Raw genomic sequence first — 443,406 nt, forward strand, 5'->3', positions numbered from 1 at the left:
TAACACCACGACACCCATTGTCCAGCAAAGCAGTGTTAAATTTACCCAATTGGTCAACGGCTTCATTACCAACCAAGGCTTCACCAACGAAAAGGGTTAGATCGGGTTCGTTGATTTTAATCAATTTGGCCAATTGTTTCATCAAAGGTTCATTGTCTTGCATTCGGCCCGCTGTATCAACAAGGCACACTGTATAACCAGCGGTTCGAGCATAATTGATTGCCTCCATTGCGATGGCGGCAGAATCTTTTCCATAACCTTTCTCATAAAGATCGACCTTCTTTTTACCATCTCTCTCATGGATTGTCTTCAAAGCGGTAACATGGGTACGAAGTTGTTCAATTGCACCAGCACGGAAAGTGTCACAAGCGACAATTAAAACTTTATTGTCATTAACCACAAGCCAGTTTGCAATTTTCGCCAAATTGGTTGATTTACCGACACCATTGACCCCACAGAAAACAATTACATAGGGTAGAATCGATTTGGCCTGAATATCTCGAAGAATGTTTAGATTACGATTTGGACTGAGGATTCGAAGCATAGATTCCTCAAGTGCATTGCGAACAAATGATTTCAAACCAATCCAAGTGTTGACATTTTGTCCCTCCAATTTGGTTGCGACGCTGTCACATAATTTACTTGCAATTTCCGAGGCAACATTTTTGGATATTAGGTGATCACGAAGTTGATTCAAGATCGGATCCAAATCGGCTCGTGTTAATGCCTTGTTGATGGACATGCTTTTGATGAGAGAACCAAAGAAAGACTTTTTATTGGTGGAAGTGGAAATTTCAATGTCTTCCTCTTCTTCCTCTTCATCGTCACTACACTCGAACTCGAGGTCTGGTTCAACATCGCATTCTTCAATAGTGGCACCCATATCACCTGAAGCGATATTCTTTGCAATGGAAGAAACATTCTCCATATCTCCATTCTCTTTTTTACTAAAGTCCAAATCTTCGGCGTTCTTACCACCAAGTTCCCATTGTCGAGCCTCCTTAGTTTTCTTCCCTTTAGCAATAGGCTGAAAGAAATGAAAGAGAACGAGAGAGAGAGAGAAAAAAAAGAGAAATTAAGTTATGAGAAAGGATAATATTAGAGAGAGAGCAAGTTAATAGATATTTACCTTGGCCTTTTCTTTCTTGGGTTTCTCAGGTCGAACACCTCGAGGAGAAAGTTTAGACAAAATTGGAATAGCTTCGGGTTTTGGGTCAACCTTGGGCACGACAACGGGTGTTGGCGGAGGTGCAACCGAAAATTTGCTCGAAGAGATGATCATCGATTTAACCGTCTTCTGAGATTTAGCGGACTGTTGAAAAGATCGCATCTCAGGTTGAGGTATATTTTGCTGTTGTTTACAGCATCGTGTATAAATAGTTTTATATTCATGATAAAAATCAACAAGATTTAACGATAACAACGATGGTGATGATTGGGATGAAGTTACAGATGAAGATGAATTTGATACAAGGCTTTCTAAAGTTGAGGCCTGTTGTTGTATCCCTTTAGATTTTAGTATCTTCCTCAAATCATAATCCGTAAATTTATCACGAAAAGCAAGTTGAATATCGTCAAGAAATTTATCCACATAAGATAATGATAACATCTTCTGATAGCCGACCACAAATACCAGGTCAAATTCATTGTCAAGATGATATTTTAAAGCCAAATTGTCACAAGTAAATTCATCCCGTCTCTCCTCAAGGATAACATGTTTAATCAATTTATTGACAACATGAGAGATTGCCTGATTTACTGTAGCAAAGAGGACAATTCCTCCTTTAGAAAAGATTACAAAAAAGTCCAACATCTTCCCAAAGATGATTACCAATCAATAACCAGAAGAATACAATTACCTAGATTACAATTAGAGAAAGAGAGAGAAAAACAGTTAAAATTAAATTTCCATCAACAAAAATTCAGGTCAGACTTTCAATACTTACACATAAATATTACAACAAGAGAGAGAGAAAAATCCAATCAATAGTAGATGACCACAGATCTAATCATACAAACCGTTTGGAGTGTAAATATCACAGTTGATCACAGAGTTAATTGTAAGAACAATTAAAAAATATAAATGAGAATAACAATTTGGAGAAAAACAAAATTAGGCAAAGAGGGAAAATTAATTAAATCTATTGACTCTCCAGTCATCAAAACCCAAACAGTTGCCACGTTATCGTTTCCTTGGTAACTGGTTAACATATGGAGGCGGTTTTGACAACAACAATCAGTTTTACTTTAGTTGATTGTTTACTATTTTAAGATGATCGTAATTACTTATCAATCATACTAATCAATTGTTCAAATTACAATCTAAATGTCATCTATTCCCTTGGTCATCTGATTCTCTTTGTTGTCTATTGATCATTTTTCATTCTGTTTTCCATTTTCCATTTTTACCTGTGATAAACTGGTCATTTGATTTTCCATTGATTTCAGTGTTTCTTTTTTTTCTCTCTCTCTCTCTCTTTTTCTTAAATTATTTGTTTAGTTTTCAATTTGATTTTTGAAATTTTGATTGTTCAATTATTGATTTGTGATCTGAAAGTGTTGCTTTTGAGGTTTTATTGAGAGAAATTGGAAAAGTCATCATCTCTCTATCATCGGTTTACCTTTTGTTTACATTCAAAGTGAAATTGTGACTTGTGTTTTTTTGTTAAGCTTTTCGCTTTTGTTTTGATCGTTTAATTGGCCTCCATTGAAAATGAGTGAAATCAATACAGATTCTGGTGGAAGGTTACTTAAATTTGATGTTAGAGAAGATGAAGAACAATATCAAAAATTTCAAGAGATTATTCAAATTCTCATTGCTGCCGGTTACTTTCGTGCTCGGATAAAAGGATTGACAGATTTTGATAAGGTAACATGATAATCGTTTTCTTAGATTTAAATAATAATATTTTTATCAATTTCTTTTCCTTACAGGTTATCGGTGGAATGACCTGGTGTATAATAATGTGTAGTGTCGATATTGATATTGATCTGATGTACAGTGAAAATCTCACGATTGGACAGAAAATGTAAACAAACTTTATTCATAGCAAAAGCAAAATAGTATTAGGCTCATCTCTTTTTACTTTGTCGCTGATTTTTTGTCCTTATAAATTGTATCATTTAATTTATATTTTAATTTTTCTTTTCTAGATCGTTAACTGAGAAAATTGTTACATCATTGAAACGGATGAAATGCCCTTTCGCCCTGGAGCCTCATCAGATCCAAGGAATGGACAGTAAACACATTTTCCCAGTCGTTCAATGGTTGGTTAAAATGTCTATTCAATATCGCCAGGAAAATGAAGTTTATATGAAAAACTTTGCTGTCCGAATGTTCAACAAAGATCACAATTTACCCATTGTAAGAAGACACAATTTGCTGTACAATACTGTTTATATGTCTATTGGTTATCATCTAATTTTCTTAATCTCGATTAATTTTTAAGGATCAACAACGATTTTCTGAAAGCAACAAGTTAAAACAAGAGTTTATCCATTCTGATCCTGATACATCACCAGTGAGAAAATATCGTCATCCTAATAAGTCAAAAATCAACGATCTCAAGACCAATGTTAAAATAACCATATTAGAGTACAAAGGGTCAGTTGGTCATCATTGAGTCAACCTTTTGATCATTTTGACACTTTTATTATTTGATTGTCTATCTTGAACTAATAGATTAGCTGATACTGTCAATGAATCAACTAATACTGAGAAATCATCTTCCCCTGAATCAGTTGAACATGCGGAAACTATTTCACTGATTGACGATATGAAACAAGATATTAATGTAAGTTTATTCAGTTCTATGAGTTACTCAAGATATTAATTGTTTCTATTTTTTTTTCTAGTTTAAACTAAGTTCTTCGATCGTTGGTTCGATAATGAGTGAAAAATATGAGGAATTGAAACAAATCGCTGAAGATTTCACAAGGAATCAATTGAAATTGGCTGAAAATTCACTTGAATACCGAGAGAAAGTATTACGAGAAACTCTTAGTGATTATAACAATCGAATCTCTGAGGTAAATAATTGCCGATAAATTGACATTTCGTTTACAAATAATCATTTTTTTCTTCCGCTTTTTTAGGCTAAAAGTACGCAAGAGAATAACAATAATCGACTTGAAGCGTTAAGAATGGAAATCGACAGTATTAAAAATGACCAGAAACAGTTTAGTTTACAAATTCGGGCCATGGAAGAAAATGAACGTGAAGAAAGAAAAAATCTTTCCCTTGAATTGGATAAATTGAAAAGAGAAAAAGACAATTTCCATCAGAATTGTAAACAAGAAAAGAAACGACTTGAGAAAGAATATGAAACTTTATCTAATCAACTATCGGAAAGTGGAGATGAGGATGAAATTGAGAAACAATTAGAAGCTGAACGAAGTAAATTCCGTAAAATTGCTCTAAAATTAGCTGAAAAGATTAAAGAAGTGTCCTTATTACATCGTAAACTTGACGATATCCCTTCAAGAGCTGAGCTCAACCAATATCAAAAGCGTCTTGTTGAGCTATACAATCAAGGTGAGTTTCCATAATCTAAAGATTGATCACTTTGATTAACTTTTTCCAATCGCTAATTCAGTTGCTGCCAAACACAATGAAACGAAAAAGTTTTACATTCTCTATAATCAACTGGAAGACACTCGAGTTCATCTTGACAAGGAGTTGGCGTTATTAGATTCAATTCTCACGAATTTCAATCTGTAAGTTATCAATTGCATCGAATACAATTTAAATTGTCCAATATTTGATTGTAATACAAGTCTAATTAACTATTTTCTTCATCCAATCCACAGAGCGAATACAAATCTAGCAGCAAGAGAGCAATTTTTGTCCCAATTCGAGCAAATTGTCGAGAATATCAACCTGGCCAAAGTTAAAGTGGAAAAGAAAAGATTAATCGAGAAGAGGAAAAAAGATCAATTAAATGAAGTTTATGTTGATTTAATTGAAAAACAACGACAATATTATCGAGCTGTTAGTCAATTAAAAGAGGAGATGAAGAAAAATGAATCGCTAATCAATTCAAACAACAATTAACTCAATCATTTTGGTAGGAAAATTTTTATTCTAATACAATATTGATTGACCAAGCTCATTTATTAAAGGTAAATTGATTCTCTAATAAAAATAATTAATAAGCTCTCAATGTGATGAGAAAATTATCAATATCAAATCTATTTCAAGTTAATTTGTTTCCTATTGATTTTGATATAACTCTGATTGCTAAATAGTAATTTATTAAATTTCCAACTGTAGATTTAATTACATCAGTTACGTTAGTTAATCAATACAATAAGATCAATTTATTACTACAATTAAAACATACTCTGTAAGGCTAAGCCAAGAGTTAACGAGATGGTTGCAAGAGACGAGACAAAATTAGGAGTAATTAACAACAATTTACCGAAAGTTAATCCAGCATCATGACGAGATAATCTTATCAAGAATAGATTAATCTGTAATGAGATTAAGTTATTATGGATTAAAAGGTTTTCAGATTAATCAGGTTGTTATTACCTGATTAGTGAATTCCACTGATTCAATGTTGAATGTTAGTGAATAAACTTTATCGAAAAGCTCATTGGACAATTGATTTACTCGAACTAAATAATAGGTGATCACAATTAAGTAAATGGTTTCACCAATAGATCGGAATATAGTGAGAATTAGTGACAATATGGACTGTTCGATGAAAAGTGCTCGAACAATGAATAAACAAAGACCAATGAGAAGAAGATAGAAAACAATTAACGATGAGAGTAAAAATCTATCAATGATTTTTGTTGTTTCGATTATCTTAGTGTACATTAATCGGCAGGAATTAATTTTCTCTTCGGGTTTTATCATCTGCGAATCTGTTGATTGTGTTGTAAGTTCTATGTGATTTAGGTGGTAATTGTGGACGATGAATGCTGATTCTAAATGGACACAAATCTCTAAAATGAATTGGAACTGGCTGAGTAGTGTAATCTTCGAGGGCATTAGAACCATGACATTTATTAAATATCGAATGATGAAATTCTTAGCATTTCCTGATGAATCGACATAACGAACATAAACTTTACCTGTTTCGCATAATATCTCATAGGAAATCGCTGCTATACCGAAAAGCTTGAGTGTTTTCTTTTGTTCCAAAATAAATTCAGCGGCTATTTCTCTGTTTTTATCGATAATCTCATGATAATTTCGTAGAAATTTTAAAAACAAAGCTCCATCAACTAAATAATAGCAACAACTTAATCCAACCAAAATGTAATTTGATTTGATCCAAACAGATTCGTAAACAATATACTTATTGATACGATCATTTTTCGAACGAATCGTTCCATAGAAAACTTCGTAAAGTCCAAATGTACCTCCGGCCACAGATAAAATAGAGACCAGAATATGGACTATTTTATTCAATCTATTTCGTTTCAAAATGGACTGAGAAAATAGGCTTGATGGAGCCATTTCAGTTTCAGTATATTTTTGAATACGCGAACTTATCATGATTAATGTATTAATCAAACTCTAGCAAACAAAAGGGTCCACAAGCAATCAACGATTTGCCTTTTCAGATCACTTTTCAATCAAAAATACATGAAGATCCATTTAGCTTGAATACTATTTATCATTCTGAAACTAATTTACTACATCGATAAAATTCAATTGTGATTTCGCAAACCGACTGATTGATTTCCATCTATTCGAGAGTATCTGAGAATGCGTTACCCACAATTCAATTTCACCTTTGATTTTTTGCAGAAAAATAAGAATTTAATTCAGTTGATCACATGAGTGATACAATTTCAATACTCATTTATCATACTAATAGATTCACTATAATGATTAATGGTCTTGATGACTGTTGGTTGTTTCCAACTGATTTCTAAGAAAACTGTGAACGATTAAGCTTATCAATCGCCCGTAAGGTGTACTGAGCATTGGTGTATTTATCGACCACAATAATTATTATTAAACTTATCCAATTAAGAGTAAAAGAACTCGTTGATTCCAAATGATCTAGGATAAGTTTGCGATCGCTAGTCCAAGGGTAAGAGATATGGTTGCAAGAGACGAGACAAAACTTGGAGTAATTCGTATTAATCGGGCAAAGGTAAATCCAGCATCATGTCTAGAGATTCGAGCTAGATAAAAGTTTATCTAAAAGGAGATATAAATGATTAGCAGTGTGAATCTAAAGTATTGTATTGAAAGATTAAGGCTTAAGACAGTCAATTGTATTATTACCTCATTTATAAATCCGTGTGATTTGATATCAAAGGAAAGGGAATAAACTTTGTTGAATAAATCGTTAGAATGTTGATTAACTTTAATCAAATGGTAAGTGATCACTATGAGGTAAACTGTTTCTCCGACCGATCGGGCAAGAGTGAGAATCAGCATAACGAAAGTTTTGGTGACGAAAATGACTCGAATGATAAATAGACACAGGCCAACGAAAAAAAGGTAAAAAGTAACGATTGTCATGGATAGAAATTTATCAATGGACTCAGTTGACTCAATGATCTCCGAGTACATGATTCGACATGATCTGATCGCTTTCTCCGATCGTTTCTCATTCAACGCACTTTCAATGGGCAGTTTGATGGCACTCAGGCAACGGTTGTGGACAGTAAAGGTCGATTCAAGTTGGGCACAATTTTCAAGAATTAGTTGTACCTGAAAAACTATCGCAAACTTTGAGGGTACAAGTACAAAAGCATACAGGGTATACTTGCATATATCATTCAGTGAGCCAACCAGTATATCGGGAATATAACGGGACTCAGCTTTTGCAATTTCGCAGAAAGCCTCATAGAAACTAGCATATATAACGAAAAAAGTGATCTTTCTATACTTTTGTCTAATATATTGATCGGCTAGTACTTTATCCTTCTCGATAATCTGATAATATCTTTGCAGAAATGATTTAAACAAAGTTCGGGTAAACAAATAAGATCCACAAGATAATCCAGTTAATATGTAATTCATTTTGATCCAAAGAGCTTCGTACTTTTTAATCTCATTCCCGAAATAATTTGTCTCATAAAGTATAATATAAATTCCGAATAATCCATTAACGATGGACATAATTGCTGTTGAAATATGGATTATTTGAGTTCTCTTGTTTCTTTGTAAAATAGATTGGGAAAATATCCCCGATGGAACAGTTTCTCCGACTTGATCCGAATGTTCAAACCCGAAAACTGATGCTACGTTTGGGAAATACATTTAGTCCCAACAATTACCGATAACTGTTATTAATTTAAACGAAATATTTTGAAAATCAACAAGAAAAAACTTTCATCTATTGCATAGAATTAAAAATCACTGAAAGTATTCAATCAACTGCGCAAACATCAGAATAGGAATAGATCATCCCAATCACTCATCAACAATTAATAAATGACAAAAGTTATTGGTGAATTATTTATTGTTGTCAAGTGGAAATTGAGAAATCAATCGAATCAACTATTGATATTAATCTTTAGAAGATAAACTTTGCAAGGATAATCCAAGGGTTAAGGCGATTGTTGCAAGAGATGAAACGAAATTCGGAGTGATTAATACAAGATTACCAAAGGTAAATCCAACATCTTGTCTTGATAATCTCAATAAGAATGTATTAATCTGAATTAGAAAGAGAAAAAAAAATCAGTATTAACCTATGAAGATTTTAAATTGGTAACCTTGGAAATCTTGTATATTGACCTCGTTGGAAAATTCAAACGATTTTGAACTAAACGAAAGTGTATAAACTTTGTCGTACAAATCGTTGGATAATCGATTGATTTTAACCAAATGATAAGTAATTAAAACGAGATAAACTGTTTCCCCAATGAATCGTAGGATCGCCAGAGTTACTTGCGAAAGAGATTGATCTTGAATGGACAAAGCTCGAACAATAAATAGACTTACACCAACGAATAGTAGATAACAGCTGACCAGTGTGAGTGCGAAAAAACGGTCGATATGATTAATCATCTCGATAATTTTACTATACATTAAACGATATGATTTAATTCTAGTAAGATAATATGATTGAACTGTGAATATACTTTCTCCACTTTGAACAGGCTCTAAGTCTTTCACGCAATGATCATGAACGACAAACACTGCTTCCAAATGGAAACAAACTTCAAGAATAAGTTGGAACGAAAAGACAATTCCAGCCTTATAAAACACCAGAATAATTACACGAACAGTATTATATATTATATAATGTTCAGGGTTGATTAGAGCAAAGGGAATACTATGATCAGTGCCTTCAGACAATTCATGAATTATTTCATGAAAGATGGAAAATAATAAGAAATATTTCATCATTTTCTGCTTACTATCAATATAATCAATTGCAATTCGTTTGCTTTTATCAACAATCCGCTGATAACTTGTGAGAAATAATGTAAATAATTTTCGTTTGAACAAATAATATCCACTAGTCAATCCGACCAGGGTAAGATTCAGCTGAATCCAAATGGCTTCGTACTTGCCTATTTGGTTAGTGAAACTCAACGGCTCACTGAAGATGATACAAAGTCCGAAAATACCTTTGATTATGAGCATTAGAGATGAAAATACATGAACTGTTTGGATTAATTTACTTTTCTTCAAAATTGATTGAGCAAAAACTCCCGATAATCGGTAAGATGAGGATTGAATCATCTCTGTAGAAATCATATTCAGAAATTAACTGATTACAACTAATTATTTAATCTCTATGTTTCTAGAATGACCATAAACTACCAATATGTGGAGATTTTATTTATAAATAAGTTAAAATGATACATGTACCAACTATATAACCGTTATTCTGAAAATTTAACTCTGTAACTTGATTGAAAAAATCGATTCATAATTTAAATCTATCGAGTGTAGACTAGAAAAGTTTTTTTTTCTACCAAACTAGAAATTAGTTTTCCATATTATTTTTTATTGATCGACTTTAAATATTATATGAATAACTTATCTATTGGTATTCAGATCGAGTTATCCTGAGAACTGTTCAAAAGAGACTCGCCAATGCTAATCCGAGAGTCAACGAGATGGTTGCAAGAGATGAGACAAAATTTGGAGTAATGAAGACCATCCGAGCGAAAGTAAATCCAAAATCAAGCCTTGAGATTCTTAATAGAAATAAATTAACCTGTGGATAGATTAATCTAGTGATTAGAATATTGAATTGAAGATTTCATTAGGTTTATAAACAAAGAGAATTTCTTACCTCATTAACGAATCCAAATGATTTGTTATCGAATGAAAGTTCGTAAACTTTGTTGAAAAGTTTATTCGATAGTTGATTAACTTTAATTAGATGGTATGTTATCAATATTAGATAGTTTGTCTCTCCAAAGAATTTGAATATCGTGAAAACTAAACTGGGCCTTGGTTTGACGAAATAACCGCGAATTGCAAACAGATCAAGTCCAACGAAGAAAATATAAAAAGTAAGCAACGAAAGAAACAGAAACTTATCGATTATTTTACAAGTCTTGATGATCTTTGAGTAGATAAATCGACTTAATCGAATCTTTTGTTCTGGAATATCTTTTCTCAAATCTAGATAATCGAATGATAAAGTGTTGAGACAACGTTTATGGACAGCGAAAACCGCTTCCAAATGGAAACAAATCTCGAGAATGAAATGAAATTGACTCAGAATGCCGAATTTATAGAAAAAAAGTATAATAGTAATCAAAGAGTATTTTACAAGATAATTGTCTGGACTCACTAAAGCTTCGGGAATATATCGAAGGTCACATTTTACTATCTCATAAGACGTTTCATAACAGAAACAATACAATACGAACAATTTAATCTTTGTGAACTGTTTCGTGGTAAATTCAGAAGCAAAAGTTTTATCATGATCAATTATCTCGGTATAACTTTTTAAGAACTCAATGAATAACGAACGATCAACCAAATAATAAGCACTCGTTATTCCGTACATTATATAAATAAATGCACTCCAAATTGTTTCAATCTTGGCAATTATGTTATTCGAATAGTCTGATTCGTAGAAAATAATAAACAGTCCAAATAAACCTTTGACGATTAACACTAGAGTCACTAATATATGGATTATCTGACTTAATCGATTTTGTCTCAAAATTGATTGAGCATATAAACTTGAAGGGTGAATCCATTGGTAAATAAATATTTGCATACCACCAAGTGGGCTAATCATGATTATCACTTTAATCTGATAACTTCCTGGATTCTTACTGGACTGTAAGTTACCTCAATTGATTGAAATGACCTTTAAAATAGAATTGTACTTTATGTCTTATTATAATGTGTGTTTGACATTTCTAAACACTATTAATCAATTACTCTATTGTTATCGAACTAATAAAATAACTTTGTTTCTCATTTTCTAAAGTTTTTTGAATTGATGTATAAGAAAACAAGTCAATACGACAAATTGAATTGTAACCTTTGCAAAGTATTAATCATGAATTCGACCTATTCAATCAAAATAACAGAATCAATATTCATTTATCATAAGGTAGAAAAAAAGAATCGGAGTAAATCAATTTCCAATCAGTTCCATATTTAGTCACGATTCGAATCAATTCAAGGGGGATGTTCGAGATCTCTGAGAACTTTTTTCCCCATTCAAAGAGACTCGCCAATGCTAATCCGAGAGTCAACGAGATGGTTGCAAGAGATGAGACGAAATTTGGAGTGATAAATATCATCCGAGCGAAAGTAAATCCAACATCATTTCTTGAGATTCTTAACAAGAATAGATTGACCTGAAAAATGGAGAAACAAAATTTGGATCAAAATTTCTTGCAATTATTAAGGCGTTTAGCTATTAGATTGGAGAAATCAACCTCATTCGAATACCAGAATGACTTTAATTCAAATGATAGAAAGTATATCTCGTTGAATAGTTTGTTCGATAACTGAATCACTCGAATCAAATGGTACGTGATTACGCTAATATACGTTGTCTCACCAATGAATCGTAACGAATTTAGAATCACAAAAGTGAGAGTTTTTTCACGTTCAAAAAGATCTCGAACAATAAAAAGAGATAGACCAACATACATGAAATAGAAACTGACCAATGTAAGGGTGAAAAATTTATCGATATATCGAGTAGCCTCGACTATCTTTGTGTACATTAATCGGCACAATTTCAATTTCTCGAGTGAACTTTTTTCTTTTGAATCTTTTCCGCACCAGGACAATTTAACTAAACATCGTTTATGGACATGAAATGCTGACTCTAGATGAGAGCAAATTTCCAATAGGAATTGTGATTGAATAATCAGGCCAGTTTTATATCCTATCAGGACGATGATGAATAAGATGTAGTGAGTAATATAATTTTCTGAGCCAAGTAAAGCCTCGGGAACATATTGAGTATCAGATTTTGCGATTTCATTGATGATCTCGTACCCGATTGACCATAATATGAAATATTTGATCTTTCTACGTTTCTTCATGATGAATTCATAGACATTTGACTCGTGGCCATGGATTATTTCATTATAACTTTTAACAAACTTTAAAAACAAAACCCTACTGAATAAATAATAGAAGATCGCTAATCCTGTGAAGATGTAATTGAGCTTATGCCAAACAGTTTCCAATTTTCTTAAAGGATTATTTGAATAATCTTTTTCCCAGAAAACTATGTACAGTCCAAGTGTACCTTTGGTGATTAGCATTAAAGATGCGAACACATGAACAAACTGACTCAACTTGTTCCGTCGTAAAATAGACTGGGCAAATGGACTTGACGGATAAATCCATTGATAGATATTTTCACCAAGTTCATCCATGACAACTTGTTCATGTAATGATTGAATATAAAACTGTTTCCTATCGTAGTACATCAAACATGGTCAAGAAACTGTACTTCGTATTTGAACAATTTTCAAAAATTTCTGTCTAACCTCAAAAGCAATTAATCATTCAGTTCGAGTTCAGTTCAGTTCAGTTTAGTTTCACAATAAATCTAATTTGTTACAAAATCCATAGTAACAAAAAATTTACGACTCACATTTGATTTTGTATCAAAACAATCGCGAAAACAAATACGAAAACCAATTCATATTTTTATCTTTCTCAGAATAACAGAATCAATAAAACACAATGTTATCTAATCGACACAGAAAAATCAGAATAAAATCCTTGACTCAGTCAATGGAAAAGCTTATTATCAATGTTATCAATGGAAGTTGTAAACGTTAGTATCTTGGTATTGTTTTAACAATCAGTTTAATTGTCTTTAAAAGGGTCTTTTTATTAATGATACAACCACTCATGATCGTATTACAATCATATTGAATTAAGACAATAACGATGAAGTTGTTTGTATTTTTGTGTATTCTTTTTATTCAAGTATATTTTTCATTATCGTTGGTGAGCATTGATGATCCCCAAGTATCGATATCAACTGGTCTGGTAAAAGGTAAAACTATTTCATTTCGTGGTATTGAAGTTAACCAATTCCTTGGAATACCTTTTGCTGAATCACCAACGGGCCCGTTAAGATTTAAAAAGCCAATAAGCAAAAAGCCTTGGAAAGGTGTTTTGAATGCCGATCAATGGGGACCAGTATGCTCACAACCCGCTTTAATAAACTCTAAGCAAAACAATACCGAAGACTGTCTTTATCTAAACGTCTTTGAAACTTCATCGACTCTTCGTGACCTGAAAAATGGTCTCAACAATTTACGACCAGTGATGGTTTGGATCCATGGAGGAGGTTGGGTTACAGGTTCTGCTAATATACCCGAATGGTATGACGGTACAGTGTTGGCCTCGATGAATGATGTAGTTGTAGTCTCGATAAATTACCGTTTAGGTGTATTTGGTTACTTGTATTTACCCGAATATGATGTGCCAGGAAATATGGGACTTTGGGATCAACAATTGGCACTAAAATGGGTACAAGAAAATATCAGATTCTTTGGCGGTGATCCTAGTAAAGTGACCATTTTTGGTGAATCTGCAGGATCATTTGCTGTCTCCGTTCTTCTCGTTTCCCCACAATCAAGAGGACTTTTCAATCGAGCGATCATGCAAAGTGGTACTATCCATGACTCTGCCTTGACACAGAGGCCAAATTCATCGATACATTTCCTTGAAGCCTTGAACTGTTCATCAACGATAAGCTCTTGTTTAGCCTCATATGAATATGGTGTTGATCCAAAGGTTGATGGTATCTATTTATTACCAGTTATCGGAGATGAATTTATTCCTGATACTCCTGTTAACATGATCAACAATCATGGTGTCGATCCTAATATCAGCATCTTATTGGGAACCGTTGGTTATGAGGGGGCTGGATTTATGGCCGCTAATATTGATCCAATATTATTTGATCCTTTTCATCCTGGAAATTTAACCTTGGATCAAGTTCGTAAATCACTCGATGAAGTTTTAATTTTACGTGATTATTACTCGGTTGATTATGTTATGGAAAAATATTTTTCCAATGTTAACACTAATGATTCAGATGAATTGAGGTTAATCCTCGCAAAGGCAGGAGGTGACATGTTAATCTCTTGTCCGACTTATGTGTTCGGTCGTGATCTTGTTAAAAATGGACAGTCCAATGTTTTCGCTTATTATCAAACACAAAAGCCTCGAAAGTCAATGTTTGGATTTGCTGATGGGAAAACTTGGGTACCGGTAACACACGCGGACGATATTCCGTTTGTTTTTGGCCATTCAATGCAAGAGAATTCGAACTGTGACCCTGAAGAACTGATTATCTCCAATATCATGATGAAAGCTTGGACTCATTTTGCAAGATATGGGTAATAATCATTTTGAATATTTTGTTTTCCATCTAAATTTTGGGTATTAGTTATAAAACTTTTGTCTTATAATATTTCACTTTAATTCCCACAGAAAACCAGGTTTAATCGGTGCTGATGAATGGCCGTCATGGTCAATGAATGATGGCGAAAACATCTTACATCCAACTATCGATTTCAACTCCAAAAAGATTGGTCACTATGATCAAACACCAGTCGATTTTTGCTTCGAAAATTGGCCTTTCCCGGTTGCTAAAAAATAACAAAATTCACTGCGAATTTAATATTCATTTCTTATATTTGATTTCACTTATCAAAAAATATGATTGACATTTTATTTGTATTGAGTGTTTTTCCTGTTTTCTTAATGAGAATATTTTTGGGTCTTTTGCAAATTACTACAATGAAATATTACAGATGAAAGTTAATTATGGTGATAAGATCGATGATTAGACATAGAGAGAGAGAGAGAGAGATACAATTTTGATATTATTTTGAGGATCACAATTTAGATAAGAAACTAATTCTATCTTTAATGTTTATAAATTATTCAGGCGATTGCTCTGAATATCGTCATTAGAAGTAGCCTGAATGATGGGCTGATTTCGATTATTCTGTCCATCAAGTTCATTGCTTTTAGCATCCCGGTCACTTTGGCTTAAATATCCACGACTATTTCTTATGCTAAACAAGAAATATGTGCTCAATCCTAGAGATTAAAATGAGAAATTTTTCAATTATATTGAGCCAAAAACTGCTTATTCAAAAAGAATGAGAAACTTACCGAATGCCATCCAAACAAGGAATCGATACCAAGTACGAGCACTTAAATTGTACATTAGATAGAAGTTGAACAAAGCAGATACAATGGGAAGTGCAGGCAAAAAAGGGACCTAAAATAAAATAAAAAGTAATCGAATATGGTTAATAACTTTCTCTATGAGAACAAGTAGCATTTTGAACTGGGACATTTACGAACCTTAAACGCAAGTTTAGTTTGTGATTGCGGTTGTCGGTTGAGTATAAACAGTAAACAAATGATCAGAGAAAAAGTAACTCCAACAACGATGATTGAAGATAGATCACCAGCCCGTAAGCCCTCAAAGAAGAAAGTTAAACAACCATCAAGAAATAGACAAAGAAGACCTGAAGAAATGAAGAAATGAAAAGTTTAATCGATGAACTAATCAATCAATCGTGATTCGGTAATCAACTTACTCAATGCAAATATTATCATAGTGCTGATCTCTGTTGTTTGTTTATTTGGAACTTTATAACCATCAAGATTGAACAAAATTGAAATAAAACTTGGCTTTGAGTCGATTAATTCATCCTCATCAGTACTATTTTGATACTCGTCAGTCAATTCTTCCTTTGTAACAGAGTAATTTGGATCTTCACGGTATCTAAAATACAGTGGATAAAGGGAACAATTAAACTGATAATAAAGATAAATACGAAAATCGTAAGAAAAAGTAAATTTACCGCAATATAAGTACAGATAAAGCGACCAATGTATAAGCCAAAAGTGTTCCAATTGACATCATGTCAGTTAATTCATCGGTTGTGAAAAGAGCCGCCATTGTACCTGCAAACGTCCCTGCGAACATCGTTGAGAAAATTGGTGACTTTTTAGCTCCTACCGTTGATTTAAAGATCGATGGTATCAGTCCATCCGAAGACATGGCAAAAAGGACTCGAGGAAGAGGGAAAAGTGAACCAAGAAGAGCAGTGGAAAGACTTGTTATCGCTCCAAAAGTAATGATATAAGTAGAACCAGACCAACCTCCACCTAATTGAAAGATATCGGTAAGTGGAGCATTCGAACCTTGAAGCCAATAAGGAGCCATTAAAGTAGATACACTTGCGACACCAAGATATGTCAATAGAATTAAAAACAAAGAAATCGATATGCTGAGTGGAATTGATCTTTGAGGATTTTTGGCCTCTTCTCCGGTCGATGCAATAGCGTCAAAACCAACAAACCCATAGAAACATGTAGCAGCTCCTTTCATCACACCTAAGTAAATTATGGGCGGAAAATTAATCATCACAATTAGTTAACCACAATCATCATGTGCTTTGTAATATTAGTATCAGTCAATTTATTAGATTTAGATTGTCACTTAACACTTTTTAAAAGTATTAATAATAATCAATCTCAACCTGATAGTTCTGACGCAAGTAAATGGAATCACCTTGAAACCCCCATGGGGCGAAACCTCCTTTACCAAAACCAGGAGGAACTTTATGCTTTGGGATGAACCAATTGTTGATATTGGCACGGAAAGCACCAGCAATGATTACAAAGAAAACGGCATAAAGATTGACAACGGTAAATATCGCAGTGAATCCAGTTGATTCTTTCACACCGAAAGAGAGGAGTACTAATTGAGAGAAAAGCGATTATTCAAAACTGTTGTCGATTCTTAGCTTATATTATATGTATAAATTACCTGCAAGAAACATCGTCAATCCGAATGCAAAACCATCAAAGTAACCAGAAGTTCCCGGAATTGGAAGAGGTAAAGTTTCATTGAAAAAATCGGCTATTCTATTGTCGATCAAAGCATCGACATAACCAGAATAACCTCTAGCAACCGATGCAGTTCCTAAAATTATGTAAGATAAAAATTGTCAAATTAGTTGATAATCTATTTCTGTTAATCTGTTGACAGTTGATAATTTTAATCGTTGATGGATTTGGGATGAAAGTCGATGATCGATATGAGTAAATTCTGTAACCAGAAAACTGGATCAAAGCTGCTGGTAATTGCTCTTTGTCTAATTATCCTTGATAATCTTTTATGGTTTAAAGATCAAAATCAACACTCACGCTAGAGGAACAAAAGTGTGAAAGCTCAAGTGACTTTTTCTATGGATAATCTTTTCAATTTAATCCACGTGAACATCAATGTTTTTATTTTTCTAATCAGAACAATTTTAGATTAATTTCATCGGCATTTGTGCTAAAGACGAAGATTAGACTTGATAACAAATCTACGACCAATAAGAAATCATTTAATGAGATAAACCTAAAGCTAACGAAATAAATATCGGTGTCCAAATATAAGAGATACACTTTATTACTAACTGATAAAATCGATACAACTATCGAACCGACATTATATTTACTATTAATATATCAATTATCCATCATTTGAATCATTAGTTTTTGAGAAGAAAAAAAAAGTAAACATTAGATTTGAGAGACAAGGGATCACTTAAATTCGGGTTGACAATCTTTTCCCTATTGCCTGATGATTTAAAGGGAACGATGAAAGAAAACAGGACACGGAAATGACGGAAACAGGGGAAAAGGTTTCAGAACCCAGAGGAGATGCTATTGAGTCTAATTTCCTTGGGTTGCAATAAAAAATCATCGTCATTGATTTTAATCTAAGTTAGAACGATGATCCTCCGAATTGAGGAAAAAAAAGTTTATCAACAATCATGAGACCAAAGGGAAATTAAAATTGATTTGATTAGTTGTGTTTAGTTTACATGATATGGAAAATTGATTGTGGTGATTAAATTAATCAAACTGATCACAACAGAGGTGGGGGAATATACGACATTTATGTAACCATAATTTAAGGATTCGGATTAGTTGTAAATCCTTTTCTCTTTCATTTTCCATCGATAAAATTTAACGATTACTTAATAATGGTTCTTCCAATGGTAATTATGAATAATATCAAATCGATTGATTTACCATCTTGTTTACAAATGAATAACATGTAAAATCATGTCAACCTGAGGTTTCACTTTTAATTAACCAGTAGCTAAGTAATCAAATCAATGGAGAATTGAAAACCTTGTGGTAGAACTAAATTTCCCTAATCACAATCAGTCAATTGTAATAATAATTTCACCATCTATGGAAACCATTTTATCCGATAAAATATAATATTAAGTGACTCAGATACAGACAGATAATAACGTTCTCATTAACTGTACCTTAGATATTGGATTTTGAAACAGAGACACACACACATTAATATTAATAGTTATCAATCAAATTGAACTTTGTATGATTTTGATAAAACTACAATTAGATAATCAGGTAATTGAAAAGTAAAAAGAAAAGTGAAATTAAAAGATCAAAGTTTAATACATACCGATTGCATATTCTAAAATTAGATTCCATCCAATGACGAAAGCCATAAATTCACCGACTGTAGTATAACTATAAATGTAGGCTGAACCCGCTTTCGGGACTCTTGCTCCAAATTCAGCATAACAAAGACCCGCAAATACTGATGCAATCGCGGCGATAATGAATGATATGATTACCGCTGGTCCAGCTTGTTTGAAGGCAACATGACCTGCGAGTACGTAAACACCAAGTCCAAGAGTAGCACCAACACCTTTTAAGAGTAAAATGAAAGGTAAAAAAGAAAACCAATTGAAATAATTGCATATGATTAGTATTCACAATTTAGATTGTGATTGAATTATTGTCAACTTAATAGTACCTAAAGCTGTTAGGTCAAAAGTGTTAAGGCATCGAACGAGTCTCGATTTTGTTTCAGCGTTTTCTTCAATCGGTTTCCGTCTCACTAGTGCCTTGAAAAATTTCTTAACCAGAATCATTGATAATAAATCGAGCTGATTAACTGTTGATTTGTCGCTTTTTAAATTGTGATTATTATCAAAATGATCGTTAACACGACAAGTTAATTGTTGAAATTTCCAATTCGGTCGATGATAAAAACTATTGGTGTAAACACGGCTGATTTAATCAATCGTAATAAGTAATAATTAAAACTAATTAACAAACTTTAAAAGATTATCAATGATTATCCATAACAATTAGACCAAATTTAAACGATGATCGATGTCATAAAGTGTTTCTAACACTGAAACAATTTAGTTCACAATTAAAGTAAGGCAAGAGGCGAACTGATTATAATTGATATCACAATTGATTGGAAAGAAAGAAGAAGAAGAAGAAGTAAACAATTAATTATAAAGAGATTGAATGTTAATTAGAAACAATTAAGTAGAATCAATGAGAGATGATTTCAAAATCAATTTCAACAATTTACTTGATTCACTGTTACAATGAAAGTGATAATCCAACAGTTTAAATTGTGATCATTTGACTGAGGATGTTACTGATTGTTGGTAATTGATTGTTGTACCTCTAGGAAAAAAAAAATTAGGCACGATAATGTTAATTGTAATGATTTAAATCTTCATATCATATCAGCCTCGAAAAGATGATGTGATTTGATTATCTCAATTACAATATAATATCAATTGTAACTTTTGCAATCAAAATATTGAAAGAGAGCAACAAAAACAAGCCGATACTTTGGTAAATAATCAACAATCAATTGATTATCAGTAAATCACTATCAATGTAACTATCAATTAAAATTGATATTAACCAATTAAATGTAAATAAAAGCAAATTAATGTTTATAAAACAAAAATATATACAAATTTGACATTTACAATCAAAAATGTTTCATTACAATTAACGAGGGTGTTTGCTTTTTACCTACTCGTTAATCAGTTGATTGTAACAATTAAATTGTTAACAAGCTTTCCCAAGTCAATGATTTATTAATAATAATATTAAAAAAAGAGACTAATTTTTGATTAAGGGCAAATACAAAACAACTTATCATTGTGACGATAAACAGTTACAATCAATCAATTATCTAATCAATCATTTTTTTTTTCATTAACAATTTGCATAACACTAAATGACATTGATCAATGTTATAATGTATGTAACTAATTCAATCATCGTTTAATTATGGAAACGGGGAAAACACAATTAACTGATCAGTGCGATTTAAATCGGACCAATACAATGTAATTGATTGAAACAATAAAACGATCATGACGTTAGAATTGTTGAGAATAATTTTTTCGACAATTTGATAGTTTATTGTCCATCTTTCTTTAGAATAAACTTGCTAATGCTAATCCAATGGTCAGTGAAATAGTGGCCAGCGATGAAACGAAATTGGGAGTAATGAAAAGTAATCGACCGAATCTAAATCCAACATCATGTCTTGAGATTCGAAGCAAGAAAAGATTTACCTGTGGATATAAAAAAAGTGTACGAAAAACAATCAATGGTCAAGCGTAATTATTGGAAGGGTCACTTTAGTTGGTTACCTCATTTGTGAATTCAAAAGATTTCAAATCAAATGAAAGCGCGTAAACTTTTTTGAACAATTTGTTGGACAATTGATTAACTCGGATTAGGTGATAGGTGATTAATAGTAAATAAGTTGATTCACCGATGAATCTTGCAATGGTTAGAATTAGATTGATGAAAGATTGAGTGGTCACAAAAATTGCTCGAACTATGAAAAGCCAAAGGCCAACGAAAAACAGGTAAAAGGTTAACAAGGTGAGAGTGAAAAACTTATCTGCATAACGAGCAGTCTTAATTATCTTAATGTACATGAGTCGACATGATCTCATTTTCTCTTCAGAACTTTTCCCCCCGGTTTCATCTCCTTTCACCAAGTACCATGGTCTCAGATTATCAAGACATTGATTAAGAACCATGAATGCTGATTCAAGGTGGAAACAAATCTCAAGAATAAATTGAAATTGGCAAATGAGACCAATTTTCGAAGCGATTAATATTATCGCAAATAAAATATGTTTATAAATATAATTTTCTGGGCTAATTAGTGCATCAGGAATGTAGCGAGTGTCATTTTTTGCCACTTCACAGATGATCTCATAGAAAATGGCGTAAACGAATAGAAACTTGATTATCTTTTGCTGTCTAATCAGATAATCAGCAGCAATTTCCTTGTTCCGGTAAATTATCTCATGATAAGAAGATAATAGTTTATGAAATAATCGCCGACTGAACAGATAATATCCACACGTTAATCCAAATAAGATACTATTGAATTTGGACCAAACTGTTTCGTATTTATGAACTAAATTGTTGAAATTATTAGGTGACTCAAAATAGATGATATAAAGTCCGAATAAACCTTTGATTATGAACATAAGAGATACAAATACATGGAGAAATTGACTAAATTTATTTTTCCTCAAAATTGACAAGGAAAATAAACTTGATGGGACAATTGATTTGATTATCATCTCTTGAAAATCAACTGTTGATGTTAACATGTTGATTGAACTTTCAGCAATTAGAATCAACTGATTGTGATTCGTTTTAATTTTAGCCTTTAAATATCTTTAATTAATGAATTTTAACAAACTTTCAGTATCTATTGATTGCTGATCGATAATTCAATAAAATGATGCAACTACATATCAATGCTACAAATGAATTTGATTCAACTGATACATAACAATTAAAAATTTATCAATTTGATTAAAGTAATTGTTTTTTTTTTCGTAAAAAGACTAAATCAGCAAATCAATCGTTTATGAACTACATCAATGTTAGATAAATTTCATTTTGGTTCATCCATGAATTCATGTTGAAGTTTCATGAGAATCGAACACTTTTGTTCAGATGATTTTGATGAAACATTTTGATTATAATAATTGGTGGATAGAGTCAAGAGTTAATTATTTATTCATTCAGAAATTAGAATCAATATTGTGCAATAGTTCAATAGCTTAGAATATGCTATGTGATTAATAATACAAATAAGAGTATGATTGTTATAACCTGATAACAAAATGGAAGAAAAGAATTGAAGGAAAAGAGCGAATATTAGAATCGGCTGCTAATTTACCATCCATGGCCCCATCCGTGTCCCCAATGTTCGATATGTGGAATATAATGATGATGTTCGTTATCGTGGTGACCCCAATTATCGTGAAGAACAATATTGTCACCTTTCTTCTTGTCGGAAGTTAAAACGGTGTGGCTATGTTGATCCTTTAGAACAATATTTTCACCTTTGTTCTTGTGGTCATTTAGAATTGTATGACTGTGTTTATCCTTGATCACAATGTTGGTTCCTTTTTGACCACAATCAATGGTGGAAAAGATGATTGATGAAACAATTAAGAAAACGAAAACTAATTTAGACATCATGTTTACTTTTGTTCGAGAAGTAAGTTCACTTGTGTTGAAAAAGCTCGAATGGTTGTTGTTGTTGATTGTTCGAGATGTTATGAGTGAATGTACTTTTCGTTTCGAAAGTTTTTTATTTTATATTCCTCCGACCCTTTAGAAAGTTACCATACTATTTGACGTTTGTTTGTATCATTAGTTAAAGTTTAAAGATTAATTAAATTAGAAGACAATAACTAACGTTTATAACCATCGCCGAAAATTATATTATCTCTATTGCCTAATTATTATTGAAAGAAGTGGTTGATTTATCTTAAAACAATCAATGTTTGAATAGATAGGATTTCAGTGTTTATCGTTCGAAGTGAATTAAATTTAATCAATCTATCATTATTTCGATTAGAATCAATTAGGTCAACAATTTTAATTATCTCAGTTTATGTAGAACTTGGTGAAAATAGAACGTGTTTCGAGTCGATATTGTAAGCAAAAAAGCCTAAAATCAAATTCAGTTATTGATTGAACATAGAAATCGAAATGAAATATAAAAGGAAGAGATTTTAAAACAAAAAGCACATTCGCTCATCGCATCTTGAACAAGTAACAAGTCGAACAGTCAACGATTCAAGTGAACTTTTTCTCGAACAAAAGTAAACATGGTGTCTAAATTGTTTATTATTTTCTTAATTGTTTCATCAATCATCTTTTCCACCATTGATTGTGGTCAAAAAGGAACCAATATTGTTCTTAAGGACAAACACAGTCAGACAATTTTCAACATTGACAAAAAGGGTAACAAAAATATTATTCTCAAGGATCAACATGGTCACACAATTGTGACTTCCGACAAGAAGAAAGGTGACAATATTGTTATCCATGATAATTGGCACGGTAAGAATAATCATCATTATCATTATATTCCACACATCGAACATTGGGGACACGGGTGGGGACATGGATGGTATTGATTTGCGAATATCAAATTGATTATACTTCATCATGGTATCTAAATTGTTATCCGGTTATAACAGATAAAAATGAATCCACTAAATATTACTTACCTTATTCATCAATACAATGTACCTTAAAATTAATATTATTTCGTATGAATCTCATCGCTAAACCGATGGGATAATCCACTTGTAAACCTTTTCATGAACTATTCAAACAAAATAACAATAAATGATTAAATGTTTTACTAAAATACAGTATCAGTTTTATTATTAATGTTATAAAAAATACTGAATTTAATAATAATGGTAACAAAGATGATTTTACATTTCATTTTCTATTAGTAAATGAATATCGGGTGATCGAAAATAAGTGAGTATCTCACGAACCTTAAGTTTTAGACCCACGTTTCTATACATTTTAAGAAAATAAATACGACGCTGAGTCCAAAAATGTTCGGCTTTTTTTTTCTAGGACGCACGGTTCTCAAGATATCGAGTGGCCTGAAAAGCGAACGGTTGACTTTGGACTCAAAGTTTTCGGTCAAAAGTTATTCTTTTTAACCTATTATCTTATATACCTAAGCTCATCATTATCTGAAGTAGGGTTATTGAGATCCAACATCGAAAATTTCTCATAGAGAAAATCGCGATTTTGGCCTTTAAATAAGAACCGCAGTTGCATTTGAGCTTCGAAAATTTTGAAAAAATTCATCATTTATATTTGATTGATGGCGCTTTCAATGGCATTTGAAACTTTATTCTAGGACCTACCATTCTTGAGATGCTCACTCATTTTCGGTCACCCGATATTACGGAAAAAACAATGAATTTGCATTCATTGAATCATTCTGTGAATCGGAAGCTAATCAATAGATTGAGGATTTATCGGTTACAAATCTTGGCCACATGAATTAAAAAAGTTAAAGTTAAGCTAAGTGAACACCAACAGAACTCTAACATTGAAAACATTTCACCAAAAAGAAGATTCTAGGAATCTTGTCACTTTTTTCGAACCCAAAATATCAAAGTTTAGATGCTTGAGCTGTTACATTTTGTATAGGGGCGTTTGGAAATGGGCTGGTCTGAATAGATTGCGGCCACTTAAGAAACTTACAATGTTAATTTTGATTTCAAGCGAATCAGCTAAATTACTGATCTGCTAATAAACTTGCAATAAAATTTCTTAGAATTAGGGTTCATGGATTTAACTCAGAATCGGTCATTTATGATTATACTAATACTTAGGTCTCGAATTGATACCAAAAGTATCGTTCTCTTTACTGGAAACAATGGACTTATATGTTTATGTGTAATGAAATGCGATAATCTCACGAGAAAATCATATTGATAATAATTGGATTAATTGTGACAAATTCACTTTAATTAGTTGAAAAAAATTTATTAATAATGAAACTCGTAATTGACAAGTCGTTGATAAATTGTAGCATTAAATTAAATTTAATAAAATAGTGATCAATCAAGATTGAGAGTATTATTAATAACTTATTGTGATTGTAGCAATAATGTGTGAATAGGAAGGGTTATTGTGGGTCTCTTGTAATCATTAGAGTAATAATTAGAAGAAAATATTAAATAGATAAGATATCGAAAATCACCATCCATGGCCCCATCCGTGTCCCCAATGTTCGACATGTGGAATATGATGGTAATGGTGGTTATTATTTTCATGCTCATTATCATGAAGAACAATATTATCACCTTTCTTCTTGTCGGAAGTTAGAACGGTGTGGCTATGTTGATCCTTGAGAACAATATTTTCACCTTTGTTCTTGTGGTCATTAAGAATTGTATGACTGTGTTTATCCTTGATCACAATATTGGTTCCTTTTCGGCCACAATCGATGGTGGAAAAGATGATTGATGAAACAATTAAGAAAATGATAACTAATTTAGACATCATATTGATTATTGTTCGAGAAGTAAGTTCACTTGTATTGAAAGAGTTCGAATGGTTGTTGTTGTTAACTGTTTGAGATGTTATGAGTGAATGTACTTTTCGTTTCGAAATCTTCTTAATTTATATCTTTTGATACTTTCATGTGATCTTTGAGCTATGTCAATCTTTTCCAAATCAATATAACATTTCCGGTGAATAAGATAAGGTGGTAGTTCAATTCAATATTGAGTAATCAGAAGTTAATCAAATTAAAGTGGAACTCGTTGATCGCAATCAGAATAATGATTATTGCTATATTCCTACTTATCTTAACATATCTGCCATTCTTTCACAATTAATTCTTTCATAATTATTTCAACTAATGTGTGGAGTAATTTTGTTCGTTATATTATTCTTTCACTTTGACTTGTGAGATGCAGAAACTAAAATGACATATAAAAGGAAGCGATTTCGAAATGAAAAGTACATTCACCCATCGAATCTCAAACAAACAACTCTTGTGAACAAGTGAACTTGCTAATTCAACACAATATGATGTCTAAATTGTTTATCATTTTCTTAATTGTTTCATCAATCATCTTTTCCACCATCGATTGTGGCCAAAAAGGAACCAATATTGTTCTTAAGGATAAACACAGTCAGACAATTTTCAACATTGACAAAAAGGGTAACAAAATATTATCCTCAAGGATCAACATGGTCACACAATTGTGACTTCCGACAAGAAGAAAGGTGACAATATTGTTATCCATGATAATTGGCATGGTAAGAATAATCATCATTACCATTATATTCCACACATCGAACATTGGGGACACGGATGGGGTCATGGATGGTAATTCACCGGCACCTCTTCCTATTCTATTCTACTATACATCAGCTGTATCTTCAGTAATGTAAAATCTAATGTCGAATGTGCCTCGAGTTTTATTCATTATTAATAATAATAAACATTTATGACTTGAAATGTATTCACCTCAACCTCTTGATGTTGATATTTGAAAATTGACTCTTGGGCTCCAATTACTAACCAATATTAGTTTAGTTTCATTTGTAAATACTCGTTTTTTTCATTTTTTATTTTATTCATTTGTAAATTCTCAATAAAATACAATTTAACGCAAAATGTCTGTTCGAAAAATAATTGCGAACTTTTAATGAAAAAGTTTTCATATTTTTTTACATGAAATGATAAGAAAATCGCGGTGAGTGGAGATTTCTTCTCGAATATTTCTTCAGATAATTTCTTGTTTCTTCCCAATTTCCTGGTTGATCATGTATTTGGTGTTTTTTGATTGAATAGTTTTGTTAATTTTGATGATTTGATTGCGGTTGAACGTGATGGACCAATGATTTTCTCCAGTTTTTTCTACCCTGAATTAATTCATTCATTTTCAATGATCTTCTCTTTGATTTCTGTGATCCTGATTCATGTGAATGTCATCCTTATTAAGATAAATCATCTGGATGTGACCTGTTCTTTATCATCCATCGCGAATTATCACTATTGATAAAACTGATATTCACCATGAAGTTTAAGTTTTAAGTCATTTATACAGCCAAAGACTTTGAGTTTGCAACTAGTTTAAAATCAGTTCACGCAGTTGAATATAATCAATGAGAGATAAAGTTAACCCAGAGGTATGATGATAGGTTTGTCCACTAATTTAAGTGACGTAGTCTTAATTAAATTAGATTAACTTAAAGCCTTTCCCATCATATTCCTTGTTTATTGTGATAGACTTTGATTTCTATCGCTTTTGTTTCATGACTTTTACGCTTCATCGATCTTCTGAATTTTATTCATCATCATCATTCAATGTAAAAACTCATGTAGAATAAATTTCAATGTAAAATGATAATTAGAATCGTCAACTGATTAGATGTCAAAAGTTATCTTTATTTGCTTATCATTGACTGCGTGAATGATTTAAAAAGTATATATCGTTAATCGATAGTTCGTTATTTATAATTTAAAGACAGCATACTATGTAAGTACCACAGCTAATGTTTAAATGGTGAAAAGGTCACCTCAATGGATCACTCACTTTGAGGCACTGGCGATAAATGAGGCAAAATACATCAATTTAAAGGAATTAAGAAACTTTATTTGTGATCTATTCAGTGAATGAATTGAGAAAATTTATAACATAAAAATTTGAAACTTATGTGAAACGATAAAATTAAAAAAAATAAGCGTCCATTTAAAACCAGCAGAGAAATCTGTTAAAATTAGTGATTTTGTCATCAAAGAGGATTAGGACTTTCACTGCTTTAGATATGACAATTTGGCATTTTAGCTGAATATGATATAAGATGAAACCATGGTGAATTACCGCCCATGTCCCCATCCGTGTCCCCAATGTTGTATATGTGGAATATGATGGTAATGGTGGTTATTATTTTCATGCTCATTATCATGAAGAACAATATTGTCACCTTTCTTCTTGTCGGAAGTTAGAACGGTGTGGCTATGTTGATCCTTGAGAACAATATTTTCACCTTTGTTCTTGTGGTCATTAAGAATTGTATGACTGTGTTTATCCTTGATCACAATATTGGTTCCTTTTCGGCCACAATCTATGGTGGAAAAGATGATTGATGAAACAATTAAGAAAAAGACAAACAATTTAGACATCATATTGATTATTGTTCGAGAAGTAAGTTCACTTGTATTGAAAGAGTTCGAATGGTTGTTGTTGTTGATTGTTCAAGATGTTATGAGTGAATATATTTTCGTTTCAAATGCATTCCTTTTATATATTCATACATGTAATAACTTCTCTAGTTATCTTGTAACAAAAATGAGTTAAAAGATTACCGGTATACCGGTAGAGGAAGTAGCAGATATTCTTGAGATTACATACACAATCAATTTAGTCACTACATTGTGTGGATTGGTTTATCAGTTAAGATAAGCAACAAAATAATTGTTATTCTTATTTTAATCAACGTGTACATCTTTAATTTCATTACCATCCAATTACTCGATACTGAGCCGGAAGATTAGCTAATCATATGTAATGAAAGTGTTAAATTGATTTCGAAAAGATTGATTTGCAGATCACAAGGAAACCACAAAAACATATAAATAAAGCAACTTCGAAACAAAAAATATATTCATCGCATCTCGAACCATAAACAACAATCAATTGAAGTTCATCAATTGTGTCCCTAAACTTTCTCCTCGAAAAATAGTAGCCATTATGTCTAAATTGTTTATCATTTTCTTATTTGTTTCATCAATCATCTTCTCCACCATTGATTGTGGTCAAAAAAGAACCAATATTGTGATCAAAGACAAACATCATCTCACAATTCTTAATACCGATAAGAAGAAAGGTGATAATATTATTCTCAAGGACAATTGGCATCATCATAATGACGAACATCATTATAATCCTCACATCGAACATTGGGGACATGGATTGTAATTCTTAATCAATATCCTCAACCTTTCTTTCTCATTCATTATCTGGTTATAACGATAATTAATCTCCTTCAACACCTTCACACATGTAAAAAGTGAAAAGTTAACTTAATAAACTGATTTCTTAATTTCTCATTTTATCTCAAATTATTCCATGTGTGTACATTGTTCAAATTCGTCATTAATCAATGAACTAAACTCTTTTGGAAATGTTAATAATATCTACGGTGAACACATTTCGGGTTTATGATAAGTTATAACACACAATACAGATTGGCTGATTTTGTAAGTATTAACTAAAAGCTCTATGAACGCACTGAGTTGTTAATGTAAAAAGAGAAATTCATTTTGCTGATTAATCCCCTGTTGATCCCCTCTAAATAGAGTATCTCAGATAATCAATCGGATAAAGTTTTACCAATCAATTGCTCGTTTCACTCAGAAATTGTTATGACAATTAAATCTATTGTTTAAATGGATTAATCATCGATTGTATTCAATCACCAAAGGAGTTAAAAAGAAGAGAATTTATTTATGAATGATGGATGAATAATTTAACTTTATCTATTGCAAATCATCATTATCAAAGGAGCAACTCTTCAACAATACAACATTGATGAAATATGATTATAATCATATTCAGTTAGAGTGCAGTCATCAGGTGGAACATAATGAAATCTTTAAAAGGAAAAAAAAATTCTCCATTTGAAAAATTAAGGAAAGTTTACCGATTGATTATTGGTTTACCTCGGGATGACATCGATATCAGGGGACAGACCATCAAGTCCCTTCTATGGTTCAATATATTCTACGAGATTTTCCTTGTACCTCATCTTGGTTATTATTTAGAAGGAACAACCAAATTATTTATTGCGAATTATTACAAACTTAGGATCAACATACTTCGAGTTTTCTTTCTTGTTTATATTTTACGTTCAATTTTTTTGCTTTCAACTGAAAAAGAGTCTATCCAAATCGCTCTAGGAGATGTAGCTTTCCGCTCACAAGATCACATGGCAGTTAATTTAGCTTTATTCGTTGGATTAACCAGTTTCATTTTATTTCGCGAATGGGTTGTTTATATTGAAATGAAAGGTAAAATCATTTGGTACGAGTTTGTTAATAAAATTCCTACGGTTTCAGATCCAAAATTTTATCGATTCACTGATCGACGAATGAGAGAATATCTCAAATATGTTTTCATAAGCTCTACTTTCTTTACTCGATTGATAATCTTCACAATTCCTTTCAGCATTGCATTCGTAGCTAGTCCTTTCATGATTAACCCTTGGTTCTATAAGCTTGCTAAATTGCGAATCGCTATACTACTATGGGGCTTCATAACATTTTATTCAGTATTGCACATAATTATTACATGTTACGGCCTTGGAAATTTTCTTTCATACTTAGTAGCTTATTATACTTCTCGATTACATTCTTGCATTGATGCTGCTATCGCATTACGATACAATAACAATGACGTTAATATTACAAGACTTTTGAAGGAAATTGATGGATATTTTTACAATTACGATAAAACAGCTGATTCGATTCGGTACATGTTGTTGGTAAGTTTTACAGTTGCAGTTGCGACTTCAGATACATTCCTCTTTTTTGGCCTAATTTTTCAAACGACTTCGAAAGTTTTTTCTCATGGTGCAACATTTTTGGCATTGTGTCTTATATTCTTCATTGCATGCTTTTCATATATGAATGGTCTTTGTATTGTCAAAGTAAGTAGAGTAAATGAATGGCCGAGTTAAGGTCCTTGTTATTAACAATTTCTTCTTGTTTATCAGCATGAAAGATTAAGTGTTCATCTTTATGCGATAAGCAAATTCAGCAGGACAAAAGTTTCAACGAAAATAAAGGTTCGATCATAATACACTTATTAAAATCTTGAGTCAGATAATTTTTGTATCATTAGATTCTCAATACTGTGGATCGATTGTTATTTCCTGGAAACGGTTTCAAACTTGGTCATTTAATCAACATGGATAATGAATTTTGGCTAAAGGTAAACATAATCACGTTAACTATTCATATTAAAATTTTAAGTTCAAAATATTTTGTATAAATTTTTTTCACAGTTCATCCTGGAGGTTGCTTCATCTCTCATGCTAATGATAATAAACCTAAGATCAATAATTGAATATTAAGTAGTTGAACGTTACTAAGTCATTGGCATTTCAGTTGTTGGAATTTTCTGCCACTATATTCACCATTCGAAACCAAACTGCACACGATAGAATGAGCTGATGAAGCACGAAGAAACACGCGTTACACGGTTAGTTTTTCCATATTTTGTGTTCAAGTTTCATGTTGAATATCGTGGAAATATCAATCAGTGATCAAAGGCTAAATTGAGAACCAGGAACTAAGAACCGAGTACCAAGATTCAAGAAAGAAAAATAAAGAAAAAATCGAATCTGTTAATTGTACCATCTTAAGAAATCATCTTGTCTTTTCATTTTTTGTCGTTTATGTTTGAATAAAAAAATTTCTACAATCTATTCATGTATTACTAGTACGCGCAACAACTAATAATCATTTCTTATTTTTATGAGAACCAAAAACGCCACAATAGCGTTCAATTTTTCAAACGACTCAATTTGGCTCATAAACTCTATACTCAGTTTTTTAGCTTACTGAGACACCTTACTACCCCGTACATTTCAAGGTGTTGAAGTGATGGTTTGCTGGGTTCACATGAAATAATTTATACATGTTGATTAAAAAAAGATGAACAATTAAGAAGAAATTAGATTGAGTCAACTTTTCAGCCACAATTAGGCTTAGACTTACGGCCGTTTAGTCAACGAAAACATTGGAAGCTGATGGAAGATGTGTGAAAGTCTTGATAGAGAATAACTATCTTAAGATGAAGATAAAGATACAATAAATACATAACGAAAAAGACAGAACGATTTTGTATTTTTCTTCAATCGTTACACTAAACTTGATCTTTTGGAGTAACTCTCATGAGCACTTTCTGATTAATCTCCAGTACAAAAAGCATTAAAGAAATATTATAAATCCTTTGATAAATTATTTATTAGAATAGTTAGAGTGTACAAAAGTTGATTTTATTCATCTGGTCTATTATAACCAGATAAAAATGTATTAGGAACGATGTGTAGAAAAAGGTTAACGAGTTACCATCCATGTCCCCATCCGTGTCCCCAATGTTGAATATGTGGAATATGATGGTAATGGTGGTTATTATTTTCATGCTCATTATCATGAAGAACAATATTGTCACCTTTCTTCTTGTCGGAAGTTAGAACGGTGTGGCTATGTTGATCCTTGAGAACAATATTTTCACCTTTGTTCTTGTGGTCATTTAGAATTGTGTGACTGTGTTTATCCTTGATCACAATATTGGTTCCTTTTCGGCCACAATCGATGGTGGAGAAGATGATTGATGAAACAATTAAGAAAATGATAACTATTTTAGACATCATATTGATTATTATTCGAGAAGTAAGTTCACTTGTATTGAAAGAGTTCGAATGGTTGTTGTTGTTGATTGTTCGAGATGTTACGAGTGAATATATTTTCGTTTCAAATGCATTCCTTTTATATATTCATACATGTAATAACTTCTCTAGTTATCTTGTAACAAAAATGAGTTAAAAGATTACCGGTATACCGGTAGAGGAAGTAGCAGATATTCTTGAGATATTTAGTCACTACATTTGTTATCTTGTGCGTAGATTGGTTTATCAGTTAAGATAAGCGACAAAATAATTATTATTCTTATTTTAATCAACGTTTTCATCTTTAATTTGATTAACACCCAATTACTCAATACTGAGCCGGAAGATTAGTTAATCATATCTACTGAAAGTGTTACATTGATTTCGAAAAGATTGATTTTATTTCCAAATCACAAGGAAACCTGAAAAACATATAAATAAAGCAACTTCGAAACAAAAAATATATTCATCGCATCTCGAACCATAAACAACAATCAATTGAAGTTCATCAATTGTATCCCTAAACTTTCTCCTCAAAAAATAGTAAATATGATGGCTAGATTATTTGTCTTTTTCTTAATTGTTTCATCCATCTTCTCCACCATCGATTGTGGTCAAAAAGGAAACAATATTGTCATCAAGGATAAACACAGTCATACAATTCTTAATGATCACAAAAACAAAGGTGATAATATTGTTCTTCATAATAATAGGGAACATCAAAATAACGAACATCATCACTATATTCCTCACATCGACCATTGGGGACACGGATGGGGTCATGGATGGTAATCTTTTGAAATCTTATCCATCAGCTGGATTATCCTCCTGGTTAGGTTTTAGTCCCAGACTTTGGTAATGATACTATTACATTTTAATGTTCTCAAATTTTCACTTTAAAAATAGTTTAAATTGTATTAGTTTATTTTATTCCAATTAATTCTAACTATTTCTTTTTGCATTTATTATCTAACAAAAACCGCGAATAAAAAAGATCTTTTAATAAACCGATAACTTTTCATGGATTGAGTTTCTATGTATTCCCCCATTTCAATCGTCCGGCTCATTTACCAAAGGTATTATTCAATTCCGCGTTACTTCGTGTTTATTTACTACAACACTACTACTTAGCCAAGAAGATGAAACCATACCCATAGGAATTACTCTGAACTTGCTGCAAAAAGCTCTCAATATTGATTCTTCTAGTCTGATCTAACAAAGATCAGGCCTATTCATCATCCGACGCTGTTCACCAAATTAAATCGAAAAATACACAAGAGATTATCTGTATAAACTGAGAACAGACTTACAGTGTTTCCCGTTTGAAGAAACCAAAATTTCAAATGACAAAACCTTTTTTTCATTTGAAAAAATCACCAAATGAAGAAACCAAGATTTCATTTGAAGAAATCAAAATGATTTTTATTGATTTTTAATTGTGATTAATTTCGATTCAAAATTGAATTTGAATCAAATCTACAAGCACAATTAATGTGAAACTTCATTTTTAGACCGATTTTCGACAAAAATTAATTAATGAAAAATTAAGGTCCGAAATCTCAACCAATTGGTGACAATTGTTATACGAGTAAAAGCATTGGGGTTCTCATTTGAAAGTTTGGTTTCTTCAATCGGGAAACACTGTATGACATAGTCGATGCTGTCAAATTTCAAAAAGATCAAAAAATGACAAATGAATGACCGACGTCAGAACTAAAAAAACAATCCATCTCAGATAAATGAAATAAATTATTCCAAATAATCTTCAATTGTTGAAAAGATGCGAGAAGCAAATTAAAGGTAAATGGCGAAACGATTTTGAAAAAGATTCTGTTAACCGGCTGATCGGTTACCATGACAACACACGTTGGATTCACAATTTTCTCTTGTTTTTGTTGACTTAATTTCTTATTTTGATTTGCTTGATTCTTCAAATAGAGTGAAATTAATTAATTAATTATGGCTGATTTTCTAAATCAAGTATTCCACTCTTCTGTCCCATTCAATCAAACAATCCAGTTAATAAATCAAAATAGGAACTTTAAATCTATTTATAATCGGGTGAGTGAATTTCTTATTCTCATTTTCAGCTTTTCGGTTTATTTATTATTTGGTTTCTTTTTTTCTTCTTTCGATCGAATTGATTTTTCAGGATAATAAATATCATGATACTTTCCAGTCTCATATTAATTCTCTTCTTTCTTCACCAACTAGAAGGTAAGTCTTAATTGTTTTTGTTCCAATCAGCATGTTGAGATTGAAGATTAACAATTTTCACTTGTTTTCTATTTTTTTAGGGTACATGGATTTCTGCTTATTCAAGAATATCTCATGGAAATGCCAAATGAACTTTTAGGAGAGAATTTCAAAAATTGGGCTTCATTCTGTGTCTCATACATTGAGGTTTGAAAGTTTATTCCCGGTCCATTCTCTTTTCGATAGATTCATCCTTCCAATCCTGATGAATATTTGTAATTTCATTTTCTTTTTCAATCTTTTCTAGGGATCAAACTGGACTGGTAAAAATATCGCTCTAAAACTCTTGGATAAACTACTGTTAGTAGGTCATAACGATGACAATACTCGACGTAAATTAAGTCTTCACATTGTCAGTCAAATAGTTGAATATATTTGCCGTAACAATTATATCATTGAGAAATGTGATTCAGCTTTAGTTTATAAAGTACTTCTTACTTGTGTCACCAAATATCCCGGATCTTGTGGCTCTAAAAAAAATATTATCAACACTTTCATCAGTAAAAATATTCAAAGTTGCAATAGTGGTTTTCAGGTGAATATAAACTGCCAACAATTGCAATTAACGAATCAAATCTAAATTTTCATTTCCTTCTTTTTTTTCTTTAGATTTTGGTCTCAATATTGGCTAATATTCATTATTGTCCAACTCCCGGTCAGTCAAATGCAACAGCTAAAAATAGTTGGTTTGACCATTTTTGTTCCGTTATCGACAATATGAACTCTATTTTGGATAGATTTTCATCATGGGGAGTTCGTAAGTAAAGTCAACAATCAATCAGTTCAATTGATTATTATTCAATCCACGTTTGGTTTACTTATTTTTCTACTTTTTTCCGTTTTCTCTTACAGCATTTGAAAGTCTCAAACTTACAAATAAAAAACTACCAACCTTATTGAATTCACATGAGAAGGAAAATTTCATCGGCCGAATGAAATTGGAACAAAGTTACAAAGCTTTGGCTCTTGCCGCCTGTAAAATGCTTCAAGATCCTTGTACCACCGGTTATTTAGTTCCTGTAACTTGTATATTACAATTAATCTCTCGAGCTTCATTGGTTAAACTTGATGTTCTTTATGTTAAAGATCCTTGTCTTGCATTAACAATCTTGTCCATTCAAATGCATTCTCTCAGTGTCTTAGAGCAATTAATTTCCGTCCTACGAAAAGTTTTAATTATTCATTCAAAGTTAATCTATGCAAGTTTAATTGGAATCATGGAAATTGCTACGAACACGAGTGACTCGTTACAAAAGTCTATTACTTTAACAACGTCATCATCACCAGCAGTCATGTCCAAATTGTGTATCTTTGATTTGAAAAATCATTGCTATCGAATATTAAATCAATGGTTTACCGTAACTGGACCTAACATAATGATTGATAAAGATTCAGCTGATTCTCTATTCAAACACTTTATGATGGATATGAAGCTTGGACAGAAACAAATTGAGGTAAAAAGGAAAAGACTGGATGTTTCATAGCAAAGAATTTAATTCAATTTTCTTTTCATTTTCAGCTGAGAAACATCAAAAAGGATAAATCAGGGAAAAATTCTGATGCCGCCTTATCAACGCCCTTCATTAAGGATAAGTTAAATTCGCTACATTTCAATTGTTTGAAAGGTATTTATCTCTTTTTGTATTATTCATCAAATTATAACGATTCTAATTGTTTCCATTTTCTTAATTTTCAGCGAGTAATTCGTTTGTTAAGAATTGTTTCATGTTCTTACCTTTGGATCAGGTGACTTTCTTTGCGACATTTGTCCTCGAAGAAGTACTTTCACTTTACAGATATTCTATATCTTCGTCGCTTTTTTATGGGAAACCTGAGACTCGTAAGGAACTAATTTCATTGATAGTTCTACTTAGCCAAGAAGATGAAACCATACCCATAGGAATTACTCTGAACTTGCTGCAAAAAGCTCTCAATATTGATTCTTCTAGTCTGATAAGAGAATTTTGTCTTGAATCATTAAGATCTCTCAACGGAATAGTTAACCCTATGAAAATATTAAGAATCAATGAAACTTCTGCCACCAACCCATTCACATACGAAGATACTGAGAATGATGAAAATGTTCTAAATGAGCATGAAATCGTAACCACTGAGAATTCATGTCCAGAGGAGGAAAAGAATCAAGAAAAGGAGAAAACTGAAGAGCTCACCGAGAAACCACCCGAAGAACCGATTGATGGAAATTCCGACAAAGCTCTAATCACACCAACTTCTCAAACAAATGGTGATACTCATAAAGAGGAGACTGATGCTGATGACGAACTTGAAGGTTTTGACAATCTAGATGAAGACACTAAAACTACCGATGTAATAATGATTCAAGAAGATTCTAAAGAGATTGATGATTCTCCTGGAAATGGGGATTGTATTGTTTACGATGTTGAAAGTGGTGACACAGTCAAAACAAGTAAAAGTGACACCGGAGATAAAGATGATGACCTGGAAATTGTTAGCGTTAAATCAGGTATCAATGCAGTTAAACGAGATTCTGACATTGTCATTACGAGTCCAAGTAAAAGGAGTAGAATTGTCCAAGAAGATTCTCAATCATCAAGTCGCTCATTAACCATAATAGAAGTACCAACAACAATTATCCATGAAATCGGCGAATCGAGTGGAGAAATGATTTCTGATTCCGACATAATCAAAGATTTTATTGCCGATTAAATCTCTAATCAGAAAAAGTAAATCTCTCTAGTGTTTAAATTGAAAAAAAACTATTTTCTATCACCAGTTTTTCCATTACTGTTTCATTTTGAATTGATTAAATCAATTTTCCAACACCAGTGAATCGATTTAAATGATTACAATACATTTGATTAGACTCAAAATGATTATTTATTTATTCGATTTGACTAGTGTTCGACATCTTTTCGTGTTTCTGTTCGTTCTTTATACAAACATATGAGATTATGAGAATTAAAGTGGAAGGTGAAACTATTAATGATAACAATAAAAGTTTACGTGAATTGTGGTAGGCCTAAAGTTAATCGTAATTGATGTAATTATAAAAATGATTTAAGTGATTATTGTTTGACTTGGAGAGGGGCACAAATACGTACAAGTAAATTAGTTGATTATAATCGATAACAAATTAGTTAATTCGGGAAGCGTAGTAATAAGGAAGATAAAATCGCAACGATTCGTTGGTGAAACGAAATGGAAAAAGAAGAAGCAAAAATCGAAACACTAACAAAACATTTCGATTCGAAATCTGACCAATCGATAGTATTGAAAATCGAATCGATTGATACTATCGATTTGGAACATGTGTTCATTAAATCAGTTGACTTTAAATTCGTTTGTTGTGATTTTGTTGTGATGGTTTATTAGATCTAATTGTTGATTAGTTTTGGTTTTAATTCAGTTATATATTGATAATCAGCTATGGATCCAGATATTTTTCAAGCTCTTGACGATGATTTTGACCTCGATAATCCAGCCAATCAATTAACCGATGATTATTTAGCTGAAATTTTGGATGGTGGTGTTGATCAAGACTTTGAGTGTGTTGGTGAAGAGGATAAAGGTAACCCTGGTTATTCAATTGCTCGATTTGAAAAGGAAAGGTTGGTATACGATGATGGAGAGACTGGGGAAGATTTTGAACTGCCACACGGAAAAGAATTTGATCCATGGGGTGACCATGAAGGTGAAGATGATGAAGAGGACAATGATTTTCCAGGTGAATTGGGAAAAAAATTTTCCAAAGAAGAAACCAAATCGGTTTTTACTGATTATTCGTACACCTCATCAGTTGTACCTCGAAATGCTGGATTAACCTTGATTGGTGAGTTGTGGAGATTTTTGATTTTATAAGAGAAAAACATTTATCAGAGTTGAGACTAAGATTTTCATGTTTTTTCACTTTCACTTATTTTAGATGAAAAATTTGAAGAAATGTTTGAAAAGGAGTATGCTGATGATATGGACATGGGAGCTCTCGATCTTGATGATATTGAAGGACCTTTGGACGCAAATTCAGCTTTAAAACAATTGATTGAAGAGCAGAATGAAATGCTTGAAACAGGGAAAATTTCTGATGAAGATAAATTAAAAACTTTACTATTAAATGGTTTAGATGGTGAAGAGAAAGATTCAGACGATGAAAGTAATTTAGTTCAATTGGAGATTGAATTAGATGCTGGTAAACACCGGGAAAGACTTTACGATTGTGAATCAATTTTATCAACTTATTCAACTCTCTACAATCATCCAAAGATGATTCGTACAGCAACCAGGTCATCTAAAAAGATAAACATTGATCCAGTTAATGGAATTGTTGTCCCACCAAATACTGGATTAACCAAGAAAAATTTAAGAGAATTAGATGGCAGCGATAATATGGAAAAGTGTTCTGATGTAAGGTCCAACTATTCAAGAGCATCGAGGATTAAAGATCTTTCCGAAAGAGATCCAACCGAAACTCCAGAGGAAAGGAAAGCAAGAAAAATGGCCTTCAAGGAATTGAAACGAGAAAGAAGACTGGAAAAGAAGGCCAATAAAACGGCATTTAAATTGGAAAGTGATGTTCAGAAACGGGATCTGGTTCGTTTAAAGAATGGAGTTAATACCATGAAATTGGTTTAAATTAAAGTGAAAGTTTATTCGTATTTTTGTTTTGACTATTTATACAATGTTGGAAAAAATGATTCAATGAGAAGATGAATTTTCAAAGTCTTCTGATTCTACAAAAAAAATAAAAGTTTCTCTCTTACATCAGCTGTATAAGTTGATTGAACATTATTAATCCTCTCAGTTTAGAAACAGTTTCACCAAAGAGATTAACTGGATAAATGGATTACCAACTTTAGCTTTCGTCCAGAAAGTATGAATATTATTTTCACCTGACAGGTAAACAGTCATTTGAAAATAAATCGAAAAAAAAGTTATCAAAGATGTTAATGTATGTAAGCAAAAACATAAGAAAATAACAAATAAACAATCGAGAAAAAAGTTGGTATAAGAATGAAATGGAAAAACGGATTAACCGGGTTATTGGAATAACAAATCGAAGCAAATGAATAAGATGATGAAGATGGCGAGGTAAAGATGTTGCTTCTTAATCCTTATATTGTCCATTAATCTTTCTATTGGTCCATAATCGCAGCATTGTAACGATTGGCACGAATAATTGGTAATAAGATGTCTCGTTTTCGTCGACCCTTCATCACAATAGTGTCACCACCTTTCTTACCATTTTTACCTTCCTCTTTCCAGACAATGTCACCCCATTCGTTCATGATGATGGTATCATGGTCTTTGTCTTTTCCAGCGCTCACCATAACTATTACCTGGATACACAAGAAAATGGCCAAAAGAAGAAACTTTGTATTAACAAACATGATGATTGAAGTTTAAGGTGATGATTTAAGAAGAAGAAGAAAACAAAAGAAATCAACTGATGATAGTTAAACAATTGACAACTGACAACTGATACATTTAACCAGAAAACGAATCGTTTTTATATACGAAACGAAAATCATCTCATTCTACCATCAACTCATTTTAATTTGTTTTGCTGATTATTATCGTTGATCGTTACATGTTGATACTTGAGAAAAAGAAGAAACCTTTTCACGGTCATTAAATTTAAATACATTCTGATGATTAAAGATAATTACTGATGATGGACTAATGATAAAAACCTCAAGTTAACAAGTTAAATGTTGTTACCACGTAAATGATAACAATTAATAAGTTCCAATTCACTTTCTGTTCAACCAAAATGTTGAACATTTTTTTTGTTCTACGATTGTTGCTGCTCAAATCACCGGACTGGAAACAATCTATTAATTATAATCATCGTAATTTACTTATATTTATAAAGATAATCACACTCTCAAAGTATATTAAGAAGATCATTGATCTTAATGTTTAGTTAGTGTTTCGTTTTTTTGCTTCTTCTTTTTCCTTTTCGTTTCACCAACGAATCGTTGCGATTTTATCTTCCTTATTACTACGCTTCCCGAATTAACTAATTTGTTATCGATTATAATCAACTAATTTACTTGTACGTATTTGTGCCCCTCTCCAAGTCAAACAATAATCACTCAAATCGCTTTTATAATTACATCAATTACAATTAACTTTAGGCCTACCACAATTCACGTAAACTTTTATTGTTATTATTAATAGTTTCATGATAATCTAAAATATTCATCAAACAATTATCACTCTTTCTTTCATTTGATTTAAATTATTGTTTCAATTTTTATGCGAAATTATCGTTCTATTAATAATTGTTATAACAACTCTTTGCCGTTAATTAGCTATAATTATTAATAAATGACTTTTTTGGGCTACAAAGTTGGTTTCATAATAAAAATGTACTTAATTATAAATGTTGAAATAAAAAAGTGAATAAATTGATTGTTATTTAACGTTCGATCCATCCAACGTTGTTAAAAGTGAAGTATTTCTGATCAGAATTTACTTACCTCATCTTACTCAGCAATGATAGCTTGCAATTATGGTTATTGGTTTTAATTGTTAGTGATTTGGCTGTATTATTTCAACCAATTTATCAAGACATTGAAATATTAACATGTATTAATAGGATTGTGATACAACTTTGAGCGCTTATAACTGATTACCCAAAACGTTCATCTCTGCAAATTAGCGTTAAATAATTGTGAAGGAGTCAGTTTGGTTGATCAATTTTTTGATGAAAAGATAACTTGTTACTTGCTAATTTCAATAATTATCCTCGAGATTTTTAATCATTTGTTGCATTTTTACAATGTTTTATAAAAAAATTTACAGGTACTATAAGTAAATGAATAGAGTATTTTAGTAACTTATACTGTTTAAGTTGAAACTTTCAACAATTGATTATCATCAAATGATCATAGTTTTAATTGCTAAAAAGAGTTCCCCTTTGATTTGATCAACCAGATAGATGAAAAAAGTTTTTCAATTAGTTTTCAATAGATTCAGCTCATTAGTAATGGTCGAAATTATCATAATCACTATCAGGTCATGACTAATTAATCTCTAATATCCTTCTAATGTCATAACTAAAATAAAAACTTCTGTTTAGCTTACCAAGATAGATGAGACCTCTACAAAAAATGTTATTTATAGCGATAAGTTGAGAAAGTCAGTATGAAATCTTAATTCGATAGAATCTGAAATCCCGAGAGGTCAGTGTCAAGAGTCTATTTAATTTAACTTTTTACAAGTAAACGTCCTCTCAATAACAAGTATTTGCGTGAATATTTGTAGCTTTTATGATTTGGACCAAGGTGGAGGGAATTAATGATACTGTTTTCAAAATTTAGCATACAAGAATCAGAATATTCAATAATCATGAAAAATTGTGAATAGAGAGCTGAAAGTCTCAATTTTCGAAATAAGCTGAAAAAATCAATGGAAAATCAGTAGTTTTACATTTAATTAGTTGTTTTAAAAATGTTCATTTTAAAAAATTTAATTTGAAAAGCTCCATAGTTTTAGCATGGAGGAAAAGTTCAATTTAACATGTAAAAAATTTTCCTCTTCAACTTTTTGTCTTTCTTGTATCATTTCCTATGTTAAAACTCTAAAAAATTTAAAAAGAGGCAGTTACACTAAATGGATAATTTCGAGGGTATTTAATTTATGAAAAAATTAGTTTCAGATTTATTAATTTGACATAAGAGACCAGAAGAATAATCAAAAAACCATTTCTATCACCAACAGTTTTCGAAACAATTAATTTGCAAAATCGGTATAATTAATTTCCTCCACCTTGGTATATTCTAGTACCCACTTAAGTTAATACTTTCTGTATCTGTGATGCAACTTTTTTCATCAATTAACAAAACCAATTGACCATAACAACAATCATCATATACAGGTCAATAAATAACTATATGAAACAAATTTGAAAGTTCATAGCGAATAGATGATAGAGAACTGATTAATTAAAAATATTTCATATTAAAATTCAGGTCTTCATTTATTATGAGCCACATTTTCACAGAATTTTGTCAAATGGTTTACGAACAGTTCAATTTCGAAAAAAAATCGAAAAAATCAATCTGTTAATTGGGAATCGCCTTTGAAGCTCTATAACTAAAAAACCGATGATCAAAAAGAAACAAAAAAACTAAATTATATACAACTTGGTGATCTAAATAACATATGTGAATTCGAAGTGTGAGCAACAAAGCGTTCTGAAGATATTCGAATTTGAAATTTCGGCAAAATTAAAAAGCGCGAAAATTCAAATTCTCTATGGAAATTAACATGGGATTAACAAAATGATTTTTGGGTTTTTTCGATCTTAATTAATTTCTACGAAAACCACTGATCAGAATTAAATAAAAATTGGTCTCAATATAAATTACGGAATGTGCTTTCTATTAATGTTTAATTCTATTAATTAATCATGCTTTAAGAACCTGTAATTTTTTGTCAAATTTGTTCCATAAAGTTATTTATTGCCCTGTATATCTTTATCTATCTCTTTCTCTTTATCTTAATTGCTTTTTTAATTATTATTTTCTTCATTTACCCTTTCCCATGATTTGTAATTTTTTCTCTTTCTCTTCTCTCTTTCTACAAATTTTTTTACTCTCTGACTTTAATTTTTCTTCTCTTTCTTTCTTCATTCTTTCCCTTCACCCACAATCAACAACAAAATTGTATTTCTCTTTCTCTTTCTCTCTTTGCTATTTGTGATCTTATTGTGATCTTAATTGTGTCTCTTCCTTTCCCTGACTATTTCCTTACCATACCGGGTGATTGATATGGCGGAACTCCTTACCTTCCCTTTTGTGTTTTTAAGTTGATCCGGTAGCCCGAATCAACTTATTTAAATAACACCAAAATCTTTAATCAGAATCTCATTATTAGAATCAAAATAACCAGACTTTTACCTCAACTAATTAGAATCTTATAGTGATAATTTAAACCTCAATCTCGATAATTGTCTGAGCGTAATTGTCTGAGCGTAAGCGAAGACTTTACTTCGAAAATTCAAAGTTTGCTGGAACGATAGCGATCGTAATTTTGGTCCAATCTTTACCAAATTTCCAGAATAGGTTCAGATGATGGTTCTCATCACCTGTATAGTTTTTGATAAAGATTGGCCCACTCCCAAAAATTTGTAATTTTTCTTTACGCTAGATAGTGACAATGGCAATTCTTCATGGCAACGAGCAAAATGCCGCTTCTTTTAAATTTTTCTTTTTCGTTCTCTTTCTTTTCTTGCTTTCAGACTCTTTCTTTCAATCTCTTTCTTTCTTTATCTTTCTCTCAGTCTTTTTCTCTCAGTCTCGTCCTATCAATCTCTTTCTTTCAGCCTTTCTCTCTTTTCTTTTTTCTCTTTGCTCTTTATCCTTCTTTAACTATCTTTCTCGCACGCACTTCTCAGTCTCACTTTTCTGAGTCACACACGCGCCCAGACGTCACTGCCGCTTACAGTATGCCTAGTTAGTTGTCATCTTTACTGTCAAAGTCAACTAACCTGATTTATAGATAATTTTATTCCCTTTCTTATTTCCATTCATTTTCTCACAAATTATAAAAGTCAATTAATTAATTTAGGAAGTTTAACTAATAACAATAACAATTAATTCAGTAACCATTATTAGTTTTGTTCTCAGGGTAATAAAAAGATCAGCACTTCCACCGGAAAATAGATTTCTTAAATAATAGATAGACAATTAACCCACCTAATCAAACTAGTATAAAAAAGTAACAGTCGAAATAATTATCATCAGAATGTCTTCATCTCTCTGAGTATCTACATCTCTTGATCAGTCCAGTCCGTTTAGTTCATCAACTTTAAATTTACTTTTGTGTCAAATCTAGTTTCTTTTTTATCCTCCTCTTTCAATTTGTGTTCAATCTCATTTCATAAATTCTTCTAATTTGTGTTTAATCTAATTTCTATCAACCCCCTTCCTTTCTAATTATTGATCAACTATCTGAATGTAATCTAATAAAATGTATTCAACCAACAACCTCAACTTTACTTTGTCACGATTCCAATGTTACCACTCGACATCAACCCGCTCAATCAACCCGCTACCGTTAATCTAAAATTCACAAAGTGAACCAATTTCTCATCTCCTTTTTATCAATTATTTTCCCTTTCTATTATTGTTTATCGTAATTCTTTAATTTTTACTCTTAATGTCCAATCAATTCCCTTCTTTTCTTCAACCTTACAAATAAAAACACTTAAAAATTTCTAACGTGACATATCCATTTATGTTAAAATTCACTATCGTCATGTACATTTTTCTAATTGAAAATGTTAATTACAAGGAATCAATAGATGGCGATAGTGAAAACCGAGTTTTCTTAAGTGGGTACTGGAGTGTTTGTGTTGTGCAATTCAAAAGTTATGGCTTATCGAAGTTTATGAGGCCACCAGTGATTCCTCTTAAATCCCTTTTGCAAATCGATCTGAAACACGTAGACTTATAGAAGCTACATAAACAATCATTTATGGTTAAAAGGTAGGTTCTTAAAAATGACCTCGAGGAATGTTTTCATTTCTAGGCTGGATGATCTCTAGATCATATTTGAGAAGCCAACACGTCAAATAACTTTTTCTGTTGTTAATCACTATAACAATACAGTTGGTGAAAATTAGTTCGACGGTGGTTTAAGATCATTCACGCAGGTATCTCAAGGGAACAGTGATAGGTATAGTTAATCAATTTAACTTTATCAATATTTAGATAACAAAGAGCATTGAAATAAAGTGTGTTGCAGTTAAAAATGGTAAATTATCTTACTTTAGATTATGATGATGACGAGAATGATAAGAGTGATAAGAATGATGAAGAAACAATGATAAAGATGAAAAAGTAAACAAACAAGAAAATTAACATTAACAATATTTATTAGAGTAAATGAACAAAATGTCTGCCTCGGACTTCATGACATTTGTTGATTCTTTTCGTGAAATTTTCTACTGTATTCGATAACATTTGATTGGTCACACATTTAAATTTTTCGACTATCATTGATTTTAGTTGAGTTAATGTTTTAGGTTGACATTGTCGAACCTGTTCTTCAACGTAACCCGAAAGAAAATAATCGAGAGGGTTAAGGTCACACGAGCTTGTGGGCCATTCGAACTCACTTCTTCTACTTATTAATCTAAACCTGGAATAACGTTTGAGTAATGCGACCGTTTCATTGGTGCAATGAGGTGTTGCTCTATCTTGTTTAAACCAAGATCTATTAATTATGTCACCATAATCAGTTCTAGAATAAAATATTGATTTATGGATTCCGGGTAAATGATTTGATTAACATTACTGGTGAAAAAATATGTACCGATAATACAATTAGTAACCACATTGACTATTATTTTGATTGTTAGTTTTGTTGTTTAAATTAATTTTGCCTAAAGCTATAGCCTTTCGCCAAGAAATCAACCGATTTACTTATTTCATCATTATCATTGTAACATTGCGATTTCCTGTGATTTAAAAGTTGAAATCAGAACAATTGATAAATGGAGGATTCGCTAGAATCAGAAGCGGTGATTTGAACAATGATTACGTGAATTGTAAATCATCAAGTTTTACCATCAGATGATTAACTCAATATCGTATTGAGACACCATGAAGACCTTTCGAATTTTTGTAAATCGCTATTCGAGTCAATGGCTGACAGTAATGAAGGTTAAAATTAGCAATGATGACCACCCATTAAAATACTAAATTTGATTGATAAAGTTGAATTGATTAATTGTGATTATCACTGTTCACTTGTGATACCTGCGCAAACAATATGCAATGACCCTCAAACTAACTTTCGCCGGATGTATATGATCATATCTGCAAAAAATTTCATGGCAGTATGTATTACCATTCTCGAAATATTATCTAAGTAAAATTCCGGTTTGGACGAAATTGTGACCTAGCACGACATTTGAGATATGTTTAGATTAGACAGAACCTTGTTTTTATATGTTCTATCAGAATTATAACCTTATTTTAAGTTCCACAAAAGTCTTTCAGAACTTTCAGATCAATCATTTCGATCAACCTAGTATTGATGTCTCAGACGTTGCGCTAATTGCACTTTGATTTTTAAATTCTCATAAAAATTTTCAAACCTCCCTACCCAATTTAAACTAAAATATGAATAGAAAAAACAAATGTATGATTTGTATTATCACTTATTTGTCAAGCTTTATTTTGCAATATAGTTTCGAAAGTAGCTACAAGTGAGCATTCATTTTGTCTGATTAAGCATAACAATAACAGTTTTGTCCAGATGCATTAACAAAAGACGATACATAAGATTTCATTGGCAGGCCGGCACTAGTGAAATTGTTATATAATCGTGATTCTAGCTCTTTGCCTGATGATCCATTATCTGAACCATTTCCTGAACCTGATGAACTTGAGCCAGCAGCAGCACCGGACGAAGCAGCAGTACCAGATGAACCAGTTGATGATCCTGATCCTGATGATGATGATGAACCGTTGTTAGATCCTGTTGATCCATTGTTTTGTCCTTTACCAGTAGATGATCCTGAAGAACCAGCAGCAGCGGCAGCGGCAGAAGCAGCGGCAGCTGAAGCAGCAGCAGCATTAGCAGCAGTAGCAGCAGCAGAGTCATTTGCGTTGCCTGATGATGTTGATGATGATGATGATGAAGCATTGTTTCCTTTGCCTGATGAACCGTTATCTGAACCATTTCCTGAACCTGATGAACCTGAGCCAGCAGCAGCAGCAGATGAAGCAGCAGCAGATGATGATGAACCAGCTGATGATCCTGTTCCTGATGATCCTGATGATGATTGACCGTTGTTAGATGCTCCTGATCCATTGTTTTGTCCTTTACCAGTAGATGATCCTGAAGAGCAGCAGCGGCGGCGGCAGAAGCAGCAGCTGAAGCAGCAGCAGCATGCAGCAGCAGCAGAGTCATTTGCGTTGCCTGATGATGTTGATGATGATGATGAAGCATTGTTTCCTTTGCCTGATGAACCGTTATCTGAACCATTTCCTGAACCTGATGAACCTGAGCCAGCAGCAGCAGCAGATGAAGCAGCAGCAGATGATGATGAACCAGCTGATGATCCTGTTCCTGATGATCCTGATGATGATTGACCGTTGTTAGATGCTCCTGATCCATTGTTTTGTCCTTTACCAGTAGATGATCCTGAAGAACCAGCAGCGGCGGCAGAAGCAGCGGCAGCTGAAGCAGCAGCAGCATTAGCAGCAGTAGCAGCAGCAGAGTCATTTGCGTTGCCTGATGATGTTGATGATAATGATGATGAAGCATTGTTTCCTGCCTGATGAATCGTTATCTGAACCATTTCCTGAGCCTGATGAGCCAGGAGCAGCACCAGATGAAGCTGCACCAGCTGATGAACCAGCTGATGATCCTGTTCCTGATGATCCTGATGATGATGAACCGTTGTTAGATCCTGTTGATCCATTGTTTTGTCCTTTACCAGTAGATGATCCTGAAGAACCAGCAGCAGCGGCAGCGGCAGAAGCAGCGGCAGCTGAAGCAGCAGCAGCATTAGCAGCAGTAGCAGCAGCAGAGTCATTTGCGTTGACTGATGATGTTGATGATGATGATGAAGCATTGTTTCCTTTGCCTGATGAACCGTTATCTGAACCATTTCCTGAACCTGATGAACCTGAGCCAGCAGCAGCAGCAGATGAAGCAGCAGCAGATGATGATGAACCAGCTGATGATCCTGTTCCTGATGTTCCTGATGATCCTGATGATGATTGACCGTTGTTAGATGCTCCTGATCCATTGTTTTGTCCTTTACCAGTAGATGATCCTGAAGAACCAGCAGCAGCGGCAGCGGCAGAAGCAGCGGCAGCTGAAGCAGCAGCAGCATTAGCAGCAGTAGCAGCAGCAGAGTCATTTGCGTTGCCTGATGATGTTGATGATGATGATGATGAAGCATTGTTTCCTTTGCCTGATGAACCGTTATCTGAACCATTTCCTGAACCTGATGAACCTGAGGAGCCAGCAGCAGCAGCAGATGAAGCAGCAGCACCAGATGAACCAGTAGATGATCCTGATCCTGATCCTGATGATGATGATGAACCGTTGTTAGATCCTGTTGATCCATTGTTTTGTCCTTTACCAGCAGATGATCCTGAAGCAGCAGCAGCAGCGGCAGCGGCAGAAGCAGCGGCAGCTGAAGCAGCAGCAGCATTAGCAGGCAGCAGAGTCATTTGCGTTGCCTGATGATGTTGATGATGATGATGAAAGCATTGTTTCCTTTGCCTGATGAACCGTTATCTGAACCATTTCCTGAACCTGATGAACCTGAGCCAGCAGCAGCATGGCAGGCAGCAGATGATGATGATCCAGCTGATGATCCTGTTCCTGATGTTCCTGATGATCCTGATGATGATTGACCGTTGTTAGATGCTCCTGATCCATTGTTTTGTCCTTTACCAGTGGATGATCCTGAAGAACCAGCAGCAGCGGCAGCGGCAGAAGCAGCGGCAGCTGAAGCAGCAGCAGCATTAGCAGCAGTAGCAGCAGCAGAGTCATTTGCGTTGCCTGATGATGTTGATGATGATGATGATGAAGCATTGTTTCCTTTGCCTGATGAACCGTTATCTGAACCATTTCCTGAACCTGATGAACCTGAGCCAGCAGCAGCAGCAGATGAAGCAGCAGCAGATGATGATGAACCAGCTGATGATCCTGTTCCTGATGATCCTGATGATGATGAACCGTTGTTAGATCCTGTTGATCCATTGTTTTGTCCTTTACCAGTAGATGATCCTGAAGAACCAGCAGCAGCGGCAGCGGCAGAAGCAGCGGCAGCTGAAGCAGCAGCAGCATTAGCAGCAGTAGCAGCAGCAGAGTCATTTGCGTTGCCTGATGATGTTGATGATGATGATGATGAAGCATTGTTTCCTTTGCCTGATGAACCGTTATCTGAACCATTTCCTGAACCTGATGAACCTGAGCCAGCAGCAGCAGATGAAGCAGCAGATGATGATGAACCAGCTGATGATCCTGTTCCTGATGTTCCTGATGATCCTGATGATTGACCGTTAGATGCTCCTGATCCATTGTTTTGTCCTTTACCAGTGGATGATCCTGAAGAACCAGCAGCAGCGGCAGCGGCAGAAGCAGCGGCAGCTGAAGCAGCAGCAGCATTAGCAGCAGTAGCAGCAGCAGAGTCATTTGCGTTGCCTGATGATGTTGATGATGATGATGATGAAGCATTGTTTCCTTTGCCTGATGAACCGTTATCTGAACCATTTCCTGAACCTGATGAACCTGAGCCAGCAGCAGCAGATGAAGCAGCAGCAGATGATGATGAACCAGCTGATGATCCTGTTCCTGATGATCCTGATGATGATTGACCGTTGTTAGATGCTCCTGATCCATTGTTTTGTCCTTTACCAGTAGATGATCCTGAAGAACCAGCAGCAGCGGCAGCGGCAGAAGCAGCGGCAGCTGAAGCAGCAGCAGCATTAGCAGCAGTAGCAGCAGCAGAGTCATTTGCGTTGCCTGATGATGTTGATGATGATGATGATGAAGCATTGTTTCCTTTGCCTGATGAACCGTTATCTGAACCATTTCCTGAACCTGATGAACCTGAGCCAGCAGCAGCAGATGAAGCAGCAGCAGATGAAGCAGCAGGATGATGAACCAGCTGATGATCCTGTTCCTGATGATCCTGATGATGATTGACCGTTGTTAGATGCTCCTGATCCATTGTTTTGTCCTTTACCAGTAGATGATCCTGAAGAACCAGCAGCAGCGGCAGCGGCAGAAGCAGCGGCAGCTGAAGCAGCAGCAGCATTAGCAGCAGTAGCAGCAGCAGAGTCATTTGCGTTGCCTGATGATGTTGATGATGATGATGATGATTGTTCCTTTGCCTGATGAACCGTTATCTGAACCATTTCCTGAACCTGATGAACCTGAGCCAGCAGCAGCAGCAGATGAAGCAGCAGCAGATGATGATGAACCAGCTGATGATCCTGTTCCTGATGTTCCTGATGATCCTGATGATGATTGACCGTTGTTAGATGCTCCTGATCCATTGTTTTGTCCTTTACCAGTAGATGATCCTGAAGAACCAGCAGCGGCAGCGGCAGAAGCAGCGGCAGAAGCAAGCAGCAGCAGCGCAGCAGTAGCAGCAGAGTCATTTGCGTTGCCTGATGATGTTGATGATGATGAACATTGTTTCCTTTGCCTGATGAACCGTTATCTGAACCATTTCCTGAACCTGATGAACCTGAGCCAGCAGCAGCAGATGAAGCAGCAGCAGATGATGATGAACCAGCTGATGATCCTGTTCCTGATGATCCTGATGATGATTGACCGTTGTTAGATGCTCCTGATCCATTGTTTTGTCCTTTACCAGTAGATGATCCTGAAGAACCAGCAGCAGCGGCAGCGGCAGCTGAAGCAGCAGAGTCATTTGCGTTGCCTGATGATGTTGATGATGATGATGATGAAGCATTGTTTCCTTTGCCTGATGAACCGTTATCTGAACCATTTCCTGAACCTGATGAACCTGAGCCAGCAGCAGCAGCAGATGAAGCAGCAGCAGATGATGATGAACCAGCTGATGATCCTGTTCGTGTTCTGATGATCCTGATGATGATTGACCGTTGTTAGATGCTCCTGATCCATTGTTTTGTCCTTTACAGTGGATGATCCTGAAGAACCAGCAGCAGCGGCAGCGGCAGAAGCAGCGGCAGCTGAAGCAGCAGCAGCATTAGCAGCAGTAGCAGCAGCAGAGTCATTTGCGTTGCCTGATGATGTTGTTGATGATGATGATGAAGCATTGTTTCCTTTGCCTGATGAACCGTTATCTGAACCATTTCCTGAACCTGATGAACCTGAGCCAGCAGCAGCAGATGAAGCAGCAGCAGCAGATGATGATGAACCAGCTGATGATCCTGTTCCTGATGATCCTGATGATGATTGACCGTTGTTAGATGCTCCTGATCCATTGTTTTGTCCTTTACCAGTAGATGATCCTGAAGAACCAGCAGCAGCGGCAGCGGCAGAAGCAGCGGCAGCTGAAGCAGCAGCAGCATTAGCAGCAGTAGCAGCAGCAGAGTCATTTGCGTTGACTGATGATGTTGATGATGATGATGATGAAGCATTGTTTCCTTTGCCTGATGAACCGTTATCTGAACCATTTCCTGAACCTGATGAACCTGAGCCAGCAGCAGCAGCAGATGAAGCAGCAGCAGATGATGATGAACCAGCTGATGATCCTGTTCCTGTTCCTGATGATCCTGATGATGATTGACCGTTGTTAGATGCTCCTGATCCATTGTTTTGTCCTTTACCAGTAGGATGATCCTGAAGAACCAGCAGCAGCGGCGGCAGAAGCGCAGCGGCAGCTGAAGCAGCAGCATTAGCAGCAGTAGCAGCAGCAGAGTCATTTGCGTTGCCTGATGATGTTGATGATGATGATGATGAAGCATTGTTTCCTTTGCCTGATGAACCGTTATCTGAACCATTTCCTGAACCTGATGAACCTGAGCCAGCAGCAGCAGCAGATGAAGCAGCAGCAGATGATGATGAACCAGCTGATGATCCTGTTCCTGATGATCCTGATGATGATGAACCGTTGTTAGATCCTGTTGATCCATTGTTTTGTCCTTTACCAGTAGATGATCCTGAAGAACCAGCAGCAGCGGCAGCAGGCAGCGGCAGCTGAAGCAGCAGCAGCATTAGCAGCAGCAGCAGGTCATTTGCGTTGCCTGATGATGTTGATGATGATGATGATGAAGCATTGTTTCCTTTGCCTGATGAACCGTTATCTGAACCATTTCCTGAACCTGATGAACCTGAGCCAGCAGCAGCAGCAGATGAAGCAGCAGCAGCTGATGATCCTGTTCCTGATGTTCCTGATGATCCTGATGATGATTGACCGTTGTTAGATGCTCCTGATCCATTGTTTTGTCCTTTACCAGTGGATGATCCTGAAGAACCAGCAGCAGCGGCGGCGGCAGAAGCAGCGGCAGCTGAAGCAGCAGCATTAGCAGCAGTAGCAGCAGCAGAGTCATTTGCGTTGCCTGATGATGTTGATGATGATGATGATGAAGCATTGTTTCCTTTGATGAACCGTTATCTGAACCATTTCCTGAACCTGATGAACCTGAGCCAGCAGCAGCAGATGAAGCAGCAGCAGATGATGATGAACCAGCTGATGATCCTGTTCCTGATGATCCTGATGATGATTGACCGTTGTTAGATGCTCCTGATCCATTGTTTTGTCCTTTACCAGTAGATGATCCTGAAGAACCAGCAGCAGCATTAGCAGCAGTAGCAGCAGCAGAGTCATTTGCGTTGCCTGATGATGTTGATGATGATGATGATGAAGCATTGTTTCCTTTGCCTGATGAACCGTTATCTGAACCATTTCCTGAACCTGATGAACCTGAGCCAGCAGCAGCAGCAGATGAAGCAGCAGCAGATGATGATGAACCAGCTGATGATCCTGTTCCTGATGATCCTGATGATGATTGACCGTTGTTAGATGCTCCTGATCCATTGTTTTGTCCTTTACCAGTAGATGATCCTGAAGAACCAGCAGCAGCGGCAGCGGCAGAAGCAGCGGCTGAAGCAGCATTAGCAGCAGTAGCAGCAGCAGAGTCATTTGCGTTGCCTGATGATGTTGATGATGATGATGATGAAGCATTGTTTCCTTTGCCTGATGAACCGTTATCTGAACCATTTCCTGAACCTGATGAACCTGAGCCAGCAGCAGCAGATGAAGCAGCAGCAGATGATGATGAACCAGCTGATGATCCTGTTCCTGATGTTCCTGATCCTGATGATGATTGACCGTTGTTAGATGCTCCTGATCCATTGTTTTGTCCTTTACCAGTGGATGATCCTGAAGAACCAGCAGCAGCGGCAGCGGCAGAAGCAGCGGCAGCTGAAGCAGCAGCAGCATTAGCAGCAGTAGCAGCAGCAGAGTCATTTGCGTTGCCTGATGATGTTGATGATGATGATGATGAAGCATTGTTTCCTTTGCCTGATGAACCGTTATCTGAACCATTTCCTGAACCTGATGAACCTGAGCCAGCAGCAGCAGCAGATGAAGCAGCAGATGATGATGAACCAGCTGATGATCCTGTTCCTGATGATCCTGATGATGATTGACCGTTGTTAGATGCTCCTGATCCATTGTTTTGTCCTTTACCAGTAGATGATCCTGAAGAACCAGCAGCAGCGGCAGCGGCAGAAGCAGCGGCAGCTGAAGCAGCAGCAGCATTAGCAGCAGTAGCAGCAGCAGAGTCATTTGCGTTGCCTGATGATGTTGATGATGATGATGATGAAGCATTGTTTCCTTTGCCTGATGAACCGTTATCTGAACCATTTCCTGAACCTGATGAACCTGAGCCAGCAGCAGCAGCAGATGAAGCAGCAGCAGATGATGATGAACCAGCTGATGATCCTGTTCCTGATGTTCCTGATGATCCTGATGATGATTGACCGTTGTTAGATGCTCCTGATCCATTGTTTTGTCCTTTACCAGTGGATGATCCTGAAGAACCAGCAGCAGCGGCAGCGGCAGAAGCAGCGGCAGCTGAAGCAGCAGCAGCATTAGCAGCAGTAGCAGCAGCAGAGTCATTTGCGTTGCCTGATGATGTTGATGATGATGATGATGAAGCATTGTTTCCTTTGCCTGATGAACCGTTATCTGAACCATTTCCTGAACCTGATGAACCTGAGCCAGCAGCAGCAGCAGATGAAGCAGCAGCAGATGATGATGAACCAGCTGATGATCCTGTTCCTGATGATCCTGATGATGATTGACCGTTGTTAGATGCTCCTGATCCATTGTTTTGTCCTTTACCAGTAGATGATCCTGAAGAACCAGCAGCAGCGGCAGCGGCAGAAGCAGCGGCAGCTGAAGCAGCAGCAGCATTAGCAGCAGTAGCAGCAGCAGAGTCATTTGCGTTGCCTGATGATGTTGATGATGATGATGATGAAGCATTGTTTCCTTTGCCTGATGAACCGTTATCTGAACCATTTCCTGAACCTGATGAACCTGAGCCAGCAGCAGCAGCAGATGAAGCAGCAGCAGATGATGATGAACCAGCTGATGATCCTGTTCCTGATGATCCTGATGATGATTGACCGTTGTTAGATGCTCCTGATCCATTGTTTTGTCCTTTACCAGTAGATGATCCTGAAGAACCAGCAGCAGCGGCAGCGGCAGAAGCAGCGGCAGCTGAAGCAGCAGCAGCATTAGCAGCAGTAGCAGCAGCAGAGTCATTTGCGTTGCCTGATGATGTTGTTGATGATGATGATGAAGCATTGTTTCCTTTGCCTGATGAACCGTTATCTGAACCATTTCCTGAACCTGATGAACCTGAGCCAGCAGCAGCAGCAGATGAAGCAGCAGCAGCAGATGATGATGAACCAGCTGATGATCCTGTTCCTGATGATCCTGATGATGATTGACCGTTGTTAGATGCTCCTGATCCATTGTTTTGTCTCTTACCAGTAGATGGTCTTGTTTCTGAAGATTCTGAGCCAGCATTGGATGAAGCAGCAGAGGAAACAGCAGCTGTTGATTCTGGTCCTGATGGTCTTGATGATCTTGATGATGATTGACTGTTGTTCACTTCGCCTGATGAACCGTTATCTGAACTTGATGAACCTGATGAGCCAGTAGCAGCAGTAGATGAAGCAGTCGCCGATGATCCTGATCCTGCTGATTCTGATGATGATTGTCCGTTGTTAGATGGTCTTGATCCATTGTTTTGTCCTTTACCAGCAGATGATGCTGAAGAAGAAGCGGCACCGGCAGCATTATTTGTTGATGATGATGAAGCATCCTCTCCGTTTCCCGATGAGCCATCCTGTGAACCTGATGAATCTGATGAACTTGAGTCAGCAGCAGTAGATGAACTAGTTGATGTTGATTTTGCGGTTTGTCCTGCTCTGTTTCCATTTTCTTCTGATTCTACGGTTTGTTCTTCATTAGATGGATCCGAATCGGGCTCATCAAAGTCTTCGGTATCGTCATCCTCAGGTTTGTTGTCTTGGTTGGGTCCATCGAATTCCATCTCAGTTACGCTTCGCATTAGTTTACCAGCATCCATTGTCATTGTCATGCCCAATCGTCCAGGATCCATTGGGGCAGGTAAAGCGTTTACTTCGGCATACTGAGTTGTTGTTATTGCAACACAAATTAATGTAAAAAAACCAAAAATACGATTCATTTTGTTTTTTTTCTGATGAACTTGTTGATTAGAGATGAGAAGATGATTATGATTTATTTTCTTGCTTTCTCGAGTTTTTATACTTTTTTATGTCAAATCTGAACAAATAAAAGTCTTCATCGAACTGCTATTTAATATTCTTATAATTGCCTGCTGCTCTGTCAGTCAATTCTTTATCAGGAAAGAGGGTTGTTCGGAATAATAGTAAGTTTAATGTATTATTTAATCAACGGTTCGGTACCTAATTTCTAACGAATCGCATCAAACATAAAGGGAAAAGCTTCCATGATCTTTCGACAAATATTTCCTCAGTTGGAATAAGTCATAAGATCATCTGGTGATGTTTGTTATTTATTAAGGTACGAGTTGAAGCGCAGTTAAATCTTACTAATTTTCAATCCAAGTGCTAAGTTTATAATAGAAATAAATGGAAAGATTGAAATAAAATGCTACAAATTATTAAGAATCTATTGCGACTCTAGTTCAATTTGCAAACAAACCGAATGAGCAAAATAAAATCAAACGGTGGATTTTTCCAAACTAATAGTGTGAATCTACATGAACTTATTAACTATTATTATTAATAATAATTTATTATTAATCAACAAACTTTACCTCATCAGCATGTTCTACATTTAAAGGAAAAATTTTAACATTTTCGATTTAAAAGCAAAGAGAAAAACCATTTTCGCAAAATTGTTAGAGCTACTTGATGATAGATAGTGATTTCGACGAGTTTGACCAGAAACGAATAGAAAAATTTCTATTTCGAAAAAATTTGGATTACCAAATACAAATGTATAAGTTGGATAATAATAATCTATTTCGATACTACACTAATACTCACATTTTCGCGGTCGATTGATATGAAAATAAAAGAATATCATTACATCATATTCGATTATCAGAATCTTATCTCTCAATCAATGATTTAAAGGAAAGGTGAAAAATAATCATCAAAAAAGTGATGAAAAACGAATAAATAATTCATGGGGATGAAATTTGAAGAGCAATAAGCTACTTATCTTTGGACAAAATTAACTTCCTCAGAATTATTAGTTTCCTCAATTAGAATCAGCCATATGCTTGTCTAATATATTTCATCATTGGAAGTTAGTAAATCGTTTTCCATCAAATAAACAGTCAAATTGTATACAAGGAATATGCGAACATATCACAAGCAGTCGACCATTAGCTCAATTCTAACCACTGGACTATCATTGAAACTCTCATGAAGTTGATTTGATTTCCAAAGTTTTCATGTTCAAGTTTTATGAGCGCCATCTAAAATTGCACCTTTGAACCAACAGCTTTAGAATTTAAAAAAGTAATGTTTTTATTTTCTCTCATTTTTTCTCAATTAGTTTATGAAACTAACGATTAATTAACATTCCAATTTTAAATACATAATTGAAATATTGTTACAGTTTAGTTATAAATCATAAGTGTTGAATGGTTATTCCGATTACTGATCGATTGTTATCCTTACACGTGTAACTACATATAATTGACAAGATTTACCCTCTTTGTTTATCTATGCAAATCTATAATCTAAATTGAGTTAAGCTAAATTGTTTATTTTTCTGTTTTTTGTTTATTTAATTTTATATATTTTCTTTTAATTGTTAATTGTTTAAAATGCTTAGCAGAGGTTTTACCTTGTTTTCTGTTGTTCTGTGTAATCAGTCATGTTTGTTTTTCCATGATATGATTGGCATGCGTTGAAACTTCATAAAGGTTGAAAGAGAAACGAAGCCAAGGAATAGATTAATTGTTTACATAACCATTTTGATCATCTTTTTGGTTCACTCTCTCTCTCTTTTTTGTGTTTTTGGTTCTCTTTCATCAGCAAATAATTTTCCTGTTAATCAATTGATTTGAAAAGATTGATCATGAAAGAGTACAGGGTGTAAAATAAATTACGTTAATGGGGAAAGTTTGTTCCCTGCACAATAGACTTAAACTAATTTGGTGCCCAATTTAGAGTTGTTCCGATCTGAAAAATTGATCGATCAGATCGATCTTTGAGAAAGAAAAACTGATCGATCTCAACTTTCAGAAAATCGATCACCTGAAAAACCACGTGATTTTAGATAAAAATTCAAAACTTAAAAAACTGATTAATAAATTTTACTTAATATGTTCGTAAGACCCTTACGGTCGTCAATGTGACTGGGCAACCTCGAGTGTTGCCCTCAGCGGTCACACTTTTATTCGACCGCTTTGGAATACAGTCTTCTATAAATTCAGTCTTCTAGAAATTCAGTCTTTCAAAAATTCAGTCTTCTAAAAATTCAGTTCTTTAACTTTTCATGGATCCGAATGAACAGAAAATACAGAGTAATAGGAAGGTTAGAGGATGAAGAATAAAATAAATAAATTAATCACCATAAACAGAGGAACCTTCTACTTACTTAATTAAGAAATTAGACAGCAAAAATAGACAGTATACAAAAGAAAGAGAAAATTTTCAGCCTTTTCCGACCGCCAAATTTGAATTAGAAAAATCGAAATTGATCGATTTATTAGCGAAAATTGATCGGATCGATCGATCAACTGAAAATCTGAGATCGGAACATCTCTAGCCCAATTGATCAAGAAACAATTAAATCAAGCGCCAACTATTTGAGCTGTGGCTAATGATTTAGAATAATTAGCTGGCCATAGCTGGCTATTAGCCGATTAGTCAATTAGCCACTTATCAAAGTGGCTAAGATGGATTGATACAACAATTAAACCTAAAGTTAACTAATTAAATCAATTTCTTTGATGCTCAAAGGTGCTTTTAGTCTATGGTACATCCAAAAACAAAAAGAAATTTTGAGATCGCAACTTTGATTTGCGCTGGTATTTTTGGTTTGATTGTTGATTTTTTTCTAATCAAAAATTAATTGTGTGTTTTTAGATAATCAAGTTAAAACATTTTCAAAATTTAACAAATAGATTTTCCTTTCATCTAAATTCATTTTTAAATAGATTTTTAACCAATATTGATTGAGTTTAGAGTTTAGGTAGCTAAGTTACTTAAAAACCAAGTGATTGTAAACCGGCTAAGCGAACGCGACTGCTGGCTAAAGCCACTTGGCTCTGAAAGTGGCTATTAGCTAGCTAATGTTCATTCACTACGGTATCTACTGTATTTATTTTACACCCTGTAAGAAGCAAAAGAGAGCAGAGTTCACCTTTTTTCAGCGGAAAAAAGTTTAACTAAATAAATGCAAAAACTCATTTATTATAATTTATATTTATTTATTAATAGATTATATAAAGATTTCTTTCTGGCCTAATGAATAGTTTTTGTTAAATCAATTTCGAAGTTAAAACTTCAGGTCACTTTTTAAACTGTTATATCCAGATAACAAGATAGATAGATAGAAATAAAAAGAGAGATATTGATAATTGATTGTTGTCATTTTGATAGAGATTGAGACGAGCACTTTGACAAATAATGGCTAAATTTCAAATAAGAAGATAGTGAATACACGAGTTACCATCCATGTCCCCATTGGTGACCCCAGTGTTCCATGTGGGGCATATAATGATGCTCCTTTTTGTGGCAATTTTCCTTTATTACGATATTATCACCACCTTGTTTGTTAGTGTTCAAGATCATTTGACTGTGTTTATCTTTGATCACAATATTGGTTCCTTTTTGACCACAATCTACAGTGAAAAAGATGATTGATGAAACAATTAATAAAATGACAAACATTTTTGAAATCATATTGACTATTGATTGATATTGTTGATTAAACACTGAAATTAATGAAAAATTCACTGAAAGTTTATCTAACTCAATATTTTTGTTGATTGTTTTGGATACAACGATTGAATGAACTTTCGATTTCGAGATTCTAACGTTTAAATACCATTTCGATTTGTTTGTCACTTGCAATGAGCTAAGCCTATTCTTTCGGGATTTATGTTAACACCTACAAGCACAATCTTTATTTAAGGTCAATTTTATTTTAGATACAATTTAATGTTCAACAATTAGATTAGTAAACATAATTTTAATGATGATTAGTGTGAGGAAGTTATTTATTTTTCTTAAAATGTTATCGATATGTTTGATCAGTGAGTTAAATTTTGTTGGGCTTAACTTTCACTTGAGTTCAGGTAGATATAAAAACAACAACAATCATTATATTAATTAGCATCATCATAATAGGTTAATGTTATTGTAATTAACTTCCGATGATATTTAATCAATTTAGATAACCTGAAAATTAAACTAATAGTTAAACTTATATATCTTATTAGGTTGGTGGTTAATAATTTGATTGGTGTATTGACAAAAGTGTTAATTGTTTGGGCTCACTTTTTGTTGATCACTTCAACTTTTACTCCCTTTCTTGCAATTATTTGAAATTAAATGATTGTGATTTTCATTATTGAGGCTCATAAGAACTAATAATGATTAGTTGATTGTTCAAATGTTTAGTTAATTACTAACATTAACAATATGTTTATCTTTTATTTTACCACAAGAAGGGAAAACATCAAAAATAAATGTTCACAGTTAATAATTTCTTTAATTATCTTAGTTTTTTTAACTATGATAAAGTTTAATTGTTCAACAACTAATCAATTAAAGTTCAAATTTAATGTTAATTGTTGATTATGCGTAAACTTTTGTAAAAAATTGGATTGATTAGGTTTCATGATTAACATTAATCACTCAAAAACAAACATTCAAATGTTATATTATTTAATTAAGACAAAAAGTCATTAGGATTTAAATTGACATTATCGTTCCTTGATCGTTGATTAAAATTAATTACAGCCAATTAGATTGATTTTTGTTAAATGAGTGTTAAGTACTTAAGTGTTAAATGTTGATCAAGGTAAGTGATCATAATTACTGCTGTTCCGTAATCCATTTAAAGTAAAGGTTAATTGTTAATTAAGTTCGATGAATAACTAATTCGATTTTGTTTTGATTTAGCTGCCCTTTCCTATTAATTCACAGATCTTTATCTCTTTTTGTTTCTGGAAATTGAACTTTCACTTATCACCTATCCTTTTCTTTTAATCTGAATTTCTCATGAACGGGTCATATGAACCTAAGCTCATATTGGTATATACCAATAGCTCATTAGCTCTTGTTGAGATTTTGATCATCTTCAAGTCGAAGCTTAGTTTCATAAGTTTTACTGATTCGAATTAATTTTTCGTTTTGATTCAATTAAATTTTCACCATAATCAAAAATTGAAAACTCCTTTGCAAATTTTTTATTTATCTCTTTCTCTCTCCCTAAATTTACTAATTCGATATCGACTGTTCTGTCTAATTAATTTTCATATTTCATGTATCTTACCAATAGTAATAACATTTAAGCCCTGTTTAAATGTATCTTCAACAATTATTAGGATCTTTGGTTAAACATATCTGTTATTTGTTTCATTGTGTTTATATCAATGAAAACTTGAGCTGATCAAATCGAGTTTGATTTTTTTCTTGCTAACATATAAATGGTTACATATCGTTTGTGTTTTGTTTGATGCGATTTTTGTCATTAGCTGATTAAAAAAAATTTCTTTTAGTTGTATCATCTTTATCCTTTTCACCACCATAACAAAATCATCATGATTCGGGTAACTTTTTGATAATGGTCAAGGTTTCTTACGTTTTTTGCATAATCTCTATTTGTTTCTATGTTTAATTCAAATTGCTTGTGTTTTGTTGTTTAATTATCAATGTACACATTGGCTATTGATCAAAGAGTAAAGAGTCTCTCTACTCTTTGCTAATGATTAAATTTTTTAACTCCCCCACTCTGATGACCTTAATAATCAATATAATTTTAAGATATTCACCTTTGTTTAAATAATTTCCTATGTTGTTTTCACCTTTAGGATACCTTTTATTATCATCTTTTTATTAACCTAAATTACAATTAACAATTCGCCCAATCTGATTGTGCAGAAATTAAGCTTCCAGCTGAAAATGTTGAAGTGAAATTAGAATCTCTCTTGAAAACCGTTGCAACTGAGGAAAAGCTTCGTCAAGAGGCTCGATTAAATTTGCACAATAAACGAAGGGCATCATTGACAAATTTAAATGTCTTCGATCCTGGGGAAGGTGAACCACAAAAAGGCGCCAGTCGGTACCTTTTTTTATTTCATTTTCTTTTAGAGCAGATCAAGATCTATCAAAATATGTGCAGAAAAGTTGGTCCTCAGGGTAGTCCAAAGATGCTATTCAAGTCGGAATGAAAAAAAACATTGTTTTCTGTGTCTAACGAGCCTCACGTTCAAAAAAAATTGCAAATATATATTTTTCTTAAAGAACAGCTCAAGAGCTTTCGTTTGATACCAAGATCAGCTATATAAGTATATTAATTCGATCACAAAACAATTCAGACCATTTTCCTGTTTTTGGCGAATTTTACGGAATCCGCGAGTCAGATCAAAAAATTAAAAAATACGTGTTGATTTGTTTTAACTCATAAGTTCGAAAATTAAATAAAATCACATCAAAAAGTTTAGGCTAAAAACAGTCAAAAATGCCTGATGTCCTTTGATTTAATCAATGCAAACAGAAACAGTGATGGAAAAATCGGTGATAGAAAATAGTTTTTTTTTCAATTTAAACACTGGAAGGATTTACTTTTTCTGATTAGAGATTTAATCGGCAATAAAATCTTTTATTATGTCAGAATCAGAAATCATTTCTCCACTCGATTCACCGATTTCATGGATAATTGTTGTTGGTACTTCTATTATGGTTAATGAGCGACTTGATGATTGAGAATCTTCTTGAACAATTCTGCTCCTTTTACTTGGACTCGTAATGACAATGTCAGAATCTCGTTTAACTGCATTGACACCTGATTTAACGCTAACAATTTCCAGGTCATCATCTTTATCTCCGGTGTCACTTTTACTTGTTTTGACTGTGTCACCACTTTCAACATCGTAAACAATACAATCCCCATTTCCAGGAGAATCATCAATCTCTTTAGAATCTTCTTGAATCATTATAACATCGGTAGTTTTAGTGTCTTCATCTAGATTGTCAAAACCTTCAAGTTCGTCATCAGCATCAGTTTCCACTTCATGAGTATCACCATTTGTTTGACAAGTTGGTGTGATTTGAGCTTTGTCAGAATTTCCTTCTATCGGTTCTTCGGGAGGTTTCTCAGTGAGCTCTTCAGTCTTCTCCTTTTCTTGATTCTTTTCCTCCTCTGGACCTGAACTCTCAGTGGTTACGATTTCGTGCTCATTTAGAACATTTTCATCATTCTCAGTATCTTCGTATGTGAATGGGTTGGTGGCAGAAGTTTCATTGATTCTTAATATTTTCATAGGGTTAACTATTCCGTTGAGAGATCTTAATGATTCAAGACAAAATTCTCTTATCAGACTAGAAGAATCAATATTGAGAGCTTTTTGCAGCAAGTTCAGAGTAATTCCTATGGGTATGGTTTCATCTTCTTGGCTAAGTAGAACTATCAATGAAATTAGTTCCTTACGAGTCTCAGGTTTCCCATAAAAAAGCGACGAAGATATAGAATATCTGTAAAGTGAAAGTACTTCTTCGAGGACAAATGTCGCAAAGAAAGTCACCTGATCCAAAGGTAAGAACATGAAACAATTCTTTACAAACGAATTACTCGCTGAAAATTAAGAAAATGGAAACAATTAGAATCGTTATAATTTGATGAATAATACAAAAAGAAATAAATACCTTTCAAACAATTGAAATGTAGCGAATTCAACTTATCCTTAATGAAGGGCGTTGATAAGGCGGCATCAGAATTTTTCCCTGATTTATCCTTTTTGATGTTTCTCAGCTGAAAAGGAAAAGAAAATTGAATTAAATTCTTTGCTATGAAACATCCAGTCTTTTCATTTTTACCTCAATTTGTTTCTGTCCAAGCTTCATATCCATCATAAAGTGTTTGAATAGAGAATCAGCTGAATCTTTATCAATCATTATGTTAGGTCCAGTTACGGTAAACCATTGATTTAATATTCGATAGCAATGATTTTTCAAATCAAAGATACACAATTTGGACATGACTGCTGGTGATGATGACGTTGTTAAAGTAATAGACTTTTGTAACGAGTCACTCGTGTTCGTAGCAATTTCCATGATTCCAATTAAACTTGCATAGATTAACTTTGAATGAATAATTAAAACTTTTCGTAGGACGGAAATTAATTGCTCTAAGACACTGAGAGAATGCATTTGAATGGACAAGATTGTTAATGCAAGACAAGGATCTTTAACATAAAGAACATCAAGTTTAACCAATGAAGCTCGAGAGATTAATTGTAATATACAAGTTACAGGAACTAAATAACCGGTGGTACAAGGATCTTGTAGCATTTTACAGGCGGCAAGAGCCAAAGCTTTGTAACTTTGTTCCAATTTCATTCGGCCGATAAAATTTTCCTTCTCATGTGAGTTCAATAAGGTTGGTAGTTTTTTATTTGTAAGCTTGAGACTTTCAAATGCTGTAAGAGAAAACGGAAAAAAGTAGAAAAATAAGTAAACCAAACGTGGATTGAATAATAATCAATTGAACTGATTGATTGTTGACTATACTTACGAACTCCCCATGATGAAAATCTATCCAAAATAGAGTTCATATTGTCGATAACGGAACAAAAATGATCAAACCAACTATTTTTAGCTGTTGCATTTGACTGACCGGGAGTCGGACAATAATGAATATTAGCCAATATTGAGACCAAAATCTAAAGAAAAAAAAAGAAGGAAATGAAAATTTAGAGTTGATTTGTTAATTGCAATTGTTGACAGTTTATATTCACCTGAAAACCACTATTGCAACTTTGAATATTTTTACTGATGAAAGTGTTGATAATATTTTTTTTAGAGCCACAAGATCCGGGATATTTGGTGACACAAGTAAGAAGTACTTTATAAACTAAAGCTGAATCACATTTCTCAATGATATAATTGTTACGGCAAATATATTCAACTATTTGACTGACAATGTGAAGACTTAATTTACGTCGAGTATTGTCATCGTTATGACCTACTAACAGTAGTTTATCCAAGAGTTTTAGAGCGATATTTTTACCAGTCCAGTTTGATCCCTAGAAAAGATTGAAAGAGAAAATGAAATTACAAATATTCACCAGGATTGGAAGGGTGAATCTATCGAAAAGGGAATGGATCATGAAGGAAATAAACCTTCCAACCTCAATGTATGAGACACAAAATGAAGCCCAATTTTTGAAATTCTCTCCTAAAAGTTCATTTGGCATTTCCATGAGATATTCTTGAATAAGCAGAAATCCATGTACCCTAAAAAAATAGAAAACAAGTGAAAATTGTTAATCTTCAATCTCAACATGCTGATTGGAACAAAAACAATTAAGACTTACCTTCTAGTTGGTGAAGAAAGAAGAGAATTAATATGAGACTGGAAGGTATCATGATATTTATTATCCTGAAAAATCAATTCGATCGAAAGAAGAAAAAAAGAAACCAAATAATAAATAAACCGAAAAGCTGAAAATGAGAATAAGAAATTCACTCACCCGATTATAAATAGATTTAAAGTTCCTATTTTGATTTATTAACTGGATTGTTTGATTGAATGGGACAGAAGAGTGGAACACTTGACTTAGAAAATCAGCCATAATTAATTAATTAATTTCACTCTGTTTGAACTTCAAACTTTGAAGAATCACGAAAATCAAAATAAGAAATCAAGCCAACAAAAAGTTTTTAAAAAACTTTTCGTCAAAAGCGTGGTTAAGTCTGTTTGTACAACTATGGATTCGATATTCACAACAAAATCACAACAAATGAATTTAAAGTCAACTGATTTGCTGAACACATGTTCCAAATCGATAGTATCGATCGATTAGATTTTCGATACTATCGATTGGTCAGATTTTGAATTGTTTTGTAAATGTAAACATTGATTTCCCTTCATTTGGTGATTGTTACTTTGATAATCAAAGTTTGATTGTCTCTTTCAAATTAATTTAAATGATGGCCAACATGGCAGAATTTACTCCTTTATTTTGTAAAGCTATTTCCCTTCTCCATTCAACATCTAAATCATCAACTGACCAATTGAAAAGTCTTCTCGATGAATGGTTAGCCCTCAAAACGGTAAGAAAATCTTTTTTTTATCTTATTTTGTCAAAATTATCCTACTGATTTCCTAATTTCTTTTTCCTCTTTTTTTTATAACAGGATAAAAATGTAACTATTGATTCTATTAAACCAACTGAGAGTAAACTTAAAGAATCACAGAAAAGACCAGCTAAGGTAATAATAAGAATTATCTATTTTCTTTCGTTTGATGTTCCTTCTTTTTGTACTTCCATTCAAAGATTAATGGCTTTTTCTCTTTTCTTTCCTTCCTTTTCAGCCCATTCCTGCTGTTGTTAAGGCTAAAAAAAGTAAATCTCATTCATCTCCATCGTCACGTAATCAAAGCCCTGAGCCCAAGTCAAAAGCTTCACCCACTCAAATTACTCCATTGGCAGAAGAATCAATTGTCTCAATTAAAAAGGAAGAAGATTCAGATGCTACTGATATTGAGGATGAATCAACGGATGCTGGTGAATTTGCTCTTGAAATGGGACTTGCTTGTGTTGTATGTAAACAATTAGACTTTGCTCCAGGTAATCAGCCTGTTGAATGCTCTGAGTGTCACAATTTGTATCATCAAGAATGCCATAAACCACCGATTACAGACAGAGATGTCAGTGATCCTCGAAATGTCTGGTATTGTGCTAAATGTACTAAAAACATGGAGAAGGCATCGAAGAAGAATGCTCGTTCCAACAACAAAAGTCCAATTTTAACAAGTTCGGCATCATTTCAATCAGCCGTTAATAGTGGACGTGATTCAGCAATCCAATTGATTAAGGCAAAAGCTGCAAATGAAAGTTTATCATCAACCAGTAATAGTAATATAATGCAACCCTTTAAAAGAGTTGAAATGAAAATACCACAATCACCTGGAGCCAGTGGATCAGGTGGTAATTCAAATCCAACTACACCTACCAAACCTGTTGGCTTAGCTGGACTTGCGGCTAACCTTTCGAGGACAACATCGTCTCCATCGATGCCATCAAGTAACAGTTTATCAAATAGTTCATCAAACAAGGAGTCTAGTAGCTCATCTTCATCTAGTTCAATTCCCACTTTCAACTTATCTTCATCATCTTCCACGTCCAACTCATCATCATCTTCATCGCCTGTTACTCCATCAACCCATCCTTCAGCCAATTTATCTAAAGCAGACAAAAGGATAGCTCAGATGAAAAAGAAAGCAGCTAATAAAAAGAATCTACTAGCTTCAATCAAGTGATGAAAGATTAACTAACAGCTCTTCATCTCAACTAATTTCTACTAATTGATTTATTATCAATAGTAAATCCCAGTGGCTGAGATAGAGAAAGAGATAGAGAGAGATATATAGAAACTTATATGTGATTTTGGCTAGAGAACAAGGTTAATGTGTAACAATTAACTGACCTTGTCTAAACGCTGGACAATTTGAGCCAACTACAATTTAACCTTTCTGATTTTAATTTTCCTTACAGTCCGAAAAGTGACCTACTAAGCGGAAAATGGAATTATGTCTCCAATTAAGAACTTGAATGTTTTATCTGTCAACTGATTGTCAATCGCACTGAATTGCTTTTCCAGAAATCAATAATCAAAATAAGGGTTCAACCTTTTTTTCCGAATAGGTTAATTTTCTCATTTTTCTAACTAATTTTTACCAAGCGCGTTGATCAATTTCCATGGGTGATTCCTTTTTCTAATTGCAATTGCTTGAATGGCTCATAAGAGAATAATTGTGACTCTGGGTAATAAGATAATTAATAATTAATTTATTATATTTTTGTCATTTCATAAAATAAATTCAATGATATCCAATGTTTAATTGAACATTAGTTCCGCCAAGAAGAATCAGGTGGACCATTAGTAGTAAAAAAGGTCCCCCCTACCACTCCATTGGTATCTTTAGAAAGGTTTATCGTTAATTAGCTCCCAATTGAGATTGCAATTCTTTACTACCATCATAAAGATTTTGTTTGGGTGTAAATTGATTTGCTGCAGAAGTTGAGGTTAAAGTAACTCCAAGGAGAGTAATTAGAAGCATGAGGACTTTGAAAAGACTGAAATTCATAATAATTAGTCTTAATATTTTCAAAACAAAAGAAATGAAACTTAAACGATTGTTATCGATGGAAATAAAGTTGAATTAGACTGGTGAAAATTCAATTGAAAACTCATCCTTTTTATATCATCCAATCGACATTTGAACAAATATTTTTCACAGCAATTGTATTTGCAATTAGATAAAATTCAAGGTAAGATACAAGTGAACAGAGAGAAGGCAGAGTTTTTTACTTATTAGAATAGAAAAAGGAAAACCATCGATAGTTAATTAATTAGCTTGTGCTTTTAAATTAATAGGTTTCACTTTTAAGGTTCACTAAGTGTGATGAAAGACAATAAAATTCTAATAATTTGATTAACGATTTATTCAGAATTAGTTAGTAATTGTGAATACTCATAACTCACAATTTGAAAAGGTTTTGATATCACTTTCATGGGCAATCAGCTCATCAAACAATTCAGGAAAATAAACTAATTAATTACCATTTTAACCTAAAAAATCAGCTAATTTTGTTACATCATTTATTCAGCTTTAAGATGATGTAGTGTTAAAATGATTAATTACTGTAAATTAAGTTGAACAATTAATTAATTCTCTCTCACTTTTTACTTGTACCAACAATTCCCTTGAAAACTCGTCCTCATGTGAATACGTGGAATCGACAATTGAATATACTTTAATTTAGGAACGAGTATGTCCACTCAAATGTGGCCTCCGTCAAATCCAAGATAGATAATTTTGCATGAAATCGACTCAAAACTCTCCTAGTCTTTCCAACTGTTCTTGAAAAGGTCTAGTTAGGCCAAACTAGACTTGTGAAGTTCAGAATCTGAACCAAATATTATTGACGAGTCAAAATTAGTAGTAGTAGTAAAAGGCAACATTATAAACCACTTTTCTCTTTCTTTTTCTCTTTCTTTTTGGACATTATAAGCCACCTAAGGTTGTCCTTAGACTAATAGTGGTGGCGTCCTTGTAGTATATAAGTATGTGTATGGGATGAATGATTATTAGACTGAAAATGGTATTAATTGAAGACATTGTAGTGAACAATATTGTAATGTCATTCAAATTGAATGATAAATTAGACCGTGTCAAGGTGAAGGAGAGTTTTCCATCTGTTGATTATCCAAAGCGTTTTTCTGGTGGAATATTAAAGTTGGATGGTGGTTGTTTATTGATATTTAATTCTGGAAAGATTAATGTTACTGGTGTTAAAAGCTACGAGGCAGCATTTAATTTAATTGAGAAATTTTGTGACATTTACCCAGATAATTTATATAAAACTGAAGCAAAAGTAGTGAATATTGTGGCCCATTCAAGGTTAATTACGAATTTCATTTATAGTAGACTTGATTCATTCCCATATTGTTCTTACGGACCAGAGTTATTTCCTGGAGTTCATGTTAAAGTGGACAATTCAAACGTAATATTTATAATATTTAAAAGAACTGGACGAGTTACTGTGACGGGAATTCGTGATATAATTGAATTAAATAAATACTTTGATCTATTCAAACGGATATATAAAAGGTAACTATGGATAAAGCAGAGGATTACCGTGTTTGGTGTAAGAGAGTACTTTTCATGGTACAAATCTTGGTTCTGGTGTCAATGTTGATTACATCGATTGTCAATATAATAATGAAGACGGGAAACTTGTCATTATGGACAGCATTATTAGGATCATCTCTTGGATACATTTTACCTACACCGCGTTTTAGGAGTAATAAACATGAAGAACGAAAGTCAACAACTGATGTATCAGCCCCTTCGTCAATTGTAACTTAATATAAAATAATAAAGAGATTGATTGAATTGAAAATGTCTTATTCTGTTCATTTGAAACATCCATTTACAATGTATGTGTCTGGGCCTACGGGTTCCGGTAAGACATACTTTGTGAGAAATATGATAAATTTAGCTGAGAGGATATGTGATCCTCCTCCTGTGAAAATAACATACTTTTATGGTGAATACCAAAAGGAGTTTAATTCAATGAGTAACGTGACTTTTGTAGAAGGGTTACAAGAGGACTTGATCAACCAGGCAGGTGGAGTTGAACCTGAATGGATTATTATTGATGATTTGATGCTTGAAGCAGCAAATCAATCTTTTATTAGTAATCTTTTTACACGTGGTTCTCATCACCGTAATATATCAGTAATTTTGATTACACAAAACTTTTTTGTCAAGGGTAAAGAGAGTAGAAACATTAGTTTGAATAGTCAGTATGTTGTGTGTTTTAAAAACCCTCGAGATAAATCGATAATTTCAAACATTGCTCGTCAAATGTTTCCATCAAAGATAAAAAAGTTACAGAGAGTGTTTGAAGATGCAACATCTAAACCTTATTCTTATCTCTTTTTCGATCTTAAACCTGATACACCTGAAAAGTTGAGATTATTGGCCAACAATTTCAATGAAAACGATGACCCAATGATTGTTTACCCTTTATAATTTATATAAAAGGAAATGATGTTTCAACTATAATCAACATGACGATTGAAGGAGTAATCAAATGTCTTCCGACATTAAAGAGATTAGCTCATGAGAAATCAAAGACTGAAAGAAATAAACTATTGAAAAAAGCAAAGTCTTGTATTTTCTACTCAATTTCTGATATTAGTAAAAACACATTAAACGGAAATATACCAATTAATCCTACACAGAGAAAGAAAATTGAAAAGTATAAAACTCAAATAAGATTGTTATCAAGGAAATCAGGAGTACCATTAAAGAAGCGTAAAGAAGTTGTTTATCAGACAGGTGGAGCTTTTCTTCCAGCACTATTGTTACCAGCTCTTTCATATTTTGGTGAAAAGTTGATAAATAAGTTCATGTAATGAACACAATATCAAAGATGGTGTTAATTCCAGAAAAAGAATATCAATTACTTAAAAACAATATAAAAGAAGTTCAAGAAGTTGTTGAAAAACCGATTGAGGCTCCACCTTTAGAAGAATTTAAAAAGACGTTCAAAGAAGCCATTAAAGAGTTTGAAAAGAGACCATTGAAAAAGAGAAATAAACAAAAAACACTCCCACTTATAAAATGGACAAGCGTCAAGAACTTTTAAAGAGTGTTTATTATGACATCAACAACACTGGAAGTTTTGGTGGTGTTAATCGATTACATGATGCTGTCAAGAACATTGATCCAAGTATTGATGTAAATTTTGTCAAGGAATGGTTACAGGGCCAAGAGACATATACAAATTTCCGATCGAGAAAAAAGAACTTTTTACGTTTACCTGTATTAGTTGATAAGCTTGATGAACAATGGCAAGCCGACTTGATGGATATGTCATATTGGGCTAAAGATAATGACAATAACCGGTATCTATTAGTAGTAATCGATGTATTGAGTAGATTTGCCTGGGTTGAATCTGTTAAAGACAAATCATCATCAACAATTACAGGTGCTTTTAGAAAACTATTTGATAATGGAAGAAAACCAGAAAAGTTACAGACTGATCAAGGTAAAGAGTTTAAAAACAAAAGGTTTCAAGACTTTTGTTCAAGTGTTGGAGTTCATTATTTCACAACAACAGACAATTCGGTAAAATGTGCATTAGCTGAAAGATTTATAAGAACTTTAAGAGCTAGAATATACAGATATATTTATCACAAGAGATCAAATAGGTACATTGATGACCTACAAAAGATTGTTGACAATTACAACAACTCATTTCATAGAACAATTAAAACGAGTCCAAGACTGGTTACCAGAGACAATCAACAGGAAATTGTACAAACAATTCAAAAATCAATTAAATCAAGACCTAAAAAGAAGAGAACAATTAAAGTAGATGATCATGTGAAAATTCCTCTAAACCCTTTGACTGGTGACAAAAGTGCTAGTCAACAATGGACTGATGAGGTGTTTAAAGTCTCAAGAGTTAAAGAGACACCTGGTCATACTGTTTACAAGCTGAAAGACTTGATGGATGAAAACATTACATCAATTTTCTATCCGGAAGAAGTCAAAAGGTTAAATACGACCCTAATTCAGAGTATAGAGTGGCAGTACTTGATCGTGTTTATGATCGAAGGAAAGATTATATAAGCACTTGATACGATGGGAAGGATGGCCAAAAAGTTTGATACCTGGATCTGGGACGTAAGAATGGATGAGACTCATTCACAATCGATCTCGTTTCAAATGGATCAATGAACTTATACCCTGACAATACAATCTCAGCTTTTCAAAATCGAATTGACCTCCTTTAGAGTTGAATGGAGATGGGAAGTTGGATTAACAGAAGTTTATTTTCCACTCAAGTTTGTTGGAAAGCTGAGATAAAATATAAAATAAAGTATGCACGTTTTTTCAAGCTCATTGATAAGAATGAACTATTTCAGGATACCGAATGGAACGATTCTCTTCCTGAACAGACAGTTCGTTTTTTTGTATCGGAACCTCGTGAAAAAGTGATTGAAAAGATAAATCAAAGTTTTCAAGAAGCATTTAAACCTAAAACCTTTACTCCCCGAGTTGATGTCAAAAACCAGAATCTTGAAATAAATCCATATGTATTGAATTTTGGAATTATTTACAACAATAACACAGCGGCAGACATAACATTACCTAAAGATGGTGAGTATGGAAACTCCAAGTTTGACTGGTGGGGTCCTACGACTTCTAGTAGAGGACAGTATTGGATAATGAATCAATTTGCAAATAAGGAGGCTCACTGTGGATTCATTTATGCTCCATTTTTTACTACAGAAGTGAAAAAATATTTAGGAATAAACCATGTACCAGACGCAGACTTCATGTACGATCAACCGAAAATTATTCTTGATAGAAATGAAACATTCAACCTTGAAGCCAAGGAAGATAAGATTTTTCTAATGTATTTATATACTGATATTATCCAAGATCATATAGTAGGTGGGACTCAATCACCAGTGTTACGTGCTCTGCCATTAACAAGTGGCATCTACAAAGATATCGGATATTGTACATTTCTCATCGAATATATTACCCTGTTCGAAAAAGCCATTGGTGAAATATCAGTGCTTGCTACTCACGACTCTGGAGAGAGTAAAATTTGAATCTGGTGGAAGAATGTTTTAAGTTTAGATTTTAGAAAAAGACAAAAGTTGTATAAAGACCAACAGCGTTTCCTCAACCATCATCGATATGCATCGAAAAGCTTACTGCCCTAAAGATAGTGACTTTAGTCATTATTACTCAAGTCAAACTGGTTCTGGATTTGGTGATATTAGAGTTGTTAGAGCACCACGTTACCAACGAGGGTACGGTTTGGTAGTTTTATATCAAGACTTGCTATGCCACTAATTAAATATCTTGGACAGGAAGCTTTAGATAAGGGAGTACAACTCGGTAAAAAGTTGCTCAAGATCAAAAATTCAACAAGCAATCAAAACTGGTGTAACCAATTTAGCGTCAAAGGGTCTAACGAAACTTCAACAGAAGGTTGAGAGTATCCAAAAAGGTAAAGGAAGAAAAAGGTTATATAAAAGGAAAACAATTAAAAAGAAAACAACAGGTAAAAAGAGACCAGTCAACAAGACAAAGAGAAAAGCAAAGAGAAAAACTCGTGACATTTTCAACAAGAAATAATGGAATTTATTCACAATGAATCATCACCAGCTACTATTGCTGAGCTTGATTTATTCAAATTACCACCTACCCAAACTGTTGTTGAATCAATGTATGATGTTGAGTATCGACCTGTAGGATCCCTTGATGATGCGAAAGTTTTTGAATTTGTTGTACCTGCCTCTGAACATTATTCTGATCTATCAGCTTCTTACTTACATGGAAAGGTCAAAATTGAGTACAAAGATCCAATACTACCTACAGATACAATCACACCCGTGAATAATTATGCTGTATCATTATTCGAAGAACTTGATGTTTACCTGGGAAATGTGAATGTAACGACAGGTAATAGTTTGTTTCATTACCAATCATTTATCGAAGATTTGTTTTTCAAATATAAATCCCCTGTTGATGCTTGTCAATTGATTGATGATGATGATAAAAGAGTCAATCGAATTAAAAATTCATTTGATTTCATTCTACCAATTCATGCACCAATGTTTCAACAAGAAAAGTTTTTGATTGATGGAGTACCTATTGTTTTACGATTTAAACTGGCACCTGCAGCTTTCGGCTTAACATGTTCAAAGTCGGGATCAATTTCATTAAAGTTTGAACAAATGTCATTATTCATTAGGCGAGTAAAGTTATTCATGCCTGTTCAGATGACTATCGAACAAAATCTAGCTAAATCCATGGCTAAATATTACTTTCAACGAAATGAAGTTAAATCTTATCATCTCGTGAATGGATTTGCTGCCAGTAGTATCGATAATGTTTACAATGGACAGTTACCACGGAAGGTAATAATTGGATTCGTAACTGACAAGTCATTCAGTGGTGACATTACGGCAAACGCATTTTCGTTCAAACATAAAGACATGAAGGAAATGTCATTGGTTGTTAATGGTGTCAAGATTCCGAGTTCAGCATTCAAACCTGATTTTAAAAACAAGATTTATATGAGAGAGTATTACAACATGTTCAGGGCTATGAATCAAGAGTTTGGAATGTCTAAAATTAATATCAAGTACTCTGATTATGCTGACAAGTACCCATTGTTTGTATTTGATCTTACAGATGATGGTACTTTGGCAACAGACTCTGGTGCTCTCTCAATGATTAAAAGGGGAAGTGCTCGAATTGATATACAATTTACTGAAGCTCTGACTGAGGGATTACACATGATTGTCTTTGGAATATATGATAGTGTAATTCAAATCAATTCTTCAAGAAATATAACAACAGATTATTGATGGCTTTGTCGACAGTTGACATTGAAAATTATCTAAATAAATTTCCTCAATTTAAAGGTGTATTATCAATTGATAAGTTACCCTTTGAACTATTTCAGAAACCCTTTGGTATTGTAATCAATTTAGACCCTAGTTGGAAACCAGGTTCTCATTGGACAGCGATATTTGTCTCAGAGTATGGAAATGGTGAATATTTTGACTCATTTGGTACTCACCCACCTGATGAAATAACTATTTTCTTGGAAAGAAATTGTAAGAATCACTCTTTTAAATATAATAAAAATATATTTCAAGGTGATTTATCAATCAAATGTGGTTACTATTGTATTCTTTTTCTTGAATCACATTTTAATAATTTAAATTTCCCACTTATTAAATGTAAAACAAAAGTTAACGATTACATATTAAACAAAATTTATTAAACAATTTTATAATGTCCAAAAGCATATGTTGATATTCCATCTTCACGAATGAATCTCTTGTCATCTAATGGTGATAGAGATATTTTGTTTGTTTTAATTCCAGAGATTTGATGGTGTCTAGATTGTAATCTATGATTATCATGTCTGAATAAAATGCTGTCGTATAAACAAGTCTTGTAATCATCTATACAAATTTCATCACGAACTGTTGCTTTTTGAGTTCCCTTGGCCGTCTTTTTAGTCTTTGATCCATATTTTATTCCATAAAGTTTTGATTTAATGGCAACAACTTCGTCAATTACCTGACCATTCATTTCATCTTTCAAGACTCCAAGTTTCTTTTTGTTTATTGGATCATACAGAAAATGAGTTTGAGGGTAATCGGAAAAGTCCATGATTGGTCCCATTGACTTTAGATCATTATAAAAATCATCAGTCTGAATATGATAAATGAAACTATCAGTATCAGTGTATACTAACTTCAATTTATCACCATAACGAGGGTAAAAGTAATCATAGTGAAGCTCATACATTCTAAGCTTTGATAATTCCAATACAGTAAAACCAAGGTAAATCGGTTTATCCAATTTAACTTCAAATTTACGCATCTTAATGATTGCTAAATCATTATCAAGAATATAAAAATGTTCAAACATTGGTTTTCTGATTAATTTCAGAGCTTGTTCACCATTTGTAATAACCTTAACTTTAGAGTGTTTTCGTTTATCCTCAATACTTTTACCATACAGTGAATTTACCATCAATTTCCAAAAATCTTTCTCAAATGATGAAGATGCTTGTTTTCGATTGAGTGTACACATTGAAATGTAAGGTTCCAACCATTTTGATTGATTGAATTTCAATATTGAATGAACTTTATCCAAGATTAACCCTTTCTCTAACCAAAATTTCAAGTTTCTTTCATGTACAACGTAGTTTTTCTTATCTCTCAAATTTGGAATCAACTTTTCAGTCTTACATCTTTTTAGTCCTTCACCCTCAAGTTTAATGATGAGTCTTTTCTGGTAATTACTCAACCATTCAGTTTCAACATTGAGTTTCTCAGGGGCCATGGGATAATCATTGTGTTGATCATGAAGATGTTTAGGGTAAATTAAATCAACTTGACAAATGTATCCGATATTTTGATCATGTCCTTTCAAGATTGATTCAATCACTTGAGAGTACAACTCAGGGGCTACCCATTCGAAATTGTTGATTGGTAAATAATCACTTAGAGCATAACCATAAAGGTTATTAACGTCAAGAAAGGCAATGTATGAATTTGGTTTTCCCTCATCATAGTTTTCAGAGAGAGGATTATTGGCAACTACATGTCTCGTCATTGCACAAGAGATTCCACCTCTGATTCCATTCTCAATCATTAGAATCATATCGATATCGGTTAGTAAATCAAGTTTTGTTTTTGTCACTTTAAGAGCTGCATCCCAAGTCAATCCAGGTGTCGAGAAATAGTGACATGGATCAAGTCCAAATTGTTTCAGGCTTGTTGACCTAAAGTTTTCAAAAATTGAAGCTAAAAGTAAAACATCGACTTTCAAGTAAATGTCATGAAAATCACCGAGATTTTGACAATTGAAATGGTCCCAAATTTTCTGAAGATTTGTGTATGTTGATTCATCAATTGTTTTACGAGAGAGATGGGAATAAAATGCATCAATTGAAGGTAAATTGGTCTCATTAAACTTATCCCAAGAGTCCATGTACTCATAAGGTAAACATCCTTTAGATAGCAGTAAAGGAAGATCATTTTCATTAAACATTTGTGATAAATATTTAGATTTATGTTCATCAGGTAAATTTCCAGCCAATGTATCGAGACTGGAAAGAAGAAAAGCTAAACTGTCCAAGAAAATGAAATCATCCATGAAAAAGGCAATATATTTTTCAGTGTTTTGGGGAATAACAGAAATGTTTCTCACAGTATTGGACTTGATTCCTTTCATGATTAAATGAGCATCGTAACCTTTCAAGTTATGAAAAATGACAGGAATTCTATTTGGTAATCTCAATTTCAAATTACAGAGATTATGAGCTGCTCCTCTTAGCTTACCAGTCAAGTGACAATGATCCAAGACTTTATCTTCGAGAAGAGGCTGTAAACAAACATGACAATTTGAAGCTGATTCATAGCCTATTCTTTCTTCTGGTGTTAGTATGGGTGGCTTGATTCTCAATTGTAAATTCACATTTAGTGCACTGTAAACTTTGTAGAGGCTAGAGATGAATTTTTCAGCAGCATTTTCTCCACGATAGAAACATTTGAATAAAATTTTTCCCTCCCAATCAACAACAATCCATCCAAAAGAACAAGCCTCGTGTTTTTGGTATTCAAATGTACTAGCTCCCAATACATTTTCACTCTTCATTACCAAGGCTTCAAAGTCTGCATAAATTACATATGGATAGGATATTGTTTTTTCAAACCGTGTAAATTCACAAGTTGTTGGAACGTTTTCACTACCAGGTAGTATTGTTCTTTGAGCTGAATTGTTATTACAATAAACTTCATGTTTTGTTAAAGTTGATTTTTCCTTAAAGCCTGATAGACAAGAACAACAGAAAAATCTTTCCCAAGATTTATTTTTCCACATGAATCCATTTAAATTGATGATTGTAAAGTAATGATCATTATAAAGAAAGAGATTCACATGATTCTTTTTTCTATCTTTGTTGACGAACAAGGGAACTACTTTTTGATTTTACCTCCTGATAATGTGTAAACATTGATACATTGTTGCGTTTTTCGAAAATTTTATCTTGGAAAATGGTGTTATTGGTCCAATATCACTGAAATTGTAAAGTTTTCAAATTTTTATACTGGGATATTCGTCCAGTATGATTTGTTTGTGATGAAGAGAAATGAGAACAGCCCATTTGAAGCAATGACTTTTACATTGTGGAAATTAAACTTCTCTTTTCAAATAAATTAAAGGTAATTTTACGTTACAGCAACCACCACTGTATTCTTTTAGTTTTCCAATCCGAATTTCCAACATTTTAACTTTCGAAAGGATCCAACCACTTCCACGTTGGGTGAATTGATCAACGACAAGCTCCAAGTTTGTTGCCCATTCATTTATTGACTTTTCAATCTGAGAAGTGAAATCGGTTTACTTTGAGTGATTTTATAAAGTTCAGTTGAGTCAATCTCTCCGTCAGGTTTCTGTTTCACAAATTTCAATAGTAAACAAGCTTGAGCTTTAAATGACCCGATACTCTCAAGTATATACTTGAAAAGAGTAACGATATTTGTACTTTCCATGTTGAATAAATTTTCCAATGACTTCCATTCACCCAACTTGACAAAGATCTTGAGGACACCCTTATAAGCTACTTTGTGTAACCTAAAGGTAGCTACATCACCGAGAGGAGAGACTATTGTCTTACAGGTAATCACATGGTTAATGTATGTATCTCGGTCCTTGAATCTTATTTTACACTTTTCACATTTCAAAGTCTCACATTCTACCTTGTGAATTAACATGGACTTGAATTTCATAAATGAAACTCCACAGTAGCTACACTTGAACATGATTGAAGTTTCAATGAGAATGTGGATTGACTTATATAGTGAATGGACCCTGGATGTCACATGATCAAGCCAACTTTAGATTTTGAATCTTATTCATGTCAATCAGTACTATTCTCAGAATGAGAAGAATTAGTACCAATATTGAAACTACAACGATTGTCAAAAGTACCATTATTAACCGAAATGAAAGACAAAAATCAAAAGTAAAGTAAAAAAAAAGTTTAATATATTATTTCGGTTTTAAAACAATATATATTCTTGGCCCACATTTGACCAATTTCTTTTTTATAAATGAAATAGTCCTCATACGAAATAGTAAAAGACGCTGTCTCCACCTTCTCCTGAGTAATCGAATGACTGATACCAAGATCATTGAATCCAGTCCACAGCTCACTCATGAAAGAGACCAAGTCATACGGCTCAATTATACCCGAACTGTCCAACCATCTTCTCAATTTCAACGAAGTCTTTATGTCAAAAGTATAACAGACCTCTCTGGCAAATGGTATGTCTATTGACCTGAAAAGAAAGCTTGAAAAACCATATCCCTATTGAAAAAAAAAAGAAAGATTAGTAAATTTTCCTTAGTTGTTCAACAAGTCAACTTACATAAGTCATGATGGTACTGTTTCTCTTGATACAACAAACATCATCTTTTATAATCAGTGAGGGAGAAAATTGTCTCCCTTACCTTTAGCCAACCCAAATTAATTCAACCAATCAGGTAATTCAAACAACTTTAAAGACCGGTCAAGGGATGAAACAAGAAAACAAGTTCAATTGAGCTCAAATTTTTTTTAATCAATGATAAATGGATACATAATTGTTTATAAAATAATAGAAAATAATCAAGAATATAAATGAAAAGTAAAAAAAGTAAACCAAAGTACCCAAGAATAAAATGAAAATCAAATGAATGAGAAAATTATTCCCAAATAATTTCTTGCATTGCAGCAAAAATATGGTTAGGAATAGAATGACCAACCATTTTAGTAATCTCGTTTGGTAACAGTTTGATAAGTGTTTCCTTGTGGCCAGCTTTTAGTCGGATTTCAAAAAAGTTACCAAGATCCTTTCCAATAATTTCTCTTCCTTGATTCAAAGACAGTTTGAAAGCATCTTGAGGATTTACCAATTTTTGTTTCAACAGATCATACTCATTGTAACGAAGAAACAATCCTTGTCTTGTTGGTATCTGAGTCTTTGATCCGTTGATGAATCGTTCCATTCGTCGACGGATATCAATAAATGTAGTTCCATTGGTTGATTTAGCTCGCTGAACAGTAAGATAAAGTTTTGGAGAAATTTCAACACAGAGCAATTGTTGAAACCGATCTTCAAAACCTGATGTTGATGGTCTATCTCTTCCAGACGGTGGTTGAGTTGTTGGTTGTTGTACTGGTTCTTGTTGTGTTGGTTCAGGTTGAGTTGGTTCAGGTTGAGTTGGTTCAGGTTGAGTTGGTTCAGGTGAAGCAGGAGAGTCAGGAATATTTGTTGAATCCATTTCAAGTTGATGGTTCAGAGGAGAAGAATCGAATGGATTTCATATTGAAGAGTCTCCATATTTATACTCTCCGATTGATAAATAGCCCAACCCACTACTCCCTCTTTCTGTCAATTTGATTGATGAGAAACTTGTTTTGAGTATACCAAAGTAACTTTACTTAAGACTTTATCATTAATTCAATTCATCTTCCCCATTTATCGAGATCATTATCATCTCAGTCATCAAAACTCATCAAGGTCAATTTCTCAACAGAATCAAGACAGTATTATATACTCAATCACAACGAGTTTCCCCGACTTTCAATCACTAACCAATTCCGAGTAATATAAACAAATTTCAGTGGTTGAATCATTTTATTTGAACAAAGTCTTACAGAGTTAAGGTTTGATAACCTTTATTCTACCATCAATACTTGTTCGACAGACTGGACAATTTTCTTGACCAAGTCTGCTCAGAGTATTGTCACAAGAGACACATACAGCCAAATGATTACATGGTAAATATAACATTTGATGAGTTTGTACTAAACAAACACAACAAAGGTGCCTCTCTACAATAAATCTTTCTTCGTTAGCATAAGGGCAATCTGGAGATAACAGACTGTGGGTTTCACTTGGATGGTTTTTCAGTTGTCCATCAACAGCCAACCGACAAAAAGCACATTGAACAATCCTGTTTGATCCAGTCCAGAAAAAGCCACTTTCAACGAACCAATTTTTAAACTTGATGCTCAAACTACATTTTTTAAAAGAGAAAACTCTATTAACTCGTAACTGATAGAGCTGGAATACTTTCTCAGGATTCAATGTTTTCTTTTCCGAATAGATTTGTAAAACCTGATCCTCTTCAGCTTGAGTGATGGATGAAATTGGTTGTAAAGTTGCTACTTCAGCATCTCTATCAGCAAGAATTTTTGGATCACCATATCGATGAATACCAGGAGTATCAATCCGAAGTATAAGATTTGGTTCTCTTTTGAGAACAAAACTACATTTAGGACTGAAGCTAGCATGATAACTTACAACATCTTTATGTAAGAGACAAATCTGGACTTGTAATCCACAGCAAAAACATTGTAAATAATCTGAATTACCAAAACGGAAAAATCCATCTCTAATAGCATTCAACCAAGTGCCATCAGTCAAGTCGATACAGGTCATCATTCGATGTAACTCAAGCTTCATAGTTTGGTAAAGATTCAAACAGTTGATCATTTGAGATGGCCAGTTCTCCATAACAGGTGAAATGTTTTTACTCATCTTGAAAGAAAAAAGACAAAAAGAATATAATGTTAATTTGAGATTTTATTCAAGAGAATATTTTGCAATGCAACTTTTCTCTTCATCGATTCAACAAACTTTGAATGGTTTTTACAATTTTTCATTATCATTTTGAGATGATTACATTTGATGAACCAAATTTTTACATCAGTAAATTCGTTGCAATCAACAAGGCATTCAATTTTGTTGGATTGAAAATGACCGAGGATACTTTGATCATTGACTGCCTTGTTACATTGCTTACAGTTGATGATTTTATTTTCAAATTTCAAGTGAATTTTTTTCAGGGTTTGTAAATAGGATTTACAATTACAATTTTTAGGTTTCCTTTTGGGTTTGGGTTTTTTGAACTGAATATCCTTCGTTGGAGCTAGAGTTCCCTTACCTCTGGATACAGTTTTGATAGTTTGAGAAACAATTTTCATTTTAGTAAGTAAGTCCTGTTGGTAAAATGTTTGAAAATATCCTCAACAAGATTAACGTTAACTTCTTCCAGAGAATCAAAAAACTTTCGGTTGTTCACTTTAATGGATTTTGTTTGAGAATCAAAAGAAACAGCAGATTTACTCAATTTTCTCTTGATTTCTGGTCAAGTAAGGCATAAATAGCAGAAAAATCACTGACTGAAAAATTAAAATCAGCAAAATTTAAAGGTTGATCTAAACTTGGAGTAGAATTTGAATCGATGGGAATTTTACAAAGATGAATAAAATGATTGGAAGAAATAGACATGAAAATTACCTTGAATCAAATATAAAAGAAGAAACAAAACAGAAATTAAAACTTGAACAAAGTTAAAGTTCACAAACTGAAGATGAAATTAGACTGACCAATCTTTGAAAATTTTCTCGCTATTTATACCCGTCAACTTTGCTCTCTAACCTGAAACTTGGAACTATCAATCATTTGAATGACCTCGAATAGACTAAAAATAATTACCTTTGAATTAATCTTGATTGGAATTTTAAGGTTTGATATAATCAGGAATTCATAGCCTCTGGGTATTGAAGAGGCCTCAAAGTCCTTGAATTTATGACCTTTTATGAAGATATGCAGACATGCACTCATTAATGGTTGGAATTTACAAAGAAGATTTAATTACTTTTCCATATCCTTGAGCGATGATTGATTCAATGAACTTTGGAAATTACATCTTGAACTCAATGATGACCTTGGATAAGAAACATAAGTACAAGTCCACTGAATTAATACATTGAAATAGCCTAAGAGCCTTTAGTCCATTGAATTAACATTACCCCCCACAACAAATTTCGGAGGTACCGAAATTAGTAAGGGGGGTTGAAGATTCAAAAGACTTGTTTGATGTTAAAATACATTGAAATAGCCTAAGAGCTTTTAGTCCATTGAATTATCATTACCCCCCACAACAAATTTCGGAGGTACCGAAATTAGTAAGGGGGGTTGAAGATTCAAAAGACTTGTTTGATAAAATACATTGAAATAGCCTAAGAGCCTTTAGTCCATTGAATTAACATTACAACAAATTTCGGAGGTACCGAAATTAGTAAGGGGGGTTGAAGATTCAAAAGACTTGTTTGATGTTAAAATACATTGAAATAGCCTAAGAGCCTTTAGTCCATTGAATTAACATTACCCCCCACAACAAATTTCGGAGGTACCGAAATTAGTAAGGGGGGTTGAAGATTCAAAAGACTTGTTTGATGTTAAAATACATTGAAATAGCCTAAGAGCCTTTAGTCCATTGAATTAACATTACCCCCCACAACAAATTTCGGAGGTACCGAAATACATTGTAATAGCCTAAGAGCCATATGATCATGCGTCCTAATGTTGAGATTTTGTTATTGGTTCTTTCGTATATTCTAGTTCTAACGTACCTCCTCTAATGTTTACGCCGACTCTGTTTTTGGTTAACCTGTTTATTCTTGACTTTTCTGTCAGTTAACTTTCTGCTCTCTCTGTCTACAGTTTTCTTTCTGTTTTCTTTCTACATTTACCTTTATACTTTTGTCTCTATCTTTACCCTTTCTGCTCTAAAATGAATAAATTACTTTTAGATCAACTTAAACTACAAGTTCTTCTCCAACTCTGCATTGGTTTACTTTCTGAGTTTTCTAATGACCCAGAGAAACTTCAATTTTGGACTAATCGGATCAATAATGATCTGGGTTCAATAATTTATAATTTTGTTCTCCCTCAACCACCTGCCTCTATTGTACCACAAAATCTCTCTAACCCAACCCCAGGTACATCTTCTCTTTCTCACCCATGTGATCATGATATTGCTTGTGCTCAGGATATACCACCTCTGGATACTAGTGACAATTTGTTAAATATTCTCCAGGATAATAATTTGTTCCAGGAAAATGATAACAACCATATTCAGGATACTCTATCTGCCTTACTTGATGAAGTTTGTGTTAATCAACCATCAACTGATCAATTAAATACCCAGGAAGAAACTGTTACCGTGAATAGTCCAGTGAATGACTCAGGCATAACATCAAACATGTCAACTCAACATGAACAATCAACAATTACATCAACTAATCTACCTGTGCCTCAAGATCAAAGTGATTCTCTACCGGATTATTCATCATTACCAACAGCTAAGGTTACTCCATTCAGCTATGTTCCTCGAGAAATTATTCCTGATCCCTCTCAAGATAATAATGAACAAAGTGTAATGAGTGAAGTCCAGAATGTTGATGGATCAAATACAATCAATGACCATGATACAGCTTATGAAAGTGATAGTGAAAATGATGATCCAGAAAATGATCCTGACTTCTCTCCCAAATTAATTTCACCAAGACCATCAACTTCCAGGATGTCAACAAGAACAACAGCACAACTACCTTCTACCTCTAATGAGTCTGATCCTTCTGTAGATGAAACTCCAATGGATACATCTGACCCTCCTGAACCAGAACCTCAACAATCTCAGGTAGAAGAAACTATACAACCTAATCCCTCGGCCCAAGAACCCCAATCTCCACAAGGTAATTCATCAACAAGAATGGATACATCTGATCCTATTGAACCAGAATCGTCTCAGGTAGCTAACTCACCCGAACCCAATGAGTCTAATCTAGTAATTGATGAACAACCCAGCCAACCAGAACCTCAACCTCCTCAGATAGAAGAACAAGTACCTCAAACACCTCAGGTAGAAGAACCCGAACAATCTAATCCACCAGAACCCCAACCTAATCCACCAGAGCCTCGAGCTAATCCACCAGAACCTCAAGCTAATCGACCGAGAAGAGGTTCATACAGATCCCGTGAACCTACACTTGAAGAATTGACTTCATTTCTTAACAGATATAGAGGTAGAATTCAAACACGAGACGATCTTTTGGATATCAACTCTCTTCCTCGACCAACAACAAGTTTAGAAGCTGAAGAAACAATTGATAGATTGAGGATAAATCAAGCAGTTATTGATAAACGAGGAGTACATAACATGTATTTTATCGGTTACTGTTTGACTCTCCATAGAAGGTTGTACGGAGAGACAAGACGAGATGAGTGGATGAGTATCGCCATTCAGAGATTCAATTATGGACAAACATCAATTAGTTTTTTCATAAGAGTTTTCAATGTAATTGATAGATATCCCATGATGATGTTGTTACCATTAACTCGATATCAGTTGGAACGATATCTCTCCTTTTGGGAAAATATCCAATTAATTCCTTCTGAACATGAATTTTGGTCTCGTAATCCTGATCTTTTCAATAATGATGATAACTGAAATCAGTAATCTGTAAACCTTGATCTTAATAAAAAGAATTTCTGAAAATAATCTTCTTTCCAAAAAGTAATTACCTAAAGTAAATCTATACAATGGCCTCAAGCTATAAAGTACCTTTCAAATACATTGAAACTGGTAAAAACCATCAACATATAATTACCTGTCAAAAGATTGATGGTAAGTCTAAGATAATCATTACCTCTTGATGCTAACTGGACCCCCAAGGGATTATATTGATGGTCCAACCTTTCGTTTAGAAACAAGTTTAAACAAGTTTAAGAGGTTTCTACAATCATTGGAAAGCCCTGAGGCTAATTCCCATACCGAAGTTATCTTCAATAATCTTAGTCACGAAATTGTTAGTATCATTAAGAGTGAATCTTTCAAAACAAAGTTTATTACTTCAATCAATCAATGACAATCTCATTACCTTCTTTATATGGGTTTGGCAAATTGGACAATTCATTTTATCAAGAATACAATCAGTACATGACACAGCATGTTCACAAGGATTTAAAATACATTCAATTTCCTTTTCTTTACAAACTTTACATTTATAACGATCATCCTTAGGCACCATTGCCTTTGGTACTTCTGGTTTCCTTTTAGCTATAACTGATTTGAATATGAACTCCATTCCACATTTAACATAAATGAAATGACAACGTGGGCTATATCTAGCATGTTCAACCAATGGATCATCATCAAGTTGCCAATCATGAATGCATACATTACAATGGAAACATATCACTTTATCTCCTCTACCATGGTAGAAAAAAACCAGCTTCAGATAGCTTAACAACATTAATTTCTGGTCTTGGCCAATTGAAAAAAGTTTCCAGACGTTCAATTGCGCTGAGATAAATTAATTGGTTAGGATAAGCATTTCTAATATTATCAATACTGTAATGATAATACATGTATAAAGAAGGACTTCCAATAAATTTATAACCACACTCGTCAAATGACTTGTCCATTATTAAATAAAATGCTATTTAAACTCTCCTTATATACCGCACAAAAGAATAAACTCATATCGAATAATTAAAAGAAATCATTATCAAAAAATGCATAAGGTCTCTCGTACTTAGACTCAAAGTTAGATGCATGAAAATCGAAGTTCCCCCTGTCACGCCACCATACGATACCATACGATACCACAGGAGAAGACAGGAGAAGAGGGGAATAGACGGGAGAAGACCAAGGAACGGACAGGATTTGAACCAGGGGGCCAGCCTTCTCAAATCATGCACGTTACCTCTGAGCTAAGTACGAGGACCAAAGGTTGTTTTTCTGGTTTTAGAGGTCATGTGTGTTATAATGTCCAAAAAGAAAGAGAAAAAGAAAGAGAAAAGTGGTTTATAATGTTGCCTTTTACTACTACTTTAGTTCAAAAAGCTTTCGATTACAAGGTCAATAAAACTGAAAGAGCAAAAGTATATTCTTGCGAATTTCAATATCGGCACATCCGAACTGAGGCAAAATTGACCGTACAAATAATAGAGATGTTAATAACATAAAATCATTCGAAGCTCTTTTTCACGGCTGTAAATTTATATAAATCTTTTATTAATATTTTAATAATACTTTGAGAGGTCGAAACAATTGAAACAATTTGGATCATAAATTAATGTTGATTGGATTGATTTGAATTTTTTACAATCTAATAGATTCATTTATCCATCCAGATTGGATCAATTAAACTTCATAATCTGATATCTTTTTTTTGCTGGTTTCAAGAGAAAACAAGGTTTACATTTGTAAATCATCAACAGAATGCAAATCAATAACCAGTTGATGAATTGTATTCACCAAGCGAGTAATCACTTGAAACTGAATATAATGGTCCCATTGCCACAAACGAATCAAGGTAACTTGTTGATTGTGATTTTTTCATCATACTACGGAAATGTTTTGATCGAGATGATGAACCATAACGAGGATAACCAACCAATGTATCTCTGTGATGATGATAATGATGGCGACTGTGATAATTGAAATAGTTCTTATCAAATCGAGAAGGTTGAGTTATCTTAGCTCTTAATCCACTATAATAAGGATCATCTAAAATATAATCATGTAAGAAATTGAAGAAAAAACAATTAATCATAATTAATTTCTGATTATTTCCGAAGACTGAGAAACTAACCATGTTTTGGTTTACATCGAGATTTAGATTTCACGTTGACCATTCGTTCATCATTTTCATCTTCATCGTCATCATCTTCCACGTCCAACTCATCATCATCTTCATCGCCTGTTACTCCATCAACTCATCCTTCAGCCAATTTATCTAAAGCAGACAAAAGGATAGCTCAGATGAAAAAGAAAGCAGCTAATAAAAAGAATCTACTAGCTTCAATCAAGTGATGAAAGATTAACTAACAGCTCTTCATCTCAACTAATTTCTACTAATTGATTTATTATCAATAGTAAATCCCAGTGGCTGAGATAGAGAAAGAGATAGAGAGAGATATATAGAAACTTATATGTGATTTTGGCTAGAGAACAAGGTTAATGTGTAACAATTAACTGACCTTGTCTAAACGCTGGACAATTTGAGCCAACTACAATTTAACCTTTCTGATTTTAATTTTCCTTACAGTCCGAAAAGTGACCTACTAAGCGGAAAATGGAATTATGTCTCCAATTAAGAACTTGAATGTTTTATCTGTCAACTGATTGTCAATCGCACTGAATTGCTTTTCCAGAAATCAATAATCAAAATAAGGGTTCAACCTTTTTTTCCGAATAGGTTAATTTTCTCATTTTTCTAACTAATTTTTACCAAGCGCGTTGATCAATTTCCATGGGTGATTCCTTTTTCTAATTGCAATTGCTTGAATGGCTCATAAGAGAATAATTGTGACTCTGGGTAATAAGATAATTAATAATTAATTTATTATATTTTTGTCATTTCATAAAATAAATTCAATGATATCCAATGTTTAATTGAACATTAGTTCCGCCAAGAAGAATCAGGTGGACCATTAGTAGTAAAAAAGGTCCCCCCTACCACTCCATTGGTATCTTTAGAAAGGTTTATCGTTAATTAGCTCCCAATTGAGATTGCAATTCTTTACTACCATCATAAAGATTTTGTTTGGGTGTAAATTGATTTGCTGCAGAAGTTGAGGTTAAAGTAACTCCAAGGAGAGTAATTAGAAGCATGAGGACTTTGAAAAGACTGAAATTCATAATAATTAGTCTTAATATTTTCAAAACAAAAGAAATGAAACTTAAACGATTGTTATCGATGGAAATAAAGTTGAATTAGACTGGTGAAAATTCAATTGAAAACTCATCCTTTTTATATCATCCAATCGACATTTGAACAAATATTTTTCACAGCAATTGTATTTGCAATTAGATAAAATTCAAGGTAAGATACAAGTGAACAGAGAGAAGGCAGAGTTTTTTACTTATTAGAATAGAAAAAGGAAAACCATCGATAGTTAATTAATTAGCTTGTGCTTTTTAAATTAATAGGTTTCACTTTTTAAGGTTCACTAAGTGTGATGAAAGACAATAAAATTCTAATAATTTGATTAACGATTTATTCAGAATTAGTTAGTAATTGTGAATACTCATAACTCACAATTTGAAAAGGTTTTGATATCACTTTCATGGGCAATCAGCTCATCAAACAATTCAGGAAAATAAACTAATTAATTACCATTTTAACCTAAAAAATCAGCTAATTTTGTTACATCATTTATTCAGCTTTAAGATGATGTAGTGTTAAAATGATTAATTACTGTAAATTAAGTTGAACAATTAATTAATTCTCTCTCACTTTTTACTTGTACCAACAATTCCCTTGAAAACTCGTCCTCATGTGAATACGTGGAATCGACAATTGAATATACTTTAATTTAGGAACGAGTATGTCCACTCAAATGTGGCCTCCGTCAAATCCAAGATAGATAATTTTGCATGAAATCGACTCTTAAGAAACTCCTCCTAGTCTTTCCAACTGTTCTTGAAAAGGTCTAGTTAGGCCAAACTAGACTTGTGAAGTTCAGAATCTGAACCAAATATTATTGACGAGTCAAAATTAGTTCAAAAAGCTTTCGATTACAAGGTCAATAAAACTGAAAGAGCAAAAGTATATTCTTGCGAATTTCAATATCGGCACATCCGAACTGAGGCAAAATTGACCGTACAAATAATAGAGATGTTAATAACATAAAATCATTCGAAGCTCTTTTTCACGGCTGTAAATTTATATAAATCTTTTATTAATATTTTAATAATACTTTGAGAGGTCGAAACAATTGAAACAATTTGGATCATAAATTAATGTTGATTGGATTGATTTGAATTTTTTACAATCTAATAGATTCATTTATCCATCCAGATTGGATCAATTAAACTTCATAATCTGATATCTTTTTTTTGCTGGTTTCAAGAGAAAACAAGGTTTACATTTGTAAATCATCAACAGAATGCAAATCAATAACCAGTTGATGAATTGTATTCACCAAGCGAGTAATCACTTGAAACTGAATATAATGGTCCCATTACAAACGAATCAAGGTAACTTGTTGATTGTGATTTTTTCATCATACTACGGAAATGTTTTGATCGAGATGATGAACCATAACGAGGATAACCAACCAATGTATCTCTGTGATGATGATAATGATGGCGACTGTGATAATTGAAATAGTTCTTATCAAATCGAGAAGGTTGAGTTATCTTAGCTCTTAATCCACTATAATAAGGATCATCTAAAATATAATCATGTAAGAAATTGAAGAAAAAACAATTAATCATAATTAATTTCTGATTATTTCCGAAGACTGAGAAACTAACCATGTTTTGGTTTACATCGAGATTTAGATTTCATGTTGACCATTCGTTCATCATTTTCATCTTCATCATCATCATTATTAAGATCATCATCGTCATCATAATCAGGTGATGGAAGTTCAATTGATAAAGATTTATCTCTTCTTAAGAATCTTGTATCATCCAAATTTAGCGTCATTAATTGTCGAGATCGTGAAGCTGATGATGATCGTCGGAATAATTTTCTATCTCCAATCGAAGGTGAAATTGTTTCGGGCTTCACATGGATTTGAATCTCTTCACCAATTGATCGATCAGTTCGATCATCATCAAATCGAATCATTCTCTCTTCAGACCCATTTAAATTGAAAGATGAATATGGACCTAAATTTCATTAATAAAGTAAAATCTTCTATTATAATGATACGTGTACAATTTAGACAGTTACTTACGTTTAATTGGTAAAGGTAATCGTGACTGAAGAATGTCCAAAGCAATTATGTTAACAATTAATATGTAACAAGGTAAATCTAGAATATTGGAAGAATCTTTGACGAATGAGAAAACCGAGATACATTGAGTTTCTAATTTACACCGATCAGGATAACCTGTTGAAATTTCTTTCTCCAAATTACTGGTAAATTTTCTCATATCGAACAATTTGTAAGCCTTATTTTGATCCAACTTCCCGTGAATCGAGATAATTTCATTGCTCACCGCTGACCATGAAGATGATGTAACTTCGGAAGATGAGGAAGACGAGGATGACAATGAATAAGATGCTGATTTTGATGAGAGATTTGAAGAAGATGCCGATGGAATACAATTTTTAACGTAAACATCGCTTCGGGAGAGACGTTTAATCAATATGTTTCCAGCTTCATCAACCTTTAATTTGATTCCCTGAATTAGAGAAGAAAAAATAAATTGATTAATTGCTGGTTGAATAAATTTCGATTCGATTAGAGTGTTTTTTTATCTTCTCCTTCTTCCTACCACAATTTGCTTGATTATCGCTTACCTGGCCAATCATTTTCTTAATCTGATCAACTTTCGGATTAGTTGAACCTTCACCAAGACCATTAACTCCGATTCGATAACCATCAAATCCAACATCTGATCCATTAATTGTTATGATTGATGCTCGAGCATAAGCTTTGGCTATACGACGATTACGCTCCATGACTATTATCTTGGCCCATATTTCATCCTCAATTTGATCCCATTTGTTTAGCACCTCAAGTATATGATCCTACGAAAATAAATCAACAATCGACAATTAGTTTTCTCAAAGATTGATTAGCAAAGTTTTTTGTTATTGTATTATCGTTGATCTGCTCAAAAAGTTACACTAAATTACTGTGAATTTGATGAACAATAAGAGTCACCATCATTATTGACATCATTCAATTAGCTAATTGTTAATCATGTTAATTGAGCTGACATTTTTGGGACAAAATTTAGAGTCAAACCTTTTTTTTATGTTGATGATCATTTGTCACTTTCAAAATTTCAAGACATTGATGAAAGTTAATTGTCAGTCTCGTTTTCTAATTGAAAAGTTACAATAATGATTGAGTAACAATTTAAATTGTCTCTTGTGGATAATATGTTTACTTCAATTAAATTAAAGGTGGAAGTGAATACATTAAAAAAAAGGTAAACAATTAAATTAACAATACATCCAATGTCATTCACTTTCACTTTTACGAAAAATAAATGATCTAAAAGGGAGAAGGTAACAATTTACTGATTGTAATAAGTAAATGATGATCTCTATCAAGACGATTAACACTCCTACATCATCATAATTAGTTAATTCAATGGCAGAATCAATGACCTTGTATAACAAGTAATTAAATTAAATTGTAAATTAATCATCGTCATTGATTGAAAGTTTCAATCAACAATTACAGTACTTGTATTAGTTAATTAATCCATTCATTTCCTCAGTTTTCAAATTGATAAAAGTTAATTATGACTATTGAATTGGTGAACAGTTAGATTAAAATAGACTGAATTGTTTAGCTATTAAATTCATCACCAATTAAGATAACAATTACATGTAAATTTATTGATAAAAATCAGTTGAAAAGTTGATTTAGTTTGAATTGTTGGTAAAACTAATTTGATATCAAAATGATTCCGATACAAATCAAATTAGATTAACTTTTAGATTGACTCTAATGTCACAGTTTTATTTAATTAGATTGACCGATCATATTAAATATTGATACACAAGAAATTGCTTTAATTGTTTAGTTATATTTTGATAATTAACTTTATAAAGTAGATTAAACCTTTTTTTCAAACAGTTGGGTGATTTTCTGATTAAAAATGAACAATAATTCAGGTTTAAGGTTAATATATGTTTGTCTAATTTATGAAAACGGTCAGCAACAATTAGATCAGCTTGTTGTCATTAATAAATTATTATTGCTCTAATTGTGATTAGGTCCAACAATCAATGTTGACCATGTTGATTTTGATTAGAACAAAAGAAAATGATCTAAACGATCACCTGAATCAATCAAATTACCAATAGTTGTAAGTCTTTGACTAAATTGTAATTGGATTAAGATTAATTTAACTTGAAAAAAAAGAGTTAATTGTAATATGAAAATAAAGAAACAATTAATTGAAAGAGAAAAACTTCTCCCATCGCAACAATTAAGAGAAATTGAAAGTTTTTCTAATTAAAGTGAGAGTGGAAAAAAATTGATTGGAAAGTTAATTAAATGTCTTACAAGTTAATTGTCAGCTGATTGTCAATAGTTTTTATTTGACACTTTTTTTCTGTTGTGATTGAAATTTAATTAAACTATGAAGGCGGAAGCCAATTCGTTGTCAATGATTAATTTTTATTGTAATTGTGGGTTGACTTTTTTCCTTTAATTTTGATTAGGTGTATTCATCTTGAACCTACAATTGTGATTCATCATAATTGTCAACCGTAAACATTGAAATGATTTTTACCTTTATTAGGATTTATTATCATCATTATCATGAAAATCAACAATGATTCATGATTAAGATGAGATATTTGATTATCATCAAGCTCAGGAAAAGAAGCAATCAAATTAGCTCAAGGGTGAATTCAAGGTGATCGATAAGTTATCATCTTTAGTTTCGATACACTATCAATTTAGGACTAAGATAGTTAATGAGATTGATTGAATTGTATTGATAATTATTTTGAATCAATTTCTTTAACTATATTGTTATAAACAGCTGACAATCAGACTGAATTTTAAAATTGATTAACCTGAAAACTGTAGAAACAAAATGAGACAATGGTCAAGATTAACTAATGAATATGTTTTCGCTAATTGTTGTAAATAAATCAATACTTACTCGATATAATTTATCTTTGTGACACCAAACATCAGAATCGTTATTGGTGAAACAAGCATCATAATTAATTTCATCTCTTGAACGGGAAATGATCTTTCGTCGACTAATCATAATTTAAATTGTCACTAAATAAATAATCGCACAAATCACAAAAATTTCGAGCACAAAGTGAATTAGTTTAAATTATTGTTCCTCGTCGACAAATAATATAATAATAGAATAACTTTGAGAAAAAGGATCACCAAGATAATCAAAAGTAATTGATTTCGAGCACGTTTAACATTGTTAATCAGAACAAAAGATTAGAACTAAATATTTGATAATCTAATCAAAAACGATGAACGATCTGATTTTATGGGTTGTCTGTTGATGTTGATGTTGTCGTTCACTTTTAGTTAATGTTTATCGTTACCAAGATGATAAAGAGAGAGAGAGAGAAAAGTCAAAAGAGATTGTGATAAGTTAATTGTACGCCTTAATAAAGAGATTTAAGGAAAGGAATGAGGTGTTTACAGGTTAATCATGAAATGAACAATATTCACGATTCTGGTGATGATGATGCTTTTTTAGAGGTGATGATAAAGGTTGATATTAAAGGTGGGGGTTCAAAGAAGATAGAGAGAGAAAGTCAAAGTCTTCATGATTTTATCATCTTGTCATTAAATGTCCTGGGTGAGGTTATTTTTTTCTCTTCATTCTGAAATGATCAAATGATTGACTTAAAGTTGAGTTGACTGATTATAACAATTAAAATCGATTCAACTGAACTTTTTGGACTTACGTTTCAATCACTTAAATTGTCTTTTTTATAAATAAAAATAATATCTAAACTTAATTTATAATCAGATATACATGTATAATTATCTAGCAGTGCTTTATCGAAAAGCTTACTCGTTGCTGACTAGAGTTATTGATTAATAAAGCTTTTCTCTATGTAAAGCGATTTAATTGATCTTAAACAATTCACAAAAAATTATTACTTAACGTAACTAAAAAACGACATCACTTATGTGGATACCTAATATTTGCGATAACCGCGAGACAGAATGTTTTAAATCTGATTAATTTTGATTAAATTAATGATTTTGCGAGCACAAAGTCAAGTATACAGGGCGATTACGCTAAATTAAGAGATTTGTTTTCGGAATAACTTGAGAACGGCGAATCGTTGACAAGATCAGATTGCAGATATGGACTTGGGAGACCATGGGAATTTGTTTGACATCAAGTTCGAAACTGACCTTTCGGTAGGCCAAAAGTCCGTCCGAGTTTCGCTTTGAGAACAGAAATCATTTTTTTCTGGCTTTTAAAAGAGCAAAATATTTCGCAAAATTTTACCAGATAATTTTGGCCTAGCGATTCATGGACTTTTGGCCTACCGAAAGGTCAGTTTCGAACTTGATGTCAAACAAATCTCTTAATTTAACGTAATCGCCCTGTATAAAGAATGATGTTCTCAATAAAATCATTCGAATCGACACGTTCTCTGGACTCTTTTGAGTGAAGTTCTGTTAAAATTAAATTTGTGAATTATTTAATTTTATTTATTTGATTTTAAATCCCTAATCGTAATTACCATCATCACCGTAATTTATTCGTAGTTTCATTTACGATTTGTGTTGAGTATCCAACTAAATAAGCAAAATGTAAGTGAATTGATTTCGTTCGTTCTTCCTCTCTCTTTCTCTCTCGATCAATTAGTTTTTTCTCTAGACTTAGAAAATTCTTTTCATTAATTGAAATCTGTAAACATTCAATGAACGAGCCCAAATCAACTTATTTAACTAGCACCAGAAACTGATTATCGGAATTTCAACATAAAAATCTTATGACTAGAATCTTTTTATTAGAAACTCTTCATTCAAATCTAACTATTAAATGCGAAATAACTAGACATTCAACCTCTAATAATAATTAGAATCTCATAAAGATAGTTAGAATTTTAATTTTAATCTTAATCTAAATAATGTTTTGTCATCTTTATTGTCAAAGCCAGGTAGCCTGACTTTACAGACAATTTTACTTCATTCTCTTTTTCCTCTCATGATTTTCTCACAATTTATATTATAAAAGGTTGTTGGTTATAATAGCTTAATTCGCTTGTTTAAGCTTAATTATTAACAATTGAATCGTTCATTATATTTATTCAAACGTTTTTAACTTTTCAATTTTCTCTCATTTACTTAACATGGGAACTCATTAGATTGTGGTCATCTTTTTGCGCCCATCGGCTCTCCACTGGTTGTAATGATATTATCTTGTAGAGCTCATAAATTGCAATCGATTCACGTATTAGAATAATTGATTGATCATTTACTTCTCTAGCAATTAACTAAAAACCTTAAATTTTCACTAATAATTTAGCACCAAGTAAACTTTTCACACACACGATAATTTTAATGAAATCATCATAGTTTAGACATGAATAGGGTACCGTTAGAAAGACAATTGAACGTAGAATCTACCAATATATTAATCGTTAATTTAATTTGATCAGTCTTTGAGATATGAACCTTAACATTTGGTCGATTCCCAACAATTAAGTTAATCATTTTTTCTGAATTAATTTCATCTCTTTCTTTCTATATTAACTATTATTTTATATTATTATTATTATTACCATTATTCTCGATAATTATTGAGATGATCAACCAACTAATGACCATCCCTGTCCATTAGTTGACCGACAAAGGGTAAACCAAGTTTTACCGTTTTCCTTATTCTTTTCTTTTGTAACAAAATTATTGATTAGTAGTTAGTTGTTTCGTATAGGACGTTATTAACACCTATAGACACCTTCGTTATATATTGTATTCATTTCATATACATTGTACTGTTTTCCTCAGTCCCACTTCCCTTTCCCTAGTAATAACATTGAAGTTAAGAGTTTATATTGTTATAAGATTGTGAGAATAATAATAAGTTGATAATAATCAGTATATATTGTTTAACAATTAAGCTGATAAACCCGAAACATTCGTTTCATTTGGCAAACCAGGCAAGATGTTCTTGTGATTTGTGTACCAACAAAACAAAATTTTGAAGATTCGGGGATTCGAATTATATTCTTTGCTTAGAATGAATTACAAAGAGTGCAGAGAGCTGAGGCTACTCTTCGACGAGCTAGTGATAATGTTTATCAAAGCATAAGTAATTAAATCGATGGTCTGGTGCTGGGGATCAATCAAATCGGAGCTACTATCGACAAACTAGCTTCTCAATTTAATTAATTAGTTTCATTGATTACTAGCAACTTGGTTAAAACGTAGGAGATGGTACCTAGTGGACTGGTTGTTGTGTCAACAATCGCCTCCTCCTTATCCAACTCATTGCGCTATTGGTGGCAAGGGAGATGGTTTTTGAAATTACGTGGCCGATGGATCCATGGGAATTTTACATACCTTGTTCCAGTTTTAATAATAATATAATTAATTATGTGATAATCAAGTTAATGGAGATCTTACTGCAATTTACTCATTCTAACGTGGATTAATGTTTATAAAAATTGAAGGCTTATCTTAACACTTCACTAATTAGAATATCATTTTATTAATTATTACATCACTTTTATTTATTTTAATTAGAGGAGATGGGGAAATTCATCCCCATCGTCTCCAAGGAGACGAGATGAGAATCAATGATACGAGATTTATGTCCATCTGATTTTCGCTCTCAATTATCTCAACAACTTCATAACGCTACTCAACAACCAGGTCAATCAACATCGTCATTCAATTACAAGATCCATGAATTATGTCAACGGATAGATGAGAATATACCAGAGATGATTATGTTGAGCATCATTAAGGAAAAGTTGCTTCCACAAATCCAATATGGAATCGCCTTGCAAAATACTAGAGAATAAGGTTGGAACGATTATGAACATTTGATCTGAAGTCCATCCATTGTTCTTCGCAGCAATCTCTAAGTGATCGAACCATTCGATAACATTATCATTATTTTCTCTATTAAAATACGGGATATGAATAGGGTAATTCATACTAGTAAATTGATCGGATTGTTGTGATGATAACATTTAGGGTTATAGTTATATTCCTTTTATAGTCATTGGATGAAAACCAAAAATTGAAACAATCTAATTTTAACTCACCACAGTAACGAACCAATTAGATTAAAATTTCCCATCGGAGGTTACTTGCAGTAGCTTGAATAAAGTGATTCGCATTGCCCAATTGGCCAAGAAAGAAGAACAGGTCATACCGAAACGAATTGTCACATTAAACTACGATCTTCAATAAGGCTTAATACTATTTCATCCAGTTATCCAACAACAGATAATCAACCATACGTATTACCCATTAATTACGGTCAAAAATTTGAAAGAGATTACCACGGAATCCAATCACAACCATTTAATTATTACATGGTCGATCCAGCAATTCAGATTGAACATTCGCTTCCACGGAGTGGAAGAAACAAAACCCCGGAGACAAGAAATGATGATAATAACGAAAGTAAATCGACTCATCCACGAAAACAATCTATCACTCCAAATAGAAAATCAAAGGAGATAAAAATGGTAATCCAAACTTCTGATCCTAGTGATACGGACGATAATGGACATTTCGCTGAAAATAATACTATATTTAGTTTTGCGATCATGAATGATGACTCATCAGATGAAAATTTAATCCACAATGATGATCCATCTGATACTGAAAATATAAAACATGACAATTTTCTCGTCTACTCAATCAACACAAATGCTCAACCTTCAATCGAATCACCACCTGATCGACAAAAAGAATCTGAAAATAAAACACAAAAGCTGGTCAATGAATCCAATTTTCTTAAACATCAAATCAGATCGGACAAGAAGCGAGAAGAACGACCAGAAGTGAGGGAAAAACAGCCTCAAAATCGACTAATGAATCAGCAAACAATTTACATCATCATGATGCTTATGATACAATTATTTCTTCTCACCGTTTATCAAAAACATGGAACAGATCTAATATGGAAAAACGTTGACCACAATTTCTTCATTAAAAACAAGCTACCATTTATGCATTGGAAACCCTCGCGAGTTGGACTTGACCAGTGGAATGATCACCATAAGACCGGGGAGATGTTGGCAAATGAAATGCTTGGCAACAACTCGTCTCTGGTTAAGAGACGAGTTGTAAACAAAGTTAAAAATAAAGATGAAGATGAAGATGAAAATAAATATACAATGTAACAAATAGACTAGTTCAGTTGGGATGAATTTCCCCTTCTCTTCTAATTAAAAAGTAAAAGTTATAAATTAAAGTAATAAAGTGAATTATTATTCAACAAAAATTTTTAGAAAATTTGTTATTTGAATAAATTATTTGTAAATTAACATTCTCAATGTTAATGTTACCGTATTATATGTTATTAATTGTTATTAATCTAATTATATTAGCTGTTTTTTTGCTTTTTCAACAGTAATCAAAAGAATACTTCTGAGGTGTTAAAACATGGAATGATAACTTCGTTAAGGTGGTAGGGATTGCCATTGATCAAATATTGACGTTAAAACAAAGATTGAAACGACCTGCTCCTAAATCGGTCAAGGAAAAGATCGAAGGTAAGATCAAAGGTAATCAGTTACTCATGAAATATGCTTATTTTCGTTGTTCCGGAATCGAGGATGAAATAGATGGTAAATTTGAAGATCGAACGAAAATTTTGGACAAAGCTCGTGTATGCTTATTGGAATTCTCTGTTTTATTTTATGTTATAAAATTCGATGTACCTGAATATGTTCTTCAGTTTATAATTTCTGAACATAATCAAGTTTATTGTAACTTTGAATATGTAGAGGTTAATATAAAGTATGACTAATATTGTATCGGTGTTTGTATAGCATTCGATGTGCTTGTTTTATGCAAATATTGCGCTTATTGATTTATCGATTAATATTACGAAAGAGAAACTTTTCGTCTGGAGGACGGTGGTAATGTAAGCAAATTATTGATTGGTAGTTAGTTGTTTCGTCTAGGACGTTACCATTATGATCACCATGAATATAATGGTCATCATTAATTGTCACGATATTGTATCGATTATTCAATTATCAGAATATTCTAGAAGGTGAACATGATGCACTGATCATGATCACCTTCGTTATACATTGTATTCATTTCATATACATTGTACTGTTTTCCTCAGTCCCACTTTCCTTTCCCTAGTAATAACATTGAAGTTAAGAGTTTATATTAATTGTTATAAGATTGTGATAATAATAAGTTGATAACAATCAGTATATATTGTTTAACAATTAAGGTGATAAACCCGAAAAATTCGTTTCGCATGAAATATAACCATGATATTCATGGTCATCATCATGGTAACGTCCTAGACAAAACAACTAACTACTAATCAATAATTTTGTTACACTTGCGTGCCCCAAACTGTCACTCACGTTACTCTCTCTCATCTTATCTTCTCTCTCTCACATACATACACAAACAACACTTTCAACCGCCAAAAATAACCAAACCCAAATATTGACCAATTGGGTCATTTGATTCAAATTATTGTAACGACCAATCCACAGTAGTGATGTGCGATTATGGGATTTGCCAATAATCGATTGTGACGCAATAATTTTTACCAAAATCGATGATCATCGATATTTTGTCGAAAGAGAAAAAGACAGAGGGAAAAGAAAGAGAAAGAGAAAAGAGGGGAAATTACGATGCGAGGGAAAAGTTCAGTATAAAAAGAAAGAGAAAAAGAAAGAGGCTAAAAAATCGATGTTTAATTTTAAATCATCGACATCGAAATTTGTGACGATCATCGATGATAATCGATGATTTCGATAATCACAAACATCACTAATCCACAGTATTTAAACCGAATCCAAACTAATAAACCTTGTCCTTAGTTGATGACAATTGAAGAGATAACATCTCTTAGTGTATTTCATTTTCTTTCTTTTAAAATCTAAGTGTTTCCTTCTTAATACAAGAAGAAGAGTTAATTTGATTAACAGTTTTAACTAGATTTGATTGTATTTTTTCAACTAAAACCAACACTGTACAAGTAAAGTAATTACGCTGCACAATATTTGTTGAACTCTTACTCTCTCTTTTTCTTTTCATTCATTTTTATTGGGGGTAAAGGCTCTCATTCAGGGGATGAAAGGATTTATTTGGTTAGAAAGTTGATCGATTCAGTTAGGAAGAGCTTGAGCTAACTACGGAATAACACTAGTCAGAGTTATGGGTCACGAAGACCGGAGTTAATTATTTCACGAGGTGATAATAATTTGGGTTGGTTAATCATTGATTAACCTCAGAAGTTGCCGAGTAGCCTATCGCTTATCTACTCGTTCGGGCGCGTTTAAGATTGATATAGATCCTTGAATTTATCTACAGATCATGTACAGGGCGTAACAACCAACCGTTAACTTTCACATGAAATTTTTGACTGTCTTGAAATTAAGTCCTAGTATATTCACGATACTGCAATTAGTATTTAAGCCAATTTAATCTCGTTATTATCCTTAGTTAGTCGTTTAACAAGTTTACCATAAGGCCAATTAATCTACTGAATGAAACGGAAAGGCACGGATTTATATATATTATAGATTTTTATGATTTTTATTGCTATTAATTAGTCCACCTCCATCTTCATAACGTGAACATATCGCTTCAAGTTTTTTTGACATTAAGAGCCACCTCTTGAGCTCGATTCAAATCAAATGTATGTTCAAATTTGCCAGGCTGGACAAAAGTTTGTGCACAATAATATTTATCATGTAAACTGCATACCCTTCAATTAACTTTAAGATGAGAACAAAAAAATTAGAAATGATTATTCTCAAATAGTTTGTGTTGATTTCCTTGAGTAAAAGTAACAGTATAACCCTTTTTTTGGTTCAAATAATCAATATTGTAATCAGAACATTTTTCATGACAATCTAGAGTAATGATTAAGCTTATAATTCAAATTATTTTAACCTTCACAATCACAATTAAAATGTGATTCACAATTAGTCTCATCTTCATTACAATTGACATTCACAATTTGAACATTTGGTTAATCACGTCTCTCGGGTCACAGAAAAGATTAACCAACTAAGTCGCGAGTAACAATTTGATTAAACCCACAACAATAATCAAAACTCGTCACGTAATCAGTCAACACAAAACGAATGGTAATTTGACAATTATTAGGCAAGAAAATTACAATCAAATTAATCATTTCATCATTCAATCATTATCCTGTTGACATAATCATCATTAGATTGAATATAAATTGCTTCTAATTAATTTGTGTCATTAGATTTACAATTTAATTTGATTAAAGATATTGAGCTTAAAAGTTGGCCTTTGATTAGGTTGATATCATGTAATTAGTGAATGATACAGCCCAATCATAGCACATTAATAAAGTATTACTCTCACTTATCGTCGTTGGAAATCATATTATTTGATCAAAATGAATTAATTCAATTGAAGGATTTTGTATTTAGATTTTAATAAAGTGTCTTCGATAAAAAAAACTTAGATGAATGTTAATTGAAAGATTTAATTGTTCAAAGTTTTGTTTACACAAGTATTTAATACAATAAGCCCTTAGGGTTAGGCTAATTTAACCTTGAATTAATAATATAATTAAAGATCACAAGCCAATCTCATATTTTTATCACTGATGAAATTATCGTATATTTTCATGCTGATTAAATATTCAAATTTGATTTGATTTGATTAAAGTAAATGAATAGTTTAGTGAGATTAAGAGATTCCATTTAATTTGATCCATAAGATTACAATTACAGATCACGACTACAATTAAACGTTATCATTGATAAGCTACACCTAGAAATTAAAATAAAGCACAACAACAATCAGCTTAATCAATTCATTGTAAAAATATTGAAGCTAAGGTTATGAGAGAGAGAAGTAAATTTATTCATTTGTTAACCAATTTGATCATAAATGTTCAATGAGAAATCACACTTAAGTGTAATTCAATTGATATGAACAAGACAAATGAGAATTTGATTGTAATTAAATTGTTTGGATAAGATGAATGGGTAAAAAATATTCAATTCATTTCTCACCAAAGTTTTTTTCCCGCCACAAACTATTGCTGTTTCCTTCCTGTATTTGATTGTTCTGATGATTTCATCAAGTAATTATATTTATCAATCATAATCCTAGCGATTAAACAAATTGAACATCAATAATTGTAATTACCACAATCATAATAATAAATATTAAATCACTGTCAACAATTCAAGGTGATCAATCAGTAATTCTGGTGGATTAACTTTTCCAAATAATCAGTGAATACATATTGATGAAATTAAATTACCTGAATTAAATGGTCTGGTTATCATTGAATGTCTCGGACAAGTTTAATTGTTGAAAATGATTATCAAACAGAAAACAATTGATTTTCTCATGATTGATATTTTCTGACCTTTACCTAAAAGTTTAAGCATCGGATTATCTTTACAATTGTTGATTGTTGATTGTTAAAATTAATATTCACAATCTGTGAACTAAATCATAATCGTCAAGATTAAATATTAATATAAATTACTCGCCACTAAATGGTTGGTATTGAGTAAAGTAAATTTGATGATAACTATCAAGATTCTGAATCAAGTTTATTGTTGATGATGAGTCTTGAGATATTAATAATAATAATAACTATCAACTAATTGTGAATGATTAACTCAGCTTGGGTCCATTGCATGACTTATTTAACCTTCAATTGATAAACTTGATTCACTTTCTCTTTGTTTAATTTAGTTTTAATTGTCTTAAAAAACCCAATTTTAACCAACAAAAAGTGTTCACTATTGTATCTTTATGGATCATAATGATTATTAAATTGTTGTTATTTGTACATATTCACACACAATCAAATCAAGGTTCCGTTTTCAATGTCCTTGACAATTTAATGGTAATAATGGTAATAAACACAATCTAATAGCCAACAATTTAAGTGGAATGATTAACAGTTAATTGTTTAATTGATAAATACTATGTAATAACATGTGAGAAAAAGTGAATTTTTCTTTTCGTAACAAGATTAACAATTAACTTTAATCATGATTGACAATTTAAACTTCAGGAAAAATTGAACAGTTTTATTAATTGTTTGTCTTGATTAGCAGTTGATTTTAATCATCGTCATTGTCAGTTTTTAGTTTGTTGATTAATCTTCAAACTGTTTTTATTTATTGAGAAATTTAATTGTCCTGTCAATTTATTAACAGTTAAATGAAACAAAAAATTTTATTCAAATCTTTCAACTCATGATCAAGTTAATTGATATATTGATCAAGTTAATCAAGTCTTGATTAGTGAATCAAATTGATTACAATTTGGTTCATCATTTTCATAGTTAATCGTGGCGAGTAATTGTCTTGATATCCTTGTTGATTGCTTTCATGGTCAATTATTAATTTATATCAATATCACACCAGCAATCAACTTAAATCAGTAGTTAATGTCCTTAAACCTAAAGACAATTAACTTGATATATTGGAATGATTATTTAACAATCAATAAGAAATAAATCTGATCAACTAATTTCACCAGTACTTTACAAGGCTAAATTGTGAAAATTGATTTGATTAGTTGAAAATTTCTCACAATTATTGATCAATTCAATTTTTTTCTTAATCAAGTGGTTCATATGTAGATTTAATTGTTTTGCGAATTCACTGATCGTGATTATTGATCAAGTCTTGGGAAAAGTTTTAATTTAATCAGAAAATATTGTAATTGATTCTAATTAGAAGCTAATGAACGAAGAAAAACTTATTGGTAAAGGTAAATTTTATGCTAATTGTTTCAATTATTTTAATTTTAAGATAATTAGTATTAAATTGTAAACAATTATTTCTACTTATTAGCATAACAGTAACAATTTTTCATTGAATTTCCAGTTGTATCTTTTAGTATACGTTCCCAATCAATCAATCAATCAATCAAAGATTATTGATTAACAGAAAGAAAGAAAAAAAAGTTAATTAAAGTGTCAATTGCTGTATCATTAAGGGATAATCTTGAGGATGAAGATAACAGTTAAAGGAGTAAAGTGACTACAATTAAAATTATATGAACTTTATTTATCTATCATTCTCTCTCTCCATTTATAACGGAATTTGACAAATTGTTGTTAAATTGAACAACCAATTTAAATTTCATCTGAAAGGTTAAACAATTAACTATTAATTTTCTGGTTTGTTGTTGTTTTTCACCTTTGTTTTCATTTTCTAAATTGTTTGTCCATTTACACGTTATCAAGATAATTAATAAAAGCTCAACTCACAAGGTAAACAATAACAACAAGTGAAAACAACAATTAAAGGTCATCATCTTAATTATCAATGATTATGAAGAGAAAGAGTTAAATGATTAGACAATTAACTAACTTAGCTACTTAATCATCTCAAAAGACATTCAGATTACAAAAGACACGGAGACAATGAAGAGAGAGAGAGAGGAACGACATGTAACATTAGCCTACTACAAGCGGTCAGCAAATTCAACTAAAATGGTGGACAAGGAAACGGAAGGTAATCAGATTAAGCACAAGGTCTAAAGGTAGGGTCACTTTATGATGATGACACTTGAAAGAAAACAACAAAATGAAGGTTTGAATTAGAAGAGTAAACAAAATCAATTGACCATTTCTTACAATCAAATTAACTCCTTCACCTTTAATACCTGGAAAGAAAACAATTTACATCAATTTATTGGTAAACTAAATGAGTACAGTTGAAGATTACAATTAATTTAATTGCTCATAGTCAATTATTCTCTTAAAAGGTAAATCAGCTAATTATTTACGCTAAAGAATGAAATCTTTAAACAATTAACTGATTGGTCTCAATTGAATGGAAAAATTGTCGCCATCTCTTATTTAAACTCATCTCTAATTGTGAGAATTGATTTAATTGTTGTTCGGATTCAATATGACAATTGATCAATATTCTTAATTTGGTAAGATCAAAAATCAATTTGAAATATAAAATCAGGTTTAATTTGATTCCGGAAAATTTAGACTTGATTGTAAATTAGTTATTGCGATTCATCGTTTAGACAATCAACGATTTTCTATCATAATAATACAATCAATTGTCTGCCATTTAATTGTAATTTATGAATGAAAATCAAGTCACTAATCATCAAGTTGATGAATTGATGTTAATTGGGTTGATTGTTAACATATCAAGATCAAAATTTAATGTATTTTTAACATACATGGAATTGAAACAACAATAATCGTAATTAAATTAAATAGCAAATAATCAGAATCAAAGCCTACTATAACAATCAATTAACACACCTACAACAATTAACTGCTGATGATAATCTAAAAAAACTCCTAATAAGCTAAATTGAATAACTTTTGTCTAAATTTTGTTAACAATCAAATTAAAATGTCTGAATAGTAATTTGATTAACAGTTTAAGGATTGATGTTTTATTGGTGTAATTATTGATCATTATCGTATTTTTATCATCACTAACTTGATTAATTGATCAACTTAGTAAACGAGTGGTACTAATTAAATAAACGATAAGTATTTGATAAACAATTAAGTTTAGGATTGAGTAAAATTCAGTGAGAAGTTTAAATTAATCAAATTTTATCAAAGGTTAATTGTGGTAATAAAAGACAAAGTTTAAAATTCAATGAAAAACAAGAATAACGATAAACAATTAAATCTAATGAAGAGGAAAATTAAAAAAATCAACGTTGGCAATTGTAAATTGCTGCTTAATTGTTGATGATGATGATTAAAAACAACAACACACAAGGTAAACATTGACCTACTTAAAATTGTTGTACCATTTATGTTTAGTAAATTGTTGATGATTAAAAAAACTGCGATTCTTTAATTGTTAATTGTTGGAGAAAAAGTTAATAAGATAATATTCAAAGTTGATTTGATTTCTGATGATCAACCCTGAATTTTTGATTATCTTGTTATTGATGTATCTTTTGAATTAATACACAAAAGATCATGTAATTTGTTGATTATCCTTATTTCTTACTTAATGATTAACATTATCGTTATTGTTGATTATCATGATTATCATTAAAGTAAACAAGTGATTAAAAGTGAATGTGTAACATTTTAATGTTAACATGATGATCCTTGTTTACTTGTGTTGATGTTTCAATTTTTCATCCTTATTATCATAATCATCTCATTTCAACAGTTGTATCATCATGGTGCTAATAATCACCATGAATTACTCTGATTTATATATATGAATATCATTATCAAACTGAATTTCTCTCACTCTCTCTTTCTCACAGTTCTCACATATCTCTATACATACAATTATCTTCCTTTCATTGATTCTTAAAAATTCTAACTCAATCACATTTTCCTCTTTTACTATTACTAATCGGCTTTTCCATTCAATCATTTCTTCACCTCTTCCACTAATCCTTCTTGAAGATTATTATTCTTGACAATTGAGTCTACATATTGTTAACTTTAAGATTATACCTCATCTTCATTGATAATTGATCAAAGTATTATTAATATAATTGTTGATTCATTGAACAATAAGCGAAATCTTTTTTTCACTTGACCGTTATCATCAGTTGATATTCATTCATATCACTGAATTACATGAAATCAAGAGGGAAAAGTTTTCCTTTCTACTTTTCATTGTATTCTTACCAATGCTGGTCAGTTTGTTGTCATTTTTTTTTCCTTTCTTGTTTATTATCAGTATCGATTTACTTCCGGTTGTCAGCTGATCAATCCAAGACTTATCTTTTCTATTTCCTTCTTTCATGCTTCCATTATGTTTTACATTTTGTAATTAATTGTACACGAAACTTTTTTAACTTGACTTAATGTTCATCAGAATTATAATCTATTCATCAATATAAACAACAATTCAGCAAAAAGAATGATAAATGCACATGATTATGTTTGTATTCAGTTTCTCAAAAGTATTAGTAATTCATTTATAGTGGATATAGCTGGACTCGTCGATATTTCTGGAACAAAGTCCCTCGAAGCAAAATGATGTTCGTGGTACAGAATTTAGCTCAAAACAAAGAACTTTTTTAAAACTTTCTTGGAACAAAATTCGAATGATATTGCTATTGGAACGATGACTTTCGAAATGACCAGTTTGACAAAAGTAAATTACGAGTCAAAAAAGTCATTAATCACCTCTCATTCTTATAATTTATTAGTTTAATTGCTAACTATCAATACTTATGCTTAATTGAAATGATTAATTCAAATCGTCAAACAACAAAAATCGTTGGTGGTTCTGAACATATCGGTTTCGATTGATCATCAGGCCACTTCCACCATAGAATTGTTCAATAAACTTTATATTGATATTATTGATATTTTATATTGAGTTCTAACTATTATTTGAATTAAAAGTAGCTCATAATTAGTTAATTTGCCGATTGTTTCAACAATTTGATTGGCTGAGCTGTTTTTACAGAATTTCATATTTCAATTTTCAAGTAAATAAAATAAAAGCAAAACTAATTGAGGAATTAATTAAAATTATTATTACATTAGAGGCATAATGATGAGTAACAATTAAAAATCAGAATCTTAATCACTTTCACTTTTTTTTAATCTAAATAAACAATCAACATCTCATAAAAATGTTAATTGTTGAGATAGTTTTCCCTGCTTATTTAAATGATTCATTTTTTTTAAGGTGTGATAATTATTAACTTTGATGAAACCATTACAATAAAACACAATTTGATTGTTTTTAATCAGATAATGATGATTACTGTATAATCAGTAACAATTAACTTTCTCCACAATCGCCAGTGATCAAGCTAATCAAGCAATTAAATCTGTAAAGATGAGAATAGATGAAGATGAGGAAAAAAATAACAGAAAACCCGTTAATTAGGTTAACACACAAAAAGGCGTTAAATTGTAACAAACTAATTAGTTAAACTAATATCGCAAAGTTGACCTGAGATTTACAATAGTATACATTTCGTTAAATTAATACAATGATAGGTAACAACATAAGGTAATATAATTATTAATACCTGTACGAATACATTACCTGTAGTAATATGATGAGAAAAATGATGGTCAAATTAATCAGGAGAATAAAAGAAAAGTGAGAAAAAATAATGATGGCAGTGATTAAGGTAAATGTTGAGACAATTTCGAGAGAAAAAAAAAACTTTTCTCAATCTGTATGAGAGAAACAAAAGATTTTCGATAAGATTTACTTGTTCAACAAAGTTCTGAAATTCAGTTACCCTCTAACTTGGTGAATAATTGGAATTTGTGTGTGTCTTTGCTGTCAAACAACAATGGAAAATGATAATTAATGGTGATCATGGTTAAGATAATTAAGAACTCATTAGTTTTCTGAATACCTTAAAGGTGTAAGAAAAAAAGTTCTAGTGACCTTAACATGATATTAGTTTGAATAAAAATAATAATAAGGAACTGGAAAAACTTTCTGAAAAAAAGGTAATGTCTTGTCCATGTTTGCCTATCAGGTCTAATGATCAGTGTTGTTGTTACATTTAGTGTTGGTTATGAATAATTAATCTATTGATTAACCTTGGTGTAAACCGTTAATTGTATTAATAGACAATGAATAATGTCCTTAAATCTCAAGAGATGAGGAGGAGGCTAAAGAGAATGAGAAAGAAGGAAGATGAAATGAGAGAGAGAGAGAGAAGATGATATTCTCAATGGCACTTTCTATTAGCTCAGAATTTCATATTGTTTTTGTGTGTGGTAATTAAAAAAGGTGGAAATAAAGTACAAGAAAAATGATTCGTATGTAGATTTGGATAATAATGAAAATTATGTATATTAACAGGAGTACGAATTTTGTTACCGAGAATTTAATTATTACAAACACACATAGAAAAGGGTCAATGACGATCATTTTAATTACCTGTTTCATGGTCAACACCTACTCGTTGTAAACGGAAAGTACAGTTAGTAAACAAAACAAAAAATAACATAACGTCATTCGAGACGAGATTGTTAGTTGAAGTTATCAACAATCAACATAATCATCTTTATTTGTTATTGGCACAATCAAAATGTAATCCATTTCCAGCTATCATTTTATTATTATGAAGGAAAATCATCATCATCAACCTACTAAAACTGATTAAAGTTGTGAATTTAATGATTATTTTTTTTTACTGTATAATAAGTGATGATGATGATAATGGTAATCGTTGTTGATGGATAAACTGATTGTTCAACGATTAATGATAATGACAATCAATGACAGACAAACACTTGAGATCGAGAAGGAATTAAATGTTAATTATTTACTATCAATATTTAAATGATCAAGAACAATAGTAAAACTCTGATGATCTAAAAGATGTGAGTGTATATTTGAAACGGAAGAGAAATCGTCATCATTATCATCTTCTTGATTACTTCACAATATCATCATCATGATCGCTAATTGTGAGTCAATTTGTTGATTATAATTGAAAAAAAAAGGTTGACCCTCGACTATTAATTACGAAACTACGTTATTATTACATAAGTGAAACAAAACTTTTCTTTTCTCGGCGAAAAAAACTAGTTAATTGTTAGTCTTGATATTAATTATCCAAGATAGATGATCATGATCTCCCCATGTTCTGAATTTATTAAGATTTCTAGTGATTTAATTTTTTAATTTCGTACTTATAATGAATTCAATAGTTATCTAGATGCAGTTGATTGTTGCTTGTTAATTTAATTCGTTCTTTGTTTTGTCTGGATAAAAAAAGATACACAGAATTTATAATTAACTTAATTTTCTGAGATTATACATTTTCTCATTATTGTTGAAAACAATAGATTATTTTGAGTCATTCAACTTTTTTAGTTAATTGTGATTAACGAGAAAGATTGAGAGAGTTACAATGTAATATATTATTCAGGATTGTTTCAATCCAATTGGTTTTTCATTATTCAGCATCATGGTCATTTCAATTATCGTCCAGTAATTCAATTTTTAGGTTGATTTGGTTGAGATTAAATTGTTCTGGCCTCAGAGTATGTAATGATTATCAATTTAATGATATAATAGTAAACAATAATTAGAGGAAAATGTCTTATTAATGACAAATATAATGATGATTACGGTCAGAAAGGGACAATTGTAATCGTGGTGGAAGAGAGAGAGAGAGAGAGAGAGATGAATTGACCAAAAGTGGTCAATTTATCAAAAGTGATTGAGAATGATTGATGGTGGTCAAGAAGAGTCTCTCACTCTCTTCTTCTAATTGATTAGATTTAATTGATTCCAAATTACATGAAATAATTTAGAAGCGACTAAATTACAAGAAAATTGGAAAATATTTCCTAATCTAAATGATAATCACAATCGAAATAAAAAAAGAGGAGGATCAATGGATAATTGCTCGATGGGTTACCAGTGAATACAAGGTATTCTCAAGTACTAATTGGATACCCCAATGATGGTGATTATGATGGCGAAAGCAAGAAGCAGGGAAAATCCCTTTCGAAATGTGATAGAGAGAAACGAAAAAGTAATAACTTCGTCTATGATTAACTTGGGAAAATCCTCTGAAACAAACTGGACATTTACTTACAGAAATGACCCAAGATAGTTGATTATTAATACTATTATCCAATGACTAGAAAGTAACACTAGTGATTTAAGTGAGTAGAAATCACAGTTTTCACTTCGTTGTTACTTTCTGACGACGATAATGATGATGTTGGGTGAAACTGAATTATATGTATTGTTTGCTTGGAAAAAAATAGGAGATCACCTTGAATCAGATTTTCGGCAAAGGCTTGGAAATCTGAGTGAAACAACAAGTGAATAATATTATCATGTAAATCAGTAAGATGATGATGATTACGATCATCATGATAAAGAAAAGGGAAAGGAAGCGTGAGAATTGATGATTAAAAAAATAAGACAAATCGTTGTTATTGTTGTTGTTTCATTTTGTTGATGATGATGTTGTTGTGTTTTCCATATCGTAACTGGCGAGATTTAATTGTTATCTTGGTTTTTTAATTCATCGCCGAGCCGACGATTGATGGTTACGTGTTCATGATAATTACGATCCAATGAAGTTTCCTCAGTCTTAACCAATGGCGATGATGCCACCCAACAATTAACTCCAAATATCATAATCACACATCATAAACCTTGGAGTTGATTAATCTACCTGGTGTATGATAAGAGGGGGTTGTAAGGTAATTAGCTCATGATTATATCGTAATCGAACAGAAAAATTGTTTGATTAACTATTTTACTAATTATTAATTTGAACACCTTGAGATTAACACCCAACAGTATTAGAATTAAACTTTGATGATTAAGATTAAGTCTTAACAAAACTCAAATTATGATTAATCCATTCAGAGTTTTCATCGTTTGTTGTTGTTTAATGAAAAAATAATATTTTGAATGAGATTTTTTTTGTTACTTTTACAATTAGTGTGAGTAAAGATTAAGACAATTAGCTAATTTCTTCAATTAATTAATGAGCAGGAAAAGTTAATAATGAAGAAAAACAATGTTAACATTAGAATGACAAAAGACCTTCAGCATCTTTTGTTATCATTTTCTCTTCTTGTTTCTGGTCATCATTTTTGTTGACCATTTGAAAGAAAAATAAAGAAAGAACGAAAAGAAAAAATGATCGAAAAGATTAAAAGATTATCATTTATATGTATTATTCATACGTAGAGTTGTTGATTAAAGTGAATGAATTGATTAGTTATTCAAGATTTTTATTGATTAATTGTTTTGATGGTCGATTAACTTTACCGATAGTTGAGCTTATAAAACAAAGAAAAAGGTGACCTTTCATTTGTACTCCTATCGATTAGATGATTATAATCACCATGAGTTGTTTAAGTTGATTTGAAATCACGAACTGTCAGGAAAATGACCATTGAAAACTAAGGTCATTCCGAACGACCGTCACTCGAGTTTTATATTTAAACCTCAAACTCATTGATAAAGTTGATGTTTCAGTCGATCAATGATAGATAATCCTATCTTTTTATCCTTGAACATTTATTAATCCATATCTTCGTAATCGCGTTAAACTTTCCACGGTTAAGATAATTTCCAGGTAATAACGCAACCAATTTGTATATCTAAATCTACCTTTCATCATCTACTGTTAATCATCATCATGGATAGAGTACAATGGCTACAAACACCTACATTCAGAGTAAGAGAAAAAGAAAGAAAGAGAAGATGGAAAAACGCAAAAAAAAATTATCGTTGTTATTGTGAGTCTAAGATGAATTTTGTCCTCCATTGATTATAATTGTTCATTGTTGAGAATCAAGTTTTCTCATCATCATCATAATCATTCAATCTTCATGTTACTTTATCTTATTATATTTTTCTCTCATTCTTATCTTCTTCTTTAATTCTCTTTCTATCTTATAGAAGGTAAGATGAATCTCATACCTAAACGTAATTTTCGTGGTTGAATATATTTTTTTCGCAGTTCGGGAGAAAGAGGCTTATTCGTGACTGGAAGATAAGATGAGAGAGAGAGAGAGAGAGAGAGAGAGAAATACGCCTTCTCGACAGGTAAATGAATGAAAGGAAGATGAGAACGAAGATGTAAGAGTGAGTGGCGAAGAGGATTAAGAGAGTGAGAAGAGAAAGTGGATGAAGATGAAAACGAAAGTAGAAAAAAGAGGAAGAGCAACCCCCTCGTTTAGAAAATGAAAGAGAAAGTGAGTGAGTGAGAAAGGAAGAGAGAGAAAGAGAGAGAGAGAGATAAAGTGTAATTAATCAATGGACTCACTCTTTACCTGGAAAAGTTTTAAAGACTTTGAGAATCTCCTTCGAGTTGTGATCAGTTAGTGTCTTGTCTTTGGTTCCATTAGGTCAATGGATTAGACTTTCTTCATTGGAACAATCAGTTTTTGTTGATCAAATTTATTCAGTTCGTTAATTTTTTATTTTGTGTTCTTACCTGAGATTACCTAAACTTCATCGAGTTAATTCACAATGTTCATTAAATCATCTTTCGTTTTATTATTTATTTTCGCTGCTGTTTCAGCCCAATCGGTTAGTTTGAATCCTTTCATCTCTTTTCAGATTCTTTTTCTCTGAAATTCTAATATTGTATTTTCTTTTTTTTCCTTTTTTATTCTGTTACATCCAACATTGTCCATTCTTCAATCATCTTGATCGTCTAAATCGCTTTCATCTTTATTTTTCTGGACCTTTGAATTATCTTTGGAAACTTTTTGTTTGATTAACGATCTCCAATCGAGTAGAATTACAATTCTGGTCGATTCGAGCAACAACAGCAACAAGATCGAGGTTATGATGGATCAACTTCAACTGGATCTCAACAAATCCAAGAAGGTGAACGAGCCCCAGCTCCCAATTCTGTCGAAGGTGAAGCGGGACCTGAACCACCAGCACTAGTACCTCAAACTAGTTTCACTTGTGATGGTAAACCTTATGATCCAGGAATGTACGCTGACATGGAAGTCGCTTGTTCCGTTTATCATATGTGTTTCAACGGTCGAAAAGAATCTTTCCTCTGTGGAACTGGAACTATGTTCAATCAAGAAATTTTATCCTGTGATCATCCTCAGAACGTTGATTGTTCAGCTTCACCAAATTTCTACAATGCCAATGAAGAATTAGGTAACAATTTAAAATCTTATTACTCCTTCAAATCTCCAATTTCATTCTCTTCAAACTTTGCTAACTAATTTGAATTATTCTTTAATCATTTAGGAAAACCTGGTGCTGAACCCGCTCCTGGCTCTCAACCAGCTCCTCGTCCTCGACCACCACCACCAGCCGCTAACAGACCAATTCCTCAACGACCAGTTGTCAGCGGAGGTAAGAGTGTTTTTTTTTCTTCGGTTAAAATATTGCTCAAAACTTTATTCTGATTAATATATTTTTGCTCATTAGCTCCACGACCCCTTCCACGACCAGCCCCAGTCCAACGACCAATCCCAGCTCCACGACCTCAAGTACAAGGTCCAAATTACGGTTCAGGAGCAACTGACCAAACTACTGACTTTGAAGGTCCACAACAACCAGACTACCAAGAACAAGTTCAACCAGCACTCCCTGCCCTTCCTGCCCCAGCCCCAGCTCCTGCTCCACGACCAAGTGGAAAGGTTTCCCCACCACAAGCTCCCCGACCAGCCCCAGCTTACCGACCTCCTGCACCAGCAGCTCCACGTCCCATCCCTCGGCCAGCCCCAGTTTACCGTCCACCCTCACCTGCTCAAGTCCCATCATACAGACCAGTCCAACAACCAGCCCCAGCTCCAGCTTACCGACCAGTTCCAGCTCCAGCTCCAGTTCCCTCATACCAACCCGCTCCAGCTCCAGCTCCAGTTAGACGACCAAGTAAAACTTCACCACGAGTAAGTATATTTACCGAATCAAGAGTCACAATAATCTAAATGAAATCATCTTACCAACAGAGACCCGCTCCCCAGCCAATCCCACCTCCAGTAGTCCAAACTACCGATGAGGAACCAGATTACGAGCCAAGTTCAGTTTACTATTCCCAAGAACTGCCAAAACAACAACAACGATCAAGATACGCCGTCTCTTCAAGAAGATGGAATCAATATCGTTCATAAATCACTGGAAAACCAATCAAATAATTAACAGAATTTGTTAACAAATTGCCAAGTGTTGAAAATTTTTTTTCTTCCAAACGAATTCAGATTAACTTTTTTTCTCTACCTGTGTGAATTTCTCATCATTTATCTTCCTGTTAAATGACCAATACTCTTAGTTTTACTCAGAAATTATTTTAATCACCATCAAATTTTTGTGTACAATTTGTTAATTCAAATCAAACATTCAATCGGTTTAATTTTCAATGTTCCGAAAAATTAAACGATGATTGATTAAAACTCAATCTAAGATGATGTATTAATCACCAACATCTCATAAAAATTAAATTCTTAATAAAGATTTTTACATTTCTTTTTCTACCAAACAATTAACTTTCAATTTTCTTTTAATAGATCGAACAATTTTCATCTTTTTTCTGAAAGTTTAATAATAATAATCACAATTAATGAGATGAGATTCGAATCTGTTCCGACAATTAGTTGGATTTTTCTACAACCATTTTAATTATTCTCTCGATTTTTTCTTCATTCCTGAGAATTGCTGCTTTTCTGATTGAGATGCTTTCGTAAAGTCGACTAATATCACTGTCCAAATGTTCTAACTGTATTCGAAATGGTTCTAAGTGAGTATCGATTGAACTTTTCTCTTCTTGCAATTTAATCATATTCTTTGAATGTTCATCAACCCAACCTCGAAGTTCAGTAACAATTGAATTAATATCTTCCTGAAGATAGTCCAAAATCCGACCTAATGGTGTGGCCAGTTGGGTTAACCGTTGAATGTTTTCCCTTAACTTGTTGATATCACGGGAAGCCAAAACATTGGATAGATGACCATTGGTCACATTCAATTGTCCATCGGTTTGATTATTACCTTCCAAAGCTACTTTGGTTTCGATTAACTGTTTAACCAAACTACCCTTTGACTTGTCCTCTTCGGTGACACCAATCGAATGACCTTGTAACAAAACACTCGACTCAATGGTACTTGCAAGATCGTCTTTAACCTCTTGAACTATAAACATGGCATCTTCATCTTCATCTTCATCTTGATCACTTCTCTCTCCACCACCACCACCACCACCAAGGGCACTTTTATTTCCACCCCTAAGTACACTTTTTCGTCCACCAGCACTTGTACCTGGTCGAACCTTTTCTGTAATCAAATTTTCCACCGGTTCTGATGAAGATAATATTCTCGATTGGTCAATACTCGGCGAGTCCATTAGTTCACGTTTAGTGACCACTTTAGGTGGAGCCGCTCTCGCTGTAGTGGGACGAGCACTGGGCCGTGGTGACCTGGGTGTATGAGATATGGTGGTTCCTGTTGGTGGACGAACCATTAATTGAGGAAGACCTGATCAAATCGAGAGAGAGGAAAAAATAATCAATTAACAAACGAATCAAATTTGAATAAGTTAATCATGTAAACGGTTAAATTGCAATTGAAATAAAAATTGTGTCATTCATCAACAATAAACAATTAAATTGATTGTTGTTGTACCAAGAAAATTACATGTTTATCATTTAATTGATCAATTAACTGGATTGAGAGTGTATACTTTTTTTCACTTACATAAATTAATCATATTCAATAGTAATTTGGTTTTATTTTTTCAATAATCAAGTAATTACCCATTTAAATTAACTGTTTGATTAATCAAAATTTGTTAACATAAACAAAAATTAAATTGTAATTTGAAACAATCAACTTGAACTCGTCCATTTAATTTTATCAAGCAGATGATTCGTGATTCAAGTAAATCAAACAATTTAAAAGTTAATCAAAAATCTGGTTATTAGAAAACAATTGAGGATAAAATGTTTAACAAGTTAATTGTAAGGAGACACTTTGATTACAATTGTAAATCTCTAATTGTTACAATCAATTGAAACATTTGAATTAGATTTACATGTAAATATAAATAAATGATAATATTGAAATTGATTACAACTGATTAGACTAATGATCCGAGTCTAATATTTAAATTGCTACACTTTACAAAGGATAATTGAATTGATTACGATTGAAAAGCTAATAGAAACAATTAACTACTATTACAATTTTAATTATAGAATTAATTTTTCTCCCCGTTGGCAATTTATTTAATTTTGTTCTGCAACTTTTTTTGTCAATGATAATCACAATTCTAACCGGAAGCCAATTTAGTTAGAATCACGTTTATCTACTTGATGATTAACCTTAACAATTTAATTTTTCTGTTCCTAATCATCTTAATCATGATCATTCATCGTTCACATTAATCAGGATTGGTGTATAATTAAGATTGTCTGTGACCAACAATCAACATCAAACGAATGTAAAAAAAAAATATAATGAGAATAATCATTTGTTGTTGTTGTTGTTGATTGTTGATTGTTAATTGTTAATTGGGAGAGAAAGTTAATCAACAATGAATGAATTGTTAACATACCTTTTCGAGGTAAATCAGTTGAAGATTCATCTACGGACGTAATTGTTTCACCTGGAGCATTAACTGACTGATTATCTTCCGGTTTCATCATTTCATCATCATCATTTTCCGTGATTAATGAACTTTGATTAGTAATTAAATTTGAAGAATCAACAACACTTTTTGCAGAATTAATTTTATCTCTTAATTCATTATCAAAATTTTCATTATGATTATCATTTTGATCTTTTTCATCTTGATCATCATTAACATCACCTAATCCTCTGGTTCGATAACTACCTGGTCTACTATTAGCTGGGGTTTTAATTTCTTTAATTGCTGAATTTTCTCGAGAATTTAGTTGATTAGTATTTTTACCAATTGATTGTTCAGTTTTGCCATCATTTGTCGAGGATTTTTTACCTTTCGATCCAATTGATCCTGATTGATTACTATTAACGGCCGATGGTGTTGACTTTTTACCTGGTCGATTAATTGTTTTACTGTTTACACTTTTAACAGTTGATTTGGTTACTGTTGTTGATGGTGAGTCTTTTTTACCACCACGAGTTGAGACAATCGCTGCTTTACCGAGTAATTGAAGGAACTGATTAGTTTTATCAGGTTCAAGACCAGCGACAATTTTAGCTGCCTTCACATCAACGGGCTTACCTAATGTTGAACCTGAACACAGAAATTAAACCAACAGAATTAAATTAAAGATTCTAATCATTACTGATTGATTGATCATCTAAAATCTTAGGATAATGGAGGATGAAACCAAAGATTGTCCTTTCACACTTTGATTTTTAATTGTTATTCGCTAATTGTAAACAATTCTTACCGACAATGTCAATTACTTTCTGAAGAAAATCAATTTTGCCTTCTTTATCTTTCTGAATTGATTGATTAAGATCATCGGAATTAAATGAATCCTTCATGTAACCAGTTGAACTAATAACCTGAATCAAAAGGAGAGAAACAAATTTCATTATCATGAGATCAATTGTTGACTGAATTAAGATTAAAATATCATCATTAAAGGTAAGAAAATTCATATATTTGCAAAAAAAAGGTGAACAATTAAGTGAAAATTATATCTGTAGGTTGATCAGATTACTGATTGTTGGTAATTAACAATTAGATGATTCAACTTACGTTTATGATGATATCATGAAGAAATTTAAATGGAGGTCGTTTTAACAACTTCTCGGTTAGAATTGGTTTCTTAATTATTTTACTTAAAATGTCTTGAGTTGATTTAATCAATTTACTATCAACATTTACTTGATTTGTTGACATGATTGACTGTTGAGTGGTTAAATTAATTGTTTCAAGATTAAATTCAATGGTTAACAATCAATTTGTTTTGTTTTGAGCTTCACATTGGTTACCATGGATTTTTGAATTATTGTGTTTACTTTATTCACAATTAATGAGATTTAAAATGTTATGATTAATTGAATATCAATTGTTTTGGAGATATACCGGAATTATGTTCTGAAATCACAATTCAATTTAATTATTGTGATTATTTCTTCACCATTGTGACAGTTTAATGTAAATACCTTTTTTCTCACACAAATAGCTGATTGTTTGTAAAAGTTATTTCCTTGTGAATGAATTAACAATCGCTATTTAAGTTTATTTAGTTATCTAATTAAGATCTATTTTGAGAAAGTATTAATAATATAAGTTGCGAAAACTTGTTTCTCACTTTTATATATATAATAGATCAATTTTATGTTTTCAATTATCAGTCTCTCTCTCATCGATTGATGATTTTGATTTCTTTTCCATACTGATGATTTTCATTTGTGTTAGTCAATTTGATTGAGAAATAAATTGATGTACTATTGATGTTTGATGACTTGAGTGATGAGTCTGAGTTAATGATATGTTTGTAATTGTAGGTTTTGATTGGCATCTTATTTTTTGGTTTAATTTCATTCACCAAATGGGTATCCAGAAATGAATGGAAGTCGAGTGGGTACTTTTCTTTGGTATTCGATATATTCTAGTCCAAAAAAGTCTACCAGCAACATTTCCTCATCACGAATTCGTTCATAAAAAAATTTCCAAGTAACAACGATGTAAACAACAAGGCAAACTGGATTGGCCAATAAAACCTAAAAACAAAAATACACAAGAAAAAATATACAATTAGAAATTTGTAAGGCTTGTCTTTGATTTAAAATTAGCCCAATTTGATAATTACCTGAGTTCCAATAGCCCACCAAAACCATCCAACATAAGCTGGATGTCGAGACCAAGAGTAAACACCGTGAGTAACCAGAACGTGATCTCTTGATCTTCTTGTTTGAATTGTGTGATCAAAGTTTGTTCTTGCGGTCAGAATGGCCAATTTACGAAGAGCATCGCCAACTAAACACATAACCAATCCGACAATCATAATGTAAATATTAGACTTGATAGAAGTTGAGAAATGAAGTTCAATGAAATATTCGCCGACTGCAGTTATCATGGCTGTATGATAGGCAACACTGTGATTTAACATGAAAGATTCAATCTTAACCGAATTGGGTTTAGTTATTGCTATGGCTAAGTACTCAGAGAAATGGAATAAGCTGACAATGGTCAGAAATAGAAAAAATGGAATCCAATGAATTGGAACAATTGAACAATAAGCCAAACTTAGGCCGAAAATAGATCCAAGTAAAGTTGACCGCCAAATTATCTGGAAATAAAAATCAAATAGAATAAGAAACAAAGTCTATGGTAACAATTGACAGAAAATACTTACTTGGTAATCATAGTTTACTTGGGAATAAATGAAGTAACAAATTAGTTGTACTATTATGATTAATGCCACATAAGGGATGGCCCATAATTGATTAAATAAATCATTAAAGGTTGATATTGAGAAGAGTAATAAGATGACAGGAAAAACACTTAATGAATAGATGAAGCTTTGTAAACTAAGTTTACCATTTGGACAAAGGTTGTAGAACATGTTCCTTGGTGTAAAAAAAGATTCATAAAAGATTAAATCAAGAGCGTAGAATTAAAATTCCATAAGATAAATGACAATATTGATCAGCATAATTAACAACATTAACCAATGAGAAATGGAAACTCAAATCAACCCAAATGTCAGATCCTTGAGATCAGGTGGAAATGTTTTTCGCATCAATAGAAAATGTGAAACATGATAAAAACAAAAGATCACAGGAAAAAAACAAGAAAAATATTAATTAATTGTAATCAAGATATGGGATTGAGGTGTAATTCAACAATAGAGGAAGTAAATTAAATCAACAATAATCAGGTTAGAAAAATGAAAAGAAAAGATTGAGAAACAAATTTACCGGTAGAAACACTTTGAGTTGAAAATGGTGAAGATAAAGTAAAGAATCAATCCAATTGTTGTGAACAATTTAATCAAGAGAATAGTCCAGAGGACAATCAACAAGCCAATCACCTAAATCACTTTAATTGTGTACAATTAATTAACAAAGAAAAATCGAGAGAGACAATTACAATTGCGAATGAAAAAAAAAGGAAATCAAATCAAATGAGAAAAAGAAAACATCTGACATCGAACATCGATTATTGATCTTCGATATATCGAAAAGAATCATATGTTGACCTTCCGTTTGTCTTCATCTTTTTTTCTTGAATCAATTTTTTCTTCATCCAATTGAATTGTTTTCTAATTGGAATTCAATTTTTTGTTGTGGAATTAATTAATTGTTCTTTTTTTGTTCTTTGTTTGCTTGCAGTTTCATCCGGCAACATGAGTGCTCTCAGGGTTTATTCGAATCTTCTTAAACACAATCCTTCTGCTGCTCGAAATATGATTACTCGTTTTGCTCATGGTGGTGATCGTATCTCAAGAAACACTTTCCCTCGGGCTGGGCCTAATCCTTTCGCTGAGCCTGAATGGTTTTTTAATCCAATACACAAAGTAATGAAGAAAGTTATGTTTGCTACCATCGTCTGGGTTTGTGTTGATGTTAGATACTTTGGTGGTTATCGTGAAAATGGAATCCCTTTTACCATTCAATTTATAAATACCCTATTTCCCAGTGTTCCGAAACGTTATGAACATCATCCTGAAATTGGGCATCATTAGAATTTTCTCCTTTACTATTTAGCAAAAATTTGGGACATCAAGTTCATCTCACTATCTTTCAACATTTAACTCATTTAAATGTTTTCAAGTCAATTGGATTTAAATTACATCTACACCATTTACCCTAACCCGTTAAAGAAGCAGAAAAAAAATAATACTATATATTGTTAACCACTTTGGATTGAAAAAAAACGAGCTGGTTAAATTCAATTGTAATTAGATCGATTCAATGTTCAGTTAAATAAATAATTTTTAGGCTTATGGTTTAAACCTGAACTTTTAAATTGTTGATCCTCATCACCTAAAACCAGGGAAAACAAAATCGGAAACCCAACGAATCAAATGTTCACCAATACTTCGGACTTTTAAAAGCCATTCGGACACTCAAACTTCAACCCAATCAAACAGAAATTCTAATCAATTGTAATCAATAGAAATTCAATTTAAAAATGATGTTAATCAGATCATATTATCAATAGATTGAAAAATTAATCTAAATGATTTTCCACCGATACTTAAAATCCATCATAACGGTCTTCAAATAGACTCAAAGAAATCACCCTTTTCCAGGCTAATTAACAATCAATTGTGAAAGAAAAGTTCAACTTGCCCTCCTAACTAAATTAACCTTCCAACAAAATCAATTAAGATTAAAAGACTTAACCAAACGGGAATTGTAAACAACCCTTTTCAAGGTGACCTCTTATTTAGAGGTTAATATTCAAGCGACAAACCTGAAGACGAACAATATTGAATAGAATTACCTTTACCCCGACCAATTGGCCATTTAAATTTCCTCAACAATTAGATGAATAATCTAATTGAATAAAAGAAAACTAGATTTACAAAATGTAAACAAAGAATTAGTTTTCTTTTTCTCCTCCAAAAACAACACAAGTGACATTTTAATATTTTCTCTCTATATTATCAACAGAAAAGTTGTTTTGTTTTCTTTTGTTCCTGTTAAATTATTTTTCTCAATCAAAATGAGAAACAATTGATTTCATAAGCAGATTTACCTTTCCAATCCATTTTGAAACAGGTTAGTTAAGGTGTATTTAACCTCTGTGTGTATCCTTAATTCACCGGAGAATCTTGAATAATGAATCAACTAATCAACTCAATCATCATGTTTCCTAATGTTTTCATTTTTGTTTCTTTCCTTTTTTTTCAGCTTCTTTTTTGCTTTGTCACTGTGATTCAGCGGATTCAATAATCATCTCTCTTGGTTTCTATTTTGTTTTGCTTCAACAATCAAAGTAAAACATTATATTGATTGATCGTCTTCGGTTTCCCTGATCTTTACTTTTTCTGGCCTTTTTATTTTCTGCTTATTCTATTGCTTTGGTTACCTGTTGGTTTCTGTTTTTCTCTCACTGTTGTTGCTTTTATCTCTATCGTTGTCTTGTCTCTTTCTTTCCTTTCTTTTGTTTCCTTTTCTTTCTTTCTTTCTCTACTCTTTGGATTACCCACTAGTCTAACAATAGTTTACCTGTTAATAGATTGATTTATCTTGTGATATACTATTAATACTATTACGGTGAAAAACCATGCGGGCCAAGGAAGGAACACATTTGAAGAAAAAAGGTAACCTCAAACAGGAGAAGAAATTAAGTCTTTCCTCAGATGATGATGATGACTTTGATTTAGTTTCAAATGAGGAATCAATGGAGATGGATGGTGTTAATTGTTCCATTACTAGTATAAGTGATTCATCTTCTTCTGCAAGTGCTATTACCTCATCTTTACATGGAGCTGGACCAATTCCTGGACAGATAATATCTGATGATGATTTGGTTACTCTTTCTGTTCGTGAACTTAATCGACAATTGAAAAACTCTGGTCTATCTAAACAAGAAATTATTCGAATGAAACAACGACGACGTACACTTAAGAATCGTGGTTATGCTGCTTCTTGTCGTAATAAAAGATTAGAGGTTAAAGGTGGACTGGAAGGTGATAAAATGCTGGTCGAAGAGGATGTTCTAAGAGTAAAGGAAAATGTTTACAATTTGAGACAAGAAATTGAAGAGATTCGAGATAAATTTGATGAACTTAAACGACACGCTTCTCAACAGGGTATTTTAATTCCACCAGAATTAGCCCATTTCATTGATTTCTGATTATATTTTCCACTGGAATCATCAAGGAAAATAATTGTCACTTAAATCGAGAACGAAAGACTTTGATCACCGGCGGCAGCGGCGGCGAGATGGTTAATTTCTTATTGTTTTTCCTTGTTGATAACTCATCAAATTACCTCAAATACTTGACGTTCAAATACTTAATTAGTAAATATCCATTCCGATCTGATTGTTTCTTAGACCAATAATAAGAATAATCTGATGATATGTTCAAATATAATCAAAAGGTAAGAACGATTTCTAATTTTTTTTGTATAATCGAAATTCAAATCGTAATTACTCATCTAACAATCAATTTTATTTCTCCCTCTTTTCTTTATATTAATAGAAAACTTAACGACTGATTGATCTCCTCTACAGAATTAATTATCTTGGCTTTTGACTGAATCACTAAATATTGAGTGACCGAAACATGTCTGTCATCATCACCAACAATACCTAATCATCATCTTTTTATATCAATACCATCATCATTTAGGTGAAACCATTAACACTCATAAATCAGAATTATCATCAACTTAATCGTCGTGATGAAGAGATAATCATTTAACCGGAATCACAATCTTCATTCACAATTTAACAAACAAGACAAGGAGAGAGAGAGAAAGTAACTTGACAAAATGTTTATTATGACTGATTATTAAGAAGGAAAAAAGCAGATAATCAAAGTACCGCTGATTGGATTAACCATTTTAATGCAATTACCTCGATAATTAATTGACTTTTCTTTTCATCAAGAAGATGATGTTGGCTCTCGATATTCAAACAATTGACTGAAGATTATATCAATCTACCACCGAATAGATTTGACTGGATGACAAATAGAATCGTTTTCTGTTGATTCGCTTTTAATTGTACAAATCATTTTGGTTCATCAACCGTGTGGATTTAACATAATGTAACTAAAAAGATTTGATTTAACCTTGTTCGGTGTTTTAATCTCTCTGATGGGAGAGACAATAACATTTCAACATTTTCTAGAAATAAAATGGTGTTTACCTTCATGAGGACTAGTTATTGAATCGTTTATTCAACTTACCTCCAACGTAATCGTGTTAATTGTTAGCAGAGGGATCAGTTAAAACGTTTCTTTTGTGAAACAATTAAAACCTGTGAACAAATTGTTTACCTTTTATAATGATAAATTTGTGTTTTCTTTACCTTCATTTATCATTACCTGTATTTGTAGCATTTACTAATAATATTATTTGCTTCATCTGGTTTGGTAGTTATATTGGTTAGGTGGTTGTGAGTTTGCCTTGGGGAATGAAACCACAATCACCGACAGTATAAACAGTTACTCGACCACTGGGACGAATTGCGATCCAGGTTAAACTACAATTGTGAAGAGAAAACCGTAACCATGCTTCTGGAGGTAATTGTAATGCTCTACAGACAAAATAACGAATGACATTTGCATGGCAAACAAATATCTCGTAACTGTCCACCTTTTGATCGGGTGTTGCACGATAAAAGTATCTACGAAAAGCTGCCTCAATCCTTGGACCATCGGTAAAAGCTCTTACATTGTTTATCTCTTTATTATTTGAAGGTTCTGGTAAGATGGGTAATCCTTCACGAAGTAGATCACTACTAGAAACAGGTACATCAGGTAATTCTTTACAAATTATTTGAGCTGTTTGTTTGGCCCGGGTCATTGTTGATTGAACAATTTGTGAATAGGGAAGATTTAATTCCTTTAATCTTTGAGCAGCAAGGTAGGCCTGTTGTCGACCAAGTTCAGTTAATGATCTTTCCTCGTCAGTTTTACCATTTAATGTATACTGACCATGTCGGATAAATAATAAATGTCGACTTGCTGTTACTTTGGCTTTTTGTAGTTTCTCTTGTGATGATTGTTTATCATCTTCGGCACGAAATTTACCTTCCAATGTTTTCATAAGGGTATCAGATTGTCTAAGATCACCATTTTTAAATCACCAAAAATATAAATTGATAGAAATTAATTAATGAAAAGTTCATTTGGGTAGAATAGTTTTTCACAATTAATCAACCTCATCATTGATTATCGTCTAGATTCACCAATTTAACTAATCGTGAACCTTTTTGAACATTTTCACCCGCTTTGAACATGATCCTTTCCACTTTCGATTTGACCTTTGCTTTAATTATATATTCCATTTTCATAGCCATCATAACGACCAACGGTGTTCCCGTTTCGACTGTATCACCTTTGGAGACCAAAATTTTCTCGATAACACCGGGCATTGGAGCGACAACACCAGCAGCTCCATCGGAAGATTCAGTTGATCCGGTTGACCGATAATGAGGTTTGGTTTCCAGCTCGAAATTGTAACCACCTTTATCCGAAGTGAACAAGGCAACCTGACTTGAAGATGATTTAAGAAATTTGTAATTCTGAGTTAATCCATCTTCATTGACCCTTAATGAGTTGGTCAATGAATCGTAATTAGCCTCAAGTGTAACAAAAGGTGATCCATTAAGTGAAACTGAGTATTCATTTGGTCCATGTTGCTTGACCACAGCAGAGTATTTTTCATCATTGTAAAGGAGAGTGAATGTTTTTTGTGAGGTCATCGTTTGGTGTAACCTGAAGGCATCGGTCACCAGTGGACTGAACACATTGGTGGGTAAAGATGAAATCGACGATGATGCAGCTGATGAAGCAAATACACCGATGGCGGTGATGTTAATCAACTTTGAAGGTAATTCGGTTTTAGTAAACAAAGTTGACTCTTGTTCTTTGATGAAATCGGTGTGAACTCGACCAGCAGCAAATTCTGGATGTGATGCTAAACGATGAAGGAAATTGATGTTTGTTTTCAAACCCGATAAATTGAATTTACTTAACGATGAACGAAGTTTCATTAAAGCTGAATTTCGATCTGGAGCCCAAACAACAAGTTTTGCGATCATTGGATCATAATGAACGGAAACTTCATCACCACTTCGAACTCCCATTTCAATTCTTACATTTTCTTCATGTTCAGGTAACTTAATTTGCCCCAGTTTACCTGCTCCGGGCATAAAATTATTCTCAGGATCTTCAGCGTAAATTCTGGCCTCCATTGAATGTCCATGAAGTTTAATCTCTTCTTGATATTTGGGTAAAGTCTCACCACGAGCTACTCGTATTTGCCATTCAACCAGATCCACTCGAGTTATCATCTCAGTAACCGGATGTTCAACTTGAATTCGAGTGTTCATTTCCATGAAATAAAATTTACCATCTTTAGGATCGTAAATAAATTCAACAGTTCCAGCACCAACATAGTTAACCGCTTGAGCAGCTCGAACAGCGGCTTTACCCAATTCTGATCGAGTTTCATCGTCAATTCCTGGTCCTGGTGCCTCTTCAATAATCTTCTGGTGTCTTCGTTGGACTGAACAATCTCTCTCAAACAGGTAAACACAGTCACCATGTTGATCGGCAAATACCTGTACCTCAACATGACGAGGATTAGCAACATACTTTTCAATTAGAACCGATTGATCACCAAAAGATTTAAGTGATTCTCGTCTCGCTGATTCAAGTTGAGTTATAAAATCCTCTTTAGCTAAACAGATTCTCATTCCTTTACCACCACCTCCTTTAATTGCTTTTATCATTATGGGGAAACCAATTTTCTCAGCCTCTGATAGTAATAATTGATCACTTTGATCTTCCCCATGGTAACCAGGAATTACCGGTACTCCAGCATGAGACATAATATGTTTGGCAATTGATTTAATTCCCATATCACGTATGGCTGATGCCGGTGGACCAATGAATATAAGTCCAGATGAATTAACCATATCAGCAAATTCAGGATTCTCAGAGAGAAAACCATAACCAGGATGAATTGCCTGAGCTCCGCATCTTTTAGCTGCTTCAATCAGTTTAACTTTATTAAGATAACTACCAGCTGATGGTGAATCTCCCAAGTTAATTGCTTCATCAGCCAAGTAAACATGCATCGAATCTCTATCCATGTTAGAGTAAACTGCAGTTGTTAATAGTCCCATTCGTTTAGCTGTTCTTGCAATCCTACAGCTGATTTCACCTCGATTAGCGATCAGAATTTTTGATAATTCGGCTTGATGAACTGCTCGTTGAACATTAGTTGGATAATTTCTTGTAAAACTGTTGAGACGATTAGTAGATCGGAGGAAATTGGAACCATTCATGATGATGAAACTTGGAAGAGGCATATTGTTGACTGATTTATATTAATCTTGGAGATGAAAATATATGGGATTGAGGTGTAATTCAACAATAGAGGAAGTAAATTAAATCAACAATAATCAGGTTAGAAAAATGAAAAGAAAAGATTGAGAAACAAATTTACCGGTAGAAACACTTTGAGTTGAAAATGGTGAAGATAAAGTAAAGAATCAATCCAATTGTTGTGAACAATTTAATCAAGAGAATAGTCCAGAGGACAATCAACAAGCCAATCACCTAAATCACTTTAATTGTGTACAATTAATTAACAAAGAAAAATCGAGAGAGACAATTACAATTGCGAATGAAAAAAAAGGAAATCAAATAAAATTAGAAAAAGAAAACATCTGACATCGAACATCGATTATTGATCTTCGATATATCGAAAAGAATCATATGTTGACCTTCCGTTTGTCTTTTCTTTTCATCAAGAAGATGATGTTGGCTCTCGATATTCAAACAATTGACTGAAGATTATATCAATCTACCACCGAATAGATTTGACTGGCTGACAGATAGAATCGTTTTCTGTTGATTCGTTTTAATTGTTCAAATCATTTTGGTTCATCAACCGTGTGGATTTAACATAATGTAACTAAAAAGATTTGATTTAACCTTGTTCGGTGTTTTAATCTCTCTGATGGGAGAGACAATAACATTTCAACATTTTCTAGAAATAAAATGGTGTTTACCTTCATGAGGACTAGTTATTGAATCGTTTATTCAACTTACCTCCAACGTAATCGTGTTAATTGTTAGCAGAGGGATCAGTTAAAACGTTTCTTTTGAAACAATTAAAACCTGTGAACAAATTGTTTACCTTTTATAATGATAAATTTGTGTTTTCTTTACCTTCATAAATTCAAATCTAAATGTTTACATGAAGAGGAGAAAAATTATTTAGTTAACAAGACTAAGGAGAGAGAAATTGGGAAAAATATCAATCAAGCAAAAAGGAAACAATTTGACAAATTTTGACATCATTTTTTTTTGGAGAAGAAAATTTAGAATCAATTTGCTTGAGCTAATCTAGAATATTGTTGATTCTCTAAGAAGAAGAAAAGAAAATTATATCACAAAGAATCATGGAATTATTAGTTGGCTTTGATAATAGAGAAACGAATAAATCAAATGAAGATTAGAGTTGAGATGATTAACCAAAATGATGAAGGCGATGAATTTTTCGTGAGAATTTTTTGATTGGTGTTTATGTTGTATATATGTGTGTGAGAGAGAGAGAGACAGACAGAGAAAGAGTTGAGAACCAACAGAGTCTATAATACAAAAGATAAATTTGTTTCGTGTATTTATATCAGCAATCATCATTTTCTTTAATTGGATGACTTTTGCAGGTATATATTTGTAGCATTTACTAATAATATTATTTGCTTCATCTGGTTTGGTAGTTATATTGGTTAGGTGGTTGTGAGTTTGCCTTGGGGAATGAAACCACAATCACCGACAGTATAAACAGTTACTCGACCACTGGGACGAATTGCGATCCAGGTTAAACTACAATTGTGAAGAGAAAACCGTAACCATGCTTCTGGAGGTAATTGTAATGCTCTACAGACAAAATAACGAATGACATTTGCATGGCAAACAAATATCTCGTAACTGTCCACCTTTTGATCGGGTGTTGCACGATAAAAGTATCTACGAAAAGCTGCCTCAATCCTTGGACCATCGGTAAAAGCTCTTACATTGTTTATCTCTTTATTATTTGAAGGTTCTGGTAAGATGGGTAATCCTTCACGAAGTAGATCACTACTAGAAACAGGTACATCAGGTAATTCTTTACAAATTATTTGAGCTGTTTGTTTGGCCCGGGTCATTGTTGATTGAACAATTTGTGAATAGGGAAGATTTAATTCCTTTAATCTTTGAGCAGCAAGGTAGGCCTGTTGTCGACCAAGTTCAGTTAATGATCTTTCCTCGTCAGTTTTACCATTTAATGTATACTGACCATGTCGGATAAATAATAAATGTCGACTTGCTGTTACTTTGGCTTTTTGTAGTTTCTCTTGTGATGATTGTTTATCATCTTCGGCACGAAATTTACCTTCCAATGTTTTCATAAGGGTATCAGATTGTCTACGATCCCAATTAAAGTCCCATTTATGAGTAACTGGTGGCTCATAGAAATATCTTGGATTGTTAATATAATGATCATAAAATGCTGATGCTTTGATGAAAGCTTTGTCTTCACTGCCTCCCATAATCGCCCAAACAGCGGCTCCAGCACCAGCTAGACCAATTCCAAGAAGTAATTTCCTTGATCCTTTGAGTAATGAGCTCATCTTAATTTATCCTGTAACCGGAGAGAATCAAACAATCTCAAAAAAAGGATCACCAGAGAAAGAAAGAGAGAGAGAGAGAAACAAAAACAGACACACTTTCCAATCAGTAATTAGTACACCAAATTACTGATGAAAATAAATAGTCAATAACTCCAAACTAAAAGTCAATCAGAATAGGGTGATTGATAATGAAGAAGAAGAGAAAAATAGTTAAGAAATTAACAAGGTTGATCAATTCTTTTGCTTGTTAACTTTCAAGGGTATTTTGATGGTCACATGGTAACAACATTCTAAGAAAAAGAGAGTCTCAAATAGATGAACATAAATGGATGAATCTGTGCGAATAAAGAAAAAAAGAGAAATTAGTCAAACTAAAACAATCGAAATCAACTAATAACCTACCTTTAAATCAAATTTATCGTTGAGGATATTTAATTAGATCACTGAGATTAATTAAAAAGTGAGGAAACATTTTAACGAAAAAAAAATCAAAAAAGTCAAGACAAAAAGTAAACAGAAAAAGGGAACGTTGACTAATTTACAAAATTCCAACCAAATGAATTCCAAGATAACTCAGAAGAAGAAGAAGAATATTAATCAGTTAATCACAGTTAAATCGACCAAATTTTGTCAAATTTTCAAGTGGAATTAAATTGTAACATTTAATTGATCAATTAATTGATCGATTTAATTAAATTCTATTCATTTGAAAAGAGAATTTTTCTTCTTGGTTCTCAGCGCCATCTATACTTCATAAAAGAATAGAAAATATTTATCCGGTTTTGTTTCGGTTTCCCTTTGTGAGGACGCATGTTGATTGGATTGTTAAATTGTTTTGTTAATGATTAACAATTTGTTTTCATTTACCTTTTTATTTATTCTATAATTAATTAAAGTAGTAAATCTTCAATTATGGTTTACTCTTGATTAACTCGTAACAATTAGTTTTAAAACATTGTGAGTGATTCATCTTAATATTTATATTTAGAGTTTGTGAGTTTGAAGAAGACATTTGAGTTGAGTGATTTTTTCTGTTTTTTTGTTATTTTATTATTTTTCTCTCTCTATCTAAATATTTTATATATATATTAGATATGACAATGGGCTCGGAAACTTGTGTTATCCAAATTACCAATATTGCTCCAAGTGTTACACTGGAACAAATGACCACACTTTTTGGTTACATTGGTCAAATTAAGGAGGTTCAAGTTTATCCGAAAAAGTAAGTTAACCACAATTTATTTCACTTTTCAATCTTTATCTTTGGTATAACCGGTCAAATTTTGGTTAAACCTTATTCTTTTGGTTGGTGGCGGTTCCAATCACTTTATATCTGTATAAGTAGTTTGTCTACTTGAATATTTACCCTTGACCTGTAAATTGTTAATCAATCTGACTTTTGTTCTTTTCTTTTCTTCCAGTGATCTATCAAGTAACCAAGGATCTAAAGTGTGTTACATTAAGTATTGCGAGCCTTGGTGTACTGGGGTTGCTCAACATTTGACCAATACCGTTTTCATTGATCGTGCGCTTATTGTCTTGCCGGTTACAGATAATAAAATACCAGATGAGACTACAGCTCTTAGTTTAACATCAAATGCCGGTCTTGGAGGTTCAAATTCGGGTATTGTTAGTCAAGTTGTTCTTGGAGTAAAAGGAGAACAAATTATTACCACAATTGATCCTCGATTGACTGCTCTTGGTCTTCCTCAATATCCACCCTTACCAGCCAATATGGATCCATCTAAAATAGAAGAGATCAGGAGAACTGTTTATGTTGGTAATCTTGATTCAACCATAACTGCTGAGCAACTGTTAAACTTTTTCAATCGCCTTGGAGAGGTTAAATATGTTCGTATGGCGGGTGATGAGGCACAACCAACAAGGTTTGCTTTTGTTGAATTTACTGAACAATCTTCAGTGGCCAATGCTTTACAGTATAATGGTGTTATTCTTGGAGGTAGAGCTTTAAAGATAAACCATTCAAACAATGCCATAGTTAAACCTCAAGCTAAAAGTAATGAAGCTGCTCAGAAGGAAATTGAGGAAGCTATGAAAAGGGTAAGGGAAGCTCAATCATTGATCTCAGCCGCGATTGAGCCAACTTACAATGTTAAACTTGAGAAGATGGAAGTAGACGAGAATAAACCTGAAATGAAAGAAAAATCTCGATCACGGTCACGTTCTAAATCTAAAACTCGTGATAGAAGTAGATCTCGATCAAGAGTACGAAGATCTCGTAGTCGAACTCGAAGGTCCAGATCTAGGGAAAGATCTCGACGCTCTTGGCGATCAAGGTCAAGAGAGAAGAAACGTTCTCGATCTAGGGAAAGAAGACATTCAAGAACCAGGGATATGAAATCGAGATCAAGATCAAGGGAAAGGAGACATCGACGTCGAGGAGTCGACCGAGAAAGATCTCGAAGGAAAAGCAGAGAACGTGATTCATTTTATACGAGGTAAGTTCCCGCTTTTCTTTTTACAGAATTAATGAATTAAGATTATGTTTTGATTCTATTTCTATTTTCCATCTTCTAGGGACAGGGATCGTGAAAGAGATCGAGATAGGGATCGGGACAAAGAAAAAGACCGAGACAAGGAAAGGAAAAGATCCAGTCGAGATAGAGATCGACCAGAAAGTAAGTGCAAACCCGATTGTGTTTAAATATTTTCTTTTAAATTGTAAACATTTTCTAACTTATCAACTTTCTTAAATTTTCTCCTCAGAATCTAAAGAAAAAGATCGTGACAGAAATGGTGAGCGGGAACGTGACCGTGACAGAGACAAAGACCGAGATCGCGACAGAGACCGAGACCGAGATCGGGACCGTGACCGTGAGCGAGATAGAGATCGCGACAGAGATCGAGAGCGAGATAGAGATCGTGATCGTGATCGTGATAAAGAGCGAGACAAAGACAAGGATAAATCACGAAAACGTAGTCGTAGCAGATCTCGAAGTAAATCTAGGAAAGTGATGGTAGTCGACGATTTGGACAAAGAGAAGCGAAAAGAGCGACTTTTAAAAGAAGAAAATCCAATCAGTCCAACTAAATTGATATCACCGGTGAAAGAAAGACACAGTCCACCAGAAAATGATCAATCAAATGAAAACTCTAGAAATTCATATGACAAGGAAGAATGTAAGAAATCAACTTAATCTGTTCCAAAAATGAATCTTTAATAACTCTTTAATCAAACCAATTACTTTACACTTTAGGTCCAAGCCAAGGTGATAGTGAAAGTTCATGTAAAAATTGTGAAAGCTCAGCCAGTGAAGAACAGCCTATGGAAGGACCAGCCTTACCTCCTGAATACACCGGAGTTCAATGGTGATTATTATGGATTAATCAGCGCATTTTGTAAATTACTTACACACTCAAATCACATACACTTCCCACAAAACATATATAAATTACACACCGCCACACACATCTAACACTTTTCTTGGTTCGATCAGAAAACAAGAAATGTTAAAATTTACTCTAACGTAACTTTCTCTTTGTGATCATTAATTTTGATTTTCAATTAATCTAACAAAATACATAAGTGGAAAGAATATACATCCCCATGATCTTAATTAATTTTAAGATCTTTTCTCTTCAAAAGTTACCTTGAATAATTGTCTCTTTTTATTTTCTTTTTTTCTCTCTCTCTCTTTGTGTTTTCCTCTCTTTCTCTCCCTCTCTCTCTCGTATAAATTATAAATCTACAGATAAAAGATTCCAAAATGTTATCGGGAACCCAAACCTTACGAGGGACTTTGAAACGAAGCCTGAATCGAAATGTCTTGTTCAATGTCATCATCTAACTAATTTTACCTCTTTATCAATTTCAAACCTCTAATCATCATCATCATCTTCATCATCATCTTGATAAGTAACAAAAAAACAGAAAGTGAAGAGATTTTCTTACCATCTCTTCAATGTCTTTTCTGTGCCATAAGAATCAAACTAATCCTCTGATTCTGGTGATAATAGTCAAACAAATCAAGATTTATTTTTCTAATTGTTGAAATTTATCTTTTCTCTTTCATCTTTCCCATCCTTTCTCTCTCTCTCTCTCTATAAATTATAAATCTACAGATAAAAGATTCCAAAATGTTATCGGAACCCAAACCTTACGAGGGACTTTGAAACGAAGCCTGAATCGAAATGTCTTGTTCAATGTCATCATCTAACTAATTTTACCTCTTTATCAATTTCAAACCTCTAATCATCATCATCATCTTCATCATCATCTTGATAAGTAACAAAAAAACAGAAAGTGAAGAGATTTTCTTACCATCTCTTCAATGTCTTTTCTGTGCCATAAGAATCAAACTAATCCTCTGATTCTGGTGATAATAGTCAAACAAATCAAGATTTATTTTTCTAATTGTTGAAATTTATCTTTTCTCTTTCATCTTTCCCATCCTTTCTCTCTCTCTCTCTCTCTCTCTCTCTCTCTCTCTCTCTCTCTCTTTCTTTCTTCTCTTTCTTTTTCCCACCAATTGATCATCTCAGATTCTCAGGAATCTTTAAAAGCTCTAATATTTTTCTCTTTTTTTTCTCTTTTTTCTTAATTTTTCTCTTTTTTTCTTCTTCCATATCATCTCTTCTGATCAACTGTCTCATTTCAGGGAAGACTCAAAATTAATTGTTATCTGAGAGAGAAGAAAAAAAAGTTGGACAATTTTCGGTTTCTGGGTCAAAGGCTCATCTATTTCTCTCTCTCTCTTTATTGTTTCTCTATGTTGTCACATCTCAATTGAATCTCTCGGCCTCTAAATCTGATTCCCTCTTCTCTTAACACACACTCATGGATTTACCACCAATTTGGTAATGGATTAACCTTTTACTTTCACGATGATTTTGAGGGAAGAGAAAACTTACCTTTACATAATTATCATGGATAAAGAGAGAGAATAATAGAGAAACAGAATGAAAAGTGAAAAGTGAAAGTTAACTTTCATGGCTAACTCATTATTAGTATTTCAATGCTTATATTTTTCTTTTATTGAATACAAATGAAATGTTATCCAAAGAAACCTTATTGAAATTCATGATGAATTTTTTTCATAAAGAAAAGCACCAAAAATTACCTTTGATCAACAAAAAAAAATTCTATCATGTAAGTTGATTATCCTTTCGGTCAACAACAACAATTTTCAATTTATTATTTTAAACTGAATTCTCACCTTGGGTTATCATGGGCACGAACTTAATTTGTATTACAATTTGAAGAGGAAAATTGAACAATATTCATTGAGTTATATGGATATGATGCCACACCAAGAAGATGATGAAAACAATAATGATACGTTATGGAAACGAGAGATGCTAAAAAGATGATGATAACAATGAAAGTTATCATAATGATAACAATATGCTTACTCACCGAGAAAAAGTTACAATAATTTAATAAGGTTCGTCTATGATTATCTTATCATGAGTATTTCAATTTAACTTGAAATTCTCCATAGAATTTATAATTTATTATTCTCTTTCCACCCACTTTCTTATATTTATCTTCCCTTTAACTTTAGTGACTTTCGGTTGAAATTCAATCGTCAAGATGAATTTGTGTCATGTAATATTCAACTTTCGAGTTGACAAATAATGTCGTTGGCCTTTTTAGTTTGGATACTTTTTGTTTTCTCGAAAATCATTGAATGATGAACTTAATTGACGAACATTTTTATTCATCAATAATCGAGAGACTAACACGTAACATGATCTACGAGTTTCGATGTTTCGATTTGAGTATTTCCTGTTATTATTTTCGCATTGCGATTATCCGTTCCCGAGAAGTTCAGTCTTTTTTTTCCCGCATTTTAGTTGAACAATTTAAACGACAAGTTAATTTGTTTTTTCAAAAATTCTTTTTGCAACAATTAGACTTTCATTTTAACAAATTATTTATCATTAGAACAATTAATTGATTCATTTCTTGCTTAGTGATTAGAGAGTTAATTTTGTTTTTGTTTAACAAGACGAATAACAATTTAAGTTTATCAACTGGTTAATTCTAATATACTTGATTTCAATCTAATTTTGTTATCACTTGAAGTGTGATTCGATTGACTCAATTATTTAATTTCTCTTGATTATTGTCATGATTTTATGATTAAGATAATTATATATATGATTCTGATAAAATGTTACAAGGAAAATGAACAAAATCATTTAAATTTAAGTAACAATAATATTAGAATAGAAAAACTCGAACATAGAATTTGAAAACTCGATTAAAGAGGATGAAGATAACGGGATAAGATTAAAAATATAATAGAATTGATGAGGAAAGATGATGAAGGAAGAAGAAGAAGAAGAGAAGATGAGATGAGATGAGAATGAACTTTCAAGGAATAAGAATGAAAGATTACAGGAAATGAAACTTTTCTCTATGAGATTTAGAAGATCAGACTTTTCGAAGAAGAAGAAAAAACTTTTTCTTCGAATTGTTATTGTTTCGTCAGATTAGAACTTTGGATAATCTCTTATAATGAATGTTAATGAGAAAATGTGATCGAAATTGAATCAAAAGTAATAGTTAATTAAAAGTCAAGAGCATGATGATGATGATGATGATGTTGGGTGAATGAATTAGACTGTTAATCAATGACAATTGAAACGCAATTAAATGTTAAGGGTAATAAAAAGTTTCAATGATAATTGTCAATACGATTAGATTATCACAGGGAAAGCGAGTGAGAGAAAGTTACAATTAAGAATTGGGCTTGAAAGGTAATGGCTCATATGAGGAAATAATTAGTAAATAAATAGATTGATTAATAATCAAGGAAATTGAATCAACTGTTTTTTTACGAGTTAAATTAAAACGATTGGATTATCAATGTTAATTGTTGTTAAAAAGGATCAGATCAAATCAAAAGGACGGTGTTTGGTCAGTTTGACATTTGATTGTGTTCATAATTATCATTAAAACATTATCATAATTAAGATTTTTTATAATATTTTGATTGTTCATTTGAAAGGGGGAAAAAAGTTAATTGTTTACTAATAATTAAGGTTGCGGTTAATTTCAATTCATTTAGAGTAAATCTCGTTGATTGCTTTTAGTTTTTATCTCACTCACACACTCATTCACTTGATGATTTAAAGTGGAACCGGATTAAGATTGATTATCTCTCTCTTAATTTTTTTTAATCTCTTTTTTTTGATTGTTGATTTTTTTTTTGATAGTTCACATAAAAGTCATCAGTCAGTTTGTCTTGGTAATTTAAATTAGATCATATTACGATTGAGATTGTTGCTTGATTGTATTGATGTTTAATGATGATGAGGATGATGATGACGATGAATAACAATTTGCTGATTTTGGTGATTATAATTAAATGATTATGATGATTTAACCAAATCGCATAATTACATGATCAGTTTCAGGTCGTCCTTTTTTAGCTTGTTGGTAAGGTAGTGACCGTTGGGCAAGATTTCTTGATGATGATGATAATGATGATGATAAAGATAGAAAAGGGGAAAAAGATGAATATAAACTAAATTAAATTGGCTATCAAATTGTACTCTTGATAAACAATTAACTGTTCAATTAATTGATTTAAACATAATGGTCAATACATACAGTGGATTTAATGGTGAGGGCTGTCCATAGTATCCAATGGGCAGGTAAGATGTATTTATATCAAATCCATTGTTGTTACTATTAAGATTATCGATATTATTATCATTAATATTATTATTATTATTATTATTATCATTAATTAATATATTGAAAGGTATTAAAGATGATGATGAGGATGAGGGTGGGTCAAAAAGTCCATAATGATTATAACCGGACCTTTGGTAATCATTGAGAAATGAAATTGGTTTAGAGTCACTGATCATCTCAAATGAGCTACCTGGTGCTGAATTTGATTCCTCCCGTTTACCAAATCTCATTATATTGTGACCTGGAGTCCGTCCGAACCTCAATATATTATGTCCAGCTTGACGTCCGAATCTCATAATATTGTGACTCGTCCTTTTGTCGGTTTCGTCATCGGCAAGAGGCAACAGTGATGCTAAATTGTTAACAATTAGTATTCACATTGAACGAAAAAAAATAAACAATATTATTATTACAATCAAACAACTTTAATGGCTTCAAATTAATCCTTGACAATTAGTATTAAAATCATAATTATCATTAACTTTTCATGCTTAAAGTTAATCAATGAACACTTTTGGTAATTCAATTTATATTAATGTAAATCGTTGATTGTTCAAATCTTCATTGTTAATTAAGACCAGAGGTCAATATTTTCAATGTTTCATGCATTTTCAATCAATCAATTAGAATTGATTAGACCTGTTGATTGTTGATAATTAATTCAAATGAGGACGAGAAAAACGTTGATTAACAATTTAACTTGTAAATCAAAGGCTAGACAATAAACAGTATATTAAATATTAACAATACGAATCACTAACAGTTTACTATTAATTATTTATTCCATTAGTTAATAATTAATTTAGTTATTCAATTGGATTTAAAAATTGATTATATGGTTACAATTGATTGAGTATTTAAACCCTGAGGCAAAAAGTTTTTACTTGGTAATTAAATTCTGATATTTATATCAAAATTAACTTAACAAAGATCTGAATGAACAATTTAACTTGTAAATGAAAATAAAGGTCTAATTGTTGGATAAACTTTGATTATCATTGAATTAAGTTGGTTGAACTGTAATCAAATTGTTAAAATAATTAGCCAACTCAGGCAATTAACTGATTCTTATCAAAACACCAATGACCTTACAATTCATTGACTGTTAATTGTCAATTTGGCTAATCCACTTTACCAATACATGATATTAATCAGTAGCTTAAATTGTTACAATTAATAATAACATTGACCTCTTCCTGTTTCATCAACTAATAATATTATCATTACAGTTAATGGTTAAGCTAATTGGTAGAATTAATCATTGAGACAACAATTACTATTAAAGACAATTGTTATTAATCATTTAGATGATTAATTCTGAGGATATCAAAAGTAATCATCTTGATATCTTTTACCATGATGTAAATTGTGATATTTAACTAGTTAATGTTGACCAATTGACCAGTGTGATTGTAACCATGATAATTAATTATTAATTGAAACAATCAATCAGATTTAGATGCTCTATCATTGTATTCACATAGACTAAGTTATTTCAGTCAATTTATCATCTAAGTTGATTTCCAATAAATAAGATAATAAAAAATAGATCAACAATTAAGTCCCGAAAATAAATCATGATCAATGTTTAAACTTTTCACGAGATTTCATAAAAATAAAAAGGATAATCATTGATAATCAACAAGATCAATTTATCTGATATATTGACGACAATCAGATTATATTGATATTTGATTTTGATTTTCCTTTTTGATAATGATCACCAAAATCATTGGAGTTAATTAAGTTGATAGCAATTAACCCTGATACCGGTGATTGTTATGTTTTTGTTACACTGATCAACAGGATTAACCAAAGATAAATTAATAGTTAAGGTTAAACTAATCCAGTTCAACCAAAGACAATCAAAGTTAATTTAGTAGCCATTTAACAGCGATAATGTTATAATAATCAATTTGTCGAGATTAAGTCTGAAACAATTAGATGTTGTTATTAGCTGGATTAACAATGATTCTGAATAGTTGGTGGGATGAATTTCATGGGTCAGTTTACCCTGATGAAGAAAAATTCTGATGAAACATCAATGGTCAAAAGTTTCATAAGTTTTCACTTGTTTGGTAAATTGAAACCGATCAATTTGAATCAGAACTTTTCAACTTGTATCTTGTGAAATAATATCATTCAATACATTTAGTTTTCTCATTGATACAATGGCGAAAGATACTTATATTATTATCTAACATTAATCCAAGTTCTAAGATTCGAATATTTCTTTTTCCCCTTTTCTATCAACATCTCTTCTTACATCGATAGCTCATCTTTATCCTCGTCTTCCTCTTCCTCTTCCACATCTTCATCTCATGTTCATCATCTTGTTTGGCCTCAATTTCTGTTATTTTTTTTTGCTTTTTCTCTTCTTTTTCTCCCATTGTTCAACTCACCCTAATCTTAATTGAGTTGTTCCAATAATCATGATGATAATAATTGATTAGTATTTGATATCCTGATCTTCATTTCATTAGTCTTTGAACTTTTTCATTTCCAAAGACTTAAAAGGATAAACAATCAGAGACATTATCTCTCATGAGATGTACACACGAGTAGATTATCATCAAGACAATTCTCGAAACAAAAACTAATTCTCATTCTAATTGTAAAGTTGATCTTAAATTACTCGAGACCAATTAAGCAAATGAAAGAGTTGATTTTAAAAGTTTTTTTTCTCGATTCTCCCAATTTGTGAAATCAATAGTTAGTAAATTAAGAGTAAATATAAGCAATCAGCTTGTTCAGTCTTGATTAATCTAATCAACATTATTCAATTCTCATGTTAGTCTATTTCTACCTCTATCCCAATTCTAAATGATTAAACTAATTCTGGTCAGAATTCATTATAATGATTAACTTTTAGTTGATTAAATGTTGTTGGATAACCAAGTGAATTTGTGCTGATCGAGTCTAAAACCAAATATTCATTTGTAAATCTAATCAAATCATAATCCAGTAAATATCCACTACACTCAGATCCATTGAGACTGAAAGAGCTCAAGAATCAGAATCGGAAACGGAAGCCACTTTTATAATAGCCTGTGCTTGGAAATCATATATATATATATACATATATAGGTACTAATGATATTATTTCAAATAACTGAATCATACTCACCATCACCTCTTCCTCTCCATCATCATCCTCATCATCTTCTTTGATCATATTCGGATCAAATCATCAACATCAATTCAATTGTGACTCTCCTCTGTCTGCTCATTTATTACAATTATCATTAGAATCTAACAAATACCCAGAAAAGGAAGAAAAATACTTAATTCTAATCATTTAACTTAATTTTATCCAATGAATTCTGATAAAGAAAATGTTATTAGAACTGTTAAAAGACAGAGAGAAATAAAAGTTTCTCCTCTATTTTTGTCATATTTATATTTCTCTCCAGTAATTTAACTCATATAATGATAATACTACCAAAGACTTTCAGACCAACAAGACACACAATAGGTTTTTAATATGATGAGATGAATGTTAACCAAAAAAAAAGAACCGTTATCATTTTATTATACTATGAATACCTCATGATAATGATGATGAAGATAATATTTTTGTGAAAGAAGAGAAAAATTTTTGTTTCCAAAGTTGAGAATTTTTTTTCTTCTCATCTCTGAACAAAAGGAGTAAAATAAAAAGTTCTAACCAAATGTAAAGATAGTAATTCGATGAATTCAATATACAAACAATAATCATTATTATCATCAAAAACAATAGAGAGAAAAGTTTTTCGAGACAGAAACGAGAGAGAAAAAAAAATTTAAACAGAACCAAGTTCTAATTGTTCAATTGAGAGTATTTAAAGTTAATGATAATGATAATTATTTTATCAAATTAATTTCTAAATTAACTTACCTTGAACAATGATTGAGATAATTGTTATCCAGAAAAGGATCATGCTGCTGGTTGGTAAGTTTGTCAATCGATTTGGCATCATCATGTTAACCAACAAACTAATTGGTTGTTAATTACAATCAATTTTGATAAGATGTATATTTAACTTAAATTATAAGATAAAACAACAATTAAAACAAAAATCCAAGTCAAAATCTAATAGTAATTGAGGAAAACTAGTATATAACTTTAGATAACTGTTGTTTCTGTTGTTGATTAAATGTTGTTACGATGATGATGATTTAGATTAGTGATTTTTTTCCTTCCTATTAGTTGATTGTCGTTGATTAACTTGTTGGTTTTTAACCTGTTCCGTTAACTTTCACCGATACAATAGTGATGATAAATTTTGAGAGACAATTTTGTTCACAATTGAAACTGCGCAATCTTCAGGCTCATTCATCTTCACTGATTCAGACTTTTACTCTGAACTATATGTTTACCTTTTCCCCTTTCATGACGAAAACATGATGATGATGATGATGGTGAGCATGATGAATATCATATTTCCAATCTTTCATTTTATTCTTTTAATTTCTTTTAAATTCTAAAAAGTTTCCTCTCACTTTTAATACTTATTATTATAATCGTTTCTCAGCCATCAGTGATATGATATTTAATGAAAGCGTTTCTATTTTCATTTTCATGATAATTATCATGATAACTGATTAAATCTGTTCAATATTACTATTATTATTATCACTATCATCATCATCATCGATATATAATCATGATGATTGTTATGAAATAAAATTCAAGCCATTGAATAATTGTTAACATCAATCAGAAAATTATCTGTTTCCATTACATTAATTGTCATCAATTGTAAATCATCAATTTTCTTGATTGTTTCTTTTTCAATATGTATTTCCATCTTGTCCCATTTATCACAATAAATTATAACCATTTAAAGCGTAACAATCAACAGCAATAAACAGTTCAAGATTACAATCTGATTGTCTGGTTGTTTGGTCAACAATTTATTAATTGCTATAAATAAATGAAAGTTAATCAAATGAGAAAAGAAAGAAAAATTCTGAAAACATAAAACTGAATCGACACTCAATACTACAGTTGAATTTATCATTACTGTTCATTTATCCATGATGATGATGACCACCAGGTACCAACTCAACTATAAGACTTTATGAATGGTCATCATGTTGAAGAAACTAATTCTGGTCTGAATATTAAGGATAAAGTTATATAATAGTTGTATCACTTGATCATGATAGCTTGAAAGTTATTCATGGAAAAAGACTCGAAACATTTTCTCAACTCATCTTAACTTTATCACCATCATCATCATAATAATAATGATGTTCATCATCATTTGTAATATTTAGTTCAATCAAATTGTACGTGATCATGAATTTTGGGTGAATTCTGAAAGAAGCTATGAAAAAAAAGTTTCGAAAACTTTTTTTCTTCTCCCAGAAAACTTTTCACTTCGTCAACAAGAAATGAAATTCAAGGTACTCATTCAATCACCATGATAATGACGATGAATTGTAACATTTATAATAACAATCGACTTGAAATAAGTGAACCCAATGTATGGTGTTGATTATAATCAACGACCATCTAAAAAAAGGGCTGATTAAATATGATGGTGAAATTGTTATATCGTTGATGAGATGTTGGAGTCACGTAAATTCAATCGACAATTTAGTTTAATTGTAGATGAGAAGAAAACAATTTTCCATCAATGTGTTATCTATTAGAATGAAAATCAATTTTTATCTTCCATTCATTCATCATCAACATGATAATCAACATCATATTCTTGAGTCAATTTGATGGTGAAAACAAAATTATGGTGAAAAATATTTCAACTGAAACTCATTCCCAATTTTCACCCTGAAAGTATAAACTTTGTTTGGAAACTTATTCAATAATCAAAATTATCATTTTCTTTTCTCCATCTCTTGTGTACTCAGATGAGCATGATGATGATGATGATAAACATTATTCAGTCTCATTATCAATGCATCAATTGATTGATCTGTAAAGAGAACAGGAAGAAAGAAAAGGAATAATTTTTAACAATCAAATTCATTTAAATCTCAATATTGATTTTGTTTTCTAACAAGTAACTTAAGTGAATTTTCAATCTCCATGTTTTCATCAATTTCCTATTCAAATTGATCATATAATCGTTAGACTTCTGGGATGTGACAAAAAAAAGAGAATACATTTTATTCATGAAGATGATATTATCTCCATCATGGAACCATGAGAAAACTTTCTAAATTTCATATTCGGCAGAAAGGAAGAGAAAATTCTTATCATCATAATAGTCATCATTTCTTTACCTTATTCCAAAAGTCAGTTCGAGATTGAAAAAAGAAAAGTTTTTTTATTTATCTCGAATTACTTTCAACTGGTCAACCTGTTCCTCAGAATCATCAGGAAAGTTCACAGAACATGATATAAGGTAACAGAGAAAATATTGTAAACTTGATTTTAATATAAATGAGCTTGTTAAATGAAACATCCGAATCAGATCAAGTTCACCAATCATGATGATTTCATTTTTCATGATGTTCTGATTTTGGAGAGAAAAAAGCAACAAGATTGACCATTGAAAGAAAGGGAAAAAGTTCTTGATAGAAATGGACAATTCCCATGATTCAGAAGCTGATCCAGCGACCTGTGGAAGTATTATCATTATCGTCATTTGTCTTCATGATGATGAAAATATTTCATCATGAAAAAAAAGAGCACAGGGGAGACAAGGTGAATACAAAAGACAAAATAATCTCATCATTCATATTCATGGTGAAATATTGATTGGTCAGTTGTCTGAGTCAAAAAATCAAGTCTCTTTAACGTGTAAATATTTAATATACTTGACCATTGATGAAAATGATGATACAGATGACAATATTTACATTCAACTATTCATTTCAATTCTTATTATCATTACTCATCATCTAGACCAGTTTTCCTTGGATGGTCAAGAAAGATACCTCTCAGTTGACCAATCCATCCTCAGGGAGTGTAATTTATTATATCATCAAAGTATAATATCAATAGTTAACAGGGAATAAAATGATAACGGGATTTTTTTTCACTACGTCAACTTAATCGATGGACAACAAAAGATCAGAACAAAAATCTCATTTTATCAAATGAATTTTTTTCTCATCTTCATCACTTATCATTATTGTTACCAAGTGAAGAGAAACAAATAATAGGATTCATAAGAGAGAGAGAGAAAGTTTTTCTCTTCGGTCTTTGGTTTGTTGAGGTCATTTGGTAACGAAATTAAGTCGATTCTGTTCATCTAACTGATTAACTGGAATATGTTTACCTGAATGTTAATACTGTTTCCCTGGGGGGGCAAAGAGATAAGGTGTGGATAAGAAGGATGAAGTGAGAGAGTGGAAAGATTGAATACTGAAAGTGAAAAGGAGAGGAAGGAAGTTGAGAAGAGAGTATTTTTTTTTCTTTATCCTGAATCTTTTCTTCCTCTTTCATGGTGATTCAGTTAAAGAGATTTTCATGATTGTTCATATTCAATTTATGCTCATACTCATTGTCGCCTATCTTATCATTATCATCATTAGTTAGAATATAAAATGAAACTTGATGAGGTGATGTTGGTCATCATCATCATGAGAATGGAAAAGTAAACATTGTGATGAAACTTGAATATTGTTTTGCTCTTTGATTCAATTGATAGTATTTCCTATTAAACTAATCATAAATCACCAACAATTAGAATATGTCATTTTAAAGGTTAATTGGCAGTTTAATGAGTGATTAAAATTATGTTACATGTTATTGTTTGGTAGATAATGTAAATCATTAATTTAAATCTATTGTGATTAAGTTTTCTTTTGTTAAATTACAATTAAATCCTTTTTTATTTGCATGTAAATCACTCAAGATGAAATATTTGAAACAATTGCTTTCGATTACCATAAATACGATATGATTAAATTGTTAAGTATCATTGAATATAATCAAGTTTCATTATCATCAAATTTATTATTATATTTTTTTCAAGTAATTGCTAAATCAACTTATCCCTTGATGTTAATTTAATCAGAAATCTGGTTGATTTAGTGAATGATAAGATACTACAATTAACAAGGGAACAAGATTAATTTAAGTGAATCTAATTTTTTTTCAATCCATTTTAACAATCAAAAATCAACAGGAAAGTCTGAACATCCATGTTGACCTTTAAATGACCATTACTTTTGATCAACATTAATATATGTACACACATGAATGACCATCACAATGGTTTTCATTTCCAATCTTCTGACCTTAGGCAATAAGATGACCACTAGAACTTTTCGATTTCATGAAAGAGATTATAAAGTTATCATTATTATTATTTTTTTTCGGTACCAATATTATTAGGTCACAATCTAAGTAATTCAATAAGTTTTTGAAACTAAATGATGAAAACGATAATCAGGAAGAAGCAAAGGAAACAACAAAAATCCAATAACATTTAACGAGCACATAAAGATCAATGTAATCATGATACTTGAAACATGATAAGATAATTGTAATCGACGAGAAATCTTAGTTCAATCAACAATTAATCGGAATAGGATATTAATAACTGATCAATATTGTTTCTTTGTCATCAAATTGTTACATCGTAAAGAGTAAGTTGAGAGCAACCTTATACCATCAGAACTTATTTATTTTTCTTTAGCTTTTAATCAATCAAATCAACGAAAATCTCAATCAAATAATATCCTGAATTTACAATAGAAAGGGGGGAAAAATCAATCACATCATCATAGTTGAGTTTTAATTGTTGTTGAATTTTATCAAAAATCAAGACGAAACTTTTCCCGCAGAAATTAACTGTTTCATTGTTGTAATAGTTGTGGTTTCGATTGTCACTTAATTATTACAATCACAAGAGCTAATCGTTTATTAGAATTGAATTTTTCTCTTCGTTATCATCATCATGATCCCTTTTGATATCCTGGCCTCTTATCATCTCTGTCTCTTGATTTTTTCGTTGATAATTTCATTCAAATTGTCATCATCGTATTAGATTTGATTGGTTATGGTTAAAGAAATGAGAATGAGAAAAATAAACTTCCATTCTTAACGAAGCGAATTGTATTCAACATCAACAGCGAAAAACAAGATCGTAATCATTACGTCGTTGATCATTGATGTTGACTGATTGTTAGTTAGGTAGTGGGTTTAGAATTAGTTGATTGTTGCAATCGCGTTAATCAACCAAGGTTAAATCAACTTTTTCCCTTCTCTTATCAAGTTTTCCTTTGCTTGAAACTTTTCATTATTTTCCATGAAGTTTAGAAATTTTCTCATTTCTATTTTCTTTTACACTTGTTAACCACTCGGTTATTTCAATAGTTTTGTCTGGTTTATCATTATAATCACAACCAGAACAACAATTAAACCTTAATTGTTGTTAACCAGTTAACATCATTGATTGTCAACCTTTCGTTACAGTAACAACAACAACAACAACAACAGTCATCATGATAAGCAACAGTTTCATTGTGACTGTGTGATTTTGTCAACATCAAGATAATTTTTTGTTTCACCTAAAACAATTAAAACATTACGATTATGAAACAGTTTTCCAACTAATTGTAATCCATCATGTGAAGCAATTAAATTGTATAAGACCATTTATCATCGAGTGTTAATCAAAAACCCAAGACAAGGTTAAAACTACCTGTTGGACAGCAATTATTATAATTGTTTCTAATCACAATTACAATCAGTTAGATTTTGATTGACTCAATCGTATGTGATAAGCATCTTGGATTAATCACCACCACAGTCTAGATTTACTTGTGTGTGACACTTTCCGATGCTAGATTGTTATTATGAAAATGTCCTAATCCTCATGATAATCATGGTGGAAATTGTGGTTGGATGAAAAATCCTTGAGAGAGACAGCAAAAAAAAAACTAACCACAAATTCACAATGATGATAATAATCATTGAAAAGACTCAACAGATCTCATTGGGAGAGGCAAAGTAACTAGTTTTTTTTTTACTTTCTCAGTCTTACAGTTAAGACGATGAGGATGATAAAGATGATGAATATGAAGATGAAAATGTTGATGGAAAAGGAGGAAAACCATGGTAATCAAGATTAATCAGTTTTGATTGCATTGGATTGTAAAGGGAAACAAAAATAGAGAGTAAGAGACTCAATTAGAGATCAACAAGTTGTCTTGGTGATTATTATTACTATTATGTGATTAAATTGATTCTCATCATTATGATTAACAATTTGAATTGATTTTCCTTTTAATATCATCAACAAGTTGCAACAATTAAAGAGATTTTCTGTCTTCTCTATTAGTTCGGTGACAATCAGCCAACTAATTAAAGGGCAAAGTTGTCCAATTCTGTTGTGATTATCGTTTACACTGAGGATATAAATGTTTTTCGTGTCCTGTTTCTGTTCACAATCAATTAATTGTGTCTTAATCAACAACCTAGTGATTAGTTGACAATCTAATAAAACCAATATGTTATCAGGAAAATATATTGGTCATCAAGCTAATTCAGAACTTTATATATTGGAAACTATTATTTTCTGTTGGTCATTTTCATCATCATCTCATTTGTAAATCACCTTCCATCATCATCATCTCATTAAATTTTGATTATTGTCACAAATTTAATCATACAAGTTGATGATCAATTTTTGATTCAATCTCTCAAGTGAGTTGATCTTATTTCCGTAATTATAATTAACACCAAACAATCAAATGTCATTGCCAATCAATGGTAATACAATTACGATAAATACATTATATTTAATTGAAAGCGAGTTATCATCAGATGATTTTTTATTAGTTCAATTATAACTTTATTTTTTCTCTCTCTCTTCCTAAATTATGATAATTAATTAGATTAGAACACAATCAAATTGATCATCTAGCAACAATCAAATGTCTGAGTTTATTCATTGAACTTTTTTAACCTCAATCATTAATTTTTGGTGAAAACAACAACAAGAGTAACAATCAACTCTTGACAATCAACAGAGAGACAGTCAATGGGATTAATTGTTAATCGACTCAAATCAAATTGAATATATTTCCGGTTAATTCATGATGATAATAATGATGATTTGAAATGATTCTGAGTAAACAGGATAAGAATAAGTTGCAATCAAATGATAATAATAAACAATAATAATAATATGATTTGTCTACTATTCAATTGGATTGATGTTGAATATTACATATAAAAGCACTTGAATAACAGTATAAGGTAATAAAAGAAGAGAGAGAGAGAGAGTATCTAAATGAGAGAATGAGGATGATAAGGATGATAGTTAATGAGGATAAGAAGTAAATAAAACAAAAATCATCTGATTATTATCTTAAATCAGAGGGATAAGAAAAAGAGCAAGAAAAGAGAGAGAGAGAGTCGATCGGCAATTAAAGTAACGGTAAATTTCAAGCTAATATTGACAAAATTTCTTCAATTTCTCTGTTTAAATCTCAATATGGAAAAATATGATTACCATGGATCATGAGAAATCAGTATTCTCATTTAGTTTCCAAGATTCAATCGGTGAAATTGCATTGAACTTTTCTTCTCGAAAGGTTAAAAAACTACCCCAAAGGATAAAATAATAACAGTAAGAAAAAAAAAAGATTGAGATGGAAAATAAATTTGATTTTAATTACTGATCAACTTTAGATATTAATATACCATAACTTACAATTAATTAGTAGGAACAGTTTATTAGTGTAATTTGTCAAAGTATCAATTCCCTAATTGCACTTGATTAATTATTGCAAATAATCAATTATCATCAATTTACAATCAAGGATTAATTTATAAAACCAATTATGGCTTTTTGTTTGTATGCTCTCAATGATTGCTTATGATTAACTTTGATTGTTCAATGTAATTTTTGGATACAATTTAATTTCTCTTCTTGATTTTATTGTTAATTACTTTTCTCAGATTCAAAATTTGTGCCTTCTTTTGATACTATTATTATTATTTGTTCAAGTGCTCAACAATTAACCAACAATTAAGGATTTCAGTTGAATTACCTTTTTGTTTGTGCTCATCTAGCATTTCATCATCATCGTCATAATAATAATAATAATAATAAATTCTGTGTGATGAACTTTTCACCATCATCATCACCATCAGCTGATTTACCGGAAGAAATTCAATCTCATCGTGAACCTTTACCACCAACAAGTGAACTGACCACAGTTAAAATGTCTCGTAAGAAAAAGTCTCCCTCACCATATGATCGGATAAACATTGACGATGATGATGAAATGATCATCGAAGGTTATATGTGGTCATTAACGAGATCATTTTTTTTCTGGTGTACGACTTTACTTTCGTCCGGTTTTTTGGTCATGTTAACAACTTGGGAACCAAGTTATCAAATTAAACTGACCCATACTCGAAGTTCACTTGATCAAGCAGATAAAGTTATTCTAAGGGTAAATTTTATTCACAAAATTCTAAGATAATTGATTAACAATTTTAAATCAATTTCTTTTTTTTGTGTCTCTCTTGTTTTGTTTTCTTCCTGATCACCATCATCATCATCATCGCTTCAATTCATGGGTGATTGGACTTTATCATCATCATCATCATCAGGATTCTTATGGTGAAGAGTATGTTGAAACAGTGGTCAAGCCAGATTATTCTCGTAAGGAGAGAGCCCAGTTTTCATATTTTTACCATAAGAAGATTAAATATCTATGGAGACCTGAATTAAGTCAATTTACTAAATTAACTGGACTTGAGAAGGAAAAATGTGGATCAATCTATTCAATGAGTGAAGGATTGACCAATTCAGATGCAAAAATCAGGCAATCACTTTATGGGATTAATTCAATTATCATTCAAGTTGAGCCAATTACAAAGTTAATCTTAAATCAGGTAAGAGATTCACACAATTAACAGATTGATTAATATATTAATACATGATAATCATCATGATAATCATTCAAATTTCCTGTTAGATTAAAAGATTATCATCTTTGATTATCTTTACCATTTGAATACAATGTTATTAATAATAAAATTGGATTATCTTGATGACCATTATGTTTTTGACCTTTACTAAGGTGAAAGGTTGAAAGACTTACTTAATAATGTATATTCAGTGGATGGACAATGACATTTCAAAGTTATTATTACCTGTGGTCATTTGATAGAAAGAGTCAAGTCTAATTTTCATTGGTCAGTTACTTGATATTTTCAGAAGGGGATCAATTAGATTGTGACTCTTACGCAGTAATTAGTTGATTACATTACTTAATAAAAACTTAATCATGATTAATTGATAATGATAATTATCTTAGGGTTGAGACGATACTTTTTTTTTGTTCATCACAAATCAAATTATTTGTTTATTTTACCTTCTTCTTAATTGTTGATTGATATTATTATAACCAATAAGGATGTTGATTGTTAATTTAATGATAATGGATTTGATGATTAAGTTAATGGTGAAGATTGATTTTGAATCATTGTTGCTAATTGTATTTAATTGATTGCCAGTTAACCTTTATAACCATTGGAATGAACATTAATTACCAAATATAATGTAAATGAATTAATCATTATAAAGTTAATCAGCTTTTCTTTTCAAATTAAAATTGATTGTTCAAGTGAATGAGTTAATTGTTGCTGTGTTATCAAAATGTAATATCCTGAGATTGGCTGCTAATTATATTTACTTTTGATTGTTTTTCTCCAACTTTCTTAATTAATATTGATTTTAGTTCTAAACCATGTTAATTATAACTCAACCACAAATCAATTATCATTCAATCAAAGTGATCAACAGTTAATCATGGAAATTAAAAGATTGGTTATACAACAATTAACATGATAAACACTTACTATACATCAATTAATAGCTAGTAGAGAATACAATTAGTTTAATTGTTGTAAATTTTCATTAATCAACGTGACAAGATGATTAATAATGAGTTAATTTTTTTTCCTTTCAAATCTAAATTATTTATTTACTATTAATATCAAAAGTGATGGTTAAAAATAGCACAATTTGTTTGTTAATCAATTAACTAATCCAGTTGATGAAATGGAGAAAATATCAATATCAGTCTATTAATAATTAAATAATCATAAAAGTGATTAAACAATTTGAGAGTTAATTTCTCATTTAAATTAAAAGCAATTGATACAATCAAACAAGAAACAAAACTCATACTAAACTCACTGACCATTGGTAACGAAGGTTATTTTCTGAATACTGAGAAAATGATTCCCTGGTAATTGTAACTCTAATCTAATCAAATAATCAATTTGTTTATCAGTTAATTTAGTTGTCAATCTATTGATTGTTTGAAAAAAATAACATGTTTGGAAACACTGAGCTTAGAATTGATCATCATCATGTATTGAACGATTTTCTTGATAAAATTCAAACATTTTCCTCGATCTAATGTGATCATTATCACCTATCCAATTATATCCAATGAAATTCTGATAAAATTCATCATGTAACTAATCTTGTTTTTTTTTCATTTTCATCTTCTTTTTCATCATCATGATAATTTGCTCATATTCTGACAGATAAGCAATCCATTTTATGTATACCAGATATTCATTATTCTTGTCTGGATGATTCAACTTTACTATCAATTTGCTGGATGCGTTTTATTGTTTTCAATTATTTCAATCGCTCTTCATGTTCATGAGACAAGAAAGGTAAATATAAATTTCTGAAAAAATTCACTTTCTGTTATCATATTAAACAAAAAGAGAATCCAAGAATCCACCAAGTCACAAAGTTCTTGTATTCATTATAATACGTAACTTTTCAACGAATATTTCTCTCTCTTAACCATAGTAATAGAAGTTAAATTATCACCATTAACATGAAGATAATCATGTTTTCCAGTTCTTGCTAATTTGGGTGTATCAGCACCAGAATATTAAGAAAAAGTATCATTCTTTTTGCCATTTTTTCAAAGTACTGAGAATATGTATATAAATATTAATATATTTGTCACCTCGAAATTGAAGCATTTGTCTTAATAATTTGAGCTCCTTTAGGGGCCAAGTAAATGTTTCCCGTGAGCCAACCAGACAACCATGTCCATTAGGTTCACCTCATTATCACCAGAACTTTTTCATCTTTACTATCACGAATACATTGAATAAGAAAAAGAAAAGGCATGAATTAAAACATTCTATCAAAACTGACCATTATAATTGGGATTATGATGATGATGATGATGATGATGATGATGGTCATTTATGAGATGGAAAGAGAGAGAGAGAGAAATATTCTGGTCAAGTATTACAAGTATGTTGTCTGTTCATCTTTGTTTCATCAGCTGAGACATGGTCATTTCAACAACTCTTTACTTGTATCACATAAATATATAATATCATCTTTAAGATGCTTGACCAACTTGCAGATAGGTTAACTTAATAATATGATATATTTATTTATCCAAGAAGAAATATTTCAACAGGAATACTCAGAATTGGCTTAGTATTTATATTCCAATAATATTTAACTAGATTATGATAATTGAGGGGAAAAAATCAGATTGAATACCATTGGAATAAATTATTCTGATTTGAGTTACATTACTGTTTTTTTTTGTTTCATCGTCAATTTAATCCAATTGTTTGATCATCACCATCACAATCAATTGATTGTATTAGTCAATCTAAATTGCATTGTTGTCATTTCTCACAATATAATCGTTTATTCATTTTCCAACATTGGTGATAACAATTTCTCACTGAATAATCATCTCCATGAAAATCAGATTATCAATATCACTTTTTTTTCTTTATTCAGATTCAAGGTTATCTAAATTTTAGATACTTGACCATTAAGATGAGCTTCATACTCATGGTAATCAGATTCAATCATTGAGAAAATATCTGCGTTCATGTTGGTTTTAATTGTTTACAAGCCAATTTAATAATTTAAAACACAAGCTCGATTGAATCTGTGGGTCAACTTGATTAACTGACTAATCAATACTTCTGATTAACCGATTCTAGATAATCAGGTTAATCAAGGGATATAAACAATTAGGTGAAGAATACATATCATGTAAACAAAGAGATAAAACTTTTTTTATTACTCTGATTGATCCGATAATCGACTGATTGTTGATTATTGTCAACACTATGTAAATCATTAATCTTTTATTGGTGACATTTAATTGCTCAATCAATATTATCATTTAATCAACAACAATGATTTAATAATAATTTATCCTTTTTTTTCGTGAAAGTAAAATTAATTGTTCACTTTTATTGCTCAACATTTACGATTAAATTGTTAACCAGGTTAACCAATTGTTATGGTTCCAGTGATTCTAATTGTTATCATGGGTATTTTTTCTCATTCTACCGACAATCAACTAATTCAATTCAAATTCAACAATTTAAATTGAAATTTTGGTTGATTTATCTCTCTCTCTCTCTCTCTCAATGGTTATTTGAAACAATCAAATTTAATTGAATTACCACAGATCAAAATGATTTAGTTTGAAAAGATTTACTTCTCATCTTTTCTATTTCCGTTTCCTGGGATAAAAGATATTCAATTATTTACACATTCAAAGCCACTATCTTATTGAAAGATTTTGCTGTTGACTGTTTGCTTTAATAGCTTAAATCTAAATCGTAAAATTAACTTAATTGTAAATCAAATTAGCCACGAATTGGTTATCACAAAGATTACAAAAAGTGATCTCTAGGATCGTTATAACTTTAACTGGAGTCAAAATTAAGAGCTTACATTTACAACCAAACAATTGATTAAATTACTAATTAAATCTTATGCTTAAACCCTGATTGGTTTGTTTACGTTGATTTACATGTGATTTAAACTGATTGTCACTAATTAATTGATCAAGAAAATAAGAAGAAGAAAAAATTACATGACATGAAATCATCTTGTTTCAATAAGTGAATGAAAATAGTGATTTATAGTAAATGGAATCAAATTAATTATAAGCTAATCAGGTTAGATAAGTTGTTAATTGTTAAGCTTGAGAAAATGATTTAGTCGTTGATGGTGATTAACTTTTGAAAAGAAATTGAATTCCCTGATCACATTGAAAGTGATGAAAAGACAAATGATAAAGATAGAGAAAAGTTCTGTCATGATAAGTATCATGCACGAGCACTGAAAATTCAACCATTCACGTTACTTGGAAACGAGTTTATTACCAAATGATCAACACGATACTCCTTAATTGTCCATAATTAATTCTATTAATTGTTGACCAAAGAAGATTAATTGATCAACTGAAAATGTGGAAATCGAATCATCAAATCAGAAATAATAATGGAATTTTTTTTTCTCTCTCTCTTATTTTTCTAAGCAAAGTATGGCTCTTCGAGAAAAAGTTCATTCGGAATCGGAGATTGTTGTACTTCGTGAGGGTGTCATGGCTTCCAAATCATCAACCCAATTGGTCCCTGGTGATATAATTATATTGGCACCTAATTGTTCATTCATCATTGAATGTGATGCTGTACTTTTATCGGGCTCATGTACTGTCGATGAGAGTATGTTAACAGGTGAATCAGAGCCGATCAGTAAAGTGGCCTTAACCGATGATCCAAATACAATGTATACACCAAACTCCCACAAGAAAAATACTCTATTCTGTGGAACTGAGATAATTCATGTTCAATCATCTTCAGATAAAATTCATGTTAAAGCTTTGGTGGTTCGAATAGGTAAGTTTATTCAAGGATGAACAAAACATGATGATGATGAATTATAATATGTATAAGTTACTTGATTCCACAAGATTCTCATTCCCTGACTCTAGTATTTTATATAGAATTTTCATCTTCATCACAATTTACATTTACCTCTAACAATCAATCCTCCTGAGAAAATTAATATTGAATTATAATCTAATCTCATCACAATCAAATGAAGTAATTATTGTCAATGGTAAAATATTAGGAAAACAACTTAAATCAATCATTATCTTTAAAATTCAGCTTCATCATATTCATGGTGACATTTTATCATATCGATATTAATAATTTGGGATCATCACTGAATGTTGAGCTTCATTTCAATAATATTGATCAAAATGAATTTTCTCGTCTTTAGCCAAACAATTAACCTAATTGTTAAAAAGAGATAGGAAAAGTATATTAATACAAATATAATTTTCTTTTCAACAATTGAATTTCATGATTAATGTTCATGGTGTCCGTATATAGCCTGAAGGCATTGGGGAAAAAAATAATCAAATGAACATGAAAAAATATGAATCAACTTTTCCGGCTATGATTCTGATTCAATCAAAATCGATTGTAAACTAAAGACGCTGATGATTAAATGACCTGAAGGCAAATTTTTCAACAAAAAAAAATAATAAACAGAAAAAGATTAAGATTCTAGATTAAATTGTAAAAGTCTATTTTAATCCCAATATTTAACCAACAAACAATTGATTCAGTTATCGAGTGATAATAAAAAAAGTGATTATATTGATTTAAGAATTCATTCATTTTCAATCATTTACCGTTAGATATTAGACTTTTACAATATTTACTATTTTCTAACAATAGTTACATGGAAAGTTTATTAATAATAATATAAACTGGATTAATCGACATTAGAATACAGATAGAAGACGTTTAATTGTTGAAATAATTTCTCTTTCTCTCTTAATTGTTACAGGTTATTCAACAACCAAAGGTGAATTGGTACGAAATATATTATTCCCGAAACCAGTTAATTTCCAATTAAAACAAGATCTAATTAAATGTATGATACTTTTTTTCATCTTGGGTATTCCTTCAATGGCTTATACTGCATATATATTTGTCTCATTTGGGGTAAGTTAAATTTTCCTAATTTAATTATGACAATTGCAACGTAAATTAACAATCAACAGGTTGGATGTTAATCAGTTGCAATTGTAGTTGATTGTTTTAAAAACGTGATTAAAACTTTCAGTGGGTTTTTCTAATCAAATGATATTGATTCTCGAGTGTAAAAAATTTTACCAGCAAAACTTTTATTTCAAACAAATTGATTGACCTTTTTTTAGTAAATTGTTATTGATTGATTAAAACTTTGATTACGAAATATATTGACAATCAATAATAATACATCAAGGTGGGTAGACGATGATTATGATGACAATTAAATATTTGATAAAAATATGATTAACTTTTGATCACAATCAAAGAGTAAATGTTAATCCTGATTGTTTAATTTTCCATCTTCATTAGTCTAAATATGAATATGATTATCTAATTGGTGCTAATCATCATGTTGACGATCAAATCAACTGATTCTATTGATCTAATTTTAATTTAATCTGTCATTTGAGATTCTTTGATTTTGTAATAAGTGTTTCCAAACTATTAATATGTAACAATTAATCACCATTAAATCAGATTTAAATGATTAAATTATCGTATAAGCTTATGTTTCATTAAATCTCAATTTTATAATCGTCAAGATTAACTTAATCATTGGGATTAAAGATACAATAAGATTACTAATATTATTATCATATATTACATTATGTAATTAAGATTTGATTTACAATGGAAACAACAACAATAAGATTTAATTAAATCAGTTCAAAGTTAACAAATAATTATTCAAATTGGAAACTTTTAATTTCCTGTTAGTAGTCATGTTAATATCATGGTAATCATAACTGTAAATATTATTTATCATCTACAATTAGACTAAATTAAATTGTTGACAGGGTAACATGAACAATTTAAAGAAATGTATAAATTTAATTTCCAAAAACTGTCTTGTAATAATTTCAATTGTTTTGACTTTTTTTTCACTTTTTCTTTGGGTACAAATTTTCAGGCTTCACTTTATGATACAATTATCATTGTGGTCGATATTGCAACTTTCCTGGTTCCACCGTTGTTACCCGCCGTGATGACCTCGATAAACGCTTATGCTCAAAAACGCCTTCGCAAGGCGGAAATTTTTTGCCTTGACACCAATTTTATCAATGCCGGTGGTTCCATTGATATGGTTTGTTTTGATAAAACGGGTACTCTTACCGAGGATAGTATTGACATTGCCGGTGTTATACCTTCGGTCAATGGTTTATTTGCTCGGCCTGAGCGTAAATTAACTACTCTTGACCGTCATGGTAATTTGGTCGCTATTCTTACTAATTGTCATTCGTTAATCCATCGAAATAAACGGCTCGATGGTGATCGACAAGAGATTCGTATGTTTGAATCGGTTGAAGGTGAATTTCTTGATGATACTTTTGTCAATGAAAACGGTGCTTTTGAACGTTTACCTGATCGAATTATTGGCTTTAAAAATGGTCCAAACGATTTAATCTTTGGTCTTATTCGTTTATTTCCATTTGATTCTACCTTACAAAGAATGGCGGTCGTTGTAAAACGAGCTCATTCCAATTCTTATTTGGTTCTCATGAAAGGAGCACCAGAAGCGATTCGAACCTTTTGTATTGAGTCAAGTATTCCAAATGATTTTGATTCAATGTTGGCCAGTTACACACGCGATGGAATGAGAGTCATGGCCGCTGCTTCACGAATAATTGACGACAATTTAGTCGATCTACAGGGATTGGTTAAAATGCCTCGAGAAGAAATCGAACATTCAATGATATTTGATGGACTAATCGTCTTTCAAAATCAATTGAAGCCCGAAACAGAGCCAACTTTAACCGCTCTTAAAGAGGTTGGCATCAGAACAATAATGGCCACAGGTGATAATATATTAACAGCACTTTCAGTAGCTCGTGATTGTGGTATGATCAATGAAGCTGATTCTGTGGTTCAAGTTGAAGCTCGACTCATTAATAATGGTACACTTGAGACACTTTATCGATATGTTAAACTACCTGGAATTTCAGAGAAATTGAACATTGATGAGTCACAGATGAAATACGGTGATGATATAATAACACCAATGATCAAGAAACGTGAATGGCATGTGTCCATTGAGGGTCGATCATTTGAACTTATTCGCTCTTATGATCGTTCCCTTTTAGCGAAAATTGTTCATAGAGGGACAATTTTCGCTCGAATGTTACCCGATCATAAGTTACACCTTATCGATGAGATTCAGCGACAAGGTCATCAGGTAGCCATGTGTGGAGATGGTGCCAATGATTGTGGTGCCTTACGATTAGCCAATTGTGGTATCTCTCTATCGATGGCTGAAAGTTCAGTTGCATCACCGTTTACTTATACCAAGAAAAACATTGAATGTGTTCCCATACTCATAAGCGAGGGACGTGCCACCCTTGCAGCGACTTTAGGTGCCTTCAAGTATCAAGCATCATATTGTTTTGTCCTTCTCTCAGCAGTGCTCATCCTTTTCTGGGAAGGTGCTAAACTATCCGATGGTGGATTTGTCTTTATTGATATTATACTCAACATGTTTCCACCTCTAGTTTTTGGTACTACCAAAGCTTATCCTCGATTAACCCGACGTCGACCTTTACCTTCCCTATTTGACTTTAGTCCACTTTTTTCAATCTTCTCATTTGTGACCATTCAAATTATTATTTATTTAATTGCTAGGGAATATCTTCTAATACAAGATTGGTAAGTAAATCAAGAAAAGCAAACATTCATTTGAATTAATTTGGTTAATCAGTTTAAAGTATCCAGTTCACTTGTAACACTTATCATAATCAATTAATTTTCATAGAAAATAGTTTTTAATCAACGACAATTTACAAATCATTGAAGAGAAATGTAATTTATTAATAATTTGAGTGACATTATCAGTCAGTAATACTTTGAAACGACAATAATCAAATAATTGTGGAGTTTGCTCTGATTAAAAACAAGTAGTAATCATCAACATCATAAGAGTGATTGTTAATTGTTGTTGATTATAAAAAAAGCGAAATCAAAGTAAACAATTTATCTGTCGATTAAGTGATAATATCAAATCAATTGATAAAATGTTGACAAAAGATAAAATTACAAAATGATCAGTCTCTCATATTCAATTGTAATGTAAACATTGTTGATTATCAAACAACTAACCATAATCATTAGTTGTTTGATAATCAACCAAGATTAACAATTAACTGATTATCATTTCCAGGTACCAGCCATTTGTTTTCAATGCAACCGAAATCCATAGACCAGAATCATCTCATATGACATTGACAATCCTTTCAGTCAACACAATGTCTTATGTAATTGCAGCGATCATCTTTGCCTCTGGTCCACCATTTAGAATGAGCTTTCTAACAAATAGTGAGTGTCAAGTATCAACTTAATCAACGATTAAAAGTTTTTAATCTGTCCCTTTTTTTTTTGTTCACACAATTAAATCCAGAAATTTACACATTCGTTGTATTATTAAACTTTGCCTTGGTTATAATCGTTACCGTTTATCCAGCTCCTGGTTTCCTATTGGATTATGTTGGTGTAAGTATTATTAATACAATTTTACTCGAAGAATTAATAAAAAAATCTCACAATACAATCCAGTTGATTATACCAATATGATTACTGTGATCTACTTTCATCAATTAAATTAACTAATTGTTTGTTTACTTGTTTATTTGTTTGTGTGTACATTTGTTTGTATATCAAAGTAGCTCAATGTTTAATTTTTTTTCCTAATGATTTTGATAATAGTTACACTTGGTTGATTGTTTAATGAGACATTATGAGAGAAAAGTATTATATAAATTAACAATTAAGTAAACAATTAACTCACAATTTACATGATGATAATACTTGAGATACTTGAAAATGAAAGTAATAGTTAATTAACAGCAATTTAATTTACACTGGGTAACTTATTTTTCAATTAAACTGTTTCCATGACAATTGGCTGAGTTAAATTGTTTCATTGTACTATTTAATTTGTAACTCTTTAAATTAACTGGATTTAATTTAATCTCTCTCTCTCTCTTTTAATCAATAGTTTAAAGATGTACCCGATATTGAATATAAATTAACTCTTCTCTCATTGGGATTAGCTAATCTTGGTATATCTTATACTTGGGAAGCCATTTTCTTACAAAGTGATTATTCAACTGGATTAAACTTTTGTTCAAAGTTAATCCAATGGAAACGTAAGAAACCATTGTATCAACAAATTGAGACTGAATTATCATTACAAGATGATTGGCCTCCAGTGATTAAGGCAACTAATCAAACGTACAACAATTTTAATCACAATCAACTTGATGATGATGATGATAATCAACATCGTTACTATGCTGATCAACATAATCAATCAACTAACATTGACAACAATTGGATTCACCATTGTAATACTTTACCTGTTGATCATCGGATTAGCTTAGAGCCCAAAAGGACACTGGTCACTTTTACCAATCAAGAATATAATGTTGATAATAAAACATTTGATTAATTTAGTATCATTCACTAATCGTGCAATTAAATTAAATTGATTAACTCTTGTTAATATTGTTAATTACCGTAATTACCGTATACGAAAAAACAAAACAAAAAGAGATGAAAAAGTTTTACAAACTAATTTGCTAATCCGATTTTTGATCAACCCGATTAACTAATTGTGATATAATCATTATTTTTTATATATAATAATATTAATACCACGAAACAATTACTATGCTATTTGCTCATCATTGTTAATCATCACTTGATTTAAATTATAATTAACAAAATAAACTCTTATATTACCATTGATTATGAGATTTAAACTGTAAACTTGTATAATTAATTGTTTAATCAATTTTTCCTCCCCAGTAATCATTAAAAGTTAATTAACTGATCAATCAAAGTTTAATCTTAATAGATTTTTACTTCTCAATCTCTCATAATGTAACTTTGATTAACTTTTCATTTTCACCTTAAAATGAATTAATGTTGTTTTCATTTCATTTTCTTACCTTTTTCATTAATAATTACTTAATCATCTCTGATTAACTGATTATGTTTTTATAGAGAAAAAAAAGTGCAATCTAATTGTCATTAATCAATTTAAAAATTGGAAAATGATTAAGACTGATAATCATCTCATTTGAGTAACGGTTCCGAATTGGGAGAGATCAGATTTTAACGTTATAATATTGTTGAAAGTTTAAAGTGTAGCATTGAAATTCTGATGATATTTATTGAATTTTATTACAAATAATACGAAAAAGAAATAATTTGATATTGAATTATAAGTTATTCTTGATAACATTGTGAGTATTATTGATAAAAGGTTATAAAAGTTCAGACCAATTCCCAGAACTGATCATTAGATAACTCATATAAGCACCATGTTGATTACATGGTGTTGTTTCATCTCCGTCTTTGGTTAAAGATTTATTATCAGATTGTCACATGGTGAAACTGAAAATTCAATAAATGACAAGATAAAGATAGAGATTAATTCTGATGAGACATCATTTACAAATCAGAATAGTGAATATTATATAAGATGAATACTTTTTTTCTATCTAATGTATTATGACAAGCACAGAAGCGAATCGTTGATCTTTTATTGTTCTAGAAAAGGTCAATGAACTTGAATCAACACCTAATTATCATGGAATTTTAGATTCAGATGAACTTTCAGAGTCCTTTCCTTTTCTTATAAGTGATCAACCTTTTCGGTTGAAAGTTAATGATGATTTTGAATCTCAATTAAATAGTAATTGGGTTTAGTTAATTTTATGTTATTCAACTGGACTGAGTGCAATCCAGTTAATTATATCTCACTTGATTGAGATAATTAAATATTGATAGTCTTGTTTGGTACAATATTAATTAGCAATTATCGTTAACAGGATTAATAGGAAATAAGGAAGAAAACAAAGAAACTTGATGATAATGGTGATGATTCTGAGAATTGACTCTGAAAACTTGAAATCACGGAAACAATAAGATATCAAGATAATCAAGAGATTTCATGATAACTTACTGATCTTGGTGAACAACTTCTGATTAATTAAGATAATAATTCATGAAATTGGCGATTATCGTTAAAATATTAATAAAGTTCGAGATTGAGGATGAGATACGAAAAGCTCTGGCAGAATAATAACATTACTTATCGTAATTTTTTCCATATTCAATCAGGTCTCATAATACCAAAGTTTCCGAAAAACAATGGATTGGGAACTAAGTTTAAGTAATAATAATAATTCTTGTTCAATTGTTAATCCAGAACTTTTCGTAAACAATTAATTATTCATCAAGAATCTATTCAGTTGTTATCCAATTCAATATTATACTATTTTAGTCCAGTAGATAATATTTGTTAGTCTAATGATAATCTCTTCATATCTCCTCAGTTCATGAACTTTTCATATGAGGAAACAATCTATCTCTTTGTCCTGGAATATTTTCCAAGATTTTATCGAATTGATTTGAATAAAGTATTTGATTTTTAGAGAGAGAGAGAGAGAGAGAGAGAGAGAGAGAGAGAGAGAGAGAGAGAGAGAGAGAGAGAGAGAGTATGATTGCTTAAAATAGATACATTTATGCACCTGAAAAAGAATGATTTTTTTCTTTAAAGAAAATTTTTTATATGAATATCTATATTATTCATCGTAACACCCACACAAGGGGTTAGGAAAAATTTTCTAATAAGATTACCAATAAGAGACTTTCAAGTTAATTTAGATTTTTTTCTTCATAATTAGATAATAATCATCAGAAATTATAGAAATATTTTCATAATCATGATACTTATTATTACAATAATTATAAAACTCTGACCATGATCACATCAAGTATGATGATTGAATAGTTGGAAAGAAAAGAGAGAACCTCGAAAATGAACAAAAATTCCCAATAGATTGTTCAAGTAAACCATTAGAACTCAATGACTTTTCCAGTTCGATGTTGACAGTCTTGTTTATTCAATCAGTTGTAACCAAGGATGATGACGATGATGATGATGATGATGGAATAAAAATATGAAATCGTCATCTTCTTTATGATAAAGCAATAGTTACCTGGGAAACTATCAAGATAATTTGGTTACATTATTTTCATTCCTCTTCCTTCATCTTCATGGTTCATCAAGTCTCTCTCTCTCTCTCTCTCTCTCTCTCTCTCTCTCTCTTTCTCTTCACCATGCAGAATCCCAATGGTTTGATTATTTCCATTTGTTGTGGTGAGATAAAGTTTACTTCCTCCCTGATGAGCTCCCATGCGATTATCATGATCAAATGATTCTGCTTGAAAGACTATAACAATTCAAATCTTTTCCTATTTCCACTTTACAAGTTATCTCAGCTTCATGGTGAGACTTTTTATCATCACCCAAATAATGTATAATAAATGAGCATCAACAATGAAAATTAATCTGATTTTTCTTGTTAATCTAATCCTGAAAATCTGATTGCAACAATTTACCAATTTAAATTGTGCAAACTTTAAATCGGTTCAAATCATAGCAGCTTTTCAGTTACGAAATTGGTTCTTAACCATATTTGAACGATTATTTCTCGTAATTTTTCAGGGTAATTATCTTTCATAAGATTCGTAGCATTTCTGATGAGTCCGAGAGAAGAAAAAATTGAGCATGATTAACAAGATAATTAGTTATATCTTGTTTGACGCACTAATTAGTGATTAATCTTTTACTGATAATTAAAGTGATCAACAGCTAATCAAATTAAATCATCACGTGGTGATTTAATATTGGAAATAAGTTTAAAATTCAACTTCTATCATGATGTCATTAATCAAACCTAAGTTGAAATCGCCATTGAAATTGTTATAACTGAATCTCATTCAAATTTATCAATTAAAGTCTCTTGATAGAGTCAGAACTTTTTCCGGTGGAATGATTCATTTGTAAGAACTTATTTCGACAAGGTTTCAGTAATTTTTACCTCTTTCTGAATGAAATGTGAGAATCGGAAGTTAAAATGAATAAATTGATCATCAAATGATATCTGAAACCTCAACAACAAATCTTATACGGAATCGGTTGATTATTATCATTATATTAATACTCTACTAATCCAAGGAAAATAAACTGACTGATTATACATGAAGATAAAATATTCATTAGCTTCCGGTTTATCTGTTCAATGTTATCATTGATAATTGATGATAAATGACGATATTGATTAACCATCATCATCAACTTTGAAATTAATCAGGTTTCAAGTGCCTTGAGTCAATTAAAATTGACAAAATTTAGTGAATAAGGTAAGTTTAATTGCTGGTAATAAATTTATTGGTATTCATTATAAACTCGTCAGTTTCATTTATTTTGTAAACGATTGAAGTCTAGCGATCTCTCTTAAGTTAATTGTTCACTATGAAACATATTCTGCCCTCTATTGATGATATTTTCATAAGAATTAGCTTTTTCTCTCTCTCTCTCTCTCTCAATTAACAATCATCTAACTTTTTCTTTCACAATTTAGATTACCATGTTGTTGGTTAATTGTTCTCGTTAAGTTCATCCCGAATCTGGACAACATGCTGATCACTTTGAAAAGAGACGCTGCTTAAAGTTGTGCTCTTTGAGGTTGCATCGCCACGAGTGGAAGTTGATTGGTTGTTTTTATCATTGTTATCACCATTAATTGCCTTTGCTTTTTCGCCAATTAGAACTAAATCCCACTGATCTTTTGTTATGTAGAGCCAAAATGTCACGAATGTTGGAAAAGAGCAAATAGTTCCAATAACAATGTAAACAGTACCTGGGTAATCATCAATTGTCGCATTGAAAATTTTCGTATAAAGAACAGATGATATCAAGGGTCCAGCAGGTTCGATACTTGAAATGAGTGAGTAAATTTGACCAATTTCATTGGCACGAATAATTCTTGAAACGATTGTCCTATTAACGATGGGTAAGAGGCCAATGAATCCACCAGGAATCACTCCGATTAGAAAAGCTGTTTGATTCAAGAATATTCCTTTAATAAGTAACAATGATACGAGAGATAAACTACCCAAGATTCCGATAACAGTGTCGTGTAGATTATACTTATGGATTAAAATGGCCGGAGTAGCGAAAATTAAAATTGCCGGAAGAATGATCATAACGGAAGTCATATAAGAATAATGTTCAGAACTCCAATGGTACACTCTTTGGGCAAATTGTAGGCCAATTTCAGTTTCACCCAGGTAGCCAATATTACAAATGATCATTGACAATATTATCATAAGTAAAGCGGCTCTTTGGTTATTTTCTCGAGGTCTTAGCGCTGTTTGAACAGTTTTAATCAGATTACCAAATTGGAGAACTTCTGAAATCTTTTCAGTTAAAGTTTTCTCCTTCTTTTTATCAATCGTATCGGGGTTGGTTGAATTTCGAGGTTTATCTTCACTATTTTCATCGTTTGTTGTCTCATTTTCTTGTTTTGCAATATCGTGACTTGTATCTGTGATCATAATTGCACTCCAAATGGCAGCAATCAATGAACAAGCAGTTGATACGATGATGACACCGATGTAATTACGAAGTTGACTAGATAACCAAGGCTTCATTCCCAAAAGAAGACCACCAATAGATGAAGATAACGGCATTGCTTTTATTGAAAAAGAAATTTATAAAAATGTTAACTCAATCTCTTAAAAATCGAGTTGGAATTGAATGTCCAATAAGACAACGAACCTGCAATGACAAATATCTCCAATACGGTGAATCTGATCGCTCGATACTTGGGCGGTGTTTTTCGAGTTGCATATGTAAAGGCTCCAGTTGCTACCAAGCTCGAGGTAAGCGCGGGTACAATGTATGTATATAATAAAGACATCGCTCCTAAGAAAATATGATGAATTCATAACTATTACTATTCACACTGAAAGTTATAACTAAATCACAATACACATTAAGAGAGTTTTTCATCAAAATTAAATTAAGATGGAAAGTTAAAGAGAAACTTAATCACAATTGAAAAGATAATTAAATATTTATCTATTTTTGCGTAATTAATTTATAAATACGTTTTTCTTGGCGTTTTTGTGGCTGATTAATCTTGATGTTCTTGTATTATAATATAAATCTATTTATAAATCCAGGTACAAAAAACCTAGATTTCAATGTAAACCTTATCGGCTTTTAGATGCGATAATCTAATCTGTTAACATACTTTGAACTTTCATGATTATATTTTATGATTAATGTTATGTAATATCTATTATTTACCTGTTTCAAAATGGATGCACTGGTACCAAATCATTAGATTTTGAATGACTATGGTAATTGGACCGAATGTTAGGAGATAACGAATGTGACCTGGATATGTATCAATCCAATATCCAAGAAATAATGATGTGGGTATACCAGGAATCGTCTTTAAGATGGTTGTATACATTTTCAAAGTTGTCGCTTTTTTCAGAACTTCATTTCTTAAGGACTCATATTCTGTACCAGAGTTTTCCAGGTTCAAGCAAACTGATTGGTTTCCCGAGAACGAGTTGAGACACCACTTATCTTGTGCTAATTGGTTAATGGTAATCGATGGAATGGAAGAGCCCAGCATAGCCAACAAAAAGAACACATCAAGCCGTAAAAGACTAATTACTTCTAGTAGATCATTTTTACTTAATTTAGGCATTTTTGTCAAAACTTTGTTGGTTCACGATATTGATATAGCTTATGGAAACAATAATTTCCGCAACAAAAATGGTCACTGTTGAAAATGAAACGCACACACTTTAACTTTCAAATAAAACAATGACTTTTATTGTTAATTAATCTACATTTAAATTGATTAGTACCAAGATACAGTTGAAGATAAAGGCGTTATTGCAAACAATGATTAAATTCAATCGTATCACCACAAATAATTTGATTAGAGCATCAAAATTTGTCTTTACCATACATTTGAGATGGCCAATGATAAATGATGATCATTTTTGTAGCGAAAAAGTGACCTAAAGTTCACGATCGAAGCCTTTACAGTGTTCTCATTACTTATGAGTATGAAGAGTTTTAATTGAAAAAAGCTCAATTCGGGTTGATGATAAAATTAATTATCTAAAATTATTTAGATTATCTATTAAAATTTTCCATCGAAAATTGTGATTATCATGGTATTAATGTTAAGACAATCGAAAAACCTTTCGACTCTCGATTTACAATCAACCCATCGTTACATAGTCTTACGATTTAATTACAGACAAAAATGGCATACAATTAACTTAGAGTGATTTACGTAAATCACTTTAGCTAATGTTATTAGTGGAATCGAGTTGGTTCGTTAATTACTTCTGGACAACATCTAACTTTCCTTGTTATCGGGTAATTATGATCCTTGGATACGATGATTTTGGTTATGATACATTTAAGAGAACCAAATTATTTTTTGATTTGATACAGAAATTAAATTGTCCAAGGATTATACATTCGCAATTAAGAAGTGTCTCTTAATTGTTGATTAAAAGAAACTAAATCTGATTATATGGTGTAAACAGTCTTGTCCATTACAACGTTTACTTATTAGTTAACCTTGAATATTTCAAGGTATTTCTGTCAAGTTAATTACCTTGCCCGAACGTAAACAATTCAAGTATTGATTAACCATCTCAAAGTAATTACAATTAAAAACAACTCTTTAATCAACAACAACGATAGCAATCACAATCAACTTAATCATTTGAAAAAAAAGTCACCAACCACAATCATCCAAGTATAAAAGTGAAAGTAATCATTATGATTTAGTGTTTAACGATTGATGGTTAACAATTTAATTTGATTATCATTATGGCTATTAAAGTTTTCTCATTCTATTTTATAATCTTGTTAATTTCTAATTATTTAAGTTTTAATTGTATCTTTTGTTGGAAAGTTGATCCAGATGAAGATCGTGATATTGGTCAAGTTATTGAATCTCGAGGATTCATCAGTGAAACTCATCATATCCGAACAGAAGATGATTACATATTAGGTGTTTATCGGATAATTAATCCACTTGTTGACATTAAATTGATTGAAAAAAGAAAACCAATTATCCTTCAACATGGACTGTTAAGTTCTGGTGCTGATTTTATAATCTCCTCTCCTGATGGATCAATTAAAGATTGGGTTAACCATGGATTAGCTGACAATGATATTGACAATATTTTAGCCAATGACGTTAATATAAATGAAACAATTAACGATCCAATTGGTAACAATTTAGGTTTTGTGTTGGCCAATTTGGGTTATGATGTTTGGATATCTAATTCTCGAGGTAACATTTACTCAAGAAATCATTCATTTCTTAATCCAGACAAAGGTAAGATTAATCCGGTAAAATCTTCATCAAGGTCGAGTGATTAACACTTTCCAATGTCAACATTGAAACTGTTTAAAATCATCACCTTGATTGTTGTGATTTTCTCAATCAGCTCTTCAAGTGTCTTAATTGTTTACCGGGAATAAGCAATCATAACAATCAGTGAATCATATCGTCGGTGATAATTATTAATATGATTAGAACCTTGAAAAAGTATAATCCTTTTCAATTTGATATTGTAAAGTTATTAATAAGTGAACAAATTAATGATGATTAGGATTTTCCATTCAAAAATCGGCCTTGGAAATAATTTAATCAGCTGATCATAAACATGATGATTAGTTTTACTATCATATGACAATGATCAATAGATGACTTTGTTTACAATTAACTCTAGTTGCTAATAAAAGTATCAATTATCTTTCAACAGATTCAAAGTTCTGGGAATTCACTTTCGATGAGATGATTACTTATGATACTCCTGCAATTATCCATCATGTGCTGAATGAAACTCAATCAGGTAAAAAATTAAATCATTTCCATCTCAAGATATGATCAAGATCAATTCGATCAGGTGATAATTGGAAAATCTCATGTAAACAAAAACCACTTGCAATTAGAATACAATTGTAATTGATTGTCCATCTTTTTAGATTCCATTGGTTGGATTGGACATTCACAAGGAACTCTTTTAATGTTTGGCCTTCTCTCAATCAAACCCGAATACTCGAACCTGATAAAACCTTTTATCGCATTGGCACCGGTCGCACGGGTTGACCATTTACAGTCACCTATTCGTATGTTGGCCAAGATCGAACCCGCTGTTCAATTTTTACGCTCCCATGGTGGTGAATTTCTGTCCAATAATCGTTTCATTCGTTACCTTAAACGTACTCTTTGTACACCACCATTTCACTTTATCTGTTCTAATACATTGTTCCTGCTAATGGGCTACGATTCAACGCAATTAAATGTAACCCGATTACCCGTTTATGCGGCCCACGATCCTGCTGGTACTTCATCTTGGAATATGGTTCATTTCTGTCAAATGATCAATCAAAGGTCATTTTCTCGATTCGATTTAGGTTTAAAAAATAATCTTCGTAAATACGGTTCACCTCATCCACCCGAATATCCTTTAGATAAAATTAATTCGACTCATATCGCTTTTCTTTATTCATCAAATGACCTGCTCGCTGACCCTCAAGATGTCTCACTACTTAAATCACTTCTCAAAGGTAAATTTAAATTCTCTTTCAATTTAACTTTTGGATCGAAAAGACTTGACCGAAACTAATCAATTTTCTCTTCCATTTCTTAGTACCGTTATTCCGAGATTATTTGGTACCATTTGAGAAATGGAATCATATGGATTTTACTTATGCAATGCAAACGGGTTATTATATCAATCGAGTAGTTATCAATATACTTCGTGAATTTGATGCCTGGTAGTTCATCGAATATCGAGAATCCAATTCAATTTTTATCGTTTCTTTGATCATCATTTATCTAATATGCATTCTAATCTTATTTCATCCGCATCGTTATTATTTTTCTTTGTTTTTATTTATTAATACATTGTGATAGTACCAAGAATTGGTCAATAGTTACCAAGTAGCTAAAAAGCTCTGACAATTTGTAAAATTGACGTGAATGCCTATAAAATAAGACGATCTTTGATAGATCCTTTGTTTCCAACGATAATTGTCCTTTTATTAACTAAAAACCTGTGAGGAAAAAGTTTGGGAACTTTCGCTAAAATCGTAATATTTTGATAACGAATTGTATTCAAATTAGAAAATTATTTGGATTATTAATTAACCAGCATATCGATGAAAGAAAAAAATTCCAATTGGTCAATTAGTTCGGACAAGATTGAGTTCCAAAGTTGCAGAAAAAAAATCGATGAGATTGAATACATGTCAAGCCTATGAGAGCTTTTAACATGGCTGTCAATGGGAAAAATTCGATTTTGTCAAAATGCAAAAAAATTCAACTTTCTTTTTTGAATATCTTCGCTCTATCTCTTGACAGAATTAAGTTGAACCTAATTTTTATACAAATTTTGAGCATGTATCGAAAAAATATTCAAAAAACTAATTTTAAAAATATTTCTGTCAATTTTTTTCGACCTGAAATTTATACAATATTATCTCTTGTATATTAACTATGAGAATATAAAATTTCAGTCGAATAGGCTCAATGCTACGGTTTCTACGAATGTTTTATCAAAAAAACCCCAAACTTTCTCCCCACAGGTTAGAACTATTGAGTTTAAAGAGACATTGATTGAAATCTTATTATTACATCAAAAATTATGACATTGAACAATATTTCAGCAGAGGTGATGAGCTTTAGAATTGATTGATAATAGTGTTGATCAGTAATCTGATAAAATTTCATGATTCTCTGCCTCTTATTAAAAAAGGCCCGTCCAAACTTGCGATAATTGAATCGATTAATGCATCTGATTGATTAAGAAACTATCTGGTCTGTGTATGGCATTTTGCTTATGTGTACAAAAAATCCGGACAAAAGTAGCATCGGAATCAAAGTATTTAGTGCAGTTAATATGGAAGATATTATGATCCATCAATAAAATACCAATAGCTAATCCATTAAGTTGGGCGACTAAGAAAGTCGCTAAGAAAACTATGATAGTATCAAAGAGCCGATCAAATGGCTGAGAAGTGGAATAGAATTGACCAGTGATACAAATTAACGATAAGAATAGTGAGAATGGTACTTCGGCCACAAATTGTGAGGCAAAGTATATATCTTTAGATTGTACCAGCCATTAGAATATTCTTTAGTGAAAATTTGCAAGAAAAATGGAATCCGTGCAGATAAAGGTAATAGATTGGCCAAAATAACGAATAACATTGCGAAAAAGAGGCAACAAATATTTTTTCGATCGTTGTTCATTTTACTAAGCTAGTTTGTCTGAAGCCTCGACAACAAATCTTACATGTATACGGAATCGGTTGATTATTATAATTTGTATTACTTCTCTACTAATCCAAGGAAAGTAAACTGACTGATTATACATGAAGATAAAATATTCATTAGCTTCCGGTTTATCTGTTCAATGTTATCATTGATAATTGGTGATAAATGACGATATTGATTAACCATCATCATCAACTTTGAAATTAATCAGGTTTCATCTATTGCACATTCTTGATATTTACGGCATTTACAGCGAGCTGATCAATTTGAATGTACTTTGGATCGCAAACTAAGTTGACATGTTCTTCATGAATTTGATTTTTATTGTCAGAAAATTTTCTGATCGATTCATTTATTTGTCAATTTTCCATTTATTTCCAATAATCTACAAGGATAAGAATTCTTGCTCGCTGATGTTGTTGATCTCAAACCTGACAAAAAACAACTAATGATTGTCGCTCAACTTCAAATTCTTAATTTGGCTAAAAATGAATCAGCCAAACGCTAAAGCAATACGAGAAAATTTTTAACTTTGCCAATGAGATAATAAGTGTTCAAAACATTGCTGATTTCTATGGGTCATTACTTTTTGCCCAAAATTTAGCCAAAATGTCAACGAAGAGCACAACAAAAAATATGAAAATATGTGAAGCACTTCATCGCAAAGGTCTGTCCATCTTAAAACTCAGCAAATCAGATCAAAAATCTGTATCTGAATCTAAATCAACTCCAGTCATTCGCACCAGATAATGATGCGAATCCAAACCAATCGAGCATCAATTAAATCCAAAATACTAGTTATAACAAGTAGACAAGATAATTTTCTATCTAAAAAATTGTATGAAATCAATTACACTAAATGTCATAAACTTGTATATCAACATGCAATCGGTGAAGGCCAATATGGTCGTGCATAAAAACCGTTCAAAAGCAATTCGAATCTAAACACACAAATTAACTTTCTGAACAATTGATTGAGTTTTACTATCGATTGGGCTGGTAATTTGCCACTCAAGTCACAAAGAAATCTCTTAATTTACTCTTCCCTCCAGGATACAGAACTTTTTGATTAATCAAATAAGCTAAATCTTTGATTTAATTCACAACTCTAACATAACTAGTAATACATAAGTAGTAATTCTAAGTGTAGAAAACAATGATGATTTCCATGTCCCCAGGCAACAATATTTGTGTTCAAGAAAATTGTTTATTTAAAAATAAAAAATGAAAATAGAAACTCAAATGAAAGTTAAAAAAAGGGGACAATGGGGAAGTTGATTAGTCGGTGGGTGGAAGTAAATTTATATTTGGGGCATAAAAAATATGATAGGTAGAACTTATTGGTTCGATCACTTTGGTTTGTGGCTTCGCTTCAAATGAAGTTTGGGCTAAGTGCAGCTCAAAATTCGAAATTTGTTCGCGAACTGATCCCATCACTGAACAGTTATTGTAATTGTGAACAATATTTAGGGCGGCCATCAGCTTTATCATTGAATCCTTTCATCAAATATTTGCGCATTTTTGAAATGTATATTATGAGTTTACCGGGAGCGCGTATTAAATTTACCTTTTCGGTTAAGGCCTCAAGATTGACCTCTCCTATGTCGTCGTAGGTCATTATCGCCACATCCATCTTCCCTCGCTGCGCTTCACTAAATTTCCCTGCCCATCTTTACGCAAGTAATACAAACGATTTGATAACAATAACTGATTCGAAGAAATTAACACTTATAAATGCTTTAAAGAATTTTGAAAATTTAATGTCTATCTCAAACTAAATCAAAAGCAAATGAAAAAAAGAACATTTAATGGTAATTAAAGTAATTAGAGTAATTTAATGTTTGGTCAAAAAGTTTACTTCGCGCGTGATTAATTGACCTTTTTCTATTTATTTTGTCTCTTTCTAGTGACTAACAGTTGATCATAATGATTTTCAATTGTCCAAGTTTAAGTGACATGATGATGATGTCGAAAAGATGTGGACAAATTAAGTGGAAGACGAAACTCAATTTTTCCTTAAACCAAGTTCACGTTTCTTCTCCTTTTGGTTGTAATTATCAAAATAACTTTTATTTTTATCCACCTATGGATCCATTTCCAATTTCCAGCTAAGCTCTTCCACTCTCAATACCCTGATCTATTTCAACTGAAGTAAAACTAATCATGCTTTTGCTGAAGGTTTGGCGAATATTAAACCAAGTATAGTTTGAACATCTTTTTCATTGTTATTAGTTGTCGATTAATCTTCTTCTTCAATTGTTTTCCAACTTAAATCACCTTTTCTGTTTTGTTCTTGTATTTAATTAGAAATTAACATGAAGAGAGTGATCTACGACGGAAAAACCTTCACTTGCTACGAGAGAATCGGTTTCAGAAACACAAGTTAGTCAAAGTACTCGCGAAACAACAACGACAACATCCAGTGCACCAACTTTGGCTGAATCGCCTTCTCCAAGTTGGACTCCGTCTACAACATCAGCTCAACATGAAACCGAAGGTTCAAGTTCAGAACCAAGTTCTGAATCTCCTACAACCAAAGCTGAAAGTACCAACATCCACAACGGAGCAAAAGACAGCAAACAACGAGTCACAATAAACACCATCGTCGATGATGACAGAACCCCGATAAGAAGACAAATCAACGACACCAAACAGTCAAGAAAAAGAAGATAAACATAATCGATCCAATTTGAAGTTGATTGTGACAAATTCTATCTTTGCAAAACTTCATCGTCAGGCAATTTAATCGGTACGCTTGTAAAGTGTCCAACTAATCACAGCTCGATTTTATTTCTCAAGCTTGCATTTCACAATCAAGTTCATTCAGTTCGCGTCCACAATTGAATCCATTGCTGTGCAATACTCCAGATGTTCGCAAGTTAATTAAAGCAGCTCTGGTTGATTATGTATCTAATTGGGTCAATTGAAGATGATCAAGATTCTGATGAATAGTGACTAATATTAACTAAATTAATTATCAACCCGAATTAACATTAACAATTCCAGCAAGAAGAAAAGATTCAGTCAATTTGTTTGATCTAATTTCTAATTAAAAACCTCTCTATTAAAAGTGCAATCAGATTTCTTTGCAGGATAAAAATTGTAACTATTAATAGTTCTGTAATCTGTTAATCAATTTTAAAGATTAAATTTCCTTTCACAATTAATCATTTTTCTAATTACTATTGTTGACCAAATATTAACCCACATCATTTTTATTGTTCGTACACAATCACCCGATTATTATAGCAATTAAAATGTGAATTTTAATACAGGGTCGAGCGCTTCTATTCTGTTCAGTCTTCTGGTCAAGTCTGACATTCATATGATCTTAGTTCTGGCAATATGCAGTGTATTAGCCGTAGTGGATAAAAAAACGCCCTGTATAATTTAGAAAATTAAATTGTTTCTTTTTATTGAAAAAAACAAAACACAAAAATTTGATTAATATTTTCACGTTTGACTGAGAAAATCGGAAAACAATCAATACACTAGATATCATGTTGGGTGAGAATAGAAAATATTAAAAAATTTAACATAATAGTAAAAAGAACTTAGTTTTGGGCACATTAAATCATCTGGATCATCTTTTATAACCATTTATTGAACCACAATCTTATTCTATCATCGAGGTGATACAGAATGAAAATGTGACGATGATGGTTAACAAATTGGTTAACATCAAAGTAGGATAGCCAAAATGTGGGATTTTTTGCTGAACTTTTCCGAATTTTTCGAAATAGGTATCAATCGAAAGCTCTTGGTGAGCTATGTCGAACGGACTGATCAGAATAAAAAAAATATTTTTCCCTTGTGAATTAAACGTAACTTTTTTGACACCATGATGCACCAATCAGACCTTATTTTTCTGGACCTACTTTTTATGGCGAACTCAAATATACTCAATAACTTTTTTCTCGACCCCCGCGTTTTATCAATCGAATAATTAACAACAATCTCATGGAATCTCATGGACAGTAATTGCTATTTTTATGCTTCCGAGTATTTTTAATGATTGTGAATACAAAGAGTTTTGAATTTTTTATTCAAATCGGTAAGACTCTAGAACACCACCGTTCGCAAATCGTCTTAATACTTTTTCAGTGTATAGCCCTCAACATATAGGTCATACATATGGATGGAAATGATGCGGAAACTTTTGGTTCAGAAGATACAGATAATCAAAAATCCATTTTTACATAGGAGTCTATGGAGAAAATGAAAGTTTTCTACAGCTATATCGAAAAATTTCTAGAACGATGTTTTTTCTTCCATGGCTGGCCGATGAGGAACAATTAGATTCAAGACTTACTGATTAATACTCATTTGTTACGGACCATTTTCAGCAAGCCTAAGAGGAATATGTCAAATTTTTCTTGACAAAAAACGCAAATTTTGTTACTTAATTATAAATATTAATAATCTATCGTTATTATATTCCTTAGAATTTAAATCTCTCCATCCCCTAAAAGAGTGGTACTCACTCTTGATACTATTTTTACGATAGTGAAGCCTTCGGAGGCTTACCGTAATGGCTATTCATTCCTTTATCAACTTTACTTTAGAAGCTAATAAATAGTACATATTGAAAATTGTTTTAAACACATAATTCCTGCATCTTGTTTTCATACAATGTAGAAATTTAAACTAAATGATTCTCTTAATACATTCTATCCCTGCAAATCAGAATGAAAATCCAACTTTACTAATTAAGCGTGAGAGCTGATTGCAATACCAGTACCAGACGTGGAGATTTATTAATAGTTTCGCGATAATTATCAATATATAATAAATATTCCAATGCTAAGATTTTATTTTCTGTCTTATTTATCTCTGTAATGCTACAAAACTCTAGTAAATTTTTTTGCAACATACAATGGAAGATAATTCAACAGTATAATCTCATGATTTCCGAAAAATCCCTAAATCACCTGATGAACAAAGAACATAAAAGTTCTAATCTTAATAAATATAGAAGCAATTATTTATCATTTAAATGATTTTATTGAAACATTATTTAAGACAGCTAATTTTAGGCGTAACAGTAACAAGTTTGCCCCTGTGAGTTAACAAAGGATGATAAATAAGCACGATCGAACATGCTAGATCCGGCTGCATGTGAAACGGTTTCATAATCTATTGAAGATCTAGAATCTGAAGCGTTTCCTGAACCTGATGAACCAGATGAACTTGAGCCAGCAGCAGCAGATGAAGCAGCAGCACCGGATGAAGCAGCAGCACCAGATGAACCAGTTGATGATCCTGATCCTGATGATGATGAACCGTTGTTAGATCCTGTTGATCCATTGTTTTGTCCTTTACCAGCAGATGATCCTGAAGCAGCAGCAGCAGAGCAGCGGCAGCGGCAGCTGAAGCAGCAGCGGCAGAAACAGCACCATCATTACCATTATTACCACCATTTGATGATGATGATGATGATGAAGCATTGTTCCTTTGCCTGATGATCCATTATCTGAAGCATTTCCTGAACCTGATGAACCAGATGAACTTGAGCCAGCAGCAGCAGCAGATGAAGCAGCAGCACCGGATGAAGCAGCAGCACCAGATGAACCAGTTGATGATCCTGATCCTGATGATGATGAACCGTTGTTAGATCCTGTTGATCCATTGTTTTGTCCTTTACCGCAGATGATCCTGAAACAGCAGCGGCAGAAAGCGGCAGAGCAGCGGCAGAAGCACCATCATTACCATTATTACCACCATTTGATGATGATGATGAAGATGAAGCATTGTTTCCTTTGCCTGATGATCCATTATCTGAAGCATTTCCTGAACCTGATGAACCAGATGAACTTGAGCCAGCAGCAGCAGATGAAGCAGCAGCACCGGATGAAGCAGCAGCACCAGATGAACCAGTTGATGATCCTGATCCTGATGATGATGAACCGTTGTTAGATCCTGTTGATCCATTGTTTTGTCCTTTACCAGCAGATGATCCTGAAGCAGCAGCGGCAGCAGAAGCAGCGGCAGCGGCAGCTGAAGCAGCAGCGGCAGAAGCAGCACCATCATTACCATTATTACCACCATTTGATGATGATGATGATGATGAAGCATTGTTTCCTTTGCCTGATGATCCATTATCTGAAGCATTTCCTGAACCTGATGAACCAGATGAACTTGAGCCAGCAGCAGCAGCAGCAGATGAAGCAGCAGCACCGGATGAAGCAGCAGCACCAGATGAACCAGTTGATGATCCTGATCCTGATGATGATGAACCGTTGTTAGATCCTGTTGATCCATTGTTTTGTCCTTTACCAGCAGATGATCCTGAAGCAGCAGCGGCAGCTGAAGCAGCAGCGGCAGAAGCAGCACCATCATTACCATTATTACCACCATTTGATGATGATGATGAAGATGAAGCATTGTTTCCTTTGCCTGATGATCCATTATCTGAAGCATTTCCTGAACCTGATGAACCAGATGAACTTGAGCCAGCAGCAGATGAAGCAGCACCGGATGAAGCAGCACCAGATGAACCAGTTGATGATCCTGATCCTGATGATGATGAACCGTTGTTAGATCCTGTTGATCCATTGTTTTGTCCTTTACCAGCAGATGATCCTGAAGCAGCAGCAGCAAGCAGCAGCAGCGGCAGCTGAAGCAGCAGCGGCAGAAGCAGCACCATCATTACCATTATTACCATTTGATGATGATGATGAAGATGAAGCATTGTTTCCTTTGCCTGATGATCCATTATCTGAAGCATTTCCTGAACCTGATGAACCAGATGAACTTGAGCCAGCAGCAGCAGCAGCAGATGAAGCAGCACCGGATGAAGCAGCAGCACCAGATGAACCAGTTGATGATCCTGATCCTGATGATGATGAACGTTGTTAGATCCTGTTGATCCATTGTTTTGTCCTTTACCAGCAGATGATCCTGAAGCAGCAGCAGCAGCAGAAGCAGCGGCGAGCTGAAGCAGCAGCGGCAGAAGCAGCACCATTACCATTATTACCACCATTTGATGATGATGATGAAGATGAAGTTTTCCTTTGCCTGATGATCCATTATCTGAAGCATTTCCTGAACCTGATGAACCAGATGAACTTGAGCCAGCAGCAGCAGCAGATGAAGCAGCAGCACCGGATGAAGCAGCAGCACCAGATGAACCAGTTGATGATCCTGATCCTGATGATGATGAACCGTTGTTAGATCCTGTTGATCCATTGTTTTGTCCTTTACCAGCAGATGATCAAAGCAGCAGAGCAGCAGAAAGCGGCGGCTGAAGCAGCGGCAGACCACCATCATTACCATTATTACCACCATTTGATGATGATGATGAAGATGAAGCATTGTTTCCTTTGCCTGATGATCCATTATCTTCCAGAACCTGATGAACCAGATGAACTTGAGCCAGCAGCAGCAGCAGATGAAGCAGCAGCACCGGATGAAGCAGCAGCACCAGAACCAGTTGATGATCCTGATCCTGATGATGATGAACCGTTGTTAGATCCTGTTGATCCATTGTTTTGTCCTTTACCAGCAGATGATCCTGAAGCAGCAGCAGGAAGCAGCGGCAGCGGCAGCTGAAGCAGCAGCAGAAGCAGCACCATCATTACCATTATTACCACCATGATGATGATGATGAAGATGAAGCATTGTTTCCTTTGCCTGATGATCCATTATCTGAAGCATTTCCTGAACCTGATGAACCAGATGAACTTGAGCCAGCAGCAGCAGCAGCAGATGAAGCAGCAGCACCGGATGAAGCAGCAGCAAGATGAACCAGTTGATGATCCTGATCCTGATGATGATGAACCGTTGTTAGATCCTGTTGATCCATTGTTTTGTCCTTTACCAGCAGATGATCCTGAAGCAGCAGCAGCAGCAGAAGCAGCGGCAGCGGCAGCTGAAGCAGCAGCGGCAGAAGCAGCACCATCATTACCATTATTACCACCATTTGATGATGATGATGAAGATGAAGCATTGTTTCCTTTGCCTGATGATCCATTATCTGAAGCATTTCCTGAACCTGATGAACCAGATGAACTTGAGCCAGCAGCAGCAGATGAAGCAGCAGCACCGGATGAAGCAGCAGCACCAGATGAACCAGTTGATGATCCTGATCCTGATGATGATGAACCGTTGTTAGATCCTGTTGATCCATTGTTTCCTTTACCAGCAGATGATCCTGAGCAGCAGCAGCAGAAACAGCAGCAGCGGCAGCTGAAGCAGCAGCGGCAGAAGCAGCACCATCATTACCATTATTACCACCATTTGATGATGATGATGAAGATGAAGCATTGTTTCCTTTGCCTGATGATCCATTATCTGAAGCATTTCCTGAACCTGATGAACCAGATGAACTTGAGCCAGCAGCAGCAGATGAAGCAGCAGCACCGGATGAAGCAGCAGCACCAGATGAACCAGTTGATGATCCTGATCCTGATGATGATGAACCGTTGTTAGATCCTGTTGATCCATTGTTTTGTCCTTTACCAGCAGATGATCCTGAAGCAGCAGCAGGAAGCAGCAGCGGCGGCTGAAGCAGCAGCGGCGAAGCAGCACCATCATTACCATTATTACCACCATTTGATGATGATGATGAAGATGAAGCATTGTTTCCTTTGCCTGATGATCCATTATCTGAAGCATTTCCTGAACCTGATGAACCAGATGAACTTGAGCCAGCAGCAGCAGCAGATGCAAGCAGCAGGATGAAGCAGCAGCACCAGATGAACCAGTTGATGATCCTGATCCTGATGATGATGAACCGTTGTTAGATCCTGTTGATCCATTGTTTTGTCCTTTACCAGCAGATGATCCTGAAGCAGCAGCAGAAGCAGCAGCAGCGGCAGCTGAAGCAGCAGCGGCAGAAACAGCACATCATTACCATTATTACCACCATTTGATGATGATGATGATGATGAAGCATTGTTTCCTTTGCCTGATGATCCATTATCTGAAGCATTTCCTGAACCTGATGAACCAGATGAACTTGAGCCAGCAGCAGCAGCAGCAGATGAAGCAGCAGCACCGGATGAAGCAGCAGCACCAGATGAACCAGTTGATGATCCTGATCCTGATGATGATGAACCGTTGTTAGATCCTGTTGATCCATTGTTTTGTCCTTTACCAGCAGATGATCCTGAAGCAGCAGCAGCAGCAGAAGCAGCGGCAGCGGCAGCTGAAGCAGCAGCGGCAGAAGCAGCACCATCATTACCATTATTACCACCATTTGATGATGATGATGAAGATGAAGCATTGTTTCCTTTGCCTGATGATCCATTATCTGAAGCATTTCCTGAACCTGATGAACCAGATGAACTTGAGCCAGCAGCAGCAGCAGCAGCAGATGAAGCAGCAGCACCGGATGACAGCAGCACCAGATGAACCAGTTGATGATCCTGATCCTGATGATGATGAACCGTTGTTAGATCCTGTTGATCCATTGTTTTGTCCTTTACCAGCAGATGATCCTGAAGCAGCAGCAGCAGCAGAAGCAGCAGCAGCGGCAGCTGAAGCAGCAGCGGCAGAAGCAGCACCATCATTACCATTACCACCATTTGATGATGATGATGAAGATGAAGCATTGTTTCCTTTGCCTGATGATCCATTATCTGAAGCATTTCCTGAACCTGATGAACCAGATGAACTTGAGCCAGCAGCAGCAGCAGCAGATGAAGCAGCAGCACCGGATGAAGCAGCAGCACCAGATGAACCAGTTGATGATCCTGATCCTGATGATGATGAACCGTTGTTAGATCCTGTTGATCCATTGTTTTGTCCTTTACCAGCAGATGATCCTGAAGCAGCAGCAGCAGCAGAAGCAGCGGCAGCGGCAGCTGAAGCAGCAGCAGCGAAGCAGCACATCATTACCATTATTACCACCATTTGATGATGATGATGAAGATGAAGCATTGTTTCCTTTGCCTGATGATCCATTATCTGAAGCATTTCCTGAACCTGATGAACCAGATGAACTTGAGCCAGCAGCAGCAGATGAAGCAGCAGCACCGGATGAAGCAGCAGCACCAGATGAACCAGTTGATGATCCTGATCCTGATGATGATGAACCGTTGTTAGATCCTGTTGATCCATTGTTTTGTCCTTTACCAGCAGATGATCCTGAAGCAGCAGCAGCAGAAGCAGCGGCAGCGGCAGCTGAAGCAGCAGCGGCAGAAGCAGCACCATCATTACCATTATTACCACCATTTGATGATGATGATGAAGATGAAGCATTGTTTCCTTTGCCTGATGATCCATTATCTGAAGCATTTCCTGAACCTGATGAACCAGATGAACTTGAGCCAGCAGCAGCAGCAGCAGATGAAGCAGCAGCACCGGATGAAGCAGCAGCACCAGATGAACCAGTTGATGATCCTGATCCTGATGATGATGAACCGTTGTTAGATCCTGTTGATCCATTGTTTTGTCCTTTACCAGCAGATGATCCTGAAGCAGCAGCAGCAGAAACAGCGGCAGCAGCAGCTGAACAGCAGCGGCAGAAGCAGCACCATCATTACCATTATTACCACCATTTGATGATGATGATGAAGATGAAGCATTGTTTCCTTTGCCTGATGATCCATTATCTGAAGCATTTCCTGAACCTGATGAACCAGATGAACTTGAGCCAGCAGCAGCAGATGAAGCAGCAGCACCGGATGAAGCAGCAGCAGAGAACCAGTTGATGATCCTGATCCTGATGATGATGAACCGTTGTTAGATCCTGTTGATCCATTGTTTTGTCCTTTACCAGCAGATGATCCTGAAGCAGCAGCAGAAGGCGGCAGCATGAAGCAGCAGCGGCAAGCAGCACCATCATTACCATTATTACCACCATTTGATGATGATGATGAAGATGAAGCATTGTTTCCTTTGCCTGATGATCCATTATCTGAAGCATTTCCTGAACCTGATGAACCAGATGAACTTGAGCCAGCAGCAGCAGCAGATGAAGCAGCACCGGATGAAGCAGCAGCACCAGATGAACCAGTTGATGATCCTGATCCTGATGATGATGAACCGTTGTTAGATCCTGTTGATCCATTGTTTTGTCCTTTACCAGCAGATGATCCTGAAGCAGCAGCAGCAGCAGAAGCAGCGGCAGCGGCAGCTGAAGCAGCAGCGGCAGAAGCAGCACCATCATTACCATTATTACCGTCATTTGATGATGATGATGAAGATGAAGCATTGTTTCCTTTGCCTGATGATCCATTATCTGAAGCATTTCCTGAACCTGATGAACCAGATGAACTTGAGCCAGCAGCAGCAGCAGATGAAGCAGCAGCGGATGAAGCAGCAGCACCAGATGAACCAGTTGATGATCCTGATCCTGATGATGATGAACCGTTGTTAGATCCTGTTGATCCATTGTTTTGTCCTTTACCAGCAGATGATCCTGAAGCAGCAGCAGCAGAAGCAGCGGCAGCGGCAGCTGAAGCAGCAGCGGCAGAAGCAGCACCATCATTACCATTATTACCACCATTTGATGATGATGATGAAGATGAAGCATTGTTTCCTTTGCCTGATGATCCATTATCTGAAGCATTTCCTGAACCTGATGAACCAGATGAACTTGAGCCAGCAGCAGCAGCAGATGAACAGCAGCACCGGAAGCAGCAGCACCAGATGAACCAGTTGATGATCCTGATCCTGATGATGAACCGTTGTTAGATCCTGTTGATCCATTGTTTTGTCCTTTACCAGCAGATGATCCTGAAGCAGCAGCGGCAGAAAGCGGCAGCGGCAGCTGAAGCAGCAGCGAAGCAGCACCATCATTACCATTATTACCACCATTTGATGATGATGATGAAGATGAAGCATTGTTTCCTTTGCCTGATGATCCATTATCTGAAGCATTTCCTGAACCTGATGAACCAGATGAACTTGAGCCAGCAGCAGCAGCAGCAGATGAAGCAGCACCGGATGAAGCAGCAGCACCAGATGAACCAGTTGATGATCCTGATCCTGATGATGATGAACCGTTGTTAGATCCTGTTGATCCATTGTTTTGTCCTTTACCAGCAGATGATCCTGAAGCAGCAGCAGCAGCAGAAGCAGCGGCAGCGGCAGCTGAAGCAGCAGCGGCAGAAGCAGCACCATCATTACCATTATTACCACCATTTGATGATGATGATGAAGATGAAGCATTGTTTCCTTTGCCTGATGATCCATTATCTGAAGCATTTCCTGAACCTGATGAACCAGATGAACTTGAGCCAGCAGCAGCAGCAGCAGATGAAGCAGCAGCACCGGATGAAGCAGCAGCACCAGATGAACCAGTTGATGATCCTGATCCTGATGATGATGAACCGTTGTTAGATCCTGTTGATCCATTGTTTTGTCCCAGCAGATGATCCTGAAGGCAGCAGCAGCAGCAGCGGCGGCAGCGGCTGAAGCAACAGCGGCAACAGCACCATCATTACCATTATTACCACCATTTGATGATGATGATGAAGATGAAGCATTGTTTCCTTTGCCTGATGATCCATTATCTGAAGCATTTCCTGAACCTGATGAACCAGATGAACTTGAGCCAGCAGCAGCAGCAGCAGATGAAGCAGCAGCACCGGATGAAGCAGCACCAGATGAACCAGTTGATGATCCTGATCCTGATGATGAACCGTTGTTAGATCCTGTTGATCCATTGTTTTGTCCTTTACCAGCAGATGATCCTGAAGCAGCAGCAGCAGAAGCAGCGGCAGCGGCAGCTGAAGCAGCGGCGGCGAAGCAACATCATTACCATTATTACCACCATTTGATGATGATGATGAAGATGAAGCATTGTTTCCTTTGCCTGATGATCCATTATCTGAACCATTTCCTGAACCTGATGAACTTGAGCCAGCAGCAGCAGATGAAGCAGCAGCACCGGATGAAGCAGCAGCACCAGATGAACCAGTTGATGATCCTGATCCTGATGATGATGATGAACCGTTGTTAGATCCTGTTGTTCCATTGTTTTGTCCTTTACCAGCAGATGATCCTGAAGCAGCAGCAGCAGCAGCAGCAGAAGCAGCGGCAGCGGCAGCTGAAGCAGCAGCACCGGATGAAGCAGCAGCATCATTACCACCATTACCACCATTTGATGATGATGATGAAGATGAAGCATTGTTTCCTTTGCCTGATGATCCATTATCTGAACCATTTCCTGAACCTGATGAACTTGAGCCAGCAGCAGCAGATGAAGCAGCAGCACCGGATGAAGCAGCAGCACCAGATGAACCAGTTGATGATCCTGATCCTGATGATGATGAACCGTTGTTAGATCCTGTTGATCCATTGTTTTGTCCTTTACCAGCAGATGATCCTGAAGCAGCAGCAGCAGCAGAAGCAGCGGCAGCGGCAGCTGAAGCAGCAGCGGCAGAAGCAGCACCATCATTACCATTATTACCACCATTTGATGATGATGATGAAGATGAAGCATTGTTTCCTTTGCCTGATGATCCATTATCTGAACCATTTCCTGAACCTGATGAACTTGAGCCAGCAGCAGCAGATGAAGCAGCAGCACCGGATGAAGCAGCAGCACCAGATGAACCAGTTGATGATCCTGATCCTGATGATGATGAACCGTTGTTAGATCCTGTTGATCCATTGTTTTGTCCTTTACCAGCAGATGATCCTGAAGCAGCAGCAGCAGATGAAGCAGCGATGCAGCGGTGATGATGAACCGCAAGACCTGTTGATCCATTGTTTTGTCCTTTACCAGCAGATGATCCTGAAGCAGCAGCGGCAGTTTATGATGATGCATTGATGATTCCTTTGCCTGATGATCCATTATCTGAAGCATTTCCTGAACCTGATGAACCAGATGAACTTGAGCCAGCAGCAGCAGCAGATGAAGCAGCAGCACCGGATGAAGCAGCAGCACCAGATGAACCAGTTGATGATCCTGATCCTGATGAATGAACCGTTGTTAGATCCTGTTGATCCATTGTTTTGTCCTTTACCAGCAGATGATCCTGAAGCAGCAGCGGCAGCAGAAGCAGCTGAAGCAGCGGCAGCAAGCAGCACCATCATTACCATTATTACCACCATTTGATGATGATGATGAAGATGATTGTTGTTTTGATGATCCATTATCTGAAGCATTTCCTGAACCTGATGAACCAGATGAACTTGAGCCAGCAGCAGCAGATGAAGCAGCAGCACCGGATGAGCAGCAGCACCAGATGAACCAGTTGATGATCCTGATCCTGATGATGATGAACCGTTGTTAGATCCTGTTGATCCATTGTTTTGTCCTTTACCAGCAGATGATCCTGAAGCAGCAGCAGCAGCAGCAGCGGCAGCGGCAGCTGAAGCAGCAGCAGCGAAGCACCATCATTACCATTATTACCACCATTTGATGATGATGATGAAGATGAAGCATTGTTTCCTTTGCCTGATGATCCATTATCTGAAGCATTTCCTGAACCTGATGAACCAGATGAACTTGAGCCAGCAGCAGCAGCAGCAGATGAAGCAGCAGCACCGGATGAAGCAGCAGCACCAGATGAACCAGTTGATGATCCTGATCCTGATGATGATGAACCGTTGTTAGATCCTGTTGATCCATTGTTTTGTCCTTTACCAGCAGATGATCCTGAAGCAGCAGCAGCAGCAGCAGAAGCGGCAGCGGCAGCAGCTGAAGCAGCAGCAACAAACACCATCATTACCATTATTACCACCATTTGATGATGATGATGAAGATGAAGCATTGTTTCCTTTGCCTGATGATCCATTATCTGAAGCATTTCCTGAACCTGATGAACCAGATGAACTTGAGCCAGCAGCAGCAGATGCAGCAACAGCACCGAAACAGCAGCACCAGATGAACCAGTTGATGATCCTGATCCTGATGATGATGAACCGTTGTTAGATCCTGTTGATCCATTGTTTTGTCCTTTACCAGCAGATGATCCTGAAGCAGCAGCGGCAGCAGAGCAGCGGCGGCGGCAGCTGAAGCAGCAGCGGCAGCTGAAGCAGCAAGCCAGCACCATCATTACCATTATACCACCATTTGATGATGATGATGAAGATGAAGCATTGTTTCCTTTGCCTGATGATCCATTATCTGAAGCATTTCCTGAACCTGATGAACCAGATGAACTTGAGCCAGCAGCAGCAGATGAAGCAGCATCAGCAGATGATGAACCAGCCGGTGATCCTGATGATTCTGAGCCAGCACCGGATGAAGCAGCAGATGAAACAGTAGCCGATGATTCTGATCCTGATGGTCCTGATGATCTTGATGATGATTGACTGTTGTTTACTTTGCCTGAGGAACCGTTATCTGAACCTGATGAACCTGATGAGCCAGTAGCAGCAGTAGATGAAGCAGCCGATGATCCTGATCCTGCTGATTCTGATGATGATTGTCCGTTGTTAGATGGCCTTGATCCATTGTTTTGTCCTTTACCAGCAGATGAAGCTGAAGAAGAAGCGGCACTGGAAGCATTATTCGTTGATGATGATGAAGCATCCTCTCCGTTTCCCGATGAGCCATCCTGTGAACCTGATGAACTTGAGTCAGCAGCAGTAGCAGATGAACTAGTTGATGTTGGTCCTGTTGATTTTGCGGTTTGTCCTTTTGATGAACTAGTCGATGATGTTGATGTATTTGTGTTCGTTGATTTTGGTCTATTCTTTTGTTTTTCAGATGATTGCGAGTCACTTTTAGCTTCAGATGAGGCCTTTGCTTGTGAATCGGTGTCTTCACTTGTTCGAGCAGATTCAACTTCGTCATTTGATGTATTGGAATCAGCTTCAGTAGATGAAGATGATGATGTGTTTTCGCTTGTACGATCTGATTCGTCAGCTGAATTATTTTCAATCGGTGTATTTTGATTAGCTTTAGATGATGATGACGATTCGTTGTTTGATTCTCCTGAATCTTCGTTTTGTCCTTGACTAGATGATTCTGAATTAGCGACGGCAGAAGCTTCGACATTTTCATCCTCGTCACTCTCATCCTCAGGTTCGTCGTTCGGGTCTCCTTGAGCTGTTGGCATCTCAGGCAACGTTTTCATTAGTTTATCAGCGTTCATATTAAACGAGACGGCTCCCATGCCAGGAGCTTTTATTCCATTGTAGGCCATGCGTTCACTTCGGCATACTGAGTTGTTGTTATTGCAACACAAATTAATGTAAAAAAACCAAAAATACGATTCATTTTGTTTTTTTTCTGATGAACTTGTTGATTAGAGATGAGAAGTTTATTATGATTAAATCTCTTGCTTTCTCGAGTTTTTATACTCTTTTTATGTCAAATCTGAACAAATAAAAGTCTTTATCGAACTGCTATTTAATATTCTGATAATTACCTGCTGCTCTGTCAGTCAATTCTTTATCAGGAAAGAGGGTAGTTCGGAATAATAGTAAGTTTAATGTATTATTTAATCAACGGTTTGGTACCTAATTTCTAACGAATCGCATCAAACATAAAGGGAAAAGCTTCCATGATCTTTCGACAAATATTTCCTCAGTTGGAATAAGTCATAAGATCATCTGGTTATGTTTGTTATTTATTAAGGTACGAGTTAAAGCGCAGTTAAATCTTACTAATTTTCAATCCAAGTGCTAAGTTTATAATAGAAATAAATTGAAAGATTGAAATAAAATGCCAGAAATTATTAAGAATCTATTGCGGCTCTAGTTCAATTTGCAAACAAACCAAATGAGCAAACTAAAATTATCAAACGGTGGATTTTTCCAAACTAATAGTGTGAATCTACATGAACTTATTAACTATTATTATTATAAATAATAATTTATTATTAATGAACAAACTTTACCTCATCAGCATGTTCTACATTTAAAAGAAAAATTTTAACATTTCCGATTTAAAAGTAAAGAGAAAAACCATTTTCGCAAAATTGTTAGAGCTACTTGGTGATAGATTGTGATTTCGACGAGTTTGACCAGAAACGAATAGAAAAATTCTAATTACGAAAAAATTTGGATTACCAAATACATGTACAAATGTATAAGTTGGATAACAATAATCTATTTTGATACTACACTAATACTCACATTTTCGCGGTCGATTGATATGAAAATAAAAGAATATTATTACATCTGATTCGATTATCAGAATCTTATCACTTAATCAATGATTTAAAGGAAAGGTGAAAAATAATCATCAAAAAAGTGATGAAAAACGAATACCCAATTCATGGGGATGAAATTTTAAGAGCAATAAGCTACTAATCTTTGGACAAAATTAACTTCCTCAGAATTATTAGTTTCCTCAATTAGAATCAGCCATATGCTTGTCTAATATATTTCATCATTGGAAGTTAGTAAATCGTTTTCTATCAAATAAATAGTCAAATTGTATACAAGGAATATGCGAACATATAACAAGCAGTCGACGATTAGCTCAATTCTAACCACTGGACTATCATTGAAACTCTCATGAAGTTGATTTGATTTCGAAAGAATATCAAGTTTCATGAGCGCCATCTAAGATTGCACCTTTGAACCAACAGCTTTAGAATTTAAAAAGTAATGTTTTTATTTTCTCTCGTTTTTTTCTCAATTAGTTTATGAAACTAACGATTAATTAACATTCCAATTTTAAATACATAATTGAAATATTGTTACAGTTTAGTTATAAATCATAAGTGTTGAATGATTATTCCGATTACTGATCGATTGTTATCCTTACACGTGTAACTACATATAATTGACAAGATTTACCCTCTTTGTTTATCTATGCAAATCTATAATCTAAATTGAGTTAAGCTAAATTGTTTATTTTTCTGTTTTTTGTTTATTTAATTTTATATATTTTCTTTTAATTGTTAATTGTTTAAAATGCTTAGCAGAGGTTTTACCTTGTTTTCTGTTGTTCTGTGTAATCAGTCATTTTGTTTTTCCATTATATGATTGGCATGCGTTGAAACTTCATAAAGGTTGAAAGAGAAACGAAGCCAAGGAATAGATTAATTGTTTACATAATCTTAATCATCGGTTAGGATTACGACCAAATAGGGCTACTAGAACCATTGGTAAAGTATGATTAGTAATAGCCTCCAATCGAGTCATTTACTCGGATCGGTCCATCACTAATCATTTCCATCTCAAGATATGATCAAGATCAATTCGATCAGGTGATAATTGGAAAATCTCACGTAAACAAAAACCACTTGCAATTAGAATACAATTGTAATTGATTGTCCATCTTTTTAGATTCCATTGGTTGGATTGGACATTCACAAGGAACCCTTTTAATGTTTGGTCTTCTCTCAATCAAACCCGAATACTCGAACCTGATAAAACCTTTTATCGCATTGGCACTGGTCGCACGGGTTGACCATTTACAGTCACCTATTCGTATGTTGGCCAAGATCGAACCCGCTGTTCAGCTTTTACGTTCAAGATGTGGCACTACTTAAAGCACTTCTTAAAGGTAAATTCAAATTCTCTTTCAATTTAAGTTTTGAATAGAAAAGACTTGACCGAAACTAATCAATTTTCGGTAAGACTCAAGATATGTTTGTAAGCTTGATATTTTCAATTGTCAGCTGATTTTGTGTTACTAATAATGATTGACTTCGTTCAATCTGTTTAATATTATCATTGATAATTGATGATGCTGGCTACACCAGGTAAGAAAATGAAAATTTATCAAACTTGCATGTAAACTTGCACGTTACAATCTTGACAGTATTCTTGTCAATAACTTAATCAAAAAAAGTGCTTAGAACATTGAAGACTTTTAGCATTGCTTCGGACATGGAATTGAAAAGAAACCGGATTTACTCTTAAGTTAAATTTACAAGAACTTGTTAGGCTTAATTTAGAGAGCCATGGAAATTATATGGAGTAAGTCAAGTAACTTTGGTTACGAGTCGAAAGATTATTACAAGATCTTGCCAGTCTCTCAACACTTTTTCATAAATGATCTTTAGTTAATCATACATGTAATGAGAGCTTGTTTTGCATTGCTTATTTATGGCACATTGTAGAAATCAGCAGAACTCTTTCAGGTAGATTCGTAAGAAAATTACGAGTACTCTGATTAATTCAATGTGAATCTTAAAATGACACGCGCGATGGATACAAGTAGAGACCGAGTAACATGATAGATCAATTGCAAGACTCAACGAGATCTTGAATGGAACTTGTGGTTTCGTTGAATGAAGCTGCCGAACAATCATGAGATTCATTCATGTTTTTGCAAGAACTTGCCGTGAGTAATTTCAAGATCTTGGTTATTATTTAATAAATTTCTTGAATGCGTCTTTCATTTGATTAAAGGAAAAAGCATGGAAATTTATTTCTTGTATCAAACTTTAATTATCTTTATATTTTCAATAGAATTTTCGATGCAAGCAATTACAATGATATTAAGTTCTACCATTTTGTTGTGGTTCAAGAGCTTTCAATCTTTTACGTCTGATATCTTCAATGTCTTTAGTTTTTTCTCTTCAACTCTCTAAGTTGATTAATAGGTTCTTGTACCAATATTTTCCATTGATTTTGATTGTGAAAATCCGACCATCAATTAAACCAATAACTTGATTGAAAATAACCTTCCGATTCCGTTTTGTAAGAAGAAGCTTGGGTTATGAAATCATTCAGGGTAAATCTTTTGAACGAAAACTTTCAGAAAATAATTGTGGCCAAGTTCTTGAAGAATATTCTTGGATTCTGAGCCTTTCAATAACAATTTCTTGAGTTGTAAACATTTCACACGAGGTAAATTTCTGGTATCAATGAATTTGATTTCTCTTTGCCACTGTAAAAATCATAAATAATTAGAAAATGAAAAGTTTTCAAGACTTTAAACTCACATTTGAATCTTTTCGAAGATGAGAAATCTTCCGATAAATTGAGAAACAATATCAGATCTTGTATTAGATTCTTGTTCAGTAATATCTTGAACAGACTCGTTGTCATTGGAGACATTAGATGAAATCTCAGTCTTAATAGTTGCAAGTTCATGTTTCAATGAGCAAGTTGATTCTATGAGACTGTTCAGTGATACGCTGAGAACTTTGATTTCGTCAGAAACTGAAGGTGACTCAGTAGATTTTGTGGTTCACTAAAATCTTTTGAGAGTATGGTAAATTTTCCTTCTTTTAGACAAAATCAAGGTATTATCACAGCGCCTGATCCAATATCTACTTTCAGGCCCCACATCCTCCGACTTTTCTTGTATTACAAACTGATGTTGCTTGATAAACGAGAGCATCTTCTTCTCTTCCATAAAACTTGATTAAATAACCTTGGGATGAGAAGCAGTAGGATGAAACTAGGATCTTGTTGATAGATTAGCTCTTTTATCTTATCCTTGGTCATCAGAACATCACTTGCGCTAAATATTGACCATTCATCAGATGAACAAGCTTCACAAACAAGAAAAGCATCTGCAAATTTGAATAAAAAGAACAAATAAAAAAGAAGATTTGATCGATGAAAATAAACAAGAACTTTTACCTTCGGTTTCAATATCAAAATCACTTTGGGGTAAAGAATATAAGGAATAACTAGAAAGATCTTGAGACATTTTGCTGCTTTGAATTATAATTGATTCAACTCTTAACAATGATTTAAAATTAAATGAAGAAAAGGTTAATGTGATAATCAATTTAAGATCCACTTTGATCTCTTTTCCGGAAATTTGATAAAATGAGATTAGATAAATAAATATTTGTACTGATTAACAATAGAAAAATTATACTTTGGTAGTTGATTGTGACTAATTAATTTGACTGATAAGAACTTGTCTTATTGACATGATAACGAAAATTACAAAAAATAATATGGATAATTGTCTGATTAAATGTGACTGATTAAGATGAAGGTCCTTGATACGGATAAGATCTTGTCTTATTTACGTAATTAAGACAATGATAACAAATATGAGAGTTGATTAAATATGTAGAGTTGGTGATTAATTGGATTCATGATTCGAAATGTTCTTGTATCCCACGTGTTCTTGGCGATAATTGCTTTAAATTCTTGATTAATCACTTTCATCGTCACTTTTATCTCATCTTTCTTGTCTCGCTTTAAATCTCGTCCGAATTGATTGATTTTGTCTCACAATTTTTCATAGACAAAATCCAATGAGAAAATTTTGATCAATTTTAAATAGAATAGCTAAATAAATGGAGAGTTAAGGGATTTCAATTAGAATGAGAAGTTAAGATAATTATTAATTTACCTTAGCTGATTCTCATCGTCTTTAGAAAAGATAGATTTTCATCTTTTGTCGAAAGCTTTCTATTTTTGGGCTGAAAAGAGTTACTTTTAATCTTTCTATCCTGAAAAGATGTGTAACGATTCCATTGATGACTCGTCCCACGATGAAGATCCTGAAACTAAATTGCTCGAATTTTTCGCATTTGATCAACGGGAACTCCATCAACTCGAAAGTCTTTGATTTCTTGTTTCACTGATGAAAATTAGATGAAAAAATTGTGAGATCTATAAACAATTAAGCGAAAAAATTGAGAACTTACATTGTCATTGGACTTTTCTTGTAGAATTTTCATTGCTGTTGCTCGGCTTCTTTTCTGTTTCAAAGTCATAATTTGACTCAATCTTTGCAGAACTCTTTCTACCGAATCAAGAGCTTGTTCTGATGAACAGGATGGAGATCGTTCTATGATGACAATCAGGTTCTTGTTTAATTTCCTCAGGATCAACTTGATCATCTTAACTGATTTAGAATCTTTCTCTTTATAAACTGACAAGAACTTGGCTTACGAAATTGTTTCCTCAGAAATTTCCTCATTTCGCTACTTTGTATGCAGTTTCCTCATGAGCTTGTACTGAATTTTCAATCATTTCTTGTTGATGATAAATCTTCAAGTTTTTAACCTGAACGAAAGATTCACTTCCTAGCAGCAAGTTCTAGTCTGATTTTTCTTGTAAATCAGTAAAAGATCATGAGTTTCAATGGGATAGTGATAAAAAGTACTCTGGTTATTTCATTTCTCTGATGATCTGTAGCGATAAACTGAACTTGTATCGAATGCTTGGAATAGTGCACATCGCATATCAGCCACCTCATCTGCCCACTCTGTGAAGCTCACCATCATGAAGATCAAGAAGAATACACTTAGCTTCTGAAAATATAAGAAAAGAACATGGATGAAATTGAATTAAGATCAAATCTTTACTCATCTGAACTTACCTTTTATGGGAACATTTCTATTTATCGTGGGTTTAATTTTGTCGAACAACTCAAGAGCTATTTCCATCTTATCAACCATCATGATATTTGCTTGAAACAATCTGAAAATTTCGACAAAAAAACTATTGAACAAAATCAAATTTCAACACTTAAAGAATAAGGAATATATTCAAATTGAATCGAATTTAAAAAGAAAGCGAATGTAAACAAAAAGAACTTTTGCACATGTTAGGACCCGTATAAATTACGAACTGAAAAAGAACATTTTGTTTAAGCCAATATTTATTAAGTAAATAAATTAAATTTACTCTATTTAACAAATTTAATTTGTTTACAATTGTTATGATTATTAATTGTTAGTTTATTGATCAAATTAATCAAACATCGTAATCAGTGTAAATATCTAAGTCAATGTGAGTATCTTTTTTTCTTAGAGTTTCCTCTACTTCTTCTTCTTCTTTTTCTTCTTCCGATTCTTTTTCATCTCTTGTATGATCTTGTTTATCACCAATATCTTGATTTTCTTGATTAATCGACTCATTAATTGTATCAATACAAGATCTTTTCATGTCTCGACCACATTGATTGATTGTTGGCTTAACAACTTTTCTCCAAATAGTATCATTGACGAAAGTAGGACCAAATAAGCTTAATATTTTCCTCAATTTGTCCTCTTCAGTTTTAGGAAACACATGGTCTTTCGTTACATCTTTTCGTCGTAACCTTTGCCTCTATCACCCAGTAAGTGTGTCAATAGTTTTTGGCCATAAAGAGCTTTTCCAACAGCTACAATCATTCTTGAAGGCATCTTTCATCGGACAATTTATATTTTAACCTTCAGCGTCGTTAGCTGATAATCCGACACCATCCCAATCAAAATCTTCCAATTTTTTTTCCAATCGATTCGTGATCTTGTCTGAGCCATAGAAACAATTAGTCTAGAACCCATTGGACTATCATTAGCCGACAAGGTAGCATCATGTTCTTGAATGTTTTCCCTTGTGTTGATGATCGTCCTTGAGGTTATCATACTCTTCCCGCAAAGATCTTACTTTGACAATCTCGCCTATTTCGTCAATAATCTTAAGCTATTCACATTAGAATTGGATTCAGTTTCGTCTTGAGTAGCTGAAGAGCGCAGAACTTTGATGAGGAAGAATCAGAAGTCGATCCCAATTTGCTTGCCCGATAGACTAATAGTCTTAGGATTATTAATCTCGTATATTGAATTGGCGAGAAAGTTCACCGTAGAAAAGCACCTGATAACAAGAACTTTACTTTGATTTGTTGTCACACGAAAGTTTTATCAATAATTACTTTTCAATTTCTTCAGAACTTCACCATAGAACTTAGCCATTCTGATTAGAAATTGGTGAGAAACAGGATCATGAAGAAGTACTTGCATCTTGCAAGTTCACTGAAAACTGAGATTCTCACTTATTTCAAGAAGATCTTTTTGATAAAGATTTCATTTCACAAAATTTAAATGAATTTCACAAGAAAAACAGTTATAAATGAAAATGATTACGATCATTGAAATGATTTAACTTCATTTTTTCAATTTTTCTAATTTCCTTTTTCTCCAGAAATCTAAAGAAAGAACTTGTGATAAGACATTGATAGACTATCAACAGATATGCCAAAGAGAAGATACATAACAACAAGTCATCAAATGAATAGAGCTTGGATCTACAACCCTTCGAGCTTAGCAACAAGATTAACATACACTAACTCACAAGATCATGTAGATAATCATGAAATGAAACAGATGATCCACTCAACGAAACTGCTTATGAAAATCAAGAAAGTGTCATTCAAGATCATGATTCTATTCAAGATATCTGGAATGAAGTTCTGATGGAGTTGATTCTGAAGACCAACATCCTCGTTTAATGATACAAGACAAGATTTTGCGCCAGTCGACCTGGAAACATAGATGGAATATATCTAATAATTGCCAAGATCTTTCAAGAATGTATGCTCAGCGATGTAGCAATCAAAAGATTTATCTTTAATTGTGCGAATTTGTGAATCAAAAGTATCACTGTTACCTTTCGTTAGATTCAATGATTGTCAGAAACTTATGCACCATAACATCATACAAGTATTGGTATTGTCATCTCATGCGAGAGCAATAAGTGATTCAGATTTAAAATGCTGTCCTGATAATCTTGGGGATCTTGTTGTATTCAGCCTGTCAGATACACTGAAAGATATTTACGAACTTAATTATGAATATCTTACACTGAATCAAGAACGTGTTGGGTTTGTTGGATCACAAATGTATAAGAAACTTTGGAATGGTGTTGAACTTTCGAATGACGATGTGAGATTTACTCTTTTGATAAATATGGATGATGCTCAAATGATGAAATCATCTAAAACATGTGCAACTCCAGTTTCAATGACAATTGCCGAACTGCCTGTTCATCGAAGATTATTGAAACAAAATGTTTATAATCTCGCTCTTTATTGGGGTGTTGGAAAAATTAACTCTCAAGTTCTATGGGACAAATGCTTAATCGAGCCTCTTCAAGTTCTTGGTATTATCTCGCAAGAAAGTAATCGATGTTTTACTGGATTACCTTTCATTATACAAACACGTTATGGTGCCAAAATATTCATGTCAGAATAGGAGCAATCGTTCTTGATTCTGTAGCAAATATAAAACTTTGAACATCAAAGCCTTTAATGGTGAATATGGATGCCGTATTGTTTAGCACCGTGAATCTGTTACTGGTACGAATGGAAGAGAGCTTTTGTTTATCCTTATGATGATTTCGATTCATTTTCAAAGAAAATTATTCTTTACATGCGTCATGGTAATTTAGCTCAAGAAAGAGAGTCAATTTCTTATGGTGTTAAAGGCAAATGTATTCTTACTAAAATCATTGAAGTACCTTTACAAGTTCCCATCGACTACATGCATGCAATTCTTGAAGGAACTTTCCAACTAATGTCATTGATTCCCTTTACTCATGCTAAGGTGATTGAATCAACTGATCAGTTTATTAAAAATTTAAAGCTGCCTCATGATCTGAGTAGGAAGTTCAGAACATTAGCAGATTTTATGATATTGGAAAGCCTCTGAATCGAGAACGTTCCTATACAATTTAATACCAATGATGAAAGATCTCGATAATGATTCATTCTTCCTGTTGCTGCTTCTATCTCTGATAACCAGAATTCTCTGTGATGATATTGACTCGCAAATGAGGAAATTAAATCACTAATTAAAATTTTCATAAAAGGCTTTCAGGAAATATATGGCTCATCGAAAATGCGCTTCAATTTACACCTTCTTCTTCATCTTCCGATCAAGTACTAGAAACGGGATCTCTAATGATTTATCTGCATTCACATTCGAAAATAATATTTTCAACTTAAAAAAATCATTTCATGGAACCAGAGGACAATTGGATCAAATGTGTCACAATTATCTGATTTGCAAAGGCCTAAATTCACATCAAAACTTTATTCGAGAATGGCTTGAAAAGTTCGATGAAATGAATAGTCTAAAGCTACAAATAAAGTTTGGTCCATCCAGTGATAGAGCTGATATTGTTAGAATATTGACATAGAAATGGGTACTATGAATATGTTGAAAAGGAGATATCCTGAGTTAACAATTGATCAGATTCAGTTCAACAAACTTTTCCTAAATCACAATTGTTATCATAGTATCTTGTATAAATACAAGAAAGGTTCTTGTTCTTATAAAGTTTCTTATGAATTAGTCGCAAATCAAAAGTCATTTGAGAAATATTGACTTTTCTTGCTGTTTATCAAGATCTTGAACATTCTAAACTGAAGCAATTTATGCTTTAGTTCAAGAATACAAGCAACTTACTAATCAATCTATCGTATCAATTCGTGATTTAGACTTTTCAGTTTTCGAGATGAATTACTTCATATAGCGAAAAACATTTTCAGGTTGAAACTTGCTCAGAAAAAACACTCATAAACGTTGAAAGTATCAAAGCCAAGATTGTTATGTGTACCTCTTACGATTCTGATAGTGTATTCTGGCTTAGAATGCTCAAAATATTGATCATGATTGATACATTTTCCTCAAAAATTAACGAAAGAACATTCAATTTCCTTGTAAAGTTACATTCAACATCAGCTCATTGATTCACCTAACAAGATCCTGCAAGTTTTTAAATATCTTTCAAAGACCCATGTAAACAATTAAAGATATTTTCATTGCAAGAAACTTGAATCTCTTCGTCAAGTTCTTTTAATTTCTTTTTTCGCTGTAAGATCTTAGCTTCAGCACGTTTAATTTCATGATAATTGTCAAGATCTTGTTATATTTTCAGAAAACTCAAACCTGGGTAACCATCATCAACTTTAAAATTAACCTGTTTTCTGGTGCCATGAGTTGATATGTGAATCAATTAAAATTGACAAAATTTAGTAAATAGGGTGACTTTAATTGTTGGTGATTAATTGTTTGATATTGATTATAAAATGGTTTGCTTCAACTATTCAGTGAACGATTGAAGTCTAACAGTCTCTTTCGAATTTATTGTTCGTTATTGCAAATTGATGATATTTCGGTAGTGGTTAAATTTCTCTCTCTCAATTCCGATTATCATGTTGTTGGTTGATTGTTTTCGTCAAGCTCATTTCGAATCTGGAAAGTATTATAATCACTTTGAAAAGAGGCACTGCTCAATGCTGAGCTTTAGAGGTCACACCGCCACGATTGGAAGTTGATTGATTATCGTTATTGTTGTTATCCCCACTAATTGCCTTTGCTTTTTCTTCAATTAGAACTAAATCCCACTGATCTTTTGTTATGTAGAGCCAAATTGTCACGAATGTTGGAAAAGAGCAAATAGTTCCAATCACAAGGTAAACAGTACCTGGGTAATCATCAATTGTCGCATTGAAAATTTTCGTATAAAGAACAGATGATATCAAGGTCCAGCAGGTTCGATACTTGAAATGAGTGAGTAAATTTGACCAATTTCATTGGCACGAATAATTCTTGAAACGATTGTCCTATTAACGATGGGTAAGAGGCCAATGAATCCACCAGGAATCACTCCAATTAGAAAAGCTGTTTGATTCAAGAATATTCCTTTAATAAGTAACAATGATACGAGAGATAAACTACCCAAGATTCCGACAACGGTGTCGTGTAAATTATACTTATGGATTAAAATGGCCGGAGTAGCGAAAATTAAAATTGCCGGAAGAATGACCATAAAGGAAGTCATGTAAGAATAGTGTTCAGAACTCCAATGGTACACTCTTTGGGCAAATTGTAAGCCGATTTCATTTTCACCCAGGTAACCAATATTACAAATGATCATTGACAATATAATCATAAGTAAAGCGGCTCTTTGGTTATTTTCTCGAGGTCTTAGTGCTGTTTGAACAGTTTTAATCAGATTACCAAATTGGAAAACTTCTGAAATCTTTTCATTCAAAGTTTTCTCCTTCTTTATATCAATCACATCGGGGTTGATTGAATTTCGGGTTTATCTTTACTATTTTCATCGTTTGTTGTCTCATTTTCTTGTTTGGAATATCGTGACTTGTATCTGTGATCATAATTGCACTCCAAATAATTGCAAACAATGAAAACGAAGCTGCTACGACAATGACACCGACGTAATTACGAAGTTGACTAGATAACCAAGGCTTCATTCCCAAAAGAAGACCACCAATAGAGGAAGATAACGGCATTGCTTTTATTGAAAAAGAAATTGATAAAAATATTAACTCAATCTTTTAAAAATCGAGTTGGAATTGAATGTCCAATAAGACAACGAACCTGCAATGACAAATATCTCCAACACGGTGAATCTGATGGCTCGATACTTGGCCGGTGTTTTTCGAGTTGCATATGTAAAGGCTCCAGTTGCTACCAAGCTCGAAGTAATTGCGGGTACAACGTATGTGTATAATAAAGACATCGCTCCTAAGAAAATATGATGAATTCATAACTATTAGTATTTACACTGAAAGTTATAACTAAATCACAATACACATTAAGAGAGTTTTTCATCAAAATTAAATTAAGATGGAAAGTAGAAGAGAAACTTAATCACAATTGAAAAGAAAATTATCTATTTTTGCATAATTAATTTATAAATACGTTTTTCTTGGCGTTTTTGCTGCTGATTAAGCTTGACGATCTTATATATTAATAAATCTATTTATAAATCCAGGTACAAAATAAAACATAGATTACAATGTAAATCTTATCGGCTTTTAGGTGTTATAATCTTATCTGCCCATATACATGTATACTTTGAGCTTTCATGTTATTAGTATAATATTTTCATGTTTACCTGTTTCAAAATGAACGCACTGGTAAATAATCATTAAATCTTGAATGACTATAGCAATTGGACCGAATGTTAGGAGATAACGAATGTGACCTGGATATGTATCAATCCAATATCCAAGAAATAATGATGTGGGTATACCAGGAATCGTAGTTAAAATGGTTGTATACATTTTCAAAGTTGTCGCTTTTTTCAGAACTTCATTTCTTAAGGACTCATATTCTGTTCCAGAGTTTGCCAGGTCCAAGCAAACTGACCGGTTTCCCGAGAACGAGTTGAGACACCACTTGTCTTGAGCTAATTGGTTAATGGTAATCGATGGCATTGAAGAGCCAAGCATAGCTAACAAAAAGAACACATCAAGCCGTAAAAGACTAATGATTTCTAGCAGATCGTTTTTGCTTAGTTTAGGCATTTTAGTCAACACTTTGTCAATTCACGATATTTTCTTTGCCTATGATGATAATTGATCACAACCACAAAAATTGACACAATTGAACATTAAACGCATATTGAAAGTTTCAAAATGAAACACGACACTTATATAATTAACTTATCAACCTGAAAACGGATTAATCAAAAATAGAGTTCAAGATAAGGCGTTATTGCAACCAATGATTTAATTCAATTTAGTCATCATTTACTACAGTCAGAGGAAATGAAGTTTTACGATAATTGTAAATTCTTCACGTAAAAACCGATAACATCAATTCATCAATGATTAGAATGATGAAAGATTCAACTTTATCATTAGCTGGCTAATCGTTCTTATCCTTTTGTCTGCGCAAAAGTATAAATACAAAAATGTAAAAGTAATTTTTCCTTCGACTGTATTTTATGGACAAACTATTAATAGATCATCTATGAGTTCTTCATCGGAAATCGAGTATTATTGTGATGTCTTTAACCTGATAATCTTATAATCCAATCGATTAAGAAGATAGATTAATCCTCATTAATCTTAACGGTTTGTAAAATGTTCCATAGAGAGATAAGATAATAAATAAAAGCCAAAAACAATAATCTGAACTTTTACCTGTTAAACTAAGCAATTTACTTAATGGCCGATCGGGAAAGTGGTTTTACTCAAAGCATATTCCAGCGATATCTACATAACAAAACGGGCTAATCTCTGTTTAAAAAAGTGCACTAATCTCTTTCGTCTCGTTAATCCAAACCTAATTACGCTAGTCAATTAGCGGGAGATACTGAAAACTAATATGGTTTGAGTGAAATCACCTCAGTAAATTGGTTATCCATGAATTGCTACCATTTTAAATTAAGTGAGAAAATTCAAATCATTCCCATAAAATCAAAATTCAGTAACTTAATTACAGTAATCTCTTGACTAATGCATAACTTGGTTAACGCATAAAATTGTGGGTTAAATCGCGGCTAATTCACGCTAGGTGGCGTTTGAATAGGAAAAAATGCACTGCCAAAGGCAGAAAAAATTAACGCCATCTATTGAGAATTAAGTGCGGCTTTACCACATTTTCTATGCATTAGTCAAGAGATTACTGTATCTCTTAAAAAAGTTGACACAAAAGGGAATAAAACATTAAAGGGATTGTTATAATTAGCTTGAATCCTTTTCCATTTTTTATTTTGCTTGAAACTTTTTGCTCTTTCGAAGTACAATCTTATTTCATCTTGATCGTTTATTATTTTCTCCTGTTTTTATTCAATAACAACTTTGATAATACCAAGAACTGGCCAATGGTTACCAATTAGCTTAAAACCTCTGACAATTGGTAAAATTGAAACGTGAATGCCAAAAAAATAACAAGACCATCTAATGGCAGATCCTTTTTTCCCCAATGATTATTGTCCTTTTATTAATTAGAACTAGTTCACAGAGAAATTGATTGAAATCGATTATTATCACATCAATAATGGTGCTGATGATTATGAACTACGTCGAAAAAATAATTTAATTATGATAACGATGAACAATATTTCAGCAACGGCGATGAGAAAAAGCTTTAGAATCGATTGATAATAGTGTTGATCAGTCATCTGATAAAATGTCATGACACCGATTCACTGCCTCTTATTGAAAAAGGCCCATCCAAACTTGCGATAATTGAATCGGTTAATGCATCTGATTGATTTGCTAGAAGTCTCGATTCCTGGGATGATACCAACTTATCGATGTTTGCGCGGGCAATTTTGAACATCGAATGCATGAAACTTCCTAGCTGTTTCTTTGATTCCTCAACCACCTGAATAGCTTGCGATTGACCTGAACACCTATTTGAGATAAAGTAAATTTATCATGTTATTACAAGAATACTACATACAGTGTTTCCTGATTGAAGAAACCAAACTTTCAAATGAGAGAACCTTTTTTTCATAACAATAAACCAAATTTCAAAATAAGAGACCAAATTTTCAAATCAATAACCAAAACGATTTTTAATTGTGATTCATTTATTTAAGTTAAAATTACTCTTAAATCAATTTTATGAGAATGATACACATTAGCCTTCATTTTTAGAACGATTTTTGATCAAAATTGATCAATAAAAAATTAAGATCCAAAATCTCAATTAATTGATCACAATTGGTATACGAGTAAAATCATTAGGGTTTCTTGATAGAAAATTTGGTTTCTGTTTTAAATTTGGTTGATTGTTGTGAAAAAAAGGTTCTCTCATTTGAAATTTTGGTTTCTTCAATCAGGAAACACTGTAAACTCAATTCTCACCTTTTGAAGCCAAAAACGGCGGCCACTATACCTTCAAAACTATACCTTACATATGAGAGATGAGAAACTATCTGGTATATGTATGGCATGTTGCTTATGTGAACAAAAAATCCGGACAAAAGAAGCATCGGAATCAAAGTATTTGGTGCAGTTAATACGGAAGATAATATATGATCCATCAATAAAATACCAACAGCTAATCCATGAAGTTGGGCGACTAAGAAAGTCGCTAAGAAAACTATGATAGTATCAAAGAGCCGATCAAATGGCTGAGAAGTGGAATAGAATTGACCAGTGATACAAATTAACGATAAGAATAGTGAGAATGGTACTTCGGCCGCAAAGTGTGAGGTAAAGTATATCTTTAGATTGTACCAGCCATTAGAATATTCTTTAGTGAAAATTTGCAAGAAAAATGGAATCCGTGCAGATAAAGGCAATAGATTGGCCAATATAACGAATAACATTGCGAAAAAGAGGCAACAAATATTTTCTTGGGTCATGAAAAAGTGGCCCTGAACCGATTTTTGTATACTGTCAATGCGTCCATTTTTAAGGTCATTTCCAACTGTATCAGGTAAGCATCCATCGCTAAGTCCACGCCCAGGGAAAAATGTAGACAACAGGAATATGATGTTGAACCCGAAAAGATACCTAAGGATTATTGTTAATTTATCGCGTTTATTAAAGGTGTAATGACGAGCAGTTAGTGCGAGAAAGATGTTCAATGACGAACCACAAGATGTATCAATACAATCGTGAAAAGGTTTATCATTTATCTTCATCTTCCTTTTACTGGTGACACTCTCTATTATTTCTAGTTGTTGATCTTTACTCGATCGTTTTTCATTTTGTCCAACTAATTTATCGATAGTATCCAGGCCATAAGATCCAAATGCTACTTCGGTTAATACATCGGCAGGATTGGTAAACTTTTCAATTTGAATTCCTACCGATAAAAGTGTTTCCACTGTTTTCTCTGGTTTACCTGAGAAAATTGTTCGTCCATCATGAGATAACATGGTAACATCATGAAGAGCACTGAATGAATGAGATGAAGGCTGATGGATGCTAATCATTACTGCGATTGGAGATTGTTTCATGATTGAATTTAGCAGTTCAATTAACTGGAAGCATGAGGATGAATCTAATCCGGAAGTTGGTTCATCAAGTAACAAAATGTTGGGTGAATTTGTCAATTCTTGAGCTATTGAGGTTCGCTTTTTTTGACCTCCACTGATAGTTTTAATCAATCGATCAGCACAATCATTAAGACCAAGTTGATTTAACAAAGTGGTTACCTTTTTCTCATCGGAAATTGTTAATCTTCTGATGTCGTTTTTCATTCTATATGAATAAGATACTGATTCACGAACGGTCAAGTTTTCAATGAGTTTATCATCCTGAGGTAAATAGATCAATGATATTGGTGAAGTTGAACCAGAAAATTTGATGTTACCTTCTAATCCACTCACTTGTAGTCCAGCTAAACATTTGAGAAGCGTTGATTTACCTGATCCAGAGGGTCCCATTATTGCCGAAAATTGACCTGATCTAATGGTACCAGAACAGTTTTTCAGAATCGTTTTAGTTACCGATATTCGTCGTTGACCTTTCAAAGTATTAACCACTTGGCTAAATTTACTTGGATAAACACGATAGTATAAATTTGACCAGGTAACTTCAAATCCATTGATTGAATTGTCGATTTCATCCTTAAAATCAACCAATACTTCACCACGAAGTTTCTCAAAGGCCATTTCGACTAATTCAACAATCAGATGAAATAATTAACTAAATTTTTTAACTACTGGCAATTTATAATAAATTGATCATTGTAACTGTAGCCACGTTTCTAAATCATCTATTGAGCTTATTGGTTTACTAATAGAAAGGTGAGCAAATTAAACACCATTTAATCAAACAACTTGAACTGATGAATAAATTGTATTCTTGCCCTACTTCCGCCATTAGATTATAATTATGCAAGACAATTGATTTACTTGAATGTATCAAATTGTGCTTATAATAATCGAAAAATGAATCGAAGTTGAAGTTCATGAATATGAAGAAAATGAAGTTGATTAAATACAGCCAAAGACTTTTAGTTTGCAACCACTTTTAAATCATTTGCGTTTTTAATGATAATCAAGTAAAGATAACTTTTGATATCTAATCAGTTGATGTTCAGTAAGAGACTGAATTACTTGAATGAGAGAACAATACTTATGATCATATCTTTGGGTTAACTGTATCTCTCATTGATTATATTCAACTGTGTGAATGATTTAAAAACTGGTTGCAAACTCAAAGGCTTTGGCTGTATTATTATTTTGATAATTTCTCATGTTTCTAATAGCAATAAATTTATTTTCTTCAAAAGATTAAAGAGAATATTTGATTTTATCAATATTAACGGTTGGTCTTAATGCTTTGCAACGCAGTGTATGTTTCTTTTTTGCGTTAGCTTAGGTTGGAGACCTTAGATAAGTCCAAGTTAGTCGCTTTGTACGTGAAGGTAAACGACAAAAGTTTAGGTTTTTTTCTTGTAAAAATCGAATGTCCAGATTAATTATCATTCCAGTTCACCTAATTAATCTAATTATAATCTATTGTGGACACTCTACAAAGCTATTGGTACACAAATTTCCACGACTCTTGCCTCAATCGTCTCTGAGTATCAATCAAAACCCGTAATTTTCCATTAGGTCCCATGTTAAAGTACATTCGGTACAAATTTTTTCGATTGACCGATTTTGATCGCAATTATCTCAAATTAATTGTGAAATGAATTTGATCAAAATTAGAGAATCAAAATGATGATTAATCTGAATTTTTTACGAAAAACCTAAATTTTTGTCGTGCACTTTATTATATTAATAAGATGACAGTTATTAGTTTTTCAATGATTGAGATTCAATCAGTTGGCTCGAACCACAATAATGATAATTTATTAATCGTCAAGTTAAAAGATAATATTTATGATATATTATTTACATTTGTCCATTTATTTTATCTTTTAATTGTTTAGTGTTAACTATTAATAATATAAACTCCGGTTGATGATTTAATTATTACTTAATCAGAGGATTCTATAAACTAATAGACAAATTGAAATGGTCAAATACTAGTAATTGTATCCATCAATATTACATGTAATTAAATAATATTAATAATTATTAATTTATCACAAATTATCTAATTTTGTTGCATATTAATTGTACTTAATCAATAAAATATGTGAATTGATAATTGTATTATCGACAAAATTTATGCACTCGAAAAGGTTGGTGTTATTTACAATTAACAATTAACAACGCCTCTGATATGAATCCTTAAATTAATCAATAGTCATGGAGGGAGACCAACAAGTTGATTTACTAATTGTCTTTGGTTTCATTGATTAAACAATCAATGGCCTGATTAATCGGAAACATCATTTTCTATCGGCTGATTAATTGTTGTGATTACATTGTATTTGGAAAGGTGAACTGAGAATTTTTTAATTCAGTTTCTATTTTGTCTTTTGTGAAATTAGGAAAATTCATTCTGATTACCTTTAATTGTTCACTATGGGAAAACTAAAGTTCCGTGACTATGTAGAGTTGATTAAGTTACTTCGAATCGATGTTTTCTTCCTTTTAGCAGTTTTCGGTGCTTACATGCCCTCGGTTACCGTTAATCAACTTGCTCAAGATAAATTTTGTATCAACACTTATTCGGTTAATCAATCGATTTGTATGAACCTTGAAAATTCAGGAACTGATTATGAATCGCTACGAAATAAAGTCTTAGAAAAAGGAACTACCCTGAAAATGTACACAACAATTATAACTTCACTTCCTGGATTTTTTTTCGCTCTAGTTTTGGGCTATTGGATGGACACTTATCCAGGCCACATTCGCTATCTTCTGGGAATGGTTCCATTTAGCATGGTTATACAAAATCTCATAATAATCTATCAGTGTTTCCATTTCGAAATAGGTAAGAGTTGAACGGTTATTAACCTTTCGACATTATTATTATTATCGTTATCAAACAGAAAACTTATCATTGAACTTGAAAAAGCAAAATAAAACAGTTTCTGCAATCTAATTTCAATCATGTTTTCATTTAATCTCATCAGATTAACTAAACTCATACTTTTCTCATTAGCACCAATTTCTTTGTTATATGCATACATTGCACCCGCTTTGAGTGGTAGTCTGGTGGTTATCATGACGGGCAGTTACACTTACACTACTCGTAAAACTCCGGCCAAATATCGAGCCTTGCGATTTGCAATTTTGGAACTTTTTCTATTCGTAGGTTAGTACACAATCAGATTATTTGCTGGTAGAAAAAAAACCAGAATTTTTATGATGAAAAAGTTGTTATCATGCCAAAAGATTTTTGAGTTTAATTGTTTTTGTTTTCCATTGTCTTATCATGATAATCGTTACAGCGATTCCATTGTCAACAATTGTCGGTGGAGCTGTACTTGCAATGGAACCTTGGTTCCCAAACCAACCTCGTAATTATATCGGCGTCTTCTTGGTCTCAACGATTAGTGCTACATTCGCTGGGATTTGGGTTTGTGTTTTACTTGATGATGCCGAGGGACATGATCCAGGAAATGAAAAAGTAGAAAAGGAAACTAGAGAAGATGGTGAAGAGAGTGAGGGTAAAGATGAACACGACTTGAAACGTAAAGCCAAACAATGTGATCGAGGACAAAAAACCGCACGTGAGATTTTTCTAGATATTTTCAACGTTCGCAATATATTGAGTACCTTTTATACTGCATTCAAAAGAAGAGATCACAATGGACGATTTTGTCTGCACCTTATCATGGTTTCAATGGCGGTTTGTATGATCGGTTACATGGGAGAAAACTCGATTGGTTTTCAATATTCCCAGAGAGTGTACAAGTGGAGTGCCGAATACTATTCCTACATGTCAGCGTCAATCATTTCTATTCCCGCCATTGTGACCGTAGTTACTCCCCCAATTTTGCTACATAAATTTCATCTTCATGATACAGCGATAGGTATACTTGGCAGTGTTTCTCTTGCTGCTTCCATGTTTGCTAGAGGTTTAGTTCTGAGTGCTCCAGGATTTTTCATTGGTGTTGTTTTTGGATCGTTTGTAGGACTTTTACCGATTGCAAATCGATCCATAATTTCAAGAATCATCCGTATAAATGAGATTGGACAAATTTATGCTATTCTTTCGTGTATCGAATCGGCTGGTCCTTTAATTTCTTCCGTTTTTTATTCTAAAATTTTCAATGCAACTATTGAGAACTCTCCAGGTACTGTTTACATTGCTGCTGGTTTTGTTGTCGTCTTTCCTGCCTCTGTAATGATTTGGCTATATTACACTCGAAATACTTGGGATCTTGTACTTCGTGCAGAGGCCGAGGCCAAAGCCACAAAAGAACCACAAGACTCCACTTGTCAGTCAAAATCTGAGTCTTCTGATAGTGACGATTATCACAACAAATCGACTCCAAGAGTGCAAAGCAGAGTAATTTATCAGAGCCAAGAGAATATCGTTACAGTCCATACCGATCATGTTGAAAAGAATTTCCCTGATAAAGACTCGATTAATTCGGACGAAGACGATGTTTCTAAACTCGAATCAACTTCAACTGATATTGTTCTTGGAACGGTTGAAATTGTTATTGAGAAGACTAATCAATGAAGTAATTGATTTCATGACATGAGAAACTGAGCCACTACTTAATTGTTAAACTGTTAGCAAATCTCATATTGTTTTTGGTGCAAAATTGTAAGATTTTTATCACTTTGTAAATCAGACGCTCGTCTTAATCGAGTAGTTGACACGGATTTGAAGTTAAACAATTATATCATGTGTAAAGTATTGGAAATTTAATGATAGAAATTAGTATAGAACATGTAAATTGTCAAATTCCATCGTAAAAATAAAGCTCATTTTTATATTCGATTCCTTTCGGTAAGTCACAAGCCTGTACATTTGCTGTTTTCTCGACAGTTATTAGTTAATATCTTTACCACTCAATCTTGTCTAATCACTTTGTTTATATTTCACAATCAAAGAGTAATCAATTAACTCTTTGATTGAGATTATGATTTTGGTGAATTATATCTTTAAACTCAATAACGAATTTGTTCATTGAAGTTATTCTTCTTATTCTCACCATCGAAGCTTTTACGCTCATGGAATAACATGGTGAAGATTATAATCAACAACTGATGGAATAAAAAGTGAAAAATTCTTTAGAACTTGAGATAAATCCAGAACTTCATGAGGTAACCAAAATATAATGCAATGTACTTACAATTATAATTGTCAACAAAACGATACCGAAACAAGCTTTAGGAAAGTCGAAATGTTCAACAAGATAACCTCCAATTATGGGTCCAAGGGCAGTTCTGATAATCATATACGATGAAACTTTTAGTTAAAATTCACTTTGCAAAAGTAAATTAGTTTCAATTTCTTACCCAAGGGCATAAGCAGAAACAAAAAGACTACTTATCATTGAACCAGCACCAACATCGTCTTTTAAATCAGATAAACTTGAAAGATCAAAAGAACAATTTGTTATTGATAAATTGGAACATTAGATTACCAATTATCATACTCTTTTTCCCTCATTGCTTGTGTAAAGTTGGAAACGAAACAAAAGGCCAAGCCCATTCCATAAACGATCTGAGAGAATACAACCAGTACAATACTCCTGTAGAAAAGTTTCATTCCCATTTAGAATTAGGTTAGACTTGATCTTTAAACTGTCAAACATACGGTTTAATTGGCAAAGGGTAAATAGGACCAACCAGAATGAACCCTAATATGATAAGTGAAGAACCGACGATGTTCATGAAAGTGACATCTTTATATCTCGACATGAACAGACCAACGATCCAGGTAAAAATACCATAAAATAGACCAGATAATAAGAAAATTGATCCAACTGCTGATGATCGCAGATTAGCAAACTGTTAAGATGAGACGCAAATAATAGAATGTCCCAATATATGATAACGAACTCAATGTCGAAAATTCTTACGCTTCTAATATGTGGCTCCAACATGGATTGATTGAACCCAAAGACGATGCAAAGTACAATAGTTATGAGGATCTGTAATGTTATCCTCCAATTGGATAAAACTTTGAATATTCCAGCACTTTTCTCATTTCTGGTCAATTCTGAATGAAAGATGAAAGAAAATCATCAATTAAACAAACTTAATCAAATTCAAAGTTAGAGATTCAAGATCTTGACTCATCGTGAAGGTTCATGAATATAAAGATAATTAGTAGTCTCTTTTTCTCTAATCATTAACAGTTTGAAAAGCAAGCAGGAATAGTTAATATTCAAGTTATCAATCGATGAGAGTCTTATATCAATCAAGGATGTGAAAGAAGAAAACAAAATAAAAATAATCAACAAATCAACAGAAATTTCCTTTGATTTATAATTATGTTTTTCCATCATCGTCACTTGCTATTGTTATTTTTTTCTAATAAATGTCTAATCAGATGATGAGATTTGCTTGATATTAAAATTAATGAAGAGTTTGAATGTGATTCAACAACCGTTATTGATTGAAATTCAATTGGTTAATCAGATAATCCATAATTGAACTCACTTGCTTTTCTCGGGAAGAGGACGAATAGTACTGGAAATGTAAGGGAAAGAAGAGCACCACAGACGAAAAAGGGCAAATCAAAGCCCCCAACCTAACAGAAAGAAAAAATATGTCAGAGACAAAAGATTCATTAGTCAATTATAATTAAATCAAAGATTGCTGATCGATTTGTTTTAGAACCAGACCTCATAAAGGAAACCACCAAGCAGAGGGCCAACGATCATACCAACACCATAACACATCTCAATCAAACCCTATGGAGGAAAAGAGATTGATTTAAAGTGAAAATTATCAGTACCAATGTCCAAAGTCATTTAGAGGATTAGCTTACAAATACTTGAGAGATGTGATTTGGATAATAGACCGGGATTGCGGCATAACACGTTGCTGAGACTGCTGCTAATCCTATTGATCCAAATGATCGGATTAAGGCACAAAAGGTGGTGAATAGTGTCCCATTTGGAGCCCATTTTAATGCTCTGAAAAACAGATGAAACAATTGAAACAAATTAATTGTTAAAAGAAGACTAATATTTATCTTACCCAAACAAGATTATTCCAGTTGATCCAACAAAGATACCAGTTAAAATTGTCAATCTAAATCCAAGTTTAGGTAACTGGATAGAAAAGTGTAAAAACGAATGAGAGTCAAATCATTTGTGAGCCTTGACAAATTAACAAACAACTTTTAACAATAAATGCTACTAATCAATTGATGGTACACAAATTAAGAAATTATTAGCTGATTGTGATTAGTAAAGGGAAAATTGACTAAAAATCAAATGGAAATTAGGAAACATTGTAACCACAGTAACGAATGAGAAAATGAGCATTTTTCTTTAAATTTCAATCTGTAAGTGATTTAGATATAACTACAGTTAGAATTGAATTTTCTTCCTCGTTTCTATCAATCAAATTATGATTGAGTGATATTGGTTTATGCTAATTTTTCAACGATTAATAGACGAGTGGGTTGTTGTGGTTTTCCACTTGTAACTCACTTAAATTTATTGACAATTAAGAAAAGAATGAAGTTATTATTTAAGTTGATTAGGTCATAATCATCCGATTAATATCACTTCGTTGATTATCATCACCAATATCACCATCGTCATCATCTTCCTTTCGAGTCTGGTGTTAATTTGTTTGATAAAAATCAATGACATTTACGGATAACAACATGGAGAGTCAATCAATGTGCTCACTGTGTGTTTATTATGTTATTAATTGAATTGATTCTTGTTCAAGTTGCTCATAACTAATTGATAACTAATTGATTTATTAGTAATTAATATTTAGACAAAGACAAGTACTCAGGAAAGAAAAAAACTTTTAAAGCAAATTATTGACAACAAAATAGAAATCAAGGTAAATTTAATCTGATTTTCTTTGGTAAGATAGTTAAATGTTGATTAATTTCTCGACTGATGAATCAAAATAAACACATTAATTACATTTCATTGGTACACCAAGTAATTGATAATAAGAAAAAATAGCTTGACTTACATTTAAGATTATCAAACTGCCTAATTATAATAGCCTGTCATTTATTTTATTACAATAACTATTAATATTAATATAACTGTTACTTAACTGATTTAACCTAATTGAAGAAGATACATTTGCTCTAATTAGCTAATTAAAGTTTCTTTATTAATTACTTTTCATCATCAAAGTAAAAAAGAAAAAGTTACAGAACATCAAGATACAACTCATTTCTTTTCTCTTGTTGAAATCTAATTCTATCAAAGATATGATTCCAAAAAATGAATCACTTGGAATGAAAATATATCCGATTTATGGTCAACTTACAAATTTTCCATAGACTGGACACAAGATGAAGGCAATCACTTCCTGGATGGAGAAAAGAAAACCATAGGTCGATGGAGATAGTCCTTTAGATTCAGCCTGTTGATTGGAAAGAAATCAATCAATGATGATTTATTTTATTATCACTTATCGGTTCAGTGAAACGTGCACGACAATAATTAGCCATATACTTTTTGATGAACTTTAATTAATTTTTCTACATGATACAAAGACCAAGATCATTTAATTACCTCTTTCGGAAAGAAGGGTGACAAAACACAATAAGCTGCTCCGGTTATGATGTTTATGTAAGCAAATACAGAGATGAGTAGATAATCACGACGTGACAATTTAATTGGTCCGGTTTGACTGATTGTCGACAATTGTGGTTTAACTGATTTACTCCAATTGGATGAAGAGTCATGATTATCCAGAGGAACCGTTGAAGATGATGAAATGTTGATTGTTGATGTAATTACTGTCGCAGTTTCAATTAATTGGGTTAAATTTCGCTTTTGCAACTTTTTCCCGCACATTTTCTAATAGTTTAGATCGGTTAACTTTTCTTATGGGTAAATGATACTGTTAATTATATTATTGATTGATTTTTCACTCGATTGATTAGATTTTTGGTAAAGAAATCGTAATAAGGTGTCATTAATCATGCTGATGAAAACGGACTCAAAGAATTAATCTTCTATCATCTTCTATTTATTGACATGAGAGAAGCCTTTTTTTCTCGGCTCCCATTCTCCCTCCTCATTGAGATCTTCATCTCTAGATGAACTATCTTTCAGCTATCATGATGAGTGAGGGAAAAAGGAGGAGAAAAAAATGCTGATTAATATCGTCAAGATTGTTTTCATTAATCAGTATAGTTGTGAGTATAATGACCACATGATTTAAGTATTACTATCTTGATTGTTTGCGTCACTTAATCGGTTCGCTTATTCTGCATCAATCTAATAGTATTGATCATTGAAACTTGTATTAGAGTATTGTTAAAGATTTTTCTGTTTGGAATTTTTCATCCAAAGGATTCTACCAAAGTAAATAATTGAAAAATTACATGGAAAAATATTTATGTTGAAGCTTACTAATTATAGGGATTGGATTTTATTTCTGTCAGGGCTGAACTTCGAGAACATAGTTTAATAGAGATTAGTCGTGAACTTATCTGGTTATAACGCTTTCGAAATCACTATCTTTCATCAAGTAACTCTATGAATTTCGCAAAAATGGCTTCTCTCGCCGCTTTTAGATCGGAAATGATAAAATTTTCCTTTTTTCCAATTTATGTAGAACATAGTTAGGCAAAAAAACTTCCGAATACACCGATAGACAATTGTGGGTGGGATAAATTCGTCATTTAATAGTGAATAAGTTCATGTAGATTTAGTAACCCTCGTGCAATGTCAACTAATAAAATGAACTTGATTCAATGTTCAATTTAACGCTTACAACTCCGCCCACAGTAGTTCCCGACTAAAATCCTGCATGTTTTATAGAACTACTTGAGAGCTACCCCTGCCAAAAATTCAAGAAGAATGCTTTGCTGCATACTATCTGTAAGCAATACAAGGAATGACAGTACTGTCAAGAAGTGTCAAGTGCGAATAAACAACCTGTACATTGCAAAATGACGCTAATTCCCAAATATGGAGCAGTCGAACTCCTCATACTACAATGATTTGATTTAGAAAAATCATGTATGTAAATGCATGTATATTTATGCTTGGTTAGATTTTTGTTTATTTTTTCTATCAACTCCGTAATAAGGAAAACTCACTCGTAAACTTGCGAAAATCAAACAAGTAGCGATAGTTTATAAAATCATGATTTCATATCGCAAATCAAAAATCTCATTCACAACCGAAACCTTAGATCAAAAAGATGCGTCGAGCAAAATTTGTTTTCATTTTAAATACTTTTAATGTGCCATTCTTTTCAAAGACTCTCCATTCTCAAGTTATTCCGTAAACAAATCTGTTAATTTAACGTAATCGTCTTGTATAAAATTTCCTTTCTGACCTAATGAATAGTTTTCGTGAAAATCGAGTTCGAAGTTGCAACTTCAGGTCACTTTTTGCAAGCAACAATGAGTTTCCAGACCATGAAATTATGTACTCGAACTAAGAACTCAGGTGAATATATCCTGACCCTGGAACAATTTCTTCTTCCCACCTTGGATACTTCATATCCAATAAGTTTATCAACATTATAATGGCACTTTTCACTGTTCGAACGTTAAAAAACTTTCGCGAGAGAAACGCGATTTCGGTGCTAAAGTCGCCTGTGGTGAATCCGATCTAAAATATTACAAATTTGAATCAATAAAACACGAGGTTGATTTAATTTGGAATTATTTAGGTCATTATTATCTTACTTCGCTAACTTATTCAATGCCCGAGCATGTTTGGAGGCCAAAGGTAAACACATCGATTACTAACAATTATTGTATTCTAACAACTATTGTAACAATTAATCAAAAGAAAGGATGATTGCCAAAATGGCCCACCAATCAGAATTTTTTGAAATAGGTATCAATCGAAGGTAAGACTCTAGAATAGCCCCACCCTCTGATCGCCACCAAACTTTTTCTGTATGTATTACTTTATATGAGTGTCATACTTGTGCATGGGTTTTTTGAGGAACTCATAGTTCAGAAGATACAGCTATCCAAAAGTCGATTTTTGCATAGAGGCTTATGGAGTAATAGGAAGTTTCACAGTGCCGTACAGAATGATGATAGAGCAATGTTTTTTCAGCATACATATTTGTCACTAACAGTACTATACACACAAAATAGTAGACCTCTGGGTTCAAAGTTGGATCCTCAATGAAATCGTATATAACCAATGAACCAGAAGTTGGATTCATATAATATTTAGTCACGATGATACTTAAGGTATATATACTATAATATACTAGCCAAGGTCATACGGCGAAATGCCTAATTTTATTTTTCCTGTTTGTCCAAATATTGCGCTTCTAACTCCTAATTGTTAGAAGATGGTGCTACTATGCTCTGTCATGTGACTACATTAGGGAGTTGTTTGAGGGAGCAATGAGCTCTTTTACTTATAGGCTTGCATTATTTATTTATGATCATTTGTATTCCGTCTTTCTTCCCGCCAACATCTTTTCTCTTTATCTATCTCACTCTCTATCTCGCTCTCAATCTATTAGGTCATCCGGAAAGTTTTTTACATAACCATGTTCCATTATAGATAGAGCTATAACTCCAACGGCAAATTGTTTCTCGTAGGCTAATTCCTAAGAAAACCAAATTTCATGTAAAATGACTTGTCCGTTTAATTTTGAGGTCAAAAATTGAAGGGTTTTATATGAACTTCCACATGAAAAACATCACATTTTTGGTGTTCAAAGGGATGAAATTTTTGACTTTTTTGATTTAAATTCGAATATCTCGGGGAAACTAAGGTGTAAAGTTATGTTCGATAGCTTTTCTTTCTAATTCTATGGATGAAAAAAATAAAAATTTCGAAAAGACCCGCCCTTACAAAGCTTATTTAATTTGATAATCGCGATTTTTGACCTGAAGTGGCCGCAAAATTGCACGGACTTGTTGTTCTTCATGAAATTGTGTTTTCTTAGGAATTAGCATGCGAGAAACAATTTTCCGTTGGAATTATAGCTCTATCTACATGGATAATGGAACATGGTTAGGTAACTTTCCGGATGACCTAATATATCTTGCTCTCAATCTCATTCTCAATGAATGGTTCCTGTAGCCATGCTAGGCTGGAGAGGGAGGTGTGCCGTGATGATAAGACTGCAGTGTTGTGGCGCAGCATCTCACTTAAAGCAACAACGAATTCATAGTCTCCCTCTAACGGATTAGTGTCATTAGGCTTGGAGAAGGTTATTTCACCTACTTTTGATAAAAAACCCTTTGTGGTTATGTAGAGACAGCTGAAATTTGCTCTTAGTTATATGACACGTTTTTAGTTGCTCCTGTTAAACTTTAATTTATTCAACTTTACCTGTGAATCTAAAATGAAATTTTGTCTTATTATTGTTCATCAAATCATACAGACCAAGTTGATACCAAAATGAAAGGCAAAAATCTCTCAGCTTTCTTGATTATTATTTTTGGGCCGTAAGCCATACACTATACTGACATAAATTTTCGGTTTACTACATTTCTTATTCATACAATTCACTATGATCACCCTTTAGTGCTTTCTAATTGCTTAACATCGATTATTAATAAAATTAATAAAAATTTTTCCTTTTCTCTAATACTTCATCTGAAACCGGCCGATGAGGAAAAATTGGATTCGCGACCTAATGATTAGTACTCATTTGTTACGGACCGTTTTAGCAAGCCTCCGAGGAATTTGTCCAATTTTTTCTTGACAAAAAAAAACACAAATTTTGTTACTTTATTATAAATATTAATAATCTATTGTTATTACTTTCCTTTGAATTTTATTCTCCTTTAAATTTAAGCCTTCTGAGGCTTGCCGTAATGGCTATTCATTCCTTTATCAACTTACCTGTAAAAAAACAGATAGAACATATTGAAAATTGTTATAAACACATAATGTCTGCACCTTGTTTTCATACAATGTAAAAATTAAAATAAATGATTCTCTTAATACATTCAATCCCTGCAATTTAGAATGAAAATAAAAACTTGGCTAATTGACTTTAGAGCTAATTGCATTATCAGTACCAAACTAGGAGATTTGTGTGCGAGGTAATTATGAATATAAATATTTTTATGCTTAGATTTTATTTATTTTCTGTCTTATTTATAACCATAATGCTATAAAACTCACTAGTAAATTTCTATGCAACATACAATTCAAAGAAATTCAACAGTATAATCTCATAATTTCCGCGAAGTCTCGCAATCAACTGATGAACAAAGAATATGAAAGTTCTGATCTTAAAGAATACAGTAACAATTATTTATTATTGAGATGCTTTGATTGAAACACTAGTACAGACAACATTGCAGCTTATGTTAGGCGTAGCAGTAACAACTTTGACCCTTTGAGTTAACAAAGGATGACAAATAAGAACGGTCGAACATGATAGCTCCAGAGTCATTTGCGTTTCCTGATGATGATGATGATGAAGCATTGTTTCCTTTGCCTGATGAACCGTTATCTGAACCATTTCCTGAACCTGATGAACCTGAGCCAGCAGCAGCAGCAGATGAAGCAGCAGCAGATGATGATGAACCAGCTGATGATCCTGTTCCTGATGATCCTGATGATGATTGACCGTTGTTAGATGCTCCTGATCCATTGTTTTGTCCTTTACCAGTAGATGATCCTGAAGAACCAGCAGCAGCAGCGGCAGCGGCAGAAGCAGCGGCAGCTGAAGCAGCAGCAGCATTAGCAGCGGTAGCAGCAGCAGAGTCATTTGCGTTTCCTGATGATGTTGATGATGATGATGAAGCATTGTTTCCTTTGCCTGATGAACCGTTATCTGAACCATTTCCTGAACCTGATGAACCTGAGCCAGCAGCAGCAGCAGATGAAGCAGCAGCAGCAGATGATGATGAACCAGCTGATGATCCTGTTCCTGATGATCCTGATGATGATTGACCGTTGTTAGATGCTCCTGATCCATTGTTTTGTCCTTTACCAGTAGATGATCCTGAAGAACCAGCAGCAGCGGCAGCGGCAGAAGCAGCGGCAGCTGAAGCAGCAGCAGCATTAGCAGCAGTAGCAGCAGCAGAGTCATTGCGTTTCCTGATGATGTTGATGATGATGATGAAGCATTGTTTCCTTTGCCTGATGACCGTTATCTGAACCATTTCCTGACCCTGATGAACCTGAGCCAGCAGCAGCAGCAGATGAAGCAGCAGCAGCAGATGATGATGATGAACCAGCTGATGATCCTGTTCCTGATGATCCTGATGATGTTGACCGTTGTTAGATGCTCCTGATCCATTGTTTTGTCCTTTACCAGTAGATGATCCTGAAGAACCAGCAGCAGCGGCAGCGGCAGAAGCAGCGGCAGCTGAAGCAGCAGCAGCATGGCAGCGGTAGCAGCAGCAGAGTCACGTTTCCTGATGTTGTTGATGATGATGATGAAGCATTGTTTCCTTTGCCTGATGAACCGTTATCTGAACCATTTCCTGAACCTGATGAACCTGAGCCAGCAGCAGCAGCAGATGAAGCAGCAGCAGCAGATGATGATGAACCAGCTGATGATCCTGTTCCTGATGATCCTGATGATGATTGACCGTTGTTAGATGCTCCTGATCCATTGTTTTGTCCTTTACCAGTAGATGATCCTGAAGAACCAGCAGCAGCGGCAGCGGCAGAAGCAGCGGCAGCTGAAGCAGCAGCAGCATTAGCAGCAGTAGCAGCAGCAGAGTCATTTGCGTTGCCTGATGATGTTGATGATGATGATGAAGCATTGTTTCCTTTGCCTGATGAACCGTTATCTGAACCATTTCCTGAACCTGATGAACCTGAGCCAGCAGCAGCAGCAGATGAAGCAGCAGCAGATGATGATGATGAACCAGCTGATGATCCTGTTCCTGATGATCCTGATGATGATTGAGTTTTGTTAGATGCTCCTGATCCATTGTTTTGTCCTTTACCAGTAGATGATCCTGAAGAACCAGCAGCAGCATTAGCAGCAGCAGCATTAGCAGCGGTAGCAGCAGCAGAGTCATTTGCGTTTCCTGATGATGTTGATGATGATGATGAAGCATTGTTTCCTTTGCCTGATGAACCGTTATCTGAACCATTTCCTGAACCTGATGAACCTGAGCCAGCAGCAGCAGCAGATGAAGCAGCAGCAGCAGATGATGATGATGAACCAGCTGATGATCCTGTTCCTGATGATCCTGATGATGATTGACCGTTGTTAGATGCTCCTGATCCATTGTTTTGTCCTTTACCAGTAGATGATCCTGAAGAACCAGCAGCAGCAGCGGCAGCGGTAGCAGCAGCAGAGTCATTTGCGTTTCCTGATGATGTTGATGATGATGATGAAGCATTGTTTCCTTTGCCTGATGAACCGTTATCTGAACCATTTCCTGAACCTGATGAACCTGAGCCAGCAGCAGCAGCAGATGAAGCAGCAGCAGCAGATGATGATGATGAACCAGCTGATGATCCTGTTCCTGATGATCCTGATGATGATTGACCGTTGTTAGATGCTCCTGATCCATTGTTTTGTCCTTTACCAGTAGATGATCCTGAAGAACCAGCAGCAGCAGCGGCAGCGGCAGAAGCAGCGGCAGCTGAAGCAGCAGCAGCATTAGCAGCGGTAGCAGCAGCAGAGTCATTTGCGTTTCCTGATGATGTTGATGATGATGATGAAGCATTGTTTCCTTTGCCTGATGAACCGTTATCTGAACCATTTCCTGAACCTGATGAACCTGAGCCAGCAGCAGCAGCAGATGAAGCAGCAGCAGCAGATGATGATGATGAACCAGCTGATGATCCTGTTCCTGATGATCCTGATGATGATTGACCGTTGTTAGATGCTCCTGATCCATTGTTTTGTCCTTTACCAGTAGATGATCCTGAAGAACCAGCAGCAGCAGCGGCAGCGGCAGCTGAAGCAGCAGCAGCATTAGCAGCGGTAGCAGCAGCAGAGTCATTTGCGTTTCCTGATGATGTTGATGATGATGATGAAGCATTGTTTCCTTTGCCTGATGAACCGTTATCTGAACCATTTCCTGAACCTGATGAACCTGAGCAGCAGCATGAAGCAGCAGCAGCAGATGATGATGATGAACCAGCTGATGATCCTGTTCCTGATGATCCTGATGATGATTGACCGTTGTTAGATGCTCCTGATTCATTGTTTTGTCCTTTACCAGTAGATGATCCTGAAGAACCAGCAGCAGCAGCAGCGGCAGAAGCAGCGGCTGACAACAGCAGTTAGCAGCGGTAGCAGCAGCAGAGTCATTGCGTTTCCTGATGATGTTGATGATGATGATGAAGCATTGTTTTCTTTGCCTGATGAACCGTTATCTGAACCATTTCCTGAACCTGATGAACCTGAGCCAGCAGCAGCAGCAGATGATGATGATGAACCAGCTGATGATCCTGTTCCTGATGATCCTGATGATGATTGACCGTTGTTAGATGCTCCTGATCTATTGTTTTGTCCTTTACCAGTAGATGATCCTGAAGAACCAGCAGGCAGCAGCGGCAGCAAGCAGCGGCAGCTGAAGCAGCAGCAGCATTAGCAGCGGTAGCAGCAGCAGAGTCATTTGCGTTTCCTGATGATGTTGATGATGATGATGAAGCATTGTTTCCTTTGCCTGATGAACCGTTATCTGAACCATTTCCTGAACCTGATGAACCTGAGCCAGCAGCAGCAGCAGATGATGATGATGAACCAGCTGATGATCCTGTTCCTGATGATCCTGATGATGATTGACCGTTGTTAGATGCTCCTGATCCATTGTTTTGTCCTTTACCAGTAGATGATCCTGAAGAACCAGCAGCAGCAGCGGCAGCGGCAGAAGCAGCGGCAGCTGAAGCAGCAGAGTCATTTGCGTTTCCTGATGATGTTGATGATGATGATGAAGCATTGTTTTCTTTGCCTGATGAACCGTTATCTGAACCATTTCCTGAACCTGATGAACCTGAGCCAGCAGCAGCAGATGATGATGATGAACCAGCTGATGATCCTGTTCCTGATCCTGATGATGATTGACCGTTGTTAGATGCTCCTGATCCATTGTTTCCTTTACCAGTAGATGATCCTGAAGAACCAGCAGCAGCAGAAGCAGCAGCTGAAGCAGCAACAGCATAGCAGCAGCAGTCATTTGCGTTTCCTGATGATGTTGATGATGATGATGCATTGTTTTCTTTGCCTGATGAACCGTTATCTGAACCATTTCCTGAACCTGATGAACCTGAGCCAGCAGCAGCAGATGATGATGATGAACCAGCTGATCCTGTTCCTGATGATCCTGATGATGATTGACCGTTAGATGCTCCTGATCCATTGTTTTGTCCTTTTAGATGATCCTGAAGAACCAGCAGCAGCAGCGGCAGCGGCAGCGGCTGAAGCAGCAGCAGCATTAGCAGTAGCAGCAGCAGAGTCATTTGCGTTTCCTGATGATGTTGATGATGATGATGAAGCATTGTTTTCTTTGCCTGATGAACCGTTATCTGAACCATTTCCTGAACCTGATGAACCTGAGCCAGCAGCAGCAGCAGATGATGATGATGAACCAGCTGATGATCCTGTTCCTGATGATCCTGATGATGATTGACCGTTGTTAGATGCTCCTGATCCATTGTTTTGTCCTTTACCAGTAGATGATCCTGAAGAACCAGCAGCAGCAGCGGCAGGAAGCAGCGGCAGCTGACAGCAGCAGCATTAGCAGTAGCAGCAGCAGAGTCATTTGCGTTTCCTGATGATGTTGATGATGATGATGAAGCATTGTTTCCTTTGCCTGATGAACCGTTATCTGAACCATTTCCTGAACCTGATGAACCTGAGCCAGCAGCAGATGAAGCAGCAGCAGCAGATGATGATGATGAACCAGCTGATGATCCTGTTCCTGATGATCCTGATGATGATTGACCGTTGTTAGATGCTCCTGATCCATTGTTTTGTCCTTTACCAGTAGATGATCCTGAAGAACCAGCAGCAGCAGCGGCAGCGGCAGAAGCAGCGGCAGCTGAAGCAGCAGCAGCATTAGCAGCGGTAGCAGCAGTCATTTGCGTTTCCTGATGATGTTGATGATGATGATGAAGCATTGTTTCCTTTGCCTGATGAACCGTTATCTGAACCCTTTCCTGAACCTGATGAACCTGAGCCAGCAGCAGCAGCAGATGAAGCAGCAGCAGATGATGATGATGAACCAGCTGATGATCCTGTTCCTGATGATCCTGATGATGATTGACCGTTGTTAGATGCTCCTGATCCATTGTTTTGTCCTTTACCAGTAGATGATCCTGAAGAACCAGCAGCAGCAGCGGCAGCGCAGAAGCAGCGGCAGCTGAAGCAGCAGCAGCATTAGGTAGCAGCAGCAGAGTCATTTGCGTTTCCTGATGATGTTGATGATGATGATGAAGCATTGTCTTTGCCTGATGAACCGTTATCTGAACCATTTCCTGAACCTGATGAACCTGAGCCAGCAGCGGCAGATGATGATGAACCAGCTGATGATCCTGTTCCTGATGATCCTGATGATGATTGACCGTTGTTAGATGCTCCTGATCCATTGTTTTGTCCTTTACCAGTAGATGATCCTGAAGAACCAGCAGCAGCGGCGGCAGAAGCAGCGGCAGCTGAAGCAGCAGCAGCATTAGCAGCGGTAGCAGCAGAGTCATTTGCGTTTCCTGATGATGTTGATGATGATGATGAAGCATTGTTTTCTTTGCCTGATGAACCGTTATCTGAACCATTTCCTGAACCTGATGAACCTGAGCCAGCAGCAGCAGATGATGATGATGACCAGCTGATGATCCTGTTCCTGATGATCCTGATGATGATTGACCGTTGTTAGATGCTCCTGATCCATTGTTTTGTCCTTTACCAGTAGATGATCCTGAAGAACCAGCAGCAGCAGCGGCGGCAGAAGCAGCAGCTGGCAGCAGCAGCATTAGCGGTAGCAGCAGCAGAGTCATTTGCGTTTCCTGATGATGTTGATGATGATGATGAAGCATTGTTTTCTTTGCCTGATGAACCGTTATCTGAACCATTTCCTGAACCTGATGAACCTGAGCCAGCAGCAGATGATGATGATGAACCAGCTGATGATCCTGTTCGATGATCCTGATGATGATTGACCGTTGTTAGATGCTCCTGATCCATTGTTTTGTCCTTTACCAGTAGATGATCCTGAAGAACCAGCAGCAGCGGCGGCAGAAGCGGCAGCTGAAGCAGCAGCAGCATTAGCAGCGGTAGCAGCAGCAGAGTCATTTGCGTTTCCTGATGATGTTGATGATGATGATGAAGCATTGTTTCCTTTGCCTGATGAACCGTTATCTGAACCCTTTCCTGAACCTGATGAACCTGAGCCAGCAGCAGCAGCAGATGAAGCAGCAGCAGCAGATGATGATGATGAACCAGCTGATGATCCTGTTCCTGATGATCCTGATGATGATTGACCGTTGTTAGATGCTCCTGATCCATTGTTTTGTCCTTTACCAGTAGATGATCCTGAAGAACCAGCAGCAGCAGCGGCGGCGAGCAGCGGCAGCTGAAGCAGCAGCAGCATTAGCAGCGGCAGCAGCAGAGTCATTGCGTTTCCTGATGATGTTGATGATGATGAAGCATTGTTTCCTTTGCCTGATGAACCGTTATCTGAACCATTTCCTGAACCTGATGAACCTGAGCCAGCAGCAGCAGCAGATGATGATGATGAACCAGCTGATGATCCTGTTCCTGATGATCCTGATGATGATTGACCGTTGTTAGATGCTCCTGATCCATTGTTTTGTCCTTTACCAGTAGATGATCCTGAAGAACCAGCAGCAGCAGCGGCAGCAGGCAGCAGCAGCTGAAGCAACAGCATTAGCAGCGGTAGCAGCAGCAGAGTCATTTGCGTTTCCTGATGATGTTGATGATGATGATGAAGCATTGTTTCCTTTGCCTGATGAACCGTTATCTGAACCATTTCCTGAACCTGATGAACCTGAGCCAGCAGCAGCAGCAGATGATGATGAACCAGCTGATGATCCTGTTCCTGATGATCCTGATGATGATTGACCGTTGTTAGATGCTCCTGATCCATTGTTTTGTCCTTTACCAGTAGATGATCCTGAAGAACCAGCAGCAGCGGCAGCGGCAGAAGCAGCGGCAGCTGGCAGCAGCAGCATTAGCAGCGGTAGCAGCAGAGTCATTTGCGTTTCCTGATGATGATGATGATGAGCATTGTTTTCTTTGCCTGATGAACCGTTATCTGAACCATTTCCTGAACCTGATGAACCTGAGCCAGCAGCAGCAGATGATGATGATGAACCAGCTGATGATCCTGTTCCTGATGATCCTGATGATGATTGACCGTTGTTAGATGCTCCTGATCCATTGTTTTGTCCTTTAGTAGATGATCCTGAAGAACCAGCAGCAGCGGCGGCAGAAGCGGCAGCTGAAGCAGCAGCAGCATTAGCAGCGGTAGCAGCAGCAGAGTCATTGCGTTTCCTGATGATGTTGATGATGATGATGAAGCATTGTTTCCTTTGCCTGATGAACCGTTATCTGAACCATTTCCTGAACCTGATGAACCTGAGCCAGCAGCAGCGGCAGATGATGATGATGAACCAGCTGATGATCCTGATGATCCTGATGATGATTGACCGTTGTTAGATGCTCCTGATCCATTGTTTTGTCTTTACCAGTAGATGATCCTGAAGAACCAGCAGCAGCAGCAGCGGCGGCAGAAGCAGCAGCTGAAGCAGCAGCAGCATGGCAGCGGTAGCAGCAGCAGAGTCATTTGCGTTTCCTGATGATGTTGATGATGATGATGAAGCATTGTTTTCTTTGCCTGATGAACCGTTATCTGAACCATTTCCTGAACCTGATGAACCTGAGCCAGCAGCAGCAGATGATGATGATGAACCAGCTGATGATCCTGTTCCTGATGATCCTGATGATGATTGACCGTTGTTAGATGCTCCTGATCCATTGTTTTGTCCTTTACCAGTAGATGATCCTGAAGAACCAGCAGCAGCAGCGGCAGCGGCAGAAGCAGCGGCAGCTGAAGCAGCAGCAGCATTAGCAGCGGTAGCAGCAGCAGAGTCATTTGCGTTTCCTGATGATGTTGATGATGATGATGAAGCATTGTTTCCTTTGCCTGATGAACCGTTATCTGAACCTTTTCTGAACCTGATGAACCTGAGCCAGCAGCAGCAGCAGATGAAGCAGCAGCAGCAGATGATGATGAACCAGCTGATGATCCTGTTCCTGATGATCCTGATGATGATTGACCGTTGTTAGATGCTCCTGATCCATTGTTTTGTCCTTTACCAGTAGATGATCCTGAAGAACCAGCAGCAGCAGCGGCGGCAGAAGCAGCGGCAGCTGAAGCAGCAGCAGCATGTAGCGGCAGCAGCAGAGTCATTGCGTTTCCTGATGATGTTGATGATGATGATGAAGCATTGTTTTCTTTGCCTGATGAACCGTTATCTGAACCATTTCCTGAACCTGATGAACCTGAGCCAGCAGCAGCAGCAGATGATGATGATGAACCAGCTGATGATCCTGTTCCTGATGATCCTGATGATGATTGACCGTTGTTAGATGCTCCTGATCCATTGTTTTGTCCTTTACCAGTAGATGATCCTGAAGAACCAGCAGCAGCAGCGGCAGCGGCAGAAGCAGCGGCAGCTGAAGCAGCAGCAGCATTAGCAGCGGTAGCAGCAGCAGAGTCATTTGCGTTTCCTGATGATGTTGATGATGATGATGAAGCATTGTTTCCTTTGCCTGATGAACCATTATCTGAACCCTTTCCTGAACCTGATGAACCTGAGCCAGCAGCAGCAGCAGATGAAGCAGCAGCAGCAGATGATGATGATGAACCAGCTGATGATCCTGTTCCTGATGATCCTGATGATGATTGACCGTTGTTAGATGCTCCTGATCCATTGTTTTGTCCTTTACCAGTAGATGATCCTGAAGAACCAGCAGCAGCAGCGGCAGCGGCAGAAGCAGCGGCAGCTGAAGCAGCAGCAGCATTAGCAGCGGTAGCAGCAGCAGAGTCATTTGCGTTTCCTGATGATGTTGATGATGATGATGAAGCATTGTTTTCTTTGCCTGATGAACCGTTATCTGAACCATTTCCTGAACCTGATGAACCTGAGCCAGCAGCAGCAGCAGATGATGATGATGAACCAGCTGATGATCCTGTTCCTGATGATCCTGATGATGATTGACCGTTGTTAGATGCTCCTGATCCATTGTTTTGTCCTTTACCAGTAGATGATCCTGAAGAACCAGCAGCAGCAGCGGCAGCGAGCAGCAGCAGCTGAAGCAGCAGCAGCATTAGCAGCGGTAGCAGCAGCAGAGTCATTGCGTTTCCTGATGATGTTGATGATGATGAAGCATTGTTTCCTTTGCCTGATGAACCGTTATCTGAACCATTTCCTGAACCTGATGAACCTGAGCCAGCAGCAGCAGAGATGATGATGATGAACCAGCTGATGATCCTGTTCCTGATGATCCTGATGATGATTGACCGTTGTTAGATGCTCCAGATTCATTGTTTTGTCCTTTACCAGCAGATGATGCTGAAGAACCAGCAGCAGCAGCGGCAGCGGCAGAAGCAGCGGCAGCTGAAGCAGCAGCAGCATTAGCAGCGGTAGCAGCAGCAGAGTCATTTGCGTTTCCTGATGATGTTGATGATGATGATTGACCCTTGTTTACTTCGCCTGATGAACCGTTATCTGAACCTGATGAGCCAGTAGCAGCATTAGATGAAGCAGCCGCCGTTGATCCTGATTTCGCTGATTCCGATGATGATTGTCCATTGTTAGATGGTCTTGATCCATTGTTTCGTCCTCTACCAGCAGATGATGCTGAAGAAGCAGCGGCAGAAGCAGCGTTATTTGTCCATGATGATGAAGCATCCTCTCCGTCACTCGATGAGCCATTATGTGAACCTGATGAACTTGAGTCAGTAGCAGTAGCAGATGAACTAGTTGATGTTGGTCCTGTTGATTTTGCGGTTTGTCCTTTTGATGAACTAGTCGATGATGTTGATGTATTTGTGTTCGTTGATTTTTGTCTATTCTTTTGTTTTTCAGATGATTGCGAGTCACTTTCAGCATCAGATGAGGCCTTTGCTTGTGAAGTAGTGTCTTCACTTGTTCGAGCGGAGTCGGCAGATTCAACTTCGTCATTTGATGTTTCGGAATCAGCTTCAGTAGATGAAGATGATGATGATTTTTCATCGTCTTCTGATTCTACGGTTTGTCTTTCGTTAGATGGTTCCCAATCGTTCACGTCAGAGTTATCGTCATCCTCAGGTTTGTTGTCTTGGTTGGGTTTAGTGAATCCCATTCCATGTAGGTTTTGCATTAGTTTATCAGCATCCATTGTCATTGCCATGTCCATTCGTCCAGGATCCATTGGTGCAGGTAAAGCGTGCACTTCGGCATACTGAGTTGTTGATATTGCAACACAAATTAATGTAAAAAAACCAAAAATACGATTCATTTTGTTTTTTTTCTGATGAACTTGTTGATTAGAGATGAGAAGATGATTATGATTTATTTTCTTGCTTTCTCGAGTTTTTATACTCTTTTTATGTCAAATCTGAACAAATAAAAGTCTTTATCGAACTGCTATTTAATATTCTGATAATTACCTGCTGCTCTGTCAGTCAATTCTTTATCAGGAAAGAGGGTAGTTCGGAATAATAGTAAGTTTAATGTATTATTTAATCAACGGTTCGGTACCTAATTTCTAACGAATCGCATCAAACATAAAGGGAAAAGCTTCCATGATCTTTCGACAAATATTTCCTCAGATGGAATAAGTCATAAGATCATCTGGTGATGTTTGTTATTTATTAAGGTACGAGTTAAAGCGCAGTTAAATCTTACTAATTTTCAATCCAAGTGCTAAGTTTATAATAGAAATAAATTGAAAGATTGAAATAAAATGCCAGAAATTATTAAGAATCTATTGCGGCTCTAGTTCAATTTGCAAACAAACCAAATGAGCAAACTAAAATTATCAAACGGTGGATTTTTCCAAACTAATAGTGTGAATCTACATGAACTTATTAACTATTATTATTATAAATAATAATTTATTATTAATGAACAAACTTTACCTCATCAGCATGTTCTACATTTAAAAGAAAAATTTTAACATTTCCGATTTAAAAGTAAAGAGAAAAACCATTTTCGCAAAATTGTTAGAGCTACTTGGTGATAGATTGTGATTTCGACGAGTTTGACCAGAAACGAATAGAAAAATTCTAATTACGAAAAAATTTGGATTACCAAATACAAATGTATAAGTTGGATAACAATAATCTATTTTGATACTACACTAATACTCACATTTTCGCGGTCAATTGATATGAAAATAAAAGAATATTATTAAATCTGATTCGATTATCAGAATCTTATTACTTAAGCAATGATTTAAAGGAAATGTGAAAAATAATTATCAAAAAAGTGATGAAAAACGAATACCCAATTCATGGGGATGAAATTTTAAGAGCAATAAGCTACTAATCTTTGGACAAAATTAACTTCCTCAGAATTATTAGTTTCCTCAATTAGAATCAGCCATATGCTTGTCTAATATATTTCATCATTGGAAGTTAGTAAATCGTTTTCTATCAAATAAATAGTCAAATTGTATACAAGGAATATGCGAACATATCACAAGCAGTCGACGATTAGCTCAATTCTAACCACTGGACTATCATTGAAACTCTCATGAAGTTGATTTGATTTCGAAAGAGTATCAAGTTTCATGAGCGCCATCTAAGATTGCACCTTTGAACCAAAAGCTTTAGAATTTAAAAAAGTAATGTTTTTATTTTCTCTCGTTTTTTTCTCAATTAGTTTATGAAACTAACGATTAATTAACATTCCAATTTTAAATACATAATTGAAATATTGTTACAGTTTAGTTTTAAATCATAAGTGTTGAATGATTATTCCGATTACTGATCGATTATTATCCTTACACGTGTAACTACATATAATTGACAAGATTTACCCTCTTTGTTTATCTATGCAAATCTATAATCTAAATTGAGTTAACTTAAATTGTTTATTTTTCTGTTTTTTGTTTATTTAATTTTATATATTTTCTTTTAATTGTTAATTGTTTAAAATGCTTAGCAGAGGTTTTACCTTGTTTTCTGTTGTTCTGTGTAATCAGTCATTTTGTTTTTCCATGATATGATTGGCATGCGTTGAAACTTCATAAAGGTTGAAAGAGAAACGAAGCCAAGGAATAGATTAATTGTTTACATAACCATTTTGATCACCTTTTTGTTTCTCTCTCTCTCTCTCTTTGTTTGTGTTTTTGGTTCTCTATCATCATTAAATAATTGTTCTGTTAATCAATTGATTTAAAAAGATTGATCATCATCATCAATATCATTATCAGCATATCTAAGATATTGAATTACCAATAATAAGAGCGAGAAACAAAACAAAAAAAAAAGAAAGACCAACAATCAAATTAATCTCTTTTTTTTTATTCTCTCTCTTGGTTTTGTTTTGAGACTCTTCACAATATTAAATGATGGTAAGTTTTTGCTTTTCTTACTAAACTTGATTCACTTGATTGTCTCAGTCAATTGTCAACAATTTTACCATATTTAGTCATTGTTTTTCTCATCGTATCAAAAAGTGGATATTGATAAGAGATTAGTACTAAACAATAATGTTAGATTATCCTCACCAATTAATTAGATTCATTTCTCTCAGTCTACCAACAATTTTGTCCATTTTATTTTTAGGTGTAAATCATTTATCATCTGATTTGCAATGATGGTGAGGTCGATCTTGATGGCATCATTTTAGGTTCATTCGGGTGTTAATAAATGATATGCTCTTTTTTTAATAATTAGTTTTGTTTTTAGAGAATATTTTTGCTAATTAGTCAAGAAAAAAAACGTAAAGCAAGACCCAAAAAATCAATGAAATTTATTGTCACATCGAAAAGTGAATTATCATTTCAATAGATGGCGTAGTTTCTATTTACATTTTCGCTTCAATGTTTTCAAGATTTTTTTTCATAAATTGTTCATTTTTTTGGTTATATTTTTGTTCAATTGTCATGAGCTTGTGAATTTAATTCATTTACTGTGATTGTTTATTCCTTTACTGTTTCCTGGTTGTGTTAACCATTATTTAGTCATTGTCATCAACAAATTGTTTAGTCTTCATTTTCTTTTATCAAACAACAATCAGTATATTCCAACAGATAATTAGCTTGTTTTGGGTTATACTCTTTTTTTTTTTTTCTCTCTCTCTCTCTCCATCTTTCTCTCTCTAGAATCTGAATTTTTGATCATCATCATCATCATACTCTATTTGTTTTTGTTCATCTTTTTCTGCTCTTGACAAGAACTCATTTTTTGTCTATTCTTTCAACTTTATCCTCATATCTTTTATAACTTTGTCTCTCTTTTTTTTCTCTCTCTCTCCTGTTATTGTTTCTGTTTTTATTGAAAAAAAAACTCTGGTTATTTTACCTTTGCAATCATGTCCTACAAGGGGAGCTCCAAGCTGAAGAAAAAACATCTTAAGGTGAAACACCAGAAAGCCAAAGTTTTCAGAGCTTCTGAACCTCTTCTCTCGGTTTTCATGTGGGGTATTAACCATACAATTAATGAATTAACTCATGTTAATATTCCTGTTATGCTGATGCCCGATGATTTCAAAGCATACACCAAGATACGAGTTGATAATCATCTTTACAACAAAGAAAACATGCCGTCTCACTTCAAATTCAAAGAATATTGTCCCTTGGTGTTCAGAAACCTACGAGAAAGGTTTGTTCATTTAAAGTCTAAATTATTCTTTTTTCCAAGTAAAACAATTAATCAACGCGAAAGAAGTAAAAAAAATATAAACACAAGGTGAAAGAGAATAACAATCGGTTGCAATTATTTGATTGATAGGTGAGGTAGTAAATTCTGATGTGTTTTGTTTTTCGCTATTTTTGGTTCCATTGCCTGTAAACAACAATCTGATTGATTCTATTCTGTTGATTATTTCTTTACCTTTTTCTACCATGAAAATTGTCTGGAACATGGGAAATGATAGAATGAAGTAAAGTGAGGCAGAGAGATAGAGAGAGAGGAAGAGATATATAGAGTTGCATCCATTTTATCTAATCTACATAATTAATTTATTTCTTTCTCTTTTTGTTCTTTTCTTCTTTTTCTATCTGTTTATCCTTGAAGGTTTTGCTTAAGTGACTCGGAGTATCTCAGAAGTTTGACTAAATGTCAACCTGATCCGTTCGGTGAATCTTCTGGTCGATCTGGTGCAAGATTTTATGGATCTTACGATAATTTTCTTCTCCTCAAAACCCTCTCTTCGGAAGAGGTTGAACAAATGCACTCATTTCTCAAATCGTACCATCCCTATGTGGTTGAAAGACATGGTAAAACTCTGTTACCCCAATATCTTGGAATGTACAGGATAACGGTTGAAGCGACGGAAACTTATATTGTTGTGATGAGAAATATACTTTCAGCACCAATACCAATTCACAAGAAGTATGACTTAAAGGGATCAACAGTTGACAGAGAAGCAAGTGAAAAGGAGAGAGAGAAACCATTACCCACCCTGAAGGATAATGATTTTGTTAAAGATGCGATCAACCTTAATCTACCTTCACAGGCGAAACAAAATTTCCTCACCATGTTAGAGGCTGATACCAAATTTCTTTCCGGTATGAACCTTATGGACTATTCATTGTGTCTAGGAATCCATGATTGTGACAAATATGAACAAGAATTGGTTGAATATGCAGCCTCTGGTAATGCATGTAGTGAGGAAGATGATGGTGAATCTAGTGGAGGTAATCCAGGTTCTCTACCTCCGATTGCTGGTTCACCCTCTGCTTCTGGAACCGGAGATTTACCCATGGTACCAACACCCCCTGACTCACCCAGACTTCAGCACAAAAGCTCCAATGCAAGTGAAAACGAGTTATCCAACAAAGGTCCAATCGATCCTAAACGAGATATCTATGCTATCGAGAGCAGCCCAGGTTAGTTGATTTTCCATGCATTCATAGTATATTCCTGATTTAATGCTGAATAAATAAATTGTTTTTCATCTTCCTTTTCTTTGCATAATATATATGCTTTAGTATATTAGTATGTATAAAAAATAGCAAAGAGTAAATAATGGTTATCAAAATAAATCCATTATTAGCCTGACATTTACCCTTCACACAATTGAATTGCATGAATGCTGAATACACATAATAGTTTATTGATGTTCAATCATTTACTTTTCTCTCTCTCTCTCTCTGTTATTGTTTCTGTTTTATTGAAAAAAACTCTGGTTATTTTACCTTTGCAATCATGTCCTACAAGGGGCTCAAGCTGAAGAAAAACATCTTAAGGTGAAACACCAGAAAGCCAAAGTTTTCAGAGCTTCTGAACCTCTTCTCGGTTTTCATGTGGGTATTAACCATACAATTAATGAATTAACTCATGTTAATATTCCTGTTATGCTGATGCCCGATGATTTCAAAGCATACACCAAGATACGAGTTGATAATCATCTTTACAACAAAGAAAACATGCCGTCTCACTTCAAATTCAAAGAATATTGTCCTTGGTGTTCAGAAACCTACGAGAAAGGTTTGTTCATTTAAAGTCTAAATTATTCTTTTTCCAAGTAAAACAATTAATCAACGCGAAAGAAGTAAAAAAAATATAAACACAAGGTGAAAGAGAATAACAATCGGTTGCAATTATTTGATTGATAGGTGAGGTAGTAAATTCTGATGTGTTTTGTTTTTCGCTATTTTTGGTTCCATTGCCTGTAAACAACAATCTGATTGATTCTATTCTGTTGATTATTTCTTTACCTTTTTCTACCATGAAAATTGTCTGGAACATGGGAAATGATAGAATGAAGTAAAGTGAGGCAGAGAGATAGAGAGAGAGGAAGAGATATATAGAGTTGCATCCATTTTATCTAATCTACATAATTAATTTATTTCTTTCTCTTTTTGTTCTTTTCTTCTTTTTCTATCTGTTTATCCTTGAAGGTTTTGCTTAAGTGACTCGGAGTATCTCAGAAGTTTGACTAAATGTCAACCTGATCCGTTCGGTGAATCTTCTGGTCGATCTGGTGCAAGATTTTATGGATCTTACGATAATTTTCTTCTCCTCAAAACCCTCTCTTCGGAAGAGGTTGAACAAATGCACTCATTTCTCAAATCGTACCATCCCTATGTGGTTGAAAGACATGGTAAAACTCTGTTACCCCAATATCTTGGAATGTACAGGATAACGGTTGAAGCGACGGAAACTTATATTGTTGTGATGAGAAATATACTTTCAGCACCAATACCAATTCACAAGAAGTATGACTTAAAGGGATCAACAGTTGACAGAGAAGCAAGTGAAAGGAGAGAGAAACCATTACCCACCCTGAAGGATAATGATTTTGTTAAAGATGCGATCAACCTTAATCTACCTTCACAGGCGAAACAAAATTTCCTCACCATGTTAGAGGCTGATACCAAATTTCTTTCCGGTATGAACCTTATGGACTATTCATTGTGTCTAGGAATCCATGATTGTGACAAATATGAACAAGAATTGGTTGAATATGCAGCCTCTGGTAATGCATGTAGTGAGGAAGATGATGGTGAATCTAGTGGAGGTAATCCAGGTTCTCTACCTCCGATTGCTGGTTCACCCTCTGCTTCTGGAACCGGAGATTTACCCATGGTACCAACACCCCCTGACTCACCCAGACTTCAGCACAAAAGCTCCAATGCAAGTGAAAACGAGTTATCCAACAAAGGTCCAATCGATCCTAAACGAGATATCTATGCTATCGAGAGCAGCCCAGGTTAGTTGATTTTCCATGCATTCATAGTATATTCCTGATTTAATGCTGAATAAATAAATTGTTTTTCATCTTCCTTTTCTTTGCATAATATATATGCTTTAGTATATTAGTATGTATAAAAAATAGCAAAGAGTAAATAATGGTTATCAAAATAAATCCATTATTAGCCTGACATTTACCCTTCACACAATTGAATTGCATGAATGCTGAATACACATAATAGTTTATTGATGTTCAATCATTTACTTTTCTCTCTCTCTCTCTCTCTTTCTCTTTCTCCTTCTTTGATTTTCATGTATCTAATCATTTGATTCTCTTTGTGTTTATTGATAGAAAATGGAAAAAAGGAAATCTATTTCATGGGTCTTGTCGATATTCTCACCCAATATGGTCTGAGGAAAAGAACTGCACAAGCTGCAAAGAGTGTTAAACATGGAACTTCAGCTGAAATTTCAACAGTTCACCCTGATCAATATGGAAAACGTCTTTGTGATTTTATCTGTAAATCCATCGTTTAAACTAATCATCCCCCATTATTTTCTGTTCTCTTTCTCTTCCTTTGCCTTAGTCTTATCATTTCGCCAAATTTTAAGTCATTTTTTTTCTAATTGTTCGATTTTGCTCTCATCTTCTCTATGATTTCCAAATGCAATGATTTTACTTAAGTCGACATTTAAATAATAAAAAAAAAAATGTAGCCTAGATAATTGATAAAACAATCGTGAATAAAAGTTATGAAAATTTACGTAGGCTAATCAATAATTTATTATTATTTCGAAAACTTTTCTTTCCCATTATTAAAATATCGAATATCAAATGCAGCGCGTTCATCAACCTCATCGTATCTTTTTCCGGAATTCTGGTTCACTTGATTAACTATTTGATTTACATTTGATCACATTTATTATTATCATTAAAAAAATAATCATCACTGAAGTTTCCAAATATTTCCATCGTTAAGTCATCTGATTTTGAAATTCGTTCATTCATTATCGATTTGATTGTTCGGTATCAACTCGATAATGGAATGAGTCCTAAAGCGGAACTTTCCTTTGGTTTTCAATTCAATTTCACGAGTTGAAATTCTGGTCGATATTCACTTTATCTATCGATTTAATCTTTTTACCAATTTCTCTTTAATCAGTCAATCGTTATTACCATTAATCGCTTACTCTTTGAAAATTGTTAATCCGATAAATCATAATTGCGTATCATAAATGGCAACCGACTGATTAAACACTAATTCAATTGTCAATTAAACTCGTGTTACTTTCATTGAATTTATAATTAAACCCATATTGTTACACATGTAACTAGAAACTACTAATGAGATCTTAATTTCATCGGATACGGAAACTGATTAAGCTTTGTAAGAGCTAAATAAATAAGTTAAATGTAAACAATTAAACTAATTAAATAGACGAAATCGATTTAATTAATCATATCAACCTAATTTAGTCAACTTAAAATGGTTTAATGAAGATGTGACAAGTTGAATTAATTTTAATTGTTTACTCAGTGAATTCAAATTGAATGATCTGAGTTCTAGTAATTAATTCATTTCAACTTGAAACAATTGAAAAAAAAAATCATCAATTATCAGTGAAAGGAAAAGTTGACATATTGACAATTGTTAATAAATTGTGATAATTAAATCATTAAATCAAAAGATCAATCCAAGTGTAAAACTGAATTGTAAACAATTAAAATTAACCTGTAAATAGTTAATTGTTACCCGTTAGTCTTTTAATAGATTAACATTATCATCAATACAACAACTCAATATATGCACGTAATCAGTGATCAATATTGATCATCTCCGATTGTTGTAAAGAAATTGTCTCTAATTAAATAAGAATCAATCATAAAGACGAAACGTGTCAATTTGATTAACTTTTTAATTGCCAAAAATTAATTTCGTTCATCGTAATGATGATATCAAATTAACCGCCTTCTTGTTTACTTCATATGTTTATGTTTAGTTTTGTTTGTTTGCTTTTCCAAATGGTTGAAAATTATTTTCCTTATTGATTATTGTTTTTAATTGTTATTCATTTTCTCAGATTAAATCAACACTTTTCCATCACAATTATCATCTTTCTACCTGTGAGAGTGATTCAACTGCATGGTTATGGTTATACTTGATTCAGCTGAGAGGTGATTTCAAGTTGATTAGGGTTACCTCTCAGCAGATCAATGTTATTATTGATTTACACATTTACTATTAACCATTTGGAGTTTAGATTTTATTTATTATAATTAATTGTAATCTTCCCTTTGTAACAATTATCTGGTCATCATTTGTAATCTCTCCAGCTCTTCTCATCTTTACAATATTATCATAATTATATATTTACTCAGGTTTTCCATCAATTGCAGCTTTGTTGTTGTTTTCAATGTTTTTCCATTAATTCATCTCACTGATTATTCCTGGTTTACATTTTGATTACTTGGAATTACTTATCCATTAAAGCCTCATTTCTGGTTAATTGTTTCAATCAAGTAAGCTAATTCCTCTTTTCATGTGAATGTTATTCACTGTTGACGCCTTTCAATTAGATCTACTGATTGAATTGTGATTTCTCAAGTTGATTTTTTTTTTGTTCTTTTCTTTTAATTCCTTTAGATTGGTTTTTTCTTTCTTTCTCTCTCTCTCTCTCTCTCTCTCTCTCTCTCTCTCTCTCTCTCTCTCTCTCTCTGTTGTCGATCACGTTACACCCATCAGATTGTCAAGATAATCTCTGGTTCTCTCACGTCAATCAATTTAATTCCATCGGTTTGCATTGGATGATACAATAGAAAATCAAAGGATGAAGATTAACGAGAAAACTTTAATTCGTTATAGTACAAGTAATATGGTTCCGGCCGATGTTGAGGGCTATCTTTATAAAAGAGGTGAAGTGAATCGTAACTTCCAGAAAAGATGGTGCATATTAAAGGGAAATTGTTTATTCTATTTTGAGAAAAAGAACGATAAAGAACCTCTTGGATGTATTCTACTTGAAGGATCTCGAATAGATATTGATGACAGTGAGGCTGATTTGTTTGCCTTTAAATTGGTTTTCGCTGATTGTCGTGATTACATTTTTGCCACCGATAATTCTGATAGCCAAGAGAAATGGATGAAATGTTTATCTCAGGCTTCCTATTCCTATCTTAAAATGGTTGTCGCTGAATTACAGAGGCAACTTGATGAGATTAATTTAGCTGAGAGAAGACGAATTAATGAAACTCGAGAGGAAGGATCAAATAACGATCGACCTCAACGGTCCAATCCGTTCAATTCATCACGCGAAGATCTAATTGATTTAGAGGAAACCAATACCAACAATCAAGGGAAATCATTATTATTCTCAAGGAGACCCTTCATTGAGATTCATCAATATTATGGTTTACAATTTAGAGGATATTTCCAGTCAATCAAAGAAAAAGTGATCAATGAATCAGAACAATTTAATAGTAACAAGTCGACACCAAGATGTGAGGTGGATCTCCTTTCATAGGAATTTTCAATCAAATTCTATCAATTCAAATGACCAAGTCAATCTAATTCTATCCAATGGGTTTCCAATCATCAATGAATCTTTTCAAAAACCTACTTACTTCCTTTCAATGGTCTTTTCTAACAACAATTATCCAATTTCTTCATCAATCCAATCAACTCATCTTCCAATGATCTAAGGAACAGACAATTGTTTCTCATCGTATTATCAACTATTTTGTTTATCTCTGGTTAACACTTATTAATCAATTTTCCAAAATTTTCCAATAATAAATGATTGTTAATTAAAGAAAAAAGTTGAGAAAAATGTTCATTTGGTAACAGAGAAAAAGTTTAATTCGATCATCTTGAGTGTTTAATTTTTCGTATTAACGAATGTTTAAGAGCAGCGGCTTTTTCTCTGAATGATCTTTTCTTTTTTGCAACGATTTTCGGCTTAATCATAGCGAACGCTTTGTTTTTCCTCTTCTCTTTTCGTTTTACTTGCAAATGGATTTAATTTAGGTTTTGGTCCACCAAATTGTTCTCGGTCTTCTCTTCCTTCCTTAATTGTGGACAATCGACTTTCTTTTGTATTCTTTGGCTTCTTGTACAATCTTTCAATGTCATTAATTGAAACTGATTCCTTTTTCCTTTTCGCTAAATCAGCTAAGACTCTGTCATCATTTTTCTCAAGTCGCCGAGGTTTACTTGCTTTTAATTGTTTGGCTAATTGGGCAGCTTGAATTTTCTCAATTTCTTTTCCACTCAAAATTCGGGTTGTAGAGATGTGACTTGCTTTTTCTTTAGCCTCAGCTACCGACAAGGTTTTCTTTTCAGTGTCATTTTCCTCTTCATCAGAACTTTCAATTTCGATATCTCCTTCTGCATCACTCACATCAACCCATCCATCAGAATCATCTTTATCTCCTTTAACTGGTTTATCATCATTTTCGTCATCTTCTTCTTCACCATCAGAATTTAAACACTCCGCTCCGGGAACAAAATCTTTAGCATCCAATTCACCATATTGTTTGGCTCGAAATTCTATACTGGCCTCTGTTGGTTTACCTCGATCTTTTTTCTTCAAAAGTTCAGGATTAGCTGTACGGAACAATTGGATTATAGATTTAGCCGCCATGGAAACATTTTTATTCTTGTACGATTTGTAGTCGGTCAAATCTTGAAGTAAATCTTCATCTATTGCTAGTGGACAGCGAGAACAAATCTCTCTAATTGCATTTAGACCAACGCACATGCATTCAGATGAGTTACGCTCGGTGATGAAATTGTTGGCGATTCCCTTGACCACTGGATATAAGACTTCAGATGGAACCAGTTCATGAGCCGCTTGAGCGGTGTAGAGTAAAATTTTGGTCACTTCACGTTGGTGAGGGTTCAGGTATCGTTGAAGGTAAGGATAAAAATTGAACACAAACAATTGATGAAGTCCAATCAATCGAGAGATTAAATTCATTGTCATAAGTTTTATCTCAAATCGATGATTAACCTTCTCTAGCGATTGGAATAATTTCTCTGCCATTCCTTGAGGATCATAGATCAAATGAATTGCAGAAAAGTTAAATGAGACAGACTTTTTTCCCTTCTTCGATTTTTTGACAACTTTCTTGGTTCTCTCGAGTAACCTTTTCCTTTTCCGTGTTGTCCTATTCACCCGATTAGCCAGAGCCATTTCTTTGATAACTTTATCGTTAACTTCACCATCAGATTCTGAATCACTATCATCTGAGTCTTCATCACCTTTATCCTCATCGGTTCCAAGGAAAAATCTTTGAGCGGTAACCAGCATCTGATAGATAAATAGAATTGAATGAATTAAATAAAGGAAATCATTTTAAGAAAGAAATCAAAACTCACCTTTGCGGATTTAGCAAAACAACAATTAGCAATCACATTTACACATTTAGCATCTTTCCAAACATTTTTATTATACAACTCAATCAGTGTGTCCAATGAAGCTTTAGCAACGACTAAATTGTTATCCTTAATTGCAGTGAATAATATATTTTGCAAGGCCTATGATGATAGAAAACAAATCGTAATTGTAGTCTAATGATTAAGATTGAAACAAGAAATATCTAAAATTAACTTACCGAGTTTTGTTTCATATCATTATGTTTAGCATTTAGATTTTTAATATCAGTAACGATATAAGTTTTGATAAAATCTCTAAGGTACTTATTTTGATGTCGGAATAAATCAATAAAATGAGGCATCAGATCAGCTGGAGAAAGTAAAGATTTGTTTCTCAACAGAATCAAAGCTTTACAGATAACCTAGGATAACATTAATTTGATTATTAGAGTTATTTTCTTAAATTATTATTGTTTTTTTCGTTCAGTAACTTACCACTCTAACTTCAGGGTGCAATAATCCACCATAATTTTTAAGAATATTGATTAAATCATTAGGAAAATCTTTAAGTTCTTGTAAATAACAATGGGCAACTTGAGCTATGAACATAACAAGATCAATGAAATTTTTCTCAAAAAGAGATGGATTAAACTGGAAAACTTGAAGAAGAGCCTTGAAATGATTAAATTGTAGGAAGAACTAGAAAGAAAACAAATAACAATTAATTAAATTGAAATGAAATTAATCAATGTTTAGAAAGAAAAAAAAATAAATCCAATGAGAATAAAACAAACCTCTTCTTTATAAGAAGCCGCATCTCTTTTAATCAAATTCTGAAGTTGAGGTAAATTACTCGGTAATTGATTGTTATTAGTACGTTTACCCATTTTGAATAAACAATTAGACACAATAATTAATAAATTAACAAGTTAATTAAATTTAGAAAACAAAGAGAGACTTTTAAAAATTAAATCAAACCAAATTCCTCTCACATGTTAACATGTGAGTTCGTGTTTCTATTTATTTCCAAGAGAAAACACAAGATGGCGCTGAAAATCGTTCTCCGTGAAAGCGCAGATTTCAAATTCGTTGACAATTAGATCGTCAGACAATCAACTAATAGATTGTCTCTTGAGTAGCAATTAATTTTCAGTAAACTAACTGTTTACAATTAAGGAACAATCATTACCACAAGTTCAACTCAACATCTTAATTGAGATATAAAGATTCTATTTGATTGTCAATACAATCAAAGTGAATGATTAGATTGAGTAAATATTGAATTTTTCAATTGTCTTTTATTCAACTGTTTTTAATTTTATTGGTTCATCTAAATTGTTTCCTGTGGTGCTAATTGATCTGGATTATCTTCATCTCAGTTAAATACATCACCAAATAGAATCTTCGTCAAGTTGGTTCTCTCTCTCTCTCTCTTTCTCTCTCTCTTGTTAGCTGATTGTCTTCAGGTGAGTTTCTCATTCTATTTGGTTGACCTACTCTCTCATTTGCTTTCACAATCTTTCAACTCTCATTCTGGTTAACTTGGTGTTCAGTTGTTGATTGCAGACAATCAAATATGTTTATTGTTGTTAATTTAAGCTAACGTTCATTTTCATGATTCTATTACCTGAACTTTGCTTTATCTCCATCTTTCTCTTTCTCTCTCTCTTGTTAGCTGATTGTCTTCAGGTGAGTTTCTCATTCTATTTGGTTGACCTACTCTCTCATTTGCTTTCACAATCTTTCAACTCTCATTCTGGTTAACTTGGTGTTCAGTTGTTGATTGCAGACAATCAAATATGTTTATTGTTGTTAATTTAAGCTAACGTTCATTTTCATGATTCTATTACCTGAACTTTGCTTTATCTCCATCTTTCTCTTTCTCTCCCTCTTTGTATGTGTCCAGCAAAAAATAGATTTTATTGCTAAATGATTCATCTTTTTCTAAATTCTAATAACTAATCTAACAACCTTATTTTTCCTCCTCAGTTTACATCATCATCATCATCATCTTCTTCTTCTTCTTCTTCATTTGTATTACCTGAAACCATTTTCTACATTGGATTAATTTACTGTGCGTTGTGATTCCAATCTAATCTTTGATCAGATTTACTGTTGACCAGTTTTTTTCCCTGTGAACAAAAACAAAGTTAATCCAAAGAAAAACCCATAATAATAATCAAGGAAATGTCATCAACTCCATGGAAAGAAGCAGCAACTCTTATAATTGTTGCCCGAGCTTCAGTTACCCAAAAGATTGGAGTTGATTTGGGTCACAATTTAATTGTCTCAAGTCGCGTTTTACCAAATGAAGAAAAGGCCACAATTCGTTCATCAAAACAATTAACATCAACCGATTATCGTGTTCTAATGGTTAAACGAAGTAACCTTTCATCTTTCATGGCCTCAGCTTATGTTTTCCCCGGTGGACATGTTGAAATTTCCGATTATTCATCTAAATGGTGGAATCTTTTCCAAAGACTTGGTATCAACAAAGAAACATTGATAAAAGACATTAGATCCCGTGTAACTGGACCTCGTCCACCGATGATTCAAAATCCAACAATTTTACAAGAAATTGATACTCATGCAAATGAATTTGATAATCTTTTAATCCCAGAGATCGCCTTAAGAATAGCAGCAATTCGAGAAACTTTTGAAGAAACAGGTAATCAATCATTAACAATTCGCCATTTTATCATTAATCAGTCTGTCGATGAATAAACCCCAATGAATTAACCAAATTTTCGGGTAACAATCAAGGAAAAAAACCAATATTAACTCGATTGTTCGTTAGTCAATCAACCTTCCACTACCATTAACTACCAAACGCCAATCACTTTAATTGAGAAGCTTTTTGCTCAATCGTCCTTGCTAAAAATTTCGTCGCAATCAACATCTTCTATTATTTTTCTTCTTCTTTTCTTTTTAATAACAATAACACGTTCAAATTATCTTCCTCTCTCTCTCTCCCTACTCTTCCCTCTTCATCTTTTTCTCTTCCTTCATTATCATCTCAAAATAGAAGTTAATAGTTAATCCCCGTTTCGAAATGTTTTACATTCAATTCATTTGTCATTATAATTTAATCATAAAAACGGAACGAAAAGAAAAACCATCAAAATCAATTAACTCTCAAAGTATTACCACTACTGCAACTTAATTGTTACCATTTAGTGTTATTCAATTTAATTACTCCAACTAATTTTCGTGTTCACTTTTTCTTCTTCCTCTAATCTTAGGTGTGGCTCTATTAACTTCAGTACCTTATGGAAATCAATCAACTGATGATGTTAATATTGGAAATGTTGATTTAGTTTCATGGCGGCAAAAGGTTAGAGAAAATGGATCAAATTTCATCAATCTATGTGAGCAACTTAATCAAGTTCCCAATATATGGTCACTTTACGAATGGTGGGACTGGTTAACTCCGATCTCCGTTGGTCATAAGCGATTTGATACAATGTTTTATATTTGCTGTCTAAATAAACAACCGAAAGTCGTTCTCGATAATACCGAAGTTACCAAGTTGAAGGTAAACTTTTCTTTGTTGGTGTTTTGTTTTACAAATAGATTTTTAATTGTTAATTGTTCTTTTTGTTCTCTCTCTCTCTCTCTCTGTTAATTTAGTGGTGTACACCTTCTGAGATAATTAATGAACATACTAATGAAGGTGTTTTTCTGGCTCCACCTCAAGTGTACGAATTAGCTCGTTTGGATAATTTGGCGAGTTTCGATGAGATTGAGCGATTTTCTCGTGAAAGAGAAAAATTTGGCGTCCAAAGATGGATGCCAGTAATTGCTACTTATTCTGATGGTGCGATCTCACTTCTTCCAGGGGATGATGCGTTTCCCTCTGAGCCCGATATAATTGGCCTTAAACCTGTTCCCGATTTTCCCGAAACTTTGGCTCAAATGAAATCTCAAGTTACTAATATAAACAGGATTGAATTGAGAGGTCCTGTTTGTACCTGTTTAAATAATTGTCGACTTACTTGTGGTCATCTTAGTCCAGTTCCAGCTCCTTCATCTTCAGTTAAATCTAAACTTTAAACCTAATCAATCATTATCATTGTCAGACAATTTAACCTGAAAACCAACTATTTTCATTTTGAACAAGTTTCCATTACATTTTGGCTCTTACCAATTTCACCACATCAAAACGGACAATCAATTAATACAAATCAATTGGCATAAATAAATCAACGAGATAAATAATCAATAATTAACAGTTAAAACAATCAATATTCTTGGACTGTGATAGCAAATTGGATTAGATAGAATTTGATAATAACAAAGATTCATACAAACGCTCTTAACTCCATACAATTCCAGTGATGATAATCAATTCTGATTGATAAGTGATTCCAATTATTTGTTTTAATCAATTTTTATACTTAATTATAATCTGATATTTTTTTAAAAGTTACAATTTGAAATGCTTACTTTTTGTTACAACATAATATTATATATTGAATTACATGGATCCCTTGGATTAAAGACCAATGGAAAATTTCTAAATAAAATTGGAGAACAGGTCTAATTTAATTGGTAAAATTATAAGTCTAATTGTAAGATTAACTGGATTAAGAAAAGTTTTTTTTTGTTTATTTTGAAGACCACAAGATGGCACTGAAAATCGATTCTCCACCTGTTAAGTAAAGCGCGAATTTCAAAAGTATGAGCTAATTAAAGATTCAATCAAATTGAGAAAATAACAGTTTTAATTTAATCATTTGACTAATTAACTATTGATATTTTCAATTGCTTTAATCAAGAATAAGTCAAATTCTGAGTGTATCCATTATTCTCATGATTAGTGGTGATTTTATCTAATGTACATCCTTAAATGTTTATACCTTTCAGATAAGTGTTTACATCTGATTGTTTGATCGTCTTCAATTTAACAACAATCAACTGTTGCTATGATAAAATTAATCCAATTGTTGATTAAATTGATTTAGATTCATGGTACAATAACCCAGTGAATCTTGTCAAGTTGCTATTTAATTGTGTGGATCTCGTTTTGCCTTAAGTTGTATTATAATTGGACCTGTTTCTAGGTTTCCATTTACAACCTTAATTGAATTGTTATTGTTTTTTTTAACGTTAATTGCAAGTGTTTTTGTCATGATGATCTAACTTTCGGATAATTATAATCTATATTTATCTTCACATTAGTTGCTGGTGTTAGTTGATTCTTTAATAGGTAAGTAATGTCTTTCTAATTTTCCATTAATCAACAGCATGATTGTTTCCTAATTTGATCAAATTCAAGTTTCGTTTGTTGTTGTTATTATAATTATTATATTTTCTCATGTTGTTTTGATTTTGATGCGTTGATTTCAGAGTCTGATTGTACTTTGGCTTAAGTTTTTCGTGGCTCATCGGGAACTGAAACTAGATATTATTGCGATGTCCAGAGCTCCATGGAAAGAGGCTTCGACTCTTATTTCTATTGCTCGATCTTCATTCACCAATAAATCAGGTGAAAGTTTGGAATCAAAAACGAAACAATTAACATCAACCGATTATCGTGTTCTAATGGTTAAACGAAGTAACCTTTCATCTTTCATGGCCTCAGCTTATGTTTTCCCCGGTGGACATGTTGAAATTTCCGATTATTCATCTAAATGGTGGAATCTTTTCCAAAGACTTGGTATCAACAAAGAAACATTGATAAAAGACATTAGATCCCGTGTAACTGGACCTCGTCCACCGATGATTCAAAATCCAACAATTTTACAAGAAATTGATACTCATGCAAATGAATTTGATAATCTTTTAATCCCAGAGATCGCCTTAAGAATAGCAGCAATTCGAGAAACTTTTGAAGAAACAGGTAATCAATTAACTTCAACTATTAAAAATGGACAATCGGATTTAATTAGACTAATATTTTTCTTATTGATTATTTCAGGTGTCGCTTTATTAACCTCATCTCCTTCAGAGGCTCGTGTAGTTGAGGCCTATGAAAATGGCGATTTAAGCAAGTGGTATGAAAAGGTTCGGGAAAGTGGATCAAATTTCATTAATCTATGTGATCAGACCAATCAAGTTCCCAATATTTGGTCACTTTACGAATGGTCAGACTGGTTAACTCCTACTAGTTATGGTCGCAAAAGATTTGATACAATGTTCTATATTTGCTGCCTAAATAAACAACCGAAAGTCGTTCTCGATAATACCGAAGTCACCAAACTAATGGTGAATAGTCCACTTTCTGCAATTCGTTACTTTTTTTCACAATTTTCTGAGTTTTCTTTTCTTTTTTCTTTCTTTTAGTGGGGTACACCGTCTGAATTAATCGACGAACACACCAATAAAAAAGTATATTTGGCTCCACCTCAGGTGTATGAATTAGGCCGTTTGAACAATTTGACGAAATTCGATCAAGTCGAAAAATTTTCTCGTGAGAGAGAAAAATTTGGCGTGGAAAGATGGCTACCTATTATATCAAAATATTCTGATGGTGCGATTTCACTTCTTCCAGGGGACGATGCATTTCCCTCTGAACCCGATTTAATCGGTGATAATCCAATTGCTGATTCTAATCAAACATTGGACCAAATGAGACTTGAAGTTAAAAATTTGAACAGAATTGAATTACGTGATGGTATCGGTACTTATCTAAACAATTGTCAACTAAACTGTGGTCATCTAAGTCCAGTTTCACTTCCTATCAATAGAACTTGAAATAATCAGATTTCAAAAGCTTCTGAGAAAATTAATTCTATAACTATCACGATTCCTCTAATCATTTTGACAATTCAATTGAAGTTGTACTAATAATACATTCATATAAATAATACATATATTAATTAGGTATATATAATATAATCATAGATTTGTGATCAAAATTATACAGTTCAAATACATGGTGATAATCAGATTAAATTAGTTGTTGGATTGAACCAAATCAACTTTTTCCATCATTCAATTAAACATTTTAATCATTTGCAAACAGTTAAAGTTACAAAGATGACGCTCGATATATCGTAACACTATTAATCTCGCTGGAGAGAATAAAAAACTCAATCAGAAATATCGAAATTAAGGAACATCTTGAGTAAATCGGTGATCTGCTTTCGACATCGAGGATAGTCCTTTGTACAAAGGTCACAATTATTTCGATGTGACGTTCCCTTGGCTTCGGCATCTCTGAACAAAGCGATATCCTTCAATTGATGATCGGGTAATTTGACTGTTGAATTATTTGTTACATGGCTAAAGTGAATTAACTGTTTATAAGCTTCATCACCAGCGGCTCCTTGAGATTTGGGATCACAGGCCAAAGTACAAATGATGAGAGCAACACAACTTTGCATCTTTTGCCTTCGAACCATTTTCAAAGCTTCTTGTAATGTCATCGGGATTCGACGTTCAATTTCACTTAGAACCTTCATTGATCTAAATTGTTCCATATCAATTGGATTATAAGGTGGATAATAAACAGGAACTACACCACCACTGGAAGGTTGACCTTCTCCTCGCGTTAATCGTCCCCTATAAGCGGTCAAAACGGACGGGAAAAAGTTACAGATCAAAACGAATAGTACAAAACCGAAGCGAATCAAATTGATCATATTATTATTATTTTTTTTTTTCGTCGCAAATAAAAACTGAAAAAACTTTTCCAAAAAAACTTCAATAGTTTTAGTTAATTCTAATAGTCCAAATACTTGGGAAAACTTTAATTGAAACCGAAATTGATCACAATTAACAAATGACCATCACGATGATCAAAACAATTGGATAAATGAGCTTCCTCATCTCATTCACGTTTGACATTAAAACCAACAATATATTGATTATAATTGGAGTTCGAGAATTAATTTATTACCTTGTATATTTATAATTTTTTCATTTAATGTAAATATTTGTTGTTTACAATTAACTACAGTTGATCAGATTACAATTGATTAGATTTTATCATGGATTTGATTGATTATCAAATTGTTACTTTTTTGTTTTCTATTTTTCGTCTTTGTCTCTTTACTTTGTCCATTTAAGAGTTTGATAAACATTCAATTGGATTTTAGAATACAAATAAAAGGTAAAACAATTAACTGACAAAGTTTATCACAATTAAGCATATCTCTTATTATAATCATCATAGAAATGGATAATCTTTCATCAAGTACACATAATAATAAGAAAAAGGAATGGATTAGAATGAGAAATGGAAAGGATTAAGTTTGATTAACTATTAATATTAATACATGATAATCGTAATTGTCTTGGATGATGAACATTAGCTGGAAAGGTAAGAATTGTTTGTTTGTGATCCCAATTGATTAGTTAAATTGTGATTCCATTTAATTAGATGAGTCATTTTTGATTTCGATGTAAAAATAATTTGTATTGTTAATGATACAATAGAAATTTTCTCAATCAATTCCATTTGTAAATAGATTACGATTTATCTTGTTTATCACTTTGTCTCTTAATCGATGTCCATTGGAGGGATAATTTTAATTGTTGCGTCAAAGTTTTTTTTCTTCATGTAATAATTAATGATGGATGATGGATGATGAAGATAAAATCGAGAATACATTTTGATGAATATTAAGAAATTGATATAGAAAAAGATTAAAAAGTTCTGGTGAGATGAGATTCTTGAGAGTTTGTGTTGATTGTTGTCAGTATTTTTATTTCCATCTAACAAAAAGTTATTATTATAATAATTAGTTTATCGATGACTTTGAATTGATTTGAATTTAAGATCACAAAACGGTGGGTTAATGGTGAAATCCAGTGAATCACAAACTGCGATATTAAAGTTTCCGTTTCCAGAGACACTTCGAGACGATTTACAGTTAAGATTAAAAGTCATGATCTAAATGTTTGATTTGTTGGTTGAAGATGAAGATGATTAAGTTTTCTTTTTTTTTCTTTCGATGAATATTATTAATAGTATATGAAAAATCAATTGGGTGGGAATTCAGTTATTATAAAATCATTATGGTCAAACTGTTGATCGATCAATTAATCGTAAGTGAATCGGTGATTCTGGAGTTGTTATCATACGAAGTTTAATTCCAATGTCATCAGCATTTCCTGGTTCGAGGTAAAATTTTTGAATAATCTGTCAAATAGAAACAATAATAATAATTGTGTTAGTTGATTTTCTGTTTATTTCTTTGTTTTCTTCATTCGAATTGCTTATAATTTAATTAAGTTCTTTATTCACTTACCCTTGATAGTAAGAATTGCATTTGAATTTCGGCAACTCGTCGACCAACACAAGATCTTATTCCGAATCCGAAAGGTAAACTTGCATGAGAATTTATTATTTTCCTATTCGATTCATCTCTAACCCATCGTTCAGGCTTAAAGGATTTAGCGTCAGGCCAATACTTTTCATCTCGACCCGTTGTATACAATGAGATGCCGATTAAAGACTAATAGAGAAAACAATAAGATTAGTTAATTGGGTTCAATTATTTGATCGAAATTTCGAATCAATCAAAAAAGAAATAATTTCTTACATTGGCTGGAATATTATATCCTCCTAATTCGATATCACGATCAAGTTTACGACTAATAAATGGAGCAACAGGGTAAAGTCTGAAACAAGAAGAAAAAAAATCATCAGAAATTCATTGTCCAAGTTATATTATTCATATAAGACTCTTTTTCTTCAGGGGAATCAAAGGGTTTATCAGCAAAAGAAGGAGAGTAAAAGTTCAGACATAAAATGAAATAATCAACTCAACAGAAAAATATGAATTAAGAAATCAAAAATTCTTAAATTAGCTGAAAAAAAGTTCTAGTGATTGATCAGAGATAAATTTACTCCACGGAATCAGAGTAAAAGAAACCCAAAGGTAAAGAAGAAGATAAAATCAAAGCTATGATTAGAATCATGGAAAAAAAGAAGAAGAAAACTCAAGAACCTTGAAACGGAACCGTAAATGAAATGAATGAAAAATGAAAAATCAACAAGAAGAAAAAAGTTCTTGTTGACATACTGAATGATCATCAACCACCGAGGGGTTGGTTTTCCGTGTTAAGTTTAACACGAAACCCGAGGTTTGGCTCATCAAAAGTTCTTGCTGATCGATAACTCAATCAAATATTCAATAAAATGAACGATGGATCAGATGAAAGAGTGAATTTGTAATCCAATGATTGACAGTTGATCAAACCAGATAGTAAATGTTAATCACCAAAGAAGAGAATAAATCTTAGATTAATCTGAATTTTCATCGAAGGATTAAAGTTTCATGATTGTTAAAGAAAATTCTGCCATTCGATTGGGTAAAAGTTTAATCATATTCAATAAGAAAGAAAAAGGTTATCTCAATATACTCCATGATTCACGTGACGTAATCTGAGTTTCTCATTCTCTCTCCTTAGCTTCCATAATCATCATCAGATCTTTCCATGGTTACATGATACATGATGGAAAAGGAAACCTTGGAGATGATTATTAACAAGATTTGCCAGACTTTCTGTCTAGAAAATCCGTAAATCGCTTCATTAATCGGCCATGATGAGCCTCCGGCGGCTTCTGAATTTCCTTTCTCTCTCTCTCTTTCACCCTGTTAAAGAGCACACCAAGTCTACCATATGATTAAATTCACGCCCATGATGATGATGATGTTAAATTGATGATCATCATGATTAGGATGATTCCGAAATGATGAGATTAATTAAAAAGATATTGGCTGCTAAGGGGGATAAGCAAACTTTTCAACAGAACTTTTTTTTTCTTCTTCTCTCATTTATCAGAACCAGAATTAAGAAATGATAAAAACCGGACACGGATACAGTTCAATTAATATATTGACCATGAAGTTCATTAAAAAGGTAGATGCTGTTTCCAAGGGGTCTAAGAATAAAACTATTTCGAAACCTTTTGAGTAAAATCCTTTTTCTCACTCTCACTTTAACATACATCATGTTACCTGAGAATGTATCTGATTTACATTTCAGTTAATCTCATGAAGAAGATGAGTTATTCAAAAACTTATGAAGCCATGAAAAAGATTAAGAGAATTGGTTGAGAAAAAAAAATCATATACATTACATGAAATCTTGCCAGAAGCTTCAATTTAACAGGGTAATGATTAGAAGCATTTACTGTCTGCGTGCTTGATATTGAAAAGTTCATGGTACTTGAGTTTTTTTCTTCAGAATTTTTTATCTCTCTCACCGAATAAATCATCTGCTTTCTAGGCTTTTCCATCATCTTCCATGACCCCACCCTCTTCTTAACTGATGGATATCCCATCATTTATCCACCAATTTCTTACGCAATATGATAATAATTAATTTCTCTTTCTCTCTCTCTCTCACTCAGTTATCCATAGATATAGTTTCTAATAAGAAGGCTTAAAAGATTATCTTTAATCAATGAATTATCAACTCAAAGATCTCTTTTTATTAGGAATTCCCTCCCAGGAAAAAATGTTAACTCCAAAGTTGTGAGAGTAATATCAAATTGATCATGATAATATTTCCAATACATTTGAATACGTGTTGATAGTAACCTTTTGACCCACATTTCCAGGGATTAGTTTTGATTTTTAATTAATTTCTTACATTCAATTATTCACAGAGAGAAGAGCGAAATGATTTCTCTTTCATCACTCTGACTATCATCATGATCTTATCCTCCCCTTAAGTGATTAATCAATCATTAGTTTCATCATAAGACAATCAAGATATTGTTACCTTGTAAATCATCAAATGATTTTGCAATCAAAGTTGATTCATTCAAATTCATTCTATCATGTCTATGGTGAAAATTATTATCATTCTTATGAATGGAAAACATTTTCAAATAATATTTGCATCCAAATGAAGTAAAAATTAACATTACCAATAAGATGGTAACAATTAAATCTCAATAATTACAAATGATTTTAATTTTCGTCAATCAAAATATTGTCATAACTAATAAACTAATTTCCAAATCAATGTGAAATTTAAATGTAAAAGGGACAATCCCCTTGAACCATTTTTCCCCTCTACAACTAAATTAACAATTAATCTTTTCAACATATCAAAATTAATTAACCATTAAAAATTGAAAAGGATTAATTGTTTGATCAAAATTTGATTAATATCGTTGCAACGTCAATGACGACGTTGGTGGTTAATCCTTGTCGTTGACGTAATTGCAAAAGGTATTTAAATCAAATCATCTCTTATTAACAATCTATTCTTATGAAAATCTAATTAATAACAATTTAATCACCAAGTTTGTCTCAAATTAACATTTAATGTCACAATTATTATCATCATTAAGAATGAATCTCCATTCAATAATTGCTACTCTTTAATCAGTTGGTTGTCAACAATATTTGATGGATTATTATTATAACTGATCAATCAATAAATAATTTTTTTCTTTTTTTTTCCTTGTTACAAATTAACAAGATTAAATCACAATTAACTTTAACTACACCATTGAGATACAAATTATCTTTCAACAGTCAAACTATTCCCAATGAGATTAGTGATAATCATGAATGAGAGAAACTTTTGCGATTCATCATTCAGATTATTCTGATGATTGGAATTGAATTTGACGATTATTGCACAGTTTTGATAGAGAATTGATTAAATTACCTGAGTGTTTCCTTGATTACTCCTTTAACTAAGGTGAAATGTTTAAGATGTTCAGTTTTAACGGTTCCATTTTTACCGACAACCGATTCTACCTGTTCCAATATTTTCTGCTGATATTCTGGATTTTTTGATAAAAGATAAAGTGCCCATTGGGTTGCATGTGAAGTCTAAAGGTGAGATGAGAAAATCAAAGTGTCCTCGTTAATTGTTGAAATTATCAAAGGTTTTTGTTTTCTATTGATTGGCTTACCGTATCGGCTGCAGCCAGGAATAGGTCAATAATAATTCTGATCAGTTCATCCTGATCTATTCGAGGTTGAGCTAGAAGCATTTCCAAGACTCCTCTAGATCCATTCTCAGGATTGTCTCGTGTCGCTGCAACGTTTTCTGCAACGTAAGCTCGAGCTAATAATAAGAATTTTAGAGTATTTAGTTAGATATTTATTGATTTACTTTGGATCACATCTTATCGACAGAAAAAAAATTCGTCGCGATTTTTGTACCTACCTAAGTTTAGCGCTTGACCTGCTGCTGCCATGAACCGCTGCCAAACGGGAAGGTTAAAACGTTGTGCTAATCGTGCGGGTAAAAGTGTCATTTTCGCAGATTCGACAAACAATTGCTGAACACATTGAACAAATAGATGAACATTTTCCATTTTATGAGTTTTATACTTTAATTCACTTGACGTTTCAACGCAGCCCAATCGACGACCGAAAATCATGGTTCCTAATGCTAAAAGAAAACAGAGAGAATTCAAAATATGATAAAGTTCATGATTAAGAAAAGTAAATAAGCTTAAGCTTGCAAATTGTTAAGTTGATAATTAAGTAAAGTTAATCATAGATTGAATTTTGAAGGTTATTACAAAATTGGAAAAATTTAGAAATAAGAAAGCAGAATGAAAATCTATGGAGTGAATTTGAGCAGAAAAAAATTCTAAAGAATAAGTAAGAGTGAAAGAAAGGAGAGAAAGAGGCAAGATGAAGATGAAGATGAAGATGAGGATGAGGATGAGGATGATTATAGTTAAAGGAGCAAAAGAGGAATCAAGGTAACTATGACCATGACCATGACCATGACCTAGAGTCTGGTGAAGAAATAGGTTCCCTCTTCTCTAGACGGTTTTATCTAAATGAGAAGATCCCAGTTTCTTTGGCCTTGAGAAAGTAAAAAGAAAAGGTATTTTTTTCATACACAAAAGGTAGAGAAAGAAGATGATGATAAAGAAGAAGAAGAAGAAGAAGAAGAAGAAGAGGAAAAAGGAAAACGGATGATGATAAAAGAGAAAGTGAAAGTTCAAAGCTATGGGAGAGATTGGAAAAGAGCATATTGTAAGTTACTTAGTTTCGACACGGACAATAAGTCGTAATCGATTTCAAGGTCAAGTTTACGGTTTCATTATTTACGATGATGCGATTTCATCAATTCTTTAGACATTTAATATTTTCTCTCTCTATTTTTCTCTCTCTCTCTCTTTTTCTTTCTTAAAATCTCTCATCCAAAGGACTTTATTATTATTACGTTACTTCCGCTGACAATTGACCATGTGAATTTCAATTTCGCTTTTTTCTTCAACTTGTTTTACTTTCACCTTGGACTTTTGCACTTGAAGACATTTCCTGTATGCTAACGACAAGGTGACACACACACATACACAAATCTCACATTGTACGTTACCTTAACAAAGCAAATTCGTGTTTATGTAAATAATAAGCCTCTTGTTATCATGTCCATCAGACTGTAGTACACTCACTGTACACAGACACACATACATAGAGAGAGAGAGAGAGAGAGAGAGAGAGAGAGAGAGATTATCATCTCATCGTAAATGTCCATTTTATGCAAAACATAATCTCTCTCAAAGTGCATGTACAAGATATTACATATTCATATTTCCACCTATGTATTATTTACCCGTAAGCAAGAAAAAGCAAGAGAAGAGCAAAAGAAAAAGGTAAAACCTCAACGAGTGTGTATTTACTTAGATGAAATTACGATTGTGGAAATGGTTAATTATCTTGTTCTTTTGTTTTAATTACAAATCATAATACCAAAGTAATAAGATAATAAACCAGCAAAGGTCAAAACTAATCACCTAGTTGTTTAAAACACATAACAAATTAACCAGAAAAAAAAGTATTAACTTATTATTAATATTTAAGATAATTATCTAGGTTCTTGTTGTAAGTTATCAGTGGGTTAAAGTTTGGTTGGAGAAAATTTGGAATCTTAATGACAGGTAATTTCTGCTCTTACCTTTCCAATTATTACAGGTAGACAAAGATCTGACTAAAATTAGGCAAAGAAGATGGCGAACAAGTTAGAAAAAAATTGATGGGGAACAGCGCACTTTGGCCTAATTCCTTCTGGGAAATCATTCAACTAAGATTTATGATGATGATGATGATGAAAAGTTTCTGCATCGTTGAATATAAATCCAACATCCTAGAGATTGACCTTGAAATTGGATAAAATTAACATAAGGTGAGAGATTTTCTCCCACTCTCTCTCTCTCTCTCTCTCTCACTTTATCTTCTTTCAGGTAGATTATCATGATATTAATATCTATACATATTTAACTCTTAAAGAATCAACGAGTTTACTTGCATCTTCATCTTCTTGTTCATCATCATCATCATCATCATCATCTTCATCATGTTTCAGGTAATATCCTGTCTGAAATTTTGCTTGGTAAAAGGAAAAAGGTTCATCACTGTTTCTAGGCACTTTATTAACAAATTACATAGAAAATCAATCAACCTTATATACACTGAATGTCCATGGATGATAATCATCATCTTCTCTTTGAACAATTAAAATTTAGTGAGAGTAAAAGGTTAACGATTAACAGAATTTGAAATGAAAGTAATTGCTCATTGATGATTAATGATAACTACAATTAACACCATTAGATTGCGTATAAATTTTTCTTTTAGGATTTAATCATGATCCAAATTGATGTTGATTAGTTAATCATCTTTATTAACATTTAAAAGAGAAACTCAACAAAAATTGAACCTCATTGAGATCTTTGTCCCTCTCGAATTGTTTCAATTCTTTTTATTTATTTATTTATTTTCTTCTTCTTTTCTTTCAATATTATTTATATATAACGAGTTCGTGATTTCGTTTCAACGTGTTAATCTTAAAACGCTTTAATCCTCAGTTGGTTTTTTTTTCTTAATCTCTATCCGACAAAAAGCAAAACAAGAGTAACCAGGTCACACATTGTCCCCCTTTTCTTACGCAAACCTAAACTTTGACATCTTCTTATTCAAGGTTATGACATATTTCATGTTTACCTTTTTTACCTTCTATCTTGAAGCCCTAAGGGCAACTTTCCATTACTTTTTCACATTTCTCATCTTCTCATATGGATCAATGGGAATAATATTGAATATATAAATAATCAATATTATTATTAGAAGTTAAATATTATTTCAGATAATTAGTTTTCTCTAGATTAAGTTATGCGTTAATGCACCTCAATTCATCTCTGTGAGAGATTCTGCAAATTAGAGAGAGAGAGAGAGAGAGAGAGAGAGAGAGAGGATGAGGATGAGAAAAAGAGAAAATATTAATAAGCTTCGGCCTTAACCCTTGACCCTAATCGAAACCACCACCATTCAAAAGTCTCCAGTTCCAAGAGTCTAGCATAGTCCACTCGTGAAACCGGTCAAACTACAAGGAAATCAAGAGGGCGAGAGAGGAAAAATCTGACCAATGGCAACTCAAGAACACACCCTAAAGTTCAAACAAAATCGACCCTAGTATTTGGCCTTTTAACTCAAGGTAAAAAGAGGACGACCTATCGAAAATTATCAAAACAATATTCCTATAGAATATTGAAAGTAACATCAAGTTGAAAGAAAAGTTGAGAATATAAAATTAGAAACAAAATCGTAGACTTACATTCAATTGACCAGTTATAAAGTTCTTGTTCGAGTTGAGTTAATAGTCCTGAACGAGGTTGATTGGATTGGATATTTTGTTCATTTTGATTGACCAAATCACTCCATTTGGTTATCACATCGGTAACAACTTGATTAAATGCTTCGGCATAATCGGAGATTACTGGTTGACAGAGGAAAATTTTATTCAATCCTTTTCTACGCTTTTCCCATTCAGGTCCATCCCTAAGGGCGAATTATCGTCAACAGAAGAGGGTAAAGCCAGCGAGAGGAGAAAATGATAAGATGAAGAGTAAAAAAGTTCGTCATTAGCAAGATTAAATTGGGAAAAGCGAAAAAGTTTCGAAAAGAAAAGAAAAAGTAAGGAAGGGTCGAGAAAATTTCGTTGAAACGAATTACGATTAGAAAATTTCAATTGATATTGAGATTAAGTCACAAATTTTGAAAGATAATCTGATAAAAAAAGATTAGAGTGTCTTCCTTATTTAATGTAAACAACAACAACAACAACAACGTAATGGTCACTTCGATATTAGGTCGAGCTGATTACGATATCAAACTGTTCAAACGTCACGTATTTCAAGATGATAATAACGATTAGCATGATGATCATGACGATGATACAAATTAACGGTAAACAAAAATTTCACCTCATTTTCTGTAACATTAACATTTTTCTCACTAATTGTTAATCAAACAATTTATTTTTAAGTTTTCGCAATCAAATCAACTTCCTCCCTCTTGTGATCATCATCATGTCTTAATTTTTTTCAATTCAATTCAATTCAAATGGATAAAATTTAACTGGAAGCATTTTAAATCATTCACAACCCTAATCCCAATCAATTTAATGTCTTTTAAATACAATAACAATTTAAATTGTTGTGAATAAACAATTTGCTCTTGACCTTGATTGGTCTAGACATTTTTATTGTAATTAACTGATTGTTACTACTATGATTTGGATAAAGTTTCATAATACAAACAATTTAAATTGTAAACAAAGTTTTGTTTTTCTCCCAATCAATCAATGGATAAAAATTAAAACTTCAATTTACTTCAATTTACTTTTCAAGAGATTGAATTAATTTTTGTTGATTGTTTAACTAATCACCTGATGAAGATACAATTTGCTATTTAGAGTAACAATCAATGTTGATTTTATCAACAATTAACGGTAAAATCAATACCATTTAACTATCAATAATCCTTATCGTTATCAAGTTGGTAATGATTACAATTTAGTAAATTGTTGTTATTAATTGTGAAGTAGTATTGTAAACAATTATTATTGAATTGAATAGAGAGAAGAAATTTAATTAATTAATTTTCTAACAAATTTAATATAATTTCATTGATAATAAGAAATTTGTTTTCAATTCAGGTTTAACAATGTAATTAATTGTTGAGAAATAGTAGTTTACAAGGTTGATTACTAATTAATTTAATCACAATTAATAAATTGTTCAATATTATGTAAGCATTTTCAGGTGTCAATCTTAAAATAAGTCATCTGATCCTGAACAATTATCAATAAATATTGATTATTATTGTGATGATATACTGAATCTAACATTAGATTTAATTGGATTAACATGTATCATTGTTAATTGTTATAAATAGAGAAAGTGAGTGAGAGTGATTTAATTATCAGATAGAAATCAAATTAAGATCAAAAGAAAGTTGTTAATCACTATAATCTTGTTCCAAGTGTTAATTTATCTTCTTCCGTGATTTTCAATATTTATCATTGGATAAACGATGATATCTAATGATTAAGATTAAAATTTGTCTCTCTTTCTAATAAACGATTATAATTAGTTAATTATCAAGGTCAGAGTATCTTACAAAGATATTTCCGGATATAGAAACTAATCTCTCTCTCTCTCTCTCTCTCTCTCTCTCTCTCTCTCTCTGTTAACTTTTCATCGTAATCATCATTTCCTTTTAAACTACTGGCCCACTGTCTCTTAAGTTTAGCCAAGAGAAGATGCTGATAATGGTGATGATGAGAAGAAGATGATGAAGATGAAGATGAAGAGAAGAAAAAAGAAGAAAAATACTGAGGCACAAGGTAAAGCTCTTTCTTTCTCTCTTTCTTTTTCTTCTTCTTCCTCAAGCCCAAGGTTAACCACGGTGGGCAACATAGTTTGTCGTTACGATAACTTTCACTGATAATCATTATCCACAAGTTAATCATCTTGTTCATCTTCTAGATATAATATTTGACAGAGGAGAAGAGAAAGTGAGAGAGAGAGGGAGAGTGAGAGTGAGAGTGAGAGCCTGATGAGTGAATATGAATCTAATCATTGAATTTGAAAAGATAAATAGAAAGTAAAAAGAAAAAAAGAAAATTCAAAATGAATTCGATTCGAGCCTCAGTTGAAATAATATCAAGTTAATTAAGAGGAAGAAGATTATGGGAGTTGGGAGGTTGTGGTGGTGATGATGATGGAAATGATAAATAACCATCATGAAAATAAAGGAAGAAATTTGAGAATTAAATTTAATTTAAACTAATCAACTTTGATTAACTTGATTTACTCGTCGGCCTTTCCAACGGAAGTTACCTCTTGGCAATATATTCAATATGAGTGCAACTCTAACGGTAAGGCACAGTTAGTTAATTAAACAGGTAAAAAATTAATTTGTTTGTTTACAATTAAGAATTAAGATGAAGATGAAAAAGAAAACAAATAAAATAGAAAATGAAACCGTAAAAAAAGTTAACCGCTTTAAGGCAGAAACAAAAAATAAGAAATTATATACCTGAAGAATAAGAAAACGTAAACAAATTCTGAATGGTTACCCTGTTGATTAACTAATTAATGGTGATGAAGATGATGGCGATTAATATGATGATCTAAATAATTTGTTTTCGGGGTCGAACAGCAAAAAGTAAGAAAAGAGAGAGAGAGAGAGAGAGAGGGAAAAGTTTGCGACTGAACATTGGAGTTGACCGGTAAAGAGTCAATTCCAATATGGAATTGAATTTCATGGAGATTCATCGTTCATGAAACTGAAATGAGATTAACGGGAATTGGATGAAATTCAAAGATCACTTCAATGAATCTGATCTCATGTCAATATCGAGCGAAAATATTGGTTACATGTAAAGGTTAGAACGAATGTTTCATCGTTTTAATGAAATTCTAATGAAAATCAACCTCAATAAAATTGAATTTCTATTACATGAATATACAGAAATTGACATTTTGATGGCGAAAAAGCAAAATATTTAAATGACTCTCATTCATTTTCTTCTCTTACCGGTGATTGATTAGATTTAAAATTGAAATTAGAGCAAAATTATCAGGTAATTAGAATGACGATCAAAGTGTTTTACTTACATGAAAAAAAGGCCTCTCTTTATACCGGTCATCTCGTTATAAATGGTCCAAGCCTCGGGTACTAAATGATTAGGGAATCGACCCTCATTGGAGTAAACTTTCTGAACCATTGAAGAATCAGCGATAAAAACGCAATCAGTTGGTCCTAATTTCTCACGATAAATTGGACCTAATTCCTTGTGTCGGGAATCACAGTATTCATGTAGATGAGCTGCTCCACCAAAGGCCATTAAGGTCAATGTTGTACCAACAATTGGATAACTTTTGGGTGTTGGTAATTCATCGAATGATTTAACACTTTTACTAATTGAATCATCACTATTTTTATTTAAATAATTGTCTCTATTTATACTAATATTAATATTTTCATGGGATCTAATTGATTGGAATCCTTTGGAACCAGAAAATGGACATTGACCAGTCATTGAAGATTCATTGATATTATTATTATTACTATCATTCGATGGGATTTGAGTGTCCCATGTATCGAACATCGATCTAAATTGTTGATCATCAAGTTGATCTAATGGACATGAATTTGTGGAAACGGCGGTTGATTTGGTAGATAACGGTGTTGAATAATATGATGAAGATGAAGATGTTGAGGATGAAGAAGGTAGTAAAAGAGTAGATGTCACAGTGGAAATATTATTATTTCGTATTGTCAATGGACGGTCACAGAATTTATTTATTCGATGAGCTCGAACCAATTTACTCCAAGATTGGGTCAATTGTTTGCGAAATGTTGGTGATAAAAGTGGTAACGATGATGGATAATAACTTGTTGATAGTAGGCCCTGGGTCACCTTTAGAGCCATAGTAAAGAGGTTGTGGAAATTGTGGATAATTAAGACAACAATTAAGCTACAAGAAGAAGATTTAACAATTAACAATAAAGAGAAAAGGTAACAACGAACAAAAAAAAAAGATGAATGAGAAGAAGGTGAAACTTGAAGGAAGAGAATAAAAAAGCAACAGCAACAAAGAAGAAAAAAAGAGAAAAAGAAAAAAAAACTTGAAGACTTAAAGACACTCACACAAAAAGATAGAAAGAGAGACAGAGGAAGAAAGAGAAAGCGGGAGAGAGAGAGAGAGAGAAAGAAAGAAACTGAGAGAGAGAGAGAGAAAAGGAGATTCTCTTCTCTGTGTTAATAACAATCAAGGTAAAAGTATAACAATTAATCTAATTACTATTAATCTTCTTGTTCTCTTTGTTTATTTTTTTAATCGGTGTGAATGTTACTCCAATTACTTTATTATTTACACACCAATAAAGGGAAAGGGAGAGAGAGATAAACACTGGAGAGAGTAAAGGAGAAAGGTAACAAAGGAGATGAAATGTCTGTGTGACGTGTAGTTGGTCAATTGGTCAAGGTGAAGAGTAAAAGTAATGACAATTAAAAGAAACAGAGAAATAATGAGAAGAACTTGAGAATTTGTTTTAATTGTTATGTTTCCTTTTTTTTCTCTTTTATAATTCTGTTTAGGAATCAAAAAGATTAAGTGTAAAATTCTTAAACTAAACTGTACTTTTTGTTCTTCTTTTTAAAGTGAGTGAGAGAGAAATGAGGGAGATGATGAGAGAAATGAGTTAACCAATTCGGCTGGACAACCGATTTAATATACGTTTATTTACAGACTCACGAAATAAAGACAGGAGAGAGAGAGAGAGAGAGAGAGAGAGAGAGAGAGAGAGAGAGAGACCATGATGATGAGAGAGAACCTCAGGTGAGTAAGATGAGGAGAGAGAGAGTCGTCAGGTAAGAGTGAAGAAAGAGAAATGAAAGAAGAGAGCGACAGTGAATGAGAGAGAGAGCGTCAGTTTTTAAATAGCGAGTTAACAAACTAATTGATGGAAATTAATTATCGAGTTTGCTGATTACAAGGATTAACTGCATCTTCTTCTTAATTTTTGTTCATATTCTCTCTCAAAATGATTTAATAATTTCTACTTATTCATAATTTTTTTTTCTCTTATTAAAGCTAATCGGATATCTAACGACCCAAAGAGATGACCACAAATGCTGATCAATCAAATTGCCAACCAACTAGTTTAACCTGAGATTATAATCAGTTAATCAACAGACATCATTGAAAATGATTTAATGGTCAACAATTAGTTATAAGGTCCATCGTTGGGTAAATATATATAATTTGTTTTCACTTTTTTTTTCCTTTATTTATATATACATAATGAGTGTCCACTCTCTTTATCCCCAAACTGGACATTAATGACCAAATACAAAAACATTATTCTTGGAACCTGGAAGATCCTTACGGAAGATAAGAAGATGCACTTTCAGGGGCAGGGGAAAAGGCCAAAAGCCGTAGAGTTTAGATTGATACCGATTAACTGCCATGATTAGTGAATTGATGGAATCAGGTTTATATTTAATGATGAATATCCAATGATGGTGACCAGTCTCTCTTTCCAATTCTCTCTCACTCATCAGTGGTCATCTCAATGGTCAATCATTGAGAAAACTAGATCTGTAAACAAGTCTTAAGAAAAAAATGAAAAAACAAGAACCACAAGCAAATGATTAAAAATCGTTAATCCAATGCGAGGATAAGCCAAGAAAACAATCAGATTAATATCCAAATATAAATTGATTGGATTTACTTTTCATTTTCATCTCTTAATTTTCCCATTGTTAAATCATTTACACACTTGATGGTGATGATGATGATAAATTATTGATTCATTGTAACGTTCTGGTTGATATATAATCATGATCGCCCAATAATAATAATAATCCCTGATCACTATTAACTAATTGTACTCTTAATCTTTCACCCAAATCAAAAATGAACCATCTCAATGTTACCGAAAAATATGAATTATTAAGACAAGAGAATCGGGTAAAGGTAAACAGGGATAATTATACATGACAATTAAGTTAATTGTTACTCTAAATGATAAAGTTGATTGGTTATGATGACAATTAGAAAAATACTAACACGTTCTTACTCATTCATATCTATTATAATTACGATACTACTGTTATTTGAACGATAAAAAGAAAAATGGAAAAATTCAATTAATCTCAATGGATTTTGAGAGAGAGAGAGAGAAAATGTTTAATTACGCTTTAACAGAAGATGATGATAATTGTTAATTACATTGATTGTTTAAGATTAAACTACATGGTTAGTGGAAGGAAAAGAAAAAGATAAAAGAAGATAAAAAGAAAGGTAAAAAATGGAGATGATGAAGATGATGAAGACAAGGATACCTGTATATCAGGTTCCGCTAATCACACTCCAGTAAATGATCACAAAACCATGATCAGAGATGGATGATCACCATGGATGATAATCATCAATAAAATGACTTAATAATGATGATGATGGTGATGGTGATGGTGAAGATAATGATGAAAAAAAAGGAGAGACAAGTTCATGATGAAAATTCAGTGTCAGGTTTTCACCATGAACCTGAACCTTGTTAATGGGAAAAACTTTTCATCCTCTTCATCGTATTATCCTTAATATATATAAATATAAATATATATATATATGAATTACTCATGATAATCATGAGAAGATGAAGAGAAGATGGAAAAAAAAGAAAGAAAGAAAGAGATAAACTCACATGATGATGATGATGAAAAAGTAAATGTTCATCTTCATCATCTATTTGATTTCTTTTTTTTTTCTTGTTTCGCATTCAGAATATAAAAAGATGAGTTCCAAATGATGACATTACTCATGTACTCTTTAAGATAGTGGGCAGAATTGAGGGCGAATCTCGAATCGTTAATTTGATTTGAAATACAAGACAATTTACTAGGAGAAAACTAGGCTTGTATTATAAACATTAAGGTCAACATGACCATTTCTTCATGATAATCATGGAAACCACAGAGGCTTTTTTTCACTAAAAGAAAACTTTGTTCATCATCATGATTCATTTTCACTCCCACTTTACCTCTTATACCAATATAATAGTATTATTATTATTATTATTATTATTATTCTGCTTCTTCTTTACCTTGTAATATATATAAAAGATTATGTATGTTACCTGAGCTTCAGAGTGAAACGTTAAGTAAGTCAACTTTTTTTTCTTCTTCTTCTACTCCATCTTCATCTTCATCTTCTTCTTTCATCATTCTCTTTCTTTTTCTCTTTTCACTGTCAAGGTCACAATCAAAGCTTTAGCTCTATTTATATTTGGTGAAAAAAAGGCGGAAAGTGAGGCCACTTTTACCACGAACTTGTAAGAAAGTAAAACTAGAATTTTACCTCAACAAGTGATGACGAAGATGATGATTATGATTATGATGATCAGCTACAAGTTTAAGAGTAAAATTAAAGTAGGAGCATCAATTTCATGTTAATTGTAATTAATTTACTCAACTGAATTAGTTAATTGGTCTAACTATCATGTAGTTGTATGTGTGTCTTGAGCATTTTACTATTACCTTGTTTTATTATCATTTCCATTGATCTAACCAGTTTTTTTCAAGCAAACTGAATTGAATATTAATTACACTGACAAGTTGATGAAACAAATTGTGATTTTTTTGCCACAATTTAAAACCATAACGAAAATTTAGTTAATCATTAGTTAACTAGGCTACTAATTGTTACGATATGAGACTCCTTTTTTATCGCAATTCATTTTTGATTGATTAATTGTCGTGATAATTGAAACGATCAAGTGACAATTATAATTACAAAAGTCATGTTTAAATCAAAATCAATTAATCAAACAATTTACTGGAAAACTTGTCAACAAATTGATCAATTTCAATTACAACAAGTAGATTATGATTACATATTAAAAAAAACAAATCTACTCAATATAATTAACAAGAGCTCAAGTTAATTGTCAAAGCTTAAAATGTTTACTTAATTGTTATCATTAATTGTTATCACTATTACAGTTACATTCAAAGAAAACGGTTTTTAATTAAACATCTCTCATGATTAAATGATAATGACAATTAAAGCTAAACAGAAAAGCTGATAATCAATATATTATGATTAACTTTTTTTTTTTTTAACTTTTTCCTAACTTTTGATTCCATTGATTAGTTTTAATTTTTAATTAGCTGATTGATTACGATGATAAATATATAAATAAAAAAGGTAAAGAGTTCATTAGAATCAAACAACCTTTAAAGGACATTAAATTGTTTCCATTTGTTAATTAACTGGTCTCAGTTAATTGTGATTGATTAAAAGCGATGAAGAAGAAGAAAAAAATTATGAAAAAAAAACCACAATTTAAGTTCATTGATAGATTGCTGATTGATTAGATAATCTTGGAATCAAAGTTATCATGTTGTCATCCGTTAATTATCAAGAGAACCAGAGAACCAGAATGAACAGTTAACAGTTAATTTACCTGAAAGATGAACAATTAATAACCATTGAAACAAGAAACGATCACGATTACGATTGATAATAAATTCAGTTTCCAAGTTAAACTAATACAAATTATTTACAAAAAGTGAATCATCAATAACGTTATGATTAACTGAATCATGAAACCGATTAGTGATTTAATCATAATCATTATTGTGTAACAAATGACTCGTTTTTTTTTTACCTGAAGATAAAAGCAAAATAAATAAAAGGTAACTGACAGGATTAATTAATTAAGTATCAGGGGTTAGATTAACAAAGGAACCTGTTACTTGGATAGTAAACCATTGGAACCATTTTACTTGAGGCTCTTTAAATAATGTTATATAACAGTGTTAACAGGGATTTACTATCAATTATCATCCCTTGATCATCATCAAAGTTATATAATTATCTCTCTCTCTCTCTCTCTCTCTCTCTCTCTCTCTCTCTCAGTTACTTACTCTCTGAGTGGTTAATCTCCGTTCTTATCGAGATTAATGTTATTACAGATTAATCTGAATATATACATAAGGTTAATTTCCCATGATTGTAATTCAATGTTCAAGATGAAAACGATTTAAAGTATTTCAAGTTGAATTAAGATGATGAGGTGATTCCCAATCATTCAAGTGAGAGTTATTCTGACCTAGGATTCTCAATTGAAGATAATAAACAACAAAAAAAGTGAATTAATTGATAAGATTAACTGATTATTATTTATCTTTAAGATCATCATGATGAAGAAAAAACCGTTCAAAGAGAGATTAATATTCCGGTGTAACAAGTAAACATTTGTACCCTTGTTGACCCTAAACAGGTGATCAGAGTTTATCATCTGTTTAAATCATCATCAGTTTCTTTTACCTTTAAAGTTTGTTTATCTCTCTCTTGGTTGGATTAGTTGGATTAATCAACTAATTCAAATGGCACATTGAACTTACTTTAAGAAAAGGGATGTTGATCATGTCACTGTTGTTGTTGCTTCAACATCAACTTTCACTTTTCATTTCTGATCAGGTTGAGGATGAATAATGAATTCATCATGTAAGGAAAGTTTCTTGAACATGATGATAATCAAGATTCACGATGAAAAGGTCAGTTAAAAGGGTAACTAATAATAGAAGAAGAAGAAGAAAAGTTTTTCATCGTTAGTTTCACTTTTTAGATGCAAATCATGTCCGGTCATCTGGTATTATTATTGAGAATCATCAACAAGATTAACAGGATAACAATTATTACATGACATTTAATTTCCCGTTGACTGATTACGGATTCATCTTTATCATTATCATCAGAATTTCAATCTTCTGGTTATCATCAATTTTTCAGAATTTTCTTCGGTGTTTCTCAACTTTTTGTATTCGGTTACTCTTTCTATCAACCCCATCATCGTCATCATGTTGAATTATACACATAAATAGTTCATCACCATCTTCATCATGATGGAGATGGTGAGATGAAACTACCCTCTGAAACCCTTGGAGCCTCAAAAAAAAAGTGAGAGTCAAGATGAAGCAGAAAATATATAATCCACTTGATAAGATGTTTCAATTGCATCTTCATGTTAATTTTAAAAGTTTTCATTGCTTTCTACAATTAACTTTCTCTCTCACTCTCATCAGAGATGTTAAATTATACAATTAATCATTTTGTGGTTGAACAAAATTGCAAAGGATGAGAAAATTAACCCAACATTCTGAGTGAAAATTTAGATAGGCAACAGAATTGGTTAATTATTAATATGATAGCTTTTCGGAAAAGGTAAAATGGCAAAACCATTGAAAAAGTAACAAGAATCGTATTTAAAAGATTGCTGGTTGATTAGTTGATTTGATTAATAAAAGAGAGAGAGAGAGAAAAAAGTAAAGGGTCAATAAACTAATCATTGATTAGTTAATCAAATCAACAGAAGAAAAGATATTTTTCTTCGTGATCATACCCTTCTCATCCAATTCCAATCCTTTTTTTTTCTTTCTCTTCTTATTCCATTGAAATACAAATTGATTGTTGAAAATCAATCATATTCATCTTTTAATTGCAGTCCAATCAGCAAGGTAATCATCATGTGTATTTATGGTCATGAGAGTCGATATAAGATCAGGTAAAAATTGACAAAGATGTAACTTGTCATTCCTCCAGTGAATGTACACAAAGTCAGCTGAGAGCAATTAGATAATCTGATTGTAAACAAATTCGGTCCTTCACTGATTGATACTCTCGTTCGTTAGTTTTAACCAATCATCATAATCATGTAATTGTGACCTTGAAGATAAAAAAAGAAACATTTTAAGTGAGTATATTGGACAGAGAGGAAAACGAGATTAATTTAAATGATGAGGGAAAAGAAAAAAAAGTAAATTACTTTTAGTTAAGATTAGATGACATATTGATCGACATAGAATAATAATAAGCTAAGGTAAAAAGATGAAGATGGAGAAGCAAAAAAAGAAGAAGAGAAAAGAGATTTTCTCTCCTTATGATGATGATCATCATCATCATCATTTGATGAGATATTACAACGCACAAGAAAAAAAGCTCAGTCACGATAGGGTGGACATTGCCCTTTGAGGAATTTTCAATTTGATTGGAATAAAAAAAAGGGGAGAGTGAGAAAAATAAAGAGAGAAACTCCTTTGGAATAGATGAATCTTTCTTTTTTTTTCATTAATACATTTGCAGAGTTGATGATGAACATGATGAAAAAAAGAAAGAGTAATAAGTGAGAGGGTAAGAGGCGAAACCACATATAAAACCAGTATTCGTCAAGTAATGGTAACCATCATGGAAAAAAATATCAAAGTAAAGAGTAAATTAGGTAAATTGTATAGGGAAAGGTTAGAATGGAAAATGAGAGAGAAAAGAGAAATTAATTGATTGTGATACAGAATTTTTGCAAGAAAAAAGTACATGACAAAATGTTATGAGTGCGAATGGAAAGTCGATCTCATCTCATGTTGGCAAAAATAATTGTTTCTTGCTTGTTCGAAGACAATTAGCGACTAAATTACCTTTTCGAAAAGTACAAATTTATATAATATATTACAAAATTGCACCAGTTTATTGTTTTGATTTTCCTTTCTTTTTGAGCTTCTCTTTTCGTCTCCATTGCATAAATTTTTTCTTCTTATCCATGGCCAGTCTTTCTTTAAGAAGGTCAGCTTTACTTTTAAGTTCACTTTTAACCCGTTGACCACCACGACCTCTACTCGATCCTTTACGTGTTTTTCTTCCGCCCATTTTCTTATTGATATCTTGATCTCGTTGACGAATCGCTTCTTGGACATCATCTCCTTCACCTTCCTCTTGACCATCATATGCATCTTCTTCTTGTTGTTCTGCTCTACTTTTCTCTTGCCATTTCTTGTACAGATTAGATTTATATGAGGCCGAAATCCAAGCTCCAGATTCTGTCTTAATCTTTTTCTTTTTAGGATCATTTGACTCAGAACCAACAAACTTTTTCTTTTTACGATCCCTAAAGATGAGAGAGAGAGAGAAAAAAATTAATGAGAGTAAAGAAAATTAGATTAAATTGAGAACTTGAAAGAAGAGATAAAAAATAACGATGATGAAGTGAAGAAAAAGCAACAAAAGTTTAAAATCTCTTGAAAATCTAATCTAAATTTAATGAGTGACTGTTAAGAGTTGAAAAGCTTCATCAGTTTAATTGTTTACTCACCATTTAGTGGTTGATTTTGGCTTATTAAGTGTCTTTTGATCATCGCCTCCGATATCGAAAACGGCATCATTCAAATCTTTAGTAAAACTATTCTCAATTCCGAGTCCTTTTTCAGAATAATGGTCATTGGATCGATAGGGAAGGAAGAAACTTTCATCTTTATAATCTTTCTCTTCTTCAACTTCGGTAGTTTCGGCAGCTCGTCGAGCCTTGGCCACTATTTTATCATGTTTATCTCTTTTACGATTCATTATATCAGCATAATCTTTCTTATTTGTTCCAATTTCAAATATGGTTGATTTTGGTTTGAAACTTTTCAATGATGATAGAAAATCGTCTCTCTTTTCTTCCTCTTCAGGTATCGTTGAGTTTAATTTGAAAATCGGATGAATGGACATTTGAGCCTTAGATAATTCTTTAGCCTTTTTAACAGCTTCGACAATAGGAACTGCTCGAGTTTTAATGTACTGTTGAGTTGCATTCTCGCAAACTTTCCTCATCCCTTGTAGGTCGATAAATGAATCATGCCATTTGGTTAAAGTGTCACATTCTTCATCAATAATTGATTGAGGTGCTTTACCAATAAGAGAATCTTCAAGTTGTGACTGATTAGTTGCAATTTTAAACGATCGACCCAAGAAAAAGTAAAGCTCTTGTAGATAAGGTAATTCATCTGTGGAAATCAGTGAATAAGCTGTACCACTACGACCAGCTCGAGCAACTCTACCTACTCGGTGAACGTAAAGTTTAGGTTTTCCTGGGAAATTAAAGTTAATCACATTGTCTAGAAAGGGTATATCAATACCACGAGCGGCAAGATCGGTGACAATCATTGTTTTTACTTTTCCACTTCGAAATAGGTCTGTGTTTCCTTTTCGAGCTTCTTGGTCCATTGCATTATAAACTGTTGTACACTGGATTGAAGCCTTTTCCAGAATTGCAGCAAGATATTCAACATGGTGACGGGTTGAAGTGAAAACAACAGTCATTGAATTTGGTTTGATAACAAAACGTAGTAAATACATTAATAAGGCGATCTTTTCAGAATCTCGGCAATAGATTAAGCAAGAAGTTAAATTCTCTGATAATTTAGATTCAACATCTAACCTAACAAGAACTGGATCATGAAGACCAACTTTAACAAATTCAACTACTGAATGAGGTAAAGTTGCTGAAAATAGTAAAGTTTGTCGGTGTTCAGGTAATCGTCTAATGATCTCGGTCATTTGTTCACTGAAACCCATCTCGAAAAGTCTATCACATTCATCCAAGACCAATGTTGTAATATCGGGTAATTTCATGTCCATTTCAACTAGAACGTGAAGAAGACGACCTGGTGTAGCAATCAGTAAATCTGGAACTGTGTGCATGGAGGCAAAATGTTTTTCCAAAGCATCACCACCAAGAATACAAATAGCCTTTAATCCAGTTCCTCTGTTGAGATCTTTGAAAACTTTATATGTTTGAGTTGCAAGTTCTCTTGTTGGAGACAATATAAGACCTTTAATACAACTTCTACCTGTAAGAAGAAAAAAAGATGAGAGAATAAAAAATTTACCATTTAACAAGTAAAGTGAATAAATTAAATCGTGTGAATCAATGAAACCAATTTTACCTGAGTCACGAGATAACTTTTCAATCATGGGTCCAAGAAAAGCCAATGTTTTACCACTACCAGTTCTGGACATACCAATGACATCTTTACCATCTAATATGAGTGGTATTGTTTTACGTTGAATCGGTGTTGGTGTTTTATATCCTTTACGAATGATAGCATTTAGCAAAGGTCGACTGAATGAGAAACTTTGAAAGGCACCAGCCTTTATTTTACGCTTTTCTTTAACATTTTCGTCCACTAAAGTAGATGACGTCATATAATAAGGAGTAAATTAAGATAAACAAATGAAAAGATTAAAATTATTCCAATTCATCAATTAAAATGTAAATTAATCACAAAGAAACAAACACATTGGAAATTTAGAAGAGAAAATGAAAAGAAAAAAACAACAGGCCAACATTAAATCGAATCAAACAGATTAATGTTGAGAAAGAAAATCGAACACTTACTTTTGAGTTATCTTCAAGTAATCTATTTATCTATTTACATTCGAAACAATTAAATTAGATGATATAATTACTATTAATTGTTCACATTAATTGAGTTGAAAATTTAAAATTCAATCAAAACATGTGGAGTCAATGATTGTTTTCCCGATACAAATATGATCTTTTCTGGATTCGAATCTCAGAAAGAGCGCGAAGTTTAAATTTTCTCTTTTGAATTGGTAATCAGTTGAAATTAAAAGGAAACAATATGAAAATTGGGATTTAATTAAATTTTATTATCAAAAAACACACAAAATAATGAATTATAATAGAAAATTAGATAATAATTGCTTCACGAATGAAAAAATGGGAACAAAAAACAAAAAACAAAAACAAAAACAAGAAAATAATGAAAGAGCAAAAAAAAACACAAAATTGGACGAAGACAAAAATGAAATAGAAAGAAGAAAATAAACTAATTAGATATTGATTATCTAATTTCTAAAGTAATGAATTAATGGAGTTAATTCTCTAGTCTAAATGGTATTAAATGTTAGTAAATCAAAATAAAGGAAGAAAAAAAAACATATCGAAAGTCGGTGGGTATTCATTTCCTTTGGCAAGGAATCATATTCATGAGGTGGTTATAGTTGATCAGGAATGATAATTAGTTGATTATATTGGTGATGTGTTGGAATAATGTGGATAATTTGGATATGATAAAAGTAAAGATAAATGATATAGATGCTGAAAGGTGATAAATCATAAAGAAAAAAAGAAAAAAGTTTCAAAAATACTTGAAAATTGACAAAGAAACAAAAACGTGTATTCAAAGTGTTAACTAAGAGCTACGAGTTATGATAAATGAATGAATTAACTAATTAACTAATGATAAAAGAAATAGAAAACTAATCGTATATAAGAAAACTAAATTGTTCGAAAATCAAGAAAAGATAAAATAAAATTCGTGAAGCAAAATCGATAGAAACTTAGAGGAAGAAGAGAGTGTGTGATAGAGCGAGATGATGCTCTTTGTGCAAAGCGGTTCCTGTAAGATGGGCCAATTTGTGGGCATATTGACACGGAGCTGGGACAGTAATGGTTCCCTAGAAGATGCGAAAGAGAGAGGAAAAGAAAAAAAGAACCAATTAGATAAGAATTAATTGTTTTAGGAGGAGTTTAAAATCTAAATCTACATTAAAGGTTATGTACTTACAGCCCAATTGTAGTAAAGATGGCAAAGTTTATAAGCCAATTGTTGATGATGAATTGGCTTCCATCCAGTGTTATCGGCAATAATGTTGTACATCGTTGGATTAACGGTACCTTGACGAACGGATTGACTGATTAAGTAGAAATCATATCTCTCCTTTCGAGTGACGATTGAGTCAATCAATGTTCCTGGAGGTGGATTTTTCAATTCTCTTCCTTCAGCCAAGAAGAATCGAGCATTAACTCGTTTAGTGACAATTATGAAGGTGAAGGCAGTTTTGGCTAATCCTTCCTTTTCTGTTAGAACTTTTTGCATTTCCTTCAATTCGACCTGATAGACGTGGGGAATTTGACCCTCTGAAACTCCATCACGATAGATGATGATACGAGCTGGCCATTCATTGTTCTTTTGATGCCAATTCTTCAATCCAGCTAAGAAGAGACGAAAAAAAGAAAAGAAAATGAATTAGAAAATATTAAAGATGAAATATAAAAAAACTAATATGAAATATTCATATAAAAACAAATCGAAATTTATTTAAATTTCCAATTTACCTCTGAAGTTATTAGCAAAGTTAGCTGACAATTCCTCTCGATTTTGATGATAAGTAGTTCGAGAGAACCAGGTAGTAGCAGAGTAATTAGTTGAACAAACAAATCCACCAACAGATTGGCCTCGTTTCTCAGAGTCATGGTAAGTATCATATCCGATTATCATGGTACTTTTTGGCTGTGGATGAAAATAAAAAAACACAATGTAAATATGAAGAAGAGTCAAAATGAAAAAGAAGATGAAATGAAACAAAATGAATAAAATTCTTACCGGAATGTGAAGTCCCCATGGTTCAGCTCCAAGTTTGGTCGACATTTGAATGAGGATTTTGTTGCAACGGACATTAGATTTTTCTTGTTGCTTAAAACTCGAGTAGTTATAACCTGAGATGGAACAGGTGTCTCACAACAGAAATGGCGTTTGACAGCACTGTAACGGTCAGAATTGTTGTTAGGAACAACAATGATGCAGAATTTTGCAGCTTCGGGAATTGATCGACAAGCATCAAGATAAGATTGAACTCTGTCATTGTCGATCGGGTACATTCTTGGTGGACCAATTTCAATGCCAAGAGGAACACAGACACGTCGCATGTTTGCGAAGAAATCATCAATAAGAGCTTTGTCTTTTCGAAGAGCAATCAAGCACCAATTTTCCATCTTTGCTGGATTTTTCATTTTCTTTGATCGAATTTCTCTTTCAAAGTTACCTGTATGTTGAGGATATGGAACACCAGAATGTTCACCATCATCACCGAAAGTTTGGATTCGTTCACCAGGTAAAAGTCGGGAATTAATGTCAACCAATTTATCATCGAATCCCAATCGCCAAGTTCCCATTTCAGCTCGAACAGTTTCATTTTCTTTCATTTTTCTCAAGAATCCCATGAGTGCACTGGTTTTAGCATTAGGATCCATTCGGGTGACATCACCAAGAACTCGTTTAAAGTTGAAATCGTTTTCATTGACTCAGTGATTCCAGTCATCAGACAGAACTCAGGAATCAATAGGATTTCTTTATTGTCACCACCTCGTTGTTGTCGTTCTGTTGGTTGTACCAAGAGAAGAGGTTGACGTTCGTCCTCACAGGTTTGTTGATACTGTTCCTGATAATAATCTTTCAGGGTGATGGTAGTTCCTCGTCGATCAAAGGTACAAGAGACAGGATTTTTGTCGAAAAGAACATCATCAATTCGATAAGTCTTGTTGTTATATCGGGTCATTACAATTTTTCCAGGTAAATCTTTTCGAGCGACCTCTCGGAAGTTGTCTCGGTTTCGAGATAAGTACTGTCGCAACATGTCTAAGGCACTTTCTCGGCGAATAACTTTATGGATCATGTCAGTGCACATTAGAATACCACCGTCGTGCTCATTGATAGCAGTTGAAATACCAGGCCAAATTTCAATGTCATGGTCAGATAGTCGTTTTCGAGCAGCTTTGTCATAATAGTCACGACCAACCTGAATGAAACCAAGAGAGACAAGATTCCGACGCATTTGAGTGTTGTAAAGACGAAGCATCTCAGCGTGACCCCAACCAACGGTCGATGTTGGCTTAATACGAATGGCAATTGTTGTACCTTCTCGAGTTGTAGCCTCGGTAGTGGTGGTTGTTGTGATTTCTTGCAATGATTTAATCTCATTACCACCATCAAAAATATAAGCTTTGTTGAAAACGGACGAAAGACTGAAAACCAAACCTCTACGAACTCGAATAGATTCAACATTTGGATTAAAATCAACTCGATAAGAATATATAACCTGATCATTTGGAACTCGAAGTCGGAAATAGTTGGTGACGATTTTCATTCCACCCAAATTATCACCCGTTGTATTGGTAACTGTTGGTGGGATAGTTCGTAGGGTTTCAGCAGGTCGAAAAGCACCTCTACCTCGAGTCGCTGGTTCACCTTCAGAGCCTCCGCTGGTTGTAGGCTCATCTCCGCCAGTTGATTCGGTATCTTCGGAACCTCCTTGTCTACCTCGAGCTCGACCACGGGATCTACCGACATCCATGATGAGTCTAATAGCCAAACCAAACATAAACAAAAAAAAGAGAAAACAAAACAAAACAAAAAAGAAAAGAAAAGAAAACAATGATTAGGAAAACAAAGAAAAAGTATTACATCAGCAAGAGATTAAAGTTGATCGAAAAGCTTATCGAAATTAACTAAATATCAATAGGTGTAAATTACTCACTAGATTAATTAGAGAGAATTATGAACGTAAATTGTTGAGTCACAAATTAGAAAAATAAACTAGGTGATGATGAGAAGGACCAATAATTTGGTAAAAAGTGATTAGCCAATTTGAAGAAGGAAAAAAATTGAAGTTAACAATACAAAAGATTGACGATAAATGAGTTAGGATATTCACTGTTGGGTCAATATAAAGCTTGACCAGTTAAGGGGGAGGAGGAGAGAAACAATTAACTGGGAGATAGTGAGACGGTTAATTAGTGAGAATAAGTGAGATAATGGACAATTAGGGATGGATGATTAATAGAGTAATTAAACGTAAGGTAAGATTAAATTGACAAGTTGAAGATATGATGAAAGATTAGGAAGAGGAAATAAGCCTTAGCATTAACATGGAGTAAGATGAGAAGCTTGGAGGCGCCGAGAAGAAGTGATTAACCCACCAGAGAGAAAACAATTAAAGATTAACACAATAATTAGAAGAAGATGATTAAAAGAAGCCAGTAGAAGATAAAATTAGAAAAACAAATATCCAACAAAAATTAGAATCAAACATTAATTATCAACAATGGAAAAGAATTGAAAACAAAATGATTGACCGTTCGCTCCTTTGGGTTAACAGTTATTTACATTTTAATCTTACACTTGAACAAAACAATTTAGATACAAGGAGAAGAAGAAGAAGATGTTTGAAAATAGAATATTAGAATTGATTAATTTGAAAGAATTAGATTAATTGATTAGAATAATTAAAAAAGGAAAGAAATTAAACTTTAACCTGTTGTTGGAAAATCATGTTAACCGGGTAAAAGAAAGAAAGAGAAAAAAGAAAGAGAAAAAAAGGGAAGGGGAAAAGTCGAAGGGAAGAAAAAGTTTGTTTACTTTTCTATTTTTGGAATTTTTGTCTTTTCAATTTCGATTGTTGTTTAATTGTTTCAACGAATACGCAATTTAATCATGTCTAATATTTTCACTCCGACAAATCAAATTCGCTTAACCAACGTGGCCATTGTTCGAATGAAAAAATGTGGAATTCGATTTGAAATCGCTTGTTACAAGAATAAAGTTGTTTCTTACAGAAGTAAAGTGTAAGTAGATTAATGGAATAGAATAATTAACATGGAGAAAACCACGTTGTTAATTTTTCTTTTTCTTTTCTTTTTGTGTTTTGGTTTTCTTTTAATTATTGTCTCTAATTATGTTATTTTCTCTTGCAGGGAGAAAGATTTGGATGAAGTACTTCAGAGTCGCACTGTTTTCACCAATGTATCCAAGGGTCAAGTCGCCAAGAAAGAGGATCTCATCAAAGCATTTGCAACCGATGACCACGAGAAAGTTTGCTTACAGGTACATTGATAGATGTTAATTGTTGAAGGAATTTAATGGTTGGAGAGATGAGAATTACTGGCAATCAGGAAGAAAAAGTCATTTGTTTGGTTGTGATTTTGTGTTCAATTATTTTTCTCTCTTGGTGTTGCTCATCTTGGATTCTAATTGAGGTATCAAAGGATTTGCAAGTTTTTTCTTGTTACAATTGATCATCTTTTTAACTAAAAATTTGTGTCATTTTAGGATTTTAATCAATCTGGATGGTATTAGCTTATTATTATTATTGCTTCATCTTGAGACATTTTGCTTTGAGAATTATACGTTATAGATCATCAGAGGATAATCTAATTAGATTCAAGTATTTAATTGTTTACATCTTTTTCTTTTCTCTTTCTCTCTAATTAGTTTGAAGAATGGAGATAATTTTAACTGATAATTCAAACCATGAGGTTACATTTTAAACTATCAAAAGTTAATAATTAATTCACTTATCTACTTAGATTTGTGATGATGATGATCACAAAAAGCTCTTCAAGAGATTTAATTGTTATCATATCAAATTGTTTCCATTTGAATATCATCATCATTGAAAGAATAGTTTAATTACCACTGATTGCTGGTCAGTTTCAATATTTACTCTTAATTGGTTCATTTACTGAAAAAGATCAAAACAAAACCAATCAGGCGTAATCAAATTATTTTCTCAATGATTTAGCAAATTGAAACTATGATAATTAGTTGACATAATCACTCATTTTTCACCTTGAAAAAAAGTAGTATTTTCTTAATCATTTACCTGTTTTTTTGAACAATTAATTCTAACCTATGATATAACCAAATAGCAACTAATTAACTTGATTATTCACTTCAAATTTTTTACCCAAATCATTAATTCATTTTGTTTGTTTGTTGTTTTCCTAATCTCTTCCTTTAGATCTTGGATAAAGGTGAATTACAGATTAGCGAGAAAGAAAGACAAGCCTCATTGGAATCAGCATTCAAAGATATCGCCACAATTATCGCCGATAAATGTATCAATCCCGAAACCAAGAGACCTTATCCAGTTACCATGATTGAGAAAAGTTTAAAGCAAATTCATTTCTCGGTTAAGCCAAATAAGAGTAACAAATCACAGGCTCTTGTTGCGATGAAAGAATTACAGAAAGTTGTACCCATCGAACGAGCTCAAATGAAACTACGAGTAATGTGCTCGAAGAAACATCAAGCTCGCCTTCGAACTTTGTCCAAAGACATTGAACTTGACACCATTCACCAAGATGGACAATTAGAAATGGTAATTATATCATTTTTTTCCATCATAATTATTATTTAAAATCTTATATTACAATTTAATCGAAAGCTTGATTAGTCATACAGCAAAATACTGTAGCTTATTAAAACGTGTTTTCTTTGACACGAGATTAAATTGTTTCAGATAAAAGTAAACAAAAGTTATATAAATCATCATCTAGAGACTTTTGTAGGAAAATAATCAACAATTAAGTAACTAATTTAGTTCTATTTGCTTTTTTTCTCTCCCTCTCTCTCCCTTGTCACATTTTCTCAATTTAGGTTATTCATGTTGATCCTGGTCATTTTAGGGAAATTGATCAGTTGATTAAATCAACAGCCAATTCTCAATTGCATGTTCTTCTATTGAAAGAAGTAACCGAGGGTGAAGATTCATTGGAATGAAATCCCTGGACAATTAATTTTAATCGTTTGCGCTTTAAATCCATTAGAATTAAGCTGATAAAGCATATCCTCCACTGATTCTCCTGGAACATCTAAACAATTAAATCAACAAACAACAAAAAGAGGGATAAAAACAATTAATGGAATATTAACCAAACTTCTCGCAAGCTAATTAAATCGAATCAAAATTCCCAATTAATCTGAGGAATATTACCTTCAATAAAGATGATTACTGATCCTCCACCACCAGCTCCAGTTAATTTACCCTGGAAACCATATTTCTTGGCAATCGATAAAACTTGATCAATTGCCGAGTGACCAGCACCAAGACAATTTAGTAAACATTGATTAATTTCAACCAAAGTCTAAAAAATTTAAGGGAAAAATATAAAATAATCATATCAGTTAATCAACGAAAACAAAACAAAAAACACTAATCAAATTGGAATCATAATTAACCAGCAAGAAAAGATTTCGCCTATTAATCAACAATCAACTTTACATCGCTCACACTATGATGTGTGCACAATTTAAATTGTAAATCAATTCCCAATAATGGAAACATCTAACCGTTAAAACGCTTAATTGCGCTTAATTAACCAATGATTCTTACTTTAAAATCATATGAATCATCTCCATTTAAATATTGCCATGATTTCCTTGAAATATCACCGATTGCATCCATAACATTATTAATGATTTCAGGAAACTAAATTTGGAATAATTGGAAAAAAAAGAAAACAATTTAAAATTAAACTAATCCTTCTCTCAAGTATATGGAGGAGGAAAAAAACTAATTCTTTTCCAATCTCTAGAGTGGAAAATGATATTAACCATTTGTCTTCTTGAAATTGTCGAAGAGACCAAAGTTTTCGTATTCCTCTTAACTTGAGTGTCAACGAGAACAATTTCCTTTAATCTCATATTAGTTGATGGATAAATAGAATCATCTTTGAACATTAATGTGCCCCCGGCAACGGCGATATTATTATCGATTCCGGAAGGTTTTCCATGAAATAATCTCTCACTTTGGAAAGCCCATTTGTTAATCAATTGATTATCCGGTTGGAAGCCAAGGAAACATTTCAATAAAGCACCGGAAAGGGAAACACTGAAAGCGGAAGATGACCCAAGACCAGCACCAACTGGAACATTGGAAGATAATTTAACCTCCATAGGAATTAATTGCTCTTGTTTTCTAAGTTAATGTTTGGAATAATAACAAAATTAACCATTAATGTAACATGGAAACATTTTGAAAGAGAGAAGATATTTAAATGTAAAGCAGAACGTTATTGAGAAAATGTTGTTCGTAACTTTTACTAGTTGTTATTGTTGAGATAATCAACTAATTAACTAGAGTAAATTAACTACTCACAAGTAGCTTGAGGCCATTGAAAAGTAAAGAAATAGAAATGATTTGGAGCTTTCAATTGCCGATAGAATAACATCATTTTTGGAGGCAATGTCGTTCTTTATGTCACCATTATTGGAACAATTAATTCCAGTGAGCACAATTTCATATAATTTCTTTCCAATATCATCATGGTAACCAGCAATTCCCTGATTATCACCATCATCACATTTAATTGAACTTTCCAATTCTAAAAAAAAGGAAACAAACAAACAAACATATTAGTAAACAGGAAACAAAAATCTTTGTAATGTTTACCTTTTTTTCTTGGTAATTAAAGATTCTAATTGTAATTATTATACATGAATACTTACCCAATTTAATTTTGGACAATTGACTCAATGGCCATTTCACGAAAAAAATTAAATCAATCAAATTTAAACAAAGATAATCAGATTGAGATGAACAATCAATTTCAACGGTTGTTTTCCTATCAAGAGCAGTGGCAATCGCTTCCTATAGTTAACGGAACAAGAGAGAAATCAAATGATATCAATTAACGAATTGCAATTAGATTAACATAATTATCCCAATGGAAATTAACAGATTAATTAATGAAGATTATGAAACCATTGTAATTAGAAGAAATTTTCTTAATTGGTAAACAATTAAGATTAGAAAAACAATCCAAATAAAGACCAACCTTTCCGAAGCAAACTGCATGTTCCCCAAATAGAATCACTTTACCAGGAGCAGTTACAGTTAATGACATGATAAACTGACCGAATGTTGTTGTTGATGATTAAAAAACACTGATAGGAATTAACAACAATTAAGACAAGAAGAAGAAGAAACAAAAAACCAAACCAAATTAACTTTAAATCGCCTCGTAAATAAACAATCAACACGTAGAAATCAAATCTTACCTTTTGTTTGGTGTTTGGTGTTTGTTGTTGTTGTTTAGATCTTGATGATGATGGTGATGGTTTACAATTAAGATAATTTAGTTGGAAATCACTTCCTGATTACTGTGGTTAATACCGGATTGCCCAGTTTACCTCTTAAATGGTCAGTTGATAAGTTGAATAATAAAGTGAAGTTGTTGTTTGGAGGAAAATGGAATCAGAATTGAGCAAAAATAAACAAGAAATAAATGAAGAGCATGTCAAGAAAAAGAGATAACTTGTTTTCGTAATTATGATTTTCTCTTTCTTTCCTTTCTTTTATTTTCTCCGTTAATTGTATTTAGATATTTACTACAATTAGATTAGTTTCCTTGTTCATTAGTTAATTGAGATCAAAACAATTAAAACATGAAAAGAAACTAGAGTTACATTGATTGTTGAAGACGAGATTATATCTCTCAAGTGAATGGGTTAAGATTATGGCGAAGAGAAAAAGTTTCAAGTAGTTAGTTAATTGCGAGAGAAGATAATTAGTTGATTGTTGAGTGAATTGAGTAGTTTTTTATTTCATCATTTAATTAGAATCATTTTTAATAGTCTCAGTTGCTTTCATTGGAGTTTTTGGAAAAGAAAAAGTTTTACATTGAAAAGAATAGGAAAAGTTTTTTTTTTTGTTGGTTGATTGGTTTTCATTTTGTAATAATTAATTTATAAAAAGTATAATTGATTAGCTAATGCATGACTGGGCTCTTGGTGGACGCTGGTTCCAATTAAACAGGCCAATTTGTAAGCGTACTGACAAGGCGCTGGGACAGAAATGGTTCCCTGTTGATAAATTGATAGTAAAAGTTTATTAAAGTTAATCAAATGTTTCATTGAACAAAAATAATTAGCACTTAATTACTCACAGCCCAATTGTAGTAAAGATGACATAATTTATATGCGATCGTTTGATGATGAATTGGCTTCCATTTTGTATTGTCGGCGATTATGTTGTACATTGTTGGGTTAACGGTACCAGCGCGAACACATTGACTGACCAAATAGAAATCGTATCGCTCCTTTCGAGTGACCACCGAGTCGATAACCGTTCCAGGTATTGGATTGACTACTGGATCATTGATTCCACCACGAACGGCAAAAAATCGGGCATTGGCTCTTTTGTTGACAACTGTGAAACACCAATTGGTGTCTTTCAAATCTTCCCGTTCGCTTAGGACCTCGGCTACTCTTCTGGTCTCATTATGATAAACGTAACCAATTTGTCCTTCGGAAACACCATCACGATAGATGAGTATTTTCTCAGGGAAACGGCCATTAATAGAATGCCACGATTTAAGGCCAACTAATCAAAGGAAAATAGAGAGAGAGAAAAAATTGCATAAATATATGGGTTCGAACTGCGATTAGAACTTGAATTATCTTACATTTTAAACTCGAAGCAAAATTACATGACATCTCCTCCCAATTGTTATGATAAGAAACTCTTGAGTACCAAGTAGTTATTTCGGCATTGGTGCTACAAACAAAAGCACCCACAGAGTGGCCATTTTTAACGGTATCTCGATAGGTGTTGTATCCAGCGATCATTGTATTTTTGGGCTATATTTTTAACGACAAAGAAAAAGCGATTTAGTACAAACTGTTATACGACTATGAAAATGAAGAGGGAAAATAAGCGCAATTAGCACAATTATGATACTCACCGGAATGATTAAAGCCCAAGCTTGAGCACCCATTTTAACGGACATTTGGAAGAGCAATTTAGAAGTGATTGATAGTTGACTTTTTCTTAGAATTCGATTGGTTAGAATTTGAGTTGGACAAGGTTGGTCGCAGCAAAAGTATCTTTTGATGGTATTGTAGCGATCGCGATTGTTGTTGGGAACCACAACATGTACCAATTTAGCGGAAGAGGGAATTGATCGGCAAGCGGTAAGATAAGTTTGGGTTCGATCATCTTCTAGGTATAAAAACTTTGGAATGGAAATTTTAACACCCAATGGACCTGCGACTCGTCTTAACATGTCCAGGTAACTTTCGACCATAGATCGATCTCTCATCGGAGCGACAACAACCCAGTATTCAAGGGTAACGGGAGCTCTCATGCTCTCTGACCTGATACTTTGCTCAAATGATCCCGTCTTCTGGTCGTAAAGAATACCATCTTCAGCACTTCGATTTCCCATAAGAATTTTCTCTGTTCCCAAAATTCGTCCAGTAATTTGAGCCAAATCAGGTTCCAAACGAAGATTCCATTGGTTCATTTCTTCCTGAACTTTATCATTTGATATCATTTTCCTGATGAAATCTTTCAGTGAATTCATTCGTTGTGGTGGGTCCAATTTAACGTGCTTATCCAATTCCTTGCGAAAGTTGAAGTCGTTTCTCATATTCTCTGACATTCCCGTTAGAAGGCACAACTCCGGGACCAGAACAAGATCTTTGGTTATCCCACCGCGTTGTTGTCGATCCGTTGGATTAACCATGAGAAGCGGTTGCTTAGTGTCTTGAATTTTAATCGCATATTGAGTGAAATAATAAGTAACCAGATTAATAGATTCTCCTTTTCGCTCAAACATATATGATTCTGGATTTTTATCGAAAATGATATCATCGATTCGGTAGGTTTTCGAATTGTACTTTGACATGACAATCGAACCTGCCAGCTCACGTCGAGCAAAGTCTTTAAAATTGTCTCGATTCTGAGACCAGATTCTTCTCAATATATCCAGAGCAGTTTCCTTTCGAATTATTTTATTCAAACAATTTACCACCATAAGAATACCTCCATCATGTTCGTTAATAGCAGTTAGAACTCCAGGCCAGACTTCAACAGAATGTTCGGGAATCCTTTTGGCTTGATTTTTATCGAAAAAATTTCTCCCAAGTCGAGTCATTGAAAGGTGAGTCAGGTTACGTTTCATTTGGGTGTTGTAGAAACGCATCATCTCCGGATGGCCCCAGGCAATTCGTCCTGTGGGTTTAATTGTAATCTGAATATTTTCATTATTATGTTTATCAACTGCCGAAACTGTGATGGGTCCTGTAAGCTCATGGAGAGATTTAATGGATTCACTTCCATCAAATATGTAACTGCTATTGAACATTTCACGATTTTGAAATATTAGTGAGCGTCGAAATCGTAATGATTCAACATTCGGCTCGAAATGAACATGATAATCGTAAATTATCACATCTTGAGGTGTTTGTAGTCGAAAATGGTTACTAAAAAGACGAACCGCTATTCCACCTTCACCAACTTTCGTCAATAAACCCGAAGGTTTAGTTTTAAGCGGTGGTTCGGCTGCACGGTAAACATCAGATGAAGACAACGGCTTAGGTGGAAATTCAGCTGAAGGTGGACTTTTCGATGATGACCTTCCACGAGGTCGAGCTTCCATATTGTATGATAATAAAACACAATAATAATAACTGTAAATTGTAGTAATTTGTTGTTGTTGTAAAACGAAAATAAGATCAACATCGTTAATAGCGTCCAATTTATACCGAAAATATTTCGACCAAAAAACCTTTCGAATCTGATTGGTCCAAAGTTGCTTTAATCAGCTCGTCAACTTTTATAACTGCAACAGAAAATTAAACACAATCAACAATTAACATAATCCAAAAGTAAAGAGTAAATTGAATAAGCTGTTTAAGCATAAAATTCAAACAAAAAGCTAATCAAAGGTAATGATTGAAGTTTAATTTTCACTTTCGAATCAGTCATTTAATTAGATTGACAATTAGTGATTTAAATGTTATATTAATATTTAGAAACTTAATTTACATCGAAATTATCGTTGATTGAAATAATTTAAATGTAAACAAAACACTGGAATAGAAGTAAAAGGTTGAATGGAGAATAGAACAAAAAATTTTCTTTTAAAAGAATAAAAGTAAATCAATGAAAGAATTGTAACTTTTTTTCTAAATCAATCCATCGAATGTTAAGACAATTAATTACATTGTAGTTAATTAAATTAAATTAAATTGATGGATATTCAAATAAACTTTTAATTTCATAAATGGAAATATGTAAGATTAATAAAACAATTGAATAACAATCATTGGTGAATATTGATGGATAAGAAATGGAATAGGAAATGAAGTGTATTCTTTGACTGGAAAAAAAGTGAAATCTAATTATTACAATTAGTGTCGAAATGTTGTCAAATATGAGTAGTTGATCAACCTACTAGTATTTAAGGATAAATTTTGTAGGTAAATCAATTAACCATAGAACCTACAGGCTTGATCACTGTAAAGATGGACAGGTACACCGATTTCAAGGGTTTTCGTAACGAGTTCCTCAGGTATCGTTCGGACAGGAACATCAAGAACCGATGGTTCGTCGATTTAGAATTGGTTAATATTAATTGTTGCGCGTTGTATTAATAAAAGTTGATTGATTTCCATTGCTGAACAAACAATTGACTAATTGTACCGAAATTCTTGGGTCAGTTATTAATGATTAACTTGAAAAGAGGTTATTATGAATATAAATTGAACATGAATTGAATATCATGTTACCAAAAAAGTAAAATAATCTACTAGAAGTATATGTATTAAAAAAAGTGTATTCAAAGAGTAAATTATGCTTTCTAATGAATGGAAACTAATAAACTAATGATAAAGAAATAGAAAACTAATCGTATATGAGGAAACTAAATTTTTCGAAAAATAAGAAAAAGTCACGAAGATTAAATTCGTGAAGCAAAATCGATAGAAACTTAGAGGAAGAAGAGAGTGTGTGATAGAGCGAGATGATGCTCTTTGTGCAAAGCGGTTCCTGTAAGATGGGCCAATTTGTGGGCATATTGACACGGAGCTGGGACAGTAATGGTTCCCTAGAAGATGCGAAAGAGAAAGGAGTAGAAAAAAAGATTAATTAGAGGATTTTAGAGAGAAATTAAAATCTGCATTAAAGGTTATGTACTTACAGCCCAATTGTAGTAAAGATGGCAAAGTTTATAAGCCAATTGTTGATGATGAAGCGCCTTCCATCCTGTACTATCAGCGATGATGTTGTACATTGTTGGGTTTACGGTACCTTGGCGAACGGATTGACTGATTAAGTAGAAATCATATCTCCTTTCGAGTAACGATTGAGTTAAGTAACGATCCCGGTGGAGGATTTTTCAAATCTCTTCCTTCAGCCAAAAAGAATCGAGCATTGACTCGTTTGGTGACAATGACGAAAGCAAAACCCGTTTGGGCCAATCCTTCCTTCTCAGTTAGAACTTTTTGCATTTCCTTCAGTTCAACCGTATAAACGTGAGGAATTTGACCCTCTGAAACTCCATCACGATAGATGATAATACGACCAGGCCATCCACCATTCTTCTGATACCAATTCTTCAATCCAGCTAGAAAGAAATTAGAAAATATTAAAAAAAATGTAAGAAAATATAAATATACATATGGGAAATAACCAAAAGAACTCTACAATTTACCTCTGAAGTTACTAGCAAAGTTAGCTGACAATTCCTCTCGATTTTGATGATAAGTAGTTCGAGAGAACCAGGAAGTAGCAGAACCATTAGTTGAACAGACAAATCCTCCGACAGATTGGGCTCGTTTCTCAGAGTCATGGTAAGTATCATATCCGATTATCATGGTGCTTTTTGGCTGAGCATGAAACAGAATGAAAAGAAAAAACAAAATGTAAATATGAAGAAATGAAAAAGAAGATAAAATGAAACAAAATGAATAAACTTCTTACCGGAATGTGAAGTCCCCATGGTTCAGCTCCAAGTTTGGTCGACATTTGAATGAGGATTTTAGTTGCAACGGACATTAGATTTTTCTTGTTGCTTAAAACTCGAGTAGTTATAACCTGAGATGGAACAGGTCTTTCGCAGCAGAAATAGCGTTTGACAGCACTGTAACGGTCAGCGTTGTTGTTAGGAACAACAATGATGCAGAATTTTGAAGCTTCGGGAATTCCCTTGCAAGCCTCGAGATAAAGTTGAACTCTATCAGTGTCAACTGGGAACATTTTTGGTGGACCAATCTCTACCCCGAGAGGAACACAGACACGTTTCAAGTGAGCGAAGAAATCATCAATAATAGCTTTGTCTTTTCGAAGAGCAATCAAGCACCAATTTTCCATCTTTGCTGGATTTTTCATTTTCTTTGATCGAATTTCTCTTTCAAAGTTACCTGTATGTTGAGCATATGGAACACCAGAACTTTCACCAACTTCACCGAAAGTTTGGATTCTTTCACCAGGTAAAAGTCGGGAATTGAGTTCAACTAACTTGTCTTCAAATCCCAATCTCCAATTGCCCATTTCAGCTCGAACAGTCTCGTTCTCTTTCATTCTTCTCATGAATGCCATAAGTGCGTTTGTTTTAGCAGGAGGATCCATTCGGGTGACATCACCAAGAACTCGTTTAAAGTTGAAATCGTTTTTCATATTATCAGTTAAACCAGTCATCAGACAGAATTCGGGAATCAATAGGATTTCTTTATTGTCACCACCTCGTTGTTGTCGTTCTGTTGGTTGTACCAATAGAAGAGGTTGACGATCGTCGCTACAGGTCTGTTGATATTGTTCCTGATAATAAGCTTTCAGGGTGATGGTAGTTCCTCGTCGATCAAAGGTACAAGAGACGGGATTTTTGTCGAAAAGAACATCATCAATTCGATAAGTCTTGTTGTTATATCGGGTCATTACAATTTTACCAGGTAAATCTTTTCGAGCGACCTCTCGGAAGTTGTCTCGGTTTCGAGATAAGTATTGTCGCAACATATCTAAGGCACTTTCTCGTCGAATTATTTTATGGATCATGTCAGTGCACATAAGAATACCACCATCGTGCTCATTGATAGCAGTTGAAATACCAGGCCAAATTTCAATGTCATGATCGGATAACAATCTTCGAGCATTTTTGTCATAATAGTCACGACCAACCTGAATAAATCCAAGAGAGACAAGATTTCGACGCATTTGAGTGTTGTAAAGACGAAGCATCTCAGCGTGACCCCAACCAACGGTCGATGTTGGTTTAATACGAATGGAAATAGTTTTACCATCTCGAGTTGTAGCTTCAGTTGTGGTGATGGTTTTAATATCTTGCAATGATTTAATCTCATTACCACCATCAAAAATATAAGCTTTATTGAAAACAGCCGAAAGACTGAAAACCAAACCCCTACGAACTCGAATCGATTCAACATTCGGTTCGAAATCAACTCGATAACCATATACTACCTGATCATTTGGAACTCGAAGTCGGAAATAGTTGGTGACGATTTTCATTCCACCAGCATTATCACCCGTTGTAATGGTAATTTCCTTCGGAATAGTTCGTAAGGTCTCAGCAGGTCGGACGCGAATCGATGGTACAGAACCTTCACTAGTTGAAGGTGCGCCAGCTTCAGGTGGACCAGGTCCAGCTCGACCTCGACCACGGGATCTACCGACATCCATGTTAATTATTATTGAGCCAACTTGAAAAAAAACTAATTAGATGATGAATACTACCCAATAGTAGTTAAGAACGATATTTAACAATACAAAAGATTGATGACAAATGAATGAAGATATTCACTTGCTATGTGAATTTAAAGATTGTCCAGTGGATGGGAGGTGGAAAAAAACAGTCAAGTGGAAGATAGTAAGACAATTAATTAATTAATTAACGAGAATAGGTGACTTTTTAGACCCTGAATATCTCGATCTTTGTTTGTTTTTCTCTCCAAAATTATTCAATTAGAGGTGACATTGGACTAATTGGAGCTCTCATACAATCAGATCATTAAACTTAGATAATTAATTAATTGTGATCACTACAATATCCAAGTTAACGGTTAGAAATGGAAACATAAGAAAACAATTGACTAGAAATTATTGATGAGCAAAGATTTAATAAAAAGATGATATAAGTTCCCTTTGGATTATGTTTAATCCTCGATAGTTAATTTGCAAGGATATTGGTGATTAATTTCGATATTTTTATCCTGTTAACATCGTTCAATTGATTACAATTTGTTGAATTTATATTGTGACAAGAAGCTAGAATAGAAATAGTTACCTAAATAAACAAAAGTAAACACGAAATTTAATTAGCACAATTATGAGTAGTTAGCTGATCAACTTAGTGCCCAATTGTAATAAAGATGACATAGTTTATATCCTAAGAATTGATAGAGAATCTTGATAACTTGTAATGAGAAATTTATCTCTACTCGGTGCTACGATTATCCGATATTTCATTGGTCCATTTCTTCATTGACTTTAAGACGAGAGGTCAACTTTCGAGCGAAACCTAAAAAAGTTAATTGAATGAGCTGTTTAAGCATAAAATCCTAATAAAAAGCTAATCAAAGGTAATGATTGAAGTTTAATTTTCACTTTCGAATCAGGCATTTAATTAGATTGACAATTAGTGATTTAAATATTATATTACAGTCGAACCAAAAATTAAGTTGAATTCTGGGTTTTGAAAGAAAAACGATTTTCCTCAAAAGTAAATTAATAGTTAGAATAATTATATTACTATTAATAAGAATTTTAGACCAAACAATGTTATTAGGGTGCCCACTTGAAGATTCCCCCCGAAAAAAATGGGTTGACCTGGAGAATTTTCGATCGCAGAATTGGACTCGTGGGGTGTTACTTTATATAAATAATGAAAAATTTCAGTTTTATCATTGAACTCTATGGTGATTCAGTAATTTTTCATGATTTTTTGTCAAATCGAGACTTTAACTTTTTTTTGGTTTTAATCGCGTCAATTTTTTTGTGGACTTTTTTGACCGGACTTTTTCCGGATTTATATAAAGTAACACCCCACGAGTCCAATTCTGCGATCGAAAATTCTCCAGGTCAACCCATTTTTTCGGGGGGAATCTTCAAGTGGGCACCTAATAATTTTCTGGAAATCTCATTTTTTCAATGTAAATTTCCTATTCAAATAACAATTTAATCGAAATTAATATTGTTTGGTCCAAGGAACTGGAACAGAAATAGTTCCTCAAATAAAAAAAAGTAAATACCAAACTTAGGTTTACAATTAGTGAGAAAGTGACCAACTATAAGTATTAATATCTAGATAGCTGAAAAAGTCACGAAGATTAAATTCGTGAAGCAAAATCGATAGAAACTTAGAGGAAGAAAAGAGTGTGTGATAGAGCGAGATGATGCTCTTTGTGCAAAGCGGTTCCTGTAAGATGGGCCAATTTGTGGGCATATTGACACGGAGCTGGGACAGTAATGGTTCCCTGGAGGATAATAGACAAAGACAGAATTAGATTGATATCAAGATCAATCAGGTGAGAAACTATGTTAAAGGTCACACTTACAGCCCAATTTTAGTAAAGATGGCAAAGTTTATAAGCCAATTGTTGATGATGAAGCGCCTTCCATCCTGTACTATCAGCGATGATGTTGTACATTGTTGGGTTTACGGTACCTTGAGAAACGGATTGACTGATTAAGTAGAAATCATATCTTTCCTTTCGAGTAACTATTGAATCAATCAATGTCCCAGTTGGAGGGTTCATTAGGTCTTTCTCTTCGAGCAAAAAGAATCGAGCGTTAGCTCGTTTGCTGACAATAACGAAAGCAAAGGCAGTTTTGGTCAATCCTTCCTCCTCAGTTAGAACTTTTTGCAGTTCCTTCAATTCGGCATGATAAACGTGAGGAATCTGTCCCTCTGAAACTCCATCACGATAGATGATAATAGATTCAGGCCATGCACCATTCTTCTGATACCAATTCTTCAATCCAGCTTAATATGACAGAGAAAAAAATGTATCAAAACAAATCGAAATGTGAACTTTTCACTTTACCTCGGAAGTTACTAGAAAAGTTTTCACACATTTCAGTTCCATAATGGTAATAAGTAGCTTGGGAGAACCAGGTAGTAGCAGAACCATTAGTTGAACAGACAAATCCTCCGACAGAATGGCCTCGTTTCTCATGGTAAGTATCATATCCAATAATCATGGTGCTTTTTAGCTGAAAATGGAAAAGAATGAGAGAATAATGTCTTTACAGCAATAATTATAAATTATATCTCCGTAAACCTCAGATAACTGAGAAGACCCCTCTTAAAACCAAATTACAGGTTGTTCATTTCATCAACAATCTTGTCAGGAAAATTACTTTTCCAATCTCTTTCTAAATTTTATTTTTAGTCTCATGATTTCGGTTTTTGGTGCTGATCTAACCTTCATACTACTTAATAAGGTCCCTAATTGGGCGAGAAATAAGTTGATTCTCACCGGAATGTGAAGTCCCCATGGTTCAGCTCCAAGTTTGGTCGACATTTGAATGAGGATTTTAGTTGCAACGGACATTAGATTTTTCTTGTTGCTTAAAACTCGAGTAGTTATAACCTGAGATGGAACAGGTCTTTCGCAGCAGAAGTACCGTTTGACAGCACTGTAACGGTCAGCGTTGTTGCGTTGTCAGCATAGGAACAACAATGATGCAGAACTTTGAAGCTTCGGGAATTCCCTTGCAAGCCTCGAGATAAAGTTGAACTCTATCATTGTCAACTGGGAACATTTTTGGTGGACCAATCTCTACCCCGAGAGGAACACAGACACGTTTCAAGTGAGCGAAGAAATCATCAATAATAGCTTTGTCTTTTCGAAGAGCAATCAAGCACCAATTTTCCATCTTTGCTGGATTTTTCATTTTCTTTGATCGAATTTCTCTTTCAAAGTTACCTGTATGTTGAGCATATGGAACACCAGAACTTTCACCAACTTCACCGAAAGTTTGGATTCTTTCGCCAGGTAAAAGTCGGGAATTGAGTTCAACTAACTTGTCTTCAAATCCCAAACTCCAATTGTCCATTTCTTTACGAATAGTCTCGTTCTCTTTCATTCTCCTCATGAATGCCATAAGTGCGTTTGTTTTAGCAGGGGGTTCATTTTGAGTTGCATCATTAAGACCAAGTTTAAAGTTGGAATTGTTTTTCATTGATTCAGTCAATCCAGTCATTAGACAAAACTCAGGAATCAATAGGATGTCCTCGTTGTTCGGACGCCATTGATGTCGAGTTGTCGGATATACCCATAAAAGTGGTTGTTGTTCATCTGTACAGATATGTTGATATCGCTCTTTGTAATAGTCTTTGAGGGTGATGGTAGTTCCTCGTCGATCAAAGGTACAAGAGACGGGATTTTTATCGAACCGAATGTGGAGTATTCGATAAGTCTTGTTATTGTATTTAGTCATAACAATCTTACCATCCAACTCTTTTTGAGCAAGTTCTTTGAATAAGTATGGATTTTTAGATTTCAATCGTTGCAATATATCTAAGGCAGTTTCTGATCGAATTATCTTATGAAATATGTCAATGCACATAAGAATACCACCATCGTGCTCATTGACAGCAGTTGAAATACCAGGCCAGATTTCGATATCATGATCAGATAACAATCTTCGAGCATTTATGTCATAATGATTACGAAAAACATTAATGAATCCAAGAGAGACAAGATTTCGACGCATTTGAGTGTTGTAAAGACGAAGCATCTCAGCGTGACCCCAACCTACAGTCCACGTTGGTTTAATACGAATGGAAATAGTTTTACCATCTCGAGTTGTAGCTTCAGTTGTGGTGGTGGTTTTAATATCTTGTAATGATTTAATCTCATTACCACCATCAAATATATAAGCTTTATTGAAAACAGCCGAAAGACTAAAAACCAAACCTCTACGAACTCGAATGGATTCAACATTCGGTTCGAAATCAACTCGATAACCATATACTACCTGATCATTTGGAACTCGAAGTTGAAAATAGTTGGTGACGATTTTCATTCCACCAGCATTATCACCCGTTGTAATGGTAATTTCCTTCGGAATAGTTCGTAAGGTTTCAGCAGTTCGGAATGGAATCACTGGTAAAGAACCTCTACTGTTAGAGCTTTCGCCGGCTTCACCTCGACCTCGACCACGAAATCCGCCGACATCCATGCTTTAAGTTTTAATATAATAAAATCAGCTCGATAAACAATTAGATGTGAACTACTAGCACAAGGCAAGCACGAAAAGTAAAATGATTGAATTGTTAAAACCAAGAGGTTGACGACAAATGAGTGGGATATTCACTTTCTATCTGCCGCTAGATTGGAGCAGTGAAACAGTCAAGAGGGAGATATTGAGACAATTAATAAATGAGAAAAGGTGACTTTTTAGACTCTAAATATCTCGATCTTTGTTTGTTTTCTTTTCAAAATTACTCAATTAGAGGTGACATTGAACTAAACCATTAATTTCAAATAAATTCAGATCATAAACCCCGAATAGTTATTAGATGATCATCACAATATATGAGTACAATGATCGGAAAAATCGGAGATTATTGAAACAATTAAATAGCAGTTTAAGATGCATAAAGATTTAGTTGTTATTAAAATTGTAGTTTCCTTTGATTCTAATTAATTCTGGATAGTTAATTGAGTGAATTGATGAATCAGATCGTCTTGGTAGATTGTTGATTAATTTCGCAAATGTTTGCCCTGTTAACATCGTCCAATTGGTTACAGGAAGTACAGTTTATTAGCCAGCGATGGACTTGGTTCTTGGTGGATACAGGTACCAATTAGAAAGGCCAATTTGTAAGCGTAATGACAAGGAGCTGGTACAGAAATAGTTCCCTTGATAAAAAGAAAAGAAAATGCGAAATTTAATTATAACAATTAGTAGTAAAATGACCAATGATCAACTATGGGTAATTGGTTAATCAACTTACTGCCCAATTGTAATAAAGATGACACAGTTTATATGCCAAAGATTGATGATGAATGGGTTTCCATCCTGTATCGTCAGCGATGATATTGTACATTGTTGGATTAACTGTGCCAAATCTAACGGATTGACTGACCAAATAGAAATCGTATCTCTCAGCACGAGTGACCACAGAGTCGATAATCGTTCCAGATATTGGATTGACCACTGGAGCAGTCAGGTTGGCTGGTTGCATAAAGAATCGAGCATTGACTCGCTTGTTAACAATAATGAAACACCAATGGGTATTCACTAGATCGGCTCTTTCTGCTAAAATTTCCCGTATTTTTACAGTCTCCGTTTTGAAGATATGACCTATTTGTCCTTCGGAAACACCATCACGATAGATTATTATTTTCTCAGGGAAACGACCGTTAATCGCATGCCATGATTTAAGACCAACTAAATTAAATGTAAAATATCATCAATATTAATCAAGTTTAAAAATCATCCAACTTACATTTTAAATTTGTCGCAAAATTACTTGACATTTCATCACTATTTTGATGATAATCTACTCTTGAATACCAGGTAGTTGTTTCACTATTGGTACTACAAACGAAAGCTCCAACAGAATGACCTCTCCTGGATGTATCTCGATAGGTATTAAAGCCAACAATCATTACATTCTTAGGCTTGTGTTGGCAAAAAGTAAAAAATAAGATCACAATTAAATAAACGGTAAATGTATCATCAAAAATGTTCAACTTACCGGAATAACTAAAGCCCAAGCCTTGGCACCCATTTTAACGGACATTTGTACAACCAATTTTGTAGCAACTGCTAATTGATTTTTATCCAGAACTCGTCTAGTTAACACTTGACTTGGACAAGGACAGTCGACGCAAAAGTAACGCTTGATGGTATTATAACGCTCACGATTGTTATTGGGAACAACAACATGGACCAATTTGACCTTATCACTGGGGATTCGCCGGCAAACATCAAGATAAGTTGCAGTTCGATCATCATCTAACCACAGATACTTGGGAGGACTTAATCTGATCCCCAATGGACCAGCAACTCGACGTAATGAATCTTGATAACTTGTAATGAGACATTTATCTCTGCTCGGTGCTACGATTACCCAATATTCCAGATCAACGGGCTCTCTCATTCTCTCTGTTCTAATTTCTTGTTCAAATGATCCACTTCTTTGATCGTATAAAATACCATCTTCATCGCTTCTATCGCTCATCAAAATTTTCTCCGAAGCCAAAAGTCGACCGGTGAGATGGACAAGTTGAGGATCCAATTGTAAGTTCCATTGGCTCATTTCTTCATTGACTTTAGGATGAGAGGTCAACCTTTGGGCGAAATCCTTTAAAGATTTCATTCTCTCCGCTGGACCTAATTTAACATGGCGATCAACCTCCTTTCTAAATCGCATATCATTTCGCATTAGCTCAGTGATTCCCGTCATTAGACAAAATTCTGGAATAAGGATAATATTCTTATTCATTCCACCTCGTTGCTGACGATCACTTGGTCGAACCATAAGTAAAGGTTGATGTTCATCTTTAACTTGCTGCTGATATTGTTCAAGATAATAATCTCGAAGTGAAACCGACTCACCTCTTCGCTCAAAAGTATATGTTCTTGGATTTTTATCGAAAATAACATCATCAATTCGATAGGTTTTCGAGTTGTAATTTGTCATAACAATAACACCGGCAAGTTCACGACGACTTTTCTCCTTGAACTGGTTTTTATCTGTTCGATAGATTCTGACCAAAATATCGAGAGCAGTTTCTCGGCGGATTATTTTATTTAAAACATTGGCCACCATCAGAATACCTTCATCGTGCTCGTTTATTGCGGTTAACATTCCAGGCCAAACTTCAACTCGATGTTCGGGTATAAAAATAGAACCACTTTTGTCGAAAAAATTTCTACCAATAGCAGACATCCCAATGTGAACTAAATTACGTTTCATTTGAGTGTTGTAGAAACGCATCATCTCTGGATGGCCCCAGGCAATTCGTCCGGTGGGTTTAATTGTTATCTGAATATTTTCATTGTTATGATTTACTCCGGTAACAGTCATTGTTTCAGCTATTTGATGTAGTGATTTAACATTGGAACCACCATCGAAAATGTAACAATTATTAAAATGTTCACGGTTCTGGTAAACTAATTTACCACGGAGTCGGGAGGCTTCAACAATCGGCTCAAAATCGATGTGGTAATCGTAAATTATTACATCTTTTGGTGTTTTTAGATGGAAATGATTACTATAAAGACGAACTGGTACACCGATTTCACTGGCTTTCGTAACTAACCCATCGGGTATCGTTCGAATTGGAGCTTCGGCTGGAAAATTTCTCGGTGGTCTTGATGTTGATCGTCGACTGGAAGTTGAACGTTCTGATGATCCACCACTTCCTCTTCCACGAGGTCTACCTTCCATTTAACTAGAAAATGAAAAAAAACAGAATAAAAAATCAATTCGAAAATCTTAATTATTAAGAAAAAAATAGTTGTCACAATCAAATGAAAAAGATCAATGACAAAATCAAAATGACTCTAAGATATTAAACTTAATTGTAAGACAAAGTTTGAAACTCTGGAAATTTGTTTCCAAGACGAAATGGTCTTACATTAGATTGACCCATTTAGTGACCTTAAAACTGATGATTCGTACAAATTTGATTCAAGGTTGATAAAAATTTCGAGGAAGCAAATGAGTTAAATTCCCAAAGGTAAAACTTTCCAACGACTAAAAAGTACATAAGTGGATGATGCGAACTGTTCGAGAGGTCACTAAGCTACTAGGTGGTAATCGATCTGAAATTGTGAGAAAAAAATCAAATTATACTGAGAAATTTTCAACAATTGGAATACCAATTAGCTGTTTTCAATTTTCTTTTATCGAAAAATCAAAATTAATTGATTAGTTATTCGACAAACTCATGATTGCATCTTAATTTCAACATTGAATTTAAATACATAGATCAAGAAATGGACTAATTTCCATTATCGAGCAGGCAATTAGTCAATTGTGCAAAAATGCTAAAATTGGTTAGTTATGATTAACTCGAATATAAAATCAAAGATGAAGAAAACATGAAATGGTCAAGACTCAGAAAGAATTGAACATTAGATGACCAAGAGAGTAAAAGTCTACATATAGTGAGAATGATTAAGACTGAACAATTAACAATATGAAACAATTGAATGTTGAAAAGTTCATATTAACAATTAATAGAGACGAGGTGATGATAATGGTTGAAGGATAAAAAGAGAGAGAGAGAGATGAAACAAGTATATGAGTTGAAATCTAATTCTGATTTTGGCTCTTGCAATTAAGATGAACATTTGAATGGTGAATTAAATCTGTTTGCTTGCGATCAACGTACATGACGATGAACATTATCATTGAAGATGGAAACACCTAATTGCTGGCAAGTCTCTCCGATTAGTTTGCTCCAAGACCTACATTTCGTTCAGATATATTTCAATCTTCATGCGAATTCTGTAAAAAGAAAGAAAAGAAAAGAAAAGATAATAATGATGAGAATAAATTGGTGCGCAAGTCGAATTGAACATTGAGAGAAAAAGAAAATGAAATATCAATGTTTTCTTTTAAATTTCTTCTAACGACTGTACCTACATGTTCGAGTTCTGAGTTTGTGCTTAAAGCTCAAGGGTAACTCTTCAGGATAGGTTAACCCATAGGACAAGTTGTTTCCTTGTTCGAAACTTTCTCTTCTCTCAACTAGTTTGTTTCTTTCTCTCTTCTCACAAGAAAAGAAGTAAAAATTACGCTATCGAATGGAACCTGCAAATGAACCTCGAACTTCGTTAATTTAGTTAACCCTTTTTCTTTTTTACATTTCGCCTTCTATTAGTATTATTGTTACTTCTATTTAATTGTTAATTGATTACAATTATTCCATCGTAAATTTGGTGATAAATCGTAATACCTTATTTTATCATCGAATAGCCAAAATCCGTCACCACGAATATATTTTTCATTTGCTTCGTTATATTCAAGTAATTTTTTCTTTCTTTTTTGTGTGTTCTTCTTTGAGTGATCCAAATAACGGCTTCGATTCAACAATTAAAGAGTAACAATTTAACATTCGAATTCAATTAGTGAAACGAGATTATGGTTACACCGAGAACTTGGCCTTCGGTGTTGTGCCTACTTTTCATTGTAGCTGCATCATTATCGACACCAGGTAAGTACTAATCACGAGCTGAATAATTTCTGTAAGAAAAAATGAAAGAAAAAAGTAATTAAATCAAAAGAATCAGAATTCATCTTAATATGTTAAGGGTTGAATAAGTAGTTCGATTTTCATGTGATAACGATGGACAAATCATAGATTCAAAAGTTTTAACAAGATGAACAATTAACCATTGTTCAGTTAATTGTCATCTCCCAAATGATTTGAATGATTAACTTATGTTATATTCATCATACTAATTGAACTTGTAGGTTTTAAATTAATTGCAATTGTTTCATAGTTGAAACTGTTAATAATAACTCTAAAAGTTGATTAAATCGCTGACAATTAAGAGATCGCAAAAATATTAAGTAGTAGAGTGAAAAGTTAACCTCTGCTAATAAAATATTGAGTTCAAGGTCACTGTTGGCAGTAATTAGTTTCAATTGAATAGAATAACAATTAATAATTACTTTCAGGATTCTCAGTGCATTCGATTTCGTCTAAATGATTGATTAACTGAAAAGAGAGAGAGAGAGAGAGAGTCAAAGGCAAACAGAATTCAGTCAATTGAAAATACAAAGAATTAAGTATCAGTTTAATCATCATGATTAACTAATTTCTCTCAACATTAAACTTTCTAGATTCTAAATGGTCTCTCTCACTTAATCTTTGATCTCTGTTAATTTATTAATATGATTTAATTCTGTTGCCATTGCTCAAATGCTACCTTTACCCAGTTAAGGCTCCCCTAATAAGGAAGCATCAAGTGAAATATGGGCCAAGATGACAAAGAAGAAAAAGGGGAGCGAGAGAGAGAGAGAGAGATAAAAAGAGAGTCTTCTATTCCAAGAAACTAATAATATCTTCCAGATTCAGAGCCTCTCAACTATTTTGTGATAATCTAAATTTAGGATATCCCTTCTTCATTATTTCGCTCTCCCTGGCTCTTTTAATCTATATTAATGTTCATTTAGTAAAAAATGTTGATCCTCATTTAAGCTAAACATTCAATTGTGTCTAACCAAAATAAAAGAAGCTCATCATTATCTCCCTTTTGTTTCTCTCTCTCTCTCTCTCTCTTTCTCTCTCAACAATCACCAACAACTTCACCTAGAAAATTGAGGTGAGCCAAATAGAATGGCTCATATTGACTTAAGTAGACACTCCATTCATCATTTTCATTCAGCTTCCTCATGTTCAACACTTTTTCAAGGTTACCATTTGTTAGCTCCTTTAATGTGATTCTTTATAATAGTTTTTGTCATTTACGTTCATTCATTTTTAATTTCTCATCTGATTAACTGAAAAGGAAAAAAAATAAGATTAGAAAATAGTAATGATTAACAAACTATCAACAAACGATTAATAATTCATTTGAAAAACAAGTGAAAAATATGATTACCATTTTCAACAATAACTAAATTAATATTAATCAATGTTTGCAAAATTAATTTCGATTTTAACGAAGAAAACTTTCAAGTTAAGATAATTACTCAGATTTAGATGGAAATTGTTTAAACAATTAATAGTAAAGATTTTGTTTCTTCTTCTTGATTTATATCCAATCCTTTTATATACTCAGGCCAAGTTTATAGCTCCGAAGTCGAGGTAAAAGACGATGCTACGAAAACTGAATGCCGAAAGCACATTGAAGAGGCTCTCAATAAATATTGGGATCAAGGTAATAATTAACTGCCAAATTAATCGATATGTTGTCATAATCAACCATAATCCAAGTAGATTATAAGAAAATAAATTCCAATGAATAAGAGATTGTTCCGCTTGTTTGAATCCTTCATGTAGCTTTTAGAAGAAGAAAAAGTTTCTGTTGAGAAAATAAAAAAGTCATAATATTAGTTACAAACTTATTAATATTAGAAAATTTCATAAGAAAATTATCATTATTATTGATAAGATGATGAAGATTAAAATATTTAAAGAATTAAGTCATGCTCCATTTAATTAAAATTCATTAAGCATCATACTAACCTGACCTTCCTCAATGTCATATTTTTTTATCCCACAGAACTGTAGAGAGCGAGGGAGAGAGCGAAAGATAAACTTGTAAGCAGTTGTAGTAATAAGATTGTTGATTTACAAATCAAATCAAATTAAACTAACAACCCAAATACAGTTAATCTAGTGTAACCAAAGGTAATCAATGGTAAAAACAATTAGATTTTATCAATTAGAACTGCAACCAAATGCATGCTCATCTCACACAATCGATGACCTGGTCATTTCCAATCGTAATCACAACCATTGCTTTAAACGTGTTTGAAATTTAATCAACCATGGGGATTAGACTGTTCAAAGAATAAGATAAATAAAAAGCCCAAATTAGCAAAATTTCGTGATAAAAATTTTTACAATTCATTTGGAATTGTTATTGCTGATTATTTCGTAGAAACTGGAACTTACCAAACTCTGGATGGATCCAAGGTAGCTGACGAAAATTCACCAGAAACGGACCACACTACGATAACTGCCGAACCTGAAGGTTAGACTGATGGTTTTTTGTTTCTGAAAAGTGCCAATGAATTTGTGCTCATCAATAAGTTTGGAATTTAAAAGTTTTTTGTTTCTTATTTCATTTCGGTGATTATAGTGACTACGATTGAAAAACCTTGTGAAGATGATGACAATGATGGTATTTGCAATGAAGATGAGGTCGAAGAGATACCAGAGCCTGTGGCTCAGATTCCAGAGATCGTTTCACCAGCAGCTACTGGTGAAAAATCAGAATGTCCAGATGAAGATGGAAACGGAATTTGTGATGAGAATGAAGCCAAAGAGGTTGAGGAAAAGAAATCAAATGAAAAGGTTAAGGATGTCACTGAGAATAATGAAATTGATGAAGGTGATGATGAAGAGGATGAAAGAGAAGCCAGAAAATCATTAAAGAAAAAGAAAAAGGATCGAAAACGTTCCAAGTATGATGAGGATGAGGATGAAGAAGATGATAGTGTAGCTAAGCGAAGATCAAAAAAGAGGAAACAACGAGTTGAAGAAGACGAAGATGAAGACGAGGAAGAAACTTCAAAGAGAAAGAAGAGGAAAAGTAAATCTCGAAAACAGATGATTGATGATGAAGATGAGGACGAACAGTTAGACGAAGAAGAGGAAGACAGAAGTTCAAGGAAACGTCGACGAGACAGGAAGAGAAGGAAAAAGACGAAGTGAAACAAGAAAAAATGGAAGAGAAAACAAAAGAGCAAGTAAAAGAAGAGGTTAAGGTCAAGGAAGAGCCGAAAATTCCTGAACCAGTTGCGGTTCCAACACCAGTTGAACCTGTGGCTGTTGTCGAGCCCGAGCCCGAACCCGAAACAACACCAATGACTTCAGGACACTCACATGTAGACGAGATTCTTAAACTCGGTGAGATCGGATCAAAAGAGGTTGGTTTGTACATCTATATTATTATTGGAATATACCAAACATCCATATTTAGATATTGTTGAGCAATTTAGTCGGTAGTCTTGACCATTGAATATGTTTATTGATCACTTTTCCAATTGTTGTTGTATCTTCAGGACGTTGCCGAGCAAAATTTGATTCTTTCCATCTTCCGAGATCTGAAAAAGATTTATACTACATCAATTAAACCATTGGAATCAATGTATAAATATCGTGAGATATCAACCCGAGTAATAAGGTATGTAAATTTTACTAAACAAAATTTACTCCATCCCAGTCAATAGGATTTACCAAGTAGCCAAACCATTTAATTTACCTGATCAAATTGTAGGAACAACGGGTGTGTAATTAGATTGGTAGGGTCGGTGAGACCAGAGATTTTCAATTTAAATTCCATGTAAAAAATCCTGTCAAATGTCACATATTGATTCAAATGATTCTAGGACACTTAATGTCAACACTTCTCTTTTGTTGACCTCTATTCCTTTTGTTGAAAACTCCAGTGACGCTGAAATCTTTGCCAGACCGATGGTTCTCATCCTTGGACCAAAGGGAAGTGGTAAAACATCATTGGTCAATTATCTACTAGGACTTCAGGCAACTCCTTGGCAATTAAATACAGGTAAGAGGGAGGGAGAGAGAGAGAGAGAGAGAGAGAGAGAAAAGAAAAGAAAAGATTAAATAACAAAGTAAATGTCAACATTGTTGATAAATTGCCAAAGAAAAAAGGACAAAGAGAATTAATTGTCAACAGTTTCATGGAACAGAAAAAAAAAGAAACAAAAGAAAATTTTTAAACCAAGTTAACCTTTCAATTGATTGGATAGAGAAGAAAATTCTACAATCAAAATAATTAATTCAGCTCAATAATCAATCAAAAAACTAATTATCTTCTAATCACAAGCAAAGAATTCACTTTTTCATCAGAAGGGAATTAAAATTTTCGTTAGAATAACTAGTCTATTCTCACAGCTTTTTCGTTAGAATAGCAAATGCGAGCTAAACATCGAGCAGTTTCTCTGATTTTCTAATCCTTTCTGTTAATTGATTCGTTCATTTTTTCATTTTTTTTAATTAAAACAATAATTTAATCATTTTATTACTAAGAATTGCAATTCCAATCGTGATCACAATTTATTTAGTTACTGTCTCAATGACATAGAAATAAATTCATCTTCATGTAAAGTAAATTGTGCATCAGAAATTTCTGTCTCTTGATTGTTTTTGTTTCCAATTGTATTAACTGTGGTTAAATTTGTTATTAAATTTACATATCAATTTCCATAATGTAATTAAATTTAATCTTGTAGATAAATGGTTAGTATGATTGATTAAACGATTTAATTGACTCAGTTTAATTAGAATCTTTGTTTACCATTAAAGATTCGCCCAGAGAAAAAAGAAAATGATTAAATTTTTGATTTCTATTGTTCTTTTTTTTCCCTATAATGTTATTGTTTTGATTTTTGTTAATTTTCTCTTTTTTTTATTGTTATTCTTTATTTCAGGAATATCTACAAGTTATCCTCATTTCACATTATTGGTCCAAGGAGATGCTTTCACTAAATTAAGTCCCACTGAACTTTCAGCCGATTTCACCTTCTCCGGACTTCAACAATTTGGTCAACATTTTGTTGAACATCATCTTCAAGCCTTTAAAATGCCTCTTGATGTCTTACAAAAGGTGACAATATAAATATGAATTGTTGCTGATCTCAGCTTTATAATTTAAATCCAATCAACTTGCCAATTCTATTTTTAATTACTTTGTTTACAAAATAATTAATTCTGCTTGGTTAACATTTTTCTCTGTTTGTCCTCTCTCTCTTTGTTTCTGTTTATTGATATTATTGTTTTTCTTTTTCTATTCAGATGACAATTGTTGATTGTCCAGGTTTTATTGATGAAAGTCTCATGCCAAAGGAACCAGGTAAAGGTATTGACAGTGAAGTTTATCAATGGTTTATTGATAGAAGTGATGTTATCTATATTATGATTGACGTTAATCAACTTCATTTAACGAGTAACCTTCACTCCCTATTGGAACAATTAAGAGGACGTGATGTAAGGTTTGTCATTTCCAAATCTGATTCTGTAACTCATTCACAAATTGTTACCTTAATTGGACAATTATTATGGGCCTTATCTCCTCTTATGACCAACAATCAACCACCACAAGTTTTTGCCTTAACAAGTAAGTAATAACTAATTTCTAATCATTTAACTGTTAATCCTCTTTTTAATCTCAACAACATTTTCGCTCCAAGTCCATTGATCAGATTAGTTTTTTTTTGTCGAATTCAAATTATCTTGATATTTACCTTTTGTCTAAACTAAAGGTGATGAAAACTATTCTCTCTCCTTTTAATAATAATTCACTTGTTACAAATTCAGGCACGAATTAAATCTTGATATAATCTCAGGAATTACTTGGCCATTTATCAAAATCTTTTACTATTTAATTTAATTTGTTCAATTCCCATTTGGATAAAAGCCTCTTTTCATTCTTAATCATAATCATTCTGTTTACTGTTAATCATGATGATAATTCTTTCTCTAAATCCTAATTTACTAATAATCAACCATTGATAATCAGTGAATTAATTATGATTTTTTCTTTTCTTTTCCTCCAATATTTTAGCTCAAATGGAAACCTATGAGCCTTTCCTTGATATCCAAGAACAGGAATGGCTTCAAGATTTATCCGATCAAGTTTCTGGATTAGCTCGTGTTGAATCTCATATTGCTGAGGTTCGTCGACATGCAGTTCGAGTTCGTAATCATGCCAAAATAATCGACTGTTACCTGGCCACATATTATCGAAACAAAGGATTATTTATGTTTGGAACGTCAGCTAAAAAGTTTGCCTCTGAAATCACCGAGAATCCACAACAATACCGTGTATTTAGCGGTGCCCTTGCAGCTCAAGCTCAGAATATCTCAAGATACGATCTACCAGATCCTGAATTATATCGTGATTTCTTCCGATCAAATAATCTTCTCGATTTTCAACAATTATCTGCAACTTGTTCATTCTTCCGAGGATGTCCATTGGATAAATTAGATGTTGCCATTTCCTATCAACTTCCAGATTTAGTCTCTAAGTACAAGAGGCTAACTAAACATAAAACCAATTAAGAATATAAACAAAAAAAAATGCAAACAACAAGCAAATAAAACAATTAAAAGCAAGAGAACGACAATAATTGTTTCAAAATTGAAAACAAATTGATTCGAAAAGGGAAAAGGAGGAAAATCGTTCAAAAGTTACAAATATCTTTCATCTTCTTACCTCTCTCTCTCATCTTTCCCTTCAATTTACACTCCCAACACCCATTTCCACCCAACAGAACCCACCTCGATCTCATTCCCTATTATTTTCTCTCTCTCTCTCTCTCTCTCTTCAAATCGTCTAACGTTTTTTGCATAGAATGACAAATCCTAGACAACGGGAAATCAAAAGCCTTCCAAATGAAAAATAAATTATCTTCCTTGTTACATTATTTAATCAACAATCAATTTAATCGTGAAAACTGATTCACAATTTAGCAAAAGAAAAAAAAACGGAAAGAAATCAAATCAATTCCAATCAATAATAATAAACTTTTAGATTTATTGTATCGACGTTTTTTAAGGCCATCCGAACAAAAATACTCTAAAATCAAGTAAACCGAAAATACAGTAATCAACTCAAACAATTTACTAATTGCAAACGAATTTTTCAATTTGAAATGAAAATTAAAATTCCAATTGAAACCAATTATCTATAATTGATTTGAAATAAGAATTGATTGTTATTAATTAGAAAAGAAAAGTTCTAATCATAATCAACTTATTAACCATTTCGGTGTTTCATTATCGATTAGAATACAATCAAGGTGAGATTTTATTTATAATATTATCAATCTTTCTTGTTGACAATTAAAGGATAATCAATAAATCATTGTCAAGGAATAGGCACTTCTCACCAATTAATTGATTCCTTTCAAGTCTATTAATGGAATCACTTTATTTTTAAATTGCTCAATTTAAACTAAATCATTGAGAGATTAACAATTTACAATATTGGAAATGATTAAAGTAGATTAATCATTGAATGGTGATTTAGATTAACATTTGGTCCGTTTGATGGTAAAAGGTTAACAATTAAAGTTAATTATTGGATATAACATATGATACATAATGAGTATGATTAAAAATTGAGCATAATTAATTGATTAGAAATTGAATTTAGTGTTCCCATAATTAAGGATTGAAAAGTTTTAATCATCATCTTGAATCTTGATGATTAGTTAATTGATTTGAATTGTTTATTCTTGCATTTTCTTGAGCGTAATTAATTGTGACAATTGTTTTTCCATTGATGTTAATTGTTGAATTTGATTTGATTTACTTTTTCGTGATAATAGAAATCAAATTCAATTAGATTTTAATAACATTTTTTTGGCAAATTAATCAAAAAAGTTAATCATGTTTCTTTGTTTACATCGTTTAAATGGAGGACACTAAATGATTTATGTTAATCATCATGTGATTTGATTAATCAGTGGATTTAATTAAGATCATAATCCATGAGAAATGTTTCTGTTGAGATTTTTAAATTGGAAAACAAAATGATTTAAGTCTTTAAATTATTAACAAATTGGATTAGTTGGAAAGAGAGAGAGAGAAAAATCAAAACGATTCTAATTGAGTTTTGATTAGCCAACCTCGTGGATATTGATTGTTAATCACAATTAAATTTGTCCACCCAAGAAGGAAACTAAGTGGACACAATCAAATTGTAAATGGTCATCTTTTCATCTCTTTGTTTCCAAATTTACATTTTCTATTCTCGATTCATGGTTTCAATTTTTTTCTCTCTCTCGAACTTTTCGAACTTTCTTTTTATTTCTATTCTGAGAAGGGTGTGTCATCGAAATGATTCGGGGAGAGAGAGAGATAAATCAGCAGAAACTTTCATCTCTTGGATTTTGATCGAGGGCTGAATGACCCTCATGAAGAGATAATGATGACACATCATCTTCGTCCACCTGAAGGGAGGCTCTCAATTCTTCATAATCGTAAGGTGAAGTATCCGACATTTCGATTGATTTATCTGTCGATTCCAAGGTTTCAATTAGACTACGAGTTGGACGCAGTTTTGGCCTGATAGTTGGATGACTTCGAGTTTGCAGGCTACTAGAATAGGAACAGGTTCGACTGAGTGGTACACATTGACTCGATTCAATTGGAATCGAGATGGTTTCACCTTTATCACCATTCTCATCATGGTCTCGAACTAAACTTCGCAGTAACGATTGAACATTTTCAAGTTTATCAGATACATTTTTCTCCATGTCATTCAATTTTCTGAAGAGAGGAAAGGTAATAATTTAAAAAAACAGATATTAGAATAGTTTATCTAAGCAAAAGGTCAACATCAAGGGTCAAGCTAATCAAGGATACATGATCAGTATCCAAAGTAAATGTCAATTGTTTTTCAGTTTCGTCATCAATCCAAAGGTATCAGACAAGCAAAGACTCAAACAAATTCAAGGATTTAAAGATTGACCAGTACAAAGTTATGAACGTATTGGTCAGTCAAGTGATAAAATCGCTTACATTGCAAGTTGATTAACTTTTTGTACAAGTTTCTCTTGTTGATTTTGATTTATCCTTAGATAATCATTATCGATACTGTTATCAGCTGTTGGCGGACAAACAAGTCTACCCTGAGGGTCCTTGCTCGATGGGCTTTTTGATTCATCTGAATAAGGAGATGAAGATTGATTATGATGATGAGCCGTTGTAAAGGCGAGATTATTAACACTGGACAAGGCACCTAAGAGATTAGAGATACAATAATTAATCGACTATATTACATTATCGATCTTTATAATTGGCTATTATCTCGATAGCTCGAAAGATTGATCTTAATACTCAGTTAGCATTGAATTTTGGTCTAAAACGACTCAGTTGATTTCGTTTTTGTGTCAAACTTTGATCAACAATCAATGGACGAGAGCAAAAGTTGATGAGGATATTTGTAGTTACCTGCAAGTGAGTGATTGGTGACACTTTTTTTACGCTTTTTTCGAGCCTCTCGAAAATCATAATTAGCTGGAGTTACATCTCGACCTGCTTTTGCTGGTGAGAATTCAAGTATTCCCGCTCCAGAATTCCGTCTACGAATATTATTATAATAGACCAACAATGGATCAGGATCATCGTCTTCATTTTCTAGAGAAGAAGCGACGAAAGGTCCATAATAACTCCGAGGTTCAGCTTTGGCCTCTAAATTATTATTACCAATCTCTTCTAAAATTAACAATTCGAAAAGTATCAATTAGATCAAAATCGATTGGAAAATTTTCGTAATAAAAGAAAAGAAAAGTTCGATACCTTGCTCTTCCTCTGATGGAGGTGAGGCCAAACTTCGGGAAGTTAGACACTTATGTGATCGCTTACGACGAGCGGGTACACCTTTTTGACTCTCATCTCTTAAATTAAAGGTGACCTTCAGGTTACCGTTGAAATTTTCAATGAACTCAGGATACATTTCAAAAACTTGGAGTAAATCTTCACGGGATATTTTATGGAGATCACAGTAGGTTAATGCACGAACGTTACATGATGATTTACCAATTGTTGGATAACGTAATGGATTCTCACCGAAAACATCATCTTTACCTGGAAAAAAAGAGAGAGAAATGGAATCACAACTCAATCTGAAACTCGAATAATATGAAATCAACTTACTAAGAATGGCAACAACAGTATCTTCATTTAAAATCTCTATGGTACCTCGAGCGATAAAATATAAGGCCACTAGTACATCTCCTTTGTGGACAAGTGTATCTCCAGGAGGTGCATGGGTTGTCTTGAATTTCATTGATAAAGCACGAAGACAACCAGGTGATGCATCTAGATGAAAATCGGAGAAACATAAAAAATTGAAAAGAAAAGAGAGAAAAAAAGTTCGAAAACAAAAGAAAACAATCAAGATTAATCATCGACAAGGTAAGAAAGCAAAAAGTATAAGCATTAAGATCAATAGATAATCAGTAAAAGTTGAGTATACCTTTAAATGCTGCTGAATTATTGAGGAGATTACGATTTAAATGAAGGCAAATATCAGCTTGAAGACACTCAGGGAATCCTTTAAGAACCTGAGACACATAAATCAGATCAAATGGTCAATATAAGATGAATGGTCAAGAACAAAGTTCGAACATTGAAAAGAGTGGAAAATTTTTCTTGATTAATTTTCGATAAAAATAATTCGATAATATTAACTTACCATATTCATATCAATTCCATTAGTATAACTCCAGGCATGTTGAAAATACTCTTCTAATCGTTGTCTCAATGGATTGGGCACTTGATGAAAACGGATAAACTCACGAACTCGCAACAATTGGGTATGATAACGAGCGGTACCAGAGTAGAGACGTTGTATTATCGCTGAGACATTACCAAAGATGGAGGCGTACATAAGGGCTACAGGGAGAATGGAAAACAAGAGCGATGAGACCAACGAAAGCAAGTGAATTGGTGACTTTCAATGAAAGGAAAATATCATGAAATTAAATCGAATTTAGGAAAATTCTTTTTTTTTCTTCCTGAGAGGAAATGGTTCTTGTGGAGTGGACAGTGGGTGGTGGTCATACTTACAACCGACCAGCATTGTGATGACCGAGAAAACCTTTTCCATATCAGTGGTCGGTGCAACATTACCAAAACCCACCGAGGTTAATGATGAGAAAGTAAAGTAAAGGGCAGTAATATATTTGGTTCTTATTGAAGGTCCACCGGTTCCATCATGTTCTAGATATAATTAATCAATTAATTAGATATTTCAATTTATCTGATAAAAATCAATTGTAACTCAACTAACCATAAAAATGATAAGTATCATTGGCAAGTACATATAACCAGCCAATTTTATAACGGTAATTATAATCTTTCAGTCTCTCAGCATTTCCTATTGCATACCTGTAGAGATTGTAACAATTAATGAGAGAGAGAGAGAGATAATTAATCAACAATTGATTTGATTTTATCAATAAAAACCAATAGGATTCTAATTGAAACAATGATCAGTGATCAATGAAAGGAAATCAACTGCTATTAATAATCGTAATGATGTAATATAAACAAAAGGGATTATGGTTGTACAGTTTTCTGTTTGTTATCCTTTTGTTTCCTAATTGTGATTAAGGTAAAGTGATTAAGAATAATTAAATTGAATTTACCAAATACATGCTAACCAATGAGCTACAAGGGCAAAGGCAGCAACAAGTAATAGTAACACAGCGGCTCCGTACTCAGAGTAACGGTCAATTTTTCGAGCCACTCGAACCAACCGAAGTAATCGAGCAGTTTTGAGAAGACCAATTAACGTTGTTGCCTTGATAGAATTAACAATTTAATGGTTTGAGACAATTAACCAACAATTAACAAATTTCACTCCATCAATATTTTGAATTTTCTCCAAGATAATGATCATTTAATTGTAACGCTTATCATTTAATTATCAAGTTGTAAGGTTTACTGATCTTGTGTCTGATCAATTTATTGATCTTAATTATTGCAAGCAAATAAATGGATTAAGATAATTACTAAGATGAAATGATAATAATTAACAATAATATCAAATATAATGAATTGATGATCAAAATTAACAGTTAGTTAACTAATACAATTAAGATTAAAACTGAATAACCATTTTAAAAAGTGAAAGGAATTTTTTTTTCTACACTTCCAAAGTGAAAATTAGTCAAGCTACAAATGAATCAATTTGACAACAATTAAATTAGCCTTTGGGAAAAACATGATCATCATGGAGATTTAATTGTTTATTCATAATGATGAACAATTAAATGGAAACAATTAACTGGTTAACAAATCTAATCAACCTATTAGACTCTAATCATATAATAACTTGAAGCTATATGAAAGTACCTAGACAACAAACATATAATAACTTTAATCTAAAGTATTAATTAGAGAGAAAGTAGTTAATTACCAAAATTAATCAACTAATTAACTTACATCATCAATATCAGCTTCGATGAAAATAAGGTCAAACGGAAGAGCGGCAACCAGATCGATAATGAACCAACCTCGTAAATAATGAGTCGCAATTTTATTTGGATTTGTAACAACCTGACAAAAAGAAAGGTAAACAATTAGAAATCGAGAACAATTTACAAATCAAGTTAAATATCTCACAATTATTACCTCGTCACACTGATTAATATAAGTGGTACGAAAATTTATCAAAATATCGATAATGAACATAATATCAACGACAATATCGATGATGAAAAGTAGATCATAACGGGAGGTTGCAAGGTCTTTGGCTTCGACAAGAGAAAACGATTCTGTATAAAGAAAATGTCATAATAAGAAAATAGATCAAGAGAAGATTATATAAAATGGGATTAGAGGGATGGAGATTAACGCTCAGGTACTTACGATCTTGTCTTGGTACATTTGGATCGTTTATATTGGTAACTATTCGTGTATTTGATTGTAGTAAAAAAGCTGCATAGTATGGGGTAAATATCGCAGTATAAATAACAAGTATCAAAATAATCCAATCCCAAATGGCTTTAAAAGGCGAATAATGTAAAATTGTCCACTTAAGAATACCTCGATTCGCTCCTTTCCTCGCAGCGGTCAACGATTTAATCATATCATCACCTTGGAATCCTGGTTCTTCATACTTATATTCAGGAACAACATCCGAGTTTAATGACAACACCTAATAAATTATAAAAGGAATGATAATAATTAAGGTTAATCAATAGAAATGGAAACACACAATTAATGTTCAATTGGTCAAAATTTACGATTTTTACTGTTGTTGTTTTTTGTTTTTGTTTTTGTTTTATTATTATTTCGGATGTGTAACAATCAATAGACTGTTAAAGTAACACTCAGACAGTTAAGATTAATTGAGTATTCGTAACGTTCAGGTAATAATAAACATACTCGTTTTAATTGTATACCTAATCATTATAATTACAATTAACATATGAGAGAGAGAGAGAGAGAGAGAGAGTTAACTCTTTTTAATTGTTCATTGATTTTTTCCCTCTTCCACTCTCACTCAAGTGTGTGAATGTATATTAATATACACTAGGAATTAGACCGATTTGAATCATCGATTGGAACATTATATTTTATTGATTATGTTATTATCGATCAATATTTAATCGTCACTCGAGATCTTTTTGTCTTCTATTGGATTTATGAATAGAACACAGAAAAAGAATACAAATTTTTTCGGACATTCGGACATCTCTCTCTCTCTCTCTGACACTTTCGAGGGTTAATTATTTATAACATGACATTTCTAACCCTTCATTACCTTGCCATTGACCAATTGATTGACCATTACAATAGATAAACAATTGACCTCATGTTGGATTGAAAAGATAACCCAAATGATTTAATTGTTATAACAATTAGATACAAATAAATTGATTTGAAATAATAAATTGTAACAAAGTTTTCCATTCAATTGTTGAAGAGTTTATTTCATATTGACTTTTTGTTTTTCATTCTCTCAACAATTAACTTTAATTCAGTTCAACAATATTAACCATTAAAACAAACAAGGTCAATGTTATTTAATTAACAAATTGTCTCGTTTAAATGAGTTCAACCTTTATTGTGTTCAGGTTAATTTTATTTTAATATCTGCTAATAACAATCAACATCATCATAATTAATTATCACCATCATGTCAACAATTAAAATTATCAAAATATTTTGGATAATTAAAAAACTCAAATCAAAGTTTATCATATTTTAAATAACTGAACACTAATCACCATGAATTCTGGATGATACAACAAAGAAAAAGAAAAGGATTAACAAGATGAGACTGGAAAATCTCAGCAATTAGTTAATCACAATTAAGATACAATAATGAAAGAAAAACAAAAGAAATTAAAATTATCATAAATTACGAATTGAAAAGATTACATTGTTAATCCAATGGCTATTAAAAGGGTGTAATCACTCATTAACGATAATAGAAATGATTAAATTATCATAATCAGTTTGAATGATTATATGAGTTGATCACGAATAATCAATCAACAATTAACCAAACGGCCATTCAATCAATTATCACAATCAAACGAGAAAAAGTAATCAAAAAGGTAAATTTTACCATTTGAGAGGAAAAAGAAAAGTAAAATTATCAAATTGATTGTGATTTTTAATGATAAGTTCAAGTTGATGATTAAACCTCAATTCCTAGGAATCCAAATGAATAAGAATCATTAGTTTCATGGTGAAAGAATATGAAAAAACAAAAATAAAAGGTAAATCTGATCTCCACCCAATGAAAATATTTCATCAACATTGAGCGCACACAAAAAGTTCAGGTAACTCTGAATTTCCTCTGATTAATCTCAAGATAAATAGAAAGAGAAAGAGAGAGATGGAGAGAGAGAGAGAGAGAGAAAATTTCATCATGAAAAATGTTACAATCAACACACAGGGAGTTAAATGTAACCAAGGTGATCACAGGTAACAAATAGACAGGTAAATAAACAAATAACAACAAGAATATGTATCAACCAATTGCCCGGAAAGTTGATTAACAGTAAATGAGTTGGTAAAAAAAAGTTTTCCATTATTAATTGATATGATTAATCAATTGTAACAATCATCAGAATCTAATTGTCAATCAAAATCAGTTGATTATTGTTGAAATTAACTCAGTTCAATTTTTAACTGGAAAACTTTCCTCTTCGCCTTTACCAACCTTACTCATTATACATATAAGTTGCTTGTGATTATCATGATTATAATCATGATTAACATGATGATTAGTTGATCATGATGATGATTATTTTAGGCGTAACTTTTGTTTTAATCATTATTTTTGTTTCTTAAAACTTTTCTCATGAAAAAAGATTAAAAATTTATCATTATCATCAATCTCCTCCTAAGAAAATGCTCATTTATTCATTATCATGATTTTCTCAGTGAAAATTCACTAAATTCAATTCATTAACTGACTCAATTGTCAACAATATCAATTCAATTCGTTTCCATGATTATTGATAATCTTTTAATTGTAAATTAAAAGTCATCATATTTTCATGATAACAATTTAAATATGAAAAGTAAATACAATTGTATTGATAATAACGTTGCTATTTACTTTCTCATTGTAATGGTAAATCATTTTTTTCAATCATCATAATCAACAATTAAATTACATTAGACGAAACAATCAATTGATTCAGTGAATTCAATATACATGATATTATCTCTTGATGATAATTGTAATTTAATCAAAAGTTAATTATTTGTCGTAATTACTAATCAAATAGAAAAGGAAAATTATTATTATTATAATTATATAATTTTCCAATGATTTTAATTAAAACCATTGATCAATAGTCGAAAGCTAATTAGTTAAATTAAACGTAAATTTATCAATAAAAACAAATAGAAAGCAAATTAATTAAATGTCATTGATAATGATCATTAATTTGAACCTTGTTAATGGTTAATTGCTCAAGTTAATCCAGTTAAGACCTAGAAAAGGATTAATCAATTACAAAAGAGCTTAATGATTTACTCATTTCCAACATCTAACCAATTACCTTATAAATTGTTACAATTAAAATTCATCCATCTAACCATTTACAAGGATAACCAGTTAATTTGGTCATTCATTTTGATTGGACAAAAACAGAGCCAAATTAAAGTTACAATTAAATCAACATGATCATCATTTGAATTAAGTTTCATGATGGAAATCAAAAAATTGGTAACAATCAAAATATTGATGATTTAAGTTTGAATCAGTAAATGGTTTGGATAATTATTGGAGCGAGAATTAAAAACAAAGGTAATAATATTAATCATGATTAAATGATGATAAGCAAAAGGTTAATCATTTGGTTTCCATGTTAATCAAATGTTCATTTAGCTGAATCCTGGTGAATCACCATGATTATAATCATGATTAAGACTCGTGATCAACATTTCAATTGTTTCACATTCCCTTTGATCATCATAATGATAATAATAGAAACCATTATATCAGGTTAGTTAGTTAATTGTGTGCAATTAACATTTCCTGCTCTCTGTTCATTTTTTTTAAATCATTTAATCATGATTAAATTTCGGGTTCCTAGTTTACTAATTGTTACCAATTCAATTCAATTCAATCCATTCAATCATCAACTTTTTTTTTCCTTGATATTAACAAGTAATCATTTCCACAATCACAACAATTTAACTAATCTGTTCATTGTCTGTGTTAATTGTGAATTCAATTGGTTTGACAACTGCAATTTACATTCAATCAATTCAATTGAGTTCGCGTTGAACAATTAAATTAATATGACAACAATTAGAGATTTGAAATATATAGAAATTGATTCAGATTTTGAGTAATTTAATCAATTGATTTTCTTGTTGTCACATTGATTTCATGTTATATTTAAGGACAATCAATTGATTGTCCAAACAATTAGAAACTAAATGTTAATCAGAATCATTTTTTTTTTGCTTTCTCTCATTGATTAACATTTATCTTTTAATCATCGATAATCAATTCACTGTTAATGGTAATTGTTTCTACTCTGACCTGTCAACAATCAAGTTGATTATCAATCAGATGATTAATGTTAATAAATAGTAAATCAAAACTCCCAATGAAAATCAAATCAACAAGATGATTAGTTAATCGGAGTAATCAAGTCTCTTAGATTTTGGTTGTTTTCTTGATTATCTTTCCTCTAGATTGATAAATAGTGATTACAATTAAGGAATCACAGTCAATTGCTTATTAAATACACTTATCGAAACAATTTATCATCATCATCGATTAACAATTATTGATCACAACAATCAAATTGATTATGTTGATCAGTGAGAGAAAAACAAAATCACCATCAAACTGTCTCTGTCTGTAATCATTATCATCACAATCAACTGATTATTTAACATCATCACAATTTAATTTGCTCCTTCAATGATCAACTATTGATTGTTGAGTATTCATCGTGTTAATTGTTGACAATTGTATTTATATTGTTCATCATCTTGAAGATAATTAAAAAAAAACTCAACTGTAAATTTCAATTGAAAAGGTTAATTAAAAACTTAGCAACCAAAAAGTAAATTAAAAAAAAATCCTCAACAATTATAATTATACATTTAAATTTAGCTCTCATTTCAAGTGTAACAATTAAGAAACCACAATGTTAATTGTTACATCTTGAAATGATAATTTAAATTCAAGTATCATTAAGACAAAAATAATTTCAAATTAACTGGAAAAACTTGAAAACTAATCAATTCAATTCATGATTACAATTGAAAATTGTTTCCAAACAATTAAAATCAGATTTGATTCACTAAACTAAATCAATAAATTAAATTTATCCAAATCTTTCCCAGACAAATTATTAATCAACAATCAGCTAAAAAAAATTTCTCAGTCTTAATTGTAATAACAATCAACTTAAATACTACAAGTAACAAGATAATCAATGACAATCAAATTCAGAAAATCCTATTCAATTTGAAAATTGATTCAAACGATTTGATTTGATCATAATTGTCAACTGATTGTTAATTTTAACCTTTTCTTTGTGATTAAAATAATTGCCAACGTTGATATTAAATTACAATAACAATTAACGTTTACCTGGTAATACATATTAATAAGACAATTGTATTTGTCTACTTAATCCAATGTAATATGAAGCAAATTGTTTTTGATTATAACCAATGAAAGAGATAATAACAATCAAGTAAACACAATCAACGATTAATTGGAAAACATAAATCATGTTAATAAATTGAGTAAATAATATGAATGAGAATCCAATGGACAATATTAATACAATTAAAACGGGAAAAGTGATTGAATGTTAACCAATGAGATTAAATTGTCTAAGAAGAATCATAATGAATCATTGGACTCGAAAATTAAGTTAATTGTGATGATGATTTTTCATTCAAGTGAAACTTACATGAGGTAAAATGCTGAACTTTCGTTTGGCAATTTCCTTAATTTCATGAAGTGAACTTCGTCTTGATCGTGATTTAGTTGACTGATTGGCTAGATCACCATTAGAACGAAGTGAACTATTATAACTAGAATGTTGATTAGCCTGATTGGACCATTGTTCGTGTCGAACTCGTTGTTGTAAACCAGGAGCCGAATTGGTCCGACCACCGGGACTAATTCCACTTTTACCACCGCCTCCACCTCCGGTGGTACAACCATTTGATTCAAGTGAATTATCTGGTGAGAAAATGATTGTTGGTGTTGTTTTCCTTTGATTGGAACCATTCACTTGACCGGAAATATCTTTAGATCCACTTCCTGAGCTTAGTTGATGACCAGGTAAAGGTACATCAATGGCATACTGACGATTAAGTAACATTCCCCCTCGTCTAGAACCACTATTAACAAAACCGATAACAATATCACCATTAGACGATTGTGATTGTAGGGAAGAGGGTTGTCGCGAGGGTGGACAAGATGAAGAGTGTGTATGAGCAAATTGAGGTGGAGACGATGAAGATGCAGTTAAAGATGATCCAGTTACCAGAGCATCGATCATCCCAATGGAAACATTTCTATTCTTAATATTATCAACATGGATTGAATAATCTCCCTGAGAGGTACTACCTTTATCCAGATTTGTTTCACTAGAATTTAAATCAAATTTATCATCTTCACTCTTTCGTTTATCACCAATACTGGACAGTCCAGTTGATTCTTCACCCTCACCAACAGTCACTTCGGATGACGATGATGTTGACTTTAATTTACTTCCAACGGGCTTGGAAACTTGAGCAACATCATCTTCGAGTTTGGTGGCTGATAGTTCACGAGGTGATCGCTCCAGAAGAGGAACCATTTTGGTGAATCGGGTTCTCATTGATTGGATGAGGAAGATAAGGAAGATGATGATGATGATGATATTCCAATGGTAAAGTAATAAACACTTTCTTCAATAACAATAACATCAACTTACTCCGACTAGTGAGACCGCCTTGATAATCAATTGATAAAAAAAACTCCCAGTAAAATATATTTGATAATCTCATTGATTAACATTACCAATCATGAATCACTTATTGGATTATTAAAAAATTGGATATTAATTGTGTTCGTAGTTAATTAAAAGTAATAATAATTTATAAACAGAGATAATTGTTAATGTTAACATGATGATAAAAGTTTCAACAGTAAAGTAAAAAGATCAGAGGAGAGACTGAGAAAGACACAGGGAGAGAGAGAGAGAAAGATGATAAAAGATGATAGAGATGATGATATACAATAGTGAGAATATAATGAAGATAATGATGATAAGAGGATGATAAGGTGAGAAGATGAAAGAGAAAAAGAAAGGAAAACAAAGTAACAAGTTAACTTGCACTTCTTTGTATGGGTTGAGATGAAATAGAAACTCAACTCAATAGGAAAATAACAGAGAGTAAAAAAAGTAGATATTGTCGACAGAGAGATAGACAGAAGGTTGCGAATGATGATAAAGAAAGAGAAATGGAGACAGTCAATGAAGATGATGATGATGATAGAAGAAGATAAATCGCAATGAAGAAAAAGAGTTGCAAGAGAGAGAAGTAACTGTTTTTTTTTCTTCTTTCGAACTCAATAAAAAGCCATAGGAAGAAAACGTAAACATTGAGAAAGAACCAAAGAAAAGGTATTAACACAATTAACGATCTACAATTAATTGTAACCGTAAAATCAAATCAAATTAAAGTTGATAATCGACAAACAATCAAATGAAGATGATTATGTTGATACAACAATTAAAGCAAACAAACATGAGAGTAAATTGTTTTTTCTTTGGACTTGTTTCGATTTGGGAGAGAAGAAAAAAAAAATTTTCTTCCAGAAAAAAAACTAATCAACCTTTTCTATTATATAACAATTTGAACAATTAAACTTTCGAGGTTATTTTTACTATTACAATACAACTGGTTTAGTATTTAATAGTTAACAAGAAATTAGAGGATGAAAAAAAACAATCAAGGAAAAGGAAAGAAAAAAAAGGAAACGGAAATGATGAATAGTAGGATGAGGTGGAAGTCAGTTTTTCTCCCTGATTATTTAGCTTCAATTCAATTCTTTCATGATTAAAATTGATCATCAATTATCAGGTAATCGTTATCTTATGATAATCGCAACTGATGATTGGATAATTTTCGCAAAGTGATTGGAAAATTGTGAAAAGATGCTCTCTCTCTCTCTCTCTCTCTCTCTCTCTTGTCATGTCCAGTTTATCATCATGATAATGATGATGATGATTATCATGAAGGATGATAAAAGGTAAAGGTGAGTCTAAATAAAGGAAACTCATAGATGACCGGGCTGGTTCATCTTGGAGTTTATATTATCGATTGTAAATTGTGATGATAAATTGTTATTCACCTTTACTTTTATTTTTACCCATCAAAGTTCATGAGCATGAGCTTTGATTGTTACAATTTAATTTGATTGCTTTTTCCTTTTTATATATAAATTGTTACGAACACATTGAAAATTAGGTTGAGTCAGTGTGAGAGTTAATTGTTACTCATATTAATTTCAATTGTCCAGGTAACATGTTCACCGTTTTTTTTGTTTCATGTCACATTTAGCATCTAACAATTGATTAACTTTCTAGGATTAGTTGTAACTGTCTCTCAATTTAACTAATCCAATCAATTGGTAATTTACTAGTTAATTGTTTACAATTTTGCGGTTTTTGTTTGTCCCTTCCAATCAACTGATTGTTGTATTAACTGTATTGATTTACATTTCATTTTCATTGCTAATGTTTAGTTGGTTAATTTTACTGGTCTCTTATAAAAGGGTCACACCTTTAATTTGTTACCTGAGGTTTTAAATTACTTTGATTATCATCATTTCATTTGATTTCTCATCGTCAACATAATTACAATTATTAGATTATTGTTATTATTCCTGGAATATAATTGTAATCATTTCCAATTCTGGTTTAAGATGAAACTTTTGTTTCTTTCCTCATTTGATTCTTGGGTTGATCCTGGTTAATGGTAACATTACCTGTGTGTGTGTGTGTGTGAGTTGAAATGATTTAATAATAATGATTGTTATGTTTATATCATTATGATTAGTTGATTGTTTCATCATCATGTTTAACTGGTAGAGAGAAGTAGTAAAATTACTGGTTAATTTGTTAATTTCATTTGATTATATGTTTGATTGGTTCAAGATTAATGATTTAAATCATTTTCTTACTCACAATTGTTTTGTTTTTCAACACAAATCTGAAAATCTAAATCAAAAGAACAGGGAAAAAAAATAATAATAATAACAAATTTCAATTGAATTAACAAATAGTTACAATTACATTTGTGATTAAATTAAATGTAATAATAATAAGGTTAAATCAGATTGTTTAACAATTTGATTTAATCTTTAAATAAGTTACCATTTCAATTATTTGATTAAATTGGTTACTTATTGTTGAATTGATGAATTAAATCAATTTGTATGAAGACATTGAAATTTTGTTCATCTACATGTAACTGACCAGAATATGAAATCCATGTTAACGGAATCAGGAAACGTTTCAAATAAATTGGAATAAATTTTATATTCCCTTTTCTTTACCAGTGTTATTATATAGATTCTCATATACACATACTAAAATATGTAAATCAGAGAGTAAATAACTAAAGTTGACATTTAGCACGAAAAAAAAATATAAGGTAACAAAAAGGTTTCACTTTTGATTATCATCAGCATAAGAATAACATCCAAGATCCATATAGAAATTGAGTTATTACAAAGTAACTTTTGACTTGTTTTTCGTTTCACTTTTCAAGTCCAATATCCAGATAGTGTTTACCAAGTTATTAAAATTTTCTTCCTCATTTGATGTGATAGAGAAAAGAAAAGAAATAACATAGAAATGGTTTGACAAAGAAGGAGAAACGTTTGACCGGACAACACGAACATGGAACCAGAGAAAACATCAAGGAACCATTTAAGCTTTTTTTTTTTTGCTGGTTGTTACTCTTTCCAACAATTAACCTTAATGTTTCACCATTAAGTGAATTAGTATTACCTTTTAGAGTCTTCATCTTTTCAGGAACATTAAATAAAATTAACCAAATAATAACATGGAACAAAATATCAACCAAAGAGAAACAAAAAATAGAAACAAAATTTTCTAAAAAAAAAATTAGTAGATGAAACCAAAGGATCAATTGGGAGAAGGAAAGAAATTGAATCAATAGTTGAATGAATAATTTAATAGTTGCAAGAGTTTACGTTAGTAATTAAGAGCCACCAGTGTAGTTGGAAGATGATTAAAAAGTTAAAATTAAATAGAAATTAAATTGATTGTTAAAAATGATTCCCAATTAAGTTGAGATAATGAGAACGAAAATCAAAATGGAAAAGAAAATTTTCCCTCCAGCTGATCCATAGTAACGAACATAGAAAGTGGCGCCATCTCTTATTCGCCAGTCGAGTTACCAAAATTCTTTTAAAATTTTGATTAACTTTTAACAATTTTTTCTTCCAATTTCTTTCTCATTGATTGTTTATCCTTTTAATTGATTGATTTTTTTTCATTTCTTTTAATTATTCCACCAAATATTACAAGTATCTTTTATCTTAAGTGTAATCATATAAATCATCTAGTGTATACAAAGAAAACTCTGAAAAGTATGTTTATATTTGCATCTCAAGTGATGAAAAGGTTAGCTTATTTTCATTGATTCTGTTTTGATTTCTATATTCAACATAGACGATAATTTAATTAGTAATTTATTATTATTATTTTCTCACCTAACCTAATAATTGATTGTTTTCCTTTTGTCTATGTTTACAGAGAGAATCATTTTTGACCCTGGTAACCCAATCCAAAGAGATACAGTGTAACCATCTAAAGGATTAATTCAACAACCACACTTGTATATTAATACCATAGGGAAAGTCAGGCCCAATAATTTTCTCTATATATACATAATATTATGATTACTATCAACATTGTTATTATATTATTATTATCACTACCATGATTGTTGTAGTAGTGAAGTATAATATTACTCTCAGTCATATAATGTTATTAATATTCAGTGAAAAGTATGAAAAAAAAATTGAAAAGGCCAAGATGTATAATAGTAATGAAAAAAAAAGCTATGGTTTGAAAGAAATGTAATAATATTATGAATACAAGTGAATACGTTTTTTTTTCCTTCATCTTCATCCTCATTATCATCATCATCATCATCATCATCTTCCACCACCTCTACCTTTCAGTAACCGTTATATATATTATACGAAATTGAGATTGAATCATTTGTTTCAGTTGAGTTGATTTTGAAGAGTCACTTGACTGTTTCAAAAGAAAACATTACCACCAGAACTTTATATTATTTAGTTGATAAGTGAATGAATCAAATGATGATGATGATAACATTGAGATAGTAGAGGAAGAAAGACTCAGAATAATATTCAACCATATTATTCACCAGAAATTCAGATAGAGAGAGAGATAAACTCCAATGGCTTTTTTATGTGCTATGTTACTACTTGGGTCGATCAATTTTTTTTCCTTCTCCCTGAATATTACCTTTTTCCACCATGTTATTCATTCATTTATCTTCTCTTTCATTTTATCTCTTCAGGTCTCTACCTCTTGGTCATCAAACCTTCAAAAATTATCATCACCATCAACCATTATCATTATTATTTATGTTACCTGAGCACAAGATAATCCAACACATCTCAACATCAACTCAAGTGAATGGAGAGGAAAAACAAAATACTCATTTTTTATTTGATTATTTGATTATCATTAGTTTGTTATTGTTATCTGTCTTTATTCATTATTATTCTGCTTCCAATTCATGAATATAATATCATCATGAAGAAGGGATATTCATCATGTTGTTAGATTGAAATTAGTTTGATTTAACTAATGGTAAATAACAATAATGATAATAATACATGATGAGAAAATAATAGACTCGTTCGTTCATTTGATTATTTGATTATTTTTATTGGAATGAATTGAATAATCGTATTATCATCAATAAGTTAATGATAATGATGATGATTACCAACAATAACAACAACAAATCACTGATGATTAATAATTGATTAGTTAACTTTTACTTCGTAATCGTATGATTACAATAATAGTGACTTTCTAACTGAGATTTGATGTTTTTTTTGTTTCATCAACAATATTAAAACTCACCTCATACATAAATATCACAAACTAAAAGGTTCAGGTAAGTGAAACAAAATCAAAAGATTGTAACAACAATCAATTATTAATCAATCCAATTACTACTATTACAACATGATGATAATAATGATCTTATTATGATTATAAACAAAGTTTAAATTCAATAAGATAACAAGTAATAATCTAAACCATGTAATCAGAAAATGCTCAGTGGGTGTTGTTAGTTAATCCATAATAATAATAATTATTATCACACACACACACTCAAAGTAATCATTTTGTTTTACACACAAATCAATTTTAATTTGATTATAATAATCTTATGTATTATAATCAGAATAAAGAAAATTAGATTCACAATCAATTAATTGAGTTTCTCATTTGATAATGAAAACTGAATTGAACATAAAAAACGCAAGTAAAACTTTTTTCACTCCCAACAGGGAATCCAAAACATTTAATTAACAGTTTTTTCTCTCTCTCTCTCTTTCAGTTAATTGTGATGATTAATTAACTTACTTGGACAACTTTTCCACCAATATTATGAGTTGATTTGGAAATTTCCTTTAAAATTACTTTGGTGGCTCCGGTTGCATTTCGCTTGAGTGAATCTCGAGATGATTGTTTACAATGAAGAGTAAAATTCAATAGAGATGCAGCTCTTTTGGGATCATTGTTATGATTATTATTATTATTATTATTGTTATTCTGATTGTTACCATTATTGTTTGATTGACCATTGTTATTATTGGAATTGTTGGTTCTATTGGTCAACTCATTGGGACGTAAATTGATTGAATTAGTGGCTGTTGAATTAACACTTGAACCTAATTCACCGGGTAACAATTGACCATCAGATGTATCAAGGGAACCACCACCAAGAACATGATGATTCCGAGTTGAATGACGACGACGACGATGATGATGATGATGATGATGATAATTGTGATGACCATGTTGCTGATATTTAGGATGAATTAAAGGTGATGATGATTGGTGCAAATAGGATTGATAATGTTGATGTTGTTCTTGATTGATTAAGGCAGTTGATGGATTATTGGAAAGTTCCTGTGAAGTTAATGTTAATGATGATGATTGCTGGTGACAATTAGTATTATTATCATCAATATTATTCACATTAACACTACCAGAATCACCACTTACATTAAATTGATAATATAAATTTTGCTTATGTTGATGTCGAGAAGATGATGAAGATGATGAATTAGGTTGATGTTGAACTTTTGTTATCCTGTTAATCCTTTCATCACATTGATTATCACTACAATTTAAATTAACAATTACATTGCAATGTTCACCTCTATTACTACAATCATCATTATCATCGTCACCACCACCAATAACTGGATTAATGTTGTCACCATCATGATTATCCTCCTCTTCCTCTTCCTCATCAGTTACCTGATCATCAATATCATCGGTTGTTGGTAATTGAGTGTAACCTTTTTTACCGTTTTCCTTAACATTGGACATTGATGAACTTGTAGTCGCTAAATTAATATATGATTGAGTTGATTGTTGCTGTTGTTTATCAAAGAGCGATGAAGATGAAGATGATGAAATTGATTGTGAGGCAAACATTGATGATTTCACATATTATCCAACAACAATTAAAAGATTAATCAATTGAAAACTGAGAGAGACACAAACACAATAAACATGGAAACCAAATTAACCAATAACAATCAGAATCTAATCGATGGAATCAACAAACATTTATGGAAACGGAACATTGAACAGGAGGAAAAAAAACGAATATGGAAAACTCAATGAATCGAGATGATTACAAATTAGAAAATTAAACTGACACAGGTAAGAGAATATTGAAAGAATGAAAAGAAGAATAGAATAGAATTTTCTGTTTAAAAGATCGATGATTAACTGTTTTCGACGATAATTTATTGGAACAATTGATTTACCCCAATACTTTTTGTCTTGGACATTTTCATGCTCCGAGATGGCAAAATAAATCAAACTTTTATTGTTATGTTATCGTTTTGTTGTTGTCACTGGTTTTGATTATAATGATGACACAATGTTACTTGATGATGATGATAACAAAAAAAAAGTTCTAATGATGATGTTACTCTTTTAGCTGCTCCTCCTCTTCACTTGTTTTTCCACCTTTAACTTTTTTCTTCTCTTTGAATCAACTGTCAGTTCTTGGGCCTTCTTTTTTTCTTTCTTCTCTCCTTCCTCACCTTCATCTTCCATATTATCATCATCTTCTCTTTCTTTCTCTCTTTCTTTACTCCAGGTCGATCACTTTCCATTCTCAGGGAAAAACACCAAGGAACAGGCAAGATGGCGACACAGGTCACACAGGGAGTTTTCCAATATCATGAAGATAATATTGTTATTTTCGTCTCTCTCTCTCTCTCTCTCTCTCTCTCTCTCTCTCTCTCTCTCTCTCTCTGTTTTGTTTTCTTCTTCTTTGGAAGATTTTTCTTCATCATCTGTTTTATCATGAATTGGTTACCATAACGATAAACAACTTTACATAAAATTCTAATGAAGAAAAAGAATAAGATTCTGGAGAAAAGAAAATTTTCCTTCTTCTTTTCCATGAGACTCACCTTGAATCGATTATAAATTAACCGATATTATTACTATTCAATAATATTTGATCATCGTTTCTCTTTATCTTGTTATAGTTTTTCTTTTTGATTAATCAGTAATCATAATTTAGAATTGCAAAGTTAATTAGTTATAACAATTTCAGTTTAGTTATTGTGTTGAATTGAGTTTGTTTTCATTTGTTGTTGTTTTCTAGTTACTATTGTTATGATTTATTTGGGAGTTTTTTTTTATTTCTTGCTCTTTGTATGGATAACAATTAAGTCCTGATGATCACGTTCAATGTTAATGTTGATCCATTTCCGTTGATTAATATTAATTAATCATGTATTATATGACTATAGATTACTGTTGTTGTTTCATTACCATAAATGTCTCATTATTATTTACTCTTGTTAATTGTTAGTGTCTAGTGATAGTTATTATAATGAAAATTGGATTTTAAATTTACAATTATAATTAAAAGAAAGGTAAACTTTTCTCTTAGTTGTCAAATCGATTATTAATCAATAATGATCAGCGATAAGTTGATATCATGAATATTTACAAATTCGTTAGTTTTGTTTCCTGTTAAACCCGAATCACTGGAATAAATTTGCAAACAGTTAATTCTGAAGTAATTAACTCTAATTGTTGGGATTGTTTTGCTCTTTAATTTCGTCCTCCTTTCGTTGTAATAACTCAATCACTTGGGGATAATCAAAGGATTTTGCTTCGTCTAATGGAGTGTGTCCCCATCTAAATTTCAGAAAGAAAAAGACAATTAAAAGACAATTTAAAGACAAATCATTCGAAATGATTAATCACAATAACAATTACCTATCCATTGGTTTAAAATTAACTTTACAAACATTCAACAAAAATTCAACACAAGATAAATGTCCTTCGGATGCTGCCAAGTGTAAAGCCGTTCGTCCATCATAATCAGCTGATTCCATGTCCATTCCCGAAAGGTAATAACTGAAATACAATAAAGGTGAGAAAAGAAAACAATTAGACTAATTGTCCAATGATACAAATAAATACCGACCGTCTCATAGCTGAAACATCACCAGTACTTGCTGAGAAAAGTAAACTAACAATGGTCAATCCCTTGTCCTCGAATCGTTGTCGACGCGGATCCTTTTTATGGGGAACATGGCGGAGATTATCAAAATGGTGGAAATTAAATACAGAGACAAGTTCTCGACAAAACTGAAGACCGCGAACAGAGTTACCATAATGATCTAGAGGTGGGGACCATAAAGCCATTCCCATAACATTGGGAACAACAACCATCGTACAACCAGAAACTCCTTGAAAAGTGATGAAAAAAAGATAAACATAATTCATCATTCATCATGATACAATCATATCATTGAATAAAAGGAATCATCAAGAGAGCAAAAAGATAAATGATGATCGTAATCAAGGGATAACCATGAAAAAAGAAGGATAAAAACAAAACTATCATCATTTACATGGATTAACATGACAATAGATGGCAACATGTTTATCATCAGATTGTTTTCTAAGTTGATTAAATAACAAAAAGTTAGTTGCAATTTGAATTTGGTTAGTTTCAAGTTACCTGATTTAGCAGGTAAACCAACATTAAATGCAAATTGTCCTGAATAATCATACATCCCACAAGAGTGCATAAGTGAAAGGACATCTCTTACTGCATGAGATGAGATGACCCGTTGACCAGTGATGGGACAAATTCCTCCATTGGCCAATGTTGACGCGATCACCGAAACAGTTGAACAATTAACTTCAAGCGAACACATCTATCAACCAATAAAATTAACTGATTAACAGGTAATTAAGGTAAACATAAATTCTAACAATTACCTGGAAATAGAAATCCATAGCATCTTTCAGGTAAATCTTATCAGGGAAACACTTATTCTCCTTCATGTAATAGCCGATGGCGTAATTACGGTCAGCAGCTTCTCTCTCAGAAAGGAAAGTTGCATTGCTAAAGCCAACATATTCATCGCCGGCCATTGCTTTGAAATAGCTGCAAATCCAATCAAATTTTTCCGAAACTCTCATCTCAGGCTAATAGAGGTAATTATTAACACAAAAGAGAAAACAATTTGATAAAACAAAAGAAAAGAGAGAAAAGAAAAGAAAATTACCTGGACAAGATAGAGAAGAAGAGAACAGCAAACAATTGCTCCCGCATTGACCATTGGATTGTGAGGTTTATTGTCGTGGTCAAGAACCAATTCATTGAACATTCTACCTGAAGGTTCTTGACCAACATATTGATGGACAATATTAGCACCTAATTCACTTAAAGCGATTGCATAGTTGATCGGTTTTCCACAAGATTGAATTGTAAATGGAATCTCTGTATCACCAATGGCGAACCTTTGACCATCAATTGTACAAACGGTTACACCCCAATAATCGGGATTATATTTAGCTAATTGTGGAATATAATCAGCAACTTTACCATCATTAAGAGATTTACACTTCCAATAGAATGATTCAATTTGAGAACAGAATTGGGGAAATTCGGGAATAACAAAATGGCTTCGCAAGGCCTTTGAGATGAGAACAATGTTTTCCTTTATAACCGAATCAAAGGTTTCACGGTCAAGGGTTAAAGCTTCAAAGGAACCAGAGTCTTGGCGAGTTTTCCAAATTGAATTTAATTTAGTGACAATTTCACGTAATCGAGGGTCATCGATGTTAAGTCCAGTTGATGAGAGAGAAGAGAAAAATTTGTTGACACTAACTTGACCGGTAGAATCTTCAAAAAGGTCAAACAAAATGTCACTTGTTTTCTTTACAGTTCCAGTTGAACTAAAGAAATAAACAAATGGAAACGAAAACGAAACAAAACATTAGTCACCATTTTGTTTCTTTTCTCTTCAACTCTTATTAATCTTTTTCGATCTTTTAATCCAACGGTTATTTTAAATTCTCTTACAAGTAGATTAACAAATTAGTTTCTTTTTTTTGTTTACCTTTTGATTAGCTGATGATCGTTTGTTGATTTATCTCCAATTGTGGTTCCATTTTTGTTCAAGGAAATAAATTCCTCCGGTGGCATGAAGACTCTACCTGATTGTGAGGAGAAACATTTCCTTTTATTGGTCATCAATGTTTTCCAGTGATTATTTAGAGTTAATTGATTATTGTAACAATTGATTGACAACAATTGACGACGTGTTGATGACAATTGTCTGGAAAATCCATTTAATTTGATACCAGAAATTGTTAGGCCCAAGTAACGACCGGTAAACATGATGATGGTCAACACCCTAAGGGAAGAAAACAGTTAAGGTGAGAGTACATATTAAGGTAATTATCTTAATTTTGTTTCCTTTTTTTCTGTCAATTGAATTAATTTGGATTCTATTGATTGATTTTAAGGTGCAAGATGTTAATTTAATCATTAGATTAATTGAATAGATTGTGTAACTGCTCATGTTAATTACAATTGATTCCGTTTGTTTGTCTATGTTGCTCATGTTCATCTGGATGGAAAAGGAAATTGATACAATTGATTGATTTCTAACTATCTATTAATAATTGTCAACAATTTACGAAATTAATTGATAAATTATGATCTGGAAAGAATTTAGTTTTAAGGTCCAACATCTTAATCGGTTAAATTGTCCTTGAAAGTCAATTGGTTGAGATGAATTGATTACTTAAGATAATCCGATGAAATTACAACAATCAAGAATAGAATCCCAATTGTTCAGTCTAACATACACTTCTATCAATATGATTGTTCATTAATAACTTGTTATTTTTTTCTTATTCTTCTCAATTTCCATATTTTTTAGAATTCACTGAGAAAATAGTTCCAATGACAATGATGATGGATTATGATTGATCAAATCAATGGTGAATTATTGAATTCTAATCAATAACATCAAGCCAACGATAGCTACAAACATCATCACAATCAATGGAGATTTAATTTTATATGAACCAAAGAAATCAAATCTATTCTTAATAAGAACAGGTAACAACATGACTCGTATTGGAAGAGAGAGAGAGAGAAAGAGGGAGAGATGTAAATTCTATATTTAATTGTGAAAATATCGATGTGACCAATTTATGGAACAGGTAACATTTCAATTGTTACCTGTTCTTTTCAAAGCAAAACAAAAGGATCACCGTAGTTACCATTCAATCAACAAGGGACAACATAAGATATCATAGGGAGAAGATCCAACAATTATTATTATCAAGATTAACACAATTTGATTAGCAAAATTTACTAAAAAAAATTTAATTGTGATTCAACAGCAAACAATTAACCATGACAATGCCAATGGAAGCTGGTAAATGGTCAAGAAATTTAAAGTAAGTCCAAACTCATTTACCCATCAAATTGACCTTTAAAATTTTACATTATTTTGAATCAGAATCAATATATTAGATATGTGATCATTTTAATTATTTTGATTTACTTCAATTTTTCACAATTAACCGATAACAATCAAATCAGTGAGGAGGTTATCAACGAATCGAATCGTTCCCGTTTAATTGAGAAACAACGACAATTATTGGAAACGAAAAGGACTCGACAACAACAAGTGACCATCACATCAACAAGGCCTAAATCTGCACGGTAATTGAGCAGCTATTTAATTATTAATACTATCAGTTAATTGTATTGTTTTTCCATCTTAATCATCGATTTCAGAAGCCTAAGGCCAGCGAGCAGTTTAAGTAGATCAAGTGAAAAATTAATAGACAACAGAGATGTAAGTATATTATAAGAAGAGAGAAATTAAAACTTCAATCAATAAGTTAACTAATTGATTTTCTTAACCTTCTAAATTAGGTTAATACTATTGTTTAATTAACTAATTGCGTTTTTGTTTTATTCTTGTTTCAGATAAATTCATTAGGAGGAGGTATTATTAACCCTATTTCAGTAAATTCTGGAAGCAGAGATGAGGATGACGACGATGATGATATAAACGATTTGGATGATAACGATGATGATATTACATCTAATCAACGTCGTCTTAAATCAGGCCATTCGGGAATGCGATCTAGAATGGCCAATAAACGAAGTAGCTCACCATCACCTTCAATGTCACCAATTGATAATCAACAAGGGTCAACAATTAAAGGGCGATCTTTATCATCTTTATCAACTACTGCAACTATCGGAACAACGTCTTCATCTTCATCATCGGCAGCAACAATTAGTCAAAAATCAGCGAGAAATCGTCCCAATCAATCATCAAATCGTAGCATTGGTGGTGGTAAAAGTGCCAGCTCTTCATATGAAGATCTTAAAGATGATGTGGAAACAATTAAATCAATGGACATGAATGAAACTGGATCAGAATTAAATCCATTGAAAACAATTCTAAATAGTAATGAGCTTCTCCTATTCGCAACTCAGCCCGTTTCTCCATGTAAAACATATCAATGTATCATCATGAGAGATAAACGAGGAATCGATAGATCATTTTATCCAACATATTATATCTACTTACAATGTAAGAGAATTAATTCTAATTATTTGAAAAGCAATCTAATCTATACTCCAATGAGAATGAGAAAGAAAACCTTGACAATTAATTAATTATCATTATCATTCCAACTCGTAAACATTAACAAACATAAACAACAACAATAACAACAGAGTAGAAAATTAATTGTTGTGATTTACCTGTTTCTTATTTCTTTGAGTTAATTTTACCTTTCCTTTTATTAGTTTGTCCTAATTGTTTTGTAACAATCAAAACATTAGACTGTAACCATAACAATAATTGTTTCTTTTGCTTATTAACCACTAATCTCTTGTTAATCTGCTATAATTCACAATCTACCAGAGGAAAACAATCAAGATGAATCTCTCATTTTCCTGTTTATTCATTTTTCATCAATGATTTTATTATGTACCGTTATGATTTAATTATTAACCTTGATTCTGTTTTCTTCCCCTTTTCTATTGATTGTTGATCACTATTTAGCAATTATCGATAGACAACATGATGATGAAAATGATATTAACATTGGTGGCGAAGGTAAAAATGGTTCCATCTCATCACCGAGTAATAGTGATAAAGATTTATCCCCTTGTGAATCTAAATCATTACCAACAAGGAATCAAAGTGGATCAACGACAACAATTAAATCGGCAACTAATCGTCGGCAAGTATTTCTTTTGGGTGGACGAAGGCGGAAAAAGAGTAAAACTTATCTAATTAGTAACGATCCTTTTGATATAACTCGAGATAATTGTATCGCTAAACTTAAATCAAATGTTCTTGGAACTTTATTCAATGCAATCAGGTAAATTTCTTAATTTTTGAACAATTTAATTCAATTGAAAAGCGACTTAATCATTTCACTCTTTTTAAAAGGATATCAAATGAAAGGCAAAGATATGAAATATCAACAGTAATTTATGTGAGTATTTTTCACCACAATTAATTCATTAATTTGTCTGAAAATCAGTTTAATAATCATTCAATTTACTCACCGATTTGTTTATAAACTAACAGTTAATTGAATATTCCAACAATTTGATTTGTCATCTCACAATTAATATTGATAATTACACGAAACTGAATCGTTTTCAAATTCAATCACATTATTAATTTGAATGGTAACTGAGTGTTTAACCACAATTAGCATTTCTTATTGTGACTTTTATTACAATTTAGTTTATTTTATATACATAAGAAATTATCTCAATGCTTTTACTTTTACAATTAAATGACAATTAACACAATTGATGACATTTAACTGGTAAAAGGAAAGTCCCAATTAAACCGATTCCCTTTTTTTTAAGAAATCAAATTAATCTGTAGTAATAAGGTTCTGTTTTCACCAGAAAATATCCCTTTTAATTTGCTATTTATATTGTGAAGATGATATTCCATCAACTTTGACAATTAATTGTTGAGAAAACTCAGTTGATTAATGACAATTTACTTTTTTTCCTTCAATTCAATTAACAATTTAGGAAACTAATGTCTTGGGATTCAAAGGACCACGAAAAATGACTGTGATTATGCCCAAAAGTGATGAGGTGAGTTGATGAGTTTTATTACCATGAAAGATGAACAATCAACATTTAATTGTGTTTATATTGTAAACAATTAAGGTGTGTCCATTTCCAACTTCTTCTCTACTGGAATTATGGAAGACTGATCCAGCCAACAAGTCACTTATATCACTCAAGAATAAAACTCCAGTTTGGAACGAAGGTGAGTTCTCCATGATGATGTTATCAATTTCGAAATTTTTTTTTCTTCTCTTTTTCTTTTGTCTTTTTCTCCTTTTTCTCTCTCTCCATCTCTATCTCTCTCTATTATTATTACATTAACTGACTCTCTAATTTTACCTGTCATTTCTTTCCATCATCTTTCTGTTTGTTTCTCTTTATTATTTGATTCTGTGGTCTATGATTCCCATTGAAATGAAGATACTCAATCTTATGTTCTCAATTTTCATGGTCGGGTAACACAACCAAGCGTCAAGAACTTTCAACTTGTAGTGGCAAGAAAATCTGATGATAATGGTGGAGATGTTGATGATTTATTTTACACCGGAGGAAATACTAATAGAAGTGATAATAATATGACTTCGAGTGGAAATTCAACTAATAATAGCGGTAATGGTTCACTTAAAGGAGTTGCAGCGGCGAGTAGGATGTCACCATCTTCATCGGCATCGCCAACCTTTTTCCCTACTAATCCTGCACCTAATTCGGGATCAATGGGACAACTTGATGAAGATATTGCTATGCAATTCGGACGGATTAGTGATAAAGAATTCACTTGCGATGTTACTTGGCCATTGTCCATTCTTCAAGCCTTTTGTATTGCACTGAGTAGCTTTGATTCTAAGTTGGCATGTGAATAATCATAAATCACCTTGCACTTAACCATAATCATAACTGGATTAAGATTAATACAATTATCATAATCTCCTTGTGGGGGAAATCAATTAAACTGGTGGGCACAACAAATCACAATACGAACAAAATTTTCAATTGTTTAGCTGATTAGTTACATGGTGATCACGATTCCAATAATGTTTAGAGTTGATGATGATCAAGTGGCGATGCAATCAATTGGAAACAATTAATTACCTGTTATTAACCTTTTAATTTGCTAAATTAATGTTTCCGAAAGTTTTATATTTTCAATGTAATCTGAATGATAATATTAATAATGATAATCAGGTAGAAGATGAAAACAATCAAATAATAACATTTGATTGAGCAAACTCATTGGTTGAAGACAAATTAATTTGTGTATAATAATTAAAATCAATGACATCTATTAATATATTTCATGTCATTCACTCAGGTTAATTTGTTTGATGAGATCGGATAAAATGATAAAATGATATATTTGATTCACTTGTTGGTAATTAAAACACAATTTCAGATCAGGGATTATGTAGACAATTAAAAAGTTGCTGAGATTTATAAATCTTGTCGATCGGCCATCGGTATACTTGTTGTTTGTGAAGGTGTTGGTGTTGATTGTGAATTTTGATCTTGATTAATTACACGATCTTTTTTATTCTGTTTTAATCGTTGCAATTTAATCCTCGATAAAACTTCATAAGCTTGTTGAATCTCTATGAACTTTTCCTGAGCATTTGACTTTTCAATTGGATCTTTATGACGATCGGGATGCCATTCACGAGCTAACTTTCGATAGGCCAAAGTGATCTCTTCTTGGGTCGCTTTTTGGGTTACATTGAGCACATTTAGAGCATTAGCTTCACCCTGAGGATCAAAAGCCTTAATTATTTCCTCTTTCAAACCCTTCCATCCATGTAACTTGAAAAAGGTCCAAAGATCGGTAAGAGTACGACGGAAGTCAACAAAGGCCGGAGATCGCCAAAAGTTAACAGCGGCATCTCTACACTTGATTGTTTCCTCTTTAATATCATCACCATCATGTTTCTCCACAATGGAACAATTAAAATAAAACCAAGATGCATATAAAGATAAGTACAATAGACCAGCACCAGTTAAAAGGGCGATTCGTTTTCGGAGCGGCTTCCGTTTGGGATAAGTGCGACGCCAACGCTTAGAGAATTTACAAAAGAAAATGGATGCCGAAAGAGAAGTCCAAAAAACCGAATGTGAACCAAATACCACATATAACGGAGCCGTTAAATAAGCACCGATTAGAGTTGGAAGTAAATTACCTTGGTGCCTGCCGACATTTCCAACCAGGTGAACACCTAGAAAAGAATAGAAAATAATATTAATCTATTTTAGAATAGAAACTTTTCCATCACCATAAGGGTAATAAATTCTCTGATTTTATTGTTATTAACACTTGAAGGAAAAGGAAACAATAATTTAATGTTCTCTCTCTCTCTGTCTCTCTCATAGTTCGATTACTTAATTACTTGGGAAAAACAGGAAACAATTTACCATGTAAATGGAACAATTTGTTTACTATGATGATGTGTATTAGTGTTGAAAGGAGTAGTAATTTAGAATTGAAATTCAAGGTAAGTTTTCAAGGGAAAAAGAGTTAAACTTACCTAGAGCACAAGCGATTGGCGATATAAAAGCGTATATGTAGAAGATTAAATCTTCATTGTGAGAAAAATACTCATATGGAACTGCACTTATCGCCAAATAGCCCAAAATATCAGCGACAATTATAGTACCACAATGACGGATGATTCCAGATGAAGGTGATTTTTGATTCTTCATGTTGAACGTTAATTGTTTCATATAATCTTTATCCTCATTATAATCAGCCACATATTCTGGTATCTTCCATAAATCTCGTACCCATGAAAGGCCAAAATAACCACCAAAGGTCAACCAATAGATGAAACCATGTCTATCCCTATGAAGATAAAAATGGTGGAAACCTAAATGGTGAAAATAAAGGTCAACGTTAAAAAGAATAGAAAAAAAAAAAAAACAAAGAGAGAAAAAAGAATAGAATTTAAAAGAAATTTTTACCAAAAATTCCACCAATTAACCAACAGAGATACGTAATTGCCACAGATTTACCCATGGTGAGAACAATCAAATTAGTTAATTAACACCGATAATCAATAATTAGTCAAGAAACATTATCATGAAAATGGAAAACAACAAATGTGATCAACCATTGGTGAGAGTTGAAGTTGATCTGCCATATGATTTGAGGAGCCGGTTTTTGGAAAGAGAGAGAAGATGGAAGATAAAGAAAGAGAAATTTTCTCTTTGAAAGATCTGGTTATTTTCACTCTTACTTTCTCTCTTACCTGGAGATGATCAGGTTACCTGGTTACTTTTAATTCAATTGTGTCAACAATAATTGTAATTCTGTGATTTTTGTTTCCATTTGTTTCTCATTTCAATGAGTCTTTTCACCCAATCAAGAAAAAAATGTTTTCCTTTTTGTGTTTTGATTGTGAAAATGATTCCAATTGACTTTTGATCGGTTTTCATTTTTCAATTGATTCTCTGAGTTGATTAGAATCATGATGATGATGATGATGGTGATTAGTTAATTATCTTGGAACAATTAAATTATTAATACGTCGGCGAGTCGAGTTACCAGTCAATACTTTTTGGTTTGTTTTCCATTAGTTTATCAATACTTTTGAGGACAATGACCAGAAAAAGAAAGAGTTAATTGTGATCGTAATTTAGAACGTGATTAGACTTTAATTGTCTCTGGTAATCAGTGTGATTAATTAATTCCATTAATTTCAGTCTTCATTTTGATTGCTGTTTGATTTTTTGAAAAGCTGAAAAAATAATTGAAAGCAAATTAAATCAACAAGATATCAGAAAATGAATACAAATTGACAATCAGATGATTAATTGCTAATTATATACAATTTAATTGTAAGTGTTGAGACGTTTTTTTTTATTCAAAGCCAAACACCACTTGAAACAATTAAACAACATTAAGATATAATTAATTTCCAATAATCAACTGATTGTCTAGTCAATTAAATCATAACCTTATTTTCATTTCATCTCAATTAAACAATAACAATTGACCAATTGTTACACTGAGACAAAAAGATTCAATTAGTCAATCAATCAAATCAAGTTGATTATAATCACTCATTCACAATTAATTGAATAACAAATTAAACATCTAGACATTGAAGATTCAAGATCAAACAATTAAGGAGATTTTGGAAAAATCAAAACAACAATTAAAGGATAATAACAATTTACCTTTTTCTTGGTCAACCAAGTTGTTTTATTAATTGTCGCAAATTGGGAAAAAGTTAATCAATTAACAAGTTGGAAGTTGAACTAAATCATGAGAATTAAGTTAATTGTAAAATTGCAGAGAAATTAAATTAAATTTTAATCACAATTAAAGTTAAACAAGAAACAATAACAACAAAAGATTATCACAATTTCGGGTCACATGTCAACAGAAAAAAAGAAAATTTTTTTTTCTAATATTTGGTAAACTCTTTGGAAGCAACAACAACATTGTTACTCTTGTTTTCTATTAATTAACTGACCATAATTAACTTTTAATCGATTTTTCTAATTTAAGTGAGTAATTTAATAAAGTGTTAATTATGATTCTACAAAAGTTAAACAGTGAAATGTGATTAATTTGAATATTCCAACGATTTAAATAATAGTAATTTCCAGTCAATTTTGATTATATGTTTTCCTTTTCAAATCTCAACAGTTGATTTCATTTTTCTAAAGGTAAGTTAATCTTATTTAAATTATTCTGATTGTGTCTATGTGATGATGATGATGATTGTTCATGGTGTTCATCTCATGAAGTGTATTATTATTATCTGAGTTGAGAGAGAGAGAGACACTGAGTCTTAATCTATTGTGATGATCACCAATGTGGTTGATCAGCAAGTAAATCCATTGATGTAAAGTGATCACACCTTCAGATTGATTAGAATCATTTCCTCCTCCTCCATAACCCACCTTCCTCATGATCTATCGTTTCGGTTTCTCATGAAAAAGAATATGGAATAAGAGAATAGAACAAAAAAAGATTCTCTTCTCCTAATTTGCAAGAATAAAAACAAGAAGAGATTAAGAAAATTGTTCCATTCAAGATTCTCTTGCTTAGTAAATTACCAGATGATTTTCTCCTTCCATTCAAGTATCTTAAAGAAATTACAATTGTTTCATTACATTAGAATTTAACTTATTCTCTCTTATTAAAAGTTTTCTATTCTTTTTTCTCACTTAGACACAATCACCTTGATCACAATCTATTAATTTAAATGGTAAAGTTAATAATTAATTTCTGTTTGTTTACTTTTATTTGCATAAGTGGATCAACATTGGAACCTGAACATCGCATGGTAATTAAATCACTTGTTGATTAGCAGCAAATTCATTGGGCAATAACGAGGAGAAAAGAAAAGACCATAAAAGCATCAGAGAAGCAATTTAATTAATCACATATTCTAAACTTAAATCAACCGGATGGAAAATCTTAATCCAAAGGAGAGATCATCTTCTCTAATTGATAAACAACAATTACTCTCAACCACAATGGACACTAAATCAACACCTCAACCAACAACAACAACAACGTCTACATCGTCAACGACATCGATCATGAAAGAGATTGACTTTAAGGTGAACAATTTACCAGGAAATGATGTTGATGATTCGGTTAATTCAATTGATTCAGTGGACAATAGTAGTGCTACAAATGAAACCTCAGTTGATTTTAATGAGACCAATGGTCAGCGTGATTCCCTTTGGGGTTGGGTCATTGTTTTTGCTTCTTTCATGTGTAATGTTATCGTTGATGGAATCATTTTCTGCTTCGGTGTTATCATGCTTGAGATTTCAAAAGATTTCAAGCAACCCAAAGGAACCACCGCTTGGATTGGATCACTTCAGGCTGGATTTTACCTTTTCGTTGGTAAGTTAACTCATTGATCACTTTCACGTGCTAATCATTAATCATGTTTCCTCACTTTGATTCCCAATTAAAGGTCCATTGGTTTCTACTTTAGCTAATCATTATGGCTGTCGGATTGTCACAATAATCGGCAGTTTAATTGCCTCTCTTGGTTTTATCATCTCTTACTTTGCAACCAGTGTCACTTGGCTTTGTCTCTCCTATGGTGCCCTTGCAGGTAACGATATATTTGTTTCCCTGGACAACTGACCATCGTTAGTGTTGATTAAAAATATTTAATTTGGTTACTGTTTGTTTTGCTATTACAGGAATTGGTTTAGGATTTATTTATCTTCCAGCAATTGTAATGGTTGGACATTATTTTGAGCGTCGTCGTGCCTTTGCAACCGGAATCGCGGTTTGTGGTTCGGGTGTTGGTGCTTTTCTTATGGCACCAATAATTCAATATCTAAATGAAACATATCATTGGCGAGGTTGTGTACTAATATTGGCCGGGATTGTACTTAACTGCGCTGTTTTTGGATTCCTTTTTCGTCCCTTGCCCAGTGAAGATGAATCATCAACCTCATCGTCAACGGGTGATCGTGGATCGGACGGTTCGAGTAAACCACTTCTTGGACAGTCAAAGGATAGCTGGTTAGCCGAAAGTGATGAAGAAAGTGTCGGTCTAATGGATAGTGTTCATAAGTCGAGTAACTATGAGTCAAATGAGAATTCACGTCGATATAAAAAAGATCGTCGATATACAATTAGTGGTGATTGTCGACCTTCAACCAATAAACAGAGTGAAAAAACCACTTCAAATTCAGTTAATCATTATCGTTACATTCGATCTGCAACTCATTCCAATTCATCGCACCATCGTCACAATTATCAACATCTTCCCTCTTCATCGTCATCTCATTCCTCGCGTCGACCACGAGCTCATTCATTTGGAATTAACTATGTTTTCCAAAATGAAATTCTCTATTCAACCCTTAGCCTTCAAGAATTTAAAGCCAACACCAAACGTCCACTGGCCTCAACCTTTATTCACGATGTATCCTCACCCTCTTCGTCCTCTCAACATCGTCGAAAATCAGTTATCGAAGAGGCCACTTCGTGTGTTCAACTATTGGATTTGTCGCTTCTTCTCAGTCCATCATTTATACTTCTCGGTGTCAGTGGCTTCTTAACATTGTTCGGATTCTTTATCCCCTTCATGTACATCGTTGATCGTGCCATGCATATCGGTAAGAAGACGACAATTAACTAATTGTCACACGTCTCTCTCCCTCTCTCAATCTGATAGAATGCAAAAAATTCACTCAATCAGTTAGCATGTTAGATGAACAGATTCAGGAGTAGATCAATTAAATCACATGCTAATCAACCAAATAAGATGAATCAATTCAAGTGCCTCCGATGCAACAATTAACAATCCAATTGAAAAACCACTCTAACAATCAAAGTTAATCAACTAATAATTTTCACATCATTTCCAACTAATTTACTTTTCCTTTCATCATCTTCAAACCAATTTAATTAAATCCTCAAAATTAGACTGCTCACAATTAACTATTCAGATTTTCCAATACCTTTAGATTGTTGCTCAAAACTCATGTTAATCGTGAACTAAATTAACTTAATTGTTCACAATTAAATGTATCAATCATCGACCTCATCATCAATTTTTTTCTGCCTCCTACTTAATCAAGAGCTTAATTTGATTCAGCAATAATTTGATTTCCCTCTAACAACAACAATCAATTCCAACAATCAAATGAACCTCTTAAAAAGTGTTGTTCTTATGTTAATCATCAATGTAACAATTTACTAATTGTTGTAGACCTTAGATAGGCTCTTTTTTGTTTTCTTCACACCTTCTAATTTCAATTAGTACTTTAATTGCAAAGGTCAATTAGATGCAATTACAATTGATACTTATTTGTTCAATTTAATTGTTTAAGGTTAAAAAAAAGTAATTGACTGCAAAGGTCTTGATGTATACAATCAAATCTGATGATTGGGTAGACAATTAAGTTTAACAATTAACGTTTTCAAGTAGATTTAGTTTTGTTTTTATTTGCTGTATGATTTTTACCCTTTATCTTAATCTCTTGAGCAATTAATAAATTACTATCGATGATAATTGTCACCAAATTGACACTTCATCAGGTTTCAAGATTCTCATCTTAATCTTAATCATTCCCTCTCTCACCTGTGTGTGTTAATTAAGTTATATAATAGTGAGTAGATCCCTGATTTAGCCTTGATTGTTAATCTCTACTATTAAAAAGTTGATGATTAAGCTTGTAATTGTTTGCAATTTAATCAACAATCAATGTAACCAGTTTGTTGAAACTCATTTTTACTCTCATTTTTGTTAATCAACAATCAACAATCATCATTATCTTCATTGTAATAATTAATTTTGTTTTCTTTTTTCGCAAACTTAGATATATTCATAATCAATTTAATCAACACACATTTATAATTATAACACAATAAGCAATCAACAACCACTCAAACAATTAACTAACTAATATACAAAATTTAGTCTTTAATCATTTTAAGTTTACTTTGTAATCATTTTCCCCAATACATTTTAAGATCAAAGTACAAACTTGAACATTTAATTATATTGTTGATTTACAATCACTAATTAAGATTTTTTGTAAATTTCTACCGGTAAAACTTGTGACAAACGACAATTAACTGATTAACAACAATTTACTTTATTTCCCCTTAGGCAATAGTCCTGAAAAAAGTGCTCTACTTTTATCAATCATCGGGATTACCAATACCGTTGGTCGGGTTTTCTGTGGTTGGATCTCCGATTCACCCAAAGTGAGGCCACTAATTATTAACAACGTTGCCCTGGTCATCGGTGGACTGGTCACTACTCTGTCCCCCTTAATTTGTACTACATTTGCTAGTCTAGTTGTTTACTGTTCACTATTTGGTTTCTCAATAGGTAATTATTAATACAACTTATTGATTCACAATCGGGTTAATCTATTGGATTAACCTTGAATTGATTTTCTTTATCCTTTTTTTAGTTAATCATCTTGAAGATATTGATATTTTCCAAATGAATTGATTACCCTTTACAAGTGATTTCATTTCCATGTGATTTGATTATCATCGTTATTAGATTATTAGATTAGTGTGTTGATGATGATGAAGAAATTAAGATAAACTTAATCAACTAATTATCATCTCGTTAAGATTATAATTAATAGAAAGTGAAAACTTAATCTATTATAATACTTTTTAGATAAAAAGTAAAATATTAATAGTAGGAAGACTTGGCTTACAATTTGATTAACGAAAAGAAATTTAATCTTATTATTAAATTAGAGGGATAATTGATCGATATGATTCATTTTTCGATTATTATTACAATTAACCATTTGATTGTTCAATTAATCAGCTTGCTTTGTGGCCTTACGATCGGTAATAACTGTTGAGCTTCTTGGCCTGGAAAGACTGACCAGCGCATTTGGATTATTATTACTTCCTCAGGGAATTGCAACAATTATCGGTGGTCCGATCGCCGGTAAATAGTAACAATTAACTAATTTCTCAACTGATTAATTGATTGTTGTTCTTCGATTTATTTTTTATTTCGATTAGGTTGGTTCTTCGATGTGACCAATTCGTATGATGCTTCCTTTTATCTCGCTGGTTCGGTTATCATGATCTCCGGAATTATGTGTTTTCCACTTGGAATTATCTCAAAATGGGAAAAATCTCGATCACAAACACCAACTATAATTAATCAATGCTAATCATCATTCACAATAATCTTATTTTAATCATTTTCTTTTATAATTCAACTAAATCAACTTTCTTTAAAAGCCTTCATTCATCTGTCAATTCAAAGCTAATCATATAGTTTTTTTTTGTTAATCATCATGTAATTTTAATGAATTTATTGTTATTATTTCCAATATTATGATTAAATCATATATATATAAATTAAACTCTTTTAACCAATTATGATCAGGAAATTAACCTTAATCACCACCGATAGATGTCACTAGAGTTTCCTTGGTACGGATCAACTTTTTGGAAACAATTTAAAGTTATGACGGAGAGAAGAGACATTGGAATCAGAAATTGGCCTGACCACGAATTGAAAAGCTCCATGGAAAATACTAATTTCTTGACCAGTCGATCTATTGGCCTGTCAGGGACTATCTGAAGTTCTGCCGTTGAAAGTGAACAAATCAGAAAATCTTGAGAACTTTTTTATATCGAAATAGTGATTGGACATTATCGATCTTTGGGGAGGGAGATTTTCGAACTGATGGAGAGAACAGAGATGACAATGGATGATGAGCACGAAGATTAAGTCAACTTATTCGGCTTATTTCTGAATATCCACGCGCAAGTATGAAAAGAGAAAGAAAAAGTTACATGGTTAGAGTGAACTAGAGAGATTGAGCTGAGGGAGAAAAAGATGATAACCAAAATAACAAGAGAATCGTAAAAGAAGAGAAAGTATATCGATCGAGCGTAAATTTCTATTTTTAGTTGTAACATTTACTATAGTCGAATGTAGCATTTCCGTTCCATGAATGGACATGAGAATCTCTTGTCTTTTCAATACTCTTCTCATCGTAACTTCCCAAAATCTTTTTCCTCCTTCTCTTCACCACCCACCCTCTTCCTCTTTTTGCTATTCTCTATCAATATTCATCTTTTTTATCATCTTTAAATCGTATTATCATCGTCACTATCTCTCTCCTGAATTCCACCATGAATCTCTTTACGTCTCGTTCTCTTCCCCACAACTTATAATTTAATCAATTCTTTTGTATTCATATTTTTTTCTCTACGATCATTATGTTATCCTCCTCGTTTTCCTGCTCCTTTAGCACTTCCACCCTGCTGGAAATCATTCCCACTCTCAACTATTCAGAGATTTCAATTCGCTCTCTCTCTCTCTCTTTAAAATGTCAGACAAGATATTCAATGACAATGAATTCGAAAAACTTTCTCTCAATGAAATATTCTCTTCTCATTCATGACATTAATCATGGAAACGGATGATGACGAACATGGGAGAATAACCTTTCACTCTATCAGTACTTTTTACTATTCCAATCGACTTGTGTCTGGGATGCAACCTCCATCTTAGAATCTATATCAACTATTTCCGGATATTGAAAAGAAATTTGTTTGATTGGATAATTAAAACCACCGAGAGTCTCTTGACTGGAATATATATTTTATGTTAGCATACAAGGAATCTTGACCAAGGGTGTGAAATATTTCATTCGAAATTCGAACAAAAGAAAAGAAAACTGGACAGATTAAGTTAACTGTGAATTTCTCTATTCTTTACATTATTTTATCGAAAACAATAATAATCAACAAGAGAAAAGGATAAATACAAAAGGACGAATCTTGAAGGAGAAAAAAAGTTCTGATAAGATTAATCATAAAGACGATGAGAAACTAAATAAGTTTGAAAATTGACCATAAGAAATTAAAATGAGTCTCTGGTCATCACCAACTCTTATTGTCTTTTTCCTTATCATCAATGACCATTTCAAATTATTTCCATCATGATGATGAGTAAATTCAATTGAATTTATAAAATGAAGATAAAAAAGAAAAGGAAAAAAAATATTTCCAATCATCAACTATAACTTGTATTCGCCCATGAGATGTGATAGAGATGATGATGATGATGATGATGATGAAGGAGAAAAAAAGTTCTTTTCTTATCATTTATCGTTATTTTCCAGATTGATCATGATTCTTTGTCTTTATATCTCCGAGTGTGTGGGTGGAAGTTTATGCTTTTCTCTAACCATTGGCCTCTCCCTTTCATCCCTCTTCCTCCTTCCACCTCCACCCATCCCTTTATCACTCCATCTCTTCCTTTCCTCTTCATCTTATCATTTTTTTACTCATTCTCATCCTCATCCTCATCTCCATCCTCATCTTTCCATCTCTTCCTCCTCATCCACCATCATCTGAATCTAATTTTTATTATTACAACCAAATAGTAGCAACTTTACAAGTTACACTTTAACTTGAATCTACACACACACACACACACACACACCACCACCGCCACCATGATGTTCAACATAACAGTTAAGCCAAACATGAAAAAACCTCCACCCTCACAAATCCACTTCCCTTTTACCCTTTGATATATTTAATATATAATATAAATATCACTCTTGAGTCTCATCTCAATCTTGACCACTGAAACATCATCACAATTATCATGATAATAAACAAGAAAAAAAAAGTAATAGTAATTTTCTGATAATAGTTATAAATAATAGCCATTGTCCAGTGGGGGAAAGGGAAGAGTCGGAAATGATAATAATATTTGTTGACAATCACCCACCATCTTCATTATCACCCCAATATCTTTGATATTGATAAATAATAATAATAATTTTTGATCCAACTTCCGACTTACTCAGATAATCAATGAATTTTTATCTTTCCTATTATTAAATTATCATCCTTTTGATATGATTACAATGTTAAAGATATCGATCATTGTTGAAAATAATATTCAAATGGAATCAACAAACAAAACTTGACCGGAACTTGGAATCTTATTATTTACCTTAACACCCGCTGATGGACATGGAAAGAGTTGAGATGATCAATAATTATCGGTTAATCATGAATTTGGAAAATGACACAATTGATTAATGTCAATTTTTCCACCTCTTCTTTTCCTCCATCATGATGATATAACTACAATTTCCTCTTACACCCAATGAGAGAATAATGTTTCTGTTCATCTTAATCTAAAATTCAAAGCACAGAATATGAAGAAAAAGAAGAAGAAGAAAAAAAGTTCTGAGAACAAAAATTCATTTAGTTGTTTCATTCTCATCTAATATCTATTGTCTTTATCTGTTCTTGTATTATTATCAATCTCACCGGAACCACTAATAGTTTTAGAATCTAAGAAGGTAATGGTCATCGGAATGATGAATGATGATGAGAAAGATGAAGAGAAATGATAATGATTCTTATTCCGATTTAGATTATGAGTGAGATTCATGGAGAAACAAATGGTGAAAATAAATCGAAAACATTACAACAGAATTTTTATTCTTTTCTTTCCTTCGAATTCAATTCGATCTGGTTCATGCGTCACTTTTATCATTCTCTCTTTCTTTTTCTCTTTCTTCATCTTCCATCATCATCATCATCATCATATCGTTGATTGCGCAGTTGTCTATCAACAAGCTCAATCGTAAGAGGGAAACAAAAACACATAGTTGATCAAAACTCCACCAACAATCAACATTTAACTTGGAAAGTTATTACAACTTAAATCATGAATCGAGTGAACAATTTAATTTCCTACCAGTCGATTGTAATTACAATTAAGCCTTTGTGATTTTCCAATCATCATCATCATAACCATTGAAAACGATAATCTTAATAATCTTTAAAATTTATCGTAATGGTCAATAATTAAAAGTAATTGTGTTAATCATTATCATCATTATCATCACCATCGTTTAATTGTTATGCAAATTTAAACATTAATAGTAAATATATTTTTGCAACAACTTTTTAATTGTTACAACAAATTGTTTGTTTTGAGTGTGAGTGTTTAATTGTGTTAATTGTGTGTGTGTGTGTGTGTATGTGGCTAAATTGATTGTCAAAAATAAATTATTTTATTATCGTACTAAATTGTTACTATACTAAACCCAAGGTAATAAATAATATGTTGATCATTGAATTAAATTATCTTATTAATGGATAATATTGATAATAATAATTGTTAAAAACAGTTAATCATTTTAATTGTCTTCCATTGTAAATTGGTAATAATTATCAATCTAAATATTACCTTTACGATTGGCCGATTGCCTGTCGATGTTGACCAGGTCAAACCTTGCGAAATGTCATCGCAAACTATCAAATCATCAACTAATAATCAACAGAACAATTTTACCAATCATCAACTATCAGCATCTTTCATCAACAATTCATCACAATCAAAAGAAAATCAAAACAATAATCAAATTGATCATCTATTTCATCATCCATTTCAACAATCTCGGTGGCAAAATAATCAACAACACCAACACCAGAGTCTATGGAAATCACCATTACCAAATCCACCCCAACACAAGACAATTCACCGGCGTGAACATTATCCCCATTGGAACAATAAACAAAATCAAAATTCACAATCAATTGAAACAATTTCAATATTATCCCTGATTAAGGATCAATACAATTCTGGTGTCACTCTTTCCACTCGTTTCCACCATCAACTTGTAACCAAATTACTTTCACCCACCTTGAGAAAACCAATGAATTTCTTATTAACTATTCTAATTCTTAACCTTCTACACCGAGTCCCCTGTACCCTGGCCATTAACCCGCCGGGTACTCAAGGAAATAACAATAATCTTATCAAAAATCTCTACGATTATAACTCTATCAACAAGAACGTCGATAATGTTTACAATAAAGAAGTTACTTTATCTTCTAGTTCCTTAGGTAAGTTCATTTTTTATATTCGAAAATTTCTCCCTCCCTCAACATGTGATTCTTCATCTTTCCACCCACCCCACTCTCGATATCATTCATGAAATCATTGATTCCATAGGCCGATTAGAACAAAAATTCAGGCTAATCTTGAAATCGATTCGATGAAAGATCCAAAATCCTTATACAATTAATGCAATGAAAACGTGACAATATTTAAGCCTAGAAATTATTTCATTAATAGTTAATTGTTTTCTCTAAATTGTTGACAATTAAAAAAATGAAAATCAATCATTGTTCATGATGATATGAACCTTTTCCCTTTAACCTTTAAACAATGAAATCTGAGTAAATGGAGGAAAACAAAGAGGTAAAATCTCATGATAGGAAAAAAGTTTCAATGGAAAAATGAAACTTGTTGAAATTCAGTTGAATACAATTAACATTGAATGTTGATCAATGGTTCATGATGATGATGATGGTGATTGAGTTTCATGATATATACCCTTGAGTTGAAAGATGAATATTTTTGATATCAGAATAAAAAGATTTTTAAATTTCAAAATCGATAATTTTGTTTTTTCTTCTTCCATCTTTTAAACTCCATTGAACATCCTCATCTTACCAAATCCTGTTTACCTTTTATTTCCTATCAACAGGTAATCTTGATAATCTAGAAGATGATTTTTCTTCATCTTCCTAACCGATTCTCGGCCGGATTTATTATCTCCATCATCATCTAAATTACCGGTAACTTCATCAACACTTTTATCACATTCAAAATCATATTTACCATCAGAGAAAAAACTTGCATCATCAACATCATCATCATCATTATCATCACAATTATCACCATTATCCTTGTCATCTTTGTCTTCATCCCTTTAACACAACCATCAGCAACAGAAGCAACATCATCACCAGTGTCCCCTGGTTCCTATTACTCATTTATATCATCACATCATCCAACCCAATTATCTCATTATTTGCAAATCAACAAACCAAAACAATCATCATCATCATCATCATCTTCATCATCCTTATACACAACAACACCACAACCATCAACATACAATAATAATGATGCTAATGAAATGAACATTAAAACACCCAAAGATTTTGAGAGTTTATTTCATCGGATCGCCCGAAGGTCAAGTCGACCCTACGATGTACCACAAATTGGTGAGTGTCCACAAAAACAATTAACCAAATTTACTAAATCATATTTAAACCTATTGAAAGTTTCAAAGTTTCAAATCGTAATCAAATCAACGTTCAATCAATTGAACAAAAAAATCAGACTAATATCATGATGAACAATTGATAATATGTAATATTAATCCACAGGGAAGATGAAGCTTTTTTGATTAAATTGTTTCTTTCACAATCTAATCCAATCTGAAAATGTAACTAAATCTAATCATGATTAACATTAACCTGAACCAATTTGTAATCAATTCGCATTGATATTAGAAGCATTGAAATGTGAAAACTTTGATATGATGGTAAACATTAAATTAGATCAGAACTTTTTTTTCTCTCTCATAATATTATTACAACTATTGCCAAAGTAAATAAGTTCATTGAACTAAATTCGAGACAATAATGATTATATAATAATAACACGAAGTGAGAGAGAGAGATAACTATTAGATAATATGTAAATACATTATGATAATACAACAACAACAGCAATGAATACCCACCATAAAGATACAATGAAGATAGTGAGCTAAAGATTGAGATATAAGGAAAGTCTATGGGAGATGATGATACAAATAACAATCAGAATCGGATGATGGGAATGATGATAAGAGTAATCGTTGTCTTGATTGAAAGTGAAATGAAAGAGGGAGTTAGAGAGAGAGAGAGAGAGAGAGAGAGACGGAGAGAGAGAGAGAGAGAGAGAGGATAAATATAGCTCTTTTCTCAGATTCTAATATCATCATGAAGACTTTTGAAGATGATGAAGAAGAAGCAATTTTTTAATGGATGGAACCATTTCTGTAGTGAATATGTGTCTCTCTCTCTCTGTCTAAGTTTCTATGTGTATGTGAATCTGAATCAGAACTGAACAATACCCAAAGATAAGCTTCATGAAGATGATGTAAGAGAGGAAAATGTGTATATATATTAGGGAGAGAAGGGAGTAGGTTAGCAAGATTATTTTATCTTCTTCTTCCTTCTTTCAGAGCTTTTAACAGTTATTTTTTTTCTGCTGTCACATCAAGGGAGAAATGAACTTTTCCCCATGAATTCCGGTTGTTATTGTTTTCCCTGCTCATTGTCAACGTCATGTTAAGACGCTTTACAGAATCACGAAACATTATCAATACTCAAATACACTCATGAAAATCCAGCCTGATTAAATTAACGTGCTTCTATTAATAATACTGATCAGTATTCATTATATATTGATAATATAATTTCACGTCACTTCCTTTATAACACATGAAGAGGAAAATGTTGATTCAGAAGAAAAAAAATCCTCATGAATTTTCAAAGTTCTGGAAAAAAAAACTTAAAAACCAAAAACTTTTAGAACTTATCTTCACCTTCCCTGTCTATCTATCTAATATCTCAATTCTGGTTGAATGAATTTTATCCTTCTCTTAATTGACCTTAATTGATGATCACAATTAACTGAGAAATTGAATTTTTATAGTTACCAAGTTTATCTAAGTGATTATCTTGGTGTTTATTTTTAGAAATTTGTTATTTCAAGATGATTCAGTTGATGTTATCTACAACCTCAGGGTATTTACATTGACTTTCTGTATGTTCATTTAGCTTTTTATTTTCCTACTTCTTAGTAGTGGACATTTGATATTCACTGGTCAATATGATACAATTTCTTGTTCCTCATCTTTAGCTTTTGCCTTCATGATGAGGTCAGCATTGTTTACATTGTATATAAAACTAAACCACTGACCTTTATGTCCAGTGGTTTAAAAAAAAAAGTTTCATCTATCCTTTTATATTATTGTCATGTAATAGTGATATTATTACATCAAGTATGAAATTCATGATGATGATGAACATGATGATTAGAGGACAATAATTTTCATGTTACTTCAATACTTTACTTTAGGAACTTTTTATTCACTCTAATCATCATCATCTTCAGGCTTTTTATCCCTGTTTCCACTTCAATACAAAGTTGAACAAATTTCCGGAATCTGAGATACTATTCCTGAATCTACCGGAAGATATCAATTCCGGTGGCATACATATATAAATACCCTGTATGTCCACCATGTTTGATGAAAAGTTTGATATCCAATGTCTCATGACAAGAGAGAGAGAGAGAGAGAGAGAGAGAGAGAGAGAGAGAGAGAAGAGGAAGATAGTAAAGAGCTTGAAATTTTCATGAGACATTGAATTAGATTGATCAGAGAATCATAATCTCAATTAAATTGCGAACTCAGTGTTTGATCAACTTTTCCACGATTCTGCAATTTAAATATAACAATGAATACGAAAGTGAACTGGAAATAGAATTGCTGAAGAAAAAAGTTCATTGAATATTCAATCAAATGAAATTGTATTTATAATCAAATGAATTTCCAACAATCAAATGATGTGACGATCTGATGTTGATTCTCTCTCTCTCTCTCTCTCACCTATTTTAGAAAACAATCCCTCTGAAAACATTTCCTTTGGATTTCATGGTAAATCTGAATAACAGAATTGAAGAAGAAAAAAATTTGTTTCAATTTCTTATTCGTTGTTTTGAATTTTCTTTTCTTTTTTTCTCTTCTCGTTGTCAATTAGAACATTGCAAGTGGACAAAGGTCAAGCTTCTGCTTCTATTCTTTTCCAATAATAAGATAATCATCTGATGATGAAGGAGATAAAATCACTAAGATGTCACAATGAAAGTTATTCAACTTCGAAATAACAATGTGAATACTCAGGCATCCACAGAATTGTCATGCTATTCTGATTCCAAGATTAGATTATGTTGTCTCTCTCTCTTTTTATCCCCTTTTTCTCAAGTCAAAAAGGGAAGATGTTTACTCCTCATCATGGTAGAAGTTTTTTCCCCTTCCTTCATATGAAGATCAAAGTTGAAATTGTTGATATCATGGAATGAGAAATAATGATTTCAGAACTTTTGAAAAGTTTTCGATTTCAAAACAGATGCCACTCAAAATTCTGACACAAAGGCCTTTAATTACATGAAAGAATTGAGGATCGATTGCTATCACCATGATGATGATTTTTTCCAATATCAGAATATAAGAATATGTGATAATATCAGTTGCCCTCGAATTTTTCTGAGAAAAAACTTGCAAATTTAATCGAATCCAAATGGAAACAAATTATTACATTCATCAGAATTTCTCATCAACATTTATTCCCAGAAATTTACCTGGAAAACAATAATTTCAGTAGAACCAATTCTGAGAGATCGCAAGTTCAAGTGGAATATGAAGAGGGAGAATCTATCGAGAGGTACATCATTTATCTCTCTCTCTCTCTCTCTCTCTCTGAAACTCGACTCGAAAAACTCTTGTCGAAATAAATTGCCATTAGAAAGACAGAATAACAATATCATGGTGATTTCCATTCATTTTCTTCAAAATAATAGAAACAGAGAGAAGAAAGTTATTCACTGAGACTCATGATAAATTCATATTCTTTCATTTTCTCGATTATCTTTATTTTCTTTATATGGATGTGCATCACTCCCAATGAACTTTACCTCTATCTCTTGCCAAGAATATAACTAATATACATTGAAAATCCTGTAGAATTTCAACTAAACTTATGTATCGCGTCCCTGAACTTTCAGGAAAATGCATTTTCTTTTCTTCTAAGAAAAAAGTTTCCGCTTTCGGGTTCAATTATTCATCAGTAGACAATCACGAGCATATCGATAATGAAAGCCTCAAGATGTTCATGATAATTTAGAGTCATTATTAACATTGAAATTGGAATAGCATATGAAACACTTTCATGGGACTACCATTGAATACTTTGAAAAGCTCATTGTTATATCCATGTATTTATAGTGATCAGTACCCCACCCAAATACAAGATGCTCGTGTAAGCTTAAGAGTTCAAGGTTAGTAAATTCAGTAAAATTCATTATGTAATCATGATGAAATATCATTATTGGAATTGGATAATTCATTGAAAGATGAAGGGAAAAAAATCCAAGATAGAACAAAAAAGAAAACGAAATGAATAAAACTCATCCAGAGATAATATTTGCTCATCTCTCTCTCTTTCTCTATCTGTTCAGGTATTATCATGAACAACCATGAATTCACATCAGAAAATATATGTATATGCATAAGTAAATAACTCATGGGACTTGGATAGTTGAATAATCATATAAATATAACATGATGATGACGATAATCATAATTATCATCAATATTTAATCTACATGATAATTCAGTTGAAATTATCGTCATGAATTGAGAATCAATGATTTTCTTTTTAATTTAAGCTTCATTTACATTGTATTCATTTAAAGATTTGGTATTTTTTTATCAAATTTCATTGAAACGGAAGCAGATGAATAAATTTTCATCATGGTAAATTTTATTTATCACATTGATAAAAGATAATGGAATTTATTGAAATTTTGAAAATAATTTAATCATCATCATGATAATCAGCAGATTAATCTGATCGATTCATTTCAAATTTATTCTGATCAATTCAAGTCTACTGATTAATAGAAAATAATATTTTTTTTATTTAGATCGACTCAATTTCCAAACATATTGGATATCAATTGACCTTTTACCCTGAATTATCATGAAACAGAACTTTTTTTTTGCTATTCTTTTGTCTGGACTTTTCTATTATTTAATTTATCAATTCAAATTCCCTGGGAATTGAACAATAATTGTGAACGAAACAAAAAGTATCTCCAAGTTTTTACTTTATCCATTTTTACTCTGTATTCCATTATCATGCTTAATCTGAATTCTTGATTGAAAAATTCATGATATGAACTTTTCTTTGGTGAAAAAATTGTTTCTCTTCATGTTTGGCAGTTTGATAATCGGTAAACTTTGAATTACAAGTTGCAGTTGAAAAGATTAACTTAATCTGCTCATTACTGAATTGATATCAAATGACAATATAATGAATTAAATATATAAAATATTTCCCATGAAAACTGAGGGATTATCATGAAAAAGACAAAATTTCCCAATGAATATTTAGATTAACATAAAGAATCACCAGTTGACCAAGTCTTTCCATCCATTACCATGGGAGTTTCATCATGTACGTCCGATAATTATCATTAAAAGTTAATTCCAACAATTAGAGACAATCAAATTAACCATTTTGATTGTAAACCTCATCATTTCAAATGAATTAACTTTTATCAATGAATGTTAAACATATTTACACACTCAGAATGATAATCATACCAATTGTATTTCCAATCCATAATATATGAATACCCACCCACAGGATTAATTCAATATATTATGTATTCATTTAACAATCATCATGATTAATATATAGACATCATGTTGATCATGAATATTAATTGTTTAAAAAGGTTTTAAGTCAATGAAAACATTAATTAACTTAATAACTTGACGACAAGATGAAAATAATATGATCAGTTGTTGTTGTTGTTGTTTAATAAAGTCCAAGGTGACCATTGGTCAGATTAATTATTCACAATTAAATTATCCATATAAAGTTTAATCTTTATTTGTGTTTGTTATAATAACGATTAGTGGATTAATTTTTAATCAGTTAATTTGATTTTTTCTTCCACTTTCCAACCAAATGATTAACTAATTGATTTACCTTTAAAAAGGTTCACCATCTAATTCAGAATTAGCTTGACAGTTATAACTAAAATGTTATCATATAAATGGTAATGATTATCATTTGTTTCTAGTTAATTCATGGTGATTATTCATTGATCATAAACTAATTGCAATTAACTAACTTATTTGAAGGTAAATTAACTAGAAAAAAAAGTGATCAGAGATGAAGTTGATTCCCTTGATGTCACCATTCAATTGATAACTTGTCCATGTCAATTTAGATTTCTGATATTTCCTCATCTTCTTCCCTCTGGTAAGGTACCTTATTCATGGTGAATTCATGGTAAATTCTGAATTAAGTATCTGAAATATGAATTTGTTATATGTTTACATGATCGATTTAACCATCAATTGGGTTAGTCTCTGATCAGTTTGATCCATTAGAATATGAAAATATTTTCATCCCATCAAAGTCAAGGAAACAAAACATAATCAATATTAATTCGTGTACTTGTTGATAAAATGACCAATTGTTGACCATGTTTCTGATGATAGTAACTTCTTATGTCTAAACTGTTCATCATTGTACTCTGATCAATTCAACTAATCACCTAATTTTTGTCATCAACTTTCACTATCAAGGTGATGAGTTTAATCACTGATACTGAAAACCTTCATGACCAGATGATATTCATTGTTTACCATTGTGATTAACTTGATGATCAACTAATAGTCTACGGATTAACCAACTTACAACTAATAAACATTATCAAGCAATCACATGGTTATCATATATGATAATAAGCTACAGAATTTACTTATTGAATATTGACCGTTCTTGTCATAAATGAACCAACGATAACAAGAGATATCAGATAATTCTGATAAGTTTCAGAATTGCCAATTACGAAAGTTGTAAGAGATTGAAATAATGATGGAATAAAATTGTTCCATCAATAAAAAAAATCTATTCCTTCTTACCTGGGAACAGGTAAGACACTAACAAGAGGTTGTCTTGGTGATCGATTATTAGTGTCAACGATAAGATGAAGTGTTTATTTGTTTCTTTTTGTCCGGAAGGTGAAAAAAAACTGTATAACAGAACTTTGAATAGAAATGATTATTTTCCCATGAATTTGAAATGAATAGAAAATGAATAACTGGAGAAATCTAAAGTTCTATGGTTGTAGAATTGGAATGATGAGAAAGTATATGTAATCAGCTGAAGGAGAATAGGAAAGTCAATCGATGAAAACAGCATGAGAGATGAGGAAAGAATCAGAAAACCAGAGGCGAATCTGAAAAAAAATCATCGCCATCTTTTTCTCAATGAAAATTTCATGGGTAAAAATGAAAATAATACTTATGAACCAAAGTGAATTAAACTGAATCCATGTTGATCATTATTTATCTTTGGTTATATTTTCATTGAGAAAGATAATCCTTCATGATCTTTGGGCTATTATTTTTCATCATCTTTTCATATTCCCAATCAGAATTATCATCATCATCATTTACCTCCCTGTCTACTTCCTGATCTTTAAATCAACTTATTTATCAATCTGATCTCATATCAAGTGGTCAAGACTGTTCAAATTCACTCCTACGACCAATTCCTATTTCCCTGCACCTTCATGTTCAGTTTTTGGTAAAAAAAACAATAGGAAAAAAACACCAACCATGTTGATATCATATCATGTTAGTTAATCTCATCTCTCCAAGCAAATCCATCCCAAGTCTCAAGGATAAAAGTAGGAACCACCTTGTTGAGTCTTCCTCAAGTTCATATACCACATGATAACCATGATGATAAATCATTTCATCATCAGTAATAACCATTATTCTTGTGACAATAGATATGATTTTGTATAAACAATGAGTTTGCTTTGGTTTTTTTTTGTTCATACTCAAAGAAAATACTAACCAAACTGACCCTCCATAATAATCCAAGTGGTCATCTCATAGATTATATTATTATTATTATTTTGTCGATCATCAGTCTTTTTATTATCATGTAACTAAGTGAGAGTATTAAATGGGAAACAGCCTGAGGGTTAAAAATTACCATGAAATTGGCGAAAACAGACTAAGATGATGTTGATTCTGATGATAAAATGAATGAAATATAAACAATACACTGAGAAAATCATCATCATCAAATTAGAGAGAGAGAGAGAGAGAGAGAGAGAGAGAGAGAGAGAGAGGAAAGTTCAGCACAAATTTTCAGCTCTGAAAGTTCATGAAAGGTTGATAAAAAGAGAAGAAGAAAGAAAATGAGATGATGAAAATGCTGTTCCAAGGTGATGATAACAATATTGACTTTTATTTATCAGATCATTTGAATATTTATTCATCACCCTGACAATTTCCATGAGATAAGCATCTTCTTCATCTTCATCTTCATCTTAATTCTCACTCCTTTCTTTTTTCATCTGCAAAAGTCATCATTTTAATCTTGATCCTCGTTAAATGATAAACTTTATTCATATTATAATTTTCTAACTCGTTGTCACTTTAAAAACAAACAAAAAGCCCCCAGGGTATTCACTGAATTGACAGTCAACACACAAAAAGTAAGCAAATGAGAGAGGATAACATTTAACTCAGATATGTACAATTCAATTTGCTATCTTACCAAATATTATCATATATAAAACTAAAGCTCATCCAGAGGATCAACTCACCTTTTTTTCACCTTGTTTTTTATAATATATATCATAAATGATGATATCTAATCAGAAATGCTGAGCTAAATTCATAATACAAATAAAATATACATAATATATGCATGACCTTTAACAATCTGATTGTTGACATGAGCCAATTGTTTACAATTGTCATTAAAATAATAAATTAAACTGATTGAGTTGGCACAAATTGAGTTGCAGAGGAAAATGAAAACTTCTGAACCAATTCATCCTCTTGCCTGAAAAATAATAACAAAATCTGATTGACCCTGAAATCAACAGATCCTAATGATGATAAAACTATGTGGACAAAATGAATTGACATGGAAAATATTGATTATCATCAAATAAATCAGTTGACTCAAGAAATTCAACCTTCTTCTTCAAATGACAATTGACATTTTTACTTGTGTCTTAAAATATTCATCGAACTGAGCATCAAGAACTTGAATATATATTATGGAACAAGAGAGATATTCAATCTTTTAGATATTCGGTATATGAGAAATATAATCAGAATTCAATTGGGAACTTGAAATTTTTCTCATTACCTTATTTCCATATTGAAGTGAATCCATAAAGAGATGGAATAGTTTTTTCATCCTCTCCTCTCTTTATGATACAATTAATTTTACTCTCAAGTAAACTTAATCATTGACACGAAATTCAATCAACAATTATCGGGAATTTGGTTAATTTGTTACAATTTACTTGACAAATTAATTTGCAACATCTCATCACTGATGAAATATAATATTTACAGAATTGAATCTCCCTTAGGCGATTGATTTTATTAGTTTGATATTATTGGTGAAACTATTTCAAACTATCATGTAACTGAATCAATTGGAACTACTTTTTTTCTAGGTTATCAGATTATTATCATTGTCACCCTGTCAATTAGTAGTAACTTAATCAACTTTGATACATCAAGTGTGTCCAGATGATCAAGTTTCAAATTGAAGGAGGAGGAAATGATTGTCCACTGTCAAAGTATCATAATGTCCACTCGTGATTATGATTGACATTTCAAAAAATTTATCCTTCCTGATCCTCTTATATGAGACAATTTAATTCTTAATCATATTCCGATAATACTAATGAATCAATTTCTATTATTAGCAAATTAATTTCCAAACTAGAACACAAAAAAGTTCGAATATTATTATTTTGAATCTATTTCGAATTTTCTCTCTCTCTCTCTCTTTTGCTTTTTTTCTTTTCATCATGAAACTGAAATTTCAAAGAAAATTCTGATCACGTTAGTCAAGATAGACTTTTCCATTTCCATATAATATTATTATCAAGTTTATCGAGTGTTTCAAAAAAGTTTAACATTATTACTTCACCAGAATTTCATTAAACTCATTTTCTCACTCGGAACCCTGTATGTGTAATCTTTTCATGATAATCAAGTTGAATTTGTATTTACTTTCAGGTTAACCATTCATGAAAAAGATTCATATATATTAACTATTACTTAGATCATCAGAAAACAAAAACTTTTCGTCCACTCGAAAAAACAATTGACAAAACGATGACCAGAGAGAAAGTTGAGTTCAAATGTCCAGTTTGCTTTGAAAATTCAGACCAATTCACATGAATTGAATTTCACTCAAAGTTCAGGTGATAATATTCACAGAGTTTCATGAGGAATTATTAATAAAACTACTGCCTGACTTTACTGGTGAAAACAAACAAAAAACTTTAAAGATTTTTCATCAGCTGATTCCGATTCTTATAATAATATTTCATGAGTAACTATCATGATCTAGCTCGAGGCGATAATAGTATATAATATTTATATGATTGGAGAACTTGGAAATTTGTTTCTTTTCCACTTTTCTAAAATTTTGTTTGCCATTTTTACCGATTTCATTCAAATTGATCTGATAATTTGTCTCTCTCATACTCTTCCCATGGATCTGGACAATTTCATGATGGAAATTTGATTCAATCCGTTTAAAAATGAGATTCAATTGATTGAAAGCGGATAAAAGTAACAGATAAAATTCTGTCATGTATAAGAAAATAATTCTCATATATTATCTGATATAATAGAAAGTGATTCCAATCCATTCAGATAATAAATGATATCTGAGAGATGAATTTTCATCCACCATGATTCAATCAGTTTCATACAATCTACCGGTGGATTTTTACCTTGATCAATAGATGAAACTTTATCTCAATTGTTTTCCTGGTTAAGTTAAATGTTTCATGTTCCTGATCATGATCAGCTAATTAAATCAACTTTATTTATATACATGGAATCATGTTTACCCTGATGATTGATTAGTTTATTATCTGTTTCAATTTTGAGTTCAGATTCTTGTGGTGTGGTTGGCAAAAGTTCAGGGAAAATGAATCGACCGATTTTGTTTTTTTTCCTCATCTCAATTAATTTGATTTACTTTCCATCATGATTATCTTTAAATGATTTCAACACTTTGATTTCATTTAATTGTTGTTCAATCATCACCCAAATTTATTCATTGTTTTCATGACAATTAATCTGACAAACTTGATTAGCTTTTCCCTTATAGTTTCTGCTCTCGTTGTTGGTTAATTGTTGACTTTGTGAGTTAATTTCATCACATTGATTGTACTTGTATCAATGGTTGGACAATCAGTTGATTTAAATGACGTAAAGATAATCACAATCAACTGAAATCAGCTGATGAAAAGTTGTAATTCAATCACAATCTAAATGATTTTACTGATCAATTGGAAAATAAAAGTTAATCATAAAATAATCAATTGATAAAAGTTTAACGATTAAGTTAAATAAACTAATTTAACACCAATGGATTAAGATGATGATCAAAACTGTTTTTTTTACATCAGATTAAAGTTAATCCCTCATGAGAAGTAAACATTTTCATCCAACTAAACTTAATCAATCAGACTGAATTTAATTGTTTACCTTTTCCCTTTCATTTTGATACCTTGATCATCATGATGATTAAATGATTATGATAATAATGATTAGGGAAAAAAACAAAACTGAATAATAACAGAACTGAAAAATGAATCATGAATATTTGTTGATTCATTTTCCATGAAATTTCATGGATATAAAATGAATTAGAAATTCTCTCTCTCTCTCTCACCGATCCAAATGGAATTAAGTAAATATTATCAATCGAAATGTTCCAAGGTAAATATCAGGGTATCATGAGGTTCCTTTCTCACCCCACTCCACCCTCATATTGAGAGTTCGAGAAAGAAGAATAAAGTTTCCATTCCAAGAAAATGGTAAGAATTAATTTCCGTTGATAATATTCAGGGAGCACTTATGTAATGAAAAACATGATGATTATCAAGAAATGATTGTGAATATCAGATAACCTTCAAAGGAACGATAATATTTATCTCAATGTCCATAGAAAATGATTAACAAACTGACCAATAAAACTCAATCCTTAAGGTAAATAATTCAATATACTAAACATTACGATTAACTGAATTTGAGAATTTTTTTTCATGATCAACTGATTAACTATAATCTTATAATAATAGCCATTGATTAATCATGATAATATAAGATATGATTGATGAATAGTTAATATAAGAGTTAGTTTACTTTCTTGTGGTCAGTTTAAACCATATATCTTGTGTCATAATTGGTCAATCATCAAATTTGAACCACTCCCCGATTGAGTTGATACCACTGACCCTTACCTTAGATTCATGTATTTGTTTAATACAAAATAAACTTAACCGGCCAATATATTGGACTTGTGGTCAGTCTCAATTTGTGATTGGTCATCTTGTCTATTAATAAAAGTCAAGCAAATGTTTATCATAATCATGACTCGATTAATTATCATCAATTATAATCTAAAAATAGCATTTTGACCATTCAGTTTTCAGATTTTATCTCAAAATCTCATCTTGATTGTTAATTGCTTTCATCATCATTATCATTGTTATCATGATTATCATCTAATTGCTAGACTTATAATAATAATGATAATCATCAAATTAATGGTAATTAATAATATTAATAACATGATCAAGTTTTTGTAATTTAATCAATGACTTTGCCATTGTAATTATAATCATCTTGATAATTGAGCTCGTTTGATTAACCCAAATCATTTGTGATCAGAGATAATTTAATTGTTAGATGAGATGTAATATAACTAAATTAAAGATGTAAATTAAAACATGTAACAATTAATCTCATCAAGAGTTAACAACTTTTTTTCTCGGTACCAATTATTAACTCAATGATTAAGTTGTTGATTGTTGATCTTAATTGTTGAAAAAGGTTCAACTGTTAAACAATATCGATTAATTTTATGTGTAATCTTAATCAATTTAGTTACTTAACTATGATTAGTTTTGATGGTTAACTTGAATTAATATCTTTCCATTCATAATGAGACAATAAATCAACTAATTGTTTCATTTTCTGTCCAAAGTTAATCAGTCACTATGATTTGTCCTTTAAATTAATTCACCAATAAATTAAATCAACATGTATCAACATGATGATAATAATGATAATCATCATCATCATCATCATCATCATAAAGATAATCATATTCAAAGTTATATATTAATACTTACTGACCACTGTTTATATTGGTCAATCGATACAAAAATTTGGAGGACAAACTTAATACTTACAAGGAAGTGAATACATTTTTTTTGTTGGTTGTTTATTACTGACCAACAAGAGTGATATTAATATTGAATGACCACTCAAAACAATGGATGACCATCAGATAGCCAATAGCACATCAATCATCTGATTACAATACAGTGAAAACATTATGATTAACCAAATAATAGTTAAATTGTATCACAAAGTAAAAAGTTATCTAATCATTTGTATCTTTATCATCAGCTGAATTTAGATTAATCTAAATCCAGTTAATGTTTTTATATTAATCTTTCAATCTTGATAATTAGATGAAAAGTTTCCACAATCAACTTGATTAATTAACTAAAAGGAACCACCAGCAAATTGATTGTAATAATTGTTTACTTTTCATATTGATTAACATGGTAAATAAATTGTTTCCTCAACAGGTAAACAAAAACAATCAATTTATTTAATCCGGATAATCAATTAACCAAATTAAATTGAATCTCATTTTAATTTTACAATCAAATTTCACTCTGAAAATGATCAATTCACTTGGATCTACTTAATCATCAGAATAATAATTATGATAATATTTAAATTATACTCGTATTTTGATTGTGTTCAATGTCACATGACAATCAAGGGAATCAGATGAAAAAAACAAACAACAACATCAACAAGAATCAAGTTAATTGTTATGATTAGAAGAATGATTTGAATCACCATGATTTTCATGGAGAATGGTGAATAATATCAATTCCCACCGTGGACATTTTTTTCCACTTTTATCTCTGGTTAACTGGACAAACATTCACTTAACAATTAGCTTACCTTTTGTGTAACATTGTTGATTTGTGGATATGCAAATCAATTAGTTTAATTAGACTGAATTGGTTAGTAAATTAATTTGATTGTGATTCAGTTGTTGTCTCATCATTTCACATTTTCCCACTGCTTCAGGGTAAAACTTTACCCAAGTTCATTAAATCGTAGACAGTCATGATTACAATTACTTAAATTAATCCAATTCTTCATCAAGTTTATCACCAAAAGAAAAGATTCTTATTCTTTTGCTTTTACTTTACGGATTAAAGAAAATTATATTTCTCACTCTGTCTCCATCTTTTTCCGGTTCCATATTATTGTACTTTGATTAGTACTTCCGTTGATAAGAGTAAACCTTTCAACCAATATAACGGTTACAATTAATCATCTAATCATCAAGTTAATGGTAAAGTTTAGTGATTAACTTCCTATCTCAGAAAAAGTAAAACTTTAGCTTTGAGTGTGAAAAGTTTTCCCCCCTTACTCCCATGAACTTACGTATAATTTAATTGGATGATTAACTCTCCGAGATTATGATTAAGTTGATTAAGATGATGAGCAAGTCAACATGAAAGCTAATTGACATGAAATAGATTACATTTGATTCCAATGGTTCAAACCTTGTAATCATCTCATTGTTTTGACAGGTTAACCTTTAATTGATCACCAATGATTATCAAATTGTCTTTGATTATCAGGTAAATATCACCGTTCTAAAGGTTTACAATCAGCTGATTCTAAATCAAGTTGAATGCTTATTATCTGATAATCAGTAAATCGTTTTCGAGGTTAATTAAAAAGACTGAATGAATTGATTTCGCTCGTGTTTCGAAATCAATACGATTGAGCAGTTTCAATTTTCATTCTAAATTGAATCTAAAATCAGTGAGTAATTTTCCTCTCATCTATTTAATAGATTAGTTCATCTACTATTTACATGCAACTGAATACATTGATTCTGGTTGAAAGAACTTTTTTTTACCAATCCTTCATGATATTGGTTTGGGAAATTCAGTATGATCATGATGAGGTTGATTAATAATTCTGGAGGGAAAACTATTGACTATGGAGATTAATAACCAATCGATAGTAAATATTAAATGATGGTCAAGAAAAGTGGTCATTTACTAGTGACCACAAGCTCTGAGAATTTTGTAACATTACAAGTGATTAATCATATTCATGGTAAAGAAGAAAAGAAACTGAAAGAGAGAGAGAGAGAGAGAGAGAGATAAGCTTAGAACTTTTTTATTCTTTATTTTCTTCAATTCTAATGATATGAATAATCCATGGTAGAGATAGTAATTGCTCTTCAATTTAGATCTTTTTCTCCATGAAAATTACATGAAGAAATAGACTTATACTTGTTAACCTTTACTACCTTTTGAGAAGGTGATTCTAGTGGCGAGGATAAAGTTCATTCATTGGTTGGAAGAAGAGGAAGAAAAAAAATCGAAACATTGAATCGAAAGTTGTGATGATAAAGTAAAAGGAAAAGATGATAAAGTAAACCTATGGTGCGATGTCAAGTGAAAAGATGAGGATGAGGATGAGGATGAGGATGAGGATGAGGATGAGGATGAGGATGATTGCAGAGAATTGAGTTAGAGTGAAAGGTGAGAAAATTTTTCCACAGGTAAGGAAAGAATCAGCAATGATAATAATGAAATTGGTGAGGAAAGAAAAAGTTCCAAGGTTATAATGTTATTTTCCACCCTGATTATTGCATGATAACGTTGAGAAGATGATGGAAATAGTTATCATTCATTTATCATCATTCGCCATTTGCATAACCATTAGGATCTTGATTGTTCATTGTTTCAAACTCATTTTCCGAGTATATATTTACCTTTACCTGTTGAAAGTGCTCAGAGTTATCAGTTTATTAATAATTTTCCTGTGAATGGATCAGATTAAATGTTGATAATAAAGCAAAACAACCGATGTGATAAATCAATTAACAATTAAGTTAATCATATTGGTGATCATCAGATTATGATTAACAAAAATCGCTATCAAAATATTTATAATAATAAACCTTCAACTCTAAACTTTGTGACATTTTTCAAACAACTGAATCGGTGAAATATTTTCTTGTTGTAGTTAATTAATTGCTGGTTAAATAATTTACTCACTTAATTATGATCATGATGATTTCAGTTAATTAACTTTCATGTTCCAGAAAAGTTTTGACCTTTTTTTTTCACAACTTTTAACAACTTTTTCTTATTATATATCCTAATCTCTTAACATGTACACTTCAAGAATCTAAATCTAACACTTGATTAGTTAATTGTTGTTAATGGAAAGAGAAAGTAATTCAACAGAGCTGAGCTTTACCACTCTCTCACTCTCACTCTCTCCCCTGAACTTATCTCCCACCATAAATTATTAATAAATCCTCACATTTATAAATATATGAACCTTAATGTGTTATTAATATTAATTGACTTTTCTTACTTTAACATTTATCACTCTAATTATTTTTCATCATCATTGATATAATATTAAACTCTGAACACTATTACCATACAATTTGAATATCCACCTTAACTGGTTGACTCTTGAAACTGAATTAACCACTGCTCATTATTAACCAGAAAATATATCTGATAATGATAAGATAAATATTACATCATCAAGTATTACAATCATTATCATTAATAATAATAATCATTTTCTACCTTTAGATTGATAATATTTATCTTAACTTGTAAGTAGCTCATTCTTATATGTACCTTCAAGTAATCAGCTGAGTGGGAATAATCAACAATTAAATAGTATGACTGAGAAGAATTGAATGAGTGAGTAAGAGAGTGAGAGAGTGAGAGAGTGAGAGCTAATCTACCATTATCTACATTTCCTTTATTGAGGCAAATCCTTTGAGACAATTATCTAATTAACTAACATACTCTGGATGAGGATAAATGCTTAAGGTGAAGGATAAATACATATGAGTAATTATCTTCATGAAGATAGTGATGAGGATAATGAAGTTTTAATACAAGAATGAGAATAATTCATTTGTCAGATTTTCATTCATCATTTAATGATGGTGATTCTGATGGTCAATCAAATGGTTTTCTAATGGTGAAAATAACTAACGTACTGTAAAAATGATGAAACATTTATCAGAATTTGTTTTCACCAATTAATTTGTATTTTTCTAACAATCAGTTAATTGTGAGAGGTTATTGTTTCTTATAGAATTGATGATAAAAATAATTGCAATGATATCTCTCTCTCTCTCTCTCTCTCTCTCTCTCTCTCAATGTATCAGAATTGTTATCTTTTTTCTTACTTCATCTTCATGACGATGAACTTTTTTTCCTCCCAAACCTTTTCGCCCTCAGATCTGAGGAATGAACATCTCAAGTAATCAGATTATTACTCAGTTACCAGGGAGATTTTGTCTTGGTCCCGAGTATGATAAAAATATCTAATCCTTTTGTACTGATTGAGGTCAACTAATGTTGAAAAGACTTAAGATTGACCATTGAAGATTTCGACAAACATGAACTTTTCAGCACCAAAACCTTACATGATTAATTTCAAAATGGTTACTCGTAAAATATTAATCATGTAATCAATGTCCATTATTATGAACCGATTATGAGCTGATTGAATTAAGAAACGATTGAAATTATCACCTCAGTATTTTGATAGTTTCAAAATTAAGTAATCAAGTAAATTGTTGTTTCCAATTTTCAATTAACAGTTATAAGCCTGAAACAGAAGATTAGTAAGCGTTAATCGTTTAGATAATAATTTGATTATTATATTGATTTTTTTCATTCATAAGAACTTATATTCATTATAATCACCAAATAACCCAATTCGCCAGGTCTAGATGCACCCATTTTCCACACTACCTCCACCTCTCTCACTCTTGTTCATCTCCATCTCATCAGAATTCAAATCTTGTTCAGTTCATGGTTATCTTTTACTTACCATGTTTATCACATTCTAATTCAGACTGACAATCTTAATTAATGTTCCTAATTTTACATTTTCCACTCACTTCCCCTTCCCCTTTCCTCATGGAGTTTCTCTCTCTCTCTCTCACTCACTCACTCACTCACTCACCATTTCACTCATTTCTTAATTCTTCATCTTTTTCTCGCAGAATTTTATTTTCTCCCCTGAGGCTTATCTTTTCCCGCCTTGTCGTTTTTCATTGTAAAGAATCACATCTCGTAATTACACTGACAGTTTGACGATTATTATTCAACGATATTTGTTCAATAAACTTCCGTTTGTTTTTTTTTCTCATAATATTCCGAAAAAAACAATATTAAAGTTATCAATGTAATACTCGTAATGATCCAATTCTGGTTGAATGGTCAATAGTAATAAATGTTTGGTTTGATAATTTTAGCAAAAAAAAAACTCCTACTCCATGAAAGTAATAATAGCAAACCAGGAAAAAAAAAGAAGATAAATAAAACTGAATCAAGTCAAAATTGATAAAACAAATATCGAATCATTTATATAATAAATATAATATTTATATGATGTTTACTGTCCATTACTGGACAGAGACTGGACAAAGCAAAGTATAAATTGTTAACCTGTATTGAGAGGTTGAAAGATGTCGGGATAAAGATGAACATGAACTTTATCATGTTGATAATGAAACGGAAAATTTTTGATCTTCATCATGTATTTATCATCACCTTAATTCAAACTCAATGTCCATTGAACATTATCACTTGTGATTTCTGATCAAATGTAATTCAACTCATGTCCTATGTTTTCAGTAGTTCTAATAATAATGACCAGTGTCCAGTTGTAACTATTGTTCATGGTCAATATGTATTATCTAAAAAAAGAAACCAAACTTGGGCAAGAAAAAAGTAGAAAAGGTCAAATCGATTTGACAAGATTGAGTAAAGAGGCAACACAATTATCATCATGAGATGATGATAGTGTCCAGTTGAATTCATGAAGATGAACAAAAAAAGGAAAAGGTAAAGTTAAGTTAGTTAGTTGATTGTGTCCAGTTTGTCCATCATCATCATCATGAACTTAGTAGTAGTTGTAATAGTCTATTTACTTTACCTTGATTTTTATCTGCAACTTTTTTTTCCCTCTTTTACCTTTCATCGCAACTACAACTAAATAACAATGACCATTATGCTGGTCAAGGTCAAGAAAATGAACAATTGACCCTAATAAGTAGATGATGTTTGATATCTTTGAATAAAGTGGAAAAAAATTAGCACGTAATTAATGTTATCATTGTAAAGGTGAAAACCTCGAGTCCAAATTACACTTTTATCATGATCCCCATGAGTCCAATGAAACTTATCTTTTATTTGTATTCATCCTTGACCATTGACCAGGTTAAAAGTATTAGTAAAAATTTTCAAACAAAATCCAATGGTCAAGGTTTTGACTTGACTCTATTAATAGAAACATATTTATATATACATAATATTATTAACCGATAAGGATAAACCTTTAATCCTTAAATGTTATTTAATCTCTGATGATGATTAAGATGAAATTAAGCAACAACAAGAAAATGATAAAGATAAAGGTCATTATATGGTCAATATCAATGACCATTCATCTATCAATTAACATTTAGAAATTTCTATTTACAATTCATACATTGGCCTTTTCAATATCTCTTTAACTTCCTCTTACTTGACCATGATGAAATATTGCTTGACCATTTCATGTATTGAGATGAAATAAAAGCAAAATCAAAAATGTCCAATAAATGATCAGTGGGGAAGCTTGAACACTATGATATTAATCTTATATTTATATATAGCATTTAATGATAACAGGTAAACATTGACCATTCAAACCTCTCCCCCTTATGTCCACCTTAATAACTATTATTTAGCAAGATAACTTTGATAATATTAACTCAAAGGAGATGATAAACTTTGAAGAAAAACTTTCTCACATCTTTCTCTCTCTCTCTCTCTCTCTCTCTCTCTCTCTCTCTCTGATTCCTGTGTCCAGCTCAATGTCCAATGACAAAATATTTATGAATTTTCAAAGTTCATACATTGTTTATGAGCTTTATGAGTCTTAATTATTAACATGTCAATATCATAGATATCATAATTAACTATGATTATAGTAAATTGTGTAACTCAAACTAATCTGATTGTAAAAGTTTCCCTCATTATTAATCATCATCATGATGAATATGAAAATATCTAATGATGTCTAGTATATTATGCTAATTTGTTCACTTTGATTGATAACTTTCCCAATGTCCAGTATCTATTATTAAATAGCCTTTACCTTAATTATCTTCCCTCGCAATTATCTCAATTCTTAATCAAAATGAATAAAAATAACTCTCATTATTATCTTGTTAACTGTGGATTAACTTTTGATAGGATCAAGTTGAGCTTGATGATATTGATAATCTGATGGTCAAGTCAACATCAGTAATCAGTGTTGCATGTAAACGGAAATGGTCAAAGTTTATCAGTTACTTGATTAAAATCACTTGATTGCTTACGTTTTCTTGTTTCCTCTTGATTTTTCAAGTAAAATACTTTTATCCTGGTCATCTGCATGATGACCATCACCATGTAAGTAAGTAAATAATAAAAAAAAAGGTCATTGAAAATACTCAATGATTTTCATCATGAAATCTCAATCAGATTAATTGATCAATGTGATTAAACAAAATGAATTGTCATTTATTGTTAACAATCAAGTTCTCACCCATTAAACTTAATTGTTTCTACTTTTACTCTGTCCATTTTATATATAAATCAACAGGTAATAATTACAATTTAATCAGTGCAACAGAATTAATCACAACTGAAGATCTAATTGATTTTCTCATTAATTTCAAATTGTATTGAGCAAAAATTTCAAAGTATCTTTTTCACTCCCACTGATTAATATCCTTCCCTGTTGTAATATATTATCACCATCACAACCAGACTTCCCACCTTGATTGACAAAAACCATCAATTGTCATCATCATTTATTACCCACCATTGAGAAGGCAAATTAATCATCATGATAAACATTCAGAATCCATTTATCAGAATGTATTATAAAGATAATATTAGATAGAAATAAAAAAAAACAAACCGATTCAATTGAAATATGAAATTTTCACTCCAATTACATGATAACCTTTTTTTTCCCTGGATTAAGTTTCATGGATTAAGATATTGGATTGGTTTAAAATCCCTGAAATAAACACGGAAACTGTTGATGTTCATGAGAATCGTGTTGATAGAATTACTCAATATCCTATATTTATATTAGAACTTTCGAAAAAAAAAGAAAGTTCAAAATAAAAAAAGAAAAAGAAGAACAAAACAAATAAATAAAATAAAAGGTACGATTTTAAAGTTGCCAACCTACTCATAGACTCTTACATGTTATGATATTATCCTTGGCATTTATCACAATAACAGTTACCATGTAATCATATTGTTCTGATATTTATGTTTGTTTGTTCATCGTTGTTTTTGCTTCTGTCACCTCAGAACCAGGGAGGTGGCTTGAACCACGCCCAACCACCTACACACAGAATATTCCAAAGAAATAAAATTGACCTTAATTATCTTAAATTTCCTCTTCATTTTCTTGGAACTTTCCATGATGCATATCACATGAGTATTTCAGAACTTTCTACTTTTTTCAAACTTTTCTCTCTCTTTCTTTTCCTTTCTTTCTTTCGTTTCCGTGAGTTCATATTAGCACTTTGTCTGTCTGTCTGTCTGTCTGTCTCTCTCTCTCTCTTTCTCTTTATATGAGCCCATGAATTATTATTCCAATGGACATTCGAGATTGATTTTTCACTCTTGATATTTTTTTCTCTCTCATTCTTAGAGTGACCACTTACTTGAATATCACCAAGATAACAATAAACAGATTGTCCAGTTGTCGATAACAATAAAGTTTCACTTTCTTTTTCTTTCCTTTCGTCCATTGATTATCTTTATCACTATCATTATTAATGTATATCTTATCGACTCCCACTCACTATTATTATCATTATCATCACTTCCTCTTCCTCTCTTTTCATCTCTTTCTCTTTATCATTCCTGCTATTTTCTTACTTTCACCCATCCAACCACCTCCGTCAACTCATCTTACCTCCACATCTCCTACTACTACTACTACTACTACTCCATCATTCACCTTGTTATCAAGCTATTTATAGTTATCATCAGAATCTAGGATTCGGCGAATTCAAAAAAAAGTTCCAACCTATATGATTGTCAACAACAACATTTACCTTTTGATTCTGGTATTCATTTTGATGTACAATACATCATGATTATGTACTCGAAACACAGAATCCATGAACAATCAGAACTATCACCAATTTGAATAGGGAAAAAAAGAAGCAAAAAAAAATTCATTCATCAGATAATTGATGAACTATTCTTTCCCCTCTCATTCATTATCGTCATGAATACGATCAATCGTTCCTCATGATGATGACGACGATTTCTGGTCTTGTTTTTTTTTCTCTTTCACTCAATTTTTCGTCAATGGAGGAAAAACTATCCGATCAGATTTTAGGAATCATCCAAGAAGAAGAAGAAAAAAAGTTCTTTTTGGTATTTTTTTCCCTTTCTTATTCATCTCTCTCACCCCTCTCATCCTCGTCATCATCATTAGCGATCATTAAATTATCACATTATTGCCGTTTAGTTGATTCCAAGAACTTTGAAAGTTCGAGAGGCAAAAAAAAGTTTATCTACTTCAATTCATAAACTCAGACTGAATCTCATCATGCAGTAAGATAATATCATCATGTATTAATATGAGATGATTGTCATCAATGAAGTTTATCATTAACGTTGTTTCATCAATGAGAGAGAGAGAGAGAGTTAATATTTAAGATGATTCATTATTAACATGATTATATTTTCTTAGGAAGAAAAAAAAAGTTGAACATTATTTTCATGATGAAAATTCCTTGTTCGGATGAGATAATATTTAGAATCATTGTTCTGTAACCATGTAAATGTCGTTTGAACGATTTTTTATCGCTTTTTCTTTGTTCTTTTTCAAATATTCGAGATGAAGTTCTAAAAAAAGTTCTAACTATAAATATCATTAAATATAATTCAACTACTCGATTTCTTAATATTATTTTCTCATGGAAACTTTTCCCTTTGTACAATCAGGTATTATTATTCATATTGTTACAATTTACATGGAATAAATTTCATGATCATCATTCTGAGTAATCCAATCTGAACTTTCTTGTTTGTTTAGAACTATTTTTAAACTTATCGATAGAATTGAAAAAGTTTTCCTTTCGATTTTCCCAAAATCTCATCAACACTTAGAATTATTGTTTTTTTTATCATCGCCATGGTGAATCTATCATGGATTTCTCCATGAGAGACTCATGATGATTGAAATTTACTCATTAAACTGAGATAAATTCAAATGGCAAGTGATTAATTGATTGACAATTAACTGAATAACCATTAGTCACTTGGTTGACTTTTAATTTCAATTGTTAATGATATAATATATTCATGATAATATAGTATAATATTTGTATTAACTTAAATCACTTCATCAATTATTGATATTTAATTGTGATAACCTTTTAATTTTAACCTTTAGCTAATTGTATTAAGTTAATTAGGCGAGAAAATTGTATCAGATAAAGTTTAATATCATTTGGTTATCAGAATAATTTGTTGTTAATTGTTGATTGTAATAATATTCAAATGTATTAGACAAAATTATTAATTGTTCAGTTATTATTTCATCCATGGTAATGATAATGATAACTCATCATTATCATGGGTGAGTGGGTGGCTCTTTGTATATCTAATGAATATCCTGAGTTTCAGAATCATTAATGGAAAGGTTATCAATTTAATTACTATCACAATTCAATAATATTATCAATGTATTCAAATGTTATCATTTTAATTACAATTACAAGTAACAAACAAGTTACTTAACAATCAACAAATCGTAGCTCAATATTACATCATGTTTTTTTTTCATGAGACTTGGGTGATAATCGTGTCAAACTTTACCCACCCCACCGTTGATAATGATCACAATCATTAAATTAAAGTCAATTTCATGTTAACTCAATATCTATTTATGATCTTTATCACCCTAATCATTATGGATTAATGATGATTAACTTGAAACAATTTATTGTTTACCTTTAAGGTGAATTATCATTTTTCCACCTTCTCCTCCTCCTTTACACCATCACTGCACCAGAAATTAACAGTTTACCTCTTCAATCACGCTAACAAATCATTATCAATGAATACAATTCAAGAATATCATGGAATCACCATGAACATGAACATGGAAGAAAAAAAAAATTGTTCTGTTCGATTATTTTTTTCCCATCGAAACTTTATCTTTGCTTTTTATTGATTCTTTCAATTTTATATTATTTTGATTTTCTTCAACTGGTTAACCCTTTAATTCAGTACATTAACCTGTAAATCTCATGAAATTTCATGGTAATTATTAAGTTTACATAATCTATTCAACTTCCCATGGTTGAGTCAAGAACTATTCTTTTTATTTTTACTATTAAAACTTCAATCAATTGCATTATGTAATCAGTTAATTTTAGCTCATCGACCAGAAAGATAATCACAATTAACCATTGATTTAGTTGGAAAATTTGGTGAAATTATCATGAGGATGATTAATGATTCTCATTAATTGTTTCGATGATCTAGTTAAATTGTTTCTAAGGTCATTGAAAAAATCACTCTGATTTTTGTTTCACTCTCCAATTATTAAATTGTTGAATAAATAAAATAGATGAATAGTTAATTATCATGGTTAATTCAGTTCTGGTTATGAAATTTCAAATTTTTTGCTGAACTATTCAATTGATTTGTCTCACTTTAATGAAAATCTCACCTCTATTCATGAATTATTTTCATGAATACATTTCATTCATCTACATGGTTACTATTCATTTCCCTGAATTATATTAGTCTCACTCTCTCTCTCCCTGTTACCACCTTACAAAACTTTTTCCTGTGGCTAATTGTTTGAATTGATCAACAATTGTAACAAAGTTAATTGTTGAAACTCACGAAATGTTAACTGAGTAAAAACTTTTGCCTCATCTTCACATACAGAAAAACGAGTTAACAATGAACTCTCATGTCTTCACATCAGAATCATTCAGTTCATGGTAACTGTTCTTGTGGGTTAAACACAATCTTCATTATTATTACATTAAACAATTAGTTAATTGTTAGAATGGGAAAGAAAGTGTTCAAAAAAAAAAGGATCAAAAATTTCTATCCAGAATTTGTTTTCGACACGATTCGAATTCGATTCTAGGAATTTCATTCTATCCATGATGTCCAACTGAATTTTCGTTCGCATGAAATTTGTCCGTAAATTCCTGAAATTGGACATCCGTTGAATAACTTGGTTCAATTCGAGTCTATGTACAACTTTAAGGTGAAAAGAAAATTCTAAAACTCTATTGAATTAGTTGATATTGATTTTCACCAGTTATTCAAATCAAAATACTGAAATTCATGGTTAAAGTGATTCCATGATCTGAGTTTGATTCCAAGTGGTGATAATTTAATCAGATTTTCAACTTGGTATTTGGATGCATTAGAGAAAAAGAGTTGATTCAGTTTCAATTTAGAAAATTCAGTTTACTATTAGATTAACATGGAATTAAATTAAAACATTATCAGGGTAATGATCTTACTGATTAGTTGATCAACTGTAATTTCCAGAGGAAAAGTTGATCATCATGAAAGACTCAAGAATCAGAAACTGAGAGAGAGAGAGAGAAAACAATTTGTATCAATATTATCATCTCATGATACAAATTCAAATGTAATTTAGAATCAACCTTTGACCTAATTCCAGTATAATCAATGATCAGAATCAATAACAACCAATAGGTAAATAAATTAACTTGAAGTTTTAAGTGTCACCAAAATAAATATGAAACAATTGATTTTCATTTAGTGACTTCATTTCATTTAAGAAAATTACTATCATGATTTACTATCAATTTAGTTGATTAACATGATAGATATTTATTGTTATTCCCATAAACTATTTACTAATTGAATCAACAATTAATAAAATTGATTGTTAGCTTAGCAACTAAAATTTATTTGTACTTTTAGGCTGAAAATTACAATATTTCTTATGAATTATCATTGAATCAATCAATCGGTAAACAATCATCATGTTATCCTGATTGTTTATCATGTTGGTATTGATAAAAATAGCTATGAAATTATAATGAGACAATTAATGAAATTAAATTCATGAAACAAATACGATGAGGATGAGATAATCAAAAGTTCTGGTTGAACTTTTGGTGACGGAAAATTGTATTATTATATCTTATCCTCCCTGTCAATCATTATCTCTTTTCACCTTGTCGATGAAATCACCCTGAATATAACTCAGCCTCTCTCACTTTCCGGATGAATAAAAAATTGATCTAAAAAGTTCATTGATTCAGATTAATCAGATTTCAGAACTGAACTTCAGCTCCATGATAAGGTTTTCCTAATCTTGTGCTATCATAACAATATCACCCAAAAGTAAACACAAAAAGGTTATTCAAAATCTATGGTGATTTTTTCATCAGGGGTGGATCAGGAATCTTTTTTACCCGGTGGGTAACATGATAGAAGGTAAAAAAAACAATGAGGTTATTATAATATGAAACTAATTACATGACGATAATGATTCAGAATCTGATATTTTTTGGGAATTTAAAATTTTTTTCATTTTCTCCGGAAGATAAAATCATATTACTTTTTTACAATTTACAATTTAATCATAGCAATCAATTGATTATAAAAGGTTAATTGTTGCCTACCAGCTACCCCACTCTTTTTGTTAATTAAACTTTTGATTGTTTGATCACTATAATAGAGAGTTTAAATGTTTAACTGGTTTAACAAATTGTTTACCAGTTTAATTTGGTTACCCAGGTAAACTTATTTTTCATAATGTAAACGGAAAAATGTTGATGATTAGTTGATTATTTCAATTTGAGTTAATCTTTCCATGTACAATGATAATTTATCTTTAATTGTTGTTACATTTTAAATCATTGATAATATTTAATCACAATAATCATAATCATTTTGTCATTAAATTACTTTGTCTTTATTAGCAATTCCCTTGGTGGTTAGTCAATGAATCTCATGATTAGTAAATTAACTTAACCCAAGGTTAATTCAACTCCTACAATCGTTAGTAAGAGACAAAGAGAGAGAGAGAGAGATCAGTTAACAATTAGTTAATTGTCTCTGAATGTACCTAATTAACATTTCAATTATCCACCTCCACAATTTACACTTGATTAACCTTGACAGTGATAGACAACAAATGAAATCGTAAAGGTTTTCTAATTAAATTCATTCACCAATTTTAGTAAATCAGTTTGTCCACTTCTATGGAGACAATGGTTAAAAATTTCATCACGATGACCATTGATTGTTACAATTATTATGATTATTAAATGATAACAATTTCCAATCAAAACCCACCACATATTATCAAACCTTTCACGATTAAATAATCAATCAATAAATTAAACTCGTGAAAAAGTATTCAATTAATGGTTAGTTAATAATCTTGAAAGTTCATTTCACTCAAGGAATAACTTTTTTTTTCCATGAGTTTCAATTCAACTCCGATTCCAAAGTGATAACTGATTATTTATCTCTAGTATAACTTTCACATGTTCAATTAAACTGTCATCTTTTCAGTGGTCATCTCTTAGTAGTAGTGGTCAGTACAAAAATTTCGTATACACATAAAGTTAAACTTTTCCTTATGGATTTAGTTTATATTCATGGTCATGTCATTTTTCATTAACTTAAATATATTTAATATGTAATAACTCAAATTGACCAATGTCCAAACCATTGGCTGACCACAAGTAATCAAAAAGTCCTTGATTCTTAACATGGTCAAGCTTTCATCATGTCCAAACTAAACTGAATTAAAGTGAGTTGACAAAACAAATTGTCATCCATTAAATATTAGTAAGTGTAGTTACCTTTCAATTAACTGTTAATCAAAATGGTAACAATTTACAAATGATAGTAAAAACTTTTTCTTGTACATTTAAAGGTTATCATAATTGATTAAATCACTTTCACTTTTACATAAACAATTGATTGTGTTAATTGATAATCTACAAATTAAGTAATCAATCAATTGTTACCTTTAATCATCATCAACTGTTGATTACCAATCAAAGTCAATTGTTCATCAAAAAAAAAAGTACATCCAATTTGAACCAATTTAAATCTAAAATAAGCACAAATTCAATTCAAATTGGTCGTTACAATTAACTAATTTTGTTTTAATCAAAACTGAATAAAGAGAAACAAAAAGTAAGAAGTGAAAAAAAAGTTTCCATTCATTTGAAATTAAACTTTTACTACAAATCTCAAGTGATACAAAAACATTTCACGTTAATTCAGTTACATTGAGAGATGAATTACCATGAACTTTATAGTAAATTGCAAGTTAATTGTAACAATCAATTAACAAGAAAAAGAAATGAACAAAACTTATCATGAATAAAATGAAGAAGAAAAAAAGTTTTAAAAGAAACTTTTTTTCTTTTTCCTTCTCAAAGTAATACAATAGATATTCAATTCCATTAGCATGGATAAAACTGATTCCATATCAACACGATTCTTATTATATCTTAATCTGTGTTGAAAAATATTCTTATATTAATATTATCTTTCCAATTGTTGCAACTTCCTCTCTCCAATTCCGAGTGTTTAAAATCCTTACCCTGAGGCAATTCCCTCATATCTTACATTTACAACGTTAAGAAACTTACAAAGAAAAGATTATCTTTTAGAGAAAGTTATTATTAATATGTAAGTAGATAAAGTTTCCAGAATCGTTAACCTTTAACCTCCTATGGATTGAGTGATAATGCTCAAATTGTAACTTTACTAATGACAATACGTAACGATGATAATTAATGAAAGTAATTAAAGTAACTATCAATCTAATCACCATGAATATAACCTTGGATTAAGGGATTAGAGCAAAAGGATTAGCAGAAAGTGTTTCTCATCATATGAATAATTTATCTTGAAATTTATTCATACAAATAGATATTAGATTAGAAAACACCAGAGGTTAAAGTTGAATTATAATTGAATGGAGAGGAAAGAGTTTCCAATAATATCTGTTTGGGTGAATTATTGGAAGTTGTTTAATATATATTCATCGATGAACTTGTAATAAATTGATTTTGGTTGATTAACATTTGAATGGGTATTCAGAGGGTATTTGAATTTATGTATGTTGATGATGATCATGATTTTAATGACAATACAATAATATAAGTGGACAAACTATTATATTCAATTGCTTTGTGGTTACTCATTGTATCATTATCACCATGATAAACTTAGGAATCATGATTTTTATTATATATATCATGATAATCATCCTTGTCAATTGATGGGAATGACGTTAACATATCAGTGATATTTATGTGTCACCATAAAAAGGAAGGCATAAGTTTATACTTGTATTATTATTAGACTGGTATTAAGAGTATTTTTTTTCACCACCCACATTCATGATAATTTCATGAGAATACATTTATTATCGTTAGTGAGTTTTTATTGTTTACTTGCAATGTTGCAAATGATTCAAGCAAGATGACAGAGAGAAAGAATCACAAGCAATAACATGAACATTTTCTCAATCATTATCATATGATAATTCAGCTATCAATAGGAGAAGTCTTTTACCTGAGAGAGAGAGAGAGAGAGAGAGAGAGAGAGAGAAATGAAGATGATCATGATAACCCTGAAATGTTATCCTTTTAACGGGCAGAATTGAAAACAACATTGATTATCAATCCTCTCCAGTCAAGAATCATCACCACAATGAGATTCAAATACTAATACAATCATAACTTTATCCCTCTTCACCTTAATCTCCTACTAGAGTTATGAACTTCCAAAAATACTACAAAGTTTATTTCCTAACAAAAATCAGCACTGAACTTGAATGAACAATAGACATTACAAAGTTCTGGTTGATTTCTTGTTCTTTTCCAGGTATTATCACTATTCTCTCTCTCTCTATTCCTCTTTATGGTGTTTTCACACTTCCGTTTACACCTCAGCATTTAGTTGATTCCAGAGAATCAAATTAACGATGAATCATGATAACTAATATATTTACGGGAACAATTTTCATGATGACATTTTGTCTCTCTCAGTGGGTTATCATATTTATCCAGGTAGTTTGCATGATAAAAATAGGTTGAGCTTTGGATTCCCTCTTGTTTTCAGGGTGATGACAATATTATGCATTCAAATGTAATAAAAGTTTCATGTAAATCAACTGATGAAACATGAAATGATAATAATGGTATTTGTTGTTTTAACACATAAAAAAAGTTCTACTCAATTACCATCAAAAGTTCATTAGTGGAACTTTTTTCTGTTAGATTATGAGTTAGAAATTGTTAATTCTTTCATAATATTCATTTTTCCAAATGAACTTTAAGTCGCTTTATTTCAATAATAACTCCAAATTCAATCAACTTCATCAATTGATAATAATAAGTGAAGTTCATTTGACAAATTTCTTCTTTCTTCTAAGTTTGTGATGGAAAGGAAAAGGAAATGAGATTAGAAATACAAAAATTCGATTCTCAGAGTTTTGTAAGTTTCACTTTTTTCTTTGTCTCAGAAAATTCATTGGAAAAATAATTTACTTTCTCTCTTATTTTTCTCATGGTCTTTATTTTTTATCTTAAAATTCCGTCTACTCAGTATTCTCATGAGGTATTGTTTTGCAGGTCGCCTTGTAATTCTTGAAGTGTCTCCATGAAAGTTCAATTTGTAATACATTATATCATCATCATCATCATCATGGAAATGAATGTTCTCAGATGAAAATAAAGTTAGAGAGAGAAAAAAAAGTTCTCATGTATTTTAACTGAACAGAAAACAGAATAATGTTCATTGTATTTTTCCCTTTTCTACATGAAAACCTGACTTTATATCTATTATCATGTAGTTAGGTGGTCATGATGATTCAAAGTATTCCATGAATTCAGTCACAATTCAGCAAAGAACGAACATAAATCTCATGATATTTTCCATTACCTTTATTCCATAGGACTACCCACCTCAATCTTACACCATTTAAAATGGAAAATTTTATTTAGAAAAAAGAAACAATAACGATAATGATAATTAGATTAACAAATTGGATAAACAAAATTTTCTAATCTCCATCAACTATTTGTATACGATGTTATCACTTTAAATGATTAACCCAAATTAGATTAAAATTAATGAACATGATACTTATTTTTTTTTTCTCGAGAAGAAAGAAAAAAACTTCTATTAAATCATAAATTGACTTCGTGGGTTGTAAATAGGTATACATACTTATGATTAAGTTAATCATGTTAATGAAAAGTTGAACATTAAAACTTGAAACTTTCAATAAAATTAAATCTTGATAATGATAACATGAAATAACCATTAACTCAAATGGTGAAGATAAAATCTCTGTACGGTAATGCCATCTATCGGCTAGCATTGTAAACATGGAATTTATTTTTTCTCTCTTTCTCTCTTTGTCCACTCAGAATGCCCTGTAAGTGAAGATGGTGTTGACCGATTTGCCTGTCCAACTCCCAATAAGGAGGGAAGATATCGATGCATTGAAGATCATGAACTTTGTAATGGTTTCATTGCTTGTCCTAATGGTGAAGATGAGGACAGAAAACTGTGTATGTTTTATAAAACGGTAAGTCTATCAATATGATTAACAATTAATTAAATTGTTCTAAATGTTTTATTATCTGAATGGTTATTGAATTGTAATACATTTTGAGATAGAAAAGGGAAAATTACTAATGAATATTAACTTTGCCTGGAAAGTTTGACTTTGATTTACTATTTTCACCCAAATATTTAATGTGTAACATGTCAACAGGTAGTAATCATTTACTTACCTGTTACTTGGTGATACATTTGTAACGTTAGTTTTGTTTTCTTGCTGTTATATAAATGAATGCAGTTTATGATAATGTTAATCCAGTGAGAGTTACCTGAGAAATGGTAACTTACCTTTTTTTTCATGGTATTAAATGAATGCACCTGATGAGATGTTCACATTAATGATAGTGTTTCAAGGTTACAGTTTGAGAAGCAAAAAAAGAGGAAAATATAATTGTACTTGTATCAGTTTTCCTATGAATAAATTCATGTAGTTTTTTTTCCTAATTCAGAGAGAAGAGAGAGAGAGAGAGAGATACTTTTCTCTAACATCACCACCTCTACCCTGAATTTTTTTTCTTCTTTGCATATTTATTCAAGTGAATATGCGTAACTCAGAATTGAGCAAGAAAAATAGCAAAGAGAAGAGAAAATTTCCCAATTCTAGAACGAAAAAGAATCAAAATTAGAACCTTTTATGATACAACTTCATTTGCTTCTTATTTTTTATCACCTTCATCTTCACCACATCTTCAGCATCAGTAGCATCTCTTGGGGGATTTTATCATCTTTTTCTTACCTTTTATGTTTTGTGTCTTTAATATTGAAGAATCATGTAAATAACAATCGTGATCATCATTGCGGGTGTAAGCAGAATAATGAAGATGGAAGATGATGGCGAGAGAGAGAGAGAGAGAGAGAGAGAGAGATACAATGGTAAATAAGGAAGACAAGTTTAACTGAGTATGATGAATGTAAATTTTATCAGAACTTTTTTTTCCTCATGTTGCTCTTATCTCAGAACTTGATTTTCTTTATATTTCCTATGATTCTTGATTATCATTTTGATGGAAATTGTGAAATCAGGTTATCATTATTATCTCTGTGTTGATCATAGGATGATGACATCCAACCAAAGGTTGACATGTTGACCAAATGATAAAGGATGATGATGATTCAGAGAAAAGTTATTCATCATAATTAGTTACTTTTCTTAATCAGAGATAACTCTGAAAACATTTCATGGAGAAAGATATTCGAAATTAAATTATTGGCTCTCTCTCTCAATCATCCTCATCATGATCATCAGAATTTTCATTATTATCGAGCTAGATTTATGGTCAGTTGTTCATAAAAACAGCATTTTACTTTTATTCTGAATATTTATCACCCTTATCATCTTCATGATAATCATTGTTTATCATGGTCATTAACAGTTCTTAATCATTATCAGTTAATTGTCCACATCTTATCAGCGTAATAACAGTAGAGTGAAATCTTCAGCTGATCAAACAATCAAGAAGAAGGGAAAAAAAGAGTTCGAATCCAGAACGATAATTGTGACCTGATTACTTTTCTCATGTCAATTCAATTGTAATACCAGAATACAATTAATATCAATTGGAATCTAATTATTATCTCCATGAACTTTAATCATCATGAAATTCAGAAAAATCTCTTTGGTAATTCTGTTGATCTTTGGTATTAATAATGTACAATCAAATTGAATGAATATCAACATTTTAAATCAACTAAACAATCAACTGATAGACTTTTATTTCAACCCAATGATGATTAGTTATCAACACATAGTCCAAACAATTAAGGTTAAAATTAGCCAATGAAAGTTGTTAATCAAAAGAGGGACAATTCATTTTAATTGCTTGTGATCAGTCTTACTCTAACAATTAACATCTAAATGTATAAATAGATTGGAAACAATCAATAAAATTAACTTACAATAAACTTTGAAACATATTATCAACATGGATTATAATCAAAGAGTCAACAATTTAATCAATAAAAACTAATTTGATTAACAAGAAGGGGAAACAAAGTTGGTTAAGGTTAAATTGTCGTCGAGTTGATTATTATAATGTTTATATGATTAAATTTTCCAGATATTAATAGATGATCAATATTAATTACGATGATAAGATGAATTGATTGGAAATGATTAATCATCATTAACAATCAATTGTAGTAATCAAAATGGTTTAACCCTTTGATATTAAAACTTTTTGTAATCATTATCATTGTTGAAAAGTTTATATAAATTGAATAAGATGAGATTGATAATCAATTTGTTTCATTTAAATTAATGACAATTGATTGATTAAAGTTAATTATCAATTAATGCCAATATGAATTAACATGTAAACAATTAATATCAATTGATGTAAAAGTTTCATGATTTTCCGATTTGTTTTGCTTTGAGCTTAACAATTTAAATTGTGATTTATAAGTTTGAACTTTTCAGAACTTTGGATTTTGTTTTCATTCATTTTACCTGAAATATCATGAACTATGAACTACATGAAACTTATTCATCGACTTATCTTGTCAAGTCTCATGAAAATTGAATATATTATATATCATGTAAACATATGAATCAAGGTTAGTTTTTCTTTCGAGTAACTAATGATGAGAATAAATCATTTGAAATTAATCTGGATAACATGATATTCATGTTGAAGAAAATTCAGTTGAATGAAGAGAGAAAAAATTTTCAACTAAGAATCATTAGTATTTACAAGAGAAAAAAGGTTAGAACTTTTTTTTTCTCAACTTCGATTTTCTTTTCTTACAAATTCGATGTCAATATGTGATAACTATTATTCTTCAACTACAAATCAACAATTGATTCTGATATTAGGTGTTACTATTAATATTATAATTCTAAGTTGATGGTGATTCTTTTGGTTATCATGATAGAACTGATTTGATTGTTATCATATGTTTTTCTAAAAATATTTTTCTCTGATTTGGAAATCGAGCATTGGAAAAACTGGTACATTCGAATAAGCAATTCTCTCACTTCGAACAAAGTTCCGCATTCCAATTCGCAGTTTCGATCATTATTATTATCTTTTTTTTTGACATTAGAACTTTTTTTTTCTCATTCGAAACTCGTTTACTATCAATAATAAGAATCTCGTAATCGAAACTTTCTATCTTGATTAGATGAGAATCGAATTGAATTTTCGTCTCAAAATTTGACAAGAAAATTCAAAGTTTCGAATTATAATGATAACAATGCATTAGAACTTTTTTTTTCTCTCGAATTTCAATTTCGAATCACAACTAATTCGATCAACTTTTGTTCTCTCTTTTGTTAATTGTTAATCTACAGACAAAAGCTCATCTTGATGTATTAGCTGATGCGATGCTACGAATGGTTCGTGGACGATTTTAATTGTTGGCTTAATTGTTACCAAAATGGAATCAATTAACTTTACCAATGGATTCCCAATGGATAAAATCAATAATAATGATGAACAATTTAAATGATTACTAATTACCAAATGGGTTCAATTAATTATATAAAAAAAAAGAATCAATAATCATAATAATTGAAAAGAAAATCTAAATTCTAACAATTAAAACTAATTACTACTCTACTCTAATCAAATTTACAACCAAGAACGATTCCTAAAAAAAAGTGTGATAATCAACTCTAAACAATTAAATCAATCATCAATGTGTGTATGATAACAATTAACAGATCAAGTTAATTGTTAAGATAATGTATTTAAGGTTATATATATTAAAAGAAAACAACACCAATTAACAATAACAATTAAAACTAATCTCAATCAATGATTCGTGTTAATTATAAATAAGTAAATGTCCCAATCACAATTGGAGATTAACAATTTATTAATTACTGGGAAGAAAGTTTTTAATCACAATTAGCTTTTGTTTTCATGGGATTAATTAAGAAGCAAGAAAAGGCAATTGAAATGATGATGATGACCAACAACAATTAACCTTGATATTAACTCTAGATCATTAATACAATTAACTAACTACAATTAACGATATCATTTGTTTTAATTTACTTGCAAGGAAAGTTTTTATAATTAACTTTTTCTAATGAATGTGAATAGGTTTTAATTGTGTACATAAGGATTTTCCTAGTTAGTTAATTATTAGTTGTTCAATTATTTTCATGAGGTTCATTGTGATGATACAAAATAATTAGAACAATTAACAATTAATATTAAAACTTTTTCGAAACTTCTAATATATCAAACTCGAATTCCAATTCGATTGTCTCTTTAAAAGTTCTAAATTGTTGTTAACCTTACAATCAATTTACTAAATTGTGACAATCAAATGATTAACAGAATCAACAATTGTAATATTATATTAATTGTTACAATCGATTAGGAATCAAAGATTTGGCTACTCACCGATTTAATTACTAACCAGAAGATTGGAAACTGATTTAATTGATTTACTTAAATTCCAATTGATTTGTAAAAATGTAGTTTAATCAACAATTTACCAGAACAATTAAAATTAACGGTAAATTGTTGATTCTTTCAATTGGAAAACCAGGAAAAAAAAGTTTAACTGTTTCTTGTCATCAGTTGATTGTTAGAATTGATTGTCAGTATATTGAATGATTAGTAAATTGTTACTTAATTTCTCGATTAATTGATCAACTCAAATGACAATTAAAAGAAAAAAAAAATTTAATTTCTCTCTTTCTCTCTCCAATTCTACTCTCTTTCTATTATTATCTTTCTTTTTTTCTCTTTCTTTTCTCTCTCTCTCTCTCAATCAGCTGATTTCTATTTTCTTTTTCTGGTTAAACATAATTTTTATTTCTCTTTCAATTTTTCGCCATTTTCTCAATTAATATTAATTATTCTTTCTTAAGCCAATTGTTCAACTCAATTCTCAACCGATATTCATCGTATTCCATTCAGATTAAAGTGTTACATCATCCACAGAATTCATCTCTCTCCCTCTTCCTCTTCCTCTCTCTCTTTCTCTCTCTCTCAATTTCTCATCATCATCATGCTCTTTTTCTGAGAGACTCATCATCTTCCATTACCTTTACCATGTACTTTTATTATTATTGAAAGCATGGGTTCTCCTTCTGGGTTTACACATGTAACTCTGTGAATTTCTGGTCATCCCTGTTAGACAATCAATTAATTGTTCTAAATTTAAATTGAACCATCAACCAATCAATTGTCTCTCTCCCTCTTGGTCAACACCCAATTTCCAATATTATGACTCATTGTGTCAAATTTTAACTCTTCCAATTGCGACATTTTCTCTTGCTCTTCCTCTTTCATCATCTCTTTAATCTCAGTAATCAGTTAATCTGTTAATCTGTGTGACCTTCATACTATTTAGTTGATCACTTGTCCATCGAGTCAATTATTATTTCTATTGTTTTCTTTTTGGCGACAAATTCACTTGACCCTTTGGGAATTGTCTCTCTCTCTCAATGGTTGATCCAGTTATCGTTGTAGGCGGTGGGATTGCTGGTGTTTCCTGTGCCTCGACTTTGGCTCAATTAGATCCTTCCTTGGTGATTAAATTGATCTCAAGTACTCCAGTATTAAAGGTCGCCACCGATGTTAAAGAGAAAGGTCAACACTTGGAATCATTTAATGTAACGGAACAATCAGTTGACCAATTAACCTCACAATATGGTAACATTGAGATAATTATTGGTACAATTAGTGGTCTTGATGCTGCGGAGAAAACTTTATATTTGGAAAGCGATTCAACTAATCAACAACAAATTGGTCAACAAATTAAATACTCTAAACTGTGTATCTGTACCGGTGCTCGGCCTAAATTAATTGACAATAGTTGCCCTGATTATATTATCGGATTAAGAGATACATCAACAATTAAAGATTTCGAGAAACGTTTATCTGGCTCATCGCGAGTTGTTGGTAAGTCTTGTAATTGTATTGATCTGATTTCGGGTCTCATTTCGTAAAAGAAATTAACTCAACTGTTTTGTCTTAATTTTTTTTTCTCTCTCTTCCAATCAATCAGTTATCGGTAATGGTGGAATCGCCACTGAATTGGTTTATTCGGTTGAATTCTGTCAAATCATTTGGGCGATTAAAGATTCCTCTTTTGGGACAACATTTTTCGATCCTGGAGCATCCAAATTTTTCACCCAATATTTACGCCGAGAGAAAAGGCCTAAAGAAACAATAATCAAACGAATTAAATATTCTCACTCCGATTCCAATGGTAATCCTGATGGTGGTGATAATAGTAACGATGATACTCATGGTAGTACTTCAAGAGAGTATGAACAAAAGCTATACGGAAGTGCCCTAGGCCCTGATTGGGGTGACAATGTTGAAATGAAAGGAACCCACCAACAAATGAGATCTGTTCAAATTGAATATAATTGTGAATTGTCCAGAATTTATTACAATCATCAACTTCCACCAAGTAAATATCCGATGATTGTAATGGAGGAAACGACAATTACTCAATCCAAAGGTACCGCGATTGCCGGCAAATTAATCATAACCAACTTTTACCTTTAATCTCATTGATTGTTGATGATAATTTATACTAATTTTGTTTCGTTGTTTGTTAAGATTTGCGATGGCCCGTTTATGTTGAGCTAAATAACGGTAAAATTTATGGCTGTGATATGATAATCAGCGCGACTGGTGTAATTCCCAACGTTGAACCTTTTCTCAATGGTAATAATTTAAAAATTGGACAAGATTTCGGTCTATCTGTAAGTTGAATTTGCTTTATTACAAAGGAATAACTAATTTACGATTGATTAATTGTCTCTGTTGTTGTAAAAACAGGTTAATGATCAAATGTTGACTACTGAAATTGATGTTTACGCGGCGGGTGATGTTTGCTCAGCTGATTGGCATTGGTCTCACCATTGGTTTCAAATGAGATTATGGACTCAAGCCCGACAAATGGGAATCTATTCCGCTCATTGTATCACCTCTCACATCTCACAATCAGATCCATCGCTTTACTTTCCCTTTGAACTGTTCACCCATATGACCTCATTTTTTGGATTTAAAGTTGTACTTTTAGGACTTTTCAATGGTCACAAATTGGATAATCAGTATCAAATTTTATTGAGAATCAAGGAAGACGATGAATATATTAAGGTTATCATGAAGGATGGACACATGCAGGGAGCCCTTCTCATTGGAGAAACTGACCTGGAAGAGACTTTTGAAAATCTGATCATCAATCAATTAGATTTAACTGATTTACAAGATAATCTTCTCAATTCAACCGTTGACATTGAAGATTATTTTGACTGACCATTGGCATGACCAGGAACATTCAAAAATATGCAATAATCTACATGCAAGACAAAATGATCGTCATTTACTTTGACAAACTTTCTTTTCTCTCTTAATTGTTGCTTAATCAACTTGACAAGAAAAAGGCAAACAATCAATCAATAACTTCCAATTCTATGCGCTTTATATACACAGACACTAAGACAATTTTTCCCTTTTCTAAATCATCTCATCTCATTTTCTCTCAACTTTAATTTTTCCATCAAATTTAATTGTTGTGTTTTTTTGTACTTTTAATTGTTAATTATTGATATAACCAATTTATCATTGATCTAATTTCATCAATCGATAATTTTTTTCGTTCGTTGAGAAAGTGGATTGTCTTTTTATCCAATCATTTGTAATAATCTTCTTTTATTTTCTATATATATTGTTGTTGTTTTGATGCGTTGATTTATTTGAAACTTTAATCATGCAAATTTTGATTCACTAAATTAATGTAACAATTATCTTGGTTTTAAAGTTAATTGTGATTGTGACAAATTTTCAACTTTTTGGATTCACTGCCATCTAGCGGTTGTTTAATAAACTATTGATTTAATGTTTAATTTTTTTCAAAACTTTTTTTTTTCTTCACTCTGGTTGATTAAAATTTAATTTGATTCCTTTAATTAATGATAGTCCAAAGTTTATCTCAATTTGTTTACATTGGCAAAGTCCAAGGAATGTGATTAGCCAGCAATTAATTTTTTCATCTCTTTGTAGATAATTAATATCATCGGATGAACAATCAATTGGATTGTATTTTTTTTAGCTTTATGATGGTTACAATTATCCAATTAAATTAAGTAAATTGTGTTGAATTTACTTGTGGTTTCTTATTTTCTCATCAATTCTTTAATCAAAAGTTTAGCATCTTCTCAAGTGATTAAATTGTTTATTCTTACTAATCACAATTATCTTATTTCTATCTAGAGATTAACGTAAACATTGTTAATTCTTGATTGTTGATCAATTGATTTATCTTTTCCATTAAGTGTATATGAGAGTGTGTCCCAATTGTTTATCGTTAATTGGTCAACCTCAATGTGTTACAATTAGTAAATCCTTTTCCCTAAATCTTTTAACTGATCAAATTGAAATGATAATCTATTGATTACATTGATTAATCCGATCTAAATACTTAATTGTGCCCTTCATCACCTTAAACCATTGATAATTAAACGTTTCTTTATTTACCTTTACCAAACCATCAATGATTATCTCTAAGTGTTAATTAGAGAGGAGAGAGATAGAGATTGATAGAAAATCTGTAAATTGTGTAATCTGATTGTTAATCATATTCACCTATTTAAATGGTCGCAATTAAGATCGTAGTTGTCGGTGCTAGTGCAACGGGTAAATCGTGTTTAGTGTCAAAATATGTCGACAATGTTTTCTACGAAAGTGAACCTGGTACACATCAAGCTGTAAGTAATTCTAATTGTCATTCTAATTAACTTAAAATATAATTAATTGTCATTAATTTTCCATTCCAGACCATTGGTGCTTCTTTCAAGACTAAAACAATTACCATTGAAGGAATCGAGGTTACCTTTAATATTTGGGTATGACTTTCCATTGATAATGTTAACGATACAAATCCTAATCCCCAATATAATTGTATTACAATCAACTGATTAGGATACTGGTGGACAACAACGCTATGAATGTTTTGCACCCACTTTCTGCCCTGGGGCTAAAGTGGCCATTGTCTGTTTCGATCTGAATAAAGAGTCCACCTTTGAAACAGCCCAACGATGGGTGAACACTCTTGATTCCTTAGTACCGGTAAGTCATTTGATTGCAATTAAAACAGTTTCACCTTTAACCAGCTATTCATATTACACCTTAATTGCCAATTGATAACTTCTAATTTCTCATATTTCTTCAATGAATATTAATCAATGATTCTCTTTCTCTCTCTCTCTCTCTTTACTCTTTAATTAGAATTGTAAAGTTTACATGTGTGGAACTCAAAAGGATCGAGTTAACAGTCAACAATTAGCGTTCTCTGGATTCTATGCTCGAATCCACGCCTTTTGCGAGGTCATTGGAGCTCCATTTTTCGAGACAAGTGCCAAAACTAATGAAGGAATTCACGATCTATTCAATCGTATTGCCTCGAGCACCATTGATTACATGATGGAAATTGAATCATCCAATAAACATGAAAGAAAAGCGAAAGGTAAATATATTTATCGTTAATTATCATCGATTTCTAATTCTAATCAATGGTTGAAATGTTTCCTTTCAAAAGTATCCAAAAGAAAACGACTCTGGCAATGTTGTCCATGTAATCTAACATAATCAGGGAAACAATTAACTAATCATGACGAAACTTATTCAGTCCAATTGAAGATGACAAAATTGCTTTTCTTTTCCTTCAGCAATTAACTAAAATACTTATTTCAAAGTCAATCAATATTAATTATCATTGGTATTAAAAATGTTCAATGTGAATGGTAAATTTTTGTATTGTTTTATTGTTAAATCACAATTTAATTGTAATTAAACTTTGGGTTTACAATAACGAGAGTAAATTAATTAGGTAAATTGTTAATAATCAATAGACACACAGAATTAAATTTTGTATTTTCCTTGTAACTGTAAATGAAATTGTCATTTCGATAACTTTTTATTTTCATTTGATTCGTAAACTTTTTCTTAATTGTTCAAGTTAATTTGATTAACTTATTCCTCTTCCTCCCGAATAGCATCATCTTTATCTGTAAAGAAAGCTTTTAATTGTTTCGTTGAATTTAAATTGTTAACAATTAACTTTCTACTTACCATCGGAGCTTTCGCTTCGTCGTTGTTTGGGTCCATCGGATGACGATAAGTCCAAACTTGCCATTATCGAGTTCATCAGATCAATTCGAGAATCAAGACTACAAATATCGAAACAATTAAGAGTAACAATTTAATTTGATTGTTTATCTTTAAATTACCTGTATTGTTTATCGGTTAACATTAATCCCTTGATTCGACGACGTAAAGATGGACTTTCTTTGGCCACTAATCTCAACGAGTTACCAAGGTGCCGAACAAACTCTGGAACCACTTCCGTGTTATCGAAAATGGCCACGAATGACCCATTGACCACTTTAGGGGTCATCGGACTGTTAGAGAGTAAAAGACTTGTCCCAAAATCGGGTGTTAACTTTTTCGCTTCGGCCAAATTGATTGTTCGCCTTCCCGATCCACTGGTTGGTGTTGTAAACATTGCGATCACTGTGGTGGCCGTTTCTTGGATCACTTTCCAATCGGCAAGTACATCAATCTCATTGGTCAGATGAGAAGTGACCGTAAATCTTATTACGTAAATACCTTTCAGCGAAGCGGGAACACAATGAATTTTACCTTCAGAATTTAACCTTTTCAACAGTTTCTCTGTTAATTGATTGTCACCCTTGAGTCGGAAAACAACCATACCCAAATGTCGAGCTGCCGGGATTTCAAATCGAGGATCAAGAGTAACCTGATCCTGGAAAAGTCCAGCTAACTGGACGCTGGTTCGAACGTGTTCCTGTAATCCCTTGAGGCCAAAGTTTCTCAATACAAACCATAATTTGAGCGCTCGAAACCGTTTGGACAATGATATCTGCCAGTGCATATAATCAACAGCCAGGCCAGAATTTTCGTGTTTCAAGTATAAAGGGTCAACGTTAAAGGTACGATGAAGCACTTGACTGTTTTTGACCCACATCGCGGTACAATCAAAATGAACCATTAACCATTTTGACGGGTTGAAGGCAAAACTTGACGCAAATTCAATCCCGTTTAACCATTTACGATACTCGGGGCATATGAACGCACTACCCGCGTAAGCGGCATCCACGTGAATCCAAATATCTTGCGATGCACAGATTGGCCCAATTTCCGATAAATTATCAAACGCACAAGCACCCGTTGTACCAAGGGTGGCACAAAGGAAAAAGGGAATCAAACCCTGGGACTGGTCGTGTTTAATTGTCTCAATAAGATAATCGATTCTCATTGAAAGTTCATCGGTTGTCTCAATGTACCTCATCTTAACCAGTCCAATCAGACCCGCTTTCTCAACCGATGAATGAGCCTGATCTGAACAATAAGCGACCAACCGTCGATTAAGATCAGCGTCTTCAAACTCTTCGTCAACCATTGACTTATACTTTCGAATGGCCTCCGTTCGAGCCGCTAAAAGGGCTACAAGTGTGGCCTCTGATGCGGTTGTCTGAATCACTCCACCGCCAAGTGACTCAGGTCGGGTGTGGAGAAACTCTTCCGGTAAATTGATCATCTTTCCAAGCCAATCCATAACAATTAACTCTAATTCAGTACAAGCGGGTGATGAAGCCCAAGTAAAACCGAGGCAATTAATTGCATCGGAAAGCATATCGCCCAAAAGTGAGGCTGGTGAATTGAGAGCGGGAAAATAGGCATGCATCTGTGGGGACTGCCAGTGGGTCACTCCGGGCATGATGACCCTTTCAATGTCGGTAAAAATGGCTGACCAGGATTCACCTTCTTCCGGTGCTCGGTCACTAATTAAATCTCTCATATAACCTGGTTTAACCGAAGGGAAAACCCGACGATCTCTAATTGTTTCCATATAATCGGCAATATAATCAACCATCATTTTACCTAATTGACGATTTAAATATCACCAATTGTCAACAATTAACTCTCGATAATAACAATTGAAACATTTTCTTTAATCACTTACCTGCTTCTCGATACTCTTTCCAGTTCATGGTAACAACAATTAGTTTGGACAATTTATTGATTCTTTGCGATTGAGAACAATTTAACAATATTATTATTATTATCAATGGTAACAGAATTAACTAATTGCTTGTTTTCACTTCACATGATACTAAGATGATTCTAACTAGTTAATCCAGTAAATTTGATTCACTTGATTGTTGTAATAGTTATAATATTTTTGTGAGTTTGAGCAAATTACTTCAAGACTCAAGTTAATCAACTTGATGATTAAGAAAAAAAAAATATCTAAACATAGATAATCATAAATGTTGATCAATCCATGTTGAACTAATTGATATTAAATAACAAACATCAAAGTTCAATATAAATTAATTGATTAACAGTTATCATGATTAACTCCCAAGAGTCTAATCCATATTAAGGTAACATGGTTTTAATTTCATTCTGAAACTTAAATCAACTTGTTCTCATCGTTATTCAATCAACCTGATCGATCATCATTATCTAATTAAAGGTATAGATGATCAACAAATTTACTTACACATCGTAATTGTGTTTAAATTACAAGAACAACAATTAAAACTTTATTTTTCCATCGGAAAGTTGAAAATGTTTACCAAACAAAACAAAATGAAAACAACATCAAACTTTATTTATTTTCCTAAATTGAAAGACTTTTCAACAATAAATTCACTTTTAATCAACTTTATCACTAATTAACTTTAAGAATTTTTAATCATTTGAACGGATAATTTTCTTCAATTGTGGAAAAAACAATTAATTTAATTTTCTTTCTCTCGTTTGTATTTGGCGCGCAATAAGAAAAACACTCAGCTGATAATTTGGAAATTTTTGTTTTCCTTTGCAACTGTTGATTGTTTGATCGCCCAATTTATTTACCTTTTAATTACTAATCATGAGATAATTTAGTTAATTTCAACTGATTAATCCATTATCTAGAAATCTATTGGATCATCGTGATCGTTTTCGGTTATTTTCTCGTAATCTTTTTGATTACATTTACCATTTTCTTTCAATTTTGTCAACCGGTCTCTTCATCTGTCAATCTAATTGTTGTTGTTGCTTTAATTTGATTTCTTTCAAAGGTAATTGTCAATTTAATTGTTTGATTAAATTTCTATGGAATATTTTTATTGATTTTCTTTTCTATTTGTGAATTCATACTTATATAGATGAGCGAGATTGGAACAATGAATCTTATTTAAATGGTAACAGCTGTTGGCAGATTAAAAGATTTGGATTGATGTGATTAAACATTTTTACAATTAGTTGATTGTACAGTTAATCCATCCAATTGCTATCCATCCCTATGTGTTTTTTTAACAATGGATTCAATTAGTTTTACTCATTACTGTCTTAATTGATCAACTTAAACCTCATCAACATCTCTCTCATTACTTGAAATATTTTCTCAAGAGGGAGTTACTCATTTACTTATCTCTTTTAATTATCTGGTTAATTCTTAATCCGGTTGATCTCATACTTATCCCGTGACAATTTAATCTTCGTAATCATTATGGTCACTCGACATCACAGCGAAACATTCCAAACCCTTAGAAATAAAGCTTCAAAATATCGGAGTTTCACTCGATATGTAAGTAATTTTTTTCTCAATTTCTAGATGCAGCTAATTGTTAATCGAATTGATTTAATTATTTGTCTAAATTTCTTTTTCTTTTCTCTGTTCATTTCTAGGAATCTAGTGAAGAGGAAAGAATTACATTGGTCAATAATGAAGAAAATGGTTACATTGAATCGGGTGTGGTCGATGCTCCATATTGGGTTGCATTTGTTGATCAATTTCGCTTTGAAACCAACAAAATAAGCAAAAAAAGTAAGGATAATTAATTGCTGACAATTAAACTCTTCCTTATATCAATCATATCCATACCAATATTGATTAAATCATCATAATTGATTAGCATCTAATCTTCAATTGATTGATGTTTGCTAATTACTATACAGAAAAATTGTTCACATGAAACACCAAATTAATATGAATTTAAGTTAATCAAATTGCAATGGTTATGATAATAGTTTTGGACAATTTTCTATCAACTTAATTTTAATCAAATTGTTTCTCTTGTTATTTAGTTGATGATCTGGAAGATATTCAACGAAATTTATTGAAACTTAAAAACAAGGAGATTTTTGGTGATGATTCTTTTGATGTTAATCGTGAAAGTGAAATTGATCAAAAGTGCCAAGAGATTAGTCGTCTTTTTAATCGTTTACATTCACTAGTTAATCAGGTGAAAAATATTCCTCGAGGGGAAGGATTAAAAGACAGGATTATACGTAATATACTTCAATGGGAATATCAAGTGATTAGTAATCTTTCATCAAAATTTCGTGAAGTTCAGAAAGGTTACCTTTCCAAGATTAGGGAATACGATGATTATATGATTAAATTTGACGAAACCGATCCCAATGATCCTCTTGGAGCCATGTCAACTTATCAGGATATCAATTTATTGGATAATTTTACATCTCCCGGTGATGAGGAATCTAATAATCGGGCAACAGGAAAATCTCACCAACAACAACAGCAACTTATCGGATCGACATTTGTTTCTAGTGATACTAAATTTTTGCGTCAACGGGAACACGAGATGAACACTATTCTTAAATCAATGGAAGAATTAAACTCAATCTTTCAAGATATAAACACGGCAGTTATTAATCAAGGTTCTCTCCTGGATAGAATTGATTATAATATTGAGAATGTTGAGATGTCGGTACATCAGGGGGTCATCGAATTGGCCAAAGCGGAGAAAAGTGTCCGTCGATCTCGTAAAATGAAATGTGTCATGATAATCGCTTTGTCAATTCTTCTTCTTCTAATAATCATCATCATTCAATCGTAAACATCACCATTGATAAGAATCATTATCATATTGATCATACACCAAAAGTCAAAAATTGTTCCACAATTTAAATTGTGTGTTTATCTGTGTTTTAATCTGTGTAAGTGTTTTTCTTTTCGCTGGTCTTTAAAAAAGAAACACCGAAATTAAAAGAATGCATGAAAAACAAAACAATCAATTATTGTAGGAAGATAATATTTTCTTGAACTTGTGTGAATAAGTTTCGATCAATTTGATGAAGGCCATTTTCTCCTCGAGATCGCTCTCTTCGAATACTTTACAATCTTTTTCGTAATCTTCTTTCATTTTGGATAATTGTTGAAGAAGTGAGTGTTCGATGGTCGATGAGGTTTCACCGTTTGAATTTTGTTCTTTTTCTAAATTGGAAATTGTCTCCTCAATCTCTTTAATCATATCTTTCAATGTTGTCATTCGTTGTTCGTGTGACCTCGATGCAATCGATTTTTGTTTGATTACTCCTTCGTGAATTTCGGTTGTTTTGACTATTTGAATGTCCAATTGAGAAATTCTCATCTCCCGAGCAGCAATTTCTTCCTCTTCCATTTGTATTCCATTGAGACAACTTGATTTTAAATTCTGTAAATGACCTTTAAACTCTTCCAGAACTTTGGTAATCGGTTTGTGATCTTCCAATTCTTCCTTGAGAGCGTTTAATTCTGCTCGTTTTTCCAATAATTGTTTGTTAATCAATTGTCTTTCGGTTCGAACCTCATCTCGAACCTTTTCTTTTCTTGAAGTTACAGCGAAAACTTTTTCTGGTGATTTAACTAATTGAGATTCACTTTCAGAAATTTCCTCCTTTTTCTGAGCATTTTGTTGAATTAAATCAGCTTTTCTTTCCTTTAGATGGATCATTTCTCGTTTCAGCTTCTCTTGTTCAGATTTTAATTTGGTTGATCTCGCTCTTTCATTGGCAAAATCTTCCGCTGCTTTGGCCAGTTCATTTTCGTGCTCAGGTAAATCTTGTTTCAATTCCGAAGCTTCCAACAGTTTAGTTTCATATGATCGCTTCTTGTCTTCCAATTTTTTTCTTACTTCATTCTTTTTACGGGTCATCATCTCATGTTTACTGGAAACAGTTTTCCAGGCTTCTTGAGCTTCAAAAAATCGGGTCCAAAGACCAGCTAATTGTGAGAAGATAATCTGATTCCGACGGCGTTGAGGTTTAGATAAATCATTGAAACTTAAATCAATGAAACCCGTTTTACTTAATAACTCTGAAAGTGCCATTCTCAGGTTAATATAAGGGAAAGAGATAGCATTCATTGCCATATTATCCGTTTGGACGGCTTTCAATTGAGGAATACGATATTCAACACCAAAATCGAACAGAAATTTATCATAAATTGAACAAACCAATTCTTTGGTTGGTTTGGTGAAACTATCATATGAAATGTTCATCAGGAAGTTTGAATTAAAAAAATCAACAAGCTCTTCCTCGGAAGCAATGGGATATTTAAAACCATCCATAATTACAACTGCAAACAACAAAAGAAAAAAAGAGAAAAAAAACAAAATCGAATTAAATTGTACAACAATTAAATTCCAAAAAGAAGAAGAAAAAAACAGAAAACAATAAGAGAGAAAAAAAAGAGAAAATCAGCAAACTTGAGATTCTATTCGAAAATTTAAACAAAGAAATTGAATCCAAGTCACTTACCTTAATTATCACCTTCTAAAGATGATTAAATTAAATATATTTCTCACAAAATGTAATCACAATTAAATTAAATAACAATCAAATTCTGACAATGAAATTTGGGCGCTTAATTAATGATCGTTGTTGGAAAATAAATTCAAAAATCAACAGATGTTCTGTTTAGTAGAAAAGAGAACCACAAGATGGCGACACTGATTTTCCATTTAGAAAAAATGTTTTTAATTTTTTCTTTAAAATTGAAAAATTTTCCAAATTGTTTGTGGTTTAATTAATTGTTTGAATTAATTTCTCTTTTGTTTTTTTTTAAATTGTTATTCTTTTGGTTATAATAAAAATGAATTGTATCTCTGAAGAAGAGTTTGATTCACTTGACTCTGGCGAGACTATTGATGTTATCAAGGGAAAAGATGATCTTGTTGGTGAAGAGAAAATTGAAAAGCTAAAAATGGTCGCAATTCAATGTGTTCAATCATTCGTCCGGCAAAATTTTATCTGTACCAATTGTGATTATCCCTTTTTAACCAATGAATTACTTGGTGAATTGAGTAGATTATTTCCAGATCCATTGGTTGTTTTATCTCCTGTCGATGGTTATATTCCAGCATTTAAAAGGTTAAAAAATGCTTCACTTCTTTGCTATGCAATCCAGCAGATTGATCATTTTAAACCAAAATGTTCATTTAGTGATTGTATCTGGACAATTAGGATTCTCATGATTAAACAGAGTATCATCAATGAAGTATCACCAGATATACTTGAAAAGCTAAGAGAATTGGTTGGTTTCTTAGAAGATCACCTGGAAAACATGGACGATAAGAAGACAAAGATTCAATGTTACCTTTTATCAAGTCAAATTTTCATCTGGTATCATGAAGTTGAATCTGCATCTAAATTTCTTAATCAAGCAATTGAATTAAGTGACATAGAAATTGGTTTAACCGGTGAATTGGGTAGAAAGACAAAATATCAAACCGAATCAAAGTCTCAACTGAAAGTAATCATTTCACGGAAAAATCAATCAACCCAATCTGATCTCAACAGTAACGATACAACCGATGGTAACGATGATGATGATGCCGCTCTCATCATGAAATCCTGTGAACTTCCTCAAAATGTTAATCTAATGGACGATACCCTGTTAATTAAAGTAAAATATGACAACAATTCTGAATCAAATGAGATAGATCTCTCTCCAGAAGAGGAAGCAATTATCTGTGGTAAAATAAGTTACCTGATTTGTTCATGTGGATCACAGGATAATATGGTCCAGGAACAAGTCTCCGTCTATTTAGATTATCTCATTGACCATTGTAAAGTTTGGCCAGTCGCATATAAATGTCTCTATCTTCGTAGTCTATTGGAGATTGAGAAACCTCGTAAAGTTGAAAGATCTTTATCACAATTAGAGGTACTAATTAAATCGGTTAATGGTGCTTCCTGTTCTGGTCACTGTTCTTGGAAATTTAATCTTTTCTATTCCGTTCTGGTTGAACCAATTTGGAAAATTGAGAAAACTCTAGCTGATCTTTTATTTGCAATGGGTGCAATTAAAAGTGCTTTAGAAATGTACCTTGATTTTGATCTATGGGAAAATATAATCAATTGTTATCTTAGGTAAGTCGTTTTTGTGGAAAACTCAATTTTTAACTCAAATTCTGGTTAATCATTATCTTTTCTTTTTCTCTTATTCTAGACTTGATCTTCGTGATAAAGCCGAGGCTGTGGTCCGTCGTCAATTAGAACAAGGAGAAACACCTTATCTTCTGTGTATTCTTGGTGATGTTACTCTAGATAAGAATCATTATCTAAAAGCATGGGAACTCTCTGAGAATCGTAGCTTCAGGGCACAAAAATCTCTGGGAGATTGGCACTTTTCTCGTAAAGAATATGCTGAATCGGTTGGTTATTATACCCAAGCATTAGAAATCAATCCAACTATTTATGGAGCTTGGTCTCGATTGGCTTTGCCGCTCTTACAACACAAGATTATCCACTTAGTGCCAAAGCCTATCGACGAGTTGTCAACTTTGAATCGGATAATTTTGAAGCTTGGAACAATTTATCAAAGGCTTATATTAAGATGCATGATAAACCACGAGCTTTCCGAACTCTTCAGGAATCAATTAAATGTAATTACGATGAATGGAGAGTCTGGGAAAATTTACTCCTCGTTTCCATGGACATTGGTGCTTTCGATGAGGTGATTCGAGCTTGGCATCGATTACTAGACCTTAAAAATCGTTACGATGATGGTCAGTTGATTGAAATTTTGGTTAATAGTGTAATTGCTGATGTTGAAGGTGCTAATGGGGAAAAAACTTCCAAATTAATTCCTAAAGTTCAACAATTATTGGGTCGTATTGTTGTTAAATCTCCGGCATCGGCACAAACCTGGAAATCATATGGGAAATTAAACCTTTCAATTGGTGAAAATGTTGACAAAATTGTCAACTGTTTAACTAAATCACATCAAGCTTGCGTGAGAAAAGATAACTGGGAAAAGGATTCAAGTAAAATTATCGAAGTTTTAACTAATTGCGACGAATTAAGTGACTTTTATCTCACAATTTATGAGAAATGTGACAATCCAGATGAAAGGGATCGTTTTTTATCATCTTTCCGTTTATCACTTCGTAGTTTAATTGTTACAACTGAAAGAAATTGCCAATACTGGGAAACAAGTGAAAACAAAATTGCAATCGAAAAACTATTGAACCATTTAAATGAACAATCAAAAATCATTTGCTCCAAATTGGGTATTGACCCTTAACTATTGACCAACAATGACCTCCAACTAATTAAGGACCAACCTTGTGTTTACCTTTTTAAATACAAGAACTTTTCTTTTGCAATCAAAGTGCAATTTATTTAAATGTAAAATGTACCTTGTTAATTTCGTCTTAACAAGTTATGTAAATTGAAAAGAAAATCAATACAAATTGACAATATGATCAATTGTCATTTAATTTTGATTAGAATTCAATAGTTTACTTCAACTCACAAACTAGCAAATTTTGTTTTTTTTTTCGTGTCCAATTGACTTAATTGATTTACCATCAATTTCGTTAATCTATTTCCAGTATTTTTCTTGAACCATAGTCCATGGATTATCTCGCTTCTTATATGGGAACATAAAGTAACTGTTCATTTCATCATAAGTTCCAGCTGGTTGAGGCCAATTATCGGGTCGAGGTAACAATCGGCATTGTTGAGCTTGATAGATCAGTCTACTCACTAGACTATATTGTCGATTGCAAAGTTGTGTCTCCTCTTTGGACATCATTTTACCATTGGAATTAAGGAATTGACCAGTTATCAGAATATCCTAATATAAGAAAATAATGGTTATTATAAAATCAGATGATAATTGATCAGAAACAATTAACTTACAGAATAGTTTAAATTTTTCAAATTCAATCTACAAAGAGGACAAGCTTTGTTGTGATTTTCATTCACTTTGATTAGAGACTCTTTTCGATCCGATTCTATTTCAACTCCTTTGACAATTGTAGCATTTTCCGTCTCCTCAACGACCACTAATAATTGGAAATAATAACAATAACAATTAGAAGATCAATTAATTGTACAAAAGAAAATAACCAAATGAGATCACTTACATTTGCGAACATTATTCACTGAAGAAGTGGAAATACTTCTATACACCGAAAAACCTCCATGGATCGGAGATAATCTTGAGCTGATTCTGTTCAAAATCATAACTATCCAAAAGTGGAAATTTTTTAATCACAATTAACCAAACAAAATCAACAATTTAATAAATTCTCAAAAAAAACAAACACATGAGATGAAAATGTTTACAAAATCAAAGAGCAACAAACAGCTCCATCTATGGATCATTTTTACTACCAAAAAGATCAACCAAATTGTTGGATAATTTAATAAAAAGAAAATTAATCAACAATTAAAAGTAAATTTACTTCAATAGAAAAGTTTATAGTCGATGGTTCATGATAAATAATTGATTGTTTCATAATTTTTGGATTATTTTCATCATTATGGAAATGCAATTAACGCTCAATAATTGACTAACTTTAATTGTTGATTGATGATTATCAGTGTTGATAAAAGAGAGTTTAATCAAGAGAAATTGATATTAGATAAATAATTAGAATATTAATTTCGTTTCTATCGATGATCTTTAAGTCACAAAAAAAAGATCGAAGGAGGAAAATATTAAACTCGAACCTGTAATTGGTACCGAAAGTATGAAAAGTCAATCGAAGGTCAAAAAGTGACATTTGCCTCTTTCATTGAGCTTGACAAACTCAACAATTACTTTTGATTGTGAGTGTGTATGGTTACACTTATTGTGTCTTGATTATGATTATGATTAACTTATTCACTCCCATTCGGTTACAAGGGGAGTGATAAGTCAATAGTCACTTTTTTTATTCTATTTTTTGTTATTCTATTATTTTCTAGCATCGTTTTCTTTCCTGTGGTTTTTTGGATTCACTTTTGAGGCCATTTTATTGTGACATCGACCAACAAACAACAACAAATAACAAGAAACATCAACAACAACACGAACCCACAATCACCACACTCTCCTCTTGGACAATAGTAACAACGTTGTAACAATATAAATGTTCACAATTGTGATTAACAATAAAGAGACCAAACAATAAATCAACTTGAATGATAATCATATTTGATCTCATCTTCCGGTTAATAACCAACAAGAAAACTGCAAATCTTTTGATGTTTTTTTCTTACCATAGACTAATCATCATCATCATCATCTTGTTATGAAGATGATGATGATGATGATACTCGGAAATAACTTGAAATTTTCTGGTTCCTTTTTTATGATCAATTTTCATTGTTATCATTACAATTTCATCGTTATTATCACTTTTGTCACTCTTATTGTTGCTTAGCTGTTGTTGATTGTAATCATTTGTAATAACACTGCTGATGATAATTAGAACTCTGTTGATGTTAATGACGATCATCAACCAACAGTCTCACGCAATAATTTCAGATCAAAAGGAGGAGTAAAAAAAAAAGGTAACTATTGTTCAATTGGATTCGGTTCCAATCTAATGATCATCTAGGATTCAAACAAGAATCATCATCATCATCATTATCCCATTTGTCTGTTTGTTTATCATCAACAAAGTGACAATTTCCTACAGAGATGAAGATAAAGATGATGATGATGATGGAAAGTCCTTAAAGTGATAAAAAGAATAATAAAAAAACTCTTATACTATAAAACTCTATAAAAAGATGATGATGATGATGATGATGATATTTCATCTTCTTCTATAATCAATGATTGTGATAATGATCATGATCATTAAATTGTTATTATGATTAAAGATGAATGCGTTGATTGATTATTTTAAACAGCGAAAAGGATAATCAGTTTTTTTTTGCTTCGGATTAACAATCTAATCCAATTCATTTTGTGGTCTCGTTATTATTATTATTTTTCTGATCAATTCCTTATTCAATTGTATCAATATTAACGACCAACTAATAGTAAATAATATCAAATTATCAATTATTGTTATCAAATTGTTACTGTTTACTTTCTGGTTATAACAATTGAATTGATAATCAAAAAGGGAAACCTTAATAAGGCTGAAAATAAATTGTGATGACAATTATAATGATGATTATGAGGATGATGATGATGATTAGTGTTGGGGTTTGACATTGGTGCAAATCGCTTTGAGATTTAAATTGTTACTCTTGTTAATAATCATAATGATAATCATGATGATGATGATGATTAAAATCAATGAGTGTGTCTGTGTGTGCGACTCGATGTGCCAACGGGTCGAGGATATCAGGTAACTCTATTGTGTAGTAATAGTATCATTTTGTTTTGATGAGGATGAAGATGATTAGGTTTATGATAATGGAAACAATCAAATTGCTGTGACATCAACAAGAAAACACATTAACTTGATTGTTGTTGTTTCTCTTGATGCTAATAGTTGATTGACAATCAACATTTTCCAAACAAAGTCACCAACATTTAGATGATCTCATAGACGATAAGATAAAGATGCAGATGAGGACGAGGACGAGGATGAAAATGAAGATGAAGACGAGGTTGAAAAGGTAAATGAAAACCAAGGTTTAGATAAATTCAAATTTCATATCTGGTAAATCAAATCGTAAGTATGTCAAATGATGAGAATGAAGATGATAATCTTTGTGACAAAAAGTCCAGAGAGAGAGAGAGAGAGAGAATTTTTCTCTTTTTTTAGTAAGACGATGATCATCAAGGAGATTAAAATGATGATGATGATGTTTTTAAGAAAAGAGAAGAAAATAGAAAATAAAAGAAAAAGAAAAAGAATAACAAATTTTTCTCTATGTAACTTGAGCATCTCTAATCATTTTATCCTCATCATCTTCATTTTCATCTTCATCCTCATCCTTTTCAATCTCGTCATTACTGTTGCCATTTTTTTTGTCATGTCTCATACTGATGATGAGATGATGATGATTATCATCATAATACATCGTTAACCAAATGTCTTATATGATTACAATTAACTAGTTTTTTTCTCTTCTCCTTCTCAATTGTTTTACGTGAAACAAAACAAATCAAATGATGATGATGATGATAAGAGATGAGAAATTAGAAATGATAATGTTAATGATGATGAAAGAGAAGAAGCAAAAAAGAAAACGAAAATGCAAAAAGGCAATTTGATGATTATCACCTTATTCAATCTTCCACCAACATCATCATCTTCATCTTAATCTTCATCCTTAGATATCAGATACTTTTCTATAGGCATTTATTTCTGTATCATCTTCATCCATCTCATCATCATCATCACCTCCCACTCCACCTTCTATGCAATTGCCTCCTCCTTATTCACTCTCTGATTTCACTTTATCTCTGAGTGAAATCGTCATCAATTTACCTGCGAAAAGTATAATTATCAATACAAACAAGAATTGGAATTCATGAAAACCTCTTAAGAACTTATCGAATTCATTCATCTTCATTCAGTTCGAATCTCCAATTACATTAGATAATTAGCTCCATGAATTAGTATCCATCTAGTTCTGCTATTTTTTCATTACCTTTTCCAACTGAATTTTAATATTTAAGAACTGAAATGAACAACCAATCAACTAAATTTCAAATGTTATCAGAAAATTAATAACAATCATCAATCTGATAATAACAACATCAAATATGTGTATATATTAATATCTTGTTCATAAGTATCAGAATCATATAATCATTGCTACTGATTTATTAAACATGATTGTTAACCATCACAATCAACATAATCAGAATTGATTAGCTGTTATAACAGGAAAAAAAAATCAAGGTAAACAAACAAAATGTTACATTTGATTTACAATAATCAGCAATCAACAGAAAAATATGATAATCAATAGATTGATATTTAAATTGTACGTCTAATAATCAATTGATTTTGTTTACATAATCATCTATGGTGATAGTTAATCATGTTTCTGATCAACGATATTAGATAAAAATACCTGTATATATACACAATTTAAATCCTATGAATTAATCAAATGAAAAGCATGAAATGAAAACTATTTTTGATTTTAAAGTTTCTTGAAATGTTATCATTATCATGATGATATACTAATAACATTCAATCAGTAACGATGATGATGATGCTGGTTGAATAGATGGTAAATGATAAGGTAAAGATGATGAAGATGATGATAAGTAAGCAAAACAAATAGTAACTTTCAGGGCTCTTCATTTTTCACCTTGATTACAGGGTAAATATACAACACATTGTACCTTTTTTGTAGTTGTTACCATTAAGAGTATATTATATTTACCTTGTATACTTTTCATTTGTCTGTATGTGTGTTTAACTCAATGATAACCAATCATTAAGTTATCATGTAAGGTAACAAGGGTTACCTGTTATCTCAGGTAGACTCATTCACTTACCAACTCACACACTCTCTCACTTACTCACTCACTTGCTCTCTCAAAGCCAAACCTCAATAATATTCACATTCAATTGAAATACCCTTATGAGTTTACTCAGTATAAGGACCAATCCCTTTTTCCTATTACATGGTGTCAATGAAGGTGAACATGATTATCATTATGATGATGATGATGATGATAATGATGAGGATGATCAACATTGATGGTAAAAGATGAAAGCAGATGATTGTTATTCTGGTTAACAATCAATTTAAATCAATTACATTCTAAGTGTTTCTCCCATTTGATTGACAAATATGATGGCGATTCCATCACAACCTTCATTTACCTTTTACCTTGGCATCCATTTAGTTAGTAACCCTTGACCTTGACAACTAATCAATCTTGTCACCAATATTTGTTTCCAATCTTCAATTGAATCGCAAGTTTAAATCCTCACTTTCTATTGGTAAATTGTTACTCGATCACAATAATTAAGATTAACCTGATTTGGTTTTCACACTTGGATTAACTATCATAATATTTGTTTCTTTAATTGTCTCTCAAGGTTCATCAAATTTGATTGTTGAAAATTAAATTCTATCCACCTTCATCTTTCATCATTTCGTCTTCTACTTGAGTATCAATAACATTCCCAATCTCATCTAAAGTGTTAATTGTAACCCAATAGCCGAAAACCCAAAGTTACAATTAGCTGATTAATTAAACCAGTTAATCTTGTTATCATTTGATATTATTCTTAATCTGGTCAGTTATCCATAGAAAAATAATCAAAGAGATGACAGAATATCATTTGACTAAAGAATCGGATTAATCTTCAAGATTAAGAATCAAGAGAAGAAAAAAAATTTTTTCTCTTACTAATCCAACTATTAATTTCTTTAATTTTCTCATCTTATCCTCATTAATAACGGTACACTGATTGTCAACCTTAATTATGATCAATCATCAAGATTATTAATATCGTTTACTATTTAATCAATTGGAATCTTTTAAATTGTTTCCAATCAAAGGACGAGAACCAAAAGAATAGGGAAAATGCCCTCAGAATAAAAATGACGAAAACCCGACTTTTCTGACAGAACAAAATACGCTGAATTCGGAAATGTTAATAATTTTTTTTGCGACAGTCCAATTCTACACAATTACGATTTTAAGAGTTAGAAAAAGTTTTAGCCATATCTCGACAACTATGCATACAACCAAGTTGAAAATCATTTTTTATACTCAATTCTATATGATAAATATGAATATGAACTTGGTTTGTTTCGATCGATTGACTAAAGTGGACTTTACTCAGGCCACATTTACGATCTAAAATATCTCAACAATAAAAATACAACCAAGCTGAAAATCATTTTTGGTACTCAATTTAGTATGGTCTACTACAATCTGAAGTTCGTTTGTTTAGATCGATTGACTAAAGTGGACTTTTACACAGGCCACATTTACGATCGAAAATATCTCAACAATAAAAGATACAACCAAGCTGAAAATCATTTTTCTAACTAAATTCTATATGATAAATAACAATATGAACTTGGTCTGTTTCGATCGATTGACTAACATCGACTTTTTGACAGGCCATATTTACGATCTGAAATATCTCGACAACTAAGAATACAACCAAGCTGAAAATGATTTTTGGTACTCAATTTACGTTGTTCTTCAATATGTCGTCTTTAAATATTTTCGATCGATTGACTAAAGTGGACTTTTACTCAGGCCACATTTACGATCTAAAATATCTCAACAATAAAAAATACAACCAAGCTGAAAATCATTTTTGGTACTCAATTTAGTATGGTCTACTACAATCTGAAGTTCGTTTGTTTAGATCGATTGACTAAAGTGGACTTTACACAGGCCATTTACGATCGAAAATATCTCAACAATAAAAATACAACCAAGCTGAAAATCATTTTCTAACTAAATTCTATATGATAAATAACAATATGAACTTGGTCTGTTTCGATCGATTGATTAACATCGACTTTTGACAGGCCATATTTACGATCTGAAATATCTCGACAACTAAGAATACAACCAAGCTGAAAATGATTTTGGTACTCAATTTACGTTGTTCTTCAATATGTCGTCTTTAAATATTTTCGATCGATTGACTAAGTGGACTTTACAGGCCACATTTACGATCGAAAATATCTCAACAATAAAAGATACAACAAGCTGAAAATCATTTTCTAACTAAATTCTATATGATAACAATATGAACTTGGTCTGTTTCGATCGATTGACTAACATCGACTTTTGACAGGCCATATTTACGATCTGAAATATCTCGACAACTAAGAATACAACCAAGCTGAAAATGATTTTGGTACTCAATTTACGTTGTTCTTCAATATGTCGTCTTTAAATATTTTCGATCGATTGACTAAGTGGACTTTACAGGCCACATTTACGAAATTAAATTTCTCGTGAATTCAAGATCTAAACAGGCTGAAAACTATTTTCAAGAATTTTTAATGCTGAGCGATTATTTCAAGCTATTTCATACATTGCACAAAAAGGTTCTAGAGTTTGCAGACATCATGAGCTTGCAAAACATTCTGTTTGACAATTATTTCAGGCAAAATAGCTTAAAATAATCGCTCAGCATTAAAAAAGTTCTTGAAAAATAGTTTTCAGCCTGTTTAGATCTTGAATTCACGAGAAATTTAATTTCGTAAATGTGGCCTGTGTAAAAGTCCACTTTAGTCAATCGATCGAAAATATTTAAAGACGACATATTGAAGAACAACGTAAATTGAGTACCAAAAATCATTTTCAGCTTGGTTGTATTCTTAGTTGTCGAGATATTTCAGATCGTAAATATGGCCTGTCAAAAAGTCGATGTTAGTCAATCGATCGAAACAGACCAAGTTCATATTGTTATTTATCATATAGAATTTAGTTAGAAAAATGATTTTCAGCTTGGTTGTATCTTTTATTGTTGAGATATTTTCGATCGTAAATGTGACCTGTGTAAAAGTCCACTTTAGTCAATCGATCTAAACAAACGAACTTCAGATTGTAGTAGACCATACTAAATTGAGTACCAAAAATGATTTTCAGCTTGGTTGTATTTTTTATTGTTGAGACATTTAAGATCGTAAAAGTGGCCTGTCAAAAAGTCGATGTTAGTCAATCGATATTGAAAAACCAAGTTCATATTTATATTTTTCATATAAAATACAGTTTGAAAAATGATTTTTAGCTTGCGTACCGATATTATGCAATTACTACTTCACAGGAATGATTTATGCACTTTCGAGCTAAGTTCAATCACCGTCCAAAAGACAAAATCTGATAGTTTCACTGTGTTCCTCACCTATTATTACCTTATAAAAACTTCTCCGAAAAAAATTATTTTTTGAGGCCTTTTTGGTTCTCGTCCTTAATCCGAATGATAATATTAAACAGACTAACTGATTAACTTAAGACACTTGGTGATTAGTTTCAAGTTTAAATTGTTGGTAATCAAATCTCATTGATCTGACTAATTTAAAAGACAAAATAATTTACAATTTAAAGGTGAATTGAAATCTTGTTAAGCTGATTTAGTGAAAGTTAATCAATTGAGAGATAATCAAAGTAAATCAAGTGATTAAAATGTAATTTAATTCAATTGACAATTTAAATATAAGTTTGTTTGTTTGTTTATTAAGACGAACGGGATTATAAGAGGGATTAGGATTAAGGGATTAATTTTTGTCAAATGAAACACAATCAAAAGGTTTCAAATGTAATTCATTTTATATATTTAATAGGAATGATTTGATTTAATTGTTGATTAATTAATTGTTTCTTTCTTTATATATATTTACTGTTAATCAACTGATCATATTGATGACTTTTTTTTCTTGATGATGTTGTTAATTGTTGACAATCAAATGAGTTGATGATTTGTTTTTTTTTGTGTTTTCGGTGAAAATGAAATTATATCAATAATATATTACAATTTGTTTTTATTTAAATTATAATTAGTTAATTAATTTAGTTGTTGTTGTTGTTGCATTTATCCAAATTTGTTGTTGATTTAATTGTTTGTTATCATCATTTATTTAATAGAATCAGATTCTGATTGATTAAATCCAGGTAAAAGCGACAATTAAAGGAATGATAATTTTAATTAGTTAGAGATTTTCTCATTCTTGATATACTACAATTAGTAAATCATCAAAAGTTAATTGTGAATAGTTAACCATCACCATCATTATTAATCATCATTGTATTGCAATTTATTTTTTGTTGTATGATTGTTGTTGTATTAGTTTAAATTGTTTCATTAACTAATTCAAATTATATCAATATTCAATTGTGATATTATGATGGTTACAATAAATTAATTAATTAATTGCTGGTTATCTGTTAATTGCCAACCAGCAACAATCAAGATGATTAATTTCCCATCTCTCTTTACCTTGTTGTTAATCAAATTGTAACACCAACTTTTTTTTTGCTTTAATCAAAATGATTATCTATCTAATTAGAATCACAATTTAGCTCACAATTAATATAATACAATTTGGTGAAAACTAAAAAATCATCCGATGAATTAAGTTGATGATGATTAAGTTAATCAACAATTATCTTGCTTGAATTATTTGCAAATGAGACCAGAAATTGTTGAGCTATTCACACGATATCATGAACTTTTTTCCTTCGCTGTTCTTATCCTCAATTCTGATGAAATATATATCATGTAACTAATGAACTTTGATGATGAATAAATTATGATGATGATGATAAAGAGGAAGAAGATGGCTGATTCTTGTTTCCTGGTGGGTTTTTCTTGGTGGTGGCGGTGTAATTTTCATGTAAGTAGCAAAAGAGAGAGAGAGAGAAAAGTTTGATAATTGTATCAAAGTGGGATTTCAATGGCGGCGATGATGATGATGATAGTGGTGGTGGTGGTGGCGATTGGATCAACACATCGGCTCATTGAAATTGAATCGCCTCACAATTGTCATTTCATTTGGATTATAAGCCATGGCGAGTGAATCGGTTGAAAGTAAACTTGGATGATGAGCATGAGGATGATGAGGATGATGGTGATGATGATGATGAGATTGCAGGTGAAGATGATGAGGATGACTTACTGATGAGGCATGAACAGAATTTGCTCCCGCTGTTGAGACACTTGGATTCAGTGAGCTTTCAAGACCCGATAGTCCACCGCCACCACCGTTTTCACCGCCACTACCAATGCTACTTCCAACACTACTGCTGCTTCCGCCGCCACTTCCAAGGTGGGATGTTTGATTTGTGAACTTAAAACCTGGATGGTGATGATGATGATGGTGTAAATTATGATATTGATTTGCTGCTAATGAAGCAGCGGCCGCTGCTGCTGCTGCTGCGGCTGCAACCGCTGCAGCTGATCCAGATGACATTGAAGATACTGATTGATGATAACTCGCCGCTGCAGCTGCAGCTTCAACCATATCACTTGGCGTTAAACTGGATATTGATGATCCATTAGAGGTTCGAGTTTCACCTAAAAGGAGGGAAGTATTACCACCGCCGAGGTTATTGTTGTTATGACCTGAAGTTAATGATACGGATGAAGTTCGGGTTTCACTTTTAATCATCGGCGGACTATCACCAAGAGATTCATCGTCGCTCGAATGACCAGATTGCGATGAGTCGTTCAAATTTTTCAATCCAGACTTGGAACCAGAACCACCCGATTTATCATTTCTAAAGATTCAATGAACAATTAGTTTATTATTAATTACTGCAAATTTCCCATGGATCATAATCATTATTTATTCATGCTAATTGATTGTTGACTAACTCTTTATAGATTATTCATTCAGCAATTAATTGTTAGTTTACAAGGTCTAATTGTTACTCGTTCATTGTTAACCTAAACCATTTTGACTCTTGAAATATTGATCACAATCAATATATTGTTACCTTTTCTTCATTAAATATGTTTTAATGGCTCACAACAATAATCAACTTTATCCACTTTCAGTTGATACATTAGATTATAACGATTAGGTTGTAGTGATTAAGTGGTTGTTGTTCGGGAGGATTAAGATGATCCAGAAGAAGAAGATGATGAATATGAAGATGGAGAAGAAGAGACAAAGAACAAAATGTTACTTCATCGATTCTATGGAAGATGAAAAGTTTTTTTTCTTTTCTTTTCATCAAATTTGCTCTTATAACTTTTTTCTTCTTATTCTGATTCTTATCATCATCATCATTTTCATCTTCTTCTTCTTTTTCTTTTTCTTTTTCTTCCTCTTCATTGCTTCATCATCTATCGACCCAAAAGGTAACTCGATACTTTTCATCTTCGTTCCTCTCTTTCTTTCTCTCTCCCTCCCACCCTCTTTCTCTTTCTCTCTCTTGCATCTCATTCTCATTCCAATTTCAATTCATTGGTATTAGATTACCTTTCGTACTCAATATAAGCTTTTGCTTGGATGATGAGAAAACACATTTACCTTGATAACCCACTCCCAGGGTCTCTCTTCATCTCTTCATCTCTTCATCTCTTCATCTCTTCATTCCTCCATCTTCATCTTCATCTCCATCTCTTCATCTTTTCCTCTTCAAAGCAACTTCCTTTTCTCTCTGGTCACGGAAAAGGCTTTTTGTTAACTTTCTTGTTTTCGCCTTTGTTGTTGCTCATTTACTGTTGATTTGCCTTCTCTCTTTCTCTTTCTCTCTTTCTTTCTCTCTTACCTTTATCATCACAATCATCATCATCATCATCGACTCTCAATCTCTCTAACAAGGTAATCTTTACCACAGAAAAACTGATTTTACAAAATAATATTTTCCTTTTTCTTTTTCTTTTTCATGTCTATTGTTCATCTTCTAATGTAACAAAACATCAACAATGCTTTTTATTACTGATCATCTTGTTCAATCATTATCATCTCTCTCTCTCTCTCTCTCTCTCTCTCTCTCTCTTCTCTCTCTCTCTCTTTCTATTATACCCTTATTATCATCATAATCTTGTATCATTAATACAAAAGGTAAAGTAACAATGAGATGAATGAACAACAGACCAAAAATTAACTGTAACTTTCATATGAAAAGTTCATTGATAAAAATCTCACCTTGTCATAGATATTACATCAATTGTATCACAATGATCATTGAGTAGTAAAAATTAAGACACAAATAAAACTAATCATCAACAACAATCTTGTCAAGTATCAACTCAATTCAAAACCAAATAACAACCAATCATTTGGACAACTAAAAAATCATTTGAATTAATTGTTATCAAACATTTGATTATCTAATTAACTGATTACACAACATGTTACATATCAGAATCGATACAATTGTGGCATTTACTCAGTTAAAAAGGAAAAAAATGTTGAGCTAATGGATTAGATTGAAAATGACTTAATCTTTGACTAGAATTCTAAAGGATTAAAATGCTCCTTTGAGTCCAAAAGATCCTTTTATCTTTCTATCGTATCTTTGCTATCGTTTTCTTCCTCTTCCTCTTCCTCTTCTTCTTCTTCTTCTTCTTCGTTCATCTTAAATTTCTTCCAATTCATTGAAATTTCTCTCTCATCTTATCATGATGATAATCAATGTTCTCATCTAATAGAAAGTAAAATCATGTGAGTTTTAAGAGATTGGGATGAGTTAAAGTCTAAAACGGTTGCAATCAACTCGATGTGTTACAAAACGCTTTGGGTAAAAGGTCACAATCATTTGTGTGAAATGTGATCTTCATCATCCTCATCTCTCTCTCTCTTTCTCTCTCTCTTATCTTTTTCATCTTCTTCTGTCTTTATTCATACTTTCATATCTGTCCATCTCATCTTCATCTTCATCTCTTTCTCTCTCTCAGTGTCTCTTCTTTGATTGTGTATTTTTAGGGCTACTTTTGTTTCGCTTATGTCAACAAACTTTTATTCCAGTTGGATGAAGATCAGAAGCTTACGCATCTATTAGTTACATATCCGTTGGTGAGAATACACAAGTCACCTTCTAACCCACCCCACTTTCTCCATCTTCCTCTCCTTCTCTCTCTCATTCTCACTCTCTCCTTTTTGAAAGAGAATATGAAAAAAAAGATGAATGTTTGATATCGCAAAGAATTAAATGTGTTGTTGATTAAGATTAACAACAACAACAACGATAACAGATTAACGAACATGACCAATAAAGAGAAAGAGAGACAAAGTTTTAATCTTAATCTTATCGATACCAACGAGAATATAAACTCAATACTATCATAGAGATAAATCTTGTTACCATTACATGAAACTAACAATTAACGATAATCAAACTGACACAAATTGTAATTGTTAAAATTTTCCAAAGGTGTGGTCAATAAAAGGTCATATCATATGATAAATTATCAGGTGATATCAGTGGGAGTCGATAATCATTGCAATCACATTATTGATATTACACTTGATATAATAATATCCACTCAAGTTGGATATTTATCTAACTATTTTTATGAATTATTTAAAATTGGAAAATGAAGAAAACAAAAACGCAAAGTAAACAATTTAACCTTAATTTAAGTTAATCAACAACGATAATGATACAGGTAAACCCTCAATTTGTTACAAGGTATATATAAGAGTTGCAGCCATTTGATTATATGTTTGCTTGTAGAAGGAAAAAAAATACTAACTTTTTGTTTTCTATTCAAAGTTTACCTGTGATAATAATAGTGATTATCGGCAAATTATCTTATTTTTAATTCAGTTAAATCAGTTAATTGATTGTTATCATCACTACTGAATACACAAACCACACATATACCCAAACCACTAATCATTTGATAGCCACTGATTGATTGACATGATTTATTAATTGTTGTTAACAAGGAGTAAAAATTTTCATATTTGATTTTCAAATAACAAATATGATTAATATTATTATCGAGAAAAATTTTTTCATCCCAACAAACAAATTGCAATACAAATCAAATTAATCATTGATAATTATAGTGAAATGAGTTGATTAATTTCCACCGATAATGATAATGATTAATTAAACTCGTAACGAAAGAAAAAGAGAAAGAAAAAAAGTTCTAATCAGTTCGAATTTGAAATCGTATGAGTTTCATCATGTTCATCACTTCATTTGATTGTTGTTATTAGAAATATAGAGTTACATTGTTATCCTATAAAATGATTATGATGATGATCAAAATGATGATAAGCTGATGATGAGGATGATGAGGATGATGAGGATGATGATGATAGGCAGGATCTCTTGATGCTCCTCCTTAAACATTGTGAGTATTTTTTTACCTTTGAACAATTTGATCAACATTAATATTTGATGATTGGTGTTTGATTTGATGATTACTTTAATTTTACCAACAATCAATTGCAATCAACACTAAATTACAAACTATTAACCAATCAACAATCAATGGATGAAATTGTTAACCACAATGGAGTAAATCTTATGAAACAATTATAAGATTCAGAGAAAAGAAAAACTTTTTAAAACTTTTTTTTTGTTTTTCTCTATTCGAATCATTTAAGTTTCAGTTATGAAAATTATTTTCTTGTTTTCTTTTCATCATAAAAACTGAATATCTAAAAACTTAGTTAATATTATCATAATTATCATCAAGTAATTAGTGATGATAAACCTTGCAGAACCATTGACATGTAACCTTGGAGAAATTGGGAAAAGGTTACAACAATTTACAAGAAGAATTAAAATTAATTATAATCACATTACACAGAGAATGAAGAAAATGTTGATTAATTAAACATAAAGTCAACTGGATAAATCTAATGGTCCATTGATTAAATTCAATGATGATCATTAATCATTAATAGTGAATCTTAATCATTGGATAATCTATGAGAAAGCAATCAGATAATTGATAATTATGCATGATATTCAATTGGAAGCAATTGTAATCATCGATATTGAGAGAGAAAAATTGCCAATCGAATATCGAAAATAACGAACATAAGATGATGAAGATGATAAGGATGAAGATATGGATGCTAGAGAGAGAGAGAGAAGATTGAAAAATAGATCGGATGAAGTTACAAGTAACCGGATATTCATGAATAAAATGGTTTTCACTTCCTAAACTACAGGTCTCTCTATCTTCATCCTCATCATCTTCAAGTTTCAGGCTTAAATTAGACCACAAAATTGAGGGCCAACTTGATCCTCATCTTGATCCTTATCTCCATCATCTCCCTCTCTGTCTATTGCAACCTTTAAAGTCCCCATAGAGATTAAAATGTAATTTTTATCCTTGCGTTTGGTGATCACACCATTAGACAAAATTTGCATTCAAATCTCATCCCAAGCGGGACAATCTCAATTCAATCAATATAATTTTTCATCTTCATCTTCATCTTTCATCAACATCATATCCTAATCAACAACAACAACAACAACGACATATTAACAAGCCAAACATCAAGATCAACCTAATTGATAGCAACACACACACACACATTGACACAAACAGTTTGACAATGTTAATAATAATAATGATGATGATGATGATGATGATAAACTGATTTATTAACATAGGAAGTAACCAACCGTTCATATGCTACTTATCATCATTATCAACATACACCCTCAAAATTAACCTACTAAAAGATTATCATTATCATCATTTCATCACTTAAACAAAAGAGTTGTCATCAAAATCTATGGATCATCTTAATCAAAGACTATCATCTAAATCGTTTGATAAAATTGGAGCCAAAAAAAATACACACAAAGACAATTGAAAATCTCACAAGGAAACAATTAAGATGATCAAATGATTATAATCAATTGAAAGACAAACAAAAAAGTTGTCACTATTTTGCTAATACAATTTATCATCAACGTGACAATAAAATCCTTGATGGTGAAATTAAAAATAAACTTTTGCCCCTTTTTCTTATGATTAAGAGATTGAGGGAAAAATTTACCATGGGAAGTTCATTTATATTTATCATCATGGTGATGATGAGATTGATGATAAAAATAATGAAAATGAAACCAAGATTGTTAATCAGATATCGACATCACAAGTTGTATCCTCTCCTCGAGTTGAAACAGTTTAGCTGATTGTTGGTTGATTGTTATTTTGCCAACAACAATCAACCAGAAAGAAACGTTTACAATTTTGTTTCTCATCAAATCAACAAACAGAACGAGAGAGAGAGAGAGAGAGAGAGAGAGAGAGAGAGAGAGAGAGAGAGAGAGATCATCATCATTTCTTCATTCTCAGTGTTCTCATTTGCAAGAATTATAATCAAACTACAGAAACAGCAATCAAACTTGAAGGTGAAACTTAATACCATCAACAACATACAGAAAAACCCACCGTGCAGAAAAACAAGAAACCAAAATCCATCAGAATTGTAATAAAACAATTTTTGCAATGTTGGTAAAAATTAAATGGCAACGATTGCAATTGCTGGCAATTTATTAATTCATTTACGATGCACAAACACACAACTATTGCATATTAAAAAAAGCAGCAAAAAACAACAACAACAACATCAACAACCATTAATCAACTAGTAACTGAATTAATTTGCTGTTAATGTAATTTACTTGAAAGTTGTACTTATATTCATTATCTAATCATAATTAACTCTCATGTTTTAAATGTCTATGGAACCGCTTAGGTTAACAATACAGTAATCGTAATCAAATTAACCTTGAACTTTGATTGTTGAACAAAATTTTGTAAAAAAAAAAAGTTTCTCGAATTGATTAACATTGTTTTCAAGGTTTTGATTGCGTTAATTTCTAGTGATTAACTTTTCTTTTTCTATCCACTAATTAACTTTAGTTGTTAGTTAATTTAGTTTATTATTGATTATTTAGCTAGTTGATTGGACAACAAACAGATGAAACTTTAATTGCAATTCAAATCATAACAAATATACAAATAAATTGTTGGAAAAAAAAGTTTTTCTCAAAAGTGTAACAAGAAACCTCGTTAATCAGGGAGAGAGGAGGCAGAAAGAGAGAGAGAGAGTGAGTGAGACCTGGTTTTGTTATTGATGGTGGAGTAAATTTGTAATTAATTGCAATCATAATACTAATTGCAATCAATTGGAAATATAATTTAGTTTCTTTTTTTTGGAGAAAAAGAACCAAAAATTACAGAGGAAGAAAAAAAATTAGCTTCTTCTTCCCAAAAATCGTTATACTGATTGTCCAATTCAAGAGGAGAAAACGTCTGCAAACCTTTGGCTATTTACTGGCATTTCCTTTGCAGTGATTTTTCATTGCCTTTGGGGCCTTTGCATTCCCACCGTGGAGATACAATTTACACACTCGATCACAGATACACTCTGTATATACTCTCATATATGTGTGTGTGTCTCTGTAACCACAGAAATCGGTTTGTTATTACATATAAATATTATATCTTAGTCTCTCTCAATAGAGGAGGAGGTTGGGAGTAGCACGTTTTTTGTTTTATCTCTCGGTTTATGATATCATAGACTCGGAGTTCATGAACACCGAGGGCAATAAGATTGCAAGAAAAACTGGAAAAGTGAGAAAAGAGAGAGAGAGAGAGACCGATGATGATGAAGACTAATGAAGAAAATATAATCAACAATCAACAACAATAAAACACTTTGTTAACCTAATTTTGTTGTTCGAAAAAGTTTTTCTCTCTTTTTCTCATCTTCATCCTCTCCTATTTTGTTTCTCCATCTTAAATTTCAATCTCTAAATGGCTTTTAATTGACATTCCACCAGCATTGGAATATCCTAACGTTGAAGGAAATGAACAAATTAGAAGAAACGAAAATTTTCAAATTTTCCGCCTCTTTTAAATTCTAATCGAGGCCATGTGATGATAATCTTAATATATCTCTCTCTCTCTCTCTCTCTGAAAATTTCTCGGTGAAAACAGAGCTGAACTGTTAAACTGTTATAATCCACTTGATCCTCTCATCAATTAGATTTTCACTCGCCAAAAGAGATTAGGATGATGAAAAGCGAGGAAAACAAGTTGAAAATTGAATCAGAAAACATAAACCAAATAAAATACTAATTCTCCACTTTTCCATTTCCTAATCAACTATTTCAACGGAATTTAGCATGATAATCGTGATTATGATTGATAAATAATTAATCGTGAATGTAGCAAGAGAAATAAACTTACCCATCCTTTGATCCTGCAGCTCGATCTCTTTGCCTCCTATTCTTAAACCAATTGCTAACTTGAGTTGTCGTTAATCCGGTCGCTTCTGAAAGCTCCTTCTTATCCCTTGGCGAGGGATAAGGATTAATATTATACGATTCTCTTAAAATATTTCTCGATTTCTCTTTGAAACAATAAGATGTCTCCTCTCCATCCCAAATGGTTCGAGGTAGCGGATATTTCCTGCGAATACGATATTTACCAACAGCACCTAAAGGTTTATCTCGAACTCTTTCCGCTTCCTTATAATGAGCCTTTAACCAAAGATTCTGTAACTTTGGATGAGAAGATGGACTAAAATGGTGACTTTCCAAAATTCGATATAACTCTTTGAAATTTTCTCTGCGAAAAAAAAAATGAAAAAGAGAAAATAGAAAATGCAATTAATCTCTCCAAAGGATTAGAAAAAGTTTCAAAATTTTAATTATCCCACTTTTCGGATTAAATTGATTAGATGATGTTTATCATCATTGATGATTGATTGTTTGCAAACAAAGTTAATTGTGAAAACAGATTCTTAAAATTATCCTTATGATTAGAATTAATTTTTTGCTTCTCTTTTCAAACAAAACAGAGATCAAGTTAATCTCCATCATCATGATGATCATTTAAATCACTTGGTAAGCAATTGAATCTACAGGAAGGAAATGATTTGTTTACACACATTTACAAACCATAGGAATAATTTTACCCCATTGTAAGTCTATTGGGTGAGACTCATTAAGTGTGATGATGATGATGATGATGATGAGATGGAGGTGGATGATGAGGATGATGAAAAAGTAAGAAATAAGGATGAGGATAAACCTAAAAACTTGTCACCGGATCTACTGTTACTGTTTCCTCACTAATACTTGTATTTATGTTTTTAAAATGTAATGTAATGTGTTGAGATGAAAATAAAGATGAAGATGATAATGATAATGATGATGAAGAGTCTTAACCTTAAGATGAGTAAAATGATGATGATGATGATGATGAGAATTCATGTTGAGATGTAAAATTTAGAGCTAAAAATAAAACTCAATGTGAAACATTGGGTTGGTGTTTTTGTTTCGGTGTAAAAGTTGAACAGTTTCAAAGTTAATGGTTAACAATTTCAAGATTTGATTCATGGGTGAGCTTAATCCCTAACTGAGAGAGTTAACTGTTAATCTGGATTTGGGTTCTCTCTCAATATTTCCTGAAAAGATGAGGATCAAAGATGATGGAGATTTTTTCTCTTCCAGTAATCTTGTTAATATTACCATTGATTAGCTTACAAAATTCATATAATTCCCGCAAATTGATGTGATATTTTTTTTTTGATTATTTGGTTTACATTAGACAACAACAATCAACATGATCTTCACGATTATCTTTGATTATGATAACCAAATATTACAATCAGTTTAATTGTAAACATGATCACGCTAATGGTTGTTATTGATTATGTATCTTTCTGCCTTTTAGTTGAAACAATGTGATCAATTGAAATGAATGATTACTTGATGGTGATGATTAAGTTTCTTTTCAATTTATCTCACTATCATCATTAAGATTTCTCTTCATCCTATTCATCATCATCATCATCATCATCTTCATTCATCATTATTGTTTACCTGAATCACTTGGCTCATTTCTTATCGTTATCATGATTAGTCAAATCTATTGTATTTTCTGTAATTCATTTAATCATGATAACAGTTTTTTTTTGGGTTGATTGTTATCAATGAAAACTGATTGTTTAGCTACTTTATTTTTCAAGGGTAACACAATTGATTGCTTATCGTTTATCTGTATCAGTTGATAATGAGATGCGGTGATTCAATTGTTATGAATGATGAATTGGAACTCCAATCGATTAGTTGAAGAAAAACAAGAAAAGAGAAAAAAAACTTTTTCTTGCCGATTTTTATTTAATCGAATATTGAGAAAGAGAGAGAATTGAAATTCGAAATTAGTAGTTACCATATATATGAAGCGCTATTCCATGAGCATAACAATCAATTAGGAAAATGAAATGAATTAATAATTAACCGGCAACATTAATAAATCATCATTACATTTACCTGGAAAGTTGATTACTATTAGTAGGATATTAACTTGTAATCTAATAAGCATCTTAATGAATGTAAACAATTTAACTTTCCCGATCTAATATTTAATATTAACGAGTAGCCTGTCGTCACATCATCATCATCATCATCAAGAAAACACCAACAACAACCTATCTTAATTATTGAATATGTCAAAAAATATCTTGGCCCATTTACTTTATTTGTTGTTTCTACCTCATCTTCATCCTTAAATTGTTATCATCTATCAGAATTGCCTCCAGGCTAAAATTTACTCTCTCTCTCTCTCTTGTTTTACCTATCATCATCCTCTCAATCAAACGCAATATCAACACGAAACTTTGTCATCGGCAAAGAAAAAATGATCTGTCACTTATTATCGACATAAGAATCAGACTCAAAAATGAAATGTAATATGATGATCATCATGATTTTCATCTTCATCCTCATTATTATCACTCTTTTTCATCTTGTGTGTGTGTCTAAGGGTCTTGGTGATGACAGAGGAAAAATATTATGATTAAAAAAAAAAGAGATCCTTGAAAATTATTATTATCACTAATTACAATCAAACATTTATCGCAACAATCATCAAATTATTATGTACTATTTTGGCATCCATCTTAATCATAAGTCCAGATAATTAATCATTATCGTCCTTGTGACCACATCCAAGTATAACCATCTTCATCATCTTCATCTTCATCTTCATCTTCATTTGCTGTAGTAAATAAAAAAACTCAATCTAAAAGATTGATTCAAATTCATAAATGAATATCTTTAAGGTGAAACCTCATCTTATCAATCAAAAATTTCATCCAGGTATTATTAATGTGCTAATAGAAAGGGTCATAGGTTATTAAATGGGTGCCAAGGTAAAAGGTAAATGAAGGTTGTGATGGAGTTGTAATCATATTTGTCAATCAAACATTTAGAATGTAATTGATTTGAATTGGTTGTTAACCAAAGTAACAATCATCTTGTTCATCATCACCTTTACCATGACACCAAGTAATAGGAAAAAGGGATCGGTCATCATACAAAAAACAAACTCATGAGGGTATTTCAGGAATGAATATCATCAAAGTGTCTCAATCTTTACCTGAGTTTACAGGTAAATTATGTGTAACCCTTGTTATCTTAGGTGATGATAACTTAATGAGCGAAAGGTAAAATCATCTCTTACCTATGGAAAGCAACGATTGCTTTGGACTTAAGAACGGATTCATTTTTTTGTAAGGGTTCACATGGAGGAAGTGACCAGAGGAAACGGGCTAATCGCTCGATATTTCCGGATTGTTGGAGTACCTCACAGACACAGGCAACTTGTTCCGGGGTGAAAGAGGGATACATTGGGGTGGAAGAGGAGGAAATATCCTTAGAAGAAGATGAAATAACACTTGATGATGATGATGAATTTAATACACTTTTAGGAATTGGAGATAAAATTGAACAAGATGATGAAGATGAAGATGAGGATGATGAAGATGATGAGGATGAACGAGATGTAGATGATCCTGATAAAATGAAAGGTCTATTCTTTGTTGTTTCCAATGTTGATAATGAATTTGGATTAAGATTTGGATAAAATGATTTATAATTAAATGGATCAATTTGATTAGATAAAATTACTCCACCATTGGCAGTCATAGAGACCAATTGATTAACCAATAAAGCATCCGAAATGTGTCCCATAATCATAATACATTAAATTGTCCATTAAATTGATTGGAACAATTAAATTTCTCATTGGTCTTAAACATTAGATTATTTAATTGGTTGAAAATGATACACAAAATTAATAATATTCAATTGATTGATTCACCAATTAGGTTGTTCAATTTGATGAAATTACACTTTACACATGAAAAATAAATTGTAATTGATAAACTAATCAAGTTAATCAATCAACAAAAAAATTTTCCCCAATTGATTAACGGTTCCAATAGTTAATTATACAGATCACAGAGAAATAAATTAACCACTAATTAATAATTGAGGGTCAGTAGCAAGAAAAATTAACACAGGAACAGATTAAATGTATTTATAAGATGAACCGATGAAATTGAATGAATTGTAATTACTATTTTAGTTGTAAGTGTTAATGATGATGAAGATGATGATGTTGCTGTTGTTGTGGTGATGATGATGATGAAGTATAAGCAGCAGCTGATGATGAGGATGCTGATGAAAATTCAATAGAGATTCACAAATGAATAGTAAAAAAAAAGGGCTACTGAAAATGAGGCGAAGATGAGGAAAAAAAGAAAACGTGGTTTTAAGTAACAAGAGATTCACTCACCGACTCACTATTTGATTAAGATTTTGCCTTCAGGGCAGCAAAAAGATTCTGACAATCTGCTCACTCATTATCATCTTCATCATCTATCTCTTTCTTTTTTCTTTCTCTTTTTGCAACAAAGCCAAAAAAAATAACATCCACAAAGAGAGAGACACTCACGCAGTGACGATAAATATTGTTAGTCTTTCTCCCTCGCGCAGATTTTCATAAGTTACTTTGAAAGAGAGAGAGAAGATGATGATGATGAAAGAGAAGATGAGAAGGGGGGTAAAAAAAGAAAGAGCAAGATTACCTGAGAAAGAGAGGGAAACTCCACCTTCTTTTGAATCATATTAACCTCCCATTGGTGAATCAACTTACCTTTTATCAAGAGATGAACATTGTTATCGGGGCGGTGCCGAAGTTTCTTATTGGTTAACAATTTATTTCTCTTTCTTTTCTTTCATTCATTCATTTGATTTTCATTTATCATCATCATCTTTTTTTATCTTCCTCTTTCTTCATCTCTCTCTCTCTCTCTCTCTCTCTCTCTCTCTCTCTCTCTTTTCATTACTCCAAAGTATCTTCAATATTATTACTTATCAACCTATTTCAATACAATAGCTCATCGCCTCATCATTTTCATCTGAAATCTTTATCATCCTCTTATCTTCATCTTTACTCATCATCATCTCAAATTGCCACACACTGATTCTTATTCATATATATATTATAAATATCACTCTCTTTTTTTCTGGTTACAATTCATAATAATACAACAGTTATCATCTTTTCCTTTTCCGTTTTTTATTCTCATTTCCTCATCATCTTCATCATCAATTGTTATACAATTCATCATTTCCATTTCCGCTTTTCTTGTTACATAGGCAAGTGTTTATATATCATTTGCTTTAACCATCCACCCACATCATTATCATCATCATCATGACAGATTAACCATTAATTCAAATGATAAAAAAAAGTGTTACTATTGTAATAATAATTGAATGGGAAAAAATGTTGTAATCAATTTTATCTTCATCAGATGATGATGATAATCATCATCATCATCATCATCATCTCTTATAGATTCAAAACTGAAAATTCAACAGAATTGAAAGTAAACATTAATAATAATAAATTCATTAAATTTCAGTTCATCAGATTAATTTTCCCAGATACTTAACCATGATAAGGATAAAGATACATTTGTATGATTCCTGTTAAACCAATTAAATAAGTAATCATATTAATTATAATCAATAAATGTAACTTAATTGGTTAACCCAAAAAATAACAAAACAAATCAAATCAAATGAATGGTAATCAATGAATCTAAATCCTTTTGGCAAGTGAAAGGGAAACAAAAAGTTGAACATCATTCAGAGATTAGGATAATGATTAAGATGAAAGATTAACTTTTCATGGATCAATGAGAAATTAAAGTAAATATACTTTAACGTTATTTAGTTACCAACGAAGCAATTTAAGCAACAATTATAATTACTGGAAGATGATGATAAAGATGAGGATGCTAAAGAGATGAACAAAAAAAAGATGAACTAACATTGAACATCACCAATGTATTAGATGATAATGTTAACAATGTATACACATTGATGATGATTTTCATTGGGACTGTAAGTGTTTACAGTAGCAGTGAAAATTGAAACCATTAAATTGGTCATTGATTGTTGTGATTATCGTAAGCAATTAACTATTGGTTGGTTAGTTTAAGTTTTTCAATAATATTAAGGGATAAAGTTTATGTTAATGTTGGTCACTATTGATGATTTACCTAAATAAATATACATTAAATTGATTGATTTAATTTTGCTTTTATTACAATGAAAATGAGTGAGTGTGTATGTGTGTATTTAACTGAATCAATATTAAACGCAGTGTAAATTTAGTTTACTATTGAAAAGGAATCAACAATTTATCGTAAAAAAAAATTGTCCAAGTGTTTCCTTTTCATCATCGTCCCCGCATCATTTTCAAAGTGACCCTTTCAACTGGTCAAAATATGGAGACTGGTCAATGCTAATTGGATCCTCTTTAGATTGATTTTTATCATTTGGTTATCACAAATGCTTTGGTATTGGTAAATTTTTTGCTCTTCCTTTTGATGTTAAGTGATAATAAGACATGCTCTTGAAAAGATGAGGATGAGGATGAGGATGAAGAGAAGATGTAATTGTGAGCTTTTTTTTTCTTACTGGAAAAAAAGAAAGAGGAAAGAAAGTGGATGAAGATGGAGAGTAAACAATTCTCTCAAATTTCATCTTCATCTTCATCTTCATCCATCTTGTATTTGTAGTTATCTTCTGGTAATAAGTTATCATCAACGATTATCAAAGTGTTAACCTTGTTATCATTTTTTTCAGGTTTTCATCTTAATTATGATTTGTAACAATCATAATTAATAGTGATTCGTAAATAACAATTAACTTGTTATTCTAATGCTTACATAATCTGATTGAGTGATTAAATTGTAATTGCAACCATTTGACAGATTAGGATTATATTTGGATAAAGATTAACTGGTTTAATCAATAATCAAAGTGCTCGACCCAGATTATCATGTTAACAATAATGACCAATAAAAAGAGGGCAGTTTATATAAATTAACCTTGACAATATACAAAAAAAACCGCATCACTTGATTGTTAAAGTCAAAGTAAAATTGATGAGGATAAACAATTTGACAAATTGTTATTACCACCAAAGTATTGATAATAAACTGAATCAACTCCCACTTTTTGTGAATATTGTTATCAATTGACAGCGACAACATACGGTTGATTGTGAGGCTTAATTGTTGTGACATAATTTTCATAATCAATGGAAATTGGGTAACAATTGATGAAGATGTTAAAAGTAATTTATAGTAAGAGTAAAATGTTACACAACAAAAAGAGAAGGTGTAACCTTATTGGTTAATCCAATTGAAGATAATGTCACCTCACTTTATCATCCGAATACAATATTATCTATTAAATCTGTTCATCATCATCATCATCATCATCATATATTCATCTTCATCCTTTAAGAGGATTGACTATCTTCCTCTCTCTCTCTCTCTTTTATCACTCAATTTACTCAATGGTGATCAACTAAAAGGTAATAATAATCAAGCCTCATGGGAGGGATCAATTTGATCACTGATATAGTATCATCATTATCATCATTATCCAGGAATGAGATTGTAATAACATTAATGGAGATGATGTTCATCATTATCATCATGGTGGAAAAGAAGAAAAAAAATTTCTCTCTTAATTTTATCAACATTAGATTCCAATTTAAATGTAATATCTAGAGGTGAATACAAAGTAATATGAATACCAATCCATTGATCTGGTCTTTTTTTACATCATCATCATGATCTTCATGATGATAAAGAAGAGGAGGAAGATAATATCAGCCATTTGTATAGGATTTTGAGTACAATGAATGAATTGATTATGATGAATTGTATTGTTATCATTTACCTTGATCATCATCTTGCTTTTTTTTTCTTGTTTTCTTTCCAGAAGATGAGCAACATCATAAAGGTGACATGGGCGATGCTCACGCAACTACAAATTACTCACCTTTATCTTCATTTACAATGATGATGATAATGGTTACCAAGGTGAGAAAAGTAAAGAGCAAGATGAATATCAGTAATTTCTATTGTTATATAGACAATTCGAAACTTTTTTTTCTTTCATTCGAAATTTCGAGTTTTTTTTTTGTAAAATTTTCTCTTGCAATCGTTAGTTTCTCTGTTGATATTGATCTTGATGGCGATTTTCTTGCTAATTGTGATTAGATTGTTGCAACTTTATCGATCGTATCTATGGACTATTTTACTCTTTGGGTCATTTGTCTTATCATCTTTTTATCATCTTCTCATCTTCCCATTGTAATATTTACTTTCTCAACTTTTTTCTTCTTCTTCTCTTTTCTTTTTCTTTTTTTACCACAAAAAGAATAGAAAAAAAAAATTTTCGCAATTACCAGAAATCACGCATTCTATTTACTTCAACTAATTACAAATCTAATTCATTTCTCTCAATTTACACTTAATCATCTTAACTTCTCTTCATCGAGTGTATAATTGTAACTAAATGTTGTATTACCTTGGTTGCGATATTATTACAGATAATTTAACAAACTCGACTGGATATTATCAAGTGTAATATCAATAATATGATTGCAATGATTATCGACTCCCACTGATATCACCTGATAATTTATCATATGATATGACCTTTTATTGACCACACCTTTGGAAAAATTTAACAATTACAATTTGTGTCAGTTTGATTATCGTTAATTGTTAGTTTCATGTAATGGTAACAAGATTTATCTCTATGATAGTATTGAGTTTATATTCTCGTTGGTATCGATAAGATTAAGATTAAAACTTTGTCTCTCTTTCTCTTTATTGGTCATGTTCGTTAATCTGTTATCGTTGTTGTTGTTGTTAATCTTAATCAACAACACATTTAATTCTTTGCGATATCAAACATTCATCTTTTTTTTCATATTCTCTTTCAAAAAGGAGAGAGTGAGAATGAGAGAGAGAAGGAGAGGAAGATGGAGAAAGTGGGGTGGGTTAGAAGGTGACTTGTGTATTCTCACCAACGGATATGTAACTAATAGATGCGTAAGCTTCTGATCTTCATCCAACTGGAATAAAAGTTTGTTGACATAAGCGAAACAAAAGTAGCCCTAAAAATACACAATCAAAGAAGAGACACTGAGAGAGAGAGAGAGAGAGAGAGAGAGAGAGAGAGAGAGAGAGAGAGAGAGAGAGAGAGAGAGAGATGAAGATGAAGATGAGATAGACAGATATGAAAGTATGAATAAAGACAGAAGAAGATGAAAAAGATAAGAGAGAGAGAAAGAGAGAGGGAGAGAGAGGGAGAGACGAGGATGATGAAGATCACATTTCACACAAATGATTGTGACCTTTTACCCAAAGCGTTTTGTAACACATCGAGTTGATTGCAACCGTTTTAGACTTTAACTCATCCCAATCTCTTAAAACTCACATGATTTTACTTTCTATTAGATGAGAACATTGATTATCATCATGATAAGATGAGAGAGAAATTTCAATGAATTTGAAGAAATTTAAGACGAAAGAAGAAGAAGAAGAGGAAGAGGAAGAAAACGATAGCAAAGATACGATAGAAAGATAAAAGGATCTTTTGGACTCGAAGGAGCATTTTAATCCTTTAGAATTCGAGTCAAAGATTAAGTCATTTTCAATCTAATCCATTGACTCATAGCTCATCTAATCCATTAGCTCAACATTTTTTTCCTTTTTAACTGCGTAAATGCCACAATTGTATCGATTCTGATATGTAACATGTTGTGTAATCAGTTAATTAGATAATCAAATGTTTGATAACAATTAATTCAAATGACTTTTTTAGTTGTCCAAATGATTGGTTGTTATTTGGTTTGAATTGAGTTGATATTTGACAAGATTATTGTTGATGATTAGTTTTATTTGTGTCTTAATTTTTACTACTCAATGATCATTGTGATACAATTGATGTAATATCTATGACAAGGTGAGATTTTTATCAATGAACTTTTCATATGAAAGTTACAGTTAATTTTTGGTCTGTTGTTCATTCATCTCATTGTTACTTTACCTTTTGTATTAATGATACAAGATTATGATGATAATAAGGGTATAATAGAAAGAGGGAGTGAAAGAGAGAGAGAGAGAGATGATAATGATTGAACAAGATGATCAGTAATAAAAAGCATTGTTGATGTTTTGTTACATTAGAAGATGAACAATAGACATGAAAAAGAAAAAGAAAAATATTATTTTGTAAAATCAGTTTTTCTGTGGTAAAGATTACCTTGTTAGAGAGATTGAGAGACGATGATGATGATGATGATTGTGATGATAAAGGTAAGAGAGAAAGAAAGAAAGAGAAAGAGAAAGAGAGAAGGCAAATCAACAGTAAATGAGCAACAACAAAGGCGAAAACAAGAAAGTTAACAAAAAGCCTTTTCCGTGACCAGAGAGAAAAGGAAGTTGCTTTGAAGAGGAAAAGATGAAGAGATGGAGATGAAGATGGAGGAATGAAGAGATGAAGAGATGAAGAGAGACCCTGGGAGTGGGTTATCAAGGTAAATGTGTTTTCTCATCATCCAAGCAAAAGCTTATATTGAGTACGAAAGGTAATCTAATACCAATGAATTGAAATTGGAATGAGAATGAGATGCAAGAGAGAGAAAGAGAAAGAGGGTGGGGAGAGAGAGAGAGAGAGAGAAAGAGAGGAACGAAGATGAAAAGTATCGAGTTACCTTTTGGGTCGATAGATGATGAAGCAATGAAGAGGAAGAAAAAGAAAAAGAAAAAGAAAAAGAAGATGAAGAAGAAGAAGATGAAAATGATGATGATGATAAGAATCAGAATAAGAAGAAAAAAGTTATAAGAGCAAATTTGATGAAAAGAAAAGAAAAAAAACTTTTCATCTTCCATAGAATCGATGAAGTAACATTTTGTTCTTTGTCTCTTCTTCTCCATCTTCATCTTCATCATCTTCTTCTTCTTTATCATCTTAATCCTCCCAAACAACAATCACTTAATCACTACAACCTAATCGTTATAATCTAATGTATCAACTGAAAGTGGATAAAGTTGATTATTGTTGTTAACCATTAAAACATATTTAATGAAGAAAAGGTAACAATATATTGATTGTGATCAATATTTCAAGAGTCAACATGGTTTAGGTTAACAATGAACGAGTAACAATTAGACCTTGTAAACTAACAATTAATAGCTGAATGAATAATCTATAAAGAGTTAGTCAACAATCAATTAGCATAAATAAGTAATGATTATGATTCATGGGAAATTTATATTAATTCAATAATCTTATTGGATGAGGAAACTTTAAACACTTTCATTAATTAGATTTGTATTCAAATGTTAACATTAATTTTCATTGAACTTGAAACTAATCACCAAGTGTCTTAAGTTAATCAGTTAGTCTGTTTAATATTATCATTCGGATTAAATTTGATTGGTAACAATTTAAAAGATTCCAATTGATTAAATAGTAAACGATATTAATAATCTTGATGATTGATCATAATTAAGGTTGACAATCAGTGTACCGTTATTAATGAGGATAAGATGAGAAAATTAAAGAAATTAATAGTTGGATTAGTAAGAGAAAAAATTTTTTTTTCTTCTCTTGATTCTTAATCTTGAAGATTAATCCGATTCTTTGGTCAAATGATATTCTGTCATCTCTTTGATTATTTTTCTATGGATAACTGACCAGATTAAGAATAATATCAAATGATAACAAGATTAACTGGTTTAATTAATCAGCTAATTGTAACTTTGGGTTTTCGGCTATTGGGTTACAATTAACACTTTAAATGAGATTGGAAATGTTATTGATACTCAAGTAGAAGACGAAATGATGAAAGATGAAGGTGGATAGAATTTAATTTTCAACAATCAAATTTGATTAACCTTGAGAGACAATTAAAGAAACAAATATTATGATAGTTAATCCAAGTGTGAAAACCAAATCAGGTTAATCTTAATTATTGTGATCGAGTAACAATTTACCAATAGAAAGTGAGGATTTAAACTTGCGATTCAATTGAAGATTGGAAACAAATATTGGTGACAAGATTGATTAGTTGTCAAGGTCAAGGGTTACTAACTAAATGGATGCCAAGGTAAAAGGTAAATGAAGGTTGTGATGGAATCGCCATCATATTTGTCAATCAAATGGGAGAAACACTTAGAATGTAATTGATTTAAATTGATTGTTAACCAGAATAACAATCATCTGCTTTCATCTTTTACCATCAATGTTGATCATCCTCATCCTCATCATCATCATCATCATAATGATAATCATGTTCACCTTCATTGACACCATGTAATAGGAAAAAGGGATTGGTCCTTATACTGAGTGAACTCATAAGGGTATTTCAATTGAATGTGAATATTATTGAGGTTTGGCTTTGAGAGAGCAAGTGAGTGAGTAAGTGAGAGAGAGTGTGAGTTGGTAAGTGAATGAGTCTACCTGAGATAACAGGTAACCCTTGTTACCTTACATGATAACTTAATGATTGGTTATCATTGAGTTAAACACACATACAGACAAATGAAAAGTATACAAGGTAAATATAATATACTCTTAATGGTAACAATAAAAGGTAAACTTGTATTACAAAAAGAGCGACAATAAGTGTCGATGGGATCTTCATTTAAACTTCGAGGGTCAATTGATGAATGTAAATGTGATAATCTTGCGTAGAAATGAAGGTGAGAGAGTGAGATGAAATCAGAGATTGAATAAGGAGGAGGCAATTGCATAGAAGGTGGAGTGGGAGGTGATGATGATGATGATGATGAGATGGATGAAGATGATACAGAAATAAATGCCTATAGAAAAGTATCTGATATCTAAGGATGAAGATTAAGATGAAGATGATGATGTTGGTGGAAGATTGAATAAGGTGATAATCATCAAATTGCCTTTTTGCATTTTCGTTTTCTTTTTTTCTTCTTCTCTCTTTCATCATCATTAACATTATCATTTCTAATTTCTCATCTCTTATCATCATCATCATCATCATTTGATTTTTTTTGTTTCACGTAAAACAATTGAGAAGGAGAAGAGAAAAAACTAGTTAATTGTAATCATATAAGACATTTGGTTAACGATGTATTATGATGATAATCATCATCATCTCATCATCAGTATGAGACATGACAAAAAAAATGGCAACAGTAATGACGAGATTGAAAAGGATGAGGATGAAGATGAAAATGAAGATGATGAGGATAAAATGATTAGAGATGCTCAAGTTACATAGAGAAAAATTTGTTATTCTTTTTCTTTTTCTTTTATTTTCTATTTTCTTCTCTTTTCTTAAAAACATCATCATCATCATTTTAATCTCCTTGATGATCATCGTCTTACTAAAAAAAGAGAAAAATTCTCTCTCTCTCTCTCTTTCTCTCTCTCTCTGGACTTTTTGTCACAGAGATTATCATCTTCATTCTCATCATTTGACATACTTACGATTTGATTTACCAGATATGAAATTTGAATTTATCTAAACCTTGGTTTTCATTTACCTTTTCATCCTCGTCTTCATCTTCATTTTCATCCTCATCCTCATCCTCATCTGCATCTTTATCTTATCGTCTATGAGATCATCTAAATGTTGGTGACTTTGTTTGGAAAATGTTGATTGTCAATCAACTATTAGCATCAAGAGAAACAACAACAATCAAGTTAATGTGTTTTCTTGTTGATGTCACAGCAATTTGATTGTTTCCATTATCATAAACCTAATCATCTTCATCCTCATCAAAACAAAATGATACTATTACTACACAATAGAGTTACCTGATATCCTCGACCCGTTGGCACATCGAGTCGCACACACAGACACACTCATTGATTATAATCATCATCATGATTATCATTATGATTATTAACAAGAGTAACAATTTAAATCTCAAAGCGATTTGCACCAATGTCAAACCCCAACACTAATCATCATCATCATAATCATCATTATAATTGTCATCACAATTTATTTTCAGCCTTATTAAGGTTTCCCTTTTTGATTATCAATTCAATTGTTATAACCAGAAAGTAAACAGTAACAATTTGATAACAATAATTGATAATTTGATATTATTTACTATTAGTTGGTCGTTAATATTGATACAATTGAATAAGGAATTGATCAGAAAAATAATAATAATAACGAGACCACAAAATGAATTGGATTAGATTGTTAATCCGAAGCAAAAAAAACTGATTATCCTTTTCGATGTTTAAAATAATCAATCAACGCATTCATCTTTAATCATAATAACAATTTAATGATCATGATCATTATCACAATCATTGATTATAGAAGAAGATGAAATATCATCATCATCATCTTTTTATAGAGTTTTATAGTATAAGAGTTTTTTTATTATTCTTTTTATCACTTTAAGGACTTTCCATCATCATCATCATCTTTATCTTCATCTCTGTAGGAAATTGTCACTTTGTTGATGATAAACAAACAGACAAATGGGATAATGATGATGATGATGATTCTTGTTTGAATCCTAGATGATCATTAGATTGGAACCGAATCCAATTGAACAATAGTTACCTTTTTTTACTCCTCCTTTTGATCTGAAATTATTGCGTGAGACTGTTGGTTGATGATCGTCATTAACATCAACAGAGTTCTAATTATCATCATCTGTACTATTTCAAAAAATGAGAATAACAATTGATAATCATGACAGAGGAAAACGAAGGAACCAGAAAATTCAAATCATCTCCAAATTCCCAAGCTTAAGGTTCAAATTACAAGAAGGTATTTTCACCATTGTGGTCACTTCGAATTCAAATCGGACATTGTAAGAAAGAAAGTGATCTTTTGACATCTTAAGAAAACCCTTTATTTACAAACGACATAAGTGTCAATTGAAACGTTTAAGACGACGAAACCAAAACTCGAAGAAAAGAACTCCCTTAGGCTAATTTGAGTTCTAATGAAAATGTCAATTTCAGATGAAACGTGAATGAAGGTTAATTTGAAAAGAAGAGATTTAGAATCAACTTGATTTATTGTTTGGTCTCTTTATTGTTAATCACAATTGTGAACATTTATATTGTTACAACGTTGTTACTATTGTCCAAGAGGAGAGTGTGGTGATTGTGGGTTCGTGTTGTTGTTGATGTTTCTTGTTATTTGTTGTTGTTTGTTGGTCGATGTCACAATAAAATGGCCTCAAAAGTGAATCCAAAAAACCACAGGAAAGAAAACGATGCTAGAAAATAATAGAATAACAAAAAATAGAATAAAAAAAGTGACTATTGACTTATCACTCCCCTTGTAACCGAATGGGAGTGAATAAGTTAATCATAATCATAATCAAGACACAATAAGTGTAACCATACACACTCACAATCAAAAGTAATTGTTGAGTTTGTCAAGCTCAATGAAAGAGGCAAATGTCACTTTTTGACCTTCGATTGACTTTTCATACTTTCGGTACCAATTACAGGTTCGAGTTTAATATTTTCCTCCTTCGATCTTTTTTTGTGACTTAAAGATCATCGATAGAAACGAAATTAATATTCTAATTATTTATCTAATGTCCATTTCTCTTGATTAAACTCTCTTTTTTTATCAACACTGATAACCATCAATCAACAATTAAAGTTAGTCAATTATTGAGGTTTAATTGCATTTCTCTGATTATCAAGATGATCTCAAAGTAATTGAGCTTTGATTGTGTTGAAATGCAATTGAAGGTTTATAATTAAAGATCTCTAATCACAACATAGAAATCAAATTAAATGGTATTTATCATTACCTACCTTTTTAATCAAAGTAAATTAATCCAATCATTTAAGTGTATTTGTATTAATCTTTAATGGTGTTAACTTAAATAAAGCGAAAATGTTGATATTTGAGAGAGAGAGAGAGAGAGAGAGAGAGAGAGAGAGAGAGATAAAAGATGGGAATAAGATGATAAAGGCGATAGACTCCAACAGAGAGAGATTCAAAATAAGTGCTAAATCCAATTAATTTGAAGGTAAAAAAGAAACGAATTAAATTTAATTCGTCCTCAGTCTCTCTATCTCTTTCTCTCATCTTTTTGTTAAGTGAGAAAGATGAAAAGTAAACACTTTGGGAGAGAAGAAGAAAAAAGTATCAACTGGACATTCTACTTTCTAATTACCACCTTGACCTCCTCCTCTTCCTCCTTCATGATACCTTTTCTTACTTTCTCCTCCTCTTTTACGCAATGGAACATGAAATAATGAGCTGAAAGATTCACACCTTGAAGAGAGAGAGAGAGAGAGAGAGAGAGAGAGAAAATTCCTCCTCATCGTTTCTTGTCATCTGATTCTGTTGACCAATCCCACCGGTGATACGATTCTAGGTAATCAATCTCACTCCGAGAGATACACATTCACTAATAGTAGTAACCAAAACAGCAACAACAGCAACAACAAAAACTAAAGGTAAGTTAGAGTATCAAAATTTTTTACCTTTTCAAAAGTTACTGACCACTAACTACTACTACTATTAACTGACCTCTGTTGGGGATGATGCTCAAAGTGTGACTTAAAACACCCAGGATATGAAAGGAGGGATTAGGATAAAATAAACTCCATGGGAAACTCAGCATGATGATGATGATAAGAGGGAGGGGATAAGTTGATGATGAGCCAACAGGTAAATCAAATAAGTACACATAAGATTAGTACTATTTCAATTTAATACATTAATATGTAATCAAGAAATCAACTGTTGATAACAATTTGGTTAAAATTGATTATGTGTCTTGTCAGTTGATTTTATTTTTCAACTTACTTTTGATTAGTTAAAATTGTTAATTTTAAAGGTGTGGCTTCTGAATCAATTCTGATCATCATCATCATCATCGTCATCTTGATAATGATGCTAACAAGATGAAATGAGAAACTTCAAAAATGATCAAGATAAATATTGACATGTATTCACATTGATTTCATTTACTTACTTAATTTCTCAACGTTAATCATCCTAATCTTCATCATCTTCATCATCATTTCAGGTTAAAACATTACCTGTGATGATGATCATCATCATCATCACTATCAAAGATGATAAACTTACCTGTAACTTTGTAAACATTTGATTGTTTTCATTTCTTGTCTCAATTGGTTAATCATTTTTGTAGATTTGACCCTAACCCATGATGACCCCCTGATGGTCATGTAATAACCTTGATTATGTTGATTTTTTTTAAATTGTTTATGAAATTAATCATTTATACTTAATCATACTCTCATTTTCACGCTTAATTTAATCATTTAACTTACAGGTAACAATTTAAAGATGATGATGATGATGATGATGAGAGATGATACTTACTATTGGAACAAAAATTTCTCTGTCATAATGAACATTATTCATTTAGAATTGAGAATTTGTCTTCTCATCTTTTGATTGCAATTTTTTTCTTTCTCTCTCTCTCTTTTTAATTAACTTGATCACCTTTTAATCATTAATAATAATCATTAATTTTCATGTTGAAATCAGTTAATAATCAATTTCCAATTTCAACCTACACTAATCAGAGGATTGAGTTAACTTTTTGGAAAATTTTTTCCGTCAAAATTAATCAAATGCAATTAAAAGTAATAACAATCTATTAATTTTAAACAGACAATTTAACAATCAAATATAAGAAAATTACTCACCTTCAATAATTAACTCGATTAACTAATCACTAAATTGATTTCAAGGGTTATAATAAATATGATAATGATAAACAATTTGATAACAATCAGAGTCTTAATACATTTGTAGTGTAAAAAATATAATAATTTGACTAATTGTTACCCTTACAATTAACTGATTTCTCTCAATCTATTCAACCCATTAAATTGCAATAATCATTAGTTTTGACAAATCAATTGGCTTTAACAATTAAGACTGTAAATGAAGATGTAAATTGAAGGTGAACATTAATTGTTACCAGAATGAGAAATGTTTCTTTGGCACGTTAATATCAATTATTGGAATTAAATTGTTACCCCTTGATTGTTGCTATTGTATTGAGAGAGAGATAAACAATTAGCAATTTGTAACAATCAACTCAAATCACTATTTTGCTATTCTTTTAATTGTTACATGAATCAAATGATGCAAAGAAAAGTTTTTGAAACTTTGTAACCGTTGTAACGATTTGCAATCAAACAACAACAACAGAATCTAATTTGTTGATTTTATCATCATTATCATGATGATCATTATTTAAAGGTGACTTTCAGGTCTCTCTCTCTCTCTCACTTCACGTTTTCATGATAAATCATTTGGGTTTCTGGTTCTGGTTAAGCTTCAAGTCCTTTGTATGATTACCTTGAAAAAAGTTCAATCTATTTCAATGTGTCAAGAGGCAAAAACTACAGTGAAAAATTACCTTGATTTTAATTTTTCCTCATTTCTAATTAACTTTTATCTGTTGATTATTTTGTTTTCAATTGTTTACAAGTTAAATTGTTGAGCAAAAATAGTGAATTAACTTACAATTTGCAAGCAATTAACACTATTTTGATTGTGTATGTATGTGTGTGGGTTTATTATTGAACATAATTCCAATGATTTGAAAACAGTTGATTTTTGTTAATTTGATGATTGGTTTGATTGTTGTTGTTGTTGCTGTAAATTAAGTGATTGATTATGTTAAAATTGATCATGATTAGCATGAAGTGTAAAAGTTTTTTTTTCCTATTTCAATTGGTTTAATTAATTACAATTACATAGACCTGTATTCATTAAATTAAGAGGTGTAACTATTATTATTATTATCATCATTATTATTGTCATGGTTGGAGTGACACTTAATCATTATTAGTGTTTGGAGTAATTAATGTTTAATCATTGGTAATTTGTAGTTTAATTGTTAATGATATGAGAAAATTAATGTTTAACTTTATTTTTTGACTAGTGTATTGTTGTTAATCATGATAATGATTAAGTTAATTGTGTGTCCAATTGAAATGACAAAAGTTCATGGTGGATGGTGGGAGGTGGGGTGGAAATCAAGGTGGGACAAAAAGGTAATTCAGATTCTGATATTATTATTCAACAATTAAGGTAATTCATGATTTCTCATCATCATCTTAATCATTATCTTCAACTAACAGTTGATCCTCATCAATCAGGATAATGAATATTGTATTTATAAGTTTGAATGAGAAACAATTAATCATTTTTTTTTTGTTACGAGGAGTAAATTGTCAGAATTACTTTTGATTAGAATTGAGAAGAAGAAAAAAATTTTCCTTAATCATTTTGTGCACTTACAAACAATTAACTGTACAATTAACATGATTCTTCATGATGTGCTGACGTGTTACCTTGTAATTGAACAATTTTATCCCTTCCACTTAATTATTAACTCAATCTATTATAATTAACATCTATTATCACACTTAAGATGATTGTTAATTGTTGATGTTTGTTTTGCTTTTTTCTTGCTTTAAATAATCATTAAATTGTTACACTCTCAGTAAATTAAATTGTTTAGATTGAGATTTAATTTTCTTCAAACGGTAAAACCTTTTTGTAAATGGTTAATCATTCATTTTAAATTGTTGTTAACCACTTTCCAAATGATTAACTTGTCATTAAATTTTCATTTGATTACCATAGATAATCAGGTTGATCAATTGATTTAACACAACAATTAACTTTGTATCATCAATGATTGTTAATTTTTCTTCATTATTTTCACCTGATAAACAAAACAAACGTGACTTTTACAACTAAATTGATAAATTTTCTTACAATTAAAATCAAAACTCATGATTTAATAACAATTAACTTTTAATCAATCAAAATGAAACTTTTTTTTCTTGATTGTTTGATTTGTTCATATGATTGAATCATTTTCATTAATTGTTACAATAATAATACATTTTAATTAATCTCATTCATCTCCCCCATCCAATCAATTTAGATTCTTCATTTGATTTTAATTGTTTAGTTTTATGATTAATTAATTGAACTTTTTTCTTTCATCTTTTTCGTAATTTAATTTCTTGAGGAAACTTTTTTTTCCAAAGAAATGACAAGTTTAAATTAACCGCTTTTCGTTTGGCGATTTTCCTGCCATCTGTTTTTCACTTTTACTACTAACAGTTTTGTCTTTTTCAAGGTCGGTCGAATCAGCTGAACTCGGTTGCTGATCAATTGTAATTGTTTTTTAATTAACTAATTGTTAACCTTTTTTTTTTAATTTAAATTGTTTTCTGTTGTTCATTGAGTTTAAGTTTAACTTAACAAGAAGTAACCATGTTAAATATTTCGAGCAATTTTCTTAGTCGATCTCTTTCCTCGGTAAGTTGAATTGTTTTTCTTTCAACAATTTAACCTTTGATTTTGTTTTCTATTTTGATTACATTTGGTTTTTAATTTATTCCTTTTTGTTTTGTTTTTCTTTGTGTTTTGTAGGCTAATTTTCAAATGTGTATTCGATTGTTATCCAATGAAGCCTCTTTCCAAACAAAACCTTACAAATTGCATAAAATGGATGAAGGTCCAAGTACAGAGGTTACAGTTACTCGAGATGATGCTTTGAGTTTATATAAGCAGATGATGTTTATCCGTCGTATGGAAGCCGCTGCAAATACTTTATACAAAGAGAAAGCCATTAGAGGTTTCTGTCATTTATATTCTGGTCAAGAAGCTGTTGCCGTTGGAATGGAAAATGCCATTCTTAAAGAGGATTCAGTGATCACTGCTTATCGAGCCCATGGTTGGACTCTTGTTCGTGGTGTAGCACCAAGTGCTATTCTTACAGAATTGACCGGTCGTAAATCTGGTTGTGCTCGAGGTAACACTCAACATTATTGGCATATTTCTCTCTCTCTCTCTCTCTCTAGTACCTCATATCTAATTCTTTGTTTCTTTTTTCTTGCGCCACAATAGGTAAAGGAGGTTCTATGCATATGTACAATTTTAATTTCTTTGGTGGTAATGGTATTGTTGGAGCTCAAGTACCATTAGGAGCTGGTATTGCTTTCGCCCATAAATATAAAAACAATGGTAATCTCTGTTTAACCTTATATGGTGATGGAGCTGCTAACCAAGGCCAAGTATTCGAGGCCTACAATATGGCCAAACTCTGGAATTTACCTTGCATTTTTATCTGTGAAAATAATGGTTATGGTATGGGAACATCAGCTGATCGAGCTGCAGCATCAACTGAATACTTTTCCCGTGGAGATTATGTTCCCGGTTTATGGGTTGATGGTATGGATGTTTTAGCCGTTCGAGAGGCGACCCGATTCCTTGCCGAAGCTTGTAGACAAGGTAAAGGTCCGTTTGTCGTTGAAGCGACAACTTATCGTTATCATGGTCACAGTATGTCCGATCCTGGAACAAGTTATCGTACTCGTGAGGAAATTCAAGAGGTTAGAACACAAAGAGATCCAATCACCTCGTTTAAGGATAAAATTTTGAACGCTGATCTTGTTACCAGTGAGGAATTAAAAGAAATTGATTTAGCAATTAAAAAGGAAGTCGATGATGCCAATAAATTAGCTAAAACCGATTCAGAGATCCCATTAGATGAACTTACCGCTGATGTTTATGTTCAATGTTACGAACCTTATATTAGAGGTACAACTCCGTTTACTCCTCTTCAACATAAACGAATATCAAATCCCGTTAATCTAAACTGAATCATCTAATTGTAGAGATTTATTTAAACAATTAATATATTATATTATTGTTTTTCTCTCTCTGTCCCTTTCCTTATCCAACAACAAGAATCAAAAACAATTTAAACTCTTCTTTTCCTCTTTTGGCTGGTTGAATATTTTAACGTTATAAATAAATTGTAAAGTTTACCTTTGAGATTTACCAAAGGATAGACACAATTTAAAATTGTAATTCTAATATTGATTGAATCAACAATTATTACACTTTAATTTGTAGTTGTTTTAGACAATTTTAAATCATCACTTTGATTGAATGTTTTTACTTGTTGATCTTGGTTTGTTTCTTCTTATGGCAATGATGATATAATTAAGAAAAAACAAGAAACAAGAGGAAATAATTAATCTACAGATATATTATGTTAACTAAATTACAATGGAAAATGAAAATTAAATCAACTCCATTCATCTGGATTAACATCATAATCAATCATTTTTCTATCCAATATCCTCCATCTTCCGGCGATTCCAATATCAACCAGTCTTTCAGTTAATTGTTCAACGTAAGTTGGCTTAAGGAAATCACATTGATTAATATAAACAGCACAATCAGGATTAAGATCCATTCGTAATAATAAACTAATCACTCCTAAATCAAGTCTCCTAAGTGTCCGTTCACCTTGACATTGATTAAGAAATGAGACAAATTGAGCTGATGATGGATTACGAATATTATCACCAACAATCAATAAATCATTACGAGCAGTTACCAATTGATCAAGGTAACTTTGTTCACTAGGATTATTGTTAATTAAATAAATGAAACCAGTTAATGTTGATAATTGGAATCCCGATTTAACCGGACTACCAATTAGACCATCTTTAATTTCAATTAGACTAGTTTTATATTGATTGTAACACAAGTTGATAAACTCGGTTACCTTTTTACCGAGACGGGAAAACATTTCAACATTAATTGATCAACCAACACAATTAACTAGAGCAAGAAAATTTAATCACAACAAAAACAATGAATGAAAAAATCTCTCTCAATGTTTACACATGTTAACAAATCTTCGTTAGTGGCGCCATCTGGTGGATGGAAAAGAAAACTTATCGAAATTAATTCTCAGATTTTTACTGGAAAATGATGAAATTTGTTGATCACAATTAACATTAATTAATGGCTAACTTTAGTGGAAAATGAAAAGATTTGTAATAATCATGATTAGTATATAATCTTTTTCAATGGAAATGTTAATTGAAACAAATTACATTCTGTTGACTGAGTATAAGAGTTAATCATTAGAGTTAACAATTGATTGTGATAAATTATAAATTGTTGGACTACAATTAGATGATCAATTGTTTGTGGTTCAATTATTGTAACTCAATGAATTGAATTTTGATCCATTTTGATAAATTAACAGAGAAGATAGATTTTTGTGTGTTCAACAATTAGATTCAAACAACAAGAGTAAATTTAATTATCTGTTGGTAATTAAAGTGAGAGATAATTTAACAATATAATAGCTAATTTGATTAGTGCGATACATTAATTTTGCTTAGCAATCAGTTAGTGGTATTTACATATTGCTTATTGAAAAAAAAAATTGTTAATTGTGATTATAAAGCAATGAAATGAATAGTGTTAACATCAAAATTGGAAAAGTTAAATCAGCATGAAATTTAATCAACACGGTGATTTACAATTAACACCCTGTCAATTTGAAGGCTCCTGACAACTGAATTTTGTTAATTGTTACTCAATATACTTGAATGTCTATTGTGATGATGATGATGACAATTGATAAGATTTCACTCATTTTAATGAATGGATGTGTAGTAATTTGGTCATATTTAATTCACTGGAATCACTTTGCTCATGGTAATTGTTGATGATTACAATGTTCACTTGTTCCCAATGGTTAATTGTGAGATTTTGACATGCATAATGTGATCCAATAGTTGCTTGATTAATGTTAATTAAGGTCAATGTTAAATCTGCTTCTTTGGTTATTGTTTTGGATCATAAGTCAATCATCAAATCCCCGAATCGTATCAATGTGTCCGTGCGTGTATATTAATAGATTTAATCACAGAGATTTTAGCTATGAAAGGAATAATCAAATTAGAATCAGATTAGAATTGTAATTAAGATAATAACTGAGAAGAAAATTGAAAGAAAATCTTACCTAAGGAACATGAAAGTAAATTATTCTCACTAAATATTTAGTAGTAGGTTTTGTTGCTGTTTGGATTTAGTGTTATATCACCAGGACGATGTTAATTGTTGTTAAATTGCACCTTGAATATATATAATTTTGGCACCATCAAGGTTTGTACTAGAGATTTATAATACTTTGGATATTTGGGGAAGCAAAAACAATCAAGATGATTTGGTCGTGGATGAAGATGAAGATGATTGGGAACTACTTTTAACAGGCTTAGGCACTGGTGCTCTTTTGGCATGGGTACCAGGCTTTAATTTACCAACGTAACATTTGGATAACATCCCATGGTAATTAACCCAAGCATGGATGTTATTGAATAGTTCAGTTGCATCTCTACCTGCTCCTTGGACTAACTGATCAGCTCCACCAGGATGAAATTCAAGATACGGTGTAACATTATAAACCTTTCGGTCTAAACATATCCAACAATCATCATAATTATCATGTTTCTCCAATTCTTCAACGGTTACTTCAGGCATGGAACCAGCGGTTCCTGAGAGATCCTTATTACCAGCACCTAATTTGATCCAATCCATGAGAGAGTGTCCTGGCTTAAGAACAACCCGTTTAGATGATTTACCAGAATTTCGGTCATTTGACATGATGATGGAAATGCTAAAAGAAAAGGAAAAAAAATAATATCATTAGAAAGAAAATCCTAAGGAAACAGTTACGAGTTCTCAAGGTAATGGCTGACAATTTTTTCGTGTTTTTGGTTTGAGAGAACAATTAATTAGATTGAATTTACCTGATGGATTGAATGAGGAATCGAATATAAATCACAATTTAAAAAAAAACGAACGATGATTAGTGTTGGTTAAAGATTTTAGATGTTACTTCTTTGTTGTGTTTCTTTCAAATGATAATAAGGTTGCGATCAGCTGATGATCACTCTCAATAACATCAACCTTTCATTTCAATTGAATTTCCATGAGAATGAAATTCTAACAGTCATTAGTTAACTAACCATGATTCCTATTGAAATTCAAGGTCAAATATTGTATTCACATTGAATTTCAACAGTATTAAGGTTGTAATTTTTTTCTCATTGTTTATTGTTCGTGTGTCTCTTTACAATAATCAACAATATTTGAGAAAAATACTGAATAGTTCAGGTAATTATACAGATATTGTTGTGACAATTAAGACACGAAAAAAGAATGAAGCTTTTTTTTCTGTAAATTAGAATAACAATTAGTTGATTGAAGTGAAAGTAAAATCAACTAGTTGGCAGTACAGTGAAATCGCCATTAAATTGTTTGACCAGAACGTGATGAGAACAATTAACTTGATAGTAGTTTTTAGTGATTCCAATGAAATTGAATATGGATTAAGTTTTCAAGAAGAATTGCCAATATCTTCTGAATTGATTAATCTCTCACGAATTGTCATGTATTTGGCATAATCAAATTCCGCTTTTTGAGTTGATTCGTAAATTTCTTGTACCTTTTCCTCTGTTTCAATGTCCATCAGAAAATGACCATTGGCTTTGTCAATTAGCCTCATCACTTTGACCATTGTTTTCGGATCGTTAATGTCGAGAGGTACAAATGATACCAGACCATAACTTTCGATAACATCGGCAATTGATTGGCTAAGTTTCTTGTGTTTCTCTAAAAATGGATCATCAATCATTTGATCAATTAAATATTTCAGATCCATAACTTCACAATAATAGTCAATATTAAATCGTATTGGTCCAAATTTCTCAATTAAATCAACTTTGGATAAAATATTAACATGAGGTAACTCCAAGTGTAACATGGTCGCCAATGAATTAAGAAGAGCTGAGATGAATTTACCAGGATCGTTGGCATAATAAGAATCAACCAAATTAACAGAAGTTAATCTTAAATCAAAACCATTAACAATTCGTCTTGTTAAATTGGTGATTATATTTTTTAGGCTCTTATTGTGAACATAAAGTTCAACTTGACCTGGAGAATCAAATATGAGATATGGATAAGATGGTTTATCACTTGTATTTCCATCGGAATCATTGAAGCAAATTTGACGAATCCGATCAATTAACCAATCTAAATTAGTCTCCAAATACTCAATACAATAAATTAAACCTCCATTTGGTCCCAAGTTACATTCTTTCATTGATTGTTCCAGAGAAATCAATTGGGTAACATCAATGTCAGGCTTGTATGGAAGTGATACATCATTACCTGGATCTAGAAGAAGAAAAGAATTAGAAAATTGTCACATTAATTGTAATCAAAATTTAAACAAAGGGAAACAATTTAACTTATTCTCACCTAAATTTACAATGAAAGTCTTACGGCCAAGTTTATTAAGAAACTTATGAATCGTTGAACAATAGGTTGTTTTCCCTGAGCCAGGTGGACCTACGACAATCTGACCGAAAATAACTTTATCACTATTTAAAGAATCACCCATCATGAATTTAAGTTTTAATCGTTTAATTAGACTTAAAACTTAATTAAGTTGCAAAAGTAAACAATTTATTTTGATTTTCAAAACGAAAACAACCCAAAGCTATAAACTGCGCATGCGCGTGAATTTATCTTAACTCGTACGTTGATAGATGGCGACGTTTCCATTACACAGGGCAACTTCATTTTACGCAGATTTTAGTTATAAGTCAAGAACCGGTGGGATTAGAAGATCAGACCTCGTCCGGAGTGTGTACTACAGACATATTTCAGAATTGAAGGACTTTGCATAAAAAGTTTCAGGATCATTGAGGCCATTTAACGATAGATTGAAATTTAGAGGTAATTCAAAGGTTTTTATGAAAAACAGCATAAAAAATTGCCTCTATTAGTAGCAGTATTAAAGTCAAACGTTGAAGTTTATATTAGGTAAGACTCTAGAACAAGACCCCTGGAATATCGACTTTAAATTTCTTGTGAATAATCTTGTCACACATAGTAATGCACATGTTGATGGAATTTTTGAGGAAACTTCTGTGAGCAGAGCTACAGCGCGACAAAAGTCGATTTTTACATAGAGCTCTATGGGAAAATAATAAGTTTTGTTATAACACTATTATTGCTTTTAGCTAAGCCATTTTCAGCCTGTATGTACATCATAGTACCAAGTATCTATGACCGAAATTTCAGTCCAATCGGCATATCCGTTTGGTACTTGTGACCGATTGAAAATAGGTTTAAACGGGTTTTAGCATATAACTCATGAACTAGTATGAACTATAGCACTATATCACATGTGGAACATGTTCAAGGTCATACCTAAATGTCAAGGTCATTTGTTAATCAATGGTTAGTATTGATGTGAACGGCTATTCTAATGATAAAAATAATTGATAGAGGCAGCACATGTTAGCATTTAGATTTGAGGGAGCGAGATGAGGGAGCCTAAATTGAACCTATTATGTTGACAATATTTTTGAATTCTATTTATTTGATTCTCGTTCTTTCTCTCGTTCACATCTCTTTTCTCGCTCTCATTTTCGCTCTCATTCTCGCTCTCATTTTCACTCTCATTCTCACTCTTGCTCTTGTTCTCTCTCTCTTTCTTACTCTTATTCTTATTCTCATTCTCATTTTCTCTTTCTCTTTCTTTTTCATCTCCATCTCCATCTTTCTTTTTCTTTTCTTTTTCCTTCATCATCATTATGGATGGTGTGTGGAGCCATGCTAGGCTGGAGAGGGAGGTATGCAGAAGCAGGGAGACGGCCATTGAATGGGCACAACAACAAGGTCTCCTGCGTTCTGCATACTCCTGTGGTCAGCACCGGTGCCCGATGACCTGGGAGGTCGATCGTGGTCCTGTTGGCACGTTTCGTTGCCCGAAGCATGGGAAGCATTCGGAATCCAGGCCAGAATCACGGAGTGCGTCCTACAAATCAGCCTTCGAAGGGTTGAAAATTGATATTGAGGACGCACTTCGATTGATGTACACCTGGTGCACGGATGTGGACTATGATTCGGCGCGTGCTGAAGCCGGTGTGTCTACTCAAACAGTGGCTGATTGGTTCAGGCTGTTTCGAGAGACCGTGACATTTACCTTTCTTCAGGATGAATTAAGGCGGGGGAAAATCGGTGGTACTGGACAGGTGGTACAGATAGACGAGGCCAAATTTGGTCGACGTAAGTACCACCGAGGTCGGACCATCGACGGGCATTGGGTGTTGGGCATGATCCAGGACGGGTCTGAGGACCTACGTCTTGTGATATGTCCTGGAAATAGCCGCTCATCTAAGAC

General features: G+C 32.3%; 64 protein-coding genes, 4 long non-coding RNA genes and 4 pseudogenes across 90 annotated transcripts; 29 read left to right on the forward strand and 43 right to left on the reverse strand.

Moving 5' to 3' along the window:
- Positions 1–6: 6 nt before the first annotated feature.
- On the reverse strand, positions 7–2,176 carry LOC128387526 (signal recognition particle receptor subunit alpha homolog; the record flags this gene model as incomplete). The annotated part of the gene is made up of 3 exons (XM_053346730.1): positions 1,947–2,176; positions 1,130–1,859; positions 7–1,027 (listed from the first exon to the last, which is right to left on the reverse strand). Coding segments are annotated over exons 2-3 (1,705 nt in total), but the record flags the coding sequence as incomplete, so codon positions are not given.
- Positions 2,177–2,240: 64 nt separating this feature from the next.
- On the forward strand, positions 2,241–5,189 carry LOC128387524 (coiled-coil domain-containing protein 93-like). Its single transcript, XM_053346729.1, has 9 exons — positions 2,241–2,869; positions 2,935–3,029; positions 3,154–3,364; positions 3,450–3,604; positions 3,683–3,794; positions 3,856–4,029; positions 4,096–4,534; positions 4,596–4,716; positions 4,810–5,189. Exons 1-9 carry the CDS (start codon positions 2,714–2,716, stop codon positions 5,051–5,053), a joined length of 1,707 nt encoding a protein of 568 aa, XP_053202704.1. The 5' UTR covers positions 2,241–2,713; the 3' UTR covers positions 5,054–5,189.
- Positions 5,190–10,169: 4,980 nt separating this feature from the next.
- LOC128387518 (uncharacterized) lies at positions 10,170–11,339 on the reverse strand. The gene has a single exon (XM_053346724.1). The coding sequence runs from the start codon at positions 11,187–11,189 to the stop codon at positions 10,203–10,205; it is 987 nt and encodes a 328-aa protein (XP_053202699.1). The 5' UTR covers positions 11,190–11,339; the 3' UTR covers positions 10,170–10,202.
- A 1,891-nt stretch (positions 11,340–13,230) lies between these two features.
- LOC128387516 (acetylcholinesterase-like) lies at positions 13,231–15,127 on the forward strand. Its single transcript, XM_053346722.1, has 2 exons — positions 13,231–14,784; positions 14,879–15,127. Exons 1-2 carry the CDS (start codon positions 13,322–13,324, stop codon positions 15,045–15,047), a joined length of 1,632 nt encoding a protein of 543 aa, XP_053202697.1. The 5' UTR covers positions 13,231–13,321; the 3' UTR covers positions 15,048–15,127.
- Positions 15,089–19,914, reverse strand: LOC128387515 (cationic amino acid transporter 2-like). The gene is made up of 9 exons (XM_053346721.1): positions 19,263–19,914; positions 18,906–19,154; positions 17,241–17,396; positions 16,983–17,171; positions 16,270–16,804; positions 16,003–16,190; positions 15,764–15,930; positions 15,569–15,677; positions 15,089–15,493 (listed from the first exon to the last, which is right to left on the reverse strand). The coding sequence occupies exons 1-9, from the start codon at positions 19,378–19,380 to the stop codon at positions 15,324–15,326; spliced, it is 1,881 nt and encodes a 626-aa protein (XP_053202696.1). The 5' UTR covers positions 19,381–19,914; the 3' UTR covers positions 15,089–15,323.
- Positions 19,915–20,541: 627 nt separating this feature from the next.
- LOC128387517 (uncharacterized) lies at positions 20,542–21,954 on the reverse strand (annotated as a pseudogene).
- A 12,451-nt stretch (positions 21,955–34,405) lies between these two features.
- LOC128387519 (proline-, glutamic acid- and leucine-rich protein 1-like) lies at positions 34,406–37,616 on the forward strand. The gene is made up of 8 exons (XM_053346725.1): positions 34,406–34,609; positions 34,701–34,765; positions 34,846–34,951; positions 35,052–35,339; positions 35,414–35,561; positions 35,657–36,258; positions 36,324–36,429; positions 36,501–37,616. The coding sequence occupies exons 1-8, from the start codon at positions 34,508–34,510 to the stop codon at positions 37,490–37,492; spliced, it is 2,409 nt and encodes an 802-aa protein (XP_053202700.1). The 5' UTR covers positions 34,406–34,507; the 3' UTR covers positions 37,493–37,616.
- A 486-nt stretch (positions 37,617–38,102) lies between these two features.
- LOC128387520 (protein LTV1 homolog) lies at positions 38,103–39,542 on the forward strand. The gene is made up of 2 exons (XM_053346726.1): positions 38,103–38,615; positions 38,709–39,542. The coding sequence occupies exons 1-2, from the start codon at positions 38,213–38,215 to the stop codon at positions 39,413–39,415; spliced, it is 1,110 nt and encodes a 369-aa protein (XP_053202701.1). The 5' UTR covers positions 38,103–38,212; the 3' UTR covers positions 39,416–39,542.
- A 7,485-nt stretch (positions 39,543–47,027) lies between these two features.
- On the reverse strand, positions 47,028–50,963 carry LOC128387674 (secreted protein C-like). The gene is made up of 4 exons (XM_053346916.1): positions 50,933–50,963; positions 48,081–48,764; positions 47,897–48,037; positions 47,028–47,248 (listed from the first exon to the last, which is right to left on the reverse strand). Exons 1-4 carry the CDS (start codon positions 50,961–50,963, stop codon positions 47,028–47,030), a joined length of 1,077 nt encoding a protein of 358 aa, XP_053202891.1.
- Positions 50,964–51,030: 67 nt separating this feature from the next.
- On the reverse strand, positions 51,031–56,350 carry LOC128387675 (pneumococcal serine-rich repeat protein-like; the record flags this gene model as incomplete). The annotated part of the gene is made up of 4 exons (XM_053346917.1): positions 53,605–56,350; positions 52,936–53,508; positions 51,434–51,994; positions 51,031–51,369 (listed from the first exon to the last, which is right to left on the reverse strand). Coding segments are annotated over exons 1-4 (3,852 nt in total), but the record flags the coding sequence as incomplete, so codon positions are not given.
- Positions 56,351–62,470: 6,120 nt separating this feature from the next.
- On the reverse strand, positions 62,471–65,774 carry LOC128387741 (proline-, glutamic acid- and leucine-rich protein 1-like). The gene is made up of 8 exons (XM_053347003.1): positions 65,503–65,774; positions 65,347–65,411; positions 65,161–65,266; positions 64,768–65,055; positions 64,545–64,692; positions 63,848–64,449; positions 63,677–63,782; positions 62,471–63,605 (listed from the first exon to the last, which is right to left on the reverse strand). The coding sequence occupies exons 1-8, from the start codon at positions 65,602–65,604 to the stop codon at positions 62,614–62,616; spliced, it is 2,409 nt and encodes an 802-aa protein (XP_053202978.1). The 5' UTR covers positions 65,605–65,774; the 3' UTR covers positions 62,471–62,613.
- Positions 65,775–65,877: 103 nt separating this feature from the next.
- Positions 65,878–67,877, forward strand: LOC128387754 (integrator complex subunit 12-like). The gene is made up of 3 exons (XM_053347022.1): positions 65,878–66,085; positions 66,170–66,244; positions 66,348–67,877. Exons 1-3 carry the CDS (start codon positions 65,960–65,962, stop codon positions 67,293–67,295), a joined length of 1,149 nt encoding a protein of 382 aa, XP_053202997.1. The 5' UTR covers positions 65,878–65,959; the 3' UTR covers positions 67,296–67,877.
- Positions 67,878–69,138: 1,261 nt separating this feature from the next.
- On the forward strand, positions 69,139–69,654 carry LOC128387676 (TATA-box-binding protein 2-like). The gene has a single exon (XM_053346918.1). It carries the CDS (start codon positions 69,139–69,141, stop codon positions 69,652–69,654), a length of 516 nt encoding a protein of 171 aa, XP_053202893.1.
- Positions 69,655–75,365: 5,711 nt separating this feature from the next.
- On the reverse strand, positions 75,366–77,984 carry LOC128387677 (uncharacterized). The gene has a single exon (XM_053346920.1). The coding sequence runs from the start codon at positions 77,982–77,984 to the stop codon at positions 75,366–75,368; it is 2,619 nt and encodes an 872-aa protein (XP_053202895.1).
- Positions 77,985–87,234: 9,250 nt separating this feature from the next.
- Positions 87,235–87,739, reverse strand: LOC128387761 (uncharacterized). The gene is made up of 2 exons (XM_053347028.1): positions 87,601–87,739; positions 87,235–87,515 (listed from the first exon to the last, which is right to left on the reverse strand). Exons 1-2 carry the CDS (start codon positions 87,641–87,643, stop codon positions 87,235–87,237), a joined length of 324 nt encoding a protein of 107 aa, XP_053203003.1. The 5' UTR covers positions 87,644–87,739.
- On the forward strand, positions 87,413–88,403 carry LOC128387763 (uncharacterized). The gene is made up of 2 exons (XR_008325166.1): positions 87,413–87,530; positions 87,628–88,403. It is a non-coding gene; the product is annotated as an uncharacterized LOC128387763 (long non-coding RNA).
- Positions 88,404–89,136: 733 nt separating this feature from the next.
- LOC128387751 (uncharacterized) lies at positions 89,137–94,390 on the reverse strand. The gene is made up of 5 exons (XM_053347018.1): positions 93,600–94,390; positions 91,267–91,497; positions 90,698–91,148; positions 90,270–90,629; positions 89,137–90,184 (listed from the first exon to the last, which is right to left on the reverse strand). Exons 1-5 carry the CDS (start codon positions 93,708–93,710, stop codon positions 89,907–89,909), a joined length of 1,431 nt encoding a protein of 476 aa, XP_053202993.1. The 5' UTR covers positions 93,711–94,390; the 3' UTR covers positions 89,137–89,906.
- Positions 94,391–108,629: 14,239 nt separating this feature from the next.
- LOC128387762 (uncharacterized) lies at positions 108,630–109,697 on the reverse strand. The gene is made up of 3 exons (XR_008325165.1): positions 109,495–109,697; positions 108,842–108,882; positions 108,630–108,773 (listed from the first exon to the last, which is right to left on the reverse strand). It is a non-coding gene; the product is annotated as an uncharacterized LOC128387762 (long non-coding RNA).
- Positions 109,698–113,435: 3,738 nt separating this feature from the next.
- On the forward strand, positions 113,436–115,552 carry LOC128387753 (uncharacterized). The gene is made up of 5 exons (XM_053347021.1): positions 113,436–113,631; positions 113,844–114,222; positions 114,316–114,423; positions 114,499–114,962; positions 115,023–115,552. Exons 1-5 carry the CDS (start codon positions 113,572–113,574, stop codon positions 115,182–115,184), a joined length of 1,173 nt encoding a protein of 390 aa, XP_053202996.1. The 5' UTR covers positions 113,436–113,571; the 3' UTR covers positions 115,185–115,552.
- On the reverse strand, positions 115,057–118,903 carry LOC128387747 (TRAF3-interacting protein 1-like). Its single transcript, XM_053347014.1, has 4 exons — positions 118,757–118,903; positions 118,443–118,560; positions 117,620–118,282; positions 115,057–116,541 (listed from the first exon to the last, which is right to left on the reverse strand). Exons 1-4 carry the CDS (start codon positions 118,898–118,900, stop codon positions 115,661–115,663), a joined length of 1,806 nt encoding a protein of 601 aa, XP_053202989.1. The 5' UTR covers positions 118,901–118,903; the 3' UTR covers positions 115,057–115,660.
- A 319-nt stretch (positions 118,904–119,222) lies between these two features.
- On the reverse strand, positions 119,223–121,086 carry LOC128387756 (protein-S-isoprenylcysteine O-methyltransferase-like). The gene is made up of 4 exons (XM_053347024.1): positions 120,928–121,086; positions 120,363–120,719; positions 119,817–120,296; positions 119,223–119,727 (listed from the first exon to the last, which is right to left on the reverse strand). Exons 2-4 carry the CDS (start codon positions 120,570–120,572, stop codon positions 119,545–119,547), a joined length of 873 nt encoding a protein of 290 aa, XP_053202999.1. The 5' UTR covers positions 120,573–120,719; positions 120,928–121,086; the 3' UTR covers positions 119,223–119,544.
- A 121-nt stretch (positions 121,087–121,207) lies between these two features.
- On the forward strand, positions 121,208–124,842 carry LOC128387759 (transcription factor MafK-like). Its single transcript, XM_053347027.1, has 3 exons — positions 121,208–122,736; positions 122,869–124,065; positions 124,167–124,842. Exon 2 carries the CDS (start codon positions 123,245–123,247, stop codon positions 123,815–123,817), a length of 573 nt encoding a protein of 190 aa, XP_053203002.1. The 5' UTR covers positions 121,208–122,736; positions 122,869–123,244; the 3' UTR covers positions 123,818–124,065; positions 124,167–124,842.
- An 87-nt stretch (positions 124,843–124,929) lies between these two features.
- LOC128387758 (serine/threonine-protein phosphatase PGAM5, mitochondrial-like) lies at positions 124,930–125,848 on the reverse strand. The gene has a single exon (XM_053347026.1). It carries the CDS (start codon positions 125,737–125,739, stop codon positions 125,077–125,079), a length of 663 nt encoding a protein of 220 aa, XP_053203001.1. The 5' UTR covers positions 125,740–125,848; the 3' UTR covers positions 124,930–125,076.
- On the reverse strand, positions 125,792–128,481 carry LOC128387743 (methylcrotonoyl-CoA carboxylase subunit alpha, mitochondrial-like). The gene is made up of 2 exons (XM_053347004.1): positions 128,149–128,481; positions 125,792–128,034 (listed from the first exon to the last, which is right to left on the reverse strand). Exon 2 carries the CDS (start codon positions 128,009–128,011, stop codon positions 125,858–125,860), a length of 2,154 nt encoding a protein of 717 aa, XP_053202979.1. The 5' UTR covers positions 128,012–128,034; positions 128,149–128,481; the 3' UTR covers positions 125,792–125,857.
- A 246-nt stretch (positions 128,482–128,727) lies between these two features.
- Positions 128,728–130,888, reverse strand: LOC128387755 (serine/threonine-protein phosphatase PGAM5, mitochondrial-like). Its single transcript, XM_053347023.1, has 2 exons — positions 130,727–130,888; positions 128,728–130,659 (listed from the first exon to the last, which is right to left on the reverse strand). Exon 2 carries the CDS (start codon positions 130,322–130,324, stop codon positions 129,440–129,442), a length of 885 nt encoding a protein of 294 aa, XP_053202998.1. The 5' UTR covers positions 130,325–130,659; positions 130,727–130,888; the 3' UTR covers positions 128,728–129,439.
- Positions 130,889–131,119: 231 nt separating this feature from the next.
- Positions 131,120–135,428, forward strand: LOC128387745 (probable splicing factor, arginine/serine-rich 7). Of its 6 annotated transcripts, none has more exons than XM_053347009.1 (7): positions 131,120–131,340; positions 131,417–131,546; positions 131,746–132,783; positions 132,863–132,963; positions 133,052–133,465; positions 133,543–133,654; positions 134,944–135,428. In XM_053347009.1, exons 2-7 carry the CDS (start codon positions 131,419–131,421, stop codon positions 134,969–134,971), a joined length of 1,821 nt encoding a protein of 606 aa, XP_053202984.1. In that variant the 5' UTR covers positions 131,120–131,340; positions 131,417–131,418; the 3' UTR covers positions 134,972–135,428. The 6 variants fall into 6 exon arrangements, with proteins under 6 accessions (XP_053202984.1, XP_053202985.1, XP_053202981.1 ...); XM_053347010.1 differs by having other exon boundaries at positions 131,120–131,317; XM_053347007.1 differs by having other exon boundaries at positions 131,121–131,281.
- Positions 135,429–137,448: 2,020 nt separating this feature from the next.
- LOC128387678 (serum factor response D-like) lies at positions 137,449–142,430 on the reverse strand. Its single transcript, XM_053346921.1, has 4 exons — positions 142,342–142,430; positions 141,871–141,968; positions 137,907–138,345; positions 137,449–137,760 (listed from the first exon to the last, which is right to left on the reverse strand). Exons 1-4 carry the CDS (start codon positions 142,428–142,430, stop codon positions 137,676–137,678), a joined length of 711 nt encoding a protein of 236 aa, XP_053202896.1. The 3' UTR covers positions 137,449–137,675.
- A 4,795-nt stretch (positions 142,431–147,225) lies between these two features.
- LOC128387740 (polyamine-transporting ATPase 13A3-like) lies at positions 147,226–161,582 on the forward strand. Its single transcript, XM_053347002.1, has 10 exons — positions 147,226–148,602; positions 149,863–150,362; positions 150,523–150,807; positions 152,473–152,607; positions 155,259–155,619; positions 156,584–156,741; positions 157,742–159,471; positions 159,983–160,137; positions 160,220–160,311; positions 160,817–161,582. Exons 2-10 carry the CDS (start codon positions 150,027–150,029, stop codon positions 161,267–161,269), a joined length of 3,705 nt encoding a protein of 1,234 aa, XP_053202977.1. The 5' UTR covers positions 147,226–148,602; positions 149,863–150,026; the 3' UTR covers positions 161,270–161,582.
- A 3,459-nt stretch (positions 161,583–165,041) lies between these two features.
- LOC128387748 (uncharacterized) lies at positions 165,042–167,531 on the reverse strand. Its single transcript, XM_053347015.1, has 3 exons — positions 166,991–167,531; positions 166,457–166,603; positions 165,042–166,370 (listed from the first exon to the last, which is right to left on the reverse strand). Exons 1-3 carry the CDS (start codon positions 167,400–167,402, stop codon positions 165,274–165,276), a joined length of 1,656 nt encoding a protein of 551 aa, XP_053202990.1. The 5' UTR covers positions 167,403–167,531; the 3' UTR covers positions 165,042–165,273.
- An 886-nt stretch (positions 167,532–168,417) lies between these two features.
- Positions 168,418–170,762, forward strand: LOC128387752 (gastric triacylglycerol lipase-like). The gene is made up of 4 exons (XM_053347019.1): positions 168,418–169,064; positions 169,495–169,584; positions 169,718–170,302; positions 170,386–170,762. Exons 1-4 carry the CDS (start codon positions 168,551–168,553, stop codon positions 170,514–170,516), a joined length of 1,320 nt encoding a protein of 439 aa, XP_053202994.1. The 5' UTR covers positions 168,418–168,550; the 3' UTR covers positions 170,517–170,762.
- A 6,283-nt stretch (positions 170,763–177,045) lies between these two features.
- LOC128387679 (uncharacterized protein DDB_G0271670-like) lies at positions 177,046–188,062 on the reverse strand. Its single transcript, XM_053346922.1, has 2 exons — positions 187,124–188,062; positions 177,046–177,072 (listed from the first exon to the last, which is right to left on the reverse strand). Exons 1-2 carry the CDS (start codon positions 188,060–188,062, stop codon positions 177,046–177,048), a joined length of 966 nt encoding a protein of 321 aa, XP_053202897.1.
- Positions 188,063–190,443: 2,381 nt separating this feature from the next.
- On the reverse strand, positions 190,444–201,418 carry LOC128387757 (uncharacterized). Its single transcript, XM_053347025.1, has 4 exons — positions 200,424–201,418; positions 199,904–200,050; positions 198,449–199,817; positions 190,444–190,563 (listed from the first exon to the last, which is right to left on the reverse strand). Exons 1-3 carry the CDS (start codon positions 200,833–200,835, stop codon positions 199,576–199,578), a joined length of 801 nt encoding a protein of 266 aa, XP_053203000.1. The 5' UTR covers positions 200,836–201,418; the 3' UTR covers positions 190,444–190,563; positions 198,449–199,575.
- A 556-nt stretch (positions 201,419–201,974) lies between these two features.
- On the reverse strand, positions 201,975–206,483 carry LOC128387744 (ATP-binding cassette sub-family G member 1-like). The gene is made up of 2 exons (XM_053347005.1): positions 203,131–206,483; positions 201,975–202,673 (listed from the first exon to the last, which is right to left on the reverse strand). Exons 1-2 carry the CDS (start codon positions 204,888–204,890, stop codon positions 202,451–202,453), a joined length of 1,983 nt encoding a protein of 660 aa, XP_053202980.1. The 5' UTR covers positions 204,891–206,483; the 3' UTR covers positions 201,975–202,450.
- Positions 206,484–206,552: 69 nt separating this feature from the next.
- Positions 206,553–209,079, forward strand: LOC128387746 (uncharacterized). The gene is made up of 3 exons (XM_053347013.1): positions 206,553–207,114; positions 207,286–207,438; positions 207,575–209,079. The coding sequence occupies exons 1-3, from the start codon at positions 206,703–206,705 to the stop codon at positions 208,813–208,815; spliced, it is 1,806 nt and encodes a 601-aa protein (XP_053202988.1). The 5' UTR covers positions 206,553–206,702; the 3' UTR covers positions 208,816–209,079.
- On the reverse strand, positions 208,977–213,276 carry LOC128387749 (MFS-type transporter SLC18B1-like). Of its 2 annotated transcripts, none has more exons than XM_053347017.1 (12): positions 212,810–213,276; positions 212,562–212,657; positions 211,293–211,366; positions 211,081–211,228; positions 210,935–211,003; positions 210,750–210,840; positions 210,167–210,306; positions 209,902–210,095; positions 209,741–209,836; positions 209,601–209,675; positions 209,435–209,528; positions 208,977–209,370 (listed from the first exon to the last, which is right to left on the reverse strand). In XM_053347017.1, exons 1-12 carry the CDS (start codon positions 213,092–213,094, stop codon positions 209,311–209,313), a joined length of 1,422 nt encoding a protein of 473 aa, XP_053202992.1. In that variant the 5' UTR covers positions 213,095–213,276; the 3' UTR covers positions 208,977–209,310. The 2 variants fall into 2 exon arrangements, with proteins under 2 accessions (XP_053202992.1, XP_053202991.1); XM_053347016.1 differs by having other exon boundaries at positions 208,977–209,345; positions 212,810–213,271.
- A 792-nt stretch (positions 213,277–214,068) lies between these two features.
- LOC128387680 (sericin-2-like) lies at positions 214,069–220,261 on the reverse strand (the record flags this gene model as incomplete). Its single annotated transcript, XM_053346923.1, has 2 exons — positions 214,069–214,124; positions 219,151–220,261. Coding segments are annotated over 2 exons (1,167 nt in total), but the record flags the coding sequence as incomplete, so codon positions are not given.
- A 5,326-nt stretch (positions 220,262–225,587) lies between these two features.
- Positions 225,588–227,684, reverse strand: LOC128387681 (uncharacterized protein DDB_G0271670-like). The gene is made up of 2 exons (XM_053346924.1): positions 226,893–227,684; positions 225,588–225,599 (listed from the first exon to the last, which is right to left on the reverse strand). Exons 1-2 carry the CDS (start codon positions 227,682–227,684, stop codon positions 225,588–225,590), a joined length of 804 nt encoding a protein of 267 aa, XP_053202899.1.
- A 1,497-nt stretch (positions 227,685–229,181) lies between these two features.
- LOC128387535 (phosphatidylinositol 5-phosphate 4-kinase type-2 alpha-like) lies at positions 229,182–232,253 on the forward strand. 2 transcript variants are annotated; one of them, XM_053346738.1, is made up of 3 exons: positions 229,182–229,745; positions 230,720–230,997; positions 231,412–232,253. In XM_053346738.1, the coding sequence occupies exons 1-3, from the start codon at positions 229,740–229,742 to the stop codon at positions 232,229–232,231; spliced, it is 1,104 nt and encodes a 367-aa protein (XP_053202713.1). In that variant the 5' UTR covers positions 229,182–229,739; the 3' UTR covers positions 232,232–232,253. The 2 variants fall into 2 exon arrangements, with proteins under 2 accessions (XP_053202713.1, XP_053202712.1); XM_053346737.1 differs by lacking the exon at positions 229,182–229,745 and having other exon boundaries at positions 229,855–230,997.
- A 292-nt stretch (positions 232,254–232,545) lies between these two features.
- Positions 232,546–234,807, forward strand: LOC128387641 (phosphatidylinositol 5-phosphate 4-kinase type-2 alpha-like). Its single transcript, XM_053346869.1, is given in 5 exon segments — positions 232,546–232,558; positions 232,561–232,800; positions 232,803–232,827; positions 233,241–234,052; positions 234,386–234,807. Coding segments are annotated over 5 exon segments (1,275 nt in total). The 3' UTR covers positions 234,571–234,807.
- Positions 234,808–236,041: 1,234 nt separating this feature from the next.
- On the forward strand, positions 236,042–237,592 carry LOC128387644 (sesquipedalian-1-like). The gene is made up of 2 exons (XM_053346875.1): positions 236,042–236,554; positions 236,679–237,592. The coding sequence occupies exon 2, from the start codon at positions 236,863–236,865 to the stop codon at positions 237,553–237,555; it is 693 nt and encodes a 230-aa protein (XP_053202850.1). The 5' UTR covers positions 236,042–236,554; positions 236,679–236,862; the 3' UTR covers positions 237,556–237,592.
- A 275-nt stretch (positions 237,593–237,867) lies between these two features.
- LOC128387638 (protein SDA1 homolog) lies at positions 237,868–240,409 on the reverse strand. The gene is given in 6 exon segments (XM_053346867.1): positions 237,868–238,032; positions 238,034–239,343; positions 239,412–239,570; positions 239,648–239,830; positions 239,904–240,107; positions 240,203–240,409. Coding segments are annotated over 6 exon segments (2,085 nt in total). The 5' UTR covers positions 240,296–240,409; the 3' UTR covers positions 237,868–237,896.
- A 145-nt stretch (positions 240,410–240,554) lies between these two features.
- Positions 240,555–243,951, forward strand: LOC128387642 (acyl-coenzyme A diphosphatase NUDT19-like). 3 transcript variants are annotated; one of them, XM_053346870.1, is made up of 4 exons: positions 240,555–240,874; positions 241,398–242,076; positions 242,651–242,943; positions 243,039–243,951. In XM_053346870.1, exons 2-4 carry the CDS (start codon positions 241,596–241,598, stop codon positions 243,459–243,461), a joined length of 1,197 nt encoding a protein of 398 aa, XP_053202845.1. In that variant the 5' UTR covers positions 240,555–240,874; positions 241,398–241,595; the 3' UTR covers positions 243,462–243,951. The 3 variants fall into 3 exon arrangements, with proteins under 3 accessions (XP_053202845.1, XP_053202848.1, XP_053202847.1); XM_053346873.1 differs by lacking the exon at positions 240,555–240,874 and adding an exon at positions 241,060–241,097; XM_053346872.1 differs by lacking the exon at positions 240,555–240,874 and adding an exon at positions 241,131–241,302.
- Positions 243,952–244,349: 398 nt separating this feature from the next.
- LOC128387643 (acyl-coenzyme A diphosphatase NUDT19-like) lies at positions 244,350–246,242 on the forward strand. Its single transcript, XM_053346874.1, has 4 exons — positions 244,350–244,617; positions 244,758–245,250; positions 245,329–245,615; positions 245,694–246,242. Exons 2-4 carry the CDS (start codon positions 244,824–244,826, stop codon positions 246,102–246,104), a joined length of 1,125 nt encoding a protein of 374 aa, XP_053202849.1. The 5' UTR covers positions 244,350–244,617; positions 244,758–244,823; the 3' UTR covers positions 246,105–246,242.
- Positions 246,243–246,276: 34 nt separating this feature from the next.
- On the reverse strand, positions 246,277–260,797 carry LOC128387640 (cytochrome P450 315a1, mitochondrial-like). The gene is made up of 8 exons (XM_053346868.1): positions 259,255–260,797; positions 255,906–256,129; positions 252,498–252,725; positions 252,241–252,395; positions 251,991–252,157; positions 248,900–248,978; positions 248,606–248,812; positions 246,277–248,496 (listed from the first exon to the last, which is right to left on the reverse strand). The coding sequence occupies exons 1-8, from the start codon at positions 260,070–260,072 to the stop codon at positions 248,377–248,379; spliced, it is 1,998 nt and encodes a 665-aa protein (XP_053202843.1). The 5' UTR covers positions 260,073–260,797; the 3' UTR covers positions 246,277–248,376.
- Positions 260,798–266,138: 5,341 nt separating this feature from the next.
- On the reverse strand, positions 266,139–270,487 carry LOC128387583 (ATP-dependent RNA helicase DDX54-like). 3 transcript variants are annotated; one of them, XR_008325116.1, is made up of 6 exons: positions 270,359–270,487; positions 269,907–270,146; positions 268,292–269,810; positions 267,621–268,087; positions 266,975–267,260; positions 266,139–266,874 (listed from the first exon to the last, which is right to left on the reverse strand). XR_008325116.1 is itself a non-coding variant. In XM_053346785.1 (5 exons), coding segments are annotated over exons 1-4 (2,178 nt in total). In that variant the 5' UTR covers positions 270,360–270,487; the 3' UTR covers positions 266,139–266,874; positions 267,621–267,669. The 3 variants fall into 3 exon arrangements, 1 of the variants encoding a protein (XP_053202760.1); XR_008325115.1 differs by having other exon boundaries at positions 266,975–267,264; XM_053346785.1 differs by lacking the exon at positions 266,975–267,260.
- A 125-nt stretch (positions 270,488–270,612) lies between these two features.
- Positions 270,613–274,751, reverse strand: LOC128387577 (piwi-like protein 1; annotated as a pseudogene).
- Positions 274,752–275,175: 424 nt separating this feature from the next.
- Positions 275,176–277,568, forward strand: LOC128387586 (ribosome maturation protein SBDS-like). 2 transcript variants are annotated; one of them, XM_053346787.1, is made up of 4 exons: positions 275,176–275,389; positions 275,519–275,648; positions 276,565–276,924; positions 277,203–277,568. In XM_053346787.1, the coding sequence occupies exons 1-4, from the start codon at positions 275,259–275,261 to the stop codon at positions 277,323–277,325; spliced, it is 744 nt and encodes a 247-aa protein (XP_053202762.1). In that variant the 5' UTR covers positions 275,176–275,258; the 3' UTR covers positions 277,326–277,568. The 2 variants fall into 2 exon arrangements, with proteins under 2 accessions (XP_053202762.1, XP_053202763.1); XM_053346788.1 differs by lacking the exons at positions 275,176–275,389; positions 275,519–275,648 and adding an exon at positions 275,656–275,800.
- LOC128387584 (mevalonate kinase-like) lies at positions 277,173–279,947 on the reverse strand. Its single transcript, XM_053346786.1, has 8 exons — positions 279,606–279,947; positions 279,383–279,491; positions 279,054–279,195; positions 278,704–278,929; positions 278,160–278,523; positions 277,939–278,034; positions 277,540–277,690; positions 277,173–277,417 (listed from the first exon to the last, which is right to left on the reverse strand). Exons 2-8 carry the CDS (start codon positions 279,449–279,451, stop codon positions 277,314–277,316), a joined length of 1,152 nt encoding a protein of 383 aa, XP_053202761.1. The 5' UTR covers positions 279,452–279,491; positions 279,606–279,947; the 3' UTR covers positions 277,173–277,313.
- A 269-nt stretch (positions 279,948–280,216) lies between these two features.
- On the reverse strand, positions 280,217–283,263 carry LOC128387580 (piwi-like protein 1). The gene is made up of 4 exons (XM_053346783.1): positions 281,291–283,263; positions 281,012–281,186; positions 280,493–280,929; positions 280,217–280,409 (listed from the first exon to the last, which is right to left on the reverse strand). Exons 1-4 carry the CDS (start codon positions 282,986–282,988, stop codon positions 280,293–280,295), a joined length of 2,427 nt encoding a protein of 808 aa, XP_053202758.1. The 5' UTR covers positions 282,989–283,263; the 3' UTR covers positions 280,217–280,292.
- Positions 283,264–283,584: 321 nt separating this feature from the next.
- Positions 283,585–287,166, reverse strand: LOC128387578 (piwi-like protein 1; annotated as a pseudogene).
- Positions 287,167–287,929: 763 nt separating this feature from the next.
- On the reverse strand, positions 287,930–291,592 carry LOC128387581 (piwi-like protein 1; annotated as a pseudogene).
- A 347-nt stretch (positions 291,593–291,939) lies between these two features.
- LOC128387579 (piwi-like protein 1) lies at positions 291,940–296,412 on the reverse strand. 4 transcript variants are annotated; one of them, XM_053346782.1, is made up of 7 exons: positions 296,271–296,412; positions 295,704–295,819; positions 293,920–294,758; positions 293,057–293,778; positions 292,805–292,979; positions 292,310–292,746; positions 291,940–292,214 (listed from the first exon to the last, which is right to left on the reverse strand). In XM_053346782.1, exons 3-7 carry the CDS (start codon positions 294,752–294,754, stop codon positions 292,098–292,100), a joined length of 2,286 nt encoding a protein of 761 aa, XP_053202757.1. In that variant the 5' UTR covers positions 294,755–294,758; positions 295,704–295,819; positions 296,271–296,412; the 3' UTR covers positions 291,940–292,097. The 4 variants fall into 4 exon arrangements, with proteins under 4 accessions (XP_053202757.1, XP_053202754.1, XP_053202753.1 ...); XM_053346779.1 differs by adding an exon at positions 294,945–295,131 and having other exon boundaries at positions 293,057–294,758; XM_053346778.1 differs by having other exon boundaries at positions 293,057–294,758.
- Positions 296,388–303,436, forward strand: LOC128387582 (sarcalumenin-like). The gene is given in 10 exon segments (XM_053346784.1): positions 296,388–296,528; positions 298,102–298,200; positions 298,927–299,019; positions 299,128–299,670; positions 299,673–299,917; positions 300,053–300,174; positions 300,440–300,558; positions 301,445–301,620; positions 301,809–302,130; positions 302,578–303,436. Coding segments are annotated over 10 exon segments (2,289 nt in total). The 5' UTR covers positions 296,388–296,455; the 3' UTR covers positions 303,075–303,436.
- On the reverse strand, positions 299,874–300,446 carry LOC128387587 (uncharacterized). Its single transcript, XR_008325117.1, has 2 exons — positions 300,253–300,446; positions 299,874–300,094 (listed from the first exon to the last, which is right to left on the reverse strand). It is a non-coding gene; the product is annotated as an uncharacterized LOC128387587 (long non-coding RNA).
- Positions 303,437–303,837: 401 nt separating the features above from the next.
- Positions 303,838–319,339, reverse strand: LOC128387645 (potassium voltage-gated channel unc-103-like). 5 transcript variants are annotated; one of them, XM_053346878.1, is made up of 16 exons: positions 318,506–319,339; positions 318,215–318,247; positions 314,942–318,111; positions 309,399–309,687; positions 309,162–309,304; positions 308,973–309,086; positions 308,174–308,328; positions 307,816–307,913; positions 307,593–307,745; positions 307,219–307,418; positions 306,998–307,087; positions 306,678–306,861; positions 306,321–306,608; positions 305,973–306,236; positions 305,541–305,760; positions 303,838–305,288 (listed from the first exon to the last, which is right to left on the reverse strand). In XM_053346878.1, exons 3-16 carry the CDS (start codon positions 315,857–315,859, stop codon positions 304,883–304,885), a joined length of 3,522 nt encoding a protein of 1,173 aa, XP_053202853.1. In that variant the 5' UTR covers positions 315,860–318,111; positions 318,215–318,247; positions 318,506–319,339; the 3' UTR covers positions 303,838–304,882. The 5 variants fall into 5 exon arrangements, with proteins under 5 accessions (XP_053202853.1, XP_053202851.1, XP_053202852.1 ...); XM_053346876.1 differs by having other exon boundaries at positions 309,153–309,304; XM_053346877.1 differs by having other exon boundaries at positions 309,153–309,304; positions 318,404–319,125.
- A 163-nt stretch (positions 319,340–319,502) lies between these two features.
- On the forward strand, positions 319,503–323,571 carry LOC128387651 (uncharacterized). 3 transcript variants are annotated; one of them, XR_008325148.1, is made up of 5 exons: positions 319,504–319,681; positions 319,814–320,067; positions 320,613–321,221; positions 321,672–323,011; positions 323,457–323,571. It is a non-coding gene; the product is annotated as an uncharacterized LOC128387651 (long non-coding RNA). The 3 variants fall into 3 exon arrangements; XR_008325146.1 differs by having other exon boundaries at positions 319,503–319,681; positions 319,814–321,221; XR_008325147.1 differs by having other exon boundaries at positions 319,814–320,908.
- A 27-nt stretch (positions 323,572–323,598) lies between these two features.
- Positions 323,599–327,017, reverse strand: LOC128387648 (glutaminase liver isoform, mitochondrial-like). Its single transcript, XM_053346882.1, has 7 exons — positions 326,737–327,017; positions 325,900–326,572; positions 325,610–325,819; positions 325,347–325,545; positions 324,807–325,071; positions 324,596–324,736; positions 323,599–324,514 (listed from the first exon to the last, which is right to left on the reverse strand). The coding sequence occupies exons 1-7, from the start codon at positions 327,015–327,017 to the stop codon at positions 324,403–324,405; spliced, it is 1,881 nt and encodes a 626-aa protein (XP_053202857.1). The 3' UTR covers positions 323,599–324,402.
- On the forward strand, positions 326,923–332,051 carry LOC128387649 (tubby protein-like). 2 transcript variants are annotated; one of them, XM_053346885.1, is made up of 11 exons: positions 326,923–327,055; positions 327,565–327,746; positions 328,034–328,090; positions 328,236–328,358; positions 328,434–328,494; positions 328,629–329,244; positions 329,722–330,043; positions 330,115–330,160; positions 330,720–330,785; positions 330,861–330,963; positions 331,182–332,051. In XM_053346885.1, exons 3-11 carry the CDS (start codon positions 328,047–328,049, stop codon positions 331,619–331,621), a joined length of 1,821 nt encoding a protein of 606 aa, XP_053202860.1. In that variant the 5' UTR covers positions 326,923–327,055; positions 327,565–327,746; positions 328,034–328,046; the 3' UTR covers positions 331,622–332,051. The 2 variants fall into 2 exon arrangements, with proteins under 2 accessions (XP_053202860.1, XP_053202858.1); XM_053346883.1 differs by having other exon boundaries at positions 326,933–327,073.
- Positions 332,052–332,094: 43 nt separating this feature from the next.
- LOC128387650 (dnaJ homolog subfamily C member 22-like) lies at positions 332,095–334,939 on the reverse strand. Its single transcript, XM_053346886.1, has 5 exons — positions 334,923–334,939; positions 333,992–334,480; positions 333,705–333,876; positions 333,272–333,610; positions 332,095–332,962 (listed from the first exon to the last, which is right to left on the reverse strand). The coding sequence occupies exons 3-5, from the start codon at positions 333,757–333,759 to the stop codon at positions 332,190–332,192; spliced, it is 1,167 nt and encodes a 388-aa protein (XP_053202861.1). The 5' UTR covers positions 333,760–333,876; positions 333,992–334,480; positions 334,923–334,939; the 3' UTR covers positions 332,095–332,189.
- A 222-nt stretch (positions 334,940–335,161) lies between these two features.
- LOC128387647 (monocarboxylate transporter 12-like) lies at positions 335,162–340,571 on the forward strand. Its single transcript, XM_053346881.1, has 7 exons — positions 335,162–335,417; positions 336,010–336,612; positions 336,686–336,829; positions 336,921–337,844; positions 339,344–339,568; positions 340,028–340,153; positions 340,231–340,571. Exons 2-7 carry the CDS (start codon positions 336,165–336,167, stop codon positions 340,383–340,385), a joined length of 2,022 nt encoding a protein of 673 aa, XP_053202856.1. The 5' UTR covers positions 335,162–335,417; positions 336,010–336,164; the 3' UTR covers positions 340,386–340,571.
- Positions 340,572–343,815: 3,244 nt separating this feature from the next.
- LOC128387555 (phosphatidylinositol 3-kinase 2-like) lies at positions 343,816–381,500 on the forward strand. Its single transcript, XM_053346757.1, is given in 6 exon segments — positions 343,816–345,108; positions 345,756–345,794; positions 345,797–345,950; positions 346,010–346,278; positions 377,575–377,735; positions 381,060–381,500. Coding segments are annotated over 6 exon segments (1,293 nt in total). The 5' UTR covers positions 343,816–344,501; the 3' UTR covers positions 381,123–381,500.
- Positions 381,501–382,512: 1,012 nt separating this feature from the next.
- Positions 382,513–385,429, forward strand: LOC128387661 (pyridine nucleotide-disulfide oxidoreductase domain-containing protein 1-like). Its single transcript, XM_053346904.1, has 4 exons — positions 382,513–383,631; positions 383,738–384,199; positions 384,301–384,446; positions 384,523–385,429. The coding sequence occupies exons 1-4, from the start codon at positions 383,175–383,177 to the stop codon at positions 385,000–385,002; spliced, it is 1,545 nt and encodes a 514-aa protein (XP_053202879.1). The 5' UTR covers positions 382,513–383,174; the 3' UTR covers positions 385,003–385,429.
- A 517-nt stretch (positions 385,430–385,946) lies between these two features.
- On the forward strand, positions 385,947–387,642 carry LOC128387664 (ras-related protein Rab-24-like). Its single transcript, XM_053346907.1, has 5 exons — positions 385,947–386,453; positions 386,523–386,591; positions 386,668–386,814; positions 386,974–387,211; positions 387,284–387,642. Exons 1-5 carry the CDS (start codon positions 386,340–386,342, stop codon positions 387,331–387,333), a joined length of 618 nt encoding a protein of 205 aa, XP_053202882.1. The 5' UTR covers positions 385,947–386,339; the 3' UTR covers positions 387,334–387,642.
- Positions 387,581–390,399, reverse strand: LOC128387660 (histidine decarboxylase-like). Its single transcript, XM_053346903.1, has 4 exons — positions 389,732–390,399; positions 387,975–389,649; positions 387,817–387,914; positions 387,581–387,752 (listed from the first exon to the last, which is right to left on the reverse strand). Exons 1-4 carry the CDS (start codon positions 389,757–389,759, stop codon positions 387,718–387,720), a joined length of 1,836 nt encoding a protein of 611 aa, XP_053202878.1. The 5' UTR covers positions 389,760–390,399; the 3' UTR covers positions 387,581–387,717.
- A 188-nt stretch (positions 390,400–390,587) lies between these two features.
- Positions 390,588–392,795, forward strand: LOC128387663 (syntaxin-16-like). The gene is made up of 4 exons (XM_053346906.1): positions 390,588–390,839; positions 390,927–391,348; positions 391,450–391,588; positions 391,849–392,795. The coding sequence occupies exons 2-4, from the start codon at positions 391,271–391,273 to the stop codon at positions 392,619–392,621; spliced, it is 990 nt and encodes a 329-aa protein (XP_053202881.1). The 5' UTR covers positions 390,588–390,839; positions 390,927–391,270; the 3' UTR covers positions 392,622–392,795.
- LOC128387662 (repetitive organellar protein-like) lies at positions 392,694–394,444 on the reverse strand. Its single transcript, XM_053346905.1, has 2 exons — positions 394,303–394,444; positions 392,694–394,120 (listed from the first exon to the last, which is right to left on the reverse strand). Exon 2 carries the CDS (start codon positions 394,110–394,112, stop codon positions 392,796–392,798), a length of 1,317 nt encoding a protein of 438 aa, XP_053202880.1. The 5' UTR covers positions 394,113–394,120; positions 394,303–394,444; the 3' UTR covers positions 392,694–392,795.
- A 60-nt stretch (positions 394,445–394,504) lies between these two features.
- Positions 394,505–397,280, forward strand: LOC128387659 (tetratricopeptide repeat protein 27-like). Its single transcript, XM_053346902.1, is given in 3 exon segments — positions 394,505–395,916; positions 395,996–396,264; positions 396,267–397,280. Coding segments are annotated over 3 exon segments (2,355 nt in total). The 5' UTR covers positions 394,505–394,636; the 3' UTR covers positions 397,073–397,280.
- On the reverse strand, positions 397,232–398,120 carry LOC128387665 (uncharacterized). Its single transcript, XM_053346908.1, has 3 exons — positions 397,920–398,120; positions 397,693–397,838; positions 397,232–397,627 (listed from the first exon to the last, which is right to left on the reverse strand). The coding sequence occupies exons 1-3, from the start codon at positions 398,017–398,019 to the stop codon at positions 397,373–397,375; spliced, it is 501 nt and encodes a 166-aa protein (XP_053202883.1). The 5' UTR covers positions 398,020–398,120; the 3' UTR covers positions 397,232–397,372.
- Positions 398,121–405,862: 7,742 nt separating this feature from the next.
- Positions 405,863–419,889, reverse strand: LOC128387552 (protein sine oculis-like). The gene is made up of 3 exons (XM_053346754.1): positions 418,641–419,889; positions 415,359–415,739; positions 405,863–407,947 (listed from the first exon to the last, which is right to left on the reverse strand). Exons 1-3 carry the CDS (start codon positions 419,153–419,155, stop codon positions 407,173–407,175), a joined length of 1,671 nt encoding a protein of 556 aa, XP_053202729.1. The 5' UTR covers positions 419,156–419,889; the 3' UTR covers positions 405,863–407,172.
- Positions 419,890–435,456: 15,567 nt separating this feature from the next.
- On the forward strand, positions 435,457–437,210 carry LOC128387512 (probable pyruvate dehydrogenase E1 component subunit alpha, mitochondrial). The gene is made up of 3 exons (XM_053346718.1): positions 435,457–435,653; positions 435,768–436,149; positions 436,245–437,210. The coding sequence occupies exons 1-3, from the start codon at positions 435,609–435,611 to the stop codon at positions 436,997–436,999; spliced, it is 1,182 nt and encodes a 393-aa protein (XP_053202693.1). The 5' UTR covers positions 435,457–435,608; the 3' UTR covers positions 437,000–437,210.
- Positions 437,211–437,373: 163 nt separating this feature from the next.
- LOC128387514 (mitochondrial import inner membrane translocase subunit Tim29-like) lies at positions 437,374–438,020 on the reverse strand. The gene has a single exon (XM_053346720.1). It carries the CDS (start codon positions 437,938–437,940, stop codon positions 437,431–437,433), a length of 510 nt encoding a protein of 169 aa, XP_053202695.1. The 5' UTR covers positions 437,941–438,020; the 3' UTR covers positions 437,374–437,430.
- Positions 438,021–440,528: 2,508 nt separating this feature from the next.
- On the reverse strand, positions 440,529–441,798 carry LOC128387513 (GPN-loop GTPase 2-like). Its single transcript, XM_053346719.1, has 2 exons — positions 441,474–441,798; positions 440,529–441,389 (listed from the first exon to the last, which is right to left on the reverse strand). The coding sequence occupies exons 1-2, from the start codon at positions 441,616–441,618 to the stop codon at positions 440,548–440,550; spliced, it is 987 nt and encodes a 328-aa protein (XP_053202694.1). The 5' UTR covers positions 441,619–441,798; the 3' UTR covers positions 440,529–440,547.
- Between the last annotated feature and the right edge of the window lie 1,608 nt (positions 441,799–443,406).

Source organism: Panonychus citri, unplaced genomic scaffold, assembly GCF_014898815.1.
Source record: "Panonychus citri isolate SS breed McGregor unplaced genomic scaffold, ASM1489881v1 Contig00092, whole genome shotgun sequence".
NCBI lineage: Eukaryota > Metazoa > Arthropoda > Arachnida > Trombidiformes > Tetranychidae > Panonychus > Panonychus citri.

Bases quoted from the DNA above. Each gene is read 5' to 3' on its own strand.
- LOC128387524 (XM_053346729.1), top strand. From the start codon at position 2,714: ATGAGTGAAATCAATACAGATTCTGGTGGAAGGTTACTTAAATTTGAT. The intron at 3,795-3,855 runs GTAAGTTTATTC...TTTTTTTTCTAG, and splicing joins ATATGAAACAAGATATTAAT to TTTAAACTAAGTTCTTCGAT. The intron at 4,535-4,595 runs GTGAGTTTCCAT...TCGCTAATTCAG, and splicing joins TGTTGAGCTATACAATCAAG to TTGCTGCCAAACACAATGAA.
- LOC128387518 (XM_053346724.1), bottom strand. From the start codon at position 11,189: ATGATTAGCCCACTTGGTGGTATGCAAATATTTATTTACCAATGGATT.
- LOC128387516 (XM_053346722.1), top strand. From the start codon at position 13,322: ATGAAGTTGTTTGTATTTTTGTGTATTCTTTTTATTCAAGTATATTTT. The intron at 14,785-14,878 runs GTAATAATCATT...TAATTCCCACAG, and splicing joins ACTCATTTTGCAAGATATGG to AAAACCAGGTTTAATCGGTG.
- LOC128387515 (XM_053346721.1), bottom strand. From the start codon at position 19,380: ATGATTCTGGTTAAGAAATTTTTCAAGGCACTAGTGAGACGGAAACCG. The intron at 15,931-16,002 runs GTAAGTTGATTA...TCATTTCTTCAG, and splicing joins TATGATAATATTTGCATTGA to GTCTTCTTTGTCTATTTCTT. The intron at 15,678-15,763 runs GTTCGTAAATGT...ATTTTATTTTAG, and splicing joins AAACTAAACTTGCGTTTAAG to GTCCCTTTTTTGCCTGCACT.
- LOC128387519 (XM_053346725.1), top strand. From the start codon at position 34,508: ATGGCTGATTTTCTAAATCAAGTATTCCACTCTTCTGTCCCATTCAAT. The intron at 34,952-35,051 runs GTTTGAAAGTTT...AATCTTTTCTAG, and splicing joins TCTGTGTCTCATACATTGAG to GGATCAAACTGGACTGGTAA. The intron at 35,340-35,413 runs GTGAATATAAAC...TTTTTTCTTTAG, and splicing joins GTTGCAATAGTGGTTTTCAG to ATTTTGGTCTCAATATTGGC.
- LOC128387520 (XM_053346726.1), top strand. From the start codon at position 38,213: ATGGATCCAGATATTTTTCAAGCTCTTGACGATGATTTTGACCTCGAT. The intron at 38,616-38,708 runs GTGAGTTGTGGA...CACTTATTTTAG, and splicing joins TGCTGGATTAACCTTGATTG to ATGAAAAATTTGAAGAAATG.
- LOC128387674 (XM_053346916.1), bottom strand. From the start codon at position 50,963: ATGTTCATCATCATCAACATCATCAGGCAAC. The intron at 48,765-50,932 runs GCAAATGACTCT...GCTCCTCAGGTT, and splicing joins CATCAACATCATCAGGCAAC to CATCAGGTTCAGGAAATGGT. The intron at 48,038-48,080 runs GCAGGAAACAAT...CAACATCATCAG, and splicing joins TTCAGATAACGATTCATCAG to GCAACGCAAATGACTCTGCT.
- LOC128387741 (XM_053347003.1), bottom strand. From the start codon at position 65,604: ATGGCTGATTTTCTAAGTCAAGTGTTCCACTCTTCTGTCCCATTCAAT. The intron at 65,267-65,346 runs GTAAGTCTTAAT...CTATTTTTTTAG, and splicing joins CTTTCTTCACCAACTAGAAG to GGTACATGGATTTCTGCTTA. The intron at 64,693-64,767 runs GTGAATATAAAC...TTTTTTCTTTAG, and splicing joins GTTGCAATAGTGGTTTTCAG to ATTTTGGTCTCAATATTGGC.
- LOC128387754 (XM_053347022.1), top strand. From the start codon at position 65,960: ATGATGGCCAACATGGCAGAATTTACTCCTTTATTTTGTAAAGCTATT. The intron at 66,086-66,169 runs GTAAGAAAATCT...TTTTTATAACAG, and splicing joins AATGGTTAGCCCTCAAAACG to GATAAAAATGTAACTATTGA. The intron at 66,245-66,347 runs GTAATAATAAGA...CTTCCTTTTCAG, and splicing joins CACAGAAAAGACCAGCTAAG to CCCATTCCTGCTGTTGTTAA.
- LOC128387676 (XM_053346918.1), top strand. From the start codon at position 69,139: ATGGTATTAATTGAAGACATTGTAGTGAACAATATTGTAATGTCATTC.
- LOC128387677 (XM_053346920.1), bottom strand. From the start codon at position 77,984: ATGTGGAAAAATAAATCTTGGGAAAGATTTTTCTGTTGTTCTTGTCTA.
- LOC128387761 (XM_053347028.1), bottom strand. From the start codon at position 87,643: ATGGTCAACGTGAAATCTAAATCTCGATGTAAACCAAAACATG. The intron at 87,516-87,600 runs GTTAGTTTCTCA...ATTATATTTTAG, and splicing joins TCGATGTAAACCAAAACATG to ATGATCCTTATTATAGTGGA.
- LOC128387751 (XM_053347018.1), bottom strand. From the start codon at position 93,710: ATGATTAGTCGACGAAAGATCATTTCCCGTTCAAGAGATGAAATTAAT. The intron at 91,498-93,599 runs GTAAGTATTGAT...TTATTTTCGTAG, and splicing joins ACAAAGATAAATTATATCGA to GATCATATACTTGAGGTGCT. The intron at 91,149-91,266 runs GTAAGCGATAAT...TCTCTAATTCAG, and splicing joins TTAAGAAAATGATTGGCCAG to GGAATCAAATTAAAGGTTGA.
- LOC128387753 (XM_053347021.1), top strand. From the start codon at position 113,572: ATGTTCATTAAATCATCTTTCGTTTTATTATTTATTTTCGCTGCTGTT. The intron at 113,632-113,843 runs GTTAGTTTGAAT...CCAATCGAGTAG, and splicing joins CTGCTGTTTCAGCCCAATCG to AATTACAATTCTGGTCGATT. The intron at 114,963-115,022 runs GTAAGTATATTT...TCTTACCAACAG, and splicing joins CAAGTAAAACTTCACCACGA to AGACCCGCTCCCCAGCCAAT.
- LOC128387747 (XM_053347014.1), bottom strand. From the start codon at position 118,900: ATGTCAACAAATCAAGTAAATGTTGATAGTAAATTGATTAAATCAACT. The intron at 118,561-118,756 runs GTAAGTTGAATC...CTTTTGATTCAG, and splicing joins TTCATGATATCATCATAAAC to GTTATTAGTTCAACTGGTTA. The intron at 116,542-117,619 runs GTATGTTAACAA...CGATTTGATCAG, and splicing joins AACTGATTTACCTCGAAAAG to GTCTTCCTCAATTAATGGTT.
- LOC128387756 (XM_053347024.1), bottom strand. From the start codon at position 120,572: ATGTTCTACAACCTTTGTCCAAATGGTAAACTTAGTTTACAAAGCTTC. The intron at 120,297-120,362 runs GTAAGTATTTTC...TTTTATTTCCAG, and splicing joins AAGTAAACTATGATTACCAA to ATAATTTGGCGGTCAACTTT. The intron at 119,728-119,816 runs GTAATTATCAAA...TTTTGTTTTTAG, and splicing joins GGTGGGCTATTGGAACTCAG to GTTTTATTGGCCAATCCAGT.
- LOC128387759 (XM_053347027.1), top strand. From the start codon at position 123,245: ATGCGGGCCAAGGAAGGAACACATTTGAAGAAAAAAGGTAACCTCAAA.
- LOC128387758 (XM_053347026.1), bottom strand. From the start codon at position 125,739: ATGAAAACATTGGAAGGTAAATTTCGTGCCGAAGATGATAAACAATCA.
- LOC128387743 (XM_053347004.1), bottom strand. From the start codon at position 128,011: ATGCCTCTTCCAAGTTTCATCATCATGAATGGTTCCAATTTCCTCCGA.
- LOC128387755 (XM_053347023.1), bottom strand. From the start codon at position 130,324: ATGAGCTCATTACTCAAAGGATCAAGGAAATTACTTCTTGGAATTGGT.
- LOC128387745 (XM_053347006.1), top strand. From the start codon at position 131,419: ATGACAATGGGCTCGGAAACTTGTGTTATCCAAATTACCAATATTGCT. The intron at 131,547-131,745 runs GTAAGTTAACCA...CTTTTCTTCCAG, and splicing joins GTTCAAGTTTATCCGAAAAA to TGATCTATCAAGTAACCAAG. The intron at 133,466-133,542 runs GTAAGAAATCAA...TTTACACTTTAG, and splicing joins TTCATATGACAAGGAAGAAT to GTCCAAGCCAAGGTGATAGT.
- LOC128387678 (XM_053346921.1), bottom strand. From the start codon at position 142,430: ATGAAAGATTGGAAATATGATATTCATCATGCTCACCATCATCATCAT. The intron at 141,969-142,341 runs GTTCAGAGTAAA...ACAACCAATTAG, and splicing joins GGGGAAAAGGTAAACATATA to TTTGTTGGTTAACATGATGA. The intron at 137,761-137,906 runs GTATGTATTGAC...ATCATCATCAAG, and splicing joins CCCTCACCATTAAATCCACT to AAATCTTGCCCAACGGTCAC.
- LOC128387740 (XM_053347002.1), top strand. From the start codon at position 150,027: ATGAACTTTTCACCATCATCATCACCATCAGCTGATTTACCGGAAGAA. The intron at 155,620-156,583 runs GTAAGTTTATTC...TAATTGTTACAG, and splicing joins AGCTTTGGTGGTTCGAATAG to GTTATTCAACAACCAAAGGT. The intron at 156,742-157,741 runs GTAAGTTAAATT...ACAAATTTTCAG, and splicing joins ATATATTTGTCTCATTTGGG to GCTTCACTTTATGATACAAT.
- LOC128387748 (XM_053347015.1), bottom strand. From the start codon at position 167,402: ATGCCTAAATTAAGTAAAAATGATCTACTAGAAGTAATTAGTCTTTTA. The intron at 166,604-166,990 runs GTAAATAATAGA...ATATTTTCTTAG, and splicing joins GTGCATCCATTTTGAAACAG to GAGCGATGTCTTTATTATAT. The intron at 166,371-166,456 runs GTTCGTTGTCTT...TTTCAATAAAAG, and splicing joins GGAGATATTTGTCATTGCAG to CAATGCCGTTATCTTCATCT.
- LOC128387752 (XM_053347019.1), top strand. From the start codon at position 168,551: ATGGCTATTAAAGTTTTCTCATTCTATTTTATAATCTTGTTAATTTCT. The intron at 169,065-169,494 runs GTAAGATTAATC...ATCTTTCAACAG, and splicing joins ATTTCTTAATCCAGACAAAG to ATTCAAAGTTCTGGGAATTC. The intron at 169,585-169,717 runs GTAAAAAATTAA...CCATCTTTTTAG, and splicing joins GCTGAATGAAACTCAATCAG to ATTCCATTGGTTGGATTGGA.
- LOC128387679 (XM_053346922.1), bottom strand. From the start codon at position 188,062: ATGGCCTACAATGGAATAAAAGCTCCTGGCATGGGAGCCGTCTCGTTT. The intron at 177,073-187,123 runs GCTGGTTCATCA...GTTAACTCACAG, and splicing joins CAGAATCATCAGGATCACCG to GGGCAAACTTGTTACTGTTA.
- LOC128387757 (XM_053347025.1), bottom strand. From the start codon at position 200,835: ATGCCTAAACTAAGCAAAAACGATCTGCTAGAAATCATTAGTCTTTTA. The intron at 200,051-200,423 runs GTAAACATGAAA...ATATTTTCTTAG, and splicing joins GTGCGTTCATTTTGAAACAG to GAGCGATGTCTTTATTATAC. The intron at 199,818-199,903 runs GTTCGTTGTCTT...TTTCAATAAAAG, and splicing joins GGAGATATTTGTCATTGCAG to CAATGCCGTTATCTTCCTCT.
- LOC128387744 (XM_053347005.1), bottom strand. From the start codon at position 204,890: ATGGCCTTTGAGAAACTTCGTGGTGAAGTATTGGTTGATTTTAAGGAT. The intron at 202,674-203,130 runs GTGAGAATTGAG...TATCTCAAATAG, and splicing joins GCCGTTTTTGGCTTCAAAAG to GTGTTCAGGTCAATCGCAAG.
- LOC128387746 (XM_053347013.1), top strand. From the start codon at position 206,703: ATGGGAAAACTAAAGTTCCGTGACTATGTAGAGTTGATTAAGTTACTT. The intron at 207,115-207,285 runs GTAAGAGTTGAA...TTTTCTCATTAG, and splicing joins GTGTTTCCATTTCGAAATAG to CACCAATTTCTTTGTTATAT. The intron at 207,439-207,574 runs GTTAGTACACAA...TAATCGTTACAG, and splicing joins GGAACTTTTTCTATTCGTAG to CGATTCCATTGTCAACAATT.
- LOC128387749 (XM_053347016.1), bottom strand. From the start codon at position 213,094: ATGTGCGGGAAAAAGTTGCAAAAGCGAAATTTAACCCAATTAATTGAA. The intron at 211,367-212,561 runs GTAAGTTGACCA...TTTTCTATCCAG, and splicing joins GTCCAGTCTATGGAAAATTT to TTACCTAAACTTGGATTTAG. The intron at 210,307-210,749 runs GTGAGTTCAATT...TCTTTCATTCAG, and splicing joins CCTCTTCCCGAGAAAAGCAA to AATTGACCAGAAATGAGAAA.
- LOC128387681 (XM_053346924.1), bottom strand. From the start codon at position 227,684: ATGAATCGTATTTTTGGTTTTTTTACATTAATTTGTGTTGCAATATCA.
- LOC128387535 (XM_053346737.1), top strand. From the start codon at position 230,708: ATGTCCTACAAGGGGAGCTCCAAGCTGAAGAAAAAACATCTTAAGGTG. The intron at 230,998-231,411 runs GTTTGTTCATTT...TTATCCTTGAAG, and splicing joins TTCAGAAACCTACGAGAAAG to GTTTTGCTTAAGTGACTCGG.
- LOC128387644 (XM_053346875.1), top strand. From the start codon at position 236,863: ATGAAGATTAACGAGAAAACTTTAATTCGTTATAGTACAAGTAATATG.
- LOC128387642 (XM_053346870.1), top strand. From the start codon at position 241,596: ATGTCATCAACTCCATGGAAAGAAGCAGCAACTCTTATAATTGTTGCC. The intron at 242,077-242,650 runs GTAATCAATCAT...CTCTAATCTTAG, and splicing joins AGAAACTTTTGAAGAAACAG to GTGTGGCTCTATTAACTTCA. The intron at 242,944-243,038 runs GTAAACTTTTCT...CTGTTAATTTAG, and splicing joins CCGAAGTTACCAAGTTGAAG to TGGTGTACACCTTCTGAGAT.
- LOC128387643 (XM_053346874.1), top strand. From the start codon at position 244,824: ATGTCCAGAGCTCCATGGAAAGAGGCTTCGACTCTTATTTCTATTGCT. The intron at 245,251-245,328 runs GTAATCAATTAA...TGATTATTTCAG, and splicing joins AGAAACTTTTGAAGAAACAG to GTGTCGCTTTATTAACCTCA. The intron at 245,616-245,693 runs GTGAATAGTCCA...TCTTTCTTTTAG, and splicing joins CCGAAGTCACCAAACTAATG to TGGGGTACACCGTCTGAATT.
- LOC128387640 (XM_053346868.1), bottom strand. From the start codon at position 260,072: ATGGCTCTAAAGGTGACCCAGGGCCTACTATCAACAAGTTATTATCCA. The intron at 248,979-251,990 runs GTAATTTAATCA...TTCTTGTTTCAG, and splicing joins GTAATCAAGGAAACACTCAG to ACTTTACCCTGTTGCTCCAT. The intron at 248,813-248,899 runs GTAAGAAATTAT...TTTCTCTATTAG, and splicing joins GATATAATATTCCAGCCAAT to TCTTTAATCGGCATCTCATT.
- LOC128387583 (XM_053346785.1), bottom strand. The intron at 269,811-269,906 runs GTAAAATTGGTT...TTCTTCTTACAG, and splicing joins AAAGTTATCTCGTGACTCAG to GTAGAAGTTGTATTAAAGGT. The intron at 268,088-268,291 runs GTGAGTAAACAA...TCTCATCTTTAG, and splicing joins CCAAAATCAACCACTAAATG to GGATCGTAAAAAGAAAAAGT.
- LOC128387586 (XM_053346787.1), top strand. From the start codon at position 275,259: ATGTCTAATATTTTCACTCCGACAAATCAAATTCGCTTAACCAACGTG. The intron at 275,390-275,518 runs GTAAGTAGATTA...TTTCTCTTGCAG, and splicing joins GTTTCTTACAGAAGTAAAGT to GGAGAAAGATTTGGATGAAG. The intron at 275,649-276,564 runs GTACATTGATAG...CTCTTCCTTTAG, and splicing joins ACGAGAAAGTTTGCTTACAG to ATCTTGGATAAAGGTGAATT.
- LOC128387584 (XM_053346786.1), bottom strand. From the start codon at position 279,451: ATGTCATTAACTGTAACTGCTCCTGGTAAAGTGATTCTATTTGGGGAA. The intron at 278,930-279,053 runs GTAAGTATTCAT...CCTTTTTTTTAG, and splicing joins ATTGTCCAAAATTAAATTGG to AATTGGAAAGTTCAATTAAA. The intron at 278,524-278,703 runs GTGAGTAGTTAA...ACATTAACTTAG, and splicing joins TCAATGGCCTCAAGCTACTT to AAAACAAGAGCAATTAATTC.
- LOC128387580 (XM_053346783.1), bottom strand. From the start codon at position 282,988: ATGGAAGCTCGACCTCGTGGAAGGTCATCATCGAAAAGTCCACCTTCA. The intron at 280,930-281,011 runs GTAAGATAATTC...TCCTTTGATTAG, and splicing joins TTTTGCTTCGAGTTTAAAAT to TTGGCCTTAAATCGTGGCAT. The intron at 280,410-280,492 runs GTGAGTAATTAA...ATTTATCAACAG, and splicing joins ATCTTTACTACAATTGGGCT to GGAACCATTTCTGTCCCAGC.
- LOC128387579 (XM_053346778.1), bottom strand. From the start codon at position 294,754: ATGGAAGGTAGACCTCGTGGAAGAGGAAGTGGTGGATCATCAGAACGT. The intron at 292,747-292,804 runs GTAAGTTGGATG...CATTTAATTTAG, and splicing joins TTTTGCGACAAATTTAAAAT to TTGGTCTTAAATCATGGCAT. The intron at 292,215-292,309 runs GTAAGTTGATTA...CTTTTTATCAAG, and splicing joins ATCTTTATTACAATTGGGCA to GGAACTATTTCTGTACCAGC.
- LOC128387645 (XM_053346876.1), bottom strand. From the start codon at position 315,859: ATGAGAACCCGATTCACCAAAATGGTTCCTCTTCTGGAGCGATCACCT. The intron at 309,305-309,398 runs GTAAGTACCTGA...TTCTTTATACAG, and splicing joins AAATGTACCAAGACAAGATC to AATCGTTTTCTCTTGTCGAA. The intron at 309,087-309,152 runs GTGAGATATTTA...TCTTTTTGTCAG, and splicing joins AGTGTGACGAGGTAATAATT to GTTGTTACAAATCCAAATAA.
- LOC128387648 (XM_053346882.1), bottom strand. From the start codon at position 327,017: ATGTTTACCGGTCGTTACTTGGGCCTAACAATTTCTGGTATCAAATTA. The intron at 325,820-325,899 runs GTAATTTTCTTT...TACCTCTATTAG, and splicing joins TTCTTCTCTATCTTGTCCAG to CCTGAGATGAGAGTTTCGGA. The intron at 324,737-324,806 runs GTCGGTATTTAT...ATTGTATTTCAG, and splicing joins GATGTTTCAGCTATGAGACG to TTATTACCTTTCGGGAATGG.
- LOC128387649 (XM_053346885.1), top strand. From the start codon at position 328,047: ATGACAATGCCAATGGAAGCTGGTAAATGGTCAAGAAATTTAAA. The intron at 330,786-330,860 runs GTGAGTTGATGA...TAAACAATTAAG, and splicing joins TTATGCCCAAAAGTGATGAG to GTGTGTCCATTTCCAACTTC. The intron at 330,964-331,181 runs GTGAGTTCTCCA...ATTGAAATGAAG, and splicing joins AACTCCAGTTTGGAACGAAG to ATACTCAATCTTATGTTCTC.
- LOC128387650 (XM_053346886.1), bottom strand. From the start codon at position 333,759: ATGGGTAAATCTGTGGCAATTACGTATCTCTGTTGGTTAATTGGTGGA. The intron at 333,611-333,704 runs GTAAAAATTTCT...TTCACCATTTAG, and splicing joins GTTAATTGGTGGAATTTTTG to GTTTCCACCATTTTTATCTT. The intron at 332,963-333,271 runs GTAAGTTTAACT...ATTCTTTTCTAG, and splicing joins GCCAATCGCTTGTGCTCTAG to GTGTTCACCTGGTTGGAAAT.
- LOC128387647 (XM_053346881.1), top strand. From the start codon at position 336,165: ATGGAAAATCTTAATCCAAAGGAGAGATCATCTTCTCTAATTGATAAA. The intron at 336,830-336,920 runs GTAACGATATAT...TTGCTATTACAG, and splicing joins CTCCTATGGTGCCCTTGCAG to GAATTGGTTTAGGATTTATT. The intron at 340,154-340,230 runs GTAAATAGTAAC...TATTTCGATTAG, and splicing joins TATCGGTGGTCCGATCGCCG to GTTGGTTCTTCGATGTGACC.
- LOC128387661 (XM_053346904.1), top strand. From the start codon at position 383,175: ATGGTTGATCCAGTTATCGTTGTAGGCGGTGGGATTGCTGGTGTTTCC. The intron at 383,632-383,737 runs GTAAGTCTTGTA...CCAATCAATCAG, and splicing joins TGGCTCATCGCGAGTTGTTG to TTATCGGTAATGGTGGAATC. The intron at 384,200-384,300 runs GTACCGCGATTG...TTGTTTGTTAAG, and splicing joins GACAATTACTCAATCCAAAG to ATTTGCGATGGCCCGTTTAT.
- LOC128387664 (XM_053346907.1), top strand. From the start codon at position 386,340: ATGGTCGCAATTAAGATCGTAGTTGTCGGTGCTAGTGCAACGGGTAAA. The intron at 386,454-386,522 runs GTAAGTAATTCT...TTTCCATTCCAG, and splicing joins AACCTGGTACACATCAAGCT to ACCATTGGTGCTTCTTTCAA. The intron at 386,815-386,973 runs GTAAGTCATTTG...CTCTTTAATTAG, and splicing joins CTCTTGATTCCTTAGTACCG to AATTGTAAAGTTTACATGTG.
- LOC128387660 (XM_053346903.1), bottom strand. From the start codon at position 389,759: ATGAACTGGAAAGAGTATCGAGAAGCAG. The intron at 389,650-389,731 runs GTAAGTGATTAA...ATCGTCAATTAG, and splicing joins GAAAGAGTATCGAGAAGCAG to GTAAAATGATGGTTGATTAT. The intron at 387,753-387,816 runs GTAAGTAGAAAG...CTTTCTTTACAG, and splicing joins ACGAAGCGAAAGCTCCGATG to ATAAAGATGATGCTATTCGG.
- LOC128387663 (XM_053346906.1), top strand. From the start codon at position 391,271: ATGGTCACTCGACATCACAGCGAAACATTCCAAACCCTTAGAAATAAA. The intron at 391,349-391,449 runs GTAAGTAATTTT...GTTCATTTCTAG, and splicing joins ATCGGAGTTTCACTCGATAT to GAATCTAGTGAAGAGGAAAG. The intron at 391,589-391,848 runs GTAAGGATAATT...CTTGTTATTTAG, and splicing joins CAACAAAATAAGCAAAAAAA to TTGATGATCTGGAAGATATT.
- LOC128387662 (XM_053346905.1), bottom strand. From the start codon at position 394,112: ATGGATGGTTTTAAATATCCCATTGCTTCCGAGGAAGAGCTTGTTGAT.
- LOC128387665 (XM_053346908.1), bottom strand. From the start codon at position 398,019: ATGATTTTGAACAGAATCAGCTCAAGATTATCTCCGATCCATGGAGGT. The intron at 397,839-397,919 runs GTAAGTGATCTC...TCCAATTATTAG, and splicing joins AGTGAATAATGTTCGCAAAT to TGGTCGTTGAGGAGACGGAA. The intron at 397,628-397,692 runs GTAAGTTAATTG...TTCTTATATTAG, and splicing joins TGAAAAATTTAAACTATTCT to GATATTCTGATAACTGGTCA.
- LOC128387552 (XM_053346754.1), bottom strand. From the start codon at position 419,155: ATGATTATGGGACACATTTCGGATGCTTTATTGGTTAATCAATTGGTC. The intron at 415,740-418,640 runs GTAAGAGATGAT...TTTTTTTCGCAG, and splicing joins GCAATCGTTGCTTTCCATAG to AGAAAATTTCAAAGAGTTAT. The intron at 407,948-415,358 runs GTAAGTTTATTT...TTGAATCTTTAG, and splicing joins GCTGCAGGATCAAAGGATGG to AAATGATAAATCGGGTGGTT.
- LOC128387512 (XM_053346718.1), top strand. From the start codon at position 435,609: ATGTTAAATATTTCGAGCAATTTTCTTAGTCGATCTCTTTCCTCG. The intron at 435,654-435,767 runs GTAAGTTGAATT...TGTGTTTTGTAG, and splicing joins TTAGTCGATCTCTTTCCTCG to GCTAATTTTCAAATGTGTAT. The intron at 436,150-436,244 runs GTAACACTCAAC...GCGCCACAATAG, and splicing joins TAAATCTGGTTGTGCTCGAG to GTAAAGGAGGTTCTATGCAT.
- LOC128387514 (XM_053346720.1), bottom strand. From the start codon at position 437,940: ATGTTTTCCCGTCTCGGTAAAAAGGTAACCGAGTTTATCAACTTGTGT.
- LOC128387513 (XM_053346719.1), bottom strand. From the start codon at position 441,618: ATGATGGGTGATTCTTTAAATAGTGATAAAGTTATTTTCGGTCAGATT. The intron at 441,390-441,473 runs GTGAGAATAAGT...TTCTTCTTCTAG, and splicing joins GACTTTCATTGTAAATTTAG to ATCCAGGTAATGATGTATCA.